A 546,266-nucleotide genomic window follows, 5' to 3' on the forward strand; every position below is an offset into this window, starting at 1 on the left:
ACTAATACAGGCAAACCTCAGAAATATTGCAGGTTCAGTTCCAGACCACAGCAATGAAGCAAACATTGCAATAAAGCGAGTCACACGAATACTGTGCTTTCCCAGTGCACATAAAAGGTATGTTTATGCTATACTATAGTCTATTAAGTGTTCAATAGCATTATGCTAAAAAAATGTACATACCTACCTTAATTAAAAATTACTTTATTACTAAAAAAAAAGCTATCCATCATCTGAGCCTTCAGCAATTCGTAACCTTTTCGGGGGTGGAGGGTTTGAAATATTGCGAGAATTACCAAAATGTGACCCAGAGACACAAAATGAGCAAACACTGTTGGAAAATGGCACTGGTAAACTTGCTCAAGGCAGGGTTGCCACAAACCTTCAATTTGTAAAAAACGCAAAAGCGTAATAAAGCAAAGCGCAATAAAACAAGGTATGCCTGTGTTTTGTTTTGTTTTGTTTTAATTCTGTTCTGAGTACCAAACAAGTCCCCTAGAATAGAAATACTATTGCCCTTAATTCTATTTACGAAAACTGGTCGTTGACCCTTCTGCATTACAGTAGAAGAAACATATTTCAAATTCAAGACTTGGTTAAGATAAATTTTATTTAAGCTCATTTTCTGATTGGTTAGTTGGCTTGGCATTATTTGGTTGCTTGGTTTTGTTTTGCATTCCTACAATAACTAGCTGCATTCATACATAACTCCATCAGTTATGTACCTGGTAACAGAAGGCTATGATACCACTGCTGTATGTTAGATCATAAAGCTGAAAAGCAACTATTCAAGTGGATGATCAAACAAATGGAAACTCATAAACCCAGAATTTTAAGCACAGCTTTGACCTGGAAGTGTACTTCCAGGCTTAAACAGTTCATCCTGCCCACGTACTCTAACATATGCCTGAGAGCACCCGTAGCTAGGGCTAAAACAAAAAGATTCCTAATAATCACTAACTCTCAACAAATCTTTGACACAGGCAGGAGATGTTAGTGTTTAGAGGAAATGAAAACTCAGTAAAAAGACCCAAAGTCGTGAAATTAAACATAAAGCTCAGACTAAAATTCTGAAACTGTTAGCTCTCAGGTCCATATCTGACCTCTTGGCCATTTAAATATGAATCAGCAATATCTCCAACTAGTAAAGAAGTTGGAGAAAAGTAGAAAGACAATCATAATTGCTATAATAACATGCGATACTGGAGTACACATTTTTTTTAAAAGCACAATAAAGAATCAGTGTGATACTTGGTAAAAGCTAAAACTCAGCTTTTCCTATCCCTTATTTATTCTCCAACAAAATGAAAAAAAAATTAAGTTATCGTTCCAAACTTTCAAGGAGCTACACAAATTACATCTTATAAGTAGGTTATATCTACTTAGTCCCAGCTAATCAAAAAGTTTTATTATGGTTTATTAGAATTGCAGATTTAAATTATTAGAATTAAAAAATAAGGAAAGCTGTATCTTTGACTTAGGTTTAAAATACTTGAGTGTGCCTGCCAGTCACATAAATTAGTGCAAACGCAAAAAAAGAAGTAAACTGGGTGAGTCTTGCTTATAGCTATAATATAGTTGGATCATGTCTTTTATTTAACTCACCGGCACTGTCTTTTTTAAAACCTGTGTCTATGTGGACAGCTACAAAACGGGCTAAGACCTTCTCAAGGTGCTTAGCTGTCATAGGGGTCAGCAAAGCACAAACGGGCCACAAACATTAGAGGTCCTGGGGAAAAGCAGCCACAAGGAACACACCTCACATACATCACATACATCAGGCCCCAAAAAAACACACTCCTCAAAGTTGCATAAAGTCAATTTTGTTCAATCAAACCATACTTTAAATAGATGGCAGGTCATTACACAAAACTTGAAAACCGTCCTCCGGCACATAAAGCCGGTTTACAGGTGCCTGTTTCACCCGGCTCGCCCTTCTGGGTGTTTGGACAGTTACCGGGCACTGACTGCGCCCCGGCATCACCCTGGGGACGGGGGAGCACGCCGAGGCCTGGGGGGGCCAGTGACGGCCCGGGGGCCCCAGAAACGGGCGGCTGGGCCGCAGCCTGAGCCCTGCGGGGCGGCTCGTGCCCCCGCACCGGCCTTTTCTATCCCGTGTCCTCGCCCCTGTAAACAGGAAGGGCGCACGACCCTCAGCACACAGGCCGCTCACATGGACGTCCCTCATCCCTCGGACACTCGGACCCGGGACACTGGGTCGTGCCCAGAGGGCCGGCGGCGGGCCGAGCCTCCCGGGGGCCGCCACCCACCCCGAGGGCCCAGGACGCCGTCCGGCTCCGGGGGGAAGTGCTCCCGCCGGCCTGGGACCCGGGCCGCGACCCGGGTGGGGCGGGCCGCGGGGGGTGAGCGGCCGAGGCCCCGCCCCGTCCGCGCGCGGACGTCTCACGGGCGCGACCCCGTCAGGTGCCCGGACCCCGACATGCTGACCCGCCCCAACTTTCTCAGAACCTCCCCGCCCTGCGCGGCCCGGACTGCAGTCCACGAAGCAGCGGCCGCCCGCGCCCAGAGGCCCCCGCGGCGCGCGCCCCACAGGCCTGGAGAGAGGCCCGGGCCCGCCCACGGGGCGACCGCTCCCCGCGCAAAATTCCACGCGAGAACCCGCGTGTGGGGACCCCGCAGGGGAAATCGGAAAAACGAGAACCTGGCGCCCCTACGTACAAGCTTTCCGATCGGCCGCCACCGTCGCCGCCGTCGCCGCTGCCGCCACAAAAAGGTTTCAAATCCGTACGGGCGCAGAGGTCGCAGCTTCGCAGCGGAAATCGAAAAAAAGAGAACCTGGCGCCCCTACGTACAAGCTTTCCGATCGGCCGCCACCGTCGCCGCCGCCGCCACAAAAAGGTTTCAAATCCGTGCGGGCGCAGAGGTCGCAGCTCGCAGCAGGCCCGGGGGGTGGGAGGAGCCGGCTGGGCGGTGGGACGGGGGGAGGTGCCCAGCTCTCAGGCCCCGCCCCCTTCCCCAGGCCTCCGGCCGCGGCCGCGCGCGGCGCCGTTGCCATGGCGACGCTCCGGGCCTCGGCTGCCCGCCCAGCAGGCCGGGGGCGGTGACTTCCGTACTCGCGTTTCCCCGCCCCACAGGCCGCGCAGCGCCGTTGCCCTGGCGACGCTACGGGCCTCTGCTGCCCCTGCCTAGCAGGTCGGGAGCAGGCAAGTCCGCGCTCGCGTTTCCCCGCCCCCCTGAGCTGGGCGGCGTTGTCATGGCGACGTCCCGGCCCTCAGCGCAGCTTCCGGTTCGCTTTCCAGCCTGGCGGCCCCTAGACCAATCCCAGGCCGAGACTCCCGGGATGACCAGACCACGCACTGGACACTGCTGCCTTCAGCCATCCCGCTCGGACAGTAGCTTGTGAACACTTTAGGGGCTATAGAGAAAGAACGGGTAAAGAGCAAAGAACATGGGGTTGCAGTAGGATATTCACAGAGGGTGGACAAACGACATTGAAAGAATCTAAAGGACTGAGAACTTACTGCCTGGTATCTCCCAACCCAGAGGTGAATACCGCTGAATTAAAGGAGAAAATGAACACTGCTTTTTTTTTTTTTTTTTTGCATTCATAGCTATCCAAGATCTGAAAAAACTTACCCCAAATTCCGAAGATGCTGAAATAATATGAAAAGGCTTTGTGTTTACCAATTCTGGATAGAATAACAAGATCAAGAGGACAATGTATTTTTGCTGCTCCCAGGAAGTCTCATCCACCTCGGGGCGGTCTCCATGTCTGCATTGCTATGTTGTGGTTTTCTCTGGTCTTCTGTTACATTTCTGGAAAGGCTCTGAACTATATATATTTTTTAAAATACCGAACAGAAACAAAATTTAAATTGTAAAAACACCCACTTAAATGAAATTCAGTTTACCACTGTTTTTCATGTAATTTCACACAGGATTCCTTCTGCAGTATCTGCAATACATGCAGTGTGATGCCAAATCTAACATAAACACAGCTTGAAGCATCTTTTCAATATTCCATAAAGAAAATAGAAGATTCATTCATTTGTAACTAGTTACTTTCAAGCTTCCAGAGGGAAGTCATATTCTCTCCAAGGTGCTTTTTCAAACCTTCCCACTGGAAGTAACAGTTTTTCCCACCAACGGTTTTTCATGGTTTCAGTGACAAATTATTAAAGCTAAGGAAAAGAAGAGGTATGAAATACTTTTAGGAATGTTTAGTTTCTCAAAAGCATAGTTGAACATGTTTATAGCTAAAGAATGATGGGTAATTCAGTCATTTGCACAGAGAATCTGGGATGCAAAACCCACACGTGCAATTGCAGAAATTTGACCACCCAATGAAGAGGTTCAAAACCATGCTGCTGGAAGAACATGAAATGAATTTGACAAATGATGTCTAAATGAAGACTAGCAGAAAAGTAGAAGAAGAAAAAAGGGGATTGAGGGGGAAAATGCAACAAAGTCAAGTTCATCTAAGAAAAAATTGCAGCAGGAAAAAAAATACATGACTTAAAATGTTAAAAAAATTAAGGTAAGTTTCTTAAAATAATTTCTATATTTAGGTGAAAGTAAGAAGAGAAAATCTCCTTTTACATTTTCAAGAACTAGGAGATTGTCACTATATATATATATATATATATACATATACACACACACATATATATATTTAAAAAATCAAGATATGTATATAGGATTTTTATAGTTATTTATGTAATACATATGTAGCTGGGATGCCAACTGGAACCTGAGCTGTGTTGACCTTTGGATTCAAGCTTATGTGTCATGTTTAGAGAACAGGTAGACGATGTCCATTGGAAATCTCCTTCCATGACAACCAAGGAAACTTCTAGAAAGTAACTCACCCTAGGTGACAGTAAGCAGATCTGGTTCAATAACAGTACACAAACATTGAATGGACAGGTGGTTCCACATAAAGTACTAGCCATGGGTTGACTTCCAACTCTCCTCCTTTGCTTGTAACAGAGTGATTCCCAATCTTTTAAGGTGAAGATTTTCCTTTGAGAATCTTAAAAAGCTATACCTCTCCTGCCCCCCATACTTCACCACCACTAAATGCCCACATGCCCAAAAATATGAGTACAAATCAAAGGGTTCCCCAAATTTCTCAAGTCCATCCATGGAACCTAGGTTAAGAACTTCTGCCCTATGGATTTTATATCAATTTAAACATTGAGGACAGAAGCTATAGCAGCATTCTTGTCCATAATTTCTGAAGCTATTACAGACAAACTCAGTACAGACATCACTGCCCTCAACACTTGGTTCCAGCAACCTCAGGGCAGGCATTAGTAAAAAGCAGCAGTAGCGGGGATGCCTTCAGCGAGCATCAGAGGCAAGAAATGAGAAAAATATCCTCACAGCTACACACACTCGGAGAAAAACAGATGATGCCCACCATATGGTGGTTTAGGAAGATGCAGAGCGTGCATGAGCCCCACCCTGGGAATACTTGGGAAGAAATATCTGGAATCGGAGTCCCTTCAGGGACCCCAAGGGTGAAGACAGATAAATACTCTGTTGTAAATGTTCCAGTGTAGCCAGCCCCAAGCTTGTGTGGCCTGAAAAATACTGTTTCACACGAAGGTTTTATGGCCACAAACCTATGGCGACCAATTAATATGACTTCTATGTCTAGTTATTTCATAAAGGATAATAATTTGTCACCTCAATATATATTTATTGAACGTCTAGTATGTGTAGATTGTTTTAATGGAATGTTTCTTCTACCAGGAATGTTCTGACAGCTCAACCTAAACGTCACTTTCTCAGAGAGGCCATCAGTGCTTCTCAAACCACCCCTTATTCTCTTTCAAAGCCCCCTGCTCTTTATCTTCACTGCCTTTATCGAAATTTGTAGTCAAATATTAACTGATATTAAAGATCTTTTTTAAATGTCTATAGGCGGGGCTTCCCTGGTGGCGCGGTGGTTGAGAGTCCGCCTGTCGATGCAGGGGACACGGGTTCGTGCCCCAGTCCGGGAAGATCCCACATGCCGCGGAGCGGCTGGGCCCGTGAGCCATGGCCGCTGAGCCTGCGCATCCGGAGCCTGTGCTCCGCAACGGGAGAGGCCACAACAGTGAGAGGCCCGCATACCAATCAATCAATCAATCAATCAATAAAATAAAATGTCTATAGGCGAGACTTCCCTGGTGGTCCAGTGGTAAAGAATGCGCCTTACAATGCAGGGGACCATTGGTTCGATCCCTGGTCGGGGAACTAAGATCCCACATGCCACAGGGCAACTAAGCCTGCATGCCACAACTACTGAACTTGCACACCTCAGTTAGAGGCCCCGTGCCGCAAACTACAGGGCCCATGCGCTCTGGAGGCCACACGCCACAGCTAGAGAGAGAAAACCCGCTGCCACAACTAGAGAGAAGCCCACGCGCTGCAACGAAAGATCCCACATGCCTCAACACAGATCCTGCGTGCCGCAACTAGGACCCAACGCAGCCAAAAATAAAAGTAAATAAATAAATAAATAATAGATCTAAAAAAATTTTTTTAAATAAAATGTCTATAGGTTCCATCAGGACAAGGACCATATCTGCTGGGTTTTACCATGGCAGACCCAGAGTTCCTAGCACGGAGAGGCAATCCATACATGTTTATTGAACCAAAGAACTAACGCAGATGGATCTTTCGTGCTTCTCTCTGTACCTGGAGTGGAATATGGCCGCCCCATAGCTCCCTGCTATGGGAGAATCCAAATTTCTTTCTAACAGAGTGAGTCTGACTCGTCTAATGTGAATCAGAAGAGCACACTTAGTCGGATCAGGTAAGGTCAGGAGACTGGTCATCCCATCACATAAACATGACTTTGTCAGCTCACTCTTGTGCTTAGGGGACAGTAGCTGGCGTTCTTTTCTCAGAGAAGGGGATAGATGAGTTACCTCAAATGGTTCCAAGTATAATAGAGCTTCAAGAGTTGGGAGGGCAGAGATGAGTTTCTTCCCTCCAGAAGTTTACAGTATAGTAGGAGGTAGTAACACAAATACCAAATAACCATATTTAGAGTCAGATTATGCCACCTGGTTTAAAATAATATGTTATGGGAATAGAGGGGAGATTAAGAAAACACATTACTGTGATTATAAAGTTACCATATGAAAATATATACTGAACCTTGTTTTATCTTTGGTTTTAAAAAGGTATTGAAATTGAAACATTATTTCCATTGGAATTGTTATTTCCTATCAGCCACAATGACTTAAATGAAAATAGAAGGATTGCTCCAAAAACAAATTAATGGTTTACCTCAATATTTAAAAATCAAATGGTAACATAGTTGATAATGATAGGATAAATATGACCCCAAAAATAGTTTTTCTTTCCCAGAGAAGTTAATTATGCTATACTTCTCAAGTTGAAAGGGATCTATTTATTTTCAAAATATAAACTTAAAATTAAGAATTAGTCTAGATAATACTGAGCAATGTGAAGTCAATGATTCTCTACATAAAACTTGAGACAATGTGACTTTTACTAATTAGAAAGATAATTTTTCATAGATATTTTGAACTAGGCCTGCATTTTGTTATAAGTATTAAATCTGATTATCCATATATTTCAAAATCCTGTTCTATAAAATTATAGTAACTATAGCAGAGACTAGAGGTTACCTCCATTTTGTTTAAGCTACTGTTATCTGAATTTTCTGTTTATATAAAGTCAAATTTAAACCTGATACAGTAATTTACTTCTCTCAACTTTAAATTATATGCATATAAAACATGTTTCCTAAAGGCATTCTTTCATACCTTAATTTCCCTGAAGATCAATACCAAATGTATAAGTCTATAGTAATAAATGTGTTACTAATATTACTCACAGAAAATGAGTTACAAAATAGTTTACAAGCCATTCTACCAAGTTACATACTTACCATACACACACACAAAGGAAAACAACTTGTAAGGATGTGAATCAAAGGTGGACAGTGATTCTCTAGGTAATGAAATTAAAGATGATTTAAGTCCTGTCAATTTTACTTCCTAGATACCCTCAAATCTTTCCAAAAAATAGCTCTATTTTAGAAAACGTTGACTTAGACATAAAATAATGAAATTCACCGTATTCTTCTCCTTAGACATAAAATTATGAAATTCACCTTATTCTTCGCCTCTCAAACATTTTGGGTTTGTTTTTTTTTCATAAATTTATGTATTTATTTTTGGCTGAGTTGGACTTTGTTGCTGCACGCGGGCTTTCTCTAGTTGCAGCGAGTGGTGACTACTCTTTGTTGCGGTGCGTGGGCTTCTCACTGCAGTGGCTTGTCTTGTTATGGACCAAGGGCTCTAGACGCACGGGCTCAGTAGCTGTGACTCGCGGGCTCTAGAGTGCAGGCTCAGTAGCTGTGGCACACGGGTTTAGTTGCTCCGCGGCATATGGGATCTTCCCGGACCAGGGCTTGAACCCGTGTCCCCTGCATTGGCAGGCGGATTCTTAACCACTGCACCACCAGGGAAGCCCTCTCAAACGTTTTGGAATGAAGGTTTCAGTAGCTTCAGTGTGAAGTTAGTTATCCAGTAGTTTGAAGGATTGCGAATAATAAACACATTGCAAAGCAAGTACAAGACACAGAAACAAATGTTAGTGACTTTGGATCACTGAGGTGGATTATCAGGCAATTATTTCCACTTACTATCAAGAATAATCAAGGGGCTTCCCTGGTGGCGCAGTGGTTGAGAGTCCGCCTGACAATGCAGGGGACACGGGTTCGTGCCACGGTCCGGGAAGATCCCACATGCCACGGAATGGCTGGTCCCGTGAGCCATGGCCGCTGGACCTGCGCGTCCGGAGTCTGTGCTCCGCAACGGGAGAGGCCACAACAGTGAGAGGCCCGCGTACCACAAAAAAAAAAAAAGAATAATCAAGAGTTAACTGTAAAGAGAAACAAAATTTTTTTTCCTAAGCTGAGATTTTGGAATTGCGTATTTTTTTCAGGTTATAAAAGTTTTGATGATATTATACGGAAATTGGAAAACACTGAAAAGTTTAAAGAAGAAATAAAAATTAATTCTACCATTAAGGAATAGCCACTATTAACAATTATAAATACATTCTCAAATCTTATACATATATATATGATCATTTTAGTGTCTATTTATTTTTGCATCATTTGGATATAACTTAATTTGCTTAATTATTTTCCTGTGATTGGATATATATTATTAGCAATTTTTGACTTTTATATAATACTGCAATAATTATCTTCTAATATATACATCTCAGTTGAAGTTTCAACTATCTCCATAAAAGATATTCCTACAGGCATGAATGAATTTAAAGCTTTTGATCATTACTGCCAAATTGCTTCCTGGAAGTGTTTTGCAAATTTGCAATTCCACTCAAATAGTCCCTGAGAGTGGCTGTCTCACATTAACAATTTCTCTACTCTGTGCTAATTGTATATATAAAAATAGTATCTCTTTTTAATTTGTGTTTTCCGCTATTAGAAAAGCTGAAATATTTGAACATCCCTATTAGTCCTTTTTTAAAATTCTTCCACGAAGTGTCCTCTAGTCCTTTGCCCATTTTGGAGGGAAATTTCACATGTTATACATATCTTCCATATTTTAATCTATTGTTTCAAAATCAGCAAATGGCTCTGTACACAGTACTGATGCCTAAGCTGATATTCTAAATAACCAAATTTCAGTCAGTGATTCACCATTTTGCATTATTAAGATTCTCTGTATCATTACATTGAAATACATGAATGACTCAGTCATCTAAATGGAAAGCAATTTATAAATACAAAGAATGAGTATTATTATTGTTATGTAAAAGACATTAGAGATAAATAAAATAATCCTGCAGCCAGTAAAGTCCTTAAATTGGGTAGGAAATAATTCAGAACTTTCTATTTATAGGTCACAGAAGAATAAACTATACCACAAATAGATGTAGTTTAAGGAGTGTAGAAACCAAAAATTATGGGGCATATTTTCTTTTCATCACCACTAGAAAACAGAGTTACAACCTGTAACACAATGATTCTGGATTCCTTTTGCCAGAACTAAGCTGAGGCAATTGATCTGTGCCAGAGGCTATTAACAGAGATAAAGTGGCTATTCTTCCCCCCTCCCTTTCAATAACACAAACAGTCCCCTACTTACAATGGTTCACCTTAAGATTTTTCAGTTTATATGATGGTGCGAAAGCAATATACATTGCTTTTGTCCCAGGTAGTGATCTGAAGTCAGACGCTCTCTGGTGGTGCTGGGCAGTGCGGCAGCCATGGCTCCCAGTCAGCCACGCGATCAGGAGGATAAATAACCCCTCCACTCCAACCATTCTGTACCCAAACCATTCTGTTTTTCACTTTCAGTACAGTACTCAATAACTTACATGAGATATTTGACACTTTATTATAAAACAGGCTTTGTGTTAGATGATTTTGGCCAACTGTAGGCTAATGTAAGTGTTCTGAGCACGTTTAATGTAGGCTAGGCTAAGCTATGATGAGCAGTCGGTTGGGTGTATTAAATGCATTTTCAACTTACAATGTGTTTATCAGGAGGTAACCCCATTGGACGTCGAGGAAGATTTGTAGACATATTGCTCTAGCCAGCGTTCATGCAAATAGCAACCACCTACTAGGCCAATTCCTAGCCTCACCTATACAAAAATCTCCTCACCACCCTGTTTCAGCACCCCTCCCTAGGCTGGAAAATCCAGCTTTAGAATTCAGTTATTTCCCGGAAGCCACTGGGAAATGCGTTGCTTCACTAGGCAGTGTAAGACAAGGGAGGAAAGACACAGTCCTGAAGTTTGGCTCTGTAGCTCCGTCACTCCTGTAAACCAAGTTACATAACCTCCGTGAGCTTCAGTGTCTTTACCATCCTTATGGGATGATTGGGAAGATGGAGTTAACACAGGTGAGCTATAGGTGCTCACGGGAAGTGCTTCCCGGTGCTGACGCGGGAAACGTCAATCTTTTCCTTCCAAACCGTCTGTCATGAACTTTCAGAAGTGGCAGATGCCACTAGGAAGCAGCATTAGCACACAAAGAATTAGGCATGCTGCACACACACACACACTCATGTAAACACATTCACACAGCATGCTCACATGCACATACGGGCACAAAGAGAACACACTCGTACACACACTTATGTACACACATACATCACACATTTGCACACACGTGCACACACTCGTGCTCACATTTACAAAGAACACACACTCAAACAGCATACACATTCATGTACACATGTGCACACCAACCACACACACTCTCACATGTGCAGACATATACTCACACCCATATGCACAAACCCCAAGCTCTCCTTCCTTCCTTCCTTCCTTTCTTCCTTCTTTCTTTCTTTCTTTCTCTTTCTTTTAAATCTCCTATTTCAGTGTTAAGGTGGGGAATGACCCTCGGGCTAGTAGATGGGAAATTTTACTGATAAATACTTATCATTGAGTTTGGGGACTCAGAAATCAGATCCTACATATTGAAAGATTGGTCAATGTCTTAGAAGGGAGAAAGTTCATTTTCTATAACTTCTTGAAGAAACATGTTAGAGCACGAAATAAAAGTGACGACCTGGATCCCTTTGTGTTTAGAAGCCCATCTGCCATAATAGCTTACAGGGTTCCATGGGTCTGCAGTTGCTGGTTAAGCAACATTACATAGCATGGGAAGACCACATTCAGCCTTGTTAAAATGTAGGACGATAACCATCAATTTGTGATTATAATTTCACTCTTTCTGCCCTAGGCTGCCTGTGGGGGAGAAGAATAATACTTACTGGTATCTCAGCCAGCAAGGAAGGTCACTGCACTCTGGCTGGGGAGGGTATGGCTGAATTTTGATAACAGGCAACCTGGTGATCTAAGCATTTAAGAAGAAAAACATTTCAAATAGAGAGGCTACTTATGGGGCTAAATGGACCATATAATCACTAAATAGAGGGGCTGCAACTGGGCAGTTTCTTCTGATGGGCTCCTCTGATCCAAATTGCCTCTTCAGAATGAAAAATAACAGATTTTTCTTTCTGTGAAAATATCATTACAGGAATCAGTACTATGGCCTAAGTTCTAAAGTCTACTCTGATTAATTTTCAAGGACCCAAGCCTATCCAGTGGCCTGAAATGCCTTCAAAGAAAAAAACGATGCAAAAAGCCATCCTCAGCAAACTTGCCATATTCCAGGAGTTTTTTATGGAATAGTCTATTAAAAATTCAATCTGGAGATTCCTTATAAAAAGTTCCAGCAAAACAGATTTGAATACAGCAGCAACTAACACAACAATGTAAAGCAGTTATACTCCAATAAAGATGTTTTTAAAAAAAAGGCAAGGAATTAAAAAAAAAAAAAACATGTGAAAGAACATATATGGTCAGATAAATATTCAGGAGTGAAATTTCTGGGTCATTTAGTCTTTTTTTTTTGGCCACACCGCACAGCATGTGGGATCTTAGTTCCCCAACCAGGGATCGAACTCACGCCCCCTGCAGTACAAGTGCAGAGTCTTAACCACTGGACCGCCAGGGAAGTCCCTATTTTTAGTTTTTTGAGAAACCTCCATGCTATTTTCCACAGTGGCTGCCCCAAGTTACATTCCCACCAACAGGGTAGGAGAGTTCCCTTTTCTCCCCAACCCCGCCAACATTTGTTATTTGTGGTCTTTTTGATGACAGCCATTCTGACAGGTGGGAGGTGATATCTCATTGTGGTTTTAATTTGCATTTCTCTGATAATTAATGATGTTGAGCATCTTTTCATGTGCCTGTTGGCTATCTATATGTCTTCTTTGGAATAATGTCTATTCAGGTCTTCTGTGCATTTTTTAATCAGGTTGTTTGTTTTTTTGATGTTGAGTTGTATGAACTGTTCATATATTTTGGCTATTAAACCCTTATCAGTCATATAATTTGCAAATATTTTCTCCTATTCAGTAGGTCTTCGTTTTGATTTGTTGATGATTTCCTTTGCTGTGCAAAAATGTTTAAGTTTAATTACTTCCCATTTGTTTATTTTTGTTTTTATTTCCTTTGCTTTAGAAGAAAGATTCAAAAAAATATTGCTATGATTTATGTCAAAGAGTGTTCTACCTATGTTTTCTTCATTAATTGGAGAAGATACATGCACCCCAGTGTTCATAGCAGCACTAACAATAGCCAAGACATAGAAGCAACCTAAGTGTCCATTAACAGATGAATGGATTAAGAAGATGTAGTGTATGTATATATATATATATATATATATATACACACACACAAATATATATATATATATATACACACATATATATATATATACACATATATATATATACACACACACAATTGTATACAATAATCAGCCATAAAAAAGAATAAAATTTTGCAATTCGCAACAACATGGATGGACCTGGAGAGCATTATGCTGAGTATGATATCACTTATATGTGGAATCTAAAAAATGAAAAAAATGAATGAATATAACAAAGCAGAAACAGACTTAACAGATATAGAGAACAAAGTAATGAATGCCAGTGGGGAGAGGGAAGGGCAAGATAGGGGAAGGGACTTAGAGATACAAACTACTATGTATAAAATAAATAAGCTACAAGGATATATTGTACAGCACAGGGAATATAGCCAATATTTTACAATATCTTTTTAAATGGAGTATAATCTATAAAAATATTGAATCACTATATTGTACACTTGAAACTAATACAATACTGTAAGTCAAGTATACTTCAATTTAAAAACAAAAAACTTCACTTACAGTTTTAAAAGTCTATATATTTTAAATTTTTGAAACAATAAATTTAATTAGGAAAGTATCTGCAGCAAAAGGGAGGATAATAGAACAACATATTCTCTCCTTTTCTGGAGCAAACCCAGCAATCCAGTCTGGGGCAAGGGAAAGGCTCTAAAATTTTTACTGCTTTCTTTCCATTCCTAGAGCTGCGAAGTAAGATGAGGGGGAGGTCCATTTTTAAGTGAATAGGTGACAAGTTAAAGAAAACAGTGGTCCTAAAACTTAGTGCTAAAAGAGGAAACCCAGGGTGGATGGTTTTTTGTTCAGCAAAATGCCTAAATAGGGCTTTTTGGTTTAGAAAGGGGAGTAACCTCCCACTCTCAAAGCTGACCCTCAATACACGATATGGAGAAAGATAAAGGGCGGGGGGGGGGGGAAGCAGAAGACAGAGAAGAAGAAGAAGAGAAGGGGAAGGAGGGGCCAGGGAGGGAGAGTGGAAGCAAGAGAAGTTGCGAGAGAGGAAGAGGGAAGAATATCGAAGGAAAGGATTGAGAAAGAAAAAGTAAAGCTGTTCTTTAAAGTTAAGTAATGGGCATTTGGAGCTTTTGAATGACATCCTGGGAAGTGGGGGGCACGCTGATTTCTGTAAAGGGAGGAGGAGGAGAAAAGCATCTTGGAGGAGAGATCGGACCACACCACGTGAAGGCAGGTGAATCCTGAGGAAGACGCATCCGGGAGGAAACACCTCTGTGGACACAAAGTTTACGAGTCGTGATGGGCAGTGGTGATGGCAAAGTAAACAACTCTTTCTGGGACTTTTATAAAAAGGGATACAGAGATGGAGCAGTAGCTAGAAAAAGATGTGAGGTAACAGTAAGGTTTTCTTTTAAAAACAGTGGTGATATTATTGCATATTTATATGCTGATAGAAATGCTCCAATAGAAAGGGAAAAAAATAAACATGGAAGATCATTCATCAGAGGAGCAAAATCCTTAAGTAGGGGACAGAAGACGGGATCCCGGACATGAGGTTTGCCCTTAGATGGGATCTCAGAGAAAGGAGACGGAGGGCAGAGACCCTGGTGCAGACATGGCTGAGATGGTAGACTGGGTCATGGGAAGATTGAAAAGGGTCTTTTCTGTTTTCTCTGAGAAACAAGGAGCAAGGTCATCGGCCGAGAGTGAGGACAGGGGCGATGGCTTGAGAAGGGCTGAGAAGAGAAACAGCCACGTTGGGGAGCTGGGGAGAGAACAAACTAGTGAAATGCGGTAGGATTGCCAGGCACAGTTGAGAGCGTATGTGAGCCCCATGTTCATGAATCAAAGTGGCACCTATTAGCATAATTGTGAGGTGTTCTTTTTTTCCAGCAACGTTCAGCTGCTCTGGTGCAGGCACAGGAAAGGCAGCTAGAGCCTGGGGTGGGGTTTGCCAGCACGTACTACAGAAGGCGAAAAGGCCAAGGGAGCATAAACAAAGGAGCAATGTCAGTGATGGGTCATGGAATTCTGGTGGGTAAGGAAAGCTATTTAGGCATTATGTAAACCAAACTTTAAGGGTTCAGATCCATTTCTATTGGCCTGAAAGTCGATGCATTCCTTTATGGTGATGCTTCTCAAACTTAAGAATGCAAAGAATTATCTGGGGACTTTGTTATAAATGCAGATTTGGGGGCCATCCTCGGAAATTCCGGGACACAGCATTTTTTTCCTTTGTAATAATTACCAGGCGATACTGATGCCGGAGTCTGTGGACCATTCTAAGAAAACTGTTGCATCGCAGTTGTTTTAGGTGAAAGCGTTTAGGAGTAGAATTAGGGAGAGGGTAACTGGGTTACCTAGGTAATTATTTACACTTTCCATTTCACAGCCATGCAAGGACAATGTTCCAAATATTTAGGTTTCTTAACCAGATAATTGAAAGTAAGCTACCATGGAGTAACACTGCAATGGCTGACGCAATAAATTCAGTCACTTTATTTTTCCATTTCCATTAGGTTCCTTGGACAAACACATACAAGTATGACATTTACTTTTGAATCAGAAAACCAACTTAGCATGGTTTTACATCAGATGCTTCTGTTTTCCAGAAAGCCAAAGAACTGTGCTCTGTTTGGGGAGAAAAAAAAATAAACATTTTAAGAGAAACAGTCATCTCTTAAATCTGTTAAATAGCCAAGCCAAATCAAATACATTTTATTTTTTTTGTTTTTGTTTTTTTTGTTTGTTTTGTTTTTTTGCAGTACGCGGGCCTCTCACTGTTGTGGCCTCTCCCGTTGCGGAGCACAGGCTCCAGATGCGCAGGCTCAGCGGCCATGGCTCACGGGCCCAGCCGCTCCGCGGCATGTGGGATCTTCCCAGACCGGGGCACGAACCCGCGTCCCCTGCATCGGCAGGCGGACTCTCAACCACTGCGCCACCAGGGAAGCCCCAAATACATTTTATAAATGTGTCGAATAAATCTAATCATGTGAATGAAGGCATTCAGTGTGAGTTTTAAGGGATTCGAGAAAAATCAGGGAAATGGTAAGTCACTCGTTTCCAAGAGAGAAAATAAAAGATTATGTATAGGGCCTCCCTGGTGGCGCAGTGGTTGAGAGTCCGCCTGCCGATGCAGGGGATACGGGTTCGTGCCCCGGTCTGGGAGGATCCCATGTGCCGCGGAGCGGCTGGGCCCGTGGGCCGTGGCCGCTGGGCCTGCGCATCCGGAGCCTGTGCTCCGCAACGGGAGAGGCCACAGCAGTGAGAGGCCCGCATACCGCAAAAAAAAAAAAAAAAAGATTATGTATAATTCTGACAGTCAAGATTAAAAGAAAAAAAGCTGTATCAGCCCTTTATGTATTCGCCAACGCCCCAACAGTGCTGCATCTGTCTGAAGACTGTAAAAGAGAACAGCCGGAAGAGGTGCATTAACAAAGCTCTGTCTGGTGTTTGGAAATTATCTTCTGCTAATATTTTTTCTGCTGATCTGTGCTAGGAGTACTGCACTTTGTCAACTTTGTCTCACGAGGGCTCTGCTATGTTTTGAACAATAACAATTTATCCAGTGCATTTCTAACTATTTGTAATTATAGTGATAATAACCATCATTATTATCATCGTGTACTTACTCCATGTCACGCATAATATTTCTAATCATCAAACCTATGAGGTGGGTATCATTTGCTGGTTATCATTTCCTTCTCTCTCTCTAGCTGGCCACTTCTCAGACCCCTCTCTCCTCTAATCTGCTCCCAACTCTCTCCTCTACCAGCTGATACAGGGCTGTCAACATTCTTGAAGCATTTCTAAACCTAGAGGCAATAATAGCTTCAGCCTCTGGCTGGTTCCTCCTTTGTAGAAACAAAGATATGTAGACCTTAAACCTGAAACTAATGCTCTGTGATGACCTAGAGGGGTGGGATGTGGGGGGAGGGTGGCAGGGAGGCTTAAGAGGGAGGGGATGTGTGTATACGTATAGCTGATTCACTTTGTTCTACAGCAGAAACTAACACAACATTGTAAAACAATTATACTCCAATAAAAAAAAAGTTACCGTAGGCAATGTTAAAAGAAAAGCACATTCTTGGAGAAGATATTATCATAGCTTGTAATTTAAAAAAAATGTTTTGTATCCAGAATTTATTTTAAAAAATAAATTTTAATTAAAAAAAACCCCTGAAACTAATGGCTTTAATGCTGGCCATTATACACTTCTTTATCACCCACAAACACAATATCATCTTCCTTAAAATGTTTTGCTCTAACGAATACTTTGCTCTAGTGGGTACTTTTCAAACTCTAGGAATTGCCAAAGGAAGGAAAGAAATGTTAGAAGATCTATAAACCAGTGACCATTGACATGAGTTACTTTGTAGTTTGGGGTGAGTTCTTTATCATTTGGGACCAAGAGGTGGTCAATATTATTATTCAATATTCCATTCAATATTATTCTTAGTATTCAAGCATAATCTGGAATTATACATGATGGCATAATTCAACACTCATCAAATAAAACCACAACCCTGAGTTTTAAGGAAAAGAAAAGAAAAGGAAAATGTGGGGAAACTAAATGCAGCTTACTGCTTCATCTTGCTGTTTCCTCCTGCCCCACTCTCTTAAAAAATGCAGTGGCCACATTAACATGGCTTCTTTTAGTCATCAGGTAATAATTATGATTATTTTTTATCAATAATTATGATTATGGCGAGGGGCAAGCAGAAGTGCTAGCTAAACGTTCCAGTGTTGAACTCACCCTTGAAGCATTTGGGGATTTGAATGATGCCGTCTATGCACTGGGCATCCTCTGTATAGCTACACTTCTTCTCCTTATTTTTGCAGAAGAAAGAAACTTTTTGGCCATGCAGCATTCCATTCTTAAATTTGTCTTGGATATTTACTCTCTCTCCTTCATATATCACGGTAGCTCTTTTAACAGATAATTTACAAGACGCTGAAAGAGACAATATTTGTAGTCAAGACAGGACTTCATTTACTCTTTCTTAAAGAAAGTGTAGCATTTGAACCAGTAGATGTTCAGACCTGAACCAAAGTGCTCAAGACGAGGAGGTTCTAAGATAGTAACATCAGTATCATTGCTAACTGCTGTTCCTTATCAATAGAACCTTTAATCATGGCTTCCAAGATCACCTTTTCTTCCCCTGGAGTAGCCACATAAGAAGGTCAGAGCAGGGAGGGAGGGAGACGCAAGAGGGAAGAGATATGGGAACATAGGTATATGTATAACTGATTCACTTTGTTATAAAGCAGAAACTAACACACCATTCTAAAGCAATTATACTGCAATAAAGATGTAAAAAAAAAAAAAAAGAAGGTCAGAGCAGAAGCATCAGATACTAGGCTTCTGTGCAAAAGAACTCCTATCAGATACTGCCATTTCAGATAAGCGTCCCCGCCCCACTCAGCTCCCATTTATTGAGTTGCGGCACCACCACCAGCCACTGTGAGCGTTGGCTCATAACAGCTCATAAATGCTCCTTTCTCTGAAAAATGGCCTTCAGCCATAAGAGAGCCACCTCTCCAAAGAGAGTATGCACATCAGTCCACAACCCCAGGGTCAGGGAAGGGAGCAGCCCGCAGCCTATGACAGGCTGACAAGGGGATCAAAATAAGCAGGTCCCCTTGCCTCTCGATGGGATTGACTCCCATGGTCCAGAGCTCCCAGGGGATTAAACTGAAGTTAAACTCTAGCTGAGACCACATCCTTGTTCAAAACATGGTCCTTGAGTTGGCAGCATCAGCATCACCTGGGAACCTGGTAGAAATGCTAGTTCTCAGGTCCTATTGCAGATCCAGCAAATCAGAGACTCTGTTTAAAAAAACCCTCTAGGAGATTCTGATTCACAGTGAGGTTTGAGAACCAGTGTCCAGCTCCATCCCACCTGTCTTACATTCTTTTTCCTGAGACTCACTTAATAAACCAACTGCATTTGAATCCCTGTCTCAGGCTCTGCTTCTAGGGGACCCCAACCTAGTCATATGTCATTTTGCCTGTTGTGCCTAAATGCCTTTTCTATTTAAACTGTCTAACCCGGACTTCCCTGGTGGTGCAGTGGTTAAGAATCCGCCTGCCAATGCAGGGGACATGGGTTCGAACCCTGGTCCAGGAAGATCCCACGTGCTGCGGAGCAACTAAGCCCGTGCGCCACAACTACTGAGCCTGTGCTCTAGAGCCCACGAGCCACAACTACTGAAGCCCACATGCCACAACTACTGAAGCCCACATGCCTAGAGCCCATGCTCTAGGCACGTCTGCAACAAGAGAGGCTACGGCAGTGAGAAGCCCACGCACCATAACGAAGAGTAACCCCCACTCACGCAACTAGAGAAAGCCCGCGCACAGCAACAAAGACCCAACACAGCCAAAAATAAAATAAATACATTATTAAAAAAAAAAAAAACTGTCCAGCCCACAGCAACTTGAGCAGAAATACAGTGCAAAGTTGGTGTTCTTTGCATAAGCATGGCACGGACCAGATCAAGGATAGACATCTAACTCAAAAGCAACCAGCATCTCAGGGAAAAGATGCCATTGAGTGATGAATCCTTTAGTTGAGAGGTCCTGGTGTAGAATCAAGCCAGGTTCAAGGTGAGTAAGCAGAGAAACAGAGATATGAGAGAGACCGTGAGGCCAATGAGATATGGAAAGAGTAGCAATAGTTCCTGACTTTCAGTTGCAGTCCTCAAGAGGACCAGTTGTGTTTCATTTCCTCATATTCAATGTCCATACAATTGCCTGTTGCCTGTTTATAATTCGTCACCATTTCCTGGAACTAGCTGGAATGTGTGGTTGGGTTTTGCCACAGTGAGAAGAGTCTTGACTAGAACAAAGCAAAAAAGGATGCTCATGGGCCAAGACTTAAAAGCAATTATAGGAAGCACACACAATCTTCCACCATATTATCAAGGCTTACAACAGATATGTTTATTTCATGCAGTTTAATCTCAAACAGGATTGCTAAGCGTGACGTTTCCCCATGCCCATATAAATCCCAGTAGCTGTGAATCAAGTCTGAGAAACAAAGTGGAAAATGACTGGAACAAGAAAATGGCAAGTAAAGGTGATCCACTGGATGAATTGGGAGGCAGTTTAAGACCTCACCCATATTTCTTACCTTTACAACTTGGCTGTGCAGACCATCTTCCTAATTTGCCACATTCTACTTCTTCTGGTCCATCCAAGGCATATGTATCATGGCAACCATATGTGGCTTTATCCTTGTAATAAAGTACTTGCTTTGCAGGATAGTTCACAAATCCATTGTCTGGTCTTGATGGGAACGGGCATCTTACTTCTAAAAAGTTTAAACAGTAAGATGTATTAGTATAAATAGCGTGGGGTCCAGTGGTTATGGAATAGCCGGCACTTGTCTCTCTTATACCACTGAATCACTGGGTGTTCCTGTGCCTAGAACACAATTTCTGGGGACCTTGGTGCTTAATTCTGTCCCCTTTATCTTATCCTTGTGAGACTCTGGATATTAAAATAGAAACAACAACACTTTGAAAGTAAATTAATGAATTACCAAGTGCTTTGGGCTTTCACATAATCACAAGGTAGTATTTATTGCAAACTTCATCTGCACACAGTCTAAGATGGTGGGTTTGAAAGACGGAAAAGTCTGTCTCTTTTAACCAACAGACCATGAAATTAAAACACAGAGATTCCCTCTATGCACACTAGAACAGCATTATTTGGATTTTAAATGTTAAATCTAATTCTTATGACTGTCTTCAGACTATAAAAGAAGCCAGCATGAAATAAGAAGGAGAAAAATGAAGGCTTCCCGGCTTTCTTTAGATCCTCAGTGGTAGAGCCCCAAACCCGTATCCCTATTTACCCCAGTAAAGAAAGCCAAGCTGGAGGGAGGAGCACAGAGCTCTTGGGAGGAAGTCTAATGAGATGGTTCAAGAGTACCAAATCCAGTGCTGTATTGCTTGGATCAGATTTGGCTCTTCCACAAATTGAGTGCAAAAGAATCTATGAGTCTATAATAACGCTAAAAAGAAATAGTTCATGGAGGAAAAACTCTTCTCTGTAGAAAAATTCCAGCTAATAAATATAGAAGGAAAGATAAACTTAGAAAGTCACCATTTTGTAACCACCAATGTCTCAGCTGACTGAGTTCAAGGATTATCAGTGGATGCTAAAATGAGTTAAATGAGTTAAAAAGTATTTAACTCAAATCCAATCATGAGTAAATAATCGACCAAATTCACATTGTGGAAACTTCTACAAGACAACTAGCATGTACTCTTCAAAAATGTCAGTGAAAGACAACCAAAAAGGCAGGGGATAATTCTTAACTAAAGGAGACCAAAGAGCTATGACAACTAGATAGAATATGTGATTCATGATTAGATTTCACATAGAACAAAACACGTGTATAAAGGATATTTCTGGATCAGCTGGGGTAATTTGCATATGAAATAAATATTGTTAATTGTATATAATATAATTGTTTAAATTATTATTGTTAATAATTCCAAATACGTTAAATGTCTTGGGTACAGTGATAACATATGACAATGTTGTTCTTAGGACACTCATGCTGCTGAAGTATTCACGGGTAAGTGTCATGATATGTACAACTTATTTTCACGTGATTCAGGGGGAAAAAGTATGTCTATAGAGAGAAAGAGAGAGAATGTCACAACATGCTGACGGCTGATATATCTATGTAAATGGCTGAAAAAAAGAAAAAAAAAGAACCCACTGCTTAGGACTTGGGAGAATTAAATGAGATGACACATATATAGGAGGAGACCAGTGCCTGGCCCAGAGTTTAGTCCCCCAAAAGGTGCTAGGTATTAGTAGTTGTAGTGGTTTCCCTGTGCTAAAAAGCACTTATGTTTGAGTCATTCAGTAGGTATCTGTAACACCCACTGCGGGAGAAGGTAACAGTCCTTAGTATAATTCCTGGTGTGCATGATAAATTCTACTTGTTATGCAGTTGACAAATTCAAAGATAGTAATGATGAGTCAAATTAAAGGAGAAAGAATTTTCATATATATTTTTATTTTATTATTATTATTTTTTTTTTGCAGTACGCGAGCCTCTCACTGTTGTGGCCTCTCCCGTTGCGGAGCACAAGCTCCGGACACACAGGCTCAGCGGCCATGGCTCACGGGCCCAGCAGCTCCACGACATGTGGGATCCTCCCGGACTGGGACACGAACCCGTGTCCCCTGCATCGGCAGGTGGACTCTCAACCACTGCGCCACCAGGGAAGCCCCATAAATATTTTTAAATCAAGTATTCTTGTGATTCTTAAATTTAGGTAAAGACTACAAAAGCTTATATCAATCTGACTGCAACCCAGTTTTTCACCTCAGTCTCTTTGGACCCCCCAGTTTAATCCAGCCTCACAGTAATACTCAGCTGTCCATGCACACACCCTGTTCCTTCACACCCCGCTGGCTCTCCCCATCCTGCGCCCTTGTGTGGTAAGCCTATGCCGTTCCCCCATTCTCCACTGCTCCCGCAAGCCCTTCCTCTGGGAAGCTTTCCCAAGCAGCTGCAGGCAGTCCACTGCATCATAGCTCATCTTCCTGAGCTCAGAAGTCAGGTCTCATTCATCTGGTATCCTGGGTGCCTGGCAGGTGGCAGATGCTGATAAACATTTGTTACACAAGGTCATTTGAAACACCCCATGATAGAGAAATTTTCAATCCTCTTCAAAAAAGAGATTCTACACTCCCATGATTATTCTGTCTTATCATTGCACTCACCCTTACATTCCGGTAATTCTGTCCAGTTTCCATGTTCTGTGCAGGTAATGGTGTCATTTCCAAACATTGCGTGCTGTGGCAAGCACTCAAAGACTGCCTTGCCTCCATACAGGGAGTTGTTCCCAGACAATGGCTGATAAACACTAAGTTTTGCAAACTTAGGTATAGGTGGTGGAGGGCAGGTTGTAGCTGAAAAAAGAAGGAGCTATCATTTTAATGAAAATAGTTAAGTCTTTTAAAAGTACTCTTTACAGAACAACAACAAAAAAAAAATCCTGAGATTAACTTGGGAAAATGCAAACTTTGATCAAATGCCAGGGTAAACACAGTCAACTGGAGAAGCCAAAGAAGAAAATATGATCTGGAAATCAGATGTCTGAACCAGTCAAAAAACTAAAAGATGAAGGAAATTTAAGTCTTGCCACCACTGATTTGCCTGTTACAAGACCACGTTGCTCATGACACCATACGTCTTGGATCCAAACGCTACCTTGGAAGACGTTCCTGGGAGTCAGAATTGGCGAAGGACTTTGCTGAGGGAGCCTCCTGCAATAGTTGCTGATGACAAGTCATTTGTGACATCTGAGTGACATCTTGGTCCTAGTTTAGGTTTGTTTGTTCCTGTTGAATACCCCCTGCTTTTGTACTCTGTCTGTATGGAGCTTACACAAGTAGCTTCACACAGAGACTGAGAAGTGGGTTGCCGTCCTGACCTAACTAATCTGGAGTTTCAGTGTTAGAGTCAGGGTCAGGGTCAGAGTTTGTCATTCCAAAGCAGTTGTTTCATCTTCCAGAGTAAGATATCAGGATGAACAGTCCCCAGAAAGGTGACCAGCCATTTCATGGAGCTGGGACTGAGGGGGTTTCCAGGGTGTAGATCTTATAGTGGTAAAACCAGGAAAGTCCCAGGCAAATCAGCTGGTCACCCTCCCTATAACTGGGGCCCACAAACTCACGAGCACAGACAGGAAGTTGCGGACTCCATTCTCCCTCCTTAGTGCATTGAGCAGAATTAGCTCCTTTCAGATAAAACCTGCAAAGGGAAAATGTAATCCACTAAATTATAAAATAATCCACCCATGGCATCTCAAATGTCGTTTCTGTTAAGCATTGCTGCAGATGGATATTGGCTTCTCGGGACTTCTCTGGTGGCACAGTGGTTAAGAATCTGACTGCCAATGCAGGGGACACGGGTTTGAGCCCTGGTCTGGGAAGTCCACGTGCCGCGGAGCAACTAAGCCCGTGCACCACAACAACTGAGCCTGTGCTCTAAAGCCCGCGAGCCACAACTACTGAGCCTGCGTGCCACAATTACTGAAGCCCGCATGCCTAGAGCCCGTGCTCCTCAACAAGAGAAACCACTGCAGTGAGAAGCACACACACCGCAACGAAGAGTAGCCCCCGCTAGTCCACGTGCAGCAACGACGACCCCCCCAAAAAAGTACTGTTGGCTTCTTTTCCATCTTATAATACTGTTTTCCTGAGAGGCTTAACATTCCTCTAAGGCTCATCAAGTCTCCCAGCCTAAGGCTGCAGGGAACTGCTGAAGAATGAGAAGGTTCCATCGCTAGTGGGTATGGAAGCCAACCCTACCCAGTGCCCAAACCCCTTGTCTCCAACCAGCTGGTCAGGTTAACTGCTTCCAAGCAAAGAACCACCTCTTTTTCAGGATCACAAAAGTGAATCAGACCAAATAATCTCTAATATTCCTATTCTGAGAGCCTGCTGACCCAAATGTTTAAAAACAATGCAGTCTATTTCCATTGCAAATGTACCAATGTCCCTGAAGCCAGTTTGTTCAAGGCCACTCATCATGAAGCCTACCAGTCAATTGGTGTTTCAGATGAAAGGACTGCCTCTCTTTCACACACAGTATTTCTTAATCTCTAATCACAAACAAGCTTCCTCAGTGAAATTGTGCTCTGCTCTACAGCCGATGAGCTATCGCCAGTGCCACTGATGGTGTATCTGCTCATAAGGCACATAAGTCACATGACCAACCATAAGTGCTTTCCTCTGGGTTTGCTGTGAGGAGGAAGGTTATGCTCTACATCATCGCACTCAGCCTTCTCCATAGAATTCTCTTCCACGAGGTCACAGTCGATGAAATTAGCCTCATAGCTAAAGCCCAAGTCCGATTACTAAAATATTTTAACCCTCATGCCAAGATTTGGCCCAGAGATCATAAAGAATTAACACCCAGTTTCAATAATTTCAATGTACTCCTCAAATAAGTAACTAATCAGGAGCAGAAAAATTAGAACGTTGACTTCATATTTCACTAGCTGTTGTATTCTCCACCCCTTACCCCGCCCTCAACACCACTGTGGATTTGTATTCAGTGATTTGTACTCAGCAAGTCCAGCCTAAAGACGAGAAACGGACCAGGCTTGATGATTAGCTTAAGGGCGGAGGAATGGGCTGCATCTATGAGCCAGAAGTCCTTACCCGGTATTGCAAGAAAAATTGATCGTGTTGGGATATTCAAAAGTTGTATAGCGTACAGTTCCGTTTCCTAAGATTCCAGCAAAAGGACATACTCTGGCTGTGATTTAAAGATATAAAGGTCAATTTCCATTTATAGAATTTACTATTAAAATAAAAATGTATAAACTCATTTCTATCCTTTGATCCAGTAACTCTACTGGTAACTATTCTAAGAAGATAACTCAAAATAAGTCAAATGATATATGCACTAAGGCACCCATTGTATTGTTTGCCATGCAGCACTCGGGATCTTAGCTCCCCGACCAGGGATCGAACCCTCGCCCCCTGCAGTGGAAGTGCAGAGTCTTAACCACTGGACCGCCAGGGAATTCCCTGTATTGTCACTTCTAATGACAAAAACCAAACAGTCTAAATGTTCACTATCATGGTATTATTTTAATTAATGGTAATTAAAGGGTAAATCCACCTGAACTATGATACAGCCAATAAAATATGGATTATGAAGACTACAGAGATATAGTCCATGTTTCTGATATGCTAGTGAAAATAGAAAAACACAAAATGGTATCAACTCACTGCAATGAGGAAAATATACACGCGGAAAATAACTTGAAAAAGAAAGTTGTTAGTGTTCCAAAGTTATGGCTGATTTCCGGAAAAATTTTCCCTAATGATGTTACAGTGGTTTTTCATTAACAATTACGTTTTGTCTTTTTTAATCAAAAAGGATATTAAAATCACTGTATGAACATGTATAGTTTTCACAAATGGTATCACCCACACAACCAAAATAACCAGAGCTCGGATAGGTCCATATAGTTATTTTTACTGCTTGACTTCTACATAAAGTTGCCAGAAATTCTCTCAGGTGGATTGCTCAATAGTCGACTGTGAAAAAATAATGCCAGCATGATATCACAGAACCACATTCTGAGGAATAAATAAAAGCAACCATCGGGAATTCCCTGGCGGTCCAGAGGTTAGGACTCTGCGCTTTCACTGCTGAGGGCGAGGGTTCAATCCCTGGTTGGGGAACTAAGATCCCACAAGCTGAGCCACGTGGCCAAAAAATAATACAGCAACCATCTACCATAAAGTCAGATATCTGTGAATGTATATATACATATATAATTGTTATATTACATATGATATATTATTACATATAATATTCCTGTACATTATTAATTTAATATATTTATATTTTATTATAAATATAATTTGTAATATAATCTCCACTTTTCTTTTCACAGCGGCGGTGTTTTCCTCCCCTTTTATCGTACCAAGTCTCTTTTTAAAATCTCCCCTAGTTCCAGGCTATGCTGCAAATAGCACTTACTGTCCTTAGCCTCTTCTCCTGTGGAACTCCCCACAGACCCTCCTGTTTCTTCACAGCCCTCCACTCCACAGTTCTGCTGGCTTTCTGTACCGCGAGCATGACAAGGTAGGTCATCTCCCCAAAATGTCCAGAACGTGAATGACGGGGAGAATGCATGAGATGGAGGCTGACTTACGTGCACATCTCAGAGTGTTGATGGGCCAAAGTCCAGTGAGCGGGCAGATAAACCGCCGGAGGATCCCTCCCCGGGACACGTAGCCTGGCTGGCAGGAGTACACTATCTCCTCCCCGGGGTCATAGGATGTTTTTAATGGAACAACTCTGGCAAATGGTAAGTCATCTGGCTTGGGACAGGCTGAAATAGAGCACAAAGCAGTTGCCTGAGAAATCTGTATTTGCATTTTTAAGTTCAGCTAGCACACACAATGAAAAATATTTCATGCTACCAATAATATGCATGCTGAGTTCTGTACCAAATACTTGACTTATGCAATACCTCATCTAATCTCCTCACCAACTTTTGAAGGGTGCTATTGTCATCTCCATTTCACAGGTCCGTATACTGAGGCTTAAACAAGGTAAATATCTCATGCAGGAACTTTAGGCATGGCTATATCAAAGAACCAGCACCAATCCACTCTCTCAAGCATCCACCCTAAAAAGAATTTAACTAATCATTATGGATCCCTGGCATATACAAGGGGGGTGGATATATGAATTATTTTTTTCAAAAGCAAAGAGTACTTACTTCGTCCTGCAATAGCAACATGGCAGAGATAACTTGAGAACAAGATGAGCACGGGAGGAATCATTGTGGATGGTTCACACTGGCACAACCAAAGTGCCTTTCCTCTACTAAAAAGAGAGCTGTAAATATTAAAGTGCTTAAATATTAACCATTTTGGGGTGTACTTTTATCTCTGTAAATAGAAGATAAAGGATCATGGTTTGAAAGGAGCTCCGAGACCTACATTCTTTAATCATTTACTTTTCACTTTGGCGGGTCTGTTGTGAAATCTTCGGTAGATGGTTTCTGTCTTCATGATATTTATGTTAATGGCACACAATAGCTCGGTCTTGCCTCTGTTACAATCCTGGGAGTTCCAGATTGCCTGGCCTCTGGTCCAGACCTCTTGCTCTCCATCCTTGGTTTGTGCAGTGGTGGATAGAAAACGTGAAGGCTGAATTACCTGTTCCACCCCCAGCCTTGGCATGCAAACTGAGGACCATCACTTATTTTCAGGTCTCTTCACCTCTAAAATGACGTTCCAGGTTCCAGATATATGAGCAAAGAACATCTTCACGGCAGCATCTAAGATTATAAAGCCTAAAAAACTGAGGTCATCATCTTCTCTCACAAACTCACTGCTTCCTCTCTTACCTGCAGCGAGTAACATGACCGTCCTGGTAGCCAGTTTCCAGCCTTAGCGCTATCCTTGCATTCTCAATCTCCTCCCGCGCCAAAGTCCTGCTCATCCGTTCTGAAGACTTCTTAGGTCTGTCGAGCCAGATTCTAGATCTGTTTGAGGGATTGGGAAGTCGATGTGAAATTACAAGTTTGGTCACTAAGAAGTACAGAAGTCGAGTGGGAGAGGATGGGCCAATGCTGATGATGCTGTTTAAAAGGGCTCAGAGCAGACCATCCAGGACCCCACAGTTCTCCTACATATCACTTGCTCTGAGGGACTGAGTATACAAATGGACAATGGCTAGACAACGTATAAAAACAGAACTCTGACCCACAACCTCTAGCAATCGGCCAAACTTAGAACCAACCAGAGAAAACCAAGTGCGTTCCTCTAATCCATCACATAGGATGCCCGGCTTCCAGTTAGTCCACATCCAGCTTCCCCAAACCAACACCCTCCCATCAGGGCATACTTGAGGCTTTCCCTTTCCATCTGCAGTAAAGTTTTCCCATCCTTTAACTGATTTGGGATGTCTGCCAAACACAAATGATGATGGCTAACTGCCTTCCGATAGCAAGCTCTGAATAAATAGCCTTTGCTTGTTCTCATTTGGGTGATGGTGTTTTATATTCACAGGTCTAAAGTTCCTTGAGACACATCAGTTTGAGAAATATTCTTGTCAGACAGCAATTCTTAATGATGCTGCTAATGAATATGCTGTTCCGTGACAAGGAGAACAGAGTACAGCCACTAACATAAAATAAGGGTCCTTCCCCTTTGCGATTAAATCACAGTCTTCACACACACGCGCGCACGTGCGCATGCACACACACACCCACCTTCCTTTTCTAAGGAGCACGATTTATGTTTGATTGCTCGCAAGCTCTGTGTTATTGTAGAGAATTCCCTTGATGGGTGGAAAAGAGAGAAAACGAATGAAAAGGGACCAAGGTGTCCTGTATAATAAAGATGTGAGGTGGGCGGAGGAATAGAGAGAAAGCCACAGGCTGCACAGCAGGAAAAGAAAATCTGGAGAAGTTTGAAATTGAGAAGAGAACAGTTTTGGCAGCAGCTGCAATCTGAACGATAGACGTTGGGAGGACCGGTGATGAGGAGGGTTTGGGTTTTTTGTTTTTTGTTTTTTGTTTTGCGGTGCGCGGGCCTCTCACTGCTGTGGCCTCTCCCGTTGCGGAGCACAGGCTTCGGACCCGCAGGCTCAGCGGCCATGGCTCACGGGCCCAGCCGCTCCGCGGCATTTGGGATCTTCCCGGACCGGGGCACGAACCTGTGTCCCCTGCATCGGCAGGTGGATTCTCAACCACTGCGCCACCAGGGAAGTCCGAGGAGGGGAGGTTTTAATGACGCTTGCTGATGGGTGTACTTCCTCACATGAGGGAACTTTCTGGAGAGAGTGGAAACAGTCTATATTTTATTTTAGGTGGTAGCTACTTGGGTACATGAAATTATCAAAACTCTTCCACTAAACATTTAAAAACTGTGCATCTCATTATATATTAATTATACCTCAGTTTAAAAACAATGCACCGACTTCCCTGGTGGCGCAGTGGTTAAGAATCCGCCTGCCAATGCAGGAGACATGGGTTCGAGCCCTGGTCCGGGAAGATCCCACATTTAGTTGCCGCGGAGCAACAAAGCCCGTGCGCCACAACTACGGAGCCTGCGTCTAGAGCCCTCGAGCCACAACTGCTGAAGCCCACACACCACAACTACTGAAGCCCGCATGCATAGAGCTCGTGCTCTGCAACGAAGAGTAGCCCCTGCTCATGGCAACTAGAGAAAGCTCGCGCGCAGCAACAAAAGACCCAACGCAGCCAAAAAAATTTAAAATATATATATATATATATATATATTAAAAAAATGCATGTCTCTCTTCCTCCCTCCCTCCTTTCCTTTTATTCTTCCTCACTTCCTCTTTCCTTCCTTCCTTCCTTCCTAATTCCATTCCAAATTCATGGGGTGGACCTGAGTGGGACATTCAGGGTGGCCCTTGTGAGAATGGCAGCCCCGTGGTGTCACAGGAGTGGCATATACAATAGATTGAGTAAACAAGCACATATCTTGAGACTAATGGAAGTCAGTTTCCTTACTGATCAAAGAAGTAGCAATAAGGAAAGAATGGAAGCCCAAATAAACCCTGTGGTGGTGTATTGCAAGTGGATATATCAGTACAAACTTTACTTACATAGAGACAGATCCAGAAATAAATATAGATAAGAAGGTGCATGCATGTGTGTACGTACGTACATCTGTATACATGTAATTCCTAGTTCTGTCGACTAAGATAGCCTGGGAATGGCAGTGTACCCGGTAGCAGTGAGCACACCTAGTGCCTAGATCTTGGTTTCTAAATACAACTCTCCTCTGAAAGGTGCCAGGGCTCCTTGGAAAATTGGCTGATTCTAGGAATGGGGCAGGGTAAGTGCAAGATCAGCCTGGAACATCATGGGGTGAAGAACAGCTCAGGTGATGCTCAGAGAATGGCAGGGACCTGTTAGAAAGACCTCCGAAGTCACTTGAAGGGACTCTCATTAGTCAGATATGGGACAATTTGAGTGTAAAATAAATAATCAGGGCCTCCCTGGTGGCGCAGTGGTTGAGAGTCCGCCTGCCGATGCAGGGGATACGGGTTCGTGCCCCGGTCTGGGAGGATCCCACATGCCGCGGAGTGGCTGGGCCCGTGAGCCATGGCCGCTGGGCCTGCGCGTCCGGAGCCTGTGCTCCACAACGGGAGAGGCCACAACAGTGAGAGGCCCGCGTACCGCAAAAAGAAAAAAAAAAAAAAAAAAAAAAAACTAAATAATCATAGTAACAAATTAAATCCATTGACCAAAACAGGAATCAAGAAGTCTACATTGATAGCAAGAAACACATAAATAGATGGGAAGGTAAGAAAGTTCTTCCTGACAGTAGAATGCCAGCTAATTAATATAGGAGGAATATGAAATTAAAAGAATCACAATTTGGAATTCATCATAGAAATATTTAATTCTGGCAAAAAAAACTCAATGGATGTTAAAACTAGGGGTGTTAGTAGGATGTGAAATGAGATGTTCTTATAGTCGTAAAAGTGTCACCACATAAATTAATAATTCATTACAAAGAGAGGAGAAAGGAATAAACTTACAGTGGAGGAACCTGGCAGATACCACTTGAATCAAGTGATCAAAATTAACACCACCATTAATGGGACAAATTGACACTGTGTGCCCCCGCCCCCGCTCCCCCGCAATAGGATGTGATGAGAAGAACACAGCATCTCTTCTGAGATATTCCTGCCCCAAACCTAATAACCCCGGTTGTGTCATGAGAAACTTGAAGGACACCATGCAAAACAACTGCCCTGTAATCTTCAAAAAGGCAAAGGCCACGGGCTTCTCTGGTGGCGCAGTCGTTGAGAGTCCGCCTGCCGATGCAGGGGACACGGGTTCGTGCCCCGGTCCGGGAGGGTCCCGCATGCCGCGGAGCGGCTGGGCCCGTGGGCCATGGCCGCTGAGCCTGCGCGTCCGGAGCCTGTGCTCCGCGGCGGGAGAGGCCGCAGCGGTGAGAGGCCCACGTACCGCAAAAAAACAAAAACAAAACAAAACCAAAAAAAAGGCAAAGGCCATGAAAGGAAAGAAAGACTGAGGGAGCCTGGGAGTCAGGAGAAGTGACTGGACCACATGATGCTCTTGCTATGAGAGCCTGAGGGGACATTTGGTGAAACTCGAAGGGGGTCTCTGGGTTAAAAGTATATGGAAGTTTTTTGTTCTATTCTTGGAACTTTTCTGTATGTTTGAAATTGTTTAAAAATATAACTAAAAACAGGAAAGAATGCATGTCTTTTTGGTGGTTTCCTTGAGAGTACTTTTAAAAAGATACTGGTCTTAACTGGACCATATGAGGCCTCAACTTTTATTTACATCACTGCCTAAAAATCAATGCAGTGGATAGAACTTTCTCAGTTTTATGTATATATTCTATTAATATAAAATATATACTATATATTAATATATAATATATGAGATTATTATATAAACATTTTTTTGAATCATTGACAACCAGCTCCTATCTGCCAACTACAGAACTTTGGAAAATTATGCAAAAAATAGTAGTAGCAGGAAAATGAAGAAACAACTAAATCGAACTTAGTTTGACAGCTTTAAGGGAGAGTCAAGTGTTCGTGGTTTTTAAATTTTTTGGCTAGTAAAATTTTCCCTTCTTTGTAAAATTAAATACAAACATAATGGATGGTAATCTGCACAATTTATAAATTATAATTATTATTAGTCCTGAGTGCTTTGCCACTTGAACATGTCTGAGAATTACAATATGTTCCCAGAGCCCTCACAAACACACACATGGGTCTAATGAAAAACCTTTGAGATGAGCCTTAAGATGAGATACAATCATTCATCTTCTAGACTGTGATATATTTTCACCTATAACTTCAGCACCAGCTGGTGGATGTGTAGTCTGGTCTATCTTCCTCTCCACATGTTGCAACTCACATCCCAGTAACAATAATATAATAACCAAAGAGCTGGCTGATAATCAATGTTAAATGACATTTTAAAGACACATTTAAACTTGCCATTAAAGTTTAATTTGGCGGAGCAAATGGAAAAACCACTAAGATAAAAATCCAAGGGATTTTGACGAATCAAGTGCCTGTTTTGTATTGTTGGGGTTTATAATCATCACTAAAGAGTAGCTAACCCTTGGATTTAATGTTGCACTTAGGATATTATGTTTTATTAACCATGAACAAGGATACAGAACCACATGGACACTTAGGCTGAAGAATACATGACAACATTTGTTTCACAAGAGACATAGGACCTTGTACTCAAAATTCTTAATGGCTGGGGAGGGGGGTAAAATAGGTGAAGGGGATTAAGAGGTACAAGCCTCTACTTATAAAACAAACAATCCACGGGGATACAGTGTAAGAAATATGGTCAACAATACTGTGATGACTTTGTACGGGGACAGACGGCTACTAGACGTACTGTGGTGATTGTTTCACAATGTGTGCAAATATCAAACATATGTGATACACCTGAAACTAGCATAATATCACACATCAACTATATTACAATCTTTTAAACTGGGGAAAAATTCTTACTGACTTTATATCCTTTCCTACTCTACTTTGTAAATTCACTGGAGAGACCTAGACTCAGAGTCCAAGGTTTTGTAGTCCTGAAATCCGATTGCATCACATGTTCAAAAACTTTCTTATTTACTTCACAAGCAGAGACTTTGACCATAACATTAAACATTTAGCAACGGTTTAGATTAAAAAAAAAAAAAAAAAACACTTTGAACGTTGTCTCTTTCTGGATTGGGATTCTAGCTAATAACCACCAGTAAACTCTCAGTGGAAAGATGCAAATGCCTTTGCTCCTATGACAGCAAAGTCTGTCAGGAGCTGTGAACACATTTGCAGAGGGGATAAAGGAACGTGTCACAGGGCTTCGTGGGCATGATTATATACATCTAGAAATGCATAGTCAGCCTAAGTCTGCACTGAAACATCTTTGTGCAAATTCTGGGATCCCCTACTTGCAAATAGCTTTCACCTGGTAGAAACTAATACGTATCTAGAGCAGTTATTCTTAACTTTGGATGCACAGTATAATCTCTCAGACTGTTTTTTTTTTAAAAAATAGAAAAATTCAACAGAATTTCTGAGGTAAGGGTCCAGGCATTGGGCTTCTTTAAAGTCCCCAGGTAATTACGATTGCAGTGGGGGGTTAAGACCCATTGATTCAGCATGTCAGTATTTACCTAAGTTCAACTGATAAGTTTCCACCACATAATTCTCTCTCTTGCCAACGTGAGATTACTTTTTATACTTTCTATAGTGTGTGATTCCTTGATCTCTTGTGAATTACTTCCCGGGTTCCACATATTCATTCATTCTTTTGCAAACATTTCCTAAGCCCTTGTTAAGCTGTACTTGGTGGCTGATATTGGAATTTCAGAAATACACAAGACTTGACTGTTGCCTGTAAGGAGTTCACAGTTTACTAGGACTGAGATACGGTGCTACAAATGAAAAAATGAAAGTCCAAGGTTCTTAATTTCCTTAGAAGCATCTGCCGACATTTCACAGAGGATATTTCACTCGGATTGTGTCTTAAAGAACCTTGAGTGTAGCGGTTCAGAGGGCATGAGGTGGAGTGGGGTGAGATGATACGGATGTAGGTGTTCCAGGCAGCTGTCAAAGCAAGAAGGCGGGGCTTCCCTGTTGGCGCAGTGGTTGGGAGTCCGCCTGGGGATACGGGGTCGTGCCCCAGTCCGGGAAGATCCCACGTGCCGCGGAGCGGCTGGGCCCGTGAGCCGTGGCCGCTGAGCCTGCGCGTCCGGAGCCTGTGCTCCGCAACGGGAGAGGCCACAGCAGTGAGAGGCCCGCGTACTGCAAAAAAAAAAAAAAAGCAAGAAGGCGTAAGACAGCAGGATGTATCCCCAACAGCAGCAATACAGCTGAATGTTGCTGGAGCAGAACATTTCAGGTGAGGAACAGTGGGAAGTGAGGCTGGGAGGGGGTAGGATCTGGATGACAAAAGCTCTTTCTATGCCATGTTTAAGAGTTTGCAGTGAAAAGGAGGACCAAAGTCAAGTGTGTATTTCAGAAAGAAGATTAACAGCAGCATATACGACAGATTGGGGTAAGTGGGCAGAGTGGGAGAGAAAGGGATTGAAAAAAGAAAACCCTTGGTATGTTTCACACTGATCCTATCTTCCATTCTCACTTTCCAAACCAACCTTGCACAATGTTGCATGTTAGTGAGCGAGGGACATTTTTATGCAATTGCCCACGTGTACACCTGGCCGTGATGACACAGGAGATGTGCTGCACTCCTGGAGCATGCTTTGGAAAGAAGGCTTTTATTTCCCAAATCATGGCCTGAGATGCCAGAAGAGTGGAAGTCTAGCAAAGGACTGATGATATTACTCCGAAACTGGAGGGAATTTTGCTGGGAGGATTCATCAACCAGATGTTCAGGTTTTAAGCTGGATATGAAAAGTGCCTGTAGTTGGGATACAAAGTCTGTGGAGGAGAATGGGAAACAAACAGAGAAAAGGAGCACGTTATTTGGTTCTTCATAGGATAACTCCATCAGGGAAAGAGGACGAGCCCACCACCTTGGAGGAAGTGGGATGTCCTGGTTGGGACCAGAGGCTTTAATCAGGGAACACTGAGTTTGAGTCATGACTCCTCCTCTTACTAGCTGTGGCCTCTTGGGCAAGTCACATTCTACGGTCAAGTTCTCATCTCTAACATGGGGGTGAAAATAAAACCTACTTCACATGCTTGTGGTCAGGATTAAATTAGAATGCATGCAGAGTACTTACAAAGTGCCTGGCTTAAACTGAGTGCTTGATGAAATTTAGCTGCCATTAACATTCTTCTTAGCATTAATATCAATGCCTCAGATGTCTTACACCAAAGTCCTAGAAATTCTTGCACAAAAGCATAATTTTTTGTGCACAAAGGCACCAAAAAACTAATAGATTTCAATGAGACTCCGTGAATTGGGACTCATTACTAGAAACCATAAAGAACAAAAGACAAAAAGAAAGAGCTACATTCCGTGCCCTACTGCAAAGTGTGAGTAGCAGTTATCTCTAGGCAGAGGAATACGGGCGTTTACTTTCTTCCTTTTTTTTTAATATGTCAGATTTTTGTTTTATTTGGTTTTCACTGATTTTTAAAATCTTATCAATAGATAAGACAGAAAATCTATTTCCATATTTGGGGAAAAAATAAGATATGTCTGTATCAGGAATTCCCTGGTGGTCCAGTGGTTAGGACTCAGCGCTTTCACTGCCAGGCCCGGGTTCAATTTCAATCCCTGGTCCGGGAACTAAGATCCCACAAGCCGCGCAGCACGGCCAAAAAAATAAATAAATAAGATAAGATATATCTGTATGATAATCCACAAACACAAAAGTAGGGATGTAATTCCAACATGTTAAGTGAGCATTCCTGGGAGCTATTTACCAAATCATCAGACTCCCCTGCTTCAGGAACTCATATTTGTATAGAAAATACTACAGATGTTTCCCCCGAGATTCAGTAGAGTCAAATTTTCACCCAGGTAACGTCTAGTGGTCATTACAAATCCTGGCCAGGCCCTCCAGAGCTCAGTCTCCTCAGCCCTCCGTCCAGCCCTGACGTGTGGGTTGAGGGAAAGCTCCCAGCTCCCTCCCTATTCCTGCTTCACTCAAAGTCCCAAGTTAGGACAAAAGGCCATTACACTTTGGAACACAAAGAAGAGAACCCTGGGACCCTACGCACAAGTGTCATACACTATGTAGAAAAACATATTGTAAGAAATCCAAAGACAAGATCAGTATGATCTCATCACTAGAGATTCTAGAAGGGACTGAGGGTTAGCAGATGAGGGCCTGAGAATAAAATGCTGAAAATGCATTCACTAATGAACTGACATAGAAGAAAATGAAAAGGCAGCCCGAAAACTAACACGACTTCCAAGAAGTTCTCTGATGAGCTCAGATATAAAAAGACCATGTTAAAAAATAAAAATAAAAAAAGGATGGAAGAAGGGAAATATTGCTCAGAATGAATCCACGTGCAGCATAAACCAAGTCTGCAAAATGTCAGGACCTCAGCTGACTTAACTAAGTGCAGGATGAGATAAGTTTGTCAATGCTGCAAAGACAACCAAGTCAAAATCACTATCATATTCAGAATACAATTTTGTGTTTTATTTACATATCATAAGTGCTTTCCTAGATCATTATTTTATGCTTTAAAGACATGCTTTTTTGAAAGTAACTACATAATCTTCCATCTATACTTTAACCATCTCCCCGCTTTTGGACATTTAGGTGTCATCTTTCACCACTATGAATAACACCACAGTTAAGGTCTTCTGCAAAATCTTTGAATCAGTTATTTCCTTAGGATTTATTTATAGAGGTGGAATTACTTGGACAAAGGGCAAAACATTTTTAAGGATCTTGATACATATATGGCTTGACTGCCTTCCAGAAAGGTTAGCCCAATTTATGTTCCAACTTGACAATGTTTGAAGGTTCTAAACACAGTGTAATGTTAACTGACAAAGAAGGAACTGAATTATTTGATTTTTGGTTTTCTTCTGGCTTATCCATCAAAGAAAATTATACTCACACCGAAAAAAGTAAAATGGACATCATGAAGAAGGAATTGAAACTTTGCTGGAAAGTAATATAAGTAACCAGCCGTCCCAAATACATTTCGGGGCTATAAACCCAGGAAAATATATCCCAGGTTGCATGAACTTGTAATTGTGACCTCAGTGTCACTGTCATCAATCTTTACATTACAGGGCGTCAAGGAAGCCCATCTAGTACCATGGACACTTTATTTTAAAACATATATGGACAACATTGTGATCTGTGTAAAGAAGATATATAGAAAAATGCTGGAAGTCAATGCACCAAAATATAAAGAGTAATTCATTTAGGGACAGATTTTTTTCTTGTTTTCTCTATCTACAAATTTTATGTAGTGTGATTGTATCACTTCATGGTGGAAGAAAAAGGAATTTTTAAAAATGATAAACAAGAGAGATGCCTGAAGACACGGGAGGAAAACCAATAGACTGTGAAGACCAAGCTTCAGTAAGTTTGACATAAATCCACAGCCTGGTGGTAAGAATTGTTAACCAAGATGGTTCATGTGCAGTTCAATGAATGGGAAATGATCGCTAAAAAACAATGTGTGATCTCTTCCAACAGGTTACAACAAATTAAGCCTAATGCTAGTTCTGACTTCGTTTTAGGTTAGTAAATAAGGGGAAATGCTTTAGCAATAACGTGTCTCCATTTTAGCAAAGCATTTGAAGACTTATCTCTTGATGGTACCCTTGGGAGTGAGATGCTGAAATGTGAATTGGGATACAGCATTATTAGTTGGCTTAGCAGCTGCTTATACAAACTATATGTGGAAAGTTCTGCTCAACAGCTATAATATGAAAAAACCAAATCCCAGGACGTTTAATTATCTCTGATAGGTTTAAATTATATGAAAGTAGGGACTTCCTAGCAGCCAAGTGGTTAAGACTCCTCACTTCCACTGCAGGGGGCACAGGTTTCAATCCCTGGTCTGGGAACTAAGATCCCACATGCCATGTGGCATGGCCATAAATAAATAAACAAGCAAACAACTAAATAAATAAAATGAAGGTAAAAGAAAGCTTGGGGAATGGTTTACTATTTTTTAAGAGAATAAGAAGCATAAATGTTCCCCAGCAATACGACCTATTGCTGTTTATTTTATTTTATTTATTTATTTTAAATTTATTTATTTTATTTTTGGCTGCCTTGGGTCTGTTGCTGCACGTGGGCTTTCTCTAGTTGCGGCGAGCGGGGGCTACTCTTCGTTGTGGTGCGCGGGCTTCTCATTGCGGTGGCTTCTCTTGTTGCAGAGCACGGGCTCTAGGTGCACAGGCTTCAGTAGTTGTGGCTCGCAGGCTCAGTAGTTGTGGCGCACAGGCTGTGTTGCTCCGCGGCATGTGGGATCTTCCCAGACCAGGGCTCGAACCCATGTCCCCTGCATTGGCAGGTGGATTCTTAACCACTGCACCACCAGGGAAACCCCTTGCTGTTTATTTTAAATTTAAATCTTCAAACTTAAAGTGAGTGTGGACACTCAACAATGTTGATTTAGATGGATCCCTTAAGAAGTTCATGGATTTTAAAGAAACATTCTTTAAGCATCTCATTATATGAATATATACAAATACATCAAGCACCTTTAGGGATGATTTCCCTGGTCTCCTAGGTAAAAATAAATCCAACTGGTTAATTAACCTGTCAACAGTATTTGTGATTTCCCTTTGTTTCTACGTGTGTTCATGTTAGTTTCTTCAGCATAGAATGCCCCCCTTCTTATATTTACGCTGCTCCAAAATCTTTCATTTATCTACCAAAACCCTAGAGCCAAGGGTCCTTGCACTACACACATAACAATACACTCTTCTATCCTCTCAGGTCATTTTATGAAAAGCTGGTAATTTAGAGAAACTTTCCAGAAGAAAACTATAGAATTTTGTCCCCAGTCCTATTCTATTCAATACTTTCAACAAATTGGATGAAGACTTTGAAAATTTCATAAATTGTTAGTTGTTGCACAGAGGAGAGAATGTGGACAGTTGATCTCAAAAAGAGCTCAACACATCGGCCAGAAAGCGCAGGATAAATTTCACAAGATCTCTGTAAATCTCAGCTTGTAGGTTGATTAAGTTGGGGAAAGAGCCATTCCAGCTTGAAGAAATTCCAGATGCTTCCACAGAGAAAGAAGTAGAACTGAAATTCAAGCCCAGCGAGCCTTGGGCAACCCAGCGAGGGCTCTGGAGCAGGTATCGCTGGCCCTAAAGTGGCTGGGCCTGTGTGTCTCCTTCTTGCCCATCACGGGATGCAGGCTGCCCAGACAGGGTGTGACCTCAGGTCAGGCAGTCTGCAGTGAGGCAGCCCCAGGGGAGCTGACGGCGGAGACCCTGTGCTGGCCAACCTCCCCTCAGGTGGGCAACAAGTCCTTCTCTGAAGGAGGGTTTTGGGGGTGCATCTCTGTGGATGCAGAGACTGCTAGAGTTTCTCCCCTATTCATTTTAGTCTAAGGACACCCCCAAGTTTAATCAGAGCCCTTGGCTGTCCCGCTGGATGCTACGTTTCTCAGACTCCCTTACAGCTAGGCTTGACCATGTGACCACGTTCTGAGCAATGAGATGTGAGTGGAGGGATACAGTCAACTTCAAGGCTGCTTCCTTACAAAGGAAGCGGCCCTTTCCCTACACACTCAGTCTCTCTCTCTTTTTTCCCTCCTTGTCTGTGGACCGGAATAGGAGTGGTAGTAAGCCTGCTTCAACCATGAAAAAAAGAACAATACCTAAAGGAAAACCAGAGACACACAATTGAAAGGATCTGGTTCTCTGATGATCTCACAACACAGAGCCTTCTACCTCTTGGCTGGAGAGAAGAAGACTGCTATCTTATTGGAAGGACCATCTTTTTAGTTCAGCATCTTAGCCAGGATGATATTTTTGTTACCGCGCCTCAGCCAACACCCTAACAACTGCTGAGGCGATTGCAATAATGCATCTTTGCACCAAGGTGGTAGTAATGGAAGTGGTTTGTGGTGATCAGATTCCGTTCCATTAGAAAGAAACAGCCATTGTTGTCTGCTGATGGATGTGATGTGAGATTCCAGAGAAAGAGTCAAGAATGACCCCAATTTTAGGCTTCAGCAGTTGAAGAAATAAAGATGCCATTTATTGAGATGGGGAGACCAGAAAAGGGTTGACTTCGAGGTTGGTTTTTACCTGATAAACTTGGGTACCTACAAGAGCCAAGTTGGGTAGAAGAATCTGGAGTTGAAGAGACACATGTAGGCTGGAGAGATAAAGCTGGGAGTACGTACACAGTCTTCTTTCTTTCTCTGAAACTCACCAGAGTCTTTGCATTTGTTCTCTGTGCTTGGAGACCCTTCTCCTGAATTTCTGTGCTGTCTTCCCTCTCAACACCTGGGGTTCGTGCCTTCTACAAGCCCGGCTAAAAGACCACTCTGTTCCCCATTCACTCGGCACCACACGGCCCTGCTTTACCTCCTCTGCCACTTTAATGCACAATTGAAATTACCTTTGATAATCTGTTTATCATTGTCTCTCTTCCCACCTAGAGTGCAGACCGTGCCAGGACTGACTCTGCCTTTACCTGTCGCACCCTCAGCACCTAGGACAGTGCCTGACACACAGCCCATGCTCCATACATGGCTGGGGGCTGAGGGATGGGAGAAGAAAGGAGTAAAGTAACAGGACAGCTCAAAGCCATTTCCCCAGCGACACTCACCAGCTTGAGGTTCGTTTATGCTAATAAATCTCTTTGGAAATTTCAAGTGCTTATAAATTTGCCTTATGTTAATATAGATTTGCCTTATTGTTTTTCCATTTTATTTTATTTTTTCAAAGGTTTTTTTTTTAATTGAGATATAGTTGATTTACAGTGTTGTGCTAATTTCAGGAGTACAGCAAAGCAATTCAGTTATACATATACATATATATCTTTTTTCCAGATTATCTTCCCTTAGAGGTTATTACAAAATATTGAGTATAGTTCCCTGAGCTATACAGTAGGTCCTTGTTGATTCTATTTTATATACAGTAATGTGTATATGTTAATCCCAAACTTCTAACTTATATCCCCCTCTTTCCCCTTCGGTAACCATAAGTTTGTTTGCTACGTCTGTGGGTCTATTTCTGTTTTGTATGATTTCATTTGTATCATTTTTTTTAGATTCCACATATAAGCGATATCATATGATATTTGTCTTTGTCTGACTTACTTCACTTAGTATGATCATCTCTAGCTCCATCCATGTTGCTGCAAATGGCATTATTTCATTCTTTTTTATGGCTAATATTCCACTGTATGCATATGCCACATCTTCTTTATCCATTCATCTGTGGATGGACATTTAGGTTGTTTCCATGTCTTGGCTACTGTAAATAATGCTGCTATTGCACATAGGGGTACATGTATATTTTTGAATTCTGTTTTTTCTCCAGATATATGTCCAGGAGTGAGATTGCTGGATCACATGGTAGCTCTATTTTTAGTTATCTAAGGAACCTCCATACTGTTTTCCAGAGTGGCTGAACCAATTTACATTTCCACCAACAGTGTAGGAGGGTTAGCCTTACTTTTCAAACAGCTACATGCTAGACCTATTGTGTGGGCATATCATTATTTATTTAACTAGTACCCTAGGGATGGACATTTAGCTTGTTTCCTGTTTCCTGCTATTACATTCAGTGCTGCTGAGACACATTTATACCCATTTCCTTGTGCACATGTATAAACGTATTCATAAGATGAATTCCTAAAAGTGGAATCACTAGACTTAGGGTGTGTGCATTTTAAATTTTAATAGATGTTCTCAAACAGCCTTCTACCGGAACTTGGCAGAGAGGATGGAATTGCCTTTCACTGAGATCGTAACAATTTCACAGCCACCAATAATGTATGAAACTCTGGCAGTTTAACTGGGTTCGCTGAACGTTTCCTTGCATGAACACCAGATGGCGGAACAGACTCTGATGTGTCTGCCACAGGTGACTTGCAGATCAGCTGCAAAGACTTGAAGTCTCCTTTTGGTTCTGTAGATTCAGTAGATGAATTTGGAGAACCAGTTGTACATTATTGAATCTGTCGATAGAGATGTTTCAGTTCATCAGTAATAGCAGATGGGATCCTGTGCTTTTTTCCCCTTTACTTGAAAGCACCCTGAAAAGATCCTCATCTTTTGCTCCATAATTCTTCCCCATTACCCACACACTACCTTTTCTCCAGCTGAATGGAAAATGTGTGAATGGTACAGAGAACACAAGTTAGCGATCATAACTCTTGGAGTTGTATTGATGTGTGAAAGTGACTTATTTAGTTCATGTTGCTGCAACAAGGGAGTGTAGGAACATATGTATGTCACATAAGAACATTTCTTCAAGCAAATAGAAATGAATAATTAAAGTTGATGTATTTACTACGATAAGGCTTCCATTTGGCAGGACACCAACAAAACAATTTCACAGCAGAAAAACATTTCTTTTTTCCTGGAGAGTGTGTCATTTGAACAGAATAAATCCAGTTAGAGTTGTACCTGCTTTGCCACTGATGAGTACACTTTAAGATAACTATCCCCAACCTACAGCCCACCGCACACATATATCCAACGGAAAAAGTACTCATTGATGTGTATGTATCCACCTGCAAAACATTTTCTAGTCTGTAGGGGGAAATATTTTGTAATGAATCCATCATTCCCCTAAAAGGTCAACAGGTGGAAAACTGATCTTCTGAGCTACCTCGACAGGACCCATATTTACTACTTATTACAGAGTCAATTTTTGCTCCTCCTGAGAGAATGACAGAGGTCTTACTTGTAAAGTGTCTAAGATGAGATGTACATAATTTTAGGGACAAAATCATCCAGTTGTGGTTGTTCCTCGGGACGCTAAAGTCCTTAAGCTGAACAGGAAGGGATCCTGCCTCAAAGAAGGAAAAATTAAGATTGATGAAGACCTATTACATGCTAGGTATCTATCTCAAACCTATGAAGGGCTAGGAAGTCATGGCCCAGAGAAGAAAAATGACTTGTTCAAATGCACATAACTACCAAGTAGTTACAGAATTTGGACCAAAGCCTGCTGATCTCCTGGACCAGTTCTAGGTTCTCAACCTGTGCCCACTGTGCCCTCCCTGCCCCAGACTAGCGGCATCAGCATCACCAGCATAACTAGAAATTTCTTCAGAAGGCAAGTTCTGGAGCCCCAACGTCTTCTGATGGAATCAGAAACTCTGGGGGTGGGGCCCAGCAACCGGTATTTTCATAAGCCCTCTAGGGGATTCTGGTGCAAGTTCAAGTCTGAGAACCTCGGTCCTAGAGGCATTCTCCTTCCACAGCATCGTGATGCCTGGGAGTGATGCCTGGAAGGGGGGAACCAGTGTTTATCAAGGCACCATCATGAGCCAAACACTCTGACAGGTACGTGGCATCTGATTTTTTTTAATCCTCACGACAGCCATGGAAGGTAGGTGTTATTATTTTTATTTTACATTGAGGAAACTGAAGCTGAGTATGATAAGGTCATTTGTTGAAGCTCCCAATACCAGTAAGAGTCAGAGAGGCAATTTATACGAGGGTCTATCTGATTCCACAGCCTAAAGATTCTTCTATTATCCACTAGAAACTTCTATCCTAATAGCAGTATTGATCGGCTAAGTGTTTATCTGTCCTGAGGCTACTCTTCACACACAATTGTAATAAGCTTGATTGTGTGGTTTCTCAGCCTAACTCTAGATCAAAGATAACAGATAAGGGGGATGTTGCTACAAGCAGATTAAAAGGAACCAAGAGAAACAAATGGACAGATGAATAGTCTGGAAGGAGACAGTAAAATATTAAAAAGTGAGTAACTTAAAAAAAATGTTTTTTAACTCTATCACTTCATAATCGGAGAGAGCAATACAAGTTAGTTATAAAAAGTTGAAGGTTTGGGGCTCTTTTGTATAAGGGTCAACACTTCCAAACGTCTTAATTTGTCACTATCATAATCAGTATCCTAATGGTGGGTTTGCCATTGAAAGTAGGTTAGGGGGGCTTCCCTGGTGGCACAGGGGTTAAGAATCCGCTTGCCAATACAGGGGACACAGGCTCAAGCCCTGGTCCGGGAAGAACCCACATGCCACGGAGCCACTAAGCCCGTGCACCACAACTACTGAGCTTGCGCTCTAGAGCCCGCAAGCCACAACAGCTGAGCCCACGCGCCTAGAGCCTGTGCTCCGCAATGAGAAGCCACCGCAATGAGAGGCCCACGCACCGTAACAAAGAGTAGTCCCCACTTGCCTCAGCTAGAGGAAACCCGCGCGCAGCAACAAAGACCCAACGCAGCCAAAAGTAAATAAATAAATAAATAAAAAAATTTTTTTTTTAAAGTAAGGTTAGGTTTTCCACACAGCGATGTGTGAAGTGCATTTCTGACAAATCTGCGTAAGAAACAGTTCGAGTGAGAAATGCTTTGGCTCTTGAGGCACCAGGTACCCGTGCAATTCTTCCATATGGAATCCTGCCATCATCAAGCCCACCATTGCCACAAACCAAGCTGGCCTTGGACTCCTGCACCTGCCTTTCCTGTTGGCTCATTTTTATTGATAAAGGACCCCTTGCTGCTCCCAGCCATAGACTTTCACCCAGAGAGACCGAGGCCCTGCCCCGAATCCAATCACGTGAAGGAGACCTAAAGCTCAGATGTAAGTTCTTAAGTCTCTGAAATAACAGGTAAGAATCCTGGAGGAGCTGACCCATCCCTTCATCCTTCTGACACAGGAAGAAAGGCCCCATGAGACTGAAGACACTTCAAAGACCTTTTTTTTTCTTTTTTTGAATTTTATTTTATTTTATTTTTTTATACAGCAGGTTCTTTTTTTGGGGGGGGGTGAAATTTAGCATTTACTACTATTGCATAAAACTTTTCATTTTCAGTGTCTCTCTACATTCAATCCAGATAATTTTTAAATGATAATTATTCTATGGAAGCACATTCAGTTCTAGCTAGGAAACAAATACATGAGTTTATATATCATAATTATATGCATAGTCATGTGTATATGTATTACATATAATACATATAATTTATATAATATAAATGATACACATTGAATATTATACTTATCCTATCATTTTCAATTTTTTTTAATTTTATTTATTTCTTATACAGCAGGTTCTTTTTTTTTTTTGCAGTGCGCGGGCCTCTCACTGTTGTGGCCTCTCCCATTGGGGAGCACAGGCTCCGGACGCGCAGGCTCAGCGGCCATGGCTCACGGGCCCAGCCACTCCACGGCATGTGGGATCCTCCCGGACCGGGGCATGAACCCGTGTCCCCTGCATCGGCAGGCGGACTCTCAACCACTGCACCACCAGGGAAGCCCCAGCAGGTTCTTATTAGTTATCTATTCCATACATAGCCATGTATACATGTCAGTCCCAATCTCCCAATTCATCCCACCCCCCACCCCCCCTCCCTGCTTTTCCCCCTTGGAGTCCATACATTTGTTCTCTACATCTGTGTCTCTATTTCTGCTTTGCAAATAGGTTCATCAGTACCATTCTTCTAGATTCCACATATATGCGTTAATATACAATATTTGGTTTTCTCTTTCTGACTTACTTCATTCTGTATGACAGTCTCTCGGTCCATCAACATCTCTACAAATGACTCAATTTCGTTCCTTTTTATGGCTGAGTAATATTCCATTGTATATATGTACCACACCTTCTTTATCCATTCATCTGTCTATGGGCATTTAGGTTGCTTCCATGTCCTAGATATTGTAAATAGTGCCACAATGAACATTGGGGTACATGTGTCTTTTTGAATTATGGCTTTCTCTGGGTATATGCCCAGTAGTGGGATTGCTGGGTCATATGGTAATTCTATTTTTAGTTTTTTAAGGAACCTCTATACTGTTCTCCATAGTAACTGTATCAATTTACATTCCCACCAATAGTGCAAGAGGGTTGCCTTTTCTCCACACCCTCTCCAGCATTTGTTGTTTGTAGATTTTCTAATGATGCCCATTCTAACTGGTGTGAGGTGATACCTCACTGTAGTTTTGATTTGTATTTCTCTAATAATTAGTAATGTTGAGCAGCTTTTCATGTGCCTCTTGGCCATCTGTATGTCTTCTTTGGAGAGATGTCTGTTTAGGTCTTCTGCCCATTTTTGGATTGGGTTGTTTGTTTTTTTAATGTTGAGCTGCATGTGCTATTTATATATTTTGGAGATTAATCCTTTGTCTGTTGATTCTTCTGCAAATATATTCTCCCATTCTGAGGGTTGTCTTTTCATCTTGTTTATGGTTTCCTTTGCTGTGCAAAAGCTTTTACGTTTCATTAGGTCCCATTTGTTTATTTTTGTTTTTATTTCCATAACTGTAGGAGGTGGATCAAAAAAGATCTTGCTGTGATTTATGTCAAAGGGTGTTCTTCCTATGTTTTCCTCTAGAGTTTTATAGTGTCTGGTCTTACATATAGGTCTTTAATCCATTTTGAGTTTATTTTTGTGTATGGTGTTAGAGAGTGTTCTAATTTAATTCTTTTACATATAGTTGTCCAGTTCTCCCAGCACCACTTATTGAAGAGGCTGCCTTTTCTCCATTGTATATCCTTGCCTCCTTTATCAAAGATAAGGTGACCATAGGTACATGGGTTTATCTCTGGGTTTTCTATCCTGTTCCATTGACCTATATTTCTGTTTTTGTGCCAGTACCATACTGTCTTGATTCCTGTATCTTTATAGTATAGTCTGAAGCCAGGAAGTCTGATTCCTCCAGCTCCATTTTTTTCCCTCAAGTTTGCTTTGGCTATTTGGGGTCTTTTGTGTCTCCCTGCAAATTTTAAGGTATTTTGTTCTAGTTCTGTAAAAAATTCCATTGGTAGTTTGATAGGGATTGCATTAAAACTGTAGATTGCTTTGGGTAATATAGTCATTTTCACAATATTCATTCTTCCAATCCAAGAACATGGTATATCTCTCCAGCTGTGTGCATCATCTTTGATTTCTTTCATCAGTGTCTTATAGTTTTCTGAGTATAGGTCTTTTACCTCCTTAGGTAGGTTTATTCCTAGATATTTTACTCTTTTTGTTGAAATGGTGAATGGGATTGTTTACTTAATTTCTCTTTCTGATCTTTCGTTGTTAGTGTATAGGAATGCAAGAGACTTCTGTGCATTAATTTTGTATCCTGCAACTTTACCACATTCATTGATTAGCTCTAGTAGTTTTCTGTTGGCATCTTTAGGATTATCTATGTATAATATCATGTCATCTGCAGTGACAGTTTTACTTCTTCTTTTCCAATTTGGATTCCTTTTATTTCTTTTTCTTCTCTGATTGCCATGGCTAGGACTTCCAAAACTATGTTGAATGATAGCAGTGAGAGTGGACATCCTTGTCTCGTTCCTGATCTTAGAGGAAATGCTTTCAGTCTTTCACCATTGAGGATGATGTTTGCTGTGGGTTTGTCGTATATGGCCTTTATTATGTTGAGGTAGGTTCCCCTCTATGCCCTCTTTCTGGAGAGTTTTTATCATAAATGGGTGTTGAATTTTGTCAGAAGCTTTTTCTGCATCTATTGAGATGATCATGTGGTTTTTATTCTTCAATTTGTTAGTATGGTGTATCACATTGATTGATTTGCATATATTGAAGAATCCTTGCATCCCTGGGATAAATCCCACTGGATTATGGTGCATGATCCTTTTAATGTATTGTTGGATTCTGTTTGCTAGTGTTTTGTTGAGGATTTTTGCATCTATATTCATCAGTGATATTGGTCTGTAATTTTCTTTTTTTTTTTTAGTATCTCTGTCTGGTTTTGGTATCAGGGTGATGGTGGCCTCATAGAATGAGTTAGGGAGTGTTCCTTCCTCTGCAATTTTTTGGAAGAGTTTGAGAAGCATGGGTGTTAGCTCTTCTCTAAATATTTGATAGAATTCACCTGTGAAGCCATCTGGTCCTGGACTTTTGTTTGCTGGAAGATTTTTAATCACAGTTTCAATTTCATTACTTGTGATTGGTCTGTTCATATTTTCTATATCTTCCTGGTTCCATCTTGGAAGCTTGTACCTTTCTATGAATTTGTCCATTTCTTGCAGGTTGTCTCAAACAGCTTCTAAGCCATGGTTGAGATTGTAGGATTGGTCACCTAGCAGAGATTTTTATTTTATTTTATTTTATTTTATTTTTTGGCTGTTCCACATAGCATGTGGGATCTTAGTTCCCTGAGCAGGGACTGAACCTGTGCCCCATGCAGTGGAAGCACTGAGTCCTAACCACTGGGCCACCAGGGAAGTCCCAGCAGAGATTTTTGGTTTTTGTTGCAACATTCCTAGCCTGGATTTTTTGCTCACTGAGTTACACAAAGCTTTGATAGTTACAAAAAAAAAAAAAAAAAAAAAAGTTGAGCTAGCAGCCCACCTATCAGAGTCTTGAATTTCCAGGAGAAATTGGACAAAGAGGTGTATAGGTGAGGGTTCTGCCCCATGAGCATCCTTTGGTACTCACTGCCAGGGGCCAGCCAATGGTAAGCCAGAGCTGCTAACAAGATCAGAATAATTCAGAGCTCCCAGTGGGTCTTGCCTGGGTAGTCAATGAAATCTCACTGGGGGAAAGAAAAGAATATATCTACCTGAATCCCTCATCAGTCTGGACTCATTATTGCCTTCTCTGTAGTTGGACTAAAGCAATAGGATAGCAGTTTAGGGATGGCTGATCTGAAACACATCGAGGCGTGACAGCTGGGCAGATGCAATGGCACCGAATTCAAGGGAACCCCGTATGTGGCTTCTACCAGCAACGTGGGTCTCAGTCAGCACCATCAGAACAAGCCTCATAGAAAGTGCATGCGATAAAGCAGCAGCAGTTTCCACAAGCTCTCACAAGTGGTGGAGTCTCTGAGGAGTGGGATAACGCATGGGGTGGGGAGGAAAGACCTCAGAAGAGACAGCGGCACCCAGATCCCAGCTCAACTCCAGTCCGGAAGGTTCTCCACCTCCTCCCAGCTCTCGCTCCGCTCACAACTGCCCTTCTTCAATCTGCTTATTAATACGGGTGCTCAGTCCCCACCACGTGCCAGGCACTGTGCTTTCCACACCTTATGTAATCCTCGCAATTCTATGTCATATACGATTGTTTCCCCCCTTCTCAGATGCAGAAACTGAGGCTCTCAGAGGTTAAGCGTCTTGCAGCTGGTATGACCTAGAGCTGGGATTCAGACCCAGACATTCAGACCCCAGAACCTCCCTCTGAACCCCCTAACCCTTGCTACTCAAAGTGCGGCCCCCCGCGCAGGGATGTGGAAGCAGCGGTGGGTGTCGGTAGTCACCTGGGAGGTGTCAGGGTGCAGAATCTCTGCCACGCCCGACACCAGCTGAGAATCTGCATTTTAACAAGATCCCCAGGTGACCTGTGGGTTTATTAACTGTAGAGAGGGAGCCTGGCGCTGGCTTCCCACTGCTGTGCCTCTGCCCGCACTTCTCTCCAGCTCCCCCGCCCACCCTGAGGATAGGTTAGGGGCCGGACAGTGCTGGAGGGGGCGATGGGGATAGGGCCAGCGCACCATAGGGTCCAAAGTGGTGCTGAACTGGGTCCCATGACTTCCATAGACACGGAAACGGAATGATGACCACTTACCAAGCCTGGCAATATTTCCTGAGGTTGAGGGGTTGCAGCATGCACCATTCTAATGTTTCTCTTCAGTGCTTGAGTCATTGTCAAGATGCCACCGCCTGCCACTGAGCTGTTTCTCAGAGACTTTTAACAGTCTTCAGAGCCTGTTTCAGGGCAGACCTGGCCCCTTTCATAAATGATTTGGAATTTAAACACTCCGGCTGAGAACGATGATCCAGCCCTAGAGTCAAGAAGATCTAGTGCTGGGGTTGGGGGGTGGGCCCTCCGTCAGTCCAGTGGTTCTTAACCCTGGTGTACATGCCAGGTCTCCAAAGGCTCTTCCGAGACCTACCCCCTGAGTCCTCTCCAGATTCAGCAAATCGGAATCTCTTCAGGGAGGTCCAGGAATCCTTTCTACGAAAGCTTTTCAAGACGAAAACTCTAATTCGAAAAGATACACGCACCCCAGTGTTCACTGCAGCACTGTTTACGATAGCCAAGACATGGAAACAGCCTAAATGTCCAACGACAGATGAATGGATAAAGAAGATGTGGTACATGTATACAATGGGAAATTAACTCAGCCATACAAAAGAATGAAATAATGCCATTTGCAGCTACATGGATGGACCTAGAGATGATCATACTAAGTGAATTAAGTCAGGCAGAGATAGACAAGTATTATATGATATCATATATACGTGGAATCTAAAAAGTAATACAAATGAATTTATTTACAAAACAGAAACAGACTCACAGACATAGAAAACAAACTTATGGTTACCAAAGAGGGAATGGGTCAGGGAGGGATAAATCAGGAGTTTGGGATTAATAGATATACCCTACTATACATAAAATAAACAACAAGGATTTACTGTATAGCATAGGGACCTATATTCAATATCCTGTAATAACCTATAAAGGAAAAGAATCTGAAGCTGTACACCTGAAACTAACACAATATTGTAAATCACCTATATTTAATTTTAAAAAAAGAGCTTTTCAGGTGATTATAGAATAATCTCAGGAGTAGCAATTGAAAATAGTTATTTCTATTCCAATCCCACCCTGCTTCCAACCAAAATCCTGAGCGGTCAGAGAGCGGAAGTGAACTTTAAGAAATCAGAATACAAATGAGTTTTAAGACAAAATACCAGGCTTCAAAGGCATTTCAGCTTTGTGGACAGTTGAACTATGGACCCAGACTCTTCCCAGAGGCTCCTGGCTGGTTCTCTTCTGGTTAGGAAGTGGGCAGCTTGAAAATCTCTGGCCAAGACAATGGTCCCTGAACCTGGCTGTACTTCAGAACTTCCTGGGAAGATTGTTAACACACAGATGCCTGGCCCTCTGCCTGAGCCTCTGAGTCAGTAGGGCATCCGTTCAGGACCTGAATGGATTTTTATGTTCCTCCAAGTGATTGTGATGCACTACAGGAGTGTGGATTGCTGGGCTGGGGACTTGTAGCTTCTTCGGATGCCCAAGTAGATCAAGTTTTGACCTGAGGGCTGGGACACAGTCCTGAGTTCCCAGAAGGCCCCCAGGGAGCCTGGGGGTGATGTCAGTTGAAGCATCAAGGAAGGGGTCTCAAGCAGCCAGAAAGAGATGACAGCAAAGATTAAGTGGAAGAGAGAATCCAGGGCTACAGACCCGCGTCAAGCTTAGATGGAGCTCCATTGGCTCAAAAACACGTAACACAGCTCTGCTGTAGAGTCTGCGTACAGAGATGGCTTCTGCGATGAAAATCATCGTGCACACCTGACTTGGCTGTAGTGAAGTGAAAAAGTTACCTGTCAAGTATGGATTCTGCACTGGAGGTCCTATTACTTTATGTCTCAAAATCAAGTTTAAATTGCTTTGGGCCCCTACCTAGTGACTGGCAGAAAATTCAGTCTCAAGAGATTCTGGAGGGTCCAGTCTTCCTCTTCCTGGTTATAAAGTCCCCCAACTTCTGTGGTATTAGAAAACTGGGCAGGGGGCTGGGGCCGCAGCCTGCTTTCAGGATGGCCCCCATCTTTCAAGTTGTTCTTCAAGGTGTTGCCGATAAGCCCTGGTCACTGCCAAGAGATGGTCCTTGACTCCCAGGCATCACTGCTCTGGGCCAGGGTGGGGGGGTCTCAGCAGCACCCTGCACAGAGCACCTCTCACTGGCCAGAAGGTACTGCAGGCCAGGCACCCAAATGCGTGCTCCAAGGGAACAGTGCTCCCCTCTGGCCATTTCTGCCTTCCACGCTCCCTCCCAGCTGTTCCCATTTGGTTATTTCTCCAGCTGCCCCAGCAAGGAGCTTCTGGATGTGCCATGTTGCCCTTCCCTTCCCAGGGATGGGAGCAAGTGAGGAGTGGTGAGAATAACCATAGTTAAAGACCTATGTTTTTCCTAGTAACTCTCCCTGATCCTGCTGTGAAGTCCAGGCTTGATTTTAGGAGGCCAAGATGGCTGTCTCCTCTTTTCATTACTTTCAGCATCTTTGGGAAACAGACGGATTTGCCAGCCAGTGAGGCAGCCCTTCGGTCAGAGTAACTGCGTTATCTACACGCAAAGGGAGAGGAAGTGGCCCACGCCCCCGCTCCCAGCTCCACCAAGAACAGGCATTGCTCAGAGCACACTTTTCTTGAATCACCAACTGGACCTCTTTAATTTTGCTGTTAAGGCTGAACCTTGTCTAAAAACAGTCACAACCATACTATGAAGTCTGGCCCTGGGATTTGTGTTAGTACATGGCTATAGTCTAGAATACCCTGAAACAGCTGCTCTGCTGATTCTAGTCTAGATGTGTATCAGTCAGGCTGCAAGTAACAGCAAGTGACTCTGGCAGATGCGAGCACCCAGGAATGTACTGGAAGGATACCAGGGAGCCCATGGATTCTTTAGGAAGACGGGAGACAGAGGCCCAGGAGGGGAGGCGGCAGGAAGCCCAGCCATGGCATTTGCAGACGAGACCACAGACCACCCACTCTGCCCGAGGGTGGCAACACGACCACCCTGAATAACCCCTCTCCACCACCATATTTTTTATATGGAGAAGTATCACTTCCAAAGAAGAACAATGTTCTGATGTAAGATAGAAAGAAACCAAAATAACAGCACCGCCAAAAGAAGACAAACACAAACGTCCACAGCAAGGTGATCCCAGCATGGTCGGTGCATGGAGCACTAAGGGCCTCTGCGCGCCCTTTCCTAGTTAATTCCCACAACAGCCCCCAGAGGCAAGTGCAGTCAGAGAGGCTGGGGACGTGCCCGGGGCTCCCAGCAGGTGAAGGGGCCCAGACAGGCAGCCGGTTTGTCCGGTCCGGAGGCTCGCCTCTTCCCCTCCCCCAGCCGTTCCTCCCTGCTCCTCCTGGCCAAGCTCTGATTCCCTAATTGAACTGAAGTGAGAGTATCTTTTTGGCTCCAAGCCTCCTGCAGATGAATCCAGCTGCTTGTCTTCCAGCCCTATGGACTTCCCCTCCCTGGTAAGTGGCTGGCTTTCCTTTTCCCTGGATAGAATGTAATTTCCACATGCTTTTCAGCAGTTTTATTGATTGAACGTGGTTCCAAACTTTTTCATCCTTGACACATCAGCTCCAACATGGTCCTACAGGACGGGGCATCCTTGTTAAAGAGGAAAGTCCACGATAGGACAGCCTTTCTCATGTAAGGAGCTGCTTAACTTATTCCTTGGTTAAAACTGAGCGTGCCTCGGAGACAAACACTAAAAAACCAGCCACACCTGCAGTTTCTGGCTGCTCCACAGGCTGGAAGTGATAAAGCCTTTCAACTTAGGGACTTGGCAGTGAATCAGTCACCTCATTAAAGATGTATGGCGACTGGGGAAAACCTGCCTTCCTATTAGGTTATAATAACAACAAAAAATGAGGTCAGCCGTGTTTGGTGGAAAGAACACCAGCTTTGGGGTCAGAAGACACGCATTTGAGTCCAGGCTCTGCCACTGGCCAGCTGTGTGAGTCGGACCGAGTTACTGAAGCTCTCTCAACCTCAATGTCTTCATCTGCAAAACGAGGTTTTGGTGAAGATCAAGTAAAAGTATACTCGCGAAAGTTTTGCACAAATATTAGCTTTGGTACTATTACCCCTAGAAAGACCATACTATATATAGTTACTTTCTTGCAAACCAGGATGATATCAGAAGAATGGAGCAATTATTAATGGTATGTGTGCCCGAACCTGATTCATCAGTCTAAGCCTTGTGTTACAGACTCCCATTGCACGAACAGGAGGAAGAAAAGGCACGCGTGAAAACCACGTTTACAAATCTCCAGAAGAGCCCACATGTTTTCCAGCGGGGGGTCCTCGAAGTGCGACCCCCAAACAGCAGTAGAAGCATCACCTGGGAATTTGTTCAAAATGCAAATTCTCAGGCCCCACCTGGCCCAATTCAATGAGAAACTCTGGAGGTAGGGCCCTGTCATCTGTATTTTAATATTAAAAGATTATTTTTAATTTAAAACATTTTTTAATTTAATAAAAATTTAACAAGATGAACCCCTTTCAGAGGGATGAAGTTTGAGATCTGCTGCTTTACATACATGGCCTCAGTTAGTCATTACAACAAAGCTGCTTTATTATTCCCACTTTAGAGCTGAGGAAACTGAGGCTCAGAAGAGAAATAGAATTTGCCCCAGTTCACAGGAATTCACCCGGCTCCCCTGCTCTGCTGTGGGTTATCTGGTAGAGGTGTTGAGACAGTCTTTCCTGGGGATGATTAAACAGCTGGTGCAAACTTCCAGGTCAGCCAGTGGAGTGACCACAGCATCAGGAAGCTGTGTCACTGAGAAAACCCAGCCAGCAAGGGCTGCACACAATGCCACAGTGACTCATGCAAGCCCGGGTGGCCTGCGCTGATGATGAGAGTTCCCCAGCGACCTTTGCACATCGTACTGAGTCTTTCCTACTTGGCTCTTGTACACGCAGCACGCTCATCGCCATGCCCCCTCCCACCCCATCCAGCCCCGCTGATGGAGCCAGCATCCTGGCCCTGGCGGAGCTTTCAGGCTGGCTGGCCTCCCCACCCTCCCAGCCTTCCTTAGACTCTCCAGGTAAGGGCAGGAGCCTGGGCGTGTCCATCCTGTCTCAGCTGAGAGGTCCCCCCTTCCAGCCAGACCTCTGCTGCTTGAGGGTGGGGTTCTCCCATGGCTGGCTCCCCACCCCTGCTCCTGGCAGGTCTGGACATGCCACCCGCCACCAGGAAGGACACCAAGAGTCATTCCCAAGGCTTCACCCAGAAACCCTCTTCTCCCAAATGGATTTTCCACTTCCCTCATCAGGTGCCTCCAGAGTGGAGCTACACCCTCACCCACACACTCAGGATACTCATTCCACACCTGGTCTAGGGACGAGGGAGTATTTCATCAGGGCTGAATTCATGTAAGTCCTAGGAAAATGTCTCCTTAATGATGTCAGGTCCCCCAAGTTTGGGTGGAAAAGGAGGCTACAGTCAGGGTTCAAGCTACCAGAAGACTTGGCTGATGACCTTCCAGGCTGCCCGTCCCTGTGCATCATCTTGCTTACATCTCTCTGGATGCTTTTAGCTGCTGAGGAGGCTGGGATGTGCTCTCTCAGCTGGGCACATCGCCTCCAGGATAGGATGGCAAGGAAGAAGAGGCAAATGGAGTTGGGTGGACTACGGTATCCTCAGAAACTTAGGAGTGTAGTTAGTTGCAGGAATAGCTGTGCCGGTACCACTCATGGACCAAGAAAATGCTGTATAATTTCGCAACCAGGAGGTTACTAATGAGCTCTGATGGGGCAAGCTCAGCAGCGCACTAGATTGGGAGCGGAGTGTGATGGAAGACAAGTGACAAGGGTTAAACAATGAGTGGACAGTGGGGAGGTGGAGATGTAGGACCCAGACTTCCCTACAGAGCCCTCTGAGTAAAGAGAAATGGGAAAGAGAGAGAGAGAGGGGAAATATACACACAGCTCCCAGCCTTCATTTTGACTGTGTCTTTTCTTCTCTCGGCTCAGTCTTGACAAGACTTAATAACTGTAAAATTGACAGATCTGAGCTTCGGTCTCTCTCTCTTCTTCTTCCTGGGGAAAGTGCTAATGAGGAATGGAATGGCCAAAGGTTGAACCTCAGGAGGGATAAGCAGGCCCCGAGAAATACATACCAGCTGAGGCTGAGCATGGAGGATTTTCTCCATGACAAAAAGCTGTTAAGTTCTTACTCTTTCTCCTGATGGTCCTTTCTTTCTCCTTCCTGTCTTTTTATTCTTCCTTTATGATCCTCTCTTTCTTCCATTCCCAATATATATGTCTTAAGTAGGGAACTTATATTTCTTGACCACCTACTTATGTGCCAGTTACTGGACTTGGGGTCTCAACTACATTATCTCAGTTCTCCCAGCAGCCTTTGTAGGGATGTACATTATTACACTCATTTTACAGAAGAGGAAATGGAGGCTCACAGAGTTTAAATAATCTGTCAAGGTCACACAGCTAAGTGAACTGCCACTGGGAATTACAACTAGATTTGTTGGATTCCAAAGCACTTTTTCTCTCTATTATTTTCTGGAGGGTTTGTGAAGTGCTATCAAGGGGCTATAGAAACGTCAATTACTCACTTGAGTCCAAGGTCACAAAAGAGACATGGAATTCCTGTTTGCTTTTTATAAAGTCCAGATCTGTCTTTCTGTCAAGTACCATTGATCTAGTAGAAATCCTCACAAGGAAGAGCTTGAGGAGCCCAGTGCTCTGCTGTCTGTCTCGGTTTTCCGGGGGCTCAGCCAGCCCCCCACCAGCCAGGGGCGCTGCAGGCAGAGTGACGGGGACCAGCAGCCACGTGCTCCGTTTATAGAATCTCTCCGACAAGCGATAAAAGAGTAGCAACTTTCATAGCAACTTGACATTGGTGGAGTTTTTAATAGACATAGGCATTTTCTGCTGCTATTGCTCCAATCTTTTTCATAAGAAGTAAAAGAGGGTTTTGGCCCTTACTTGGATTATTAGCAGTAATAAATTCTGGAATGAATCCACTGGCGGCCTTTCCAAGAACAAGTCTCAGCTTCTCTGTCTCTCTCTTCCTCTCTCTCCCTCTCTCTGGACCAGTTACATTTCTGATCATGCAGTGAGATTCTTTCATTTGTGGAAAGCTACGCCAGAACATATTCTATGTGGTAAAAGAAGCCAAGAGTGATGGCTATATACTTATTTATTTTCTCATTAAATGGCTCTTTAGTGAACCAAAAATAACCTATTTGATCAACAAACACATATTGATCTCTCCCAAGGCTGAGTGAATGTGAAAAGACACGATCTGATGTAGTTAGAAAAAGGTATCCTAAGCTGCGATACTGGTTAATCTTTTCATTCCAAGTGTCTGGTGGAACCAATGGCTGATATTTTCAAAAAGAGAAGAGCGTGGGGTATAGCAGTGGTGGCAGCTCCTCGGAAGCATTTGTCTTTCACTTTTTAAAAACCTGGATCCAGACACTGGGTTGTGCAACACGAATATTTTTCTTTAAAAGGCAAGTACCTACAGAGGTTACCTGTGGGGAACAGGAAGGGAGGGGGCAGCGGGGAGAAAACACTTCTCTACTATTTGTCTTTGACCACGTATCTAACCGAGCCGTCTTTGACCACGTATCTAACCGAGCCTTCTTTTAAAAAACAGAAACTAGTTCAATAAAAGCAAAAAACAGCCCCTGCAAAAGAGGGGGCAAGAGCAGAGAGTGTTTTTGAAAAACTCACCCACTTGGCCCAGATTCACCAGAAACATATCGTTGCTGTTTCCCTCAAGCTGATGTACCTATTGTAAATGCCCAAGCACCTTTGTCATCAAGAGCACCAAGTGGAAATGCGGATGGTAGGGTTTCGGGGGTGGGTCCTAACTTCTGAGTTGCTCTGTTTGTTTCTGGGTGTCACAGGCACCCAGCAAGCGTGAAGGGGAAAGGTGAGGCATTGTTCCTGTAAATTTGAGGGGAAACAATTTTGGTTGTAATTAGCTGGGTGCCCCAGGAGAAATCATACCGACTCTACTTTGTGTTGTTTGAGAACCTCTGGCCCCAGCATCCCTACCTGTCAGTGGAGATTTTCCAGCTCAGAGACTGGTTCATTTGGAGCCCCTGCCTGGCTCTGTGTGGATGGGTAAGCGCCCCAACACCTCGGAGGCTGCAGCTGGAGCCCACGTGGAATCTGTCCCAATAACTATGAATCCGTTTTGCATGTCCCTCCAGGCAATCGGGCTGCAACGAGAAGGAGAATAACAAGAGATGCTCTCTCCATCTCCTGCACACCCTTCCTGAAGATACAGTTGACCCTTGAACAATGTGGGCGGTGTGGAACCCCCCTCCCACACAGTCAAAAGTCTGCAGACCACTATCTCTGCCGCAAGAGTAAAGGAAGGGGTCGCTGACTCACCAGGGGCGGGAAGCTGGAAGGCTTTGGATAGAGTCAGGACTCAAACCCTAGTCTTTTGATTACGCACCCTGGGATCCCTAATCGAACACAGACTTTTCCCCACACGTAGTTCATTTAAAGATCTGTAAAGTGGATATATAGGTACTATATTTATTGGAAAAAAATCTGAGAAAGAATATATATATATACACACACACATATATATGTATAATACATATATATATGAATCACTTTGCTGTACACCTGAAACTAATACAGCATTGTAAATCAACTATTCTTCAATAAAAAGATTTTTAAAAATCTATGTGTAAGAACTTCCTTGGTGGCGGAGTGGTTAAGAATCCGCCTGCCAATGCAGGGGACACGGGTTCGAGCCCTGGTCCGGGAAGATCCCACATACCATGGAGCAACTAAACTGCTGAGCCACAACTACTGAGCCCGTGCACCACAACTGCTGAAGCCTGCGTGCCTAGAGCCTGTGCTCCACAACGAGAAGCCACCACAATGAGAAGCCCGCGCACCACAACAAAGAGTAGCCCCCACTCACTGCAACTAGAGAAAGCCCGCGTGCAGCAACGAAGATCCAATGCAGCCAAAAATAAATAAATAAATAAATAAATAACATAATATCATTAAAAAAAGAGAAAAAAAATCTATGTGTAAGTGGACCTGTGCAGCTCAAGCCTGTATTGTTCAAGGGTCACCTGTACATGTATTTACTTATTTCTCATATGAAGTGACACAAGGTAAACTGGTGATTGTTAAGCTATTTTCTATCACCAAAGGGCTCGTTAAAAAAAAGTGGTTGGTGTTTGATAGTTTAGCTCAATAATCCAATGTTTCCTAGATACTGCAGTAGGTAGAAATGGATATAGTTATACTTTTTTTTTTTTTGGTTTTAATTTTTTTGGCCGCACCGTGCAGCTTGTGGGATCCAACCAGGGATCAAACCCGGGGAGTGGCGATGAAGGCGCCAAGTCTTAACCACTGCACCTTCAGGGAATTCCCTAGTTATACTTTTTAAAGAGACCCTATATCTGAAAATTCAATTTCATAAAAGGATAAATTAGAAACATTAAAAATGTTGTGAATGGTTTTTACTAAATCCTTTTTTTAATTCCATAAAGAATTTCTTCAGGTAACGGCTCTTCAAGTTCACCTTAGCATTTGTTTAAAGGTGATTAATTGGTTGAATTGGGAATCATAAGAACTTAAAACTCAAGTGTGGAAGACCTTTTATGGGGGATCAGTCAGAAGTGAAGTTAGAGCATCTTCAAAAGATCATGAGTCATTGGACAAAAACAAGTCGACCCTGAACTCCTTGAAGACGGGAACCTTGGCTTCCATCTCTGATTCCAAAGACCTGGCCAGACGTCCAAATAGAATCAGGACCCTGAGCTGTGGACTCCAGCCACGATGCTTGAGATGATGTGGCACAAAGGTGCCTTCCCTGGGGGCTATTGGGGCACATTTGGAGTCTCAGGGACATGGGGGCAGGGAGGCAGCAGAATGGGGGATGGGCAGAGCAGGTTCTAGAGTCTGCAACCTTGAGCACAGAAAGGGAGAGGCTGGACAGCATCCCTCAGAAACCAGTGCTCCCTGAGAACCAGCCTCCCAGAAGAGGCAGGAACAAGGGAGTGGGGGGAAGAGGAGAGAGGTTGACTGACCCTCCCCCTCCCCGACAATCCCAAAAGTGGGACTTACTTCCATGGCCCTCATCAAAACTGAAATGATGCCAGGGGCAAGCAGGCCTCCTGTCCTCCTGAATCTTCTCCGCCTTTCCTGCTCAGGCAGGTTTCTCTAAAAAGCCAGAAAGACAATCCATAGATGGACCCCCAAATTTTTTTAATGCAAATAAGATCAAGTGAGGAAGTTAACAAGATATGAAAGGTTTGGGTCAAAGTATGGAAGGCTGGTAACAGATTCTGTTTTGGGTTCTGATGGCTGAGTTCAGCCCAGCCCACTCGAATGGAAGCCCCATAAGAGAGGGGACTTTATTTTGTAACCGCTGTATCCCCAGTGCCTGTGCATGGTGGGACTTCCAGGGGTATTTATTGGCTGCGGAATGAACAAAGCTGCAATGTGCTAGGTGCTAGGCTACAAAGCAGGAAGTTTCCAAGAAAGGATTTTACGAAGCTTGCGGTTGGTGAGCCTAAATATGAAAAGGTGAATCCCCAGAATATATGGAAGCAAAAAGGAAAAGTTAGGGATCAGGGCAACAGGAAGCACTTGCTAGCTAAGGGGAGAGTCGGCCACTACTGACTTGGAGAAGAGGAAAATGGGGACAAACTCAGCCGTCCCAGTGGTCTACCCAAGGCCTGCCTGGTTATCTTTATCCAGACAAAGCCCGACAGAAACGGTTGCAGAGGAATTTTTGTCTTAATGGTCAGACATCTAACTCCTTAGAAGGAGTACCAGCAGATTTCATTTGCAACATGTTACATCTATGGTAGAAAACTAGGTGTATCTGGCTCAAGGCTTTCTACAGTCTCATGAATAGTACTTGAGATTCTAACTGTTGAGTTTAAGACTTATCCGTTCTACTGAATTTGCTAGTCTGTGTTTAAGAGATGGCAGAGGAAAAGCAATTAAAAACCATAAAACAAACTTGCCATTTGTTGCTAACGTTGTCAGAGTCCATAACATCACCTTTCTTTACCATGTTCTGTCCATAAGTTAAACTATTGCAAATAAGAGAAGCACCCTCCCGGGTCCATGTTAGAGAGCACAGAAAATGACGGAACACAGGATAGTTCCCAGTCACAAAAGCTTATGCATGTCTCCGTTTTTAACTTGCACAGAAGAAATGATGATCCTTGGTTAAAACTGATATCGCTGTGGAATTACAAAGTATCAAGCATGGGAGTTTGTGTTCATTTACACCATCTTCCTGTAGTCCAGTGCTCTGAGCTAAATTATACACTCTATCAAAGAAAAAAAAATGTAGCAAATAGATGGTGACTCAGCTGCCTTGAAACATTTGTTTTGCTTGTTTATTCCTTCTCTGAGCTGCATGAGGAAGCTCCATGTTTAGTCACCGAAAGCCATTCCTGTACCACTAGATGGAAGACTGGCTTCTCTCTGACTCTTTCAATATTTACATTGTCAGCAGCAGCGTTCGTTCCTCACCCAGAAGATCTCCTACACTGGAAAAAAAAAAAAAAATCCCACTCTACAGTTGAGAGGACCAACCTGGGAGAATTCCTCTTGTGTAGCCATAAGAGTTGACATGAAAAATGATGATGGCGCTGGCCATGGACCGCAGGCCATTTAGTGGGTGGGTGTAGGGCATGGGCTGCTGGTCGGGCAGCCAGGGTTCACATCTCAACTCTGCTGGTTGCTACCTGAGCAATAGTAGATACATAACTTCACCTCCTCTCGGCTCAGCACCACTTTGTCCCTCATAGGTTGAATGGGGATAATACCCCTCAAAAGATGTGGGGATTGAAGGAGTTGACAGTTGCCTGTAAAGAGCTTAAAATAATTCCTGGGACATAGTCAGACCCTTGGTAAATGTTAAATGCTTTTTTATTGTCGTTTCTCTCTTGTTAAACTTTATAAGTTATTAAATCATTTTAGGTCAGCTATAGAGAGCTGAATTATCTTACTGTCAACGAGAGGTATTTATTAGAGACAATGTTTATAAATTTCAAATTTATATTTCATTGGTCCAAATGAGCCAGGAAATACCGTCATCTGACTTTACCTCAGCAGACCTCCTCTGGAGCTGTCTCCGGGACAGACCAGCTCTTGTCAAACAGTGTGCTTTCTGTATTCACGCCTTTGAAATTCCACTAAAAATTTTTTTCTAAGGCTAGGGAGCAATTGGTAGGCCAGTTTTATCAATATTGAACCTTCATTTCTCTCTCTCTCTATATATATATATGAATGGTTTGAGCAAAATATATGTATTTATATTAATATATTTATATTTATAATGCATTTAATAGATATTTAAATAATATATTTATATTAAATATATTATATTATTTATATTAATAATATATTGATATAGTTAATATATTTAAATAATATATATTGATATTAAATATATATATATTTAGCTCAAACCATTTTTCAGTCACTGACACCCAGACCGTAAGAGAAGCACCCAATTTCAAAGGTAATAAATCAAGATTTGACAACTTTAGTTCAATTCACTCTGAACATGTGTTTGATACTTTTAAGAAAGCAACTCAAGCACTCTTAGAAATGTATGTGCACACAGTACCCCAACTACAAAACTTGGGTTTCCTGCTGGTTCTGAGACCTTTGTTAAAAGGGCAGAAAAAAATCCTTATATAAATGTGAGTATAAGATAAAATTATACAGAAGAGATAAAATTAACACAGAAAGCTGTTAATGTGAGTTTTTATGACACTGAGGGTCACTTTTTATCATTCTTTTGTCCAGAAAAACATTCAGAAGGATATATTTTTAACATTCATATTTAATTAACTGAAGTTAGATTTAAAAATATAGTTCTTCCTTAAACTTTTAAGCTTACAAATGGTACTTTTCATTACTAATCACTTCTTTAAAAAAATATTTATTTATTTATTTGGTTGCGCCGGGTCTTAGTTGCAGCAGGTGGGCTCCTTAATTGTGGCTCGTGGGCTCCTTAGTTGCAGCTCTAGGGCTCCTAAGCTGCAGCATGTGGGCTTCATAGTTGCAGCATCCGGGCTCCTTAGTTGGGGCATGCAAACTCCTTAGTTGGGGCAGGCATGTGGGCTCTAGTTCCTTGACCAGGGATCAAACCCAGGCCCCCTGCATGGGGAGCATGGAGTTTTATCCACTGTGCCACCAGGGAAGTCCCTACAAATCACTTTAGAGATGCTTTGAGGAAAAGGATAATAAACAATAATAAACAGTCAATTCTCTGGCAAACAAAGGTCCCCTTATTAAGACTTAAAACTTAAGTAAGTCTTAAAAATCTAGGGAATTCAAATTATAAAAATAGTGCTAGGGCTTCCCTGGTGGCGCAGTGGTAGAGAGTCCACCTGCCAATGCAGGGGACACAGGTTCGTGCCCTGGTCCGGGAAGAACCCGCATGCCGTGGAGCGGCTGGGCCTGTGAGCCATAAAAAAAAAAAAAAAAAAAAAAAAAAAAGTGCTAAATGAGATGATGGATGTTCCCTGAACTTACTGGGGTCATCATTTCATGATGTGTGTAAGTCAAATCATTATGCTGTACACCTTATACTCATACAGTGCTATGTGTCAATTATATCTCAATAAAACTGGAAAGGAAAACACCTGGTGAATCTTAAAATTCTCTTAAGTGTTTTCATGCTGCTTACAAAGTCTGTGACATTTCAACTTAAAATCACAGCCCACATCCCTTACTCAGACACACATTTTAAATTAGAATCTGTTAAATCCTCTAATATGCCAAATTTTCTTGAAAACGAGAATACACAGTTTCTAAACTTAACTCAAAAATACAAATACTGCAGGTTTAATTGATCATTGATAGAGCTAATTCTAGATCTCTCTGAAGTGAACGACATTTACCCACTGAAGAGAAGACATTGAAACTGACCTACAATTTGAGGTGACCATTTCACTTAGCCAAGGTCATCGACAGACGTTCCTAAAAAGAAGAAATCTTCACTATGACACCAAGAATGACTTTTCTCCTGAATGCCTGTGGAGTTGGGCTGTTTTTAATAGACGCGCTGCCACAGACTCCAAAATATAGAACACACCACTGTGGCATTAAAATTATTTTGAGCTGAAGTCATCTGAGAATCACAAATGCAGGAAGAGGCTCTTTCTCTGAACTTCCTTATCTACCTAAAAGCAGATCCTTGCAAAAGGACTCAACTATCATAAATCCCCTCCCTGGGAGTTTTACAACTTTTATCACTGGAGATGGAATCAGTGGGGTAAGAGATCACCTAAACAGACCTTGTCACAAAAATAGACCTTGTCCCATCTATTTTCCTAAGGGCCCATTTATCTTTGACTTTACGTAAGTGCCCTTTGGTCCCCTTCTCTTCTCCTATTAAGACGGAATATGAGCCTCAAATTCTAACCACCCCTTTGAGTAACATTTTTCTCTTTGCTTCTGTGTACGTGGGGAAAAAATTGGCCTTTTCTCCTCTTAATTTCTTTTGTCAGTTTAATTCACATGCCCCCATCACTCAACCTAAGAGGGTAGAGGAAAAGTTTTTTTTCCCCAATACCTATCAACCATATTTAGTCAACATAATTATTTGACATACCTGTTTACTATTCCCTCTCCAGGGTCATTCCCATGATGATAAAAACATGAGGTTATCTTCCTATAAAAAATGTATTTAGATTTCAGTGACCACCCTTCACTCTTTAAAAAGGTTTGCTTGAGGGCTTCCCTGGTGGCGCAGTGGTTGAGAGTCCACCTGCTGATGCAGCGGACACGGGTTCGTGCCCCGGTCCGGGAAGATCCCACATGCCTCGGAGCGGCTGGGCCCGTGAGCCATGGCCACTGAGCCTGGGCTCTGCAACGGGAGAGGCCACAACAGTGAGAGATCCGTGTACTGCGAAAAAAAAAAAAAAGGTTTGCTTGCAACAGTACCCCTTAATCTCTGACTTCAGTTTCTTCCCCCCTAACCCCCCACTTTTTTTTTTTTGGCGGGATCTTAGTTCCCCCACCAGGGATTGAACCCGCGCCTCCTGCACTCTTAACCAATTAAGCACAGAGTCTTAACCACTGGACCGCCAGGGAAGTCCCCTTCCCTCTTTAAAGGCCCTCCAAGCAAGCTGTGACACACTCACACCTCTCCACTGAAACTGTTGTTCTGTTCACTGTTTATCCCCATTATCCTATAACAGTGCCTGAGCATAAGTGCTCAATGCATATCTATTAAATAGTGTTTCTGAATGCTTTTTCTATTCTTCTTTCTTGTTAGAGTTATATCTTGTATAGAAATTTGAATGACATTTGAAAGGATTCCAAGGCTTTGGGAGGTATCACCATTCTAGTTCTAAGGCACGCCAACTACAGAAACAATTACAGATTGTATAGTTTGCCAGAAAAATTAAGTGTGCATTCAGAAGAACCAGGCTGTCATCGCTGCGCTGACTCTTGTGAAACAGCTCCTCCTAAGGGGACGTTGGTATGCCACGTCACTTACTGATTTACCTAGATAAACCTCGTGGGACATACCTTCTGAGCAGCTTCTCCAGGTTTTCCTGGAATCTTTGCCCTATGTCGATTGGTGGGAGATGTGCTATTTTTACTTCATGACTGCGTACAGCAGGAAACATCCAGACTAAAACAAGATCAAAGTTTTGAAGGTAGTCATGTCTGTGCGTTAAATGAGAGCTATCGTCAAAATAGAAGTGAGAGTGTGGATGAGTTAAATTTTCCTGGGTAGAAGTGTCCACAAACTTCCCTCTCCCACTCAAATCACCAAAGAGAATGTAAATTACACAAAGGCAGATATATATATAGTATACTATGTATATATATGTATATATATATATATATATATATATAGTAAACACAAGATATTAACATTCCAGGACCCAGCATTCATTGTTAAACAAAGGCATGGAACCTAGTAATTGCCAGCACTCTCCCTCTGCTCAGCCACCCTGATGTTCACTTCTGCCCCAAACTACCCTTTTTAAAACCGGCGGTTCCTAGAATTTCTCTGATGCAAAATCATAGAAGGCGGATGGAAGGCCTTACCCTGAAGGGAAAGATAGAGGGAGGTTTTGTTGAAAGTGATATGTAATGAAGAGTACAGAAAAAAAGTAAAGAAGAGGAGGAATAAAAGTCCCTCTAGCTGGGGGCAGAGGAGGGGGTATCTGTGGGGGCGGGTGGTTTCTGAGAGCCTACTGAGAACGTGGAGGGCTCCGAGTGAATGTGGCGGGCGGGGGAAAGAAGAAAAAAGAGGGCTTGGACAGTCTGGTTGAGAGCACCCACCACACACATGGAGCCCCTGAGTGCTTTGGGGTTGGAACTAAACTTGACTCTCACACCTACTGGATGGAGCAGGCTTGTCTTAGCCTACGGGCGAAAGGCAGCTGCAAGCCCTGTGGGAGGGCCCACGGGTTCTTCCCCTCGTCTTCCAGTTCACCTGTTTATTTGGACTAGTGGACTTGGCTATTTAGCTTTAAACATGTTTACAGTTTTGTTGAATACAGGATTGATTTAAGTTAACTGTACGCATATTTATTTATTTTATTTTTTGACTGAGTGCTACGCGGCTCGCGGGATCTTTGTTCCCCGACCAGGGAAGGAACCCGCGCCCCCTGCAGTGGAAGTGCGGAGTCCTAACCACTGGACCGCCAGGGAAGTCCCTGTATGCATATTTAAAGTCTGCATTGGGTGAGTTTTGATATGTGAATATCTGTGAAACCAACGAATAATGAACATAACTACCACCCCCCCCCCCAAAGTCTCCTCCTGGAGTTGATATTCTGGCATGTTTTGCCTTGTTTTAAGGTTTTATTGATATTATCTAGAGATCGAGAGATAAGGTAGGGGACAGATGAAACAGGATTCATCATGAATTGATAATTGTTGGAACTGGGGGACAGGTACATGGGATTCGTAGTTGTGTCACTTCCATGGGCTGATACGTCCCCCAGGCAGGTTCAGGGAAGCAGCTAAGTCCCTGCTCCCATTCCCGTTAAATTCTAGGCGAATGGAAGACTATGAGAGTTGCTTGGGTCCTCTTGCAACTAGTTTTTTTTCAAAGAATTCAGGCCTTTCATAAAAAGCACTTTAAGGGTGAGGGTGGCGGGAAATGCAGTGGGTTTAAGACATGAACGCCAGCTTACATTTTTGGTACTCCTTCTGCGGGTCATCTCTTGCTTCCTAAGTCACAGAGTGGAGGGAACGGCATCTGTCACTTCTGGAGGAATAACGGGCCCCGAAGTGGGGGGGTCTCACCATTCACTTTCTCCGAAATGCATGCTTGATAAAGCTGAGACCCACCATCTTACCTTGCATTTGTGGGAGACTTTAGGATTTACTACCCACCATCTGGTTTTATTTATATTTATATACATTTATATATATGTATCATTGGGTTAAATGCTTAAGAAAATCCTAGGGTTGTTATCAATATCTCCGTTTTTAGATGGAGAGACTTGAGAAGTTAATTGATCCAAATTACACAAATCAGTTAGTGCTGAAGCTCGGACTCAAACCCAGATTTTCTGGGTCCTCCATCTGGTTTGTGCCATGGCTGCTAGAGAAAACCTGGGAGAAAGTGGAGGAAAAACACTTTGTCGGGGAAGCAGAACACTTGGACCCCTAGAAGCTTCCTTGGGCAGTCCACTCAGGAATTTAACTTCTAGTTGTGGATTGGGGCTAAGGAGGAGGTGAGGGTCAGCAGCTGAAAACACTTCCGGAGCATTTCACATGTAAATTAGTACCATCTCTACTCTATGCAACAACAGTGAATTTCTGGCAATAAAACCTTTTGTGTTAAAAATAACAAATACCTCCTTTTGGTGACAACATTAAAATTTATGGTTTCCAATGCCCTTTCAAAATGTAAGCCCTAGGCCAAAGGCTTCTCTTCCTGCACAGAAAAGCGTTTATATTCCCACCATCCAGAGATAGTCACTTAAATGAACATTTTGCCATGTATACCTTTGTATACACCTGTGTGTACATGCACAAGCATATTTATATCATATAGATGCGGGTGTACATACATTTTAAAAAATGGCATCTCTGAATATCGTTTTACATCCTGCTTTCCCTTACCAGGGAATTATGGGCTTCTTATAATACAGTATATCTAATTAGGGATCGATGGTATTTTGCTTTGAGGTTTTCCAAAAGTCTGGTCCAGGCAGCACCTCTGCAAAGAGTGTTGGGCTTCCTCCTCAAGGTCAGGGGTCACAGAGGAGGGCTCTCACAAACTGTGTGTTCAGTCTACCATATCTGCTCTCCTGCACTTTCCCCAGGAAACAACAGACTCTAAAATCATTGCTAACGTCCATGTCTGACTGACCACTCCACCTCCCCAGGGGTTCCCCTTTCTGGAATCCTCTCCATTTTAGTGCCACCATGGAGATCCTTCTCAGGTGAGCTGCCAGAGCAGAAGCTGAGTCTGGCCTCTGTACTCGGACGCCAAATTAAATCTCGGAGACAGGGTTTTGGGTGAAGTAGAAAAGGATAGTTTTATTTTCCCAGGCAAAGGGGGCCACAGCGGGCTCATGCCCTCAGAACTGTGTATCCCAACCTGGAGGGGGTCGTGAGGAGTTTTCTAGTAATGGTTCAAAGAGCCGTGGTCAGCTCGTGGATCTTCTGATTGGTTGGTGGGGAGGTAATCAGGAGTCAGCATCATCAGCCTTTTGGGTCCACCGGGTCTGGGGTCTACGTGCTTGTGGGCAGCATGCAGTTAACTTCTCCCACCTGGAGGGGGTTTCAGTAACTGCAAAACAACTCAAAGATATTATGTGTGTATCCTTTGAGGGGGGGGGACCGACACCCTGCGCCAAGGTTGCACTGTTGTTTCTTGACTGCTCCTCCCTTGTCTCTGCATCCCCTCCCTTCCCTGAGTAGCAACTCTTTGAACCCGCCCGTTGGAACTCAGGGAAGCTCCTGGAGGCTGAATGAAGCCTATTTCCTGTAATTGAGAAGTGGGGGACACAGAAAGGCTTTTGTGCCCAGGAGTGCCCAGGGTCTGGCTCGGTTTCAGGGCCACTTGGGGCCCACACTCTCATCTGTCCTTGCCGGGGGCGGTGTTCCAGTGCCCGGGGATTCCCTGCCCCAGGTGTTAACCCCATGCCCTGAGCCACAGGTGAGCTCATCTGTAGGCAATAGAGCACTCACGCTCAGCCCAGCCATCAAACAACAAACTTCCAGTGAGTTCTCGCCCTGCCCATAAGGAACGACATTAAGCACTGAGGCAAGAGAGCAAAGCCACAACCAGAAAGAAAACAGATATTGTCTCTCTCTGGTCTCCCCGCTGCTGAGATCAGTGGCTCCACTCGCACACAGGTGATGGCCAGGCTGCTGCCAAGGTCCACTTGATTCTTAGCTCATCTTGCCTGTCAGTGTGCTCAGAGATCACCCCATCTGCAACTCCTCCCTTCAGCTCTCCCATATTTTTCTTCTGTCCTTGTATCAAGGTTTCAGGAAAACAGAAGGAAGCTTGTCTTCATAAAAGGTGTGAGGACCTTGGTCTTAGATGCAGAGATGGCTGTGAGGCAAGAATCTGTGTTTCCTTTCACCGTGTTCCATGTGATTTACAAGTGTTAAGCCATCAACAACCATGGTGTGAGACGCTTATGGTGTTCTGTGGAGAATTTGCTCAATATTCCCGACATACCCTGCTTTTCATTCCTTTTTTTTTTGCCCCCTTGGACTGGAGGGGTCAACCACTACTGGCAAAATTTCTGACCAGAATAGCAAGCAGGTGCAATATCTTTAAGCTCCAAGTACATTGGCGGGAGAGATTGCAAGTTAGCCAGCAAAGTGCATGCCCCATTAAGGGCGGGTCAATAACTAACACTTGTCAAAACATAAAAGACATTCCTATCATCATGGGTTCAACTGGGCAATCTTAAAAAATGGTAGCCCTATTTGGTCTATGTGATATGCTCTAAGATAGTATAGATCTTAGGAAAGCTTTCTTGCTTTTTTAAACCTCTCGAAGGATTAAACATGTTCCCTTTCTCGCTGTCTTCAGTAGATGAAGTTGTTTTGTGAATTTAGTGAATCTGACGATGAAATTAAACCATAATGAAACGTTGTTTCCCTCATGTATTTTAGCATCCTCCAGGCAGAACTAATGAATATTCAGCAAGTGATTAGTTGGTACAACCCCACGTGCGTCCTCGAAGACCCATGCCAGCCACCCTTTCACAAGCAGTTTTACTTGGTAATTTACAAATGTACTGGCTGCGCTGTGCACCTGCCAGTACGGCAGTTGTTAGCCTAGGATGCAAAACGATTTCTAAATTAAGGTTCTGGACTTGTAAAATCAAGAAAGGCTGATCATCCACGATTTAACTGTGGTAGCCAATGAGTAACGGGATAAACAACCAAGACGAGTCCTTTAACCGTCCTAACAACCAAATTAGACGTCTATACAAGACGCAGGTGAAGCACAATTCAATTGGAGGCCTATGAAAGGGCCCGTGTTCCCTGATTGAAAGTAGCTCCTTTTCTCCAGCCGTGTATAATAAACAGCGTGGTGGCCCGGGAGGGGCGGGGGTTGATATTGGAGCCAGGTGAAACCTCAAATTGATGCGAGCTTATAAAAGCTGGGCTCTTGTGCCGGAAACAGAGTGGGTCTTGGAAGCGGGAGAGGTAAGAAAGCGTCTGAGCGTGGCGAGCGGAGGGTGCGATGAGCCGCGTCCCGGGACGCGGGGCTGCGCTGAAGAGGTGGACGGCGTGAGCGGTGGACGGAGAAGAGCGGAGCGGGCGGCCCAGGGCGAGGAAGGCTGGGAGAAGGAGGCGGCGGTGGCGGTGGAGAACGGGCTCGCCTCCGCGGCGTCCTCTAGTTCCCAGGCCCGGACGCCCCCTCTGCTTTCCCGGCGGCGCGGAAAACGCGTGGGCGCCGACTCCTCTAGCGCCGGCGCGCCCCGCCCCCGCCCGCCCGGGCCGCGCTCGGAGCATGCGCGGTGGGCGGGCCGCCTCCGCCGTCCGAGTCGGAAGCGCTAGCACCGGCGCCGCTGTCAGTGCGCGAGGGGCCAGCAGCGCGCCCGCGGCTCCGCTCCGGCGCGGCTCCGCTCCGGCCCGACTCCTGCCGCGCCTCGGCCGCCGCCCGCGCCCCCCGCTCCCGGCGGAGGCAGCAGGCGGTTGGGGGGACCATGGCTGACATTTTCTCGACCAACGACTCGGCGGCCCCTCAGGACGTGGCCAACCGTTTCGCCCGCAAAGGGGCGCTGAGACAGAAGAACGTTCACGAGGTGAAGGACCACCGCTTCATCGCCCGCTTCTTCAAGCAGCCCACCTTCTGCAGCCACTGCACCGACTTTATCTGGTGCGTGCGCGCGGGGGGGCGCGGGGCCGGTTCTCCCCAGTTTTAGCTGTCTCTCCCGGGGAACTTGGGGAGCTGCTGGGAGTCCCAATTCGCCCGGGACGCCACGCGCGCGCCGGGCAGGACGCACGCGGGCGGGAGTCCTGGGAGTCGCCGGCCGGCTGCCCCCCGCCGCGGCAGGGGCGACACGGAGGCCCCCCACCTTTCCCCGGGGTTCCAGGAACAGATCGGGAGCTTCCGCGGGTCACGGCCGAGCGGCGCGGAGAGTCGGAGGGCGGGTTCCTGGGGAAGAGCCTAGGAGGTGGCAGGCGGCGGCTGCGCGGCGCGGCCCGGGCGGGGGGCGAGCCGGGCTGGGCGCCTCGCGGGTGTGGACACGGCCTTTTCCTTTGGGCTTGGACTCCGGCTCCGTTGCAGCCTTGGGTCCTGCCCGCTTGCAACACGTACCTGTTGGGTATGGAGTGACTCCGGCTTCCCTGCGGGAGCCCGGGGAGAGCGGACAGGCGACCAACTGTTGAGAGCGTGCGGGGGAGGGGGAGCGAAAGGGAGCGGGTAAAGGGCAGAAGAGCAGATTGAGTCCTTTAAAATAACCCTTGTCAGCACGGGGTTAGGCTGGTAAAACTCTGCGCGTGAGGATAGAGCCCGTAAGAAAAATGCTGGCTGGGCTGAAGGTGTCAGAATTCTGGTAACTTTCAGTGAACGCAGACATTAACTCGTCTTTGGGGGTTTACGAGGAATTGGTAAGTGGTGGGTTTCAGAGGGGCGTCTCTAAATCCTGTGAAATTACAGGAAATCGTGTATATGTTTTCTTCTCGTGAGTGGAATTGGGGCTTTTGTTACTGACTTTTTCAAAAGGTCCATGATCCCCTTTCAAATTTTTAAGCTGAAACTAAAGGCAGTCCAAATGCTCCAGCTGGAGGAGCAGTAGGTTCTTTTCAATTACGTTGCCAGCTACTCTGCCTCTTCTACTACTTGTTCCGGGATGTAGGACGCCCTCGCCAAGTCAGACATGTCTAGGGTTCCTTAACTCCTACCTCCCCCCACCCCCGGCTGGGGAATGGCACCAGGTTGACAACTGAGTGCGCCCTGCCACCAGGCAGCTGGCATATGGATCTTGTTGGGGCCCTCTGGAGAACGCTACCTGGATGCATCACAGCTTGGGAAAATCATCTCTAAGGGCAAGTCTCACAAACATGGTGCTAATTAACAGGTGTTTAGCTTTTCCTTTATGGCTTTATCTGAATCCATCACACCTGGGAAAATCATCTCGAAGGGCAAGTCCCACAAACATGGTGCTAATTAATAGGTGTTTAACTTTGTGTGGCTTTATCTGAACCCATCACACCTGGGAAAGTTATCGCCGAGAGAGCGCCCCACCTACGTGGTGCTAATGAGGTGCTTAATTTTCTTTTAAAAATCAGCTCAACAGTACATTTATGAAAAGCACAGCTATCTCCATGAATGGTTTCCGATGTGTAGTCAGCGTGTGAAGCAATTGTGCTCCAAGGAGCACATAGGTAATTGTAGGTAAGACTATTTAAGTTCTTGGAGCATCAGGGTAGAGGAGATTGCATTTAGTTAAGGGGAGGTCTTCAGCCTCGTGTATCAGCTGTGAAATTCCATTAGAAGGGAACACCTAGACTACTGATTACTTTTGCTGGAAGTAGGTAAGGTAGAAAAGGGACTTGCAACATATATATCCAGGCTAGCTGAAGACTTTCCACTATCAATTGCTAGCCCCTGGTGAACTGATGTGGCATGTCAGGTCACCAGGTGTAATGTTAGTGGAAAATAAAGATCTCCCCGTCCTCTTTCTCCTGGAGTAATCCCTGAAACAGTTTTCTGCTTAGCTGTAAAGCAACCCCTTGGAAGTTCCAGAAAAATATTCCCCAGCTTTGTCTAGCAGTGGTTTTAATTCTTCAGTTTTCTTTTCTTGGTCCTTGATTTACAAGTCATTTAAATATTAAAGCACTGATATTTTAAAACGAAGTGCGTTTAAGTGTTTTCTGGGTGGGAATGACTAAGTTAATTATAAAGATATGTGAAGTGCTTTGTAAGCTTAAAATGCTGTGTAAAGCAAGAGATTGACTCATAATCTTAGAATTTTAATGTAGTTCATCCTAGTTGGAATGGTGTTTGCAATTTAACGTCCACACCAGGGTTTTCTGCTTAGAAAGTAAATTCTCTAAAGTAATTTACAAGAACAAAATAGTTCCTGAATGTGCTTTGAATGCTATTGGTTCTCAGTAAAATTAGATCATAATCTCACATGCAAAAAACAGGGATGATATTTTGTAAAATGTGGCTCCTTTAAGCCAAAGTTTAATGTTAAGAGTGATGCTGCTTGGCAATCTCTAGACGAATACTTAAATTCACAACAAATGATGAAGCTGCTTTTTAGTTCTTTAGGGAGAAAGAATTTTCAGTTGGTCTTTAGGGAGCCACTTCAGCCTTTCTCTTTTTTTTAACATAAGGTCAGGTCCTTCTTATTCCCTGAATATTGTAGCCAACATCTTTATATTCATGTTCTTGTCTTGAAATTTACGTATTGATAACAGTGTAAAAAACAAACAAAAAAAGCCCTTGAATACGTTGAAACAGTTTAGTGAGCTTTTGGAGGCCAGATCTTTTCAAAGTTGCATTGACCCTGTGCTCTGAGCTATTTAGGCATGTTTTCCTGTCACATCATTGGGTTTCATGTACGAACCTTTAATTCTAGAAAGTTTGTTACATAACTGGCTTAAGATATGGTATCCAACACAAAATATGTTAAGTATTCTTTTTGTTTGTTTTTCAGGGGGTTTGGGAAACAAGGCTTCCAGTGCCAAGGTAAGCTGCCATGTTGATTTTATTTTCAAGTACAGCATGAAATAAGCATTCCAGCCAGGAACAGTGTTTCCAGTTATCTTTTCTTTGATCCTCCCACAAAAAAACGTTGTTTAGATGTTCTCAAAATATGAGGGCTGTAAATTTGGGCCTTAAAAAAGTTGTTTGATATTGCCTAGTAATCTGCATATAGAGCTGCCTTTTTCTTCAAGGGGGAAACCTTCCTGTAAGTTACTTTTTTTTGTCAAGAACCTTCTTGTCAGAAACTGCTGTCTTTGTGTGGGTGTTCAGAAAAAAATGAAATCACTGTGTGGCTTTTCTTCCTGTTTTTGTTCATCTTTTACCTAGGCATTGGGTTGGACTCCTAATTTTGGGCCATACAGCACGCTAGTAAGTTGCTTCTGGTTTTTGATGGCTGATTGTCATCCAGAGCAAAGTTTGCACATTTTAGGGCGGCTGCAGCATGAGGCGCGTTATTTCATCCTACACTCTCCATTGTATCCACAAAGAAATCCCTTTCTTCTGATCTGTAGTTGGCATTTTACACACTCCAAATATCTAACTTTTCATACCCTTCCATTTGTTGAAACATTTTTTTTAGAATGCCTTATTGCTTGTGAAGGCATCCCAGTTCATTGGCCCACCTTCTGGCTCTCCTCACTGTCTATATTATGTTTAATTCTGGTTACATTTCCTATCTGGGCTTCGGTTTATTAGGGCAAGTGGAAAGTGCATTCTAGCCTGGAAAATATTATCCTAACACTGTTTAATATTAAGTGCGTTAGAGACACACAGGGTGTACTTCCTGTAACTTTAAAGTTGTGCTCGTAAGTTGGTTACCATTTAAAACCTACACACTTGTGAACTTGTTTGCTATATGCCTTTTCTAAACATTTTTAGGTGCAGGTATTTTATGTATAATCTATCAGTATTCTACTTTCCTTCACATGTGTGCTTAACACCCCTATTTGAATGTATTTGGAGAGTCACATTGAGAAATCAAGTTGAGAGTCCTTTGAAAAAGAATGAAAGGCGTGTTGCCAGTCTAAGAGATGAAGGGAAGATGTGACTCCGCTTCTCAAAGTTGTGGACCTGAACTTCATAGGCAACGTTTGAAGTCTTTGAACATGATTTTAGGAAATTTAAAGATGTAACCTTGTGATTCTGGGCTAATGTGATACCTGTCTCCTGTCATTTTTGGTAATGTGTTTGGGTGGAGACCTAGGGAAACTCAGAAGAAAAATATTTACTAAATGTTCTAGGTAATGCATAAGAGAAAAGGCGGTATGTTATGTAGAAAATGAGCTTTTTAAATACAAAGAACCCCAGGATAAGGTTTGTCCCTTTGAGACCTGCAGGTTTTGTTGGTGAAATCGGAGAGTGGCCATACTAGGCTACAGAAAGACCTGAATGGTTTTCTCAGCATCTACTGAACTTTCAGTGGATTAGCAGGTTAATAATCTCACATTCGATCACTCCCTTTTACCTTAATTGTAAAAGTGCTACTCATAAATTGCACAAACACTGTATATAAAAATGAAATCTTGTTTCCTTTCCTATCCTCAGGAGTAACTTCTATTTAAGACATCCATTCATTCACTTATTTACACATACTTTTTAAAAAATAATCAATTTTCAGTCATCCTGCAACTTTTTTTTAGCAGTAGGTGATAGGTATTCTTCCATATCAAAACATCAGTTCTTATTTGCATGTGTGGAAATAGCAAATTGATTCACCTGAGACATTTAAATGTTTCTAAGTTCTCTGTACTATTGTAGTACAAATACAGCTGTCAGTATCCTTGGACTCTAGGTATTTCTGCAATAGATACATAGAAGTGTGTGGATGCATTTTAAACTACAATGAGCACAGCTTAAGTTGCTCTCCAGAAAGGTTCCAATTTGTATTTTCAGTATCAATATGAGAGTACCCCTTTCTCTTCACTCTTACCTATATTGGATAATATAAATCTTCTGCATTTTTGCTCTGGTAGGTGGAAAGGGCCTCTTTCAAATTCCATCTCTGTAAGGTTGGGCACTTCTAACATGTTTTAGCCTCTTGTATCTGTCCTGTGAATTTCCTTATATTTGAAATGCAGGGTTTACAAACCAAACTATGGCCGTGAATGTGTGCTGTACGCAGTATTCTTTGCTTTGAAGAATTAAACCTGATCCCTTGAATGAGTTCCCCTATTGCATTTACAGATTTTTCATTCACAGAAACCATTTCAAGTTATAAGTCTATTTGTGGGGAACTGCTTGTTACAGTTGTGTAGTTGTGTCATCTGTAGTTTTTGACTTCCGAGCAGGCCTGGGCTAACCCATTATCTTACTGTTGGTTGTAACTTAGATAATGTTAGCTCAGGGCAGGGCTCTTAATCACACAAGGGTTACCCAGTGTTTCCTATTTTGGTACTTGCCTCAGTCTCAAATATATTCTTAAATGGTCAGATGGTAAGTTTTCTCTTGATCTCTAACTCACCTTTTCCTGTTGGTTTGGTTTGGTAGGCTCATTAGAAGAATGACTCGTCCTCATGTGTGCCCTTTGCAGCCCACCCTCTAGGGATGACAGCTGGAGGCTGAGGCTGCTTTTAGTACCCGTACTTGTCACCTGATGGAGGGGGTGTAGTGTTCCAGCTCTTAGTATGTAGCGTGTTGCTTTGGTCAGAAGATAAAATACCTGCAGCTGAGTTTACTTCATCTCAAGAGGGGCAGATGCTCCAAACGAGTCACATATACATGGACTCGCTTAGCTTTAAACCTAAAATATTCACCATCATTTTACTTAGTGTTAAGTCAGAATTGAAAGACTAAAGAAATAAGTGAGTTTTAGTCCTTAAAATTGGGTTTGTAATCTACCATCTAGAAAGCATATTTTATAAGGGTGTTTCCAAAAGAAACATGTAAGGTGATTTCCCACTTCCTCCCTTCCCCCAAGATATAACATAAATGGATGCAGGGAGCTTTTCTGAAGAGATCTGTTGGGTCATTCCCACTTTTACCTGATGGACTCTATTCTGTCCTTAAAGCACACGTGGTACAGGGGTGCAACCCTGAAAATGTGTTACCAGGGCAAGTAACAAGGCTGATCCTGCGGTGAGAATTTGCTGCCTGACATGGTTGGAACCAAGGGCTTTAAACGTTGTGGGGGAGGACAGGGTAGATCTTGAAGCCGTGGAACCTTCTTCAGGTTCTTAGAGGTGAAGATGAGCCAAAATGACAGGACTCGAATTTGCTTTGTTTTTGTTTGGCTTATTCTGTGGGTTGGCTTGATCTGTTCCGTGCTCATTTCGTCTCCGTGAGGCTGCTGGAGAGCTTGGCCTTGCCTGCTTCTGAAGAAAGAATAGAAGCAAGCTTGTCTGGCCCTGGGCATTGAGGAAGTTGAGATTTAAGCCCGGAAGGTCTGGGTCCAGTTGGGGGTCTCTGTCCTGCTCAGGCTGCTCCCAGCAGCTGTCCGAGTGCCGGCCACCTCAGATGCTCTTTCTCGGGGGCCGTGGCGCCCAAAACAGCCGTGTCTCCTACTTTCGCTACTGGGAAAGGGAATGAGCCAGTTCGTTTCTTCCCCCCTCAGTTAGCAAGACCCATGCCCTTCTCTACTTACAGCGATAGAAACAGCCTCAAAAAGTGACCTGCTTGCTTGACGGGCCAAATAGTCTGTTACATCGGGCTAACCTGCTTCTTCTGTTTTCCCTGCTTTTTCTATTCCTTCCTTCATGGTGCATGTCACAAGTTAAGATGTACTGTCACTCAGGCTCTCTGAATATACCCTGGAGACAGCATCAGTATGAATTCCCATGGATGACCGGGATCTACTGTTGTGGCTGTTCGTCCTGGGTGGTCCCCCTGGCGCGTGCAGGCCGTCCGCAGGGATTTCATTCACGTTCATGTGCTTGCACAGCGCTGCTCGGCCAGGTTTGAATCTTGAGCCATTTCCCCGCGGAACACACACCAAATACTGTACGTAACCTGTGAGGCTAACTGAAGCTCTATTTTTCCATCATTGAGGGTGAAAAAAATCAGCGTTCTCCACCCCTTTCCTGATGACATTCCATCTTGAAGGCCTGTTTCAGGGTTGATATTTTGGCTTACCCAAGTAGGATGGTGCTTGATATTCCTTCTCTGAGAATGAAAGTTGATGTTTGAGTGAAGAAAAAAGAATGGTTTCCTCCCTTTGGCTGTAGGAGCTGAGGAATCCCAGAAAACTGGGCCCATCTAAGGGAGGGTGACCTTTAACAGGGGGGTTGAGTTGGCAGCTTTTCAGAAAAGGATGCCTAGTTATTCATCACAAGCCTCAGGGTTCTGAGAGCCAAGCAGTGTAGACAGCAAGTGCCAGGAGAGGGTTGGGGGCTGGGACCCGGGTGGGGCTGCGTGGTGAAGCTGGCCACCTTTGACAAAGTACCTGTCCTTTCTGTGTACTGGATTGGCCACCCCTAGACTCTGGGGTGGCCCATTGATTTCCAAAGTTGATGCCAGGATTTTCCATCTTCAAAACAGGTCAGCATTTCAGGACCCTGCTTCTCACTTGGTTACCCTCCCCCCAGATTAGAAGCCATGTGAACTATAGATGAGCGTCTGGTTACGTGTAAGTTCCAAATAAGGCAGGTCCAAGTAAGAGTGAGTATAACTCGGAACTCTGGAGGTTTTGCACTGAGGTCAGGCTAAAGGGTTATTTCAACTTCGAAGATGAAATTGTAATCCCTAAAATGCAGGGAAGTGTGATTGAGATGGGTAGTTAGAACTTTCTTTTCCTCTCAGAAGTTAGACACATGAAGAAAACTTAGTATAGGGGATTCCCATTTGGTGCAAACTGTTACGAAATGATTTCTGATTAATGGCTTTCTGAATTGCTGTCCTTTCACTCAGTACATTAAGTGCAAGTGCTTTTATTCACACACATACCCCCCACCCACCGAAGCTGATGCTGGTAGAAATCTCAAATATTTATTTTTGCAGATGAATCTGGCATGCAAATTTCCTTTAATTTTACACTGTGTCTTAGTGTTCTGAGTGTTTCACTCTCCTGGATGATATTCAGGTTTAAGTTTTTAGTCACATTAACCCTTAACATGCTAATTTTTTCCTTCACAGTGGTTTTCAAAGTGCCATTAACTGCCTGCAGAGCTTCCCTGTCTGGATGGAGTCCGGCTCCTTGCCAGGACATTGAGTCTCTTCAATCCCGCTGCCTTGCTTTTTCTGACTCATCTTAAGGCTGCTCTCCTTCCTCCCATCCTCCTGTCACTTGAAGTAAGCTGTACTTTTCCAGAAAGTGTGTTCTCTCCATTCTTTCTCCAACCTTTTTTTTCCCCAGAGAGTATACTTCGAGTCTCAGCCTAAAGCTTAGCCTGGACCTTTTCCATCCTCCCTGCCATTCTGGACGCTCTCCCTCTCATAGGACCCTCCCCCTGCAGTATTTCCTGTCTGTTTCCTCTACCAGCCTCGGGAGCAAGGACTGAGGCTTATTTCTCTGTCTTCCATGTTTAATGCAGTGCCTGGTGCTCGGTTGACACTCCATAAATATTTGCTGGGTGTGAGATTGTATAAATATTAGAGGTATGGTATGAATGTTCCTAGCTGAAGGATCACAGGGACTTCTGCCTACTGGTTTTTTATATAAATTTATTTATTTTTGGCTGTGTTGGGTCTTCGTTGCAGTGCGTGGGCTTCTCATTGTGGTGATTTCTCGTGGAGCACAGGCTCTAGGCGCACGGGCTTCAGTGGTTGTGGTTCGTCAGTTCTAGAGCGCAGGCTCAGTAGTTGTGGTGCATGGACTTAGTTGCTCCGCGGCACGTTGGGAATCTTCCCGGCCCAGGGCACAAACCCATGTCCCCCTGCATTGGCAGGCGGATTCTTAACCACTGCGCCACCAGGGAAGCCCCTGCTTATTTTGAAGTCTAGTTTATAATCCAAAGTTATGTCAACGAGGGGGGTAGATCTTGAGATGGCATAAGAAAAAGTGATTTCTGAAGCTAAGCATACTTAGTCAAAATGTAGAACAGAAAATTCTAATTTGTATGTGTAATAAGTTCTACGTCATGTTAAGCTTAATGAATTAGTACGATAGGAATAAACCACTTGGTGTGCCTGCCTTCTAACTGTAGAGAAGTATCTGGACATCAGAAATGAATCTTTCTGCCACAGATAAAACAAGAGCATGGTATGGGCCACAGCAGGAGGGGCGATGCCTTGGGGGTACAGGGGTGAAAAGTTAAAACCAGTGCCAGGATGTGTTTGGTACAGTCATTTAAATGGTCCTTTGCTTGGAGATTGCTCATGGCTGAAACCAGATTGTGATGCTCCAGAGGGAGTAGTAGCCCGACTTGATTATGGTGTTTTTAAACTTCTTGGTCCTGAAAGGTTTCTGCACCTTCACGTGAGGAGTGGAGGGGACAGCACTGGGGGCGCAGGGGTGGAACGGTTGTCACCCAGTTGCAGTCCCTTGACAGGCTTCAGTCAATTGAAAGAAACTCATGTTAAATGCTGCCTCATGCCAGACATCCAGGAGCTTTCTCATTTTGTATACTTCTTTGCAAAAACGCCCCATTAAGCACAGGATATGGTCATTTTTAAAGAAATGAGTGCTGAAGAATCTGCCAGGCTGGTGGGGTGGAGCTTGTGGGGTGGAGCTCGGGTTCAGATTCTAATCGTTCTGCAGAAAGCACTTTTCAGAGGCAAATGGAAACTTTTTTGGTACTTACAGAGCCTGAATTTATATTAAGGGAGGAAAGAATGATGCCATTGAGGGAAACACTGAAACATGTCTTGGTGACATAGAATGAAGGCCTCGCTGTCCTCATCTGCCAGAATTTCTACGACAAACCCTTTATTTCAGGTCTCTCCCATCAAACTGAAAACTCATGTTAGACTTTAACCTGAGACATGAACATTTCAGGATTGGCATGGTTTTAGCAGTCAAATCTAGTTGAAATTACTACAGCTACATTAAAGGAAACCCTCTTAAATTATACAAAGGGGAAAATGGCTTCTGGAAATAGATTTCTATCAAGAACAGAATAGAGGGGAATGATTGATTAATTGTCAGAGCAAGATAAGAATTATTTAAGAGCAAGTTCACAAAGAAAGATTAGCATGAGGGCAGTTAATCTTTGCCTTCATTTGCTGTGTTTTCCCCCTAATATCTATACACCTATAGTTTGGGCATTTTGGGAAATACAAGATAATTTATTAACTGGGGTGACTTCAATAGGTAAGAAGTAAGAGTGGAAGCCCAGGACCTGATGGTGTGTACTATAAACAAACTTAGACCCAACTTGGACAGACTTGTATGAGAAATGGGATAAGAGTATGATCTAATCAACAGCTGAATTCTGAGCAAAATTGTATTAGAGGTGATCTGACTCCTGAGTGCCGGTGATCCTGTTGGTGAAACCATGATGCTTGGAGTGATGAGTCTAGTACCTCATGCACTATAGTCTACGATGAGGAGGTTTTCCTGTATTTGAAACACAATAACAAGCGCCTATGTCATGCTTAACTCTTAAATCCTGTTCTGAGCACTATTTATTCCTCATTTGATCCTCATGATACTTCTGAAAAGGTCTGCAGTGTTATCCCCATTTTACAGCCAGGGAAACTGAGGCACAGAAGTTTGGCAACTTGCCCAATGTCACATAGTTGGGAGATGATGGAGCTGGGGCTCGCGCCAGGCAGTGTGGGTCCAGACTCTGTGCTGTTACCCCAGGTGCCCCGCCGCACGGTTCCTCTTGCTTTGTCAGACTTTAGCCGCCTCACTGGATGGTGGAGGTATGCAGGGATGAAGTTCAACTTGGTAACACTTCTGTGCTTGCTGCCTGTAGTGGGAGATTGTGCTGGACACTGCAGGGCAGAAAGCCTGGCGGTGCAGCTGGAGACAGCTCACCATAATAAGTCTGAACCAAGTAGGAGTCGACCCACATGAGGATGAAGATGGGCTCCTTAAGAGGTGGCTTTCGATTTGGGCTTTGTAGGATGCGTGGGATTTCCTTCATTTCGGGAGCTGGGGGGAAATGCTCTAATGTGAGGAAATAACGGAGCAAAAGAGCCTGAAAGCGACTTGGGGGTCCAGGGAGGCTGTGGTGCTGGCGGTGTTCCCAGCCCTGACCCCCAGACAGGGCAGATAGAGAAATGTCCGAGTGTCTACCCCCGCCTGTCTCCTCAGGTGGGCTCTTCTCTGCTAATCCGTGACTTCCTCTTGTAGGTTTTTTTTTTTTTTTTTTTTTTTTGCTTTACGCGGACCTCTCACTGTTGTGGCCTCTCCCATTGCGGAGCCTGATGCGCAGGCTCAGCGGCCATGGCTCACGAGCCCAGCCGCTCCGCGGCATGTGGGATCCCCCCGGACCGGGGCACAAACCGCGTCCCCTGCATCGGCAGGCGGACTCTCAACTACTGCGCCACCAGGGAAGCCTCCTGTTGTAGTTTTTAACTGTCATGCTCACTTTTCAGAAAGATGTTGCAGTTACAGGAGAGAACAGTATTATACACAATGTCAGATATGTTGTATTAATTTTTTGGAAAATGTGTTTTAGTAAGCGTGCTGCTCTGACACTCTTCCGAGGGTCTTTGTTCTGAAGCTGGTATTATTGGCAGCAGCTGGAAGTGCAGGGTGTTTTCCAGCCTGGAGATTAGGACTGGAGGGGATAACGAATGCTGAGTTCTAATAGGCTCATACACATCAATAAGGGAAATAATAAGAAAGAAAGCATTCACATATTTAAAACTGGCAGCACATTGTTCTTTAAAAACTGCACACTGGTTTATTCTGCCAGAATTTCTGGTTCATTATCAGTTATTTCTTCCTTCTCCACGGGGCTGAACTCTGGGAAAGGGTTATAACCCTAATCAGAATCCTTGGAAGGTAAAGGGGTGCTGCAGAGTACCTCCGGTGGGAACATAAGATGGGCTTTCATGGGGATTTCAGCTTTGCAGAATCGGAGCTCACAGAGAGGACTGCTGCTGCGCTGGCATGTGCTCGGCATATGCCCCCCCCCCCCGTGGGAGCTGGCATTCCCGTCTCCGCTCTGCAGGGATGGACGCTGGGGCAGAGGCTAAGTGCTCGCCCACTGTCCTGCAGCTTTGAGATCAGGGTGATGGAGTGTCTGTTGGGTCGCAGTAGTTTCTTGTTGGTATCTGAAGCTATACTGATAAGTAGCCAGTCCCTTTTACTCACCTTTTCACTTGTTTTTCCTTCCGTCAGATTTTCTAACAAAGTATGATTTGTGGTGCTGTTTGTAATTGGAATAAAACTCATCGATTCAAGAAAGCTACGCTCATGCTTGTAAAGGTTTGCGTTAGTTTCCATTCGGATTCGTTTTGAAGTCCAGTGGCAGTAAATGAGTTTAAATTATTCTCCCCCTCTTGAATTAATGCATACAACTATACCTAACTATCTTAAAATGTGAAAATGGGAGATGGCTCACTTTTAAAACTTTGGAAATTGCAACTTGATTCTTAACTGTTTTACAGTGTAGGGAGTAGTTTAAATCCTTTTTTTTCCTAAAAGGTGCTTAATGCAGTTGAAATCATGAAAAGTTGTAAGTTAACATTAATAGGTGGATTACAGAAGGATCCTATTGTGAGTCATTTGCCTAATTTTGAAATCTTGAGTAAATCTGATGTTTTCACATGGTGAGTTTGATCACTAAAGTGATTTTTATCACAAGTTTTACATTAGTTTCTTCAATCTGAGTGACTCATTAACATGGAAAACTTGATCATTCTTCTTTAATTTCAGTTTCTAACAGTTCAGAAGCATGCAGGACTGATTCTTATTCTTCAGGTTCAAAATCAAGTTTGGGTTAAGGGTTGAGACGCATCGTCTTCCTTTCCCTTTCTTGCTTAATCAGAACCATCAAGCACCACAGCACCTGCTGGTTGGGCTGAGTCTGAGCATGTGATGCAAATTAACTTGCAAAATCACAATTTATTAAAGATTAGTTGTTGGGTGGGTGCTGGAACAGTTTATGCTTGAGATGTGCCGTGGTCTAAAACGAGTCTGATGCCCTGCTGTAGAATAATTAGCATAAACGGGAAGGGTACTGGAGATCAGATAACTCATTGGGCGAGGCTCTGGGCTTTTATTCTTCAGTTAATATGATGGTGAGAGGTGTAATACGAATGCTTTTCATGATTAAAGCATAAACCTGGGGAGAATATAGCATTCATGCCGTTAACTTTGATAGGCTCGTTCGTGAACAAGGTGCCTGGCTAACTTGCCTATTGGTGGAGAATTAATGAAGTTTTATCCCAAAGTTCTGAAAGTACATCGTCAACTTCTGGCTCTTGTTTGCATTTCCTCTGTGTCCCTTTTATGTCAAGTTTTATTTGATCTGTATATTTTGTCTGAGCAGCCTGAAACTATGTGGAGATTTAGGATTAAAAAGAAAAAATCAAACTAGTAGAATATATTCACGTCAGATGGGCGAGATTTTAGTCACTAAGAAGCTGGATAGCTCTCTTAACCATTATATTTACTATATCTGTAGGTAATTAAAAACATGCTTCTATTTAAATGTAGGTTAGTCAAATGGATTCATGTCCATTTAAGAACTGACCTTGGCCTCCTTGGTGAAGTCTGTAGTCACAGGATCAAGAAGAGCTGTGGTCTTGGGATTTAAAGCAGGAAGGGATTGTGGAGGCTGTATAGCTGAGGCCCTGAGTTCACAGCCTTGGAACCGGCCCCGAGGGTTCCGTTATGTGCTGTAAACCCAACCGCAAAACTGATCTTCATGCCCCAACTGCTGTAAAGTGATGCTGTGCCCACTGCCTCTTCCTGCTTCCTGGTAGCTCATAAACCTTTGTACTTAAGTGTACTCTGTAGTCGTACATCTTAAGTTCTATTGCCAGTAAGTCTAGGTGCTCATTCCATAATTTCTGTATTGAAGCCTGAGGAAATCTGCAAACAGAGCAGGCACTGGATTCCTTTTATTGCCTTTGAAAAATGGTAGTGCCTTTTAGAGACAAATGTGCATCTTGTTCTAAAGCCTAGGAGGTTTACTGAGTAAGGATTGTATGTTCATATTTCATAATGTGGATTACCAGTCTGGTAATAACAAAGATCTTGTTTAAAATATTAAAGATGTGTAAGACTTTGAATTTGGATGAGAATTCACGGGCAAGGAAAATGGCTCTGCTTGAAGTTACATACTCTTTGACTTTTGTTTTTCTAATTTTAGCTCCTCATGATTCTTAGGGAGCAAGCTACATCCCTGAGCTACTTAGTCTACTATTAATCTTACACTGAGATATTACAACAGAGCTGATTTTGCATTTTATGTTAACTAAAATACGTATGTACAATCCCACTAGTATTAATCTACAAATGTACCTATTTTTGGAGGCCCAAAAGCAAGATTTGAAGGGTGACTAAATATAACCATAAAGTTTATGTGGCTTTGCCTTCTGTAGTACAGTGACCTGTTCTTAGAATTGAAATTATTTCTGAACAGTGGTACAGCCAAATATAGACGTCAAACCTTAGTTTCAATGTTGACTTGAGGTTCTGATCTTAGAAATACATAAATATAGAAAATATACAAAATGACGGAACTGAAGTTAAACATGGACACTTATGCATACCTTTTTCAGTATTTTCTATTTAAATCCAAACACAACATAAGTCTTGTAAGTGTTCCTTGGAGAATTTTCTTTCCTGTCCTAGATTTCTAAGTTGCTTTAAAAATGAGCCAAAAGTGATGGCTCCTATTTTTTTCCTTGGTGAGTTTCCCTCCCATACTCTTGGACATCTTTATTGCTCCAAGAGACTTTGAACCAGATTCAAAGTTAGGAAACTCAAGGTAAATTATTACTGCTGATTTGATATATATATGAATAATTTTGAAGATTTGATAGGACTTGTGTTAAGAATAGGAAGTTTTGGGGGCTTCCCTGGTGGCGCAGTGGTTGAGAGTCCGCCTGCCGATGCAGGGGACACGGGTTTGTGCTGCGGAGCGGCTGGGCCCGTGAGCCGTGGCCGCTGAGCCTGCGCTCTGCAAGTGGAGAGGCTGCGACAGTGAGAGGCCCGTGTACCGCAAAAAAACACAAGAGAAGGAAGTTTTTTCTTTTTAAAAACTTTTTAATTGAATTGTGATACAATACAACATATATACAGAAACATGCATTGATCTTAAGTGTATAGCTTGATAAATTTTACACCAGGGCCTCCTGTGTAACCAGCAAGTAGTGGGAAGTTTCTAGGCCACTTTTTTTTTTTTTTTTGCTCCTTTGCACCTACTGTTATATGGAAGTCATTACTTTGAATAATAGCCTTCCTTTTCAAAGTCGGCTCACTTTCCTGGGAAAATCTTTGATTCTGGGGTGAGGCAGTGAGTGGGGACTTTCAGGTCTATGAACTGAAACTTACACCAGCCTCATTTCATCCTCAACTGCTTGAACCATCCTTGGCTCTAACTGGAGTTTCTTTCTCATCCAGCTCCTTAAGTCTTTGGAAGAAAGTTTTCCTTCACACTTTTATTTCGAACTAATTCTGGTTCACTGGAAAGTTGAAAAATGATACAATGAATTTCTGTTGCACCCAGCTTCCCCCAATATTAACATCTCTCATAACTGTAATATAATTAGGAAGAACAGGAAATTAACATTGGTACAGTATTAACTATAGATCTCATTTGAATTTGCACCAGTTTTTCCACTAATGTCCTCTGTCTGTTGTGGGGTCCTGTATAGGATCCCAGAATGCATCTAATTTTTTAGTCTTGGAGGTAAATCATGTTTTGTTGTATCAGTATGGTATATCTAATCATGCATTGGTGCAATCAGATGTCTTCCTTGATTTAAAAAAAAAAAAGATCAGACCACTCCTGTTTTTTTATTACTGTTAGTTGCACTGGAGGAATGCCAGTCTGGGTGGGGTCTGCCTGGGGTCACCGTGGTTGCTGGGTGGTTGTCAATGAGTTTATATTGCTTGTCACTGCCAGGAATCTTATTTACAAGCACAGTAATAGGAATGGGAGCCACTGAAGGTTAAGGATCTCATGCATCTGCCAGGTTTTTTCTGGGGAGATGAACTAGAAGTTCAGAGCTTGATCTGGAAAGCCAGCTTGTTCTCTAGACTATTGTTGTCCAATAGAATTTTGTGTGATGCCGGGAATGCTCCATAATCTGCAGTGTCTTATAGGGTAGCCACTGGTGCTGTCTGGCTATTAAGCCCTTGAAATGTAGAACTGAATTTTTTGTTGCATTTATTTTTAAAGTTAAATAGTTACATGCAGTGGGTGGCTATATGGTATTGGAGAGTTCAGCTTTAGAGCATCCTTAGGGAGGAAAATTGGATCATACCTTTTAAACCTTTCATTGTAAAATAAAATGCAAATGTATAAAACCACACAGAAAATGTATGGTGTAACGAATTACCATAGAGCCACCATTGCTTGTAACTGCTACCCAGGTCAAGTAGTAGAGCTTGGCTAGTCCACATTTGCTTCGTTTCTTCCCCCAAAGTAACTACTTCCGTGACTTTTAGATCCATCACTTCTGTGTGTTTCATTTAGTTTTATCTTGCGGTTATCCCCAGGTACTGTAGTTTAATCTTGCACATGTAAAAATAATTGGAAATGTCCTTAAGTCTCTTTATAACTTCCCCATTTCCTTATAACTTAACTGGAGGCGTCCCTGGGTTTTTGGACCTGTAGAATTTCCCACAGTCAGAATCTTGGTAACTGGATGCTCATAGTACATCATTTTCCCCTGTATTTTCTGCAAATTGGCAGCTGGATCCAGAGGTTTGATTGGATTTGAATTTAATTTGGGTTATATAGTTTAAGATGCCTTCATAAGGTCACATGCATGTTAGTTACATGTATATTAATGTGGAAAGACCATGAATGGGGTTTTTGTATCAAAGTATCCAAAACTGAGAAGTGAATATAAATCAATTGAACTAGTTAAGTTTTAGAGTATGGTATGCAACCTGGGAACATCTGCATGCTACTTGTGGGAAAACTTGGTTGTCAGAAGTTTTTCTAAGTGTGCAGTGTTCATCTCAGTACTTCTGTGGGCAAGAAGTGTGTGTATGGATGTGTCTTCTGTGGGTGGTGGAAATAATTACTAATTGAACTTACATAGCCATTTGCTTGTTTAAACCTCACCCACATGACTGACTATATGGTTGCCTTATTCCTGGTCTTGACGTCCAACCTAAGATCAAAATTGGGTTTTATAGTTACTTTTCTACACTGGGACATGTGGCCGCAGAGAGAATAAGCGTGTGAGGCGAATTTGGTGTTGTCCTCTTTGGGGAAGAAGATTGTCACCTCCTGGATCTGCTGTGGACAGAACCGTGTACTAACTATTGATATGGAGGAGGGTTTTCATAAAAGTGAACAGACTCTGAGTCTTAAGAGGGAGTTTAAAATATGATTGGGGAAGGATGACTTAGACACATAGAGCAATAAAGAGTACTTCAAAAAAAAAAAGTCAACATGTATAAGTTAAAGTGTAAAAGTTAAGAGACCTTCCAGTGATAAACGAGCACTAGACTGGAAGATAAGTAATCTTGGTTTAAATCCAGTTTAGGCCTCTTCCCTTGTTGCACTGGGGGAGTTGGGTTCTATTTGGGGTAGCAAGTATGTAACATTCTTTTGCCAGCTGCTGTGGCAGGTAACATTGGTCTCTTTCATGGTCCTCTTTCAACTTCATCCTCAAGTCAGGGCTCCAAGTAGCTGTTACCTAGCAGTTGATGGGCATTGACGTGGGAGACCAAACCTCATTCCTGGGCCACTTGCTTTCCAAGCATCCTGTCAGCTGTTGATCTTCTGAGGCTAGAGGTAGGAAGCACTACCTCACCTTGCTACTGGGTGTTTGTATATCCCCCTTCTCTTAATTATTCCATTGAAGCACAATATCTCAGAAAAATAATCTATAGTACTGAATTTTTTTCTAAAATATTATCATTGAAATGCTGAAAATTTCATGTAAAACCCCTGATTGCTGGGAATTGGCCTTCAGCCAGGAATTGAGTTGGTTTTGGATGGAAAAAAATCCCGACCCTCCCTTGATGTTTTTCTTTATTGGCTGCATGTAAAATGTTAAAATTTTCTGACTTCTGTTGGGTCCAAGCCAGTTTTTTTTTTTTTTTTTTTTTAACTGTAACTTATGTGAACTCCTTACGGTTGAAATCTGGTATTTGTGGCCTTTTACAGAGCTCTGTGGCCCAAATAATTGCTCTGGAGCCCCTTTCTAATCTGGAGAGGAATAAACACTGGGAGTAGAACTTTGTGTTTTACTTTGTAGGAACCATAAGGCTGAAATAATGGTACCCTGACCACAGTGATGCTTGATGATAGTGGGATTCAGACATGCATGGGAGAGGAAATCATGGTGGATGCAAGTCAGGATGCAGTGTTCCTAAAACTGAGAACAGTTAAGGGAGAGGAGAAAAGCCCTAAAAGGTGGGTAGTTGTGATTTTGTTTTTTGGGGGAAAGCTTGCTTACAATCCTTTGAGCTAGATACAGCCCTAGGATTACTTTTGAGTTTATAGGACTGCGTGCTTTTGTGTGCACAAATCCTATTTGTGCAAATTTGACCTTTTAAAGTTTCCATTACTGTCCCCATTCTGTCCCCCATCCCCTTAAAACTGACCTTTGAAGTTTTAGGTTTTATGGCTGATAAGGCTCTGAGACCTACATCTATGGTTGGCTGCCATCCACCTACATATCTAATCATGTAGTCAGTGCGTATTCTCTGCCAGGCACTGAGCTATTGCTGGAAATCATAGTACCTAACATTTGTTGAACATGGCCTTTGTGTGGCCCAGTGCTAAGCACTTTATACGTAACTTTTACTATTTAACCTTCATAACCACTGAGGGCAGGTTGTTTTTATCAGGTTAAGTGTTACCTGAATCTTACAACTAAGTAACTGGGGTTAGGTTTATATTTGAATATAGATCTTGACCAGTGATTCACTTTTTTCTTTTTTTTTTTTTTAATTGTTTTTGGCCGCATTGGGTCTTTGTTGCCGTATGAGGGCTTCTCATTGCGGTGGCTTCTCTTGTTGCAGAGCACGGGCTATAGGCGCGCGGGCCTCAGTAGTTGTGGCACGTGGGCTTAGCTACTCTGCAGCACGTGGGATCCTCCCAGACCAGGGCTCGAACCCGTGTCCCCTGCATTGGCAGGCGATGGGACTCTTAACCACTGTGCCACCAGGGAAGTCTCCACTTTATTCTTTCACATGGATTTTTCTGAGATTTCATCCAGAAAGTTTTTGAAAGTTACATTCTTTATGGATTTGTATATTTAAAAAAAACAAATCCCCCATTTTTACAACTTGGATCCAGATGTTGTTTGCCCTCCCCACTACCCTCCCACCCCAATCCTTCATAATAAAACGCAGAAAAATCTGTAAGAACATGCTCTTTAATTTCCTATCTTATATCCTGGTGGTATATGGTGATGCTATAAAACCAATGCAGTCAAACCTAGCAAACTTTCAACTGAGGAGGTTTTAAAGATACATAGAATAGATTTATATTTAAAATAGTAATCCAGTCATTTTATTTTCTAGGAGCGTCCTTTTCTCTGTCCTAACCTGAGGTTGGGAGACGAATTTGTCATTGTCTGTTGGCTGTTCTGCCCGTCTGTCCATTCTTCTGAGCTGCTGGATCAATTCTCTTGAACTGCCCCAGAGTCGGGCGGTGTCTGCCCCGCACAAACTCGGCTTCTCTTAGAATTGGCGGTGTGTCCTTGTATCTGTTCACCAGACTCGAATTTTGGGTTTCTATTTTGGTGGGCCTCCAATTTCAGTATTTGTAGATTCTTGATAAAGTTTGAAGGGGAGATCCGCTGAAAGTGATATCAGATGGTACCTTTGTTTTCCTTTTGATAATCAGTTTATTGGAAAATACTCCTGTAGTAATGTCATCTCCTTAACTTCCAAATACTTGAAATCAGCTCTGTAAACTTGTGTGTCCTCCACCCATGTGTCTTAATCTCTATTTTAGTTCCTCCGCTCTATCCTTACGCCTTCTCTCACTTCGTGTTTTTAAAATTTGAAGTCATCAGATAGTTATTTGAATATTAGTATGACAAGTTTGGGGGAGAATTCTCTTAAAATGAGGTACAAAAATTTAGGTGACCGTGTACTCCACGGATACACCTTCCGGGAATTGTCTCTTAACGCTGGAGATATAAATAAGCCAGACTGAGACTCTGCTCTAAGCCCTCTAGTAATGGGCCCAGTAGTCATGCAGACGCTTATGGAAAGGCCATGGGACTCTGGCTGTGGATGACAAAGGGTGGGGACTGAGTGTGGGGGTCAGGAAAATCTCCCCTGAGGAAACATTTGAGCTCTAATGAGTGTGAAGAGCTATCTAGGTGAAGAAAAAAGGGAAAGCCTTCTGGGTGAAGCAGCCGGCTACAGAGGCCCTAAGGGGAGGGAGCCGTGTGTGCTCTAGGAACCAGAAGCAGCCCTTGGTTAGTGGAGTGTTTGAACACGGAGTGAGAAGCCTCAGGAGGGAGGTGGGGCCACCTTGCCGGTCTCGGACCAAGTTAAAGACTTCAGTCCTTGAGCCTGAGAGCCATGGTGGGAATCCATCACAGGGCTCTCAGGAAGGAGGTGGCCTGGTCAGAATTGCCTGGGAAAGGATCATGCCAGCTGTGAGCTGGAGAACTAATTCAAAGTGGGCAAGACTGGATGGGGGCAGCCTGTGGGGAGGCCCCTCCTCCTCCTACTCGTGAGCGATCGGGTTCCTGCAGCTGGAGAGAGGTGCTGGAGAGATGTCTGCAAACCCAAGGTCTGTTTAGGAGGGTGATGGGTTGGGTGTAGGGGGATGAGCAGGTGGCGACAAGGGCAGTGGTGACATCTGCTGTTGTGTGACAAGCCAGGAGACCAGGCTTCAGGGAATAGCACGCGGCTTTGAACCTGTTGAATATGTAGTCCCTTCAGGGTTTTCAGAGGGGAGAAAGGAAAGGATGGCAGCTGGATCCCGGTACTGGGACTGAGGGTCAGCCAGAGCTGGGAGCGGATGCGAGTCACCTACTCACAGGTGGAATTGGAGGAAGGGCAGGAGGGCGAGCAGCCAGCAGAGGGGAACCCTCTGCCCGTCATGGGCTGTGCAGATGAGAGCAGCCCTGCGCGGGGAGGGGGTTGGGGCCAGGAACTTAGAGGGTGAGGGTGCTGGGGTTGGAGCTCTTATTGTCCTGGGGCAGAGAATAGAGGAGAGGGAGACTACAGCTATCTGAGCAGTGACGCCTGGACAGTTCCTGAGGGTCGTTCAGTGAAACGCTTCCTGTTGGTCTTCCCGTGCATTGTCTTGGAGGTTATGGCTCCCTAGAAGTGTTTGTTTCAACCAATCAGGGTTAAAAATAAAAAAAAGCAGTGACCCTGCTTTCAGTCTTTAGAAAGACTGGTGAAATTGGGTTTTCTAACTCTTAAGTTTGTTCTCATGCAACACCCAGTCTTCATTGAGCTGGGTCTTACCTGACCCCTTCTCTCCGTCTCACGGGTGTTCCTGCAGAAGGGAACATCTGGGAGGATGAGCTGTTTTCAGAGATAACCAGCTGTGCATGACTTGGGGAGGCTGCACCCCAGCTGTCACCCCTCTGCTTTTATTTACTCAGGATGTTTGTATTTATCAGTGAAAGGTTTTGTGGTTTTTTAGTCATATAGCTGTAATATCTACTCATCCTATCAAAGAGATAAAACGGATCAGTAGGCAAGCGCGCATTTGGTGTTTGAGAGATTTTTATTAAGCTAAAATATTCTATTAGAGACTGAACTCCGTTTCCATGTATTTGGTTAAATGGGTATTAACGTGATGGCAGGAAAAAGGGTATTTGGAGGGTCACATGCTCTGGCATTGACTAGATTACGGAATTTCATAAATACGTTAAGACGGACTTTAAAACAACAACAGGAAAAATGATTTTGGGCTCATCTGTGCGTGTGGGTGAGAGTCGAATGGGGATTAAGGGCTTCTGACTTGGGGGGGCGGTGTGCTCCTGGTCATAAGACGGACTTTAAAACAACAACAGGAAAAATGATTTTGGGCTCATCTGTGCGTGTGGGTGAGAGTCGAATGGGGATTAAGGGCTTCTGACTTGGGGCGGTGTGCTCCTGGTCAGAATGAAGGAGGCACACCCGGCTTGTGCTTCACTCTTTCTGCTCTTGGACTGTTGATTGCTGTTCTCTTCCTAAGAAATCTGTGTTAGTAACTGCTTCCCATTTTGTATCCCTGGAGCAGCAGCTCCATAAATTACCAAGGGGGCATGCCTACAATTCTGAGGATGCAGATGGCCCTGAAGATAAGTTGTGACCGAGTGCTTTGGGTGGATAGGCAGAGCTGTCAGAGTCGTGTGCAGTTGGAGTTCACTGCTTCGTGGACTCGGGTCATCAGGGAAGAGAGTTTGGGTGTGTGACTCTCTTAGCTGTATCTTGACAACCGAGTCTCAGTGGTTTTGGCTGACTGTGTCCCATCCTCCCTGTCCTCGTAGCCTTTCCCTTGGCCTTGATTCATTCTTCTGAGCTTTCAGATTCACTTGGACCCCTTTGTGTCTCCCTCTGTCACCCCTGAAGACGCCCACGTGCATTTATTTTGCTCTCCCACGTACCGGGTGGTGCCACATCCTATACTCAATCATTGTATTGGTCAGGATAGGCAAGGTTTTCTGCCACAGCAACACGTTCATCCCCATACCTGTGGCGTGATGGAGGTTTGCATCTCCTTCACTGCACCTCGATGGAGGGGCTCCTCTTCACAGTCTTGTAGGATCTTGCCATCGGGAACCCAAGGCCACCCCTTTGCAAGGAAGAGACAGCGTCACTCGGACTGACCTTTCAGTGCGTCAGCTCAGAAAGGACTCTTGCCCACTGCTCGTTGGCCAGAGCAAGTCATGTGACCTTCCAGTGGGGATGGGGAGATGGCCACACACAGGGAAGAATGGGAATGCTCGGGTGTTTCGGCCACATCTGTGTTGCCAGATTTCCTTCACAGAAATAAACTGTTCGAATAGAACCTCTCAGGTGGGAGATGTGTTGCTTATAGCCTGTCCTTCATGGAAGCTATCTTAAAGGGAATAGGAGGTACACACAGTCAGGTTTGTTAAAGCACTTATTTTTATAGATTTTTCCTTTTATTTGAGCAGTATTTTCGTTTCGAATCCAATGTAGCAAATCAGTTAACTTTTATTCAGAGTATTACTAGAACAAGGGAACTTTTGCTCCATTTACGGGAGGATGTATAAGTCTGATCCATCTTGGAGTAGACCATCAGGATTCTGGTGATGCCCAGGGCATCTGAATAGTTTCATAGCCTCTGCTGTAGGGTTTGGCGGGGGATGTGGGGAAATTGGGGGAAGGGGCGACATTAGCATTGAACACTGACACCCAGGCTGGATCTCTTCCATTTTCTATGAGGTCTAAAATAGGTTCCTGGCATTTTTTAAAAGATCTCTTTCTGATTTAAGAGTCTGGTCCTTTTAAGGAGACTTCTATCTTAGTTTAGGTAAAGTAAAAACTACGTTTTCCTCCTCCAGACCTACTCGACCAGTACTTCTGTCCCATGTGCCCTGCATGGAAATAGTTCTCCAAGAGAAACCAGTGTGGAGGAAGGAGGACTACATTACAAGTAACTAAATGTACTAGGTTTGCCTAATAGTGAATCTAACTAACTATGACAAATGATTGTGTGTGTGTGTGTGTGTGTGTGTGTGTGTGTGTGTGTGGTACGTGGGCCTCTCACTGCTGTGGCCTCTCCTGCTGTGGAGCACAGGCTCCGGATGCGCAGGCTCAGCGGCCATGGCTCACGAGCCTAGCCGGTCCGCGGCATGTGGGATCTTCCCGGACCAGGGCACGAGCCCGCGTCCCCTTCATCGGCAGGTGGACTCTCAACCACTGTGCCACCAGGGAAGCCCTGAACTAGTGTTTAAGGTCTGTGAACAGAGGGAACATTTTTTACTCCCCAGTGCCCTGTACTTGTTTGTGGGCTGAGAGGAAAGGAGTCTGGACTCTGGGAATGGAGGGAGTGAAGGGGGTTAAGGCCTGGCCACTGCAGGCATTTCTGTGGTCGGTATCCTCCAGAGAATGCATGGCCCCTTGATGGCATCTGTTCCACACCCTGAGGGGACAAGTAGAAGTAGGTTGTCTTTTGTCCTCCTGGAGGCTGACTTCAGAAACTCTGTAGGATGATGCTCTTAACTAAAACCTCGACTTCGTGTTTAGGTTCAGGTTTCTAAAGCTGTTAATATCCCCTTCCCCCTGCAGTGTAGGATGGAGTCAGTGTACAAGCCTGCATCTGTACTGGGGCCATCATGCAGTCCATTCCTGTCGGGCCATGTGCTGGAGCCTGGCCGCTCAGCTCTGATGTCCTTCTCTGCTGCCCCGTTCCTCAGGCTCTGACCCATGCTTACAACGTCCTTATCCCAGGAAAGTGCGAGATCCCTTGGATCCTAGTTGGATCCTTCTATGGAGCCAGAGATCTGGGCATTTATTGCCCTTCATCGTAAGTTTGATTCTGATGGGTAGGTCTCCTTTGTTCCTTTTTTAAAAAATTTCTTTTTGCGTGTGTGTGGCCGCACTGCTTGGCTTGCCGGATCTTAGTTCCCCGACCAGGGAATGAACCCGGGCCGCCCTGTGGTGGAAGTGCTGAGTCCTAACCATTGGATCGCCAGGGAAGGTCCCTCCTTTATTGTCTGTAAGCGTCTGTTAACTTAGAATGGATCGTCATTTTCACTTCCTCTGCAGAGTCAAACTCACAAATCCAGGGAGGAAGGGAAGCAGACTGGGGACAGGAGGCTATAAGGGGACCCCAAGATATTTGAGGGCTTGGAAAGGATGTGAGGTAAGGGGTGGAGAAATGAATATAAACCATTGCCGTCCCCGAAGACCAAGCGCCCTCTCCTGTAACCCCAAACCTCAGTCTTAAGATTTTTGCCCACTTTACAAACTAGGAGGCCACCTCTTGAAGAGGTAAGTAGGTTGTCCAAGCTCAAAGAGCAACTGTGTGTGGTGAACCAAAGGTTTACACCTGGTTGTTTAAACTCTTAGTGCTGCAATGTGTAAATACCGTAGATACTTGTTGTTGGTATTTTTCTGACCTGGAAGTCTTTTTCCCTTGAAGTCCCAACTGTGACAGGTGATTTGTTCTTGGGGAGGCAGTTCTAACCCTGTGAATTCCTCCAGAATGACTCCCTAAGGCACTTGGAAGATGCTCTGGGGTACCGTTTTTAACCTGGCCTCATGCTGCATCTCCTGTTCAGGGAGTGTTTTGGACTTGGTACCACGCCTGGGCTGCCAGGTCTTGGTTGCAATCACCAGAAACACTGGCTTTCTTTGGTCACTCTTCATTTCTGCCTGCCTCTGAACTGGAGACTTCTTGACTTACTGTACAAAACCCCTCTTTGGCTGTGAACCATGCTCTGCGGGTCGGCATAAGTGCCTGATGTTGCGTCACTAGGTGGTTACCCTCCAGAGAGGACGAGCCAGAGGCCCTGGGAGCAACGGCCAGGCTGTGTATTTTCCTTGTATTGGTCTCCCGACTTCTAGGATTAGTCTCATGTTGCAGTTCTTCAGTAAACGAACTTGATGTGCTAAGGATCTACCACCTCCCCCCCACACTCATTTTAACCAGATGGGGTTTGGAGTTGTGCAGAGCTGTCCTCTAGACTAAATTTAAAATATACATGAACAGGAATTTTTTAGCTGCGTCTGGGCTTTGATAGGGTTCTGAGGATGTTGTAGTGGGAGGAAGGGAAAAACATTTAGGGGAATGGACTGTAACCAACAAATAAGGTGTTCTTGTAATTTTAAAAAATAACTTGGCTGCATTGGGTCTTCATTGCTACACGCGGGCTTCCTCTAGTTGCGGTGAGTGGGGGCTACTCTTCATTGCGGTGCGCGGGCTTCTCATTGCGGTGGCTTCTCGTTGTGGAGCACGGGCTCCAGGCACACAGCCTTCCGTAGTTGTGGCGGGCCGCCTTCAGTAGTTGTGGCTTGCGGGTTGTAGAGCGCAGGCTCAGTAGTTGTGGTGCATGGGCTTAGTTGCTCCACGGCATGTGGGATCTTCCCGGACCAGGGCTCGAACCCGTGTCCCCTGCGTTGGCAGGCGGATTCTTAACCACTGCGCCACCAGGGAAGCCCTGGTCTTGTCATTTTAATCGGCTCTTCCTGGCAGAGGTTTCGTATAGCTGTTTCTCAGACACAACTATTTACGGGAAGTAGTAGTTGTAGATAGCAGTAGAATGCACCAGGCCATTGTGTCACTGCATTTGGAAATGTGTGTTTCCTGATCTAAAGGTAATAGAAGGAAATGAAAAGGACATACTTGCGGCCACCATCCTAAGCCCACTTGTCTAGCCACGTTTTAGTCTTCACTTTCTGAAATGTTAATTGCTGCAGTGCTAGATCAGGCTTGAATCTATCTTGCTGGTATTCCTTAGACATTTCTTGAAGAGTTTCTGCCTGTGTGTTGGAAAGAAAGTAGATAGGTTTGGGGACGGGTAGATGATCATTTTGGTTCTGATAACTGTTCTGCTAAAAGGAATGGAATAGGTACAGAACTTCAAACGGTTATAGTATCAGCTGAGAGAGAGGGGATGGCTGCAGTTTTGGAAGCTGATTTTGCAACACTTGTATCGGTAGTCCTAACCTTCCAGAGTGTTACGAAGTCTCTGTGCTGACTTTCCTACACCACTGCCTCAGTGAGCTGGCACTGTGGTCCTGCTGTTTATTTGCCCTAGTATTTAATTCATCTTTTAAAATTGGGCCTTCTGAAAACAGTAGCTGAAAAGGAAAATGGATTCTTTTGAAAAGCCCAAATTTCTTAAGTTCTCCCTTGGACTAAGATCCCTTTCATTAATTCAAGGATTTTTTTCTCTTTGCAAACCACTTTGAAGCTAACTTAAACTCTAGCTTATGCTTAAATTTTTTTTCTTAGGTGTTTTCCTAGAGTTAATGGAAAAACATCCCTGTGAAAGGAAGTTTAGTTTCTATTCTGTTGGTTCAAAAACCTAATGTTGTTTTGTCATTATTGCTTGAGGGGCGCTTGGAAAGAAATAGAACAGCTGCTTGGAGGACATTTAAAGAACTGTACTCCAGAATCTTGTTTTTCCTTGACTCCTTTCTCTTCCCCCAAAGACCTTTAAATAGAAGCTGTTTCCTTTTGCTGCCTTAAAACACCAAACCCTATCTATCTGGTTACTTCTGGTTGCCGAGTAAGGAGTGGCAGCTTGCCTTTGAAGGCTACCAGAAAGGACAAAAATACTTTATGGAAATAGCCTGATGTTACCTTAGGTCCTCAAACTTAGAAAATTCCCCCAAAGCAACAAAATAACCCCAAATTGAGTCCGTCTTGAAATCTGCCCGTTAGTCTATGAATGCATGCTTAGATTTTCAAATGCTTTTATAAAATTGTATAATAGGTGAAAGTGAGAGGTCTGAATTTATAACTTCATTGCACGAGCTAAAAGTATAAGCCTTAACATTTGATGTGCACTTCATTTTAATTCTAGGCTTAACAGGAAGGACTGTTTTTGGGTAAAAATGGTGTGGATTAGTTCCGTGCTAAACATACATACTTTTCTCGTTTATGAATTGCATTAAACTCTTTGGGGGAATGGAAAAAGGACATTTAAGCCTTACAAACAAGCTGTGCACCATAATTTGTTTGTATCAGGCAAAAGCCGTGGACTTTTGCTTAAAGATAATCTCAGTAATGGAAAACAATCACCAGGGCCTCAGGGAACTAGAGTTGGGTGGGTAATTTGGCCTTTGGCTGTGGGGGAGTCCTGGTCTCAGCAGTGGCAGATAGTTTGTCAGAATGAGGCCCCAGTTTGGTTTAGGTTGTTAGGTTGTGAACGTTCCAGAAGCTCTTGTAGCAGATGGGTCAGCAGAGACTCGCTGCTTCTGCTGCACAAAGTTTGTCCGAAAGATGAATTTGGCCTAAGTATAACCAGCTTCTTAGTTTCTTTAGGATGGGAGCACATAAACTACCTTCAGGGGGAGAAAAATGAGAGCATAAATATTAATATCAGACTATTTAAAATGTTCAGTGGAGAGCAAAGAGAAAATGTCAGTTAGGCTTTGCCTGCTTTGAATAGACCATCTGAATTTGGGTACCTCAGAAATCCTTTATTTAGAAGTCATTAGTATTCATCACTGAGAAAGCCACTGTGTGCTGTTAGGCCAGAAGCCATAATTATGGTAAAATTATCTGGCAATTAAGGTATGGGAGCCAGTCCTTGTCCTGAGGGTACAGGAGGAGCTTGACAGTTCCTGTTACAAGGTCCAGCACCCAGAGTCAGGGAAGCCCAGGGCCGGTTCTGTGAGAGTCCGAGGAGGGGGGGGCAGGGCAGGGAAGTCAGCCTGCAGGAAGGATGGATACATGATTGATCTGAAAAAGCACTGGCATGGATCGTTGTAGTTCTTTTTTTCTTTCTTTTTTTTTTTTTCCGGAAAGACACAAACTACAAACCTCACAGCACCTTGCTGCATTTTATTTTTTTTTTTTGCCAATGGTCCCAGATCTCTGTCCAGAAGGCTACTCGCTTCCTGCTCTTGGACAAAGAAGTTTTGGGATCTGGCAGGCCTTTGTTTTTTCACGTTACTGCTGCTCGCTGGCAGCAGACAGATACTAAGCAAGTTCTTCAAATTCGGTTTCAGTTTATCGGATCTGTCACATTTTCTTCTGCATTGACTCTCGAAGGTGCAAATCTGATGGGTATTAAGCAACTTTTAAGAACTTAACGTCTGTTTCATGTGAACTATCCTTTTAGAGGTGCAAAATTGAGTGAGGCATATTTTGAAATAAGTGCTTTGTGATTCTTGCAAGGTGGAGAGGTGTGCTTTGAGTTGTGAGTGCTTAATTCTGAATCTCTCTCCTTGAGAGAAGTTTGCTGAAGGATAAAAATCTAAACGATTTAAAGTTATGGATTTTTGAAAAGTACTCAGAAGGAAGGAACTATTTTGGTGAGATGAGTTAACAATGGTAATCAGTCATAAATTATTAACTTAGATACTTGACCGTGCCAGTATGATCCTAGCACAGTGTGATGGTAGCTTGGAATTTGAAATTGAACTTGACCTGGTTCTCTTCTGAGTATTAGTTTGTGTGAATGAACACCTTTTTTTGCATGTTGCCCTAGACATTTATATAGCTTTAAAAAGCCACCTTGCATGTTACTGCAGTTTATTAAATGTCTCAAACAGGAAGGCAGCTTGTAAAACTGCGATAGATTTCTAGTGAATTACTTTTTTTACAACTCTTGTACAAGGAATTCAAGATCTTGGATTATCTTATATGGGCCACAGATACAATATATGTGGTTTAATAGGCTGTAAGCTATTGTCACTGTTGCAGTCAAATTCCATCCAACGAATGTTTTCTGGACCACTTGTTATACGCAGGATCCTATGCATGAAGCACTGACTAAAACAGATGTGGCCCTACTCTTACGCTTTTATGTTTTTAAAAAATTATTTTTTGTTGAGTTGGGTCTTTGCTGTGCTCGGGCTTTCTCTAGTTGCGGCACAGGCTCGGTAGCTGTGGCACCCGGGCTTAGTTGCTCTGTGGAATGTGGGATCTTCCCGGACCAGGGCTTGAACCCGTGTCCCTTGCATTGGCAGGTGGATTCTTAACCACTGCACCACCAGGGAAGCCCCAGCAACTTTTATTTTTTATTTTTGGCTGCACCACATGGCTTTCAGCATCTTAGTTCTCTGACCAAGGATCGAACCCTGGCCCCCTGCAGTGGAAACTCGGAGTTCTAATCACTGGGACCACCAGGGAATTCCCAGATGTGGCCCTACTTTTCAGGAAGTGCTGAAATCCATCCAAGTAAAAGCTGAATGAAAACAAATTCAGAGATGGAGATGCTAGGGGAGGTGGTTGAGCATCTGAGCCTGTTTACGTGTAGGTAGAACTAGTGCTGAGCAATTAAGAGAGTTATGAGAGCAGGACAGACTGGAAGTTACAAACCTAGATACTATAAACATAATGTAAGTAAATGGAAATCTGGAAGTGCAGATAAAAATGAGAGCAAGTTCTAGCATGCTGGCATCCACAGCTTTCAAAGTAGAGTCACGGGCTTCCCTGGTGGCGCAGTGGTTGGGAGTCCGCCTGCCGATGCAGGGGATGCGGGTTCGTGCCCCGGTCTGGGAGGATCCCACGTGCCACGGAGCGGCTGGGCCTGTGAGCCATGGCCACTGAGCCTGCGCGTCCGGAGTCTGTGCTCCGCAGCGGGAGAGGCCACAGCAGTGGGAGGCCCGCGTACCGCAAAAAAAAAAAAAAAAAAAAAAAGTAGAGTCACAATTCTGCCCCAAACTGAAGCACATCCTTAAACTGAATTTTTTTTAACAGGCTTCATCAATTCAAAATCACAATTTTGTTTTGCTAATAGGCAAGCAAATTTAAGTTTAGTAAGGATGAACTAGCATATCAAATACCTCATTTTCATAAAATTTGTCTCTGTCCATATACACAGGAAGATACCTAGAATGTTTTTTTGCCTAATGTTAATGATATATCTGTGGTGTCTGATTTATTTTTGCATTTGTCCATTTCTGCATTGCGTACATTCTTAACATTTCGGCATTTTTTAAATATTTAAAGGTAGATAGTTTTGGATGTTAGGGATATGAATGTTTACCTTTTTGTAGTTTTAATTTCCGAAATTGGGGTGGGTAGAGAGGTGATACTGCCTGCCATACTGAGCATTGGTTGTGTGTCACGTTATACACACGGACAAGTTTCCCAAGTAACTGAAAACATACATTGGGGCTGTTGATACTGTCGGACTTAATCCATCTCTTCCCTGCCGCGATTTACATTTTTTCCACGTGACTTTCTTTCCGCCCCCCCCAGCCGTTCTGGGGCCATACAACTCTTTGTTATCAATCACAGAGTGCCGTAGCTTCCTTTCTGTGAAGAAGCTTTCCCTCTTTTTTTGTTTGTTTTCATGGAAAGCTGTTGAAGCGAGAGAAGTGGGTGTGTGATGGGGAAGGTGGTGTTAAGGTCAGTTTTAGGAGTTAGCCCGCTGTGCGGAGGTGAGACTGGAGGGAGACCAGTTACAAGGCCCCTGGGGCACTCCTGCCAAAGGATGATGGTCACTTGGATAGAGGAGGCGGCGGTAGGGGTGGAAATAAGAGGCCACCCTTGAAAAATGGACGAGGCTTAGTGGAGGATTAGACAGGGAGGAGGAGGGGGCAGGGGATGTCCAGGGCGCCTGCCAGGTTCTGAGCTTGCACAGAGCATGCTGGTGGTGCCCTTCCCCGAGACAAGGCATGTTGGGAGAGCAGCTGGACTGTACATCTGATGGCTGAGGCTGGCCCAGGTGACCTTGAGCTTCATTTCAAAATCAGTAGCCTCAGAATGTCTGGCATTGTATGTCCAGCTAGGGCCTGTGAATGCACTTTGGGAGGGGCTCGTCCCTCCCGAACTTAAAAAATTGTCAGCATTTCCTGGGGAGAGGTTCCTTGTGTATCTTAGACTCTCAGGGGAGGGCCATGACTCAGAAAGGTTAGGAACCACTGACTAAGTGTGTTTCATCATGATGACCATTCCATCGGTACATGTCACGGACTCATGAAGCACAAGAATCATATCAATGAATGGAAATTTCCTGCTCAGCTTTGGAGCAGGGAATTTGAACTGCTCCTAAGAGCCATTGTTTCGGGACATCTTCCCCGACCTGTGTCTAAAAAAAGGTTTTTTTTTTTTTTTTTTTTTTTAGCACACTGCTTAGTCTTCAATCGTCACACCTAGTAATCATTAGCATTTCCCTGTGCTAGGTAACTTAGGTAATTACCCCCTGTGAGATTGGTATTAGTGCTCCCATTTTACAGATGGGGAAACTGAGATTTAGAAAATGTAAATTAATAGTAGATAATAAGTGGCAGAACTGGGGTTTGAATCGTCTGACTCCAGTCGCTGCTTTCTACTGTATTTCCTGTTGGTTGACAGAAGTGACACCTGTTCTTTGTATCTTAGTGCTTTGTCCTCAGGTCTTTACTGAAAGAAGCAATAATCTTACTGCAGTCTGATCGGGTCTCTTATGTAATGCCCCTGCAAAGGCCCAGAGTAAGATTACCCCTTTTATTTTTCTAATTTGTTTTCTGTCTTTTCTGTAAACTGAATGCCTTTTATCCTCTACAGCTGGACTTGGTTAGGAACTCTCATACCTTGTCTTGCTTTGAAAACGGCAGAATACTCAGATTCACAGAATTATTGTACCCACGTCAGATCTGCTGTTTGCGTGACCATCCTCGTCTCCCACACCCGTTTTTCTAGCCAGTTCTTAGGTTTGTGGTGGTCCTGTTGGTTTTTTTAGGTTGTGATTGAATTAAACCTTGTTAGGATGTTGACTTTTTGAAGTGGTCATTTATGTTCAGCTGGTGTGACTGATGGACAGTTATCTTTCAGTTTCCTCTGGAATCTTTACTGACTTTGAGAGTAGTAGTTGTTTATGCCATCACTCGCCTGATTAGCTTTAGGAGGAAACCCATGCAGTCTTGGATCATCTGCCAACGGGAGCCTCTGCTTCCCTTAGCACAGGCGGGTGGTTTCTACACCCCCCTGCTAATGCTAGAGGCGGGCTTTCCCAGAGCTCCTGGGAGGGGGGGGACCACTCCTCTACCATGGAAAAGAGGAGAAAGTGTCAGAGGGGTGTCTGAGTGTACTGTAGTCCTTCTGATAGTCAACAGATCTCTTCCAGTTATGACATTTTTATCTTGAAATTGTGGACAGGAAAAATGAATGTAACAGTAGCCTTCAGATTTAAGATGAAGAAATCTCTCAACTCCAAATTTGGAAATGTGCAAAAATTGAACATTAGAAGAGAATTCATAGCCCTCGTAAAAAATGCAACTGAGGGACTTCCTTGGTGGTCCAGTGACTAAGACTGCGCTCCCACTGCAGGGGGCATGGGTTTGATCCCTGGTTGGGGGACTAAGATCCTGCATGCTGCATGTTGTGGCCAAAAAAAAAAAAAAAAAAAAATGCAATTGAGTATGTTGAGTATGTCAATATTGTGATTTTGAGAAGGCCAGGTATAGTGCTTGGCATATAACAGGTGTTTAATTTTGTTGAATGAACGCATAAGGAGACAGGTGGATGAATGCCACCAGAATGTAAGCTCCTTGGGGGCAGAGTTGCTATATTTCTAGCATCATCTAGAAAGGACTCAATAACTCTCAGTACATTGTGAATGAATACCTAAATGAATGCCAGTAAAAGATAAGTTGTTGGATTGGTTTTAATACAAAAACTACAGACCCTAAGAGATAAGAGCAAAGTATATATTAAAAACTCAAGCTTTCAAGAAATATCACTTAATGTCTTATACCAGAAACCCATTTTCATTTGGAAATATTAAATAAGAGCTAACATTTTGAGTTTAAATGTAAATTACATTATGGTCATAGTTCTTAAACTCTTAGGTCTCAAAACCCCTTTATACTAAAAATTTATTGGGGACTCAAGGGCTTTTGTTTATGTGGATTTTATCTACCAATATTCACCTTTATTAAATTAAAATTTAATAAATTAAAATAAATTAAAAATGAGAAAATTTTGATTTGAGAAAATAAACCCTTTATATGCTAACATAAATTACATAATTTTATGAAAAGATATTTTTCAAAACAATTTAGAAGAGTGTTACATACTGGAAATCTGTCTGACTTAATGAAACACATTTGGACTCCCAGCTCCTTTTGCCTTTAATCTGTTACGTCATGTTGGAAGTATATGTCGATCATACATGTAACTGTAAAAAGGCAGAGTATTAGCCTTCTCAGATAATTGGAGTTCTTCCTTGATTGTGGTAGTTGGCAGGTGAGTTTCTCAGGTTGGTAGCCGTATAGAATATGAAACCATATCTGCATCCATTGGTCTCAGGTGTTGAATGGCTCTTTTAAATGCTCGTGACCTCCTCCTTTGGTTTGGAAAACAGTACTTCACTAAGTCCTGTGGGTCTTTTAAGTGATACATTTCATTATAAAAAATCAATTATAGTTAACATCACCATCCATCTCATCAAAAAAAAACCCTTTAGGTCTTAGGAAGCTGTCAAGCTCGTGGCAGATGCAAGCCTGAAAATTCTTTCACTTGAAAGCCTGACTTATCACTGGTGATAAATACTGTCAGTTATTTTCCATGAAGTGACAGGCTCACGTCATTCATTTTCAAGAAAGTATCTGCCAGATCTCCAAGTCCGAATAACCATAGTTTGGTAGTTCTTTCAAGTAAACATGGCATTCCATGGGAATAGTGGATGTGACAACCATCATACATGCTGAGTGCAGCCAAAGCGCTTTATGCATCACATAGAATATGAACATGGAATTTTTAATGCGTCATGAAGACATTCTTAAATATGAAACTGGTGTTAGAGGAGACACTGGGAGTTGGCGGGACGAGTGTCATGCCTGTTGGCACAGTGATTCATCATAAGGCTCCGGCAGTCTTATTACCACAAATGCTCTCCCACCGTTGGGGCAGATGTCACTATAGGAAAGAAGGCACATAATGACTTCATTATTGTCAGGAAAATAGTTTGGTTCATGTGGACCCTTGGATGTCTGTGGCTCACACTTTGAAACCAACTTTAAGGGTTTGAAAGCCACATTCAAATTCCTCCTTTAATAGACATTGTACCAGTGGTCCAAGACAATCCGTAACTGAGGATTCATATTTCTCAGAAATGCACTCAGGGCCTACGGATCACCACCTTTGTTTCTGGTGTGTGAACCCTGGTCTGTATCCTTGAGCCTATAACAGCAGACGGCTGACAGCTCATCGGAGCACATCAGACAGCAGAGGGGGCGGGCGGCCTGAATTTAGGATAATCTAAGGAGTGAATCACCCACTGTGGATAATGGGGTTGTAAAATGACTCTCCGCTTTAGTCAGCGGCTTAGTTGAAAAGCCAAACTACAGAGTTAAAAATTACAGGTCTCTAAAATAGATACTTTGTGCAAACTTTTAATGTAGCATTTAGCTGAGACTCTATCTGGGGTTGGGTTGAGAATTTTCATAAATTCTTTGTGTTTTGGAATGTAACGTCGTTAAGAGCATCAGTAATTTCTCTCTGGAAGTGTTGAAAGTGCACCAGGCACTTAAAACACTTGAAGAGCTGAGGTTCTTCTCTAAGGAGCATCCTTCAAGTGGAGGACAGTTTCTCCTCTTCCTGTGTGTGATTCCAGAGGCCCTTTTAACTCCTAGTGGATGGTCTAATAAATGACTTCATACCTGTGGCAGCAGGTGTGGAGCAGGTATTTTACTCGTGCCTCCCGTTTAAAGTTTGACGATAGTTTTTCTCATGAGACCTTTATTTTAGCAAAGGAGAAAAGTTAACATTCCCGCAGATGCTGGGTTTCTGCTGCTCTCCCTCGGGGCTGACTACCCCTCTGTGTCTGGCAGGGTTATGGGCTCCCCAGGAAAGGGCTGGGAAACCAGTAGCTGGTGCGAATCCCTGCCGCGTGGGCCTGTCTTAGTGAGTGCAGGGCCGCGCAGAGGTTTGCAAATACGTTGTCACATCCTCTGTTCCCTCGCTCCTGCTCTTCCTTTTCCCCTGGCCTGGTGGCTGGGAGGAGTGAGTCGCCCTCTGCTCACGGCTGGGCTGTGGAGCGTCTGCCCACGTGGTGGACTCTGGCAGCCCAGGGAGGGTTTTCCGGGCCTTGTGGTGGTCCAGCTGCTGTGGTCTGCGCCTTCTCCGGGCTGCTGGCCGTGCACAGGTACTAAACTCGCTCCCCCGGGAGGAGAATGCTTGGCCTGGCTCCCAAAACCTGCCCGAGCATCCTCACTCGCAGCTTTGATTGGTGTTGGGTGTCCCTTTGGCGGCCTGCAGCCCTCTTATTTTTAGGGCCTTGGTTAACGTCTTCTGTGTGTGAAACATGAAAGGTGAGCCACAGCCACTAGAATTGGAAACTCAGGGTTTTTAGGCCACTCTTTTCTTGTCACATGGCCCTGTTGGGTTCTTCAGTTACAGAGGTTACAAAACAATCCACCCTGGGAGCCGATGGGTGGGGCGGGGCAAGGAGAGGAGGGGCAGCGCCTGGTGGGCAGTGAAAAGAGATATTGTAACTAAAGCTCTGCGTCCTGGGAGCCGTGGCCTCTCGGGTGCTGGCAGGAGTCTGCTTACAGCTCAGCCCGGTCACAAGTCGGTGGGGGGACACTTGGTGATAACAGGACTTCTTTCTCTGTGGGGAACTGGCTTTTCACATGTTGACGTGGTCCGGGGGGAAAACGTGTGTGCCCTGTAGGCGACGTGCGTGTTTGATTCAAGAGGGAGGGCTCAGGAGGGGGTGGCGTGGGTGCTGGAGTTGGGGGTCCAGCCATCCCAGGGCACCCCGGACGGGGAGCTGGGCTCCTGCTCAGTTGAGTGTCAGGGCACCTTCTTAAGAGACAGGGGAGGGTGGTTACAGGGGAGACGGTTTCTTCCTCTTCCTGAAATAAAGAGAAAAATGAACCGAGGTGAAGATGGTTAAAATTGTTTTCCACCTTTGAAGGCCACGCATTCCTATTGGGGCTGGGTGGTCACTGCAGTGTCCTGAGCAGCACAAGTAAGTTTAGAGAGTCCTGAGGCTGGTTTGTCCTGGTTCCCTCCCTCCCTCCGTCTCCAGTGCGCTGACAGCTCACGCTCTGCAGTCCTACAATAGACCCTGCTTCTCTTCTTACCTCCTCGTATACTGTAGTACCTTGTAATTGTGGATCAGCTCTCTCACTAAAGTGTAAATGTTTGATGGAAGAAACCGCGTGGGCGGTGTCTGTGCTAATGGCCCCTGTTCTCCCCACCACGCAGCACCCAGCCTGGGAGGAGGTGGGGCTAGGCACCGCATCACCTGTGGAGTGGGGTAGGTGTGGCCAGCTCACGGTGCAGGGGCGGTGAGGACTACAGGACTCCCGCCCTGAGCCGCGGATGAGCTTTCTCGCCGCCGTCTCTGTTCCTTGCTCTGTGCTTTAAGCCTGTGAGACTCTTCCTGAAGACCTGAAAGTAAAGCCTTTCACCCAAGGCTTTTAGATTTTCACAGCTCATCACTTAGGGCGGGGACAGCGACTCTCTTGATACTAATTTAAACTTCCTCCTTATGTATGCGGCCGCATTTTAGAAAGGATTTTGGGGAACTACAAAATGTTTGAAATTGGAAACAAATCTATCCTAGTACATGCTGCTGAAGAGCTTTCTCAGCTCTTCTGGGGGTTATAACTCATTAAATGCTAGCTTTTAAATGATTAAACATATGACTATGTCATATTCCAAGAAGCATAATGCCTACTCAAACCGTAAAGGTAGTTGAAGCCATAAAGGTAGAATTTTTATATAAGGACACAGGGCACTTTATGGGCACGAGGATAGGAAACGTTGCCAGGCTATGAGGGATCTTGGAACCGGGATCTGGTTGCCCCAGGAGCCAAGCCTGAGGTCCCTGGGGGCTCACGGCCCCTCCCCTCCCTGAATTGGCTCATTCTTCTCTCGTAGCAATCGAGTTTTCTGCACTTGCATGCTTACAGGTTCTAAAATGGCCCCATCAGGTCCTGAGTGTGCCAGCCCCCAAGTTCAAATGCCAGTAGACAGTCTCAGCTTAAATTCCCAGCAGAGAGGACTTGGTTGGCCCAGCCTGGTCTGTGCCCACCTTGATGCAGGGAGTTCCACCCCAGGGAAGGAGTCTGGGGAATGAATAGCTTAGGGGGCTGACCTGAGAGCCCAGCATCTGGGAGCTGTCTCCGGATTCTGGGAATGGTCTACCGAGGCTGCAAAACCCAGAGGAAGCCATCGGGTCTGATACCACCTTGGTTCCTCATCTGCAGATTGTTTTCCACTACTTCCTGTTGGTGGGGGGGATCCCTCATGTTTTCCTGAGGCCTGGAGACCCATCCCTGTGCATGAGATGGGATTTTCAGAGCAGGGCACGGGTTATATAGACAGCCCAGACGATGTCTGCCACGGGCTTGTTGAAATAGTAATTTGGTCCAAGTAGTAGAGTGTCTGGACAGCTCTAGAGCACACGAAAGGAAAAAGAACGTTTTGAGTTGGGTCTCTGAGTTGTGCTGCTGTTGGCTGTGGGGGAGGATGGAGGTGGTAGTGGAGATGATCTGTGGGGGATGCTCTTCTGTTTTCTTAGAGGAAATGGTTTTATCCATCCACGTCATATTCCAGAAACATTTTTTAGCCAGGGCCCTTCAGTAATCTGGTTTTAATGCCAGGTTAGACGTTTTACTCCGTCAGAGATTATGGTTTGCTGTCAACCAGCTTTACCTGGCTGCGCTGAAGCCAGTTTCGTTTTCTTCGTGCAGTGCTCTCCAGAGACCTAGTTCACAGCTGGGTGCCTGTGATTGCATTAAACGGATAAAGTCCCCTGGTTAAAAGGCTGTCCTAGATCTAACATCTGAAATCCTTTCCATTAAGTATAGTACAAGCAGATCTTCGTGTTTAAGTGAAGCTTAACCATTTTTGGTGGCTGACTTTGATCCTAATCTCTATTTTAATTTTTATAATTGCTCTTGGCAACCATCTCTCTGGGCTGCCGGCTGAATTTTATGACGGGTGTCCCTTCCTTGACGCGATGGATATAATCGGCTCATTTGGTTCAGAAAGGGAGTTTGCTTTCCCTTCTGACTTCTGTTACGAAAGCACTGAGGAATTCCCCAGTAGAAACAGTGTAGAAAATATTGGGAAATGAAGAACTTAAAGTGGTGTCAGGTTGTGTGGCTGGCTGAGTAGTTGTGGCCCCGGTGGACTGTTTCCAGAACCTCAAAGCAAACGCTAGGATCTCACTTCAGGCTTTTCCCCCTCCGTCGCTGGGAACTGTTTTATCAACAGGATTTGGCTCGTCTTTGTCCTGAGTTACAGTGCCCAGCAGAGAGAGGCCCCTTCTTGCTCTGCCAGTATGTATTACCATCGAATGTAGCACGCAGTCCATCTGGAAAACTTCTGTGTTTTGGGCATCAGGTTCTTTAAAATTTGTTGTCTGCTTTGTGGAAAGAGCTTGTGGCTGGGATTACAGCCATGAACGTGGCCTCTTTCTAGATTGTTAGTTAATATACATCTCTGGACTCTGGAGGGTTTTTGCGGAATGAAGGAGTCCACGGTCATCTGTAAGATACCTTCCAACCCAATGCATCAGGATCCAAGTTTGAGAAACTCAGTTTTGTCATTTAGGGTTCTTAATAGGTAGAATGAGTTGCATTAACTCTGCTCCCTGCAGTGCAGGCTCTGGGTCCTGAGTCACTCCATAACACAATGCCTAAAATGGTAGTTGCATAATAAATACTGTCGAATAAAATAAACGAATAGATGCATGGTGACCATTCTGAAACTCTTGTAGGATAAAATTGCGTGTTGAGGCAGCCCGAGTCTGACCGGTCACTGGGGGGTCTGTTTTGAAAATGGAGGATTAAAACCCCTCTTATGTTAATTGTAAATCTAAAGTCCCGGACCAACCTTGGATCACTCTGGTTTCTTACTCGGCAGGGCATTTAGCCACAGAAGACTGGGCTGTTTCTTTTTCCTGCTTGCTTGTCTTAGGACTGCCTACTTGACTAATCAGTTTACACTGTCCTCTTAGGCCACTGATCCTATTTTTCCAGCGGAGAAGCAGCAGGCTAATAGCAATGTGTCTCATGGCTATTAAGAGATGATACTGCCTTGCTCATAAAGTATTTTTTTCTCTGCAAAAGGATGATTAAGCAGAAATTTAATTTTCATTTATGTATCTGCCTTTTTTTTGTGATGTTTCTTTATCTTCTAGTGTAGTCAGGGGAGAAACAATTTTTATTGTCATTGCTGATTATGTAATTTTCAGTAAGTATCTTAACAGGGTGCTTTCTTGGTCCTACGTGCTTGCACTTCACCAACCCATTATGAACTCTAGCTGCTGGGGGGGGGTGGGGAGAGGATGCTGAAAATTGAAACGATCCTTGGCATGTGGTATTTTCTGAAAGATTAATTTGAAATAAGCACATTTTATGGTATTTGCTAACAATATTCTCAGTTCCTACAGGTCAAGCTTTCTCATTGAATACGTTTTTTTCCCCCAGTTCATATATGCAGAGAAAGCTTCATTAAAACTGAGACCATCCTAATTCAGTCTTAAGCAGGCAGCCAACCCAGATCCTTAAAAACCTGCTGTGAATGTGCTAATGAAAACCAAGAAAAGTGCTAGTGGAAAGGGAGGTGGTGAGATGCCTCTTGTTGCCTCTAGTTTTAAACAGTAAATTTCTAGGATTTTGGAGGGCAGTATTGTAACCGCTGGTCCAGTGGTGATGGAGTTCCTGATACATTACTACTTTTGCTGCTGGGTCTTGAATTCCTACAACTAAACTTCAGTCTGATGGGTGCATAGATGTTATATCATTCTCTGAACTTTTTTTTTAATGTCTAGAATATCTTGTCACCATTATCATGGCCATCTTCATTTTGAGTCATTCTATCCTCTGGTTTAGCTTCTGAGAATCATTCCTTAGGAAGTAATCTTAAATATGGAAGATTTATGTCCAGTTTTTTTTAAAATTTATTTGTTGGCTGCATTGGGTCTTCGTTGCTGCGCACGGGTTTTCTCTAGTTGCGGCGAGTGGGGGCTACTCTTGGTTGTGTTGCGCGGGCTTCTCATTGCGGCGGCTTCTCTTGTTGCGGAGCACGGGCTCTAGGCGCGTGGGCTTCCGTAGTTTTGGCACGCGGGCTCAGTAGTTTTGGCACGCGGGCTCTGGAGTGCAGGCTCAGTATTTGTGGCGCACGGGCTTAGTTGCTCTGTGGCATGTGGTATCTTCCTGGACCAGGGCTCAAACCCGTGTTCCCTGCATTGGCAGGTGGATTCTTAACTACTGTGCCACCAGGGAAGTCCCTATCCCCAGTGTTTTTATTTTATTTTATTTTTTTTGCGCTATGCGGGGGCCTCTCACTGTTGTGGCCTCTCCCGTTGCGGAGCACAGGCTCTGGACGCGCAGGCTCAGTGGCCATGGCTCACAGGCCCAGCCGCTCTGCAGCATGTGGGATCTTCCCGGACCGGGGCATGAACCCATATCCCCTGCATCAGCAAGTGGACTCTCAACCACTGCGCCACCAGGGAAGCCCCCTATCCCCAGTTTTAAGGGAGATGATCTAGTGATGATCAGTACTGTACCTACATTCAAGAGGACTAAATTTCTTTCAAATTGCTGTTTCGGATGAATAGGAAAAATGCTCACGGAAATAGACTCTGCCACTTACAAGAAATTAAACCATATTCACAGAATGATTAGTGATTAAACACATCTCCAGGTAAAACCTGAATTGTGATAACTGATCAGATGATAGTTGACTTTTCATCATTTTCTGTTTTTTTTCCTGTATTTTTAGTTTTTTAAAAGGAACCACATTTGTATAAAGGAACACCATGTAGTTACTTTAAAGTGAACAAGACATAGCTAGAAATGGATGCTTTGGTAATAAAAGTAACTCTTAAAATGAATCCTCTTGGGTGCAGAAGTCTCTTCTGTATGTTTGGGGGCAGGGCTGCCAGGAGGTGAAAGAGGTCCTGGTTAATGACCCCAGTTGTGTCATAGCTCCTGAGTAAAGGAATTGGTGGAAAGGAGGAGGGGAGGGTGTTCGAACAGGTAGGAGGGTACCGAAGGCACCTGTGGTCTCAATCACAGTCTTGGACCAGTGCTCTTGCATTTAGCTTTGTTTTTATTACTACAGTATTTTTTAATGCTGTGTGCTGTGGATGCAGTCAGCCTTGATTAGAATAGTAAGGTCTGTGCTGATAGTAAAGGCAGCAGAGGCAACAACACATCCCAATAAATAATAATAAATAAAGACTTAGATTTAGAATGCATTATGGCCTTTCTAGAAAATGTGTATTCCTTATTAATATTTGATTAAGGAAGGTGAAATGGCTACAGGGCTTTGGAACCAGAGTAAGGCTGAACACTGGTCTTGCTTGTCGGTTTTCTCATCTCTAAAATGGAAACAAGACTTTTCTCATAGGATTTTGTGCATATTAAACGAGAATGTACTTGCAAGCTCACTGTAGTGAGTTCACGGTGTGTAGTTGGTAGGTGAGTAGGTGGTGGTGTTTAAAAACCCGCCAGATGCTGGGTTGCGGAGAATAGTCTGTTACACTAGCTTGGAGTAGAAACTTGGTGTGGGTTCTAAATGGTTCCTTGGAAGTGCAAGTGAGCAGTAGCATGATTGCCCATGAGTTCCTTTGGAGTAGTTTTTTTTTTTTTGGTGAGCTTGAAGCGGAGAAAAGGGTAACAGATTAGAGTGTAATGATATTATTTTGAATTAATATGACAATTAGAACCTAATTACCTTGTTTTGCTCTCCATTTCATATTTTACAATCTGATCTCTAGAGCATTTTGAAAAGAAGAAATTTGGTAAAATGTACTTGTTTGTGTCAGTGGAGTTCTTATATTTAAGGACTGAACTTAAGAGTTCCTCTGCCTCCCTGGGAATAATGTTTAACTGTAATTGGACAATCCACGTCATCCTGGATGCTAGCGGAACTTAATGGTTGCTTTGTGTCAGTGGCTGCAGAATGTGTAAGCTTCTTGGAGCGAGAGACCAGAGTTGTTCACCTTCACCCTTCTAATACCTAGAATGTTCTTTGCATATAGTAATGAGTTAGATGGTAGATGACTCATCTGCCCAATTCCTTAAAGAGTCAGAGCCTAAAGCTACCCTGATGATAAAAGAAACGTAACTACTTTGCTCTTCACAATGTGACAGATTTAATAATTTGTGGGAATGAGTAATGCTCTTCACCCACCGGCAAACAAAAAATGCACCAGCACCTTCTTGTTCTTCTTAAGCTTTTTTTTCCCTCTTGCAGGGATGGCACATTCGCTCTGCTCAGTGTCAGCGTCTCCTGGCCGGCTCACTTGGTGAATGTAGTCTAAACAGCCCCACTCACACAGAGAAAAGCCGCCTGTTTTCATACCGGCAGTCGTGTTCTTCTGCTTGATTTCCATAGTTGCGTATGTTATGTTAGTCTGGGGAGTTGCAAAGAAATTGAACAGGGGATTGGGATGAGAGTACCTCAGAAATTCTGCTAAGGAAAGGTTTCACCTTGAATAATGAAATGAGCCTAAAACTGGCCATGAGTTACTGGCTTTCAGCACAGTCTCTGTCCTCATATTTCATTGGTTGATTGCCTTTTGTCCCAGCTGAGCTCACCTTAAAACTGAAAGTTGTTTGGAAATTTAGTATAAAAATTTCTTCAAAATTCGCCATTCCCAGAATGCATCTGGGAAGGGCCAAGCACATTTCAAAACGTGAATTTAGATGTTATGAAACTTAACGTGGCCCCCCCTGATAAAGAGAACTTCCCAGATTGTTGAGTGGCACCGACACTCATCACGAACAGCCCACGGACATGCCTCGCTTTAATTCTTTGAAAACCTGCACTCATCAGAAATGCTAAGTTTGTAAGTGATTTTTTGAACCTGCCCCACAGGTCTCTCAAAAAATTATGGTTTCTTAATTATGGAACTGGATTTGATACACAGAAAACGGGCTTCCTTTGGTATCTGTCAAACCATGTAATGACATAAACCTCTCAGTAGCTGTAGCAGTGGCAGGATTAAGGCCTCATCTCATTTACCGAAGAAGCCATGCCTGGCCCTGTGGGCCTGAAAGTCTGGAGGGCTTTCATTCTTGGGCTCATTGTCATCTAATGAAGACTTGGTTTTATTTAGCAGAACACCTGGGGTGTGTGTGTGGGTGTGGGCGCAGAGTGTGCAAGGGATGAGCTGAAGGATGCTGGCGGGACGACTCAGTAAATTGTGTCCCAAATACTAATAACAATTCATTCTAGGCCAACACCAAAAGTATTTCAGATTTTTTTAGGCTTCTCTCAGGGAGTTGGGAACAGAATAGGATTATAGAAATATTTATAGTAGGCATAAACTTGCACATAAAGTACTTTAAGCAAGCATGTTGCAATTATTTTTTAGAGAAACTGGAATAAGTAATTATTTCTTGTAGCCTCTGACTTTAACTCCTACTAAACCATGCACATTGTCTAAATGTATCAACTCTGTTTCTTCACCCCTTAAATTTAATGTTCCCTAGACCAAAATTCTAGCAGTCATGGCCCGGATGTCTCTGGAGACAATTCGATTTTGAGAGGACAATTCCTATTTCTTCGTAGAATTGGAATTGTTTCATTATCACCGTGGCAGCGGTCAGAACAGCCCCAAGGCCCTTCTTTCAAAATAACTTTTCCAGGGACTTCCCTGGTGGCCCAGTGGTTAAGACTCTGTGCTTCCAATGCAGGGGGTGGGGGGCGGATTCGATTCCTGATTGGGGAACTAAGATCCCACGTGCTGCCAAAAAACAAAACAAAATAAAACTTGCTGGGCATGGTTACCAAGACCCTAAATGTATTTTGCTTCTTTATAGTATTTGAGGTTGGAGGGAAAAAGCTTTTTAGTTTCTCAAACTTTGAGAGCCCGTCACATGGGCTGAAGGTGAGTCTTAGGAGTGGGGTGGATCCAGTGAGGCCCCCTGAGGTTGAGTGGGAGCCTCCTTCAGTACTGGGGGTGCAGAGGCTGGAAAGCATCATCCCTCCTGAGTTGCAGTTGCTAACAAGAGAAATGCCCGCTGGTTCCTTGCAAGCCTTGACAGAATATTCTGTGTGTGTTTCTGGTAGGCATGGCCTGGTCTGGGTCCTCTTCCTTAGCTCTGCTCAGAAGTTGGGAGGTGGGACACGGATTGGAAGAAAGCTGAAGGTGGGGGAGGAGCAATTAAACATTGGCCTGTGGCGGCAGAGGGAGCCCGGGAGGTGATGGAGGACCAGCGCTGATACAGGTGGTGCAGGAGCCCACAGGCAGGTCAGACCGAGGGGTAAAGGGGGCTCGTTTTGCAGCATCTTCCCTGTGCGCTGCCTCAAAGCCACAGTCCGTCCTCTGAACTGGATGATGCAGTTTCTTTTTGTGCTGAGTTGAGTCCAGGGCTCGAACAGCTGAGCTGGCGGATGGTCAGTTGCAGGGTGACACCTGCGAGAGTCTCGGTGAAGTGCTGACGGAGATGAGGGACTGAGTTTGGAGTATTTTCCTTTTCTGGTTAAAGTAATTTAGGGTATAGTCTTTATGTTTTGGTTTGCGTTCCTTTTTATTTTGGGTAGGTGATTAAAAACAGGGAAGGAAGACAAAGTTAGGTTACAAGAAGCTGTCAATGACCTGTGACTGTTGTTCTCATCGAAGATTATTTACAAGACTCCGAGACTGTGAACAGCGGCTCAGCTGAGCCCGGGGCAGTGGGCCAGGAGAATCTTCCCAAAGGGGGCCTAGTCTGAGTGAACTTGTCCTTGTGTATGTTGGTGATTTCATTCTGGGGCCCAGCAAGCAATATTTAGCATGAAGCATCCGTTTTGGATCTTGAGGCTTCAGAGGCCAGAACACAATCTCTACCTTTCTCTTGTAGTTCTTTCTAGAGATACATGCACGTTGATTTTCTTCCTTTTTGGGCTAACAGCATGGAATCTACCTAGTCTTCCTTGTTCTGCTTTCTAGATGGTTGTATTTTATTAAAGGTGGTCCCTGCTGCTTCAGCATTCAGCCGTGTAGAGTGACCTTAGTTTGCCCTTAAGAAGTGGACTAAGTCAGCTGTCCCTGGTGGACACGGTGATCCGGAGAGCGGGGTGCTTGGCAGCTCTCTGCGTCAGACGCTGAGTCCTCACCACAGCCCGTGGAACCTGGCTCACAGAACGGTGTGAGCCGTGTCCCCACAGTCTTGCTGTGGAGGCTTCATCTCCTGACGGCCTCCACCTCCTGCCCTGCTGAACCGCTGGCACAGTCTAGGAGCCGGGTGCTCTCGCCTCTTTGCCTTCTACTGCTGCTGCTTCTGCACGGAATCCCCTCTCCCCCTTGAGCCTGGCTGACACCTCTTGGGTCTCAGGTTGGGTGTTTTCTTCTGTCCTCTGTCTAGTTGGCCCATGACCTTCAGTGTGTCAGCCGTGTCTTTGTTACAATTGTCCCGTGTTTGCCTTCACTGGATCCTTGTGCGCTCCTTAGGGCAGAGAGTAAGTTTGTGTCTCGTGAGCCTGGTGTAAAGTCTGTTGCCAGGCTGATAGGAAAATACATCTTTCTAGTCCCAGCAACTAGCATGGTGCCTTACAGGTTTGTAGGGTCCTCAAGCAGGTTGTCTTGTTTTGTAATGATAGCATCCTAGAACCCCGATCTCGGGAGACAGTCTAGATGTGCCCAGCAATTGTGCGTTCTTTGTCACACTAAGACTCACCTTGTTTTGCTTCTGCAGATATGTACACTTAGATGAAAAGACATTGCAAAATTGAGCACCAGCCAGCCCAAGGTGTGAGGTAAACATTGCATGACTACTGTCATGTGTTTTGTTTTTGCTCAACCCTGGTATTTTACCAATTTTCATTACATAGGGCAGTCTTTTCCTATTGCAATTGCATGGAACAAATCTTAGAAGAAACGGTGAATAATAATGGTGTGAAAACAGAAAAATGAAGCAACAGCTTTTCCTTTTTTAAAAGATTTTATTTTTGTGTTGGGTCTTCGTTGCTGTGCACGGACTTTCTCTAGTTGCGAGCGGTGGTACGCGGTCTTCTCATTGAGGTGGCTTCTCTTGTGGCTCACGAGCTCTAGGTGCACGGGCTTTAGTAGTTGTGGCACACAGGCTCAGTAATTGTGGCTCGCGGGCTCTAGAGCGCAGGCTCAGTAGTTGTGGCGCACGGGCTTAGTTGCTCTGCGGCATGTGGGATCTTCCCGGCCCAGGGCTCAAACCCTTGTCCCCTGCATTGGCAGGTGCATTCTTAACCACTGCGCTACCAGGGAAGCCCGGGCCTGCCCTTTATACTTGGTTTAAAGAAAAAACAAAAACAAGCTGTCTGAATGTAAAAAACATCTCCCTACATTCCATAAGTAATAACTCATTCCTTAATGAGGCAAACTGTCTATAATCTAGTGAATTCGTAGTGTTTGTTGCAAGTAAATTCATTGAGGAGGAGGAGCACTGTTCAAGTGAAGCCGATTCAGTTTCGTAAACAATTAAGGGGTATCTTCCATGTGCTCTGTACCCAGGCACAGGGAGCGACACTGCCGTGGCCAAGCCAGGGATGGGCTTTAAAAAGATGAGTTTCCTGGGAGGAGCAAGCAAGGGAACGGCCTACAGCCAAAGAGGGGCAGCTTGATAAATGCCAGTGGAGAGCTGACACCAAAGGGGCTTGGAGCCAAAGGACAGGAACTGAGGCGGTGTTATGTGCATTTGGTCTTAAAGAACGGAAGCGCTTGAACAAGCCAGGCCTGTAAGGAGAGGGGTGTTGTGACATGTGATGGGGGCGAGGGTGGTTTCTCCCTGATTTGAGGAGTTTCTGCTTCTCCTTCACTGCTGGTCACTCTTCACGCACACGTTAACGTGCTCAGCCAGTGCTTCCTGTGTTATTCCTGCTTTTCCATCCATCGTGGTCTTCTGCAGACCTCGTCTTATTTTAGACCAATCGATGTGACTTTTTTTTTTCTCCTGCATGGGTGGCTCAGTGAACCCTTTAAATGTTTCGCTTGCAGATTATTTCGGAACTGAGGAATAGGAAATCTAATCGCAGCACGTGTTTTAAAAGCAGTAGTTTCCATTGTGTGTGTGTTCATGACTCTGAAGGTCTGTCTGTAAAGCTTGTGTAAGAAATAAATACATCCCAACGCTAGGTGAAGAGGGGGCTCAGCATTTTATGTAAAAGCAGTATTTATCTTTGCATCTGAATGTTCCCAGAAGAGGTTATTGCCTTCATAGAGCCGTTTTCTTGAGGCTTTGTTGGGGAGTTAGGGCAGACTTTCTGGAAAGACCCCACATTCAGCATTCTGTTGGATTTGAGGTATCTGTTGAGTGTGAGACAGCCGGGCTTGTAGGTCGTGGCATTAAATAGCCCCGACAGGGGAGAAGGGGGAGGAGGGCTTATGAGCCTTGCCAGCTTCTTAAAGCCTAACAGGAACACGGGTGGGTGTAGGTGACCCGGCCCTGGACTAAGCGCTTTACGTACGTGATCTCATTTAATCCTGTTTCATCAGAGAAACTGTGTGGATGTATTTGACTCGAGAGTTTAGGCTCTTAACCACACAAAACGCTTCCATTTACTGACTTTACTCTGCCCTTACGGTTACTGCTCCTTGCTTTCCCCAGTGGATTAGCTCTTTGTATACTTCATGGTACCTAGAATAAGTCTCGTGTAATCCTAGATGCTCAATAACTTCTAAAATGAAGACGATTCTCCTTGACAGAAAATCGGTTTTACTCAATGTGTGTCCACAGAACAGTTATGAATGGTCAATATGCCCCGATTATCTTACACCTATTTAAGCAGAAGTATAAAGCTCATGCCAAAGGCTCACGTGAACGATAGGTGATGCCCTGTTTAACGTTATCTGAGCCGTGGCTTTTCTTTGTGAACTGAGCATCGCGACAGTAATGCAGCATCCATGTCACTTCTGTTTATATGCAGAATGCATTTGAAACAGGTGATTTATCTTTCCTGAGTGGTCAGAGAAACGTGGAGACATTTGTGAGATGTGTCCATGTTATGACCGGGATACTTTGTGCTTTCTAAGCTGGCTTTATAGTTTAGATGTGGTAGCTGTTTACTTGCCCCTGAAACAACCTCCACAGTTTGTCATAGTCTTCCCACCTACAAAGAGCTCTGTTTCTGCATTTCTTGATGTATAGTATTAAAGGCAACTATTGTAAAGATCACCTTTTTGGGCTTCCCTGGTGGCACAGTGGTTGAGAGTCCGCCTGCCAATGCAGGGGACACGGGTTCGTGCCCCGGTCCGGGAAGATCCCACATGCTGCGGAGCGGCTGGGCCCATGAGCCATGGCCGCTGAGCCTGCGCGTCTGGAGCCTGTGCTCTGCAACGGGTAGAGGCCACAACAGTGAGAGGCGCGTGTACCAGAAAAAAAAAAAAAAAGATCACCTTTTAGATGTTAACCCAGAGGATCTTTTTTGTTCTTGATGCAACTGTAGTACTTTAAACAGACAGTCCTTCTGAAGCCAAAAGTTTTATACCTGAAACGTGGATTGCTCTTGGTAGAAAATGTACTTTAAAGCAAAACTTAATGACTCTACCTTCTGAGTAACCGTCCCAGCTAGGCTTTCCATAGTGACATGCACGTGACTAGCTTATTAAAAATAAATTGCCTTTGTGTTCTCATTTTCAGGGCCTGGGACTAAGGTTAGAAGCTGATTGGGCAGTTTTCTTTTCTTCAGGGATAATACCAATAGTGACTATGGAAGAGACACTAATTGACCATTATAACTGCATTGAGAATATGAATTAGTTGTAGGAAGTTTGTCAGAGTTAAATAACAGCCATGAATTTGAAGAGGTGTGAAATAGCAGGACCAGAAGACAAAGGAAGAATGATGAATGAGAACATGCACTCGAGGCGCTGGCCAGCTCCGCGGGCGCATTTCCTTGAAAGGAGGGGAGACCCTCTTTACTCCAGTAAATCTTGTGTGCGTCTCTTGTAGATTCAAGAAATTGCTGTTGACTCAATGAAGAGCAAAGCCAAAGACACCTACAAAATAGCAAAAGTCAGTCTTGAAAAAGCACTTCATAGCAAAAATTAAACCTTTATCTAAATTATTCAATGATTGGGCTTCCCTGGTGGCACAGTGGTTGGGAGTCCGCCTGCTGATGCAGGGGACATGGGTTCGTGACCCGGTCCGGGAGGATCCCACATGCCGCGGAGCGGCTGGGCCCGTGAGCCGTGGCCACTCGACCTGTGCGTCTGGAGCCTGTGCTCCGTAACGGGAGAGGCCACGACAGTGGGAGGCCTATGTACTGCAAAAAAAAAAAAAAAAAAAAATCAATGATTGAAGAAGCACATTTGGGATTTTTATTCATTGTTGGCCTTTATAGAATGGTAATTGTCATGTCAAAGTGATCTCTTCAGGTTGACCTCTGCTCCTCCCCGGCCTTCAGAATTATTTTTTCAGGGCAAAACTAAAATCTTTTGAAAACGTTGCTTTCAGGGGTACCAAAAGTTAAAGCTTGTATAAGGGGACTCAATTTGCAGACAATTAGGAAGTTTTACATATTTTACAGGACCTGCTGAGTTCACGGCATCTGATTTCTTTAAAGGAAACAAAAAGGGTCCCAGTGTTCCTTGTGGAAGTCGATGTTAGGGGAGTAGAAAGAAAGAAACCCACTGTTCACAGGTGCCCGGGCCCTTGGCCAGAAATTCCTCATCCTGGAACGTGAACCAAGAAAAAGCTGCTGGTCACACTGGCGGATAAAAGACTTCATGAAGGCCTGGAGCACAGGTGGACAATGAGTCTGGAAGCCAGAGGCTGTTAAATAGAAATAGGGTCTCGAAGGCATCCATACCTAAAACAGTAGTGAAAAACGAACTTAACATTCGAGGGCTTAGAACTGGGGGCTTCACTATTCTGACACCTTTCTGCTCTCAGTCCTTCAAGAGCTGATAAGCTGTAGTCATTCTGAAAGTCGTGCTAGGGAGTTAGGGTGAAGTGGTCTTGTGAGGCTTTCTGCTGGTTAAGTAACTGACTTGGGTGAAGTGAAAGCAGTTGGAGTAGTCAGAATGACTGGGTCTTGGTTCCTCCAGACCAGACTGGGACCCGAGCTGCGTCCTTGCTGGTCTCGTGGTGCTCGGCAGGTTTTCAGGGCTCAACCTCCTCTGTTGCCTCATTTACCAGATGGAGGTGATGCCGATTTGTAACACGATAGTCACTCAGTCACGAGACAATGAGTTGAAATGAGGAGGGAAAGGTCCTTGTGCAGAACAGGCGCTTAAAACTTCACTGCCTGCTCACCCTGCGTGAGCACTTAAGAACTATGCTCACAGGAGCCCCTGTTTATAGAAGGCCCTACTGGGAGTTTCCCCATCTTGGGGGGAAGCCTGGAATTAGGGTGCTGCGCTGACATGCTTGGCAAGTTGTCCTGATTGGTCATTGTGAACTCTGAACTCCAGCCACGATGTCCAAACTGTCCATTCCGTGGTGTTTCTGCCAGTGTGTGTTTAAGGTAGTGAAGCTCGTTTTGCTGATTCTTACCTTGTACTGAATTCCATGAGTTGATTTAAATTATTGTAGGTGATGGGGCACTTTAAAAATCTCGGTTCAGTTTTTGACTGTTCCGGGGACTTTTGGCCTGGAGCAAATCCTTTGGCATGTTTCATGTTTCTTATTCATAATAAAGGAGGGAAAGGGTGCTTTAAGGGGAGACGTGTGAACACAGCTGTTTTAAAATAGCAGGTTCCATACAAATACAAAACACTGTGATTGTACTGAGCTTCTGGGCGCTTTAGTTGGGTTTAGAGTAAAGGGGGCAGGTGGGGGGCAGGTAGGGGCCTGGGTCCTGCTGCCTGGCCCGGCCTGGCCCGGCCCAAACCATCTAACCCAGAGCAAGTCTCACCGTCTCTACATTTTAGTTGCCTCATCTGTCAGTTGAGGGGATTTTGGGCAGCTTGACTCTGGGCCCTTTGTTCTCCAACATCCCATTCTGGCTCCTCCCATTGGTCACTGACTGGCACCTTCTCCCTGAGAGGCTGTGAAAGGGTCGCTGGTAGGCGTTGGGTCAGAGCTGTATTTTATCTTAATTCAGAATATAGTTTAACTCAGCTTTCATTGATCAGAAACGGCGTAAGTGAAGGCTGAGGTAAGCATGTGAAGTGCTGGGGTTTCACCCCAGACTTGCTGTCACGGAGACTCTAAGACTTTGCCTCTTAAAGAGCTTCTGCGACTAGACCCGTCTAACAAGGTTCAGGACATCCTTGTACTTTATGTAGGAAGTCCGTGTGAGGATCGTCTTCAGGTCCCAAGATTCCCTCAGGAAACAGTGTTTGCGGGAGGTGGGAGGACCCGCGAGGGGAATGGAAGCCGTGCAGGCGGCTCCTTCTCCTCTTAGTAAATGTCCCCGAGGCTGACTGCAGCTGGACGGCGATCAGATGAGAGCCACGTATGCTGAGACGAACGATTAATAAGCTGGGATATTTTTAACGTGGGGGCCTTGAAGTACTCAATCTCTGAGTATTTTCACCTCTCCCCAGATAGTCCAATAAAATTTCATGGACTCATTCAGCAATGAACAATCATCTGCACTTTTTAGCAAACGTGGTACGGTCCACTCTTGGAGGACAGGAGAGAGGGACGACAGCTCACCAAGTGTTGGTCGTCTTCGCCGTCCCGCTGGGTTGGTCGTCTCCCTGCCCCGAGCGTCCTCCATCTCACCTGGAGGCCCCGCTGAGCCGCCTGGCGCCCTTCCTGCTGCCCAAGAGCCCAAGCAGCTTGGTGGCCTCGCTGCCTATTAAGCACTGCCAGGTTTTCTTTTTTGCTTTGTCCTAGTCTTATCACTAGTGTGCACATGGAATTTATCATGCAAACCAAGATACTTGTGACCGTGAAGGGGAAGCACCATTAATAATTAAGCTAGCACAACAGGCGTGAACCGGGACTGTCCAGGCAGACCAGGACACGCGGTCGCCCTGCTTGTCACCTGTACTTGATCAAAGCCACCTGGGTGGTGGGGAAGTCTATACCTCAGCCTCTGAAGCTACACAGGTGTAATCAGTTTCTGAAACAATAGGATATATGTGGGGCTGGGGTGGTAAATAACTAGGGTGGTTAACTGTTACTGGGTACTTCCCAGGTGTCAGCTGTGAGGTCGGCGCTTCAGAGGCTCATTTAATCCTCGTGATAATTCTGGGTACCCTTTTCTGTTCTGTACGGGAGTATATGGCTGCATAGAGAAGTTAAGTATTTGCCTGAAAGCAGTAAGGTGGGGTTCAAACCCGGAGCTGAAGCTCACAGCCGCTGTTACACAGTTAATACAGATGCAGGGGGAGAATAACAGTATAAAAGAGTGCAGATTGTAATATGTTAAACATTTCCCTTAATCTCAGAATCTCAAAGATTTTCTGTATGTCCAACAGAGGAGTACAAACTTGATTATAGTATTACAGAATACAAGTAGCAAATAAAAAGTAGGATTATGCATTTATTTTTATTCTCTCCAAGTTCCCCCATCTTTGGTGAAAATAGTCACGTTTTAAACCCATGAAGAGTTGATCTGGCTTCATTGTTGATGCCAAGGGAATTCTCATCTACTGATCACACTGCCTGCCCTGCAGTCACTATTGAGGTTAGGAGTTGAGAATGAAGAGGGATTGACTCTCCTGAAGTTCAGAGCCACGTGAGATCATTTTTGAAAGCAGTCTTCCTCTGTGGAGACTGGTGGTGGGCTTTGAACCTTAGAGAAACAGACTAGCCTGGTGGCGAAGGGTGCAGCCCTGAACCCAGACTGCCTTGGTTCAAGTTCGAGCTCTTCCACTTCTAACTTTGATCTCAGGTAAGGCATGTACCTTCCTCTTCCTTTGTTTCTTTGTAAGGTGCAGGTAATATCACAAACCATGTTGGGATTGTCAAAGGAATTAAATCAGTATATGAAGTTCTTAGAATAGGGCCTGGCAATAGAGCAACACTCTAACTTTTATCTATAATTTATATGTTGCCTTTTAAAAGGCCGCAGGTAATACAGTAGAACAAAGTTACCATCTAGTGGCCCGTGTCTTTGGGATATAGGGCAGTATTGCCTAGAAACCAGATGATGGATTTTCTCCTTAAAAGTGCTTCCTGGGGCACAAGGCAGTCTCTTGAAAGTGCCTGCCCAACGCCTGGCACATAATAGGCATCTAATACTTTTTGTTAAATCCAGCTGAATTTTAAAATGCTTGGTGTCTAAATAAACGTAGGAGAGAAAGAAGTGGTACTCAGAGGCTGAAGTTGGAAAAATGAGATGTAGATAGCGGCTGGGGGGTGGGTATCCGGAATTGCTTATGCAGCATTTGAAGGTAGCACGTGCTGTGCTTTACTGTTAGAATCTCCTGGAGCCTCATTTAAAAATGCGTCCCCAGCCTGAGATTCTGACTCGGCAGGTCTGGGTGGGACTTGGGAGTCTACTTCTGTGGACCACACATGGAAAAGTGCTGTTTTAAGTCCACCTACCCATATGTGCCTTTATAGACCCTTGGCAACTGCAAAAGAGAAAACGCAAAACCACCTGAAAAGATAGGCACGCGGTGCACATACAAATGGAGAGGCCCTCCGAGTCCGCTGGTTGAGGGAAGATTTTGGAGCCACGTTCACAGGTGTTTGAGTGGCACTGGTGAATTCTCTAAAACATAAGCAGTGGTGATCAATTTATAAACCCCTTGTCGAGAGGTGGTAATTTCAGTTACGCAGAACTTAAGAAACTTTTACTCTTCGCTGAATCTTTGACTTTGTCTAAATAATATATATATCTAACAAAACATTCTGAAATCATTAAATTGCTCTGAAAAAGCCAAAGCCCACGTAACTATGTAGATATATTCTTTTTCAGCAGTTATCTGGAGTTTCCCTAAGAAATGAATTGGGTGGGTGAGCAGTAAAGATGCTTCTGTCGTCTATCAGGGACAAGCTTAGCAACCATCGAGAAGGGCAGCAAAGGGAGATGGATCACTTTTGCTCCCCACGTTGAGTAGATCTGCAAAGCTGTTAACTCTGAAATGGTAGAAGTCTGTTTGCTGTCATGGGAAGATAATCTTATGGGTAAAGAAGGCAGCTGAAGGAACATTGCTGTAAACACGATCCAGCTAATATTTACTGAGTACTTACTGTGTGGTAGACACTTAAAATGGATTGTTTCCTTACACCCTTCCACTAAGCCTATGAGTTTGCAGTGTTATCCCTATTTGCTGATGAAGGACATGTGGCCCAGAGAGGGAACTTGACTTACCAAGGTCACACAGCCTCTAAGCGGCCACCACAGCTCTTGTGCTTTAACTGACATGTGATTCTGACCCTACATCGATCTAAAGGCCTATGAGGATATACACCAAAATGTCCACGATACCTATTTGAGTGGTGAGAATATGGTGATTTTACTTTTTCTGCTTTTTATCTTTTCATTTTTTTGGGCTGTGCTTCGAGTCTTGTGGGATCTTAGTTCCCTGATCAGGGATCGAAAACTTGCCCTCGGCAGTGGAAGTACAGAGTCCTAACCACTGGACTGCCAGGGAATTTCTTTTCTGCTTCTCTTAATTCTCTCTTTTTTCCCCCCAGCCACTAGTTTAATAACAATAGTGAAGTAAACCGACAAAATCCTGATGGCTTTCTTTTTTTTTTTTTTTTTTTTTCTTTTTGCGGTATGCGGGCCTCTCACTGTTGTGGCCTCTCCCGTTGCGGAGCACAGGCTCCGGATGCGCAGGCCCAGCGGCCATGGCTCACGGGCCCAGCCGCTCCGCGGCATATGGGATCCTCCCAGACCGGGGCACGAACCCGTATCCCCTGCATCGGCAGGCGGACTCTCAACCACTGCGCCACCAGGGAGGCCCCCTGATGGCTTTCTAAGTGTGTAAAGTTGGTGATTGGTATTGCGTTTCCCATTCGGGGATTTACCTGGTGACCATCATAGAAGCTAAACCAGTTGCTGCAGAGAAGGTGCCATTGAACTCTTTCCTCCTGTATTCACGATCCGTTTCCATCCTGTGCCGGGGGTGGATTATCTCTTGGTTTGTAGCATCAAGTACTCAAGGCTTGAATGTAGGTAAGAAGCTGGATTAAACCGTCCTCAGGTTTTTAGCATCTGATCAGTAAACCCTAGGCCTTGAGCAGCCCTCAGTCAAGGAGAGCAGTGTGTCACTAGTTAGCAGCTTTACTTCCAGAGCTGAAGCGTGGGATCCGGGCTCCTGCAGTGGGGGGCCAGCCTTTCTCCTGCTTCCCCCTTCTGCATTGGGTGAGTGCCCTGGATCTCCAGGGGGATGGTGCAGTCCTGGTCAGTGCTGCCAAGTCTGTCTCTGGGGTCGGGGTATGGGCAGGTGGGAGCATCCCTGCATGCTCTGCTTCGTCTGGGGGCTTTCCCACCCGCCAGCCCCTCCAGCTCTCACCGCTGGACCCAGCTTCCTCGTCCAGCGGGTCTGCCTGGTCGCCTGTTCTGTGCTGAGTGACAGAGTGTGACGTGTGGCCTCAGCATCCTGTCTGGAGGAGCTCTGAAGGGTTGGTCCTCCTAAGACTGAAGGCCTGCTTCTCTCTAGGTTTGTTCTCAAGGTCATGCAGATGTGGCCGCATCTCCTCCACTGTTTCCATGGTACCAGTGCAGCCTGGAGGGTCCCCCACTTATCTAATTTCCTCCTCATCCTCCAGCCCCCTCTGCGCCTCAGCCTCCCAAATTCAGCAAACAAACGAGTCTTGGTTGGCCTTGTCAGAGCTGGACTCCAGGGCCTGTGGGGATTCCTGTAATGACGTCATGACAACTGCCGTCTTACTGAGTGTCTAAGTGCCCCACGCCCATGAGTTTTATTCTTTCTCTGAACCTTCCTTCCTCGCGTGGGTATGCCCCCCCAGGAGGGTAATGGCTTCATAGGGGAGCGGTCACCATCGGGTGGAGGGGTTGATCAGCTCTGCTGGGGGAGGGGGGTCTCTGGGCTGCGGTCCTGGGAGGATTGGGCATGGAGGCCAAGAGATGGAGCAGAGTTGAAGTGAAATTCATTGTAGGTAATAAGCATATGAGGAGAAGAAAGGACCTAAGTCTTGTTAATGAGTATCACCTGTCACCTGGAGACACCCGAGTCCTCAGGCTTGCAGGGTACTGGCTGTGCACAGAGGGCTGCGTTTCCACTAGACTTGCTGGCTGAAGAGGGCTCATGATTCGGAGGCCATGCAGATATGTGTGCTTTGTGCCCCACCCCGCCCTGCCCCGTTTGCTTTTCAGAAACGGAACCAGTGGCACTTCTGAGCTGGTCTCCTTACCTCCTTACTGTATTTTGTGCTGTGAGCCGATGACTCCTTGGTGAAGCTGGTTTGAGTCTTTGGGAAAAGCATCCCATGCATACAGTATTCTAAAGCTTCTGTGTAAGCCATACATGTTTCTTTAACACGTTGTGTGTTATTAAAGCCTTCGGTGTGGGGCAGTCAGTTCCTGAGGTTGGATGTCTTTTCTATCATATTTAAAATAGATTGGTTTCCTCTGGACTTATTTTACCCTTCAGGTCAGCTACTAGGGAAATGCTAAATTGGGGAAAAACAGGTGCGATGAAGAGGTGCATAAAGATGCGGAGGCTCAGGGTAGCTCCTGTGGAAACCTCCCCATCCCTGGCCTTTCAGTCTAGGCCTGCCCGTCAGAACCATACGGACCTGGTGCGTTGCTTAGTCTTAAGCCTGGGTTGCTCAGACAGCTTTGAAGGGCGGGATACTGGTACCTGCCTTGCTCATGTGTTGTGAAGGTCAGCTGAGGTCATGGATGATGAAGTGGGGAGACAGTTAAACGTGATATAGACAACAGACTACCTGCCTAGGTCATCTGTGTATTCATTGGCTTCCTACATGCTGGGCACAAGACAGTATACTAGCTCTCAGGGCGCAGTCCCAGGACATGAAGCCTCAGCTTGATGGAAATGCCAGTTCCCGGGCCCCACTGGAACTTGCTGAATCAGAATCTCCAGGCTGGGGCCCAGGAATCTGTTTTAACAAAGCCTCCTGATAACATACAGTCACGTTTAAAGCCCTGGCACAGTTAGGAGGGAAACGGACAAATGAGGAGCTGAACCTCGTGCGCAGAGCCGGCAGAGGTTGGTGGTAGGGGTGGGGCGGCTGGGTCTGTGGACTCGATGCTCCAGCCTAAGACACATGAGTCTGAGTGGCCCTGGGTGTGGTTGGAGGAGGCCTCTTGTAGAGTCTCATCCGGTCGTAACTCCTACAAGCTCCTCACTGCGGGGTGGGGGGAAGGGCACAGGAGGCAAAGAAGCCTTCCATGACTGAGACAGAAGATGCTGGAAACGCACCAAGCCAGTTCGGTGCTTGAGTTCAACCTCCTGTAAAGGGCTGTTGTTTTTCCCTAAACACTTAATCTTTTAAGAGCAGTTTTAGGCTCACACAAGAATCGAGAGGAAGGAATAGATTTCCTATATCCCCCTGCCCACCTCCCTCATCGTCACCATGCCCCACCCGAGTGGTCCATTTCTTAAAATTGAACCTACATTGACATACAATCCCCCAAAGTCTGTAGTTTATGTTATGGTTCACTCTTGGTGTTGTGTAGTCTATGGGTTTGGACAAATGTATAATGATGTGTGTCGATGACTATAACAGTATTTTCTCTGCCCTAAAAATCTTCTTTGCCCTTTCATCCCTACCCTCTCCACCCACTGAAAATCACTGAACTACTTACTGTCTCCATAGCTTTGCCATTTCCAGAAGGTTGTAGAATTGAAATCATACAGTAGGTAGCCTTTTCGGACTGGCTTCTCTTCCTTTGTAATCTGCGTTTAAGGTTCCTCTGTGTCTTCATGGCTTGGTGGCTCATTTTGAGTTCTAGATAATTTCCATCCTCTGACGTACCACAGTTTATCATTCACCTCCTGCAGGGCATCTTGGTTGCTTCCAGGTCTGGGCAACTATGAATCCTGCAAAAGATCTTTCTTGACTTCTACTGTCCCAAAGCCTTGGTTTTAGTTCTGTCAATCCTCTTGCTCTCTTGGGCTCTCAGGAAACTGAGACTGAGGAACAGGAATTGTGCCAGGTCCACAGTGTGTGAGCTGGTGTGTGATGTAGAACCCAGGGACACAGGTTCTTATTTCTGTCATTACTGATCGTCACTGTTCAGTGTGAATGGGTAAAAGGGAAAGTTAAGAATCATTGATGGACTCGCTGAGTTTTACCCGACATACTTGAATGTAAAAGTTCTGATTTTTTTTGCTGTGCCACACATGGCATTGTTAAATAACAGATTTATTGAGATATAATTTGTATGCCATAGAATTCATCCCTTTAAAGTATACAGTTTAGTGGTTCTTAGTATACTCCCAGAAGTGTGCAGCTATCCACACGTAATCTTAGAACATTTTCATCATTCCAGAAAGAAACTCCGTAGCCCTTACCAGTTCCTTCCCACCCCACCCCCTCCAGTCCCTGGTAACCAGGACTCATCTTTCTCTTTGGATCTGCCTGTTCTGGACACTTGATATAAACAGAATTAAGTCATATGTGACCTTTCGTGTCTGACGTCTGTCACTGACCATAATGTTTTCAAGGTCCATCCTCTTATTGGTAACATGTGTCAGCCCTTCATTCCTTTTCACAGCTCAGTAATATTCCACTGTGTGAAGTATACCATTTTGTTCACCATTCATCAGCTGGTAGACTTTTGATGGTTTCCACTTTAACTGTGGAGTGATGCTGCTCAGAACATTTGTGTACAAGTCTGTCGTAGATGTGTTTTTCATTTCTCCTGGGGATTTGCCTATGGCTGGATTTGCTGAGTGGTGGTACTCCTATGGTTACCATTTCAAGAAACTGCCAAAATAGCTTCCAAAGAAGCTGCCCCATTTTACAGTCCTACCAGCAAGGCAGAAGGGCTCCACGTCCTTGCAGACACTTGTTGTTGTTTGTCTTTAGTCATCCTGGTAGCTGTGAAGTGGTGTCTCATTGTGGCTCTGACTTTAACTTTCCTAATGACTAATGATGAGCATCTTTTCCTGTGTTTATTGGCTACATCTTTGGAGAAACATCTCTTCAAATTCTTAGGTTATTTGTCCTTTGACTTGTAAGAGTTCTTATATAATCTACGTAAAAGTCCTTTATTAGATATGACTTGCAAATATTTGTGGGTTGTCTTTTCACTTTCTTAGTGGTGTCCTTTGAAGCACAAGCATTTTAAACTTTTGAAGTCTAGTTTATGCATTTTTTCGTTGATGCTTATGCTTTTTGGTGTTATATCTAAGCAACCATTGCCAAATTTAAGGTCAGGAAGATTTATTCCTATGTTTTCTTCTAAGAATTTTATAGTATTAGCTATCCTTAGGCCTTAGGCTCCATTTGAGTTAAGTTTTGAGGCTTTTCTAATTTTTGTTATTAAAAGTAATCTTTGGTTAGGGTTATTGAGATCTTATAATGGATTAAAAAAAGCTTTTTTTCTAAAAAGGATTGATGCTCAGTTGTCCCGTTGTTGAAATTACAAGTCACAGAAAACCAAAATTATAGGTTTAGTGTTTTGAAGGAATAAATAAATGCCTCAGTCTCAGATCAGTTTTTCCTAAAATTGAGCTGACTGCTAGGACAAGGTCCGTTTTAGGAAGTGTTTTGACGTTGACCCCAGTGAGCAATTCAGGAAGTGCATACGGCAAAAATCAGATTATAAACACTTGTGGGCTGCTTCCTAGGGAATTGAAGAGAATTGTACTTTATGGGGAAAAACTTGAAAGCATGTGACCTGGTGGTTTGCCCGTAGTTACCTACATTTACGCATGTAAATGGACTATAGTTTTAATCAGGGAGGAAGTAACATCTCAGTTTCCTCATAATTGCCTATTTTTAAATGAGGAAATTAATAGTACATACCTCATGGGGTGGTTGTGAGGATTAGGTGAGTTGATATATTAAAAGGCTTAGAACAGAGCCTGGTGGTTAGTAAAGGCTCATTAAGTGCTTCTTAAATATTCCATTTATTTTTAATATTTTCAGTATAGTTGGGTCACCAGTATAACCTGTACTTCTCACTTGAATGTTAAATACTATAACATCTTTGAATTATTGTGTAAATATATGTTAATTATTCGTGCCCAGAGTAAAGGAATAACAAACATTGCTTATGAATAGCTTAACGAGGAGTCCTAATGTTTCCATTGTTTTACAACCTATTTTTCACTTAGTTTATAATGACCTAGATTCAGAACAGCAGTTGTAGAACCAGGTGGCAGGATTGATTGTCAAGTCCCTTGTCCTTACATCAGCGTAAGGGATGCTAGGCTACTCAGTGCTCGTGAAGCTACCCCCATAGGTGTTAAAAAAAAAAAAAAAAAAAAAAAGGAACCAAACAGGCAACAACGTCTCTGATGTGGAGTTTATGTTTGTTCCGTAATTTAAACAAAACAAACAATACACTCAGGAAAGAATTCTCTACGGACGTGTTCTTTTTCTCCCAGCCCAGACGTGAGAAGTTGGGACTTTTTTTTTTTTTTTTTTTAGAGGAACTGTAAGGCTTCTGGAGATGGCTTTAGGCCATTATAGGGCAGCACGTGCAGCTTGGGCTCCATCTCTGTCCTCAAGGAGTCTCTGCTCTAGTAGGAGCAGGCAGGTGGGTTTGGGTGGGCGCTCCATGGAGGGAGGGAGTTCTTCTGGTGGAGGCTTGTAGGTGAAGGGCCAGCCTCTTCTCGCCAGGAGGGAACTGCCACCGGGAAGCTGCCTGAGGAGAGAGGAGGGTCACGAAGCTTAAATTGGGGGTGGGAGGGTGTGGGGCGGTGGAGAGGATTGGGGAATGACTTGGCAAAAGTAACCTGAGGCCAGTTTGGACTTTGTTGTACAAGCCATCAAAGGGGTTCACCATTAGATGTAATTAGTGTGGATCAGCAAAGTAGATACGGATTTGCTAATATATGAAGTGAAAAGAAAATGCCATAGACTGTCTCCAGTGTCTTACAGCTTTGAAATTTTATTGCTTGGCTTGCTGGATTCTGAGGTGGTTTTAACTTGTTTTGCCCTCATTTTTAAGGAAGTCTGATTTCTTTCTGACCTGTTGACTTGAAAGCAACAGCTTGTGGCCAAAAATATTGGGTTGGCCAAAAAGTTCATTTGTCTTTACCCGAACCCAATACTATTTCCTTCTCTTTGGTCAAGCTCTGTGGTCAATAGGAAGAGTTTGAAGCTCCTTTTGAAATGCGGGCTGGGGATGTGATGATGAGTTTTGTGGTTTCTCAGTACAGAATAAGGTTCTCCAAGAGCGTGGGTGCAAAACTGAATGTTGAGAGAGAGATGGGGCCATTAATCTCCATTACAGAGAACTTGTGGATGTGGGTTCTTTGTAAGAGGCATGTGCGAAGCAAGAAGGGCTGTGCTGGGAGAGCTTTGCTGGAGAAGAAGCTGGAATGAGTCACTAAATACTGCTTTCTACTATTACCATTCCTACTTTAAAAGATCAATTAATATATATATAATAGAAAAATTAGAAAGTACAGAAAGAAGTAGCTTAAACGCAATGGTTCTCAATCAGGGGTGATTTTGCCCCCCAGGGGATATTTGGCAAAGTCCCAAGACAGTTCTGATTGTCATAACTAGGGGTGGGGCCGCTACTGGTGTCCAGGGGGAGAGGCCAGGGGTGCTGCTCAGCATCCTACAGGCACCGGAAAGGATGATCCAGCCCCAAATGCCGGTAGTGCTGAGGTTGTGAAATCCTGCAATAATCCTGCTGGTACACAAGAATCCACCTCTAATTGTGTCATCTTGGTATATTTCCTTCCATTGTTTTATGTGTACATTATACATAATTGTGTGCAGTTGATGCTTGAACACATCGGGTTTGAACTTTTGTGGGTCCACTCATACATGGAGCTTTTCAGTAGTAAATACTGCAGTCTGCACAGTATGCGACTGGTTAAATCCTTGGATACGAAGGAACCTCATGAATGGAGGGCTAAGTCACAAGTGGATTTTTGACTTCAGAGGGGGTTGCTCCTTCTCCCCCCTCCCCCCGCTAGGTGTCAGCTGCATAGTTGTTGGTGTGGGGTCTTTAAGCGTTGTATCCTGATGAGGATGGTCACCTTAGTCTTGCAAATTTTGCATCCCGGGGTTTCTGTCTATACTGTAAATATTCTAATTTACTGCTCTTGTGAATGATCTATAATGAACAGCTTTGTGCATTTGCCTTTTTCTGATCTAATCATTTCTTAAGGGTAGGATTTACAAGTGTTCATATTATTTTTTCTGGGGGGGATTTTTCAGTGGTTGTTGGCAAACATTTCCAAATTGCTTTTCAAAGGCATGGTACTAATTTCAGCGCCATCAGCAATAAACGGCTTCCTGTTGGCCTGGGCTCTTGCCAGCATGAAGTGTTAATGTTATGGAAAAAAACTTTATTTTTTCCTAATTCTGTAGGCCAAAAAGTGGTATTTCTGTGAGTAGTCCTTCACAGTGTGCTGTTCTGGGGGAGAAGCTGTTTCTCCCAAACCTTGTGGAAGACACACATCCTTAGAATCGTCATCACTAGCATTAGAAGTTGTTATACGACCATCGATGTCTACTCAACACGATTATTGTGAAAGTAATTTTAGATCAGTAGAATGATGCCCGTGCTGACTACAAGGAAATTTACTAAGAAAATAAATTACAGTAGTTCCAGCTTTCTTGGAAGACTTTTAAAAGAACCAGAATCATTTGAAGCATCTTGGCAAATCCTTTTGAATTCTAAGAAAGAAAAATTATTTTTGATGAAATGATTATAGTTAAACTATTTAGATATAAGTAGGGTTCAATTACTTCCCTATTTTTGAGTTTTGTGTGCTTTCTGGGACACTTAGCACTCTTTAGCATTTCATAGTTTGTTTGCTTGGCACATAGAAGAATCAAATATGAATTAAACATGAGTGAATAAATTTATGCCCACACTATAGGGCTTGGAGTATAATTTTCTACTGTAATGATTACAGAGGGTTATAGCTGAGGGTTACCTTTTGATGGGCTGTTGGTCTTGGTTTTGATTTACAGTACGTGATTTTAAAATATTAATTAGGAATAAAACCCCCAATTGAATTACTTTTCCAGTAGTAAACCTGTCGTATGACATAGTAATTTGTCTTAGAACAGAGGTTCAGAAGCTTACTGTCAAAAGCAAGGATGTTCTTGTCTGTTTTCTAACAGCTATACAAAAAATCTGGTTTCTGTTTTATTCCTTTTTTGAATAAAACATCTGTCATACTTTCATATGTGTCCTAGGCTTTGGTGGTTCTTTAGGGGAACCATTCCATATTTTAAAAGTATTTTAAATAGTTGGAAATGACTTTTTCTCTTCAGTGCTTCCAACATCTTAAATTATTTTAGGGCTGGCATGTGTAAATGCCTGACCTGGGGTTTTGAGAACTGCCTTCCTCTTTGACTTTTAAAACTTATTTCTTGTCCAGTATCTTTCTGAATTACGTAGCAGTTTTGCCTCATTTGGGACTATGTGGGCTCACCTAGGATGAAAGCTGCGTGGTGACGTCCAGGTGGGACACAGGCGTGGACCAGCACTGTCCCCAGTGACTGTGGGTCATTCCCTTCTGTTGTGCTGTTCTCTGACTGTTCGGCTGCTCTGTCCTCAGCCCATCAACCTAGAGTTTAACAGAGCAGGGATTTAAATAGCTCTGATTCATTTCATATTTGCCATAGGAGACATTTGAAGGCAGTATTATGCCGTTTCTGTGGGAATCAGGTGCACAGCTTCATCTTGAACCTGGGGTTAGCTGGTTCTGTATCAGATGCACATACACGTGGGATTTGGTTGTGATATTTTATAAGGCTTTGCCTTTTTCCTCTGCTCAAAATGGTTGCAACATGAAGCCCAAAGTTCTGTTCTTCCCTCCCTGATCATTGACAAATTTCCGATTCTTTTGGTAAAAACACTTCTAAACATTAAAATGCGTATGTATTCTTTTTTTAAAAAAAACAAAACAAAAAAACCAAACAGAAAACAGATGGAAGGGCACAGTGTTAAAATTCCCTTTCCCATGACCCAGGCCTGTTTCACAGATGGAACCACCGTTGAGTTCTCTGGTTTGTCCTTTCAGAACTTCCCTTTTGACATTCGTATCTTACTCTCCCCTGTTTGTTTAACCCACACTATTCTATAACGGTCCTACAGTTTGCTTTTCTCACCCACAGTGTAGATCCTGGACCTTTTCCCACATCAGCACATAGACGTAACTGACTTTTGTAAGAGTTGTGTAGTGTTCTGCTCTGTGGATGTGCCGTAATTTACTTAGTTTCCTATGAATGAGCTTGTAAGTTATACACTGTGTGTTGCCTTTTTAAACAGAGCCTCAGCGACCTCCTTAGACTGTCTGTCTTTGCATCCTGCCCCACCTGGTTGCTGGCTCTTTGACTTTGAACACGTTGCTTTGCCTCTTTGTCCTTGGGTTCCCCTCTGTAAAACGGGGGTGGTAACAGTACTGCCTCGTGAGAGGGTGTGGAGTGAAATAGCTGTTGCCTGTGAGGCCCTTAGCACAGCGCCTGGGACCTGGCGGGTGCCCCTGAGTAGCCACTGCTCTGGCTGGGGCTGTGTGTGTCGGTATGTACGAGGGTGTCAGTGGAGCAGATTCCTCAAAGCAGACTTGCTGGATTGCTAGTTACAGAAACGTGCAGTCCAGACTTTGCGGGGCGTCCCCGGTTGTCTGTACAAACGTTGCACCAACTTACTCTTCCACCTGATAGTGATTCACCTTCTGCTCTTTAAAAGGCAGAGTTTTTTTAAACATAAGGCTTGAGAGCAAGTAAGTTTCTTTGTTAATTCCTTTTACTTACCTCTCGTTTTGATTACATAATGACGTGTCTTATGAAATGCTGCTGTGATAATAAGTGCATTGTGCCGCTTCCCGTGGAAGAGTTGATGACAATGTGAAGAATCTCAGCGGTCTTTGGACTTGGGGTTAAAATTTTCTCCCTCGTTTCAGTACAGCGTGCTTGCCCGGGAGAGTGAAGGTTACTTCCTGTGTGTTTAATGTTCCTTGACATTTGTGTGTGAGTGGGTCCGTCCTGCTTGACGCACAGCGTGGAGACCCACCTGGATGATTGACATCCACTTGCCGTGAAAGAGGAAAACAGCCCTGGATCAATTTTCCTTCTCACTGGGCAGGTTACAGGGCAGATGCAAGTGAGATGCTAGGCTGCAGTTAGAGGCGTTGATGGATAAGAGCTTAGCAGCCGTGTGGGCAGAGAAACGGAGGTTTTTGCGTGCAGTACCTGGGCGGGAGCCTTGTTAGCTGTCACGGGGCAGGGCAGGGCTGGTAGCTGGCCATCCCTGCTGCAGGAGGAGAGAGAGGGGCAGCATGGGGCTCTTGGCAGAGCCTGGGAAGCACCCGGCTCCTCTCTCCTCGAGTGGGTGATACCCCCTCACCCCCTCTTCTTTTTTTTAAGCGACTCCCGACGGTCCAAGCAAAGGAGCCCTTCACTTTGACCTTCCTGCAGGGCTAAGGGGGTGGTGGGGTCATTGGGAAAGTGGCTTCTAGCAGAGGACAGAGGTCACAGGCTGGACCCGTGCTGGCTTTGCTGTTCCTTACTTTGTAATCACCTGCGGGCATGTTGCCAGCTCTGTGTGCGTGGCCGTACCTCTGTCTCCCCCACTTGCGGGAGGACACCTTCGTAGGGTTATTTTAAGGGCTGGAGAGAGTGTATGTGAAGAACCCAGGGGAGTGTCCGGGTCCTAGTGGGTCCTCAGGAGGAAGGTGGCCAGCGTCATGTTTTATCGTCACCACTGCTGGTGTCATTGTCATCCTGAGCAGGGATGGTTAACTGAGTGTGTCTGGCACCCCCCGTGGGCTTTGCAATGCTCTGGTCCTGTTTGAAACATGACCACTTGGTCGATCCTGGCCCAGGAGCAAAGGTGGTACAGCACCCCGACCTTCTGTGATCAGGCTGATTCGCTGGAAGGTGGCCCTCTATTTGACACTAGTCGACCCCAAAATTTCATTTCTATATGCAGTCTTGAAGTCGGAGATGTAAGGACTTGACTCCTGTGAAATGCACACGAACCATGCCTGATCCATTTGTAAATAATCCAAGTGACAGTGAGTTGCTTGGAACGGTACCAAGTCATGAGGGTGGACCATTTTGTGAGAGAGATTTCCTATCTTCTAGGATGCTTATCATCGTGACAAATGGTCCCGTTCATAGTTTTGCATTCCTGGACTCCCTGGGCTACAACAGCGGAAATCAGGTTATGAAGTAATTTTCAAAAGAAAGAGCCCTGACCCAACAGAGAGCAAATAAGAGGAAAAGGGAGAACGTGCAGTGAGTCCCACCCGGCTTTTCGTTTAAGGAACACTGCTTTTTATCTTCAAAAGAGAGAAAAAGGCTAAACGGTTTCCACAGGTGTTCTGAGTTGTCACCTGTGCCTGCAGAGATTTTGTGGAGGGGAAGTGCTGTGAAGTGTGATTCCAGGGTTTCCGTGGGGTCATATCAACACCATAGGTGATAGATCCCACCTTTGGTCCCATAGAGGTTATACCTTAGCTGCTGCTTGTTCAGATGACCCATGTAGGGGTCCCCAAAAAGTTGCCCGTGGGCTTCCCTGGTGTTAGAAACTGTCGGCACGACTTGCTGCAAAGCCTTCAGGAGCTTGTTTTCTTGGATGAGCGCAGCCCCGGGTCTCCAGGCAGGAGGGAGGGTGGTCTCGCCTCTGTCCTGAAGATCAGTCACGTAGCCAGGAACCAATTCTGGGACCGTTAGCATTCGGAACCAGAGAACCAGATCTGCACGGCAGAGGGGGCACTCTGCAATGTCTGGGTGCTTCAGAGAGAATCAGACCCTCCTGAGGACCTCTGGTGGAATCTGTGCCCGGGGGGAGAGGGGTGTTTCCCCTTTGGCAGATCAAATGGGCCCATCTCCCGCCAGCCTTTCAGCAGGGAATAAAAAGTGCTGGCGGGGGCTTTCAGGTGCGTCCCAGCGTCTCCACCCCACGGACCAGTAACCCGGGCTGCTCCTGGCGCTGCATCAGTCTCCTGAGTGGTAGGGTCCCGGGACGGGGCTTTTGGGGCAGCCGGTGGGAGGAGAGTGTCCTCTGTCCCTTTGGCTTTGCCGTGGCCTCAGTCTGTCAGAATGGCTCAGCCATCCCCACCCGTGGACAAGTTCTTCTGGGTGCTTCAAGACACGGTTCCACTTCCTACAGCTTTGTGATCCATTCCCTGGTTTGTTCCATAAATACTGATGGGTTGTGATGTACCCTTCAGTGCCCCCGGCTCCCTCTTCCTCCCAGGTGGTCCTGGGGTCGGGGACAGGCTGGTTCATGGTTCAGTCCCCTGCACCTGCCGTGGTGCCTGCTGGCGCGAGCTTTGATGCTTACTGGATGAAAAATTCCCAGAGTCCTCTTGGCTCGATTACTAAGTGGTCATTTAGTCATTAAAAAACACCACAGTTCTTTAATCAGCAATGACTGAGCTATTGTTATTTCACTTTAAATTTTTAATTTTATTTTGAAAACGCTTAGAGAACTTGAGAGAACAGTGAGCTTTTTTGTTAAACCTGACCCAGCCCTACACATTGCAGTCTTAGGAAGGGAATTGGAGGCTGTTAGAAAGGACCTTACCAAGAGGAACGCTGCGCTTTGGGCGTACAGAGCGAGGAGATGACTGTTAAACTGGAACAATTAGATTTGGTTTCATTGAAAAGGTAACACCTGATCTGAACTGCGTGCAGAGATACAAGTTCAGGTATCTGTCTAAAATTATAACAGGGAAAGAGTTCAATCTATCAAAAAGCTTACTATCTTGAAAACTTCAAGTTTACCATATTTGGAGCTTTTGCGGTTCCTCCGAGGTTCTGTAATAACCACTTATTTCCTTAGCCTCTCAGGGGCTGTCATTGAAGAAGTGCCTTGAATTTCGCTTGCCTTTCCTAGTAGGTGTGTCAGCTTGCAGAGGGGGTTGTGTCGACCCGTGAGGTGTCTGGTCTGCTGGGACCTCCTTGCTGTGTGAGATGCTTCTCAGAGCTTGGTGACTTCGAGCAATGAACATTTTCATAATAGCCATGGCTTGATTTTGCAATTATGCTTAACAGTTCTATACATCTGTAAAAAGGAGATGTAGGCTGTTCCCAGAAGTCAGAACTTCAGCTATTTCTACCTTGTAATAGAGGGTTTCACTAAATCTAAATGTGTCCTTGAAGCTGAGAGGCTGCCTCTGAAGCATTTTGGGGGGATGTGACCCTTTGTAAGATCTAGAGGTGCATGTGATGTGGGTAAGTAGCTCACCCCCAGACCAGCCAGAGAAAGGATCTCCAGTCCTCTTAGGCATCTTGTTGGCTACATGGAAGGAAGTTATGGAAGGTAAATATTCAGTACTGGTTGGGAGTAGAAACGACAGCTTGTGTGAAGTGGAGAACTGCAGGCACAGAGCAGTGGGCTTCTAGGACACAGGCAGCGTGGGAGGCGGTGGTCACCCTCGGCAAGCTGGGGTCTTAAGCCCCTTCTCCATAAAGTAAGATGAACTTCTGTTTGGTTTTGTCCAGCATCCTCACGGGTGGTTCTTCACTGAGAGAAGATACATGGCAGGTCTGAAGACTTGGGAAAATGTGGGCTGATGGCAGAGGGCGTCTTAGTACAACGCTTGCTTCTGGTTCTCTCATTCCTTCAGGGTGTCCAGCCCCCTCTAGGTCTCAGGCACCATCAGTGCTTCATTGATGTGTTTCTCCCAGACACACGCTCTCCGTTATCATCCAAATCCAATTCAGGATCCTCTCAACTCAGTAGAGGATCAAAAAAAAAAAAAAAAAAAAAATGAAACCCCCCCCCACCCCACTTACACGAGAGAAGCTCTGATGGGCAGGGAGGGGCCACCACCTCCTGACCCCGGCTTGAGCTGGAGGCCCGGGGCCTGGGCTCATGCAGGATGTGGGTGGAGGGTGGGTCAGAGCCGGTGGCCTGCTGTCCTCCACGGCCCTGGGCGGGTGATGTGGGGCAGGTGTGCAGCCCTCCGAGGTTAGTTGGTGAAGGTGCCCCAGGGACCCCCCCCCAGGTGCAGGGGTGTGTCCAGGTTTGAGGGGGGCACTCCCTGGAGGGGGAGTTGGGCCTGCTTTTGTATGTCACCGGTTTTTAGGACTGGGCAGCCCAGGAAGCTGTGTGAGCAGGGCTTTGCGGTGCTGGGCATGCGGCCCCTGGAGGGCCAGGTTGTTGAGCACCGTGGGAGACGGAGGATCTTGGGTGAAAATTTTACTGTGAACGAAAGCGTTTTCTTCCCCCTGGAAGCAGAGATATATGGAATCCATGACACAACTAAGTTCAGAAATCCTGGGTCAGGATTGGAGCTGAGCGCTCGGCCCACACCCAGCCCTGGCTCATCCTTGGGCCTGGGGGTGGGGTGGGTAGGGGGAAAGTGAGTAAGTTTTCAGGGAAGAACTTGCACCCGAAGTACTAGGCGAGGGGCAGGCCTGCCATGGGTGAGCCCGACGAACCCCGGTCTCGGTTCCTGACTCGCATTCTTTCGTGATTCGTTCATGGTTGTGGTGTGGGGCTCACCCACTGGGTTCTGTGTGCTGAGGAGTTAGCAGACAGGCTAGGGAGCCCCGTTCTCATGGGGCTTCTGTCTTACGGGGGCCCGTGACAAATGAGCACATCCCGTCGGCGAGCAGGGTCAGGTCGGATGGTGATGCTGTGCTCTGAGGAAAGTGAACAACTTGGTGGCGAGAGCAGTGCTGCTGAATAGATGCGATGCAGGTTTCAGCTTCCTGGTAGCCACGCTGCAAGAAGGAAAAGTCACCTTGCTGTACAGCAGAGATTGGAACAACAGTGTAAATCAACTATATTTCAGTTAAAGAAACTGGAAAAAAGAAATAGGAGAAATAAGTGACACTGATTTCAGTGTTTAATCCAGTGTATCCATGTTGTCGTTATGACATATGATCAGTATAAACAGACACTTTGCATTGTCTTAGGTCTGGTATGTATGTCACACTTAGAGCACATTTCTGGACTGGGACCCACGTCAAGTATTCAACACCTGCGTTCACGGCGTGGACGGGGCAGCTGCAGCATGCTGGGGGCGGTGGCATGGGCCCACTTGAGGTTGGGTGGGCACCTTTTAAACAGCATCCCATCCGCTGAGGGTGAGGAATGATTCCTACAATGGATCTGTTTTGGTTGCTGCGGATATAAGCCACACATCGTGGTAGATTGTTTATCTTGCTTCCGATGGTTCAGACAGCTTAGTTTATTCAGGCAGTCCTGTCTGGGGTCCTGTCCTGGGCACTGGGATGCCCTGAGGACGGGCAGTATGAGATCCCTGTATGTTCTAGGAGGAGATGGTGGAGAAGAGAGCATAGCCGTCCTCGGGAGAAAGAGTGTAGGTCCTGTGTTTTCCGCTGCTTTCCTTAATGATAAGGAATTCCACCAACGTTCACGTCTAACCTGAAAAAGTCTCCCACTGGGAAAAGTCACTGGCGCTGGCAGCGTGACTGTTTTTAGCATCGTTTCGGTACAGGTTTAAACTGTTACTTTATTGAATATTGCAGCTATTAATTTCAAACTTAAGGACATGATTGCTAAGTATAGTTTTCGTGCCACCTACTCAGCCTTTTGGCTGGATGAAATCCTACTTGTTGAATGGAATTAAAATAATTTCCATCTGAGTGTTTTCTGGTTCAGCTGTGAATCAGGGCATCGGTTTAGAGTTGGTTTATGAGGGAGGTCTTGGAAGACAGTGGGAAGAGCTGTGAGAACTTGGTGGAGGGATGGAGAGAGTGGTAGGACCTGCTTGCAAATGCAAGGCAAACAGTCTTCGCAAGTCACCTCCCCGCCTTTGTGTATAAATAATCTTTGGAGCTAATTTGAAAAAAGACAAAAGAATAATTGGTAATCCCCTATCTTTTCTCTCTACCTCTCGTCGTCTCTTCTGCCATGTTATTTTATGTAGTTTTTTTAATATTTAGCGTGTATTTTCTCATTCTGAAATATTTGTCAAGAGTGTATAATGACTGTAATCTACCTTACAGCTCTTCTGTCATCAATTTACCTTCAAATGACTGATGTGCCATTTTTCGTTATAAGTAGTGCTGGGAGATGAACATCTCTCCACATATTTATATGAAAATCTAAATATTACAGTGTAAGTTGCTAAAAGTGAAACTATTAGGTGAAACAATACAGGCATTTTTAGTGCCTTTTAGGGCTGCCAGATTACCTTCCAGAAACACGGCACAAATTCACATTCTTACCTACAGTGTGTGTGCCTTTCCCTCCACAATCCAACCCATGCTGGGATTTATACTTTCCAAGGAGTTTATTAAGTTGACGGTAGGCATGCCATTTTGACGCAGTTCTTTGGTTTTTTTTTTGGCGGTATGCGGGCCTCTCACTGTTGTGGCCTCTCCCGTTGCGGAGCACAGGCTCCGGACGCGCAAGCTCAGCAGCCATGGCTCACGGGCCCAGCCGCTCCGCGGCATGTGGGATCTTCCCGGACCGGGGCACGAACCTGCGTTCCCCGCATCGGCAGGCGGACTCTCAACCACTGTGCCACCAGGGAAGCCCTGACGCAAATTTTTAAAGATAGAAAAGAAAATACATTTAAAGACACTTTTTCTAGTTTTTCCTTAGCCTCTCTTTGGAGCCCTTGTCCTTGACTGATGAGGGACAGATGTCTTTCTGAGGGGTGCTGGCGCATGGGTCGCAGATGGTTGTCCTCAGGGTCTGCTCAGCACGAGCAGCTTTACGATAAACCCTTATACTGAGGACCTGATGCGTCAAGGTGCTCCAGAGCTAACTTGTGTCATTGGTAATACGTCATAGGGTCATACTGGGACCCCCCTTGGGGGATTGTTCCTGATGCGAAGTTGAAGGCTGCATCCTGAAGACACTACTGTTGTCCAGCTGCTGAGTTTTGTGACATTTCCCATGGTCTCTGCAGAATGTAGGAGCTGGGAAAAATGCTGTGACATTGTCTAAACTCCAAAGGATTGTAGCCAGTGTATTTCCTTCCCCAGAGGATCTGGTCCCTATCGCATCTTTTTCAGTTACTCTCTACCAGGCCGTGAACCTCAGCACTTTATTTCCGTGATTCAGCCTTACAACAGCATACACGGCAAGTACTATTTTCTTCAGCTTATTGATGACACAATGGAAGCTCGAAGTGGTCAGGTGACTCCGTTGGAATCACACAGCTGTGAATGGGGATTGAACTGAACCCAAAGCCCAAGTTGCAGAGTCCAGGCCCAGTATCCTTAAACTGGGAGGGAATGAAGCAGAGAGAAAACCAGGGTGACACTCAAAGACACTGAAACACCAGCTCAGACGATCTCTAACTGCCACCCGCAGGCAGTCTATGCCCACTGAGGACCCACGGTGGCTGGTCCCACAGCAGTGTTGTGACCCAGTTGTATTTGTCAGGTAAACAGGAGCTCGGGGTGCCTTTGAGATGTCTTGGGAGAAATATCAGAGTTGATGTTGGGCTAATTTGGAAGATGAAATGAAAATAAGTGGGTAAGAAGTAAGAGCTGGATGTAGTGAGGAAGGCACTTGGGTGTGGAGAAACCTCAGATGGGGAGGGAAAGTGCCGTGAGGAACTGCAGGAACCGTCGGGGACTAGAGGGTTAACAGTGTTTAATCTTGCAATTAGGATGCAAGACAGGGAGCATTCTACCATTTGGAGGATGCGTCTGAGTGTTCGGGGAAACCAGAAAGGAAGAATCATGAGTGTCTGTAATTAATGAACAGGAAAGGCAGATGGATGATGTGGAGGGGGGTGGCTTTACGCTGCGCGGATGTTGTTCTAACATGTAAAACTATAGCGTAATTTCTTCTCATTTAAAACGGGCTTATGTCTTGCTGCTGTTAAAAGCATCCAGAGATTTCAGTGCACGAGGCAGACAGTTGTTATGTCTACTTTAAAAACCACTTGTGCTCTTTCCAAAGACTTAATTTTATTTGCTCAATTTTTGTGTGTACTGGTTCTGCATTTTCTCACATAGATTCAGATCCAGTTTAGAAATGAAATAAACAGGCGGCTTGGCTGTGGGAAGCACAGAGGGACGGATGCTGTGGGCATGAGCTTCTGGTCGGGCAGCGTTTCCATACGGTCAAGTGGAATTTTCTTATGGCTTTTGAAAGAAAGTGATAGTTTTTATCACAAATCAAAAAAAAAAACCCTATCATTTCTTTAAAGCTGTAAATGAGATTTTTGGTTGTTCCCTTTGAATTTGTCAGATTTTCAACCTGTAGTTCCTTTTTTATGATAACATAAAAATGGTTAAGATGGTAAATTTTATGTTAAGTATACCATTCAGTAGTGCTAAGTATATTCACATTCACGTCCACCCCAGCCCCAGGAAACCCCCGTTCTACATTGTTTATATGAATATGACTGCTGTAGATACTCATAAGTGGAATCATAGTGTTTTCTTTTTCCAACTGGTGTATTTCATTTAGGATAATGTCCTCAAGGTTTATTTGTCCATGTTAGATACGTCACAGCTTTTTTTTTTTTTAAGGTTGAATGCTGTTCCTTTGCCTGTATCTACCACACTTTGTCCATTCATCTGTGGACGGACAGCGGGGTTACTTTCATACTTTGGCTATTGTGAATAGTGTCACTGTGAACACAGGTGTGCACGTATTTCTTTGAAACTCCTTCGGTTCTTCTGGAGATACACCCAGTAGTGGGACTGCTGGGTTATTACGGTAGTTCTTGTTGAGAGTCACCTTTCCACCGCCTTTTCCGCAGTAGTTGCACCGTTTTACAATCGCGCCACCGGTGCAAAGGGTTGCAGTTTCTCTGTATGCCAACACTTCTAGCTGTGGTGTGGTTTGTTTGTTTTCGTGTTGTTGGTTTTTTTGATAACCATCCTAATGGCTGCGAGGCCCATCTATGGTTTCTTATCTGTTACACCAAACTTTTCCGCATAGTTACGAGCAAATCTTCAAGTATCATTTGAGATTTATCTGCATTTGCTGCTATTCTACTCGGAAGGAGAATGTTTAAGACATCTGTATGTCTGAGTACTGATTGTCCAAGGACACTCCAGACATTGCTCCCCTTGAGGTATTATAACTAAATGGAGCCCTACTTTTTTACTTACTTGGTGCAGATCTTCAGTCCTGTAAATACTGAGTTCTACTGAGTACCAGTTGAGAACACAAAGATGAGCAGGACGCAGACCCTCAAGGGGCTGATGGTGTGGGAAGGACGAACCAAGTGACAGAGGGAGGAGCCCAGGTGAGGAGGGGAAAGAGACACTCACTAGGGCCCTTTGTGACGGGAGGGTAAAGAGGGCTCCTTGCAGGTAAAGCCGGAGCTGAACTTTGGAAATTAAGTGGTTCCCTTGCTAGTGGGGGCGCGCGTGGAGTCCGTGCAGACAGGCAGCTCCCGCCTGGTGCAGCGTGGTCAGGGAGAGGGGAGGTGAAGCTGGCCTGCTGTGTGTCTGGAGCTTGGCTTTGACCTGATCAGGGGTGGGAGCCGGCGAAGCTTCGTGGTCAGGTGAGCGGACCTCTCTGCCAGCCGTGAGGAGGTGAGGTCACTGGTGTTTGTGAGATTTCAGGTGGGACAAGGGCTGGACTAGGGCAGTGTTCGTCGGGATGCGGAAAAACGAGGGGGCTTACAGAGTACTTCGCACGGTCAGCAGCCATTGGCCGATTTCTGTGTGGCTGCTGAGGAAGAAGCTTGAAGACCGACCTCTCCCAGGTTTCTGGCTGTCGGGCCATGGTCTGAAATCAGGACTTTGGGAGTGGAGCTGGGGGCAGACACCACCGATTGTGTCTCGGATGTGTTGAGGTTTATCGGACAAACACGTGGTGATGCCCGAGGCTCACTTAGTAGAGGCCAGTGGTGGAGATGCGATCACTCCTAGGGTTCATTAGATGCAGACGGTGCTGAAAACCGTGAACGTGGGTGAGGTAGTCTCCAAACGGGATGTAAGGCAGAACAGTGGGCCTTGGGCCACACTGTTGAAGGAGCTGGAGGACGAACCCTCAGAGTTAGCGGTAGACCAGGAGGAGGGAGTATAGGGTCACAGGGGTGAAGAAAGTAGGTAGACATTTCCCAGGAGGAGCGGTCAGTTACTTCAGATGCATCAAAAGAGGCTTCGAAATGCAGCTGAGTCATGTGGATTCGGTTTTCGTGGCTGCTGGTTGTAGAAAGTCACTTAAGTTAAATGGTTAGTGAGGGAGGAATGTAAAGTATTCTTTGAAGAAGCTCAGATGGAAAGAGAAGCTGGAAAGGTGGGAAAAAGGAGGTCAGGGGAAGCTTTTTCAAAAGGATGGAGAGACTTGAGTGTATTTTAGTGGAAGGGAAGAGGTCAATTATCATTAAAATAGTTCACATGATGGAGGGCTTGCTCTGTGTCAGCCACGTTCTGTAGCTGTACATGAGTGAACCTGCCCAGTCCCTACTACAACCCTAGGAGATGGAGAGACAGTCATTATTCCAATTTTACAGATGAGAAAACTGAGGCACAAGATTAAGTGGCTCCAGGTGGCAAAGGCAGTAAGAAAGCCCCATCTTATCTGTGTACATCTCACTCTTGACCACAGCACTATAAGAATGCCTCCTGGTTTTGAGGGAGAAGTTGAAGATGTAGGGCAAAGAAGCAGTAATTAATAATAGAACTGGGATATAGAAGACCCTGGAGAGGGTGGGCTGCCATCTTTGTGGAATTGGTATTTTTTTCTTTTTGAAGAGAGAAATGAAAGATGAAAAGTTTAATCATATGGGAAAGACATTTAGGGAAAATGTACAGAATCAGAGGAGAGCTCCTAAATATAGATGGACTTGGTGCTAAAGGAGGATGCTTGAAGGATAATTTTTGTGATGAGTTTCATGCATGACTTTTCATCATCAGCGATGTCCCTGGCCCCTGCATCGACTTGAAACCCACTTTCTGCCTGTCATGGTCCTGTTCTCTGTAGGAACAGTGGTTTTGATTTCTCCTGCTGTACGTAGTGGTCCTTTGATTCATATTTATGGATTAATTGGCTTCTTTACTCAGGATTTGATCTGCCATTGAGGATGTGGCACTGTTATTTTTAACTTTTTATTTTATATTGGAGTATAGTTGATAAACAATGTTGTGTTAGTTTCAGGTGTACAGCAAAGTGTGGTACTTATTTTAAATGGTTGTATCAAGCAGAACCTACTGGGGTTTTCTGGAGTCTAGTGACGCTTGCTGAGAAAGCTTATGTTGGGAGTACATTGAAATCGTTGTGACGCTGTTTAATATTACACATTTTAAATACTAAGACTTGTATCCTCGGAGATACATCTGCATTCCAGTCGAGCCTGCAGAGGTATTATTCCTGACCCTGATTTGGTGGGGAAGAGAAGGAGATGCCTGTTTATGACTTACTGTGCCCCACACACCTGCCCAACTGGACCATGGGGTGCATGCTGTAGGAGCGTGTCTGTAGTGGGCAAATAGAAATCTCAATTCTATATTGCATGAAAGCGCCCAAGTAAGATACTAGTACTATTTATTTATGAGTTTATCCTGTGAGCTATAATTCACATCCTTGGCCAATCAGATGGAAAAATGAATCACTGCGAGGAGTGTTTTACTTAGAACCTATTAAAGCAATCTGAGTGAAAGTTTTCCAGGTATGAATACCCAGCTCTCTGCAGGGGGGCAAATGCAGATGTCAGAATATCTTTGAGTGCTCTTGGTGAGTGAATGCATACGGTAACTCAGCAGCAGCCGTAAATCCATTTATGAACCATTCATATAATAGAACTTTGCAGCATAATGGTAGATTCCCATAATGATGTTATTTAAAAAAAATCAGGTTTAAATGGAATGCAGGGAGAAATGGGGCTGTGTAAATTCGAATAAGTACTAATTGGATTCCGAAGATTCCCTTATTGTGCAAGTTGTTGAATTTCGGTTACTCAAACAGAAAATGAGGCGTAGTCCAGAGAACAGTCCTTTGCTTGTGCTCTGTGGTTTAAGGATTGCTGTGGCTTTTCGGAGGCTACATGCACAGTGCAGGAGGAATTGTAAAAGTCAGCTGGCTCTGCTTGTGTTTTAAGAAGCAAGGCTGCAGGCAAGCACCACACTTGCTGTTCACCCTGAATTCTGACTCTTAGCTCCCGTCTGCTCCGTGCACTCACGTGCTGGAGGCCTGGAGGGAAAGCGAATGGGTATTAACTTAGTACAATGCCCTGCATAGGACTTTGTACTGAGATGCCCAGGAAGTGTTTGGTGGTGGTTTTCACTTTGTCCTTCTAGAAAAGCCTCTGCAGAAAATCCTCTGGCCTGTACAACATCATCTTTCAAGTAACCCCAGCAAGGTAGCTGCTTCCTACTCTCGACTTCTCCAGAAAAGACAAAAATCTAAAAGAACTTCTCGGGGCTTCCCTGGTGGTGCAGTGGTTGAGAATCCACCTGCCAGTGCAGGGGACATGGGTTCAAGCCCTGGTCAGGGAAGATCCCACATGCTGCGGAGAGACTAAGCTGTCCGCCACAACTACTGAGCCTGGGTACTGCAACTACTGAAGCCCACGTGCCTAGAGCCCGTGCTCCACAACAAGAGAAGCCACGGCAGTGAGAAGCCTGGGCACCACAACCAAGAGTAGCCCCCTCTCGCCGCAACCAGAGAAAAGCCTGCGCATGGCAATGAAAACCCAATGCAGCCAAAAATAAATAAATAAATTTATTCAAAAAAATAAAAACCTCCTTTGATGGGTTGCAGCACTACACTGCCGACGGTGCCAGGGGCGATTGTGTAATCGTCTTAGTGTCTGTCTGCGTCTTCCAGTTCTTGTTCGTCTTTTACTTATGTATTTTTGCCAGGCCACAGTTCCCAGGCTGCTGGAGGTTAGCTGCAGTTTTGTCCTCCACAGCAGTAACGCTGGAGAATTGCCGAGACCTGTTCGCCCTGTTATCACTGCCCCTGTATCACAGGAGCTGGCAGGCCTCCTTCATGCAATTGAAACCCATCTTCCTGGAATTTCAGCTCATCCATTTCTCTGCCATCAGGCAGGAGGGAAGGTGGAGAACAGCAATCATTCCTATGTTGGTCTTTGGTTACTTTGTGAAGAGGAATTCGATGCAAACTTTTCAGAGATTTGTATGAGGCAGGTGTGAGGATGAAGAGCCATGGAGGGTTTCACAGCTGGCAACCCCAAGGTCCCTAATGTGTCATTATTGAAGTCCCTGGTCTTGCTGCTCACTTCAGGTTTTCCTGAAATGGCCCATAGATGTGGTGATGAGCATTGGTACTGTTGTCCTTGGATTTTTACACATGGACCATCCTTTGTTGTGATGCTTTCTGGATCAGGTCCAGCTGTCGTTTCACATGGGAAACATCTGCCTATAGTGTCACCACTAGATCTTCCAGCATCAGTGTTCTCTTACTGCATATTCATTTATAATGGGGAGAAAACACACAGCCCTCTGTAATTGCTATTTGAATTTCACAGTAGACATTTAAAGATTTAGTTAGCTTTAAAATGTAAATTTAGAAGTTCCTGGTAGGCGAAGCATATTTCTCTAAGGATTTGTAATCTAATAATTCAACCCCTGCTCCTTTGAATGTAAAATTAATCCTTCCCAATAGGTACTAATGCCTGAATGGGAGAAGGTTGAACATTCTTGGCAGATGGCTCTTCATTAGCATTTTTTTTTTTTTTACTTGAAAAAGTTGAGTATTTTGGTGGGAGAAAATATGCATTGCTGGGCTGTGCCAGGTCTCCTGTGGTCGTGTTCCTATTACTGGGTTTCAGGGCTTCCTGTGGACAGTATTACGGTTGGTACAGAGGAAGACTGGCATATATTATTCTCACCTCTACCAAAAAAAAAAAAAATGTGGCTTCCTTCCTTTCTCTCCAGCCAGCTGTCAGATTTGAATGCCAGCCCTAGTTTGCTCTGTCAGACGCTGAGTTAGTGGGTGAGTGAGAGCTGGCAGAAGCCTGTTAGTGATTTCCAATCACCAGACACACCCAAAAAACCCTCGCTGCAGATGTCTAAGAAAACTGGGATAACAGACATTTGCCTCTGGGTTTTAGTACATTGATTTTTTTTGGTTTTTGCTCATTTTGACTACAGATCTCCCATTAAGAAAAGCAACATTGAAATAAAAATGATTTCTTTATGGGATATAGTCTCTTAACTAGTATGACTTGCTCAAAAGAATTCGTTACTTTCAGATACTTTGTAGCAGTAAAAATGGCAGCATCTGTACAATGGGGGGATAACACTCTGAACAAAAGACTCTTGTCTGGGTCACCTCAGGGTATGGCTGGAATCCCAAGTACAACTGGCTCCCAGGCGGCTAATTACCACTTTCTTGATCACGCCTGGAAGGTATGCCGGTTCTCTTGCCAGGAGTCCCTGGCGAAGCTGAGGACACTGAAGCTTTGTAGAGCTTTTCTGGGTTTTTCAATGTCATGGAAGAGATGTTGGTGGATCCGAATCTGTTGTGATGAAGTTGGGCATGAATCTGGCAGTTAAAACGTCAAATTTGAGAAACACGTTTGATCCTTTGGATGGATTTCTGTCCTTGGCTGGGGCCTGATACCAAAGGGGTCAAAGTAAAGATCCTCCGCCTTCACTCTGGTCCACTCATTTCGCATCCCCTGTGTCGTCCGCCAAATGAGAGGGGGCGGAGCTCAATGAGGGCTTTCATCCTGTGTTTGCTTCTGACTGAATTCTTGGCAGCTTCATCTGTGGTAGACACTTTACTTCCAGGAAATTAATTTCAAGACTGAAAGCTTTTCCCAGGTGACCTCTAGACAGTCTTCTTGGCTTTGAAAGTGAAAGCCTGGGTGTTAATATTTACACCGTTGTGTAGACTCAGTGACACTCATCTTGTACGTGTCCTGTGGGCATCCTGTTGAAGTCTTGAGTTGAATGTGTGACTTGGGGCCTTACGTTATCTCTGTTCATTTGTTTTATCCCCCTACCTCTTCATTTGGACCCAAACATGTCCCAGGAATGGTTAGACTTCGAATCAATGCAGTTGGTATGTACACATTTGAAGGTGGTGTGATTCTGCTACTGAGAATATTTTGCGTTTCTTGTTTAAAAAAAAGTTCTTCCTTACAGTTAAATGAGCATGTTAGCAAAATGTTGCATTTTACGATACATTAACAGAATTTTACTATTAATATGCCAAGGATTATGGTGTTCCTTCTTGAACGTTGCAGGCAGCGTTTGAAGTCTGTCTTGAGCACAGGTGTACGCTTGCGTGTGTTTCTTAGGAATAGGCAATGGGTAAGCAGCTCAAAATCGTTGTTTTAAAAGCTTAAATTCATTTTGAAGTGGGCTGGATAAGTGTTTAAGCATTTCTCATTTGCTGTTAGAACAACCCATGACACTAAGAAGGTTATGCTCAATTATGTATTATGAAAATTGGCATTGACATTAATTCACTTTCTGTACCTCTTGTGGTAGATGGATAATATACAGAATAAGAAAGATTTACTGGGAAACATGCTGTAATCAAAATAGACTGTCAAAAGCAACTATAGGTTGATGACATGTTATTTGCAGGTAAACTTGAAATTATGCAAGAAGAAAAATAGTGGGAAGGAAAAGAATTTCAGCCTGATTATTCAGTGTTTAAAAGACCTAGCTATGAGATTGTGTTGACTACATTCCATTGATTGTTAATGAGTACCTTTATAATGGTATGATTTATTCAAATCTTTAAGGCAGCATTTTACACTGATGGTTGTCAAACTTTTTAATATATGTTGAGCATTGAAAACTAGCTTGTAAAAACGAGAGAACACACTTATTCCCTGCCAGCTCATCATTTGGATCAATGATTTAAAATGCAGCTTGTGGGGGACTTCCCTGGTGGTCTAGCGGTTAAGAATCTGCCTTCAATGCAGGGGACGGGGGATGGATCCCTGGTTGGGGAACTAAGATCCCACATGCCGCGGGGCAACTAAAACTAAGCCCGCGCGCTCTAGAGCCCATGCACCACTAGAGAAACCTGCGTGCTGCAACTAAGACCCAATGCAGCCAAATAAATAAAAGTTAAAAAAAAAAAAATTGCAGCTTGGGTGTTTCATACCAGATATGTGTTTGAATGTGCCCATCCAAATGAGAACATCCTGACCCATAGCTTGTTACCTGATAATGCGTTTTTTGGTTTATCTGGTTTTTAAAAAATTGGTTTTAGACTTACTACATCCATTTTTAGTGAAAACATTCATTTTTACCTTCATCGGTGATTAGGGCTGGAGAAAGAGAAGGTCAAATACAAATCAGTTCATTTGCTTTTTGTTAGTTGGTTTGATGTGGGGCAAGTCTAGCACTTTTCATTGAGGGTGTAGTATATGACAGTTATCAGAAAACCTTGATCTTTGGTAAGTTTTTGACTTACTACTTAAGTTATGGCTGGAGCAAGTTTAGAAAGCATTTTGAGGTCCACGTGTGAAATATGAACACTCAAGAAATAGGGGAGCGGGGAGATGGGGTAAGAAAGGCTCAAGGGTTTGTTTTTTCCCTGTTCTCCTCTGCTTTATTGGTCGAAAATGTAGGATGCTTCTCTAGATCTCAGGGAGTACCATGCTGGTCTTCTGCTTTCTCTGTTGCATTCAGGCAGGCAACACCTTCATCTTGATATCCTATTGATACTGTTCTATTGATGAATGAAAAATTTTAATAAAGATTATTCCTCTTTCTAGGGAAGGGAAAACTTAGGAAATGTCTCATGCCTGCTTTAGTATATCCAATAGCCCTAGACAGTGTATTCTCTTTTTCTCAGGTGTATTTGGGACTATTAGAAATTATTTGCATCTCAGAAAGTTAAATATTTGAGAATAAGTTTGTATTTAGATGTTTGCTCTACAGTTTTTTTCCTTTTTCTTTAAAAATTTTTATATTGGAATATAGTTCAATAACAATGTTCTAGTTTCAGGTGTACAGCCAAGTGGTTCAGTTACACACATACATGTATCTGTTATTTTTCAGATTCCTTTTCCATTTAGGTTATTGCAGAATATTGAACAGAAGAACCCTAACCCTAACGAGATGAAATCCAAAGTCTTTAGTCTTCTGAGAGTTCCAGATGGAAATTGGATTCAGTTGGCACATCCTACCAGTCAGTCTACCATCCTCTGTGCCTTCCTTTGCTTTTTTTATTCCTTCCTTCAACTCACGGGTACCATCTGGGTGCCTTCCTTGGTGCCATCAGCCTGTAGGGGTGTGAGGGCTGCTCAGCATCCCCTAGTCCCCTCCACAAAGGTTCCTAGTGTACGTATGAGTGCATTTCTGCTTTGGGAGTCTCTTAGTTTTCTAGGAGATACCAAGAAGGAATTCTTTAAAAATCACTGAATCATATCCATTATGGGAGGATTTTTCTTTATATGAGGATTATTTTTATATTATGTACGTTGTGAGCATTGCCAAAAGACCTCCCAGTATAATTTAACAACTTCTAAGTAAATTCACAAATGGAGACTCAGAAGTGGCTAGTCTGTAACTTTGTCACTGAAAACTGTACTAAGTTTTTCATTTTCCTGGTTTGAAGGACAGTTTATAATTGCTAAGACTGAAGTACCCTAGTACAAGGACACAGTTTCTTGACCTTTTAAAAAAGTTGATATGTTGCTATTCTTGGTTTCTGAGAGCAGTTGTATAAATTTCGTTCCAATTCATCAACATTCTTGAGTAGTTGAACTCATGAACTTGAGCAGAAAATGACTTCCTCAGATGCGTTCTCCTCTGGACTCGGGGTTTTCTGTTTTTCTTGGCTTAGAGATGCTTCTACCTCTTACTGAGGCTGAGTGAGCTGGTCTGTGTATAGTGTTAGTATTTTCTGTGTTGGATTATTGTTGGTCGTTCAAGAATCCTGAAATCCTTAAAAATGAGTATGCTTGTTCTTTTTAGATACAATTAGACATTTAAAGGTTATTTATGTCCTTACTGTAAAAATAGAAAGTGAAACACCGTCTCGAAGTTCATTTAGTTGTCTTGCCCCCTGCGCTGGTGGTGCTCAAAGCATGGTCTGTGGATCCCTGGGGGTCTGTAAGGATTTTTCCGATGGTCTTCAAGGTCAAGCTTATTTTCTTGGTAAAACCAGGGTTTTGTTTTGCTTTTTAGTGGCATTGGTATTTGTCCTGATGGTGCACAAGCAGTGGTGGCAAGACTGCTGGTGCTTTGGTGTGAGATGGCCCTGGGCCAGCCCTGGGGTGAAATCCATCTCCATGTGCTTGTGGGGATTACAGAAAACAGCTCCGCTCAGCAATGTCCTCAGTGAAGCAGTAGACATGAACTTTATTCAACTTCAGCTCTTTTCTTACTGTTTTTCGATACTGTGACAAAATGGGCAGTGCGTGGAAAGCACCTCTGCATGCTGACGGGTGGTGGCTTTAAGAAAAAGTGCCGGGCTTCCCTGGTGGCGCAGTGGTTGAGAGTCCGCCTGCCGATGCAGGGGACACGGGTTCGTGCCCCGATCCCGGAAGATCCCACATGCCGCGGAGCGGCTGGGCCCGCGAGCCATGGCCGCGGAGCCTGTGTGTCCGGAGCCTGTGCTCCGCAACGGGAGAGGCCACAGCAGTGAGAGGCCCGCGTACAGCAAAAAAAAAAAAAAAAAAAAAAAAAAAAAAAAAAAAAAAAAAAAGAAAAAGTGCCGTTTGTTATCAGCTTAACTAACAGCTTTTCTCATGGGACATCACCCTGTACTTAAAAGTGACAGATCAGTTCTTCACACTTGGGCATTTGTCACTTGTGTTCCTTAAACTGAAGTTAGGCTGTCACTTCAAGGAGTAACCGACCGGATTTACCCTGAGCCCAGGACGTTGGAGAACTGCTGCTCTAGGAGGGCTTGGGGATCCCCACCAGGCACCGGACGGCTCGCTGTGCTGCTGCACGTGCCCTGGTCTGAGCCACGCGCGCTCTGCTGCCTGGTGCCCTTACCGTGTGAACTGGCTAAACACACCTTACTTTAGTGGCAAAAAGATGGATGATCTTGTGTTTCGGTTAAGGGTTAATTTATGAAAATGCCACACCCCTACCTTTGCCTGGCTACACACGTACATAACCAGGGACGTTTCCTAACTTACTAAGTAATTACTAAGTAATGTGACCAGCTTGGCAGTGATTGTAGTCTCCCAGAGCCTCTGCTACCAATTCTATTTTTTCTGTTGATGGGTGACAGTGTGATTCAAGCAGATGTTACAGTTTGTGGACACCAGGCATTGTAGTAACAAACAGAACACCTAGGGAGCTGACTTAATACATTATTGACATAGTATGAAGCCACTGAAAATTGTTTTTAAAGACGAGCTAGTGACATAGTTAATAAGAAAATGGTAGGGCACAGATGTCTATATAAATAGACCACAAAGGAAGCATATTGCATATACCCAGGAAGAAGACTGGGTGGAGGAGACATACCAATGCGCTGACACTTCTCTCTGGGTGCTGGCCTTACATTTTCCGATTTCTCGTAAATGACATTGGATTACTTTTAAAATCAGCAGTGTAAATAAACTTGTTTAAAGACCAACTTGTCTGATCCGGAGGAAGATGGCGGAAGAGTAAGACGCGGAGATCGCCTTCCTCCCCACAGATACATCAGGAGTTCATCTACACGTGGAGCAGCTCCTGCAGAGCACCTGCTGAGCGCTGACAGAAGACCTCGGACCCCCCAAAAGGCAAGAAACTCCCCACATACCTGGGTAGGGCAAAAGAAAAAAGAATAAACAGAGACAAAAGGATAGGGACGGAACCTGCACCAGTGGGAGGGAGCCGTGAAGGAGGAAAGGTTTCCACACACTAGAAGCCCCTTCGCGGGCGGAGACTGCGGGTGGCGGAGGGGGAAAGCTTCGGAGTAGCGGAGGAGAGCACAGCAACAGGGGTGTGGAGGGCAAGGCGGCGAGATTCCCGCACAGAGGATCGGTGCCCTAAGGCACACACCAGCCCGAGAGGATTGTCTGCTTGGCCGCCGGGGCGGGCGGGGCTGGGAGCTAAGGCTCGGGTATCGGGTTTCGGTCGGAGCGCAAGGAGAGGACTGGGGCTGGCGGCAGGAAGAGAGCCTGAAGGGGTTGGTGCGCCGCGGCTAGCCCAGAGGGAGTCCGGGGAAAAAGTCTGGAGCTGCCGAAGAGGCAAGAGACTTTTTCTTCCCTCTTTGTTTCCTGGTGCGCGAGGAGAGGGCATTAAGAGCGCTGCTTGGAGAAGCTCCAGAGAGGGGCGCGAGCCGCGGCTATCAGCGCGGACCCCGGAGAAGGGCGTGGGACGCTGGGGCTGCTGCTGCCGCCACCACGAGGCCTGTGTGCGAGCGCAGGTCGCTGTCCACCCCCCGCTTCCGGGGAGCCTGTGCAGCCCGCCACTGCCGGGGTCCCGGGACCCAGGGACAACTTCCCCAGGAAAGCGCACGGAGCGCCTCGGGCTGGTGCAACGTCACGCCGGCCTCTGCCGCCGCAGGCCCGCCCCGCACTGCGTGCCCCTCCCTCCCCTCGGCCTGAGTGAGCCAGAGCCCCCGAATCAGCGGCTCCTTTAAACCCGTCCTGTCTGATCGAAGAACGGACGCCCTCCGGCGACCTACGCGCAGAGGCGGGGCAAGGTCCAAGGCTAAGACCCGGGAGCTGTGAGAGCAGAGAAGAGACAAGGAAATCTCTCTGCAGCCTCGGAGGCAGCGGATTAAAGCTCCACGGTCCGCTTGATGTGCCCTGTGTCTGTGGAGTGCATGAATGGACAGCGAATCAACCCAAATTGAGGAGGTGGACTTTGAGGACAAGATTTAAGACTTTTCCCCCTTTTCCTCTTTTTATAACGAATTATCCCAAATTGAGGAGGTGGACTTTGAGAGCAAGATTTCAGACTTTTCCCCCTTTTCCTCTTTTTACAACGAATTATCCCAAATTGAGGAGGTGGACTTTGAGAGCAAGATTTTCGATTTTTTCCCCCCTGTTATCTTTTTGTGAATGTGTATGTATATGCTTCTGTGTGAGATTTTCTCTGTATAGCTTTGCTTCCACCATAGGTCCCAGGGTTCTATCCGTCCGTTTTTTTTAATAATTACTTTTTTATTTTTAATAACGCTACTATATTTTATACTTTATTCTATTTTAGTTTATCTTCTCTCGTTCTTTTTTTCCTACCTTCCCTTCCTCCCTCCCTCCGCCCCTTTCTTTCTTTCATTCCTCCCTCCCTCCTGTCTTTCTTTCCTTCCTCCCTCTCTCGCTTCTTCCTTTCACTCTTTTTTTCTTTCCTCCCTCCTTTCTTTCTTCCTTCCTTCCTTCCTTCCTTTCTTTCCTTCTTCCTTTCCTTCTCTCTCTCTCTCTTTCTTCTACTAATTTTTTCTTCCTACTTTTTCTCCCTTTTATTCTGAGCCGGGTAGATAAAAGGCTCTTGGTGCTGCAGCCAGGAGTCACTGCTGTGCCTCTGAAGTGGGAGAGCCAACTTCAGGACACTGGTCCACAAGAGACCTCCCAGCTCCACATAATATCAAGCGGCGAAAATCTCCCAGAGATCTCCGTCTCAACACCAGCACCCAGCTTCAGTCAACGACCAGCAAGCTACAGTGCTGGTCACCCTATGCCAAGCAACTAGCAAGACAGGAACACAACCCCACCCATTAGCAGAGAGGCTGCCTAAAAACATAATAAGGCCACAGGCACCCCAAAACATACCACCAGACGTGGACCTGTCCACCAGAAAGACAAGATCGAGCCTCAACCACCACACAGGCACTAGTCCCCCCCACCAGAAAGCCTACACAACCTACTGAAACAACCTTAGCCACTGGGGACAGGCACCAAAAACAACAGGAACTACGAATCTGCAGCCTGCAAAAAGGAGACCCCAAACACAGGAAAATAAGCAAAATGAGAAGACAGAAAAACACACAGCAGGTGAAGGAGCAAGATAAAAACCTACCAGACCTAACAAATGAAGAGGCAATAGGCAGTCTACCTGAAAAAGAATTCAGAATAATGATAGTAAACATGATCCAAGATTCTATTTCCATGATCCAAAATCTTGGAAATAGAATAGACAAAATGCAAGAAACAGTTAACAAGGACCTAGAAGAACTAAAGATGAATCAAGCATCAATTAAAAACACAATAAATGAAATGAAAAATACTCTAGATGGGATCAATAGCAGAATAACTGAGGCAGAAGAACGGATAAGTGAGGTGGAAGATAAAATAGTGGAAATAACTGATGCAGAGCAAAATAAAGAAAAAAGAATGAAAAGAACAGAGGACAGCCTCAGAGACCTCTGGGACAACATTAAACGCACCAACATTCAAATTATAGGGGTTCCAGGGCCTCCCTGGTGGCGCAGTGGTTGAGAGTCCGCCTGCCGATGCAGGGGATACGGGTTCGTGCCCCGGTCTGGGAGGATCCCATATGCCGCGGAGCGGCTGGGCCCGTGAGCCATGGCCGCTGGGCCTGCGCATCCGGAGCCTGTGCTCTGCAACGGGAGAGGCCACAACAGTGAGAGGCCCGCATACCGCAAAAAGAAAAGAAAAGAAAAAGAAAAATTATAGGGGTTCCAGAAGAAGAAGAGAAAAAGAAAGGGACTGAGAAAATATTTGAAGAGATTATAGTTGAAAACTTCCCTAATACAGGAAACGAAATAGTTAACCAAGTCCAGGAGGCACAGAGAGTCCCATACAAAATAAATACAAGGAGAAATACGCCAGGACACATATTAATCAAACTGTCAAAAATTAAACACAAAGAAATCATATTAAAAGCAAGGGAAAAACAACAAATAACACACAAGGGAATTCCCATCAGGTTAACAGCTGACCTCTCAGCAGAAACTCTACAAGCCAGAATAGAGTGGCAGGACATAATTAAAGTGATGAAGGAGAAAAACCTGCAACCAAGATTACTCTACACAGCAAGGGTCTCATTCAGATTTGATGGAGAAATTAAAACGTTTACGGACAAGCAAAAGCTGAGAGAGTTCAGCACCACCAAATCAGCTTTACAACAAATGCTAAAGGAATTTCTCTAGGCAAGAAACACAACAGAAGGAAAAGACCTACAATAACGAACCCAAAACAATTAAGGAAATGGGAATAGGAACATACATATCAATAATTACCTTAAATGTAAATGGACTAAATGCTCCCATCAAAAGACACAGAGTGGCTGAATGGATACAAAAACAAGACCCATATATATGCTGTCTACAAGAGACCCACTTCAGACCTAGAGACACATACAGATTGAAAGTAAGGGGATGGAAAAAGATATTCCATGCAAATGGAAATCAAAAGAAAGCTGGAGTAGCAATTCTTATATCAGACAAAATAGACTTTAAAATAAAGACTATTACAAGAGACAAAGAAGGACACTACATAATGATCAAGGGATTGATCCAAGAAGAAGATATAACAATTGTAAATATTTATGCACCCAACATAGGAGCACCTCAATACATAAGGCAAATACTAACAGCCATAAAAGGGGAAATCGACAGTAACACAATCATAGTAGGGGACTTTAACACCCCACTTTCACCAATGGACAGATCATCCAAAATGAAAATAAATAAGGAAACAAGCTTTAAATGATACATTAAACAAGATGGATTTAATTGGTATTTATAGGACATTCCATCCAAAAACAACAGAATACACATTTTTCTCAAGTGCTCATGGAACATTCTCCAGGATAGATCATATCTGGGTCACAAATCAAGCCTTGGTAAATTTAAGAAAATTGAAATTGTATCAAGTATCTTTTCCAACCACAATGCTATGAGACTAGACATCAATTACAGGAAAAGATCTGTAAAAGATACAAACACATGGAGGCTAAACAATACACTACTCAATAACGAAGTGATCACTGAAGAAATCAAAGAGGAAATCAAAAAATACCTAGAAACAAGTGACAATGGAGACACCATGACCCAAAACCTATGGGACGCAGCAAAAGCAGTTCTAAGAGGGAAGTTTATATCAATACAATCCTACTTTAAGAAACAGGAAACATCTCGAGTAAACAACCTGACCCTGCACCTAAAGCAATTAGAGAAAGAAGAACAAAAAACTCCGAAAGTTAGCAGAAGAAAAGAAATCATAAAGATCAGATCAGAAATAAATGAAAAAGAAATGAAGGAAATGATAGCAAAGATCAATAAAACTAAAAGCTGGTTCTTTGAGAAGATAAACAAAATTGACAAACCATTAGCCAGACTCATCAAGAAAAATGGGGAGAAGACTCAAATCAATAGAATTAGAAATGAAAAAGCAGAAGTAACAACTGACACTGCAGAAATACAAAAGATTATGAGAGATTACTACAAGCAACTCTATGCCAATAAAATGGACAACCTGGAAGAAATGGACAAATTCTTAGAAATGCACAACCTGCCAAGACTGAATCAGGAAGAAATAGAAAATATGAACAGACCAATCACAAGCACTGAAATTGAAACTGTGATTAAAAATCTTCCAACAAACAGAAGCCCAGGACCAGATGGCTTCACAGGCGAATTCTATCAGACATTTAGAGAAGAGCTAACACCTATCCTTCTCAAACTCTTCCAAAATATAGCAGAGGGAGGAGCACTCCCAAACTCATTCTACGAGGCCACCATCACCTTGATACCAAAACCAGGCAAGGATGTCACAAAGAAAGAAAACTACAGGCCAATATCACTGATGAACATAGATGCAAAAATCCTCAACAGAATACTAGCAAACAGAATCCAACAGCACATTAAAAGGCTCATACACCATGCTCAAGTGGGGTTTATTCCAGGAATGCAAGGATTCTTCAATATACGCAAATCAATCAATGTGATATACCATATTAACAAATTGAAGGAGAAAAACCATATGATCATCTCAATAGATGCAGAGAAAGCTTTCGACAAAATTCAACACCCATTTATGATAAAAACCCTGCAGAAAGTAGGCCTAGAGGGAACTTTCCTCAACATAATAAAGGCCATATATGACAAACCCACAGCCAGCATCGTCCTCAATGGTGAAAAACTGAAACCATTTCCACTAAGATCAGGAACAAGACAAGGCTGCCCACTCTCACCACTCTTATTCAACTTAGTTTTGGAAGTTTTAGCCACAGCAATCAGAGAAGAAAAGGAAATAAAAGGAATCCAAATCGGAAAAGAAGAAGTAAAGCTGTCACTGTTTGCAGATGACATGATACTATACATAGAGAATCCTAAAGATGCTACCAGAGAACTACTAGAGCTAATCAATGAATTTGGAAAAGTAGCAGGATACAAAATTAATGCACAGAAATCTCTGGCATTCTTGTACACTAACGATGAAAAATCTGAAACTGAAATCAAGAAAACACTCCCATTTACCATTGCAACAAAATGAATAAAATATCTAGGAATACACCTACCTAAGGAGACAAAAGACCTGTATGCAGAAAATTATAAGACACTGATGAAAGAAATTAAAGATGATACAAATAGATGGAGAGATATACCATGCTCCTGGATTGGAAGAATCAATATTGTGAAAATGACTCTACTACCCAAAGCAATCTACAGATTCAATGCAATCCCTATCAAACTACCACTGGCATTTTTCACAGAACTAGAACAAAAAATTTGAAAATTTGTTTGGAAGTACAAAAGACCCCGAATAGCCAAAGCAATCTTGAGAACGAAAAACGGAGCTGGAGGAATCAGGCTCCCTGACTTCAGACTACACTACAAAGCTACAGTAATCAAGACAGTGTTTTACTGGCACAAAAACAGAAAGATAGATCAATGGAACAGGATAGAAAGCCCAGAGATAAACCCACACACATATGGTCACCTTATCTTTGATAAAGGAGGCAGGAATGTACAGTGGAGAAAGGACAGCCTCTTCAATAAGTGGTGCTGGGAAAACTGGACAGGGACATGTAAAAGTATGAGATTAGATCATTCCCTAACACCATACACAAAAATAAGCTCAAAATGGATTAAAGACCTAAATGTAAGGCCAGAAACTATCAAACTCTTAGAGGAAAACATAGGCAGAACACTCTATGACATAAATCACAGCAAGATCCTTTTGGACCCACCTCCTAGAGAAATGGAAATAAAAACAAAGATAAACAAATGGGACCTAATGAAACTTCAAAGCTTTTGCACAGCCAAGGAAACCATAAACAAGACAAAAAGACAACCCTCGGAATGGGAGAAAATATTTGCAAATGTATCAAGTGACAAAGGATTAATCTGCAAAATTTACAAGCAGCTCATGCAGCTCAATAACAAAAAAAAAACAACCCAATCCAAAAATGGGCAGAAGACTTAAATAGGCATTTCTCTAAAGAAGATATACAGACTGCCAACAAACACATGAAAGAATGCTCAACATCATTAATCATTAGAGAAATGCAAATCAAAAACTACAATGAGATATCATCTCATACCAGTCAGAATGGCCATCATCAAGAAATCTAGAAACAATAAATGCTGGAGAGGGTGTGGAGAAAAGGGAACACTCTTGCACTGCTGGTGGGAATGTGAATTGGTACAGCCACTATGGAGAACGGTATGGAGGTTCCTTAAAAGACTAAAACTCGAACTACCATATGACCCAGCAATCCCACTACTAGGCATATACCCTGAGAAAACCGTAATTCAAAAAGAGACATGTACCAAAATGTTCATTGCAGCTCTATTCACAATAGCCCGGAGATGGAAACAACTTAAGTGTCCATCATCGGATGAATGGATAAATTAGAGGTGACACATATATACAATGGAATATTACTCAGCCATATAAAGAAACGAAACTGAGCTATTTGTAATGAGGTGGATAGACCTAGAGTCTGTCATACAGAGTGAAGTAAGTCAGAAAGAGAAAGACAAATACCGTATGCTAACACATATATATGGAATTTAAGAAAAAAAAATGTCATTAAGAACTTAGGACTAAAACAGGAATAGAGACACAGACCTATAGGGGGTGGGCTTGGGGATATGGGGAGGAGGGGGCTGCAACGGGGCGGGGGAGAGGCATGGACGTGTATACACTGCCGGGCATGAGGTGGATGGTTGGTGGGGGGTGGCTGCGTGGCGCGGGGGGATTGGCTCGGTGCTTTGTGGCTGCCTGGAGTGTTGGGATGGGGAGGGTGGGAGGGAGGGAGATGCAGGAGGGAGGGGATGTGGGAACAGATGTATATGTATGAATCACTTTGTTGTAAAGCAGAGACTAAAAAAAAAAAAAGACCAACTTGTCTGCATCTTGTAGTGAAGTCCATATAATTTCTGCTGACTTTAAATTCAGCAATATTTGTCTTTAACCATGACTGAGAAAAGATGCTGTCCCTTTAATTTTGGTGTGATTTTCATTTAGAAAAGAGCAAGGTGGAAAAGCACCTCCTATGGATTTTCCTCCTCAAAGAGCAGTGTGTCAAATTAGCTCAAGGCTGATTCTGGGTTGGCTCATGTGTGAAGGGGGGGGATGCCCTTTGTAATTTTCTGTGACCTGTTAGAGATTAGAAGCTTGCTGTAAAGTGGTGGTTTACCTCCACTTGCCCAGCTGTAAATTATTAACTTTTGGCCCAAAGGTGTTCCTGAGAGTCCTAAGTTATTCATTCAGGAATACCTTTGTCAGAGGTTTTAAAACCAAACCACTGGATTTTTTTTTTTTTTTTTTTTTTGGCGGTACGCGGGCCTCTCATTGCTGTGGCCTCTCCCGTTGAGGAGCACAGGCTCCAGACGCACAGGCTCAGCGGCCATGGCTCACGGGCCCAGCCGCTCTGCGGCATGTGGGATCTTCCCGGACTGGGACACTAACCCATGTCCCCTGCATTGGCAGGCAGACTCTCAACCACTGTGCCACCAGAGAAGCCCTTTTTCTTTTTTAAATTAAAACTTTTTTTGTTTTTGCCAAGCCCCAAGGCATGTGGGATCTTAGTTCCCTGATCAGGGATCGAACACGTGCCCCTTGCATTGGAAGTACGGAATCATAACCACTGGACCGCTGCATAAGTCCCCCACCAGATTTCTAAGAGCACTCTTTTTTAATTTAACATCTTTATTGGAGTATAATTGCTTTACAATGCTGTGTTAGTTTCTGCTTTATAACGAAGTGTTTCAGATATACATATACATATGTTCCCATATCTCTTTCCTCTTGCGTCTCCGTCCCTCCTATCCCACCCCTCTAGGTGGTCACAAGCACTGAGCTGATCTCCCTGTGCTATGCGGCTGCTTTCCCACTAGCTATCTATTTTATGTTTGGTAGTGTATATATGTCCATGCCACTCTCTCACTTTGTCACAGCTTACCCTTCCCCCTCCCCATATCCTCAAGTCCATCCTCTAGTAGGTCTGTGTCTTTATTCCCGTCTTACCCCTAGGTTCTTCATGACTTTTTTTTCTTAGATTCCATATATATGTGTTAGCATATGGTTTTTGTCTTTCTCTTTCTGACTTACTTCACTTTGTATGACAGACTCTAGGTCCATCCACCTCACTACAAATAACTCAATTTCGTTTCTTTTTATGGCTGAGTAATATTTCATTGTATATATGTGCCACATCTTCTTTATCCATTCATCCAATGATGGACACAGGTTGCTTCCATGTCCTGGCTATTGTAAATAGAGCTGCAATGAACATTTTGGTACATGACTCTCTTTGAATTATGGTTTTCTCAGGGTATATGCCCAGTAGTGGGTTTGCTGGGTCATATGGTAGTTCTATTTGTAGTCTTTTAAGGAACCTCCATACCGTTCTCCATAGTGGCTGTACCAATTCACATTCCCACCAGCAGTGCAAGAGTGTTCCCTTTTTTCCACACCCTCTCCAGCATTTATTGTTTCTAGATTTTTTAATGATGGCCATTCTGACTGGTATGAGATGATATCTCATTGTAGTTTTGATTTGCATTTCTCTAATGATTAATGATGTTGAGCATTCTTTCAAGTGTTTGTTGGCAGTCTGTATATCTTCTTTGGAGAAATGTGTATTTAGGTCTTCTGCCCATTTTTGGATTGGGTTGTTTTTTTTTGTTATTGAGCTGCATGAGCTGCTTGTAAATTTTGGAGATTAATCCTTTGTCACTTGATACATTTGCAAATATTTTCTCCCATTCCGAGGGTTGTCTTTTCGTCTTGTTTATGGTTTCCTTTGCTGTGCAAAAGCTTTGAAGTTTCATTAGGTCCCATTTGTTTATCTTTGTTTTTATTTCCATTTCTCTAAGAGGTGGGTCCAAAAGGATCTTGCTGTGATTTATGTCAGAGTGTTCTGCCTATGTTTTCCTCTAAGACTTTGATAGTTTCTGGCCTTACATTTAGGTCTTTAATCCATTTTGAGCTTATTTTTGTGTATGGTGTTAGGGAATGATCTAATCTCATACTTTTACATGTCCCTGTCCAGTTTTCCCAGCACCACTTATTGAAGAGGCTGTCCTTTCTCCACTGTACATTCCTGCCTCCTTTATCAAAGATAAGGTGACCATATGTGTGTGGGTTTATCTCTGGGCTTTCTATCCTGTTCCATTGATCTATCTTTCTGTTTTTGTGCCAGTAAAACACTGTCTTGATTACTGTAGCTTTGTAGTGTAGTCTGAAGTCAGGGAGCCTGATTCCTCCAGCTCTGTTTTTCGTTCTCAAGATTGTTTTGGCTCTTTGGGGTCTTTTGTGTGTCCATAGAAACTGAAATTTTTTCTTCTAGTTCTGTGAAAAATGCCAGTGGTAGTTTGATAGGGATTGCATTGAATCTGTAGATTGCTTTGGGTAGTAGAGTCATTTTCACAATGTTGATTTTTCCAATCCAAGAACATGGTATATCTCTCCATCTATTTGTATCATCTTTAATTTCTTTCATCAGTGTCTTATAATTTTCTGCATATAGGCCTTTTGTCTCCTTAGGTAGGTTTATTCCTAGATATTTTATTCTTTTTGTTGCAGTGGTAAATGGGAGTGTTTTCTTAATTTCACTTCCAGATTTTTATCATTAGTGTATAGGCATGCCAGAGATTTCTGTGCATTAATTTTGTATCCTGCTACTGTACCAAATTCATTGATTAGCTCTAGTAGTTGTCTGGTAGCATTTTTAGAATTCTCTATGTACAGTATCATGTCATCTGCAAACATTGACAGCTTTACTTCTTCTTTTCTGATTTGGATTCCTTTTATTTCCTTTTCTCTGATTGCTGTGGCTAAAACTTCCAAAACTATGTTGAATAAGAGTGGTGAGAGTGGGCAACCTTGTCTTGTTCCTGATCTTAGTGGAAATGGTTTCAGTTTTTCACCATTGAGGACAATGTTGGCTGTGGGTTTGTCATATATGGCCTTTATTATGTTGAGGAAAGTTCCCTCTGTGCCTACTTTCTGCAGGGTTTTTATCATAAATCGGTGTTGAATTTTGTCAAAAGCTTTCTCTGCATCTGTTGAGATGATCATATGGTTTTTCTCTTTCAGTTTGTTCATATGGTGTATCATGTTGATTGATTTGTGTATACTGAAGAATCCTTGCATTCCTGGAATAAACCATGATCATGGTGTATGATCCTTTTAATGTGCTGTTGGATTCTGTTTGCTAGTATTTTGTTGAGGATTTTTGCATCTATGTTCATCAGTGATATTGGCCTGTAGTTTTGTTTCTTTGTGACATCTTTGTCTGGTTTTGGTATCAGGGTAATGGTGGCCTTGTAGAATGTGTTCAGGAGTGTTCCTCCCTCTGCTATATTTTGGAAGAGTTTGAGAAGGATGGGTGTTAGTTCTTCTCTAAATGTTTGATAGAATTCGCCTGTGAAGCCATCTGGTCCTGGGCTTTTGTTTGTTGGAAGATTATTAATCACAGTTCCCATTTCAGTGCTTGTGATTGGTCTGTTCATATTTTCTATTTCTTTCTGATTCAGTCTTGGCAGGTTGTGCATTTCTAAGAATTTGTCCATTTCTTCCAGGTTGTCCATTTTATTGGCATAGAGTTGCTTGTAGTAATCTCTCATGATCTTTTGTATTTCTGCACTGTCAGTTGTTACGTTTCCTTTTTCATTTCTAATTCTATTGATTTGAGTGTTCTCCCTGTTTTTCTCGTTGAGTGTGGCTAATGTTTTGTCAATTTTGTTTATCTTCTCAAAGAACCAGCTTTTAGTTTTATTGATCTTTGCTATCGTTTCCTTCATTTCTTCTTCATTTCTGATATGATCTTTATGATTTCTTTCCTTCTGCTAACTTAGGGTTTTTTTTGTTCTTTATCTAGTTGCTTTAGGTGCAAGGTTAGGTTGTTTGTTCGAGATGTTTCCTGTTTCTTAAGGTAGGATTGTATTGGTATAAACTTCCCTCTTAGAACTGCTTTTGCTGCATCCCATAGGTTTTGGGTCGTCGTGTCTCCATTGTCATTTGTTTCTAAGTATTTTTTTATTTCGTCTTTGATTTCTTCAGTGATCCCTTCGTTATTGAGTAGTGTATTGTTTAGCCTCCATGTGTTTGTATCTTTTACAGATCTTTTCCTGTAATTGATGTCTAGTCTCATAGCATTGTGGTTGGAAAAGATACTTGATACAATTTCAATTTTCTTAAATTTACCAAGGCTTGATTTGTGACCCAAGATATGATCTATCCTGGAGAATGTTCCATGAGCACTTGAGAAAAATGTGTATTCTGTTGTTTTTGGATGGAATGTCCTATAAATACCAATTAAGTCCATCTTGTTTAATGTATCATTTAAAGCTTGTGTTTCCTTATTTATTTTCATTTTGGATGATCTGTCCATTGGCGAAAGTGGGGTGTTAAAGTCCCCTACTATGAATGTTACTGTCGATTTCCCCTTTTATGTCTGTTAGTATTCGCCTTATGTATTGAGGTGCTCCTATGTTGGGTGCATAAATATTTGCAATTGTTATATCTTCTTCTTGGATCAATCCCTTGATCATTATGTAGTGTCCTTCTTTGTCTCTTGTAATAGTCTTTATTTTAAAGTCTGTTTTGTCTCATATGAGAATTACTACTCCAGCTTTCTTTTGATTTCCATTTGCATGGAATATCTTTTTCCATCCCCTCCCTTTCAGTGTGTATGTGTCCCTAGGTCTGAAGTGGATCTCTTGTAGACAGCATATATATGGGTCTTTTTTTTTGTATACATTCAGCCAGTCTGTGTCTTTTGGTTGGAGCATTTAATCCATTTGGATTTAAGGTAGTTATTGATATGTATGTTCCTATTCCCATTTTCTTAATTGTTTTGGGTTCGTTATTGTAGGTCTTTTACTTCTGTTGTGTTTCTTGCCTAGAGAAGTTCCTTTAGCATTTGTTGTAAAGCTGGTTTGGTGGTGCTGAACTCTCTCAGCTTTTGCTTGTCTGTAAAGGTTTTAATTTCTCCATCAAATCTGAATGAGATCCTTGCTGGGTAGAGTAATCTTGGTTGTAGGGTTTTCTCCTTCATCACTTTAAATATGTCCAGCTACTCCCTTCTGGCTTGCAGAGTTTCTGCTGAAACATCAGCTGTTAACCTTATGGGGATTCCCTTGCGTGTTATTTGTTGTTTTTCCCTTGCTGATTTTAATATGTTTTCTTTATATTTAATTTTTGCCAGTTTGATTAATATGTGTCTTGGCGTGTTTCTTCTTGGATTTATCCTGTATGGGACTCTCTGTGCTTCCTGGACTTGATTAACTATTTCCTTTTCCATATTAGGGAAGTTTTCAACTATAATCTCTTCAAATATTTTCTCAGTTCCTTTTTCTCCTCTTCTTCTGGGACCCCTATAATTTGAATGTTGTTGCATTTAATGTTGTCCCAGAGGTCTCTGAGACTGTCCTCAGTTCTTTTCATTCTTTCTTTATTGTGCTCTGCAGTAGTTATTTCCACTATTTTATCTTCCAGTTCACTTATCCGTTCTTGTGCCTCAGTTATTCTGCTATTGATCCCTTCTAGAGTATTTTTAATTTCATTTATTGTGTTGTTCATCATTGCTTGTTTCCTCTTTAGTTCTTCTAGGTCCTTGTTAAATGTTTCTTGCATTTTCTCTATTCTATTTCCAATATTTTGGATCATCTTTACTATCATTATTCTGAATTCTTTTTCAGGTAGACTGCCTATTTCCTCTTCATTTGTTAGGTCTGGTGAGTTTTTACCTTGCTCCTTCATCTGCTGTGTGTTTTTCTGTCTTCTCATTTTGCTTATCTTAGTGTGTCTGGGGTCTCCTTTTTGCAGGCTGCAGGTTTGTAGTTCCCGTTGTTTTTGGTGTCTGTTCTCAGTGGCTAAGGTTGGTTCTTTGGGTTGTGGAGGGGACTAGTGCCTGTGTTCTGGTGTATGAGGCTGGATGTTGTCTTTTTGGTGGGCAGGTCCACGTCTGGTGGTGTTATTTGGGGTGTCTGTGGACTTAAGATTTTAGACAGTCTTTCTACTAATGGGTGGGGTTGTGTTCCTGTTTTGCTAGTTGTTTGGCATAGGGTGTCCAGCACTGTAGCTTGCTGGTCATTGAATGAAGCTGGGTGTTGGTGTTGCGACGGAGATCTCTGGGAGATTTTTGCCGTTTGATATTACGTGGAGCTGGGAGGTCTTTTGTGGACCAGTGTCCTGAAGTTGGCTCTCCCACCTCGGAGGCACAGCAGTGACTCTTGGCTGCAGCACCAAGAGCCTTTCATCCACATGGCTCAGAATAAAAGGGAGAAAAAGTAGAAAGAAAGAAGGAAAGAGGATAAAAGAAAATAAAGTAAGATAAAATAAAGTTATTAAAAAAAAGACAACCCTAGGATAAATGGTGAAAGCAAAGGTATACAGACAAAATCTCATGCAGAAGCATACACATACACACTCACAAAAAGAGGAAAAGGGGTAAAAATAATGTATCTTGCTCCCAAAGTCCATCTCCTCAACTTGGGATGATTCGTTGTCTATTCAGGTATTCCACAGATGCAGGAACCTCACGTTGATTGTGGAGATTTAATCCGCTGCTCCTGAGGCTGCTGGGAGAAATATCCCTTTCTCTTCTTTGTTCGCACAGCTCCTGGGATTCAGCTTTGGATTTGGCCTCTCCTGTGCGTGTAGGTCGCTGGAGGGCGTCTGTTCTTCACTCAGACAGGACGGGGTTAAAGGAGCAGCTGATTCGGGGGCTCTGGCTCACTCAGGCCGGGGGGAGGGAAGGGTGCGGATGTGGGGCGAGCCTGCGGCGGCAGAGGCCGGCGGGACGTTGCACCAGCCCGAGGCGCACCGTGCGTTGTCCTGGGGAAGTTGTTCCTGGATCACGGGACTCTGGCAGTGGCGGGCTGCATAGGCTCCCGGGAGGGGAGGTGTGGACAGTGATCTGCACTTGCACACAGGCTTCTTGGTGGCGGCAGCAGCAGCCTTAGCGTCCCACGCCCGTCTCTGGGGTTCGCGCTGATAACCGCGGCTCGCGCCCGTCTCTGGAGCTCCTTTAAGCGGCGCTCTGAATCCCCTCTCCTTGCGCACCAGGAAGCAAAGAGGGAAGAAAAAGTCTCTTGCCTCTTCGGCAGCTCCAGACATTTTCCCGGACTCCCTCCCGGCTAGCCGTGGTGCACTAGCCCCCTTCAGCGTGTGTTCACGCCACCAACCCCAGTCCTCTCCCTGCGATCCGACGGAAGCCCGAGCCTCAGCTCCCAGCCCCACCCGCCCTGGCTGGTGAGCAGAAAAGCCTCTCGGGCTGGTGAGCGCCGGTCGGCACCAATCCTCTGTGCGGGAATGTCTCCACTTTGCTCTCCGCACCCGCACCCCTGTTGCTGTGCTCTTCTCCGTGGCTCCAAAGCTTCCCCACTCCGACATCCGCGTCTCCGCCCGCGAAGGGGCTGCCTAGTGTGTGGAAACTTTTCCTCCTTCATGGCTCCCTCCCCAAGGGGCAGGTTCTGTCCCTATTCTTTTGTCTCTGTTTTTCCTTTTTTCTTTTGCCCTGCCCAGGTATGTGGAGGAATTTCTTGCCTTTTGGGAGGTCTGAGGTCTTCTGCCAGCGTTCAGTAGGTGTTCTGTAGGAGTTGTTCCACATGTAGATGTATTTCTGATGTATCTGTGGGGAGGAAGGTGATCTCCGCGTCTTACTCTTTCGCCCGCCATCTTCCCCTCTCTCTAAGAGCACTCTTAAAGCATTCTCTTTCGTTTCCATAAAGGTCAAACATTTTCTTAAAGTTTCTTCAGGGCTTCCTTGGTCGCGCAGTGGTTAAGAATCCTCCTGCCAATGCAGGGGACACGGGTTTGAGCCCTGGTTCAGGAAGATCCCACATGCCGCGGAGCAACGAAGCCTGCGAGCCACAACTACTGAGCCTGTGCTCTAGAGCCCGTGCTCCGCAACAAGAGAAGGCGCTGCAAGGAAGAGTAGTCCCCGCTCGCTGCAACTAGAGAAAGCCCCGTGCGCAGCAATGAAGACCCAACACGGCCAAAAAGACTTTCTGCAGCACCAATTTACCTTCAAAGGGGGGAAAAAAAGCTCCCTGGCCCCGCCTCCACCTGCCGCAAGGGTCAGGCGGCTTCTGTGTAGATGGGGTGACAGGGACTTTACCTGGTTTCTGTTAATGACAAGCCACCTGCGCCGTCAGATTGCATGTGCTCCCCCGTCCTGGGTGACTCCTTGGGACCTCGTACACGGTGGGCCTTCCCTAAATGTTGAGTGAGTAAATGGCTGATGAGACTACTCCCTGGTTGTGGGTTTTTCTTAATCATCTGTGAATATTCGCAAAGTCTACTTCATGACAGAGCCTGCACCCTTGGTACTTGCCCTTACGGAGGTGGTGGACTGAGGCTGGAGGCCGCAGGTGACTGCTGCTTGGGCGGTGTCATCCTCAACCCCTGCAGGGTGGGCAGCCACTGTCCAGACCAGTTGGGAGTGGACACCAAAGAAAGGGGAGGGAGGTGGGCTGTGCAGAAAGTGGGACAGAATGGCGTCGCAGCAACCCTATATGTGTTCCTGCTGGGCTGGCAAGGGTAAGAGGAATGGGGCGTGTGATGAGGGGAGTTCAGGCTGGGAGAGGCAGCTGGCGGGGGGACGGAGCCGGGGGCTGTGGCTGCCAGCTGTGGGTGGATGTGCAGAGCCAGGTGTGCTGGTCTGTCACGCTGTCCAGCATGGCCTTTGAGCCTTTTTATGTTTTTTTTTTTTTTTTTTTTTGTGGTACGCGGGCCTCTCACTGTTGTGGCCTCTCCCGTTGCGGAGCACAGGCTCCGGACGCGCAGGCTCAGCAGCCATGGCTCACGGGCCCAGCCGCTCTGCGGCATGTGGGATCTTCCTGGATCGGGGCACAAACCTGTGTCCCCTGCATCGGCAGGCGGGCTCTCAACCACTGTGCCACCAGGGAAGCCCTGAGCCTTTTTGTGGACTGACCATGATTATAACAACAGCTGAGTGCTTATCATGTGCCAGGTGTTGTGCAGAGATTAATCCGTTCAGTCCACCTGAGAGTTCTGAGCAGGCGCTGTTGTCGCATTCATCGCACAGAGGAGGAAGCAGGTGACAGTACAGTTAAACATGCGTTGTTTACTGGGAATGGAAGGTGCCGGGCCTTGATCCTTGGCTGTCTGAGTCTCTCAAGTCCGCTTGACCTTTCTTCCACTGTGCGGGGTCCCCGGCTCCCCTGTACTGCCGCTTCAGGTGTCGGAATCTTTGCTGTGGTTTGTTCGCTTCGGATCACCTTTGTGCATATGTCACAGCACCTGAACACTGGCCCTTTTTTCTAAAACTAAGTAAAGATTACTTGAGAATCGCTAAATCCATATTGGAATTTATAGCATCATTATATGTAAGCGTAACTATAGACTCACAGCTGCCACCTGTGCCACAAAGCAGTCTGGCTAACCCTCCCCCAGAGTTCCCTACCTGGTGAAACCCCTATCTGGCACAGAGGGTTTGTCGTTGCCTTTGGTGGCTCCTGTCCTGCGTTGCCCAGGGACTGCCTTTGTGGTGTATCCTCTCGTCAGCTGCGAGATTGCCTCCGGCCATCCTCACTTGTGGAGTCTTGGAGGTGTCTCTCATTGCGCCGAGCTCAGGTTTGAAGTCTGATGAGCACTCAATCAGCCGGCTTGCAGAGAGCACCGCCGGCTCTCTTTCTGACCGCACGCCAGCCCAGGAGAGGAGGGTCCCCCTCTTCTAGTGCTGCTGCAGAATGACAGCCACCTGTGTCCTCAGTACTCAGGCTTGTGTTTGGTCTTTTGCTTGGCTGCCTCTTGGGTAGAAGAAGATGCAAAACATGATTTGTCCTAATAGAAATATATATTCCTCTATTGAATTCCCATTAAAAAATATTGCCTTCAATGGCAAAAAAAAAAAGACGTGGGGGGCTTCCCTGATGGCGCAGTGGTTGAGAGTCCACCTGCCTATGCAGGGGACGCGGGTTCGTGCCCTGGTCCGGGAGGCTCCCACATGCCGCGGAGCGGCTGGGCCCGTGAGCCATGGCCGCTGAGCCTGCGCGTTTGGAGCCTGTGCTCCGCAATGGGAGAGGCCACAGCAGTGAGAGGCCCATGTACTGCAAAAAAAAAAAAAAAAAAAAAAGACGTGGGTTGAAGCCTGGGCTGTTCTTTGTCTTAGGCCCCAGATTGTAAGTGGCTGGGATTTAAAAAAAAGAAAAAAAAAAACAACCAAATTAACTGTTGTTTCCATTGTAATTCTTAGGCTAGAACATAAACCACATTGTCCTGCAGACACTGCACACACTTGCTATTCCCCAAATCAGCCGCCTTTGAGTGTGGTCCCCTTCACAGGTGGTACAGACAGTGCAGCACACGTCTGGGGGTTTCAGTAAGGTTGAGTTTTACCGTCTTCTGTGGAAGCAGCGGCCCTCCATTTGGAAGGAAGAACCAGCGTGAAGGAAGGACCTGGCTTGTTGGAGAAGATGGGGGGTGGCTGGCAGGTTTCTGTGGGTTAACTAAGCTCTGAGAACTTCCTACTTGCAAATGAGCGTAGTTTAATCACCGTGGGAGATGGTGGGAAAGTCTTCAAGGCACGTACCCACCCATCCACCCCTTGTTCCCAGCACTTACTGAGCTAGAGAGGCTTGTAGTAAATGTACCACGTCTCCAGTATTTGTTGAACGAGTAAAACTGCTCCTGTGTCCAGGGACCCTGTTCCTAAAGACTGTGAAGCATCTATCTGCTTTGTCTAAACTTTGAGAGAGTGAGAACTAGTTACAGTAAAGGAAGAGGAGGCATTTGGAGGATTCTTGACGGGCCGTTTTGACAAAGTCTTTAAAATTTGAGACCAGCTTTTGACCAGGAAGATAGGTAGGCAGTCTCTCTTGCCTCGAAGTTCTGGAATTCATTGCTGTCATCATGCCCTGCCTTCCTCCCTTTCCTGGAGTTTCAGAATCCTTTTTACAGTAGAAATTAGCCCTGAAAAAAGGATAGATCGGAATGTCTATTGGCTTACTGATAACACGTTGATTTTGTACCAAAATGGAAATATTCTTGGGTCTTGAGCTGGATGAACATCTGATAGTCTTGGTCAAAATGTAACACAATGAATTCTGCCGCAGGATCTAAAAGAGCTTGTTATACTCTATTTTTCTGCCTTCAGTCCACAGGCAAACCACCTTCTGCTTTTACTCAGAAGAGAAGTGAAACCAAACGGATCTGGTTGAGTAATGTAGAGGGAAAAAAAATAAAATGGAACTTTGGCGTCTGGGGGAATTTGTGACACCAGTTCATAGGCTTTTCTAATGAAGCACTTTGGGGGCCAATGTCAGGTTTCATCCCTCTGGAAGGAACAGTCTCTTTTCTCTGAGCACTTACCTCTATTGTCATTTCATATACATGCGTCAGAATTCAGCCTGTGGGCAAATTTTTGGTAGATCTGTTGAGTGTTCTTCAGCCTTAGAGGGATGGGTATTACTAAAATTCCTTTTTCTTCCCTCTTCTGCTTTTTACTCTCCTCACTTTTGCATTGTGTATCTGTAGTTCTGGATTCCTGATGTTGGACTGTTTCTGAAGGTTCAGTTTATGGTGATTTGATGTGTTGTGAATTAGAATGTACACAGCACGAGGCAGGGGTTTTGTCTGTTTCATTCAAACATGGATGTCCCCATCCCTGAGAGCATGGAGTAAACCCTCAGACGCTGAAGGTTGCTGGACACAAGCATGTCAGACATGTAAGAAAGTTACAGGCATGCCACAAAGGCATGTTAGTTTCAAGTTCATAAAAAATAACTGAAAGCCAGTGATGATTTAATCCTCAAGTAGAGAGACAGCAGACAGGTTTCTCCCAGCCAGGCTTAACTTTACAGCATCACAAAGTACAGGACATATAGGAGATCTAGTGTCAAGTCACTTCTGTGTACTGTGATACTGTATTCTTAAAGCAGTGGCTGGGTTATTTATAACCATCTTAAAATTCAACCAGCACAGGTCAGGTCGTGCTCTGACCTCACTGGATTGAAGTGATATCGCAGAGGAAGAGGCAGTGTTAGAGCTCTGGACCCTGTCAGCAGTGGTGCTGGGGATTTACCGTGGAATTCCCTCTTACCCACCACGAGACAATGGTGCCCGCTCAGAGAGCTGCGAGGACGTTGGCCTTGCTGTTATCAAGCTAGTTTTTTTTTTTTCCCCAGATTCCTGCCTCATGCAGCCTTTTATGCACCATAGTCAGTAGCTGTGCCTGACATGGTTGGGATTCCACATTTGGAAATCTTTGATTACTTGACATTTACGGGTTTGAAATTTTGATTACTTTTAGTCTAATTCCTGTGAATTATCTATAAACAAGAGATTTACTGATCAAATTAAGAATATGGAATGATGGTTAAGAAAGATTTGGATTTCTTCCAGGTATCTTTAGAAGCATCATTTACATTCCATAATTGCTAACCCGACTCAAGATGGTCCCCTGAGGACCACTGCCTGCCAGTCCTGGTCACCCGTGTACTCTCAAGTAGGCTGTCAGGGAGGATTTTCATGCATCCTGGGTTTCTTCCCAGGTAATCTGCACTAATAATTACGGTTCGATTGAATGGCCTGCCCCCAGTTGAGCAACACAATCATTATGCAGTAAAAAAAAAAACAAAACAAAAACACTTAGAGTTCCAGAATCTTACTCGGATAGCTCTAATTAGGCTGGGCGCGCTTCTCTGGAGTGGAATGTGTTTAAGAATTCAATCTTAAGTGTTGGTGATGTCAATTTTTCAAACGCAGCACGCTGTTCTCTTCCTCTGTGAATCCTTCTCAGCTGCAGTACACTTGCCTTAAAGCGAATCAGGTGCTCGTGTTCAAGTTTTTTAAAAGCATAAAAACCCTGTTTATGAAAACAATTCTCTTGGGCACCTTGCGGCATGATGATAAGGCAGGAATAAAGGAGGGCCGGGACCTCCTGCGGGGAGACCCCAGAGGATCCTCCTCCCCACTGCGTGTTTTTGGGAGGAGAAACATCGTCCGGGGCTGTCTCTCCACTTGCCCTGCACACTTTCAGCATCTCTTGGGTAAGAAGGAACAGCAGATATCCTGAATATTGGCCATGATTTTGTGCTTATGTAATAGAAACTCTCACTCTTCTGGAAATTCATTGGTTTCCAATATATTTGGAATAAGAGGTGGTGACAGGGGAAAGGAGTCTTCTAAATCTCAGAAAATTAATTTATGGAAGATCCATAATGTCTGAATTTGTCTCACTCTTCCTTTGTACACTGCCAAGGCTTTAGCCATATGTTTCTGTGCTATTTCTCTGTTAGAGTCTAGTTAAATGCCGTTCATGTATGAACATCCAAGTGACAATTGTAGGTCCCCTTGTTCAAAAAACCATGTAACTCGTGTGGTTTTTGAGTTGATGTCAGTCACGGTTTGCTGATCGCTGAGCCCTGCTGTGTCTTTCTTTCCTTCCCTGACTGTCAGAGAAGTGGCTTCTTCCTGCATCAAAGCCGTGACCGCTAAGCCTTCTCACTTGTGTTACTGTGCCCTCCAGGCTGGCCGTGCTCACTTTCTTCCGAGTGTGGTTTTGCTTTCTCTGTTCTGCCCACCCAGGCCAGCATTTCCCACAGTGCTGGGACCGGGGAATTGCTATTTGCTGCTTATTGTGTGAAGGAATTTTGTTGGTTCCCTATCAGCCTGTTACTTGAGGACTTTTGTTTTCATTGTCAAAGGTGTCAGTGATGGTACCGTGGTGGTGTTACTGCAAAATCACTTGAAGTGTATGTTCACAGTACCTTCTGGGATGAGAATAAAGCATGGTGTTTCTGTCCGGTTGCCTGATCCTGAAACACTATTGCATGGAAAGTGATTGCCTGGAGCTCAGAAAAAAGGGGTTTGTAGTTTGCAAACCCAGTGATTCTGAGTAGCATATTATGGATCTGTTTGCGTGTCGCATGTGTTTTGAAAGCCCTAAGGTAAACCCCCGTGTAAACAACGTTAACTTGTATGGGGGGCGGGAATGGCCCTAGAAGGGCTCAGAGGTGGTGTGGTTCGGGAGGGGGCTGTCGGTGCCAGGCCTGGCGTCACCGATGCAGAGTTCGTCCTCCCGGTGCGTCTGAAGTGCCCATCGTGGCTGAGGCGTCTCAGTGTGGCCAAGTCACTGCCGCAGCAGCAGGGGCTGAGCGGGTGGGCGTCCGACCCCGACCACCCAGCCTGCATCTGCCGGCTTTGCCTGTGTGCACAAGAGGGCAGCCGGGTGAGGAAAGCGGCAAGGATGAAGGTGTGGAGGGGAGAAGAGGGATCCAGAGCCAGGAGGGGCAGCTGAGTCCTGCCGGGGCGGAGGCTGGGGGGAGGTCAGGCCCGAGCGCAGGGGAGGAAGTGGCTTCCATGGCCACTGAGGGCCTTGGTGGGCTCTGGGGAGGGACCCTAGGCCGGCTTCGAGCGGCGTTCTGTCATAAAGGTCGGTCCAGGCGTGTGATGCCAAGTGAACAGGTCAGGAGCCCCATGTCAGGTGGCGTCCGCGCGCCAGGTGTGCGGTGAAGGGCCAGACCTGGGAAGTGGCGGAGCAAACAGAAGTGAATGGAAAGTGGAAGGTCGGGGCGTTTACAAGGGCGAGGTGGACCGAGAGGGGCTGGTTTGGGGAGGAAGCTTAGTGTAGGCACCGTGTGTGGCGGTTCTCTGTGCCGGCAGAGCTGAGTTCCTGCGGGGCTGGGGTGTGGGGAGCGAGGGCCTTACTTGTGTGACTTTGTATTAAGTCTTGATTAATCTAAGACAGTTACGGGAATTCCATGGCGGGGGGGAGAATGTGAGCCCCGTCGGTGGGACAGGGGGCTTCTGGTAAAGGTTTCCTACCCTAAAAAGGGATGCAAGGAAGAAGCCATCTCTGCTTCTGCTGGATGTTGCCTTGTGGGGAGTTGTGGCAGCTGTCTTGTGACCATGAGGACAGCTAACCTTGTCAGATGGCAGAGGGTAGAGGGAAATAGGACCTTAGTACATGGGTTGGGTGGCCAAGTCAATCAACTCTGGGATTTTCCTGCCTCAGGCGTTCCTTGTTTTGTTAGATAAATATGCTTTATTGTTTAAGGCGGGGGTTGGCAAACTGTGGCCCACGGGCCACACCACCTGTTCTCGCCAAAGTTTTATAGGAACACGGCAATGCCCTTATCGTTCCTTGATTGTCTGTGGCTGCTTTTGCCTTGTAACAGCTGAGCCGAGTAGCTGTGAAAGAGGCTTTCTGAGCCATGTGTTCTAAAATATTTACTCTCTGGCCCTTCAGAGGAAAAGCTTGCCGACTCCTGGCTTAAGTCATTTTGAGTTAGATTCTCTATCTGTGCCTCTCCTGTGGAGACACCCACCTTGTTTTATATCTGTTGGCTGGAGATTATTGTGTAGCAAAGGGCTTTGTAGGTCAAACGTGGAGTCTAGACTGAAGATGTGCTTTTGGGGGTCAGGAGCACAGAAACCGATCAGGAAAGTTTCCAAGAATTGGGTAGCCAGTCATGTCAAGCTCAGGTGGGTTGCAGTCTCAGTATGGTGGTGAAGAGCAGGAGCCTGATGGCAGCTGCTTAGAAAGAGGAAATGAATAGGAAGAAAAAGCCGAGGGGCGGGGACTAGTTTATTGTCTCAAGTTAAAAGACCCAGACTTTGCAGCTGTGAACGTGGGATGCATCTTGATGGTCTCAGATAGGAAGATTCATGTTTAATCTGATGGTCCCAGACAAGGAGAAAGTTGAGTAAAATTATTTTATAGCTTCTGTGATACCTGCTCCTGTGGCACTGGGCACAGAGTGAAGGGATACCTGAGACCCTCAGCTTATGACTGACTGATGACCCTTTGCTTTGCTAAATAAGACCATCTCTTCTCTCCACTGTAACGGCCAAACTCGTGTTCTTGGCTTCATTCCCAGTGGCTGGCGGACGCTGCTTGGAGCCTGTGGCTCTGAGGCCCTGAGTGAACAGGGATTAAGGAAGCTGATAAGATGGATTTGGTGGCGAGGATGTATGATCAGAAGGTGAACCTGTGGGCCTTGCCATGAAGCAAAGATTGTAGCAAAGGCGTAGAGCTGTCTTCAAAATACTAATGAACAGGTGAGATGAGGTGTCAAAGGAAGACAGCCTGGGCCAAGGATGATTTATTTGAGCAATTCTGGGGAAAAAATGGCTGGTGTCACACCAGCCAGCATTCAGGGGAAACCGCACGAGACATTTCAGAAAAGCTTGAAAGGTATTCCAGAAAAGTTAAGCTGAAAATGTTGAAGAGGAAGGCTACTCCTCACAACAGGTATTTAATTTTTAGAGGTTTTTTGTTTCATTTTGGCCACACGGCATGCGGGATCTTAGTTCCCTGACCAGGGATCGAACCTGTGCCTCCCGCACTGGGTCTTAACCACTGGCCGCCAGGGAAGTCCCAACAGGTATTTAATTTTGATGAAACAGAGGGAATAAGGGATTCTTGAAGTGATAGTAAAATTAGACTTCTGTTAAAGCTTGGATCACCTGAAGACTTTGCAAGCCATCCGTATGCATGCATGTTGAATCAGCATTCATGCACATTGAGAGAAATTCTTATTTTAAAATGTAGTTTGAAAGTCTATTGAGGGTGATAAAGAATACCTTTTTGTTACTGGGGATTAATTTGCATGATGGCTTTTCTGGCTTTTCTACCAGGTCCAAACTCCTTGAGAGTAGGGACTGTGATTTTGGTCAGCTAACATCTGGCATAGCTCCTGGTATACAGTAGGTGCTCCATAAATATGTCTAGAATTAAATGTGTTTTACTCCTGATTTTACAGGACCAGTCAGTCTAGCTCTGTGTGGGTAGTAACATCCTCCAAAATGAAAATGGATTTTAGCCTCGTTTTGTTGCTGTTGGTTTCATGAACTTAATAAACGTGTGCAAATGTATATATTGGGCTGTACTGTCTTCATTTCTTGATCAGTTTTGATATATTTAATGTATGAAATGGGTTTTCAGGAACAGAACCCCAATTTATATCATTATAGCTCTAGGGAATAAGGATTTTCTACTTCACTATGGTTTGATTCGTGATTATCATCTAAGAACCAGTTAGAGGTGGCGTGTGTGTTACATAGGCTGTCAGGGCTGGGAAGAGGTCTTGCTGATGGTTGCATCATTGTGTTTATTTTCAGGAGGAGGAAACCAGTGTTACCTGCCTTACCCAGGTCCAACTCCTGATGATTTTTAGGGCAGGAAGCTCCCCCGAGTCTGGGCCCTGCTCTCCTCAGCGGAACCGTGTACCTGTCTCCTTGGTCCTGCCCGTCCCTCCCTGCAGAATTGCATAAGAATATACATTAGAGATGAGAATTAATGCGTCATGGGTGGGAAAGAACTATTATAGACACGTTGGGGGGTGGGTTCTATGTGGTTTTGTCCTTTAAGATCTTTTTCTAAAGTGAAACTTTTATTCTGGGCCGATTGGGGGGCTGTGGATATAATTATATACTTATGTTTGTGGGCAGCATGTCTTCGGTCTGAAGGACAGAATACGTACAGCTTTTCTCTGCATCCTTCAAGGACCCCCGAGCTACACACCCTTCATTTTATTTATTTAAAAAAATTTATTTTTTGGCCGTGACGCATGGCATGAGGGATCTTAGTTCCCCAATCAGGGATCGAATCTGTGCACCCTGCAGTGGAAGTGCAGAGCCTTAACCACTGCAGCGCCAGGGAAGTCCCCTCTTTATTTTTGAATTTTTTATTTTTTAATTTAAAAAATTTATTTATTCTTGGCTGCATTGGGTCTCCGTTGCTGCGTGCAGACTTTCTCTATTTGCGGCGAGTGGGGGCTGCTCTTCGTTGTGGTGCACGGGCTTCTCATTGAAGTGGCTTCTTGCTGTGGAGCACGGGCTCTAGGCATGCGGGCTTCAGTAGTTGTGGCACGCAGGCTCAGTACCTGTGGCTAGTGGGCTCTAGAGCGCAGGCTCCTTAGTTGTGGTCCACGGGCGTAGTGTCTTAGTGGCATGTGGGATCTTCCCGGACCAAGACTCAAACCCATGTCCCCTGCATTGCCAGGCGGATTGTTAACCACTGTGCCACCAGGGAAGCCCTTTATTTTATATAAAGATATAGACACTTGTATCTGTGTTTTGGGCAGTTCCCTTTTGTCCCCTAGCAGGGTCCCTGATGAATGCTGCTCTATGGCAGCAAGCCAGCCCTCGCCCTCCTGCTGCTGTCATGGTTGGAAGCTTTGGGGTGAAGTTCATGCAGAGAGAAACCTCCTGCCTGCCTTCACGACAAGTGCCTTGACCTTCTGGGCTTTGGGGCAGCACAAGTACAAGGGCCTCAGCCTCCCAGCAGGCTGCGGAGGCCCCTGCGCTGTGCCTCAGGTCCCGGGGCTTTGGCTGCAGAAAAGCCAGAATCTTCCGGGTGTGGTCAGAAGCTGGGCTTGTGGTGAGCTGACTGAGGCAGCTGCCACGTCCCTCCTTGGTCCTCTAGGAAATGGCTTCTGTCTGAGGGGTGCAACCTGCATCTGGGGCAGAGCGGGTCTGAGGCGTTTGGGTGCCCTGAGCGGCGCTCCAGTTGGGAACTGCTTCCCGATCCACCTCCAGCAGAGCTGGGTTTTCATTTATGGGGTAGAGAGCTTGCAGGGGCACAGTCATCTTCCACCTCTCCACCGTTGCTCCTCTACCTTGGTCCGCACAGGTGAGAGGTGAGCTGGGCTCAGGAGACCTGGGGCCACGAGGAGGTGGCCAAGTGCTCAGGCGCAGAGTCGAAGGTGGCTGTTTTAGATGACTGCTGATGGCTTGGGTGCTTTTCCACGAATCCTTCACCCGCCGTGCAGAGAGGAAACGTCCAGCTTGCCACCTGGCACAGGGCTTTTCGGGGGAAATCGCAGGACCTGGGGAGAAGTGGGGTTTTAATTTGCTTCTCAGGGTGAAGCTGCTTTGTGGAGTGGTGTCTGGGCCTCGGGGCTGTAATACAGTTACAGCAGCCGTGAGTGTTCATGCTGCAAAATGTATCCCTGTTTGTGTACCACTAACAGCCAGCTTCCAGAAGGCTGGGCTTTCTTGTAATGGTCCGTAATGTATTGTCTTTCTGATGGGAAGGAAAAATAACAGTGGATCTGAAATCAGCACTGCTCCTAGAGCAACTGGGTTTATTGTTTTCTGTACTTTCAGATATTTCAAACAGGGACCTTTTACGTGCTTTATGTGGTGCGATATTCATACTTATTAGGGCCATCTAATAGCAAATGTAAATGAGTGACATGCAGCTGTGTTGGACAGTAGTCACGAAAATGAATTCATTCTGCTGCCTTTTTCCCCCCTTTTCCTTTGATACTTCAGATCTCTTCATATTTTTCTTGCTGGAACAGACCATGTTCTTCAGGAAACGTGCCCTCGTGTTTTCCTTTGCCTGTGGGGGAAACTGGCTTTCATTGCTTCCTGGGGTCCTTGGGTCCTTGACCCAAGCTGGTCGGAAGAAAAATTCATGACACCAGAAATATTTTGCCTAAGTTTCATCTCAGCCGCCGGGAGGCCCACGGAGAAAGCTTGCTCTGGGTCGCTGAGGTTTACCCCTCAGAGCACCCACACTGTGGCGTCTTCCTTCATGGACCCCCTGCCCCTCCCTCCTGTATTACACTGAAATCCCTCCCCAAACTGAGCAGTGGGGACTAAATGGGGAGGGGTCCTGAGCTGGACTGGTGGGGCTGCAGCTCTGTTCCCCGGCGGCCGGCTTCCCCAGCTCTCTGCCCCACGTCGTTGGCAGCTGTGAATCTTTAGTGAGCGTCGGAAGCCAGTAGTTAAGCATATTAGAATTCAGGCCCAGCCGAGGCCACGTCGGCCTGGGGACCCGTGCTGTGGAAACCGGTAACAGCTTCTCCTTCACTCTCCTCCTCTCTCCATTTGTGGGGCAGTTCAGCATTTCCAGGGCACTCACGTCCATTTCTCATTTCCTCCTTAGACGCAGATGTAGCCTGGAAGGTAGGTGGGAGCCTTCCTGTGATTCATGGTCCAGGGAGAGACCACCCACAGCGTCAGAGGACCAGGGGGATCGATCCCTCCTCACAGGTGGAAGGCGTGGAGCTCTGCTTCGGAGACAGTTTTCTCGGAGCCATGCTGGGAAGCCGAGGTTTTGGGGTGCAGGGCTGGGTAGGCTTCAGGAGGAGGTGGGACTGAGCGGACGGTCACTGTCAAGGTCACACGGGGGAGCCTTCTGGGGGCGGCAGATACGTGTGTCCTGGTGCTGAGCTGTCATCCATCAGTTCAACGGCTGGTTTCTTGTTACCATGACTACAGATCAGCTCCCCCTCAGGTGCTCCCTGAGACGAAGCTGCAGGAGAGCCCCACCCCTGGGGAGAGTCTTTCCTACTGTTAGTTGTTCTCCTTCCTGATGAGGCTTCATTTGCAGGGGTGTGGTTTTCATTGCACTAAATACTTGAGGAAACTAAGGCTTCAGGAGGTCGTGTAGCTTTTCCAGCTTCCCACGATTGTCCTCGCCAGGACCCAGTCCTTCTCGGTTCTCTGGATCGGAAGCATCTTGCTGCTAGGTACTGTGCCTGCCTTCTGTGGGTCTGTGTAGTCCTTCTCACATAGTAGGTGTGCAGTAGATGTTGATTGAATAACAGGCTGCTGAGTAGGTCAGGTTTTCTCTCTGAAAGCCTGGGACCAGTCACTGTGGTTGCAGCCTTCCAAACTCCACCTTTCCAGTCAGCGTAGGATGCACCTTCAGTAGGTGCGGGGACAGCCTGACAACCCAGGCAGGTTGTGAGATGCTGAGGCTCGGATGTGTGTGGTGAACCTGCAGAAGTGGGTGGCCCAGGAAACCGGGGGTGGGTTGGTGGGGGGAGGCTGACCAGAATTAATAAAGAATTCCTGCTAATTTGAATACATCGTTACTGCCCCCTTTTTCTTTGAAGCAGAGAACTCTGGAGGTAAAGTGTTCCAATAACTGGGATGTTTTGGGAGGCTGTTCCCAGAAGCACGTGCCCTGGAGGAAACCCCGGTGCCCAGAGCTGCCCTCAGCTCGCCTGGACCCTCGGGACGTCTTGAGATGTAATTATCTCCATGGCAGTTTCCTGTAAACACAGTTGAGAGCAGCCTCTCTCCCTGCTGAGTTCGTTCCAGCCTCTCCATCTTCTTTTTCTGGTCTTTTCTCTGAAACACTGCGTGACTTGCTTATTCAGAGCACAGGAGCTGGAGGAGAGGCACGGGCTTGGGTTTCCTGGGCCAGAGATTCCCCCCAGGGTTCACATCCAAGACGCCCAGGGACTCAGACCCTCCTGCAGTGAGGCCTGGGACTGGGCTGTCCTTGTAGAATTTTCCTGGGGACGAAGCAGCTCTCGCGAATAGGCTCTGTTCTAGTCGGGCTCCCTCGATTTGTGGGTAGAGCAGGCAGGGCGCGCGAGGTGGGTCCCTGCAGGAGCAGCAGGGCCGGGTTGGAGCCTGGCTTCAGGGATCCCTGGGTGCCGCTCTTTCTCCCCTCACCAGACTCTTCTGGGACTCTTGTTAGCAGCCCACGGAGCTGGGTCCTATTTGTGCTTGAGCCTTGGGGTTTGGGAGACAAGGCAGGAGGCTGATCCTTAATCTGTATGATGGCTTTGCTTTCCCCGTGGACAGTGGCTGTGTTGTCCCTCCTCATCCCTTGAGCCCGTTAAGGGGTGGGTTGGGAGTGGGAACCAGCCCCCCTGTACGAGGCTTGGCGATGGGCTTACTGACCGTAGTCTGTTGGGGCCTTGTGAAGACATCATAGGCCTCACAGTGGGAGGGGACCCGAATAAAGAAATCGATGGCTTGCAATCATGATTTTCAGAAGGCAGAGGCAGCCCTGAGCTGGTCTTGTGGGGCCCGTCCAGCCCCTGTTGCTGGACACCCCTTTCTGTGGGCTGCTCTGGCATTCGGTGGCTCCCCCTTTGCTTTGCTGGTTGGGAAGTGCAGAACCAGGTGTGTGGTCGCTGCTTGGTTCATAGGGAGCCCCCCACCCGTGGCTTTGGAGTCAGGTTGTCGGTTTCAGACTTTGGCTTTGTGTGGCCTTGGACAGGTGGCCTCGGTTAAATTTATGGCACCTGCTTGTCATAAAACAATCCCTCAGTTTCAGGAATACTGTCTACCTCTGGGGTTGTCGTGAAGTTTATTAAAGTACAGTAATTGGAGCCTCTTGGTCCTTAGGGCCCCCCTAGAACACAGTGCATGTTCAATTAATGTTAGCGAAGTCACTGCCACCAAGAAGTCCTAGCTTCAGTAGCTCTGTTACTTGTCTCCCAAACTTGGCTTTTTGGTTAGATCCATATTTTTCCTAACGCTGATTTTCAAATTGATTTGTACTTTGCTGCTTGTATCCTTGTGGGTGACCTTTGATCAGGTGTGAAGGGAAGCAAAAGATATTTATGTTCAGGTGCCAGGCTTCAGCCATGGAGTCTGATGTGCGTGAAGCCAGAGCGAGCAGGAAGACTCTGCTGAACACCGGGGCGAAGCCGGGCCAGCGCTGCAGCCCGAGTGCTGCGTCCTGACCGCCTTTCTGCCTCAGGACCGCTGCTAGACCTTCTCTGTGCTGGCCCTTCCTTCCCAGCCCCTCTCAGGGGCCTGGCACCGTACCTGCTGGATGGACTTCCTGACCTAAACTGAGACCCTCCCTTTCTTCCTCTTACTTGTTTATAAAGTGCGGCTTACGTTGTCAAAAGAAAGTCCCACATGTTGCCATGATAGGGTTTGGTGCTCTTTACAGCTGGCAGTTTGTCAGGTGGGCACAAGGGTGCACGTGTGCTGCATTCTCATGGGCATTGTAGGTGTGCTCACGGGCAGAGGGTCACCGACCCCGCCTGTGAGGGGTAACTGTTCCATTAAAAACAACTAGACCGTTAGCACTGGATGAGGGTCCTAGAAAGGGGAGGTGGAGGCGTACCAAAGAGCAGTTGGCACCCTCTGAAATAGGGGAAATATAAAGTCATAGAAAAAAGATGAGAAAAAGATGTGTTTAAAACAAGATGCATTGAGTGCATAGCCCAGGGAATGGTTCTCATGAGCTAACGTGGAAGACTTTGTAGGAGTCGGTGATTCTGAGCTGGATCCTAAAGAAAGAAAGAAGAGAGCTTTTCAGGCCGAATGGCTAGTGTTAACGTCAATACGGTGTACAGAGGTGAGAATGAAGAAGGTGCATGTTTGACACGGCTACCCTGAGGCCCCATCCTGTGCTGAACCCAGTGGGAAGTTAGAATTGGAGCTGCTGAGTTGAGATAAGGGATGCAGGTTCGTCATCATGGGTCAGGGGCAGCGATCCCGGCTCTGTGGTTGGAACGGAGGCATCATGTGCAGCAGACGTTCCATTAGGTGGGAACCAGCAAGAAGCACCTGGTGATGCAGGAGGAGCCTGATGGCCAGTCCAGGACGCCAGCAGGGAAAGGTGAGGTCACATTTCCAGGCAATGTGGGGGGAAGTCATCAGGATTTGTTCAGAAATTGTAAAGAAAGAGAGGGAAGAAAAATAACTCCAGGTCTGCAAAGCTTAAGGGCTTGGAGGGTGGATGGCGCCGGTGTTGGGTGGAGACCATGTGACCACTGGAAGCTGATCCCTTAGGGACACCTCGCCTCTTCTCAAAGGAGGGGAGGGAGGTGTGTGTCCCTGGGTTCAAACCCCAGTTCCACCTGTGGTCTGCCGTGCAGTTGTGGCTGACTCTCCCTCTGTCTTAGTTTCCCCATTTATAAGATGGGGCTGATATAGCACCTGCCTCATCAGACGGTTCTGAGGACTAAACGAGATAACATGTAAAAGGCTCAGAACAGTGTCTGGTGTGTAGTAAGTGCTCGGTAAATGTTGGTGCCGTTTCACTGTTAGTGTTCATCATACTGAAAATCAGACGTGTGTAGGGCATCAGATACCAGGATGAGGATGACCAGTCTAGATTTGGGGGGTGCAGATGGTGACACTGAGAATAAAGGCTCTTGCTGACGGATGCACGTGGAGGTTGCTAAATGGGGGATCGTCACATGGGTCTGGAGACGGTGCTGTGGGGACACCCCTGGATCAATGAGCAGATGACGAGGAATCCAAGAGACACACCATGAATAAGTGGGGAATTAGGAGGCAAATCAAGAGACTGTTGTCATGGAAACCAAGGAAGGAGAGTAGGTTTTTTTTTTAATGTAAAAAAAAAAGTCATGCAAGTCAGAGTCCTTTGAGAGTTGGCTGAAAATTGAGGAGAAAAATAAAACGCTGATTAGGCCTGGTTATTGTTAAAGATGTTAGAGCAGTTCTGTAGCGGGATGATTTTATTACAGAAGCCGAGATCAGGGATACGGGAACTGTGGATGAAGAGGATGAGTGCAGAGTGAATGAAACCCCTAGTTGCCTAGGGGAGACTGGAGTGTCTTAAAAGACGTGCGAAAAGCAACCAGTAGAGGGCAAGATAGTAGAAATACGAGTGCAGGAGGGGTTCCTGTGGGATGCAGAGGGGGGTGCGTCATTCCTCCAGAGGAGGAAAGGAAGGTGAGCAGGGGAGGGGTTTCCTGCCCAGGTTGAGGCGGCGCAGGTGCAGGACTGGGGTGGAAGCACAGGCCTTGGGAACGGGTGGTGTTCTCCACAGGAGGAAAAACCTGCTTCTGAATTGTGTGCGTGTTGGTGCTTTTCAAACCTTAAACTGCAGTTTTCCCCTTTTTGCAAATGATAGGTTTTTATTCATCAGGCTTCTAAGCGTTGGGAAAGAAGTAGCTCAGAGAGCTTTAAAAGTTTTTATTTCCAAGCTGTCATTTCCCCTAGAAAACATGAGTTTAGAGACAGTTCACAGAGGAATTTGCTTACTCCCATTGGAGACGCCGAGTCTGTGGCTGGAGCAGCGCCGTTTACCTGCAGCCCCCGAGCAGGTGGGACTCAGGAGGAGGAGACCCCAGGGCAGCTTGGGTCAGGATGCTGTGAATCTGAGAAGTAGGTGGACAGTTCTCTCAGTTTTCCTTCTGTTAACTTCTAACAGCTTAGCCAAGAGCAGGATGTTTCCTTAGCGGGTCCAAACCCACGTAGGCCAACTGGTCTCCCACCCTGATCTTCCTTAGTTTTCTGAAAATCCTTCATCTGTTGGTTCTTTCTAAGAACTGACTTAACGTCTATAAATATCTTTTAACAGGCTCTCTTCCTATTTAGATGCCATGAATAAATAAATCAGGTGATTTTACAACTATACAGCGGGCTGCTGGTTGGGATGCCTAGGTGCTGTTCAGATGGGCTCGGAGGATCGGGTGGCCTCCGGCTCCTGGTCTCCCAAGGCTGAGATCCTGACGCTCTTCTATTCTTCCGTTTCTCTATCAGCAAAGCCAGCCCTATGGACAAAGGGCGAATCCAGGCATTTCAGTGCCTCTGGCTGTTGCCTGGACACACTGGTCTATGTGAGATCAGGAGGCCACGTCTGCCACTGTCCACCTGGGCTCTTTTCTGGCCACAAAAATTTCAAAAAAGGGAGCATTTTAGAGAGGAAACAGGCTGTCTGGAGAACTTTGTCAGGCCAACTTGGATCACCTGTGGGAAGTCATTCTGTTAGAACCAGTTAATTTAAAACAGACCAAGAAGAGAGGATTTAAGGGGATTACAGAGAACCAAACATCCCCTCTTGATAGTGGTAATAATAGTTGTCATTATTGGCAGCAGTAAGTGCCAATAGTAAGTCCTCCTCAGGGAAGACCTCAGTGCATGAAAAATTATGCTCATAAGCACTTACAGATCGTGTTTCATCGGATTTCCATTCAGTCCTCCCAATAACGTGTAATAAACTAGATGCTACTATACCCACGCTTCATGGGTGAGGAAACTTGCTCCCTCCCTCTGGACATATGGCCCTGCTGGCCTGTGCTGTCTGTTCTGGAGCACATTCCCTTAGGTAGCTAAATAGTTCTCACAGGGTCTTTTGTTGTCCTTGTGTTTGTACCCAATGATTTGAGATCCTTCATGTCTGAGGCTGGTGGACTCCAGAAGTTGGAAACAGAGCACAAGGGGTCTCTGCTTCTCTGCATCTTTGCCCGAGGCTGTGAGAAGCCTTGAGGCACACGATTGTTTGCTGATGCTCTTTTTCCGCAAGAAGCACCATTTTTCATCACTCGAGGAGAAAACCTTTCCTGCATTTGACCTGAAAGACCCCTGATTGGCATAGGCAGGAAAAGAATCAGTTTCTCCATGCTTTAAAAAGATTAAGCTTTAAAAAATTTTTTTCTTTGTCATCCCTCCCACGCACCCTGGAAATCCCATAATTAGTGCAGCAGCCTTCTGCTGCCGGATTTCCTAAATCGCTCCCAGAAAGACCTCTGGTGCCGACATGTGCCTGCCTTTTAAATAAAGGGTCTTGGTTCCCCCCTCACCTCACAAAATGTACTTTTCCTATCAAATACCAGGAATACTGACTCCTAAAATACCAGGTCATTGGCTTCTAAAGTGATGGTGATTGGCTCCATTGAGTGGATGTGGTCAAGTTTCTGAAGAGGAGAATGAAAATAGGAGCTGAAAGTAAGTCGAGGACCCACAGTTGTAAGTTTCTTCCCCCAAAGCTGCAGGATGGAAAAGACTCCCGATTGTCTACAGCTATACTTAGTTTTCATTTTTTAATTTTTCAAGGTTGTCAACTTGGTTACTTTTGACTAATTTGGCTGTTTAAGAAGCCAACAAATGCTTATCAGAGTCCGTTCTCTTAAGCCCCTGGTGGATGTGGAAAACGGAGGAGGGGCGTTTGCCCCACGGAAGGTAGAGGCTGGCAGGGAGCTGGGCCTTCAACCCTAAACCTCCGGTGCTTAGGGAACCCTGACGGTGGTGAGTGACGTGAAGCAGCACCGGGCTCTGAAAGTGCTTCCAGTGCCACTGGGGCTGGTGGTCAAGGGGGGCCGGGGTGGGGGGAGGTGGCAGCGAGAGCCCGCGAGGGACCACCGGGGACGAGGGGTGCACCCGCGCTCTCCAGGCCTGCGTGTTCCTCTCGGCTGCAGCCACCGCCTCTTTCCAGTGCAGGGCGACAGCTGTTACCTAGCTGTGGCCCTGACTTCCTCTCTCTTCCAAAGTCTGTTTCTGTAGCTAAAAAGGACCTGAAACCCCAGCTGTCTGCTGATGTTTTTTTCTCTTGAAAATGCTTATTTTTATACAGCTTCACGTGACTTGTTTCTCATCCGCTGAGGATGCTTCTCTGGTTCAGGTGGGTTTCAAGGTCATCTGGGGACCTGTCTGCCTCCCCCTGGAAAGTGGAGGTGAGCGTCCGGGAGCAGCTTCCAGAGGAGGGGCAGGGTCATGGCTTCTGGGCGGTTCTTTCGCATGGAGCCTGTTTTCTTGTTTCTGTTCTCGGCATGATGGGTGTAGTTCCGGCGAAGGCGGAACGCTGAAGTCACGTGGAAGGTGATCCGTTCCCTGGCCCTGGTGACTAAGGGGCAGATGCATGTTTCTACCATAACAGCTGCTAGTGATGTAACCTCTGGGTGACGGTTTTCTTAGAAGGAATCTGGGCTGACTGTAAGCCTCTTGGGGTTTATTTTATACCACACGCCGCACCGCACACTTCAAGTGCCGTAGCCTTTGGTAAATGCTGAGTAGACGGATGGACAGAAACGTTACCCAGGATTATGCTCCCAGGTTCCAACCAGTTCACCTTTACGGCCCCAGCTTTGCCAAGGGTGTGGCAGCACATGTGTCCCTCTCTCTGGCTTTTGGGTCTCACCCTCCAGCCCCTCAGCTGGCCTTCCTACTCCATCCCGGGCTCTCCACGCCTGCCCCAATCCCTTTGCACTCTGTTGAGCGATGTTGGAACTCCCAGTTCCACTCCATGCTTACGGCCATCGAGAGGTTTCCCATTGCTTTTGGGACAAAGCCCCCAATTCTCTAAATGGGTTGTGGGGCTCTGTGTCGCCTGCTGCGCCTGCTCTCTGAGCCCTTTTCTGATCCTCCAGGTGCCGTGAGAGTGCCCTGCCCCACCCTCCTTCCTGTCCCAGGCCTTCCCCCGGGCTGGTTTATGGGCCTCCGGTACCCATCCCCTCTGCTCACCTGGTTATGGGCTCCTCTTCTCATGGCTTCCAGCTGAGACATTGTTGTTCTCTGTAAGGCTTTTCCCTGGACCCCAGGCTATCTCTGGTTCCCCAGATTTGCTCTCATATCCCCACACTTTCTTCATAGTGTTCATCCTAGGTATGATGTATTTAGGATTATAATTACTCATATTTGTCCTGTCTGTAAGCTTGGTGAGGCCAGAGGCCATCCTTTTATGTACCCCTGAACCCCACCATTTAGCACGTAACCACTCAGTAATATTCACTTTAATATATGACTTTTTCTCACATAGACACGCTTGCTTTTCTCTTTCGGGATAACTCTTCCGGAACTGGGTGGTTACGAGCAGGTCCTGGATCCCTGTCTAAGAGCCAGTAACTGTCCTCACACTGGGGGAAGGAGGACATTGGAGTCGCTGACTTGAACACAAGAACATCCCTGCCAGTGACCCTGCCCCCATCTCTGGGGTCACCACTTACACGTGTGCTGCTTTCCCAGGGCCGTTCTACACAGTATCTCCTTAGAGCTCATGGAATGCCCATTGGTTGTTAGCAACTTTTATCACACCAAGAGCTGAATCTGAGGTCACTAACTCACCCCTTGGTTGCAGGTGGTGGATGAAGGTGTAGCATTGAGATTTCCTGCTCCCAGCTGGATGCTGGGGCTGCCCTGTCTGAACTGTGTCCATGCAGGTCTGCCGGGTGTTATAATGATGCTCAGGTCGGTCCCTCGCCAGCCCTCTGGCTTGAGGCTCGAAAATCATGGATGAGAAGTAACTCGGGGACAGCTGTGGTGAGGTGGGGGGCTGCTGTTAGTTCTGCGAGCAAGTCTAGCCTTGGTTTTGGAGACTGAGAGAGTCGGATGTCTTCGATGTCGTGGTGTAGGAGACGTGCTTGTTTGCTCTGGCGGCAGGGAATCCCCACGCGGTGCAGAATGGGGAGATTGAGTCTGTAACTCGGTAAAGGGGTCACACGCTTTTCTTTGGTCGACATCTTCAGTCTGAGGAGTGACAAGTCGGGGCGTGTGGGGATCCGGGAAGCTCAGCCAGCACTAAGCCTGCGTGTATCCTCCCCGCCGCCTCTCCCCACCCCCGAGGAGGCAGGCACTGGTCCTTGGCAATGGCTCACTGCTGATTGGGGTCCTGCTGTGATGTGGTGCCCATTTAACAAGAAGAGTAGGGTGAAGGTGTGTGGAAGAAAGGGCAGGGGAGAGCTGAGCTGAGCTGGTTCCCGAGCCCCCACAGCCGGATGCAGAAGGTGGCTTCCTGGTTGCCGGAAGCCCCGGACGGGGCTGGAGAGCCACCGAGTAGGGGGCCAGTGTGCAAGGAGGTGCCTGCTCCACCGGAGACAGGCTTGTCCAAGACGCGGCGGGAAGGGACCATGGCGTGGCGGGTTTGGAGCCCAGATACCCCTGGGCGGGGGTTTGTGCCCTGCTTCTCGCTGGCCTTGAGAAGGGGTTTAGCCTTTGAGTTTGTTTCCCTCTCCGTGAAGGGGGCCGATGACCTTGATGCCTCATCGGGTAGTTGGGACTCCAGTGCCACACGTGTACGAAGCGCCTCCTGCTGGTCCCGGCACAGAGCTTGGAGGATTCACTGGGGAGTAGGGCCGAGGTGCAGGGTCACAAAGGCGTCGTGGGGCTTCCTGGGCGCTGGGGCGGCCCTGCAGGCTTGGTTCTTGCGACCCTGGAGCTCCTGAGGGGAACTGGGCCTGTTTGGTGCCGATCTCTCCCATCGGGTCTAAGACGCATGTTCTCGCCTTCCAGTCCTGGAACCGCCTTCCAGTCGATGGCCTGTCGGGGTGTGATTAGTGGTGGTCTGTTCTCGTCCTTCTTAGAGGCGCATCTTAGGATGCGTGGCAGCAGTGATCTGATTCTCTGGAGGGATCCTTAGACGCCGGCTGGCTGTCTGGCGGGTGAGGCCTGCGGGGAACAACACCCTTTTTTCTGGAAGGTAAAATGATTCGTAGGCTGTTTAAACTTGCCGGTTCAGCGAGTCCCTGGTTGGGGGCAGGAGGGCGGGTGGTGGTGGAGAGGGGAGGCTTGCCTTGAGGCCGGGGGTTCTGTGGACTCATCTGGGGCCGTGTTGGCAGTGCGTTTTGCGGAGGATTTTCCCCTTGTAGCCTGTGTAGGCATTTAATTTGAGCACTTGTGGGTTGCACGTTACTTGTTGAAAGGTACTCCCACCTCTGAAGCCCTTGTTTGCACCTGGTGGAGAGAATAAAGCTTTTGAGAGCAAAACATAATTTCCTTCCCTACTTGTTTCTTTCTTTAGCATTTTGGAAAACCCCACTCAGTGTCTGGCGTCCTTGAGCACCTTCCCCGCCGCTTGGCGCGCACGGTGCACACGGCACACCTTGCCCGGCCTTAACAGGGCCTTAACGGGGCCTTAACGGGTGCTGAGGTTTCGGTGACACCGAGCTGCCCCTGAATCTGCTGCCTGGACTGTGATACTGCCCGGGGTGGGTGGGGACTCTGAATAAAGCCCTGTGCCCTCTGGTTCCCTTCAGAGGGCGCTTCCGTGTGGCCAAGTCCCCACCCGTCCGGGTGCTCCCAGGCCGCGCCCCGGGGGTCGGGGCGCGAAGAGGCGGAGGGAACGCGGAGCCCTGTTCCCGCAGCAGCGCGTCCGACACGGATGCCTCCAGCCCGGGGGCAGTGGCTCCGGAGCCCGAGTGTTGGACGCCAGAGTCCACGCGGAACAGTGACTACGGAGGGGAAGGCATCTGGTTGCCCGAGGAGGGGGACAGCCCCGCACTCCCCCCCACCCCTGCCCCACGGCACAGGCACAGGCCTGGTTGGAACCGTCCTGGCGTCAAGTTGCTAATGTAGTGCGACGCCTCAGAGGACTTGGTCCTACGAAGTACTCACTTGGCGGCCTTGCACGTGGCCGGGGGCCTGAGACAGCATGCTGGCACATCTGCTGCACCCGTGCCGAGCTGTCAGAAGTGCACGTGCGCCCAGCCTGGCCCTGTGCTCCCCGTGCCTGGGGTAGGGGATGCTGAGGGGCTGGCCTTCTGGCGTGGGGGGTGGTGATTTTAATTGACGCCATCAGGGCTGGGCTCACCTGTCCCGGAGGAGTTAGGGTGGACTTTTATTTTATAAATTTATTTTATTTATTTTTGGCTGCGTTGGGTCTTCGTCACTGTGTGTGGGCTTTCTCTAGTTGTGGCGAGGGGGCTTTTCATTGTGGTGGCTTCTCTTGTTGTGGAGCCATGGGCTCTAGGTACGTGGGCTCAGTAGTTGTGTCTCACAGGCTCAGTATTTGTGGCTCTTGGGCTCTAGAGCACAGGCTCAGTAGTTGTGGCATGCGGGCTTCATTAGTTGTGGCTCACAGGCTCAGTAGTTGTGGCGCACAGGCTTAGCTGCTCCGTGGCATGTGGGATCTTCCTGGACCAGGGCTCGAACCCGTGTCCCCTGCATTGGCAGGTGGCGTCTTAGCCATTGCGCCACTAGGGGAGCCCCCAGGGTGGACTTAGGGGCCCTTGGGTTTCCTATGACTCCGGCAAACTTGGCTCTGATGAAGGCACTGCTTCCTTGTTGTGTTCCACCCACCAGCTGTGCCCCCAGCCCCTTCATTAGCCCGGGGGTGGGTGTGGGGACCCAGCCCCCTCCCTGGTTCCCCTCCTGATGCTCTTTCTCCAAGGTGGAAGTGGTTTCCATGCTTGTCACTTTGACTCAAGACAGTGATGCCAGACGTTTCTAGCATCTCTTGACTGGACCCTGATAGGGACATAGTCTAATTCTGCTTTAAAAAAAATACAGATTGGGCTTTGGTTTTCCCAAGCAGCTGTGTTTTTGATGTGACTATGGTCTGACACACCCTCATCTGGATTCTGGCAAAGGGCTGGTATGGAGAGCTGACTCCCCCTGGGCACTGGGGTTTGTAGTCACCGTGACTCATGGCTGCAGTTTTGCTGTTGGGTGGAAGCCAGGAGTGTAGGGGCCTCACACAAGAGCCCCAGAGGCAGTGGCACTGGGTTCAGCCTCCTGTGAATCATTCCCGGAAGCCCAGAACTGGGACCTTTGAGGACTGAGGTGCTCTCCTGGGGCTGCGGAGAAGGAGCATCTCGGGGTTCTGATCCCCCAGATCCACAAAACAGAGGAAGCTTAGATGAATGAGGACTTGGTCAGGGTGTGTGTGCGTGTGTGTCAGGAAGAGTGTCTTTCTGCACTGAATTCAGAGGAGAGGAACTTCTGGCTTGTTTTGCTTTATCACACAGCTATTTCTGAGGACACACAAACCCTTTTTAACCATTGAAGAAATTCCCTCTTGGCTTCCTTTTATTTCTTGGTGAAACAGGATTTTAATAATATATATGATCCATGTGTGGAATTCTTAATCGGTTTTTTCATTAAGTTGGCACCTAGCCCAGTGCTCTTTTCAGAAAGAACCAGGTAGGCTTTGGCTGGAGCAAGTTACAGAGGTGGCAAGGCTGTCCCTGTGGGCAGTGGAAGACATATGGGTAGACATAGGTTCTCTAGGCTCTTGAGTTTGTACCTAGAGTGGAATTGCTGCATCACATGGTGGCTCTGTTTAAACTGTGGAACTTCTGGAAGTTGTTTTCCAAAGCACCACACACGGCTCGACAGTCCCCACGGTGAGAGTCCCAGCCCCTTCACAGCCTTGCCAACACTTGCTATGTCGTTGTGATGACCGCCATCCTCCTGGCTGTGAAGTGCTATTTCACTGTGGTTTGAATTTGCATTTCCCTAACGACTAATGATATTGAGCATCTTTTCATAAATATATCGGCCATTTGTATTTTTTCTTTGGAAAAAATGTCTATTCAAATTCTTTACCCATTTAAAAAAAATATATTTATTTGGCTGTGCCGGGTCTTAGTTGTGGCACGTGGGATCTTTGTTGCGGCATGTGGGGGTCTAGTCCCCTGACCAGGGATCAAACCCAGGCCCCCTGCATTGGGAGCTGGAGTCTTAACCACTGGTCCACCAGGGAAGTCCCCTTTACTTCTTTATTTTTATTTATTTATTTATTTATTTTTGCGGTACGCGGGCCTCTCACTGCTGTGGCCTCTCCCGTTGCGGAGCACAGGCTCCGGACGCGCAGGCCCAGTGGCCACGGCTCACAGGCGAGGCCGCTCCACGGCATGTGGGATCTTCCCGGACCGGGGCACGAACCCAAGTCCCCTGCATTGGCAGGCGGACTCCCAACCACTGCGCCACCAGGGAAGCCCCCCTTTACTTACTTTTAAATTGGGTTCTTTTTTATTGAGTTGTAAGTCTTTTTAATATATTCTGAATATAAGTCCCTTATCTGATAATATTATTTGCAAGTTTTTATTTTTCATTTTGTGAGTTGTCTTTTCACTTTATTGATCTTTGAAGGATAAAACTTTTTCACTTTTGATGTCCGATTCATTGTTTCTTTTGTCACTTTTGGTGTTCTATCTAAGAAAACCTTGCCTAACCTAAGGCCATGAAGGTTTAATGCTTTCTTCTAAGAGTTTTATAGTTTTATTTCTGACCTTCAGCCAGGCAGGTGATCCATTTTGAGAGTATTTTTATATATGGTGTGAGATAGGGGGTCCAACTACATTCTTTTTGCATGTGGATATCCAGATGTCCAACACCATTTGTTGAAAAGACTGCTCTTTTATTTATTCAACTTATTTAAACAAACAAAACATTCACCCATTTCTCCCACCCACCATCTTCCACTCTGGCAACCACCAATCTGTTGTTTGTATCTATGAACTTGGTTTTTCATATGGATTCCACAGAGAATATGGTACTTACTCCGTAAGAGCGTATACGGTACTTACTCCTCTCTTGACTTACTTCACTTAACAAACGACTCCCTTTTAATTTATAAGTTTACATAGTCTTATGTCCCAGTAGTTTACCATAGACTTAAGTTCCAGAATTGCTTCAATATCAAGCCATCAAAAGACAGGCTAATAAATCATTAAGAGGGTAAGTGCTGTATTTGGAGGACTAGCTCCCTGAGGAAGTTCTGGCAGGAGCCTGAAGATGTTAGTAATGTGTAAAGGGTAAGGGAAGTGCCATACCCTTGAGATGTATGTGGAATGGTGACAGAGCTGAGACAGAGGTGACAGGGATAACTAGAGAGTGAGTTTTGGAAAAAGGGAGCCATTAATGTGTATCCTTTTCAAGTCCCATACACTTTCTCCCCCATCAGTTCTGCCCTTAGCCTCCTGAATGCAGCTTTGGCTAGTTGTGTGTGTGTGTGGCCAGGTGAGTTCTGAGTAGGAGATTTTCAGCCCTTTGCTCAGGTCCCTTAGGCAACTGACGTTGTCTGAAGGCCTCAGCAGAGGTGATCACTTCTCTGCCTACTTTCCGAAGCACTGTGTCTATGCGCCTCACATTGTGTGGGTACCTGGTTATTTTTCTGCCTTTGCTGGGCGGTGAGCATCTAAAAGGTGAGGCTGTCTTAGTCACTCGTGTCTGTAATTTTGCTGTATATATGGCTTGGAGAAGATGCTCAATAAAAGTTAATGGATCAAATGTAATTAAACTCTTGAATTAACACTATAAGGTTTAGGTTCTTCAGAATGAAATCTTGGTGGAAGATGGCCTTTGTGTTCTGTTGCATTTTGTGCCTTTCTAAAAAAAATAAGTTGATGTCACGCTGCTACTTTGTTTTGTTGGTACCAGAGGGCATACCTAGTACCTCTTAACTTTAGGATACGTGGATCATTGGTCGTTTTTGGAATATTGCAATTTGTCCTAATAAATGTGGTATTGCAAAAGCAAGAGCTGGTTAAAGGGGCCGGTAAATTTTGCTGCCTTGGAGCTCCAGGAAAACCGAAAGTTGGTTTTGAAAATCAGCATGCTGTTTCAGCTGCATTATGTTCTTTGAGGCCTGTTAGGCTCAGGGCCATTAAACTGCTCTGTGTAATGCGGGTGGCAAGTTGGGAAGGAGCTCCTGTCCTCGTAGATGCTTTTATCTTTAGAAACACCGTATATCTGTGCCGACCCTTTATTTTGAAAACTAGTTGCACAAAAATATGAACTTAGTGGTCAAACATTAGGAGTTGGGTAATTCGGGTTGTAATAAAATCTGTGCTTAGAGAACTCACTGTGGGTTTCCCTGGTCCTTTGATTTGCTAAAATGAAACCAAGTAACACCCTTCCCACATCACGAATCCCTTTAAGCAGTCAATGAAAATCCTCATACAACCGTACCCCCAAAGTGTGCTTTTGAAAAGTGAGGTGGATGTAACGTCATCTAATACCTCTGTGGGCAGGTAGAAGAGAGATTCTGGTCAACAAACCAGATCCCGTAGTGTTTTAAATTTTTGGAATCTGTCGATTTTGCTTATTTTTTTTCTGCATTGTTTATAGTGTTTTGAAAGAGGAGTTAGCCCAGCTTTTGGGAAACACCACACATAAACAAAAACCAAAACTGTGCTGTATGAACCTTAGAGGATGGATAGGTGGAGAAACTGAGGTATTATTACCTTTGAAAAATAACATATGTAAAGTAGCAAACAGACCCAGCCCTGACCTTGTTCACGGTCTCTGAATCCAATAGGCCCCAACCCTTTTTCTCCCCCAGAACTCACCCTCTGAGTCCCTAACACTGGGCTGAAGTTTGTCCATTGTTCAGATTCAGTTTGGTCCAGAGAAAAGGCATGCGGACACAAAGCTGTGACCTTTGTAAGCAGGATGTCAGGTGCCACGTGAGAGGCTCGGAATAGAAATAGTCCAGGACGGGGGCTTGTGGGTTTGCGGTGGCTGCTTTTACAGGTTAGGACGTGTTCCTACAGCACGCTGTGTCGGTGGAGGTGGCAGCAGAGAAGGGAAAAATCCCCCCCTCCTGCCGTGGCCATGATGTCCCTGGTCATCCTCGGATGTGGGCGGGGAATACACTTTCATTGCCCAGGAGCTTCACTTTAGAAGCATGTCTTGTACTTGTGTATTGATGACTTTTAAGAAGTGATTTCTCACTGTTGTTTGGTTTTGTTTTCAAGGAGGTGTCCTTTGGAGAGAATTTTTTTTTTTCCTTAAAAGCATCATTTACAGCCTCAATGGGATTTCACTGAAAGCCTGGGAAGACTAGAGACTTTGGAATTGCGTTTTTGTCCCTTACATACTGGTGACCTTTGACAAGAGTTAATTCTTGTACTAAGTGAGTGGGGTGCTTGTTATGTGCTGGGTACCACGCTGTGCCCTCAGAGACCTCGTGTTGCAGGGGGACAGTGGGGGGACAGTTAAGGGAAGCTCGCAGGACTGACTTCAGGCAAGATGTCCCACCCACTCTGGCTTTTGGAAGAAGAGGACACACCCCTCTTGGTCTCAGTTTCCTCTGAAGCGGGTATTACAGTACGACATGGGGTTAGTCCCGAGCACTGAATAGAATAAGTCAGGTGAGCCGCCCGCTCCCAGGGTCGGCCACCCCGTTGGCCTGTCCTGCCTCACCTCTGGGACGGGTTGTGAAGCCTGAGACCCCCACCTCCATTGTCCCCATGTGCGCCCTTCTCTCCGAGGAGTCCTTTGTGCCCTCTGCATGTTGCTGACTAGGTGTGTTGGGAGAGCCTTGGAGCGTCTGTAACTATGATGGGTTCACATAAAGAAGTGATTTTGATTGGGGGACTATTGATTTGCTACACATGAAATGGGAGTTAAAAAAAAAATCCGAAGACTCTGTAATGAACTATAAAGCCTTAATGATTTGTGTATAATGAACTAAACTTTTTAACATCTTTATTGGAGTATAATTGCTTTACAGTAGTGTGTTAGTTTCTGCTGTATAACGAAGTGAATCAGCTATACATATACATATATCCCCATATCCTCTCCCTCTTGCGTCTCCCTCCCACCCTCCCTATCCCACCCCTCTAGGTGGTCACAAAGCACCGAGCTGATCTCCCTGTGCTATGCGGCTGCTTCCCACTAGCTATCTATTTTATAGTTGGTAGTGTATATATGTCCATGCCACTCTCTCACTTCGTCCCAGCTTACCCTTCCCGCTCCCCATGTCCTCAAGTCCATTCTCTACATCTGCGTCTTTATTACTGTCCTGCCCCTAGGTTCTTCAGAACCATTTTTTTTAGATTCCATATATATGTGTGAGCATACGGAATTTGTTTTTCTCTTTCTGACTTACTTCACTCTGTATGACAGACTCCCGGTCCATCCACATCAGTACAAATAACTCAATTTCATTTTATGGCTGAGTAATACTCCATTGTATATATGTGCCAGCATCTTCTTTATCCATTCATCTGTCGATGGACACTTATAAACCTCTGTAATTCTGTACCGTATGTGCCTTTCCATCATATGACCAGCAGCCTCTAAATAAAACCAGATGATTTCCTGCCTTTAAAAAAAAAAAAAAAAAAGGCAAAGATGCCTACTGCCCAGTCTGCTACATGAGTGCTGCTTCCCGTCCACTGGCCCTGGGGAGGGCCTGGGTTCGATGGGAGCTAGAAGGAGGTTCTGAGTCTACAAGAAGTTTCCAGGATGGAGATGAACAGACAGTCCCAGGAAGAGGAGGCACTGAAGGGAACAGAGAGCTTGGCATTAGAGAAAGGTCCCAGGCAGGTGGCATTTTCTCCGGTGTCCTAGTTATTACCAAGATAACCTTCAGCCACGCCCTCCCTCCCCTGCAGGTTCTCAGGGCGGGGGTGGGGGGGAAGGCATCTGCTTTCACACACACAGTGACGGGGGGGCCAGTAGCGTGCGGGGCCGGCATCCGGGTTGCCTGGCGATGGGCTCCTGCCCTGTAGTGTGTGTGTCTTCAATAAATTGTGCTTCACTATTTGTGAAAACCTAGTAGCAACTAGCAAAACATTGTGAGTTTTTCCGTTTGAACTTTTGAAGAAAATGCTATGTTTTAGAGCTGCGATGAGGCGCTTTCTTGCCGAGTAAGACCTTAGAACTTTGCTGAGAGTAGACTGTGGCCCCCTCGAAGGCTCTCACCTTAGACAGCACATGTCCGGTGACAGGGAAGGAAGAGGAGACGTTTCAGTTCACTCGGAAGAAACCACAGAGTGAATGTCGTCGTCGTCTGTCTTTGATTCTTCAATTCATTAACCAAGTGGTATATTGACTTAAAATGATGAAGTTTAGAGAATCAGACATTGGTGTTCATCTTTAGAAGGAAATAAAAGATGTACATGCCAGGCTGGTAAAGCTACATATTACATCTGAATGCTTAAGCTCTGAATATTGGTTTTATCTAGATTTGGTCTATCAATGAAGAGTCTGATAGAACATAACAGAAGTTAATATCAAGGAGTGATCTTTAATTTCAAAAAATTTTAAAGTACAGAATTAGAGATACTTTTTCCCTGGGGCAATTTCAGTGAAAGATGCGTTTGTTTTGGCTTGTGTTAGTTAACATGCAGATCCATATACACTTTAAATTTATTTCATAGGATAGCATAATGCACTTTTTTCCCTAATTAGAATGTGTCCACAGAAGATGATTTTGATTGACATGTTCTAGCAGCATTAGAGGGTCGAACAGGTATTTGGGAGGAGTTGTACTTGGGTTATATTCCTATTTGCGTTTCTGTTCCCATTGGAGCCTGGGCGGGGCTGGCGTTGGGGATGGTGACGAGGGTGGCCGGGGCGGGGCCGGGAAGGTTGGGCCAGCCCCCCCCCCCCCGCAGGGCGCGGCCCGCCAGCCCCAGTTCCTGACTCTCGTACCCCTCCGCCACCTCGAGGGTGATCTCTGAGAGAAGCCAGGGGACAGAAACTTTGTTCTCTTGCTCCTGGCAGATACCCTTTTGATTCTGCCTCTATTTAACTGCAGGAAATGGGATGGAGAGCAGGACATTGCCAGGAAGCAAGCCTGATTAGATTTGTACCTTGCTTGCTTCCTCCCTTGCTTGTATGAAGTCCTTTACGGCCCCGCCGAGAGGCAGAGATACTCCCCAGGCTGACTGAGGGAACCGAGGTGTCGGGAGACCTTTCCAGTTCTCGGGCCTGGATGGTCCAATTTGCTGAAGATACTACGACTGGGTCCAGTTCGTTTAAAGTGTCTCCGCCTGCCTTCTTGCAGGGGTACCTCCCGGCACCTGTTGGGAGCGTCACCCTGTCCTCATAGCCCAGGAGACGGACCCCGGCCCGGGCGGGTGTGGGGACGTCGGTCCAGGCGCAGCAGGGTTTCCCGAGGTGGGTCTCTTGTTGGGGTGCCTTGGGAAAGGATGCTGTGTCCTTGTGAGGGTCCCTGGGGAGGTGGGAATGGTGGGCGTCTGGCGAAGAGGGAGCACTGCTGTGGATGGACGGCAGGATGAGGAAGGCCCCCTGAGCTGTCCGTCTCCTCCTGCGACGGGGTACCTTCCAGGAACCTCAGCGCTTTCCGTGCCACGTGTGGGCCTACCCTGTGCGTTCCTGTGGTGCCGAAACCCTCAGGAGTGGGGCCCGGGCACCCCGGCTGAAAGAATGTCCCCGAAACCCCTAGTGGGCTCCGAACTTCTTCTGCTGTCACTGAACCACCCACACAGGTGTCCCTCAGAAATGATGGGACTTGTCATGGCTGGGTTCCCAAAGCACGGGGCCCGTGTCACCCCTGCTGCCCCTGAAGTGCTGAGTCGTGCCCCTCACCACATTTAACCACACTTTCATGGGGGGAGGCGTTGGGAGGGTCCCCCGGGGGGCCAAGGACAGTTTTCCCATTGAGGCCCAGGAAACGGACCAGGAAACTCTCCGTCCTCTCGCTCCCTGTTGGCTGGAGGGTGGGGGGAGGTGGAAACGCCCCAAGTGGGAAAGGCCGATGGGTCCCGTGGCTTGGGGCTGGGGCTCTGGGGTTGGCGGGGATTGGGGACTTCGGGGGTCCCAGGAAGAGACTGGGGACCCATCCCCACTTACTGTCACGATTCTACACCATCTCCCCTTTTCTCTGTTCATGATCTGTTCAGACTTGGTCGGGTCCTCCCTTCCCACGGCCATCATTTGTTTTGGGATGAATTGGATTGAAAGCAGGACATTGCTAGGAAGAAAATCCGATTATGCTTCATCCCACACTTGTGGGTTTTTTCTGCTCAGACCTAACACTGGTCTCGCATGTTTTCGAGGTTTTCAATATGACCCCTTTAGCTTCAGTGGAGTCGGAATATCTTCTCCCAATCTCCCCCACTGCCCCAGATCCCATAGCAGGGGCAGCGGGTTTTTTTAAATTGTGGGACATGATCTCTGTGTATTTGAGCTAAATTAATTTTTTATCAATAACCCCAGTTATGCTTAGTCGTCAGTATTGGATATGAACCCAGTACTTAAAGACTTTGATTTCTTTCTGAAAACAGTTCTTTCCCATGCCCTGGTTTCATGATGTGCTTTTAGCAGAACTAATCTGAAAGGACTCAAAATTATACAATTAATTGCATTCAGCTTCAAATTGGTTTGCGCTAGCCAAGCCAGGCCCACTGCACCCCCCCACCCCCGGGTAGGGGCAGCTACCGCAGGTGCTAACCCCTAGTCAGCGTGCCGGCCCCCTAGGGGAAGCACTTTGGGGGTGACAGCCTCAGATGTGCAGTGCCTCAGTGGCAGGCAAGTGCCAGGTGACGGTGGGGACCAGGAGGTGAGTGCGTGGACTTCGGGGTGAGTGACTGAATACTCTTCCTCCTTTTTTGTTTTTATTTTTATTTTTTTTATTTTTTGTGGTATGTGGGCCTCTCACTGCCTCTTATCCACCTCATTTTGGGGATCACTGCCTTCAGGATGTGACTTTGTAAAGGTTGTAATAGTTATGTCAGGCTGCTTCTCCGAGGCAGCTTGATGGATGAGAGATGACCGAGACTCCCATGTTCATCAGGAACCCATGAAGTCACCAGGCGTCGGTTCTTCATTCTGTAGAGACTGAGGTGTAGAAGGGCCCAGCAGGTGACTCAGCTAGTTAGCGATGACAGCTCACCTTCCCTGAGCAGTCGGGGTGAGCTTGGTGCTGTGCTGGGGCTCAGCACGCATCACCAGCCTCTGGAGGTGGCACCATCACCACCACCATTTAGAGAGCGTCACCCCAAGACTCGATGAGACAGAATAAAACCTGACCATTTGGGTCGCCTAGATTTCCACAGAGGTGTGGTCACAATGCCCCCCAAGCAAGAAAACCCCAGACTCTGTCCCCCAAAACAAAGCTCCTACCCTCAGGAGAGGCACAAATATGGACCGTTCTGGTCCACCCAGGCCCCAAAATACATGGCTAAGAACTCTACTCTTGGACAGGCACGTAAAACAAGTGGTAAGGTAAGTCAGGGAGAATATTCCAAGGTAACTCACTCTTGGTGAAATAGTCATTCTGCCCTTATCGCTCCAGACAGAAACGTTTTCCATCTCAGTCCTCCAAGCCCCCTCCCCAGGCCACGCTGGTGAAAGCCACTGGCATGCATTCAGGGCACCCTGGAACCACTCAGCCAGCATGAAGCCATGAACTCCCCCATCTGCTATTACCCCCACCCCGTGCCCTCCTTCTAAGCACAGAGGCTACTCCTCCAAGGCTGGCATTTGCCCTTCAGCAGAACAGCTACAGAGAGAGCCGGTGGGGTCCAGTTCTGCCCAGGCTCAAGCTGCTTCCTGCCCTCATCGTGGAAGCCAGGGCTTGGGGGAGAGAAGAGGGATTTCTTGGCTTGGCTTCTTCTCTGACAACTCTCCTCAAACAGCAGAGAAGGGAGCTTGAAGCAAGCACAGAAGCTGTGGCCAGAAACTGGCTGAGCGGTCGACAATATGAACTGTAGACACCCAATATCCACCCCAATCCACTGCGGGAAAGACCAGGCAGCACAGCTGGGCAGGGGCTCCGACCATCCCACACTCAGGGTTTGTGGCCCCAGGCCTCCTCCAGAGCCTTGGACAGGAATGGAAATGAGTGGAGGCCATTAGCAGTTCCTAAATCAGGCAGGACAAGAGGAAACCCAGTGTGAACAGCAGCCGGCACCCTGTATGAAGTGGACAGAGAAGACACAGATGTACAATGGCGGGTGGGTGAGTTTCCTGGGGCTGTGTTAACAAACCACCACAAGCCAGGTGACCTAACATGACAGGAGCTCAGTCTCAGGATCCTAGAGGCCCAAAGTCTGAAATCAGGGTGTTGGCAGGGCTGGTCCCTTCGGGAGGCTGCAGGGGCATGCTCCGGGCCTGTCCCCTCGTGTCCCCAACAACCCCTGTAGCTGCACGGATCCCTTCCATTCGCTGTCATGTGGCCTTGTAAGGACAACAGCCACCGGCTCCAGGGCCCGCTCCAACCCAGCATGACCTCATCTTAAATCCCATTTTGAGAAGACCCTATTTCCAAATAAGGTCACCTTGTGAGATTCCAAGTGGATATGAATTGTGAGGGGACACCATCCAAAGCCAGCAGAGGGACGGGGCCTGCAACAGAGGAGGCTTACGCAAGCTCCCCCCTCCCCTACTCAGACACGCATTTACAGAGCAGGAAAGGAGCAGAGGGACGGCAGGCCCTGTCACCTCTGCCCACCTCGGGCTTCATGGATCCAGTGGGAGGAAAACCCCATGCAGGTCAGAGCCCAGTCAGTCAAAGCACCACAGCAGGGCTTCTCCTCTAAGTGCACTGAGATGATGACTAGTAAGTTTGGTACAGCCAGACTTCCATCACTTTGAAAACCTGATGGGCGGTCACAGAACCTAGGAAATTAGGATAATCTTTGGGAATTCGGGAGTGATCAAGTCCATGGCCTCACAGGTGCTTTGGCATCGTACATTTTTCTGGCAGCTCTAACTCAAAACGCTCTGGGGGACTGTTTCCTCATGGCATCAACAAAATCTCTCTTGGAAAACTCATTGCTCCCAGCAGTTTCATGGTGTCTGTGTGGCAACGAGAGGTACTTTACTTTTTCAAGCACATTTGTGCAATGTGTGGAGAGCTGCCTAAAAGTAATGAACTTTTCCTGCCAAAAAGAGCTAGGCTCCAAAATTAGTCTTGTGTTGTCAAATAGACAGTGTGAATGAAGTCAGTTTGTGAAGAAGAAAGTAAGAACATTCCAAAGGAGAAGCTGAACACAGGCGGCCCCTAAATTTTTCATGAAGATATTCCTCATCGGAGAAAAATAAGTCCATGCCCGCAGCTGAGTCCCCCATAGACACGCCCCTTCCAATTACTGCTCAGCATCCTCTGCCACCTGCCCCTCCCCCCAACTCCCTCCTCCCTCTGCAGACCCCACTGCTGCCCGGGCCCGCCGTCGCCCTCCTTCTATCCCCGTCAGGCACCTCTTCTGGACCTGGCCAGCCCAGCATAAATGGCGGCACCACTGACAGTGATGACGGAGGGAAAGGAACGCAGCCCACCCGCCAGGAGCAGCTCCTGTGCGCCTTGGGGCTCGGCTACCTTGCACACCTTAAGCCTGCCCGGAACACGTCCCCCCAACCCCAAGTGTCTGAAGCTCGTTTACTTTAAAAAGAGGGAGGGGCTTCCCTGGTGGCGCAGTGGTTGAGAGTCCACCTGCCGATGCAGGGGACGCGGGTTCGTGCCCCGGTCCAGGAAGATCCCACATGCCGCGGAGCTGCTGGGCCTGTGAGCCATGGCTGCAGGGCCTGTGCGTCCGGAGCCTGTGCTCTGCAACGGGAGAGGCCACAGCAGTGAGAGGCCCGCGTACCGCAAAAAAAAAAAAAGGGGGGGGGCAGAAGAGCTTAATAGTTCTCTAAAGAAGACATACAGATGGCCAACAGGCACATGAAAAGATGCTCAACATCATTAATTATTAGAGAAATGCAAATCAAAACTACAATGAGATACCAGATTATGCTGGTCAGAGTGGCTGTCATTAAAAAGTCTACAAATAACAAATGCTGGAGAGGGTGTGGAGAAAAGGGAACCCTACACAGTGGGGGGAATGTAAGTTGGTGCAGCCACTATGGAGAACAGTATGGAGGTTCCTTAAGAAACTAAAAATAGAACTACTGTATGATCCAGTAATCCCACTTGTGTGCATATACTTGGGCAAAAGTATGATTCACAAAGATACGTGCAGCCCTGTGTTCATAGCAGCACTATTCACAAGTAGCCAAGACGTGGAAACAACCTAAATCCATTGACAGATGAATGGATAAAGAAGATGTGGTACATGTATACAGTGGAATACTACTCAGCCATAAAGAGTGAAATAATGCCATTTGCAGCAACATGGATGCAACTAGAGATTATCATACTTAGTGAAGTAAGTCAGAGACAAATACCATACGCTATCATATGTGGAATCTAAAATATCGCACAAGTGAACTAGTGTATGAAACAGACGTGGAGAACAGAATTGTGGTTGCCAAGGGTGGGGGAGGGATGGAGTGGGAGTTTGGGGTTAGTAGATGCAGACTGTTATATTTCAGATGGATAAACAAGGTCGTACTGTTTAACAGAGGGAACTATATCCAGTCTCCTGGGATAAACCATAATGAAAAAATGAAAAAATTGTATATACGTATAAAACAGTCACTGATGTACAGAAATTGGCACAGTATTGTAAATCAACTAAACAATTAAAAAAAAAGTCGGCACCTGGAGAGAATGGGCATGTGATGAGGATTCCCTGATGACTGAGGGTGTTTTGTGGGATTTCACTGAGGTGTTTCAGTTGCTCATGAACAGTTCTTGGTGTTTTTCTTTTTCAAATCTAACTTCATCACTTTTAAAAATGAACCCTTGGTTGTGGACCAGGGGTGTGTTATGGGCTCTGTGACGCTCGCGTTCAGGTCTCTCTGCTCTGGACTTCGGAAGGCGGGCAGGTGCTTCCCGCGATGGAGGCTGAGTGGGGCTTTGCAGCTTCTGAGACAAGCACCCGACCCAACCAAGCCTGGTTTGTCAGTGTTTTTCATTTTCTTATGAAACAGCTTCTCTCTAAAAGGACACAAAGGAGGAAATGGGAGGCTAGAGGGCAGCGTAAGGTTCTTCATTCCAAGCAGCAGCCAGTGGGCCCCCTGATGCTGCTTAATGAGAGAAGAGAGAAGGCCATCCGATAGCCGGTGATCACCTTCACGTGATGACTCATCTCAGTGGAGAAACTCCATCTGCCTAAGATTTGAACATCTTGTTTTTATTTAAAAATATTAAATGGATTTTATTTGCAATCTTTTTTTATAAGTAGATGAGGGATTTATTATCTTATACAACAAACCAAGGTGTCTTATTTTTTAGTTTTACCTGTAGTATCTGTAAATATCTTCATTATATCAAGTCTCTTTCTCTGAATAAGACATCAACTCTCAATTTATTGAAGCATTTAAACAGTTTTTGTCTTTTTTTTAAACATCTTTATTGGAGTATGTTTTTGTGTCCTTCTAAGGAAAATTCTTTTCTAAGCCAAGATATAGGTCTTCATTACTAATGATGGCAGCTTTCTTAGAGTCAGTTTACAAAAACACAAACACCCCTGCACACCACCTCCAGTTTTTGCTTTCTGTAAGAATGTTGTTTCATAGCTTAGGGGAATAGAATGTCATTTTTAAGAAAAATTTCTTACTAAAAGCAGTGCGTAGATTGATTGCTGGTACAACCTAGGAAATATTAGGTGTAGGTGTGAAGGGAGAACCGCACATGCATACATTCATACACACATGTATACCTGTGTATACACACATATATTCCTTTTTTCGTGAGTCACTGGCAGTTGTGAGACATTATTTCCATAAAGTTGGTTTTAACTTGCACACTTGAGGAGGGCTGCCTGTATGGCCTGGAGCACTGGGGACCTGTAGGTCAGGCTGGTCACCGTCCCCTTGGCTCCCGGGCCCTCGGGTCTTCACTTCCGTGTGGCACCCCATCATGTCCCCGTTACAGGGTGAGAAGCAGCGTGACCGTCACTTGGGTTAGGTCTCCCAACTCCTAAGCAAGAGAGAGGCTTGCTGGAGTATTTGAGGGAAAAGCAGCCCCAGTATCTGTTAGTTTCTGTGAACTCAGGGACCTGTGAAGAAAGTGTGGTTGCAGCTTTCTATCAGGAAGGTCAAAGACGACTTGGAAAGGTCCTGCTTCTGGGCCCACAGCACAGCCCGTTGGTGCAGCCAGCGTATAGTCACTGTTTTGGGGATGGGCTCTTTGGGGGGGGTGGTCAGGGGGAGAAAATAACAAGGTTTGGCTGCACATCCCAGGAAGAAGTCAGAGAAATGAAACGTCAGAGTCACTTGCCCAGAAGGAAATCCTCTGACACGCGTCAGGACCTGAACCACTTTGCCTGCTTTGTTCAGGGCAGAGCCGGCCGCGGTCAGAGCTCCCGGGCTAGCTGGCTTTGGGGCCCTGGACTCTGCAGACACAGGGATCCCCCGTGTGCCTCCCAGTTCATACCGAGAGCCCTGCATGTCAGTACCAAGAGTTGCCCTTGGGGAAATGGCCTTGAAGGACCTGCCATTCGAGGCGGGAGTTATTAGGGAGCAGAACAAAGGCAGCCGGTGAGCGAGACTCAGAGACCAACGTGAACTACTTGAGAGAGAGAGGAAACGGGGAGGTTCAGACGTGGAGAACACCCCCCCGTCAGTCCCCTCCTGGGCCAAGGAGGCCCCTCGCACCTCTCAGTGTCCGTTCAGTTAGCCCTGTAGGCTCTATTTCCAGTGAGAGAGGAAGCACAAGCCTTTCTAAACACTTAGGTTTGGCCTATATTTGGTTACCCGTTTTTTTGGTTTCTTTTGTGTAACGTGTTGCCTGAGTTCTAGACCATGGGGATATATTAAATAAATAACCTTATTTTGGACGTAGCCTCTAATTTCTGCAACTTCAGTCTCGCTTCGTGGTTGCTGACCTAATATTTATTTCATTTCCCTGATCTTTTTGTCCCATGAGCAGCGTGCATCAGAGCGGAGTTTATTTTATGTTGGCGGCATCCGGAAGCGATGCCTCACAGAGAAGGAGTGGATGCGCTGCTGCATCAAGTAGGTTTTGCACTCTGTTCTCAGGCCACTTGTCTGTCTCTGGGAGTGTGTGTCATCGCTGACTGTGTGTTGTCTCTGCGCAGGTGAGCTCGCGTGTCCTGGGTTATTCATCCCACCCAGGGCCCGTGGCTGGCACATAATAAATACCCAGCAACGGGATATTGAATAGAGTTGGGTTGCAGTGATGTGTCACAGACAAGACATTCACAGGAAAATGCCATCATCACAGAGCAGAACTAGGCTTTTCAGCCCTCCATGATTTTAGGGGAGAACAAATATAAAACACATTTTCAGACTGGTGAATCCAAATAAATTTGAAATATTGAGTGGACTGTTTTCTAAGCTTTATGCGTTTGGAACACAGAACAGTGAAAGTCATTTTTTTAAATGCGGTGAAGAGCTGGAAATTGGATTTCTTACATCCCCAGAGGGAACTGTGTCTGGCTGCATTCTCCTCTCATCCCATCCCTACGTGCTTTCGTAAAAAGGTCTGGCAAAGTCAGCCTGACCTTTGGGGAGAAAAGGGCTTACCTGCGGGGTCACCGAACAGCTTGTGGGTGTGGGTGGGGCAAACTGAGATTCAGTGAGGGTTTAGAGCAGGAGTTAGAATGAAGCAGAACTGCTTCATTCAGGTGGATCAGTAAAGCTCAGGGGACTTCCCTTGTGGCGCGGTGGTTGAGAATCCGCCTGCCAATGCAGGGGACACGAGTTCGAGCCCTGGTCCGGGAAGATCCCACATGCCGCGGAGCAACTGAGCCCGCATGCCACAACTACTGAGCCTGCACTCGAGCCCGCAAGCCACAACTATTGAGCCTGCGCTCTAGAGCCCATGAGCTGCAACTACTGGGCTCACGTGCCACAACTACTGAAGCCCGTGCGCCTAGAGCCCGTGCTTTGCAACGAAGACCCAACGCAGCCAAAAATAAAATTAAATATTTAAATAAAAGCAAGCTTAAAGTTTGTTTACAACCGCGGAGGCAGCCTCCTCGGAGCCCAAGCTGGGCGGTAGCCTCTGGAAGCTCGAGCTCCTCCCGCCAGCCTCGGGCGGATGTCCCTGCGTTTGCTCATTGCGGGTAACAGGGTGGAAGTAGTCTAAGTCATTACTTATGGCCCAGGAGTCCTGTTAGCATTTCTCCAATTTGCTCTTGTTTGTCAAGGGAACAGAAATTCATCATCAGGTGTTTCCCCAAAATTGACTTCATATTTCCTTCCCAGGTTTACTGCTCAGTTGCCGGAAAGTAGGGAAGAGTCGCAGAGTTTAGGGCGAGGCGCTGGGAGGGAGGGTCTTCAGACGAACGAAATTCCAGGTCCCATCAGCGCCTGCAGACGCTACCTCCCACCAGGCTCTTTCGTGCAACGGAGGTTTCGGGAAAAGAGGCGCAGCTCCCTTGGGATCCTCTGGATCCCAGATGTAAAGTCGCTGGAGAATCACAGCCTCCACCTGCAATGACGAGAGGTCATTTTTCAATTTCCAAAGAAACTGGCTCCTTTTGAAGAGGCAGCAGCTGCTTCTGCCACCACCCGAAGCCCCTGAGCCGAGACTTGCCCGAAGAGCGGGTTGGACGAGGCGCCCTCTGTCCGCGGCCAGGCTGAGGTCCGCGCCCGGAAAGCACGCTTTCACTCCGCTTTCTTACCGGGGAGCCTGTCGGCGTCTCGTCCCCCGCCCTCCGTTCTGCCCCAGCATCAGATGCCCCTGACTGAGCAGGTGGGCGGCACCCTCTGCAACTGGTCCTTAGACCTAGACGTGGGGTCGGCGTAGCTGTGGTGCCCGCGCCTGCTCCGTCTGCCCGGGGCCGGGATTCCCGCGCTGACCGGCCTCCAGCCTCAGTGTCCTTGCGCCCGGACCTGCTCCGTCACACCTGTGCACGTCGCAGGGCTCGTCCCGCTTTGCTCACCTGGAGCCCTGCTGCCCATCTGCTTCTCAGCTGGAGCTGCTCGACCCGGTTCAGGCCCGTCTTCACACCTGGGCCCTGGCACACCCAGCCTTTCACAGAGACCCGTGGTAACCACGGGGTCCCCCTGTGCAGCCAGTCTTTGCCCCTCTTACTGCTCAAATCCAAGCGTGATGGTCGGGAAAATCAGAGCATTAGAATGACTATACCAGCACCGAAAATGAGAACCCCAGGAGCTGCTGTCATGGGGAGCTGACCAGCCCCGAGGCTGGTGTCCTGGAAAAGCTCCAGCCCTCAAACCAACCTGCGGGGTTGGAACGCAGCCTCCCAGGGCTTAACTGACTGCGATTTCCTCCTCTCTGCCCTGCTGTTTGCTCATCCGTAATAAAATCACTGAGCGAGAGTATCTGGAGACCGTTACTATTCCTTCTCTTACGTGACCGATCCCGTTCAAGTGTGAGCGCTGTACAGCCTGACCGGGAGATCCTTCTGCAGCCACACCCCCAGGTTAGGAAAGTATAGCGCCTGCTGTGCGAGTGACGTTATCAAAACCTCCGATGACGTCATCTCTCTCGCTCTGGTGTGTGTGTGCGTGCACACGTGACGACTTTCAGTGGTTGAGGCGGACCCTGGACCGCTGGCCGCGTGGCTCTCCTGCCAGCGCCCCGGGAGCTCCGTGTCAGCGCCGTGGTCGGTGGAGGAGTTGAGCCGGTGGGCGCTGATGCTGCTGGGGCTTCCGCGTGCGCTTAGCAGGCTCCCCTGCCCTGCCGGAGAGTCCTCTTCAGATGTGTTGACTGTACCAGAAGTTTATTCCTTTCAACTTAGTGGTCAAAAGTGACTAAAACTTTTCCTGAACAGGATCATTGCAGTGGATGGCTTTGGTTGAATTCTGTGGTTTTAGGATTTCGAGGTGGATACGCAGACTCTAAAGTTGATGTGGAATCTGTGTCACATGGAGTATGGGGTGCCTTCCCCAGTATTTGCACCCACCAGTTTTCCAGGCTCCGCCTAAACAGCCAGCTCTGGTGACCACTCGGTTCTCCCCTCAGCTGCTTCCACTCCAGCAGCCCTTACATCATCTTCTCTTGCAGGTGGCTGACACCTGATACCCTGTATCTTCCACGCTTTGGTCCTATAGTGTTTCCGACCTCTCAGGACAAACAGAGCTAGCTTAATCCTCCTGCAAAGACCATACGTTCAAGTAGTTGCACACAGTTCCCTGGAGCCTGAGCCTGCCCTTTCGCCCGGTCCCCTGAGGCTGTGGTTCTGAGTCTCACCATCTTCCTAACCTGGAGACAACCTAAACCAGGGAGTGTCTGCAGGGACACAGGGACGCAGGGCCTCGGGAGGAATAAAGACTTGTGTGGCGCTCACATCTCCGCCATCCTCGACTGTCTACCTCTGTTAATGCAGCCCCTCCTCCTGTTACCTCCTGGGGCAGCCGCACCTCATTGTTAATTGTCCTTATTAAATACCTTCTTCTAGTCATCTGTGGTCCTTCTCTGAACTCCTGTAGTTTTGAGGTCAGGCGTGGGAATTTGAATTATCCTTATTACTTGATGGCATCTTGATAGTGTCTAGCTTGTGAACCACCCTGGTCTAGCTTTGGATTTGGGGGGATTTGTTTGGCCAGCCAGGACATGCACTGTCTTTCCCAGTTTCCCATTTTCTGCCCATTTTCCCACCTGGGAAGCTTGCCTGATGTGGGTTCACCAAGGTCTAGAAGGTAAAGCCCTTTGTCTGTCTCTGCCTCTCGTGAGCTGGTCTCCCTCACGGCTCTCATCAGGGGATACATTTCCCCTCTCCTGCTTGTCAGAAGGTCTCTGTACAGATACAGGCATTTGCTAATTATAGGTATTGATTAAGGTCCGTGGAATTGAGCACCATCACACATAATTGTGGAACAAGAGATTGTGATGGCTGTTGATGAAAATTTTAAGGAAATGCATGTAGTTGCCCGTGGTGGGTTTAATTTTATTGGCTTTTCCACCAGCCCTGGACTGGAGAGGCCATGGTTTCTGACCCCCCTCCGTGGTAGTTGACCCGTTTTGAGACCGACATGGTCACACTTTGGGGGTCTTTGGGGTTGAGAAGGGGGGCAGGCTGAAGCTCTGTCAGCTTGTCCCTGGGGGCGTGTGCCTCTCTGCCCTCCTGTCCTGCCGGGTCAAGAAGCCTTTGTTCTGGATGGATGCTCATCAGAAACCACCCGAGAACATATTTCAAATATCCACGAAGAGAGCCATTTCAAAGAAAATTCAGAAAAAAACAATCCAGAAAATCTAGGGGGAAACACATCTCAAAAGAATAAAAGCATTTTAATGTTAAGAAAATTATTTTAAAGTTGGAAATAAGGCATAATGGGAAAGTCATGGCCTTTCAGTGTTGTTCAGAGGCTCTGTGGAACGAGGCCAGCCAAGGACTGTTTATTTCGGGTGTTATACTTGTTTTTGTTCGATTTTAGCTTTTTTAAAATAGCAAAGTTCTCTTCACATGGAAAAGTTTTTTCGTATCTGTATGAAGTGTTGGATGTTAACCTTATTGTGGTCATGATGTCAACGTAAGTCAGTCATTAGGTTGTGTACCTTAAACTTATACAATGTTGTATATCAGTTGTCTCTTTTTTTTTGAGTTGCTGAAAAATTTTTTTTACATCTTTATTGGAGTATAATTGTTTTACAATGGTATGTCAGTTTCTGCTTTATAACAAAGTGAATCAGTTGTACATATACATATGTTCCCATATCTCTTCCCTCTCGCGTCTCCCTCCCTCCCACCCTCCCTATCCCACCCCTCTAGGTGGTCACAAAGCACGGAGCTGATCTCCCTGTGCTATGCGGCTGCTTCCCACTAGCTATCTACCTTACGTTTGGTAGTGTATATATGTCCATGCCTCTCTGTCGCTTTGTCACAGCTTACCCTTCCCACTCCCCATATCCTCAAGTCCATTCTCTAGTAGGTCTGTGTCTTTATTCCTGTCTTACCCCTAGGTTGTTCATGACATTTTTTTTTCTTTAAATTCCATATATATGTGTTAGCATACGGTATTTGTCTCTCTCTTACTTCACTCTGTATGACAGACTCTGGGTCTATCCAGCTCATTACAAATAGCTCAATTTCGTTTCTGTTTATGGCTGAGTAACATTCCATTGTATATATGTGCCACATTTTCTTTATCCATTCATCCGATGATGGGCACTTAGGTTGCTTCCATCTCTGGGCTGTTGTAAATAGAGCTATCAATTGTCTCTTAATAAAACTGAAAGAAAAATAGTTTGAACACAAACAGGAAAACAAAAAAGCTTTGAGATATAATTCCCAATACACAAGTCATTTGAATTCACATGATATACAATCACTCAAATATCATTTGAAGTCTACAGTGCAGTGGTTTCTAGTATTTTCAGAGTTGTTGGAAACACCAACACCATCTATTTTAGAATGTTTTCATCCCCCCAAAAGAAACCTGTTAGCGGCGACCGCCTCCCCTTCGCTCAGGCAGCAGTGCCCCTCTTGGTGGACTTCATTTCTTGTTTGAGCCGGCCCTACGGACTCTGTGCCCTCCTCATCAACGAGGTGGACAGTGCATGCACCACACGTACACCATTCTCTTTTGTAGCCAGCTTTCCTTCTGTTTCGTACTGTGTCGTAGACATTTACCCGCTTTAGTAAGCTTGTGTGGCTGCGGAGTGTTGTATCAGGTGGACACCTGGAAACCCACATCTCCGTTGTTGGACTCTTAGCTGTCTTCGCTTTTTTAGCTCTTGTAGATGATGCTGTTATAAACCTCTCTGTGCCACATATGTTTGTGCATATCTGATCATTTAAAAAAATTAATTGTGAAGTGTGGAATTGCTGGTATAAGAAACCAAAAGTTTTTAAGCAGATGACAAGGAGATGTTATTGCAGGTCTGATTGTTCTTTTTTGTTTCTTTGTTTGTTTTGTTTTTTGGTTCTTGTGCTTGTCTCTGTTACTGTCCTCAAGCTTTACAGAGTTGTGTTTTCTCATTTCTGTGTAGACCCTCGTGGCTGAGCACTGATCACCGTGAGTCATGGAATTGTATTAAGTAAATACCTGATAGGTCACACTGTATAACAAGACAAATTTAATTCTTTTTTTAAAAAATTTTTATTGGAGCATAGTTGATTTACAGTGTTGTTTCAGGTGTACAGCAAAGTGAATCAGATATACATATCATATATCCACTCTTTTTTAGATTCTTTTCCCATATAGGTCATTACAGAGTAGAGTTCCCTGTGCTCTACAGTAGGTCCTTATTAGTTATCTGTTTTATATGTAGTAGTGTGTGTGTCAATTCCAATCTCCCAGTTTATCCCTCCACCCCCATTTCCCCCTTTCCCCCTTTGGTAACCATAAGTTTGTTTCCTACATCTCTGACTCATTTCTGTTTTGTAAATAAGTTCATTTGTACCATTTTTTTAAGATTCCACATGTAAGTTATGTTGTATGTATTAAGACAAATTTAATTCTAAATATGTGCTTACTAATTTCCTCTTATGATGATTCAAAAAGCATTATGTAGAATAGATAGCTAGTGGGAAGCAGCCACATAGCACAGGGAGATCAGCTCAGCACAGGGAGATCAGCTCCGTGCTTTGTGACCACCTAGAGGGGTGGGATGGGGAGGGTGGGAGGGAGACGCAAGAGGGAGGGGACATGGGGAGATATATATATACATATATATATCTATATGTATAGCTGACTCACTTTGTTATACAGCAGAAACTAACCATTGTAAAGCAATTATACTCCAATAAAAAAGATTTTTAAAAAAGCATTTCAGGAGCTTTTAGCTTGTTACTATGAGTATCATCTTTAAAGTTATATTTTTAGTTAATGGTTGAAAAATTGAAATAAATGTAGATGGACAAAAGAGGGAAAAGTGAAATAAAATCTTCCCAAACACCATCCCTTTACCGGTTTGGTCTGTATCTTTGTAGACTCTTCCCCGTGCACAAACATGTACAACTTTAAAATCAGTAAATAGCTCTATATCACGATTGTTGTCAAATGTAAGTTTTTTTAAAAAAAGTATTATGTATAAGTGTAGATTAAAAATCACTCTGGTGTCAAAATTCTGGATGACAATGTACCTTTTTTTTTGGCTGCGCTGGGCAGCTCATGCAGTCTTAGTTCTCGACCAGGGATTAAACCCAGGCCCATGGCAGTGAAAGCACCGTGTCCTAACCACTTGACTGCCAGGCAATTCCCAATTTACCATATCTCTAAACTTATTTTGCTTTATATTTTCTGGCATGCAATTTGGAAATGTAATACTCATTTTGTAAGGTTGACTTTTTTTTTTTTTTTTAATTTTCCTTGCTTCTCTGCTGCTCTCTGCCTAGTGTCCTTATTTGTATGAAAACGTTCCCGGTTACTTTGTCTCGAGTCTTTCCCCAGCCCTCACCACTTACCGGTGGGCATTTGGAATCCCTTGGACACCTTCAGATTTCCTTTCTGGAAACTTTTGGCCTCATTGCTTTGTAATTATGTTGTGTTCCACATCCCTGATGCTTTATTAGTTCCCGACATACTTGATAAAAGAGAGGTAATTAGTGTATTATGGCTTCTTGTGAACCGTTGTCCAAGTTAAGCAGAGGGAAATACTTGCTGGGTAAAAATTCACATAATAATGTGGACTGATTTTTTTTTTTTTTTTTTTTGGTCACGTAAGCTCCATGTAATCTAAAGAAAGTGAAAGTGTTTTATTTAGGGAAACTTTCTGCTGGTATTTATCTCTAAGAATTAAAAATTGCCACTGCCAGGACTTCCCCGGTGGCGTAGTGGTTGAGAGTCCACCTGCCAATGCAGGGGACGCGGGTTCGTGCCCCAGTCTGGGAAGATCCCACATGCTGCGGAGCGGCTGGGCCCGTCAGCCATGGCCGCTGAGCCTGCGCGTCCGGAGCCTGTGCTCTGCAACGGGAGAGGCCACAGCAGTGAGAGGCCCGCGTTCCGCAAAAAAAAAAAAAAAAAAAAAAAAATTGCCACTGCCTTGTGGCCGCCCTCTAATTTGAGAAGTACCATTGTACCGTGTTTGCCGTTGTGTCCTGCGATTTCTAACTAAACTTTAATATCCTCCTTTCGTTCGGAGACAGTTCTCACCCCCATTCCAACATTGATCGAAATCAAAGCCAAACCAGAACATTAAATATGAAACACTTTTTCCCTAACTTTACCCGCAGGAGCTTTGTAATCACATCATGGCTAAAACAAACAGACGAAAGAAAGCGCTGGATTCTGAAATGAGAGTGTTTACTAAAGGATTTGGAGCAACTTCATAACTTCCTTCTGTGAACCATGACCAAAAGTAGTGTTTTCTTGGATGATATGAATCACGTTCCTTTCCATCAGTGCTAGAGTTTTCCTGTGCCCCCTACCTGCCCCATAGTGTACATGAAGTGGCCGAAGCCTGTTTTCATAATTTCACGTAGATTTAACTGTAGACTCCGTCACTCACCTGGGGGGGAAATGTCCCTTGACCTTTTGGTTTTTTTCAGCCTCCACAACAGTATGATTTCTACCACGAGTCTTCTGTGCACTTGAGGCCTGGATCAGAGCCCTTCTGTAGGCTTCCCACACTGGGAAGGCTTGACTTTACCTACTTCCTGATCTTGAAATCACCTCTTTGTGACTCTGTTTTCCAAACTAGACTCAAAGCTCTTGGAGAGACCTGAGGCTTATTGATCTTTCCCATCATCAGGGCCCAGCGCCCCACGTGGGATGTAGCTTTTGCTCAATAAATCTTTGTTGATCAGAATTTAACTAAACTGAATGCTTCTTGTCCACTGCCTCTGTTTCTTTACTGCCTGCTTTCCTGCTACCCACTATATTTTATTTTTAAATTTTAATTTCTAAAAAAAATTTATTGAAGTATAGTTCATTTACAATGTTGTGTTAGTTTCTGGTATACAGCACAGTGATTCAGTTATAAATATATATATATACATATGTAATACTCTTTTTCATATTTTTCATTAAGGCTTATCCCAGGATATTGAATGTAGTTCCCTGTGCTCTGCAGCAGGACCTTGTTGTTTATCCATGCTCTATCTAATAGTTTGCATCTGCTAACCCCAAACTCCCAATCCACCCCTCCTCCCCCACCCTTGGCAACCACAAGTCTGTTCTCTATGTGACTCTGTTTCTGTTTCATAGATAAGTTCGTTTGTGTCGTATTTTAGATTTCACATATGAGAGATATCATATTAACCCCTATATTTGATATCTCTTTTTACCACCACCCAAACCAGCATCTGTGTGTGACAATGACTCTCCAGTCCCTGATCTGATAGACTTGCCTCAGTCAGCTTCTTCCTGATTCTTTGTGAGAGTGACACTGTTGAAAACTTCCTTTTTGAAACCTTACAGATTTCAGGGCTTCAGGCTCTGTTTGCTTCTCTCTGAGGCCAGTCTCTGCTGTTCTGCTGATTATTCTTCTCGCCACTTAAGCACACCATCTTTTTTGAAATTGCTTTCAGGATTTTCACCATTTCTTCTCAGGTGGTTTCCAGCATCTGTTGTAGGCAGATGTCTGCAAAGAATTGTGCTTGATTAAACCCCAAGTCCTTACATGCCTTCCTGGCTTTTTACTGGCTGCTTCGCGGGTATTTGTGGAAGGAGTGGCCAAATGGACAAACATGCAGCTTTATTTTGAAAGATTGATATGGATAATGAAATTTACAAACACCAGAGAGATAGACACAGTTCTTGGCTTTACCCCGACCTTCAGCTCATAACCAAGTGGCTTGTTTACTGAACAAATATGTGCTGAAGATGTTGACTCTTCGTGAGGCTGCTAGGATATCAGAGCTTTCCCTTAAGGATGAAATTGTAGCCTAGGATTAAACAAGAGAAGAATCGCAGTGGGGAGAGTCATGACCTCATTACCCACCTGCCCAGCCTCCCGCCCCGCCCAGAAAAAAAGCTTCCAGAAGGCACAGTTTGGAAACTACTGCAGTAGAATCTCTCTGAACTCTCCTCTGATTCTGTTATTCTCAGATACTCAGTGACGTTTACTGCCTTTTAAGAAGGTGAATGCTAAAGTTTACTTCCCTGAGCTCTTCGACCCTTGAGGATGCCAAGTGTTTGTTTTCTGGGTGGTTTAATACTTGTGTGGGAATGTGTGTTATATCACCACTAAAGACTGAGAAAGTACTTTACATAATCGGCAAGTGTTCTACAAATAGGGTCGTTGTTACAGTTTTGATTGCAAATACTAGCTAATGTATAAAGCAGGACATAGGGAAAAAAAGCTGATGATTTTAATTTGGGACTTCCGATTACACTTCTGTATTAAACCCTTTAAGAGTTCTGACTTTATTAAACTCATGAGCAAATGAGTCTGAACAAATGCCCCCAATATTTTTGAATTGCACCATTTCCATTTCACCAGCAATTTAGGTTTGAAATAACTTTTTTTTTTTAACCGACAGTCACCCATAATCTTTGTGGGCCCTTATTTTTCTCTGTGGAATTGTGAACAGAACCCTAACTCATGAGTTTGTTAATTGCTCATTGCTGCTTTGGACTTAAAGCTGTCCTCAGTGTTCACCGGTGATGCAGGTATATTTTATAGACACAGATGTGCTGTTCCACGGAGCTGTTACAGCCTGCTCTTGTTCATCTCCCTTAGGTGAAATCTGAAGTTGATTTTTTTTTTTTAATACATAAAGGCATACATTTATTTATTTATTATTTTTGGCTGCGTTGTGTCTTTGTTGCTGTGCGGGCTTTCTCTCGTTGCGGCGAGTGGGGGCTACTCTTCCTTGTAGTGCGTGGGCTTCTCATTGCGGTGGCTTCTCTTGTTGCGGAATCCGGGCTCTAGGCAGGCGGGCTTCAGTAGTTGTGGCTCGTGGGCTCTAGAGCGCAGGCTCAGTAGTTGTGGTGCACGAGCTTAGTTGCTCCGCGGCATGTGGGATCTTCCCAGACCAGGGATCGAACATGTGTCCCCTGCGTTGGCAGGTGGATCTTTAACCACTGTGCCACCAGGGAAGTCCCTGAAGTTGATTTTTGTATGAAACTTTACCTGGACACTGTAGACTTAACCTTCTCTTAGTAACCTGGGTTCCATTTGAGAAGCACAGTGTTGCTATTTTCTTAAACACACACGTACCCATCTGAGTACAATTTTCACTTATTGAATTATTTACTTTCTAGATACTGCCTTGGTTTATATGTGTGTATATATAAGTTTTCTAGGGCTGCCATAACAAAGTGTCACAAACTGGTTGGCTTAAACAGAAGTTCTGGAGGCTGGAAGTCCAAAATCAAGGCATCAGCAGGGTTGGTTCCCTCTGTGGCTGAGAGGGAGAATCTATTCCATGACCCTCCCCTGGTCTGAGGGTTTTGTTGGCAATCAGGCACTTCTTGGCTTGTGGAAGCATCACCTGATTTCTGCCTTCATCTTCCCAGGACATCCTTCCTGGGTGCCCGAATTTCCCCTTTCTATAAGGGCACCAGTCATATTGGATTGGGGCTCACCCTACGTCAGTATGATCTTAACTGACTATATCTGCAACGACCCTATTTCCAAATAATTTCATGTTCTAAAGTACTGGGGATTGGGGCTTCAGCATGAATTGTGGGGTATAGGAGGACACAGTTCAAGCCATGACAGTATGGCTAATGCCTGAAATGATGAGATGACAGACATTGTCATTTGGCAATTCTGGTTAAGAGAGATGGGTAGAAATGACAATAAATTCCACTGAGTGTGCTTCAGAGACTTGAAAGACAACTGTTGCAAGATCGTAAATTCTATTCTATGGAATTGTCTGATTATCCTTGACATAGTAGGTATAAAAGAAACTTATTTTACACGTCTCTGCTCCAGTTTTTCTGATTAACTCTTCGTCAATATAGTGACATAATTTCTTCAGGGCCTTTGATCAGTGGAGGGAGAAAAAGACCTTGAACACATTTAACTTATTTTTTTGCCTTTTATTATGTATGTTTCCAAATATCTGCAAAAGTAGAGAGAATGAAGACCATATACCCATCTCACAGCTTTGGTAATTGTTGGCTTTTGCCAATCTTGTTTCATTTATCCTTTTTTTTTTTTTTTTTCTTGCTGGAGTCTGTGAAAGGAAATTGAAGACATCCTATTTTTTAAAGGTACATGAAGGAGGTTACAATTTGTGACTAGTAAAATTAAGAAAGAGAAAGGTAAAACTGCTCCATAATATAAAATATACCCTGGTTTCTGCATTATAACTGAAGGAGAAAAAAAGTGGGAGGTAAAGGGAGGAGGAGGGACAGAGAAGATGTGAGAGACGCCTCTTCCTTTACATGTTGTTTTTCTTAACTAGACCCTGTGCTCCTTAAGGGCAGACACCGCCCTTGAACCTTCCTGCCTGGGGAGTGGGGCTGGACGGGAGGTGCTTGATAAATATGTGCTTGATAAACATTGAATAAGAGTGAAGTTCCCCCAAAGCCTTGCACAGACCCACTGAGAAAAACACATATTTGCCTATAGAGCCAGAGAAAAGGAGAGATCCCGCAGTTACTTTCCCTGACATTCAGTCCCAGTGCAGCATTTTCACAGCCCTAGCGAGAGATAGGTTTTTCCCTGCTGCGTGCTCGTGCCCCAGGCGAGATGGGATTAGTTGTTAGAAGCTAGAGGTTTCGTCTACACTATAGGAGATCATTCTTCATTTGCACTGAGAATTGAAGCATGATTCCTAAGTGTATTTACCACCTTCCATCCTCCCAGGATTCTGGAGCTGCAGCTTCTTTTGCCCACCATTCTTGGAAAGATTTGGGGTGCTCTTAAAACAAGTGGCATGCATTTTGCTGAAAGAGTGCAGTCTCAGGTGTCCTTACAGTAGGCAGACCTGTGCTCTTGGAAGTGAGTTACCTCATTGCAGAGGAGACAAGTCCTGTTCTGCTAAAATAAGGGGGTTCTAGACTAGAAGGGGAGAGAGAAGGCAAAGTCTGTGGTTCTGGAGCCCAGTTCAACCTTACCTCCTTGCAAGTCCCTCACAAACCCCAGCTGAAGTCATTCCAGACTGAGAAATAAAAGACTTAAAAGCACTGCAGTGAGAGTGAACCCCAATGTTAACTATGAACTTCGGGTGGTGATATGTCAATGTAGGGTCGTCCGTTGTAACGAATGCCCCATTCTGGTGGAGGACGTTGACAACAGAGACAGCCGTATGTGTGTGGGGACAGGGGGTCTGCATGGGAGAGCCCTGTCCCTTCCACTCAATTTTGCTATGAACCTAAAACTTTAAAAAATTGCTAAAAAGTGTTGTAGAGAGAAGTCTGATATTACGGACTTGATAAACCCTTGTGTGGAACGTGTGCAGTGTTTAAGCATCAAAACAGGGAAATCTGAAGGGCATCCTGGGTTGTGGGTGTTCAGATAGGGGCTCTTGTTGCCAGGGAAGGAAGGCTTTATGCCCTTAAGAAGTTACAAGGAAAGTTGGATTTTTAGATGATGTTGAAGTCGGCACAAAAGCACTGCAGATTTGACCTTAACCATCAAACCTTAGGGTTTCCCTTCAAACACTGTTGCATGATTTGTCCTCTACTTTAAGGGAGGCTTTTGGTTCCATAACACAGATCAGCCTTTACACTACAGTTAAGGTAGGCAGATTTTATTACTGTATATTGACAGTTGGCATCAGAAAAGGCCATTCCATTTCAGTTCTGAGTTGAATATGGGAAGAAGTTGAAATAAGTAAAAGAAGGAAGACTGGCTATCAGCTCCCTGTTGGCATGTGCGTGGCTGTCATCTACATTCTTCTGTGACGCTGGGGCTGTGATGGGCCAATAATCATCGACGCTTAGCTTTATTCTGTGGCTGCAGAGGGAGCTTCTGTTCTGGAGACTCCTGTATAAAATCCTTTCTTCCTTCAGCCTCTCCAGGCCCCCCGCATTCTCTCCTCTCATACCACCACCTCCTTTCCACGTCACCTGCAAAGGTGGGTGTCCACAGGACCCCGCCTTCCTGGAGTCCTCACTCACTGCCTTGCCTTCAGCTGTCAGCCAAGTGATGCCTCTCAGACCGTCGTCTGCGGTCGCCAGCTGTCCTTTGACCCCGAGCTCTGAAGTTCTCTTGCTGCCTGACACTGTATCTTGGTGACCCCCCCGGACATCGTGCGCAACTTGTCGAAACCCGAGGCCCCTGTTTAAACAACGGCACAGGGAAAAGTCTCTCCTCCTTCAGCTAGTGTAATTCCCGTGAACAGCTGGCCCAGGCTGCGGGTCCCCACATCCAGGTGCATTCTTTCTTGCTTCTTGGTCTCCTCCGTTCATTTCCACCACCTGCCGGTTCTCCCTTTGTCATTCAGGCTCCTTCAGCTGTAGGTGCAGACAGCTCCTGTCCAGCTGGTGTTAGCCATAAAAAGCATGTATGACACGCGCTTCTGTATTCAGGTGTATTAAATTAGATGGGATATATGAAGGTACAGGTATATATGAAGGAAATGAACATTTTAAAGAGTGTTCGACAGATCACGGACCTGGAGGGCGAGTGCCATGCCGACACTGAGATCCGGTCTCTGTCTGTCTGTCTCTTCCCCCTTGGTCTTCTCTGCTCTTTGCACCTCAGGGCTCTCCTCTTGGCTGTAGCATGGCAACATTGTTGGCCTAGATCCTCTGGCTAAGAGTGTGGGGACCACCTCTGGCTCCCCTTCCTTCACACCTCGGGTTCAGTTCCTCACCTCTTTCTTCAAGGTACATCTCAGTTCCAGCCAGGGAGGAACGCAAACGAGGAAGCATCCGTGGGACTTGATGACGTTAAAGAGAAAGTTGAGAGGACGTTAAAGGTGATTCTTCTGGGGAGGGGGGAGAAGGGGGCTGCCTGGTCAGAAGCAGGAATATTAGGGGTTTTGACAGGGTCTCTTTGGGAGAATGTGCACAAAGGCGTAGGGGCAGAATCAGTGCACCGGCTGAAGAATGGCATTCCTTATACCATGTGATAAAGCACATTGATTTGATTTGTTTTCATACAACTTAAATGTGTATCACACGAAAAGACTGTTTTCATTGTTACAAATCTGCAACCAATAATTTTCTTTTAACCTGCAAATATAATATAAGCTCAGTTTTTCGTTACTTTCCCTACAAAGCTGAAAGCAGCTCGCTCGCCTTAGAGATTTTCATTTCACTGGGTTCCTACGTGATGTTACCTTCCATTAATCCCTTCCAGCTAAGCAAAATTTAATTAAAACCATCTCACATGATGACAGCCATTTAGGTATTTAAAAAAAGGAACTCGCAGAAGCTCAGCTACCCATCTTCTGCTCTAAATGAAGTCAAACTATTAAATTTAGTAGGTTCCTTTTTCTGAATTCAGGATTTGTTACATAATGGCTTTTACCCCCTTAATTTTGGACAACAAGTTTTTTTATGCATATGTTCCATGTTACGTGACTGTGAACTGAATTTGAAATGATATGGTCTTAAGACTTGAAGGTGAAAGGGAATTATTGTTTAAAAAGAAATGGAAAATGACATAAGTATGTATTTTTTCCCCACGATAAGCATGGCGATCTTTGTGAAGTGCGAACAGGGATGATCCCATTTTGCGTGTAATGAAGTGACAGAGTATCTCAAGGATTTGGTAGGAAAGCTGGGCTCACAGGGTGAAGGTCCTTGTTTCCATCGCTGGTACTGATGCTGACTATTCGCATGTGAGATGTGAGAGTCAAAGGAGCCCATCTCGGGCTTCCCTGGTGGCGCAGTGGTTGAGCATCTGCCTGCTAATGCAGGGGACATGGGTTCGAGCCCTGGTCTGGGAAGATCCCACATGCCGCGGAGCAACTAGGCCCGTGAGCCACAGTTGCTGAGCCTGCGCGTCTGGACCTTGTGCTCCACAACAAGAGAGGCCGCGATAGTGAGAGGCCCGCGCACTGCGATGAAGAGGGGCCCCCGCTTGCCAAAACTAGAGAAAGCCCTCACACAGAAATGAAGACCCAACACAACCATAAATAAATAAATAAATAGATAGATAGATAGATAGATAGATAGCCAAGCATTTGAAGCCCTTTAAAAAAAAAAAAAAAAGGAGCCCATCTCTAATCCTACACGATTGTGTGAGTCCTTGGCTCTGAAACTCAATTTTCCCCATGTCCCCACTCTGATCTGGCATGGACTTTGTGTAGAATCTTATGAAATGGAAGTAAATACTTCCTTGGTTTTGGAGCTGTAACTCCACTGTGAACACAAGAAAATCATAAATTCACATAAGCAAGACTCTACAGCTGTGCCCCTCGTTTATAACTTCATAAATGTCAGTCACTGTAGTTTGACGCATTACTTAAATTATATCGTGGTAAACTATACATAATGTAAAATTTACTAGTTTAACCATTTTTTTGTGTACAGTTCAGTGGCATTTAGTATATGCACAAGGTTGTACAATCATCACCACTTACCATTTCCAAACTCCTTTATCATTTCAAACAAACTCTGTACCCACCCACACCCCACATAACCTCTGTTCTACTTTACATCTCTGCGAATTCTAGGGATCTCATATAAATGGAATCATACGGTATTTGTTCTTTTGCGACTGGCCTACTGCACTCTGCCTAATGTTTTCCAGGTTCATCCATGTTGTAGCAGGTGTCAGAATTTCCTTTTTAAGGCTGAATGATGTTACATTGTATGTATAGAGCACATTTTGTTGATGCATCCATCTCTTGATGGACATCAAGGTTGTTTCCACATTTCACTACTGCAATAAGTCTGTTATGAACACCAAGGCACAAATCTCTGCTTGAGATCCGCTTCCAGTTCTTTTGGTTTTATACCCAAAAGTGGAATTGTTGGATGGTAGGGTAGTTCTATGTTTAATTTCTTGAGAAATAGGTGTACTGTTGTCCACAGGGACTGTACCATTTTACATTCTTACCAGCAGTGGACAAAGGTTCCAGTTGCGTCTCATCCTCACCATCACCTGGTACTTTGTTTTCTTCTTTCTTTTAATAATAGCCTTCCTAGTAGGTATGAAGTAGTGACTAATCACCTTTTTTGTGTGTGATCGTGTTGGTGGCATTTTTAAGGAGGAATTTGCATTGATGAGCAAGAAGCACTTAACTGCAGCTGATTCCTTGTTATGTGGCATCAGTTCACTATGCTTTTTTTCTTTTTAAGTAGAGCTCTGTGCATGAATGGAGGATGGAAGGAGTCTCTGGGCTTCGCATCTGCCCACGATCACTCTAGGAAACATTGTCCAGAATCATGGGCTCCCAGTTGCCCATCTGTGTGACGATGACATTTGACACAGAGACAGAGCGCTCAGGTCCACCCGGTGTGTGTGATGAGCCAAAGCTCGTTAGAGCTGAGCCCGCTTTTACCAAATCCGCGGGTGGGGGAACAGAGTCAGAAGGGGGTGTTGTTTCTCTGAGTGGATTTCAGCCCACCCTTTCCTGGTTTTTGTTCTCTTGAAACTAACAACTGTGATTGAGGACCGCTGTGGACATGAACAGGTCAGCGTCACCACACACACCTCTATTTTTGGGGGGGGGGGATTTTTTACCAATTCTTGAGCCAAACATAGGTGACTTATTTGTTCTGTATCTGAAACATACTTTTGACAGATGGTGAAAACTCGCCTTAATTTCCGTTTATTTCACTTCCGTAAGTAAGATCACTGTGCAGTATGGACCAGGAGAGTGAATATTCTCAATTTTACAGCCAGGTAACATTAAGAATCGCTGTCTGTCCAGGCCTGTGGTCCTGATTATTTTTTGTCCTCCGTGTCGTTTGCTTAGCGCCGTGTGTCATCCGTCACGGCCAGACAGCAGAAGTGCATCACAGGGGATTAGAGGAAAGCCATTTTGTGCTTAGAAAATAATTGAATGAAGATTTACTTTGTGGCTTCAAGCTGCAGGATAGCTTCGTATTTTCAAACCTCTCATTTGGTTATATAAGCAGAGGTGACCCAAGGTCTTTGAAAATGAAACCCCATCCAGAGTCATATAGGCCAACCTGGGCTTGCTTCAGCAAAGGCTCCTTGAGGGGCCAGGGGTCCAGCTCCAGGACACAAACCATGGGGTAGGAAGAAGCTGCCAGGCCCTGTGTCTCTTCGTATTCCTCCTTGCCTGCCAAGGTCAAGCAAATATGTATGGAAAGCGTCCTGAGTGATCCCCCTGACCCTCCATGCTCCCCATTCCCTTGCCCCACAGAACGTGGGGAGATGCAGACTTTCAGAATTCCGAATAATAAAGGATAGAAACAATAGCACCTAATTGTTAGCCCAAGGAGGTCTGTGCTGACCTGGTGAGCCCAGGGCATTCTCTTCTTCTATTCAGTCCTTTTCTCATTCTTCAGCTGCACTAGCAAGACTTCTCAAATGTTGGTGTTTTATTGTCTTACGAAGTAAGAATTACCCAACTTAGTTTAGAACCTGAAACCAGAGGTCAAGGCCAGCTGTCAGGGATTTTGGAGTGTCTGGCCCTTGCTTAGTTTCCTGGGCAGCTTTTCCCAGGCAGTGCTGCTTCCGGCTGGTGTCCTGGAGTCCGCTCCAATGCAGCTCCTCTTCCTGGCCGCCCAGGCTTCCCGCAGCTGGGGCTGGGAATGAGCCGGGAGGGTCTCTGGCGCTTCCTCTCCTTAATCAGCCCCACATCCCGGCGTGGGTGCTGGCATGTTCTTCTTCATTAGGTCTGAATCTTGATTCTTTGAACAGGCCTTGCAGGGTCTTTATCCCCTGATAAGTCTCCTGGGGGAGCAGCTCTCCGGACCCTTCTCTCCCCCTCCCATTGGGGGAGTGAGTACAGGCACTTTAGATGTAAGGTGGGGCGAGAGGGGCCGCTGAGGCAGGTTGGGAAGAAGTGATTTTGGGGCGGGTGGGGTTTTTGCTGCCCTTTCGGATTATATTGTGCAGTGAGGGTGTGGTTCTTCTCAGGAGAAAATTGGACATGCGATTTAAGGCGTACAATCAATACACGGCCAGCTGGAGAGACGTAATTGCATTGACAGGTAAATGGGGATTGAAAGGACAGGTGCAAGCACCGAACTAGCCAAAGGGATCTGATAAATATGGACTTTCTTAAGTGTCCGCCTGAATGAGATGGACAAAAAAGAGATGAAAGGCTCGAATGTTTGAATGATTAAGTAGGGAATCAGGACGCACCTTTTCCCTTCAAGACACCGTATCCATAATAAACTGTGATGAGGAAAAAGGGCTCCCGTGGCCCTCTCCCTTTAGCGACTCATCATCCTAATCCCAGTGAGTGAAAGCTGACCCTGTCTGGGGAGAGCAAGCTGATGGGATTAATCTGAGCCTCTGTGCTGCTTTATTATCCATCCTCAGGCAGTGGCGCGATGGGGATGCTTCAGCCACACCAGGGAAGCCCGCTGCTCTGGAGGCTGTTAGGAGTGAAGCGCTGCCCTTTGCAGTGTCTGGGCCCTGCCTGGGCGGCCAGGGGCTCTTTCCTCTGCTCCTTTACAGTCCCCCCCTCCGGCCCCAGTGGTGCCCAGTGGGCAGCAGCCCGAGAGAGCCCCTCCCTCAGGTTATCTCTGCTCCTGAAAGGTCGCTCCTGAGGAGATCTTGAGTGTTCACCTTCCTGTGGATGGTTCCCTCACTTGTCCAATTCTACCTGCTCATGCCGAGCCTGAAGTATTTTTATAAAAGATGTACTTTTACATTGACCTTGTATTATGACCATCTCAAAATAAAACTGTTTAAAAAGAAAACAGTCATCCTTTATCCTGCTTCCCTGACGTGGTTTACCCCCATCTTCATCCTCCAGGTTTCACATGTATACACCCGCATAGACACACAGACACATACATATAGTTATGTGTATATATTTATTAAATATACTTAAAACTATGTTTTTATGTACCCATTTTCCTGGCACCCACGTGCAGAATCCTGGCATCACCTTCAGCATCTTTTGCTCTCCTGTCCACCAGTGTGACGTGGTAGAGGGTAAGGGCTGTAGGGTCCAGCAAACCTTAGTTCGAGTCCTCGCTCCACTACATGGAGGAGGGTGACTGTACCTAAGACCCTTTTCTGTCTGCCCCGTTCATCTCTCCGTCCATCTGTCCTCTCCCACCATCTCTTCTGTCTGCAGACACCGTGCGCTTGTAACACGCTAGACGGCAGAGATCAGTACAGCGTTTTCCCTTCCATAAAATGTGGACGTCAGAGCCTATTAAGCAGTGTTATGAGGACTCAGTGAGGTCAGGCAGGTGAAATGACCCATCAGAGCGACACGGAACAGGAGGCTCGACAGATGGCGTCTGGGGTCAGCTGGCAGGTCCCATCAGTTCTTCGATTTCCCTGACAGCTCTGACCTCCGCCTCTTACAGACTGAATAGTGCTGGGTGATCACTTTCATCCCCAGACTCTACAGTGGGCTTCCACTGGCCCTCACGGCCTGGTGTGTTCCAGTGTGTTCTTCCCTCACCACCACTGGCCCTTCAGAGGCACTGCTTTTGTCTGTTATGCTGGCTCTCGCACCTTTCGGGGCTGCTCGTGCCGATCACAGATATCCTGAACGTCTTCCTGGCCCCTAAATGCTCCCTTAGTTAGGGTCTTGGCTCTGGGCCAACCTGCCAGCCTCTCGCACCCTCTCCCGGGCCTGGCCCTCTTCAGTTGGCTTATCTACTGACACACGTACAGGAAGGTGTACTGCTGGTGTCACCTGGGGGAGTGGACGAGAGTAGGAACCTGGGGATTTCTAGCCTGCCTTCTGCACTAAAGACGGAGGACTCACCCAGTATTTCTGAGGGAATATTGTTTTTTAGTGTGCTGTTCAGCAGAGAACAATAGAGTAGTGGGTTATGCCCTTTGGAGCTGAACCGGAAGCTTTTAAGGAAGGGTGACCTCGGTCATTTATTTTTTTTTGTATCCTCCATGTTATACTTTTCATAAAAATCTTAGGTTACTTATTAATTTCTGTAACTGATGATTCAGTTACTGATTCATCTCCGGGAATACTTACCAAACCACGCTGAGTTTGGAAGACGCTTCGTGTCGTGGATTTGGTAGATTTGCGGGTCCCCTTCCAGCTAGTCTCAAGCAGGCATATACAAGAGGGGTGTGAGGAGGCACCCTAGCTTTTCTTCACTTCAGAGGGCTGTTTTCTGTAGGTTGGGTTTGTGTCTTCAGGAGTTCTTGACGTTCAGAATTCTTCTAAGGAAGTTCTGCACCCACAGTTGGGGATACGCACATATTATTTATAATAAATTATTCTCTTACTAATAGGGTCTAGTGTTTATCAACGTTTACACACCTCTGTATTGTTGGAGGAGAGTGCACAGTACTTTACATGTTGCTTCCTGGTTTATACCTTGGCAGAACTGTCTTAACAATCCCTAGCCCTTCCCCTCAACTTTAGAGAAGAGGAACTAAGGTTTAGGTCTCCCGGGGCCCTGTCCGTGCTGGCATTTTGTGGTTCTGTTATGTAGGAGTCCAGTCAGTACCAAATGTGGGGACTTCCCTGGTGGCGCAGTGGTTAAGAATCCGCCTGCCAATGCAGGGGACACGGGTTCGAGCCCTGGTCTGGGAAGATCCCACATGCCGCGGAGCAACTAAGCTCGAGAGCCACAACTACTGAAGCCCTCACACCACAGCTGCTGAGCCTGCGAGCCACAACTGCTGAAGCCCACACGCCTGTAGCCCGTGCTCCACAATGAGAAGCCCACACACCATGATGAACAGTAGCCCCTGCTCGCTGCAACTAGAGAAAGCCCATGTGCAGCAATGACCAACGCAGCCAAAAATAAATAATAACTAAATAAATTTATTAAAAACCCCCCAAAACCAAATGTGGCTGAGTCTTGAATGAAATGCCTTCTGATGACTGTTTATGAGATTCTTTCTGTAGTGAAATTAAATTGACTTATGACAGCATGTAGCCCTGTTTGGAAAACAAAGCTTTGTATATTCAATCTAGACCTTACTAATTTTAGTTTTCTTTTCTCTCCACCAGTTTGCTGTTTTGTGGTTCACAAGAGGTGCCATGAATTTGTTACTTTTTCTTGTCCGGGTGCGGATAAAGGACCTGACACCGATGTAAGTAGCCTGGAAACTATTATTTTATGTTGATGAGGGTTTCCGAGTTTAATTTTTTTAATGCCTGAACTACTGTTGTTCTGGCACATACTGTTCATGGGAAGACTTACCAGTTCATTTCATATAACTTTGGCTTTTACTAATGAATAGATTTATAGTCCTTTTGAACTCTGGCAGGACTATCCCAGGCTCAGAGGAGAATTTCCTGTTATCTTCTTTGTACTCTTCAGCTCTGGGTGGCACGTAGGCTAAATTTACCAAATTTATAGTCGTAGCTTTCACAAACACAAGGCAGTTTATTTTGGAAAATGTTGACACATTTTACAATGAACATAAATCGCCCTTCAGTTTATTTGTAACGTCGATTAACTAGTAGGGCCCTCACTGCTTTTGGCCGATGTAACAAACTGTCCCTAGTTTGTCTCATGGGATCCTTGCTGCCTTTCATTAGGTATTATAAATGCTCCTGTTGACTTGAATGATTCAGCGTCGGTTTCGCTGAACAAATGATCTCTGAAACTGCCCACATGTGAATACCTCATCTCTCTGATTTGTGACCTAACTTTGCCTGTCTCTGCTGAGTCTCTCCGTTGCATCCCTTGTTGGCTGAAAAGCGGGGTCGGCAGAGCAGAGTGGGAGTTTGGGGGCGGGGGAAGCACCAGTGCCTAAAATACATCCAGTGGAGGGGAACTTGAGCTGTTACATGGAAAGTCATATTTTTAACTGAAGAAAAAAATTGCAGGGTAGGCCCGGGAGAGTAGGCATTTCTGGATGGCGTGTGCTGGACCTCATTGGCCACTAATACTTAAATGATTTGCTCCAAGTTATTCCTACCTTTGGTGCTTGTTCTGATTGTTCTGGTTGGGTTTTTTTGGATTTTTTGTTTTTGTTTTTTTAAGGCATTCTGAGTGGATCACCTTGCCTTGAGGGAGATTACAGATGTAGAAGAAAAGAAGTTAGAGGCCAGGAGTGAGCTCTGAGGAGCCCCATCCTGCAGATCGCGTGGGAGAGGCAGGCAGGGAAGGGGGTCGGGAGAGACCAGCAGGGTGAGAGGCCAAGTTCACAATCCCCTAAAGGGCCTGTCGGCCAACTCTGATCGCATCTGTGATCTTGTTCTGAATCCTCTGTTGGCTCCAGATATTCCACGTAGATGGTAACACACATCCGGGTTTGCATAGGACAGACTTGCTTACCTAGGGAAGCCTTGGTTGATGCTTGTTTATGCCTGTTAATTATCTTCAGCAGCTCCTTTCCCAGTCAGAATTTTTTTTTTTTTTTTTTTTTTCGGTACGCGGGCCTCTCACCGTTGTGGCCTCTCCCGTTGTGGAGCACAGGCTCCGGATGCGCAGCCTCAGCGGCCATGGCTCACGGGCCTAGCCGCTCCGCGGCACGTGGGATCTTCCCGGACCGGGGCACGAATCCGTGTCCCCTGCATCGGCAGGCGGACTCTCAACCACTGCGCCACCAGGGAAGCCCAGAATTTTTTTTTTTAACATCTTTATTGGAGTATAATTGCTTTACAATGGTGTGTTAGTTTCTGCTTTATAACAAAGTGAATCAGTTATACATATACATATGTTCCCATATCTCTTCTCTCTTGCATCTCCCTCCCTCCCACCCTCCCTATCCCACCCCTCTAGGTGGTCACAAAGCACCGAGCTGATCTCCCTGTGCCATGCGGCTGCTTCCCATTAGCTATCTATTTTACGTTTGGTAGTGTATATATGTCCATGCCACTCTCTCACTTTGTCCCAGCTTACCCTTCCCCCTCTCCATATCCTCAAGTCCATTCTCTAGTAGGTCTGTGTCTTTATTCCCATCTTACCCCTAGGTTCTTCATGACCTTTTTTTTCTCCTTAGATTCCATATATGTGTGTTAGCATATGGTATTTATGTTTTTCTCTTTCTGACTTACTTCACTCTGTATGATAGACTCTAGGTCCATCCACCTCATTACAAATAGCTCAATTTCGTTTCTTTTTATGGCTGAGTAATATTCCATTGTATATATGTGCCACATCTTCTTTATCCATTCATCCGATGATGGACACTTAGGTTGCTTCCATGTCCTGGCTATTGTAAATAGAGCTGCAGTGAACATTTTGGTATATAACTCTTTTTTTGTGTGTGGTACGTGGGCCTCTCACTGTTGTGGCCTCTCCTGTTGCGGAGCACAGGCTCAGCGGCCATGGCTCACGGGCCCAGCCACTCCGCGGCATGTGGGATCTTCCCAGACCGGGGCACAAACCCGTGTCCCCTGCATCAGCAGGTGGACTCTCAACCACTGCGCCACCAGGGAAGCCCACATGACTCTTTTTGAATTATGGTTTTCTCAGGGTATATGCCTAGTAGTGGGATTGCTGGGTCATATGGTAGTTCTATTTGTAGTTTTTTAAGGAACCTCCATACTGTTCTCCATAGTGGCTGTATCAATTCACATTCCCACCAGCAGTGCAAGAGTGTTCCCTTTTCTCCACACCCTCTCCAGCATTTATTGTTTCTAGATTTTTTGATGATGGCCATTCTGACCGATGTGAGATGATATCTCATTGTAGTTTTGATTTGCATCTCTTTAATGATTAATGATGTTGAGCATTCTTTCATGTGTTTGTTGGCAATCTGTATATCTTCTTTGGAGAAATGTCTGTTTAGGTCTTCTGCCCATTGACTTCAGACTATACTACAAGGCTATAGTAATCAAGACAGTATGGTACTGGCACAGAAACAGAAATATAGATCAATGGAACAGGATAGAAAGCCCAGAGATAAACCCACGCACATATGGTCGCCTTATCTTTGATAAAAGAGGCAAGAATATACAGTGGAGAAAAGACAGCCTCTTCAATAAGTGGTGCTGGGAAAACTGGACAGATACATGTAAAAGTATGAGATTAGAACACTCCCTAACACCACACACAAAAATAAGCTCAAAATGGATTAAAGACCTAAATGTAAGGCCAGAAACTATCAAAGTCTTAGAGGAAAACATAGGCAGAACACTCTATGACATAAACCACAGCAAGATCCTTTTTGACCCACCTCCTAGAGAAATGGGAATAAAAACAAAAATAAACAAATGGGACCTAATGAAACTTCAAAGCTTTTGCACAGCAAAGGAAACCATAAACAAGACCAAAAGACAACCCTCAGAATGGGAGAAAATATTTGCAAATGAAGTAACTGACAAAGGATTAACCTCCAAAATTTACAAGCAGCTCATGCAGCTCAATAACAAAAAAACAAACAACCCGCTGAGAATTTTATCCTGTTTTGGCTGATCGCTGTGGCCACCCTCCTCCCAGCCTGGGGCCAGGTGCGGAGTGTTAGCAAAGAGCTTTTCGCTGTGAAGCGTAACAGAAGGCGCACCTGTGATCTGCCGAGTCCCCTGAGTTCTGCCCCTGCTCATCTTTGTGTGTGTTGACTTGCCTCACATTTTAATATATTCAAAATTTAAGTTACAAGATGAGCTTTTTTTTGAATCTGAGAGAAAAAGAAGTGGGTGAGCTATTAAAAAGGTACAGAATAATGGACCAGTCCTGCCTATATGATCAAAAAGGATTGTGCATTCTTTTCCAAGGGGAAATTTTGCCTTTTGGTCCTTGGCATCCAGAGACTGTGATTGCGGCTTTCTGGAGCCAGGGTGTGCGATATGACTTCCGTCTGTGTGTGGGACGAATTTACTTATTGAACAAACCTACAGGCTTCCCATACTGAACTCACCAGGGAAGTAGTTGGAAGAGCATGAAGGTATTAGGACATAAAGCTGAGCTGAGGATGGGGAATACATTTTAAAATCATGGGATTATAGAGCTGGAAGGGGTATTAGAGATTTCTGTAGGTTAACTTTATTTTTTAGATGTGGAGACTGAGGCATATTAAAGAAAGAAAATTAAATGAGCTGGGGCAGCGTCCTGTTGCCCCGGAATACCTGGTAGGTTTGTGGCTGATTCTTTCCAGGGTGTTGGTTGTGAAGGGAAAGAGAGAGGGGTCCCTGGCCTGGTCCTGTGGTCAGCGGAGCACGTTGACAACCTGCTACCTGGTTTCATCATTGAAAGTTCTGTTCAGATGTTTAGAAGAGAGCTGATGGGGATGAAAAAGACCAGGTCAAACGATGGAAGGATCAGGAGCAGGGAAATCTAATTTAAAACTACCCCAGGCGTTTGTTTCCTGAAAATTAAAGAAATTAAAGCTTTTTTCAAACCATGGTGAATACTTAAGATGCCCAGTGTCTGTGCTCCTCAAATAACGTCTTCGCTGGGCTCAGCGGACCCCAGAGCATCCACAGAGGGGGCGAAGGAAGCCACACTTCTCGTGAAATCCACAGAGACTGTGCCTGCCCTGCCACCTTCAAGAGGAAAGGAACGGAAAATACTGAAAAATACCCTAGTGGTACCCGGATTACAGGAACCAGATGCGAAGGGAGTTAAACATTCTTTTGGGGCTTCCCTGGTGGTGCAGTGGTTGAGAGTCTGCCTGCCGGTGCAGGGGACACGGGTTTGTGCCCCGGTCCGGGAAGATCCCACATGCCACGGAGCGGCTGGGCCCGTGAGCCATGGCCGCTGAGCCTGCGTGTCCGGAGCCTGTGCTCTGCAATGGGAGAGGCCACAGCGGTGAGAGGCCCGTGTACCACAAAAACGAAAAACAACAACAACAACAAAAAAACACATTCTTTTGAGCAGGCATAGTCTTCACGTCTCAAGGAGCAGTCTGGTGGAAAGGATGCAGAAGTGCAGGGAACCTTGAGGAGAAGAGGCTTCTGGGTTCAGTGGAAGGACCCTCCCCCGCCCCCAAAAAACCCTCTGGCCAGTCACCCAGCCTCCCCACCCCCTCTGGACAGAAATTCCCTCCCAGCATGTCTACACATAAAAGCCACAATTTTTGAGACTTTAAGCGCAGGCCCGTGCACCCGAGGAGAGAAGAAGAGGGAAGACTTCCAATGACCCTGACACGAGAGGTTGGCTCGTTCACTGATGCTGCGGGTCCTCAGAGACTGGCCTCACAGCCAGATGCAGGCGTGCGGACCTGCGGTCCGGGGCTCAGAACGCGCAGCGCACTCCTCACCTCACGTTGCCCGGGCGTTTTGAGTTGGTGCAGGATTGGGGCTTGCAGGTGTGCACCCTCAGGACGCAGCTCGGGGCCCCGCCCAGCACCCCTGCCCTTTGTCCAGGATTTTGTGAGAGGGAGGGTCCACGTTTAGAAATAGCTCTTCTCTCCCTCCCCGCCCCCAAATTAAGACTGGAGCCAGGCCATGGCAGGTGGAGGGGGAGTGTCACCTCATTTGGCTTGAGGGGAGCGAGCGCTGTGACTTGGTTCTTCTGAAGGGACCAGAGCGCCCTTCTTTCTTCAGCTGCTACTGGCCACCTGCCTTGATGGTTGTCCCATCCCTGCCCTGCCCGGGCTGCGGTGAGGCCCGCCGGGCAGGGCCCGGCGGGCTGGGTTTGAGGGGCCGGCTCCTCCTCAGGCCCCTTCCCTGCACTTTTAAAATTTTCAGCTCGAAGCCTCTGTCCTTCAGTCTGGAGCCCCTCCCTGTCCTTAGGACAACCTCTGTCCCTCGAGAATTGTGTCTCCTTGTGACTCCCCTCCTGCCAGAGGGCACACGAGGTACCTGGGTTTCCAGGGTGTGTGCACATGCTTCTGTGTGTGTGCGCGTGTGTGCGTGTATGTTAGCACTTTAAATCCTTGTTTTCCATACTTTGTTTTCTCTGCACCTTCAGTGAGAAAAGCCACGAAGCGTCACTTTTAGTTAGAGCCTCACACCAATCTCAGTCCCGCTGTGAAAGATCATGTCCGGACTCACCCGCTTCAATCTGTAAAAGTGTAGGGAGAGAGGAGTCTTATGTGATGTGTTTAAGATGACACAAGTGCTCAACAGCTCTTTAAACGTAATCCTTGGGACGTTTGCCCTGTGTGCTGGGTATGTGGACATTGGAGAAGGTGGAGGGGGGTCTGTTGAAAGGCTTCAAGCCCTGGAGGTCATCGGCTTCCCGGGGTTTGGTCTGCATTTCGGGTAGTCTCCCTGCCTTTATTCACCTGACACATCCTCACCGGCCGGTGCCCCTGGCCTGTCCTGGGAGAAACGATTCCTGAAGGGCTTTGCTCTTCTTGTATCTGAGCCGTCCAATTGAGTCGAATTCAGGGGATTTAAAAATAACCTCCGGGGTCATTACTGAAGCTTCCCGGGTTGGGGGGAGCCCCCTCCATGCAGGTGGCATCGGGAGGTAGCTGCAGCCGCCTGCAGGCTTGCAAGAATACAAGTGAGGAGATGAACCAACTTGTTACAGCTTCCGATCTGGGTGCCCCTTCAAGTCTGTGAAGCCTGTAAAACCGAGCCATCTGCAGAAGCTGAGAGCATCGACCATAAATGACTGGCTCACAGCCAAAAATGGGACCCAGTGCACAGCTTGCTGCAGAGCAGGAGCAGCGTCCGGAGGAGCTGGACCCCGCGGGCAGCCGTGTGTCCAGAGAACCGAGCTGCCTGCTTTGCCTTTTGACACCCTGCAAATACTCTTGTTCTGAAGTTCTTCTCGGGGTCTTAGAAACTGAGCAAAGGAAAAAAGACCGCTAAGTTGTTTAAATTTCAACCTTTCAAAGCTGCATTTATAACAAAACTAGAAACATGTAAAATAAATCTAGAAATAAATTTAATTAGTGGATCTTCTGTTTTCTCAAAGTGTGCTTTTATATGTAATAGGGAAACAAGACCATTGTGTGAGAAAAACCCTGTTAAACCCCAAACATTTTTTACATTCCTGAACCAACAAAGTGTGATTTGTAAAAGGTGCAGGCGCTAAAAAGTGGCATTTGAAATTCAGCAGAGGTACTACCCGGGTGGCGCAGTGGTTAAGAATCTGCCTGCCAATGCAGGGGACACGGGTTCGAGCCCTGGTCCAGGAAGATCCCACATGATGCGGAGCAACTAAGCCCATGCACCACAAGTACTGAGCCTGTGCTCTAGAGCCCGTGAGCCACAACTACTGAGCCGCACTCCACAACTACTGAAGCCTGTGTGCTCTAGGGCCCGTGCTCTGCAACAAGAGAAGCCACTGCAACGAAGAGCAGCCCTGGCTCGCCACAACTAGAGAAAGCCCCATGCGCAGCAACGGAGACCCAACATGGCCAAAAATTAAAAAAGAAAAAGAAAAGAAAAAAGAAAGTAAGGAGAAAGATTTCCCTCCCCTTCAAAAAAAATAAATGAATAAAATCCAGCAGAGTGAGGTAAAGAGAGTCTCAGAGAAGGAACTGGGAGCCCTGCCTCTGCCAAGTCACTGAAAACCTTTGTAGATGTTGGTTTTCTTATTCATCAATAGGGAGGTTGAACTTGGTGATCTTGACAGTTGTCTTCAGCCCTAAATAATATTTTGTCACCTAAATGTTTATCGAGGGCTTCAAGCTGTGAAGATTAAAAAGGTGATGGACAGGTCCTGCCTTCCCAGTGCACCCTCTCTGATGAAAAGGATGCAGATCCTCACACTGTAAGGTTGCATGTGACGGCTGCCATCAGTGGGGGAAGAAATAAGCTGTTGTTGAGTTTGAGTGGAGGGGAGAGTGCATCTCATGGAAGAATGAGGGAAGGCTTCCTGAAGGTGGTGACATTTTAAAGATTTATTTCAATTTTTTTTTCAAAATGTTCTTTTAAAAAAAAGTAGACCAATATTTTCCTGTTTTTCCTGCTGGCTTACGGGAGTTCATCCCTCACCAAATGCTGCTACCCAGTGGTGTGTAAACTCAGGTGACACATCCTTGCAAGAGGACCCATTAAAAGAGCACAGGCCAGAGAGACCCGCCATGTTCTGCAGATCCTGGTGAGATCCCCCCAGGTGAACCTCTGAGTGGAAGCCTCGCTGGTCCTGAAACCCTGCTCTGCACTCCTCACGTGCCATGCTGCCACGGGAAACCTGGAAAAGAAGTTATTTCGGGGAAACAAACCCAACCCAAAGCTCCCGTGCTAATTCTGTTCTTCAGTGGGTGGATTATTTTATGTACCAGATTCACAGTAACAGAAGTATTTCCTACAAGGGTAGGGACTCCTGCTACTTTTGCACCAAATTAATTTAGCTGAGAATTAAAAATAGCCTCCAACACTTGCATCTCCATCTGCAGTTCTGATGCGCTACGGGGGGGCGTGGAGGGTGGGACATCCATCCTCTTGATGCACCAGTGAGAAGAGGGGGTGTGTGTGGTGTGAAAATAGAGAAGGTGCCCTGTGCGGGAACCAGGGGGCCAGGAGATCTGTTTTTGAGAGGGTCACCCCGGGGGCTTTTCAGCTTAATCCAATGGCTGAAGTTGCCACTGCGCGAATGTCTTTGGAACGCTACGCTCAGAATGGCACATCCGGCCAGCATCTCATTCTTTTCAAAATCTCTCCTCTTGCCCCCGCCGCCCGGTCAGCCTTTGAGAGTGTGGTGTGATTGTTTAGGGGAAGCAGCCAAAAGTGCAGTGGAGCCAGATCTGAAAAAGGGGTGTGATTAAGGTGGGTGGTACCATTTTTGGTCAAAAAGAGGGTAAGATGATAAGGTAGACAGTGCTTTTCTTGGGAAAATTATAAACTGTCTCTGACATCAGATTTGAAAGCGACTTTTGTGCTTGAAGCTTGGAAAACACGTAGGAATCATTGCGTAGCTTCTCATGGACACTTATAGTTAATACCCATTCTAGAAAATTGTTGTCTTCCTTGACGGTCATGCCTACACAGTGAATTCTTCATGGGGCTGTCCTCTTTCGTTTCCCTTTGGAAACCAACAGCCCAGTGCAGAGCCTGGCACAGAATGGGTGCACAAAGAATAGTTGTTGAACCAGAGAATGAGTGAATGAAGGTCTGATAACCTAATTTGATCACCAGTTGTATTTACATGATATTGAATTACTTGGCTAGTTTAAGCTACACGTGAGATTGTTACTGAACTTGCCCAGAACTTAGGAATGATGTTTCATCAGCATTATTATGTCACCTCACAGGTGGAAGCCACACCTGATGGGCTTTCCTTCTCTTTACAGTAGTCATTTCAAACCATGGTCTCAGCTATTTGGAGTTGAGTTTAAAAAATGGTGTATTTGGACAATAGCTTTTGACTGATTGGGGTCAAAAATTGGTATGAAGCCTTCCTTATTTTTTCTGACCCATACCAAGTGACTTAGTAATATCAGTTCATGATGTACAAACAACCAAATTAACCTGTGCCTGAGAACTGGAGTCTGGGGCCACTTGTGGCTCAAATCATTGGGAGCTCAGAGCTAGAAGTTCTGCTCCACAAGCCATGACATCTTTATGATGGTACCTGATGTGTACCTAGCATCTCTATGTCTGGTGCTTTTCCTGCTATTATTTGTAATTGTTAAGTGTTCTTTGAGCGTTTATTTCATGCCAGGTGCTATGAGATGCAAAGGTTAAAAAAAGAAACATGGTCTTTGTCTTCAAATAGCTTATCTGTAGTGGGAAGTCATACATATGAATCAACATGATTATTTTTTCAGATGATTACTTCCGTGGATAACCCACATAAATGCACACGTTATTATCTTCATTGTACAGATGTGAAAATGGAGGCTTGGGGGTTAAGCGACCCGCCAGAGTCCAGCAGTAAGTGTTGAGCTTTGACCCAGGTCTCTCTGCTTCCAACCCTGTTCTTTCCGTGGTGCCGCATGGTTGGTTAGGAAAAGCCAACTTCAGGGGCAGGCTTTTTGTTGGCGAAGGCTCTATTTTGGGGGTCGGAGTCTGGGGTCAGTGTGTCTATGAGAAATCTCAAAACAGTAAGAAACTGAGATTATAAAATCCCAAGATGTTAACAGTAAAAGCATTCACCAAGAGGACTGACGGTGCCCACAGTGAAGGGTACAGCACCTGATGGGCCAGGTGAGAGCCCGGAGCCGTTTGGAGACTTGGTTCTGGTTCTCCTCAAGAAAATGGGAAGGTAGGGCTTCCCAGGACCCTGGGTTTCTGGAAAGATTCAATGCAAGTGGCTTCACCCTAAGTTGAAAGCCAGCCCAGAGAGCTCTTTGGCTTATGCCAGAGCTTGTTCCTGGATTTCAATGAGTCACTCTTTGTTAAACTGAAGTAGGCGTCCCATTCAATTAGCTAATACCTTCCTCACCCTGGCTCTGTCTTTGCTGTTTAATAAATTGCCAGTGGGAGACTCAGGAAAAGTCTGCGGACAAAAAGAAGTGCGTTTCCTAGGGGACAGGAGAGGAAGGAAGATGGAAGGGTTTCTAGTTACAGCATTATCACTGTGACATTTCTTTATTTACAGTGAGAGTAAGGGTCCAAAACAGTGACAATAGTCAATGAACCTACTTAGTAGGAATTCTGTCTAGGCCTTCGACAGTGGCCGAGAGAGATGAAACCAGTGGGAGAGTCGCTTTGGTGACAGCTGTTTATACTGTGTTGCACCAGAAGCTGTGAGCAAACGCCCTCAATCATAGTCTCTTATGAGCAGGAGGTGAGACGGACAGAGGGAAGGTCAATTGTTCTAATCATTTTGTTTCATTCCACATTTCTATTTATTTTTATAATCCAGCCTGTTCCCGAAACACATTTATTTTGAGACTGGTAGTCCAAGGGTGGAAAGCCAGGTTCTAAGAAGAACGTCATTGCCACGACACGACTGTGCCACTCTCCTGCGTCACATTTTCCCAGGGTTTCTACAGGGTCACACACGATGACTCCACTGGCTGTTTGCTGTGGCTGTTGGTTGGTCCTCCTCCACCTTGACCTTTCCAGAGGAGGGGAGCACAGGTTTCTTACACAGTGGTGGCAGTTTTTCAAGAGGGCAAGTCTTAGCGCGCTCACACATTATGTGTCCTGAGGTCTCACGACCAAAGCAAGTCACATGGCCAAGCTCTGGGTCCCTGTGAAGGTAGATTGGTTCGGGGTTCTCCAGAGAAACAGAACTGATAGGCTGTGTGTGTGTGTGTGTGTATTTGTGTGCACAGATATATGTGTGTGTACAGGTGTGGGTGTGCACACACAGGTGTGTGTGTGTGTTTCCCACAAAGAGGTTTCTTATACAGAACTAGGTCATGAGACGGTGGAGGCTGGCAGGCATTTAAATGTTAATCTCATCCAAAAACACCCTCCCAGAAACACCCAGGATAATGTTTGACCAAATATCTGGGCACCCCATGGTCCAGTGAAGTTAACGCACAGCATTAGCCATCGCAGAGGGACAGGGCACAGGTGCGGGCCCTGGGAGGGCTGGGTCGCTCGGGCCATTAATTTAACAGTTTACCGCAGGATGACTTATTGTGGTTGTGTTGTGTTGTTTTCTTTCCCCTGAACCTCACCCATCTCTGTATTCCCAGCGCCTCGTATGATTTCTGACTCACAGGTGATCGTGAACGTGTGTTGTAAGAGTGGATGGAAGGAAAACTGAAGTCTCTGATCCCAAATAAAATAAATATCTGTAAAATGTTTCATGAGATTCTCTCAGATCAATACCAGCCGTTTCTTGATTTTAAATTAGTCTTTAGGCAGTGAATTTCCTTTAGAAAGTTTTTTTTCTTCCTGTGTCGAGAGAATCTTCCGTGTTTGAGGAACTCATGCAGGATGCCCATTGCACTGTGCTTTGCTAAACGTATGACCAGGATTTGTAACTTGGTGAAGGTTTTTCGGGTTAAATGTTGGTGGGGAAAGAACCTATTAAAAGGAAATGCGGGCTTCCCTGGTGGCGCAGTGGTTGAGAGTCCGCCTGCCGATGCAGGGGACGCGGGTTCGTGCCCCGATCCCGGAGGATCCCGCATGCCGCGGAGCGGCTGGGCCCGCGAGCCATGGCCGCGGAGCCTGTGTGTCCGGAGCCTGTGCTCCGCAACGGGAGAGGCCACAGCAGTGAGGGGCCCGCGTACAGCAAAAAAAAAAAAAAAAAAAAAAGGAAATGCTTGTTTTGTCAACTGCATGTTTTAGATTTATATCCCTTGAAGTCACTGCTAATTGTACAGTTAATCTGGAGAGGTTTATAACAAATCACAGTTCAAGAGGAAGAGAAATGATAAAGCTGAGGCATCAGGAGTCTTTGATTTCTTTCCAGTTTGAAATAAGAGGTGCGTGTCTAAGACATGCATCATTGTGCCAGGATAAATAATCCATGCGGAAGTCATAGAGGTTGCTATTCATGCTCATGAGAAATTTGTATTGTTATGAGATTGCTGTATGAAAGAATATTTTGAAATCCACAGCCTACACACTGTTTAACAATGGTTGAGGGTTTTTTTTTTTCATGTCATAAACATCCCTAAGACAAATACCTTTCAGAAGGCAGTGTGCACATTGCTTGCTGTCTATAACCTCAAGTCCCTAGCCTGTCCCTCCCCACCTCTTTTTCAAGGCAGGGAGCTTTGGAGAGTTAACATGGGGTAGACATTTCATACCTGAAAATGATATTTTCCGTGCAGGAGGGTGATTTTAGGTTTCTAAGATATGAAGCTGTATCATGACTCATTTGTTCTTAAGCAGGTCGTTCCCCCGTTACTAAAATTAATCACAAAAGGCCAGGGAAGCTTGAACAAGGAGAGTTCACACAGCAGGTCTTAAAATTAGAAAGGGAGGCCTCTTTTCTTTTGCATTTGCGAAGTTTGAATGATGCACCAAGGTTTTAGGTAATTCACGTTAATCAGGTTTTTTTTTTCATTACAAATCTGTAATTTAGAGTAACTGAAGGTACAGAGCTGGAATTGAGGAAGAAAAGTGACAAGTTAGAAAATTTAAAAAGGAATCAGGTGCATGTGTGAAGCAGACCTGCCTGCAAGTCCACATGCCCACCGTCTGCTTGGAGCTACGTGCTTTGGTTTGGTCATATTCTCACTTACTAAACGCCTGGTCATCCAGGAGCCCAAGGATGGGAGAGTCCGATGAAACAACCTCTGGAAAAACGTGCACTTTGCCAAAGAGCGTCTTGCTGTGTCTGCTCACGTCTGCTCCTGTCCCCTCCAGTTTCTCGCCTAGGCAGCATCCCCAGTGGTGTTTTGCATGTATCAGGCAGATCACATCATTGCATTGCTGTGTCCACACCCTGCAGTAGCCTTCCTTGACCATTACAGTGAAATGCAAACGTCTTACTCTGGTCAACAAGGCCTGTGGTGATTGGGATCTGGTTCCTGTCCACCTCACAGACAGGACAGGCTAATAAGCTCATTTGCACCTGAGGGCTTCAGCACTGGTGGATTCTTGTGCCCGGATCTTCACGATGCTCCTTGATACCATTCCGGTGTCTGCTCAGGTGACTCCACAGAGAGGCCTCTTCAGCTCTCACCCTCCCCTCTTCACTGTCCATTAGCGTGTCCTCCTTATGTACCTTTGATGGTCCTTGTCACCCTGGAAACCGTGCTGTGTATTTGTCCCTTGATTGCTGTCTGTCTCTTCCACCAGCGTGAAGCACCGTGCGAGCAGGGCTGTCGTCTCACTCACTCTTCTATTTGACTTAGAATTGTGTCTGCCACGTACTAAGTGCCCAGTTAATATTTGTTGCCCAGATGAATGTATGTGACTTTTACAAGAGAGATGAAAAAATCTTACAGGGTTTTGTTTGTTTCCTTCCGATAATGTAACTAAAAGGAACTGTCCTAGAATCAGTGGAGATTTTTCCTTTTCTGTGACTATAATGCCATACCATATGATAGTCATCTGGCCATGCCAGTTGAGCCTAAGGCCTACTGTGTGATTGGATGTATCTCCCCGACAACCAAAAAAGCATGTTCTTCATAATCTTAATGTTAGGACTATAGGGTCTATAAAATTCATTAGAAAATAAAATGTATACGATCAGTCTTACTGAAGCAGAATACCCAATTACCCACCAGATTCTGAATGTCAGCCATTCTAGATAACTGCCATAAGTCTTGAATTTGAAACCTTGAGAATAATTTATATCTAATAGGATCTTAACATTGAAGATTAGGGTATGGCTATATATTGGCTTGAGTGCAGTGTCCTCTTAGAGTTCCCTCTGCAGTCATCAGTTTCTTTTACTAACAATCTGTGGGCGGTAGGGTGTCGTTAAGTCAATTGTGATACATCCGTGCAATAGCACAGGTGTAGCCATTAAGAAGGATGACTATAAAGACACGGAAAACGCTTGTATGATGCTCCATTGCAAACGCTTAACGTAAAGGTCTTACTGTGATTAGGGCTATGACCAAATTTATGTACGGAGGGGGCAGGGACTAGAAGGGACCCTAGGAAACTGAAATCATGATAATTTGATTTTTAAGATGATTTGACATAGATTATTTTTCTGGATTTAATCTTGTTGGAATAGTACAATTTTTGAAAAGCTCTAATTGGCATATTTGCCCCCTCTCGAATCTCATCCACGAAATTCTTTTGAAATGTGACCAAGTGCTGTGGTCTCCCAGGACGTCATCTGAATGGAGCAGACCCACCCACCTGAGAATAATTCTTTGCCCAGCAGCAGTGTGCTGGCAGAGCTGTTTGCTGCAGACGTCTAGGTTGCCACGGGCTAAGTGGATCCGTTCGCAACACGGGTGATAGAAAGCCTGGCCAAGCAATGGTTTGAACTAAATAGGGGTTTTGTTCTCATGTAACAAAATGTCTAGACTGGGAAGTCTGGGGCTCATGTGGCATCTCCAGGATTCCATAAGGACCCAGCCTTTTAGTTCAGCCTTCTTATCGTGTGGCTTTGGTCCTTTCATCCTCATCTTTGTTGTCCTGGTTGTAAGACGGCTGCTCCATCACCATCCCTTCCAGGTTCCACGCAGGAGGAAAGAGAAGGGTGAAGGTCAAAGCACAGATGCCTGTTGAGTCTGCTCCCTTTTGAAGGATTCCCCATGAAACCCAGTCTGACAACCTCATTTACATCCTGTTGGCCAGAACTGTATCACACAGCCACTCCTTGGAAAACGTGGGAGTTTTATTTTGTTTTGTTTGAAGCTGGGTGTATTTCTGCCCAGAGCAAGGTCAAGGTAGTTCAGTAACAAAGAAGAGGAGAATGAATATCGGATAGGCAGGTAACAGTGAATTCTGTGTTGAAGTTGCCGAGGGTACATTGCCTTCTAGATGTAACTGCCTTCACCACTTGGGGTGCGACGTGCCCTTTTCTGTACCACTGTTGCTATGACTTCATCTCAGTGGTACAGGAAGGCTTCTGTTACTGACGTGGTGTCATGAGGGGTTTTCAGATACAGTCGAATTAACGGAGTTTCTTGATCTGTTGATGATAGGAAAAGGAGACAGGAATGAGGAAGTCTTGTGATAAGTTCTTTTTTTTTAGCAAGACTTTGCTGGAAAACAAAACAAAACAAAACTTGTTCTTTCTGTTGGTGACAGTACTTCTAAGTTATCTTGTGAGGAGCATTTTTTTGTTTTGATAATGAAATATTTTGAGATTCCATAATTGTGTTTATTCAGTCATAATATTCTTATTACATAGTAGTTTCTGATAGTGAATAATAAGGGTTGATTGAAGCAAAGAGGGTATACCAGTCGCTCACTGTTTATTGAAGCAGCTTTGGTCATTCAGAGCAGCAACAGCATCCTCCATAGGTACCAGACATCATTGGAGTATGAAGTGCAGGATGGACAGTAGGTATTAAGGAAGGTGTTGAGAAACAGGTATGATCAGGAAACCACAGGACAGAGACCCGAAAACCAGTCAGGAATGTTCCGCGTGAAGAAAGGGGTAAGTTGTAGGCGTTGATGAGCACTGGCTTCTAGCCTAGAAAGAAGGGTGGGCTTATCTTTGGAACTCCAAGGGACAGACCTACCCCGATGACTAGATGTTATAAGGCAGAGTGGAGTGTAAACTCCAAGAAGAACTTCCACGGAGCGGACGTTACTAACCGTAGGAGAGGGACCTCAGGGCGGGGAGCCCCAAGAAGGGTAGCCAAGGGCTGCTTGTCATGTTCTTCTGAAGGGGCAGTGGTGGCTCCCATGCACGCTCTAGTTTGCGACGAGACTTGGAAGGATGCTGGGTTTTCTCTCTGGAACGCCTTCCGCCATGGCACCCGGCCAGTCCTTAGTCTTTCTGTGGGGACCACACCGGGCATCTCTTCTCTCAGAGGCTTTCCCCGACCGTCCCTTCTATCTCCATGGACTCCCCCCGCCCCCTGCCCCATTCAGCTGCTCCTTAGCTGAAGACACTCACAACCCTGTGCTGTCATTGTCTTTACCCATAGGTGGCTGTCCCTTGAGGGCAAACCCATCTTTTACCTTCCTGTCTTCTGTGCTTACCCAGAATCTGGCGGTCTCTCTGGCTCTCAAACGTTTATTGAATTAGCAAGTCAGTGAGTAGAGATTAGTGAGATTCTGCTTGAGTTAGCCTTGCCCTTATAGAGAATTTCTGTTTCGACTTTATTGACACCGACACTGTTCTCGCAGGTGGTGTTCGAGCCAGGTAGCATCATGGGTGGTTACTGAGGATAACGAGTGATGCACGGGTCTTTGTGCAAGTGCCACCTCGCTTAGATGTCTGACCTCCATGCTTGTGGTGAGGTTGAAAATTGCCCACAAGCTGTGTTCTCAAAGTGCTTTGCGCATTCAGGCTTACGGGTGCGAGTTCCGTTCTGCATCTCTGTTGATGATCAGAGGGTGGACCACGGAGCAGCTGGGATGCTCGGAGTACAGGAGGCTGCCAGGTCCCCTCTTGTGTGTTGAAATAGAATAACCAGAGAAGAGCAAGGCAAGTGTTTAAAATAACTTGGTACACATGTAGGTGAAATAACCTTACCTCCCAGTAACTGAGAAAAAAATAGGTCCCAATTCTGGCTCTTGTTCCGGGATATTTTTAGCATGAGAGGGCTCTTTCTTCTTTGATCAATGAAGGAAAAATCCCGTTAGAAAAAAATTAGGTGGGGAGAAGTATACTCAAGCTGTTTTATTTTATTTCCACCTCATCCATGAGAGAAAAGCAAACATGAGCAGAGGCTGATCACAAGCACAATAGAAGAGGACAGTGTAATGTTTTCTGCTCTCATATTTGTTTATAATATGATTTAGTTATAACACACACCGCTGTGAGTTGTTTTCAGTGTGTGGCTTGGTAAATTATCTGGAGGGCCTGCTAAAACTCTTGTTTCATAAGATACTTCCCATTTTAATTTTCTTTGGGGGAAATTCTGGGTTTTTGGAGTTTGTTTTTAGCTTTTAAATGAACGTGATTTATTTACCATAACATTTGAATTATGAGCATTTCCCTGTTATTACCCCCTGAAAGGTTTGGTCTATTTCTACTAGAATCTTCTAAGGGAAATTGCTGAACCTAGGAACCTAACTTTAGACCTCCTGAAATTTGGCAGATGGATGGTATCCATAGTGTTCTGAATCTGTTCCTATTGGACGTTTAGAAATAGTCACGTCATTAGAGAATATGTTCAAGAAAAAAAGATTTTAACCCCAAATCGAATGACCAGATCATTGTTTTTAGTCTCTTAAACTGGGTATGCATTTGGGTAGCAATTTCTGAAGAGGCTTCTGTACTCTCTTCCTTTTCTTTCCTGTGCGATGCTGCTGTTGTCATGGAAACGGATCTTGGAGTTGCTTTGTTACACAGTGTAAGGGACTCCCTGATATGGAGAGTTACTGCAGGTCATATCAACACAGAGCCTTTATTAAATGTTGTGCAACGATGCATATTGTATAAAACATGGAGCTCTGTATTCTTTGGAGCTTACACTAAAGAAGACATAACCCTGACACCCATAAAAGACAAAACAAACCTCAGAGTCCTAAACCTCAGGAGCCTTGAAAAAGTACAAGCAACAGGCACACGTCATTTCTATTGTAGGTGATGTGTTATGTCCGTGGTCAGGACAGGTCATTACTAGACGTCCAGTTAGGGTTAGCTTGTTGAGAAAAGAGGCTTGGGAGGTTTGAGTGGTCCAGGAAAGGAGCAAGCCAGAAGTTAAAAGGATTGTTGGAAATTCCCCACAACTGTTTAGAGGTAGAAATTGAATCCTGAGATGAGAATCAGCTGCGCCTAATAGTTTGAATGCTCGGAGGCCTCCAGGTTGTAAGGTAGCCCAGTCAGGTATCCCGAGAGGGTATTTTTACGATGTTTGTCGTTGTGTTGATTGGGGTCGGGGGGAGTGAAGCAGTCGAAGGAGCTGTGGACTCCCTCGGCCCTGGGTGTTTGTCTCTTGCCCTCTCGCTTCCAGCAAATACCATCACCTCCCTGGGCCTCAGGTTCCTCGATCACCTTTCCATCGGTCACGCTCCCATCAGTTGTACTGAGGTTGAACTGGGGGGCTGATGACAAAGGCCCTTGGCCCTTGTGCTTATTTCCTTCTAAACTTCAGGTGCCCAGATTTATTATTTTTAAATATACTTTTTGCTTGGGCTACAGAAACAATTAACCACACTCTAACGCTAGTATCCTGCATTCTTATTCCTAAGTGGCTGCTGATTTCCCAAGAGATTAGCCCCTAGACTTAACAGGAAAAGTATAATGATTCCAGTACCACTTGCAACTGCTATTTCAGACACACTGAAATTCTCCTGGGTCTGTCATGACCAGTTTTGCCCCTTAAAAAAAAACCTGCTATGGAGTATTTTTTTTAAAACTGCAGTGATTTAAAAGTCTCACACCAGGGCATCCCTGGTGCGGTAGGAGACCGGGGCCTTGATTTATGAGATGCTTCAGATACTGTGTGCCATGCAGCAGTCAGGACTCTTGGGGGACCTGGCCCCTCGATACAAACCAGATTGTACGTTCAGCTAATTTTGATTTGGAAATTGCCCCCTTAAAAAGAAAAGTCCTAAAAATGTTTGACATTTACAGGATTTCTGCAGCAGTTGGCAGTTTCTCTAGCAAGTGTATTCACAGGCCTTGAAAGAATTTGGCAATTGCTAACTCATGTTTTTATATAGTGTAGGAGTACAGATATAGTCCTGATGGTACATTGTAGTGATGGGTATAGAGAGTCTAATGGCTATCAAAGTCAGAATTCTCATTTTTTTAGTCTGTAAACATGTTTTCAGCTTCCAGATATAAACTCATCTATAAGGATAATAGTAGTGCGTGACCACAGTATTTGTTCTCTACTTTCTCAATTGCTTTTCACTTACTTTTTCTTAATAAGTACTGTCTCTAGGCTCTCAAAATATGGTATAAATTGACAAGATGAGGTTCAACTATTTTTCCTCTGGAAAATTGAAATGTGATTCTAGCCCCCTTTTTTGGTTAATTAGGACAGCTAAAAGTAAACATCCAGTTATGCAGTGATGAGTCTAGTCTGGCTCAATCTGTATTCTCTAAGCAGTCCTAAATTACAAGGATGTGTTGAAAAGAAGGCCAGTCTAAGACAAATCTAGATTTCATGTAAAGAACAAACTCCTCGCAACTTTATGGATTGACACTACGTGTGTAAGAAAAGAAACAGGGTCAAGAATTGTTTCACCCCTTTACTCTGAAAGGCGAGAAAGGGAACGGGGAGACCTGGTTTCTACTTTTAGATCAGGCGTCAAAATACTGAATGTTCTTTGAAGTAAAATATTCAAGTGAGGAAAGAATGGAGGAACTCAGATTTAGCTCTGACGGAACGCTGCTTGCAGCTCATAGCCCCTTTAGCTACATTCAGCCTCTCATTCCTCCCTTGGCCATATCTCAGCTCCCATTATGCATGACTGGGACATGGAGGCTTGCTCTTGGTCTGGACCAGAAAGCCCCTCGAGGTGTCCAGTGGGGAGCCGCCGGGGTCCCGAGGTGGGCACCCTCCTGGTGCTGGCAGACCGGGAGCCCGAGGCGGAGCACAGGCACCATGCTTGGGAGGAGATGATGGGCGTCCCAGGACAGCAGGTGCCCCCTGGGACCGAGCCAGTGCAGCCGGCTGTGCCAGGACACAACACCTACTCTTGATAAGCCCCCTCCCCTCCTTTTTTTTTGGCTGCTTGCAATTTCTGTGCTTATTTCCTTTTAGTATCATTGAGTGATGTCCCTGAGTCTGTCCCAACTCTGCCAGGCAGAAAGGAGCTCCTGCTAATAGTGGAGCCCAAAGGAAAGAACAGCATGGGGTGGAGGCGGAGAGCAGGAGTAACTGAAGCAGGAGAGACAGCCCGGAGCAGCAGGAAGCTCGGGGCCGACGGGAGCTTGTGCTTGTGACCTCCTGGAGAAGCTCAGTCCTTACTAGGTATTATATATTTTTAATTACAGAGGGGCTGAGTTAGTCCCTTACAGGTGGTTTGTGCTAAACCCCACCGGGCCCTTTGTAGAGGGCGGAGGGACCAACTGCTCAAAGTGAACTAGAAGGATGCTGCGGGTGTTTCATGATGCCTGGTCTCCTGGGCGTAGCAGTGAAAACCATCGCATCTCTTCGGAACTTGGGCAGAATGGTGTGAGCCTGAGTAGGTGGGTCTGTCATGGGCTGACACGTGTGGGTGACTCACTGAAGAAACAAGTCAGGCCCCCAGAGAAGGCCGAGAACCTTTTTCACTCGTCAGACTCGCTGTGAACTTCGTGGGGCCTTGAGCTCTGCTCCCGGCCCAGGCTGTAGTGTCAGGACCCTGGGCACTGCTTCCCCGTGAATTCTGCCACTGCTCCTGGAAGAGCGATCTGGTGCCCTCTGGTTCCCACGAGTATCCAGGAGTGGTGGTGGAGGGTCCCAGTGGGCAGGATTGAGTACAGGAGAAAGGGCAGTGCTGCCTGTGGTGTGGGTGACCCGAGCCACCCGAGGAGAGGTGGTTCTAGGCTCACCATCAGTCCGGTCTCAGTCCATCAGTGTGGGGCGGTGACCCCAAGCCTGGCTGCACATCTGGATCACCTGGGGCGCTTTCCAAAATGCATTTCCTGGACCCCCTCCAAACTCAGGCAGGTCTTAGTGGGGAAGGACCAGGCCTTAGGAAGCATAAACTTTAGAGGCAAATAGTCCTGGTGTTGCACCTCAGCTCCAGACACCCTTACCAGTTGTGTGACCTTGAGCAGGTCAGTGAACCTCTCCAAACCACGTTTCCTTTATCTGTGTGCAGAGGGTAAGTAATCATACTTGATCTATAGAGTTTGGGGATGAATTCAGTGAAATACTGCATGTAAAAAGCTTATTAGCTCATGGCCCATCACATAGTAATGATTCAGTAAATATTAGCTGTTACTGTGCTTCACCAAAATGTGCCTCTGCTGCTCGGTACTGTGGGAATGTATAAAGGAATTAGGAAGAACACGCTCCCTCCTCTGACGAATATTCGATGCAAGTGGATGAGACAAGCAAATGCACATGCATGTTGCGTGAGCTTTGGGAGAAGGGAGTGCTTTGTGATGAAGTTCAGATTGCTGGAAGATGCTGGAGGAGAGAGTCTGGGCCTGGGGGTGGGGATGGGGGTCTGGGGTGGTGCCAGTGGAAGCAGAGAAGGCAGTGACTCTGGAGACGTTTCAGAGTGAGCATCAGAGGGGCCTGTTACCAACAGAATTGCCTTCTGATGATGGCACTGTATCTAATTCAAGACTCTGACTAATTGCTATTTTTAGTTGCTTGTATTCAAAAGCTTGTTTATACCTCTGAAAACTGTCAGCTGGGTGTAGTGCAAGGAGCTTAAAGTTCAGTCCAAACTCCTGAATTCTTGTCCCCTGTCTGCCCCTGACTAGCTTCTGAGGCCTCGGTTTCCTCGTTGTGGGGACGGGCAGGAGGACCAGGCAGCTGTCAGGGGTCTTGGGGCTCCAGCATGAGCCATCATTCAGCAAATACATCTACCACACTTCCCTTCCAAGGCATTTATTGCACATCCTTGCTTTTCAGTTCCTGGTGCTACGGACCACCCATTGTTCGGTGGAAGACTTACGTGTTTCGCTCATTTGTTGGTTGAGATTCACATTCCTTTAATGTCCACAGAGATGGACATTTCCTCTTAGAAAAGCATTTTTGTTCAGTTTGGATTATATAGAAAGTGTACGTCATCATGCGTTTGTTTGGTGTCTAGTCTCAACAAGCTGTGACTGTCATTTTGGAAGACGAATGTGGGAGCATCTTAGTGTGTCATATCTCTGCTGTCGTTCTAACTAGTGGTGGCCCTGACTTCTAAGCAGTTGACTTCAGCTGACCCGTGTTTATAAGTTAGTGCTTGCCTGGGTGTCAGCATCTAGCCTGTCTCATCTCCCACTGCGGACCTGATCAGTGATGTTCGACTCACACCCCCTGGGAGGCGCCCACTCTGGCTTCACAGATCTTCCTGTTTGTCTGCTGTGGACCAGGAGCACCCCCCATGCACAGAGGATCCATCAGTGAACTAAAGAGACAAAAATCCCTGTGCTCGTGGAGCATCTGTTCCAGTGCCATGAGCCTGGAAGTGCACCTGCCCTGTTGTCCCTGATGGGGGTGACCTGTGACAGGCGCCCACATCCTTCTTCCTTCATCCAAGATTCCTTCCCTCCCTGTTCTCCAGCGCCTCCCTCGTGACTGTGCAGGGAGGCTGAGTCATGGAGATGGCAGTGCACTTTCGTATGGAAACAGTGGGCCATGTGATCATCAGGTGTCTGTGGTGCGCTGTGAAAAATGGCCCCGAGCCCTCCCACGCTTGTCTGGAGCTTCCTCATAACACGGTCGTGCAGACCTTCGGCCAGCGGGCGGAGTCCAGGTCTCCACTTTGCCGAGTCCAGACTGGCTCCATGAATCCCTGTGCCCAGTAGACGTGGCACGAGCAACCTTGTGGGCAGCTGTGAACCAAGGCACTGCGGCTTTGCAGCGCCCACCCCTGCTTGCTCTTTGGAACGTCTGTCGCCGGAAGGAGCCCTCGGTACCCTCCTTGAGGATGAGAGGCCACGTGGAGCAGAGGGGCTTCCTGGCTGAGGACCCCAGCCCCAGCCCCATCACCCCCAGGCCTGTGACTGAGCCGTGACAGACCATCTAGTCCCCGTCAGCTGCCAGCTGGGTGCAGCTGCATGAGTCTCCACCAGCCTGTGACCTCCAGGTGCACACCTTCAGCGTCGGTACAAACTGCTCTTGTCTTCAATCCTGGGAAGTAGTAAACATTTATGTATTTTTTAATATTGATATATTTGCCATTTGTTGTGAATGACATAGTCTTTGGAAGGTTGGCTTTGGACAGTGACTTTCATGTTTGAAATCATCCACGTAGAGACGAGCTTTTTCAACAGAACCTCCTGAGCTGTGGTGACTGGATGAGTGTGTGTTGTGAGGAGAGACGAACACTGAGTGTGGTGGTGCGGGTGTGGGTGGGAGAAGGTTCCTGGGCGCGTGGACCTGCTCCACGTGGCTGCAGGTGGAGAGGCGGGGCTGTGAGATGACCCTAGCCAGAATTTGCACAAATATGACTTCAATGAACTGAGACTTGTCGCTTGGCTGGAAGTGCTGATGAAAGTGATGACTTGGTAACATCAGTGCAAAGTGGAAAATGGGCATCTGCCTCCATCAGTTAAGCAGAGCCATGGCAGGGCCACTCCACAGGCTTTTCCCTCTTTTCCAAAAGTTGTATTCTTTGCTTGGTTTTCTCGTTCAGTTCAGAGGAACGTCTGGGAATATTTTGTTTATAATTGCTTTATGAATACCATTTTATTTAATGCCCTTGCTAATCATACTTCCTGTACATAAACAGTCGAAGTCAGCATGGCTCCATATCGCCTTAAGAATGATGACAAGTCATATGTTTTACGAAGTGGTCTGAAAATGATATACCACCGGGACTGAAAAATTTTGGAAATTGCCTATGTTAACTGTGTATCTGTTCTGATCCGTAGATAAAAGCAGCTATGCACTACTATAAGGAAATACTGAGAACATTTATTAATAATGTAGTCAAACAAGTTTTCAAGTAACCATGTATCTGAGATATATAAATATATAGCTGAACTGTATATGTCACTATATATAATCAATCAGCTTGTTGTTCCAAGGCTTTCTACAGAGAAGATTTCTGGGGATATAGTTGGGTGGGTTTGAAATAAAGAGGTAGTTTGCTTTATGATGGGTGTACCATCCGTTATCAATTTGCTGGGTCATCTAACAAACCGCCCCAGAAGTTGGTGGCTGTAAAACAGCCCTGGTGTTATCACTGACATAATTTCAGGTCCCAGGAGGCCTGGCTGGTGTCACTTGGGCTCAGCTGGGCACCCCGCCTTCTCATGGTGGGGCTGGGGGTCCAGTCTGCACTACACCCCTCTCATCCTCCTTTGACCTGGGTGTGTCCTCCCAGGGCTGGCAGAAGCCCAAGAGGGTAATAAGCAAACCCCAAGTTTGCTGCCTTTAGGGTTGGAACTGGCACATTGGCATTTGTGCCTCTTTCTGTTGGACCAAGCAAGCCACTTAGCTGAGCCCGAAGACAGGAGGCAAGGAAGTATATTTGACCTTTATGGGAGGAATTCCAAAGTCATGTGAAAAAGGGAGGGAGGAGGGAGGGTAGAGGGAGGAGAGAGGAGTTGGGGCCAGTAAGGAGATATACCACCTTATCTGACTCTTAAAACAGGTGGCGCAGTGGTTGAGAGTCCGCCTGCCGGTGCAGGGGACACGGGTTCGTGCCCCGGTCTGGGAGGATCCCACATGCCGCACAGCGGCTGGGTCCGTGAGTCATGGCCGCTGGGCCTGCACGTCCGGAGCCTGTGCTCCGCAACGGGAGAGGCCACAACAGTGAGAGGCCCGCGTACCGCAAAACAAAAAAACAAAACAAAAAACAAACGAACAAAGAAACCATCCAAGACTTGCTAAAGATGAGCAAAAAGGTAGGTTAGATTAGCAATGGTAAAGAAACAGTTTGGAGATACTTTCTTCTTTGAAAGTATCCCCAAACCGTCCTCCTTCATACCGAGGGTTGTAAACGACAGCTGGTGGGTCAAATCCCATGCGAGGCTTGTTCTGTAAATGTTTCCCTGGAACACAGCCATGCCCGTGCATTAATGTGTGAGCTGTGTATGGCTGCCCTGGCCCTATAGCAAGAGTCGAGTGAGTGCTTGTGACAGACTGATGGGCCCGCGAAGCTGAAAGGTGTTACTCTCTGGCCCGTTACAGAAAAAGTTTGCTGACCCCCGTTTTATATTATGTGCCTGTGAAGCAAATTCAGTTGTAATCTCCGTCTCCCTCGGCCCCCTACCACCCCGGCCCCACAGCTCCTTTTAGGGTTTTTCCGGTTTGCGTGGCATTCTGATTCTTGTTTGTTTCTGTAAAATAGGGAGATAAGGTAATCCTGGCTCTGGATTCCAATACAGTTTACATCCACAAGCTCTAATCCTTCAACCAAAATTTAGGAGCTGACAAATTAGACTAGAGCACCTACAAATGAGGGAGCTGTGGCTACTCTGTTGGTCATTCATGAGGTTAGACAATAGGGTGATTGTGTCTGTTCTGCTGAAAGACAATCTGATTGTCTTTTGTGTAGAATAAAGTACAGACCCGAGCACCCTCCTCCCAGGAGAAATACTGCAGACCTCTGTGTGCTCGGACCTCCTCTTGTCGGCTTCTCTGTTGCCCTGCGAGCTCCGAGCCTCTGGTCAGCGTATCTTCATGCTGCTTTTCATTTTCCTCACTCCTTTTTTTTTTTTTTTAATTAATAAAATTATTTTTTTGGCAAAATACTACAAAGAAAATTTAAAAGGAAAAAATTATTCATTATAGGGCTTCCCCGGTGGCACAGTGGTTGAGAGTCCGCCTGCCGATGCAGGAGACACGGGTTCGTGCCCTGGTCTGGGAGGATCCCACATGCCGCGGAGCGGCTGAGCCTGTGCGTCCGGAGCCTGTGCTCTGCGACAGGAGAGGCCACAACAGTGAGAGGCCCGCGTACCGCAGAATCAACGACAACAACAATAACAAAAACCCTACTCATTATATTACATCTGTCGCCCCCTTAGTGTATATTTATAATGGGTTTTCTCAACCAGATGGGACTTTATGTGGTTTAAAAACAATCTTGATGACTGTACGGAAATATGGGAAATGTTTGTAATACAGTGTTTCTTAAAAAAGATATGAAATTGCTGCAGGTACACTGTTGGAACCATGTAATAAATAAGTATCTATATGTAGCAGACAGATACCCTCGTCCTAGTACCCAGAACCTGTGAATGATGCCTTACATGGCAAAAAGTACTCTGCAGAAGTGATGGATCTTGAGATGGAGAGATTATCCTGCCGTTATCTAGGTGGCCCTTCGTAGTCACAGGGGTCCTTATGAGAGTGAAGGGAGTCAAAGTCAGAAAAGGATAAGGAAGCGGAGTGTTTTGCTTTGAGGATGAGGAAGGGGCCATGAGCCACGGAGCCTAGGTGGCCTCTAAAGGCTGGAAAAGGCAAGGAAACAGATGCCCCCGGAAGAAACACAGCCCTGCCACCGCCTTGATTATAGCCTTGTAAGACTCGCTCTGGACCGCTGACCTCCAGACCTATAAGATAACGGATTTGTGTTGTTCTCAGCCACCAGGTCTGTGGTACTTTGTTATAGCAGCAATAGAAAACGAATCCAGCACATACAACTGAAGAGAAGATGCTTCAAAAAGTTACGAAGAGGTTGTATTTTACTTGGCTGGTGTATTTTGATCCAGCCTTGGTGAGTTTATTTTGGTTGAATGGTTGAATGGTTAACCAAGAGGCAGCCAGTGACTTTTAAACGTTAGAGGAGAAGGAAAGTGGTTGAGTTTGAAGTTCCAAATCAAAGGATACGCAAACCCAGGAAGCTGTTACCTGGTTTGGGTTTGGTTACGTCAGGGTGGCAGATGACTCCAGCCTTAGAAGGGAAGCCAGTCTCTCTCTCTCTCTCTCTCTCTCTCTCTCTCTCTCTCTCTCTCTCTCTTTTTTAAGCCTCTTTCTGGTTTTCAACAGACTTTCTTTGGGCTGAAATGTTACCTTCCATAACTGGGTATTCTTGTAATTGAGATCTTTGCACAAGGTTAAGTGCAAGCATTAAGCTAAAAACATGTTTACAGACTCTCTTCGTATTCTGTAAGGTGACACTAGCCTTCTGGGACGTAGATGTGTGTGATGCACCAAGCTTCCTCTCCACCCCTGCTGTGTCCCAGGAAGCTGTCGTGACAGGGCTTGCCGCTCGCTCGTGCCCCTCAGCAGCGTGACCATGTGGGCCTTGGAATCCAGTGAGTCATTTCCTCGCCTGCCCCCTCTGCCCCGCGGTCCTGTGACCTTGCAGAGCCTCGTTCTCCACTGGTGACAGGAGCCCCTGCCACTCCTAGTGGAGCCTGATAAGGGTCTGTGCACCTGCAGGTGGAGCCACCAGGGCTTGACCAGCTCCCCCTCCTGGGGGTGGCATGGCCCACAGGGGAAATTCCAGAACCTCAGAGTCTTTGCATTTCTCTCCACAGGTAAAATGAGGATTTTCACATTTTTCAATTCTTTTTATTTGTCCCAAGGCTGGTTTTACATGTTTTGAGCCACTAGATGAAGATCATTATGGAAATGTCCTCACGGGGTCCCCTGGGCGGTGACTCGTTTAGGTGACTCGGTGACGCTGTTACCGAGTCCAAGCCCGTACTACTCGCTGCACGACAGGCCAATAATCGAGAGACGAGTTGTTGGGGCCGAGGAATAGCAACTTCATCCAGAAAACCAGCTGACCACGAAGATGGTGGGCTTGTACCCCAGCGAACCATCTTGCCTGAGTTAGAATGCAGGCTTCTTTTCTACTAAAAGGGGAGGGAGTAAGGTCAGGCATTTCCTGGTTCTGGTCAGACTCCAGACGGGTTGTGTTAATTTCTTCCTTCCTGCAGCCATTCACAGGTGGGCCTGGGCAGGATGTTTCCTGTGAGCTGAACAAAGGTATTTTAGCTTCACGCTGGTTACCTGGGAGGCAGGGTTCCCAGAGATGGGCCATTATGTAGAATTTAAGCTTCTAGGCAACATCCCTTTAGTGATGAACTTGTAATAGCATGCAAAGGTTCTTCCCTGTTACAACGCGAAGTCCCTGAGTGTTGCGGTCCACGGCTTAGCGGATTCTCTAGGGTCAGCTCTTCTTAGGCCTCAAAACAAGCCGCTGAGGGTACTGCCCGGTGGTGTGCGGGCCGAGCAAATTGCCGTGACCTCTCAGCTGCCTCACTGCATGCACTTCCGCCGCTCCCTGTCTGTCCTCCCGGGTCTGCAAGGTGCAAAGGCGGCCGGCATCGGGGAGGAGAGGGAGCTCAGTCGCCGTGAACCAAGTTAGGAAGCGTGCGCGTTGGGCTTGGACCCGTCCATCTAATGCGCCCTTTCAAAGTTCTTCGAAATTAAGTGATATGAAATTTGCCCCTGGCCCCCTGAGTCCACTTCGCTCTGACCTGCAGCTCCCTCGTGTATCTGATCCTATTGTCTTGAAGGTGATCGACTATGCTGAGCTCTGAGTGGAGATGTAAGCTGAGTACATGTATTCTCAGTGAGACCATCTTTTGATTGCAGAGATGGGAGGAGGGATAGACACATCAAAATATTTAATTAAGCCAAAGACAACGACACGAAGTCTTACTGATGCAGGCAGATGTGCATGGCAGGGTGAACTTCCCCGTCCTTTCCCCAAGGTTCCCCCCCAAACAGGGAAACTAAGAAATACTTGTGTAGAAAGAATCATCCAGGAGCACATCTTTTCAGCTGTCGAGGTGGCTGGATGTAAACAGCGGGACTGGACCTCTGCAGTTTGTTACCTGTTTTACCGTCCTCAGTTGGACTCTCTTTCCACGAAGGATAAAATGGATGTTTTCCGAGCGTCTTCTTTTCTTTGTTCCAGAGAAGTTTGGGGAGGTGTCGATTCCCAAACCTTTTGTATTTTTGTTGTTAGAGCGATGGACTTCCTGTGTCTGAAGCACAGGGGAGCAGGCTCGCTGCCCTTTTTACAGACTCTCTCTAAGCTGGGCAGAGGTATCCAGGGATTCCTTATTCAGGTTTCTGCTGCCGTTCCCATGCGGCCATACGGCTTGAGACACCGCTGTTCCTTCTTTGCCTTTCTGAGGGGTTAATACCCCTCAGAGGGGTTGTATCTGCGATTCAACCAACTACTTTTCCCTTTTATGTAAGGCACTTGAGCATCTGTGGATTTTGGTATCTGAGGGGGTTCCTGGAACCACTCACCCATGAATACCGAGGGACAGTTGTGTTGGGGCGAGTGGTGGAGATTTAGAAAAATCATTCTTGTGTTCCCCTCCTCGCCCTGGCCAGGCCCCTCATCTCTGCCTGTTTCTCCCTCCCTCCCCTGGGCCTTTCAGGTCCTCCTGACACCACCTCCAATTGCTTAATTGTCCTGGATTTTTGATAATTAGGATCTTTTCAGTAACATTCGGTGTCCCAGCAGGTGCCTGGCTGGCTGCTGTACACTCAGCAAACACCTAAGTGCGGGGCTCAAGGAAAACCTGCGATGGGGGAGGCCAGGGGACCATGCGGCACGAGGGCAGAGCCTGTGCCCCGCAGAGTGGCAGCCGGCCGGCCGGAAGGCGGGGGGCTGCGTCAGCGTCCAGATCTGCAGGCCGGAGGCTGTTCCTGCTCAGGCCTCTGTGGACAGTGCCACTCAGCTTGAGCTACACCTGAGAATCGTCCAAGGAGCTTTTCCAGGGAGGCACGAGGAGGCCTGGGTGTTCTCCGGATCAGTTAGGTCCGAGCCCCAAGGGGGGAGTGGGTGGCCTCCGTGTGTTGGCAGCGCTGCCCGGGTGGTCCCATGGGGGGCCAGGGCTGAGAGGCTCTGCTTCGCCCGGTGACTTAGGAGAGTAGATTCCTCTGTGCCTATTGTCAGGAGACAGAGATAACGGCTCTGGGTTCCCTGGGCCTACCTTGTGTTTGTGATGTGACTGTTCCAGGTGAGGTGGCCTGGCCCACGCTTTCACAAGTCACCCTGCGGTGGCCTCCCGTCCTTGCCGTCTCCCCTTGGGGTGAGCCCTCTGCCCGTCCGCAGGAGCCGAGGCTCAGAGTTCTCTCCTGACCACCTGTTTTCACACCCACCTCCTCATCAGCTGGTCTCGACCTTTAGCTCAGCAAGTGGACCCACTGGGTACCACACGTCACGGATGTCTGTGTGTCCCAGTTAGCGGCCGGGACACAGAGAGAGCGGGCTTTCTCCTGAACTTGATTTTCTGAATGCTTAGCTCACGGTCTGGAACCCGCGTTTCCAGCGGGGGAGTTTGATTTCCCCAGAGAGGAGCTGCGTTCCAGCTCCAGGGACCAGGCGTCCATGCGTTCCCCCCCACCCCCACCCCGGCACATGCAGCCCTGTATCCCCAGAGCCTTCCCTGGCTTTGCTCCCATGCCATTTAGTGCCTTCTCCCTTGGAGCGCCGTGTTCCACTTCTAAGCAGATCAGGGTGCCTTTCCCAGAGGGAACACTGCAGATGGCGTCGCCCATGGGGATGGGTTTTCTCCCCCAAGTGACTCACTCCTGCTAAAGACCAGGCTCTGGCTTGAGTACATCGCGCCCACCTCTGTGCAGAAGGAATTAGAGCCAGCAGAGGACTTTGAAGAAGTTACATGGTAATTCCTTCTTTTTGATGGCTGGTTTTCACCAAACAGTCTCAGTTCTTTGAAAGTGTTTGTTTGTTGTTTTGTATCATTGATGCTTATTTTTTTAATAAGCATCTCTTTGTCTTTTTAATTTAATGGCACGCCCATTGCCCTCCCTTCCTTGACTGGGGTACGACTGTACGCTAAGGACTGGCTTGGACCCACTCTTTCACCCACGGGTGACGTGGCTGTGCACAAGAGCCCCGACTGCCTCGCCCAACAGTGGGTTAAAGGACACTCTCCTTTGAGGCTGCGTGAGGCTCCGTTCACCCCCAGTATCTGACCTGCTGCATGGGTGGGTCTTGTTTGTGCACACAGCCTGCGGGGGTGGGGGTGGGGCAGTGAGTGGGACGGCGCTTTCTTAGCACAAGACGGACACGTCTGCTTTGCTGTCTGCGGTGAAGGGAAATCCATGGCTGGAAAATACTTGAACCGTAGGCAGTCAGCAACACTAGCCCTTTGAGAATGAATTTGAAGGCAAAAGAGACGTCAAACGTTAGAGCTTTTTGTGAAGTGCCTCTTAGATACAACCTTCCCTTTCCTACGCTTCCTCTCCCCTTACCAGGTGGTACTTAGAGGGACATCCAAAAAGGTGCAGGAGAGTGATAGAGCTCTTCTTTTCGTTTTAGGAAATGAGCTGTTTTTCTCCCCCCAGCACCTTCTCATAAGCAATGTAACTGCCTTTGGTTTGCCTAAGAGAGAAAACATTTCTTCTGCTCCTTTGTTTGCCTTTCCCTCACGTAAGCCACCCCTCTCTAGCCTCTGGAAGGCAGTGCAGCATTGGGCCATATCCCTTGTTTTCCTGTCTCCTTTTCCGGGGCTCAGAGTTGACCTGTCCTGGTCCCCACTGGTGTGCTTCATGCTATTAGGCCGTGTGTCTTGAAACACATAAGCGTCCAAGGCTGGGAGTTTGCGTGTTAACCGCCTGGTTTACGATGAGTTGTTAATTTGGCTACAGCAGAGGAGGGCTGTTTTGCGGTCGGCCCCCGGCTTCTTCTTCTTGCATCACAGACCAAGTCTCCCCCATCAGGTTTTTCCCTCTGAGGCTCTAATTGGATACCTAGTGGGTCGGTCAGAAGCAGCCAAGGAAAGATCCAGAGAAGATTCTTCACGCTGCCCTCCTACCCTGGCCTGGGAGAATTGTTTCCTCTTCCAAGGTTGTTCCTGAAAGAGAGGCCGCTGTCGACGTTGGAGGGCTGCGTTTGATGGCTCGGGCTCATTTCTGCCGCTTCAGAGGAATCTGTTCCACTGCGGGGGCGCTGCTTGGGCAGTAGAACAAGTTATCTGAAGGTGGTCAGGCTCCGTGGGGCAGAAGTCAACCCTTTCCTTCTTTTTAGCACAGAAGTATTTACTGAGCATTTCCTTTGGGCGGCAGGGAGGGAGCTGGAGCTTTCAACTTCCAGTCTGTTTCTCTGTCCTTTGAGGCAACGTGAGGATCCTTTGCTGATCCCCGCCCCAGCCAGTCTGAACATGATTAGTTTTTTTTTTGTTTGGTTTTTTTTTTTTTTTTTTTTTTTGCGGTACGCGGGCCTCTCACTGTCGTGGCCTCTCCCGTTGTGGAGCACAGGCTCCAGACGCGCAGGCTCAGTGGCCATGGCTCACGGGCCTAGCCGCTCCGTGGCATGTGGGATCTTCCCGGACCGGGGCACGAACCCGTGTCCCCTGCATCGGCAGGCGGACTCTCTACCACTGCGTCACCAGGGAAGCCCCCAGAACATGATTAGTTTTAATCGCATTAACGTTGACTGTGTGAGTGGCGCTGACCATGATTTTGTGTCAGAGCCAAAGATTCATATTCACGTGTTCCCCTCGGATGGGAACTGTGCAGTGGCTCAGTTGGTGTCTCCGGAGCATGAGGGAAATTCTGTGGTTTTCTGTGGATTCCCCATAAATCTGATGAAAGTTGCATTTTATCCCTAGATGTCCGACTTTCTCTTGAGTTTTGTATTCTCAACATTCAGAGTCACAAGTTGATCTCTTTGAACTTCCGGGCCAAATGTCTTTGAATAATAAACTTCCAGCATGAGGGAAATGGTCAAATAAACGTCAAGACTTATAGTTTGTCCCATACCTCTATTATTCATTACTGACAGCGAAATGAAGGAGGATCCCTTGGGGCAGACTTGGGCTGGCTATGCTGACTTTATTGATCCAAATGATTATGATTTGAATGTTTCAATTTTAGTGAGACCAGGCTCTGACTAGTGCTTTACTGTCATTATTTACTTGTACCAACACCATCATAAGTAACAGTAGTTAGCATCAACTACATACACATCGAGTACCAGGTACCACCCTCAGTGTTTTACATGAATTCATTTCTCGAGTCATCCCCAGACTCTGAGGTTACACTCTCATCCTCTTGGCTTTTCAGCAAAAAGAAGCTGTGGCTTAGAAAAGTTCAGTAGCTCATCCAAGGTTTACTAAATGTGACAGCCGGGATCTGAACACCTGCAGCCTGATCTGCGAATTCACACGTGACCACTCTTCACCGCCCATCTCTCTGGCCTCTTACACAGCACTCATATTTTGCCAGATGGAGAGAACTCACCAAGGATGAGGCCTATTTAAAAAATTCTTGAGAATAAATAGGCATCTGTTGACCTCCGTCCCATCAGGCAACCCATGGCGGAAAAAGAAATATATTGCCGTCTTGAGGGACAGCTAATGAAACATGCACAGGCAGGTTGGCTGCTTTAACCTGCCCCATTGTGGACCCAGAGCCCCTGCTGCCCTGTTGGTGGACGTTCCTCGCTGCTCAGGGCTGGCCCCTGACCAGGGCAGACAGCACGGCTCTTAAGGGGCTTCTGCAAGTTCCTCTGTGGCTGCTGCCCGGCCGGCTTGCTCTGTCCCTCCTGTCTCCATTCCTGTGGACCCCTCACTGCTTCGTCACCGTCACCGGCTTCTTGTCCTCTCAACAAAAACAACAGCAAACAGAGTCCCGGGATCCCAGGGTGTTGTGAGACCACAGGATCCTCTGGTCCTCTGCCCGCATTTTAACGAGGGGCCACACAGCAGGGTAGTCATGTCACCCGGGCCAGATCTCCGGTTTCTTGACTCACCTTTATACTAACATGGCTACATTTGAAATCAAAGTGAAGACTAGGGCCCAGAAGAGTGTCATGCCTAGCACGTATCGGGTGGTCCGCATTTGTTTTATTTCCTTCCCCTCCCCTGTGGTTGCTCATTTGCCCAGTTCTTGGATAGCTGTTGGCTTCTGCCCTCTGGTATCCATATACTCACGATTTCCGTTTCTTACCTGGGATTGACTCGTTGCCTTTTAGAGACATCTCTTTTTAAAATTCTTATTTAAGGGCTTCCCTGGTGCCGCAGTGGTTGAGAATCTGCCTGCTAATGCAGGGGACACGGGTTCGAGCCCTGGTCTGGGAGGATCCCACATGCCACGGAGCGACTAGGCCCGTGAGCCACAACTACTGAGCCTGCGCGTCTGAAGCCTGTGCTCCGCAACAAGAGAGGCCGCGATAGTGAGAGGCCCGCGCACCGCGATGAAGAGTGGCCCCCGCTTGCCACAATTAGAGAAAGCCCTTACACAGAAACGAAGACCCAACACAGCAAAAATTAATTAATTAATTAATAAACTCCTACCCCTAACATCTTAAAAAAAAAAAAAAATTCTTATTTAAAAATTTTTGCACGTGTCCCACTTTCCTAATCCTGACGTTTATTTCTTGCAGTCCCCTCAGCCTGTTACCTGTCACAGCCCTGGGCGCCAGTGCCGCGTCGTGGTGCTGAGACGCCCCCATGGGACAGTGGTGTCTAAGAAACACGGGCTGTTCCTCTGATGGCTGTGACCTTCTTGGTGTGCTCTGGCTAATTCAGTCCATCTGAATTCCGTTGTATATGGATGTATCCTCCATGAGTCACGAAAGGCTCATTCACAAAAGAGTCATGGAGAGACACACATATGGGAAAATAAAACCCCTAAGGAAACGCTTTATGCGGTTACAGTGTGTGTTAGATTATACAGCCTGGGAAAAGGAGGATAATGCAAATTAAAATATCTGGGATGCTATTAGGACAGCGTTTAACATGGGTAACTTCAGAGTAGGAAGACCTGGGTTGCAGTGGCTTCTCCACTTCCTGGTCCTGTGGCTTCGAGCTACCTGCTTAACCCCTGTGAGCTGTGGGATGGCGGATGCAAACACCGTCACCCTCACCAGGGGCAGCCCTCGGGCTGCTGAGAACACGTCCGGTGCCTTCAAAGGCTTGTCGTGGGGCTGAAAAGGGCAGACGTGTGCGTGTGCCCTGCGCAAAGGGCTTACTCACAACAGGCCTTGGACTTAGCTCTCCTTTCTCTCATTGCCTCCCTTTATCCTTTTAAGTAGTTGTCACTATCAGAAGCCTTGTTAACGGGAAGGGCTGACAAGACAGGCTGCAGCTGCTCCTAGAGAGCACGTGGCTGTCCAGTACCCGGTCGGTTCCTCCATCCTCCTGGACCCCTGAGACTGAGTGAGAACCTTGGGGGCCATGACCTGGGCTGGGCGCTGGACAGACAGAGGTGAACGACTTGGCCCCGGCTTCCAGGAACCTGTCTGTAGAGTCCCTCCTCCACAGCTAATGCATGAACCCAGGCATTCTGTCTGCAGGTCACCCACTAGGTTATCAGCATCTCCGTTTTTCCGGTTTCAGTAGTTCATTCTCTGGCTCCAGCTCTTGCTTGTGAGTTTTACTCTCGGGGAGCCTCCGCTGTGCGCCTAAAACTCTTGTTATGCAGAGTAATTTAGCGCGCATCCAGGCGTTGAAAAGTCTGGCTGGCCCTAGATCAGAGGGGGCAGAAAGCTACAACATTCCAATTTTTATTTTTATTTATTTATTTATTTATTTATTGTGGTACGCGGGACTCTCACTGCTGTGGCCTCTCCCGTTGCGGAGCACAGGCTCCGGACGCGCAGGCTCAGCGGCCATGGCTCACGGGCCCAGCTGCTCCGCGGCATGTGGGATCTTCCCGGACCGGGACACGAACCCGTGTGCCCTGCATCGGCAGGCGGACCCTCAACCACTGCGCCACCAGGGAAGCCCTATTTTTCTTTTTGACAACAGTAGTTCACCAAAGCTCCCTCAGCCAGAGTAAATTATTACTGTAACTCACGGCGAAAATTATTAGAGGGCCACAGGTAGCATAGTCTTGCAGGTAGGAATCATTGAGAAAATAAAACAAAATTTTGAAACAGACCCTAAACTTGTATGGCTCTGTTGCTCCAAAGACGAATTGTAGGAGGTGGTGGTGAGAATCACAACTAAATCCTTTAAGTCTAAGTGCGTTTGATGGGGTCTGTAGTTGAGATTTTTTGTATTGCATATGTGGGGCACCACTTAAAAATGAATGTTCGTGGGAAGATTTTGTACTGACAGGTTTTCCCTGTGATTAAGTGACTCTTGGTCTTCATGTCACACTGGAAACTTCACGAGGCATAGTTCTGATAGAACTCCCTTCATTGTGCATAAGTCTTATATCTTATCTCATCTCTGCTGTAGAAAAGTTGCCCTGAACAGAATTGCAGCATTCTCTGTTTCCCCATTTCTGGCATCGTCAAATGTTTATCTTTCTGCTGATTAAGAGATTGTCTTCTTATCCAGAGGCCTCTCCACAGCGCTGTTCATGATGTTACTGAAGGCTCTTTTGGGAGTCGTGAGGCCCCGGAGCTGATGCCTTCTGGAGACGTGTGAACAGGGTGAAGAACGTGGCTTTGGAATCCTGGCTCTGTCATTTAAAGCTGTACATCTTTGAGAGCTACTTAACCTTCCTGAGCTTTAGTTTCCCATTTCTACAAAATGGAAGAAATCATACATACCCTGGGGTGGTCTTGTGAGGACTAAACAACAAATAGACCCAAAGCGTCTGGTGGAGTGTCCAACAAGATCGTATGTGGTCGCTGTTCTTTTTGTTTTTCAGTCTCATCCACGGTTGGCAAATACTGTTAGGGTCCAAGAATGGACGTCATTGGCATTTGGGACTTGAGCGTGACCTTTCATAGGCTGGAATGGAAACCACAGCAAAACAATTCTCCATTTAGCCAGAAGGCATTCAAGTTGGGAAATTACCAGACAGTGTGATGCGCTCAAGGGACCCCAGGAGGGCCGTTCCAGAGAGAGCAGTGCAGCCGTTTCTGCTGACGGTGTTCTCTTTCTTGGGCCCTGAGTCTGAGACCTCATTCCAGGCACAGCCCCATTAGTGATTAGACTTTGTCCTTTTATCATCCAAGTGCCCTGAAGAGTCCACCCCCTCTTGACCTCTTTAACACTCAGCTGATTTATGCACAGGTAAATGTGGTGAAATAATTTTTATGGGAGGCAGTTTTGTGTTTTGCTGTCACAGTATTTCTGTGTCGCATCCTCAGATTTTCACTGTTGGCTTTTTTGGTTTTTCCCCTTGACTGTCTCTGCCTTCTTTGAAAAAAGCTGCTTTGCACTCTTCAAAGCATCAAGCTGGGTGTGGAGGCGGGGTGTGTATAAGTGAGTGCTTTAGGTGGAGAGTATCTTTCTGTCATGTGATCAACAGTTAAATGGTGCCGCAAGAAAGAACGCATATTTGATTTGCAAATTATTCCTACATTTCCCCTTCTCAAGCCTGACAGTTCTGTTATTGAATTTAAGCTTTCAATCTCAGTAAGAATGGCTAACTTTACGTGAGACTTTTACATCAGAAAACCACATTGTGCCCGTGGATGGGTTTTTTAATTCAGATTTGAAAGCATGGACTCACCAGCTCACCCAGATGCACCAAATGGATGTAACCCGCAGTCTTAGGTGGCACCGGTTAGAGAGTGAATTGAACAGCACTGAACGGCTGTAGAAAAGGTCGCCACCCTTAGAAACAGGAACCCAGCATCGCTTGCGTAACCTGAGGGATTTGAAAGTAATTTTTAAAAATCAATTCAGACGTGTCAGCCACTGGCCTTGTCTTGGAGAAGCGCAGCTGGCGTCTCTTGGTGCCAGGAGAGCTGCTACCTCTGATTCCGGGGAGGCCAAGTTTTCCCCACTGGGCGCCCCAGGCCAGCAAACTTCTGGACATGTCTGTGGCAGCTGAATGCTGCTATTTAAGGGCTGATGAAGAGGCAGCTTGGAGAAAATCTCAAAACTAAATACTCTGATTCATCACTGTCGTTCAGGCTTTCCAGTCTTCAGAGCCCGCCCGGGCTTCGGAGACAAAGGGTGGCATTCAGCCCAGGTCAGCAGCCCCCACGTGGTGAGGGGGTGGGAGGCGCCGGGAGAGGCTGCTGGGAGGATGGCTTGGTCGCTGGGTCGCTGGGTTGGCTTCCTGGGGGGGTGGATGAATGATCTATGGACTGAAGATGCAGCCTGCCTTGGCGGGGGGGCTGGCTCAGAAAGAACCCGGTTGGTGGGTCCGGAGGGGCTGCGGCCCCCTGAGGGGGGGGTGTTCCTGCAGCCCTGGGGGCTCCTGCACGTTGCTAGGGCTGCAGGGGGGTGTGGAAAGCCAGCTGGGCTAGAGCGTCTGTACTTCTGCCGAGCAGAGACGGCTCTGGAGCAGAGACGGCTCTGGCCGTGGAGCCTGTTAGACCTGCTTGTCACATCAGTTCCGCCCCTGTCACTCTGACTTCCTCACTTGCCTGCATCTTCTGTTCCTCTGGGAAGGAGGGTGGCGAGCCTCCCTCATGGAGAAGGAAGATGAGGCCATGAGACCAGTGCGTGGTCAAGGGTAGCTGTCAGTGCATCGTTGGATGCTCACAGGTGTGTATCCCTGTGCATCTCACCTCAGACCCTCTGACCCTCCGTGCTCCCCTCCCGCCACCCCTGCAGAGAGTAACCAGATAAGACAGGGTGTGTGCGAGCATTTAGTAAAACTCCACAGAGGTAGGAAGTGGCTGTTTCTCTTTGAGTGTCATGTTCGTATGTCCTCAGGCTGCTGGCCGGTGACTCTTCTTGCCACAAGGGAAGGCAAAGGACTTAACTGGCTGTCAGAGGAGACTTGTTCTTTGCAAGAGCTCTGATAAGAAAGTTTGATGAACAAAGATGTGAAAGTGAGGGTTTTTTCTTTTTTTTAAAACTAGATTTTAATCTGTCGTGTGCTGTCTTTGCAGAGATAAGCAAGAGTCAGCTGAAGATTACCGTTCAGTGAGACGGTCTAGTGGAAAGTGCTTCTTCCAGACGCCCCTGCCAGGCTCCTGTCTCTCCTGTTCTTAAAAGGGACTGATGGGGGGCTTCCCTGGTGGCGCAGTGGTTGAGAGTCCGCCTGCCGATGCAGGGGACATGGGTTCGTGCTCCGGTCCGGGAAGATCCCACATGCCGTGGAGCGGCTGGGCCCGTGAGCCATGGCCGCTGAGCCTGCGCGTCCGGAGCCTGTGCTCCGCAATGGGAGAGGCCACAGCAGTGAGAGGCCCGCGTACCGCAAAAAAAAAAAAAAGAAAAAGGGACTGATGGAGGCCTCCCTGGGGGTCCAGTGGGTAAGGCTTCGCCTTCCAGTGCAGGGGGTGCAGGTGCGATCCCTGGTCCGCGAGCTAAGATCCCACATGCCTTGCGGCCAAAAAGCCAGCACATAAAACAGAAGCAATATTGTAACAAATTCAATAAAGACTTTAAAGATGGTCCACATCCAAAAAAAAAATCTTAAAAAAAAAAAGGGACTGATGACCCTTTGCAGAGCCAAGGGAAACCAAAAGATTTTGGAGGCTTAGCTCCCTCATAAGCTATTATTTTTCCCTCTGTGGCTTAAATTAATTTCTGCAACAGGTGAAGCGCATTTACCCGGGAATCAAAGTGAGTTTACCCTTCTGGACTTGGATGTGGGAGGAGAACTAATTCCACTCTCCAGACAGAGGCCAATGCAGAGGCAGCGCATGACAGCTGTGGTCCCGAGGGCAGGAATTACACGTGCAAAGTGGAGCTGCCTTCCCGCCCCTGCTCAGGGTCCCTCGGCCACTCAGGGGACTCCGAGTGCCCGCTACGCACAAGAGCCGCACGGAGGGGACCACTGATGCTGCAAATTAAGTAACAGTATCACCTCTTTATACCACATTTACTGTTTGGGAGGTTACAGAAAAACATGTGCCCTGTCGAAATGTATAATTATGTGGCTTATAATTCTTGGGGGTCTGTTAAGATTTTCCATCTGTGTATGCTTCCCAGTTAACAATTAAATGTCAAAGTCCTAAGCTTGTATGAGCCCCTAAAACATTTTTGGGTCCCACAGCAGATTTTTACAGACCACATTTGTTCTGTGTGAGGCTGATAGCCTACCATGTGGGAATCCCATAGTGGGAGCTGAGTATCAGGCATTGACAGAGGCCTTAAACTCTGGCTGCAGTTGTTCTGGGCCTGTGTAAAACCACAGGGGGAGAAAGTCATTTCATGCATTTAAAACTTACTAGTTAATCTTTAAAGATCTTATACAGAGTGGACGAAGCCAAACATTTTTTCCTAACCTTAAAATTATTAGAGAGGTTATGAGACTGTTCTGTATCAGCATTAAAAATAGGAGCTTTTGTTTCTCTTTTCGTTCTGCCTACAGTTTCCATAATACAGTTTGCAGTTAACTTACTGAGGTCACGTTTCTCAGCATCATTATGTGCGGGAGTTTTGTGCCCGTTTCTCTGGGCATCTGGTGGTGGTCCTTGCGTGTGGGTGAGAAATGGGCATCCACGGTTTACCGGAGTCTAAGGACTCCGGTAAACCGCGGGCAGGCTGGTAAATAAAACTGGAGCGTGGACGTCCCAGATGAGAAGCACCGAGCACGTGGAGAGGAGAGCAGGGAGGGATTATTTATGCCCAAAGGAGGCTTCTTGGGAAGATGCTGCAATCAGACTTGGGTGCCCAGAGGGCAGAGCACAGCATTAGGAAGTTCGGAGGCTCTTCAGAAACTAAGAGCTGGGCAGGATTCCCCGGAAGAAGCCTGTGGTAGGACGTGAAGCCTGGAGAAATAAGTGGGAGCAGATTGGAGAGACCTGACCATCACCGCCATTGTGTGTCACGTGTTGTGTTGGTTTCCCTTGAAAAAATTATCATCATGCTATTAAATGACAGAGTACAGATTAATGCATATTTTTGTTTTACCAAATTAGAATTACATTATATCTGGCAGGCCATTTTATTCTAGTGTGTGCATGTACTTTTCTCAGGATGGGGGTAGCATTTTAAAGGTAGAATTTGATGAGCCATGGAGGCCTTTTCAAATAAAATACTGTACTTGGAAAAAGTGATCATTATAAAATGCCTTGGAATCACAGCTAAAGGGTCAATTATTGTTTCAATTATTGTTTCATGTCCAGGAATCCAATTAAAGTTGAGATAGGCTGTTATTTTCATACAGTTTCCAAAGCTACACACTTCCGTAATTCTTACTCTTGTGTATAGTCAGTAAAATATTTAATACTGTTTGCTTGAGTTAGCACCTGAACTATTACAAATGGCCTCATAAATGGTCATCTGCTTGTTTCCTTTCTGTGATGACAGATGTCTTTGAAGTGAATAAAGCTGAAGATGTTTATGTAAAATATAATTTGGGGGGCATTTCCTTACTAATAGAATCTTCAGAAGAATGCCAGCGTTTCTTGTCTGCTTGGCAGTCTTTAAATACCATGCGTCTTTTTTCACCAAAGCCCTACTCCATTTCTTATTTATATAATGAGAAACTGTAAGACAGTAAAACATATAAGTGACTGTGAGATAAGGCTTTTGATGATATCAACTACTCTTTTTTTTTTTTTTTTTTGAAACTGACTGAAGGAAATCTATGAGTTCCAGCTTGTCTGCTGGTTAATACGAAGCAACAGAGTGCAAAGCAGAAGTAGGTCTGGGGCAAGATGAGACCCTTTGCAGTCTTGGGAGCCGGACCCGACACTGCAGAAATGGCCACACCCAAAGTCCGTTTCCCAAAACAAGCCTGTTCTCTGGCTTCCTGTGTCCAATGTCAAAAGCAGAAAATGGGAGGACAGGGAGATAGTAGACTCATTGAGAGCAGGACTAAATTTCAGCAGGTCCAGTAATTATACAGAAGAAGTGGTCAACGCCACTTAGCGTAGGAACAGAAGCCCCATGGAGCTTGGGAACCCCGTGAAGTGGACCAGAGTAGTATAAACACTGATTTAGGCTCATCGTTGGGAAGATGTTAATTATATTGATTTATTCTGTTTAAGAAAGCAGAGTACTGGACAATACATTTTAGAAATATTTTTACACACACTGGCTTTAAAAAAAAAACTAAAAACAAGACTCGGTACATAAAAAGAGAACATATAATTATCTAGGAAATGTGGACATGCTCTTACAACAAGAGTTACATGAAGCCTTGTCATAGTATTTTGGGTCTTTATTCAAAGATGAATTCCAATATAATTTTTAAAAAGTAAATTCTCACAACTGCCCTAGGTGGATTACTATTTTCTCCATTTTACAGATAAGGAAATGGTAATTCACTTGCCCAGGATTACATGATTTGAGTCAATCGGCAAATATTTATGGATTGCCAGACATTTGTTTAGGCTTAAGCAAACATTAGAAGATTTTCCTCTTTGAGCTTTCAAAGATGTTACTTCTACTTGTCATTGCTCCAAGAGTTAGGGAGTTTATCTTCACACTATATGTCTTTAAGTTTAAGAAAAAAAAATTTATTTCCTTATATTAAGAGTGTTATTTTTTAAACTCCTACATCACGTCGTGCGTTTCTTAGTACAAGCTACTAGTGTTTTGCATCTCTAGTTAGACTGCCAGAGCTAAAATAAAGAAAATTAATGAGAAAAAATGGTTTAACCATCTCAGGTTCTGTCAGTGGCAGTTGACTTTTTGTTCAAGGAAGAAATTGAAGCACAACTTTTTCATGACAAACAGAAGAGGAGAACATTTTAGAATCTGATCATTCTAGGAATCACAATCAGTATGGAACGTGTCCTGAAAAATCCTAAAAGTTAACAAATGCTGGTGGAAAGCATGAAGTGAGTAATGTGTAGTGTCATCAGGAAAAACAATAATATACTGCATTTACCTTTACCTAAAAAAAAAAGTGAAGTGGATTTTGTGTAATAATACCTTATTCAGATGTGTTAATTTTGCTCTTAAATCTATTTTGATGTTAATATAGCCATTCTAGCTGTCTTTTGATGAATGTTAACATGGTTTATTGTTTTCCACGCTTTTACTTTTAACACTTCAGTGTCTTTAAATTGGGTTTCGTGTAGACAACATGCAGCTTGGTCTTATCTTTTTACCAGGTGTGACAATTGTTGCCTTTTAATTGGAGTCTTTGCACCATTTACATATAATGAGATTATCATTAATTTACATGGGATTGTATTCACATTTCATGATCACTACCATCTTTCTATGGTAGTGCATTCAGTTTGTTTTCCTTCCTTCCTATATTTTTTTGGGGGGATAATTGAGTATTTTAATCTATTTTATCTTCATCATTGGCTTATGAGCGCTGTTAGTTTCCTAGGGCTGCCAAAACTAATTACCACAAACTGGGTGTCTTAAAGCAAATTCATTCTCTCATAGTTCTGAGACGTAAAAGCCCCAGACTCAGGTGCTGGCAGGATCGTGCTCCCTCTGAAGACTTCAGGGTCCTTCCTGGCCTCTTCCAGCTTCTGTTAGTTGCTGATGGTCCTTGGTGTTACTGGCTCGTACCTGTGTTGCTCCAGTTCCTACCTGTCTTCACACGGCCATCCGTCCTCTGTGGGCCTGTCTCCACATCTCCCTCTCCATGGAAAGACACCCGTCCTTGGACTCAGGGCTTATGCTAACTCAGTATGACCTCATCTTAACTTGATTCCATCTTCAAGGTCACATTCACAGGTACTTGGGGTTGGAGACATCGTCCTGGGGGACACAGTTCAACCCACAACTTTAGCTGCACCTCATTGGGGTTTGTTTGTTAGTGATTGCTCTGGGGTTTATGATATAATCACAGTCTGCCGTCCAATAATATAATATCACATCACATATGGAATAGGTCCCTTACAATAGTTTACTTCCGTTTCCCCTCATTTCTGTTAGGTGCTGTGCCTTTGGCCCCTATAGCATCTCCCATATCTGTCCCTTCTCTACTGACTAAGGTAAGCCCCTAATTTCCTGCCCTGTGTCTTCAGGAGTCTCAACTTGCATTATTGACCGTGACATTCAAGGTCCTCTTTCCCCCGCCTACCTCTCTACCTTCACTTCTCATGTAGGTACTACTTCTGTGCCTCAAAATAAGCAAGGAGGTGTCGCATCTGTACTTTGGCTCATGCTAAACCACGAGCAATGCCCTCCTGTCCACCTCATCTACCTGTCAAGCCATTATTTCCCTTTCAAAACCTACACAAACCCGTCCTCTTTTGTGTCATCCAGTGGTGCCAGCTGTGCCTTGTGTACCTGCTGTGGGGGACACACACCCCACTCCTAGCTCCTGCCTCTTTTCACTGTACAGTCTAACGTGCCCCCTCACGACAGACAGGAGGGTGTGGACCCAGGAGTCACATCCATCTCTGAACGTCTCGGACAGCACCTGACTTAAAATCACCGATCAGTCAGTATACACCGAGTAAAACTGTGAAGGAATCGTTGAATGCTGGCTGCACCCATCCTTACTGCTTAGACTTATTTACAGACCACATGTTCCCATTGTAGGTGCTGCGATTAATTCTGTCCGCCTGGGCTGAGCTCTTTGTCCGTTCACTGTTCCTTCATAGAAAGTCACTTGAGAGTGGCTTTCACCGTTTCAAACAGTGGCAGAACACATGGATATATTTCTTCCAGGCGCCTAAAAAAATATGGTGATTTTCCACATCGTTGCCGGAAATAATGAACCGTTACTACCACGGGTTTGATTTGCATATTTGCCTTGGCAGGTGATTTTTTTTTTGCAAGCAGATAAACCATCCTAGGGAACTTTATCCCCATGCATCGAAGCACTTAAGATTCTGTAAACATCTGTAAAATGATCATGACTGGTAACATTCAGAGACATTAATGACGTATCGTGGCCACTTGGAACTTTGTGAAATGTGTGGCTTTGCTCTTTTTCTCTTAGGCCTCTGCACAAACCCCAAGTTATTCTTGAAACATCGGAATGTTCAAAGGGTTTTATTTTCCTAATTAGAGAAGCCAAACAAATTCTAGCTGTCATAGTGGGCCCGAGCAAGCAGAGGCAGGAGTGGATCCTCTCCGGAGCCTCCAGAGGGGGCACAGCCCTGCTGACACCTTGGTTTTGGCCCGGTGATGCTGCTTTCGGACTTCTGGTCTTCAGAACTGTAAGGGAGTCCATTTCTGCTGTTGAAAGCTACCAGGTTTGGGGTAGTTGGTTACAACAGTGGTAGGAAATTCGTGCAGGCGCCATTATTGGCTCATTTTACAGAGCTGGATCAACTACTGTAAGTCAGAAAGCTGAGCCCAGGTAGAGCTGGGATCTGCACCCATTCCTCTGGCTGGAGACCCCTTTATCTGGAAGGGATGCGCATCTGCTTCTGTGGCCGATGCTAACAAGTGGGTGGGGACCAGCCAGGGTCTCAGGCGGTGCTGCAGACCATTCCCTTCTGCTTCGGAATAAGACTCACTCGAGGTCCAGACCCCTCTCAAGAGACTGAGTTCTTGGACAGGAGAGAGTGATCCTTCTGGAGACCACAGGAGGCCACAAGCAACAGTGTTATTTGACTGTGTTCATCCACTTTTTCTTTTTAAGATTTTTTTTTTGATGTGGACCATTTTTAAAGTCTTTATTGAATTTGTTACAACACTGCTTCTTTTTTATGATTTGGTTTTTTTTGGCCGCGAGGCATGTGGGATCTTAGCTCCCTGACCAGGGACCAAACCCTCACCCCCTGCATCGGAAGGCGAAGTCTTAATCACTGGACCACCAGGAAAGTCCTGTTCATCCACTTTTAATCAGCGCCAGAAAGGGAGCAGAAACAACAGATTTCATACAAATTGGTATGTAGCATTTGTGTGGGCTCCTCTGGTGGTGATTCTGACCCAAATTATTTCAAGTATGTGGTAGGAATGCAAACCACTTGCCAGTGAGAGAGAGGCTGATATTCCCTTCTGAAGTTTTATTTCTTAATTACAAGAAAGGAATCCTGAATTGTCTACTGTGTTGCCGTTTCTCCCTTTATTGGCAATGGGGTGAACGGGGTCTGCTCCTTCATGGTGATGGTACAGAGAGAATTCATTTTGAGCACAAACAAAAAGTGAAAGGGGCTTATGAAGTCCAGAAGGAAAGAAGTTTACGGCAGCAAAAGCCACCTCTCCCCACGCACTGCACCCCCTCCCCCGATTAAATTCCTCTGAAATTCCCTACATGTTTCCCTCTAGAGAGACTCTTCAGATCTCTGTGTACTTGCGTCTCCACTTGAACAGCTTGAAAGACTATCCTGGCCTCTTGTAGTCCGTATATTTTTCAGTGTCTCGTGTATAAACAGACACGCATTTCTGACCTGTGCTGGGTTTCTTTCTTTCTTCTTGGGTGTAGTAGTAGCCAAGAGGGGGAAGGAGACCATGGGACTAAAACTGATGGTGTGAGACCATCATCTGGTCCTGAATCACGATTCTCTCTTGGAGCCTGATGTCCCTGGTCGTGGGTCCTTGGGGGAACACGTGCTGAGTTTCTGCACAAACCGTCGATTCTCCTGACAGTTGAAAGTTCCCTCGCGGCCTCAGGAAGGCTCTAGGAACAGAAGTGGGAGAGATTTGTGCAGGGTGGGCGGGTGCGGGGGGCAAGCCTCAGCCCTCATGGGAGCCTCCGGCCGACCTCAGCCACCTCCACGGTGCAGGCAAAGAGAGACAGACCATCAGCCCTTCTCGCAAAGAGCAGACTGTTTTCTCTTTTCGTGTGTGTGTGTGTTTTATGAAAATATCTTTTGTTACCAAGCACAGCTCTTGTTAAGTGGCACCTTCTATTTTAATACATGTAAATTATGAGTTATGTGGGCAGTTATATTAATTACATGTTGGGGTATAACACATTACCCCAAAACATAAGTGGCTTAAAACACTGAATGTTTATTTATTGTCTCACAGTTTCTTTGGGTCGGGGTCCGGACCCAGCTGAGCTGAGTATTGGACGCAGGCTGCGGTCACGGCGAGGCTGGCCTGGGGGGTCCACTTCCAGACTGGCCGTTACTAGGGTTCAGTCCCCTGCAAGCTGTTGTCTGAGCCCCCCTGCCCAGTTCCGTGGCACAGGGACCTCTCGGCTTCCAGAGCACAGCTCACAGCTTCCGTCAGAGTGAGCAGGAGAGCGCAAGCAAGCCAAAACCCAAAGTCCGTTTATAACCTGACCTCAGAAGTGACCGCAACGATCCCATCACTTTTGCTGCATTCTTTACGTTTGAAATAAGTCTCTGGGTCCAGTCCACACTCGCGGAGAAGACAGTCCAGGAACACCTGGACACCAGAGGGCAGGGGCCGCCGTGGAGGCTGTCTTTCCTATGGGAGCAGGAGAGTGCGTTTCCCTTTACGCAAGCCCGTTCTATGAAAGCCCCCCTTTATACATGAAAAGAGAAACGAGAAGAGAAATTTTGTCCTTCTTTCCTTTATTGAAGCGTATCTTCCATGTTATGAAATGCATAGACCTTAAGTGTAAAGTGTGATGAGTTCTGAAATATATATAGGATTTAAATTTTTGAATAGCCTGGACTGTGAGGCTTTTTAAATGCCAAGTTCTGTGGATTTATATTAATGCTGAATGTATTCGTCATCTCCTGCTGCGTAACAAGTCATCAAGGCTTAGTGGCTTAAAGCAAGAGTGTTTATGGTCTCATGGTTTCATGGAATCCAAGCAAAATGTAGCTGGGTGGGTGCCTGGACTCGGGATCTCTCAAAGTCTGTGATTCAGGACTTGGCTGGGGTCTCCTCGTCTCAGGCCTTGGCTAGGAGAGGGTCTGATTCCAGGCTTACATGACTGTTGGCAGGGTTGTTTCTCACGGTCTTAGTTCCCTGCCTCATGGGTTTCTTGCTTGCCTCCTAAAATTGTGCAGCATTGAGAGAAATGCCAAGAAGAGGAAGAAATGGCAGCAAGGTTTTCGGTCAGTCGTCTGTAACCCAGTCACAGACATGACAGCTCAACACGGTGCCGTATTCCGTTAGTCAGAAGCTGGTCGCTAGGTCCGTACCACCCTCGAGGAGGGGAGACCCCACAGGGCGTGGACACCAGGAGGGGGCCTCACTGGGATCCTGTCACAAGCTGCCCACCACGGTGCAGAACAAAACGTGCCCCTCGGTTCTCTGATCCCAGGTGTGTCTTTTCAGTGGGACATCTGAATATAGAGAGCTGTAGGAAAACACCTAAATTCCATCAAAATCTGATGAGTGATTTTAGTTTGTATTTTTATTTTTTAAAAATATTTATTTATGGGCTTCCCTGGTGGCGCAGTGGTTGAGAGTCCGCCTGCCGATGCAGGGGACATGGGTTCGTGCCCCGGTCCGGGAAGATCCCACGTGCCACGGAGCGGCTGGGCCCGTGAGCCATGGCCGCTGAGCCTGCGCGTCCGGAGCCTGTGCTCCGCAACGGGAGAGGCCACAACAGTGAGAGGCCCGCGTACCGCCAAAAAAAAAAAAAAAAATTTATTTATTTACTTACTTACTTACTTACTTACTTACTCACTTACTTTGGCTGTGCCGGGTCTTAGTTGCGGCGTGCGGGATCCAGTTCCCCGACCAGATACCGAACCCGGGCCTCCTTCATTGGGAGCTCCGAGTCTTACCCACTGAACCACCTGGGAGGTCCTTGATAAGTGATTTTAAATCATGACTCCTTTGTCCTCAGATGTGGTTAGGTCAAAGAATTGTTGTCCCGAGAAAATGAATGAAATAACCGCGCAGATATGAAGGCAGGTTGGTTGAGTCATTTGTCACCTCCTGGTTCCCCCTTTTCCCCTGCATGTCTTCTGGGCTCCCCTACTGTGATTCTGAAATATTTTCATAAATTCTTTTATATCCCTCCCATCAAGAGGCGGAGCTTAACGCCCATCCCCTTAAGTGCAAAGTGAACTTAGTGATTTGCTTCTAATAAGTGGAAGATGGTGGCAGTGGCAGTGTGTGGCTTCTGAGACTAGATGGGAAAGGCACTGTAGCCTCCTCCTTGTCCTTCTGGGATCTCTCATTCTGGGGAGGCAAAGGGCCCTGCCGCGGGGACACTCAGGCAGCCCTCGAGGGGTCTCCTGGTGAGAAACTGAGTCCTCCTGCCCACAGCCACGGGCATGAGGCAGCCTGGAGGTGAACCTTTCCATTTATCAGGTGCCGTGTCAGCGCTGGAGGTGATACCAACAAGTAAAGGATGCGGTCCTTCTTAAGTTGCTTTAGAACTAGTCGAGGAATGCATGCAGGAGAGCTTGTGCTGCCTTGTGGTTCGGAAGCTGAGGTGTGGGACGGTGATCTGGAACGGCTAACTGCACGTACAGGGGTGATGAGCTTTGGGCCCGGGATGGAGTTTAGACAGGCCGATGGAGAGCCAAAGGGGTCCACAGGCCGGGGTGTGGCCTGAGGTGATGACAGTTATAAAGGTGAGAGGCCCCAGGCCTGTACGTAGATGCACCAGCGTCGGGATGGGGCCGAGGAAGAGGCGTTGACCGTGTTCCGAGGGGAGCTCGGAGAACGCCCGCCAGAGCAGCGCCAAGACTCTTCTCAAAAAGCTGCTTTGGGGCTTCCCTGGTGGCGCAGTGGTTGAGAGTCCGTCTGCCGATGCAGGGGACACGGGTTCGTGCCCCGGTCCGGGAGGATCCCACATGCCGCGGAGCGGCTGGACCCATGAGCCATGGCCGCTGAGCCTGTGCGTCCAGAGCCTGTGCTCCGCAACGGGAGAGACCACAACAGTGAGAGGCCCGTGTACCACAAAAAAAAAAAAGCTGCTTTGAACTTGTTCCGATTTCGATCAAGCGTGAGTGTGGGGTCCTGGAGCCCCAGGATGTAAGAAAGAAAGCCTGCACAAGGCATCCTTGACCCGGAAGATTCTCAGGGCCTCCATCAGCAGCCATGCTGGGACCCATGTTTCAAGCTTTGGGCTGGAAGAACCATTTCCGTGACTGCTCATGCCCTTCCTGCCCCCCCGGATGCCCCCCTTCTGATACCAACGGACCCGCCTCTACCTTTCAGCATCCGACCCCTTCTCCAAAGGCAAGACCATCTCAAAGTTTAAAGGACTTTTTTTTTTTTCTTTTTTTTTGCCACTAGCAAAATAAGTTAAGTTCATGGATGCGAAGGTAGTTTGGTTGTGACACCTGCTGCCCTGGTAACAGCCTTCTCCTCCCCCCTGGGTCCCCAGGCTGTGGATTTTATCCAGGGGGAGGCCTCTCCTTGCTGCAGGGAGGGACCAGCCAGCTGGGACTCTCTGTTGCTCCTGAACACCGACAGTTTTGTGTGGATTCTGTCCCTTAATACTTCGGATCACGCAGTTTTCTCCTTGGTAGATGGTCAGCGCTTTGAAGGGAAGGTTGTGTTTTGCTGAGCAGCCAGCGTGACAGGTGCTCAGGACGGGCCGTCTGCCTTTCGGGGGGGGGGGGGGTGGTGGTGGTGGAGGGAGCTGGGTCCAGTGTTGTCACTTTTTGTTTTGCACAGCCAGCCTTCTCGGCTGCAGCGTACATGCGGCCTCCTTTATGGAAATGGCCACCGGCAGATCCCTCGCCACCGAGGATGTGCTTTTCTACCGCATCCCAGAATCTCGTGGAGGGATGCACCCTCCCCCATGTCACCTGGGCATCTTTGAGCAGAGAAGCAAGATTGCTGCTTCCTCACGGAATGTGGTAGAAACTCTTCACAAATGTCTTATAAAAGGCCTCTTCATTCGAGTACGGGGACAAGAAGCCTCAGGATGATGATGAGGAGGATGATTATCATTATTACTGGCACTTATGAACTACCAGAGTGGACAAGCTTAGCTTCTGTGGTAATTTTAGGCTGTCCTTAGGGGAAGGGTCCCCCCCAGATGCTATTTAAGATTAGAGATGCGTGGAATCCAAGAAGAATTCATGAAGTATTTCGTTTGTCAGACCTTGGCAGTGAATGCTGCTAATTGTTTTTTGTTCCCGTTGTTAAATACAGAGCCTTCCCGTTTGTTTTGCCAAATGAATTTTCAGTTCTCTACCACTTTTTCTTGAGAGAAAATGTTCAGTGCAAAGGCAGGCGCTCATCCAGCTCCGCAGGGGCGAGCAGTCCAGGGCGCCGCCTCTCTGAGGCCGAGGCCGGGCGGCTCTGGGGCTGAGCTGCAGCTCTGAGGACACCTTCGGGCATCAAGTTTCTGTTTACAGCCTGGAAGCTTTCCGTTTTGAACACACTTGGGTCTTTCACTGAAAGGCCCTTTAAAAATTCAAGTTTTACTTTTTATCACCAGAAAACATCTATTGAATATGCATCTGTACCCGGAGCCATATAGCAGTGAGCTAATGCCTGTGCTCCGAGGTCTAAGGAGGACCCTTTTTATTTTTTAAAGTCCAGACAATAGTTTTCATGGGCATTGGGTGGCAAAAGCTATCCAATTCCATTTTACTCCATAATACATTATTTAAAGAGAAGATTGAAGAGAAGATTGGAGCTACGGAAATGGGGATATTTAAGCAAAGGGAGAGGGTGTGAAGATCTCAAAGCTGTCTTTAGACATTTGAAAGGCCCTTGGGTGTGGTGGCGGCAGGGCTGTTCTGATGCCCCCTGGGGACGGACCAAGTGGGACCAGGGCGGGGAACACGGAGGCCAGCCTGAGTGACTGCAGGAGCATACCTGCCTTCACAAGGTTGTAAACCTCTGGTCTCCACAGACTCAGGGACTGGGTGACTCCCTTCCCCCTCTGCTGCAGGGGGATTTGTGGAAGGGTAGGACTCCTTTAAGGGGTAGCATATTATCTACAGCATCTCTGAGTTGGTTTTCTTTAAAGAGACTTGGGTGAGGACATAATGAATTATTCAGAGACTCTTCTCTGTGAAGCAAGTTGCACAAAGACAGACAACTTGGTACAAATTACGACTCTAAAATTGTTAGTAGTATATTTTATTCATGCACTCTACTTACAGGAGCAGATTACCTGCTTGACACTTCTTAGCTCACTGATGGTCCCACAGTTACTCTTTGAATGGGTACAAAATCTGATGCAAAAAAAAAAAGATGTATATGGTCTAATGGGTATTCAAGTCTTAAAAATTGGGGGGAATGCATTAGGATTTTCAAATGCATGTTTTCAGTATAATCGTTGGTGTGCCAGGTCTCTCGTGTAACAGGTACTGAAATATGGCTTATGTTTTCTCTGGGGGTGGGGCTTTTCCGAACTGTTTTAGCGAAGGGCCAGTTGTCTCTTTATAGGTGCTTTGTGGCAGAACCCACAGATTGCTTCAGCAGACACAATGGTTTTTCTCCCCAGACTTTCAAAATGTGGAGAATTCTTTGCCAGCGTTTTCCCACAACTTTCCCTAATGAACGGTGAGTGACCCACCTCGGTAGATTTTCTGAAGCCTGTGATGGGGGTTAGCCAGAGAACAGTGTTTGAGTTCATATGCAAAACAGATGCCATAAGGTGCCAGTCTGGATGCTGGTATATATGCCTATAATATGCCAGATAATTGTACGAATATATTTCACTCCACAGTTCTTAACGAGTTCACCCACCTACGTTTTGTAGGTGTTTTATCTTTTTCACCTGCAGTCAGTATGTGGGCCTCTGAATGAAGCCCACAGCTGCCAGACTCTGAAATATTTAAGGACTTCACAGCCCGAGCCAATATGGGAACAGCTGTGCATTCAGGAATTCTCCTGGGACACAGCAGGGCCCCTAACTGCTAGGTTCGAAGCCCAGGCTAATGATTATTGGTTTGATTGGTGGTTCGTTCATGCACCAGATATTTATTTAACAGCAACTACATGTCAGGCATCCGGTAGACACTGAAGAGCATAAACAGACATTTCCCCGTCTGGGGCCGATGGTCTAGGTGACAAGATGACAGTGAACATGTATGCAAACAAATACATTGTTTAAAGTAGTGCCAGGTGCCACAGGGGCACAGAAGCCATGGTGCACTGGTGGGAAACAAGAGGAGGGTTTTCTTCCTTTGGGTGGTGGGCACGGTTTTGCTGGGACTGGACTTTTACGCTGAGCCTCCTGGGAGGCGTAGACTGGCCCTAGGGCAGGGCAGGGCAGCGGAGAGCGCTTCAGGGAGAGAGGAGCTTGGCTGTGGACCTGGAGCATTGCGGGCAGAGAGGGGCGAGGTGCAGGCTGCAGCATGGGTGGGGGAGGGAGGGGGCAGAGGCAGGAAGTGCCGGCCTCCTCGGCTGTGGTCAGGGACTCGGTTCTAGCCAAGCTGCAGAGGGAAGCAGCTGCAGAGCTCTAGGCCGGGAGTGAGATGGTCAGAAAGATGGCCCTGACTACTGCCTGGAAAAAGAGAGAGGGAGATGGGGGACGGGGAGAGAGAGAAGAGCAGCGGCGTGATTGCAGTGGCTCTGGCTTGGGGGAGGATGATAAAGGCCCCACCCTGGTGGTGGCAGCAAAGGTGGCAGGAGTCGCAGAGCTGCCAGATGGTACCTTGTGGGTCGTGATGGGGTGCCTCAGGATGGCTGGATTTTTCAGCTAATGGCTGAAGCGTCTTACTAGAGGCAGGTGGATGGGTCCAGTGCAGACTCAGGGCTGGAGGGGCTCTCTCCTCGCTTAACTCGACAGCTGAACAAGCACATGGTGTCCCTCTGGGCTCCAGGGGGACCAGCTCAGGGACCCTCACATCTGGCCCCGTTACGGCTCTTGCATCGGAAGGCTTGGGCAAAGGAGCCTGTGAGTCATACGGTTCGGGGGCAGGGGGACGAGGCTCAGCGGCCTTGCCTTAGAGTGGAGGAAACCGAGGCTCAGAGAGGTTGCGGGTTATTCATCCAAAGACACGCGGCCAGTTAGGGGCAGAGCTGCAGAGAAACTATCCGTCAGAAGCAGCGTTTCCTTCTTTTACTGAGAATTTTGAGTGATGCTTTTGGAAATCTTCGTTAAATCCTTCTCACGTCTAATTTTTTTTTTACCATCTTTATTGGAGTCTAATTGCTTTACAGTGGTGTGTTAGTTTCTGCTTTATAGCAAAGTGAATCAGCTATACATATACATACATCCCCATATCTCTTCCCACCCACCCTCCCTACCCCACCCCTCTAGGTGGTCACAAAGCACCGAGCTGATCTCCCTGTGCTATGCGGCTGCTTTCCACTAGCTATCGATTTTACATTTCTCACGTCTAATTTTTAAAAATCCTTTCACAATTAATTTATTTAAGGATTAAGCCACTCAGAACCCCAGGACTGTTTCAAGTAAACAGCTTAAAAGTGGCATCTTGGTGTTACCAGGATCGTTTCCTGTGTGTGTGGATTGCAGTATATGGGCTCCCGTCTCTGTGTGAGAAGCCGAGTAGCTTCAGATCTAATGAGTCCTGGCCGCTGGGGCAGATAGATTTTGGAATTCACTATTGATGGCATTTTTTTTTTTTTTTTTTTTTTTTTTTGCGGTACGCGGGCCTCTCACTGCTGTGGCCTCTCCCGTGGCGGAGCACAGGCTCCGGACGCACAGGCTCAGTGGCCATGGCTCACAGGCCCAGATGCTCCACGGCACGTGTGATCTTCCTGGACCGGGGCACGAACCCGTGTCCCCTGCATCGGCAGGCAGACTCTCAACCACTGTGCCACCAGGGAAGCCCTTGATGGCGTTTTTAAGTGTCACTTTCCCCCTTTTCTTTTAATAAGCCCTGAGCTGTAAGATGGCCCACAGAGCCTTGGAACATCGAGATGGGGGCTCTGAAGGATTGTGGTGGGGATGTCAGTTTTGGAAGTGAAGGTTTAATTTAAGGTGTCGGCTAGTCTTCCAAGAGGAGGATGTGCTCTCCCAAACACACGGCACATCAATAATTTACAAGCTGTAGAGCTGAGAAGGTGGGTGTGCGTGGCAGAGGCTGATTCTTCCTCCAAAGATTTGCAGAAGGCAGTGGCATTTTGAATGCCCAGCAAAGGTGTGTAATGATTAAATCCAGGGTATAAAGAAATGGTCAGGAGGGCTTTGGCTGGGCGGAAAAGAAATCAAGAAAATGAGCAAATGAGAAGGCAGTTTAAAATGTAAAATACAGACAGAGATTGATGCCATTTCTGTGAAAAATTACGAACATTCCATGAGTATTGCTAGTCAGGCTCAGGAAAATATAAAAGGTTGTCTGTGTTTTTTAGAGGGGAATGTGGTTCTTTTGGGAAGTTTTCCCAAGCTGTGAAGCAGCGCGACATAGTGGGGAGAAGGAGAGCCCTGGGCTGGGACTCGGCAGCCCTGAGTCCCTTGTGGGACCCTGAGCACATCATCTGACCTCTCAGAATCTGTTTCCCCATCTGTAAAATAGGAATAATGGCATGAGTCCATCTAGCCGCATGGAAGTGTTGAGAATCCGCTGAGATAATGTACAGAAAAGCAATCTGCAGGCTATGTAATGCCATCGAGATGAAGTCTGAATCTCCTCCCATGCTCTGTTTTTTAAATTCAGGCTGTACACTCAGACCATTCTGGGGAACTTAAAAATATGACCAGCCCCACTTCCGGCGTTTTTCTTCCACTTGGTCTGGGTTGGTGCCAGGCCTTGGAAGTTTTCAAAGCGCTTAGGTAATTCTACTGGGCAGGCTTGGCTGAGAACCTCAGGCCTGACCGGTAGGAGGTGGGTCTGAGGGCCCATCCTGGCCTCGGCCTTCGTGGGGGTCGGTCATAGGTCAGAGGAGACTGTCAGCTGTCTCCTCGCAGCAACTCTGCTTTCCCCTCTGCTTGCTGTCACCCTTCTCAGGGCTTCCCTGGAAGTTTTCTCATGCAAATGTCTATTCAGCCAAAGCCTGCTGGGTTTTGATTGCTAATGAGACAACTGCCTGAGAAGGTGGGCCTGTGGAGAACAAGAACAAGATTTTTCTCAAAACCTATCATTTTAAATGATTTCGAAGCCTGTTAAATTAGACTGGTGAGATTAATCTCACAAAGCAGTAGCAGGGTAGATGTGCAGAAAGGATCGTTTTCACATGTTTTTTAATTCAGTCAAGATTAATAAAAGATCTTGTGTTTACCGACGGAGCTAGAGTTTAAATTTTTGAGTACAGAATTCATTAGCCTGTTTTAATGAAGAAACCCAGCTTCCTTGTCAGTGTGTCGGCTGAACTAGAGAGTACAGCTCGATGCGGCTTTGAGTTATAAACATCACAAGCCAACAGACGGAGGAAAGTCACGTTTTACCTTTGAGGCAGGGTTAGCCCCACGCTTTGATGGTGCCACTGAGAATGTATGTTCCGTAATCAGAAGAGAGTGAATCCTTGACTTGATATTGTCATTCGGTGTGTGTCATTTCCACACCCAGGGATGACTCCTCTCTCAAAAATAAGGTGTATGACCCAGCAATTCCATTTCTGGGTATTATACCCAAGAGAAGAGAGCCAGAGTCTCGAAAAGATGTTTGCACACTCATGTTCATAGCAGCATGAGTCACAACAGGCAAAAGGTGGAAGCAGCCCAAGCGTCCATCAGCGGAGGAGGGATAAACACAGTGGGGTCCATCCTTGGGATGGAGGATACTTTGGCCTTAAAAAGGAAGCAAATTCTGGGACTTCCCTGGCGGTCCAGTGGTTCAGACTCCACGTTTCCACTGCAGGGATCACCTGTTTGATCCCTGGTTGGGGAACTCAGATCCCTCATGCCGGACGTCATGGCCAGAAGAAAAAAAAGGGAAGCAAATTCTGACACATGCCATAACATGGACAAACGCTGAAGACAGCACGCTAAGTGAAAATCCAGGCATAAAAGGACAAGTACTGTATGATTCCACTTACTGGAGGTCCTTGGAGGAGTCAGATTCATAGACACAAAGTGGAGCGGTGATTGCTGGGGGCTGGGGATTATGAGGGGTGAGTGTGAGGTTGATAGCAGAGATTCAGTTGGGAAGATGGCAGAGTTCTGGAAGTGGATGGTGGTGACGGTCGCACAACATGGTCAGTGCCCTTAAGGCCACTGAACTGAACCCTTAGAAATGGTAAAGTTTGTTATATGTTTTACCACAACAAAAAAAATTGCAAGGAGAACAACAGTGAAAAAAATAGGAGAACAACAGTGAAAAAAATAGACCTTCTCTACCCTGGTTCCAGGAGGGTTCTACCTTGGAGATGCTGGCGAACTCTTCACTGTTTTTGCCAGCCTGGCAACCACAGTGCTTTTCCTTCTTGCTCAGAGCTGTGGAAGGGGAGTAGCCGTTACTGAGATACATTTAGGGCAGCCTGCGAGGGAGACCTTGAAGGAACCCAGAACGTGAGGGAGACAAACAGAAGGAAAGCCGCGACTGGTCCATGGCATCCCTCGCCAGCGAGGCACCTGGTGTTTTTCTAGGGCCCTTTTGTGTCCACCAGCTGGTGTTCTCAGATATTCCAACGTATGTGAGAATATTTTTATAAAACTTACTATATGTCCAGTCCTGTGAGAAATGCTTTAAATAGAACAACCTCAGAATGTTTATTATTATTCCCATTTTAGAGATGACCGAAACGAGGACAGAGAGAATAGTTGTCCAGGGCACCTGGCTGGTGACAAGCACCAGAGGCAGGCTTTAACCGGGATTTGGCCACCTGGCCTGGGATCAGTGTGGGTGACTGCTGTGTGCCCCTCTTGTGTATATATGGTTTCTGTGGGTGGGACGAGTGCCCATGGATCAGCATGGGAAATTTTTGTACAGAATGATTTTCTTTTCTTTAGTTCAGAATGGAATGATGATTTCTCCCCCATGATTTCTGGTGAAAGTACCAACAACTATAGTAGGTATTTCATACTGTACGCTATTTTTTTTTTTTTTTTTAATTTTTGGCTGTGTTGGGTCTTCGTTGCTGCGCGCGGGCTTTCTCTAGTTGCGGCGAGCGGGGGCTACTCTTCGTTGCGGTGTGCGAGCTTCTCATTATGGAGCACGGGCTCTAGGCACGCAGCCTTCAGTAGTTGTGGCTCGTGGGCCCAGTAGTTGTGGCTCGCGGGCCCAGTAGTTGTGGCTCGCAGGCTCTAGAGCGCAGGCTCAGTAGTTGTGGTGCATGGGCTTAGTTGCTCCGCGGCATGTGGGATCTTCCCGGACTGGGGCTCGAACCTGTGTCCCCTGCATTGGCAGGCGGATCATTAACCACTGGGCCACGAGGCAAGTGCCCATACTGTACGCTTTTAAAAAAATTAATAGTCTATTTTAGGAGCAGCGTTTTCAGGTTTATAGAAAAATTGAGTGGAAAGTGGTTTCCATATTACCATCCCCCTCACAGTTTTCTCCATTCTTAACATTTTGCATAGTATGGTACATCTGTTATAATTGAACCAATATTGATACATTGTTATGAACCAAAGTTCATAGTTTGCATTAGGGGTTCACACTGTGTGTTGTATCGTTCTGTGGGTTGTGACAGATGTACAGTAACATGTATCCATCACTGAGTATTTTCACTGCCCTGAAACTCCTCTGTGCTCCTGTTCACCTCTCCCTCCCCTTAACCCCTGGAAGCCGCTGATCTTTTTATTGTTTCTATCACCACATTGCCTTTCCTGGAAAGTCACAGAGTTGGAATCATAGTCGGGGGCCTTTTCAGATTGGCTTCTTTCACTCAGTGACATGCCTTTAGGGTTCCTCCTTGTTTTTCATGGCTTGATGCTCATTTCTTTTTATCCCTGAATAATAATCCATTGTCTGGATGGACCACAGATTATCCGTTCACCTACTGAAGGACATTTTGGTTGCTTCCAAGTCCTGTAGGCTTTTAAAAATTTTCGGCTTCCTACAGATTTTACCCTTGAAGTCCTGAGATGAGAAGGGCCATGAAAAATATTCTTTTTGCCCTATTGTCTTAGGGTCTGAATAATCCAGACTCTAGGGCTGTGCCGGCCCCTCCGGGAGCTGCAGACCCATGAGGCTGGGGGCACTTGAGGTGTGGCTGGTCCACATGGAGATGTGTGTGCTGTCTGTGAAGAATACTCATCAGATTCCAAAGACTTGGCGTAAACAAGAATGTGAAGTATCATTAATAGGTTAACGTTGATTATGTATGGAAATGATAGTATTTTAGATATACTGGATTAAAGGACATTAACATTGTACCAGTTTCTTTTTATTTTTGAAGTCTGACTACTAGAAAAATCTAAATTAGCTTTGTGGCTCACATTGTGTTTTTCGTTATGTTTCTATTGAGTAGGTCTGCTAGAAAAATAATGCTTGGCCTTGGTCTACCATGCCCCTTTAAGAAAGTCATTCAGCTGATGTTTATTGGGCCCCTACTGTATGCCAAGCACTGTCAAAGCTGTTTCTTTCCCTTTTGGCTTCAGCTTCCTGTCTGTAAAATGGGAGTAAGTTGTTCCCCTCTGGTAGTGGGAACTCAGTAAGTCGGCCTTCCTCAGCTTCGGTCCCAGGGCGAGCTCGGCAGCTGTGAGGTCCCAGCCCGCACCCCTAGCCCAGCTTGAGGGCAGCTTTGCAGCCTTGAGGGCACTGGGGTGGGGGGCGGCGGCAGGAGGCTTGCTCTGAAGTTCCTCGTGCACTGTCTTCTCTGTTTACATTTCTTGACCTTTCCCTTTCTCAGCCAGCAGTCCCCGGGGAGGCTCGTTTTCTGAGGCGCCCACCTGGCCTCTTCCTGAGTTTTAATCTCAAGCTCCCGCTGAAAGCCTTACAGCACAATCTGAATTGTTGTCGCAGAATTATAACGCGGGTCTTGCTGTACAAAGTGAAGGCCATGCAGTTGCTCTAGCGGAAAGCTGGAGCTGCAGATGAGTCGTGGTTTCATGATCGGCAGCCTCATTTTTGTACCAGGAGGTCCCTTTTTCTGCCCCGGGGGTGGTATTTCTCTCAGCGGTCTTCCCAGTACCTTGAGAGACAAGATAGCAGTACCTAGAAACTTCTGGAACCTGTTTACTGTTTCCGACTAAGGCCTTGACTGTAACCCACCGATTTGCTCACTAGCTGTATGCATTTTAAGGCATTTTTGGAGACCGTGGACTCTGGGAATTTAGATTTGGCATTCACAGTCCTGGTTCCCAGGTGGTTTATGACCAAAGAGGTTATGTGGTCATACTAGAGGGAGTGATAAGATGCAGGGGCTGGTAAGGGAGCCCCAGGAAGGGTCACGGGCCCACCGCTGTCGGTGATGTCACCCTGACGATGTCTGGGAAGCGCTAGGTCAGATTTCAATCTGAGATGAATTACTGCAGCGGGAGAGGCAGAGGAGGGGCAGCCAGGGGGTGAAGTGCTTCCATCCCGCCTCTGCCTGGCTCATCGTCACTGCCCTTGGGCTGAGATGCACGCTGACCACCTCTCCTCTGTGGCTCCTCTTAGATCTATGGATGGTCCTTGGAGTCCTTCCTTCACAGAATGACCAGCCCAGGCCCAGCAAAGGGCAGATGGGGCCTGTGGCTCGTGTCAAGGTGCCCTCACTTGGTTCTCTGTTGAGGTTTGGTAGGTGGGGAAGGGGGTGTGGGCACTATTTGTTTCAGGACCTTTTGTTGTTGTTGTTTTTGGTTTTTTTGTTTTGTTTTGTTTTGGCTGCACCACACGGCATGCTGGGTCTCAGTTCCCTGACCAGGGATTGAAGCTGCGTGCCCTGCAGTGAAAGCACAGAGTTTAACCACTGGACCACCGGGGAAGTCCCTAGGAATGTTTTGTATTTTAGAGAGAAGGAAGCAGAGAACATACTTTCAGATGAAACTTTATCATTTGAGTAAAATAGACCACTCGTTGGAAGGAAAAAGTGTCGTGAAGGCAAGAAGAGCTGGTTTTTAGGGACAGCCTTTCCCACTTGGGTAACAAGAGCTTTTTTCCCCCTGAAGGTTATATTTGATGGGCCTTAGGTTAAGGGGGTAAACTGTTTAGAGGAAAAGGTAATCTATCTTACCAACAGGAACTATGATCATTTATTTGACTAAAACTATTTGTTAATTCAGCAACGTGTCCTAAATGAGAACCACCCTCAAAATTGAAGTACAAATAGCTTCTTCAGTCTTCTTGTTTGACACCAGGTTTTCTTTGCTGGCGTCCGTCTGGGCACCCTTGCTGCTCAGTATTTGGGGCCCAGCTTCACAATAAGGCCGGGAAACCCAGGTGTGTGGAGTATCAGCTGTGTGCCTCACCAGCCTCCCAGGGACTTGGAAGGGGTACGTTTGGGGAAAGATGCTTAATGAAAAGATGTTTTGTAATTTAGAAAGAAAGTTCCCACATAGATAATTGAAGCCTAAATGGAACTATTAAAAAACATAATCGTCACGTTATATAATGTTTAAACGTCTTCCATTGTGAGTGGGGGGTCCATCCTGTACCTGGTGTGTGAAACGTGGAAAAGACAAGCCTTTCTGCTGTCACTGGTAAATGTCAAGGGGAAAGGAGGCCGCGTAGGCAACACTGAACTTGTCATTCGTTCAGTTCAGTATGAAAAATTCAGGATGCATGTAAGCAACTAATTTCTCTGAGAATCAAAGTTCAATATTGAGCAAATAGGAAAAGGGTGCTGAGGTGACAGAATGAAAAGACAGGGTGGGCCGGACATGGTACAGCATCACGGGCAACGTCCAGAAAGGTCAAGAGTGTGACTGTGGCCCGAGAGGCCGCCTGGCTGTGATGGTGAGTGAGCCTGACCCCTGCTGGTGAGTGGCTACCAGATTGTGAATGTGAAGGAAGCAGGGTGTTGGTTCCTAGGGGGTCAAAGATCCTACCAGGCCACCTGCAGGTCTGTCCCCGAGGCCGAGCCTTAAACCAGCTCTCGATGCCGCTGCCGGCATTCCGCGTGGGACGGGAAATGGACCTGGCGGTTGATAGGTTTTTGGTTTCGACCATCCACCATTCCTGCCCTTTCCCAAACCAGGACTTCACTGCTTCCTCTCGCCGCCCTGCCCTCTGTTACTCAAGGTTTCTCGGAAATGAAAGGTGGTTCCTCCATAACAGCACAGAAAGGTTGCAATTCCAGGTTACCTCGGAATTAGACACTTGACAGATTGATGCCAAGGTATGCCGTGTTTCGGAAAACTTCAGTGTGATGTTCATCTCAGAAGTATTTGAAACTCTTCATATCTTAGAAATGACAATCAGATGGGAAGAAGTCCAGAAACTTGAGTTCATGCCTTGACTGTGGTATCAGCAGAGTCTTAGTGAGCTGGTGGACAGGGAAGGTGACAAGTGCTGACATCACGGAAGACTGTTGTTTATGTGCTTCTTGGAAAAAGTTCTTGATAGAACATAAAAAGCACTAAATGCAAAGGAAAAGATTAACATATTGGACTGCATTAAGAAATAGAAAACCAGAGTCACCTTCTTCTGTAGAGGTTAGCGTTTTCCCTGCTGGGCTCGCCATTGGGTGCTGCAGGTGAGAAAGGAGCCCACAGTTTAAGGAATGGGAATCTGGTTCTCACTCAGAAATGCCATTTACGTGAGGGTATCAGAGACCAAGAAGGCTTGCCCTGCAGTAGTCTGATTATCTTTAACTCAGTCAGCCAACTGCTGTTGCCCAGGACGGCTCTTTGGAATAGCTTTTGGGGAGTTGATGAAGTAGGGATGTCTTTCAAATGAAATTTAAGAAATAGGCTTTGAGATACATAAGGAATTCCTTGCGGTACAAAACAACATTATAATCTCTTCATTTTGAGATGATTTAAAAATCATTTCCTTGCGTTCTGTTATCTAAAGCTTTACCAGCCAGGAAAAAGAATAACTTTGTATAAAGTGGCAGAATTGAGAACAAAGGCTTTCTTTCATCTTTGGGGCTCTGCTTCTATATTCCTGCAGGGATTGGGCAGGGATATTTAGGTGAAAACTTGGGGTCTTTGGGAGTTTTTTCTGTGTATGTTTAAGGTCAACATTTTCATGTTAAAACTATGTCTTCAACTGCTGAGCGGGGGGAAAGGGATGGTCTTTTTGATAAATGAGGCTGGGCCAATAGGATATCCCTATGAAAAAACATCTCACCCTCTGTTCCCACCCCCCGCCAGGTCCCACCCCCCAGAAAACCCACTTCCAGGTAGATGGTAGATCTAATTGTAATTGTAAAACAGTAAAGGTTATAGAAAATGAAATGACAGAGGAGAATGTGTGTTTAAGTGGAAAGTAAAGAGCCCCAGCCAGAAAAAGGAAACGATTAACATACTGGACCACAGTAAAGTGAAGAGTTTCTGTTAATTAAAACATTGAGAGGGCTTCCCTGGTGGCGCAGTGGTTAAGAACCCGCCTGCCAATGCAGGGGACACGGGTTCAAGCCCTGGTCCGGGAAGATCACAGATGCCGCGGAGCAACTAAGCCCGTGCTCCACAACTACTGAGCCTGCGCTCTAGAGCCCGTGAGTCACAGCTACTGAGCCCGCGAGCCACAACTACTGAAGCCCGTGTGCCTAGAGCCCGTGCTCTGCAACAAGAGAAGCCACCGCAGTGAGAAGCCCACGCACCTCAACGAAGAGTAGCCCCCGCTCTCAGCAACTAGAGAAAGCCCGTGCAGAGGAACAAAGACCCCACACAGCCAAAAGTAAAATAAATAAAACAAAATAAATTTTTTAAAAGAACAATTGAAATAATTGTTTAAAAAAAAAAAAAACATTGAGAGAATGAAAGGCAAGGTGGGAATCGGGGAAGATGTTGCTACCCCTGTAACTACTGAAGGGCTTGTGTCCAGAATAAAAACTCCTGCAGGTCAATAACGAAAAGAGAGACAATTCACTTACTGCCTGTTTAGGCAATAAATCTGCACACTTTGTAAAAGAAGGTACAAATGCACAACAGGCCTATGAAAAAGTACTCGACCTCGGTCACCAGGGGAACTCAATTTGAAACTGTAACAAGGTACCTGCACCTCTCCTAAGAAAGAACAAGATGAAAAGGCCTGTAGTACTGAGTTGGTGCAGCCGCTTTGGAGACCTGGTCAGCAGCCACCCCATGACACAGCAATTCTGCTCCTAGGCATCTGTCCAGAAGAAATACGTACATACGTGTCCCGGAAGTCAGGTACAAAGTGTTCATGGCAGTGCTGTCCATAATTGCCTGAACCTGGAAACAACCCAGGTGCTCCTTGCAGGTAGAACGGAGTTTATTGTGTGTGTAACCCTACAGCGGAATAGTGTGTAACGTTGAATGAAAAACCTGTTACATGCTACAAACATGTGATTCTCTCAGACATCATGTTGGGCTAAAGAATCCAGGCCCCAAGTTAGGTGTTTGTTATGACTCCGTGTATACAAAGTGGAAAAAGAGGCAGAACTCATCAGTACTGCTTGTGGGGGAGGATGGCTGACTGGAAGAGGCCCTTGGGGTTCTGGACTATCAGTTGGGCTGTGGCTATAGCAGGAGGGGGTTCATGGGATAATGCTTCAGGCTGTGCGTTATAACGTGTGCACGTGGAAACTTTGTTATACGTGATGAAAAGGAAGCTGATTTTAGAGATGCCCTCACACACCCAGGGGACCGTGCGGTTTGCGACAGTGTCTGTGCGGTGCCCGCGAAGCACGGGGAAGAGAAGCAAAGATGCCAAGGAGCTGAGAGCGAGATCGCGACGTTGCCAAGTTACTCGTGGCCGGAAAGACTCTGCTTGGCTCTCGTTCTGGGCTCCCCCTCCATCCTTTACTACTTTTGGCAGGTTTCCTATTAAAATTCCATGTTGCGTCTTGATACAGCCACGCTTGTCTGGAGAGTGCTTAGTTTAGACACTTCAACCCGAATGGTAAGGGTTAAATTTTCAGTGCAGATTGACAGCAGAATCCAGTGGGGTAGACTCTGTGCTGGAAACTGGGTTCTGGTGTCAGCCTCCAGTCCTGACCGGGGACAGGTCATCTGGCCGTTCTCTCTAGGTATCCACCCCCACAAGTTAGTGACGGCAAAGCCACATGAAGAAATCATGCCCCGTCTCTGAGGTTGCTAGGAAGATGAAGCGAGGTAATATCTGTGCACACAATTTGCAAATTGTGACAGTGGAGTAATAAATCTGCTTGCATAATTCACACATCCAGGGAGCTGCTAATCACATCTGCCTGTTTCTTAAATTTCCTTATTAAAGTCTGTAGACACATGAGGTGTGAAAACCAAAACACAGTTAAAAACAATCAGCATGATGGAGGAATTTTGGAGAAATCTTCATGTGTAGAATTTTCTTGTTCCTAATCCCTGTCGTATTGCAGAATTGCATGCACTTATTTCTGTGTTTTCATGTTATTAGTGGACCACAGTGGATGGCTGGATGTACAGGAGAGGAGCTGGTTCAGGAAATGATTGGGGTTTTTTACCTGTATTTCTAGAGTAATTTTTGTCAGTATATACACATATGTTTAAATTTAATTATTTGCCTGTTAACAAATCATTGTGCCACATTAGGAATAAAGTTTCACACCATGTAATCATTTTAACTCTTATCACCGATACTTGGAATGTTCTCCGTGATGGAAGAAAAAGCTAATTTGGAACCTTTAGTCAAATTTTTTTAAAAAGATTTATTTATTTTTGGCTGCGTCGGGTCTTAGTTGTGGCGCGCGGGCTTCTCTCTAGTTGTGGCATGCGGATTTTCTCTTTCTAGTTGTGGCGCGTGGGCTCTGTAGTTTGCAGCATGGGGGCTCTAGTTGAGGTGGGTGAGCTCAGTAGTTCTGGCACGCGGGCTTAGTTGCCCCGCGGCATGCGGGATCTTAGTTCCCCAACCAGGGATTGAACCCGCGTCCCCTGCGTTGTAAGGCGGATTCTTTACCATTGGACCGCCAGGGAAGTCCCTAGTCAAATAAATTGACCAGGAGAGATATACCTGACTGAGGAGAAGAAAACCCATGGGTTAATCAACTTCATTTTAATTGAACAACCTTCCTAAGTGGGTTCTTTGGAAATTGTTGTTCTCAGAAAATAGACCATTGATCTAGGCCAGTGGTTTTAAAATTGTTGTTTAGCAGCAGATGTATATTCCTGCAAATAAAACCTTCCACTGAACCTCAATATATAGGATGGATGAACGGGAGGTTGCTCTGTTTGAAGGAGCACGTGGGGCAGATAGGTCTATTTTACTGAGATTTGGAAAGACTGTTGGGACGAGTAGAAAGCTGGGGACACTATTGCTCCGTGTTAGGACGTGAGGAACATTCCTTCTGTGTGCTGTGGCGTGTCACCGGGGAGCTGTCTGTTCAGCACACTGATGAAGGTGAAAACTGATGGAATTCAGTGACTGTGGTCCAGCCATCCTGTGATCCTAGACAAAATTGGTTAAACTCCTAATACCTCTAGGTGCTGATAGATTAAACCTCCACTTGAATTTATACAGTTTTCAGAACAAATATTGTGCTTTGAGCAGCTTTGAAAAAAATTAATAATTACTTCAGGAAAATATCCAGCATGAAGCAGCTTTCTTGAAATTCTAACCCGAAGTGTAACATCTCCTCTCCACCACGTTGGAAAAGCTTTTGAGAACTGCTGGCATGGGAGCTTTAAAAAGTACATGTTTGTTTTTATGAGTTTGGGGAAAAAAGCTGTGTTCTGTCTACAGAGGAACTTTTCCATGAATCTCTCAAGACATTTTATATAGGAACACTCATTTATGGGTTGAACGAACAGCATAACTGGGAAATGAGGAAATTGTTAAAACACACACATACAAGCATTACGTCTTCCTCCAAGGTGAGTTCACCAGTTGTTGGTTGATGTAAGAACCCTGCCATCAGGTTAGCCCACGCTTCTGAAATGCCCTTACATTATAAACATGAAAGGTAAAGGAATTTTGAACCAGTAAACAGAGAACAACCTTAAAACTTCAGACTGCATATATTATACCCCCAAGAACTCCTGATCTGTTCTCATTCAGCTAAAATCAGGAATACTTAGGTCATTAATCTATTCGAACAGAAAGCAAAGAGCATTATCTATAATAAATACAACCATCTTTTTTTCCTGTTTGAAAAGTGTCTGTGTTTTTAACTGTGCTCATTACAGAAAATTCTAACAATGTCAAATATGAAGAATAAATAAAAAGTAACCCCAGGGGGCTTCCCTGGTGGCGCAGTGGTTGAGGGTCCGCCTGCCGATGCAGGGGACACGGGTTCGTGCCCCGGCCCGGGAGGATCCCACGTGCTGCGGAGCGGCTGGGCCCGTGAGCCATGGCCGCTGAGCCTGTGCGTCCGGAGCCTGTGTTCCGCAACGGGAGAGGCCACAACAGTGAGAGGCCCGCGTAACGCAAAAAAAAAAAAAGTAACCCCAAATTCAGGGGATGGGTTGTTAGAAATATGTGTATAAGCATTTGTAACAAAACATAACACTCCTCTTTGACTTTATGCTTTGCTGAGTAATATCTAGCCTCCTAAGTAGTACTTTTCATTACGGAGGGCCATATCCACCCACCAGAATATATACCCAGCTCATAAAAGTATTCCACCTTCTCAGAAGACGAAATACCACTTGTACATAAACATCTAGAAAAATGGACTCGAGGGTAAGAAAACAATGTGAAACAAGACCGTACTTATTAATGAAATCATAGCGCCCTGGGTTGGTAAGGGAGATGAAATACACATCTCATCTTGTCTGTGGCCTGTGAGTTCATAGGGTCTTTTGGAAATGAATTTGGCAAGATGTATCTCTATGCTCTACTATTTATAACCTTGACCTAGTGACTTCTGTGTTGGTTGACCTGAAGAAGGAATCTGTATTTTAAAAGCTGTTTTATGAAGTGCTCTTCCCAGTTGAGCGATGGGGCAGTTGGCTCTCCGTATCCGAGGGCACGGAACTCGGGGACCCTACGGGCCTTGAGCATCTGTGGATTTTGGCATCAGGGGTCGACTGTCACACCATACAGAGGGTGGCTGCACATCAGTTAGACTTGCGTCCAGACGGCTGTCCACCTGCTCTGTGCCTCGGCAAGTTACTGAACCTCTGAGCCTCTCAGTCTGTAAATGGGAATGACAGAGTCTTTTCCTGAGGATTAAACTGAAATTTTAATGTGCAGAGCAGTTAGAACCTTGTCCGGCACATAGAAGACACGCGGTAAACATGGACTGGTATCACCTTATGTATGGTGGTGAGTGTGCAATGAAGTAACGCTTGAGGACAGTGTCTGGCTAGAGTAAATAAGCCCTCTGCGTTAGGCTTAGTGTTACCATTAGTCCACAAAGTTAGACCCACCTCATCATCCGATAACTGGAGGAGAAGCAAAGTAATTATAGTGGTTCCAGATGGTGGCTTACAAGACTCTCACAACATAGAAAGTCGGTCACAACCCAGTGTTAGCACCGGGATACCAGTTTTACGTGCACCGTTGTTGTACCTAAATAAAGGATAGATGCATGAGAGGACGAACTAGAATTCATTTCCCAGTTACAGTACCAGCTTCTATGGTGATTGACAAGGCATGAAACAGCTTGGATTCTGGCCTTGTGAAATTAATTTAGAGCATGAGAGAGACTTAGCCCCCTACTTATAGATATCATTATGAAGTAAGGGCTTGAATCATTCCGGACCAGTCTGTAATGTGAAACAAATGCCTTTTGAAGTGCCAGAGCCCATGGCTCTTTACTTCGGCACGTAATTTGCTTCCTGTTGATTTTTGCAAGGTGCTTGAGGACTTTTTTCATGCTGAAATTTCAGTTCTGCTGTTCACAGAGCAAGAGAAATGTGATATCCATGTACAACTTGACCAGGCTTGAACTCTCATTTTATTTGACTGCTGAGCTCGCGTGTATAAATGAGCAGATTAGGGCTTCAAGAGGGAAGGCAGGAGGGCAGCGCTTGGCTCCTGGGCCTGGAGCCCCCTTATGAAGGGTGTAGGGGGGCTTCGTGGGCTCTCCTTTCTCCCTTCTCAAACCCAGGAGTTGTTCCTCTGTAGAAGAGCAGTGCTCTTCTGATCTTAACAGTCTGTGGTCAGAGGGTTTAAAAGATGGTGAAGTAAACAGACCCCTGGGTCCGGAGCACTTGGCCGTCAGAGCCCCAGAGACGGCGATCACTTCTGCATCCCTCAGAGCAGTCCTCGGGGCCTTTGTTTCTGCTTCCGAGCTGCCCTCCTCGTTTTGGCCTCAGAAGTGAAGCTCCTTTTCCAGAGGAGAGTAAAAGCAGGACCTGGCCTGGGCAGGGGGCTCTCTGGGTGGCGGGGGGGCCTCATCGCACCCAGACGCCAGCGCCCCTCATGAGCTGCCAGCTCCCTCCAACCCCTGGTCCCAGGTGTCACCCAGGCCCGATGCAGGACTGGTGTCCTGTGCCCCCCAGCCTGGCTAGCTCTTCCTTTAACCTTTCCCCTCCACTTCCCTTTGTTACCTGGGAAATGCCAGGCTCCAAAACTGCTTTTCTTTGCATCTGTGAGGGAGGAAGGGACCGAATTTTTTTTTTTTTTTTTTTTTTTTTTTTTTTTTTTTTGCGGTATGCGGGCCTCTCACTGTTGTGGCCTCTCCCGTTGCGGAGCACAGGCTCCGGACGCGCAGGCCCAGCGGCCATGGCTCACGGGCCCAGCCGCTCCGCGGCATATGGGATCCTCCCAGACCGGGGCACGAACCCGTATCCCCTGCATCGGCAGGCGGACTCTCAACCACTGCGCCACCAGGGAGGCCCGGGACCGAATTTTTTAAAAAGTAAAAAGCAGTCCAGCATTCATTGTCTCCCTTTGGTATTTGCTGTTCATCTTACTCCAGAGTCAGGGTACCCCGCCCCCCAGGTCAGCACTCCTGGAAGCCTCCCCACCTCGGGTAGGTGGAGCCCTATGGACCAGCTGGGGCCTCCCACCTGCCAGGTCCACATCCAGTGGGGTGTCACATCCTTGGAGAAGGACAGAGTGGAAGAGGAATTCAGCATGGAGGGGTCTTTGTCTGTTTATCGTCTTAAAATGATGACAATCCAGGAAACGCACCTCCTGGGTAAGGTGGACTCAGCAAGCCGTTCAGCCACCTGGTCAACAGAACAAAATGTCTGTGAGGCCACACACATGTGGGGTTGGTTTGGTTTGCACAGACTGTGCCTTCCTCCGAGTGGTGTATAACTATGAGGAAGAAAATGCATGAAATTGATTCCCTTCTACAGAAGTGGCCCCGTCTGTGAGTCACCAAGTTCCAGGCCTTGTACATCTTTTATTTTAAATCCGCCCCCCCGCCTCTACATCCGAGGTGGTTGGCTTGTGTGCTCGTTCAGATCTGTGAGGGTCTCCTAACTGGGCCCAGTCTCCCCCGGTCCCCAGGGAGTCATGCCAACAGTTCAGGGAGTGACCTGATTGAGTTTGCATGTTTAAGGGGCCGGTTTACTTGCTTGGTAGGCAGAGGGTTGAAGGGGAAACAAGGAGAAATCACATGCTGTGATTCCTAGTTTAGGTAAAAAGGAGGGTTGCGTTTCCCTCCTCCCTTCGGCTAGTCCCTTCAGACCTGCCCACCACAGCCCAGTGCAGGTCACTCTCTTTATGTGGGTCTCCATCCTCTAAGCTGGAGTTCCTTGGTCACCCTGAGAGACCAGCATCTCTCAGGGTCCCTCACCCAGTGGGCACTCAGTAAATAGGTTAAAGGAATAGAGGGAAAATGCATTTACAAAGCTAAGAAGTCACGTCTCTTACTGTGTAGTTGGGTTTCTCAAGTTCATCTTAGAAACTCTGATGTGACTTCTGCGCTGTAACCTCCTGTGGCTTTGACGAAGGTTCTCTCCTCGGCCAAAGTTTGGTCGTCCTCTGAGCTCTCTCCTCAGCGAGGCCCTGACTGGTGGGCTCCTGGCTTTGTCTCTGCATTGTCAGGTCTTAGCAAGAATCCTGCTGAGTCAACTTAGCTGGAAGCGCCCCCGCCCCACCCACCCAGAATCTGATCCCTTCGAGGGCTGATGGAGGCCCTCCCCCCGGAATCTGATCCCCTCCAGGGCTGATGGAGGCCATCATCCCCCACCACCCCTGGTGACATCTGGTCCCCCTGCCCCACCTTCAGCAAGAATCCTGTTAGGTTGGTTTAGCCAGAATCCCCTCCCCTCATCCTTGATGTTTCTTCCTGGTCGTTTTTCCATCCACTGACCCCCACCTGCTCCTTGGCTGTAAGGCACCCCTTTGCCTTGTTGTCCAGAGTTGAGCCCAGTCTCGCCCCCACCGCCCGCACCTACTTCGATAGCCCCCGGGAACAGTCTGCCGTACCAGCCGTACCAGTTCTTCAGCAGCATCATGAATAACTCTAAGCTTATACCGAAGTAAAGTCAGTTCCTTGTCGGGTACCCAGGGTCTGTTCTTAAAAGCTAACATTTCCGTTCCCTTAATGGGCGAGTGAGCAGGACTCCTGCAGCCTCAGATTCTTGAGGAGTCTGTCTGCACTGGCCTGCTGGCGTCCCTGCGTTCCCGCTCAGATCGCCAACCCCGGGCCGTGCCCTGCTCCGAAGAAGCCGGCAGGGTTTGGCCCGGGTCGGGGAGGGACCAGACAGGGTGGGAAGAGGCTTACCCTCCTTGCTCTCCCGGTGGGCCTTCGCGCCCCTGCCGCCCGGCGGGAGACCACGGGGCAGTGTTCGGGCTCGGACCCCCAGCGCTCCCTGCGTTCTTGGCCCTTCAGAGGGCTAAGAACAAGCACGTCAGCTTCTGCAGAGCCAAGTATAAGAGGCCACCCACTTACATATATATAAGCCTTTATGATATTCAAGCCCATGCATTTCGTATAAAGTGCAGCTTCAGCGTGCAGCTCGGTGGGTTTTCACCCCTGAACCCGCCCGTATAACCTGCACCCAGGACACCCCAGCACCTGGCACCCCTCCCTCCGCCCTCTGCCCCCCCCAGGAAGGTGACGGCTCTGCTTGCCTGACAGCCTGGATTAGCTTTGCCTGGGTTTGCACTTTATACCAATGGACTCATACAGTCTGTAGGAGGACGTACGGCTCAGATGAAATTGGGGAGTTTAAGGATTTTTTTCTCTAATCCTCAATTTGACACGTGTTCCTAGAAATAATAGAAGTGAGTGGAAAGTCCTTCTCCTTAGAGGATTGAACACGCTTGGTACAAAGCCACCCGTTAGAAGTCACAGAATTTAGTGATGATAATGACTGTGCTGCTTGCAGATTGTTTTATTCATCCTTTACGGCCTTGTTTATTCTGTCACCAGAGAAAGAGTACTTCTTTGAAATAAACTGTCTAGATCGGCGGCTGGGGCACTTCCTCCACAAAGGGCCAGACCGTAAACATTCTTGACTCTGGGGGCCAGACGGTCTCTGCCGCCGCTGAGGCAGAAGCGGCCACAGAGAAGGCTCACGCGCGTGGCTCTTCTCCAAGCAGCGTGATTTATGGGCCCTGAAATGTGAAGTTCACGTGATGTTCGCTTGTCACAAGACATCATCCCACCTTTTGTTTTTCCTTAACTGTATTTGAGAGGGGATCGCTCTAAAATTTTAAACGTTTATCTACCTTCTCGGAGCAAGCTGATGACGTCCTCTTAGTCAGCTTGGGCGACGTGGTGCAGAAACCAGGCCCGTCTTCTTACCGTGTCTCCGTGGATGAGTTATTTCTCTGGTGTGTCTCCTCTTCTGTGGCGTGGAGACCGTAGTCAGGGAGGACGTCCAGCTGGTCACACTGGCTGTGCCAGGTATTCAAGGGCAGAATCCAGGCCGACTGACTGTGGAGAACCAGCGCCCAGGTTAATACTTTGGATGTCGCCCTCGATGCTGGGTGCACCCTACAGAGGTCTTCTGTGTACCTTCCCCAGCCTTTGCCTGGTAGATAGTCATTGCTCTTATTAAAACTGGAGTCAGAGGAGAGAATCCCTGCCTGAGACCCCCAAGCTGGTCCCTTAAGAACGAGAGCTTTGTGGAATGTGCAGGTTAAGTGCATGGACTTTGGGGCAAGACAGCGTGATGGAGTCCCAGCTCTGCCACCTAGAAGACACGTGTCTCGGCTGTGTCACTCACCTCTCTGTTCCTTGGTTTCCTCATCTGTAAAATGGGGGAAGATAGAATCTACCGCATAGCGCTGCTTTGAGGATTAAATCAGTGAATACATGTTAGAACATTTCAAACAGTCCAGGCACAGAGGGAGCCCTGTGTGTTTGCTATCATTATTTTTTGTTTTCAAGTAGTGAATACATTATTGCTGGGCTCTGATGCCTGGTAAAGATAACTGAGGTTCCCAGATGTATGACTGCTGGATAAGTTACCCATTAGATGACAGATTAGGTGACAGATTGGAGACTATCTCATGAGCATTGCTTTATGATTTGATGATTTCCTATCCTATCTCATTGTTTTATTTATTTATTTATTTATAATTTTATTGGAGTGTAGTTGATTTACAATGTTGTGTTAGTTTCAGGTGTACAGCAAAGTGAATCACTTATACATATATATACCTATATACCTATTCATTCTTTCTGAGGTTCTTTTCCCATATAGATTATTACAAGGTACTGAGTAGAGTTCCCTGTGCTATACAGTAGGGCCTTGTTGGTTATTTTATATCTAGTAGTGTGTGTATGTTAATCCCAAACTCTTAATTTATCCCCCCCGGCCACATTTCCCCTTTGGTAACCATAAGTTTGTTTTTGAAATCTGTGAGCATGTTTCTGTTTTGTAAATGAGTTCATTTATATCATTTTTTAGAATTTGATTCCACATATGAGTGACATTGTTTTATTTTTAATAGCTCCAGGCATCTAATCCTGAACTGATGTTTTTCTGTTTGGGGACTCATAAACATACCACAATGCAAGGGTTAAGAATGGGTGATAAAGTTTTAAGTACTGTGCAAAATGAATGTACTCCTATGAGACTTGAAGTGGCATCCTGAAGGAAGTCACAGTTCATGGTTAGTTTCCTTTGGGGAAACATTCTTAAAGAATTATAGTCCTGGTCTTTGCATATCCTTGATGGAAATCAAACAACTCCTGGGTTAATGTTTAGTTAAATGAGCCAAAAAAAAAAAAATCACTTTCCCTGGTTAGGAGCAGAGGAAAATTATTTTAATTGAGAGATATTTTTTTTAAATGAGAAATAATTCTGTTAAGGTGGTAAGATTATGGGTGATGAATATTTTTCTTTCTTTTTTTTTTTAAAGATGGATTTACCTTTTGAAAAGGGAAAGGGAAAAAAGCCCAAAGCTATTATGGTCTCTCTCCAAAATAAATTATCTTTATTGCAACAGTAAGATTGCAGAGGTGTGTGTCATAGACCCACAGCCTAAAGCCTCAAGAATATTCTAAGAAGCTGGTGATACATATTCTAAGAGTGCTGGCTTTTCACGCTGTTAATTTCTCTGGTTGATCTTGGTTTGAGTTCAAAGCCAAAGTCTGTTGGGTGGGCAGAAAGGGAAAAAACATCACGTTTGGGCACAGGTTCCACGTCCCTCAACTCCCGTCTCCTCCCCTCTGCGTCTTCCTGTCCCCACTTGGTTCTGGCTTGGCGTCAAGCAAATCTGCGAGGTGAATTGGTGATCGGTTCCCTAGGATGGCTGTAACAAATTACCGCAAACTGGGTAGCTTAAAAAAGAACAGAAATTCACCCTCTTACAGTTCTGGAGGCCAGAAGTCCAAAATCAAGGTGTCAGCAGGGCCAGGCTCCCTGCAGAAGCTCTAGGGGGGGATGCTTCCTTCCCCATTGTAACTCTTGGCGTTTCGATGCTTGTGGAGCATCACTCCAGTCTCTGCCTCTGTCCTCACAAGACCTTCTCTCCTGTGTCTCTGTCAGATCTTCCTCTTCTTTCTGAGAACACCCGTCATTAGATTTAGGGCCACTGAGAGATCCTTAATGACGTCTGCAAAGACCTTATTTCCAAAGAAGGTCACAGTCCTGGAGGCTGGAGGTGAGGATTCAGACTGATCTTTGAAAAAGTTTGAGAGCCAGTTTCCCCGTTCACCACCCTTGAGGGCTTAACATCTCCGAGCCTTGGCTCTTTTCTCGTGGAAAACGGAGATGGTGGTATTTACCCTCCTGGGTCCCGAGCAGCACATGGGAGCATGTGAAAACAGGGGGCACAGCACGGAACTTATGGCAGGAACTCAGCGAATGTGCTGAAATCTGGACTTGGACTCTCCTTGACCTCATGAGCTTTCTTGTCCTCAAGCAGATTATGTTTGACACCTGATCTGTTGGGTGAATCCAGACAAGTGGGGGAGTCTACCTCTCTAGATGACGCAGGTTGTTAAGATTCAGTGAATTAATGCAAAAAGTTTACACCGGTACCTGGCCCTGTACTTGTGGCGTGCTGCTGTGGCACCATGACCCTGTTGATCTGAATCGGCAGAGGAGGCTCCCAGGAGCCCCTGGAGATCAACCCTAAACCCACCGCAGGGTCCACAGTGGAAGTGGCTCCCACTGGCCTGTCCTAGCTCTGGGGTTCCTTTAGCCCAGGACTCAGTATCTACTTGGCCTCAAAAAATGCTCTTGGTTAAAAAAAATTTTTTTTCACTCCAGGTGTTCAGGTAATGAGCAGGATTAGCATCACTTGCCCCGATCACATCTTTAGCTGATGCGATAAGAGGTGAGTCCCAGCAGTGTTCCCTGCAGGAGACACAGGGCATGCGGAATTCATCTTCCCTTGTATCAGAAAAATGGGCTCCTCTGCCTTTTCAACCCTGGACCGGTAACTGGTCCCTTTAGGACTTAGTTTAAAAGAAGCCTAGCTACTTTTGCGGCCTGAGGTTGTGCCCTTACTGGAGATTGTTGCTGCTGTGTGATGCTGATGTCAGGATGCGGCTTTCAGCTTGAAAGGATCTTTACTAAGTTCCCCTGGTGGCTCGCTCCCCGGTGACTCCGTGTTTTGATGCGTCTGGAGCTGTGTGTACCTGGTGACAGATAACGCTCATCAGTCGATGCTTAGTACCCACGGCGCAATGACATGTGAAGGAGACCCTGTCCCTGCCTGCAGTCGTGGGCCTGGAGCCATCGGAACCCCAGGTGGACACACAGTCACGGTTGAAGGTGTGGACACAGCAGAGGTGACAGCGAAGGGCCTTTTTAGCCTCACCGCCGCCACGTTGTTCAGACATTGTCATTGCGAACTGTCTCTGCAGGTCTGCTCAGCAGTTAGGGTCCACTCAGAAACCCGCAGATTTCCATCTTCCTGGGATAGGAAAGGAGCGAAATCCTGGACTGGAATCGTGGAAGTTGAACGTGACAGGACATTTCCTTAGTGTCACTGCAGCCGCATCTCTCCCCGCATTTCCAGTCCTGTGGGAGTATCTGTCTCGGAATTTTCTTGTGTCAAATTTTATGTTCTTGCCCCTCCTCCCTTTTCCTTCCTCCTTCCTCCCAAGGTGATGACTGTTCTGAGGTGGATGTGCATCATTGTCACATTTTCAACACATGTATAAATGTCTGTCTAGCTAATTGTCTAACATCGTTGTGTGTTTTAAATGTTGCTTCTGTTGTTTTACAGGATACACCGTTCTTTTATAACGTGTATTCTCTTTGTTCCAAAGTTACAGATTTGAGGTTCATCCCCATTGTTTCACGGAGATCTAGTCCCTTCACTTCCCTTGTCACATAGCGGCAACAATTTATCTGTTGCCCTGCTGGGATTCAGCTGGGTTGCTTTCTGCCTTCCTGCTCTTTCATTTTTTTATTTACTTAATTAATTAATTTGGCTGTGTGGGGTCTTAGTTGCAGCCTGCGGGATCTAGTCCCCTGACCAGGGATCAAACCCGTGCCCCCTGCATTGGGAGCACGGAGTCTTAACCACTGGGCCACCAGGGAAGTCCCCTTTTCTGCTCTTTTAAACAGAGCTGCAGTGTGCACTCTTGTGCTCAGCTTGCACACACGTGGGAGAATTCCCCAGGTCTGGACACACTTAGAGGGGAACCACTGGTCCAAAGGTGGACTTGTCTTGTCCTGGGTTTGGCGACTTGCTTTCCAAAATGCCTGAACCAACTTGCCTTTCTCCGGAGGTGTTGGAGGGGTCTGTTGCCTCAGGTCCCTACCGTGAGTGCTTTTATCAGATTGAACAGACAGTTTCAACCTGACGGGTGTGAAGTGGCAGGCATTTGCCTCTCTGTGATTGCTGGAAAGGTTAAGTACTTTTTCATATATTTGTTATATGAAGTATAATATCCTTGGCATATGTTTTTTCTCTGACTCTTAGGGATGTGGGAGAGAGGTGGCTGTTTTCTCATTTATTGTTAGAAACTCTACATATTTTAGATACTCATTTCTTGTTACGAGTCACAAGTATCTTTTCCCGGTCTGTGACCTTTTAGCTAAAATATTTTTATGAAAGAAAAAGAAGAAATGGGCAAGAGCAATAACAGCTTTAAGACAAGCATCTGTAAAAGGGTCTATTTATTCTGCTTCTGAGACTACAATTGACCCTTGACCAACACAAGTTTGACCTGTGTGGGTCCGCTTACACGCGAATATTTTTCAACAGCAAATGCTACAGTACGTACTGCACGATCATGGCTGGTTAAATCCTCGAATACGGGGGAGCCGGGGATGAGGGCTGGCTGTAAGTTACATGTGGATTTTCGGTGCCCCCAACGCCCTGCGTTGGCCAAGGTCAACTGTGGTTTGTGATGTGCTAATAAGCTAATGGATCGTGGCAGTTGTTATTTGTTGAGATGGTATCAGGATAGGGCTTTCACACGTGTTTTTTTCTTTCTGAGTCTCTGTTTTGCCTCCTTAAAGCATCACCTTTACGAACATGCATTTGTTCTCGGTGGGTCTCCAGGCTCACTTGTTTGAGGCTTCAGTAATGAGTTGCTGCTTCCACCGCCCTTGCCCAGGAGATCACCACCTCCCACGTGCAGGTCAGGGTGTCCTGTGACCTCTGAAAGGGTTAGACCAGCCTGCTGACACCCACCAGCATATGGTGATTAGCTGCCCTTCTCCCAAAGTGGAGAGACGTTCTTCCTAATAAGAAGCAATTTGTGTTCATCACAAACCCCACCAAAAGCACAGTTCTACCCACCAGGGGACATCTACTGTAAATACTGTGACATATGTCCTGCAGAGTCACACGTGTGTGACTGTGTGCCATATAACAGCAGAAGCGATTGTAAAGTACATATTGTTTTAGGTTGTTCCCTTTTCACTTAATAAATATCTTGGAAATCTCTTTCCTGGCTAGTGGATTTAGTCCTACAGTGTCAGCGCTAATGGCTGCATAGGTTTCCTTTGTATCTTGAAGATTTGGAAAGATTCCTTACTATTAGATACATTGATGCTTTCCTTTTTTTTTTTTTTTTTTTAAGCAGCCTTGACTTGAACATGGATATTTGTGAATATCTTTAACTACTTCCTTGTGGGGGAAAAAAAAAAATCCAAGCCTGGAATTACTGGATCAAAGCCCTGCTCAGTTCTCAGACTTTGGAGTACAGCCCCCAATTGTTCCTGTGCCAGGCGCGTCCTGTGAATCGGGAACAGGGAGGTGGCTGAGGTCCTGGGTCTCGGGTCATGCAGAGGCAGCCAACTCCAGACACAGTGGGGCTGTCCCCGAGGGCAGGAGGCCGGTCTTCAGTTAAGGGAGGTGGGCAGGACAGAGGCTCCCTTGGGATGGTCCATGTGGCTCCCCTCACCACACATGGTCTTCTGCCTAAACCATGTACAGCGCCGACCGTGACGAAAGGTGCAGCCCCACCTGTGCTTGGCGTGAGTCGCATGTCAAGCACACGTGACCCCTGTCCATCCGGAATAATAAGATACCAGCCTCACCTGCCTCACAGACGTCAGATTCAAGCCACAGGGTGGGTGGAAAAGTGGTTTGCGGACGGTCAGGTTCTGTTACAAATGTCGTATCAACAGCATCACCGATGCTGTGCTCGGCTGTGCACAAGGGCGTCCGATGAGTCACAGCCCCCAGAGGACATTAAAGAGGATGGTGGTCCAGGAGTGAGAGTCTGCCGACAAGCAGGGGTGTGGGCAGCCATGAGACCCTCCCTGGGGTTTAGGTCCGTCCTCCGCCGAGCGCAGCGGGGAGAGCACATCTCTGCTGTCATACAGCCCAGGTTCAGACCCCAGCCTGGCCGTGACCAGCTCTGCGATGTCGGCCAAGTGACCTAACCTCCCTGTGATGAGTGCCTGCGTCTGTAAAATCTAGACGCTTCCAGAGTCCTTGTGAGAATCAGGGAATAAGGCCTATAAAGTGCTTAACCCAGGATCTGCTGCTCAATTTGTATAGGCTTTTATTATTCTTTTTTTTTCATCTTGTTAATCCTTATAGGGAGACTTAGAACAGAAAAAAAAAATATTCCCTAGCAGTTTCAAAGCAGCCTAAAATCAGATTCTACTTTTTTTTTTTTTTTTTTTTTTTTTGTGGTATGCAGGCCTCTCACTGTTGTGGCCTCTCCCGTTGTGGAGCACAGGCTCCAGATGCGCAGGCTCAGTGGCCATGGCTCACGGGCCTAGCCGCTCCGTGGCATGTGGGATCTTCCCGGAACGGGACACGAACCCGTGTCCCCTGCATCGGCAGGCAGACTCTCAACCGCTGCGCCACCGGGGAAGCCCTCAGATTCTACTTTTAAGATTCAGTTTTCATTCATCATTCTGGAACTTTCTAAGTAGCTCCTTCCTAGTAAAAAGTGCCCACTTTGGGGATTTAATTATGGGCCATGAGGACTTGCTTCCTCTGTCTAAGGTTTGAAGAAAGATCTGGTTTGCTCTACAGGAAAATGAGTAGAGGCTCCATCTTTTGGCAGCCTCACGGGGGCCCTGAGGGGCCCGTGTCCAGGGCTCCCTTCCAGGTTGGCTGGCGCTGGGCCATGGCTGGTTCTTCAGGGAACAGGGTCTTTCTCTGTAACTCTGAGCATGTCAGCGAGAGAGCTGTCATCTCTGACAAACGTGTTTTGTTTTTGTTTTTTTAATTGTCGCTGAAACATCAGTTGCCTTTTCTGAGTTTACCTTTGTGCACCCAGAGTTCACAGAATGTCATGGTTTGAGGGTGACTGGTCCTAGATTCGGGGGTTTCGTGGCATAGGAAACAATTTTTTAATGGATGGGATGAGCATTAGAGTGGTCAACTTTTAATTTTTTTTTTTTAAAGTAAGGCTATTAGTAAAAGTTACTATCAGCTACTCCACCATTTTGTCAAAGAAAGCTCTTTTAACACCACCTGCCTACAAAGGAATAAAAGGGGGGTGGTAAGAGGGGAGAAAGAGAGAAAGGACTTACGCTGAGAATGTTTCTAAAGATTTTGCATCAGTTAGTTTCATGAAAAACTTCCTCTTTTGTTATTTTTTCTCTTGTGCATCCAAGGAATCAAGAGATTGCATCCACACAAAGGAAGGGAGATCAAATGACTTGCTCAAGGTCAAGTAGCAAATCATTCTGGGGCAAGACTGGACCACGGTCCTTCTGAAGCTCCCTTCAAGCCTCCTGGGCTGCTGGTCACTGAGCCGGGTAAACTGACTCTGGTCCTTATATTCACGTGACACATGGATTGTGATTTGTTTTGTAAATTGTTCATAACCAAAGAACACTATAAATAAAGAAGCATGTATTCAGTGCTTAAATGCCTGATCCTGAGGATTAGTCTGGGTGAACACTAAGCAGCTGCATTGAAGAGATACCAGCTTCCAGTGGCTGAGCCGAGAGTAAAGTTTGCTTTTCCTGTTATGCAGCAGTCCTGAAGCTGGTGGGCAGCTCGCTCCTCGTGGTCACTCAGGCACCTGAGTTTCTGCCATCGTGATGCTCTGTCCGTTGGCTGGGATGCTTTCCTCGTTCACATGGTTGAAGCCGGTTTGCATGGAAGTGGGGAGGGGAGGATGGGGCACTTAAGCGTGATGTCTTGAAGGAGTCCCCATGCCCAAGCAGCTCCAGCCTAAACCAGTAACACAGCTACATCGGACTGCAGCGGAGTCCAGCAGAGGTCATCCCAGCTGAGCAGCCAGTGAAAACTTTGGGGGTGAACTGGGGAGGGGTTTCCATCACTTGGAAGAAGAGGAGGTTGGGTACTGGGGAGATCAAAGAGCAATCTTGGTCATAGACATGAAGATGTTTTTGGTCCTTATCCTTTTCCTCTCTAACAACATGGGAAAAGAATGTTCCTGCCGGGGCTTCCCTGGTGGCACAGTGGTTAAGAATCCGCCTGCCATGGCAGGGGACACGGGTTCGAGCCCTGGTCCAGGAAGATCCCACATGCCGCGGAGCAATTAAGCCCGTGCGCCACAACTACTGAGCCTGTGCTCTAGGGCCTGCGTGCCACAACTACTGAGCCCATGTACTGCAACTACTGAAGCCCGCGCACCTAGAACCCGTGCTCTGGAACAAGAGAAGCCACCGCAATGAGAAGCCCGCGCACTGCAACGAAGAGTAGCCCCCACTCGCCGCAACTCGAGAAAGCCCGCGCCCAGCAACAAAGACCCAACACAGCCAAAAATAAAAATAAGAAAATGAAAGTTCCTGCCTCTTGAGCTCCTTCAGTTTTTCAGTCCACCTTACTCAACACTCCCGTATGTTGGAAGGCAGATGCCCAGGAAGGCATGGTTGATGTGAGAGCTAGCCTGCCCCTTCTCACTTAGTACCCCCAGAGGTCTGGTGTGAGGGAGGGTTGTACGTCTTTGCCCCTTTCCCTAAACGCGAGTCACCTAATTAGATTATTTCACGGGGAGATCCAAGTGCCCGAACCTGATGATGTCACCCAGTGTTAAAGGTGACACACATCCTGGCAAGTGCTAGTAGGGTGGGATGGTCTGAGGACTGCAGGCTTTAGACCTGTGTTTACCAACACTCAGCTCCTGCTTGATGACGTGTGACAGAATGGACAAAGCTGTAGATTTCTCTCCCAGATGGCTTCCTTATTTTTAGTTTGGCAAGAAATTGCTGGAATCTATTTCTTCACGCTGATGGTCTGAGTGCCTTGGGTGAAGGGCCGCCGACCCAGGCACCCCAGGAAAGAGATGTTACTTAGTGTGTTACCGCCCAACACGTTCAGGGAAATCACAGGAAGAGGATGTTTGTTCATAACTTGTGTTTTCTTTTTCCTTTGGCACATTTACAGTTAAGCTTCCCAAATCCAAAAGAACAGTCTCCTGGTTCCAGGGAAAAATAATTAAATTAGAGATTAGATCAGAACCCTGCCCCTCTCCTCTGCAGAGAGCCTCGGACATCCTACACTCCCCTGAAAATCGCATCATCCTGAGCGGGATTGTGGAATTGCTGGAGACTCGGGGACCCACATTCCAAGATGAAGGACCAAGATGGAGACCCTTGGAAGCGCACTTACTGCAGGAGTTCACATCTGTATTAGTTTCCTGGGGCTCCCGTGACAAATGACCGCAGTGCAGTGGCTGAGAACAGTAGAGATTGTTCTCTCAAAGTTCCCGAGGCCAAACGTCCAAAATCCAGGTGTTGGCAGAGTTGGGTCCCTTCATGACGTCACTCTCTCTGGATCGTGGCCGGCCGTCCTTGGCGTTTCCTGATTTGTAGAGACGTCCCTCCAGGCTCTACCTCTGTCGTTATAAGGCTTTCTTCCCTACCTCTCTGCATCTCAAACCTCCCTCTCCTTTTTCTTATAAAGAGTTCAGTCGCTGGATTTGAATTTAGCGCCCTGCCCCCAAATTCTAGATGCTCTTGAGATCTTCAACTTAATTACATCCGCAAAGACCCTATTTCCAGGTAAGGGCATATTCACAGGTACTGGGGGTAAGACTTGGGCATATCTTTCTGGTGGGGGGGACAGCGACACAGTTCAACCCCCAACAGTATCATAGCAAACAGGCGTGAAAAGAGGTTATATCTATTGCCACCTGGTCCCCTGGTTGGCTGAGTGCAGACTTATAGCCTTGGAAATGCAGTAGGCCTGTTTTTCACAGCTGGGAAATCAGAAGTGCCAGAAAGTGAGCTGGCTCATCTCGTATTAAAATACTCACCCCAGGGGCTTCCCTGGTGGCGCAGTGGTTGAGAGTCCGCCTGCCGATGCAGGGGACGTGGGTTCGTACCCCGGTCCAGGAAGATCCCACATGCTGCAGAGCGGCTGGGCCCGTGAACCATGGCCGCTGAGCCTGTGTGTCCGGAGCCTGTGCTCCGCAACGGGAGGGGCCACAACAGTGAGAGACCCGTGTACCGCAAAAAAAAGAAAAAAAAAAAACTCACCTCAAAGTGGAAACCACCCAAATGTCCATCAGCTGCTGACTGGATAAATAAATGTGCTATATTCATACAGTGAATATTATTGGGCAGTGGAAAGAAGTGAAATCCTGATTCTTGCTACACTGTGGATGAACCTTGAAGATATCATGCCAAGCAAAAGAAGTCGGACACAGAAGTTCACGTTTCATGATCCCATTTACGTGTAATGTCCAGAATAGGCGGAGCTATAGAGACAGAAAGTAGGTTATGGATGCCTCGGGCTGGGAGCAGTGGGGTGGCTGCAGGGGAGTGGGCAGGAACTTTTTATGAGTTTGGGATTCTTTTTGAGGTGATGAAAATGTTCTAAAATTGATTGTGGTCGTGGTTACACAACTCTGTACTAAAAACCATTGAATTGTATACTTTAGATGGATTGTGCAGTATATGAATCATATCATATTTTAAAGGAAAAAAAAGGAATTAATGAACAACCTTGCCCCCTCACCAGTCCTCACTGTAGTACCGAGCTGACATGACGGCGTACAAGCCTGGTCGGAGGCATGCTTTCACAACACTGCCTTCGTGCTCCTGTTTCACTGCGGGGACCCGTCGGGGTTCATCCGTGAGTGGTTAATGCCAGTGAGGGGGGCATCACAGAAGCCGCGCTAATTATCAAAGTCATTCACAATGACTGTGTTTCTTTTTCATCCATCTTCCTGTCCCCAAGGGCTCTGAAGAGTCCTCTCTGATGGCCTTTCTCGGGGGCCCTTTAAAGAGATCCTTTCTGGGCCTCCCTGGTGGCGCAGTGGTTGAGAGTCCGCCTGCCGATGCAGGGGATACGGGTTCGTGCCCCGGTCTGGGAGGATCCCATATGCCGCGGAGCGGCTGGGCCCGTGAGCCATGGCCCCTGAGCCTGTGCGTCCGGAGCCTGTGCTCCGCAACGGGAGAGGCCACAACAGTGAGAGGCCCGCGTACAGCAAAAAAATAAAAAATAAAATAAAGAGATCCTTTCTGGGAAGCAGGGAGCCACGGACTGGAGATGGACCCATGATTCTAAAGCCTCAGGTGGGCAAGGGCTCGAAGCAATGCATCGTGTGGCCCGGCTGCTGCCAACATCCTGTTCACATTCAGTCTCTGCCACAAGCCACGGTCGTGTGCTCTCAGCAGACATAGTGGGGAAATGGAGCCTTTGTTTCTGATACTTTCCTCCCCCCACCCCACAAACCCCTAAAAATCCGTGCCCTGTTTCAGAGTTTCACCAGGAGTCTCCGGGTCATCTTTCCGTCCCTGTTGAATAGCTGTCTTTACGGCTGAGGTGCGAGAGCCCCCGACCGCCAGACCTTGGTCACTCCTACGTGCACTGAGTTTTCCATCAATGGCTTTCTCACCACTGAGATGGTTCTTAGCCGACCAGCATGTCCCCAGAGGCCATTCAAGTAAATGTGGTTTTTTCATAGACGGGATATTGGCAATGCAGTTCGATTGCCTTTTAAGAGGAGACTCCCTGAGCATCTTCCAGGGACCAACTCGTTCACGTAACAGATGCCTAGCGCCGCTCTGGGTCCTGGATAGAGGCTAAGGTCATGGTACCCGTGTGTGGACACCCGCAGCAGAGGATGAAACAGCTGCACAGGGATGCAGCAGGGGCTGTGCTGCCCTTGGCAGGGACCCAGAGTGAGGGAGACGTCCTTGTGGAGTGGAGGTGGTCAGAAAAGCTCCCGCTGCTGCGTCCCATCCTCCCTCCCCCTCTGTGGTCCAGGGACACTTGGTGCTGCTCTCGGTCTCCAGGACCGCCTTTATTTGCCACATTACAAGTCACTCTGTTACACTGGCTCGTTTAAGGGCGTTGGGGTGGAGGTGGTGGTAGGGGTTGCCATCGCGTTAAAGTTCACTGAGTTAGAGGACCAGGGTTCTCGGTGGGTTCATCTCCCCAGCACTTATCACCGTTCCTGGCACATCGTAAGCACTCAACAAGTATTGAGTCAAGAAGTGAAGGAATGTCAAAGCTGTAGAGTCTCCCATAGGGAAGGAGAGAAGTGAAGGCCAGAGGAACAAGGAAATATTTCAGGCATCAAGCTAAATATCTAAGACAGATAAATAACAAATGTGAATTAACATGGTGCAGATAACTGAAATCAGAGGGCTGTGTGTTTCCCCATCTCACCACCAATTTGCTTTAATGGTATTGATCAGACCCAGACCGTGCCTGATGGTCCAGTGTCAGTGCTGGTGAACACAAACGGTAAAAGTTAGTTTTCCTCGTAGCCACGTCTGGTCCCTTAGCCAACTCGGGTGCTTCCGTGTGGATGTGCCAGAGCCTTAGCTGCTGTTTCTGGGTGCCGCCTCCTGTTAGCTGGTCACGGGCAGCCTGGTTTTTCTTGGGTACTGTCATCTGATCTTAATGCACAGGGGTTGTCTGGGATGCCCGTAGGATCAACCAGGTTTCACTTATGGATTTACATTTAATTTAGTGGACATTGTCATTTTGATTGTACAGAAGTTAAAAGCAGTATTTTAAACTGAAAAGATTCATCATCAATTTGGACAGCTGTGTGGTTCCTAGTGTTCCTTCAGTTTTTAGGATTTTGTGATCCCATAGCCAGAATGCAGCATGAAGTCTTTCTTGCTAGGGCTCTCTATGTTGTAGTTGGGGAGCTGAAAAACAGCTTTTGAGGGCAGTGACCTATAAAAATCTGGATGGTTTCTTCTGAACAGGACGCTGTCAGAAAGTTTGGATTAGTTTGAAAGCTAAGATGGTCGTAGGGAATTATCTTAAAGATAAAATTGTCAAAGACAAGTGTTTACCGAGTCAGAACCCTCTGCCTGGCTAACAAACATGAGAGTTTCCGTGGTGCCCGTGATTGTATCTGCGTGGTGGTGCTGATTTCTGTCAGCTGCTCGTGGAGTGTCGTGAAGCACATCGGTCTAGTTTTGAAGTCCGGGCGCTGTGCAAAATTTCCCTTTGGTGGTGGGCTTCACTCTGGTTCCAAGCAAGCAGTATGAATGACACGCATTTTTGCAATTCTAAATTCTAGAACACTGCACTGAGCAGAATTTTTCTTTCTTAAGGGTCCAGGTCTATACTTAAATTGAAAGAAGTAATATCAACTTCTTCATCAATGGCTTAATGTACTGTAAAGTTTATATACTGCACATAAAATATTTTTTATAGTTTCATAAACTTGACCTCTGGCATTTGTTGCTTCACACATTCTATGCTGATAGAATTTTGTTGCTGGAAAGAAATGTAAGGGTCTTCCAGGCCATTGGTTTCCAAAGTGACTCTTTGCGGGGGGAAAAACATTCCCCAGTCCCACTATGGACCTGATCAATCAGAATCTCATGGGGTGTGGCCCAGAATTTGTGTCCTTGAAAAGCTGTCCAGTAGAGTAGGAAGGAGGAGGGAAGAGTTTCTCACTGAAACAAAATGGGCCAATAAATCATTGCTTGAGCTGGTGATGGGTACTCAGGATTCATTGTTCTCGCTACTCTTTGCATGTGTTTGAAATTTTCCACAGTGAAAAGATTTCTTAAAAGTTCCCCACGTGGCCTGATAATCAGCCAGGCTCGGGAGATGCAATCTGCTCCCCTCTCTAAACAGGTGAGGATCTGTAGGTGAAGGTGCCACGTGGTTCGTTGGTGGCATCTAGAACTCACGTTTCTGCCTCATTGGCCTGAGCTCTTCATGCCAGGTTGTCTGCTCAACTAATCGTTTTGCTGACCTTCTTGGAATTTAAAAAAGCATTAAGGAATCTGACTGGTAGGATTCAACTATTTTTTTTTAAGCTCGGGGGAATTTTGCAAGATTTGTTTCTGCACACAAGTTCTTCTTTAAGATGCATTTACAGTTGTGCCGTGGGGCTGCAAGATAAACATGGGCTTTTCTTTTTCTTTTTTTCTTTGTTTTGAAGTCTTCAGGGATTGCATCTTTTTCTTCTTTAATTGAAGTTTAGTTGATTTACAATGTAGTTAGTTTCAGCTGTACAGCAAAGTGATTCTGTGTGTGTGTGTGTGTGTATGTTCTTTTTCAGATTCTTTTCCCTTATAGGTTATTACATAATATTGAGTATACTTCCCTGTGCTGTACAGTAGGTCCTTGTTGGTTATCTATTTTATATATAGTAGTCTGTATATGTTAATCCCAAACTCCTAATTTACCCTCCCCCTTTCCCCTTTGGTAACCATAAATTTGTTTTCTATGTCTGTGGGTCTATTTCTGTTTTGTATATAAGTTCATTTGAATCTTTTTTTTTTTTTTTTTTTTTTTGCGGTACGCGGGCCTCTCACTGTTGTGGCCTCTCCCGTTGCGGAGCACAGGCTCTGGACGCGCAGGCTCAGCGGCCATGGCTCGCGGGCCCAGCAGCTCTGCAGCATGTGGGATCCTCCCAGACCGGGTCACGAACCTGTGTCCCCTGCATCGGCAGGCGGACTCTCAACCACTGCGCCACCAGGGAAGCCCTGAATCATTTTTTTTTAGATTCCACATAGAAGCGATATCATATGGTATTTGTCTCTCTCTGTCTCTGATGGACTTTTTGTGAATAATGCTGCTGTGAACATTCCAGGTTTTGTGTACATAACGTGTTTTTGGTTTTCTTGGGTGTATACCTGGGAGTGAATTGCTGAGTCACGTGGTAACTGTGGTTCACTTTTTGATGTCCTGGCAGAGAGTTTTTTTTGAAGCAGCTGCTCCATTTTACGGTTCCGTCAGCAGTGTATGAAGATGCCAGTATCTCCATGTTTTTGCCAATGCTTATTATTGCGAATCTTCTTGATTCTGGTTACCCTAGTCGGTGTGAAAGTGGTATCTCACTGTGATTTTGATTTTCATGTCCTTAATGGTTGATGATTTTGAACATCTTTTCATGTGTTCATTGGTCATGATATGACTCTTTTGGAGAAACGTCTATTCAAATCCTTGGCCCGTGTTATACTTGGGTTATCTTTTCATTGTGGAGTTGTAAGAGTACTTGCTTTATTTTAAGCATGTCTCCATGTGAGTAGAAAAATGAATGGAAAAATAGTAAATATTTTAAACACCAAAGACGTATAAGAACAGTATGCTTGACTTAAAATATTGTTCCATGTAACATAGTTTTAGGAATCATTTTGGCAGCTGGAGAAATCTGATATTGATTGTATTAATATGTTAAATATAGCACACATATAGAATCCTGAATCCTTTTACAGCCTGTCAGGGTAGGTGCTAAGTCTACTGAGGGGAATGCTGAGTTAGTGGGGTAACAGATTTACTTTGAAAACATTTTGATATTTGTGAATTTTTCATAAATTTGTTACATAAATTTGAGACTCATACATGCAATTGAGACTATTTCACTGATTCTGTTGGAGGTTTTTTGTTTTTAACGAAGTTGTATGAAAGCTGAAGAGATTAAGTATCTTATTTGTGGTATTGTGAATTCTTCCAGGGGAAGCAAACCTTATTTTCTTACAGACAGTTGCAGGAAATTATTGTTTCTGTCTTTAAATTATCATAATTGGCTTGTAAAACTATGGAGTATGTATGAAGTCATGTTTATTCATTTGATATTACAAACAGAAGTATACTAAACTTGATTATATTAATTTCAGAAGAACAGAACATGAAGTTTAGAATTAGGCAAATGTACACAAGTTGCAGTTGTGCACCAGGATTGCTTATAGTTCCAGAGTAAAATCAGGTCTTATCCCAAAATCTAATTAGTGGCTGTTTGTTGGTGTATTTGACATGCAAGTTTTCTCACCTCAGTAACAGATGAAATACAGCCGTGGCTCCTGGAGTTCTCAGCTAGTGTCCTGGAGCCTGTGCAGGCTCCTAGGGGTTGAGTCCAGGACAGCATGGCAGTGGTGGTCAGGGTTGAAAACTAGAGGTCAGATGCATAGCGATCTACAGGAGAGAGCATGCTGTTTTTCAGATAGACAGAACTGGACCTCAGCATCATCCTTTCATTAGTCAATGCTCCTTGATGCTTTAAAGCTGTCTCCAGACTACTCATTTCCTAGGGGTGCTGTGGCACATTACCACAAACTGGTAGCTTAAAGCAACAGAAATGTGTCCTCTTATGGTCCTGAGGCTGGAAGTCCAAGGTCAAGGTACCGGCAGGGCCGTGCCCCCTCCGAAGGCTCTCGCTCGCTTCTTCCAGCTTCTGGCGGCGCCAGCAGTTCTTGGCGTGTAGCTGGTGGCCTGTGGCTGCATCACCCCAGTCTCTGCCTCTGTCTCCACATGGCCACCTTCTCTGTGTGTGCCTGGCTGTCTCTCCTCTTCTGATAAGGACACCAGCCTTTGGATTTAGGTCCACACCTAATCCAGTATGACCTCATCTTAATTTAACTGATGACGTCTGCAAAGACTCTACTTCCAAATAAGATCTCAATATGAGGTTCTGGGTGGAATTTTAGGGGGAAACGGAACACCATTCGCCCGAGAACACAAACCTAGCCACTTCATTTTTCAGGTACAACTTTTTAAATTAAATGGTTGTAGGTTTCCATGTATGTTACCTCCCCCACAAAATAATCTGATAAGACATATCTTAGAAATGTGGGGGGCAGGTATGTATTTGTGTGTTTCAGGAAGGGCTTTTTAAAAATCCAGATGGGAACAGGTATTTTTGGAGTATCTACTGCATGCTAGGCATCTTTACATGTATTATCTCATTTAATTAGGTCAAGGTACCTTCTTTTTATTCTAGCTTCTCACATAATTGCAATTTACTAAATTAGTTGGCAAGATCTTAAAAACGTTACCATTTCCTACCTGTTACCATATCTATGTCTATCTCATGCCAAGTATGTAACTCTTACTTGGGTATTTAGCAGCTGGTTTGGGATAGATTCTTAAGCTACTTGAACCTCAGTTTCCTCATCTGTAAAAGGGGGGCAGTAATTCACAGTACCTTATGCAACATTTTGATGACTAACAAATACTATGTTTGTCAAATAGGAAGTGTCCCACAATGTCAGTTCCCACTATTATGCTTTTTTTAATGGCTTTTTTGGAGGTATGTGCATGTTCTTTTTGTCATTACTGCCAGAGAGGGTTTAGGGATAGATGTATAGCAGACATCCCACTTTCCCATAAAGAAATTGTTATTCATGGGCGTACCAGTTAAGAATTGCGTGCAGCTGTAGGCATTAGAAAAATCTCAAATAATAGCAGTTTAAATAAGAGCATTTGGTTTTTTTTCCCACGTGAACAGAATACAGAAGGGAGTAAGCAGGGCTTATGGGGCAGCTCCAACACCATCAGGAGCAAGGTCTCTCTGCTATACCATCTGAGCCCATGGCTTCCATGCACAGTCTCCTCTGCCCCATAATGGCTGCTGAAACTCCAGCCCTCATATTTGTGTTGCCTGCCACCCAAAGGGCAGAAAGGGCACCCACCTCCTTTAAGCAGCTTTTCAGGAAGTCCACGTAACCCTTCACTTGTATCTCATTTATCACATGACCACGCTTAGTTGCTAGAAAAATGTTTTCTTTCACTGTAGATCTCAGTGTGTCCAGCTAAAATGGGGATTTTGTGACCAAGGAGAGAGGAAGTGGGTGTTGGGGTAGGTAACCAGCATTCTCTGGTTTTTGTAGTGGTGGGAGTATGGTCTGCAGGGCTCTGAAGATAGCACTTGGGGATTGAGGGTCTGATCTGGAAGTGAGCCATGTATGGAGCCCTGTTTTGGGGGTAAAAACATCCTGCTTTAGAACAGCAGCCTTGCAAATGATTTTTCGAACAACCCATTGATAAGCGGAGAACTGTCTATGCTCCAAGCCTGAGAGAAAATGAATGATTTACATCTCTGTCTTGTTCATCTCCTGCTATAGCTCTTGGTCCTTCCAGGCCTGCATGTGCTCTGGGAGAAGGAAGCAAAGCTTAGTGAGAGTTGCCGCCAGTTTAAAGGAAATCCACAAACTGTAACTATCAAAACCAGAGCATCACAGAGCATGACAAGAGCACCATCAGAGTCATGACCCTGGGCCTGTCCGGGGTTGACGTGAGGCCCCCTCCCTTGTGTCACTCTGGCCTCCCTGCACTTGGGACAGGAGTGGATCTCCAGGGTCCCTTTAAACTGCTTGGACTTGAACATTCAGTGTTTTACTTACAGATCCAGAACTAAGAAAAATTGCCCAGTGCCTTTGCTCAGCCATTTTGCTGAGTGAGATTTTAGGCTATAAGGCATTCATCACTGCTCTGAATCTAAGTTTCAGATGTGAAGAAAAATATACCTATCTTTTTATAATTCACAGTTTCCTGAGAGCCCAATCAGGAAATCTGGCTGGGCCCTAGCCAACCATTACTTGCTGATTGTCCATGAATATTAGTTTTAGAAAATAAGTAGAGATCCACCTAGTGTGTGGACTTCATTTAGCACATTGAAGTGGCCGTGTGGGCGCTGGTCCCACACCTGCCCCCCCATAATGATGACAGAAAGAACGTTGTACCGTCGGCCCTCAGACTTGGACTCTAGCTCAGCACCAGCACCGGGCAGCTGAATGTCTGGATCAGGTCCTTCCTCAGATGTGCAGTCAGTGACATGCAGTGATGCAGAGCCTTGTAGCACTGAGATTTATTACCTTGTTTATGTATTCAGTTCACTGCCCAGATGTCTTCTGAGCATCTGCTGTGCGTGGGCCCTGGGGGCACACGAGTGAATAAGGCACAGTGGCCGGTTCCAGTCCCTCCGTGACTTACTCCCGGCCCGGGCCGGGAGCTGTGTGCACCAGTCCCCAGCCACCAAAGCCCATTCCCAAGAAGATGGGAACCACCGGGTGGAGTCTGCACTTTAATGAGAGAGATTTGCTTTGAGCCATCGTCACACAATTAATTAATTAGCTACAACTGTGGTAAGTGCCATACGCTTATATTCCAGAGAGATCCATCTAGGAGAAAAAAAGCAGAGTGGCTGGAAGTTGGCAGGAGAGAGGGGCCTGGGGGTCGTGAAGAATCTCGAGGGGCCATGGGAAGCTAGCAGAGGGCTTTAAACGGTAGGACCACGGTCAGCTTCTTGACAGGAGCAGGACTTCTAGCTTCCCCATGGCTGGATGTTGAGTAAGACAGGGACACAGGCCTGAACAGCTCACAATATTAAACAAATTTTTTAAATTAAGTTCCTCATTTATAATTCTGATTAACACAGAACATTTATAAACTACAGCCTCTGGAAAAGTGACACAAAATGCATTACAGCGTGTCATTCTCAGCCTCTTCCTGATGAAATACACGAGGAGCCCAAGATCAAAGGACGCAGATGTTCTGGAGCCGTTTCATCTCCGGGCCTGATGGGGACAGGATGAGGGGCTAGGTCTGTAACACGGACTGTCTGGTCCCTTTCATGTCTTTCAAGCTCCCTGGGTTTGGGCTGTGTTTCTTCATGTTTGTAATCTGGTTCTTGGGTGTTTTCCCCTCCTGGCACACTGGCTGGGTTTGAGGCCCATCTTTGTTCTTCAGAAGGGCCCTGGTCCATCTGCCCCCAGAAACCTCATGTCATCATGTGACTTATACCAGTGTCACTGATATCAAAGGGGGGGGAGGATTATGGGGCCTCGGAGATCAAAACAGCAAATTTGGTGATAAACCAGGGGAAGTAGGCCAAGGTTTGTCCCCGATGGGCCTGTTCCATCCATTTGGGTGAATTATGCATGAACTGGCCTGGAGTTGCCAGCACAGGCCGTCTCCCTCCGATTACCAAAACTGCCTCCAAATAGGGAAGAAATCTCCAGGCGGCTTCCTGACCGTGGCCACAGGTAGGCATGTCCTTAACCCTCATTTTTTCAAAACCATATGGAAATTGGGTCAGCACTCCACAGTCCGTAATGAAGCACGTTAAGGACTTCTGGAAATAAAGCACCTTTATGACCCTCTTGTGTAGCAGGAAGCTCTTACATGGCAATGAGAGAGGAACTCTCACTGCTTTGAACCGTTGTCGAGATTTCATCAGGCTAAGAGGCAGCAGGCTAATTTCTCAAGGCCGTTCTGGTGCCAGAAACATAGTGTGTCATGAACAGGTAGCTGGTCCCATATGGTCCCCTGGGGTCAGAAGAAATGCCGCGTTCATTTTCAAGGCAAGGTCCGACGTTGAAGGAGTCTTGTCCTAGAGATGCTGAGATTGCCTCCTTTAAACTTATTTCGAGTATTTCACTTAGAAAACAAAAGATTAACCATATTTGGACTGACTATGACTTTAAAAAAAATCATGATTAAAGGGGAAAAAAAAACCTTAGATTAATTCCAGGTACAATTTTGAGAAAGTTCTGGGCATTCAACAATTCGATGGCTCTCAAAGATAAGTCGCAGACGTCATGTAACGGGGGATTGCAGTATCTGAGACTTGACTCATGAATTTTGATAGAGGAATCTGTGACTCAAACGAGTTCACGTTCTGGGAAATGCTCACATTCTGTCCTGCATGTCTGCCTTCCCCAGGGACATGGGCTGGGCTGGGGACAGAGCCTCTGCTCAACAACTGGAGTCATAGCTAGAGAGCCCGGGCCCCATTGCTGCAGGTGTAAACTCTTCCCTCCTCTTCCCTCCTCCCCTTCCTTCCATCCACCCGCCATCTTAGTTCCCTTTTATTTCTAGAACCTTCAGATTCTCCCTAGGAACTGGGTAAGGAAGGGGAACCCATAGGAGGGAAGCCGATCGCGTTGAGAACACTTAGCCCTGAACGTCACACACCCTTCCCTCGGGAGCTGAGAAAGGAAGGCTTTATGGGCTTACAAAGCCTTCCAGCGCTGGCAGTTTTCTAGGGCGTGTATTCTGAGTTGGTTGGAGGACCGAGCGTGGAGAGAATAACTTAGCCAAGTGGCAGAAGTCATGGTTTCTCACCGAGGTGGCTGCAGCTGAGTGTCTCTCACGAACGGCTGGATTATGGGAGTCAGAACGGGTGGTAAAAGGAAACAAATGGGCCTGTCTCCTTCACCGACGCTTCCTGCCATCTGGGTAAACTATTCCCAACTGGATTGCTACTCTGGCAGGTGTCAACCCTCCCAGGGCCGGAGGTCTGAAGAAGCCAACTGTGTAGGCAGAAGCGTTAAAGCTTTTAACAGTGCAAGCAGTAGCTGGCTCCGTCTAAGCAGGACTGTTGGGGTTTTTTTCCCCTTTGTTCCCTGGAAGGAAGTGACAGTTGAATGCCATGGCACTTTCACATGGCCTATTTTCCCTGTGGAAAATTTTTAAAAATATCCATTAAGTCTGGTTTGTATATGCAGCACAAGGGCGTACCCCTCAAACAAATATCATTATCTTCATCCACGAGATAGAAGCCTTCTGGAGATGGTGGCTCTGTGCCAGTCCCTCCAAGCCACAGGTTCGGGCAAAGCTCAGCCGTGTTGAAACCCATCCTTCTCCTCCCCCACTCGGCGTCTCAAGGCAAAACCTCATTAAGCAGATGTCTTAAGAAGTGTATTAGAGTCCCTTTTAAACCTCTGAAAGGGAAGGAAGGAATAGAAAGAAAGCGGGAGTGAAGCTGCCTGTATATGTCCAGAAGACTAGGGCTTTTTGTAACCCTTGCTTTGCTTTCTTAATCCCATTCTGAGATTATAAAGTAAGGGAGGGGGCTAGATTGAGATGCAGGTAGTTGTTAGAGACAGCCCAAAACATCGAAGAAAACAGGCGTTTGGGGGTAATTAAAAAAAAATTTCAAGTCAACCAGACTGTCACGGGTCCCCTTCAGTGGCCACAGCGGTGGCTGAGAACACAGACCCGTAAACATGTGTCTTCCAGAGCAGCTCGTGCTGCTTTCAGAGCCTCGGAGGAGAGGCGTGTCACCCTGTCACGTGACCGGCAGCCAGAGAAAGACGCAGAAGCAACCAGCTCTGCTTCTCCCCAACTCGGCGAAACCTTGATGAAATGGCTAAAAGCCACAGAAGTGCTCAGCCGCTCCATGGACGGCCTCTCTTCGCTGCTGCCTGGCTTCCTGAGCCCATGAAAAACCCAGCTCCCTTTCAAGAGCGTCTCCAGAAGCCTCCACCTTCAGAGAGGGAAGGGCACTGCGTGTGGTTGTGAAATGAAATAAGCGTCCTAGCTCCAGGCAGGAAGACAACAAAGGAGAGGCGGCGCCCAAACAGGAACACTCCGCCTTCCTGGAAGTGACCAGCGGATGGACTCGTGTTCCCGTCCGAGTGGCCGGGGCTCTGTCCCACCGCTGCCCCTGTAGCTGCAAGAGAGGCCGGCAAGGGTGTTCTGTTACTCACCAGGGTGTCATTCCAGCAAAACCCAGAGACCTGTTCATAAGGGGAAGAAGGAAAAATGGACTTTGGTCGGGAACCTAGAGCATCTGCGGCTGGGAGGGAATCCAGGTCCCCGGCCATGGGAGCTGAGTGCTTCTGCAGGCGGTGAGCAGGCTGTCAGCAGCCCGCTGGCACGGTGACGGGCTCGTGTCCAGGCGCCGGCTGTCAGCCGTCCACAGGAAGTGCGCCCTCATTTACTGCACCTCGAGAGCCACGGCTTCGGCCCAGCTGCTCTCCTAATTATTCTGTGCCTGTTTTGTATGGGGAACTAGACCTGTCTGGCAGCTAACAAAATAGCCTTGAGGCTTGGAATCCATTTGATCCTGGAGCATCTGGAAGGAGCTCGGCTGTGTAGTGCCTTGACAAAGGTGTCCCCTGGCAGTGGAGGGGGATTAAGTCTATCTGGTCACCAGCACGAGTTTAGCTCGGCCCTTTCGGTGACCCCGTTCTAGCTCACGCATCTGCTGCTAACAAATATTAACCCTGAGTTAACCTCACGAACCCCTGTCTGCAGAGGAGCTGAAAGCTCCATAGGGAAAACTCAGGTTGATCCTGCTGTCCAAGTAAGGTGGCCCCTCTTTCCCAAAATTCTGGGTGGACTGAGCTGTCCAGTCAATGAAATTGTGGGCCTGCAGGCTTCAGAAACGCGCCAGAGCCGACCCAGGAGACGCCTGAGTGTTCGAGGTCCACGAGCTGATGTTTTCTTTTTTTAACATCTTTATTGGGGTCTAATCGCTTTACAATGGTGCGTTAGTTTCTGCTTTATTACAGAGTGAATCAGCTATATGTATACATATACCCCATATCCCCTCCCTCTTGCGTCTCCCTCCCTCCCACCCTCCCTATCCCACCGCTCTAGGTGGTCACAAAGCACCGAGCTGATCTCCCTGTGCTATGCGGCTGCTTCCCACTAGCTATCTGTTTTACATTTGGTAGTGTGTATATGTCCATGCCACTCTCTCACTTCGTCGAGCTGGCATTTTCTTGATAATGGTTTCACAGTTCAGGTGTGTCTTTAAATATTTCTGTTAGAAACGCATCAGAATCGTGACCTTATCTATCGAGGCATTTAAAAATGTGATCATTTCTTCTCCAGGAACCTACAAACCCTATTCTCCTCCTGTGTGCTTAAAGACGTACTTTGCTCTAAATTTACTCTCGTAAAACTTGATCCGATCAACTAAATTATACTACCTGTTTTGACCACCTAGAAGTCAGCTGGGAGGTTCATTTGTTCCACTTTGGAAATAGAAATCTTTTCACATCTGCATTAGAACCAGATTTCTTTACAAAGACTGTGGTTCTTGGGGTGAGAGTTAAGTGAAAACATTAAAAATCTATGCTTTATCGATGGACTAGGAAGCACCTGTCAGGAGTACAGATACTTGTAGCTGATCTGGTGTTTGTGTTGATGTGTTTCCTTAGAAAATGTCACAGAGACCTCAGAGAACGGCAAGTAAGGGTACAAACGAATATCCTCTCTAGCTGCATATAGGTTCCAGATATGTTCAGGAAAATTGCATTCAAAGCAACGTTTCATTGTGTCAGAATAACTTCTGATCCTCACATGTGTTCGCTGCATTAAAACTTGGCAGGGATTTGAAACTAAATTCAGAGTCCATACTAAGAAAAAGTTCTCTAAAAAGAGACTTAATAACAATCATAACAGTACATTGGCAGCCCGTATGAATACTGAGTTGTTCATAGTTACTTGCATGCAAACAATGCCCATCTCCGTCTGTAATCTGAGAAACAAGATTAGTAATAACAGAGGAAAGCTGATTACAAACAGGTATGTTTACAACCAAAATTTTAGCCCAGCAGAGCAGATCCAGTGGCCCAGAGGATGGCTCACTTCTTTTAATCGGTGCTCAAGGGCAAAATAACAGTGTAACCAGATAATTTTAAAGTGAGTTGTAATGAGACTTGACTTATGGCCTTTCCTTAGGACTGCGGTTCTCATTTTAATGTGTGAAACCGACATCCCTAGAAAATAAAATGTCAGAGGAACACTTGTCAGGTGATTAGCTCCATAAACTGGAAGGCACTGACCTTTCCCAGGAAACTGTTGGTTTGCGAGCAGCTTTAACGCCGAGGCCGAGGCCGAGACCAGGAGCTCTGTGGCGTGTTCAGCCGTCTATTCCCGTTTCCAGAAGGACAGACGGTAAAACAGTTTTTTTTCCCCGTCTTGTCCTAGTGCCACATCTCGTTTCTTTGGTAAAAGAAATTGAAATGCTCCCTCTTCCCACCAGAGAAACCTGTGTCCTCACTCTCAGTGGTATAAACTCACAAGTGAAATCAGCTATAAGTTCTAGAATTTTCCTAAACGGGTAACAGTGTAACTGGTATTGATTTAGTTTTCCATCCTTAAACCTATGGCCTTCGCTGGATCTTTTTGCCTAAACTTGAGGTTGGCTTTTTGAGAGACAGAAATATATCAAAAGGCGCTATGTCTGTTTAGAGACCCTGGAAGGTTCATTTGCAAAGCACCTTCATTTAAAGGTGTGTCACCTGTGAAAGAGTTGGTTGGAGGCTGTAGCGGGGATTAAGTGTCACTGTTGTCATGACCTTCAGCAAACACGTATTGAGCTCCCAGAAGGTATAAGATACGGTCTCTGATCTCTAAGAGTTTTCCATCCGTAGGGAGGGATACAGGATTCCTTCCTTCATTTGACAGATGCTGGTACAGAGTCTGCTTTATGCCGGGCCCTGTTTTGGGTACTAGTGGTTCAGCGGTGAAGAAGGCAGCAGCGAGGTCTTCTCTAGTCATGGAATTGACATTTGAAAGACAAAGAACGAAGAGTTTAGAGACAAGTAAAAACTAAATAAGGAAAATAATTGCTGATCAAGTGATGAGAAGAAATAAGCTACTAGAACACGGAGTCTCTGGGGGACTCCTGGAGATGGGAGGGGGACTGAGCCCGAGGAAGGGGCGTCCACGTGGAGCCCTAGTGCCCGGTCTGGGCAGAGGGACGGCAAGTGCAAAGGCCCTGAGATGGGGACAGAACAGCAAAGGCCCTTCGAGAGCCTGCAGGAAAGGGTGGGCGGGCTGGATGTCGGTGGGGTGGGCGCATCTGGAGGTGCAGCTGGCGCCTGCGGACCCCGGGTTTCTCCCCGAGGGGGGAGGCAGGCGTGAGGGCGAGCAGTGGCCTGGGGAGGGGCGGGGGCGGTAGGGCGCCGCCGCACCACTAGGCCGGGGAGCCGCTGGGAAGTTCTGTGCCGAGGAACGTGTGCCAGGCAGTGGATCACGACAAGTAATATGGTGGGAGGGGGGGACGGTGGATGGGGAGGGAGCCCCCGGAGAGCAGATGAGTGCCGCCCGGTGTCCGGTGGCAGCCTTGGGGGAGCGTGCAGGGCCGGTCCAGGTCCAAGGGTGAGGTGCAGCCCGAGTCACAGGCCCGCTCCGGCAGCTCCCCGCAGAGCCCGAAAGTCCCTCCCCGTGTCTCTGCCCTGAGGGGCTTTTGAGGAGGAACAGGAAGATCGTTGGCTTGAACTCGGTGTCCCTGGGGAGGGTGATCTCAGGCTGCTGGCCACCTGTGGCTGTTTAAATCTAAACGGATGAAAAGTAAAGGAAAAGTGAAAATCCGCAGGTCCTCAGTAGAAGGCACCACGTCTCAAGTGCTCAGCACGCAGCTGGCAGTCAGTGCAGTGGACACTGCAGCGGGTCCGCTGGGCAGCGCTGGGCCGGGCCATTGATTTGTCTGATGTACAAGCCCTCCGTCTTCCTACACATCGTGGGAAAGCCTCCCGGGGGCGCACCTCACAAACTACCTTCCCTGTAGAAATTTCTGTTTGTACTTCCGGATACCAAGTAGATTCTTTGTGAAGTGACATCGGTTCGGCTCTCAAATGCTGTGGGCTTGATCAACAATTAGAAAAATTGCGTTCCGGAACGAAAAGAATGTTCAAATTGCATGTATCGTAGAGGCTGAATACAATTTCAGCCTGATTTAACTTCTCTGGAGTCGCCGGTCGTGAAGGCGAGAGCCACACACAGGCTCTGAAACGTGGGTTCGTCAGCACTGCAAGGGCGGCACGATTCCTCTGTGCTCTCAGGGTGACAATCCTTAAAAGTCATCTGACTTCCTGTCCCTGGTGTCATGCTGTTCCCCTCTAGTGGAATCCGAGGGTATCTGTCTTTCTACTCCAGCTTGGAGGAGATGTTAATCCAGAGATATCTGGGAATAATAGTAATCTGATAACCTGGGGATCTAGACATATTAAAGATGGAAGATGCCATTGTCATTTATTTCTGCTTTATGATAGGCGGCTGCTTTACATTTTATCTTTTTTCCTGTTCTCGTGGGAAAATAGCCTTCTGCCCTGGGTCCCTTTGAGTTACTTGGGGGAAAGAAAAGTTTGGGCATCTGTACAGTGTATCAGATTTATCCTGATACCGGAAGGAGCCTTCTTGCCCAGTTTATTTCTCTGTCTGCTGCTGGTTCAGCATTCAGCCCAGAGTCAGACCCATTGCCTGAGTCAAAGGCCTGCATTGAAATCCTGAATTTTACCACTTTTACTAGCCATGGATCTCGCCGAAACCTTTCCCAAGCCTCGTTTCTTCATCTCTGACTGTCCTCCTTTGACCCTTCCTGGCTGTTTCACAAGATAAAGGAAATAATAAGCTGGATTCTGTGTGTTTATCTGAGCTCTTCCCCCCCCCCCACCCCCTGCCACTGTTTCTGACAGTATCCTGTTAGAAAGGATGGGTAAACAGGTACACTGGAAATACGTTTCTGAACCCTGCGTGTACAGGTAGAGCAAGGGGGTGGGGCAGTCGGGGGCTGCCTTTAAATTGGTTACAGGGGACCACAGGCTGCCATCTGGTTTGGTTATATTTCCTCTTTTCTTTTAAATGTTGACTTTTTCTAAAGTCAAGCCAGTGAACAGGGGGGAAAAATCATTTTTAGAATACTAGCGATCACAGTATTTCTGTATTCTCAAATACAGAGACCATCACTTAGAGACATTTGCACAGGTGTCTTTAGATAGCACCCCTCCCCCTTCTGCTTGCCCCATCTCCACCTCATAGCCTCCCTGGAAGGGGGTGGGCAGCTGGGGCGGTGGAAAGAGGAAGCACTGAAGATTAGACGTTGGGATAAACAACAAGGTCCTACTGTGTAGCACAATATCCTATGATAAAACCATAATGGAAAAGAATATTTTTTTAAAAAAGAATGTGTATATATGTATAACTGAATCACTTTGCTGTATAGCAGAAATTAACACAACATGGTAAATCAACTATATTTCTATTAAAAAAATCATCCAGTGTCTTAACCAAAAAAAAAAAAAAAAGACTAAATGTTCGTCAGGGCAAACCATGCTGCATTTCTGCTTTAATTGTAACACAACGGTTTGCTGTGAATAGAAATATTAGCACATTCTCAGTGATATTTTTGCTAGGTATGCCTCACTTAAATAACAACAAAAAAAGTATTCAAATACCTTTCAAATACCTATTCAAATTCAAATACCTATTCAAATTCAAATGCCTATTCAAATTTAAATGTTTCTGCCACACTGAGGGCAAACTTCATATGTGCCAGGGGTTTAAGATGTGGGATTGAAGAACTGAACAAGTGCTATTTTTCTCATTACCCTTACGGCTGAGCTCTGGGAGGAGTTGCTTGGGATGCATTTAAAGTCACAGGGGGTGGAAAGTGCATTAGTGTTGCCTCCTGTTGTTTTAAAAAAAAACAGAAAGGAAGGAATACATCTGCTTGACGCTGGTGCGTGCTCGAGAACCAGCAGCACACAGCAGCCAAAGGCAGAGGTGCTTGGACAGAAATGAGGAGGGACTGTGCAGTTTGCTGCTGCAGGACCACACAGCGGTGCCTGTGACAGCGCTTCTCATGGGCGAAGGTCAAGGTGGAAGAGTCACACGGTCACATCTGTAAAACTGAAGCCAGTGCATCAGTGTAAAGCAAAGTGCCAGAGACTTTGTAGCAGGCTAGAAATAGAGATTTTTTTTCTTTTTTAATTTGTAAGGTGTTCTGCCTTATGGCTTTAGACCAGCCATGCTTAACTGACAAATGACTGGAGATTTACTATCCCCCAAATGATTGAACCTTCACTGTTTCTCAATTCCCAGTTTTAGAAAAGGAACAAAAACATATCAATAGAAAGAACAGTAAATCCTTGAGATGAGCTGCAGTTGGAGATAAGAAAATGTCAACCAACATTTTGTGGCGGCTCAGCCGTCAGTGAGCAGATGGGGAAATCCTAATTCAAGGACAAATGCCTGCACGTCACAGAAATCAAGTAAAAGCCGAGAGTTACATATCACTCTTCTTTTCACCAAGATGTGAAACTGGTTACTTGCGAGCTTATCCAGGAGGCTCAGCAACAGGTCAGCCCAGCCAGAACGTCTTGATCAAAAACAGACCCCTGGGGCTTCCCTGGTGGTGCAGTGGTTAAGAATCTGCCTGCCAATGCAGGGGACACGGGTTCGAGCCCTGGTCCGGGAAGATCCCACATGACGCGGAGCAGCTAAGCTCGTGCGCCACAACTACTGAGCCTGTGCACCTAGAGCCCATGCTCTGCAACAAGAGAAGCCACTGCAATGTGAAGCCCGCGCACCACAACGAAGAGTAGCCCCCGCTCTCCGCAGCTACAGAAAGCCCGCGCACAGCAACGAAGACCTAACGCAGTCAAAGATAGATAGATAAATAGATAAACTTATTTTTTAAAAAGATTAAAAAAAAAACCAGACCCCTGGCTTATAATGGATGTGTAGCTTTTCATTTTACTATTTCATGTTCATCCCTTTGGCCCAAGATTTCCACTTCTGGCTTTTTTCCTGAGGAGCTGATAAGACGCTTGCACCGTGTGTGCTCACAGACACCTGTTGGTAGTGTTGTTTGTAATAGTGAAATTGGAAGTAACCTAATTGCCACTTTGGAAATATTTATTGGGAGTAATAAGCAATCTGGGGAAGGAATCAGGCATCTAGGGAAAGGAAGGATCCTGCCCACTCTGGACTGTGCAGTCAAGAAAGAGACAGGAACACAGCCTCTGCCTAGCCTGTTTTGTTTAATCAGTTGAACAAATACTAGCTGCTTGGGAATTCCAACATGATAGGGAGGCATGAGAGTCAGCCTTCCTGCAAATAATGTTATACTTTTTCGAGTCCATGAAAAAAATCAGTGCAGCATCCCTGGCATATTATCCACCCACCAAATCCTAGGTTTCAGATCTGTCCCATTCCATCTCAGAGTGTCAGCCAGGGTTCCTCACGCGAACAACAGCCCAATTCTGTCTTTACTCAGTGAAACAAAGATGATGGAATCTTGGAGATGCTTGAATAAATACGTCTCCATTTATCTCTGATTTGTTCTTAGAGAGTCATATAAACTTGGCCATGAGTTTTTTTGGGGGGAGACATATAACTGTTGAGGGCTGGCGAGGGTTCACATAATTAAGATGCTTCCTGGGTTCCTGTTTTGTTTTCCCTTCAGACTGGGGCATTGGAGCTAACGAAATCTCTAAGTAGCGCAAATATTATTTGGTGCTTTCAGAAATGCTATAAAAGTTTATCTAATAGAGAAGCAGATGGGTGGTTGCCAGCAGTTGTGGATGAGGGGAGGGTATGGCTCTAGAGGGGCGGATAGCACAGGGGGCTTCTTTGTGGGGCTAGCGTTCTTCTGTATCATGACCATGAAGGTGATCAGTTTCACAGGAACTACACACACACACACACACACACACACACACACAATGAGTGCACGTAAAAACCAGTGAAATCCATATAATAGCATTGTACCAACGGCCATTCCTGGATTTTGACTGTGTTACTATGGTTTTGTAAGAAACCATCCTTGCAGGGAAGCTCAGTGAAGGGTTCCATGGGAACTCTCTGCAGTTTTATAGCTTGTGAGTCTAAAAGTCATTCAAAACAAAAGCTTAAAACGGAAAAAAGTAACGTTCTTTTAAATGTGAGATTTTCCTGAGAAGATTGTCATTTGCAAGATTTATCATAAATCTAGCTAATTAACTCACCTGATTGAATGGACAAAGAAACATAATATTTGTATGATTTTTTTTTCCCCTCAGAGGAGTCAGGTTGACTATAGGAAAAGGAAAAATGATGATATATCCTTGACACAGAAACTTTCATGAACTCCTGGATATAAAGTATAGATAAAGAGGTAAAGGAGCAGGTGTGGAGGATTGGGTTATTTCCCCCACCGTTGGCTCTGTCACCTGTGAGAGGATGATGGAGCCACCCATCGCCACATGGCCGGCAGCTCCCCGCAGAGGACAGGCGTCTCCCCCAGGGTCAGGCTTGCCCTGTGCTCGGACCAGTGGTAGCCAGGGGCTGAGAAGTCTGCCTCTTGCAGGAACAGATTTCGTTGTTCAGTTCCTACCTCTTGCTTTTCTTCCCCTGATACTGGGGTGTCCCCAGGAGTGGTGGCCTCTTAATCCCTTAGTCCCAGAATGAGCACTGCTACCCTGCAGCACCTGACATATAAAACATGAGTGAGAAATAAAGGTTTGTTGTGAAAAGCCAATGAGATTTGGGGGGTTTTTTCATCACAGCTTTGCTGCTAAGCTAATGTGTTACCTAAAAGGTAGATGGTTTATTTGACATCACCAACTTGAAACTATCTTCAGTTGACCTTAAACCTACAAGATTTCACAGTTGGAAGTTCTTCTGTTGTTCTTCGTCAAATAATATAAAATGGCAAAAGACTTTGAGCTCACCGTGGGTCTTTGTAGATTCTTTTATTTTTCAGTTCACTGCCCCTTCCTGGGGAGGATTTTACACCCTTGTCCTGTTGACTTTGGCTTGGCCGTGTGTCTTGCTTGGCCAGTGAAGTGTGAGCAGAAATGATGGCACCATTTTCAAGTGGCAGATTTAAGAGCCATTGAGTGGTTCTGCCATTTCTCTTTTTCCTTTGCCATGAGACTGACAATATCCCAGGGAGGGGCTGCTCTCTTGGGTCCCAGGGTGAAGAGTGAGAAATAAACGTTGATTGTGGTGAGCCACCGAAAGTTAGGAACTGTTAACAGTATAACGCAGCCTCTCCCACCTGAAGCAGGACCTGAGCCAGAACTGCTATGGACACACCACCTGGCACACAGTAGGTGTACAATAGATAATTTCTGATGTATAATGAAGAAATTGATAGCTAACTAGGAAATACCTTTAAAAAAAAGTCTATTCGGCTCTTCTACAGATTTTTTAAAATATATTTATTTGGCTGCGCCAGGATATTTATTTGCAGCCTGCGGGATCTAGTTCCCGGGATCGAACCCGGGCCCCTGCATTGGGAGCATGGAGTCTTATCCACTGGACCACCAGGGAAGTCCCGGAAATACCTTTTTTTTTTTTTTTGATGAATAATAGTTAGGCTTTGTGGTTTGAATACTTGCATATTTCAAGCATCTTATTTTAATATCAGAATTTCATATTAAATCATCAAAGATTCTTTTGGAATTTGAAAGCTGTAATTGATAAGATGTTTATATAAGTCAAGTTTTCCTGAGATGTTAACGTATAAAATTTATTACAGAGTAAGGAGATGCTGGTTATATTATAGCTTTTAATTAAGATTTCAGTTTTATTGATGGCTGGTGGGACCAGATATCTGCACAGTGGTCTCGTGTAGACACCTTCTCAGCAGATTGCTGGGGAAGCTACAGACAAAGCCGTTCACCACCAGATATAACAGTTGTGCCCTGAATTCCTGCACCATGTGTAGGCTCTGCCTCTAAATGGTCTCATGAATGGGGTGAAATAGAACCAAATAAATCCAGCTGGGATTCCTGGTAATTTGGATTACGTAGATAATGTATGAATTCATTTTTTTTTTGACTTAAATCGTTTCGATAGTGTTTGGAGCCTCCTCTCACTGTTACCTCTGAAACTAGTCAGAGGTATATTTTACTTATATATACTTACAAGGTATTTTACTTATATATCTATCTAGAGAAAAGCTGTTTTATTGTTCTCTATCCGAGGGTTATTTTTTATTCTGTTTTTTATGTAAATGTCATTATATTTTATGTTCCCCTCTGTAGCTTGCTGTTTTCATTAGACAATATATCTTAGAGACCTGTCCATGTAGTTACAGAAAGATCTAGCTCATTTGATTTAACTGCTACAGAGTATTCCTAAATTTAAGTAAATTATGGTTTATTTAGCCTTGCTGGTAGCGATTTATGTAGAATTTTCTAAAAAGAGTCTGTCGCTTCTTATTTAATGATTACAGCATCTTACATAGCAGGGCAAAGAACCCATAAGGATCCTTCTGCTAGCAAAGCCGGGTTTGACAAGGTAGTCCAACTGTAAAGGTAAATGTTACTCATCAGAATAAAATGGGGTTACATTAAGATCAAAAATTAACTGTCACCAGAAATGGAGGATCCTTAGTTATGTTTTAGAGCAGGACACATTCAACAAGACCCGTATTATCAAAGGCAAAGCACACTTGAGCGGGCTGATTCCTCAGCCTGAGAAGGGCTGTCAGCGCCTCGCTTGCTCAACACGTGATGTCCAATGTAATGATTAGAATCGTATCCAAGTTACATAAAGTCACCCTCATCAGATGGTCTGGTTTTGGTCATACTCTGATGTTAACAAAAAGTTTTAAATAGGAATTTTTAAAATCATAGACTTTAAAAAGACAAAACAAAACTTGTTCCGAGGGCTTCCCTGGTGGCGCAGTGGTTGGGAGTCCGCCTGCCGATGCAGGGGACGCGGGTTCGTGCCCCGGTCTGGGGGGATCCCGCGTGCCGCGGAGCGGCTGGGCCCGTGGGCCATGGCCGCTGAGCCTGCGCGTCCGGAGCCTGTGCTCCGCAACGGGAGAGGCCACAACAGTGAGAGGCCCGCGTAACGCAAAAAAAAACAAAAAACAAAACTTGTTCCGAGAAATTTAAGATCACAGAAATAATGCCAGGTTCACCCTCGGAGCAATGTGTTTGGTGTTGCTTGTGTAGTCAGCACATGGGTGACGTTTAGACCCAAGCTTGGCTTACAAGTGTGCTTCATGGGAACACATCAGATGGTGAAACAGGGACCTTTCCTGGTACGTGGAGAGAGCAGCTTGAAGGAGCCACACTGCTCAGGGCGGCTGAGGAAATCGCACCCCGGCCTTCAGTGAAAGGCAGTCTTTTCCAGAAACTCCTAAAGCCTGAACCCCAGCCCTCAGTGACAGCTGTTTCCGTCCTCCCTCTATGGGAAGGGTGTAGGGCATTTCAGAGACATTCACGTTCAGGTGGAAAATTCAAGCCCGGATGACCTCTAGCCAGAAGCCTGCCGTTTTTTTTTACTCATCCAATTAAAAGGGCATTTGAAGGGATGTCTATGCAAATATAAACATCCTCGTCAAAGAGCATCATTGATCGCCCGCCTCCTGGGGTATGAGGGTTTGAACTCCTCTAGAGGTTTCACATTGCATGTTGCTGGATGCATCTCCATCGTGGAAGCCTGCAATTTAAACCTCATCTAGAAGACGCCTTCTGGACGCTTACAGACAATACAAGAAGATGTCTAGGAAATGCAAGGCCCATCAGCATCAAAATATTGCGCACTGCAGACCCATGGGTTTAGTACTTTGAACGTATTACAAAATGATGGTGATGATGGTGAAAGACTTTGAAAAGTCCTGGTAGAAATGCTGAGATATGTTTCCAATTAAGTTGCTGTATTATAAAACTAAGATAGGAAAAGCAGGCTAGCAGACGCTTCCAGTAGAACTTGAAATGTTCACGTGTTCTTTTTTTCCTAAGCAGTCTAGATTTAGATTTGTGGGTTAGACTTCATTTGTGCCTATGAAAATTGGTTTAGTCAAAAACTTTTTTTATCCCCCAAACGTGTAGACGACAGAAACGTCTGAGCTGAATGTTTCCCGCTTTCATTATAACATAATGTCAGGCTTGTGACATATGACAGCAGGTTTCATACTCCTCTTAATGAGAGGTTGCCAATGCCTAGAGAAGTAAAAAGTAAGATTTTCACGTATTGCACTAAATGAGAAAACGTTACCAACTTGGTGGTAGTGCAGATTTGGTATGTAGAGCAGCCATGTCACTGTGGCACCAGGTGCAGCCGGACTTACCCTAACTTATATGTGGGATACCTATCGTGAACCCCCAGGTGAACAGGGATGGAAGTGTGCTTTGTTAAAGATTCGGAGGTCCCGTTCACACATGTGTATGGAGGTCCACCATGTATGAGACAAAATGCCTTTAGGCGATGCTAAGGCAGGTTTCTGCATCCAGGTGGCTTTGCGGTCCCAGAGGAACCTAATATCATGTTTGTTTCTTTTCCCTCCTTGCTCTGGTTTCCAGGAAGCCCAGAGATAATGTGAAAATTTACTTGCCAGCCTTGGTTCTGGTCCAGCTGCAAATTCAGCACTGTGCTTTAGGAAATCTCTTTAAAGCCCTCAATGTCTGTCCTCCGGTGGGGGCTGGGGGGTTGGTGATAAATGATGAGAAGATGGAGGGCAGGTAAAAGAAATAAAACACTCTGGAAGGCCAGGGGAAAGAAGGAAAGCGTGCCTGGTCCCGGCATCTGGAGCGGCTTCCTGGCAGGACGAAGCAGCCTTCGCTGTTGCTTTTTTAGGTGTTTCGGCAGATGGGGTGTTGGCAGAAGATGGTTAGACCAGGAGTAGGGAACACCCAAAACAAGGTGAGAGGGGCCGGGGTGCTACCTGGGGCTTCCCCAGTGGAAGGGTTGGACATTGAGGTTTATAGATGTCAGAAAGACCCCTCGGGTCCTGTCCATCAAATGCTGCTTCTCACTACCCGAGGGCGAGTGGCACTCGGGCACCTAAGTCTCAGCTCCTCTGCGCACACCTCCCTGGCCACACGGAGCCTCTTGGGGACGCCACGGCAGGCACTGTTTGTGTGATTCACTCAGCAGCTGTCAGGAAGCCCATCTTGGAGCCCTCAGGGCACAGCTCCTGCCTTGGGGTCCTATCTTTCCATCCGGGTTACCAGCATCACCTGGAAGCCATGGCTGACACGCCTTTCACTGTCCCAGGCCCCGTGGCTGGTCCTACACTTCGGGGGATCCCTCAGTCAGCCTGTGCCTTGAAATGCTTTTGTTTTGAAAAACTGGTCAGAACGTTTTAGAAACAGCACATGCTTCCTATGCTTAGAGAAAAGCAATCTGATTCTACTTTTCAGATCAGTCTTGAGACTTATTCTCCCAGGACCCCGTCCCATGAGATCCAGTGAGTCACATATTTGATGAACCAACGACAGATGCGCCTTTGACTTAATGTGTCCTGTTTGACTTAATGGTATTTACCCAGCAAATATTACTGTATTCCCTATTCAGTAAACAGTATTTAATTCGTAAGTTGTACAATAAAAGTACATGCATGGGAATTATGCACGTTAAGACCTGGTGAAACTCTCAAGCCTGTCGTTTAGTTCATGTCTCTGCCGCAGAGTCCGTGTCCTGGTTTTGCTGACGTACCGCAGTCGCTCGTGTAAGATGTTATCAGCGGGGGAAGCAGGGTGAGGAGTGCGTGGGGACGGTCTGTACTTTTCTTGCAAATTCTTGTGAGTCTTCGATTATTTCAAAATAGAAAATGAAAAGTTGGTTGTTTTCTTTTTAAAAGCAAGACAGGATCAAAGAGATCATCTAGTCTAGTTGTTTTCAAATTTTTCTTTTAGCAGCAGCCTCCCTCTCCCATCCTCATCCCACGGGACCTCCCGACACCTCTGTCGGGCTCCCCCAAATCCCACAGGAAAGGTCCCGATCCAGCCGACACCCTCGGGATCCAGATGAGGAAGTTGGGGCCCAAAGAAGTTACTGGCTATTGATGGAAAATCAGAGATCTGGGAAGTTTGATTTTTAGAGCAGTTGCTCTCCGCAAATCTCCATTAAGTCACAGCCCTTTAGCTGACACTGGTTTCTCTTGTCAGACGAGTTGAGATCAGACCAGCAAGAGCATCCGTGCTCCTGAGTTCATTTCTGCGCTGCAGGAGGTGGTCGCGGCCACTCGCCGTGATGCCCGGCGCAGGTTGGATGGGCAGGTTGTCTCACAGGCGCTGCCCTGGAGGGCGAGTCCAGGGCGGTGGGGAAGGACTCAGGGCCACAGACAGAGTCCTGTGCCTTCTTGCCAACGTGGCCTCCCCTGCAGCCGCCTGTGGGCACCGGAGCCCGTTAGCTTTCTCCTTCCTCCCCTTGCGAGCCCAGGTCCCTGAAGTATTGCTGGGAAACCTTTGACACCTTGGAGTTTATGATGATGATGTTATTGTTGAAAGTAATCATCCAGGGATTTTTCAGGTTGCAAAGCCCCTTCTCATATGTTCCCTCACCCTCACCCCCCAGCTAGGACATTGGCAGACTGGGTTTATTTCTGCTTTGTAAATAAGTGGCATGACTTTTCCAAGGCTGCTGAGTTTGTATCAAGGTGGAGTCAGAACACAGGTCTCCAGAATCCTGGTAAAGGCTATTTTTGTAGCAGAGATGTTGGTTTTCCTAAAGCTCCCTTACACAGCGATGGTCCGCAAGCAGGTGGTGTGTTTGTGTTATTGTTATCGTAGGCGCCGTCCTTGGGACAGTTTTAGGGCGTAAAGACTCCAAGAACCTGGTCCTTCTCCAGCCACATCCAGGAGGGGCAGGCAGCTCTCTTCCTGCACCTCCGAAGGTGAGAGCCTGAAGGTGCCACATGGGCTTGGATGAGTAAGCCTTAGATCCTCCTGAAAAGTGAAGCAGGGTCCCCGTGTGCCACGTCAAAAGAGATCGATGTGACAGCCAACTGGCAGGACGGCTGCCCTGGGACCGCCTGGTGCGCCCAGGCTCCGGGGGCTGTGTGGGAGCTGCCATGCTGGATTTATTTCACGCTGATGGTTGATGCTGTCCTTCTGCAGGGAGAGCAGGCTGTCCTTCCCCCTGGCCTCCTCTTTGCCCTCCACGTGGTAGGACACAACCTTTACTGTCCGCACTGGGAAGTTTTAATTGGTACTGACACCAGCCTGTGCCCTTGACATTTTGCCCAGCATCCTGGGATACTGGGGAAATTGGTGTAAGGCTAAGCCCGCACTTCAGACCACGTTCACAGCTGCTACTGGCTGGAAAAGTCACCTCCCAAGGAAGGTGTGGATTTTTCTCACCCCAAGAGACATTTCCAAAGTAAACCAGTGACCTGTGTCAGTCATTTACACATGTAGGCACCTGGCACCCACTAAGCACTTACTAAATATTTGTGGAGGAACCTTCTAAAGCATTGGTTCTCCGCCTTCGTGTACCTGCCAACGTTAGGCTCACCTGCAGGGCGTGTTGAGGCCTCCTCCACCCAGTTTGATTCAGTTGGTCTGGGGAATGGCTAAATGATTTCATTTCTGACACGTTTCAGGTGGTGCTGGTGCCGTGTAGGGACGATACTTTGGAAGCCACGGTCCTAGAGCAGAGATGGGCAGACTTTTTCTGTAAGGGCCAATTAGTATTTTAGCCTTTGTGGGCCATGCAGGTTCTGTCACTCAATTCTGCCATTGTAGCCACAGGAAATACGTAAATGAATGAGCACGGCTGTGTTCCGTGAAACTTTATTTACAAGAAACAGGTGGTGTTCTCATTTCAAAAAAAAATTGTGTTGCAAATATAAAAAATTTTTTTTAAAGATGTTAGGAGCCAGAGCCTCATTCTGGGTGGATTTCTGAAAGCTCTCGGATGGGAACCCGTGTTAAAGTCTCAGCTACCGGTCAGATCCCAGCTCTGATGTTCATTGGCCGCAAGACTTCGAAGAGCACTGGCATCTCTGTAGAATGAGGGTAATAATAATAACAATACAGTGACAAGTCAGAGGAAATGCCAACATTTATCAAGTTTACATGAGCGTTTGACTTACTATTCTTTATACTATTTTAATCTGCATGATGAAAATATTCCAGAATTTTAAAATTTCTATCTTTAAAAAGTAGTCAAAATAATTCATCGGTCGGTATGTGTCTTAGATTTTAGGTTCCAATGTCCACCAAAAGGTCAGTTATCTTATGAAGTCAAGATCACCTTTGGAATTCCCTCAAATCACCAGCACCCAGGCTCTTAGAAAGTCAGAAGCCAAGAATATCTTTCTTTGAGTATCTTTGCAGTGGAGAAGCCCCAGACTAAAGGACACCCCAGGCTTCCCTTGTCTGTAGTGGAGCTCGTGGTCTGTCCTCCCCATAACCCTGCTCCCCTGGCATCTTCCTTCATTCAGACAGTGGCACCTGCTCAGGCCACAGAGAATGGTTTGGGAGGAGGAACTGAATGAGGAAGGGTTCTGATGTGGCATGTTGAGGATGAAATTGTTTTGTAGCTCAAATAGGATGTGTTGATCTTTTAGCCCAATGCTCCACTTTACGTATTAATAGACAGAGGTGCGGGAAGCAGAGGGGCTACAGCTTTACGTGGGTTTTCCCTTCTCAGCACCTCACCACGATTGACTTGTTTTGTCTTTATATCAACCACATTAGAGAAGTCCTGTTAATTTCCCGCTGTGTAGAGGGGGCAGAAAGGATGAGTAACTTGCCCAAGGTCATGCCTCTGGGAAGGAACGGAACTGGGATTTGAGCACAGGCAGTGTGACCCCAGAGTCCGTGCTCTGTCATTACGACTGTGTGCTAGATGTGATTTTTGCTTCCTTGTCTATAATCTATCTGTAGGTTGAGGAACAAAACACTACTTGGAGAAAGCCTGCCTAGTTGTCCCTTCAGTAATCTGCGTGGTGCTAGAGGAGATGAATTGCCACGGGGGCTACGGGAGGGGGCTTCCAGGCATTTCCAGTGTTCATCTGATTACACTGAAGTTTCCCTCTGCAAATGCATATGATGCTTTGGAAATGGTGCAGAAGCAGGAAGACGTCCCTGTGGGTTTGGGGGCATATCTGGTCTTAGAGTATATATTCCTGGAAACCTCGCCCAAAAGGAAATGGCCCGAAGTCTGCTGAATGGCCCCAGGGTCACTCAGCTCAGCTTCACAGATACACCGTGATTTTGTGCCTGCTACAGCCCACGCTGGGCCCTGGGGATACGGTAAGACCGTGGTGTCTGAACCTATCTGCTCGCCCTCGGGCACCTTGGTGGCTCTGGGTCCAGAAGTGGTAGCTTTGGGAGAAACCCCACTGTGTGCGGATTACACCCCGGAAAGAAAGGGAACGTAGGCATCCAGTGCCCAGCCCGGAACGGGCAGCCTCTTAAAACACGATGCGGCAAAGGTGCCCCCACCCATCGTGTGACCTCGGACAACGGTGCGCACACAGTCTGGCGCCCGGAGCCCTGCTGTGGAGACGGGAGGGGCAGGCCTGAGCCGGGCCTAGTCCCCAGGTGTGGCCTCCCCGTGACTAATGAGCAGTGTGCTCCTTCTCCCCTCAGGACCCCAGGAGCAAGCACAAGTTCAAGATCCACACTTACGGAAGCCCTACCTTCTGCGATCACTGTGGGTCACTGCTGTACGGACTCATCCATCAAGGGATGAAGTGTGACAGTAAGTAAGTTTTCTTTTCTTAGTAGATGGTGAGGCTCTGCAGCATGCGTCCGGGGTTGACAGGGCCCTTCAAGATTTAGTGACTTTTCAGCTCATCAGTAGAATTCGTTCAGATATGGACTCTACTGAAAAAGTAGAGAATCTCTCCGCTGTCGAAGTTCTGGTTTATTAAACTACTTAACTGCCTAATTATGAACCCTCACCACAGAAGCACCCGATTTAATGAAGTTGGTGCTGCCCCGGTCTAACGTGGTAGAGATCTTCAATCGCTGTCGCACGCAGCCCTGTCAAACCCCACAACAAATGCCATGTGTCCCCACCTCCAGATTCCACATTTGGTTTGGTTTCAAGATGAGCTGAGCATTCGTACTCATTATCTTCCTGGGTCTCTAATTAGTGGGTGGACTGTGGAAAAATCCAGTAGGCTCTCCTTAGCGCTGAAACCACAGCAAAAATAAAAACGGGGAGGGCGTCTTGCTTTTGAAGTTCACTTGCCCTGTGTGTTTCTGGACAGATCAGATTCCTACCAGGCCAGTTAGAGATGAAATCCCTAAAGACATCCGTCTTCTCCCCTTCCCCTTTCTGCTCTGTGTGTATCTCCACCAAACACCAGGAGGAAAGAAAAACATCTTTTTCTTTCTGTGGAAACTCTTTGCTTTGATTATTGTCATGTAATGAGATTCCCCAGGCTATTTATTTGTTTCAATAAAATTTTATTCTTAGGACATGAAAAGGTACTTACTGAGCCTGTTTTTTCTAGTAGAAGGGGAAGGGTTATGGGAATATAAGATGTGTCATTCGTTAATGACGGCTGTTAGGGCCCAGAGCCTCATCTGTGTGTCCCGACACGGAGCAAAGACATACGTATGTCGTCTTCCCTCAGTATCCGAGGGGCTTGGTTCCAGGACCCTCCGCGGACACTCAGCACCCACAGTCATTGGATACGGGGGTGTGGATTGTGGGGGGCAGCTGTGGAATTGTTGGAAAGAAATTGTGTCTGAGAGGACCTGTGCAGTTCAAAGCCGTGTCACTCAGGGCCGACTGCACATAAACGTCAAGCTCTGTGAACTTCATGGAGTAGACGGATAGCTTCTCAGAGCGCAGGGCTGCTTCACCTTCCCAAGCTGTAGAATCGAAGAGCTTCATGGAAGCTTCGCGATTGGTAAGGCCGGTGGCTTCCTGCATTTTGGGAAACGCTAGGATTCCAAAGACACTGTTTTCAGAGGCTCTGCAAGTGTGGATCCTAAGTGCACTTGTAAATACACTTTTAATTATTTTAAAACTTGGAACAAAAGTGAATCCTCAGCTGTGTTAGGCACTCAGCCTTGACGAGTTGAAGGTGACCTTGCAGACGGGGCCCTCCCGTTTCTCCTGCTATTTCCACTGCAGAGTCAGCTGGGATCGTGAAGGGTGCCCTTAAAGAAGGGCACCAGCTGCCCATCCTCTTCTGGGTGAACCAGGATCTGGGGTTGCTGTCCAACTTTAACACAAGACAGAAATACATGCATCGCTGAGGCTGAACTCTGAGTCTTCACCGAGCACCCCTAACGGCTGGGTGAAAAGTTTTGTTTGCATCAGAGGCCTTTCTTGGTTATCCAGGAATGTCTTTATAGTAAATAGCGGTATAGATTTGAATTTATTAACCAAGTGTACGCTAATGAAATAACACTCATCTGGTTTGTAGGTTAGCATCCTGCTTATCAATATTTTGGTTGTAAAATGGGTTCTGTTAGTAAAAGTGAAAACCACTGACCTAAACCAGTGTGTTTTGTTTTAAGCTCTTTGCCTTGGAGTCCTAGGGTTTCTGAGGCTGCTGCCTGTGCTCCTTCCTGGGGGATGCAGGAAAATAAGAAGATGGGTGCCAGGACCCAGACCACCCCCCAGCCAGAGCCACTTCTGCAGAGAAGAACCCTCTTCCTCTGCCCTTACACACAGTAGGTTATGATGCTGTAGACATTTCTGCTCGGTGGAAAGAAAGTCAGTAACCACTTGTGCAGGCCTCTTAGTTTGCGGAGTAGGAAAGGGAGTTGGAAAGCAAATGAGCTTCCCAGGATGTACGATACAAGCCGCAGACGGTAACTCCGAGACAAAGATACAGCCCAGGGCCCTTTCACCTCCCACGCCCTCCCTGAGGTCCACATCCTTTCCAGAGGCTCTGGCATTTATTCCCTTAAGTTGCACGTTCTGCGCAAGTACTTGAACACATGATTTGGTCAAGGCGGGTCATAGCACAGCTTTTCAAGAGGCTTTGTATTGGCCGAATCAAGGTACATGATTTTGAACGGTTCCCTTTGGGAATGGATCCACATTAATTGTTCTTCCCTCGTTGTATCCCTTTTCCTGCTTTCGGTGTTTAATAATCGTAGCTGAGATCCGTTGTTCATGATGCTTCTTGCTATTTAGTTCACCACGTTAAAATTAACCACTGAAAATGAAAGGGGCATGAAGGCTCAGAAGAGCCTTGTAGCATCCCCTAGAGGATTCACAAGCGTTCCAGGGGCCACCCCTCCTTCTGGAAACCTGAAGGTACAGGGCCAGTGGAGCTGAAGCACCTGCACAGAGCCTTCTGTTTGTGCTCAGTGCACGGGACTCTCTTCAGGGTTTCTTTAGTCCATTACAATAAGACTGATCTTTTTTTAATCCGCCCCCTGTCTCGCCCACGTAATGTCAGCTGGTGAGAAATGGCTTATGCCAGGCGTGTATTTGTTTTACTCAGAATAACATTTAAATATCTGAAGACAGGTTTAAAATATCAAGCACAGGTTCTTTTAAAAACAACAACAACAAACAAAAGCAATGCACTTAAGCCTCCTTGGAAATACAGAGTTTACTGAGGAAAGGAACATTTTCTGAATTTCCTTTACTCAACCCTGCAAATTCTTAGAAAGGCGTAAGAAATTCTTTGGCAGAAAGAATCATCTGTTTAAAATGTGCATGTTATTTGCCTCTGTGTACATACAATAGTCATTAGTCTGCGCTATACATGCATTTACCTGTGTGAATTGTGTATGCTGTTATATATTGGAAGCATTCACAGAAGACGGGGGGGTGTCTTGCTTCAGTTAAGACTGGACAAATACGGATCGAGTATTTTAAGGATATTGTCACTCACATGAAGCCTGTGCTGTAAGGGACATCTGCTAACAGTTCTTTATGTCACCAAAAGCATTATAGCAGAGTATCGAGTTAGAGGGTGGCTCATTTTCACTTCTGTTCATGCAGCCAAAACACCGAGGGAGGGATGCTTCCAGGCCACGCACCCAGCCTCACCCTTTGCTTTCTTGACTCACAGCCTGTGATATGAACGTGCACAAGCAGTGTGTGATAAACGTCCCCAGCCTCTGCGGGATGGACCACACGGAGAAGAGGGGCCGGATCTACCTGAAGGCCGAGGTCACCGACGAAAAGCTCCACGTCACAGGTAAGGCAGTCTCGGATGGGTGTGAAGCGTGTGGTGCTCCGTGGACTTCGGATCAAGGGCAGGCCGAGACCCAGGCTGCTCGGACGCGGAGACACGGGGTCTCATGAACATGCCTCCCGAACCCCCAGATTCTCAGCGTCAGTCAGGGTCACCACGGCCGTGTGGATGAAGTGTTCTGCCAGCGGGGCCAGCGGATTGTCCCCCTGGTGATGGGCACACCGGAAGCCACTAAGCAAGATGCCACGGGTGAAGGTGGAACCTGGGAGAGGGCAGGCTATGGATGATCCAGGTGTTTAAGTGCATCGGGCTGTGATGACCTGACGGGCCCGCCGTGATGGTAACAGCAGCTGCCTTGAGTATTTACGCCTCCTCTGAGTTGGGTGCGGTGCTGAGAAATCCACACAGATTAATTTATCTGCTTCTCACAACTGCTAGATCATTAGCCTCATTTTCCAGAAGAGGAAACTGAGGCACAGAGAAATGGGAACCCTGCAGTGTCACAGAGTAAGTGAGGACTCCAGACCCTGTGCTTCTAACCGTCACACCACCTGCACCTCACAGACAAGACGGCTGAGGCATCAGAATTCCATGTCCCCAGGCCAGGCGCCCCTCCTCGGGGCCATGTCGGGGTGCGCACTGTCACAGCACAGCTTTTCCTTTGGTTTCCCACCCAATCCACACTCAGCCGAGGGTCCTCCCTCAAGGTGACGCCCTCTGTGCTGAGTATGGTTTAAGTCTCAGGTAGCAGCCTCGTTTCCTTGCTCTGGAGGCCTCTCGGGTACCACCCGCGCTGTACGCTCCCTTCTCCTGGACCAGGACATTTATTCTCATCAGATCAGCAAACGTACTGTGTTTGCTGTTCCCATTTGTATTTAAAATTGGAAAAACTGACTTAATTTTATTGTAAATGACAGAAAGATGTTATAGGAAAAAAAGACTTGAAGGGTCTGTTTAAGGAAAAAGCGGGGGTGGGGTGGGGGGAGGAGTCCCAGAGAAAGCTCACTTTTGGGAACATCCTCACATTTTTTTCCTTTGGAAAACAATCCAGTTTTCTACCCAGTGCTGTCCTGTCAGGTAAGAAGTCAGGGAACATCAAACAGGGTTTTGAGGTGTTACGAGGAGAGGGTCTACACGCTTTGCGGCTGGGTAACCTGATGAAACGAACCACACACGGCTAATGGTCAGAATGGGATGGCGCATAAAGTCCCCATCACGGACACGGGTCCCCTGGTGCCTCTGTGTTTCAGAGAAGTTCCTTGATTTTCTCAAAACCGTCCTGCCTGTCCCCTTGCGCTTCGGGCTGCGGTTCTCGCCCACATTCCCTTTGATTGGACGGATGCTGCAGTGAGGCCACACGCAGGTCTGCACCGTCACAGCCCCACGCTTATTTCTCTCTCTTTTTTACCAAGGCTCCCTCATTGTCAAAGTCCCGTCCTGGGGGCAGGGAGCATGCAGTTTCAGAGAAAATTACCATAAAACAGAGGCTGAGTAAGTGGTGAGGGATCCCAGCAGAATGCCTGCTGGCTGAACAGTGCTTCTCCCTGGCTTTACAGCGGCCCACGGCCATGGCGATGTGGCGGGCACACAGGGGAGAGTCAGGGCTCAGCTGGGAGGGTCACGGCTCCCTGAGGGCTGGACTGCCTGGCAGGGATTTCAGCGTTCAGCTCGCACTCCTTGTGCTTCTGAGTACAGAACAGACTGTGCATGCTAGACGGGCCCGTGCCTTCTCCACGTGGCACTGCCTGAGTGTTCCAGGCTCTTCTGTGAGCCTCAAGAGCCTTGCAGGTGTAAAACTGCACAGAGGGGCACAGATGCGCTGTCTGGGGTGGCACACGGCACGAGAGAAAGACCCACCTTGCAGGGGACAGCCAGGCATATCCTCCTGGGACTCCTATGCTAATCACTCCAGCATTGCCAAGAGCTGAACTTGAGTCACAACCGTGGAAGCATCTTAGGGGAAGACACCCTCCCTGAGTTCGAGACTTGTCATGCCTGGAAGCCAACCAGCGTAACCTATGGCTGCAATCTAGGTCAAGTCTCTTTGAGAACGAGTCTGCACGTTTGTGCAGAGACGTAGCTCTGCTCTAGGACTATGAATTCAGCAATCCTTTTTCATAATAGCAGGGACAGCAGCTCACAGTGACTGAGCACGTCCCACAAAAGGGGCACCTTCGAAGCACTGTACAGAGTTAGCGTATGTAAACCTGTGCGGAAATTTATCATCCTTATAGATGAAGAAACCAAGGCACAAAGAAATGAAATAACTTGCCCAGAGTCACACAGATGGTCACTTGAATGGTTACATATTCAACTGATAGAAGTAGAGATATTTTAATGACAGTACCACTAGGAACTGGAATCTTATCTCAGTTCAGGCTGCTATAATAAATACCATGGACTGAATTTCTCTTGGTTCTGGAGGCCTGGAAGTTCAAGATCAAGGTGCCACCAGTTTGGTTTCTGGAGAGAAATCTCCTCCTGGCTTGCAGGGGCTGCCTTCTGGCTGTGTCTTCACTTGAGAGAGAGAGAGAGAGAGAGACAGAGAGAGAGAGAGAGAAAGAGGCTTGGAGTGGGAAGAGAGAGGAAGGAAGCAAACTCAGTGATGTCTCCTAAGGGCACTGATCCCATCCTGAGGGCCTCACCCTCATGACCTCATCCCCTCCCAAGGCCCCACCTCCTGTACCATCACCGTAGGAAGTTAGGGCTTCCACATACAAACTTGGGGGCACAAACATTCAGTCCACAGCAAATCTGACTTAAAAATACAGTAGTTATTTGTGTGCAGGAAATTCAGTCCTAAATACAGACATCCAAACTAAAGGAAATAACCTGTTAGTAATCATTTCCTTAAGACTTTTAGAGTAATTTTAGGTTTTCAGAATCAGAATTAGCCTGGCTTCAAGCAGAACAGAAATATAAACAATAAACCAAGGGCTTCTCTGGTGGCGCAGTGGTTGAGAGTCCGCCTGCCGATGCAGGGGACACGGGTTCGTGCCCCGGTCCGGGAAGATCCTACATGCCGTGGAGCGGCTGGGCCCGTGAGCCATGGCCGCTGAGCCTGCACGTCTGGAGCCTGTGCTCCACAATGGGAGAGGCCACAAGAGTGAGAGGCCCGTGTACCCCCAAAAACAAAACAAAACAAAACAAAAAACAATAAACCATAACGAGTAGAGCTTATGGTACAAAAAATGTCACAAAAGTATCACAGAGTTCCCTACACCTTTCACCCAGCAGCCCCTGATGGTCACGTCCTTACCTAACCATACTTTAGGCATCAATGTAGTCACATTTTTAAATAGTACCCGATAAATTCGTGAACAATAGGTACCTATGTTAGTCACTAGAAATTGTTTTAAAGAGTCAAAGAGAAGACCTCAGGCTTCCTTTTTCCAGTATAAAAGGCCAGCGAGGAACACCAGGCAGAGCCCCTCCCGAGCGGTAACTGCCACCCCTCCTGCATCACTGCCTGTACCGCTCCTCACCCAGCGGATCTGGCACTTGTGTGTGTGTGTCTTGACAGACGGTTTCCATAACAACAGTTGCCACTGACCGAGTCCTTCCCGTGTTCGTACTACTGTCCATAGGACTGGACCTTTCCCCATACTGAGTGCTTTCATAGTCACTGTTTCCCTGACCCCTCAAAAATTATACCACAGCGTACTGTTCTTGCCCTCATTTTCAAGGTGAGCAAAGGAGCTAAGAGTGGGGGAAGGAAGTTGCTCCGAGTTACGAGGCAGAAGGTGAAGGGAGGTGCCCTAGCCCAAGTCTGACCCCTGCACCCAAATGCTGTCAGTCTCCCAGGTCTCTCATACTAATTAAAGAGTCTCCTCTGGATAAACAGCAAACCCATAAGTAGTTTCTAAACCCACACTCAACACCCCACAGCTTCTCTGAGGTGACAGAAGGTCTAAACGTGGGACTTGGGACCAGGGGAGAAAAGTGTAACGTGGAGGAATTAAAGAACGAGCCAAGCCGACGTATAATGAAGTGCTCAGTTATGTGGGTGCCAGACAGTCACATAACTGTGACTGGGAGGTTCTGGGGCGTACGGGGTTGGGAGGGAAAGACCCTGCAGAGGAAGAGGCTGAAGGGACTGTAGGTGTTTGAGAGGCCAGAGGGAAGAGACCTGCAGCTGATGGCTGAGACGGGGTAGAGGAATTAGCCGGCCTTAACGGGAACACACGTGTAAATAATAAACCATAATGAGCAGAGCTTGTGATACCAATGCAAGTGATTTCTTGGAAAATGCACTTAAACCCTAAGTACCTGTGTTAATTGTTAGATTAGCTGCATTTCCATTTGACCTGTGCAGAATCACTCAAATTGAAAATAATTCTCAAAGTAAAATAGAAATTCCCAACGGACTCCTGGGATGGAAATCACCCTTTTGAAATCAGAGATCAGTTTCCTTTCGAGATTGGTGCAGTATTTCTGGGAAAGGCCTCTGCTTTCGGGGGTATATTTTTATTTTTTGCCTTTGGGCAGTGGTGCTGATGTTATCTGAATGGTGTCATTTTTTTCTTTTCATTCAGTATGCGATCTTAATAGGTTTCCTACATTCTTGTGTACTTTTTATCTGGTTTGGAGGAGTGGTAAAGAAAAATAATCCCTCGTGGGAACGAATTTTCAATTTAGTGTTGTAAGTAAATGGGAAAAATATCGTATGCTTTACAGCTGTTTCAGGAACACATCTCTTCCCCAAATAGATTATTCTGCAGAAGAGTCTGATTTTCTCAGATACTGTGGATTGTTAAGTTATGGAGATGAAGTTCTAAATCGAGTTCCGGGGTTGGGGGGCACTTCCTGCAGGTCCCGGCAGCCTACAGATTGCGTCCTCTGTCTCGCTTCTAGCTCTGTGTCGGGACCTTGCCCTCATGCTGTTGTTGGTTTAAAGAATACTACTCCCAGGCTTCCCTGGTGGCGCAGTGGTTGAGAGTCCGCCTGCTGGTGCAGGGGACACGGGTTCGTGCCCCGGTCCAGGAAGATCCCACATGCCGCGGAGCGGCTGGGCCCGTGAGCCATGGCCGCTGAGCCTGCACGTTGGGAGCCTGTGCTCCACAACGGGAGAGGCCACAACAGTGAGAGGCCCGCGTACCGCAAGGAAAAAAAAAAGAATACCACTCCCTCTGTGTGTTCTTCCACCTTTTAATAGCGTAATTGGGATGGAGTCAAGGCAGTGAGGCTCAGCTTTGCATAATAATCATTCATTCTTTGATCCGACTGTTTGTTATCCATTTATAAGCTGTGTGTCAGGCTCTCTGCGAGGCCCTGGGGATGCTAAGATAAGGAAGACATAGTCCTTATCATGGAATGTGTGGTCTCCAGGGGGACTTACATGTGGAAAAGAATGACAGCGCCCGGTGCCTGTCAGCGTCAGCGTGGAGGGCACCTGGGGGCAGTGCCTCGTCTGTACCGAGGAAGCTGCAGGTGGTAGTGAAGGTAGAGCCAGGAGCACAGGTGGGGAGGGGACACTTCAAGGAAAGATGCTGGGCCGCGGAAGTGCTTGGTGTGTTCAGGAAGCTCGACCCAGTCCAGGATTTCAGGGATTTTGAGTGCGCCGTGGGGAAAGCTGGGGGAAAACTTCTCTCCATTTTCAAGGGGTTAGGGCTACAGTCATCACAGTTTACAGATTGCATGGGTCTTAGGAGTCACGGGGTAATAGCTCCCAGTTAAATACTTCTTTCTCAAGCAGTAGCATTTACAGTTCCATGTGGCTGTGTTTTCAACAAGGACAGAGCATCACCCTCCCACCCTGAACTCCAAGCTTGACCCCGAGGTTCACTGTGACCCTCGACTTTCTTTGTCGATTCCGGGAAAGGAGGCATGGCAGGCAGCCCATTGGTCACCTGAAAGCTTTGTTCGGATGCTCTTCCCGCCCGGCAGGAAGGCTGTGGAGTATAGTAACCTGTTTGGGGCTGCCAGCAAGGAGCAGTTGGACCAAGCCGCTTGCAGAACAGGAAAGGCATTAGTTGGAGGTCATTTCTATTAAATAAAAGCTTGGCTGTGGGAATCAGATCCAGCTCAACAGCACAAAAGGTGACGCAGCTGCTGTGGCTGGTCCTTTGCTTTGGGATGGAGAGGGGTCCTCAGGCAGCTGCTGCTCCTCAAGTATATCCAGATTGTCCATTATCGGTGATGCTACCTTTGATCACCTGGTTAAGGTATTTTCATCAGGTCCCTCCCCTGCAAAGGTACCTTCTTTAAATTTGTAATTAATGAGGGGTCTGGGTATTGTACTTGGAGACCAGCAACTTTTTGTCTGATGGTTTTGGCAGCTGTGGACGAGCCTTAATCAGTTATTAAACTGACGGTTGCAAAATGGTGATTTTCTAGTTCTGTAATTGCTTCAACGTTCAGTAGCTGGCATTCATCTGAAAGAAAAGCTTTCCCTTTATGTCCCCCTACAATTTTTTTAAGTAGCAATTTGAGCTCACTATTTCTTTTTTAGTGTCTTTTTTTTTTTTTTTTCCGGTACGCGGGCCTCTCACTGCTGTGGCCTCTCCCGTTGCAGAGCACAGACTCCGGACGTGCAGGCTCAGCGGCCATGGCTCACGGGCCCAGCCGCTCCGCGGCATGTGGGATCTTCCCGGACCGGGGCACGAACCCGCGCCCCCTGCATCGGCAGGCGGACTCTCAACCACTGCGCCACCAGGGAAACCCTTTAGTGTCTTTTTAAAATGTTCAAATTGTTCCAAATATGGCCAGCGGGAGCCCCTTCATTCTGGCTCTGCGTCCCCTTGACACGACCCATCCGTTTTTTCAGTTCTTCGTTCTTTCTGGAGCTTCCTTTCTCTGAGGAGCACTGGAGTGTTTTTTTAAATGGGAATCATAGTAAGAATCCGAAGTCGGGGTTCTGGGGGTGCTGGGGCTCCCGGGGTGCTACTGCCTCTAAGCTCTTCCAGTCGACAGAGGCAGGTGTTTTGTTTAATGACCTCCCACTGCTGCCTCTGGCTCTGGTCCCGGACCAGAGTTCTTCTCCACCTTTCCCAGTCCTCAGGGATCCTCCATCCTCCCTCAGTAAGACCCCTGGTCCCCGATGATGTCAACGTGCCCATGTGTTTGCTCTACCCCACGTTACGTGCAGCAGTTTCGGAATCAGTCTACCAGCACCTCTACCAAGAACAGGCCTACTCCATAAAGCTCAGGAATTCATTGCCATTTTAAATAAAGCCTCAGGTGATGCCCCATCGAGGGTATGTAGTCAGAATGCTGTTACCTGGACTAAATGTTTTCCTGTGTAGCCATGTTGCCCATTTGATACGTGGCACCTTCCCGACCATACTCAGCCTCCTCCATGATGTGGCAAACCGGAAGGATGCTGCTCCTGATGGGATGTAGTAGAAAGTACACACTATGCTCCTGTCCAGTATTGGAGCCAAAACTGTAGTCCCCAAATCTAATGAGGGGAAAAAAAAAACTAGACAAATCCAGATATTGGGACATTCTGCTTGGTAACCGACTGAGACTTTTCAAAAATGTTAGTATTGTGACAAACAAAAACCGTCAAGGGGACTGTTCTTGACTAAAGGAAACTAAAGAGACCTGATAATCGGGTGCAATCTGTGGCCCAAGAAAATAACAATTCTAAAGGACGTCTGGGGAGCAGGGCAGAAATCCGAATCTGGACTGCCCTTTAGATAGTGGTTTTGGGTTTGCACGACATTTCTGGGTGGTTATGGCAATGTGGCTATGGGGGAGATGCTGAAGTAGTTTAGGGGCGATTTTCCCTGACGTCTGAAACTTACTTCCAAATGGTTCAGCAAAAACAAAACACAAAATGCTGAAAGTACGTGTGAAATACACACACACACACACAAAGCCTGTGTGGTGAATGTTAATCACTAGTGGACATTTTCAAATCAACCAAACCTCCAAAACGTTGAGCTCTGTTAGGTTGGAGCTTTCTATTCTAGTGGGTACAGCACGTCAGTGCTCTCTGTAGAAATCCCTGTGGGCTGGAAGGAAGCTCCAGATGAACCAACCTCCGAGCTCCTGACGGGGATGCTAATAGCCAGCTGGTCAGAACTCGGGGAGCCGCTGTGGGAAAGGGGGACGTAGTGCACACCAGGGGAGCCGCGGGTGTTGCCGGAGGGCCTGGGTCCTATGAGAGGAGAAACCAGTGCTTGTTGAGCCCCTTCCATGTCCCAGGCCCGGGTTGGATGCTTTCCTATCTGTTATCACCACGACCCTTCCAGAAGAGTGCTCTCATCCGAGTCGTCACTCTGTCCCACAGACACAGGCTGCGAGAGCTTGTGTGACCTGCCCAGGTCACCCGGCTGCTGAATGGAGGCCGTCCTGACCCTGGTGCCCAGGCCCTCGCCCCCCACCCCCTTTGTCTGCCGGCTCTTGGCTCTGGCCGAGGGGAGATGTGTGCCTGTCGCAACTCCCTCCCCTTACTACAGATAGGCCCACACCGTGTGGCTCCAGTGTTGGCCATTTCGTGTTTCCATCCTCCAGTGAACAGGTGAGGCTACCCTGAACTGGCCCTTGGCACTGTTGCCATGACCCCCCAGAACCCCCATTTTCCAGGGTTTAGATAACGGCTAGTGATAAAAATGGCAGCAGGGAACCCAGCCGAACTCCTCCCTGCCTCAGAGTGGAGACCTGAAATGGGCAAACGAACACCCGTCAGGATACGTGCCGACCGATCATGCAGGAGTGGGCCACACGTGACGGCTGTGTCCGTTCTCAGCCTGCCTCGCCGTCGCAGCCTTGCCCTTGCTTTCGAATTCTCAGTCTTGTAAGAAGCCATCTCTAGCTTGACCGGGGCTTAACATCCAGGCACAGCCTTTGCAAAAGAAAACAGGAACTGCCTTGGAGCTAAAAACACCTAGCAGCATGCTTGTCTCAGAAGAGTGCTTGCACACTGCCACATTCAGATGCATGGGCTTCCAACTGACCACTGGTGTGTTTTCCATGGATTTATCTACTCTGTCTTCTTCCTTGGTTGGCCATTCCTAAATATCAGGTGCCGTATGTCTGTGTGACCCCTTCAGCAGCCGGTACCTTGCCTGCCTCTGCAGTCTGGTCCCTTCCGCCCCCCCTACACCTTGGCACTCCGCATTCGCATCGTGAAGAAAAGCTACGTGCCGTTTCCCCAGGGGCAGGCTGGGTCCCGCCTGCTCACCTTTGCTAGTGTTGTTTACCCTGCTCCATCAGGAGTATTGTTTAACCCTCAGCCCCAGTTCCCTGCATGAAGCCCCTCCTACCATTTTGTGCCCCGCCTAAAATGGACCAGTTTCTCCCCACGCCCTTTCTAACATTTATTTTGTGGTTTTGTGTTTATCTGCATGCTGATCTCTTGCTACCAGACCATTAGCCCTTTGAGGTCCGAGCCGGCGTCTTATCTCCTGTACGCAGTGCCTTGACTTTGTGTCTGAGAGCTGGGTGTTGAGTAGATGACGATGATGTTAGAAGAACCCAGCAAGTACAGCGTAAAAAAGAGCCAGCTTTATACTGTGCTTCTACGTCCCAAATCCAAAGCAACTCTTGCCATTTCAGCCCTGTATCTGGATCACATGGAAATGATCCTGTTTTAGCCGAATTCATAAAGCCACGTGGCTCTTGGGATCCTTCAGAGAGACACACATCTGCCAAGAAAGAGGTTGCACGTTCTCCAAGGGACGTGTCATCATTGACATCCTGACCGTGGTACCTCATCCTGACCTGTCTGTGGCAGAGCTGTCAAATGTGTACTAACTAGCAGTGTGTCTTCCTGTGGATTGTCCCTCCTGCAGGGCTCTCTGTGCAGTGATTTGAACATAGCTTTCTCTACTGAGTGCACTGGGTGCTTGTGGGAAGCAGCAAGCCCAGGATGAGGGGCAAAGGGTCGCCAGTGTCATTTCCTTAAGGCAAGAGCACCCTGGTCTCCAAGCTCAGAGTGACATGGCTTCTTTCTCCTGCTTGTAAACTGTGGTGGTTTAGCTGCGGATGGCAAGTCCCCTCCCCATTGCATCCTTGCCAGAGCACTTAGATCTCAAATGCCCACCTCCTAAAACCTCACGGGGAACGGAATCTTCACCCCGTGCACGGTCCCTGGCCTGAGGGTCCTGCCACACTGTATGTCTGCCCGTTGAATCTCTCTCCATCTGGCAGTTTTGTCGAGTCGGTGGTGGCTCAGTGGTGTACGAACAGCTTGCTTATTTCACCAGATTAAAAGTTTTATATCCAAGATACTTGGCCCCCAGTCTTGCCTCTTTCGGAATTAATTTAGTCTCACATCAGGTTTGATGCACGTGGTCGCCTTGGGAAGGTCTAAAGTGTTGACAGATGGGCTCAGTCGGAGAAAGATCCCAAAGGTAATAAGAACATCCAGACTCTTTTAAAACTGTGGCTGAGGTGATAAGAGGCTTTTTCAGGTGAAAATCTCTTAGCCCTGTCATGGGCAGTTTAATTAATGTTTATCTTCAGCTTTGTATTCTCAGATTCAAGACTGTGGTAGAACGACAGATAGAGGGCCGAGGGGAAATGGCTTGTTGTTATGTTGTCTTTCTCTCTGAGGACTGTCGTCTTCCAGAAGCCCGAGGCCTCCAGTAGCCCCTGACGAGTACGCCCCTAAGAAAATCAGCTCCAAGCCCATCTCTGGTGAGCAGGAGTGTAGGGGAGAGTTGTTGGTCTGGGACAGTTGAACCCTTCCCTACCGACAGGTGCAGGACCATTGCCGGCTAAGTGGGTGTCACACATGATGCTCAGCCATCGCATTCCTGGTGGGGAAGCCTAGCAAAGGCCCCCCGCCCCCGAAGATGGGGCTCCCTCAGCGGAGCCAGCAAGAGCACATCCTGCTCATAACCTCACGTAAAGGTGATAGAGAGAAGGTTGGTGTCATTGGGCCTTGTCTCTCGAGGGTTTGGCTTCTTCAGGGCGGGGGAAAAAAAAAAGAGAGAGAACCAGCAAACAACATTTTTGTCTTTGTCTGCCACACTGATGTGAATGCTTATGATTTTATTAGCAACTGCCTGGGAGCCAGGCCTGATGTAATTTAATTTAATCTCCTCGGTTATTTTCAGTTCGGCTCAGTCTGTTTTCAGCACGGATGAGGGGAAGTCATCAGGTGGAGGGGGGCGGCCGAGGGAGGGGCAGGAGGAGGCACCTTCCACCACCACCCCCAGTTACTCAAGTCCCCCCCCCCAGTTACTTAAGCCTCCCTCCGTGCAGACGGGTCCCCAGACCAAGTTCTGGTTCCCATTAGGTTCCTCTTGAGTCTCATCACCTTGTTCCTCTGAGTAAAGAAATGTTCTGTCAGCCCGGGGAGAGGCGCGGCACAGAGGAGGTGGTAATTATGCAGCCAGAAACGCACACGGGACAGTCCTCTCTAGTGGCAGCCGGGAGCCGAGGAATGACACCGTCCCCTCTCTCCTTCTAGCTACGTGTGCTTACCGGTGTGTTGCTGTAGCTCTTTCTCTTTTTGGTACTTTGATGCTCTGAGATTGGAAATCTGGGAGGCGGGATGCCAGGGTTCTCCCAGTTTGATGGGTTTCGTCTCAGTCCCTGTGTTAGACAGAAGCTCCCTCCTCCACGCCAGGTGCACAAAGCCCGATGCTGCTCGGTACGCAGCCCGCCACACCCACCCCAGACGCCAGCGTCCGGTTCCCTAAGAACGGAGCCTGCACACGGCTTGTGAGTGAGCTCTGCAGGGTGATTCTCGTGCACAGTAATGCTGGAAAGCTGCGGCCCTGGGTGTTTCTAGTCTCGGAGTAGATTCCATTTTCTTATAACAAAGCAGGGCTTGGAGGTGGGATGAATTGGGAGATCGGGATTGACATAGATACACTAACATATGTAAAATAGATAACGAATAAGAACCGGCCGTACAGCACGGGAACTCCACTTCGCTGTACAGTAGAATCTAACACAACATTGTAAAACAACTCTACGCCAAAAAAAAAAAAAATTAAGTGCAATGTTGAGATGGTAAAACACAATTTAAGAAAACATCAGTTGATTTGTCCAACTGCTCTGTTTCTAGATCCTGAGACATTTTAATTTTTATTACTTTCCAATCGAGAAAAATTTCTCTGTCAAACTGAACAGCTGAAGTTTTGAAAAGGGCAGAGAAAGGCTTTTCTCCGATTTCTAGTGCAGTCAGCAACACAAGGGGTTGAAACGGTCAGTTGGCAAAATATACAGACCCAGGGAGGTGTATTGCAAAATCAGGAAAATAAAATAACGGGGAAAATAAAAAATAACTAAATAAACCAAAAAAACAAAAAACGATGCCTGTATGTTTGGCATGGGGTTAGGGGGCAGGGAGTTTTTAGAATCAGAGCCCTCCATTCCCCCAAACAGACGCACATGTGGAAACGCAGCAGGATCTAAAGGCAGGAGCCGGTGTTGGGAGGAGGGTAGCTGCTGATTCTGGCCTTCCGTCCTAAGGCTCCATGGCTCACCCAGAGGTAGCCCCGCCCCAGCCCCTGGAGGCCAATTCCAGGGTAGTCCTGACTAATACACCAGGATTCCAGTTAATTTATAGTGTCCGTGTGTCTGTTGACTTGATCAGAGCAATCTCTCCAGTGTATTCAAGATACCCAGAGGCAACTCGTACTGAACCCGTTTTATTGATTCGCCGTGTGAAACACTGTTCCGTAGACTGAATGGCAGAAACCCCCTGGGGAGGTGCCTTCTTTCCCAGTAGACAGACGTCAGGGGGCTCAGGACACTGCCAAGTGAACGTGGAATTATAACAAGGGAACTGGGTAAATGTTTCATGGCATCGGGCTGAGATTTAACATTTATCTTGGGACAGAGGCAGCTGTGCTCCTGGGGCCAGAGGCCCTTGAGGTTGATTAGACGTTTCTCTGTGGGCCTTTTCGCAGGCATCCCTGGCGTTTGCCTCCGCACCTCGGCTTTCTCTGTCTATTTGAACGTATTCATGCTGGACACCGGCTGGTCTTACACGTCTGGGAACCTTCTGTCTTCTCAGGGGACTTTGCAAAGCTCTCCTCTGATCCAGTATTGAAAGAGCCTAGAGTTTGTTGATTCCCAAAGATGACTTGTGCTTCCCTCAGCTCTTTGTTTCTGAGGGACAAGAAATCACTTCATTTGAGCTCCGAAATTCTACAAGTCCCTTTATCCTAATTCTTCACAGAATTATCTTCCCCCAGTCTGATTCTGTCTTTCCAGATGATCTGTATGAAGTACCTCCGAGTAGTAGAGGAGTAATGTTGAGCTCAACTTCAGACCTGTGGCCGCACCTACAGCCTCACTCCCAGCCCTTCCCCACCCCAGCTCTCGGGGGTCAGGGGAGCCTCGAAAACTATGTGCAGAATTTTGTATCTGCATTCTGGGAGGGAGAGCGGCCATCGCTGTCATCTTCTCCATGGTGTCCTCTGACCACCACCCCCCCCCGTCATATTTAAGAATGATTTCCAGGATGAAGGACAATGAGAAAGAAGCATCACTTAAAGAGTTTGGAGAAACAAAGTTTTCCCCCCAAATTTCTCACCCAGCCAAACTGCCGTTCGTAGCACATATTCTCATCTACGCGAGGGCTCAGAAGATACACCACCACATGCCTCTCTTGAAAATAAGTTATTTAAAGCCCAGCTAAAGAGGATGAGGGGAAGCAAAATGTAAAGTTCCGGAATGGGAAGGTCACAAAACAGGATAAGCAGTAGCATTAAAATCGGTTGGACATCTTGATGTGAAAAATATGAAAAACTATAAATCATATAAAAATCATAACAATGATCAGGAATCCCAAAATCTAGATAATTTTATGGTAACAAAGATGGAAAATGGGATGGGTGGTGATACGTGAGGGATGAGGTGGTAGAACGTAGCACGCACAAGTCTTCAAACACGGGAGGGAGGTGGGCAGAAGATCCTGTTTTACTCTTTGACGGTCAGAGAAATGTAGAATTTTTTAAATGGGGCTGAATCTTTAAGACGGTCATCAGTAGAATTAAAGCAAGATTTATAGTTTCTAAAATTTCTGGGAAAGATTAAGGCAAACAAAGCACCGTGTAACAGAGGACTGAAAACAACAAATAAGGAGGCGAAAGAGTGATCGATAACAAAAGTGGGCAGAGGCCGTTCAGAATCGAGGTTAAGAATGTACTGGAATGCCCCTCTCCCCACTAGCTGGTAACCCGTGCCAGGTACCCCTGAATCCCTCTCCATCTCAGCTTCCCCGTCTATAAACTGTGGATTCCAAGTAGGGTTATTATGGGTTTTTTTTGTTTGTTTTTTTTGTTTTTTTTTTTTGTGGTACACGGGCCTCTCACCGCTGCGGCCTCTCCCGTTGTGGAGCACAGGCCCAGCCGCTCCGTGGCATGTGGGATCTTCCCGGACTGGGGCACAAACCTGTGTCCCCTGCATCGGCAGGCGGACTCTCAACTGCGCCACCAGGGAAGCCCTATTATGGGTTTTTGTTTGTTTGTTTGTTTGTTTGTTTTTATTTCTTTATTTCTTTCTTTCTTTATTTATTTATTTTGCGGTACACGGGCCTCTCACTGCTGTGGCCTCTCCCGCTGCAGAGCACAGGCTCCAGATGCGCAGGCTCAGCGGCCATGGCTCACGGGCCCAGCTGCTCTGCGGCATGTGGGATCTTCCCGGACCGGGGCACGAACCCATGTCCCTTGCATCGGCAGGCGGACTTTCAACCACTGCGCCACCAGGGAAGCCCCTATTATGGGGTTTTTATAGTCCAAAGTTCTGAACGTTTCATCAGGCACAGACTTGTGCTTAAAATACAGTTTTAAACTTCCCCTAGTTTTCAGATTAAAAAAAAATTCAGCTATACATATTTCTATTAATGGAATTTGAACCTTGTAGGAGAGGAAAAAAATCTTTCTCTTTCTACCCTTCCGGCTTCTCGGCTGGGGCTCTGTAATGAAAGACAAATTAACAAGAGAAAAACCCATTTCTTTAATGTAAATGTTACATGACACAGGGGCCTCCATAAGGCAATAAAGACCCAAAGAAACTGTTAAACCTGAGTGTTTTTGTGCCAGGTTTAATGAAAAGTGGAATGTCGTGGAAAAATAAAGGACGGAGGAGTTGATCTCAGAGCAGTGAGCTGGGGGTGGGGGTGGTGTTTCGTGAGGCCTATCGTCTGAATCCCTCCCAGTCATTCACCGTCTGGAGATAAGGATGCCGCTCTCCTCCAGGTCTGGGGAAGGCACTTCTCACATGAGGGTCTGAAGACCTGCTTCACGGGAGATGGGAAAGGTCAGCATCCCCTTCCTGCACCTGCCGTTTCTCAGATTCCTTCAGCTGAAAGTGTGCAGTCTGCCAAGGTGTCCTCTTTTGGGGGTGGGGTGTCCTGAACCCCATCCGCATAAAGCAGAATGACCCATGAACACTAAGGATAAAGAATGGACAGAAATTTACCGGCGAACAGAAAAAGGGCAGCTGAAGTGGAATTGCCCTGAGTCAGGAAACGAGGCACCTGGATGCAAAAGGCTGTATTTCAAAACATGTTGGAAATCTCGAGCAATTTAAAGTGCAGGCTTGTTGCAGGAATTACCAGAAAGTAGAATATGACAGAAGAAATGGCCTAATATCAACAAGCAGAAGCCACTTGATCCAATGGAGAAGGGACGGCTCATTTCACGAATGTTGTTGGGAAAGTTGTCTAAACATTTGGAAGAAAAAAGTAAATCAGATCTTGCCTCCCACTGGACACCAAAATAAATGTCCAATGGATTTAAAAGTTGAATATAAAAAAAGAAACAAAATAATAAAAGGAAACGTAAGTTAAGAAAAGGCAAGGATTTTCTGAATGTGAAAGAAATAAAAAGGAAATTTTTGACAGATTTAACTGTATAAAAACTTAAGCTGCTGTGTTTCTAGAAGCATGAAATTTAAATGAAGTTTGCAGCAAACATGACAAAGGGCTGTTACCATTCCTTCATGTCTGAAGAAGTCTTCTGACCTGGTAGGAAAATTCTTTAACACCCTGTAGGAAACTTGAACAAGGAGGAAGTCAAAGAAAAAGAAACACTAATGGCCGAATAACAGAGCAGGGGAAAAAAGTCAAACCTCAAAAATAACCAAGGAAGCCAAAATTACAATGTTATTTTAAACTTCTGTCCCCACAAAAAAGAAATATTAATGACCAAATGACCGTTTCGGGGAAGGGGGAGTTAAACTTCAAAAATAAAGAAGCCACAATTACAGGGTTATTTTTCATTTTTATCCCCCCATCCTTCTTAAGACCTTGGTATGACTTTGGGGGAGTGATGTGGCAATACGTGTCAGAGTCTAGAATGATTTTATTCCCTTTGATCCACTTCTAATTATAATAATGTAGCCTGAGGAAGAAACCAAATTCAGATGGATATTTATGCATGAAGATGATCTGTTGCCATGTTATTTATATAAAGGTGAAGAATTTTAGCTATATAGATGGCCTGAAACAGGGAACTGATGAAATAAATTATGATATAGCTGGAAAATGGGGTGTCAGCCATTTAAATGCTTTCAGAACAGGCCTTTTTATGTTATGAAGGCAGTTTCTAAAACTGTGTTCCAAGATAGGAATTCTGTAAAAATAAATATTTCAGTATAGATATATGCAGGGCAAAGAGCCCAGTGCTGCTCTTTTACAGTGGAAGTATAGGTGATGTTAATTTTCTTCTTTATACTTTTATGTATTGCAGTTTTTGAATGATGAGTATATCCATTCTTCTCATAATAAGGAAAATAAGTGTTTCTTAAAACCTTCTGACATTGTTTATACAGAATCATTTGGGGCTCTCATAACCTAGAAAATATTATTTCTCTCACAACCAGATTCCATTTCCTTTGGGAACAGTGGGGCTATAGAACTTTAATAGCAAGTATTTTCCACTAACCGGAAGAGGAAAAGTAGTGAAATACTTATGATTCTTTTCCAAGGACAAAAATTTGCTTTTTCTCTTCTCACACCAAACTCCTCTAGGTTCTCTTTCATAAGTTTTATGGGATTTTGGTCGAAGAGTTGCTGACTCGAGTTTTCTGGTATTGAATGCCACTGGATTTCCTGGGACAGAAATTAACATTCTTATCACCAAATAGTGAGTCTCACCAACGAAACAGAACATTCAGTGAGTGGGTCTTGAAGTGGGAGATAGTGAGGGTCCCAGAATCCGGATGTATGTACCAGTGGGGGAGGGCTGAGCAGCTGTATTTTTAGTGTAGCTCATTTTTCTCACCTTTGTCTTTGGCCATAATGGAAGCAAATAGGACAAAACCTATGGGTCACATTTTCTTAATATGGAAGAGATCAGATCCGGAATTCTGCGGGTTTTGACACAGACGGTGTCAGCAGACGTGACGCATTGTAATTAGATCAGATGGAGCAAAGCAAACAGCACCAGGAGCCCCGTTTGTTCACAGAATCACAGTTTTGACTGTTACCCAGTCAAAAATGGTTCGTTGTGGCTGATGACACCTTTGCATTTTATTCCTGAAATCCAGAGGTGTTCCGCATGCGAACAGCCCTTTCCCGAGTGTAAGTGGTCCTTTCCGGTATGTTTCCCCTGAAACCTGGGGCCAGGTCATGTCCTCTAGCCTCTGTGGCTCAGTGACCCTTTCTTCGGAGCAGTTACCGTTTTCTGAAAAGTGCCCGCCTCCTTTGGGCCCGGCTTTATTCTCCATTGAAAAGACCTGTGAGGTGTTTCTTTGTCTGAGAGACCCTCCAGATGGACGTGTTGTGAACTGCAGCGCAGAGACGCGGCTTTAGCTTCTCAGCCCAACGAGGATCCCCGGGGTTCTCGCAGGTTGTGCTGACAGGTGAGGGGGACACCCAGGTGGGGCCTGGTGCAGCCCCTGCTCTCGAGTTGCTACGAAGTCTGTGGAGGTGAAGCTCCGGTGGGCTGGGCGGGCGGGGCAGGGAAGGTCTGAGAAGATGGGTGTGGTGCCCAGGTCAAGGCTGTAACCCTGGGAGGGATGGATGGAGCGTGGACCCCGGGTGGCCCAGGAGCACGGGACAAGGGTGGCGTGGAGATTCGACGATTTAGGAAACAATTACTGAGCGTGTGTCACGGAGCTCCTCTAGGCAGTAGGGCTTCAAAATCATTAGGAGCAAATTGACGGGCCTCCTGGGCGTGGGGGGAGTATCACGGTGGGGTTAGTGCTAAGCGTGATGGGTTGGGTGCAGTTAGCTGTTTAACAGACTCAACAATCCACCTGTCAGGACCGGGGCCAGCTCCAGTCTTGCCACCGTCACCAGGTGAATGTGGAACCGTGGGTGTGGAGTGTCCCTAAAACTGAGATAGAAATGTTAAAGTAAATAACAGAGAATGGAGGCTGTGGACCTCTTTTCTAGGTTGGGAGCCTCAACACTACCGTGCCACTCAGGCTGTGATGGAAGATCTCTCCGTCCCGATTTGGTCGTGAGGGAGTGACGTGGCTTTTGTGTGTGCTCGCTAAACTGCTCTAGTGACCGGTCCCACGAGTCCCCGTCAGCTCCCCATCCTCCCAGTCCCCATGCTTCACTGTTGGAGAAACGACCTTCTTCCGCCAGATCAAGCTCAGCCACTAGGGGCACCCGTGAGTTCATGGAGCACCGCCTGGCCCGTGGGCAGCCCTCCCCACCAAGGCCTCCCTCCCGTCCAGGAGCCGTCCCAGCCTGTCCTCACTGCCCATCTCGAGGGCTGCTCCGGACCCCTGCCCGCCCCCGGCAAAGTAGGAGTCCCCCCAGAGGGACACTCCCTCTCCCTTAGACGCAGGTCCTGAAGGGTGTGGAGAAAGGAAGGTCCCTCTGTCCTTGGGGCGCTGGCTCTGAAGGCATCCAGCAAGGATCCCCAACCTGGGGCCCATGGGTGCCCGAAAATTGTCATAAGACTGTAATCCTGTGTTCAGGGAGCTTGTGGCTTAAAGAGAAGGAGGACTGGCCCAGGGTGCCGTCAGGTGGTCGTGTCACCCAGCACCGTGGACACCCGTGTGCGCCAGGGAGGACTCGGGCGCTTTCGCCCTCTGTGCCTGCCCCTCGTACCAGCCGAGCCTGCCCTCGCCCTGCCTCTGTGGTGACTTTCTGGGCCACCCGACGGCCTGTGGCCTGGCGGGTCCTGGCCCTTCCCTGGGCCCCAAGCTCCACCTGCGACCTGCCCACACTGGCCGGGGCTCATCCCCGATGGCTCAAGAAGCTCAGATCCTGGCCTGGCACCTGTCCAGCCTGCTGCTGGACAGCTTGGCCACCCCCGAAACATCTCGTGCAAAGGACGTTCGGTACATCCTGTTCCGGAAGCAATCTGTCACCCACCAGTCTCCCCAGCAGAATTTGCCACGAGTCCTGGCTTCTGGTGTAGAACTGACAGACTCTGAGACACGGCTTCTCCTCTTTTTTTTTTTTTTTTTTGCGGTATGCGGGCCTCTCACTGTTGTGGCCTCTCCCGTTGCGGAGCACAGGCTCCGGATGCGCAGGCCCAGCGGCCATGGCTCACTGGCCCAGCCGCTCCGCGGCATATGGGATCCTCCCAGACCGGGGCACGAACCCGTATCCCCTGCATCGGCAGGCGGACTCTCAACCACTGCGCCACCAGGGAGGCCCTACGGCTTCTCCTCTTGCAGCATCGTCAGTGGAGGCCCGAAGGAGAGGCAAAAACAAGCCTTGGGAACAGGGTGTCCTTCCTAGTTCCGTGACCGGGGAAGGAGCTCTCTGGTGGGGCTGGGCTTCGGAGCTGCTCGGCCTGGTGGGAGGGCTTTTCCCCTTTTTCTAGGTGATGTGGCCCATCGGTGCTTGAGATGCTCCTGAACGAGGCCCCCTGGGCTGCCGGGAGGGAGACTTTCTCAGCAGGACAATTCCTTAGCTCTGCGAGCCCAGCCCGAAGCCCAGGGGCCTGTCCGTGCTGGTCGCTCCTCCAGTGGATCCGCTGGTTTGCATCCAGGGCTGATGAGCACACATTCCTTTAAAATTCCTACTTCCAGAGAAGCTTGTTGCCTGATTCCAGAATGGCCCCATTGATGCCTTATCATGCTCACTGTTTGCACTTGGGTGTGACCGGGCTGGGAGGAGGGGTTGGCAAATTGCAGCAGGTCAGGGCCCCCGAGGAGGCTGCAAATCTGGTTTGTCTAGGAGAGCAGACTCCTGTGCAGACCTAGAAGCCTCCTGCAGCCTGGACGGGGAGGAAGCAGGCATGAGTACACGTGAGAGGCGTTGGCTCCCAAGGTTCTAGGACATGACATGAGAAACAGAGGACAGAGGTGAACTCTGGTTCCTGCTAGGGGACACGCTGTCTCCTCAGCCCCAGCCTGGGACCCTCCCAAGCTTTAGAACGAGGTCAGAGTTCACAGGGCTCAGAAGGAGCCAGAAGGGCCCAGAGGCTCCTCTCCCGGGTCAGTCTCTCCTCAGACATTCGCTGTGTCGGGGGTTGGGGGGCGTGGCCTTGGCTCTGTGTCAGGGATCCATGAACTGAGGCTTGAGGGCCGGATCTGGCCCACAGCCTGTTTCTTTTAAATAAAGCTTTATTGGCACACAGCATCGCTCCTGCCTGTGGGTGGGCAGAGCTTCCCCTCTGGCCTCCTCAGTGTCATGAGCGCTGGATGCTTTCGGGCCCCAAGTCTTGGGGACATTGTGGTCTTACTTGGTCCAGGCGCTGGCCTGTCAGTTCTTAGGCTGATGTCAGCCTGTCCCAGAGGCCCAGCTATAGAGATAACTTAGTAACCAGAACACCCCAGCATACTAGGTGATTTTAGAATTGTACCCCAGAAACCACTGCACTCACATCTTTTAATCAGGTGCCACAGCCGCCTTAGCTAAGGTCAAGGCACCAAAGCAGAAGCGGAGTCGTACAGCTTTACTCTCCTTCCCACCAGCCCCTCTGGGCCACGTCCACAGCTCGACCCTAAGTGTGTTCACTTAACCCTCCACACTCGGCCACCTCCCTCCTTCCAGTGGAGTCCTCTGTGGTCTCTTTGCTTCCTCCCCATCCTCCTGGGAGAAGCCGAGGCCAATTTTACTACCTCTCCCCTGGGACTGTCTGGACCGCGTCAGTTTTATCCAATAACAAGGGAAAGCTGGCTTTTACACAATCGCGAGCCATCCCCGGCTTGGCCGCCGGTTGGCTTTGTGTAGCAAGCAGGTTGTAACACCGCTCTCTGCCTCTGAGTCCCCGTCTACAGATGGGCTTGCAGCAATGTGAAGAGCTCACGCTAGTGCCTGCCGCGCAGTGGTCTCCCCAGGAACGCGGTGCCTTCCCATCGCCTCCATGTCCGCTAGTTTCCTGGGAAGCAGAGAGTCAGGGACCAGCTACACCCTGCATACTACGTGGTCAAGGCCAGCCATTCTCAATGGAGAAATGACAGACCACACACACCCCCAGACCCATTTCCGCCTTCTCGCTAAAGGCAAATCTCTCAGGAATGAAATAACCCATCAGATTTCTCTGTCGGTAAACTTACATTCAAGTGCGATCATATTTTTATAAGAAATTAACTTACAGGTCTAGAGCTCTCTGGAAGAAGGTGCTATGGCTGTCTGATAATTATCGAAATTAATGCTCTGTGTTGAAGGACATGGTTCATGGATTGGGAGCCTCCATCACTCTGCTGCCTGATGGCAGATGACCCCAGGTTCATGTGTCCACAGACGCTGACCCTTCGCCTGTTTTCTGCCCTTGCCTGTCCCCCCGGCATGTTTGCACGCACATCTCTTTTGCTCTTGGTAACTTTAAATGAAGAAGAGTTTGTGGGGGGTTTCTGGTGGTGTCGGAAAACATAACTTTTGCTTTTCTGTGCTGTGGGGTAGGATTATAGCATTTCGTTTACTCTTGCATTTGCCGTGGAGCGAGGTTGGAGGTGGGAGGGGCTCACAGGGTCCGCGCACACCCTCAGCAGGCCTGACGTTCACAGCAAGTCCCTGTTCTGAACCTTTGTGCTTGTTGCCGGCTTTTTAAACAGATGCCACGAGCAAGCGTGCTCTCAGAGGGAGGAAAGAGGCGCTAAAATCAGAGAATTATTTTCTAAAGCAAAACAGATCATTCGAAGGGCTGCGTGGTCCTTGAACCTGAAGGCACCTCTTTGTGCATCACCCGTGTCCCCACCCAGATATGAACTCTGTGATGGACAAGGTCACTGTGCATCAGTGAAGACCAGTCCAGTCCCCAGGCGCAGGGGATGCATCTGCGTCCTCGACAAAGCTTTCGCTTTATAAGCCTTCAGAGCCTCCCCTTGCCCCGTGCCCGGCCGGAGTGCCCTAAGGTGACCTCAGCGTGAGGTTAAAAACCCCCAGGGAGGCAGGCAGGTGGGATGGGGGGCTCTAGGTGGGTTCAGGGGCGTTGGCTTTTATGTTAGGTGATGAGCTCATGGGTGTCTATCGTATTATCACACTTGAGAATTTACACTACATATATTCTTGGGATCAAGAGACCATCTGGACCATTCTCTGAATGGATCAAGGATTTCATTGAATTGGGGTTTTGTTTTTTGGTTTTTTTTTTAATCCTAAGCTATTGTGGAACAACTAAGAGCTGACTATTGAACTTTGGCTGGACCCTGAGGTCTGCAAACTCCATGCTCTGTGAACTGTCCTTTTAGTAAGCTTGGTGTCTTTACCCTGAGGCGACAGCCCTGCTTCCTGGACTGGACAGGAGGGCCAGGTGGTGGCGGTGGTGGTGGTGGTGGTGACGATGATGGTAAAGGTAGCAAACACTGTCTGACACGAGCAGTGATGGCCAGTGCTCAGGCCACAGCTCCCACGCTCCAGGTCCTCTTCTCTATACTTTACACGTATTAGCTCACTTAATCTTCACAGCAACCCTGTGAGACAAACACTATTATGGTTCCTATTTTGCAGATGAACAAACTGAGAAGTGGGGTAAATTGTCCTGAGTCATACACCTAATCAGCACTAGAGCCAGGATTTGAACCCAGCTGCCCGCGCTCCTGGCCGCTAAGTTATCCTGCCCTGAGCGGTCAGCCACCATCTGCAGCCTCTGTCCCAGCAGGGTGGGCCTGACCGTCACTGTGCGTCCTCAGCTGGGCCTCAGACAGTCCCTGGCTACGAGCCTGTGGGCGTGGCTTGCCTCCCTGAGAGAGCCTGGTGGCCACTACCCCTGCCCACTGTCCTGCATCCTCACCTCTGCTTTCCCATCAGGCAGGTGCTTGGCCAAACCCCTGGCTCCCTTCCTAAGTGTTGGCTGTTCTGTCTACGCTGGGACACCTCCAAGGTAGACTCCCCAGTCTGGCGAGGGCTGTCCGGTCCAGAGCTCATGTGAGACCCCCCCCCCCCGCCATACGCCTGGACACTTAATTCAAAACTCACATGTCCTGGGCTCACCTGGCCGCCTATATCAGGCATCTCTGGGGCACCGTGGAGGTATTTCTCAATCTCCCTCATCTTATTTGAGTGGATTTTGTCCAGAAGTGATCTCTTACATGATCAGGAAATTATGTAATCTTTCAACCCCAGGCTGCTTTTTCTCAAGGCTGAGCTTGACATCTAGTCCTTTCAAAATAGGCACCTAGGGCTTCCCTGGTGCGCAGTGGTTGAGAGTCCGCCTGCCGATGCAGGGGACACGGGTTCATGCCCCGGTCCGGGAGGATCCCACATGCCGCGGAGCGGCTGGGCCCGTGAGCCATGGCCGCTGAGCCTGTGCGTCCGAAGCCTGTGCTCCGTAGCGGGAGAGGCCACAGCAGTGAGAGGCCCGTGTACTGCAAAAAAAAAAAAAAAAAAGGCACCTCAAGCCAAAAGATGGTCATATAATTATATTCTATATTTCTATTAAAGTTCTAGAATGACAGCAGACTTCCATTCTGAAACAGCGAATGCCAAGGCATACACTGCTCTTCACGGCATTCGCCTGCCAGTTCATAAGCTCTCAGGCCAGTTTCTGAACGTCTAAACGTTCGGGGTTGTGTCCTCTGCCAGAAACTTTCACCAACAACAAGGATAATAATCATTATTGGGTTCTTACTGTGTGCCTCTCACTGTTGCCAGCGCTCTGTGTGTAGGAACGTCTATAATTCTCATAATGTTCCAGATGAGGAGACCGAGGCACGGGAAGGTTAAATCTATTGCCAGGGTTACACAGCCACAAAGCAGCAGAGCCAGAACCCAGACACAGGCAGCCTGGTCCCCAAGCCCACATTCCAAGCAGATGGGACCCCGAGCTGGTGGCTGCCAGTCCCGATTCAGGTGTCCGGGCAGGTGGGCTGTTCTCTGCTGCGCTAAGAAATGGAAATTTGGACCCACCGTCTACTTCGGTGACAGTTGGAATTGATGACTCAGTTTGTTTTCAACTTCAATGATAGTATTTCAGTAGGAAGCTCACAGCTTTAATCCCATCAAGACTTTAACTCATCACCATTCAGAAGACATAGGCCGTAGATGACTGTGTGTGTGCCGGCCGTCAGGACTCTCACTTTTGGATGGAAAAGCCGGGGCCCACACTCATTCTGCAACTGGCCGGACTCTTGACAGCCTTGACGGTTCCCTGTTAGTTCATCCGGGATGTGGCCTCCGTGTTAGACGTTCCGGAGCTTTGTTCTGCCTTTTAAAAAGCATCTGGTTCTCATTCCAGTGATCTGTTGGAGAGAACCTTTTGGCCCTTCCATTCTCCGTGGGAGAACTTCATTTTTATGCTCAAATTTTTCATCTTTTGTGATACTCGGGTTGCTGTTTTATTCTGCGTTGCGTTAAAACCTCCGTGAGCTTGGGGGAATTCCCAGGTGGCCAGGGCCCCTGGAGACCTCCTACCTCACTGAAGATTTTGAAATTATGAGCAGAGCGATGAGGCCGAAACACTGCGTCTGGGACGTCGTATGCACTCACGTCGTGCAGTCTTTTTTTTCCTCCACCATTTTCCAAGTTGCCAACAGTATAAGACATTTTATATACGTTATTTCATTCTCCCAACAATCCTGTACCACTGGAAATATGCCCCTGTTCGCTCTTCTAGATGAAGAAACAGAGGCTCATGAACTTAAGTTTCCAGTACTTGGGGTTACACGATGGAGGTGGGATTTGGAAGCAGGTCGGCTGAGCTACAGATCCCGGGGTGCGAACTTCTATCCTGTCCCCTGCCAGCTGCATGACGTTAGGTGCTGCCTCGTGGGGAAAAATCCTTGGAGAGCGTAAGTGGTGTACGAGGAGCACACCGCCGGCTTCTCTGTGGCTTGTCGCCCTGAGGCAGCTCACTGCCCCTCGGGCCATTAGAATACGGTCCCACCTGTCACCTTCCTGTGCCAAGGCTTCCAGGCAAGGAAGGTGACAGCACTCGGCGTGTCCCCAGGCGTTCGGGCAACGCTCGTCTGTGACTTCTGCCGTTAGGGCTCTGCCCGGAGACTCAGTGTCTTTAGCACCCTCCATCCCCCTCTATCCCTGCCCACTGCCAACGCTAACACCTTCTTCTGAAATTCTTCCAAACCCCTCATTTAACAGTCAAACTAAGCTGACCATCTATGCCAACAGGCTGGAGCAGTGGTCCGCCAGCTTTCCCACAGAATCACCCGGAGGCTTGGTAAACACAGGTCACCCGACCGCACCCCCCTGCCCGAGTTCTGACTCAGCCGGTGATGCTGACGCTGCTGGTCCAGGAGCTGCACTGTGAAAGTCGCTGGCCTAGAGATCCTGGTCCCAGGTGGATGTGTCCCCACGGCATCCGGCTCATCAGGGGCCACGATGCTGGGAGATTTCAGCCACGTTGGGGAAGAGGGTGAGGAGGACATTGGTGTGCGGGCTCCGGCCTCTGTCCCTTCTTAGCGGAGTGACGGGTGATTGACGGGCAGGGGCTTCAGCCCTCCCACTGTCAGGAGCCTCCGCCAGCTGCATCTCTGAGCCTGCCGTCCTCTGCAGGTGAAGCAGCCTTTCCTCCTCCTTATTTTGCATTTGCATATGAGTGCTTCTCAATCTAGAATATATGTTGGGGTCACCTGGAGTCTTAGGAAATGCTTCAGAGTCTGAAACTCTGGACTGGGGCCTGTGAGTCTGTGTGTCTCCTCGGTGCCAGGTGCCGCCCCAGGTGCTGCTGGAAGGTGAGCCTGCCCTTGGTGTCAGGCTGTAGCCCCTGTGAGGCACCTCCTGCGTTACTGCCTGTGCACGGGTAGCTCTAGCCCCTGCTGCACAAGGGTTCACCTGGAGAGCGTCTAAAAACTTGCCCCCCACCACTAGAGGTTCTAAGTTAGTTGTGAGCGTTGGAATTTTCAAACCCCCTCCCACGCGATTCTAACATACAGCCAGTTTAGAAACCACCAGCCTTTACAAGGGAAAGAGATGACTTCTTCTAGGAGTTCAAGTGCCGCCGGGCCGTGGACTAGTCTGCCGGTTGCTTGGGTGGGGAGGTGGGCCAGTTCCCCCAGAGGGGGGCTGCCAGTGGACCCTGGGGATCTCATTGCGATGCAGATTCTGCTTCACCAGGTTTGGGGTTTGACCCAGGTGTCACAGGTGCTGCTGGACCAGGCTGATACTGAGTCTCAAGGCTTGACCACAGGGGCCTCCCCAGCACCCGTTACCCCTGGCGGGGGTGGCGGTGGGCAGCTCCTCTCGTGTTGAGGGTCAGAGGTTCTTGATCCAAACCTCCTCTCCTTTCAATGCCATCTTGACGTCTCTCGATCAGCTGAGTCCTGACGCAGGACACCCGGCAACGAGGGTCTGTTCTATTTTTGTAACGTTGGATCTTTCTTCCTTGTCTCTTCACAGTACGAGATGCAAAAAATCTCATCCCTATGGATCCAAATGGGCTTTCAGATCCTTATGTGAAGCTGAAGCTTATTCCTGACCCCAAGAACGAAAGCAAACAAAAAACCAAAACCATCCGTTCCACACTGAACCCCCAGTGGAATGAGTCCTTTACGTTGTAAGTTGAATCCTCTCTTCCTGATGGCTTTCCTCCCTCATGTTGTTAGCAGTGCTGAGCTGGGCTTTATAAACGTCTTTAAACATGGCGTCATCCCTAAGCCCTTCTCCTATGGCAGCTAGAGAGGTAGCTGCGGTCACCCTTGTCTGATGGATAGAAACTCGGTTTACCAAGACTTACACGATGCAGGCCCCAAATGACCATCAGTAACTTCTGTACAAAAAAATTCTTTTACATTACAGATGATATAAAAAGGTATAGTGTGTCCCACCTCTTGATGGACTTAGGTTTTTTTTAAGGGTTAGAAGAGGGTGTAGGTAAGAGTTTAAATAATAAGTTTAAAAACATGGAGTAAGTGAGTACCATAGAAGCTGCTGTTGCCACTGAAATGGGGAGATTATCCTTATGTCTAAGCAGGGAAGACTTCCTGGAGAAGGCACCGTTTAAAGTGGATGTGAAAGGAATGTGAGGATTTCAGAGGCAGAGATGGGAGGAGGGAAAGAAGGGAGGAGGGGGTGGGAGGAGGGGGTGGCATAAGCAAGTCTGGAGCAAGAAAGCACTGAGTGCAGCTGAGCACAAGCAAGAGGTCCTCTTTGGGCTTCCCTGGTGGTGCAGTGGTTGAGAGTCCGCCTGCTGATGCAGGGGGCGCGGGTTCGTGCCCCGGTCCGGGAGGATCCCGCATGCCGCAGAGCGGCTGGGCCCGTGAGCCATGGCCGCTGAGCCTGTGCATCTGGAGCCTGTGCTCTGCAATGGGAGAGGCCACAGCAGTGAGAGGACCGCGTACCGCAAAAAAAAAAGAGGTCCTCTTTGTGGAGGAGAGCACAGGAAGCATGTGTGTACAACCAGAAGGTAGCTGTCTAGGATATAGATCAGAGACTGTCCAGCTTTGCTCTGTGAAGGGCTGGATGGTAAATAGTTTAGACCTTATGGGTCATACAGTCTGTTGCAGGTACACAGCTATGCTGTTCGAGGTTCAAAGCAGCCACAGACAATATCTGTCTCAACAAAAGGCCATGACTGTATTCCAGTAAAACTTTATTTACAAAAGCAAGCAGTGGGCCTGATTTGGCCCTTGGCTCAGAGTTTGCTAACCCCTAGTCTAGAGCCTCATTGGCCATGGGGCTGGTACTTTGTTGATGATGGAGAACCCCAGGAAGAGAATTGAATACAATATTTTTTTGAATCTCAGGCTCAGATCATGAGCATGCGATATCTCCCCCAAAATCATGATCAAGATAACCCTATGTGTGTGTGTGTGTGTGTGTGTGTGTGTGTTCTTTCGTAGCAAATTAAAACCTTCAGATAAAGACCGACGACTGTCCGTAGAGATCTGGGACTGGGATCGAACAACCAGGAACGACTTCATGGGGTCCCTTTCCTTCGGAGTCTCGGAGCTGATGAAGATGCCGGCCAGTGGATGGTGAGGAAGCCCGAGTGTGTCTGTGTGAACCAAGAGCTAATTGTCTGAAAATGTTAGCGTGCCTGGAGATTCTGGAAACTGGCCAGTTTAAGTCCAAAGTGACTGTTGATTATGCAGTTACCTGGGTACCATCTCCCCAGGGGGTGCATTTCAGAAACAGCTGGACTAGAGCCTTGGGGTGCGGGGTGAACCTGGGTGGTGCCAGTGTGGGGCTCACCCCCTCCTCTCCCCTGTCTCTGAAAGGTACAAGTTGCTGAACCAAGAGGAAGGTGAGTACTACAACGTGCCCATTCCAGAAGGTGATGAAGAAGGCAACATGGAGCTCAGGCAGAAATTCGAGGTGAGGAGACAACACAGTGACTTAATCATCTTTCCGTTTAGAAAGCTTCACTCCAGGAAGGGCCAGATTTTTGTGATCACGTGTCTGGAAGGCAGACAGTCATTTAAATGTTAATCTTGTTCTTTATGTAAAGGCATAAATGTTGCGTAATCACCTTCCTTTGCAAGCTGTTGACATTCTGTGGCTTTTATCGGTTAGAGAAAGGAGACTGGAAACAGCCCAGCAGTGAGCCTGGTTGGTTCCTGTTTAAGGAATCGGTTTGGCCTGGTTGGTTCCTGTTTAAGGAATCGGTTTGGCATCAGCGGGGAGACGGCCCGGTCTAGCCTCCTCCCCGTGGGCAGGAAGTCACCTGGGCCTTAACCTGGGAGGCTGCTCAGGTGTCATTTTCAGGCCAGAAGCTGAATTTTTGCTGCAGATCATTGGGAAAGGCAGCTCTTTCTGCTCCTCCCCCTGGGTGTGTGTCTGCCTTCTGTCCCAGTTTTGTCACCTGCCACCCCTGACTTCCCTCTTCCTCCTCCTGTCAATCCCTGCTTCTCACTACTCAGCAGACGTCTCGGCCTTTCATGAACATTCTTTCCTCCAAGCACCCGCCTTATGTTCCAAGTCACAGCTTTTTGTTTTCCCTGTTTCTCTAATCACCTGTGCGCTGGCTGTTTGAAGGATTCATTCTAGCAGCCCATGGAGTCTCTGTACCCGGCCCGTCCCTTGGGAAGCTTTCCCTTCCTCGGGCTCATTAGGATGCCCTGCAGTTCCCCCACCCTGAAGAAATACACGCGGGCACGCACGCATGTACACAGAGACCCGCGCCGTAGGCACTAACGGGATGATGCCCTCGTGTGCCTCCTCTTCTCGCTGTGGCTTTCTTCTTCCAAATAAAATTCCGTCCCAGAGACGCACACAGGTCATATCCAGAGAGACTGAGTTCCAAAGGACGTAAAACACAAAAATGTCCAAAGTGCTTTGTCACCGATATCTGGTTAAAGAGGCTGTTGATGGCAAACACTTAAGGGCAGGGGCTGTGAGCCTGGGTGCCCTTGGGAGCGTAAAGGGGTGAAATGGGTCCCCGAGAATATGTATAAACGGCGGTGACGGCGGGCCTCTGGGCGGGTGGGACAGCGGGGTGCGGTGCGTGCTCAGGCGGCACCCCCACCCCGGGCCCCAGCCGACGGCGGCCGAGCTCGAAGCGGGTCACGTGCTACCGGATCTTCCAGTTCTTCCAGGGAAGCCACAAGGCCCGATTTTCACATGGCATGTTCTGATTCAGTTTAGTGTCAGCAGCCAATTAAAGCTTGAACTTTGCGTGAGTCAAACATGTATCTATTGCCTTAGACGCAGGGAGGATCCAGCCAGTGAGAACCAGCTTGTAATCTCTGCTCTCGAAACAGAGATGAAGTTCTTTGCAAAGAGGCTTACGATAGCTAGAAGCATTCAAGTGCAAGGCTGCCCGCTAGGGTCTGGGGGCGCTTCAGGGGCCTCTGCGAGGCGTGGCTCGTGTCTGATTGCTTCTTCCTCCCCGTCACCATCCTCCCACTCCCTGCCACAGGAGCACAGGTGCCTGGAACGCTGCCAGGAGGGCTGCTTCCCTGACCCTGACCCCGTGCCCCCCGCCCGCTGAGAAGGGAACCATTCTAGAGAGAGTGTCGGGACGGAGGGGAACCCAGGGGCTAAGGAGACCCTGCCTGCGTCCCGCGTGGGGTGCAGGTGCAGGTCACCGGCTGTGGGGCTCAGGGCTGCGGGAGGTGCGGGGTGCACCGGGGGGAGGAGGGTGCTCGGGCCTCGCGTTGGCGTTGCTCGTGGTAACGTCTGAGGCTTCTCTTTGCTGGTGGAAAAACACTGACGCACGTCTCAGGCTTCATTCCCGTGGCTTCCTGGTGAGTGACCTTCCTGTTTTTCTGGGCGGTGAGTTTAGCTTTTTACAAAGGTCAGCGTTACAAACTCAAAGCAGAAACTAAACAACCCGGGCCAGAGGGCTTGAGGCTGGAGGGCAGTGTTTCTCTCCGGGGACGGGTTAGGGGCCACGTGCGTTGAGCCTGGCGCTGTTCCCCGTCCTCGGCTCCGGGGGTGTGAACGTCACAGACCCGGCGGTGGCATCGTGGGCTTTGCTGAAGGGCCTCCCCCGTCCAGCTCGGTGAGCGCTGTGCCCAGGGCGCCTGGTGGACCACGCCCCCAGCCTTTCCTCTCAGCGCCCTCCGGCTGCGTCCCCAGGCTTTGCCAGTCACGGCGGCTCACTTAGAGCATTTGTAAAGCGCTCTGCAAGAGGCTGTGCGGGAAGCCGCTTGACGGCGTCACCGAGATGTGGAGAGTTTGGGGACCCCTCTCGTGCGGCCGTTCAGAGTGGGCAGATCGGATTCTAGGCAGGGCCTCGATCGTCCAGTGGGGGGGGTCTGGAAATGGGGAAGTTGCGGGGTTTCCTCGGCACCAGACTGCTGTGAGCCAGGCTGTGAAGGCCAGGTCCATGTTGGGACAGCCCTGGGTGACAGCCAGCCTGCCTGAACGGGCCCCAGTGGCATCAGGCTGTGAGTTAGGACGCTGCCTCTTGGCCCCCAGCCACAGCGTGACCGCCTCGCAGCATCTACAGAATCCCGTGTTCCCTTCCCTCCATGTGATACATGCCGTGGGCTTGCTTTCCATACTAGTGCTCCCACCCCACACCCACTCTTTTACAGACACTTTCCCAGTTTGATTCAGCTGAGTACAGTTTTCTTTAAAATTTCAAGTTCCGTGGTGAATCAGGATTGGCTGAAACACAACACGACAGTCTTGTTAGGAACAAGCCTTCCTCAGTGGGATTGTAGAACCTCTAGTCTATAGGGTTATTTTTTCCGTGTCCAGCTCTGTTTTCTCGGAAGAGTTAACTCAACTCTGGTTTTCGAATCCTTCCCCAGAAATCAAAAGTCATTTTCTTATGAAAGAAAAATCAAAACAAATGAACGTTTACAGCTCAGCCACTGCACTAGTATTTATCTGGTCATAATATGGGAAAAGATTTCAAATTTATTGTTGGTTCTAGAATCTTGGCAAACAGAATGATCAGTGAGTGAAGCTCTTAGGAGCCCAGGAGAATCCCAGGATGGTCGGAAATGACCTTACTCCGTAGTGTGTTGTCCCACGGGAGTTCGTCTGCCTAAAAGCCGAAGCCAGAACCTTGACTGTGATATTCACGGGCAGCGCATCCGCGGTGCCTGTTCCGTGTTTGTCTTCAAATAAAGTACATGTGGACCCCGATTCACAAACGTAAATTATATATTTGTTCATTTGTTCACTAATAAGGTTTCCAGCAATGAATAAAGCAAACCGTCCCCCCATCTGTGGAGGTTAGGTTCTGTACCTGTGAGCCTTGCTTCAGATCTTTTTGGGAACGATGCAGGAAGCGTATTAGGAAATAAACATAACCCCCTGTGCTGCTCAGTGACCCCCTGGACCTCCCGTCGCTGTTGAGGACATCCAGGTCTCCTGTTCCTGCCTCCCGCTTCTGGGCCCCGCTCCCCGGGGTGCGGCTTGTGGTCAGAGGCCAGGAAGAGGGTCTCCTTTCCCTCAGAGGTGATCCAGCGACGGGTTAGCCGTGCCCAGCAAACGTTCCTTAAAGGGTCCCATGATGAATGCTTCCGGCTTTGCACAGCACAGGGTCTCTGGCACAGCTACTCACCTCTGCCTTCGTAGCTTGAAAGCAGCCCCAGACAAGACGTCAACAAATGGATTTGGTTGCGTTCTAACAAAACGTTATTTACAAGGACAGGCGCCGGGCCAGCCCTGCCCGTGGGTTACCAGCCCCGGCCCGTGGGTTACCAGCTCAGTCCCGTGGGTTACCAGCCCCTGGCTTAGCCCGTGGACCCAAGAATCAGACCTGGTTCTGCCACGTATTAACCACGTGACCTTCCTGTGCATGTCCTTCACTGTAAATGGGAATAATAGTTGTATTTACTTCACAGAATTGTTTCGAAGATTAGTCAGTAGGAAAGTTCTAAAAGCACACTTATGCATCCTCCTCCTCTATATGTTTCATTGCAAAAATTAGGTTACTGAGGGCACTTTTTTTTTTTAACTTTAGGAGCTTCCCTTAAAAAAATTAATTTTCACATTGCAATCATGCTGTCAATAATGGGCACGTTCTAAGTTCTGTAGACCAGCCGTATGATGAAATAGAGGCTTAATGGTAAGAACTTTATCACCATTTAATAACGTTTTTATGGAGAGATCTATCTTCATTTACGTTGACATGGATTTCTGGAACGTAATGTGTGTAAATTGGGAACTGCGTGTAACTGGCATTGGATCAGATAATCCCTGGACAAAACAGGGTTTCAGTAATTTTCAGGGGAGGAGAATTCTGACGCTGAGGAGTCCGTCCGCATGGGCACTTCTACAGGGGCTTGGCTTAGGGTCCTGGTTAAACACTCCAGGTGAGCACGTCTGGAAGGTGCTGGCTGTAAACCACCGGGAATGAAGGCAGGATAATTAATCACCAGGAGAGTGGCAGCTAATGACTCATGAGGTCAGTAACAGAAAGGGCACGTCATCCACTCACATGAAAGCCCAGCATCTCTGTGGGTGCCATGTTGCTGTTTTGATCTCTTAAAAAATCCGGGGTCTGAACCTTTTGCATCTTGAGCTATGCCTGGGGACTTCTACACGACATTCAACTTACCCGTTGGAAGAAAGGGTCTCTTCTGACCACACCTGTTCGTCGTTTAAAACGTTTTCAGAGGACCTACTGGCATTTTGTCCATTTCCCCAGTTGTTAGTGAGCTGTCTGACTCTTCCCCGGAGCCATCTGGGCCACGTCTACCTGCAGAGTTGGGTTTGTCCCAGAATCAAGAAAATAGGAGGAGGAAAGGGGTGGCGAGGAAGGGGACCACTTCCCTCCCTAGGGCCTGATGCAGAGCCTTCTCCTAAGGCCTGGCCCCTCATCCCTGGGCAAGGCATTCTAACCAAGACCAGCCCTGCTACCCGGGGAGAAACTGAGCCAGAAGAGCTGAGAACCTTCGTCAGGTTTTAATCCAGTATCACTGCCACTACCTCTAATTTGTATTTTGATGACTCTCGGGTACAGACGGGCTTTAAAGGAACTCATTTCTACCTGTGGGGTTGCTTGTCTCCCACACATGTCGTTACAGTTATAGGAGAGTCTGAGGTTTAAAAAAAAAAGTCAAGCAGCTTTCCTCAAAGGAGGCCTCACCCTTCCCTTCTGCCTGGTTGTCCTGGATTCGTCACTTTGATCATTTGTTTTAGATAATTTAAAAAACAACATAAGAAGAAGCTAAAAGCACCTTCGTCTCTTTCTCTTCTTGCTACCCACCTTGCTCCACTCCAGCGTAAGTGGAAATCTACTATTAAAAAAAAAAGTTAAGAAGCAAAACAGACACACCCATAGCGGAATTAAGACAACTCAGAGGCCACGCGCTTTGGGCTTTGTCTGCGTCGGAATATTTCTGTTGTCAGAAAATAATGGAAAGTAGTGCCCCAGGGGAAAGCTGGCAGATGATACTTCCTAAATAACTCCATGGAGTATAAGCATTCAGGAAAACAAGATGAATTTATTTAAATTGCAGTGTGTGAGCTCCCGGTAGGGAAATAGTTTTAAAGTTCTATAGAAAAGAGAGAAATCGATGACCATGTGTGAGACACGGGGTGTGGTCTTGACCACCATCTCCCATCCTATCCCTTCAGGGAGCAGGAGATGATGGCTGAGCTCCAGGCGTTTTCTGTGCTGAGCACGGGGACCACGTTCCTTTGAGAAGTGGTAGAGCCTCGTGTGGTTAAGAGCCCAGCCCTGGAGCCCTCCTGCCGGGGTTCAAATCCGGCTCATCTCCATCCCACTTGTCTGAACTTGGACAGCTTACTCAGGGCAGGGTATTCTAGGAAGAATATACAACTCGGAATCGTTCTCCGGGGCTTCACATCCTGGCTCTTCCACTTACTAGCTCTGGTGACGTCGGGTGAGATTCTTAAACTCTCTGATCTTTATAGTTTCCTTGTTCATGAAACGGGGATGATAATAGTACTACTTACTGAATTGCTCCGAGGACGCCAGCAGTTCATTTATGTAAGTTGCTTAGCCTGGTCCCTGACACAGAGTGAGTGCTCAGTACCTGTTAGCTAGGACTCCTTTTTGCCTTTATCAAAGCTGATTATATGAAAAAGACATTACCTATTCAAATTGAATTTTGACTTACGTTTATAAAAACGTGTATGGGCTTCCCAGGCCGTCTCTTCTTCGGCTGTTTCCTGTGGCGTGTGGCACGTAGCTGCATTTTCCCTTACCCTGAAAATCCTCTAGGGCTGCACTGCCCATTTCAGCAGCCACTGGCCACATGAGTCTATGGAGCATTTAAAATATGGTCAGTCTGAGCTGAGATGTGCATGCTGTAAGTATGAAATGCACACCAGATTTCAAAGGCTCAGTAAAAAGAAGAGAACGTAAAATAGCTCATGAATAATAATTTTTATGTTGATTATATATTGAAATAATATTTTGGATCTCTTGGGTTAAATATACATTTAATAACTATTCTCCTTTGTGTTCTATGCTTTTATATGTTAGTATTAAATATAATATTATTGGAATGAATTTCACCTGTTTATCTCTTTAATGAGGTTACTAGAAAATGTAAAATTACGTCTGTAAGTCACATCTGGACAGGGCTAGTCTAAGACATTCCTCCCAATGAAGAAAAACAGTTTCTTGCAAGATGAGGACTGAAATGCAAAACCCATGACTTTCTGATGTACAGTATTTTTCCCGGGCTTAAGAAATCAGTTATTTCCAAGAGACTTGGATTTCAGAAAATAGATTCCCTCAAAATTCTGAGCCCATTATTGGGTGCAGATAAGTCTAATCTTTTTGCGTGGCCAAGTAACTATATTAGAAACAGGGATATAACAAAGCTGGGGTGATATTTGAGTTATCTAGTAATTTAATAATACACATTTCTAGTAATAATCTCAAAAGTCACAGTGAAATCTCTTGAGATTCTCTGGTTAGTTGGAAAGTTGTGAGCAGAGGTCAGACGTCCGGGGAAGTGAAGGGGCGGGTCACCTCTGGCCTGTCTTCTGAACACAAGGTGGTCTTACGCCTCATATTGTAGCAAACATGTGACCCGAAGACTGGGATCCCGGAGCTATGTCGATTTTAACAGGTATTTTGGAAACAGGTGACACTAGCTTTTTGTGGCTGAAATATTTGGAAGACTTGTTTGAATAGATTCTACAGAACGTCCACTGGTCAGAATCTAAAGCTGGATTAGCAATGGCTTCTGTCAATAATGTATGATGTTGTGTCTTCACAGCTTTTTGTATTTGTGACCATTTGGTCTAAACCCAAAAGAAGCCAAGATAAAATTGATCCCCATGGTGCATGAGAATGAGCTGCTTTGCAGGATTTGTGGTAGAGCTCCAGAAACTACTAGCAGGATCACCCTGGAAACTCTGCAGATGCCTGAAGATCACATATGTATCTGTTCTTATTGATTCTGGGGGAACGTTTTGAGATCATCCTTGTTACTGATTAGCAAAACGTGATCCGATTATGATTAGAGTTAAGGTATTTTAAATCACCGCACATGCGACTCAATTGCTAGGTTATATGTGGAAAGAGCAAGCAAGCATTCTTCTGTTTACTGTTGTTGAAATTGGATTTTCCAAAAGCCTCCATTGTCTTTGAAGACTTCAGCTAATTCAAGATATTCCTCGGATGGGAAAAAAATAGTTCATTGGAGACCCTCAGATAAATTGTAGCTGTTTGTTGATTTGATCTGGCCTGCCACTGTTACTATGGAAACCCGAGTACTTTCAGATGACCTTTTGGACACAGAACAGAAAATCTAAGTGCCCTGATACGGATTCTGCTTTTTTCCCCCCCTAAATGGCTTACATAATTACTTTCTGAACTGTGTGATGTTAAGAGGGGGAAAAAATCTATAAAATGTACATTAGTTAAAAGAGATTTTATTTTAATCTTTGTGATTCGGTTCTGTCTTAGGAGCAAAATCTTAAACTAAAATGGGACAAGGCTTGGTGTTGGAAACCATTTTCACCCCTCCATTAGATCATTGTAATGGGGTTAGCCCTGCCCCTCAGCAGAGCAAACTCCAAGGAAGCCTCTGAAAGCAACTGCACAGAATTTTTTATTAGTCTGTGAGGGAGGCTGAATGCATTTATATTACAGCAGGGCAACATGTTTTCAGTATAATTTATCTTATGGAAGTAATTTTGTTGGGAAACCAAAAGAAGACAGTACATCCTGGTCATCTGTTCCATCCTCATGAATTCCTGAAATGACAGAAAAGCTTTGTATTTGTAGCCGTGGAGGTGCCCTTGTGGCTGGGGGTTGCTGGTTGAAGAAACAGCCAAACCTAGTACCAGTAAGTGTTAGCAGCAGTTGTCACGTGTCCACAGGCTGACAGGGATGGGAAGGAGGGAAGAGAGAGCCAGTGTCCACCGACATGACGTAGACATGATGCACGTCTTTATCGTGCAGTCTCGAGCACCTGAGGAGTGCAAGGCCGCTGGAAGAGAAAAGCTGGAATGAGGATAACAGCACACTCGATGGTGTTTGCTGTCTTTCCCAAGGAACACAGCCTACAGAGAATTAGGGTTGTGGATCCCTAGAGAGCTGATTCCAGGGTCTCTGAAGGCAGAGGTGACACCCTGGTGCTCTGGATGCTGGCAGCTCCATGTCTGCTCCGTGGGCCAGCAGCATCTGGGGCTTTAATATTAAACACGGAAACGTCCGGGATCCAGGCAGCTGCTGGGGGTGAAGAGCACAGTCCTGGGTCAGGCCGTCCGGCTTCGAAACTGCAGAATCTTAGACCCCGTCCTGGACTTGTACTGGGTCAGAATCTGCATTTTAACCACGTCCCCATGTGATTCCTGTGCCCGTCACAGCTTGAGACATGCTGGTGGAGAAGACATGACCTGTTGACTAACAAGTAAACAAGCTCAGATTCCAGGGTGTTTGTAGTAAGGGCAAACTCCATCACCCCAGTATCCATAGCAAGCAGCGTGGGGTCACAGCCAACCACGTGTCCACTTCTTATTTTTAATATCTCATTTTATTTTATTTTATTTTTCAATTTTATGGAAGTATAGTTGATTTTCAATGTGTTAATTTCTGCTGTACAGCAAAGTGATTCAGTTATATATGTATATATATAAGTATATGTATGACCTTTCTGTTTATCCCACCTGTCCACTTTTAAATGGTTGGGGAAAAAAATCAAAGAAGAGTAATATTTATGATACTTGAAAACTAGGTGAAATTCAAATTTCAGGGTCCATAGAGTGTTAGCGACACAACCATGTCCATTCGTTCCCTTGCTGGCTGTAGCTGCTTTCAGGCTACGACAGCATAGTTGAGTCATGTGACAGAGACTAAGACCCATGAAGCCTAATAAAATACATGTTGTCTGGTCCTTTCCAGAAAAAGTTTACTGGCCCCTGGAAAGATGGAATAACGGAATATCAGAGCTGGGAGGGGTGTTAAAATCATCTTTGTCGATGGGAAAACCAAAGCACAGAGGAAGTTAGTTGAGCTCGTGAGTAGCAGGACCCAGCTCCCGTCTAGCATAAGGCTTCTCTCCCCTGTCCTGGTCCTGTTCCCCCAGCACCCATGACACCCTCCCCCAGGTGTACGCCATGTTCTTTCTCGCATCTCAGAACCTGCTGTGTTCCCTTGGAAAGACCCTCCCTCCTCTGCTTCCCTGCCTCAGGCTCATCGGATCCTACCCCAGCCTTTACATAATCCTCCAGCCTTTTAAACTGGCCCGACGTTTCCTTGTGCAAACTGAAGGCCGCTCCCTTGCTGGACACACCTGTGAGATGTGTCGCCTTCATGCGTCCAGAGTAAGAACCTTGGGTCCTGCTCTGAATGCTTTGAAATCTAAACGTCAGGCCCGCGAGGAATCCACCTTTCCCTGGCTTTTGTCGACATCGCAGGGAGGCCGTCTGAGCTCAGGTGTGTGTCTGGGAAGAGGAGGGAAGCCGTCCAGGGCGAGGCCGCTCTGCAGCCCACAGTCTCCCTCTGCTTACACCCCAAGTCCCTCGAGCACTGGGGCAAACCCACACATGCGATGAATATGGTCACCCTTGGAGATGGACCAGCTCCTTTCCCACCCTGCTGGTGGGCTCCAGAAATGGGTAATTCTGGGGATTTCCAGCTGGTGAATCCTGCCTCTACTCGGGGAGAGAGAGCTAAGACATGAACCTTGTTGCTAAGGACGTTGCTGAGTAGTAACGGGATGTGAAAGCTTTTACCGTGTCTCCGCTCTGGGGGTAACAGTCCTGACCCTTAGCCCACACCCAGCAGCTAACCTAGATGAGCAGGTGCTGACTCAGGCCACAGGTCAGTTCTCGGTCCATCTCTTGAGATGCTGATGCAGCCTCACCACTGAAAAGGTGGTGACTGGCTTGGTGCCACGTGGCAGGCACGAGGCCTGGGGACACGGAGGCTTCAGAGGGCTCACCACGGCGGCTCCCAAAATGAGGCCCAGGAGCCCGTGGCCGGGCTGCTCTCGGGAGTTTTGTTTTGGTTTTGCTGATGGTTTTGTTTCCATGGATGCGGGTCGCCTTGCCGTTCAAGACCTTGGCCTTGATCGTTCCTCTTCCCTGGCATGAAACCGACAGACAGGTGGGGTCCCGGAGCGTCCTCGCTCAGGAGCTGAGCGAATTCAGCACTTCTGTGTCTTCAGCGCTTCATTGAAAACCAGGTGGTTAACGTTTAGGCTCAGTGCAGCCGACAGTGACCTTGTCCACTTTGACCAGGGGCTTTGCTTCCTCCCCGCCCACCCCGACATCCAGGCGTGCGGTCCAGGAAGGCTCCCTTGGGGCTCCTGCAGACTGGCTGGCTGATTCACTGCATAAGCCTTTCCTTTTATTTTTTTTTTAAAGGAGATTTGGGTTGGTTTGTTACAGCCAAGCTTGAAACAGCTTAGAGTTCTTTCTGGGTCCATTTAAATCTAAGAATAACTGCCTGGTGGCGGCTGGAAGGCTGCAGGCTGCACGGCACTTGCACAGAAGTGTCCCTGCTGGGGGATTTTTGTCTGCTGTCACAGATGGAAGTTGGAGGTGTGACCCCCTAAAGCTGTGTCACCGACGTCCCAAGGCATCTCAGCCAATCTGGAGACCTCGCTACCTCGAGGTATTCAGGCAGAGATTGGGCAACTCCAACAGAAGCTACAGGAGAGAGAAAGGCAAGCTTAAACTTCATCCGCAGCTCTTTGCAACACCAGGATTCCAGTGAGGATGTTTTTGTTTCTCTTGTTAGTTCCTTTTCATCTTGATGTGGATTAAGATCTCTAGCCTAAAATAGAGCTTTGGGGATTGGAATAAAATGCCCTATTTAGAGAATAATTATAAATAGATTTGTGATTACAGATTTAAAGGGCCATAATTATAAGATGTAATAGAAGCTCATCGATCCAGACCTGTCGAAAACAGATGTGAAATCCACAAGCTGCCCAGTGTCCTGTCTTTGTGCACAAAGCCTTCCGAGCACAAAATATCATCCACTTGTGTCTGGTCTCCTCTCTGCTCAGGATCAGGGCTGTCGTGACCCTTTCAGGCTGCAGAATTTGGGTTCAGAAAATTAGCCTCCCTCACATTTTCTCCCAGCAGCTGACCCACTCCCCAAGTTCCCTGCAGAACTTGGAGAATGAATCCCATGACTGCTTGTGTAGAATTCTCTGTTAAGATGGTCTCAGCTTGCTTTTCTCATATTAGTACTTGAGAAAAGTAAAGTTTTCCAGTCATGACGGGTTATTTTAGAAGCTGAAAGGTGAACGGATGGCCGCCTGAGGAGTCAAACCTGGTGGATACCTGGCATTTGGTCAACCAGAACTTGGCTAACGAGTTGCTCAGCACTTTTACATTTCACCAGTAACCTTGGGCCTTCTGAATCATCAAGGAAAAGTACATGTTGTTACACATAGTTTTATTGGCAAGCGGGTTTGGTTTTATTCTCGTTTATGGAGTCACAGCGATCTATGTACAAAGCGACCTGATAACTGGCTGTTAGCACCGCAGACACTCGACTAACCAGCACCCCTGTGTCCCATCACCCCATCCCACGGATTGGCCGAAAGCAAAGGAAACACGTGAATATTGTGGAGCTGTTGCCATGATGCCACGTCTGGCCGCACAGACGCCACGAGGAAGAAGAGAGAAGGGTCACGGCCCCTGTGGTTTGACACGGCTCGCTGGGAAAGGGTTAGTTCCCGGCCCTGCAGGGGCCACGGCAGACCTGCAGCCGCAAACGCCGAGCGCGACCCACCTTCCTTCCCACCATCTCTCCCCTGCTCTTTGTCTGCGTTGGCAGTGGGGCCTGCGGTGCACGGCACTCACTTTGCTGTCCTCCTGTGTAGCTAGCACTTGCCCTTGCCCTGCCCTCTCCTGCCTTTCCCAGGGTGTCGCATCCGCCTCTTAGAGGTAGTGCTTCCGCCGCCCTGTCCTCTCCCGCCTTCCCTCCCACAAAAACGTTTGCCCGGTTTCCGTGGCCCCCCGCCTGAGCCCCCAGCCATGCTCCCCTCTCTTAAGGATGCACTGTGTGTCCTGGTAGCTAGAAACTCGTGCCCACTGTGTCCTGTCCAAATGACCACGGTGCCCCAGCAAGGAAAACGCTTGTGTGTCGACCACCCAGAGGATATTCCAGTCCTCCCCCATCTTCAGATTAGGTGCCTTTAAAGTTTTGCCAGGGAAATAGTGAAATCTCCTATGAGTGATTCATGAGAAATTCAAGCCAATTTGGAAAGCAGCACATGAACAGAAAGAGTGCATCTGTAAACTGACAACACATTTTCCTTTCTTTCTGGTAATACGTATTTCTAATCACATGTCAAGACCCATTGCCACTCTGTTTAGGCATACACCTACATAAGCATGCAGTCAATGCAATATACTTGCACCACATGTGTGTGCTGATCTGCAAGATTAGTGTAAATGTGTCATGGGCTGAAATCATCACATTGTTGTGATGTTCCGCATGCCTGGCTTCATACTCCTACCTCTGTTTCATTTTTTTCCTCATTTCTTCCCAACTCATTTAGTTGTTGTAACCTAATCAACCATTCTGTCCCCAAAGGATCCAATGGAATTTTGCAACTTGCATGTAAATTATTTTAAAAATCTGCTCTATTGTCATTTCTGACAACACCACTGTCTTTTGGGGAGCTGGTTTGGGCCACATACCAGCTGTGTTCTCAGTGTATTGCTTTTGTTAATAATTTAAATTAGCCTGAGATTGTTACAGAATATTCATATTGGAAGCGAGTGGAAAATTTAAACACTCGAACACTCGGGCACAAAATTTGCAAGAAGAAATCCCACCCCTACCCTAAGCTAGACTCAACATGAATAGTCTTTCAAAAACACTGTACTAAAGAAAACATCTAATAAATCATGTTTCTGAAGTTTCTCATCTGCAGAACTTGTACCTGACACTACAAGCGTGTCTCCTGAAGGGGCCGCAAGAGATTAGTGACCCAGGTGACTGGAAATGGGGAGGAAAACAATATTCTTTGAGGTTTCACAAGTCTTTGCAGAGTGTGGTAGCTGTCATGTCGCTGCCCTCCTGTTGTGTGTGCTTTAAAACCTTGTCACACGATGTGGCACGTCTGCTTTCGAGGATCATCTCCAGAGGTCGGCCCCTCCTGGACATGCTGAGCCGCTGGGCGATGTTGCCCCGGCCCCCCGACCCCCGAGTGAAGACACCCTGCGTCCTCAGAGTAGGCAGGCACCTCTGGGTCATCCCGGGCGCGGAGTTACCTCCCGCTTCCAGACAGACAGACCGCCTGCCGTCTGACACCCGTCATTTCAAATGAGGGCCCCTCTCCCTCCTCTGATGAGCTGGACTCACACTTGGTCCTTAGATCCTCATCGTGGCCCAGAGGCCTTCTGAGTGCTGTGACGTGCCTGCCCAATGTGGTTCTGTCTCTGTTACTATACTGGAAACCTCGTTATTCCACGGAGAGAGAATACACATACTATGGGGCTGTGTTTCCCAACGGACAGGAAAAGGTGGTGCAAAACTCAGATGTTTTGGCTGGAAAGGGAAATAGAAAGGAGAAGAAAGGACTAGAGTGAGGGCTTCACCTCCCTGGGCCCCTGCTGGCCAGTGACCGTGGCCCCTCCAGCTCCAGGGAGGGGCATCCCCTCCAGAAGGACTGTCCTCCCCCGCCGGCCGGCAGCACTGCTCTCACCCGACCTTCCGAAGCCCCAGGCTGCCCGGGTTCAAACCCAGCCCCACCAGCCCAAGCCATGTGGCCATCCTAGTCCCCTCAGTGTGTCCAGGTCTAAAATGGGGACGATTCAAGTATCACCTCCTAGGGTCAGGCAGAGGCTTAAACGGGTAAGTGTCACAAGTGCTCAGAACAAGGCGCACTGAGATGTGTCTGCTGCCGCCGTTGTTCTCAGCATCCTCCCTGCGTCCCGCCCCGGGCTCAGGGCTCAGGGCTCCAGCCCTAGTGGACGTGCCCGTGTGCATCGCTGTTTCCTGAGAAGCTGTCACAGAGTTAAAGGAACCTTCCTTTGTTGGGCTTTCTCAGCGGCTCGTGGGCCCCGGGTGCATCCGGCACACAGAGCCCTTCCCGGGGGAGCGGTTTCGGCCCCCGCCTGCAGCTAAGCAGGGAGACCCTCCTGCCCGGAGGTCACCTAAAACCAGGGGCAGGAGGTGCCGGCCGCAAAGCCTCTTTGCCAGCTCGCTTTGTGCTGGGTGTGTGTTTTATGTTTCCTGCACCTTTTGTTATGGGGTCTTAGGACAAGAAACCCAGATGACTCTACCTGAGAAGGGAAATGTCACCTGGATGTGGGGAGGTCACCCTGACCTGGCGGTGGCAGTGGGGTCCCGTCACTCGTTCACATCTCTTTGCATGGCAGCATCCTCGCTGGCTTGTGAGCCAATCTTTTCCTTGTGGCTTTTTCTGAAAGTACACCTGTCGGTAGTCAGTCCACGGCTGGAACCCGGGACCAGTGCTCTCGGTTGACGTCTGGAGAGGAGCGTGTGGCCAGTGGCCCCGGAGAGGGGGCGGGTGTAGGGGGGCGACCCAGCCGCGATCTTGATCCTCACCGGGCCTGGTCCTTTTTCGAGCCACATTTCCCCGGGTCCCGGCAGCCTGTGGGGACCCCTGGGGTCACAGTAACTGAATTCACTTACATTTTACTTCCCCGGCCTGTTGACACAAGACTCCCGTCCGCTTCCGGGACAGAGACATCCTCTCTCCCGAAGCTCGTCCTCAAGGGCCTCCTCCGGGCCTGGAAACGAGACCCTCAGAGCAGACGCCCTGGCCTGTCGGCCGTGTGTCCTGAGGAGCTCCCAGTCGTTGGGGAGGGGGCCTCCTCGTCCCCTCGCATCCTCTCTGCTCCTCTCCGCCGCGGCCTCAGGGTGGAACCCTTCTGGTACTGCAGCTCGGCAGCAGCTCCTGAGTAAGCGGGGTGGGGCTCCCTACACAGGAGGAGGCGGGGAATTTGAGTCCACTTTACAGATGAAGGAACCGAGGCCCCGGAGAGGTCAGCAGTGCCGGAGCTGGTCCTTCCCATCCATGTCGCCCCCCGGGTCTCCTGTCAGCCGATTACCATGTGGGGCGGTGGCGTGAGGGGACAGCCCAGAACAGCACAGCTGCCGCCAGTCTTGGAAGCAGGTGTCCCGTTGAGCTATAATTAGGTCCCTCCTTTTCAAAGACTGGTGCAGTTTAAAAACGCTCAGCGAAGACAGGATGAAATCAACGATTATGGAAATGTTGTGCTAAATTTAATGGCAGTCGGTCCCACTTTCAAAATGCTTGCTGCTGTCAGAGGCGTCTTAGAAAAATTTAAATTGAGTAATTGAGCAAACGTATTCAGCGTTTTAGGGAAAGGATCATATTTTTTTCTGTCTTTACCTCCACGGGGATCAAGTTTCCAACCTCTTTTGCTAGGTGCCCGGTCCTTCCCACCTTGCCCGCAGCAACTGAATGGCAATGAAATGTCTGGAACTTTCCCCAAGGATCTGGGCTTTATCGCCAGTTACGGTCGGGGTTTTTGTTGCTGTTTGTTTTTCGGGAGCTGACACTCTGTGATCGCTTAACGCCAGTTGACTTTCCCCAGGGGTGGCCATTTCACGGAATTCTGCCCTCCTGTGTCTCTCCTCATTTCTTTATTTCCCAGGTTATTCTGTGCTTCTGCCTGTAAGATAGACACAGCGGGTCTCAGGGGACCACACCAGCCAGCCCCCTCGACCCTCGCAGTCTCCCTGTCACCACGTTTTGCATCTGTGGTTTGCAGAGTCTGGGCCCAGTCAGAGGTTTGGCAAGAGATTCAGGACACAGAGACATCTAAAAGTGGTTGGTTTTTGTTGTTTTCTAGAAATCACGTACATGGCGATTCTGAAACATACTCGGGCATCGGCACACACTCCATAGGCACCACGCAAAGGCCTGGTTCTCACATGAGAGATCTGAGTCATCCTCTATAAAGGTAGAGCTGGGAAGGTAGAATTTGCAGCTTATTTGTGCCATTTTGCAGCATTTAAGGGAACTTTACCTCTGTGGGCCAGACTAGTAAACTTGGGCGTATTTCTGCTAAGAGTCTAGTCAAAATGCAATCGGTCCAGAAGATAAATACCACAAGAGGGCAGTAAAGATTTGCAAATAAAAGAGTCCACAAAAACCTGCACCCAGAAGATAGCAGTGAACTTTACTGCACCTCTTTATTTTTTGATGGGCATGAAGATGAGGTTCTCGCTTTGGGCTCCCAGCTGTTCCTCGATTTTAGGGAATCATCATGGTCCTGCAAGGGGGGGAGGCCCGGGGTTCCTTGAGGTCCCAGTTGTTCCTGCAGTCTGCTCTTGCCGAGTCCAGCCCACTTCACATCTACTCTGCTTTCTTAGCGCAGAGAAGGCTCCCCCACTTCCAAGCAATATTGCCGGCAGTCTGGAAAATCATTTACTTTGATGGCATCATGAGTTCATTCGGCTCTCACCCTGCCCCAGCCGACTTACAAAGCCAGCACCCTGTTGGTCCCAGAGGGGGGCATTTTTAGCAGGAGAAGGATACAGGTTTCAAAAAATGACTAAGTGCCCCAGATCCTTTACCAGTAATGTGCTGCAGTGTGAGCACTCCCGTTAGGGTTTCTTCTAAGGTTGGCGTTAGATGGGTGTGTGCCCTCAGCTCCCTGGTCAGAGAAAGATGGTCTTTTTCCAGATGGAACAACTTAGAAAGGATAAAGTTTTTGGTTCCAGCTCCTCACATAAGTCTGGATCCTCAGCCACTGGGGAGAACTAAGGTTGGCAGCCTTTCCAGGACCTTAGCAGGTGAGACCAGTCGTACTATTACAACCTGATGGTCGTGGATGAGCCTGCCTGAGGTGTGTGTCAGCAATCAACGGACAAATCTGGGAGATGGGGGGGAAACTAGGTTGCCTGCAGAAAAACAGCACAGCCGGACTCTAGAGAGAGATGTGTAACACTCGGTTCCAGATGAACCAGACGCTTTGTATTTTCCACGGTGGGCAGAGTGCTGATGTGTGACCGGTCCAGCGTGTCTCCCGGGAGTGTGGCTCGGTTGCCATGACAACAGAGGCCTGCCGGCTGCCTGCGAGTCCAGCAGCAGCAACAGCCTAAGTGGATGTGTCCGTTAAAATACTTCTCATTCAGAAAATGACTTAATGTGGTTTCCCCAGAAATTTTTGCTCTACCGAACAAGTACGCCACTCACTACGCTGTTTGGCTGCAAAACAGCTTTTTCCCGTGCTGGTCGTGGAAGAGGCTGAGTAGTAATTTAATTCAAGTGCATTTGAGGTTCTTAATTGTTGCCGTTCTGCTGGCTTAGCAAGGAGAGAGACATTGTGTTTAAATCTAACTGCAAATGAGGATGAACGATTTGGGAACCTGCGTGACTGAGGGCAAGAGTAGGCAAACTGCAGCCCACAGGCCAGATTCTGGCTGCTGCCTGTTTTTGTAAATAAGGTTTTATTGGAACACAGCCATGCTCATTCACCCGTTCATTCACGTAGCTCTCACGCTGCAACGGCAGAGCTGAGTAGCTACGACGGAAACAGCATTTGGCTTGCAAAGAAAATACTTACTCTCTGTCCCTTTATGGAAAACGTTTGCCCACCCTAGATATAGGAGGATGAGCACTGAATTCAAAGATCAGAGTTCTGGATTCAGAAGCCAGGGAGGAAAATTGATTTAGACACGTCCACTAGGCCCCCTGGGCCTCAGCCTCCTCATCTGCAACACGGTTGGCCTTGATTAGCTTATTTCCAACTTCCTTTCAAATACTAAAAGCTCCCTCAGTCTTAGCACCGGGGAATGACCCTCTGCGGGCTGACCCAGGGCCCTGTTTCAAGGGCTGATGGAGAGGAGGGTAGCATTCTTCTCTCCCCACGCCCGGTGCAGGCATGACCCAGCTCCGTGGCCCTACGGAGCAGAGGTAGCTTTCTGGACAGGAGCATCTTCAACTGGACCATAGGCAGGTCTGACCTTTTCAAGGACTTTCTGTGGCTACAGGGCTCTAGTTCTGAGACCCCTGCCCGCAGCTGAATGGCACACACCTGTGATTTGCTATCTCCCCATGATTCCCACATCCAGGAGAGAACTCCCGTGGGCAGGTGTCCACACAGGTGTGTAGGAGGACACAGGTTGCAGGGAGGCCGCAGTTGCAGTTTGGACTGTACTGCCGTGACGAGGAGGTGGGGTGACTTGGGGGGTCGCTTACCTAAGAACCACTGTTAAACTCTCTGAACCAATTAACTTCTCTCCCAAGACTGCTCTCCGTGTTACCTGGAGGTAAAGATGTGCTTCCATCTTGGCGGCTGATATAAAGCACATAGACCAAGCCAAATCTGAAAAGGAAGTGCTATCTATTAGGGATTCCAACCACGGAATTAGACACGGGACCTAAAAGAAACCAAGATCCTGCCTTCAGGGATGAGTCTGCCCTGAGGCTTTAGGTTTCCCCCCCTTTCTCTCTGACTTTCCGTGGCCAGATTTGAGTGTCCGGCCTTGTGTACCAGCCTTTGCAATACCAGGACCCGTTGACCTGGCAATTCCACAGCAGGAACTTATCCTGGGGAGATCGGGGTTGTGCACAGAGATTTGGATTACAAAATTGTTCATCTGCACGTTGATGACAGTGAAAATTGGAAACAACCTAGGTGTCCAGCAGTAGGGGAGTTGTTAGATCAAGTGCAGGAGAGCCACACAGTGATGCAGGGGGCATCATACAGTCCCTAAAGCCACGCAGTAGAAGAGTGCCTGTAGCTTAAAAAGATCACATCATACACAGGGGAAAGACAGGTTACAAACAATAGAATTGTGTGCAGGTCAAATAAGAAAACATGAGGAGAGAGGATCAGAGGCGTATCTCACAAAATGTTCACAGTGATTATCTCGTGATAAAATAATGGATATTTTAAATTGTCTTTTTTTTTCAACTTATCCATGCCTATTAAATTTTCTAAACTGAACACATACTACTTTTATAACAAGAAGTAGCATTCTTATAGAAATTATTTAAGAGCAATAACTCTGCCTTTTATAAAGTTTTATATTAGAAGGAATTGCCTTCCCCAATCCTTCCATTCAGTCTAGAAGTATTTGAGGATCATTCCACCCTGGGCTCTCTCCTGGGCACTGGAGACACATCAGTGAACAGAACAGATGAGGTTCCCGCCCTCCTTCTGACAAAGGGAGAAAGAAATATATAAATAAGTAGTGAGAAGAGCTTGAGGGACGACAGGGTGCCATGTTGAAGCCTTGAGGTTAAAGCATCACCTGAGCAGAGATGGGAAAATGCCCTGCCCGTGTGGGCAGAGAAGGAGAAAGTGCAGAGACCCTCGGGCAGCAAGCATGCCTGGCATGTTCCAGAAGATGAAAAATTATTTAGCCAGAGAACAGCAGGCGTTTTATTTACTCTGTGCTACCCAGGAGGCTGTAATGCCCATTAAGTAGCATCATCTTAACCTGTTGCCCACTTAACTGAGTCGAGGTAATAGCTGTGACTTGTGGCTTATGAGAAATACACAGGACATACTCCATAAACAGTGTCATGGAAAACGCTTTCCTTTGCGGTTATCTTCCAAAACCACTTGATTTCTCTTTTTTTTCTTTCTTTCTTTTTTTTTTTTTTTTTTTTTTTTTGCGGTACGCGGGCCTGTCACTGTTGTGGCCTCTCCCGTTGCGAAGCACAGGCTCCGGACGCGCAGGCTCAGCGGCCATGGCTCATGGGCCCAGCCGCTCCGCGGCATGCGGGATCTTCCCAGACCAGGGCACGAACCCGTGTCCCCTGCATCAGCAGGCGGACTCTCAACCACTGTGCCACCAGGGAAACCCTGATTTCTCTTTTAAAAGAAAAAAATATATATGTTATTAAAGTATAGTTGATTTACAATGTTATGTTAATTACTGCTGTACAGCAAAGTGATTCAGTTATACATATGTATGTTCTTTTTTTATATTCTTTTCCATGTGGTTTATCATAGGATATTGAATATAGTTCCCTGTGCTTATACAGTAGGACCTCTTGTTTATCCATCCTGTATACACTAGTTTGCACCTGCGAACCCCAAACTCCCAATCCCTCCTTCCCCCACCCCGTTCCCCTCGGCAACCACCAGTCTGTCCTGTGTCTGTGAGTCTGTTTCTGTTTCGTAGATAAGGTCATTTGTGTCGTATTTTAGATTCCACACGTAAGTGATAGGTAATTAACGTTGCTCTGGTTGCAGGTGAACACGTCACCTTAGAGGCAGGATGCTGTGCGGGGCCCGTGGTTATACATGGCCTGGCTCTTTCTGTTACCCACGCCCTGGTTGATGGAGCAGCACCAAAACACCATCAGTCTTACGTTGCCAAGGTTGTTCAGATGTACAGATACAGACACAGAACATTTTTATAGCAGAAAAAAAAAATTGTAGAAGAAATTTACAAGTATTCTTCTGCACCTACACCTGGTCATTGTTGGCCTGTCTGCCTTCGGAATCTTAGAATAGGAAGAACCTTCTATCATCAGGTTCCTCTCTCTACACTTTACTCACATCTATGGTAAATATATCCATCAAAGCCATATTTTCTACTATGCTAGCAAATACTATGTGTGTTATCGAAAACACTTTGACCAAATAGGAACGACTAGAATGTAGTTAAACGTGGAAGCAAACTTCAGAGGGTTCCCCAAAGGCTGTGTGATTGATTGCAGGATAGACCCACTGGGGGCCTCCACGGTATTCCGACTCACTCTGTGTGATTTATAGAAACGCCACACTAGGAGTCCTTTAAATTGTGAACCCCTTCAATGACGGCAGACGGTTATGACTTCACAAGAATATATCTGTCGTATAAAATGAGACACATGTTGGCTATTAGTAAATTTTCCGATGGGGAAACAGTACTGCCTGTTCTCGAGTCCTGGTAATCCAGTTAGCACCATGATACCAGACTGGGCCTCATGCTGATATGCCATCTTTCAAGGAACCTAAGGATCCTGGGTTCTCAGTTGTTTAATCATAGCCAATAAACCATGCTGTGTTTCAGTCTAGTTGAAAAAAAGGGGGGGCATGCTAAAGCTTCAGCATTTAAAGTCACTATTACATTCTGCAACGCTGTACATAGTTTCCATTTTTATTTCCTCTTTTAAAACTTTCTATGCCATTTTAATAAGTTGAGATCTTTTCCTGCACCTAGTCCTAGCCCAGCCTCTTCGGGGGCTACATAAGATTCTTCAGAAATCGGGGTGAGCAGTTGCTGAGACCCGTTTCCTGTCCTGCCCACCAGGAGGGCACAGAAGCCCCCGGGGACATGCCTCGACCTCCCCACAGGTCCCAAGCCCCTGGGGAGTCTGTCTGCAGCCCCGACAGATACCCACGGGGCACAGGGTTTCTGGTCCACGCACCAGGCAGCCTGCAGCTGCTCACAGAGGCCTTCCACCCGCTGTGAGGGATCAGGTGTGTGCCAGGAGCCTGGGGTAGGCACCGACAGTGTCTCCCTCCCGGGGCAAAGGAAAGGAGACCAAGCTAGCTGAAGGGTGTGCTGTGAGGAGCTGCGGTGGTGGCCCTCCAAAAGGATTCCTCGTTTCATCTGCAGCATCACCCAGGGATATAGAGGTCTTATCACCCCCGTATTAAACGTGAGGGACCCAAGCCCCAGAGAGGCCATGTAATCTGCCCAGGCTCACACAGCGAATATGGATGAGGGCAAGATTTGATCCAAGCTCTTTAGAATCCAAGTCAGGGTCTCTTTCCAGAGCTGCCCTTGACTTATATGATAATTGAAGGTGTTTAGAGGTGAAAGCAGTCTTGGGATCATTTAATCTGGGGGAGAAACATTTAGATTGTCTTAGATCAGCACACCTCAAGCTTTAAATGTGTGCAGGAACCACTTGAGGGTCTTGTTGAAAAAGCATGTTCTGATTTGGTAGATCTGGGGCGGGGTCGAGAGGCTGCATTTCTGACAAGCCTCCTGGTGATGCTGATGTGGCCGGTCCACGGACCACAGGACCTTTGCACTGCAAGTTCTTCAGAGGAGAGGCTACTTATTGATCTGGTTTCCTCAGCACCTAGCCCTCATGTCTGAGGCATGACAGACACACAGCTCTTTGTAGAATACATGCTACCGTGTTCTGAAGTCACACACGAGGAGCCGGGGGTTCTGAAGACCCACTGTGTGCTGAGCAGAGACTCTGTGCTTGGGCTCCACTAGGCCCTCTTGGGAAAATGGAGGTGACTAGGAAGAAAAATGAGAGGTGCCACACGTCGAGCCCTTGCTGGGTTCCAGTTACCGTGCCAGACGTCCTGGCATCTGCTCCTCCCAAGAGCCCTGCGAGAGGAAGGCCAGCAGGGTCATCCGACGGGAGGATGGACCAGAGGCTCCGAGGGGCTCAGGGGCTTGTGCCCGGCCACACGCTGTGTGTGCTGAGCTGGGACTCGGACTGCGAACTCTGGGCTGCTGCTCGCTAGAGAAATTAACACAGGACGTCAGGGCTGAGAGGCGTCCCACCTGCAGGAGTGGAGGACGGGACCTTACTGCAGCTCCATGCCATCGGCTGCGGCTCAGAGCCCGGCCCTCCAACAACTTTCTTCGCTCAGGATCTGAGCTTTCTCAGCATGGAGCATCGGCAGCCTTGGTGATGTTCTCTCTCCTCTGAATTTCAGCCTTCAGGAGGTATCCGGCTTTCCGGTCTCCGTGATTTGGATTCCCATCTGCTCACGGACCCCGCAGGGCATCAGACTGGGCTGGGTCGTGTTTACGTTGCTGTGAGCGAGAGATGTCAGCACGATTGTTCTGATGCCTCATAGGTTTGCCCACAGCTCTGCCGCGAGACCCTCTATCCCTGGACATATACTGATTTTGTTTGCACTCCTGGTGGAGTCTGAGTTACGTTCCTGACACCCGGAGTTCTGTCAACAGTAGGCAGGCCGGGGAGGGCAGGTCTCTCTGTCCTGCTCCGAGGCCGGCTGGACTCAGAAGGTCATTGCTGTTCTTCAGTCCAAGATCCCAGCGGGTCCTCTCATGGGAAACGTGTCCCTGCAGAGAAGCTCTTCCAAGGGCCTGCTGGCCGGGCTGGCATGGCCTCTGGGGAGGGCACCACGTGGTCATCCTCCCTGAAGGCAGGGACGCCCTCGCGACCCCTCCCTGTGGCTGCCCCAGCTTGACCAGTGACGGCGTGAGGGAAGGAATTGTGCCCAGCTATGAACGTCCAGATGCACAGCGTCAGGGCAGCTCTCGGAAGCGACCACCTGGTAACTGCTGCCTTTCTGTGTTAACGTTTGTCATCTCCCCCACGAGCCCCAGCTGCAGGCTGACTGTACAGCTCGTGGTTCGGCCTCGTCCGATTCTGTCAGTCCCAGTGCTCCCCATGAATTCACATGTCTGAGTGAGTGAATGAGATATTCAGTGAGTGTATAATCACGGGCCCCACGACTGCTGGGCCTGAAGATACAGACATGAATAAGATGGTCCCTGTCTTCCAGGGCCTCACAGTCTAGTGAGGAAGACAGATCAGCAAATCCAAGAAGAAGGTACAAGTGTGTGTTGAGGTTCTTCCGGAAGCCAACTCTGCCACAGGGTTTTGAGAACAAGAATTCAACTGGGAACGGGGCTCAGCCCTGCTGGGGAAACGTGGCATGACATGACATCCGTGACAGCAGCTGTGGGCCAGTCCAGGCAAGCACAGGGGTGCAGAGTCAGAGGTTCAGGGCACGGGGACCGGTCACAGACCCTGTCGGCCCCAGGTTGGAGATCCCAGGATGGAGACACCAGGAAGACAGAAGGGTGCCGCTTGAGCTGGATTTGGGGACAAACCAGACAGCGAGGCCCCTGTGGGAAGGGCAACCAAAGATCCGAGGCCGGACAGATGGCCAGAGGGGTGGCGGTTAAGGTCCGAGGTAGGCCAGCCAGGGCTCCTCATCCACTAGGAGGGCTCGGCCTTTCTCTCCGCCAGACGGGACGTCGGGGACCAGGACAGGATCCCCTGGAACAGGATCCCTGCAGGCAGCAGACAGGGGGTAGGGTGGAAGCGGGGAGACCAGCGAGTGGCGAGGGGGGGTGGTGACCAGACTGGCCAGAGAGGTCGAGAAGGAGGCCCTGAGGAGAGGGTGGATTCTGGACGAGTCTGAAGGCGGATCTGGCATGACAGGTTCGCTGTCGAGTGAGACCTCAATCACATAAAGACGCAGTAAATAAATAGCAGCTGCCCTGGGAGCTGTTAGGAGGAGACCAGAGTGCCACGGGGGAGAAGAGCAGGACCACGTGACAGGTGAGCTGGACCCTGGGGAGGGGGCACAGGCCGGGGTGGAGCCGCACGCAGACAGCTTGGGGGGACGGATGAGAGGGCAGGGGCCGGGCCAGTGCCCACGCCCCTCCTGGGGTCCTCTGCCCTCCGGCCCCCAGGCCTCGCTGCCGCCCCCAGAGACGCATCTCCCAAGGGATCCACCGGGGTGTCCTCCAGCCCCAGGTCAGGCCCACCCAGAATAATGAGATTCTGAGCTTGTGGGATTTTCTGCCGTTCGGAGAGCTGCTTTGAAAGCGCAGAGCTGCGGTGGCCGCAGGGCCTGGGCGGGGGGCATCCTGTGCGGGCTGAGGCCGAGGGGTCTGTGGGGCGAACTGCACTCGGGGGCAGGGCTGCTGCTTGAGGGCCCCAGGCCACTTCTTCCTCCGGCCGCCTGGGGCTGGGGGCCTCCCCGCGCTGGGGGCTGACCGTGGCCACGGGCTCGTGGCCCGCCTGGGAGCCAGGGTCTCTCGTGGCCAGTCGTCCCTCCCAGATCCTACACACTGATTTCAGAGCAGCATCTGGGCTTCAGAGGTCCCCAAGCACCTGACTGCGGGGGTATCCTGTCCCTGGAATGAGACCAAGGCCGCGGCCCTGGTACAGGCGGCGGATGCGGGCTTGTGAGCCCCGCGTCAGGTTAGAGGCCTCGCTGCATCAGCCCGTGTCCCCTCTTGCACTGGAGTTGAAGCGCCAGAGGAGGGAGGGGCAGGGACGGTTGGGCGGGGCCACCGGGGGCACCTGCTCAGGGCCTCAGCTGCGCTCAGCGGCAGCAGACATGTTCCTGCTGCTCCTCAGCTGTTCCAGCACCTCGAAGCGTGAGGCCACTGCATTTGGGCCTTTTCAGACGTCATCATGAAGTTCCCGATGAAATTAAAGTCTCTGTACCTCTTTCTGATCCCTTTTTTCTTTGTAGCCATCGGAAGAACAGAATAGAGGAGCATAGTCGGTATTCCCATCTTGAACTTCCTGATTATCTAAATTTAGGCACAAACTGGAAGGCTTATCAAGTTGGAATCATTCTTGGGCCGATGTTTGGAGGACAGGGCTGGTCCTGCAGTTGACGGGAGGGTGAATGTAACCCACGTGGTTACGTCCTGGCTCCTTCTCACGAGTCTGTCTGAAAATTCCTTCCACCCTTTGTCAACGGGGAGGCCTGCTGAGGTCTCCTTCAGGTTTTATTTCTATAGAGCATCCGTGTTTCCCGTGGTCCCCGGGGTCACACGTCTTTCCTGCCACCTCGCACATGCGCTGTCACTGCGGCCCTAGTACAACTGCCTTAAATACTTCCAGCCTTGAAGCAAAAGGGTGGGGCCATCTTTCCCCCATGTTTTAGTGCCTCTGCTTAGATGGGCTCACTCAGTTCATCCGAGCTGGCACTCAAGCCCCAGGGTTTGATCTCTCTACGAATGCGTTATTTTGATCAGAGAAAAGCGTCACCTAACAGCCCAGCATGTGATGAACACGATCGGGCTTCATTTCTTACTTCCTTCTACCATAATGCTGAGTGCACAGCTCGTGCCGAGTGCGGGACCGGGCCTGGGGCTGCGGAGGCGGCTGACGGGCTCCTTCTGCAAACGCGGATCCTCCCCAGCAGAGCCGGCTGCAAGCAGCTCCCTCAGTAACTGTGGATGAGGGGCTCCTGCGCATGGGGAGGGTGGGTGATCCCTCGAGAGCCTCCTCTGCTGCTAAAGAAGTAATCCCACGTTTGCCCCCAAGGGCTGGGGCCGCTCTGGTCATACACGAAAGCTCTCGAGAGCCTTCTCCACCTCTTGCCATCTTCTTGGGAGCCAGAGCTGCCCTTGCTCAGGTCTGCTGGACCCCCTCATTAAGAACAGGGCCAGAGCAAGAGTCTTTGCCATTTGGCCCAGGGCTGCCTTTCCAGCTGCTGACCGGCAACTGGCCTCTCCCTGGCAGGTGGATTTCGGCCTGTGGGGAAGCCCGCACCTGCTCCAGGGCCTCCACAGGCTCCTCCACCGGCTCAGACGCCCCCGTGTGATCCCCTTGCCTTGCCTTCTCTGCACCTTTCGCCTCTGACCTGAGACTCTTAACTCCCCGTGAGAGTAACGAGGGGTGGTCTTTACACAGCATGAGTCTAGTGGAGATGAGAACTCCTTTGGGTAACTCACAGGTCACGACCCAGGATTCTTCAGATACAAACAGCACTGTGGGCTTCGTGGGAAACCAGATGCTCTTACATGTCACCATTCTTCATGAGTCCAACTCTTTACCTTAAAAAAAAAAAACAAAAAAAACCCAACCCTCTGTTCTTCTTACTGTGCCTTTTAAAGTTGCAATAAATCATCCCCATGGCCTGCCATTTAAGCGGTTTTTCTCCAGAGGACACACTCTCCCTTTCTGCATGGGTTTCTGCAGATTAATCTTAAGTTGGAAAATCTGCAAATAAGGAAAAGTACACAGTTTATTTCTTTTATTACATTAACTGTCACAAAGCCCCGTTTTCCCCAAGAAGTTAACCTTTCCATCCCTGGATGAGAATTAACCCTCCCTTGCCAGAGCCCTGTGACTTGATTCTCATTTAAAGACATAAAGAGTCGGCTTCCCTGGTGGCGCAGTGGTTTAAGAATCCACCTGCCAATGCAGGGGACACGGGTTCGAGCCCTGGGCCGGGAATATCCCACATGCTGCAGAGCAACTAAGCCCGTCAAGACAACTACTGAGCCTGCGCTCTAGAGCCCGCAAGCCACAACTACTGAGCCCGCGTGCTTAGAGCCCGTGCTCCACAACAAGAGAAACCACCGCAATGAGAAGCCTGTGCACCGCAGTGAAGGGTAGCCCCTGCTCGCTGCAACTAGAGAAAGCCTGTGCGCAGCAACGAAGACCCAAATGCAGCCCCCCAAAATAAATAAATAATTAATTAATTAATTAAAGGAAAAAAAGACAGAGAGTCATCTTGTGATGAGTACGGGCAACCCTTTGCTCCTTTGAAAATGTTGCCCTTAGGGTGAGTATAGCCACGGAGGTAGGAGGAGATGCTTCCTCACCCTGGTTCCCTTTCTCACCCCGTCCCATCCCCACACAGTATCCAGCTCAGCCACAGAGTTTTCTGTCACTTTTTTCCCTGGTAGAACGACTGGAGGTTTTCACGTGTGTGCTTGTTGTTTAGAAAGCCAAGCTCGGCCCTGCTGGCAACAAAGTCATCAGTCCTGAGGACAGGAGACAGCCTTCCAACAACCTCGACAGAGTGAAACTCACCGACTTCAACTTCCTCATGGTGCTGGGCAAGGGCAGCTTCGGGAAGGTAAGAGAACCGGGTCCACAACGGGGCCGGGCTTTGGCAGAGAACGTTGGGGTCAGTCCCATTCTCCCCGAGGATTCCAGAGCAGCCCTTTAGATTCCCTGTGCTCTGCACACGTTTCTCAGTGGTTTCCCAGTTCCATTTCATTAAAAACAACTGTATCCAAAAAGCCACACGAGGCTCCCGGTGTGTCTCCGTTTCTGGGTGCATGACGGAGTGGGTGCTCCAAGATGTTGGACGAGTAGCTTTCACAACTAAAAATTGCATGTTGACTCACAGTAAGCAGACGTAATCATTAACAGATGCTGAACTGGGTTTCTTCAGTGGTCGGCCTGTGTACCTACGTTTGCTTCTCTGGTCCCATATCTCATGATCCAGGAGCTGATTTTGATCCCACCCCCTTTTTTCTGGACTTGGCTCCTGACTTGTGAGAAGTGTACAAAGGTCAGCCACATCTCTGCTCTGACGATGCTCCTGTGAGACGTGCCGGACGCACGACTCCTGCAGAGAATGTTGAGTGCCCCTTTCAGCGGCTGCCGTGGTGCCCTTGTGCGGCCACAGCCCACACGGAGCATAAACCCTGGCAGCGTAGAAACTAGGCAGCCTGAGGAATTTCATGCGCAGCGACGTGCAGTATTTCAAGACCGGCACACGAGGTGGAGCTTTGTTAACATTGCCGAGTCCACACGCACCGCCCGAGCGGCCCCCCGCCCCTGTGCCAGGCGTGTGCCGGGAGGTTCAGGCTGCCCTCGGTGTGCCCGCAGGTGATGCTGGCAGACAGGAAGGGGACGGAGGAGCTGTATGCCATCAAGATCCTGAAGAAGGATGTGGTGATCCAGGACGACGACGTGGAGTGCACCATGGTGGAGAAGCGGGTGCTGGCCCTGTCGGACAAGCCCCCGTTCCTGACGCAGCTGCACTCCTGCTTCCAGACGGTGGTAAGGGCCCTCGGGAGCTGCCCCCAGTCACACAGCGTCCTCGGGGTCCGAGCCAGCCTTCCGCCTGGGAAGAGGCTGGGAACAGACAAAGCGTGGGGACCTCTCAGCCCCACGTCCTCCTCTGCCGAGCAGCCTGGGAACCACTAGTGGATTCGGGGCATCCCCCTCTGTGATGTGCCCTACTTAGAGACTTAGTGTTACTTCCATTTAGTTCCGTGAATGCTTAGAGCAAAGGTTTCCTTAACACACACCAGGCAATGTTAAGACTTAGAGAGACAAAACAGTAACTCACAGTCCTGGCTTGTTAAGACCCCCCAGTCCCTCTGTCAGAGCATCAGGAGACCCACTGTCGTGACAGAGTATGTTCTTGAATGCGCACAGCAGGGGGCGCCGCCTGGCCTGTTTTGTGTGGCCTGTGAGCTCTGCGAAAGGTTTAGACAAAGTACTGTTTTTTTTTTTTTTTTTTTGCAGTATGCGGGCCTCTCACTGTTGTGGCCTCTCCCGTTGCGGAGCACAGGCTCCGGACGCGCAGGCTCAGCGGCCATGGCTCACGGGCCTATGTGGGATCTTCCCAGACCGGGGCACGAACCCATGTTCCCTGCATCGGCAGGCGGATTCTCAACCACTGCGCCACCAGGGAAGCCCCAAAGTACTGTTTTGTGACATGCGAGCATTAGATGAAATTCTGATTTCAAGGTCCATAAATCGTTTTCTTGGGACACAGCCCTGCCCCTTCACTTACCCAGCATCTGCCGCTTTCGTGCTGCAAAGGCAGAGCTGAGTAGTTACAAGACACACACAGAGCCTAAAATATTCACTGTCGGGCCCTTTACAGAAAACGTTTGCTGAGCCCTGCCATATAGGTTAACTAAAGAGAGGACAAAATAATTTCCAAAGCGCTGGTCAGCCATTTATGGGACCCTGGCATGGTGCTTGCGAGTAACCTACAAGAAATATAAACATTTAGATGGCACCACAGTGAGGCCTTTCCCAAAGATGGGCTCTGCAGGCCTCTGCGGCTGTCCTCCTGCAGACGTGGCTCAGTACTCAGTAGCCGTCGTGGCTACTAGCAGAGCAGCACCCTGGAGCCTCGGGTGGACAGTGGGGCCACAGGGTCGGGCCCCGGCCACTGCGGGTCAGCCTACTGCCTGCAGCCGGCCGGCCCTCTGCTCCCAGCAGCAGCTCCTAGGTAGCGCCAAGGAGGGAAGTTAGCGATAGGCAGAGAAGAGAAAGAAACCCAGTCCAGATCCCGTAACCCTGGTTACACTGATTAAGCTCTGGAAAGCTACAAAGCAGAGAAATAAAATTGAAATTAAAGTTTGTAACAGAGCCGTTTCCCTGGCTGTTAGCAGCAGCTCCAACATTTTTCTTTTTTCCTGTGCACTACTTTAATGTATAATAACCTCTGTGAAATGGTGGTGTTTTCTGGAAGAGAGCAGAGGTCAGCTCTTACCTTGTGCTGTGCTGTTTCTTCCTCTTACACCCGCTCAGTCTCCCCATCTGTCCCAGCGTATTGTCCTCATAAATATGCAGATTTACTTAGTTCTGTGATGTATGCGCTTCATGGGGCCAACACTTAGCATATCAGTGACAGAGAAAATGAAAAACAACACTTGGGCATAAAGAGAACATTGGGTTAACCTCTCCGCGTACAGTCCCATCCCTCACAGTCAACACCACTGAGCACCTGTAACGTACAAGCCCGACCTCACCACGAGCTTTGCTCTCAGGAGCATCCGGGTAAACACGTTACGTTACTGTGGCGTTGCCTCGTAGACGTTGCGAACCAGAACACTGGTTAAAATGAAGTAATGGGCCCATATGGATCCTTCACGCCGTCCCTAACTTAGAAGTGTATCCTGTGTGTAGGAGAAGAGGGAAGAAAGTTTGAGGCCACTCCTGTGATCGGGAGCAGACAGGCTGACATAACCCGTCGTTTCAGGGTTACGTCGTGACTCTATACGTCCCAAGGTCCTCACGCAATAGGGCTTAGTACTTATTCTTTATTTGGGGGAGAAAACCGTGACCGGCTCTACTGGGCACACCCGCCAGTGTGGCCCACGTTTTACTAACAGCAGAGCACAGTTGGGAGGGTGGAGGCCGCCACCCTGCTGCCGTCAACCCGCTCACCTGTCCACCTTGGTCCTCAGGATCGGCTGTACTTCGTCATGGAATACGTCAATGGTGGGGACCTCATGTACCACATCCAGCAAGTGGGAAAATTTAAGGAACCGCAAGCAGTGTGAGTAGTTTGTAAAGTCCCCGAACGTAGACCGCGCCCCACTCCCACCCAAGAACCTCTGCCGGGGGGATCTGGAAGTGGGGCTGGGCCCGGATTGGGGTGGAGCACTGTTACCTTCCTGGGAGCAGGTCGGTGGACAGGGTCCACCTAAACGTCTCCTCCGGAGCAGTTTATTCTACTTCCGGCAAGTTGGAGGTGCAGGTGTATAGATGGCCTGTCACCCCATTCCACCCTTGTCGATCGAGCCATTCAGTCATTATTTGAACAAATAAAGGGGCTCTGGGTGATGGGCCGAGCAGAGGGCCTGGCTGGGGAACAAGAGAGCCTGGAAGGGGCCTCAGGGGGGCCTGACAGCATCAGGTGAAGTTTCCACGGGGCCCTGGCCAAGAGGAGATGGAAGGATGGCCGGTGGAGGCGGGGCAGGTGACAGTCTGTGTGGAGGACAAAGGCTGGAGCCTAAGACTAGCCAGTGTATGGAGACACTTTCTGGAAGAAGAAAACCAGAACTTGGTGCCTGGGGGTGAGGAGAGAGAAGCCTCTCCAGGTGCTGCCCGTCTGTAGACTGGGGAGGGGCAGCCATCCGGAGGAGGAGGTTGCAGGGGATCATTAGAAGGTCTCAGTGGGATGCATAGATCGGCAGCCCCGGAGAGAGATGTGGGCTCCAGGGGAAGATAAGAGAGTCATCCATCTAGAGGCGAGGCTTTGAGACCTGAAGAATCACCCCATTTTCCAAGGGCCAGGAAGTCCCGGGAAACTCACAGAAGCAGATCTAAACACACAGCTCTTTTGTCCCCAGAGTGAGGATGCCCAGTGCGCAGGTGCCCTGATGAACCGAGTGGGCAAACGTTAATTGGGTTCTGGCCGATGTTCAGTCTGAAAGATAAGCCTGGGGCACTTCCGGTCCGTGCGGGGTGAGCCGGTCTGGGGAAGGCTCACTGGAGACAGAATGGGGCATTCTTGGGGACGCTCAAAACCGAGGGGCGGATGGCCCTGTCTCTCGTGTTGTTAGTTACAGAGCATTAAAATGCACAGGTTACAGAATGAAGCTTGACAGCACAGAGCTGTAAAGAGCCAAGGGCAGAAGAGCCACCTTCCATCATGAACTAACAGGCCATCCCACTTAGTACCATTCCCTTGTATTTGTGCTGCTGGAAAGTTTTTCGCTTTAAAAATACAGCAAAGCATGAAAAAATCATATGACAGTCACCTGTGACCCCTTCTCTTCTCCCTCCTCCGCCCCCTGCCAGCCCTCAGAGGTGCCCCCCTGCCCCCCGCTGAGGGTTTGGTGTTGTTTCTCTGCTCATGTAAACACGTGTGCTTTTTTTTTTTTTTTTTGTGGTACGCGGGCTTCTCACTGTTGTCGCCTCTCCCGTTGCGGAGCACAGGCTCCGGATGTGCAGGCTCAGTGGCCATGGCTCACGGGCCTAGCCGCTCCGCGGCATGTGGGATCTTCCCGGACTGGGGCACAAACCCGTGTCCCCTGCATCGGCAGGCGGACTCTCAACCACTGCGCCACCAGGGAAGCCCACGTGTGCTTATTTGAAGCCTCCCGGGTATGACGTTTACACAGGCAGCATCTTGTGTCTTAGACGTCAAGAACTCCTAAACGCTGTGCACATTTTAAAACCTGCTTCAGCACTTATTCAGAGTTTCAGATATTGAGCCATGAACAATTTTGAAGTGAAGGCAGTAACTGCTTTTTATTATGAATTATTTAAAAGGGTGCATCAGGGGGCTTCCCTGGCGGTCCAGCGGTTAAGACTCTGCACTTCCAATGTAGGGGACGCGAGTTCGATCCCTGGACGGGGAACTAAGATCCCACGTGCCTCGCGGCCAATAAATAAATAAATTTTTTTAAATTGTAAGAATATTGAAAAAATAAAAAGGGTGCATCAGGTCTGAATCCTGGCGTGGGTCCCATTTCTCCCAGCACTTGGGGTAGGGGTGAGGGGGTGAGTAAACCACCTGCAGAGATCATCACACACTGTCCTTCGTCTTCCAGGGCATAAGTGTATTTTCAAACACTAATGTATTCTGCCCTTGAATAGGAAAATGGAAATTTGCTCCAATCTACCGTAGCCCTGACATAGAACAGCCTAGCAGACAGCCATTCTTTAAAAGATCGTATTCAAAATGTCTTTTAAGCAGTAATTACCTGTCTACCTGCCCCAGACAAGAAGCGTTTATTTGGGGACAGGTAATAAACCTGCTTCATTGATTTTACTAGCTGTATCATTCCTTGGGGAAGTTGGAGTCATAAAACGGCAGAGGGTTGACGACACACGCAGGGCAGTGCTGATCTCTGCTCATCCAGGGTCTCCCACTCTTTTGCCATTTCGATGCCCAATCTTGAGGGTAAAAAGTATCCAGGAGGCCAAAGAAAGCAAGCCAGACACCTGACAGGCGTTTTCTTTTGCAGGTTCTACGCAGCAGAGATTTCCATTGGGTTGTTCTTTCTTCATAAAAGAGGAATCATTTATAGGTGTGTATCGAAGCCCTGCTGGCCGCAGCACTGTGGAGGCTTTGCTGGACCTCTGGGTTCTGTGGGTATGAGTTCTGTGATGGGGACTTAGAACGTGGAGCGGACCCCCACCACCACCACCACGCCCCGGGTCACGGAGACCCGCAGGGACCACCATTCTTTCCGCAGCCTCCGGGCAAATCCGAACCACCTTCTGGTTTCCGGACCTCAGAAGATCGTTTATCTCATTTCTGCTTCCGCAAGAAAACATGCTTTTCTTTTCCCTGCCAGCTCCTTCCTCTGCCTTTGACTTGGCACAGAGGTGAGGGGCCAATGAAAGCTGCATTTCTGTTGGCGATGCTCCGCAGAGGGGCACGGGGAGCCGGGAGGGGACGGGGACGACTGCTGGATTCGGTTCCTCCCGCTCTTGGTCACAACGAAGGGAGAACGTTCTCCAGTGTTAAGCAGAGATTAATTAGAAGACCATACGGCACGGGGCAGAATGGAAGGGACGCAGGTGACCCAGCGAGGTTGTTCTGAGCCCGTGATTTGCATACCTGGCTGTGTGTCTGATCTCTCCGGGTGGGACACTAATAAACCGGTGACTGGGGCCTCCTCAGAGCTGCTCATTTGGGGTCTCTGGTGATTCACCTGCACAGCCAAGGTCAGGAATCACTAGCTCAGTCGTTTAGTCGTTCGTTCAGTCTGCATTTATTAAGTACCTGCTGCATGCTAGACACTACGCTGGGCCCTAGAGATGGAAAGATAAATAAGTCCTAATTCCCGGTCCCAGCACTCCCGTGACTGTAGATCATGTGCCACTGGGACGCAGCCACTCACGGGCGCTTCTGTCTCACGAGCAGCAGAGCAAAGCATGTGACATTACGGGAAGGATGCTGATGCCACCCGCTTCTTTGCAGAGACCTGAAGTTAGATAACGTCATGCTGGATTCGGAAGGACATATCAAGATCGCGGACTTCGGGATGTGTAAGGAGCACATGATGGATGGGGTCACGACCAGGACCTTCTGTGGGACCCCGGATTATATCGCCCCGGAGGTAGGACCCCGACTGGCCCGGTGTTTTAGACCAGGGCTTTCCAGCTGCAGACACAGCCCCCTCGTGGGATGTAGAGTCATCCCTGAGTCACCAAGTCGATGTGTGGGGAATAAATAATGCAGAAAAAGAAACCACGAGAACTCCCCGCACAAAGTAAGGGTACGCCTTGGTTCACGGAACTTTTGTTTTTGTTACACATACGTGTGAGATGCGTGCATGGTAGAACATACGTATTTCTTACATGGTCACCAGCAAACCAGCTTAAGAAACACTGTGGGGCAAAGAAGGGAGGATCTTGCTTGTGGGAGGGCTCTGCATGGAAACACTGGGTCAAAGGCAGTTCCGATGATGCCTATTTAGCAAAATCAGAGTGATTTATTTTTTGTTTTGTTATGGTTTGTTTCTTTTTTTATTGAAGTATAGTTATTTATAATGCATTAGTTTCAGGTGTACAACAAAGTGATTCAGTTATATAAATGTGTATGTATCGATATATATATATGTATACATATATATATTCAGATCTGTTCTCTGATTTCCTTTCCATTATGTGTTATTACAAGATATTGAATATAGTTCCGTGTGCTCTACAGTAGGTCCTTGTTGTTTATCTCTTTTATATACCGTAGTGTGTATACGTTAATCCCAATCTCCTAATTTATCCCCCGCTTCCCCTTTGGTGACCGTAAGTTTGGTTTCTGTGTCAGAGAATCAGTGGTTGCTGCTCTCAGCGGCACACTGCGGTGGATCATGGGAAGAGCATACCCATGTGGTTCTAAGCAGAGTGGCTCCAAGATTTGTGTGTTGACAGCAGTGGCCATGCTGCATTGTCTTTGTCATAACACATATTGAGCAGCTTTCTTCCTCTTTTACAAAGCTTCCTCCATGCCAGTGATTGGGTGGGTTAGAACCCTGGGTCGCTGTGTAGCCACCTTTCTGACCACGCCCCACCCTGTGGACGGCACCGTCCCTTCCCCACTGAGCTCCAGCAGGGAGGGGGGGATGGATTCCACGTTAGGCCAACCTTCGGCTCTTTGCAGAGCTCTCGTGTCAGCTGTCGGGTGGCTTTGTGGTAGTTACTCAGCATTAGCGCCTCATGCGTTTATCTCCGAGGCAGTAGCAATAGCCAGAAAGACACGCGATTAGAAATCCAACCAGGGTGAGCTGCACCCCTGACGTTATTATTTACAGGCTGTGGGAGCTCAGGCAAGTTTCTCAAACTGTCTGAGCCTCCGTTTCTACAGTGGCAAGTCAGGGATGATACTGTCTGCCCTGCAGAGTTGCTCTGAGGACTAAGGTGCCTAGTACAGTGTTTGCACCTGGCAACCCTCGTTACCATTATTCCAAAAGGGAAGCTAATCCTTATCCCTTTGCTAAGGCTTTTTTTGCCTGTTATATTCCTAGACTGTGTAGGAACATAGGCTTAGAACATTGACTTAGAAACTTAAATTCTGAATTACATGGGCAAAGATGGGATGTTCTCTTGATACATAACCTACATAACCTCTTTCCCTGCAAACAGCTCACACCTTAGTATCTCCATGCATATAATGAGCTTCAATATCTTTCAAACATGAAGGATAGAGAGATGGTGCAGAAAAAAATACAACCTCCTGATGCAGTATTTATTCTGAAGCCTCCTACTGGCTGACATGTATTAAACAGGCTGTGATTATTAGCTGTGCCCACTCTGTGCAACACCCACCAGTTGCTGTCAAAGCTTGGTGACAGGGAACGGCAGCAGTTAGAGGAATAAAGGTGGCTTTGAACTTCGTCAAGACCAGGTCCCTGCCGCTCAAACAAACAGCTTCCTGTGTTCAGTGACACCTCAGCCATCTGACATCACCGGGGTGACAGCGTTCCACACAGATGAAATTGTCCAAGTAATTGAACTTTGTTGCCTTTTTTCGCGAGGTTCCTTGCAGTGCTAATTTCATATGGCTGCCATAACAGCTGCTAGCCTAGTGGATTAAAACAGTGCAAATTCATTATCTTACGGTTCTGGAGGTCAGAAGCCCACGGCAGTCTCACTGGGCTAGCGCCAAACTGCCGGCAGGGCTGCACACCCTCCAGCAACTCGGGGGAGAATCTGTGCCTTGTCCAGCCTCTGGGGCTTGTCTGCAGCCCTCGGCTCATGGGTCTTCCTCCATCTTCTGTGCCACAAGCGTAGCATCTTGTAATCTCTCTCCCTCTCTTTTCTAGCCCCAGTCCTCCAGCCTCCCGCTCCTAAGGACCTTTGGGATTACATGGGGCTCACCCAGATAATCCAGGGTCATCTCCCCATCTCAAGGGGACATGCCTTGTCGGTCGCAAGGCAAGTGGTCCTTCGTTCACTTGACTCACTTGCCACATCGGATTCTGAGCCTCTTGCAGTCTTCCAGGAGCCTGTCCTAGAAGACCCTGGCCATTGCTGTCTTCCTGGTCACTTTTTTGGGCCAACAGAGACTAGGTTGGCCTGGAAAAGACCCTTTGAACTGAGAAGTTGTTTGCCATTTAGGAGATCGCACCTGTATGGGGCTGGCCATGTCATGCTAAGAACCTGAGGACGTGGTATCAGAGAGAGGGATGCTGGGAACATCCATCAGGGAGAGGGATGCTGGGAACACCATCAGAGAGAGGGATGCTGGGAATATCCATCAGGGAGAGGGATGCTGGGAATATCCATCAGAGAGAGGGATGCTGGGAACATCCATCAGGGAGAGGGATGCTGGGAACATCCATCAGGGAGAGGGATGCTGGGAACATCCATCAGGGAGAGGGATGCTGGGATCATCCATCAGGGAGAGGGATGCTGGGAACATCCATCAGGGAGAGGGATGCTGGGAACATCCATCAGGGAGAGGGATGCTGGGAACATCCATCAGGGAGAGGGATGCTGGGAACAGGCCGTCAAAGAGGGCTTTATGGAAAACGAGCTTTGGGCCTCTTAATACACACTGGATCACATGTTCTGGCTCTGGATACCCTCAGGTTCTGTAAGCCTTCATTCCTCTCCTTATACCCACTGTGCAAGCAGTCAAGGAGCACCTGCCATTTATCGAGTGTCCACTGTGTGCTGGTCACCTTCTGTACTTTCTTCTCATCACAAACCCTGTAGAGGAACAGGCCGGCAGGCCTGTCTTTCAGATGAGTGTCCGAGGCAGTCAGTAACAGCCTGGGGCCACGTTTGCTAAAAATGCCGGAATGCAGCTGCCTCCCCAGGCTCGGGCTGCCTGCAGACCTTCGCACTGCCCGCCACGCTGAGCCACTCAAACCCGGGGCAGTTTGTGTGTCCACACATTCTGCACGCTTGCTGTACCTACCAAGCATGGCATCGTGGGGACACAGAAAGAGAGCACACGGGGCCTTGCCCTGGAAGTGCTTCCCATCTAGAGGAGGTGACGCAAACAGGAACCAGAATCTACACCTAGATGCCGGTTGACTTTCAATAAAAAATAATCTGCGCTCCTTTGGGAGCTCTGTCAGGAATAACTTTAGGTTGTTTCGCCTTTTGCTAGCATTTTCTTCATAAGGGTCCAGGAATTTGGCATATTTCACCCAAGGAATCATTGCAGGGTAGAGAAAAGACCATCTAGGTTCCAAGTTTCTGAATTTGCTCAGAGGTGAAAATAATCCTGTCCTCTGTGTAAATCTTTCTGTCAGGCAAAGGCAAAATAATTATCTTAGGTGGCATTTTCCTAAATAGGCAAATAAATTAAATATTTATGGCTGTTCATTAAAAGCCTTGAAATGGATTGATACTGTAGCATCTCCTTAGCCGGTAAAGATGAGCCAAGGCAGAAAATGTCACTAACATGCAGGTTTGGCGCTGAGATGGACGCTGGGAAAGGGGCACCAATCAGGAACTAATCCCTGAAGCCGACGTGAAGGGGACTCTTTGCTTTGACATAGAAAGGATGCTTCGAGGTCAGCGAGAGAGCCCTTGAGGCTTTACCTGGGTTTCATCCCCCATCTGAAAGTCGGCTATTCCGAGCAAGCGAGATGCAGTCACAAGGCAGGTATCTGCCGCGGCCGAGCAGCAGCCTGGACGCTAGCATCGCCCAGCCTTTCCTGGGAGAGCGAGGCAGCGGTAGGGGTGAAGCTTTTGGAAAGTGCACCACGTGGAACCCTCGCTCTCGGCCTGATCGTGCCGGGGTGTGTAGCCCACACGCAGAGGGCGTCACCCACAGTGTGGGCAGTGCCTGTTCCAGACCGGGCCCTCGGAACGCAGCTTCCGTTTGGTCACGCCTGATACACGAGCAGAGGTTGTGCCACTTGGTAGGAGACAAAGGTGGGATTTGCAGCCGAGACCTTCCGACCCCAAAGCCCGTGTGTCCTGTGCACGTATCACAGCCCCTCCAGGGAGATGAGAAGACTCCCCGAGAGAAAGAGCAGTGAGAAACGAGCGCTGAGGTGTTATAGACCACTTCTTCTTTAACGTCCGAGGGGTCTGAGTCCTGACCAGACCTTTCCGTCTCTGGGGCAGCGAGTCAGGATCGTGGTCCAGCTGCACATCCCGGGCAGACCTCTCAGAAGCCGGGGTAAGCCAGCAGCTCTAAGCCCCTCCCCCTCAGGTGCTCACCGAGGGTCCACCAAGCACCCCCTGCCAGGAGCGTCAGGGGCTGGAAGCAGTTAGGAGCGGGCCACTGCAGCCCAGGGGAGCTTGGAGATACGGGCGAGACCGTGTCCCCAGGTGACGACAGACGGTCCTGCAGCACGGGACAGCCCCAGGGGGAGAAGCCTGCGGGTCCCCCCGCCACCAGCTGCCCACAGGCAGACGCTCACACTTGCCGTCTGTGTTGGGCTGGATGCGTTCAGAGAGCTGGAAGCCCGTCCCCGGGGTCCTGGCCTCTCCTTTCAGCCCTGCGAGAAGGCCCGCATGGGATTGCCCCTGACGACAGCCAGAAGTCTGCATTTTTATGTAAAATATGCCTGATTCTTCCCTCCTTCCCTCTACCTGGACCCTCCTTTCCTGGGGGTCAGCCTGCTCCCTCCTTCTCCTCCTTGAAGCCTTGGCGCAAATGTCACCTCCGGGAGGTCACCTTTCCTGGCCACCCTGGTTCAGGGGGCAGACCTCCAGCCGCGTCCCTGGTCCCCTTCTGCGGTGCACGTCACCCTCGGATAGACCACGTCGCGTGCTCACGTGTTTACTTCTTTCTTTGTCTCCCGCTGAGCTCCAGGCAGCAGGACCCTTGGCTTTTGTTCATGGGTGGGCCGCTACCCCGGGGTCAGGAGGGATGGGGGGGAGGGGCAGGCGTAGCGAGCTGCGTGTCTGGCCGTGGCTGTGGCGGGGCAGATGGGCCGGGGCACAGGGCCGCGGCTCCGGCACTGAGGGGTCGGGAGCTCTGGGGCTGGAACCCAAGGCTGATGGCAGGTGACAGAGCATGCGGGGGCAGGGGTGTGGCCCCGCGCCCCCCCTCACCCACCACCTGGGGTCCCCAAGGGTCCAAGGTGGACGGGAAGTCAGCTCAGGACCCGAGGGACCAGAATACCGACCTCCCCAGAGCTTCTCCTGGCCTCTGGGGAAAGGGTTGTAGAGAGGGGCAGAGAATAAAAGAGGATCTAAAATCTAAAAGTCAAATGAGAAAAGACCTCATTTGGTGCACACAGCCGGGCAGCCAGGCAGTAAATTAGCCCCTGCCAAGCTGGGAAGAAATGGGGAAACGAGATAGAAAGAAGCCAGTGAGTGCCAGCAGCGGCCCCTCTGAGATCGGCGCCTCTGAGCCGCTGACCCTAACCCAACCCAGGCGGGCAGCCGCGGAGAAAGTCCTTGATTAAAGAAAGAGAACGATAAACCAGAAGACGCTTTCTTTCTGTCAAAGGCCAGCTTCCCTCTGCGTCAGCTCACGGTCCAATGACTCCAGCGTCACAGAGAAGATGAAGCAGCCGCTTTCCCCCCAAGAAACGTTTAAAGAGCCCAGGCCAGGCATTTTGGGGGGGAGTTCTTCCTTAAATTATATAACTCTTCTCAGATCTTTTCGAGGAATGATGTTGGTTATATTACCTCATATATTTGATTGTCTGCCTGCGGCTCTTTAACTGTCTCATAATTTTCGTGGCCTCAGAGTTTACTGAGTTCAGCCTGTTCTCTGGAGCATTTGACCCCTTCTGTGATGTTGTGGTCCACGAGGCAACCCCCGTCTGTTCCTCCCCTCCCAGCACCCCCTCCACAGATGACCAGCTCCTGGTGACTTAGCTGCCCCTTGATGGGTGCCCGCTGCTTGTGAGACCCAGGGGAGGGCACCTCATCGACGTGAGTCTGTTTAATCCTTCAGTTGGATCTGCAAAGTCGGTGTTATTGGCCCTGTTTTCCAGATGATGAACCCAAGGGGCAGAGATTCGTTCATTTTTCCCATGCCCCAGATCCAAGGCAGGCCGGGCTCTGAACCCGGGGCTGATCAGCTTCTCCCTGCAGCAGCTGTGGTCCCGGGAGGAGGGCTGCCCAGGGACTGACCACCTCCCTCCGGGGGTGCAAGTGAGCCTCCCTCCATCCGGGCCCCGTCTTTGTTTTCCAAGCACCAAGGACGCCCTGATAAGTCTTTACTCCAAGAATTCCATGGCTGCATGAGTTGGCCCTTCAGCTGGGGATTTGTTTAAATCTTGTAAAAATGGGTCAGAGATCACTGAAATCCTTTTCACCTTGCCGCGGGGAGGAGGGGGTGGGTGTCTGCATGGAGATGACCAACCTGGTCTCGTTGCCCGGTGTGGACCACGCACTTGCCCCTGTGACTTCGTTTCATTCTAACAGCAGTCCTTGGGTGAGTGGCGTTATCCCTGTTCTCCAGACAAGGAAGAGGAGTCGTGGGGAAGAGAGGAGCCCTGTGCACGGCTCGTAGGTGGCAGGCGGCTGGGCCGCGGCCCTGGGCTGCCTGCCCCAGCGTGCAGGCCTGTGGCCCTCATGCTTCAGTGTCCCCTTCCACACGCATCTGTGAAGACCCACCAGACTGAAATTCTGGAAGATCTTTTATTCCAGCAGATTAAGGTCTTACAGGAGCAAAATGTGTTCCTGACTCCTAGTTCGTTCCTTCACTGCACAAGTGAAGGAACCCACAGTGAATGTCTTGAAGGGCTCCCTGCTCAGCAGAGGAGGCCTGAGACAAGGGGGCTCCAAAGGGGGCACGGAGCAGTGAATCCGGCCCCGCTCTCCCCAGCCTGCCACCGCAGCCTAGACCAGTGACCAGGGCCACAGTGGCCGAGCTTGAGAACCGCTCGGAGAGAGACTAGAGGCTGATGGTGGCGCACTCGATTCCGGATTAATTCAGCTCGACTCTACCTTAGCCCCACGCAGACGTGATGTTTCCGAGAAGGAAAGCCTTCCTGTTTGATTTCAGGTGGCCTTTTCTTTATCGTTGTGTAGTCAGCTCTGGCTATAGTTCTGCTCTTTTAAGAACTTGGGATGAGGTCTGTGAAATGGGGATACGACTTTGAGGCTGAAGTCTTGCCGGTAAGAAGCCTGGCCTGCCTCCAGGGGAGGGCTGACAGTTGTTTCAACTTGCTGCTGCTGTGTAACCACCCAAGACTTAACAGCTTAAAACCACAGCCACGTTATCGCTGGGATTCTGCCTGGCATGTGCCGGCCGCCGTGGCCCTACTGGGCCCTGGAGGGTGGTCCACGGGGGCCCCGAGCTGCTGGCTCTTGGCCGAGACCCACGGGTCCTCCTCTCCGTGTTCTGTCCTCTGTGAGATTTCTCCTCATTCAGTAGTTTATCCAGAGCATCTCGCCACGGTGACTCCCAAGAGGGTACAACCCTGAGGCCCCCCAAAAAGTGGAGGCCCCTTAAGCTTCACCTAGAACTTGATTACTGTGTCATTCCCACCACCTTCTCCAGGTCGGAGCAAGTCCACAGCCAGCCCGGCGTCTAGGGGAGGTGATGTAAGTACTAAATCCTGGTGAGAGGCCTGGTGCTATCACGCTGCAGGGGCCATACAGGATGGGAGTGAGGGGCACTGTGGCCGTCTTTGGGGACAGTCCCCTGCACAGCTGGCTTTGAGCTCTGTGTGGGCCAGCAGAGAATCCTCAGCACAGCACCCCACAGGGGCAGGTCTCAAAAGCGCCGAGGACCCCGGCAAGAGAGGCCCCTGCCCTGGGTTACAGAGCCGGGATCAGCAAGCTTTTTCTGCTGAGGGCTAGAGAGCAAGTGTTTTAGCCTTTGCCTTCATCTAAATTTTAGATTTCTCCAGTTTGAGCAGCTGTTCCTGCCAAAAGGCTCGAAAGACTGATAGTCTTTGTTACATTTTTTCTTTCGCATTCAGGAAACTTAAAACCATGCTTAGCTCCCAGGCTGTACCCGGCAGGGTCGGGCTGGATTTGGGCTGCAGGCTGAAGTTTGTGCCCCCAACGTTACAGGGCTCTCGTCGGGTCTCCCCAGCCTGAGCTCTCCTCACAGGCTTGGGGTCTGTAGGGTCAAAGGGATGTGCCCACCTGGGGTCTGAGAAGTCCCTCCCAGGGCCTGCGCAGCCTCTCCCCCCGTGCCATCACCCCGCGGGGTGCCGCCCTGCTGGCGCAGACACGCCTGCGTCCGACGGGCAGGTGGGACACAGCTGGGACGTGCGGGAGGCTCGTCATGGCCATGGTGGAGGGGGGCGGCAAGAGCAGTCAAGGGGGCCACGTCTCCACGTCCGAAGGGCCATCTCAGGGACCCCTGAATTCTCCAGTCGAACCTGGCCTTCCGGGTTGTTGGGAAGAATTACAGGTGGAATCCTGTTCCCCCAAAATTGGTGTGTTGAAGGTGATGCCAGTGTGACTGTCTATAGGGGCAGGGCTTTCCAGGAGGTGATCACAGCCAGATGAGGTCATTAGGGTGGGACCCCCTCGGAGAGCACTGAGGTTCTCATAAGAGACACCAGGAGGGCAGCTCACGGAGGACAGGCCGCTGAGAGCACAGTGAGGGGGCTGCTGCCCTGCCGGCACCTTGACCTTGCGCTTCGACTCTCCAGAACCGTGAGCAGTAGACGTCTGTTGTTGAAGCCGTGCCGTTACAGCAGCCCGAGCAGAGCGCTGGGGGAAGTCCGTGTGCAGGGTGGTAGGAGAGAACAGCTAGTTCATACTGCGAGCTCAGTTTGTAGCGTATGTATTTAGGCAGAGGGTCTGTGGCCTCTGTTCCTCTGGCCCCAGCGCCCCAGGCCCGTATGGAGTCCTGGGTCTCGGCCACAGGTGAATGACACTGTAAACCAGGATGCGTTTTACCTAGTCACAATCAGCATCATCATCTCTCACCAAGCAGAACAGGAAAGGGGGGTGGGTAAAGGTCCCAGGGGTCAGGGCAGTTCCTCAGATGTCCTCACCCCACTCCCGTCCTGCTCACATCGAGCGGGCACCGTGACAGAGGGTCGAGTCCTGGCTCTGCCCGCCCCCCACCCCCTGCGGTGTCACTGCCTGCAAGCTGGCCGGGCCTCGGCCACGCCCGTGGGAGACGGGCACCGTGCCCAGTGCAGTGTGGCTTAGGTGGGGTTAAAACTTGGCCCCTGTTACCGTGGGTATCATATTCTTAGTGTATCTCGCTCTTAAGGAGGTTCTTGAAAATATCCGGTTGGCAGAAGAGAATCCAAAGAGGTGTTTAGTTTGTTGTTGTTGTTTTGATGTAACAAGAAATTATGGAAGTTAGTTCGGCCTTGGGCTGAAGAGGTTGGGTGACCCAGGTCAACTGGGATGGTGTTTTCCCAGCCCTGGTCGCTTCATGGTCACCTTCCTGACTTATTCCTTGACAAGCAAATGTTACCGAGGAGCTAGAGGGAGATTAGCCCAAGTAAGAGGTTAGAGCTTTTGCACAAAGCCTTGAAATGGGAATGCTTTCTCCCCGTGTAACGCCATGCTGTTGATCCCTCATCTGAGGACCACAGACATCTCGCTAGCACACGTCCCAGTGTCAGACAAACACCAGGTGCGGGGGGCATCTTTCGGCCTGATCAGAAGTCAGGCAGGCGATTCAGAAGTTTACTCGTGGCTCTTTCAGAATTATTAGCACAGCCACCGTAGAAGAGAGTTCGGCAGTGTCTTACGAAGCTAAATGTGGTCTTTACCAAACGATCCCAACAATCACGCTCCTGAGTATTTACCCAAATGAATTGAGAGCTTATGTCCACACAGAAACCTGCACAAGTGTTTATAGCAGCGTTAGTCATAATTGCCAAATCTTGGAAGCCACCAAGATGTCCTTCAGTAGGTGAGTGAACAAATAAACTGCGATACGTCTAGACAATGGAATATTATTCAACACTCGAAAGAAATGAGCTCTCAAGCCATGGAGGAAACCTCGGCATGCATGACTAAGTGAAAGAAGCCCGTCTGAAAACACTGCACGCTGTAAGAGCCCAACTGTTGACATTCTGGAAGAGGCAAAACTAGGAAGACAATAAAACAGATCGGTGATTGCTGGGGCTGGGGGAGGATCGTGGGCAGAGCGTTTTGAGGGCAGTGAAGCTATTATGTACAATAACAGTACAGTGGTGGGCACATGTCATGATGCATTTTCAAAAACCCATAGAATGTACAGCACCAGGAGTGAACCCTGATGTAAACCCTGGGCTTTGGGTGATAACGATGTATCCATGCAGGTTCAGCGATTGTAACTAAGATACAGTCTCGTGTGTTGAACTTGGCAGGGGGTGGGGTCTACGGGAACTCGCAGATTCCTCTCAATTTTGCTCTGAACCTAAAACTTCTCTTTAAAGCAGTTTATGAATACAAAAAAAAGAAGAAGAAGAAGAAGAAGAAGAAGAAGAAATGCAGCCTGGGTGGCCTTTCCCTTCCAAACAAAGGTCCAGGATAGAACTGGGAACAGGGACTGTAATCACCCGGCTTTGAAAGCTCTGCTTTTGCCATCCCCTCCTCCCTCGCTCTCTTTTTCCTCCCTTGCTTCCTTCCTTTTCCTCTTCTGTGTTACTTGCTATTTAAAGCCAGGGTCAGTAGTTGCAGACCCTCTTTGTGTCACGTGATCCCCTTCAGGTCCTCGGGGAGCAGCATGTACACTGTCCTGCTCTTTGCCTTCCATCCCCTCCCCGGGTGTCAAAGAGGCAGAGGGGTGGTTACTGTGACTGGACCTTAAAGCACTCGTGTTGCCTTTAAACCCACATTTGTTTATTTATTTATTTATGGCTGTGTTGGGTCTTCGTGTCTGTGCAAGGGCTTTCTCTAGTTGTGGCAAGCGGGGGCTACCCTTCATCGCGGTGCGCGGGCCTCTCACTATCGCGGCCTCTCTTGTTGTGGAGCACAGACTCCGGACGCGCAGGCTCAGTAGTTGTGGCTCACGGGCCTAGTTGCTCCATGGCATGTGGGATCTTCCCAGACCAGGGCTCAAACCCGTGTCCCCTGCATTAGCAGGCAGATTCTCAACCACTGCGCCACCAGGGAAGCCCCCTTGTGTTGCCTTTAGAGACGTCGTTTTCTGTTCGCCCCAGTCCTGGCCACCGTGTTCATCTAAACGGGAAATATGTAGTGCAGACTCCAAACTTCCCATTCTCATCTTGTGCCAGAATTCCTTTATACTTATATTATGCATTTTGTCCAGAGCTTTCAAATATTGCAGATATTTCTCATGTGATGTACTAAGATCCTCGATGTGTAAGGTATCACGTTTTAGTGTATTTATCCATTTTCGTGTCATAATCCCTGAGACTCACAGGGTGCCCGGCCCCAAGAGACGCACGATTAGCCCAAACAGTGGCAGTGAGGGAAGGGGCGGGGAGGGTGTGTTAATACCACAGAGAAGAGAATCCAGAAGTTTTGCTGCTCTGGTTAAAATTAAATAGTTGCATGAAAGGGGGATTTTTTAATCTGGTTTATTCACTTCTGTGCCCCGTGCCTGGAACAGCGTCCGGCACGTAGGCAGATGATATTTGCTGAAAGAATGAACAGAAGGTTCATCGTTGACAGAATTCCCAGGTGCTAACAATCATTTCAGAGTATTTAATACATGTTATTCATCCAGCCTGTCATCCAAAATGTTTCCTTCATCCTCCTGTGAGCCTGGGTTAGCTCACTGCCTTGAGTCCCGTTCACCCACCTGCTGTGCCTGGGGCCTTCCTGCTCCTGCCGTGAGACCCTGTGGAGTTACGCGTATTCAACTCACCTGCAGTAAACACGCGTTTCTCTACATACCACGTGCTTGCCAGTATGTGGGGTGCTGGGGTTCCAGTATCTCAGATGAGGAAACGGAAGCTCAGAGAGGCTAAGCGCCTTGCCCAAGGTCACACAGCTCCCGCGTGGCCAAGCTGGGCTCCGGCAGTCAGGTTCGGAGCTTTCTTGCTGCACTCTGCTTCCTGCAGTGCTCTGGGCTGGGAGGCACTGCCCCAAAGTGGTTTGACTGGGAGCATCTTGGCTGAGAGTTGGGGATGCCTCTTCCATACCCCGCCCCCGATATGCTTCCTGTTCACCACGCTCTGGTCCAAGCCTGGCGCTGCAGGAGGTGGACACAGCTGGGAGACCTTGCCGCCCACTCAGCGACCTTCCAGCAAGCCTCTCGGCTTCCTTCTCAGAACCCTGAGGATGCTTTTCCAAACCGTCTCGAAGGCCCATGCGACCTTAGCAATCCAGCAGTCTGACGAGCACTTTGCATTTTGCACTCCAGAGGTCGGTGGTGTCCGCAGAGCAGGCTTGCACCAGATCCGCTGGCTTCTCCAGCCTGACCTTAGGGAGGGTCTGCCGTGCGGGGTGCTCGGGAGGGTGGCTCAGCCCCTTGGGGGAGAGCCTGGGGTGGAGTGGGGGCAGATAAGCAGCCTCAGTGTAACTAACGTGGCAGAGGCTTCGGGATCTGCGTGGCCCTGGGCTGTGGGCCCCAGAGCAGGGAGTTGGGGAGACGCTGAGTGAGCTCAGGGCCCTGCAGCTGTCAGAAGAGAACACCCAGAAAACACCCAGGCACGTCATCTTTCTTCCCAAATGGTACTATTTCAACAAGTCAGCATTTCCACCAGCTCCATGAAGAAGGCCTCCAGTGTCCCATGTTCTAGCCCGGGGGATTTATGTTTTTCGAAACAACCATAAGTTTCCCATTAAAATATTTTTATCGTTGATAAAAGGAAGAAATAATAGGGTTTGTTTCCCTGAGACAGTCAGAGGACTTGAGCGTGTTTTATGAGTAAAGGCCAAACGTTCTTTTGTGCTGCAGCCTGGCAAGGGCGGTCGACAGTCGGGCCGTTTACTCTAGCGTGGGCACTGGGGCTCGGCCAGGACACACGGTGGGACAGTGAGGACCAGAGTCCAGGAAAGCGCAGCCAAGGGCAGGAGCGCGAGTCCCCGGAACCCTTGAAGACAAGCCTTCGGGGCCACCTGCTGATTCAAGAGGGCATCTTAGCTATTTAGACCCTGTTAAGCATTTGAACCCTTTTTTGGCAAGAGTCACCCTAACTGGGCCAGTTCCCGCCCTAGTGTCTAGGGAGCCACACTGACTCAAGAGCGGATGAACCTTCAGTTTAGAAAAATGGTCCAGATCGTGGAGGCCAAGGCCAGACGTCCAGGGCTCAAATGCCAGCTTTGCCACCTCTGGCTGTGGAGCCTTGGGCAGGCTGCTTAACCTCCCTGTACTTCATTTCCTCATCTCTGAAATCGGACGCTCCTACCACCAGGGTCTTGTGAGGGCTCCAGGAGCTAACAGAGAAAGACCCTGGCACCTGGTGAAAGTCCGGATGGTGACATGGGCTCCAGTCATTGGTGCTGTAGTCAGTAGCATCTGAAGCCTCACCACCCTGTACCCCCAGTTCTCCAAAAAAGCTTCTGAAGCCCCGTCCACTTCAGGAGGCCCTGGAGCGACGTCCTTCCAGCTGCTGTGGGCCTTTGACCTCGTAAGAGGCAAGAAGCTGCCCCCCACCCTCTGCCCAGGTCCTGTACCCAGGCTGGAAGGAGGCCACTCACACCCCGCTGTACAAGACAGGCAGCCGCTTGTAGCATCCTGACAGCCCCCAGGCACCTGACTCAGGGAATTATAACCATGATGATCGTAGTAACAAGTAGCAGTGAACCTGGATGACAGTGGCCCCGGGGTTCTGTCTCTGGCTTCCCCGTGCCGCAGGGAAGGCCGCCAGCCCCAGCCCCGCCTGCCGAGCCTGCCTCTCCTTTTGTGAGTTTCTCTGCAGTGGGAACCATGTCACCGGGGCAGCCCCTCGCCAGGGGCCTGCAGGGGGACAGGCATTGCCTGGGCTTGGCTGCCAGCTTCCAAGTGGCAGAGATACCTGCTCCTGTGTCCGTCGGGGACAGACCCAAGACAGCCTCCCGTCCGTTCTGTGGTCCCTGAGCTGCATCCTCAGCCCAAAGCTGGCCCCCTAGGCCAACAGGAGCTGGGGAACTGGAGCGGGTAGTAGGAGCCAGTAGAACTCAGTCTAGACCAGACCTGAACAGTAGAAGTAAAATGCAAGCCCCAACTACATTTAAGCAGCCACGTTTTCTTAAAAACTTAAAAAAGAAATAGATGAAATTAATTTTAATATCTGCTTTAACCCGGTATATCCAAAATGAAAAATTAGCCATGAGATATTCTGCATCTTGGTTACTAAGTCCTCAGAATTGGATGTGTATTTTACACCCAAAGCATTTCAGGCTCGTTTGCACGGGCCGCGTGTCAGAGGCTCGTAGCGGCGCGTGGCTCAGTGGCTCCCACATGGGACAGTGCAGGCCTACACGGCTCACAGGGGATAGCGTCACCAGCACCCTAAATCCTGTGCTTCTAAGTGTTCAGATCCTCCGTGGGGCTCTCTTCAACACTGCTTCCCCTTTGCAGTGAGGTTTGGGGGTAATTTGGAGGTATTTGTTACTAGCAGCTGCGTTGAGGGGAAGTACACTTCGTGCTGAACATGCGTTGGCAGCGGTGGGGTTGCCCCCATCTCTTGTAGCTTAGATCTTTGAACCGTCTCATTTCATCCAAGGCGTGAGCCAGGGGTGACAGACTGTGAACGACTTCAGGAGAAAGTGCTCCAGCTAAATCCTAACCCCCATCCTATTATTAACAATTAAAGGCGAAACCTTGTAAGCTCAGTGCAGGGTGAGCTGGCCGGCTCCAGGGGCTGACCAATGCCATCGCCCAGAAAACAAGCCATTGGCGCTCAGCCTCCTGCTGTCCTAAGCCTTGGAGGAAGCATCAGGTCTTATCAGCACAAGTCAGAAGAGCTTAATGGACCCTGAGAAGCAAGTTGGACCAAAGCTGACAAAGAGTCAAAACAAACGAACAAACCAAAACTTCCCCTGGTCCTGGCTTTCAGGGTTTGTGAATCATTCTGACCAGAATCGGGGTTTCCACACCCTTGACTTCTGACAGTTCTCCAAGTGGGTGACATCTTCCAGCACCCGAGCAGAGGGGTCTGGCTGGTGAGACCGCTCAAGTATGTGTAGAAACAGAGTCCGGAATAAAGCGTGGTCTCCCTCATCCAGCCCCCACTGTTCTTCAGCCTCGTAATTCGCACAGCAGTGCGAGGCCTCATCTCAGCCTGTGTTCAAAACAAGCGGAAACTAAAATAGGTGAACCACAGAGTTTTACTGTAGAGCACAGAGACCTATATTCAATATCCTGTAATAAGCTATAACGGAAAAGAATTTTTTAAAAAGAATATAGATACATACATGTATATATGTATAACCAAATCACTTTGCTGTACACCTGAAACTAACACAATACTGTAAATCAACTATACTCCAATATAAAAAATTTAAAAAACACCCCACTAAAACACTGATTAATGAGAACAGATTGCAGGGCCTGGTTTTAATATAGTTACAAGGACAAATTTTACTCAAGTGCTTTTGAAATATAGTTATGACAACTGAAGTGATGATTTCAAATCTCATTAAACTAATTCTCAAAGCCCTTTGATTCATATTTTATTAGTCCCAGTGCGAGTGATTCCATGTATTTGAAAGCCATAAACTGTAGTTTTAAAATATGCATGTCAATTTTCAGAGCACCACTTATTACCTGATTGGCTTTGGGCAAGTTCCATAAGCTTCTTGCATCTCAGTTCTGTCCCCTAAAAAATGAGAAGAATAATTTCTGCCTCATTGGGTTACACACAGTGTGTGCAGAGTTATCTGATACATAGTAGGTGCTTGGTGGGTGTGTCTTTCGTCTCCCAAATAGGATTTCTGTTGTTCTTCTACTTGTTCAAGTCAGGCTTTGATGCAGTCATTTCCCGTCTGGGGACTGGTGTGGCCGCCACCATTTCATGTCATTAGGGAATAAATTAGAGGCTCATTTTGGTAGGGTTTTTTGTGCTTTTTATGTTTTCAGAAAAGAACAAATGTAGTCTTCAAAAGAAATTAAGGCCTCTTTGTAGGTTCCTTTGGTTATCATTTTCTTGTCAAGGAAACGAGCTATAAAGCTGCCAGATTCAAACGTGTGCCCCCTTGTCCCTGCCCACACCGGGGTATGTCAGAGGGGTGTGCATTGCTCGCGCCACGGGGAGAAATACTAGGAACATGTTAAAGGAATGGGGGTGAACAGACGCACAGGAGGTTAGCTGATGTCCTGGCACGTTTAATGAGACATAGGGGCCATTTGGAAGATACCTGGAGCACCCTGAAGTCCAGTTTTTCTGCAGAATGGCAGGGGGTTTTGCTCCTGTTAGTTACGTCCTGGCCTCGAATCCCGGGGCAGATCCACGGGTCTGGAAAGTGTGTGCCTTTGGCACACAGCCTACCTGGGACGCAGCCGCCCTGTTGTGATAAGTCACGCCTCTCTTAGAAATCTGAGTCAGTATTACCCCCTTCCACGGGGCGGGGCGGTGGGGGGGGAGGTGTAGGGCCACCGTAGCACGTCTGAGAGTCTCAAAGGGGCAAGGTCCCTGGGCCCATCCCCAGCTGCAGACAGCTCGTTTCATCGATTCCTCCCCCCGCCCTGGTTTTACTGACGTATCTAAACCAAATCTAAGATATCATGTCATTTCACCCCTAAATACTTCATCTCTCATGCACGTCACCCCTGCATACACTCCCCTCTCACTGAAAAGGACACTTTGTAACTAATCCTCGGACCGTTTATCCCACACGATGATATTAGCAACAATTCCCACAACGTCATCTGATTCAAGACCGTACTTTAATTTTCCCAATTTCTTTCTACGTTTGGGTGGTTTGAATCAAGATTCAGACAAGGTCCAAATCTTACACTTGATTACTGCATTTTTTGTCTCTTTCAAAAACATTTCAAAACGTCAGTCCTTCAGCAGATGCCCTTGGGCCTGTTGTGCAGCCCAAGGAAACTAGCATGTTTCCTTTAGTCGTTTCTCCTCCTCATCATCATCCTTCAGCAAAATTCTGTAACATAGTTTGATCTTCTTATTTATCAGACCTTTGCTCTGAATGGCCTCGGGCTTTTTCCACAGATGAAATCCACCTCAGTGCCCAAATCCTTTTCATCCAAGAAGATAAGTAAATCTACCTCCAGCAGTGCTGTGGCATCTCCCGGTGGATTCAGAAGAGGAATTCCAAAATCATGGGGCGAGAGAGAGTTCTCTGTGTGTCTGATTTGAAGGGTCCCCTCAAAACCCAGCGACAGATGTTACCATCACCTCCTTTGCATGAACAGAGTGTGTAAATGCCTACACGCTTGACTTCCCTGTTCCAACATAGGCTTTCTGATTGGCCACTAAATGTAGTCGATGTGTTTTGTTTTCACACAGATAATCGCTTATCAGCCGTATGGGAAATCCGTGGACTGGTGGGCCTACGGCGTCCTGTTATATGAAATGCTGGCCGGGCAGGTAATGTTTCCCTGTGTTTTCATGCTTGTGTGTCGCCACATAACATGAAGGCTTCAGCTCTGTAGGGACCACGATAGCAGGACCTGGCCGTGTGGAATGGCTGATGCTGGTCTGACTCCCCTCATCCTGGTGAAAGAGGGAGAAATTGTACAGAAATTATCTTCTAGTCCTAAAAACCCAAATTGAAAGCTACACCCTGGAGTGTAGACAATACAGCTTTTGCATCACCCGCAAAAGTTCCCTGCACGTTGAGGACAATGGTGGCCTTTTGTTTTCGGTGTCTCAGCTCTGGGGTGGGATTGGGCTTCACTGCACGTTTCTCTGCAGAAATCACCCCGGCCACTCCTGTGTGTAGAGCCGGTATTATTGTAAAGGAAGAAGTTAGTTAAACTGGAAGGGGTGTTTTAATACCCTCTCCCGTCTGCCCTTATCTCTCCTTGGGTAATTCATTGTAATTTTCACAAAAGCCCAGCGAGGCTGAACTTCCAGTTAAGAAGAGGCAGATTAGGTTTCCCTTGGCCGTGTGACATGTGTCAGGTAAGCAAGGGCATCGCTGCCTAATGTGGCACTTTCTAAGGTGGTGGCCTTAGGATCTGTATTACTAGGGTAAGTCACACTCGCTGCTGTTGACAAATAGCTCTCACCCCCACATCTCAGTGGATTAAGAATGACTGCGGTACATTTCACACATTTCAGATCTCTGCCATTGTACCTACTAATGATTCTGTCGTGGGCAGCTTTTATTAACTCTCAGCCCTCAAGTGTGCCAGGGAGTGTGCCCCTCCCTAGCCAAGAGCCTTTGTAAGAGAGAATGGAAAGAATCACCCCCATCGAGTAGCAGAGCTGCCCCCAAAGAAATCTTTGAATCTTTGTTCCTGGGGAAAAGTCACCCTTTCTGACATGTTACATCCATTGACTCATTTATTATTCATTCAGTGCGTACTTACTGAATGTGCCTGGGGATGGCTGTGAGCAACACAGACAGAGACCCTTCCCTTCAGTAAGGTTACAGTCCAGAGAAAGACAGTAGACAGGCAGATAAGGAAATGATGTGCGGGCCCCTCCTCGGCATCCTTGGGAACTGGTTCCAGGACTCCCACGGGTAAACCAGAGTCCTTCGAGACTCAAGTCCCTTGTATAAATAGTGTGGTAATTGCATATAACCCAAGCACATCCTCCCATACACTTTACATCATCTTGCTAGTACTCAATATACCTAACACAATATAAATGCTATGTACCTCGTTGTAATTGCAATATAAATGTTATTTAAGTATTTGTTGGTATGTGGCAAATTCAAGTTTTGCTTTTTATTTATTTATTTTATATTTATTTGGGGCCACACCGCATGGCTTGTGGGATCTTAGTTCCCCCACCAGGGATCAATCCTGGGCCCTTGGCAGTGAAAGCGTGGAGTCCTAACTAACCACTGGACCACCAGGGAGTTCCCAAGTTTTGCTTTTTAAAACGTTTTGGACTTTTATTTCATTTTTGATCTGCAGTTGGTGGACTGTAATAGTGATAAGCTAAGAAGAAAAGTAACAAAGCAGAAGAACATAGAGTGCTGGGGGAAGGTTGAAATTTTAGCTCAGATCGCCAGGGAGGGCCTCACATAGAAGATAAAGTTAAGACCAGAAGGAAGTGAGAGGATGTCCACGTGCACATCCGGGGGAGAAGAGCATTCCAGACAGAGGGAACAGCCAGTGCAAAGGCCCTGGGGTGGGAGCGTGCAGCTTTGCACTTAAGGAACGGAGAGGAAGCCGCCCATGTGGCTGGAGTGGAGTGAGCTAGAGATGGAGAGGAAGAGGGAGCACCAGGCCCCAGGCCGTGGAGACCATCGCGAGACCATTGGCTTTCCCTCTGGGCTGGGAGACCCCCGTGGTCTCTCCTTTCTCTCTTTCATTGTGTCTTACATCATATAGACACTAAAGTTGTCTTTTAGGTATTAAAAGATGAGGTTCCACCTATATTTGGTCTTTATTTCTCAATGATGTTGAGACTTGGTATTTAAAAAGTGGTTTATGTATTATTTATTTAGGTTTCTTCCCCCAAGGAACCATTCTTCTTAAGGCTATATGCTTCCGTGTGCAAACACAGAAAAGCCAGTTCTGTAGAACCATTGTCAGCGAGACAGCCGCTGGCAGAACACAGATCGCCTGCACCTTAAGTTAATTTCCCCTCCTTGGCATTTTAACAGTAAAATTTGCCTGAATTGTTTGCCCCCGTGGGAGCTATCTGTTCATAAAGGCACAGAAAGCTGAGTTCCCCACAAGACCCCACTCAAACGTTCTGACTCCGGAGTCCAGGAAACAAGCCCTGCTTTCATTCAGAGTCACATTTGCATAGGCCCACAAAGGCGGTTGGTGGGTGGAAATGGTCCGGATCCCTTTCCAGGTCCGGCGCACGTCACAGGACGGAAGAGGCGCTGACTATTGGCCAGGGGAGACCAGGATTCCTGAACTCGGGCCTGCAGCGAGCCCCTCCCCACCGTCCTCCCTCCCCAGGACTCTGGGGACTTCCTTCCCCGGGAGAGATTGGGAAACAGCACTCTCCTGCAGGGACGTCCCCTTTGGGGTGCACGTTGAATTCCTGCCTCATTTGCAGACTGTCCCTGAGGCCTTGGACTTGAAGATTCCCACACCCACTGGCTCCAAAACATTGGGCACATTTTCGTTGTTTCCCCGCCAGCTTCTCAGTGTCACCGAGCCTGCCTGAGGTGACCCCTTACAGCGGTCATCATCTCTGCTGGAAATGGTGACACTCCTTACATACGGCATTTGAAAGGCATCCCACATTCGGATGCAGCGTCGGGTCCAGCTGCGGGTCCTCTGACTCTCCGCCGTGCCTGCCACGAACACGGGGTTTTCATTTCAGAACGCCCTTCTTAAGCCTTGCTGCCTCCTCAGTGCAAATTTAAACACGTTCCTGGGCCGTGACTCAGCCCAGAAAGGATAGTGAAGGCTCTGCTCAGATCAACCCCGCCAAGCTACAGGGAATGGATGTCGTTATTGAAAAGAGAGATTAATCATCAACTTGTTGGTGGGGTTGAGGTCTAAATGTATCCTCTTTAATCACAGAGGGCTGAAGATGAGCAGGGAAGAGAAGATAGTTTATTGCAATTTTCTTCTCATTTGCTTTATTTATTGTCAGCAGGCAGGGGGACAGTTGAGTGTAAAACAGCCTGAGTCTTTCTGCAGTTCCTGGATTGCTTGACAAATATGATCACTTTCGAGCATAAATAGTATTTACCCGGCCCTCTAATGAGCATCTTGCTGCTCAGAGCGTCCCGGGCATTCATCGTAGAGCGCCCAACCCTCTCCTCTTTATGTGCCTTCCCGCCAGGGTCACTTATGCTTGGTCTTCATTCCTGGTGACTCGGTAATGAGTCCTTTATCCCAGAACTTCAGCCAGAATTGTCCCTGGGTACTCCCCCCCTACCCCGCATCAGTGATCTGTACGTGACCACGGCAGGGCCCCTGTGACCACTGACTAGTAAGTGATTCTGGAATCATTCTGGGAAGCGTGAACCACCACCCCTCACTTGCCTATTTAAAATCCACAAATTACACATCACCAAGGAGAGCACTCCCCGTTCAGAAATTTTTTACACCAAGCCAGGTCTTTAGTTAACAGGTAGCTTAGCTTGAAACAGTGAGTCCAGATCTGTAGAAATCTAAAAATGTCACAAGGATGGGGGAAAGAGGGAAGGGAAGCCATCCAAAATGGTCCTGTACTCGAGGACTTCATCGCACATCACCCCTGGGTCCCCAGGCTCAGTCACTGGGGAGGAAGGTGCATGTGACTCTAACGCTCCACCGTTGACCTGCCTTCAACACCAGGGCCTGAGAGCAAGCAGTGACCTGTGAGAGTGCTCCAGGGGTGACCGGGAGAGATTGAATGGGAACATCAGAATGTTCTCATCATCCCACACCTGGGAGTTATTCTTAGGATGTCAGGGAGGAAACAGTGATGTGCACAGAGATGTTGATAGAAGCATCAGTTATTAGAAGACAACGCTGGAAGCAGGTATATATGTGCCCTGGACACACGAGTCCGTCTCTGAGGATGTGTCACCTCAGCGGCGTTAGCCTGACTGGGAGCACCGGTAGCTACAGAGAAAACGTGGTGGGGCAACAGTCAGTGAAAAACAAGGAACTCCACATTACACGTCATAATTTGAAAATAACTGCCTGTTTTGCAGGCGTCCCAGAACAACAGGTGCTCAGGAGAAGTAGGTTGATGATGTCAGGCAGAGAAGTGGTGGTATGGGCAGGGGGACCGGCCTCCGTGGTGGCCCTTGGCCAGTACCAGCGTCAGCACCCCGCGCCCTTCATTGGGCACTTACTGGGCACAAGACAAAATCTCAGACACTTTAGACTCACCAGGGAGCCCTGTTTTACAAATTGGAAAACTGCGAACGAAAGAGGTGGCTCACTTGCCCATGGACACCCAGCTAGGAGGCGACAGGGCCCGCGTTCTGGTCCAGAGCCACCTGGCTTTAAAGCCATGAACTGCCCCCGTGCTGCCGTGCCCCTCACTGTCCCGGTGGGGATTGTAAACGCAGCAGAAGGGGACAGAGAGGTGCCCAGGGGACGCTAAGCCCCCGTCACCGCCACCGTGCCGGCGGCAGGCCCCCGACAGAGCAGAGGGCCCTGGCGTGGACTCCTGGGCCTGGGGAGAGCCCTCTGTGCCCGTGTTCTGCATCCCTTCACCCCAGGTTCAGAACCCAAAGGCATCCGCCTTCTCCACCCTCAGGCACCTTCTGAACGCAAGGCTATCTGTAACCTCACTTGATCGCAGTGAGATTGTTTAACACATAATTACAAGATTAATGGGTTAATTGTCATTTATTTGCAAATCCTTAAAAACATTACTCAAAAACATCTTCCCTGAAGATTGTTTGGGGTTGCCCAGAGCAAGGCAAGGGACAGAGGAGAAAATGAAAAACACATCCGACCGCCAACCTAATTAAAGACAGCCCGTTGGGCTTCCCTGGTGGCACAGTGGTTGAGAATCCACCTGCCGATGCAGGGGACACGGGTTCGTGCCCCGGTCTGGGAAGATCCCACATGCCGCGGAGCGGCTAGGCCCGTGAGCCACGGCCGCTGAGCCTGCGTGTCCGGAGCCTGTGCCCGCGAGGTAATCGAGCTAAGCCTGCAGCCTGCCGCGTGCATGTGGGAGAAGCCCACTCTGTTTCCCGGTGCTGGGTTGGGTGTGCAGGCGCCATGGTGAGGTGCGGAATCACTCAGCCTAGGCGCCCCCCATCCCCCTCTCTTCCGGAGCAGCCTCCGTTTGACGGCGAGGATGAGGACGAGCTGTTTCAGTCCATCATGGAGCACAACGTCTCGTACCCGAAGTCCTTGTCCAGGGAGGCCGTTTCCATCTGCAAAGGGGTAGGTAGACTTGGGTTCCTTTGGTGACCGTGGACAAGAGGGTCCATTGGAGACATGCCATCCAGACGCTTCTAAGAGACACGGTGGGGGGACCACATGCCCACGCCACTGGGTTTGCAGTTAATTTGTCACCCTTCTTGTGACAGCATTGGTTTTTCTGAACCGTGTGAGTCTTTGAGAGCATCTTGTTCCGGGCAGTAAATAGGCATGTGCTGCTTGTTATATAGCATCCTGTGTGATACTGGCCTGTGATACTTCTGGCACACACAGTTTTTAGTGATTGCGTGCCTTTTTATGTATGTGTTCTTAATGCGCATACAGAATGGCAGCTCCTGAAACAGTATATAAAGACGGCTATTTAAATTCTTCTTGTGTTTGCCTGTGGGTCCAGATTGCTTCCCCGTTTCCTTATCACAAAAATCACTGTAGAAAGGCCCACACGTGTCCCCGTTGTGTGAGTCGGCATCACTCAGAGCATCCTGAGACGTGGTCCAGGCATCCCTGCCATCAGGGCTGGGGGCAGAGCAGGGAGAGGGCAGGCTCTGGACCTGGCATCCCCTTTTCCCCTGGTTTTTGAGGGGGTCTTCCTGTTTCTCTTCCTTTTTTTTCAGCTTTATTGAGGTGTAATTGACAAATAAAATGGTAATATATTTAAAGCACACACTGTGATGGTTTGATGTATGTGTACAGTGTGAAAGGACTCCCGCAGTTGGGTTAATACATCCGTCACCTCACATCACCTTTTTTTTTTTCGGTGAGACCGCTTCTGTCCTGCAGTCAGCGGACTCAGTTGTACGATCCGGGACTGTCAGCTACAGTCACCAGGTTACCATGCTCCACGTGAGAGCTTTCTGTCCTCCCACTTTCTAGCTGATGACCAAACACCCCGGCAAGCGGCTGGGCTGCGGGCCCGAGGGAGAGCGGGACGTGCGGGAACACACCTTCTTCCGGAGGATCGACTGGGAGAAGCTGGAGAACAGGGAGGTCCAGCCGCCCTTCAAGCCCAAAGTGGTGAGTCAGGGCTGCGGCCGTTTCCTGAGCCCTGTTTCCCCGGATCCCGGGGGCTTTGTCAGCAGAGAGGAGGCTGCTGACCGCCGGCCTCTGCAGGCCCCGGCCTGGCCCTCGCATGCGAGGTCTGAGCTGACCCTGAGTGTCAGGGGAGCCTGTGGCACCCGTGCCCCACAGAAGGCAGGCAGCAGAGTCCCCCGGACGACGCGAGGACCGGGGCAGGTCGGCTTTGGGGCCCGGGCCTCACGCGCCCCACATGGCTGTCGTCCTTGCGCTGAGTCCTCGGCAGGACCCCCGTCCTCTGCAGCTCTCCTGGCTTGGCCTCGCCTGACGGGAGCCCTGCAGCGTAACCAGGTCTCAGGTGGCCCCCCAGCGGCCCGGGCACGGTTCCCACGCCGGCCAGCCCTGCCGCGAGGGCTGTGTGCCCGCTGTCATCGCTGGCACTGCTGCCTTTGTTCAGACGCATCCTGTCTGACTCCCTGGAGACTCCCATTTGTTTGGGTTGTTGTTGTTTTTTTTTTTTTTTGCATTTATTTGGCAAACACTACGCCCCAGGCCCTCCCTGCTCTCAGTGCTTTACAAATTCGTTCATTTAGCCCTCACCGTGACCCTGTGAGGTGGCTACAGTTGTCCCCAGTTTACAGTTAAGAACCCTGCGGCACAGAGAGGCTGAGTCACTTGCTGGAGGACACACAGCCGGTGGGTGGCGGAACCAGGGTGCAGACTTCGGTGTTGTGGCCCGGGACCCTTTCCCCATCGCACAGCACATCTTCACGTTTACGCCTCTGGAGATAAACCGAGAGTCTGTAAGATGTCTGCCCCCTCGCTCACCCCACCTGCGGCCCTGCCGTGCCTCCCAGGAAGTCCCGCTTTGCCCCGCACCCCGTTTCTGAGGGCCGGGTGGATCCATGCCTTCCGGCTCCGCCCCATCTCGGCCAGGATCGGGTGGGCTCCCGAGAGCACCGGGTAGCAGCTTTGTACCACAGTCGGCTTCAGAAGCATCCCCAGTGGTAACGCAGCCCAAATCTGTCTCGTCTGACAGGTGCCCCGTGAGCTGGCCAAGAGTACCCTCCCGGGGCGCTAGGGTACCGGCTGGGCAGCTCAGGACTTTATTCTTAGAGCAGCAACTTCCTCATCCAATATGCTTATGTGGCCTCTCCTCCAAGAATAAAACTGCCGGTGGCGAGCCCACGGATTTTATTTTTCCGAGATACTTTTAGCACGAACTGAAGAAAACCTAAAATTAATCGGGTCAGTTGACTTCCTCCTGAGTTGGCATTTTAAGGAGGGCCCTTATGTCTCCGCTGCGCCGTCTTCTCTGCAGCGAGTTCTGGGCACTGAGTCAGGAGGCTCTCCTAGGAGAGGATGCCGGCCCTCGAGGTTACAAAACCTGGTTTTAAGAGGGAGGAAGATGATGACAGTGATAAATGGCGCTGCCGGCGGTCTCAGAGGAATATTGTTAGGGACTTTCTTTCTTCCCTTTCATATCTCTTTAGCCTTCTTAAGTTAAGTATGAAAGTTACACAGTAGCAGCCTACACACAGCTTAGTTTCTGTACAGGAACAACGTAGAGACGCACGCTGACCCTGCTCTGCCTGTCGGGCAAAACGCAGCTACTTGTCAGTCACGTTTCAGAAGGAGGCTCCACGCACGAAGTCAACCATGATATATCCATCTTCCTTTCCTGTTTATTCCCACCTCACTGGCAGAAGAAGTTGCGTCTTCACATAGCTTCCCACCTATGGCTACAGTGGCCCTGAACTCAGATCGGGGGAAGCCAGAGGGTCCTTGGCTCTGACAGCCAAGAATGCACTGTTCCCCGTGGGCCACAGAACTCACTGGACACGTGGTCACAGCCCGTGGCAGGCAGTTGAGCCGGGAGCCGGGTCTGGGGCGGGGAGTGTATTTATTTATTCCTGGAACGCTGCTGCGTTGACCAGATGGTCATTGTTCAACCGAGTGCTGGTTAAATTTTAAAAAAAGAATAAACTGCCTCTGGCTGTGAAGAAACAGCCCTGAACTCACAAACAGACGTGGAAATCATGGACCAAGGCCCTAAAACGGACGGATTCGTGCGAAGGGCCCGTCTGGTGAGAGCTCATCTGCTCGCGGTGAGACGGCCCAGGCAGAAACCCACGTTGTGCTGAGGAGTCTGGACACAGAAAAGGAAGAAGCTGGGAGAAAATGCAGAAGGACGGGATGGGAGAGGCGGGAAGCGGAAACCATGGTGGGTGCGAGCGGCCACAGGAACAAGCAGCAGACTTTTTGTCCCAAAGCAGAAGAGCGTCAAAGGCATGGGGACAGGTTGGAGGGTTCTGGCCCCTGGAGAGATCATCCCTACCGCAAGCCCCCTGCACGGCCGCAGAGTGAGGCCCTTAGCTCGGGAAGGGGCATCTCAGCGGTCTCCCGGGACACTGCGCTGGGGCGGGAAGACCACGTGCCAGGAGCAACAGTGGCCGTTTCCACCTGCAGGAAGCGGCGTGAGGCACGCTGCCGTCGAGGCTGCCAGAAACGCGGGGCTTGACACGGCGGCAGCAGAGGAGACCCGACGGCCTCTGAGTCACCCCGCGAGGGGGCTTCCTGGCTTTCTCGGGGGGGAAAGTGTGGCTCCCTCACCCAGAGCCAATTACAAAGTCAAAAGAGTTCCTAGATAAAACACAGAGCTGCGTACTCTCTGACGGGCAGTGTTGTTACTTAGAGAGGGATGCAGTGGTACCAGCCCGGCTTTCGCTGCTGAGAAAACCATCAGGCAGGTACTTCTGCCAGAGGATCTTCCTTAACGTGTGCGGGGAACCCGATTCTGAGAGCGGCTCTTCTCTGAGCAGTGTTTATAGCCCTGGCTGGCTGACGTGTCTGTCTTGGCGAAGTCTGCTTGATGCGTTTGTAGCAAGTGCTGGAGAATCAGTTTCCCTGAGACTTACCGTATTAAGGACTGTTGGCCCCTGGCTCCCGTGAAATCAAGGCCTCGGTTATTGTAAATACCAGCAGCAGGTGCCCGCAGTTGTTGGGAGATCAGGCTTGCCTTGTAAGCTTGGGAGTCTCATGTTTGTTTTAGTTGTTACTTTCGTTTTGGACCCTCCAATGAAAGCTTGTTGCAGAGTCACTGACTTCCCTCAGAGAGCTGAGCTACTGTACCAGTGGGCAGCCAGCGCTTCCCTGGAGGGTCAGGGCTCCCACGGTGCCCTGGCTTTGCTTACCTTCCTGTCTCCCTGAAGCTGCACCAAAGTGCCTGGAAAATGTGGGGTTCCACCGTCCCAGTGCACAGCGCGATGCACTGGGTCCACGAAGAGACTGCAGCAGAACGTTCCATCCACGGCACCGTTAAGGGTGGGTCTGCAGTGCAGCGGCGGCCTGGGTTCTGTTCAAGGCCACACGTGAAGGGGGGCGGGGAGGGGGTGACAGTGTCAGGTGGGTGGGACCGTGGCCTTCCCCCCGAGGGGGGCGAGTCTGGAGGCTCAGGGGTGCACCAGCTCCAAGAGGGAGTCGGGAGCCTGCCCTGCGGCCCCCCACAGTGGGAGAATCCGTGTCCCGTGTGCGATTGTGAAGGTGAAGGTGATTTGCTAGAAAGCGGGCCCATCCTCGCGTGCGGTTTCTTTGGAAAAACCGAAGCCAAAGCAAAACCAGACAGCTGTGCTGTGCTGTGATGCTCTCCTGGAGGGTGTTAGCAGCTACGCGGCTTCCCTTCCTCCCTGTGGAAGAAAAGCACAAAGCAAGCTGGTTTCAGTTTTCTCTTTACTTGCCTCTCTGTAAAGAGGAGGTACCACGGAAGGACGATGCCCAGCATCCTGAGCACTCCCTGAAGAAGGAAAGCTCTTTCTGTTTGCTTTTCCTGAAACCATAAAAGGCCTGCATCTTAGTCCCTGCAGGCTGCCCTCAGAGGCACACGCGAGCCCGAGATCCTGAGCCAGTGTCACTTTGAATTTTGTAGGCGTTTATCCTGATTTATTATTCATGTGAATAAAATGCCCAAGAACAGCCTTCACATCTCCATTCAGCCTACCCACGAGAAATAACAGTCTACACAAGTATCGGAAGCAGAGAGGTAGTTGGTGCTTCTCTTTTTGAATTCTATCCATGGGCACCAACGAGCAGAAAATTTAGTTCACAGGCTGGCCAGAAGCGCCCCCTGTACTGAAGTGGTGATTAGAAATTAATCTACAAAGCGAACACTGAGAAATATATCCAGGATTGATGGGTGAGCAGCACACTGGTAGGCTTTCTTGGGAAATTGCTGTCGTTATTTTATCAAAAAGAGACAGAAAAAGGAAGAGAAGGACTTTCCTCGGGTCTGCGGTGAGATGCACAGTCAGGTTCATTTTTCTGATGGCCTCAAAGTCCTTTTTCTCACAGGGTCATTAGTTTGTTTAGATGGTTTGATGATGGTTTGATGATCAAAGTTAACGCAGTATTCTTCTTAATATTTTTTATTTATTTTGAAATAATTATTAATTTCAGACTTGCGGAAGAGTTGCAAAGGCGGTATAAAGAATTGCTGCACCCCTCCACCCACATTCCCTCACTGCTAATATTTCAGCACGTTCCCTGTGTCATTCTCCCTCTGCACCTCTGTGAGGGCGTGTAGGCGAGGACACACGCGGACATATTTTCTTTTCTGAACCGTTTGAAAGTAAGTTGCAGACGTACACCTAAATAATGCCTCTTTACACCTAAATAATTCCATGTGTATTTCCTAGAACTAAGGACATCCCATGGCACTGTATTCTTTTGATAATTGCTCTGAGAAGTTATTTGTACAGGGTAGCAGCTCTCCAGGTAACAGGAGAAGACGACCCCGGGGTGGACAGCAGCCTCGGGCCACATCTAATCAGTTCTTCCAGGTGGCAGGTGGGGTTCATCCTCTTGACCTTTCCGTGGAACCAGCAGCAGTGATGCTAATTAAAATCAAGATTCTCAAGGCTCAGGGAGCTTCTCTGACAACATACGGACACTAACAGCCTTGGGAGACTAGAATCTGCCATATCGTCATGTGCTGAGATGGGATTTAAGCCTTGGAACCCGGCTAAGACAGCACCTTCTCCTTGGTTAATTAGAGGCAGGATGTCTTCCTGTTCCTTGGTAATTATGCTCCCAGATGCTTTGCTGCTTGAAAGAGAAATGGGAAGAAATGAGACTTTTAGATAATTATCAATATGAATAAGTAGCGCTCTCACGAGGCTCAGGGAGCTGCCGGTGGGGAGTTACAGGGGACGCAGACCCTGCGGGCCTCAGGCCGAGGGAATGGACCGGAGTGAAGGCCCCGTGATGCTGGGCATGACAACAGCCACTCTTAGAAAAGCGGCCTTGAACGCCCTGAAGCTGGCCGTGTGTGTAAAGAAAGACCAGGTGGCATCGTGTTTCACTCCAGAGGACGCAGACCACAGCAGGCCCGAACCTGTGCCCTCAACCACAGGGGGCTCTCACCTGCAGGAACCTAACCGTTTAGCGTGTCTGTCTTCAAAGCCGCCTCCAGGCCAGAAGGGGCCTTTCCTGAGAGGCGCTCTGAGGCGGCAGGTGAGGGGAGCCCTGTTTAATTTTGTCTGAGAAAAATAGGGCCTGTCTCCAGGGAACGCTGGCAGGAGGTGAAAGAGGCCCCAGTCCCTTCTTAAAAAATTATTGTTAAAATACAGTCTCCTTGCGGTGACAGAGACAGCTAAGCAGTAGAGAAGGATATAAAATGAAAAGGCAGGATCTCCCCCTCCCCAGGGGCCACTCCCGCTGCCCACTTGACGTTTCCGTAACCTTCCAGAAAGCTGTACGCGTGCGTGAATCTATACACTTTGTCCCCACGTTGCTCACGTGGCATGTGGCCTCCTTTGCATGGGGGCTGATCCTTTCCTTTTGCCCCCAGGACAGGCACTGACTGTTTTCCAAATCCTCTCCCCTGCCCATTCTCCTTCTCCAGACTTTCTGCACCAAAATGCACTGGCTTCAGTGGGCGTCCAGGCCTTCGGTGAGCACATCTCCAGAACCTTGGGTGATGCAGTGCGCAAACTAACCTCACTTCCTCCTAACCCTTGGCGTGTGCTCCTGCTTGCGTGTCATGCACGGAGGCCCCCCGCCCAGCATGCTGATCTTAGGAAAGGCAGACCCCCGGCTGCCGCCCGGAGGCCCAGCCCACTCGCTGGATGCTTCCCTGGTGTGGACGTGACCTCCCAGGAGGCGCTCGCTCCTTTCTGCCGCTGGTTTAACTACATGAAGAGTCAGGGAGCCGAGCCCATTGCTGGTCGTGTCCTCACCACCCCTCCACGGGGACCACGGCGTGGGGCTGAGGTCAGCTCCCCAGACCGGGGCTCGGGACGTGGGGACGGTTCCCCTAAGACGAGCCAGCTGCGTCTGGTCCTCGGCACAGACGGTCCCCACCCTGAGAAGTTTCCTCTCTCCTTCGCCGCGCTGCTCACCTTTACTCTGGCTTCGTTCTGCACCCTTCGTGCTCTCCCGGGTTCGGTTGGGAGTTTTGCTCTGTAACGGCAGCGTGTTCGAGCTACTCACACTCACCCTAAGTCCCGCGCCAGTGACCATGAGGTTAATTTCTACGTCACCGAGACACCAAGGTGTAAGGGACAGGCTTGAGACCAGCACACGTGTGGTGCATTCTTGGTGGCCTCTGCCAGGTAAGAGTCACAGCCGAGAGGCCCACAGCCCGGCTCAGGCTCCGTCCCTTCCGCACGGCCCCCTGCAAAGATGCAGAGGCTGCGAGCCGACCGACCGTGTGCCACGCGGGGCTCCGGGTGGGGAGCAGCGCGTCCCAGGTCCCACCCGGGGCTTTGCCACACGTCTGCCGTCCCGATTTCTCCTGGATTCATTTTACTCATCGATGATTTTACCAGATGGGTGGGAGGCGTCCAAAGAACAGCGGAGTGAAGTCCTGAATCCAGAGCTAAGGCAGGAGATAGACTGTTATTAGCGTTCCCCTCGTCCTTGGCCTGTAGTCAGTGGCCGTCTCCATGCCGGGCATGTGTGCTGCGTGTGGCGTCATAGGTCTGTGTCAGGCCTGGTCATCTAGAAAGGGTCGCACACATGCCGTCCCTCTGACCTCACAACAGCCGTGGGAGGTGGGTGTTCGCATCCCCGTCTGTCTTTACAGAGAGGCACGTGTGCTGCCCAAGCCGACCCCGGCTCCTGGCCTCTGGTTGGGTGCTTCATCCCCACCGTACCCCCCGTCTTCCCCTGGTGTCAAGTGCGTCACCGTGAACACGGAGGTCATCCGGTCTCGGGGATGGCCAGAGGAGCTGTCCGGGCGCACATGCTGGCCCAGCCGTGCTTGGGCCACTTCCTCCGCCCTCCCCCCCGGCGAATCTTTGTCCCAACCAGTCGTGGGGACCTCACATCCCGCGGGCATCCTGGCAGCTTCAGTTGGCAAAAGGTGTGGGTGGCCTTCGGAGCTGGGGCAGCGCACACCCAGCCGTGGGGTTCTGCTCACAGCTAGCAAGTGCTGCCTTCACCTGCTGTGTCCTCAGGTGGCAGAGAGCCCTGAGGCCGTGGACACCCCAACCTGCCTGGTGTCCCCCGCACCCCCCATTCAGTCCCCGGGCCTCATCTGGCTGCCTCTCAGATCCAAGATGGTGCCCAAGGCCCATTCCCTGCCAAGCAGATGGCCCTGGTGAGACTGGCTCACAGGTGGCCGGAAGACTCTTCTCTACCGTAAAAGAAAATAGCTGGCTAAAGCCATTGTTTGTCTTTTCCCCAGGGATGCAAAGATCCCTGAGTTTCATTATCGCGTTCAGTGGGTGGTGGTGGCGCGGGTGGTGGTATGAGGACAGTTGCATTTTTTGCACAAACGTCTTGAAAGACAAATAGTTCAAGATCTTCTCCAATTTGACCTAAAGGAGGCTGTCTACTTCTGGCCTGATTTCGCTGAGTTGTGGAGCGCTCATTTTTAAAGCACCGAGAGACCCTCTGTGGTGGAAAACTAAGTGCTAATTCTCATCGAGCCAAACCGGTGGTAAAAGCAGCCGAGCTCCCCCCGCCCCTTGGGGGAAGCATCTTCTGTCCGGTGTGATCTCCCTCGTGGTAAAATACCCTTCTGAGCCTTGGATCTCAGCTCATCCTCAGACCCCGCCTTCAGCTCTTCCAGACCCGTCCCCCCACGGCTTGCCGAGACCCACTCACAGTCACAGAGCTTTCATTCGTTGCCTCCGCCTGCCCGCTCGGGGTTGGGTTGACCTGGTCTCCGCCATCCCCCTTGGCCCCCCGCCAGCAGCATGGTCACGGCACGCAGCTGACATGCCGAGGATTTCTGTCCGCGCGTCACCATCCCGGGCTTCGCCAGCTGCGCAGCCCTTTTAGGAGGAGCCTCCTCTGGACACGGCTTTAGAGCTTCACGTCCTCGAGCATCATCCCATCCCCAGGCTCCTCCGTGTTGGTGGTCATGTGGTCCCCCTTCTGAGACCTTGGGATCTCTTTGTTTACTTTGTTTTTTATTTTTCTTTGGCGGTGGAGCCCTGGCTTTGAGAAATTCCCGTTGGAAGGTGATCTGTGAGTACTCTGCAGAAGGTGCTCAGGGGACAGTGTCAGTCTTTCCTTTGAGCCTTGTGGTTGCACAGAGGCTGTGTGATCTGTTCACAGGACAGATGGACGGACCTGGAGCTGGAAGGATGGGTCTCCAGCTAGCGGAGAGAGAGTTCACCATGGCTCGCCTTCCTCTTCCTCTTAGGGACTTCACCTCCTTTTATTTCTTTTCCCAGAAATTCCTTCTCGCTCATCTTTGCGTAGTTAGTGAATATCAGGAATCAGTGAAGGAAGTAACCTCTATTTCAGGAAGCACACGTCCCAGCTGCTGGGAGCACCCACAATAGATTTGCTTGAAACCTTCCAGGCAATGGGTGTTGATTAATCGGGGTCCCGAAGGATGTTCTACTCAAAGCCAAGTCCACCGAGGCTATAACACTTGCGTACGAGACTTTTGCCTTGAGCTTCTGCAGCTTCTCCATTCTCTGCTCTCAGATCCGGCTGTTTTGCCTGGTTTCCTTGTTTGGCCTCCACCTTTGCCCTCACACTGACCTTGGGACCCACGGAGCCTTGCTTCGCAGTTGGAATATTCCAGGTTCCTCAGCCACAGCCCTGTGGACGTCGGGGCCAACACCTCTTTGTGGTTACCCAGCCCAGTCAAGACAACCAAAAAAGAGTTCAGACATTGCCAGATGTCCACGGGGCGGGGGCAAGACCTTCCCCGGTTGAGAACCACTGGTGTCTCCGAAGCAGGGCTCTCTCTTTCTCTGTTGTCACCTTCACAGCGGTGTCCGAACGTGACGCTCCGTGGACGCTGGTTGCTGTTGGTTGGTTTCACTGACGTATCGAGTGCAGACCCTTGATTAATTCTTGGGGAGAAATGTCGTGCCCTTTCTTCCTTGAAGAGTCCTTTGACTGGTTCACAGTGGCCTGTGCGTGTAGGGGGTGCAGGCCGCAGGCCCCGCTTCTGCTGACATTTGCTCCAAAGGTGCTTTGCACTCCTTGGGAAGGCGGAGAGTGAAGGGAAGGCCCCACCGTCCCACGTGCAGGTGGCGCGGCCCGAGGAATGAGCAGGACCGGCAGCATGGCCCCTGCAGAGTGACTGGAGGGGCCCCAGCAATCGCCCCACCCATTCACCCACGTACCACCCAGCAGTCACTGGTCTGAACTCGCCTCCAGTTACAAAGCAGGTGGGCGCTTAAGAAAACAAAAACCACCCCAGAAAGGAAAGGCATCAGTGAGGAAGACCTTACCTTGAATTTATGGCGTGTTTTCCACCGAGACATGTTATTTGATAAGAGGGTGGGGAGAGTATAACGAAGCTAGATTCTCGAGGAGAGCTTCTAGAAGACGGGGAGGAGATGTGACGGAGGAGGTGAGAAAGTGCGGCCCGAGACTCAGCTGCCATTACAAAAAGAGCAGCAGTGGGTGTCATGCGCTCCCGCACGTGCTGGGCTCTGTGTGAGACACTGTACGTTCAACCTTCATGGCAGCCCAGGAGGGGGCCCCAGCCATTCTCCCCATTTTACAGATGAGGAGAAGGGGTGGACCCCGCTTCGCAGTCTACCTAGAGCCGTGCGCTGTTAAAGGTGCAAGGACGCCTTAGGCTAGCTCAATCAATTCACGCTGCCCCATAGTACCGGCCGGGGATGGGGGAAGAGATGGGTCACTGTGTCACCAGAACACCTCCCAGCACTCTGTCTCAGAGTCACCTGCGATCCTGGGACTCCAGCATGCCACAGCCTTCCGGTGGCTGGGAAAGCGAACGGGACACCCCTTCCTGTCATTCGGGGTCAGGCTCCCAAAGCAGTGCTGCTTAAGCGGCTGGGTTTCCAGACCGCCCCCACCCCTCCTCCAGGGCAGCTCTGCCCGCAGCCCGTCTTCACGAAGTGCCCTGATGGACCCAGGGGGAGAGGAATGAGTGTCCAGGACAGAGACTTTGCCTTCTCGGGGCACCAGCACAAACCTCATCCAGACCGAAGCCACCGGCGATGCAAGCCACAGCGACCTGTCCGCTGGTTGACCAGACGCACTTAGACTGCCGAGCACAGGAAGGAACGGCCCAGCCCTGCCACTACGCGGACCCCTTCCTGGTTGAAGATTAATTTCGGGGCTGAGATATTCTAGAACCTCCCAGTTGGAAGACAAGAATAACACAGCTTTTACTGTATTACAGATAGGCTTGCAAAGAACCAGACATGGGACAGTATGCCAGCCTCTCAGTTCAGGGGCCACTGCCCTCATTTCCACCCACATCCCGGCCGTTCAGCGTGGACGTGTGCCCGCTGGCCCCGCGCGTGCGGCTTCATGCTCGTGGCTCTGTGACGGGACGAGAAATAAAAGAGGCCGTCGCCTCGCTGTCGCCTTCCCGGCAACACGGCCCTCCCGCCTGGGGTGTCCGTCCCGAGGCTGCTGGATGGTTTACAGCTGAGTGGCTCTCTGTGATTGTTCGCTCTGCCTGGCTTCCGAATCCCGTTGGCCTGCAAATCCTCCAGAACTCCTCCTGCCCAGCCAGCCCCGATGCCCCTGGCCACGCTCCTCCCTGCAGAGGCCCAGAGAGCTGCTGCCTAGGGTCTGTGATACCTACTGACCTCTCCTTCTTTTTCTTTTCTCTCCACAGTGTGGCAAAGGAGCAGAAAACTTTGACAAGTTCTTCACGCGAGGGCAGCCTGTCTTAACGCCACCCGATCAGCTGGTCATCGCTAACATCGACCAGTCTGATTTTGAAGGGTTCTCATATGTCAACCCCCAGTTCGTGCACCCCATCCTACAGAGCACAGTATGAAACTCAGCACCGAGAACAGGCGCCTCCCCAGCCCCTGCCCCCTGCCCCCAGCCGTGGGAAATGATCCTCAGCCCTAAAGTTTGAAGGCCACCGCCTTGTTTCCAGGTGGAGGCCTGAAAACTGTAGGGTTATTAGTCCAAACGTGATTAGCTGTTCAGGGTCTCTCACAACCAAGAGCATCATCTTAGCGGCAGAGGATGTCACGTACAGCATCCAGTTTAATTGTGTAGAGGTCACATTGGCGGTAGGTTAACCCTTCCTGGAAGGCAAACAGACTCTGCCCCTTTTTTTTCTTTTTTTTGGTACAATTTGACATGTTTTCCAAACCCTCTGTTGACTTTCACCATCTGGATCCCCCAACCAGACATGTTCAAAGGAACCCGCCCCAGTCCAGGGAACCGGAAACATCTCCACCCAAGACGTCTTTGGAGTAAAAGTACGGGGAGCCCAGAGAGTGAGCAAGGCGGGACCCGGGGGAGGTGGGATTGGGGCTTCAGAGGACCCGCTGCTTGTGTTCTCTGCCTCGATGGAAACGGCCCCTAGAGCCCAAGAGGCCGGGAGGAATCTAGTCCCATCCGCAAGCTCACTGCTCCCAGATGCTGACAGTCGTGACCCACTCACAGTTACGGTCCAGCAGTTACCCGTTTAGAAAAAGAGAGGAAGAAAACCTCAGATGAGCGTTGGGGGCGTCTGTCACCTTGTACCCTACTTGGCTGATAACTGTCTTGATACTTGCATTTCTTTTTAAGAGGCCAAATCTTCTAAGGACTCCGCTAAATGAGCATGTGAAATCACTTCAGATCAAGGGCAGATCAGTGTGCGTGTGATGTTCATTTTAATCTCTGGGAGATCATTCTGGATCCAGGGTGCCATCAGCCGTCATGCCACTACTCACCAGTGTTGTTAGCCAACCCCCCTCGCACCGATATTCCGCTGCCTACTTCCTAAGAAGCCGAAGTGTACACCTCCCACCCCTTTTGTACTTATTTATTTAATAGGCTGCGGTGTTTATGAGAGTACGATGTACAGTAAGTTAATCCAAGTGTTGACTGTAACTTCAGCCCCTAGAATCGATTTCCCTCGCGTCTCCAGCCCTCAACATCCTCTTGGGATGAACAATACAGTTTTGGTCCCCCATTTCCGGTTCATGTTGAATGACACGCCTGAAGCTGTAGAACAGGAAACCTGGATGCGTATCAGCTCAAAGGTTTTATTGCTAGAAGGATTTTAATATGTTTTGCAAAGGCATCATGCAATGAATTTTGCATGTTTAGAATAAACCTTAATAACAAGTGAATCTATGTTATTGATATAATCGTATCAAGTACAAAGAGTATTATAATAATTTTATAAGACACAACTGTGCTATGTTTGTGAAGGCTCCGGTTTCTAGTCTGCTTTTCTGATTAAGTGTTAGCTTCCTTCTGTGCCGCTGTGCTTCCTCTTCCCCAGCCCGACTCCGTGCGTACCCTGCGTTGGCACTGTGTCGGGCGTACTGATTTTTTATTGCAGTAGATCTAATTTCGAAGGTGAATGGCTACTTTGCACGATCAATTAGGCTTACCTACACATATACATAAAAATATTTGATTCTACCTGCAAACAAAAGTTTCATCGTGGAGGGAGGGGTTACTGTCGAGGTGAGACTCCCTCTCAGCCTCTGAGCCCTGTCGCCTTCATCACGCTTCCTCCTGTGGTAGCAGGAGGTGTTCAGCTCCCGTGCCCCCAGTACGTTCGTGCAGTGTGGTGTCGTCACGGCCCACGGGCTGCACTTTGTTCGGTTAGTTCTTCCCTTCAGCCTTGTTGCTGTTGGAGGCTCGGGGTAGGAGGGACGGGAGGACGCCCTGCCTGACATGGGTGTGCGGACGCCCCGGAAGCATGCTGTCCATCTCACCGTCCCCGGCACGCTCCGCCGTCTGCTCCCGCGCGTGCAGCCTTGGTGAGGCACAGCCAGGCCCTGGAGCTGTCAGCAGACGCTCTGGGGAGGCTGCAGATGCTCTCCCAGATGTTGCTAGAAGCGGCCTTCCCTGTCTTGTAAGGAGCACTTACGTGGGTCACAGCATCACAGTGCGCGGTCCTCAGGGGAGCCGGTCAGCAACAGCAGAAAGAACGTTTACAAGGGACATGGTTGTCAGTCCTTACGGGGGGCTGCTCTGTTCCGCCTTGTCCCCCAAAAGCGTGTCCCAGCTAAGCGTCTTCTCGTTTTTACTCTCTGGCTGTTTGCCTGATTTTCAGCTGCCACACGACCGCTGAGGGGTCTTAGGGATGAGAGGCCTCGGCCATCCTGGGAACCCTTGATTGGAGGAGGAGATGGGGTAGGGAACAGGTTAGACCAGAAAAGAGCAAATTCTTCCGCCACCTTTTACGGACCGTAGACTCAAGGGCTCCAGAGGGGCCCCGGCTGCGGAGCTGTGGCCCCATGGGTCCGGGGGCCACATCTTCCCCAGGTGCACCTCGTTTGGTCTGATAGAAAAGGGACCCAAGTATAGAAAGAGCCTAAGAAGCAGAAGAGCCGGCCACCTGCCCCAGAACGGAGCAACAGCAGGACGGCAGATCCCCAGCTCAGCCCCAGAGGTGAGGAAGGTCCCAGAAAGGAGCCCACGGGGTTGAACCGCGTGTTCCCGAGCCCCTCGCTGCCTGCTCGCGCTCAGCCCTGGGCAGGTCACGCTCTCCTTCACACAGCCAACACATTTCCAAATTATTCATCTTTCTCTAGGAAACATCCCAGCTGGTTTTTATCCTTTCTGAGTGTGTGGCAAAGTTTTAAAGGAAATACCGTGTCTGGGGGGCCATGTACTCTGTGTGAGGGACTGCAGGCTTGAGGACAAACTTGGGGGGAAAACAGTAAAAGCTCCAGTGCCAGCGAAGTGTTACCGTGATGGGGCGTGTTGGTACGTTGCCATGTCCCGAATGTAGATAGAAGCTAATGCTTTTTAAAAATCTGAGCAACCCCAGACAGTTCTGCTGAAAGCGCACGTCATGTTGGTAACCGTTAGCAGAACGGATTGATAAAGGTCTGTGGCTTTATGCCCCTTCGTGGAGGTCATGTAAAGTAAAGCCACAGGGAAGGGGCCGCCGTTTCGAAGGGGCTGGGATAACGAGGAGGCCCTGAAGGGCCAAGTCACTGAGGGACCCGGGAAGGGCCAGCCCCGGGCGCGACCTGTGTCGCTGGGGCCCGTGGAGGTCCAGGCCCGCAGAGGAATCCACCTCGAGCTGGGTCCCCGCCAGACACTGACACGAAAGGCCGTGCAGATTGGTCCCGTGACCTTCCCCTGGGAGGCGGCTGCTCAGAGGCCGGACTTCCCTCCAAGGCTTCGGCCAGTGCGCTGGCGGCCCTGCTCTGGGCATCGCGTCAGACCCACGAGGGGCTTGGGCTGAAGGAAGGATATGGGGTGTGCAGCCTGCAGAGGTTAATGGGAGGTTTGCTCGAGGCTGGAACGATTCAGAAGGCCGATAGGAGCCCCCGGGAACCGAGCGATGGCTGTCCATCACGTCTACTCCTATTTGGTTCACGTTCATGCAGAGTCTCTGCCTTCTCGTGTCTTCGGAGATGGTTAGGCTTTCCTATTAGGATTTTGGGAGAAAGCCAGAGAGTTAAGAGATCTCCGGAAACTTGGTCTGAGATGTTCAGCTAGGAGAGCGTGAGGACCCGGATTAACGCGATTCAGCGAATGAGGGTCGAGCCCCTCTGAGCCGTGGTCCTTAGCTGTGGTCGGCAGGGAGTTTAGGGCAGAGTGGGTTTGAGTGCGGAAGGGCTGGCGGAGGCTTGCAGCAGGAGGAAGCGGGAGGGAGGGGTGCTGCAGTTCCCGAGGCGGAGCCGCAGGTGGTGTCGCAGGCAGCTGCTGGCCCTCCTCCCGAGCATCTCCCAAGCGCCAGCAGTGTCCTCCCTGCCCCCTCGAAGAGGCTCCCGGTTCTCTGGGCGGGGCCGAAGCATCCAGCAGGTGGGTTCGCACCCACTTTTCCCCTGTGACTTCCTGTAGCTGGGGGGCCTGGGGGCGGGGAGCGGGGACAGAGCAAAAGCAGCTAACACTGCAGGTCCCCCCCACCTCCCCGATTCCACGTAGCAGGAGGAATTTGAGTGTTTTGCTGGCGTTTGTTTTCTCAGTACTGAAGGGGGGCACAAAGTGAGGGTCTTATGTCTTTAAAAGCCTCAGAAAGGAAACACCATCTAACAGTCATTTTCTCACCTTGGTCTTATGAAGTCGCCTATTTCTTGTGCCATTTCCTGCTTCTTTAAGCCCAGCAGGGACAGCACTAAAGAGTCACCATCGTGAACCTGACGCGGGGCAGGGACCTAGAGAGGAAGACTCTCAGGGTCACGGGGACAGCGAAGGCCTGACAGTCACAGGAAGCAGAAGACATTCTGGCTGTTAGTGACCACACCCTAATTTGACAGGGAGTGTTGGGAAATATTTTTTAAACCTTTTCCTTGAGTTACTTGGGTTACCTTTTATGAAATATACTGACTGTCAACATTTCTGTCATTTCCCGTTTGGGCTGCTGCAGCAAATCTAGGGAATACTGTATATTTCTGTGGTTAGCAAGGTTACCTGAGTTACACGTGGGTGAAGTCAGCCGTGTAGAAATGGTGTTGACCACAATTCTGTTAATCCGATAATGTCAGGGGCTCGTCAGGAGGGTTCAGAGCGGAATGACTGGGATCCCAGGGCCTCTGATCTGTGTGATCGGCTGTCAGTTAATAGCTGTGTGGGTCCAACTCAGTCATCAAACAGCCTTAAAATGACCCACACTAAGGCCCACACGTTCCAAAGACTTTTTTGAAACCTTATGGAAGAAATTAATCTGTTAATTCCAACAGAACATCTGAATATACTGGGCTATTTATACTTTTTTATAGAGAACTTTATTAACTCAATTCTTCCTTAGAAATGAGTTTTTAAAATAAAACTACTGACAGTTTCATAAGATTCCAATCACATGGAGCCTGTAGGAGGACTCAGCTGGGGTCAGCTAGAGTGCCCCTGTCCTGCAGTCCCACTGCAGGATTTTCCCATCCAATGGGGTATGGAGTCCTCATCACAATGACTGGGAGTCCAGGTGGAACATGTGAGCAGAATGATGCCCTCCGTGTTTTTAATGAGACACTGGGGACAACTGTCTAAAGTCTAGAAACTTTTGGACCACGGGAAAGATGGCTTTATTGTCCCCTTTCCAGATGCAGCTCTAGGACAGCTTTCCCGTGTCCTTGCCCTGTGAGACTCTGCGACCACCTTCTGGCATGGGGATGGGGGGCGCCTCCTCAGCTCTGTCTACCATCCCCACGGGCCCCCAGGTCTCGCATATATGGTGAAAGTTCAGTGATGCCCTGTGAGAACTTGGTCCCTGGGCGGCTCAGAACTACCCCGACATCCCCAAGAAAGAAGCGGCCAATGTGCGCATTGGCATCATCTCTAGTGAGTAGACGGGACCCTACTTGTCAAGGCTACTTTATAAGAACCTTTTTTTCTAAAATAAGGCAAAAGGTGGCTTTACCTTTTCTGATTAAACAGCTCTGTCTTTGTCCCCCCGCTTCACTTTAGGAGTATTTATTCCTGTGATTGTTGGTAGATTCTTGTGGATACTCTTCCTGGAAAACTGTGATTCTTTTCTTGAGGGGGTTAGTGGACTATTCAAAATCATCCATGAAGGCTGTTATCCTTTTGAGTCTAAAAATTCACCTCATGTCTCTTCTCTTAGGGTCTTTTTGAATGTCTTTTGTAGATGGTCAGAAACATTTGGAATCACTGCTTTGCTGCATGAATTTGGGGGAAGGGTGGACTGAAGGACAAGCCATGTTTAAAGCATTTTTGAAAAGGATCCTATATCAGACCCCAAATTTGTATGGAAGAGGAAGAGGAAGAGATGGAGGTTGCAGTTTTCCCTTTTGTCAAGCACCTGCTGGCAAAACGTAGAGGCCATTCAGCTGTCAGATCACATTTGGTCTACCACAGGTGAAATGGATGTACAAATTACTGCATTGCTCTAAGTCATATAACCTCTAATCTTTGTTTGCATGATACGCTTTGTTAGATACATTAACTGTAGCTTGGAAGCAAGTGTGTATGAATAAAGACAATGATCATTCCTTCGTGTCCTCGGTCTCATTTGCATCCTTCTGTGGCATCACAATTATTTTTCATCGTGTTCACCTGGCAAGTCTAGCATTGCGTCTGGGTGCACCCTGTGGACGCTACTGTCTTTTCACCTGTGTCGTGTGTGCCTCTCCATTTAGGGTCACTGTCTTTATTTCTTAAAATACTTCCTGCTTTGAATTGAAACCCAAAGAGTTACGGGGATAAAAATAGTGGCAGGTCATTTAGTCTTTCATTTACGGAGGCCAGGGCTTGTGCCAGCTGGGGAACAGCACAGACGGGAAGGTTGGCGTGGCCCCCGCCTGCCAGGTCCCTGCACCCCGAGACTGCACAGGACACACAGCCGCTGGTGAGGATGTCGTCCCAAGACAGAGACCCACCCTGGAAGAAGGGCTCCAGAAGGAATTCAAGTCTTGGGAATTTTTCTCCAGGAACAGACATTTCCCACGCATTCTGTCGGCTACACTGTGCGTTCAGCTTCAGGATTCCCCGCATTCAGTGTCAGCAGCCTTCACCCTGTACTTACTCACGGGTGAAAAACTGGGGGAAATTTTCACATGTGAAACAGGGAGCCTTCCAAAATACCCAGTGTCTTAAAACTCAACACTCTTGAGATTAGCCTCAGAAAGAAAGACCAAGAAAACAAAAACTCAACACTCTTGAGGAGATTAGCCTCAAAAAGAATTAAAGACCAAGAAAACAAAACGAAACAAGCAAATCACTACTTCTGAAAGCCGCGGCAGTCTTGGCTTGCCCACTCACCTCCTTTTGGGGGGCTGCTCCCCACTCACGCTCTCAGGGTCATCCGATCCCAGCCCCTCCCGACCTGCTCTGCCCTGTGGTCCCTTCCTCAAGGTCCTGCCCCAGCCTGCTCACTAGGTGACCCAAGTGCCAGTGTCCACGGGGCTAACGTCCCGTCCCCAAGCTGCTGTAGTCCCCCTGCGTCTCCCGAAAGGTCAGGATCTTCCAGCTGCCGGTTTAGATGAGGAACAGCAAGGAGCACGTTTAGGGCCCTGGGAGCGGCGAGTGGTCGCTGGCTCTTGGGCTGGCCCTGAGCTTCACTCGGGGCTGGTTGCTCGCACAGGCACATGCGGCTCGTGGCTGCTACTCCGCTGCCTGGCAAAGAGGCCATGTGAAGGGCGGCATAAAATGGGTTTTCAGCCTGCCCTCGCTCCCACCAGGTGCTGTTTTATTTTCCGTGCGTCAGGCTCAGCCCCGCGCTTTCTTTCCCTTTGACTGCAATGCGGGATGGAGCGCGTGCATCCGGCACGGAGCAGCTGGCCAGAGGGAGGGCCTGGCTCAGCCCACCGCGATTCACCCTGCGGGGCAACCCCAAGGCCCAGCAAGATCAGGTGGGCAGGTCCTCCTGGCGCCACGGAGGCCTAGGGGGCTGGCTTGAACACCAGAAGGTCAGGACTTGATGCATCATTAAGCTCGAGATCGCGGCTCCCAGCTGCCCTGGAAGCCTGTCCCCGGCCCCCCAGACACACACACGGTACCTACGACCCAGGTGGGGCTCTGGCTGGGCTAGCAGCTCACGGCTGAGCCAACTCAGAGGGTCGCTTAGCTTGACGTGGCCCCTGTGGCTCCTCCCCGTCCCCCCGTGGCTCCTCCCCGTCCCCTCGTGGCTCCTCCCCGTCCCCCTTGTACCCCATCCTCGCGTGGGCCTGGCGCCCGTGGCCACCTCCTCTGGTGCATCCACGCCCGTGAGCTTCTCCCCCGCTTCACCCTGCGTCTCCCACCCCAGGAGAGGCAGCCCAGGGGGCGGTTGAGAGCGGAGCTCTGCAGCCATCCTGCTGGCCTCCCCCCCGGTTGGTAGCCGCTCGATCGGGGCCGAATTGTTTGTGTCTCCCGGGGCCTCAGTTTCCTCGCGTGCAAAAGGCGCTACTTATGACGGTGCGACCCCATCGGGCCGAGGGTCTGTGTGGAGCGTCTCCCGAGATGGACGCCAGCTTTCACGACCCGGCGGGAGCCCCGGCGCGAGGCCCCCAAGACCAAGCCGGGCCAGGGCTGCAGCAAGAGCACGGCTTCTTCTCTCCTTCAGTCCTTTTTAAGAAACGGGGCTGCGTGCCAGCTGATCGGGGGGGGGTCCTCGGTGGGAAGGTCATCACTGAGCTGACCTCGGCCTCCAGGAACAGGGCTGATGGGGGCGTGTGCTCAACATGAGGATGTTCTGTAAACAGGACTTGGGTCCTCGTGAGAAGGGGCGGTTGAGCCGCGAGGGAGGGAGACTGAGGGGCACTGACGAGCCTTGAGGCACCCCGGGCTCAGCAGCCCCCCGTCCCGCTCTGCACGGGAGGATGGGGGGGGAGGGAGGGAGGGGAGGGGGAGGGGCCCACGCCGGCGCTGAGCAGCGAACGGCTGTTGAAAGAGACAGAGTGAAAGCGTTAACACCCCGGGGACCCGAGCCTGTGTCGCTCTGGCTTCAGAGTCTCCCCGTCCCTCTGCCCCTCTGTCCCTGCCCTGAAACGGTGGGCAGCGCGCCTTGCGGTGGCAGGGGCTTCTCCGATTGTCCTGCGTCCAGTACCAGCCTGTGTCCAGCTCTGCCCACTTACATCCAGTCCACCAGCAAGACCTGCTGGGTCTACCCTAAAGCTGTGGTTCGCTACTGGGGGCAATTTTGCCCCCTGGGCAGACGTTTGGCGATGTCTTGAGACATTTTTGGTTGTCACAGCTGGAGAGAGGGGCTACTGGCGTCTAGTAGGTAAAAGCCAAAGGCCAGGGATGGTACTAAATGTTCTACAACACACAGGGCAGCCCTCACAGCAAAGGATGATCCAGCCCCAAATGGCAGCAGTGCTGCTGCTGAGAACCTTGCTCTGAAACAGGCCCCCAGGCCGTCCACTTCCACCCATGTCCACCGGTCTCCCCGCCTGGCTCCTGAGGCTGCCCTTGACCGCCCCCACCATGGCCCTCTGTGCATCAGCCAGCGTGACCTTGCCTGAGCAGATCCTTTCCCTGCTGCTTAAAGCCCTCCAGTGGCTTCCCATGACCCTTAGAATAAATGCAAACTTTCACACTACCCACCAGCCTCATACAATCTGGCTCGTGGCACATGAATTCAGTGGGTAGGAGGTAAGCTCAGAAAAGTGCTGGCTTGATTATTCACTCCTGTGTGGTGTGTGTGTGTGTGCCCTTTCCCATCAGAATATAAGCTCTACAAGAAAACCGAGCTGGTCCATCCCGTTCACTGCTGGATCCCAGCACCTAGAACCGTACTTCACACATAGTAGGGGCTCCAAAAAATGTTTGTTGCATGAATAAATGAGTGAAGACTGCTCTGAGCCTGGCAAGTTGTGACCCAAAGCATAACTGTGTCATGGCCCGTGCGCTCGAGGTGTTCGCAGGCTGATTAAGGAGACAAGACGTGCACACGAGAATTAATTCAGGATCAGCTCTCTGTGCTCTTCGCGAGCTGAGGAAACCCAAGCTGTCCATCTGTGCCATCAGGCAGCACCTAGAGGCACCGGCTGCTGCGGTTACACTTGGGCGATTGTTGACGGTCCTGAGCTTTCTCTTCTCCAGCCTGTTGTGTGCTCTGGGGTGAAATCCTGGTGCAGCTGAAATGCTAACACACACGGGCAAAGGCGCCCACATCATGGGCGGGGAACAGAGCGGAGCCTGCGGGGAGTGTGCAAGCAGTGCTTTGGCTCTAAGAAGGCAGAACAGGATGTCTCCCTGAGATGCTTTTTGTAAAAAGCCAATTCAATAAATACATTGCAGAGAGGCCTATTCTAGGCAGGAGAGGGGAAAATACAATTTGGTTCTAAAGAACAGGAAGAGCTAGTGGTGGACTCAACAGATGGAGGAAAAAGGCAAAAAAATAAAAGTACACGCACACACATGCACACACACACACACTGAGTGAGTACCAAAAGCATGCCAGGCACTCTTCTGGTTACCTTAAGTGCATTTTTTAAAGCCCACAATGACTCCTTGGGGTGGGTCCTATCTACTGTGCCCATCTTACAGAAGAGGAAAGCGAAGTCCAGAGAGATTAAAGAACAATTCCCGGGTGAGCAACACCAGGCAAACCTAGCCAAATGGAAGAGCACAGATGTGAGCCACGCTGGGGGGCCTTCCTGGAGGAGGGGGCGGGAGGCTATGGTCTGATGGGGGAAAGGATGGGTGGGAGGGGTCAAAACCATACGGAAATCAGTAAACAGGTGGGAGGGGAAGGACTGACTCGTATCCAGTGCTCGCTGCACAATTCCCACGTAATCATCTCGTTTAATCCCCGTGGCACGTCTGCAAAATAGAAGCAGTTGTTCACGCCTTACAGATGGGGAAACTGAGACCCAGGTTAATTAACTGGTTTCCAGTTCTATAACTCCTAAGCATCACAGCGAGGTTTCTCTGTCTTTTCTGACCTTGAACACTTAGGGCACCAAAGAGGCAGCCTGGCTGGGGTGTGCGGGACCTTCCCGGGGGCCTTCTCTTCTTACGGCTTCCTGCAAAGCCCACCCCATCACCAAGGGAAGTTTCCTTTTCTCATCTGACTCTGATGCCTCTGAGACCAGAGGCCCTTCTGTAACTGTTTCTGGAAGCCTCTCTCCCACCTTCATCTGATTTTTTTTTTTTTTTTTTTTGAGCTGTCTGGCTGTGGGTAGAGAGAGAAAAATAGCACTGCGGTTCTCAAAACCCAGCAGGTCCCTTTGCAGCCGCCCCACCTGGCTGGCTGTCACCTGGAGAAGCCCCAGAGGAAGGAGCAAGCTGGCAGGCAAGGGGGGCCGGCTCTGGGGTCACTCTCCCCCCACAGGACAGCCCTGGTGTTGAGACCTCCCAGAGGTCAAAAACAAATGGAAGTAGTGAGTGCAGGTGACCCGCAGGGCATGTGGGAGAGAGAGTCAAGGCTGGCTGGGCGGGGTCAGCATCAGCTAGTGGCCAGAGACCTTGTCAACGGGGAAGAGCTGATTTCTTTGGCAAAGGGCAGCCCAGGGAGGAAAGGTTGGACTTGGGGCAGTGGGGGCAGAATACTCTGGGGGTGTTTGTACTTTCTGGAAATTTTACCAAAATAACACCCGATTCCTGTAGCTAATACAGATAGGAGAAAGAAAACCTCCCATCCCAAGATAACCACTGTCATACTTAAAATGCTTGATGGGGCTTCCCTGGTGGCACAGTGGTTAAGAATCCGCCTGCCAATGCAAGGGACGCGGGTTCGAGCCCTCGTCCAGGAAGATCCCACATGCCACGGAGCAGTGAAGCCCGTGCGCCACAACTGCTGAGCCTGTGCTCTAGAGCCCGCGAGCCACAGCTACTGAGCCCGCACGCCTAGAGCCTGTACTCCGCAACAAGAGAAGCCACCGCAATGAGAAGCCCACGCACCGCAACAAAGAGTAGCCCCCACCCGCAGCAACTAGAGAAAGCCTGTGCGCAGCAAGGAAGACCCAACGTGGCCAAAAATAAATAAATTAACAAACAAATAAATACATAAAATTTAGAAAACAAAAAAATTCTTGATAACTTGCTCATTTCACTTAATTATTATTAATTATTTTGTTACATTTTCATAACAGGGACAGTGAGGTTCTCATATCAAACTTACTGGGACCCTAAGCTGGGTGTCTAAAATGGGGATGGCAAATGTTGACATGCAAGTTCCTTAAACATTTTATGTAACTTAGAGCCTGTAAACACACAACATTCAGAAAGGATGAGGTCTTCTCTCTCTGTGCCTCCTTCTTGCATAAACTATACCCATAATTCTTGACTAAAAATTGCCAATTTGAGGTTATTTGAAGAAAAGCAAAATATTCACAAAACAACCTGAATGCAAAGTCCTTCTTGATGTTTGCAATATTTTCTAGTATTTTGTAGTAGCCTTGCCCACAACCAGCTCTAGAGCCGTTTTTAAAAACTCATCTTTATTATCCTTCTTAAACATTCTATTGTGTCTTCATTGAAACAATTCTGTTCTTTGCACTCGTATATCTTCAGTTTCTGAGGCATTTGCTTAAATTATTTAACTAAAAAACAATATAGCAGCATCAAATGTTTGGGGAATAAGTTGGCTGATTTGTGCTAAGTCACAGTGAGAACACAATTCCACAGAGAAGAGAAGATGTTCCACATGTCATGGGAATTATTTAGTGTTTTGTAGAGAAAAAAAAAAAGTCTGTTAATCTATCCAGTCATTCAGTTATGTCATTCAGAGGACATCAACTAAGAAAGATTCCACTACAAAATATAGATCTTTCCACATAATTGTATTGTTTTTTAAGAGCTGTATAATATTCCATTTTGTACATATGCATTATAATGCCTCCTAACCCATCACTTACTTTCAGCCTCATGTCCTAATGTTTAGGAGGTTCTCAACTTTTTCTATCATAAACAACACTGTGTTGAATATTCTAATCTTTACACACTTAACCAGCATTTCATTCATTCTTTCTTTCATTCAAAAAATATTTATTGAGCCCCTACTATGGACCAGGTACTATTCTGGATCTTGGGGATATAGCAATAAACCAAACCAACAAAATCCCTGCTCTTGGAATTATATTCTTGTGGGAAGATTCCACGTCCTTAGGCTAAATTTCAAAAAGTTGGAATCTTTTATTTATTTATTTATTTATTTATTTTGGCTGCATGGGGTCTTAGTTGCGGCATGTGGGACCTTCACTGCAGCATGCAGGCTCTTCGTTGCAGCATGCAGGCTCTTTGTTACAGCATGTGGGATCTAGTTCCCCAACCAGGGATTGTACCCAGGCCCCCTGCATTGGGAGCATGGAGTCTTACCCACTGGACCACCAGGGAAGTCCCCCAAAAGTTGGAATCTTTGGTCAGTGGCTATGAGCCTTTTCAGGGCTTTTGATACATATTGTCAAAATGCAGTAAGAAGTAAAGGAAACCACGAATTCGAATTTTTACCCAATTGAGTCATTTCGAAGTTTCATACATACTCATATACTCTACATACCTGCATGTAGAGCTAATAGTTACCATGTGTATTAGTTATCTACTGCTGCATAACAAATTACTCCAAAACTTAGCAACTTAAAACAACAAACATTTATTATCTCACAGTTTCAGTGGGTCAGGAATTTGGTAGTGACCTAGCTGGGTGGACTGGCTCAGGTCTCTCATGAGGTTGTGGTCAAGTGTCACTCAGGGCTGCCGTTATCTGAAGGCTTTTCTGGGGCTGGAGTGTCAGCTTCCAAGAAGGCTCACTCTGGTGACCATTGACACGAGGCCTCAGCTTCTCACCCCTCGGGTCTCCATAGTGCCGCTCGAACGTCTGACAACAGGGCAGCTGGCTTCCCCCAAAGCGAATGATCCAAGACTCAGCAAGAAAGAAGCAATGCCTTTGACCATCAATCTTGGACGACATGCATCATCACTTCCACCATCTGCTATTTCTTAGCAGCAAGTCACTCAGTCTAGCCCATACTCAAGGGGAGAGGACTAAGGGCCACTTTGGATTTGGGGACATATTTATAACACCACAACACAGGTAGGTGAGCCTTCCAGGGCAGTGACCGCTGGCAGGAAGAGAAGCAAGAAACCACTTTAGTTGCACTTTGATGGAATGAGACTCTTGTCCCAAAATGCATTTCAGTAAGTCTTGCTATTGCTTTGTGTTTTTTTTTTCTATTTTTAATCAAGGCTTTTATTATAAAATACATGTTTGTTATTGAAAATTTGGAAAATATAGAAAAGTCAAGATAAAATAATAAAATTCACCCCTCATCACACCACCTAGAGATAACCACTGATCACAGTGTAGTTTATTTCCTTTCTTCTATGTGCATTGTCTTACATTGTGGGGAACACAATGAGTATACAATTCTGTATCCTGCTTTTTCATGTAATACTGCATATGTTTTCTTTCTTCAAGTCATTAGAACTCTTTGTACTGAATATTTTAAATGGCTACTACCTTAGTTTTCTTACTAATTCCCCTATTACTGGACATTAGGTTGTTTCCAGTTTTTTAATTATTTTGAACAACTCAGCGATGAACATCTTTGTTCCTAAAATTTTGAAGACATTTTGGATCATTTCCTCAGTTGGGTTCCCAGAAATAGAATGACTGAACATTTTTGAGACTCTCGGTACTTTTTTCCTTCTGTTTTGCTTCTTGAAGCTCTACTTTCCCTGGTAACATTTTCTTGTTCTTGGATCAACTAGTAACTTGCATTTCTGTTCAATCAATGTCAATGCTGTTGTTGGTTTGTTGTCAAGTTCCTTCCTTAATTCATCCAACAAATATTTATGTGAGCACTATATTAGGTGCCAGGTCTGGGCTATGTATTCAGGTGGCAATGTATTCAGGTGGCAACCAGAGCTCATAGTCCAGAAAAATTTTGGCTTTTGCCTCTGTCCACGGGATTTGAAGTGGCTTACAAGTAAAACACTTCAAGTGAACAATAAAATAAAAACAGAAGGTCAGGACCAAAGACAATAAAAACGTAAATATATTTCCCACAAGAGTTAACAAAATTGCTGTTTGACCCTCATACTTGGCTTTGTATTTCCTAGCAGACAAAAAAATTGGGAACCATGTTCAGCTGTAGCATTCTCACAACTGGAAAAGAGGAAGCATATATATTCCTCTAGGAATGAAAGCCTCTCCTAGCACTGAATCCCAAAGGAAATTCTTGGGTGTGATTTTATTACATGGAAGAGAGTAAGCAATATAAGAAATGATGTCTTCTACAATATTTGGGGATTTTTAAAAAAATAAATGCAGTAGCAAATTTCACATGACCTTTCTTTAGTGACCTTTATCAAGTTAGGGGCTTAACCTTGAAATGCAACTTCATGAAGGTGACCAATAAATAAATAAATAAATAAATAAATAAATAAATAAATAAACCCAAATCTCCAGGTAAGTAGCCAATTATGTGGTCCAACCTGGTTCAAGAATTTAGAATTCCTGGAGGAAAACAAACAAACAATGAGATACCAAGTTTTATCTATCAACTTGGCAAAGATTAAGCCTTCTTTAAAGATTAAAACCCAATTTTGGCAAGACTTGGAGAAGCCAGCCCTCTCATACGCTGCGGGTGGCATATAAATCGGTACAGTTCTTCTGGAGGGCGATTTGGCACCGGGTAACAAGAGTCTTAAAAATGCGCTTGCGCACAGCAATTCTGCTGTGGGGATTTGTTTCCTAAGGAAATAATAAAAACTGCACATCAAGACTTATGTGCCAGGAGCTCGCTCCGCTCAGGTGCCTAGGTTTGCAATCAACACAGGTGTGCCCAGCAGGGCCTGGAAATCTTGGGGTCTCTGGCAGTTCTGGGAGGTGAATTCTTTCTGTCCCTCACATCAGCATCTCAGCTTCTCTTTCTCTTTCTAAACCCCTTTATTTTGAAATCATTTAAGGCTCAAAAGACTTTGCGAAAATAATACAGAGGGCCCACATACCCATCACCCCTCTCTCCCCATGATGATGTCTTACATAACCGCAGCATACCATCGAAATCAGGACATCGAGCCAGTGAAATACTATTAACTGACGACAGACTTTATTCGGATCCCACCAGGCTTTACATGCTGTGCACGTGCGCGTGTGTGTGCGCGCGCGTGTGATACCATGAAACCCTACCGCGTGTGTAGAGTCACATAACCACCACCATGTTCAAGATCAAGAGCTGTTCCTTCCAGAAAGAAACTCCCTTTTGCTACGTTATACTCACCTCTTCCCAGCCACCGCCCATGCAACCACAGGTCTTTGCCCGCTGCTGTACTTTTGTCATCTCGAGAGAGGTATACAAACAGAAGCGCCAGGATGTAATCTTCTGGATGTGCTCCGCCCCCTCTACTTGTCTGTTTCCTCAAAATTCCAACCAACCACACTGGCCTGGGGCCCTTTTGGGTCAGGCCATGTCGTTGGTCACCAGCAAGCCCGTGGATTGGCTGCTGGGGGTCGGGCTCCCACATGTGGCCCAGTCATCCGTGGCCGAGGAGGGAAGCCATCTGACACAAAGCTCCCCACCCTGTCATCAAAGAGAGGAGCAAAGGAAGCTCCCCTCTGAGGGGGGCTGGGCCGGGCAGGTGCTTTACCTGGTCCAGCTACTGCGCAGTTCCCTGGGGAAACCCTGAATGTCCGTGGCCTACCTGATCGCCATGCCGGGCTCCTCTCGGCTAACGGAACACCATCTGGGGCTGACTTGGGGTAACCATGGGTCCTCTAGTGCCCCCGGGGATGGGTGCTCGTGGTGTAAGCCAATCCCGGAACTCCAGCCTCCTTGCCGCTGGCCCTTTTAGGCGAGAGCCCAGGACACACCGAGTCCTGGCTGGGGCCCCTTCTGCGAGCTGCCTCAGACGACCTTCCAAGGCCTGCGGGGGCCGGGAGGGGCTGTCGGGAGAGAAGAGCTCGACATCAAAGAGGGTTTTTCAGGTCTGAGAGAGCATCTTGCCGCCCGGACTTGCCGCAGAAGTCCTTACCCAGGGCTCAGTAGCAAAACCCACTGCTGCAGCCAGAAGGATTTATAGCAAAGCAAAGCAGCACAAAAAACAATAAACTGACTTTGGAGGAAAGATTAAAGGCCAGAGAGGAGAAGCTGGGAAATTTTATCAGGATGAAAACACACAGAGTAATCATTTGAGGAGGTAGGAGGATCTTTTGGTCCCACAGGCCCTGAGTGATCTCGGGGTCTCGGTGAAGCTCCGCCCCCTCCCCAGGCTCGGCCGTGACTCAGAAGGAGCAGAACCCGTCCCCTCGTCCAGGGGCTTTTGCCTCCACTCAGGTGGCTGTTGTTCGCCCCTAATGATAGGAAGACTATATAACTGATCGTCCCAACCAGGTAACGCATGAAGTCAAACAGAGGCCTGTCCGTTCTGCCGGGACAGAAACCGGGACCACCGCAGCAGACCGGGCGGGAGCGTCGCCCAGCAACCTGCGCACCTCTGGGGAGAGCTGCCGCCCGCCCCGCCCCGCCCTTTGGGAGGTGCCCGTGAATCTGATATTTTACTTATTTCAGGATTTCTCCCCCTGACGAGTGTCTCACCGTGACGTTTGGGGGTTCATTATTCTGTGCGGTGATGAGTGTCCTGCGTGCCGCAGGGTGTTCAGCCGCACCCCTGGCCTCCTCCCACTAGCACCCCCCTCCCCAGTCGTGACCACAGAAAACGTCTCCAGACATGGACAAATGTCCGCGGGGTCGGGGGCGAAGCCACCCCGGCTGAGAACCATGGATCTGGCCGCATCCTCTCACTGGGAGAAGGACCGCAGTTGGTTTGCTTAGGGGTTAAACTTTCTAGACAGTTAACAAGGCTTGTCATCTCGGGGCCCAAAGGCAGGGGCCTCGAATGGGGGTGGGCACGGGGGGACACGTGGAGGACACCCCAGGGAGGAGGGGGAAACGGGCACCTTTCCGCCCGCTGTCGTCCAGGAAGCTCTGCTATGACCCACAGGTGCCGGCATTGTCCCCACGCCGCTGCAGAGCCAGCCTGGGGTGCCAGCCGTCGGCGCCCACCTGGTGGGCCCGCGAGGGCTCCTGGCCCATCCCGCTTGCTTGGTACCAGGTGTGCCCAAGGTGCCCAGAGAACTCGCCGCCCTCTCGTCCCCTGCCGGCCTCTCCCGTGCTCTCAGGGACGCGCCTGGGGCTTTAGAAGATGAACAATCTAGAAGCACACCCTCCGCCATAGGAATCTATAACTGAATGTGTCATAAATAATAAAACTTGCCCCTTTTAGCCAGACCCCGTGCTGAACCCTTGGAATACATTGTCTCCTTTATTCTCCCCACAAACCCTCAAGGTGGGTGTTCTGAGCAATCTGTGCAGTTTTCAAATGATGAAACCAGAGCTTAGAGGGATCAAGCAATTTGCCCAAGTCACTTCATGGCCAACACGTGGAACTGAATCTCAGACCCATCTCGCTCCAGGGCACATGAGTGCACTCCCCTGGGGATCACCAAGTTACGAGGGTGTGCGGAGGTGTGGCTTGCTGGAGCGGCCAGAGTCCCCAAGCCGGTTGAGCAGCCCTGACCTTTCACCTGAGCAGGCCATCCATCATTATCACTGTCCTGAAAAGGGGCAGGAAACAGCCTGACCTAGTTTCTCCCACAAATGGACAGCAGATCTGCCAGGAAATTTTAGACATTTGCCAGTAGATGGTAATGAGTGACGGAAGGAGATTGTTTTCTCTCCCCACGCATGAGCAGAATCTATGATCTTTACATGTGATGGCTGAGGGATATGTCATTCTCCTTCACGGTTTCCAGAAGCTAGAGGCTTCCAGATAACCTGAAGCAGGTCCTTTTTTTTTTTTTTTGAGAGGCCAATTTGTCATGCCCAGAAGGAGTCCCACTTCCTAGAACCAAGCCCAGGTGAATCCTACAGACCTTCACCAGACAGCCAGAGGCCACTGGACAGAAAGGACAGCCAGAGGCCGCTGGACAGAAAGGACAGCCAGAGCCGCTGGACAAGCATCATTGCTAGGGTTTCTGGGACCAGCTCTGCCCGTTCCAGACTCTGATTCTCACCTTCGCTACCCACATCCTCAGACTCTTTATCCTGGAAATCAGTGTCACGCTTCTCACCCACTAGGAGGGCTATGGTACAATAATAATTAATAATAATAATAATTTTTTAAAGGAAAATAACAAGTGTTAGCAAGGATGTGGAGAAGTTGGAACTTTTGTCCATTGCTGATGGGAATGTAAAACAGTTTAGCCGCCGTGGAACATTCTGTCGGTTCCTCACAAAGTTACACATAGAATCATCCTATTATACAGCAATTCAACTCCTAGGTATGTACCCGATAGAACTGAAAACAGGGGCCCAAACAAACACATGTACACGCATGTTCATAGTCACACTATTCCCAGCAGCCAAAAGGTGGAACAACTCAAATATCCATCAGTGGGTAAATGGATAAACAAATTGTGATACAGTAGAATGTTCCCATAAAAAGGAATGAAGTATTGACACATGCTACAGTGTGGATGAGGCTTGAGAAAATTACACTAAGTGTAAGAAACCAGACACAAAGGGCTATATATTATAAGATTCCATTTGTATGAAATATCCAGAATAGGTAACTCTATAGAAACAGAAAGCAGTTGGTGGTAGCCAGGGGTTGGGGGTAGGGGGAGTGAGAACTAACTGCTTAGTGGGTCCAGGGTTTCCTTGTCGGGTAATGAAAGTGTTTTGGAACTAGATAGAGATGGTGATTTTGCAACAATGTGAATGTACTACCTACATGCACTGAACCGTTCACTTTAAAAATGGTTTATTTTATGTCATGTGAATTTCATCTCCATAAAAAAACTTCTCAGTTGAGAAACATCAGTGTCACAGTTATACCAGCCTCGGCAGGGGGCCGGGCTGGTGCATGATGAGAGGATGTTTCCCTAACCTCTGTGTGGTGAGCATCTGCTGATTTGGTGAAAAACATCCGTGCAACATCCATGCCTTCTTCCGGGATCTGTTCCCAGGTTTTCCTCTGAGGACCTGTCCCCACCATCCTCTCTAAGCCCAGATGCTGGCTACATAAGTCAATTAATTCCCTTTCCTGATTTTCTGTCACTTGCAACCAAAACAATCCTGATGATACAGTCAGTTTCAATGTTTCTGTGGAGCAGACCCTAGTTTATGCTTGAGTCAATTTTGGGAAATTGCCTGTTCATGTGGAAATTTGAAAATTCTAGCTTCCAGCCCTCTCCTTCAATCTGTACAGAAAACTGCAAGTTAAAAATGTTATTTTTTTGGATGGTGATGGTTGCCCAGCAACGTAAATGTACTGAATGCCAATGAACTATACATTTAAAAATGGGTAAAATGGTACATCTTATGTGATGTATATTTTACCTTAATTTAAGATAATAATGAATGTTATTTTTTCTGATTATAGTATTCATATATATATATTCATAGTAAGAAATTTTTAAACAATATAGAAAAGAATGAAGAATATAATTATCGCCCATAATCTTTCCCCAGGGGCTAACAACTGTACACACTTAGGTATATTTCCTTGTAGACCTTTTTATTTTTCACTTGTATACACATATAATTTTATTTTTTCACAAAGTGGATCATATTATGTAAATATTCTTGTGTCCTGATTTTTACTTAGCTATCTAATAAATATATATGTATATATAGTAAATAATATTTAGATACTATGAGCATTTTCTGTATCCTTAAATTAAAAACTTGATTTTTAATGGCTATATAATACTCTGTTCTTTGGATATGTAGCATGCTCCCCCAATGGATTCCTGAATAGTAGGTGTTGAGGGAGTTTCCTGTTCACGTCCATCATAAATAAGGCTGTGATGAATATTGATCACTGGGGTCAGAGAAGAGGGATTATGAGGTCAGAGGCTGCTAACAACCTCAATGCTTTTGATATCTGCAGCCAGATCACCCCACCGAAAGGGGTCCCTTTCTCGAGCTTTAATCACTGCCTGAGGGAGGGGCCTGACCATCAGGCCGGGATGGGAGCAGACCCGGGGCTGCAGGACATGGTCACTCATGGCTGCAGGGGGAGTGGGTCGGGGGGGCCATCAGCACGCCCCGCCCCCCACCCCGGCTGGCTCCTCTGTGTTTCCTTCCCAGATGCTGCCTGCTTAGAAAACCACCCTCACTCCTACCTTTCAAAGTTTTTTCCATCACCTTCAAAGCTGGGAAATAGCTCTACAAAATGCTGCTTTCTGTCCGCTCAGGAGCCTGGTCTTGACCTCTGTCTGAAGTCCATGGACATGCTCTCCTTTCCTGGCCCCCTTCTCCCCACCACCCCTTCCACCCTTGGGGTTCTTGCCCTTTGTTACGGGGTCCCTCACCCACCCTGAAGCTGCCCAGTTAGCTGAGCTGCTCCCCTGCCCTTGGAGCGCTGACCAGCTTGCTGGGCTTATAACCACTGTCGTCGGTCTTCTTTTTATGGCGGGAACATTTGGACAGTCTCTAAGGAACTGGGCCTATGCCACCTGGCCTATTTAACACCTTAGCCCACGTGTGTCCACACTGATGTTGGCGTGGATTAACTTTCCACATAGGATTGGTGTCTCCCTGAGGCCCAAGAGCATGATCACCAGGCAGAGAGTTTGCCGGGATCAGTAGAGAACAGAAGAAAAAGTCTCAGACGACCCAGCTGCAATCATCACCTTTTGCAAAGACCCTCCTCCAGCCACCTGCTTCCTGAGCCCCGCAGGGAGCTGTCCCCATGAGGCCATCTTCCTGGCCACCTTCAGACCTTTCCTGCCAAGACCTCCCCCGCTCCTGTCTTCCCGCCCTGCCGTATTCAGCCACGTCCAGGGCCCTCATTTCAGGGCCGTTTCCTTGAGCACCCGGCAACTTTGTCAGCAGATGGAATGGAGAAGAGTCTTCATTTGGTTGATGGGCTGCCCTGCCCTTGGAACTGTTTTATAAGCAATCATCCAGTTGCCAAGGGGACAAATTATGAGAGCAGAGGCTGAACAGTTGGTCCTGGGGGACGGGGAGGGCAGCTTGGAGAACGGCCAGTGCGGGGAACACAGTGACTGCTCGGTCACCGGCAAGGACACGCGCAGTGGCGTGAGCGCTCCCAGGTTCCACGCCCTGCGGCATCCAGAGGAGGAGAGAGCACGTCCTGCTGAGAAAAAGACTCAGCTCTTGGCCAGCCACGTTGGGAAACCTGCCGAGCCACTTAGCGGGCTGCGGGGCAGGAGGGGGAGGGCCGTGAAAACAGCAGAGGCTGAACGAGAGGGGCAACCACAAAGGAGGGGCGAGTGAGGTCTGGAGGAATGAGGGACAGGGAGGTGGCCCCACGGTCCCTGTCGACCCCTCCCCCACCAGCAAAGTCAAGTCCAGGAGGAAAATAGGGAAACTCACAGGCCTGAACCCACGGCTGAGAAAGAGCAGGTGAGTCAGCAACGTCACCTGGGGGCTAGCACATCCGCGAGCCCAGCCCCCCGTAGGGCCCCGCTCACCAGGGAGCATCGCTGAGTGACCCGGCACCTGCCTTGAGGCACAGCAGAGAATCGGTCTCCTGCTTCCTGAAGCCCAGTGTCTCTTGGGCCCTGAATATTCTTGCGGCCAGTGGCCCTGTGTCCCTAGGCTTCCCTGTCTGCCCAGTCATCCCGAACACGTGGGTCCCAAAGAGCTCCCTGCTGAGACCAGATCCCGCGTGCCCGGGCCCTGCCGGCCAGCCTGAGGTCGCGGTGTGCTGTAACCACGCACAGCGTGGATGATGCCCGTGAGGATGGAGCCTGAATGGGCCATGCTCCCTCCAGCGCTATCATTTTGCCGTTTCCGGGGCAAGTTGCTTCTTTGAGCCTCCACCTCCTCATCTGGAATGGAGGGTACCGATGTCCTCGCTCAGAGGGTCGTTGTGAGAACCGAAAGTGCCGATGCGTGGAAAGCGCTCGGCAGACCGCAGCAGGTAGCAGACACTAATATTATCATCGGCCAACGTGCCATAGAAGCGCCACTCCCTTGAGCTCAGGTCTCCTCGCCCCGGCCTTGCCCGGTCCTGCCCCCCCCCCACACACACACCCTCGAGGCCCTCTTCTCTCTTCCCTGGGCCTCCCCCCTCCCTCCTCTGGTACACACACATACACAGAAGCCCCCCAGGCCCTGAGGTCATGCCCATTTCAAACTTGATCTGGATCTGCTGGGAAACTCTGCTCTCCATCCCGACACCTTCAAAGGTGCCCCCCTCTCTCTGTTACCCGTCCTCCCACATCAGCGCTGGCAGCCACGGAGACCTGGGGCTCAGGGTTTCCCCAGCCCATCTGCTCACACTGCACGGAGAGTGCAGCCCACGCGCTGCTAAACGAATGAGCAGTGGGTGCTAGAAGGTGCAAGCAACGGCCGGCGGGCAGGGTGCCGAATCAGGCGAGACCAAGCTCCGCAGCCGCGGCGAGCTACCCTTCCACCCAAGCGGCCTCACAAGAAAGTTTTTTTCTTGCTCAGGCGGTGTGTCTATCAGAGGTCAGCAGGGAGCTCTAATCCTCATTCACTTGGAGATTCAGAGCGACAGAAGCTCCATCCTGACCAGCATCTCCACAATCCCAAAGGCAGGGAAAATGGAATGGCAAAGTGCTCGGTGGCCCCTAAAGCCTCCACCTGGAAGTGACACACGCCACTTCTCCTCATATTCCGTCAGCCAGAGTAGGTCCCCTGAACAGGCCTGACTTCGAAGGGCGCTGAGCATCACAACATACGGTCTCCTACCCTGGGCGGGGCGCACTTTCTGTGGACCTTCCCAACCCTGCACCCACCAGGGCAGCTAGCCTCCGCTCCACCTCCAGGGGGCCTGGCCTGACCTTCACGCCTCCTCGGGAGATAGTGGGGCATTTTCCTTGATAGGAGCACAAGGCACATGGGCTGAGTGCGCTCCATGTATGTACGTTTCTAATTAAGACCTCAGGCATGCAGGCATCAGATTTGCCGAGCTTGGCCTCGGATTCAGAAAAAGCTGAGGTTTTATGCAACGCTTCAACCACGGGAATGCACGAATTGTTGAAAAGCGAGAAAGAGGCCCAGAGAGGAAGGGCTGCTCCATTATTCATCAGGCCCAGAGTCCCCAGGTCCCCAAGCACAACTGCTGGGCTTAACAAACATCTATAGAATTTCCCCATCAAGTTGACAGCAAGCACGCAGGCAGCTCCAAGCAGGGCTCCCGCCCACGCCCTCCACTGCCTGTCTCATCAGCTCAACACGACGGGGAGCAGCCTTCCGCTCAGGATGCTGGTGTTTAGGGCCCACCCTGCCCCTCACAGGCCCCCAGGCCTGAGGCCTGAACTCCTCAAAGGAACCAGAAGGCCTTTCCCTCTGTCCCCACCGCGTGTCCTGAGGTTTATCTCCCGCAGCCCTCCACCCCGCCTGCCCCAGACCGCTTGCCTTTCCCTGAACGCAACTGGTGTACCACCTTTGCCGAGGCCGGTCTTCCTGCCTGAGACTGCCTTCCTGTCCCTCTGTCCACCTGGCGACCTCTTCCTCTTCAAGCCCAGATCAGAGGAAGGGAAACTAGCTTCTGTTGCGAGCCGGGTGTTAGATGTTTGTGCAAACATTATCCCAATGAAGCGTGCGTCGGGGGGTGTCATCGCCAGCTCCATAACTTGTGGGGTCCAGTGCAAAATGAAAATGCGGTCCCTTGTTCAAAATGATTAAAAATTTTAAGACTGCCAAAGCAGATCATTAGACCAAGCAAGCCTAAGAGCAGGTTCTGGGTGAGTGCACAAGTCACATACCCATGAAATCAGCCCTGGTTATAGGGCGGTAAAGCGAAACTCAGGGAGGTCAAGTAACTTGTCCAAGTCACACAGCTAGTTAGGGGCAGAATCAGGTTGAAGATCCCCTTACATCTGATCCGAATCCCCTTCCTCTCAACCACCCACCTTGTGAGGCCTCCCCACTTGCCTCGGGCAGAATGACTAGGGAGGAGGCTGTGAACACCCCCGGAGACGGTCTGTCCTGAAGGATGCCTTCGGCGGGCAATGGGTCTCTTCCTTCACCCTGGAGAACAGCACCGTCAGATGAAAGAGGGGCCCAGTCTGGGGAGCAAGTGGGCACTCTAGCACCCCTCAATCAGCCCCCGAAGGAGGACACCCCATGCCCCAGCTACCCCTTCCTTCAAACCCACCTTCAGGCAGCCTGCTCACCCCCAACCCTAATACACACTCTCCTGTTGCCTGAAGACATTGCTGCTGTCAAGCAGAGCTGACCCTGTAGGACACAGATCCCAGGGCAGCATCTCTGGCCTTTGCTGGGAACATTAAATGCAGCCCTTGAGAGAGGCACAGCTCCTGGCTGCTCTGCCCATTTTTCATCTTTTCATATCACTGATCCAGTTCAGTTGCTCTGGTGGGTGGTTTTCCCCTTGACTTGACAAACCTCAGTCTTGGGGAAATGCACCCTACTTAGATTCAGTCATTCAACAGTGCATTAACTGTGCACCTACTATGTGCAAGACCCCTGCCTTCAAGGAGCTCACAAGCATAGCTGGGGAGACTGACAATAAACTCACCATTGCTAAATGGGAAAGAGCTAGTCAAGGGGCTCCTGGGCCCAGATGAGGGAAGGAAGAAATTATGTATTGAGTCAGAGGGAGCAAATTGAGTAACGTTTTGAAGGATCTATAGGAGTTTTCCATGTGGCAAAGAAGACAAGCCAAGCAGGAGGAGCTACACATTTGGAAGAATTTGGGGGTGGTGGGGTCTGGGAGTCTGAGAGATGTGGGACTCGGTCCCAGTTGAGAGATGTGGACACCTTCAATGGGGTGAGAGGCCTCTCCATCAGGGCATCCTGGGATGTGGAGAGGAACACTCCTGGGGAAGACAGGAGAAGAGAGAAAAAGCTGGGAATTTTTCAGGCCTAAAATGCTGTGAATAGAAACCTGGTGTGTCCTTCCCATAAACCTTCAGTGGTTTCAACTCCACATGACCCCGTCCACAGGTGACAATGTCCTGTGACGCCCAGGTCAGGAGATCTTAGAAGCATATGGGCTCCTGTTGCACTGCTGCCTTACGGTTTTCAGCAAATGCGTTCATTGATGGTGTCTCATTCTTCGGAAGCCTACTTCTGCCCTCAAACACATGCACATCCTATGTATTTGACCACGTCACCGTCTGTAGAGACTTTACAGACCTTCCAGTGGAAGGGTTCCCATGGCCTGGCTGGCCAAGCTCACCTCCTGGCGGCTCCTCCTTGCAGGGTGACCCTTACCTCTCAGAACAGAGGGCAGAAACTGCTGTTCTGTGAGCAGGTCACACGAACGTCTTAGATAAGGGCCGTCATCACAGAGAAACGAAGATGGGCAAGGATTCAGGCCAGAAGGAGTTAACTGTTGGATGGGTTGAACCATCCAACCAGACTCCAGCTGCAGCTTTTAAACAAGTCACTGATTAACAAATATTTATTGAGCACCTACTGGGGGTCCGGAGCCCAGAGAATAAAGGAGACATATAAACGGAAGAAAGAAGAAATAAAAAAATATTGCTTGCTATCATTATTGCACATGTATTTCCACTCTATACTTCCGAGGGGCAAACAGTGTGCTTAAGGCCACACAGAAAGAAAGCACAGATCCGGGAGCCAGGCAGACTGAGCTGCACCGCGTGTCCTCAGGCACATCGCTTCAGGACTCAGGGCCTCAGTTTTCTCATCCGTACAATGGGGTTGTTGGGAGGGAGGATTTCATGGGAGCAAAGTGCTTTGAACCGCGCCTAGTGCACAGGGAGTGATCAGTACATACTAGCTGGTGGTGGAGTCGTGTTGTTTTGATGATGACAGTGATGATGCTGGTTGAACAGCAGAAGCAGCGGCTGAAATCTGAAGGTAAATCTGACTCAAGTCCGGGAGGGCTCGGCCAAGCTCTACGAGGCCCCCGAACTCCTCCCCTCGAGACCCCAGCCCGAGACTAGCCACCAGCAACTCCCGCGAAGGTGCTTCCCCAGACGTGCGCACCTCCGGGGTGGGGGGGACCCAGTGTTCTCAGGGTCCCCAAGCCCGCCGACGGCTCGCAGTGGTGGTGGGGGGTGAGGCCCCGCCCCGGCCCCGCCCACTCCCCCGCCGCGGCTCGAGCGGCGGCCGCGGCCAGTGGTGCCAGGCGGCTCGTGCGGGCTGACGGGGCGGGCGCCCCGGAGTCTCGCTCGGTATCTCCTGCCCCGCGCGGAGCTTGCGAGGGACGCTTGACCAGGGCCGGGGGTCGCTGCCGCTCCAGCGAGGTAGGAGCCGGGAAGAGCGGGGTAGACCGGCTGTACCCGCGTGGGCCCCGCAGGGGACAAGCTCCCCCCGAGCCCGAGCCGCCGCCGCCGCGCCGGCTGTCCCCCCTGACCGCGGGGCGGGGACCACAGTCCCCGCGTGCGCGCATCCCGGGCGGGCGTGGAGAGGAAGGGGCGGGGTTGGGGGAGTGCGTGTGCGCGTGCGTGTGCGCGTCTGTCTGTCTCGTGAATGTGAGGGGTGGTGACGACGCCCCCTCTCTGCGGACGCTGCTGCGCTGCCCACCCCGAAGCTGAGGGCGACTCCCACAGCAAACTCGAAGAGCGCCGGCGGCCATTATCCGGATAGTGCGGACGGGGAAGCCCACCCCCATCTGTCGAGCTGGGCTGTCCGTCTACGCGGGTCGAATTCCCCGCTTACCGCAGCTTGCCGGGTGGCCGCCCTCCCCCAGCGGTCAGACAGCCCCGCGGGTCCGCCTGCCCCCAGACGGCCCCCGCCTGGCCGCGGGGGTGGTGGGACTGGCGGGGATGCTTGGTCCGGCTGGGTTAGGAGGCAGTGTCCCTGCCGGAGGCCACGGGGGCGGGGGGATGGAGGGAGACGCGGGGAGGCGCTGGGGAACCTGCAGGCAGACAGACGCAGAGTGTGAGACGGCAGCCCCCCAGGCACACACCAGGGTACTTACCCAGTCGCTCCAGAGCCCCCCTCCCCATTTTAATTACTTGACCTGTCTCTTTGCCCTCATCCTAATTTGGCAATTGATGAAGATGCAGTGTGCTAAAAATTGTTAAATGAAGTCAGACTGCCTCTTCCTAGGACTGAAGAGATGATTCCCTGGGACTTGGCTTGGGGGGAGGCTCATATTCTGAGCCTCTCCGTTGTTGACCGGGGTGCCTGTGAGCAGGCTGGGGCCACAGGCTCTTGTCTGCCCCCTGGGGCCTGCCAGGCACATGGGTGTCCCTTTTCGTGGTTGAGGACTTTTGTTAAGAAAAGGATTCACCCACTTTGCACTGAATTATCAGTGACTGGACAAGAGCAGGACCCGGGAGAGGGTCCCCAAGTGGGGACCTGTCTTAGTTTGACAGAAGGCACGCTCCAGCTGTCACCAGTGCTGGCTGCTGCTCCACAGGGATCACAAGATGGGACCTGCCTCCAGGCCAGCTCAGGCCCACTCCCTCATCTCTACATCCCCAGGGTCTGATGAATTAACAGCCTGGACTGCCCTGGAGGTGGGCACTGGGGGACTTCGGCTCGGATCTGATGTCCTGGCTCCAGGACATCCCAGGACCATGGGCATCGGGGTTGGCAGCAACCTCTGCTGACCCCGTAGCCAGCGCTCCCTCCGGAGCCCCCCGCCCGCCTGAGAAGCACGAGCTCTGCCGCACTCCTCCACTGACTTGGCAACTTGAGGTAGCTGGGGACATGTCGTCACAGGGCCCGGTCCCCAGGGTGCTTAGAAAGGGTGGAACTTGTAGCTGTGCCTGAGACACCCCCCGACACACTTCAGCCTCCCTCTCACGTGTGAAACTCGGTGGATGCCCCCGGGGGCGGGGTGGAGCCAGGGCTGCCCTGTGCACATGCATCCGGGCTGTGAGATGCCTGGCCTCCTGGTGGACTGCACGCACCCACCCCCCAGCTGGCAGCAGGCTTTGAGACCTTGGCCATTCTCAGGCTGTGAGTTGGGGTTCCGTGACCTGGGTTGGGGGAGGGGATGCAGGGGCAGGTTGCCTGGATTGTTCACACTTGACCTGAGGAGGCCATCTTAGGTCGTGGTGGAAAACACGGGCTCCAGCCGCAGCCAGCTCTCTGACGGCTGGACCTTGGCTGAGTCCTGGAGGCTCAGCTTCCTCCTCTGTACAGCGGGGCCAGGGGCGTGTGCAATGCAAGGACACAGGTGTCAGTGTTGGGCTCGTAGCAGATGACCAGGGCCGGTCGTCTCTGTTTCCTGCAGCCCCGGCCTGATTCTTGGACGTTGCATTGAAAGGGCCCTGTGGCCGCCAAGATGCCTCATGCCATCCTAGAGCTGGGGCAGGGGTGGGAGTCTTTGATCAGGTAGCTCACAGATTGCGCTCGGGTGCCCAGAAGGCAGCTGGGAGAATTGGAATCTAGTCTCCACCGAGCCCTACCTTCTAGCCCGTGGTGCCCTGGGCCTGCCCTGCACGGCGTCCTGGCTCATTCTGGGTGGTCACTGGGCACACACCTGCTCCTTCAGTCCATCCGGGGTTTGGAGTCAGCCTTCCTCCCTGGCAGAATCGGGGCCAGCTACATGTGACCTCAGGGACACCAGGAAAAACCCTGCTCACCAAATATCATCCTGTACCCCCAAACTGAGCAGTCTGCTGCCTAATGCTCCACCATTAGAGACTCATTCCTTTGTCTATGGCCTTGTACCCAGTTAAGTGAGCTACTAAACCTTAGTATCGGTGACTTGTTTAAAAGCTTTGAGGACCTGCAAGGGGAGAGAGAGGGAGGAGGAAAGAGAAAGTGGGGAGAGTGGGAGAGGAAGGTGATGTGCCAGCCTCTGGGTTCTGCAGAGAAAGGCCCAGCAGTGAGCCCAAGGAGGCCCCTCAGGAGAAGGAAGGGCTTGGGGAGATGGGGTGGGGGCAGGTGGCAGGCAGGGAAAGTTGTGAACCTCAGTGGGAATTCTCAGCGGGACTGTGGGCTGGGTGGCCTGCTGAGGGAGCCGATAGAAGCCCCCAGTCCTGTAGCTGCGGCAGAGCCAGCACCTTCCTTTTCACACTGCCCTCCCTTCCCTGTGAGAGCACGGCCACGTGGTGTGTGATGTATTCTGTATTCTAGGTGGTGCTCTCTGCATTGGGAGAGCCTGGGAGAGCCGCACTGGCCATTTAAAACTGTCAGGGGTAATTTGTCAGGTAGGCAAGAGGCTGGGCCGAGCTGGGCCGGGGAGGGTCCAACACCTGTGGCCCCTCACACATTCCCCACACCCTCCTATGGCCTTATGTCGAAAAGAGCAAAACAGCATAATTCACTCAGAAGGCCTGGGGGTGCAGGGTTCGGCTGGGGTCACCTAAAAGGCTCATGGAGGCGGCCCCTGGCCCGGCTGGGCACACGACCCTGAGCCTCCTGGCATGGGGGCCAGTGTTGGCGGGTATGGGCTCGAGGGGCACCAGCAGGCCCACTGCGGGAGCGGCAGGCCAGCATCACGTGGGCCCTCTGGTGGCCTGAGCCATGGACTGGTCCCGCCTGATTATGGCCCAGCAGTGACCAGTTTGCAGCCCATTCTGGGTGCTGCTGAGGGCAGAGCTCAAGCCAGAGCCAAGAAGTTATGGCTCCCCAGGACGACCTGATGGCCATTCTTCTTTTTTTTTTAATAAATTTATTTTATTTATTTATTTTTGGCTGTGTTGGGTCTTTGTTGCTGCGCGTGGGCTTTCTCTAGTTGCGTCGAGCGGGGGCTACTCTTCATTGCGGTGCGCGGGCTTCTCATTGTGGTAGCTTCTCTTGTTGCGGAGCACGGGCTCTAGGCGTGCAGGCTTCAGTAGTTGTGGCGCGTGGGCTCAGTAGTTGTGGCTCACGGGCTCTAGAACGCAGCCTCAGTAGTTGTGGCTCACGGGCTTAGCTGCTCTGCGGCATGTGGGATCTTCCCGGACCAGGGCTCGAACCCGTGTCCCCTGCATTGGCAGGCGGATTCTTAACCGCTGCGCCACCAGGGAAGTCCCCTGATGGCCATTCTTAAAGATTGTTCTCAACCGTTTCTGTTCCTAAATAATAACCATGGCGGCGACAAGAGTGATAGTAGCTCTTCATTCTTCATCACTGAGCGCCTACTGTGTACGGGCCGGCCACTGTTGGCAGTAATGGGGATACAACTGTGGCGTTTGGGGCCAGAGTATTCTTTTGGGGGGATGAGGGTTCCTGTGCACCGTAGGGTGTTTAGAAGCATGTCCGGCCTCTACCCACTAAATACCACGAGCACCCTCCTCCCTTTGTGACATCCAAAACTGTCCCCCGGGAGCCAGCGTCACCCACTGCTGACAACCGCTGGGGCTACGGCTACAAACAACATGGACAGAATCCCATCCTGTTCCCTTAGAAGCAAACGTTCTAACGAGGGAGACGAACACCGTGTGTGCTAAAGAAGGAACACATCTAGCAACCTGCGTGGTGCAAACGCTAGAGAGGAAGACAAGGGAGGGTGGGGTGAGAGTGCGCCGGGGTGAGGAGGCCACGCCATCTTCCAGGGGCGCACGGACGAGGCCTCGCTGGTGAGGGGCCCTGGGGCAGAGGCTGGAGGGGCGGAAGGGCCTTCCAAGCAGCAGGAAGAGAAAGCGCATGGTCAGGAGGAGATGGTGTGGGGAGGTGGGGAGCAGTCAGATAGGCTCCCCTGGGCCACGAGGCCACCGCAAGGCCGTCAGCTTTGTCTCTGAGTGTACAGGAGCCCCAGAGACTACTTACTGCCCGCTGGGCACAAACACCAGCCCAAGCATTTTTCCACGTGTATTCCCAGCCGTCCTCTAAGGTGAGCATTGTTTCCGTACCTCACGTTTCAAAGCCCAGAAGGGTTAGGCAGTGTGGGGTTAGCCCGGGGACATGGACTTGAGTGGTCCGCGCTCTGCTGTCTGACACTAAAACGGGGACTTTGGAGCCACACAGTAGTGGGTTCAAATCCCAGCTCAGTCACTTACTAGCTGTATGTGGCCTTGGACTAGTCCCAGAAACTCGCTGAGCCTCGGTTTCTCTGGGGAGGGGTGCTGTAGGGAGGCGTGTGTCATCCTTTGTCCCCTCGTGCCCCCTCCCTGTCCGAGCACTCATGCCCCAAGGAAGCCAGGGGGCGGGCAGCAGCCTCCCATCTCTCCCAGCCACAGGCTCTTGTTCTGGATTCGTGCATCCGTTCACTGAGCTGCAGCACTGCCATCTGATGAGGTCAAAGCCCAAATCTCCGGAGGGAGGTCGAGGGAAGCTAAACGCTCCCCTTCCCTCCCCTCCCCTCCCTCTCCCTCCCCTCCCCCTCCCCCATCTGGTGACTCAGAGGGGTGGCAGAAAGGGACCACCCCTCTGAGTCACCACCTCTCCTGCTTCCTTTGCTCTGGGGGCAGTGATTGCTCCCTGGGATGCAAAGAAAAGGGCCCCAGGCTGTGGGCTTAGTAGCACTGGACTCGGTTGGGTGAGGGTAGAGGCTGGGCCTGGCACCCCCTCTGAGCCCCAGCTCTGAGAGCCATCGTAGGCACATGGGACCCACTCTGCCTTCTGCACCGTCAGCTGCCTCCCTGAAACCTTCCTACGGCCCATTGCTCTGGACCTCCAAGCACTCCAATGCCCTCTCCTCAGCCAGCCCCCCACGGGAAACTTCCAGAAGCTTCAGGGGGGCAGCTGCCATGTGCTAGGAGCTGTCCCAACCCTACCTACACTACTGTATTTCATCATCTTAGCACCTGTACCAAGAAGTATTCTCTCAGATCCCCAGATGAGAAGGTGGAAGGCCTGCGGGGTCAACTGAAAGGTCCAGGTGAGAGCACACAGTTGGCAAAACAGTTGATGCCAGACAGGTTGGGGGCCAGAGGGCCAAGGCCAGAGCTTGGCTTTAAGAGCAGCTCACGACAGGGCCAGGCGTGGGCTAGGCCCTCTGCATGGATCACCTCCTGCACTCCTTAGACCCTGTGATTGTCCCTGTTGAGGACAGGGCTCTACCGATTCAGACTAAAGTGTTACTGGCTGACAATGCTATTTGTACCACATGGATTTCAGCTCAGCTTTGAAGGTGTTTGAGCTCAAGGCAGGCATTTTTATGTCTGCAGGAAAGATGGGTTTGGGAGACCCCACTTTGGGTTTTTCGGCCCTTTCCCTGATGAGCCCAGCCAGCTGGTGACTTGCGTCAGACCCTGCTGAGCAGCCCCAGCGCTGTGAGCAGAGAGAAGGCCAGGATGTCCAACTCAGACATGTGGGTGGCCCGTGCGTGTTGACTGAGAACCCATTTCAATCCAAGTGCCAGCCGGCGATGGCTGGCCATTAAGGGAGCACCCCGTGTTCACCCTACGTCAAGATCAATTAGTATCAAACTGCCGCCAACACTTTTTTTGCGTCCTGCCTTTGCCGAGGGAAATAAAGCATGGGAGGCACAATATAGAGACATCATTCTTGGGTATTGATTTCCTCCCCTTCCTCTCCCTCCCCTCCAGATTGGAACATCTGTCACCCTCCTGATGAATGTGTTGTTGTGGGAAGGATGAGGACCACTCATCATCTGAGGGCCCCAGGACAGCGCACTGGGTGCGGGCAGGGCCACGGAGGGGGGTAAAGCCAGTCCAGGGCGGGGGACAGCGGGAGAGCAGCCTCAGGACCCCTGCCTCCTGACTGGGCCACGCCTACCCCAGGGAGGGGCTGACCCAGCCTGGATCAGCTCAGTGTGCCCCCTGACCCCGCATCCTGGGGCTCACACTGGGGAGTCTGGGGCTCTGTTCTGGGTCTGCCTGGGAAGAGCATCTTGCCTCTTTGTGGGGAGAACAGGGTGAACACAGACAGAGGCCTGTACCCCAGAAGACACAAGTTCATGTCCTGACCCAGCCTCCCTGGGGAGGACACCACTCGCAGCCTGTTTTCTCACTTGTAGAATGGATCACGCCATTCGTAATAGCGTCCTCCTCCGCTTGACGGAGGGAGCCAACGAGGTCCCAACCTCGTATGAAAGCATTCAGTAAAGCATCTTTAATGCTGGGGGGTCAACATCACACCCCGTTGTGTTCCAGGCTCCGGAGTGTGTAGCCTTTGTGGGTTTGGATGGTTAGAAGATACCGTTGAGATCACCAGAAAGGTCTAGCAATTAAATAATTAAGAAAGGAGATGAGGAAGAAGAATTCAAACTCCTTAGTCCTCCAAAAGGTGGTTCTCAGTGCGGCTCATAGCCAGTCGGGCCAGGAGCTGAGCTGCGAATCCTAAGCAAGCCAGGAGGGGTGCGAGAACAAGGTGATGGACAGCCGGCCTCCAGCCCTACAAGCCACTCAGCTCCCGAAGGCAAGCTGCAGGCAGACGCTGCCCACACGTCTGCATACTCTGTCCCCAGCACTGTCCGCTTCCTGGCGTGTGCCACCTGCTTCACCCCCTCCTGGGTCTCCCCTGGGCAGCCCCAGCCCTCTCCATGGTCTTCAGCCTTGGACTAAAGTTGACCTCGGGAAGATGCCGCAGGGCCCTGTTGATGGCCTGCCGCGCTCAGTATGACTTGGGCGTTTGCAGGCGGAGGTCAGCTGACCATTAAGCTATGGAACCGAGCACTTCACTTAGGCATGTATTTGGGACACAGTTAAATAATGAAAACAAAAATAGAACAGTGCAAAAGCCTGAGGCAGGCTGGGTTATGCCCCAAGAAGGAGCAGGGAAGGCCATCTTTGGGGATGGGGGTGGGGAAGTCACTGCCAGCCCCCCTCTGCCAGGAAGTTGCTCCGGTTTAAAATGTATTTTTTCTTTATATATAGGTCATCCTTTGCTAACTTTTAAATGAAAGTTTACACACGCTCATACACACACATTCCAATTGGAAAAATAATTTGTGCTTGTTACAGCACATTGGGAAATTCAGAAAAGTAGAAAGAAACAGTCTTCCCTCCTCTCCCTGGCTCCATAATGCTGGGTGGGCGTGTTAGAACTCTTTGGTAACCGCCCCCCCACAACCCCAGGAGAGCAGGAGGGATGAAAAGCAGGTACCGAATTAGAGACTTCCAGTTTTGGCAACAGAGCTAAGCTCAGCTAACACATATCCATCCAATGACCAGCACTTAGGAAGATTTTTAAATACATAGTTGACTCATAAAGACAGAAGTCTTCAAGGAACTCACACTCAGAGTCTTGAGCATGTAAACTGACACCGAGGAGGACTGGGGATATTGGACCCAGATATGGTCATAGTAACTCAAGTCTAGAATCTTAACGCCCATCCAGGGACAGGGAGATGTGACATTGGGCCCTGACAAGGCCAGAGGTTGTCCCTGGGACCTCTCCATGGACAGGCTGCTAACCTCCAGCGCAAGAAAGCTGCCAGGACATTAACTCTGTTCAGATGCTCTAGGTAGGGGGGAAAATGTTTCCTTCAAGAAACCTAAGGGCAAAGACTGAGCTACCCATAGGTACAAAGTCTAAATTTACAACACCCCCAAAGGGGAGAAGTCCTGAACTAAAATTTAATGTAAAAATAGGTCCTGGACTGATAGAACCCCTAACTCACCCAGCGGAATCAAATTCAAAACTGCTTTCCAGGGCTTGTCCAGGACCCAGAGTGCATAGGATTCCCACAGGGAAAAAAGCCCTGCTGAAGATGAGCTCACAGTAGAAACTACAAACCACTCGAGGACATGGGTTACCTTGAGGCGAGTTAGCACAGACAGCAAATGGGGACATCAGCATCTCTACTGTAGAACTTGAACTTGATCGTAGAACCATGCGAAAAAGTCTGTAAAGCTCGTCCACTGTGTTTAAAATGACCAAGGAGCTACCGTCACCGATCTGCTTTCTGTTCCTATAGTTTTACCTTTTCTACAATTTCATGTAAAGGGAATCATACAATACGTAGTTTTTTTGTGTCTGGACTCTTTTGCTTATAATGCATTTTGAGATTCATCCGTGTCATGGGTATCAGTAATTTATTCCTTTTTATTGCGATTGTATGGATATACCATGGTTTGTTCATCCATTCACCAGTTATGGACAGTGGGTTGGTTCTAGTTTGGGGCTATTATGAATAAGTCTTCTATGAATATTCAAATGAAAGCCTTTACATGACCATAGTTTTCATTTCTCTGGTAGTCCCACCTAGGAGTGGAATTGCTGGGTTGTGTGGCAAAGACATGTTTAACTTTATAAGAACTTCTAAAGTAATGGCACCATTTTGCATTCCCACCAGCAATGCATGAGAGCTCCAGTTGCTCCAGATCTTTGTCAACACTTAGTATTGTCTCTCTTTTTGATTTTAGCCATTCTAGCATCTGTGTAGTGGTTTCTCATTGTATTTCTAATACAATCTTGATGACAAAACTAAACAGGACTTTGGGGGAAAATTATAGGTCAATTTCATTTATGAATATACATACAAATGTTATAAATATAATGTTAAACTATATTATATATAAATGTGTTATACACACATGTATATATATACATACATATATGTCACAACAAAAGCAAGATTTATGCTAATAATGCAAGAATAGTTTAACATTAGGAAATCTATTCATGTAATTTATCTCATTAACAGATTAAAGGAGGAAAATAAACATGTCAAAAATGTAGAAAAGATAATAAAAGTCAGTATGATTGTAAAAAAAAAAAAAAAAAAAAAAAACCTTGCAGAAAACTAGCAACAGAAGAGGACTTCTTTATCCTAAGCTATACTGTCAACAATATCTGACTTGATGGTAGAATGTTAGAATCATTCTCTTTCAAATCAGTTGAGTAGGTCTCTACCATCCCTCCTATGTCCTAGAGTTACTTGACAGTACACCAAGATAAGAAAAAGAAGTGGGAACTATAAGAATTGGAACGAAAAACTACAAAACTGTTAATATTCACAAACTATATGATCATTCATTTTATAGAAAATCCAGGAGAATTTTTGTTCAGCGAAGCTGCTAAATACAAGATCATCATACAAAAATGAATAATAGTATGTTTCAATATATTTAAGGACCTCTCAGAAGATACCATAAAGAAAATGAAAAGAAAAGCTTCAGACTGTGAGAAAATGTCTTAGCATATAAATATGACAAAGGATCAATATCCAGACTCTTTCAAGAGCTCCTATAAATTAGTAAGGAAAAAGATTAAGAACTCAATAGAAAAATAAATGGGAAAAAGACACGAACGGACATTTCATAGAAATGGGAACAGGACTGTGACTAGACATGAACAGATACTGCATATCATTAGTCATCATGGAAATGTAAGTTAATTTGACAATGAGATACCATTTTATTCCCACTGGGACTGACAAAAATTAAGAAATCTGACAATACCAAACGTTGCTGAGAATATGAAGCTACGAGAGCTCTTACACACGGCAGGTGGGAGTGTAACCTGGTACAACTGCTTTGGAAAAGAATTCGGCATTATGTGGTGAAATAAAACCCATCACCTAGGTCACTGTAGTCCTGCACCATTTCATTTCTCAGTCACCCCACTTACAAGCATTATACTGTCACCATTTTATATCTTTACTGAATGAGGCTGAGAAAGCTTAAGTATCTTGCCGGAGTTCACAGAAGCTCTGAAGTTTCAGACTCCTCTTTCTATCCTCTTAACAGGCCACGATTCTCTGAGAGGCTTTGAGGCAGGAATGGGGCCCTAAAGCTGCCCATAATTGGTCGTCTGTCCCAGCTGTGTTTCCACTTCTCAATGCTGCAGGATGCAGCGCACGGTCAGCTATCAGGGGGCAGGTCAGCCACCCGCCTCCTTCCCTGGTGGGGCATTGTCCCTTAGCGGCAGGAAGACAGCTAATTTAAAAAGGGAAAAGATCATTATGTCATTTAAGGGAAAATGTGGTGCCATTTATTCAACAAAATCAGGGAAAGAGGGACAATAAAGTAGAAAGGAAGATAAATTTGGGCTTCCCTGGTGGCACAGTGGTTAAGAATCAGCCTGCCAATGCAGGGGATATGGGTTCGAGCCCTGGTCTGGGAAGATCCCACGTGACACGGAGCAACTAAGCCCATGTGCCACAACTACTGAGCCTGTGCTCTAGAGCCCGCGAGCCACAACTACTGAGCCCATGCACCACAACTACTGAAGCACACGTGCCTAGAGCCCGTGCTCCGCAACAAGAGAAGCGACCGCAATGAGAAGCCGGCACACCGCACCGCAACGAAGAGTAGCCCCACCTCGCCGCAACTAGAGAAGGCCCGCGTGCAGCAACAAAGACCCAACACAGCCAAAAATAAAAATAAATAAAATTTTTTAAGACAAATTCACCCATAATCCTGTGATCAAAACAGCCACTGCATATATTTTTTCTTTCATCATCCCACGTTAACATTTTTTTTTTTTTTTACAAATCAGCAAACCACTGATATTTTGTCTCACTTTTTTTCATTTAACATTTTGCAACAATGACTACGTAATGGTAGATTGAGTGGATAAACCATAGTTCATATAAATAACACCTTCCTTTCAGAAAGCCATTCTGGTGGTTTTTAGCATTTTGCTATTACAGACAACATCTTTGTGTATTTTTGTCTGTTTCCTTAGTGGCAATTCCCAGAAGTAGACTTGTTAGGACCAAGAGAAGTGAAATGCTTAATGCTCAGTGCATGTTGCCAAATTGCTTTCCAGAAGGATAAACCAGTTAGTACTCTCACACAGAGTATGAAAGATACTGTTTCAGAGGTGAGATTTTTTTTTTCTAATTAAACTCGTATTGTTTAGATAAGTTGTAGATTCACATGCAGTTGTAAGAAATCATACAGAGAGTGCCCATGTACCCTTTACCCAGTTTCCCCCAATAGTAACATGTTGCAAAATTATAGCACAACCAGGGTATTGACAGGGATGCAGTCAAGATGCAGGACATTCCACACCGCAAGGTTCCTGCGTGTTGCTCTTCCATTTCTTTATTTTTGTCATTTCAAGAATGTTATATAAATGGAACCATGAGGTGCAGTTTAAGGAAAATTCTTATGAAAAAGCAGAGGTAACAAAGTTACAAACAGAACTACAGAAAATACATTTTGAATTAGGTAGTCTCTAGACACGCACTGTCCAATAGAAATACAATGTGAGCCACATAATGTAATTTAAAATTCTCTAAGGAAACATTAAAAAAGTATAAAGACATAGGTAAAAGTAATGTATTTTTTAGCACAGTATACCATTTCGCCATGGAACCAATGTTTTTACAAACCATTAATGAGATATTTTACGTTCTTTCCTCACGCTAAGTCTTAGAAATCCAGTGTGTATTTGTACTAACAGCACGTCTCGACTTGGACCTGCCATGCACGTTTCAGGTGTTCGAGACACACATGTGGCTAGTGGCTGCCACATTGGATGGCTCGGCCCTGGTCCAGAGTGAATGAGTCAAACGGTCAGCGTGGGGTCTGTGCATCTCCAGGCTCGGGAGGGTCCCCGAGTTAGCGAGTGGCTCTCAACCTTGGTTACACATTAGAATCACTTGGATTTTTTAAAAATACTGATGCCTCATTGCCCCCCACTCCTTCAGCCCCAACAGAGGGTTGGCAGTCATTGGTCTTGGAAGCAAACCAGCATCACTGGGATTTCTTTAAAACTCCCCGGGTGAAACTGATGGGCAGCCTGCTGGCATGGGGTAGGCCTGCTGGCATGGAGGCCTGGGGCTGTGTCCCGTCGGGTCCTGACGTGCCCTGGGAATCTGGGAGAGGCCCTGGGGACCCCTTCCCCATCCCCATCTCGGTTCCTGCCCTGACGTCTTGGAGAGCAGGCACTTTCCTCTCTTAGCCGTTCTGGAGGTTTCTGTGCTTCCGACCCTGCAAAGTCCCACCCCAGTTTCTGCCTCTGCCTTGTGCAGTTATGAGGCTGGTTTTAAAGTGAGATGCACACAAGCTCCCTCCCCTGGCGCCCTGGGGTCAGCTGCCTCGGTGGCCAGTCTTGCCTCCTTTCTGGGTCAAGGAATGGAGATGAGCATTTGCTAAGAGCCCGTGACCTGCTCCATGGTACGGAGCCCTCACGGCCACTCGGGAAAGAAACGCCCCTTCCTGCGACGTTGGTGGGACTCTCAGAGGCTGAGCCGGTTGCCGGGGGCCAGAAGCCAGACCTCCCAGCCCAGGGCCCCGCTGGGTGTCCAGGCGGCCTCAGTGGGGTGATGAAATGATGCATCAGGCCGCGGGGCACGCTTGGCCTGCTCTGTGCCCGTTTTCCAGGCTCCTCCGGGCCCCACGGCCCTAGGGCCCGTGAGGTGGGGCTGCCGGCTGGGAAGCGTGCAGAGCAGCAAGCCTCGCCTCTCCCACCTTGTCACCAGCCCTCTCCTAGGGCCCCTGAGTTCCCTCCCCAGGCCTTCGGTTCCGTCATCCAGTCAGGAAATACTGAAGCCTCTTCAGAAGCACAGTCAGCACCTCGACTGCCTCTCTTGAGAGTCACGAGGTGTCTCTGGAGCCCAGACCTGTGGGCTCAGCGCCGATCCTCCAGGGGCCACCGGGCCACCTTCCGGGACCGAGAAGGCCAGTGGGCCTTGGCCCTAGCCTCCTGTGTATGCTTGGGCCTCCAGCTCACGGGGAGGGGTGCTCAGGGGCAGGCCCCTGAGGCCGTGGGGTGTCCTAGACAGTGTTTTGCCTTAAGTCACGGGGGTGGAGAGGGAAACAGAAAGCCTCACGCTGAGAACAAGCTCCTCAGAGAAACACATCAGGCTCTTCTGTGCTTTTCTCTCCTTGCCCATCTGGTCCAAGGCTCTCGCCCCTAAGTGGCTGCACTTGCCTTCTGCTCTAACACTGGGGGGGGCCTGGGACGCTGGGCTCATGGGGGCCCCTCCTGGACCTGCAGCAGCCCGTCCGGCTCTTTGCATGACCCCATGCCCGGGACTCAAGGCGGCCAGGCTGGGCTGCGTGGTGGGAGGACAGGGACGCAGGGACAAGGAGGGCGGGAGGCTTGGACCACTAGCATCCTCACTAGCATGCTGAGGTATTGTAAATTGTGCTGGAGACAGGGAAGCCGTACCGGCAGGGGGTGTTTACAGAAGGCGCACCCCGGTGCTGTGTCACCCAGCCGGGCCACGTCGACTGTCCCGCAAGGGTCCTCCGGCCGCAGCGCTGCTCTCCGGAGAGGCGTGCCTGTTGCGGGGCTCCGAGCTGGCCGCCAAGTGCGGCCGGGTAGCTTCTCCAAAGCCAGACTGCTTTTCGCCCCCACTCTCCACCCACCCCCTCCTTTCTCCCTTCTCCCAGAAGGAAGCATCAGCAGAAAAAGCAGTGTCTCTCTAGACTCTGGTTCTAAGCATGGAGGGCGCTGGGTATAACCAAGAATAACTTGGAGTGTCCAGCAGGGATGCTCAGCTGCCTCCTTCCCCTCCTCCATCATCACTGCTTTATACAGAAAATGTCTGGTTTGTCTGTCCACCTGAGTGATACAAAGGCCGAGGAGAAAAGGACCTGAAATCTTCAGCCCTCTTATCTTAAGCAAGAGCCTAGTCACGTTGACAGCGAGGAATCTGCACTTTTCGGCAGAGACAGTTCCCAAGGTGGTGAGCTCAGCACTCTGGAAACGTCCGTCTGCAGCTCACGAACACCAGGCTGAGAGAGGAGGGAGGGGTAGTTGGGGCTGGCAGAGAACAGGGCCAGACTGGGGGTTCAAATCCCGGCTCCCTCCGTCTCTAGCTGGGGGAACTTGGGCAAATGGCTTAGCCTCCACCCCCCTCACCTGTAAAGAGGGGATAACGACCCCGGTTAGGATGAACCGTGTGCACCTGCAGAGCGCCAGGCTGGAGCCCCCGTTTTAACCTGGTTACGTGTGCTGGTTCATTGAGTCCTCATAACCTTACGCAGAAGTTACTCTGCGTATTAAACATCCCCGTCTTAATAACAGTGCCTAGCGCAACGGTGGTTGTGAGTTACGTGTAGCTGCTATGAACAGTGTCTGGTACAGAGTCCTGGCCCAGTAACCATCAGCCTGTGGCAACGGGGGAGGCAGAGTGTCCGTTAGGTGGTGCTGAGGAAGGAGAAAACCCTGGGTCAGCTCCCTGCAGGCTTTTTCGGTCTGAATCTGATGGATGGCCAGTGTCACCAGAATTAGATCAAGTCTGAACATTTTTCCTGTCTACACGTATTAAGACACAGGGTACAAAATTGTTTTTCGTTTCTCGCTGGCTTTTAAGGCACCGGTAGCTGTGTGAGCAGGTGGCTGGGCTTCTGGTTGCCAACAGTGAAGACTTCGTGCCACTGAACTATATCGTCTGCAACCGCCGTTGCAGGCTCTCTGCATCACACAGGGCTGGTTTTCTCACTCATTCCTCTCTCCTCCCCTTGCCCCCTTTCACCATCCTTGGGGTTCCAGTTCCGTTCCCTCTGGCAGATATTGGGGTTTTATGACCCCCAAGTGTAAGTGAAAGTACTTATTAAACTGCTGTAAAAATCTTCATGACTGCACCCATCCACCAGCCCGCGCAGTCATTCCCAAGGTGCCTGCAGGCAGCCTGCCCTGCCATCCCTCACGTCCTCCTCGGGACCCCGGATTCCACCAATTAGAACACTGCCCACCCTCGTGTCACAGTTGTTTTGCTATCGTTTCCTATTTTTCCGGCTTGTGAGTTCCGACAGAGCCTCTGATTCCTTTGCTTCTGCTGTGGCGGTGAGCACGGGGCCCACACGCGGTAGGCGCTCTGGGAGATACTTGTAACCAAATCGGGGCTGAGCTGTCCGCCCCACCTCCCAGCCCACTGCCTGGGGAATGGCCGGGTTTGCGGGGAGTGGGGAGGTGGGGAGGGCTGGCTGTTCTGCGTTTGATTTTCTCCTTCTCTGTCAAAGCCAGTGCAGGAGGGATTGGCGTGCATGAAGCCCCTATGCTCTCCAGCCTGGCGGACGGGAGCCTTTGCCTCCAAGCGTTCCCAGGCCTCCAGGAAGCCAGCGTAGGGCTCAGTCTGCAGATCAGTCAACCCTCCCGGGGTCACAGCGGGGGTTTTTGCTGTGGAATCCAGGCCAGGATGTCCCTCCTTCTTGCAAAGAGCGCCCGTTTTCCTCCCCTTCCCCCCTCTCCCCTCCTACAGCAAGCTGGGCCTCCACAGAGGAATCAAGCCTCCAGGCTTGAGTGTGGCTTCTGTCCACTTTCAGCAGCTGAGCCAGGATCCCCCTGTGCCTCAGCTGAGATGTGACACCAGGCCTTGGGGAAGGCTTCCAGGCCCCAGACGCCACCTTCTTCCAGAAATAGCTCTGCCCACCTCCAACAGCCCCACTGGGTGACCCTCTTCTGGGCTCTCATCACATCCTGGACTTTCCCCGCCACAGCCGTTACTACATTGGACTGTAGTCACCTGTTTGCTTGGCTGACTTTAGCAGGTATACAAAATGCAGATTCTGATTTACAAAGTTGGAGGGGCCTGAGACTCTGCATTTCTAACGAGTTCCCAGGTGATGCCAAGGCTCCTGGTCCACGGATGACACTTTGAGTAGCAAAGAGCAGTCGTTCTCAGCTTGGGCCACGATTAGCCTCGCAGGGAGCACAGCGGTACCACGGCCCCTATGTGAGCCCAGTTGCACCAGAATCTCTCGGGGTGGCACCTGGGCACTCGGGACTTTTAGATGCTCCCTGGGTGGCTCTAGGTTCCAGGCAGAGTTCAGAAGCCCTGAGCCAGGCTTTGGGCTCCTTGGGGCAACATCTTACCCCTCACTTACTCCCAGCTCCATCTCCGAGCCTGGAGCTGGCTGGGCAGGTGTGGTAGGTGTGCTCATGGCTCACCTTGTGTAGACGCTTAGCCTCACTCTGGCTGGTTCAGAGCCAGCTCCGGCCAATACCATGTGCTGGGCAGACAAGAGTCAGACGGCTTCTGATGAGGTGGGCTCAAGAGGCCCCTTGAGCTTGGACTGTGGTGTGGCTTCTTTAGCGGGGTGGACCCAGATCTACAACTGATTGGAATCCTTGCGGAAGACACCTTCCCAAGAAGGCTCTCTGCCGCCTGCCGCGTCCTCTCTGGGTCCCGCTACTCCCTGCCAGGTGTCCTTGGGCCTCAGAGTCCTTCTCAACACGGAGAAGCCCACCAGGCAGACTTCAGGCCTCCATCCCTCCTCCCTGCTCCCACATCCTTGGGCAGGTCTCTCCCACAGACCCATCAAGCTGCATTTTCATTGCTTTGGGGGTGGGGGGCGCTTTGTCTTCCAGAGGGAACTCTTCAAGGGCAAGGATGGGGTCACATTCATCCTTTTGTCTCCACGTTGGGTACAGTGGGTTGCTGAATGAATGAATGGCATTATCCAGCAAGGGGGACTCCCAGAGAGGACAGGGGGCCCCTCGCAGTGGCCTGTCAAGAAAGCTGTGCGTTCCTGATGGGGAGAGGGAGGTGGCATGTCTGTCACCCATGGCCTGACTTCCAGGGAGCCGGCCCGCTGGTCTTCACTCATCCATTCAGCCCGGCTGGGTTGACTTTAGTTGCTGTCCAGGGCCCCTCCTCAGAGCCGTGGCCAGTACTGCCGGCTCACCCGCTGTCCTGCCGCCAGAGCCCACTCCCTGCTGGTGGCATCGCGGCCGCAGACCCCTGCTGGATTGTCCGGGAAGATGGGTGCCTGCAGGAGAAAGGCCCTGACCCTGCTGAGCAGCGTCTTTGCCGTGTGCGGCCTGGGCCTGCTGGGCATCGCGGTCAGCACGGACCACTGGCTGTACCTGGAGGAGGGCGTGGTCCTGCCCCAGAACCAGAGCACCGAGACCAAGATGTCCCTGCACTCAGGCCTGTGGAGGGTCTGCTTCCTCGCAGGTAAGGGCGCCCAGGGCTGGGGACAGCCCTGCCCCCAGAGAGGAGCAGCCGCCACCTCACACCCCCCCGGGGAAGCGATGTCCCTGCTGGAAGGAGGCTGGTCACCGTGGAGGATGCTCATGAGCTCTGGGCCTGCTCCCTCCAGTGGCCAGGACCCACTCCAAACTCAAGGCCTGAGTCTCCCTGTCCACTTGGGCAAGTCCTCTCACCCCTGGGACCTGGGTCTTCCCATCTGGAAGATGCCCGTGGCCCCGCTGTTGCCACACTACCCACCCCCGGCTGAGAGAGGTGGCCTCAGCTCCGAGTCCTCTGTCTCAGTGCCTCCCCCTCGACTCTGCAAGGTAGGCCCTGTTATCACGTCCACCTCACAAATGAGGGCAGGAAGCTGCAGGGAGGTGCAGTGCCAGCACAGTCACGTTCTTGGGAGGGCCCTCTTCCCGCCTTCGCCCTGTGTCCTCTAGGGTGGCAGGGGGAGAGGGAGCTCCGCGGGGTCTCTCTTAGAAGGGCACTAATCCCATTCATGAGGGCTCCACCCTTGTGACCTGAGCATGAGGATGGGAAATTCTTAGCACTTTCTCTGTTCCTATGTCCATGAAATAGCAGGGAGAAAACGCAGGTGCAGGTCTTTGCAACTCTGCAAGATGGTGCAGGCTTTGATCCTGCCCATCAGGGCCTCCTGCCCACTTGCTAGGGCTTCTCTGGAACCCTTGGAATTGCTACTCCAAAGGCTCTGTCCTTTATCCCTTCATCATGACCCGGAACCAGGCTGCACAGGAAGAGCCTCTCTGTGCCCTGTGAGGCTAGTCAGAAACACCACAGTGGGGTCACGGAGCCTTTCTTGGAGGGCTCTGTAACCCATGTGTGCACGGGGCACAGGGAACACTTGGTCCTCCCAGCCTCATGGTAGGGCTTTGGTGGTTGGCGCCCACCCGTATTTAGCAGGGAGGACCGTAGAGGCCTGGCCTCCCCATGACGTGTTGAGTCTACTTTGGGAATGGCACCCAACACTGACCTCACCTCCCAGTGCCTAGACTGTGTGGCATCCATCTCTGCTTAAATCTGAAGCAGAGTTTGAAGTCACCAGGGTCTGGTTGCCAAAGTGGTCAACAAGGCTTTGGGGGTTCTGCTCCACGACACCCACACTGGGGCACCTAAGCCAGCCACACGCCATCCTCGGTGGAGTCCGTCCCAAAGCCACAAGACGGCCACCAGACATCTGACTCTACCTTGAGTCTGCAGTGATTGCTTTTCATGCAGCTCGCGGTGCTTCTCTGGGAAAGATGTGATGTCAGGACCAGTGTCCACGTCTGCTTTGGGCCATCAGCTGGGGATGGGGCCCCCTAGGGTTTGAATCCAGCCCAGGTGTAAATACACAGAGGGTCAAACATCCTAGAAGCACCTGGGAATACCATTTGAATATGTTAACTTCAAATCCGTGTTCAGAAGGACCCAGAGTGTATGTAAGTGGCTCTTGTCTCCATAGGTGAGGAGCGGGGACGCTGCTTTACCATAGAGTATGTGATGCCTGTGAGCACCCAGCTCACCTCCGAGTCCACGGTCAATGTGCTAAGTAGGTGCCTCCGACTTTCCAACCTGGGCCACAGGCTGGACAGGGCAGAGCAGGGCAGAGGGAAGAGGCAGGGTGACTGCTTGTTTCTCAAGAGCCAATGCCCTAAGACTCAGATGCTTGTGCTGGCTGAGCTCACAGAGTTTGCTCTGCCAGTTATTTATCCAGGGTGGTGACAGGTTGCTGGAGTCTCCCATTGCTGTGACCCTGGCAAGTAAGAGGGCATCCATACCCAGTGACTTCCTCTGTTTGGGATGCTCTAACAAAATAGCACAGGCAAGGCAACTTAGAAGCCACAGAAATTTATTTCTCTCAGCTCTGGAGATTAGAAGTCCAAGGTCAAGGTGCCAGCATGGTCACGTTCTGGTGAGGGTCCTCTTCCTGCCTTCTCACTGTGTCCTCACACGGTGGCAGGGGTGAGGGAGCTCTGGGGGGGGTCTCTTTCATAAGGGCACTAATCCCTTTCATGAGGGCCCCACCTTCGTGACCTAAGCACCTCCCAAAGGCCCCACCTCCTATACCATCACCTTGGGTGTTAGGTTGAGCAAGTGAATTTTGGTGGGGGGGGGGACACAGACGTTCACACCATAGTACCCAGGGAACTGAACCAAGCACTCCGGCCCCCAGCGAGACTGACCTCATGGCGTTGGCCTCACCAGAGCTGGTTCAGACCCATGTGAACCTTCAGTACGGTTCTGAGTTAGCATAGGCCCTGAAGGCTAAGGACCAAGGAACGAAAGCCCCACCGAGGAGGGGATGGAGCCCAGGCTGCTCAGGCAGGGCAGGGGCTTGGGGACCAGCTGGTGTACACTGCCAGGAACACTTGACTTGGGAGGGTGAGCACTGAGTGAGGCTACTGGAGGCTGACGATATCCTTCCATCCCCTCGGTCAGAAATGATTCGCTCGGCCACACCATTCCCCCTGGTCAGCCTCTTCTTCATGTTCATCGGCTTCATCCTAAGCAACATTGGACATGTCCGTCCCCACAGGACAATCCTGGCCTTTGTCTCCGGCATCTTCTTTATCCTCTCTGGTAAGTGGTGCCGTTTTCGCTCATGCACTCTGCACTTCTGACATTTGATTCCTAAACCACTCTGCTCTGGGAGGCTCTGGTCCCAGCTGCGGGTCAGCCCCTGCACAGGACCCGCCATGTCAGTGGCTCAAGCACAACTGAGTCCGAGCTGGAGGAGGGTTCCGAGGACCCGGGCTCGTCCATCACCTCTGGAGGAGCAGTGACCTGACAGCTCCCCCTGGGCAGAGCTGGGATGAGAACCCAGGGTCCTCCTCATGCCATACCATCACTGCTGCTTTCCTCTAGTTCCCACTGGTAATGAGTATTCCTGTTTTTTTTGAGGGCTATGTCTTTGTGTGTTTACATGAAAGAAATACAATCTGCCTTTGGAATGATGGCCTCTTCGTCTCCCATCCCTCAGCCATCCTCTAGAGACCCCCTACCCCCTACCCTGGGCTATCCAGGCCCCTTCAGCATGGATCTGTCCTCCTGGACCGACCCCAGACTGTACTCGATCATTCACTCTTTCATTTATTCATGTGCCGACTCATCCATTCATGTATCTCCCAGGCCTTATCACTGGGAGCTGGGATCTCTACCTACAGAAAGGTCAGTGTATTAGGGGACATAAACAAGTGGGCAGGAAATGTGGACCCTGCCTGACAAGGGCTCTGACAGCATCAGCAAGGATTGTTATGGGGGCCAAGGGCAGCGGCGGAAACTCAGACTGGGCGCTGGTCAGGGACGGCCGCCAGGAGCAGGCGAGATGGAGGGTGAGTAGGAACTAGGTAAAAAGTGTGAGGTCGGGGTGGGCGGAAGGGAGCCTGGAGGGAAGAGGGAGGATGAGGCCAGGGGAGACTAAGCTCAATCGTGACTCATGGTGGCAGGAACGTCAGGAGGATGTGGTGAGAGGTGGGGGGTGGCAGCTGAGGTCGCCTTGTTGGGGACTTTGTGAGAAGCCTCGGGAGGATTTTAAGCCGAGAAAGGACATGACCAGATTTGGATTTTAGAATAATCCTTCTGGAGAGTGAGGGGAGGAAGGAAGCAAGACACGGGGCAGGGAGAGCAGGCGAGAGGCTACTTCAGCTGTGCATGAGGGAGGGGATGGGGAGGGGCTGGCCGCGGGGAAGAGAGAAGGGAGAGGCTCCTGGACACTGGACACCTGGGAGGTAAGCTCAGTAGGACGAGGGCTGGGCTTCAGGGGAGGAGCCAAGGGCTAGCACGGATTCTGCTCAGGCCCTGGGTGGGCCGTGCACTGCATCCCTCATCCAGGGGTCACAGGAGAAGCAGCAGATTTGGAGCCAAGATCATGAACGTAGAGTGGGAAATGCAAAGTTTGAGGTGCCGATGTGACAGCTGGAAGCAGCGCCTAGAAGGCTGCTAGGGGTCAGGGTTTGGGGCTCCTGGGAGTAGAGACACCAAAGGTGGAGACAGAGCTGTTGGCCTAGGGACTAGGGGAGGAAATCAGACGTGGAGGAGATGACTGAAGGGGGTGTGGAGAGTGAGCTGGGAAGAAAAGGTGGTAAATGAAGGTCAGCTCTTCCTCCCCTTCAGGGTGTCCTCTGCGTTTCCATGAGCACCTTTTCTTAATGCATCGAGCCAAAGGCATGGCTCCCAGGGCATGGACTGTAGATGCCCTGGAGCCCTGGATTTGTTGATAAGAGAGGGGATACAGATGGAAGATGGGTAGGTGGATGGCTTGAATAATGGATGGATGCATGGACGGATGGACAGATGGAAAGAAAAGATAAACAGCTGCCAGCAGCAGGCATTCTGGTTGCCACCCAAATTCCAAGCCACTTTAGGTTCCTTTCCCCAACATTGTCTTGTCAATATAGCTTGGGAGCCAGGTGGTGGTCAGAACACTAGATGCCCAAGAGCTTTTCTTTCTTTCTCCTTCCTTCCATCCATCCAACCATCCTTCCATCCATCCATCCATCCTTCCATCCATCCATCCTTCCATCCATCCATCCATCCACCCTCCATCCATCCATCCATCCATCCATCCTTCTATCCATCCATCCATCCACTCTCCATCCATCCATCCATCCCTCCTTCCATCCCTCCTTCCATCCATCCATTCATCCATCCATCCCTCCTTCCATCCATCCATTCATCCATCCATCCCTCCTTCCATCCATCCTTCCATCCATCCATCCATCTAACAAATGTTCATTGAGCACCTGCAGTGTCCTCAGCCCACCCTCTGCACCATGATGTTTCCACCTAGTCCAAGAGCTACAGACCCAGGTTAAGCTCTTTCTTTATCTATCAACTTCACAACAGTCAAGGCCACACAGCAGCTTCAAAGCACCTGAGGTTTTTCAGCGGCAGGCAGCAGGACCAGAGATCTCAGACTGAGCTTGGCCACATGAAGTGTTTTAATGACAGCAATAGACAGGGTTCCCTTGGGCCAGCTTCATTCCAGTGTGAGTTAAGTGCCAAGGAGGGCCTGAACCGTGCTTGTTTTCCTGTAACGTTCATCCTTCAAGATGCCCCAGCTTAATCATGTGAATGGAATTAAACCTGAGCAGCTCAAAACAGAGTAAGTTATGTCCTGTTTCAGTTACAGTCACTGACTGATGAGACCGATGCACAGTCGGTCGTTTGCACAGTGGCGGAAGGCGTTTGGGCAGCACTGGCCCCCTGATGTAACGCTCGCTAGCGCCTGGACGATCTCTCTTGCCTCTCCTGCCTAACGATCTCAGTAACTGGCCGCGCCCAGGGGCAGGTGGGCTGCACAGAGCCACAGTTACATGACCATCTCTCCAGGCTCTGGGGGCCCTGGCTATCTCTGCCAGGGAAGCCTGTGTTACCCCTCAATTCAGTGGAAGCCACTTGCTAAAGTCAGTGGTTCACACCCTGAGTTCACATGAGCCTTGCCTGGGGAGCACTTAGGACAACACGGTGCCAGGCGCCAGCCCAGGCCACGTGACTCAGAAGGTCCGGGGATGGGGCTCATGGGACGCACATCTAACCGGTGGTTCTGGTGGGGGGGGGGCGGTGAGAACCCTCGGGCTCACCGTGGCTCGGGAGGTGGCTGGACAGGAGCTTTCTTACCTGCAGCCGTCCGCTTTCTAGAAGGTAAGGTCTAAACAGGGCCTTCAGGAGGAGGGCTCCAGCCCTCCTTGAACTCCAGAGTGGGGTCATGGTCACCCAAGGCCGAGACCTTCTCCCTGAGCCCCGAGGGGAGGCGGTGCCCCATGGGCGGCTCCCCGGCTTCCTTGCCGAGCGCCCCTGCCCCCCTGCAGGCCTCTCGCTGGTGGTGGGCCTGGTGCTGTACATCTCCAGCATCAACGATGAAATGCTCAACAGGACCAAGGATGCGGAGGCCTACTTCACCTACAAGTACGGATGGTCATTTGCCTTCGCGGCCATCTCCTTCCTCTTGACGGAGGTAAACCCCTCCCCGCAGGCGGGGCGCTGCCCCGGGAAGGGGCGGGGGAGGAGGCCACGCTCGCCCTGGACCCACCGCTCTCCCGCCCTTCACTCCCCGGCCCGCCCCGCGCCCGCCTTCCGCCCTCCTCGTGCTGTGCTCCCGCGGCCGCGTCCAAGGCCAGGCCTCGAGCACGAGCTCCCCCTGCCTGCAGAGTGCGGGGGTGATGGCCGTGTACCTGTTCATGAAGAGGTGCACCGCCGAGGACGTGTACGGGCCTCACCCCGGCTTCTACCGCCCGCGTCTGAGCAACTGCTCCGATCACTCGGGCCAGTTCCTGCACCCGGACGCCTGGGCGCGAGGCCGCAGCCCGTCCGACATCTCCAGCGACGTCTCCCTGCAGATGAACAGCAGCTACCCAGCCCTGCTCAAGTGCCCCGACTACCGCCAGATGTCTTCCTCCCCCTGCTGAGTCCCCGCCCCGGGACTGCCAGGCCCAGACAGCCTTCCCTGCCCCCGCTGCCCCTTGGTCTACGGCCCAGCTGTCCCCGTGCTTAGCTGTTTTCACCTGGCCCGTGTCCCCTCCCTGCTCGCCCAGAGGAGCTCCTGCAGCCCAGGGTGGGCGTCAGGAGTCCAGAGCCAGCGGGCAGGATGACGGGTTGAGAGCTGGGGGTCACCCCACCTCTTGAGAGCCAATCACTGGGTGCTATCCTTCCCTGGGAGAGGTGGGCCTTCCAGCTCTGTCTTCCCCCCGCACCCTACGTCGTGGACCCAGGCCAAGGCCAGCTCTGCAATGCCAGGTTCCTTCCGGAGACCCAGCTGGACTTGTGTGCTTGCCAACTGGCCTGGCCCTCGCGTCGTGATCTGGGCTATGGGGCCGAGAGGTGGCTCTGATACGGAGCTCTGGCTGCTTCAGAGTCGTCCAGCGCTGTCCTTGTGAAGTCCTCTACCGTTTGTTGTCACACACACACACACACACCCCCACCGTGTGCCCTGTCCACCTCCCCCCCCTGCCCCACGGCCTGTGGGTCTTCTTCCTCTTCTCCCGCCAGAACTCAGCTGCCCCAGCTTTGGTCCCCAAGGGGCTGAGAGGGGTCTGAGGCCACTCTGATGAAGTCACAAAGAGGTGTTAATGGCTGATGATGTTTTAATATGCATGGCCCGTAGTAACATATTTAACAAGGGCCTTTAATGCCTTAACCCAAAGCAGTGACTCTGACAATGAGAACTGCAGAAGGTGGCTGGTCCGGGTTAATACTACCAAGCACTGTTTCAGGCCCGGGGGATGCCGTCCCCACTCACATGGGCAATATTTCTGGTCCAGGTCCCTAAAATCTACTCAGGTAGACGGACGTCTATACCACCAAAGTAGAAAGAAGGCAGCTTTCAAAGAGGCTACCTGGGATTTGGAGCTGGATTTGCTGACACCTGAGTCTAAACAAGCCAGACTCAGAATGACCCTGCTGCTCTCCTGAGGATGCCTGCCGACATCGGGGGTTGGCAGTTTAATCCTTATACAGGGCAGCATCTGCTTCCTGGGTATGGGGCGTATGTAGGCAGATAGACGCCTCCAAAAGATGAGGTGGCGTGATGCCCGTTTTCCGGGCAGGAAACCTGAAGCCCCTTCCGTGAAGTTCACAGAGGGAAATGGGAAAGGCCCAGCACTGGACGGGAGCCCCTCGGGTCTCCATGCGTCTTCTCGCATGCCCGCTTTGGGATTTGAGGTTTTGAGTAGCAAAACAACACCAGGCTCTCTGCTGTGTATTTTTGCCACACCAGCTGTTCACTCTTTCTCTTGCTCTTTTTTTAAGATAGCATTCAGTTCTGGGTGCAAAAAGCCACCGTGGGCAACACGTGGGCTCTGGAAAGAAATACAGAAAACCGCACTTGTGGCCGGGGTGGCCTTCAGAAGGGGAACGCATTCGTTTGCTGGGGCTGCCACGGGCTGCGTGGCTTAAACAACAGACAGTTATGTTCTCACAGTTCTGGAGGCCAGAAGTCCAAGATCCAGGTGTCAGCAGATTTGGATTCTCTCTAGCCTGTTTTCCTTGGCTTGCAGATGACCATCTTCTCCATGTGTCCTCACAGGGTCTTTTTCCTGCACGCCTGCATGCCCCCCTGGTGTCAGACTGGATAAGAGCCCATCCTAACAGCCTCATTTTAACTTGAATCACCTGGTTAAAGGCCCTGTCTCCAAATACAGCCATATTCTAAGTCGTGGAGGGGAGGGCTTGAATATACAGATAGGGGGTTTGGGGGAGGGGGAGGGGGACAGTTCCGCCCATAAGAGGCAGATTGCCTCGTTGCTGGATTGTTCCCTTGTTCCACAGGATAATAGAGGAGAAACGAGGGAAGCCGACCGCGGTCCCAGTCCTGCCACTGTCCCCGTGTGGGTCCTGGGGAAACCCCCTTCTGCTCCTAAACTATTTCCAAGCCCTCCTCCCACACCTACCCCCAACTCTAATGATCCAGCCTCGTGTAGAAAGCTCCAGACAGCCCTCCTGTGTGACTGTTCACCCCTCCCCTGTACACTGATGGCAGCCGGAAAGCCTGCCTTCCGCTCCACAGGCACCTGCTGTGACTTGTATCCTTGGTAACCGCTTACAGCTTAACAAGGAAACCAGTGCTCCCCGCAGCAAAGGACTCGTTTAGTGTACTTGGAGACCGTTAGGTAGCATTTCCAAACTGGACAGTTGTTTAGATGTGCTTTACTCCAACCGCTGTCAATGTAATTAGCTCCTCGGATGCACTTTTCTCTCCCTGAAGTACTCTCTCTCTCTGTCCATGTGCCAGGCTTGTTTTCATGCACATGGAAAAAATAGAAGCCACTCCTGAACACAAGCTGATGGTTGACTGTGAGTGACATCATTAGGATGGGCCTTTATCGGCCTAGATGCTGGGCTGCTAAGTCAGGCAGCTCTTACCCTGGGAATGTGCAATTTACACCTATCTTTGGGACAGGTTCTGGGTCCGTGTCTCCCCTCCTGGGTGACGGGTGAATGTATGAATTACTGTGCAACCGTGACAGTTTCTTTTCTGTCTATAAATCTCAGAACTGGGACCTTTGCAGCCTCTCCACAATCAAAAGATTTTTCTTAGACATTAAAGTGTATAAACTCAACTCATAAACCATAAATTAGGGGCCCCTTCCCCAATACACTTTCTGACCTTTTGTTTCCTCAGGCACTTAAAAAAAAAAAAAGACGAGTTTTTATTTTTTCATCCTCAAAATAGGGGATGGAGAGACTAATACACCAAAGTCTGATGCATTATGGAATAAAACTACTCGGGGTTACCAGCCAGGGGTGGGGGGCAATTCTGACTTTTGTTCCCTCTCACCTGGACTTCGCCAGCCTCCCTCTTCCTCCAGGGGTTGGTCATTGCTGTCGCCTCACCCCCAGAGATGACCTTCAAAGAAATGGTCGTTATCAGGGCTGCACGGAGTTGAGGGGAGCAGATGGGGGCAAGTCCACACCAGCTTATCAGTGATGGACCCGAGGAGCACGTGTCAGGATGCCCCCTCCTTAATGTTTGGGTAACTGTCCTTCCTCCCTAAATAAAAGTGGTGTATGGGGTTCTCCAGAGAAATAGAACCAAGAAGATACATATATAGATTTATTTTGAAGAATCGGCTTTCATGATGGTGGAGACTCGGCAAGCCCAAAATCTGATGGGGGAGGCCAACAGGCTGGAGACGCAGGGAAGAGTTGCCGTTTGAGTGGGAAGGCTGTCTACTGGCAGATTTCCCTCGTGCTTGTGGGAGGTCAGTCTTTGTTCTATTTAGGCCTTCAACTGATTGGATGAGACCCACCACATTATGGAGAACAATCTGTTTTACTCAGAGGGCGTAGGGGCGAGCAGTTACCCAATCCCTTCCTCTCAGCCACGGGGAAGGGGGCGGGGCTTCTCCACCGAGCGTCCGCTCCCCCGGAAAGCGTGATGGGGCGTACTGCCCTCGTTCAGCCAACTTCAGAGGCTCAAGAGCATATTCAAGGTCAAGTGGCACCACTTTCATGCCACAAGAAGGGCAGAAAGACACTTCTCAGCTAGAAGGTACCCAACTTGTGGTTTTGTCTGTCAGGAGCTGAAAACTTCCAGGTGGGAGTTGGGTGAAGGGAGGGAATCGGTGGTTCCCTATAAAAGTTCAGCCTAGAAAGGGTATGAAGAGCTCGGCCTCTGCCTTGGATCATCAGGCAAGGCGCCAGCCGGTTACCCCGGTGGGTTGAGGACTCGGGGGTACGATCTCAGCTTCCTTTGCTGAGCCCCGTGCAGCCTCCCTGCAGGCTAGGGGCCCCTCGGAGCTGGGCTTCGAGCCTCTACTGCCCCAGCCCCTCCCTCTGGGCCAGCTGGTAGGTGGCATACTTGGAGTCTCAGTTTCTCCATCCACAAGATGGGCAGCCTCCGCAGGCCCCCTTCCCTGAGAAGGAGTGAGCCCCAGTGAGAACCTAGATGGGGGTTCTGGTGGTGCTGGTGGAGGGGATGTGCTGGTGCAGGCTGAGTGCTGGCCTGGAGCCACCACCTCTGTGACCCAGGCTTCGCTGACTCATCGTGCTGTCTGAGCCCTGCCCTCATCCTGGCTTTCTTTCCACCCCTCTCCTCTCTCCTCACCTGCAGGAGGAGTGGTTTGGGGCAGGATATCTGAAACCCCATTGCCCATTGAACCTGACCTTGAGCTCTTCCCTTTTCAAAGCTGGTGGCAACTGGCTTCTGGCCTAGGCACTGCGACAGATAGGACATCTCAACAGCAAGTAAGAGTTGACTCAAACTGTGTTAGACAATAAAAGCATTGATTTCCTTCACATCAGGAAGGCAGGAGTCAGTGTGGATTTAAGGACTGGCTGATTCAGTGGCTCAAGGATGCCATCAAAGACCCAAGTTCTTTCCATCCCTTGGTTGTGCTATCCTTGGGGTTGGCTGTATCCTCAGGGTGGCAGCAAGATGGCAGCAGCAATTCCAAGGGTCACATCAAGATGCAACAGCATCAGGAGGAAGAGACAGGCTGTGTCTTCTTCTATGTCCTTCTTAGAAGCAAAGGCAACTTTCTCAGAAGCAACCCAACCATGAGGCACTACCTCATGTCTTATTGACCAAAACTGGGTCACATGCCCATTTTCAAACCACTGCCTGGCAAGGGGAGGGGTGACTGTGCCCCAGCTACTTATTGATACATAACACATTATCCCAAAATTCAGGTGCCCAAGACAGTCACAACTGTATTGGGATTATTTCTGACAGGGTTTGGCTGTGCTCAACAAGGTGGTTTTCCCTCAGGGTATCTCAGGCAGTGGCAGTGACCATCATCTCCAAGGCTTCCTGGCTCATTTGTCCAGCAGTTGGACACTGAGCAAGGTCCCCCTGGGACCTCAGTTACGGTCAGTGGCTAGAGACCCATGCACAGTCTCTTCAGAAGGCCTGGTCTACTTCAGAACACAGCAGCTGGGTCTTAAGAAGGAGCTTCCCAAGAGACAGACAGAAGCTGTATTGCCTTTCTTTAAAGTTACCTGGGAAGCTACCTGGTGTCATTTCCATCATAATCACCAGACCACCCAGACTGAAGGGGAGGGAACATAGATTCTGCTGGTTCCCGGTGTGAGGAGCCTTCCCACTGGGAGGAAAGAAGGAGAGATGGGATCTGTAATGGTAAAACCATCCTTGGAAAACAGGATCTGCTACACCATGATTGGCTTTGTTCTCCTGGCCCCGAGATTCTGTCTTTGTTCTGAGGTGCTGTCTGAGAGTCTGTTTCTCTGACAAGCTTCCAGGTAAGGTCAGGCTGTGCGGTGCTCCAGGCTCCAGGGAGCTGAATTTTTTAAAGCTCCCCAGGTAGTAATAACACGAAACAGTGTTGAGAGCCACCGGCTTAGATCTGCCTTGGATTTGGGAATAAAGTCCCTTGTCCTGAGTCTAGTCAGGGAGTAGTGGCTTCCCAAACGAGATGCAGGAAAGGAAGGGGAAACGGTACAAGGCTTTCTCCTTGCTCCCTCCCGGCCCCCCCAGGCTCCGCCTCCTTAGACAAGGCTGTGCTTCGGGCAAGCTGTTAAGTCCATGGGCTCAGGCCCAGCGTTTGCATTCCTGGACCCCTTCCCTGATGAGCTGGTGTTCACCGGGCTGCAGCAAGAGCCTGCCCTTGAGAGAGAGGACGGCAGCGCCCAGCATCCTGGAGCCATGTGCTCTTCACACCACTGTTAGGGCCCAGGGTGGGCCTCTGGCCCCGAGTACATCTGATGGATGCTCAGAAATGACCTTGCAGTCTCAGGGCTCAGAGTGCAGAGTTTAAACCGATCTTTACCACTGATCTTTGAATAATTAATTCCATACTCAGCACTTGTAAGAACAAGGATTGAGGGCTTTGGAGGTTTCTGATCAGGCAGCAAGGAGGCCGTGTATCACAGTCTTCTCAGCAGATTGCACTTGGGTCAATTTTTATCTTAAATCCACTCACGTTCACACATCAACCCCGTACTCTGTTTCAGATACAAGACAATCTGCATGAAAATGCTATGAAGTCTATTTTTTTTAAAATGTAAACGGTAAAGTTCTCCTTGGATTAAGTTATTTTTATAACAAAATGGTACAAAGACTAAATTAAAGTCTAAACTCCACAAGAGGCTCCAGGCGAGTACCACATATTAAATCCAAAGCAATTCTCGGTGCCCTAGGTGATTAAGGATGGATAGACGGCTGTCCTACAAGGTCAGTGATAGGTTTGGGGAAAATGGATTCGCCATCGTGAATCCAGACACGCTTTTTTGCAAAGTTTCATCTTCTTGTCAGTTTAAACACTGTGACTTCAGCTCCAACTCCAGCAGATGGGCATCACCAGATGTCGGCCTTATCAACAGGCATGTAAAGCCCTTTTTAGGGTGCTAGGCATGTAGTAGGTGCTTTGCAAGCATTATCTCATTTAACACTCAATTCTGCACATAGAAGGACACTGAGACCTAGAGAGGCGTAGGAACTTGCTCACGATCACACAGATAGTATAACATTTGCAGTTCTCTGCGAGTCCTGTTTCAAATGGTTGGTGTCTGCAGTGCTAAACGCCCACCACGGCCAAAGCACCCACTTCCATAATCAGAGAAAGAGTCCAGGTTCCATCCAAAGATAGATAGAGAAGGAAAGCTCTCATTAAGTGGGAAAGAAAAGCAAGGTTTGTTCCCCTGAAAGCTGCTTGTTAATCCTGAGTCTTTGTCTCCCTTCTCTACTCATGATGCCAGCCAGCGTAGGAAAAGCTCACTGTTTCTTCCTTTACCCATACACAATACTTCTGACACCAGCTGTGTGGGGTTTTCCTGAAACCAAACAACTCTCAGTGACACCAGCTAAGTGTCCTACAATTCAACTCATTTCTGACACCCTGTAGAGTCAGCACAGACCCCACAGAAATGCAGAGAATGCTTCTCCAATGTTATAAGGAAAAAAAGCTAACAACTCTGCCCTCTTATGGCCAATTTATTGATTTCCTTCTCTTTAATTCTTTGCCTTGGGATAGAAAGGAGCAAGCTTATTCCTTTTGTGACTTTGACATTGCCTCGTGTGCATTTGCTTCCGAACAACATACATCGGCTTGTGGAAGTGCAGAGGAACCTGTGAACATTTGGGCTGATTCCAACAAAAACATCTCCTAGTAACACTTTGCCAAGCCTCCCCTATTTTCATTTTCTTATCTCTGATCTTATCTTCATTTTCAAGACCTGTGTCTGAGCAGTGAATATCAATGTTGTTACGCTTTCTGGTCCCTGTGATTTCCCTCTGCTCCAAGGACATTAAACATATCACAAGCTTCCTCTAAGAAGCCTTCCCTGGCTAAATGGCTCAAGAATGGTCACTTCTTTGCCAGCTTTGGAGAGGCCCAGAGCAAAGCTGGCAGGCCATTTCCAGGGAGGCATAATAGCCGTAGTCTGGTAGATGCTGCCGTGTTTCCCTTAGATTTTAAAATATCCTGTGGCACCCCTGGGAGTTCACTGCAGCGCTCTGGGACACCACAGTACACAGTTTGGGAACTGTGGTCCCAGGGCAGTGAATTGGTGATTTGATGCCCCATCACCCTTGAACTCTTATTGTGCATTTCCTGCAGAGGTGGACATTGCCCTACACAGCCCAGTGCAATCATCACCGTGGGCAGTTAACAGTGACACATCACTACCATTCCAGTGCCACCACAGAGGGCAGTGTAAAGGACCACAGTGGACTAAAGGAGGAGTGACCAGGAGGGCTGGTGGGACTCTTCGTTAAGGTGAAAGGCGAATGGGAGTGCCCTGCTAGGAGGGGCTTTCTAGCCACACCATGCGGAGTGGGGAGCTTTGTGCATTTGGGAAATGTGGGTTCACTGGGGCACAGAGACTAGAGACATAGGTTGGGGCCAGAAACCAAAGAACTTTGAACTCCAGACTAAGGATTTTGGATGTCCTTTTGGAGGCAGTGGGGAGCCAAAGAGGTTTCAGGCTGGACTCACTTTTTTTTTCATTGAGGTATAATTGACATAATATTAAAATAGTTTCAGGTGTGCAATGTAATGACTCGATATTTGTATGCACTGCAAAATGATCGCCACAATAACTCCAGTTAACGTCCATCACCACACACAGTTATACATTTCTTTTTCTTATAATGAGAACATTCAAGATCCACTCTCCTAGCTACGTTCAAATATGCAGTACAGTGTTGCTAACTAGAGTTGCCATGCTGCACGTTACATCCCCAGGATGTATTCATTTTATACCTGGAAACTTGTACCTTTTGACCCTCTTTATTCATTTTATCCACCTCAGTCAACCCCCAATCTGTTCTCTATATCCATGAACTCAGTTTTTGGTTTGTTGGTTATCTTTTTTGGGTTTTTATTTTGTTATTGTTGTTTTAGATTCCATATGTAAGTGAAATCATACAGCATTTCTCTTTTTCTGTCTGACTTATTTCACTTGGCATAATGCCCTCAAGGTCCATCCATACTGTCACAAGTGGCAAGATTTCATTGTTTGCTATGGCTGAGTAATATTCCATTGTATGCATATATATACATTATATATGTGTTTATACCACATTTTCTCTATTCATTCATCCATCAATGGACATCTAGGTTGTTTCAATGTCTTGGCTATTGTTAATAATGCTGCAATAAACGTGGGGATATATATATATATATCTTTTCAAATTAGTGTTTTCATTTTCTTCTGATAAATACCCAGAACTAAAATTGAATTGCTGAATCTTATGGTAGTTCTATTTTTAATTTTTTGAGGAACCTCCATACTGTTTTCCATAGTGGCTGCACCAATTTACATTCCCACAAATGTGTACTAGGGTTCCCTTTGCTCCCCGTCATTGCCAACACTTGTTATTTTTTGTTTTTTTGATAATAGCCATTCTGACGGGCCTGAGATGATATCTCACTGTGGTTTTGATTTGCCTTTTTCTGATGATTAGTGATGTTGAACATCTTTTCATGTATGTCTTCTTTGGAAAAATGTCTATTCAGGTCCTTTGCCTATTTTTTTGATTTTTTCTTTTTTTTGCTATAAGTTGTATGACATTTTTGACAATGGTCCCCCAGGCCACAGCCCAGATGAGGGGAGGAGCAGGGAGAGAGGCTGGGCTCTGAGACAAGTGGGAGGCTGTTCACCTGCCCAGGTGGAGCCGACTGGAGACCCAACGGGGCTGGAGGGGTGATGACCCCTCAGAGAGCCCTATCCTGGGGACTTCTTATCCCAGCCAGGCCCATGAGGATGGAGGCCAATCCTCTGCTTCATCTCACGAACTGCACAGCTCACCTCACAGCGGGAGATGCTCCACAAACACGTACTTAATGATCTCAAAGCAGACGTGTCCAAATGCAGATCTGAGAACCTAAACGAAGCAGCATCGAAGAGCTCAGCTCTCAGGATGCATAACATCATGGTTAATTCTGGAAGGTCTGAAGCCAGACGGCTTGTGTTTGTTTCCAGGTCCATCACGCTCTCCCTTCCTCACTCACCAAAAGATAGAATCGCTCTCTGGGTTGTCATGGGGATTAAATGAAGACACTGGTGTAGGGTTCTTAGCCAGCACCTGGCACAGAGTAATCGTAAAATAAATGTTAGCTAATGTCGCACCTCTTGAAAGATCTGTGTCCTGATGAAGGGGTCACTTTCATCAGAGACAACATAAGCACCAACAATTTGTTTCACCAGTAAATTCTTAAGAAATAGGATGTTGGGCTGGGCTCCAGGAGCTTGCATGGAGACGGGAAAGGGGCAGGATGGGGAGCAAAGGGGTGGAAAGATTCCAGAAGGAAGGCTGGCCTCCAGAAGCCAGCAGAGTGGTCAACAGATGCTTTGACTCGAGGGGGTGGGCTGAGGGGCAGAGACTAAGGAGAGGCCATGGGTGGACCAGGATGTAGCAGACCAGACGATGGTGTGGGCAGAGTCGGGAGAGGCTGGCAGGCGTGAAGGGGGGGGAGGAAGGGATAGCGTGAGACGGAGTCATGTGTCTCCCATTCACTCTGAGCACAGAAGACCTTCCCGTTGATCCCCGGGGTCCTCAGGACTCAAGCCTGGGGTTCAGGCTCAGGGTGGACCCACCCCTGGAACCTGGGGAGAGGAGAAAACAGCCCCAGCGTGATCTCAACTCCCAGGGAGTCTGCTGGTGTGCTCCGACACAGAGGGGAAGCTAGACAGAAAGGAAGCCGTGCCTTCAGCGTTTCCTGGTTGCAGTCATTGACACACGCTCCTTACAGGAGGAAGGGCTTTCCTTTGGGACAGCAGTCCAAAGATGATTAAATTCATTTCTTTAAAAGAAGCACCAAAAGCCCACAATAGTTCACATAGTTCAAACGCATTTACCTGAACAGACAGAACATTTATAGCAGGAAGAAAAAAGATAGTTGCCACACACACACACACACACACACACACACACACACACGCCAAGCTTCCAAAGGCAGAGCAGGTGTGTCCCGCTGGGAGAACGGTGCAATCAGGAGGCTGCTAATTAAGCTGCAGATATGTATGGAGACAGTTCTTTGGCCAGAGAACATTGCAGATTGCTCTGAAATCCCATCATCTCTAGCTAGAAAGAGGAAAAATGTGGAGAATCTAGCAATTACCTCTGAAAGCTTACCCGGTGATGGGCGGAGGGAAAGGCGGGGAGAGGACAGGCCCTGGGCACCAGGTCTGAGCCGGTGTCTGGGGCAGTGGGAGAGGAGGATGGGGGCGGGGGGTTGGGGGGGCAATGCTACAGGCTCTCCCATTTGGGGCTCACAACCTCGAATGCGGGCATGCACCCGTCCCCCCTGCAGTCTTTCTGTCTTTGAGAATGAACTTCTCAACAGCAGAGACCCAGCTCTATGAATTCACAAACCATGACTTCCCAGGAAGTTCCCTGCCTTAAAGAGGCACATCTGTAATTAACTCGGGGGTCCGTTTAGAGAAACAAATTCTCCGCAGCAGGGCCCAGCTGGTTGCCATGGAAATGCCCAGCGCACAGATGTAGGTTCTGGTGTATTCTGGGATGGAACATAACTGCCCTGCTCTTCTGATGCAGCCATCTTGGTGCTGTGGACACTGACTGTGGCTGAGAACCAACCGCTTCAACTTTCAGATACTGTCCACTAGCAAGTGAGGGTCAACAGGGGATGGGAGAGCCAGACATGGAGGATGTAAATACAAATTTAAAGGGCTGAGCCTAAAGGGGCAGCTGAGCTAGTGGGGCCAGTGATGAGGGAAGGCTTTCCCAAGGAAGTGGCATTTGAAACCCAGCCCCGACAAGTAAGGGTTCCTGGGGAAAGGCCTCAGGCAGATGCTTTCAGGCTGGCACTGGCCCACGCAAAGGCTCTGAGATGTGTTTGAGAACTTGAAGGAAGCCCAGGTCAGCGAGCAGGAGGGCGGAGGGGCTAAGAGATGGCGTTAGGGACAGGGTAAGGATGCAGATTATAACTATTGGGCACACTACCTGGTATTTTTTGGAGATTAAAAAAAAAGCACTTTACAGAACCATTTTCCATAAAAATGGTCAAGTCGAAACTGCCCAGACCACAGACACTAGTTCACAAGGGCCTGTTTCAGTCCTTCTCTACCGGGTGTTCTGAGTTAATTGTCTATTCCTGAACACTCTGCAAGAGAACTCAGCAGAGAACAATGTTGTCACGTTTTTAGTGTGAATTTTGTGTTTATTCTGAATTATTGCCCCAGAAAAAGGTGGAGAATCACTCACACGTGTTAGGTGTCTGCCACCTGCCAGGTGCTGGAGGGGCCACTTCAGGTATATGGTCTCCAACCTTCTCTTCAGAATGACCCGATGGAATAGTGACTCTTTTTTCCACTGCATTCACGAGAAGTTGGAGTTTGGGAGAAAGCAAATAACTTGCCCCAAACCACCCAGCCTGCAGGTGGAGGAGACTGCCTGCTGTCACGCTCCCAGGATCACCTGCCACCCTCAACTAAGCTTTACCTAATTGAAAGTTAGCTGTTAAGTGCCCACTGCGCGCCAGAGGCCGTTCCGGCAAGAGCCCCCCCAGGAACGGACCTTCCAGTGGGCGGGGCTGGGGATGGAACCCGGTGCAGGTGCGATGAGGCCCATAAAATAGGATCAGGGCTAAGAGAGTGGGGGCGGTCTCTCTGAGGGGCTGACATTTGGATTGAGCCCTGTACGGTAGGGGACATTTGTGGAATCTGTTAGAAATAAGGGTTTGGATTAAGTTCAGAAAATGGTGGCATAACTCTCGGTGCGGAGCCGTTGTCTTGGCTACCTGCTCGGACACAAGGGGAGAGCGCCATCTAGCGGCAGGATTCCGCAACTGCATGGATGGCGCCTGCAGGCTCGGTGCATTTAACCTCCACACGCGCAAGAGAGACCCAACCCTTTATAAGCCCCCTGCAATTCAGAGACTGTACGGTGGGCATTCTCAACCCCGAAACAAGTAAGTAAGTAAACAAACAAACAAGCCAATAAATGAATGAATGAATGAATGAATAAACGAATAAAAATAAATAAATCTCCAAGCCTCATGTGTATGTGTATGTGTGCGCACATATTTTTTGGCCACATCTAGGTGTCACTTGTTAATATTATTAACATTTTTTCTGTAAACGAACTGACGGACTTGTTTACTGAAATGCATTTCATTTAAAAGAAAAATCTTTGTCAACCTCATGCAGTACATGGAAATCCAATATCATGCACAAAAGTAGAAAGTTATGATCAAGGCAAATCCACGGAACATGGAATCTCACGGTTGACTTCTGGCCAGGTACTGCCGCCTCCTGAGCGCTCCGGACGCCAGGCCTTGCTCTGTTAAAGGGATAGGCTGGCAAGTACGGCTGGGATGTCAGAGCCAGAGGAGCAGAACCAAGCAGAGCCCTTAATCGGAAGGGACGAAAGACACGAAGAGGAGAAAAACTTTCTCACAGGGAGATGGGATACTATTTAAGGTCAGGCCCTGCTCCACCTAACGTTCAGGGGTGCACTGCCCCTGCGGTTCCAAAAACACATGACTGCGTGTGTATGCTTCTCTGGGCATGGAATCTTCATGACAATCACTGGAAATGGCCCTGGTGACCATACAGCACACCCCACCCTCACCCCACCCTGGCCCCGGGAGGTTGAATGCCATGAACCTGAACCAGAAATGAGGTCTCTTTTTCTGCACCTGGGGATGTGAGTGTCATCCATTAAGGGGGACAAAATCCTCCTTTAATACAACTTATTCATTTGTTGAAAGCAGTTTTAAAACGTATCCAAATGGTGTGTATGATTCTTTGGGTACTTTTTATTAAATTTGTGCATTATGATTTTGTGGTCAAGGGGAAAATAAAGGAGGAATTGTGATCCCATTATAATTTTTTTGCATTTTTAAATTTTTCATTTTTTAATTCATAGGCTATATTTTTAGAGCAGTTTTAGGTTGACAAATAAATTTCAAAGTAAAATTTTCAGAGAAGTTGTCAAGAGCAATTCTTTCATTTCACGACCTCATTCCTGATCAGTCTGTAGAAACAGGTATCTTTCTGATGCACTTGGGGACTTGGGACAGTGTAGCTGGGGGAGTCTGTCTGGGCAGCGGCCTGGAGCAGGATGGGATTTTATGGAAGGCAGCTCTCCTTTACCGACACGCTGCCAGGGTCAGGTGCCATGCTAACCAGTCACTAGCCAGTTCCCATTCCTGGCCCAGTTGCTCCATTTCCAAGAAAGGATCTGCTTATAAAAATCTGATTGGGGCTTCCCTGGTGGCGCAGTGGTTGAGAATCTGCCTGCCAATGCAGGGGACACGGGTTCGAGCCCTGGTCTGGGGAGATCCCACATGCCGCGGAGTAACTGGGCCCGTGAGCCACAACTACTGAGCCTGCGCGTCTGGAGCCTGTGCTCCGCAACAAGAGAGGCCGCGACAGTGAGAGGCCCGCGCACTGCGATGAAGAGTGGCCCCCGCTCGCTGCAGCTAGAGAAAGTCCTCTCATAGAAATGAAGACCCAACACTGCCATAAATAACTAAATAAATTTATTTAGTTAGTTAGTTAGTTATTTAAAAAAAAAATCTGATTGGGAATAAGAACAGAAAAAGCTGATCCAGCCTACAAGGTCAGGAAGCTAAAGATGAGATTCTGAAGGCTGAAGGAGATCAGGTTGTACGTCTGCCACAGGGTTACTCTTCTGAGCAGGGGGTGCCGTCCAGACCAAGACTGGATCTTTCCCACCATCTCTGGGTGTTCTCCAAGGGAGAGAGTAGAACTCTGCGATCTGGCAGCTGGAAAATGAGATTTCCACATCACCTGGCTCTGTCTGCCCAACTCTGCTCTGAAAACACAGAATCTAAAAGGCCAACGGCCTTGATTTCCCGGTGGAGGAAGAGGGCAGGAGAGGCCTGTGAAGACCTCATATTTCTACAGCTTTTGGACGAGAAGCATCCAGGATTTGGAAGGTGCCTTGTTTTTTCAGAGCACACATCCTGGTGATTGCCACTCAGTACACACTGACTGAGAACGTACAGAGTCCACCGAAAGTGACTACGAATTCCGTAGTGCTTTGGAACATACATGCAGTTCATTCATCACAACGGCATCTACACAATTTCAAAAAACAGTAATCTGTACCCACACAGACCTTGTTTTATTGCACTTTACTTTATTGTGCTTCACAGATATTGCATTTTTTTTTTACAAACTGAAGGTTTGTGGCAACACTTTTCCCACCAGCATTTGCTCACTTCACATCTCTGTGTCACATTTTGGTAGTTCCCGTCATATTTCAAAATTTTTGTTATTACTACTATACTTGTCATGGTGATCAGTGATCGGTGATCTTTGATGTTAGCACTGCAAAAAGCTTACAACTCACTGAAGGCTCAGATGATGCTTAGCATTTTTTTAGCAATAAAGTTTTTTTTTTTTTTTTGCAGTATGTTGGCCTCTCACTGCTGTGGCCTATCCCGTTGCAGAGCACAGGCTCCGGACGTGCAGGCTCGCGGGCCTAGCCGCTCCGCGGCATGTGGGATCTTCCCGGACCGGGGCACGAACCCGTGTCCCCTGCATCGGCAGGCGGACTCTCAACCACTGCGCCACCAGGGAAGCCCAATAAAGTATTTTCAAATTAAGGTATGCACATCTTTTTTTAGACATAAAGCTAATTGCACACTCAATAGACTACAGTATAATGTAAACATAACTTTTATATGTATTGGGAAACGAAAAACTTTGTGTGACTTGCTTTATTGTGATATTCGCCTTATCTTGCTGGTCTGGAACTGAACCCGCAGTCTCTCTGAGCTCTGCCTGTGCGTGCGAGACACGGCATTTACTCTGTGGGCAGAGCTGCTTCTCCAAGTCGACTTTGAGACGCTGACAATCAGTCACTGTCCCTTCGGGGTCTGTGGCCCATCATTTGGGAACCTCTGCTTTCAGCCATTCATGAAAATAGTACCCACATTCATTCTCCCCCTCCCCCTCCCCTCCCCCTCCCCCTCGTCCCCTCCCCCTCATCCTCTTCCTGTGCTGCTGCTTCTCCCCCTCCCCTCTCCCTCCACAATCATCCGTCCCCACCCCTCTCCCTCACACACACAAAGGACACACACCCCTCCTCCCTCCGCACAGAAGTAAATGCACGAGCACAAACCCTGGCGTCTCACACCCTTGATCCTTCCCCACCAGCATACACATGTGTGCACATGTGTGTGTCTGCACAGAACAGGAAGGGTCTCTTCCAGCCCCTTCACCCCACAGACTCCTGAGATTCCTCCCTGTCTAGAAAGACGCACCTGTACCGCGCACACCTCTCCCCACCCTCTCTAGGAGCTGTCGCCCCCGACTTGCTCTGACCTGTTGGAGACACAGGTCACAAGCAAACTTCCTCACTCCCAGAAGCCCTGCACTCCGCCCACGCCCACTCCTAAGGCCCTGGGTCCCAACACGGAGAACAAAGACCAGCCTTCAGGACATGGTCCCGGAGCAGTTAGGGGTGGCCTTCTAGGATTAATCAGAATCATTTCTGCTGGTGCTTGAGAATCGGTGTCCCGCTAGCAGGCGGCGGCACTTGCGGTGTGCCAGGCGCTGTGCTGCACCCAGGGCGGCCAGAAGTAGGGAGCTGCAGGCCCTGCCCTCAAGGGCTCAGCGTCCAGTGGGGACGGGGCAGGGGGGGAGCAGCCCCTGCGGGTAGAGGCTCTAACACAGTTACCGGGCACCATGGGCGCCCACAAGTGGGCTGTCAGAGGTACCTGGGCGGGTCACAGAAGAGTGGGTGCTTGGGCTGGACTGAAGATAATGCGCAGCCCCTTGGCCATGCAGGCAAAGAGGCTAAGACATCCGGGGGGCAGAGGAAGGACAGAGACCCAGGTGGCAGCCCTGGTCGGGAGGCAGCTTGTGCTGAAACCTGGTTCCCAGCCCGCGCCCAAATATCCTGTGTTCCTTGTATCCTTCCAACAGGTTTTCTTCAATTAAGTGGGCCAGAGTGATTTTTGTTGTCCTCTCCCCTCAAAGTACCTTCCTTTCAACTGTGAACGTAAAACTCTCTCTAAAAAAAATAAAGTCTTTAGAAACAAAACATCTCTTGCCCACCGGCTACTCCCTGTCCGTAGGACATACAGTTGTGAACAAGATGAGACACCAAGAGCGCCTTCTGTCGTTCTCCATCCCTTGAGATGACCAGTGCGAGGAGTAAGATGGGTTCCACAGCCTGATTTGTGTGGAGAGGGAGGGAGGGGAGTACGGTCACGTGGTCAGGGTAATGGATGCCACTCCCAGCTAAAGCCCGTCTGGTGCTCTTTCCTTCTTCCCTAGTCACAGAGCCCCTGAGGTTTGCCTGGACACGTGGCTGCCGTGAATAAAGATGACATTTCCTAGCCTCTCTTTGCAGCAATGGCATCTGTTTCCTTTCCGCCTTCCCTTCTTCCTCCTAACTGGAATATAGATGTGAAGCCTGGTGCTCAAGCAGCCATCTTGGATCACAAGATGACTATGTGAGTGGAAACCATCTATCTCAACAAGATAGAAGGAGTCTGGGGCCCTGACACCAAGAAAAGCACACTAGCCATGCCTCCGGATTTCTTGACTATGAAAGAGAAGTATAATTCTACCTTGTTAAACTATTATTTTGACTTTTTTTCTTTGTTCCTTGCAGCCAAATCTGATCTTATAGTATATCCATGGGTGCCTCTGGGCCTTTCTGTCTCTAGTCGTGTTTCCGTTCAGTCCCTCCTTCCTGTCTCCATCAGTGTGATCCCTTCACAACACAAATCTGATGACTTCCAATGGCTCTCCTTTGCCCATAGGATACGAAATCAACTGCTTGACCACTCGTGGTCTTGGCTTGGAGAAAACCAGTTTAATTCCTCCTCCTTGCCTGATGCCCTGCTATGACATTTAAAAGAGATATTGGTGAAGATGGCACTGCTGGGCACAGAGCCTGGGGGCTGGTCAGGGGGAATGAAGAGGTAAGATGAGTGCTGGTGTGATTGGGGAGAAAGGGAAGCCACGTGGGTGACCCACAGAACCTTGGTCCTGATAGGTGATAGATATAGTGGAGAGAGAACTCAGCCCATCATTGGGGAGTCAGCTGGGACCTGCATACTTGGGCTCCTTAATTGGGGTGAAGCTAATAGCTTGTTAGAGTACTAAGAAAGGAAATCACGTGACCCGTTCAGTCCCCACATCCTTTACTCTGGCATCTTAATTGGGTATTTGTGTGTCTGGAATGAATACTTAGGAAATTGCAGCCACGACCCCAAGGGAATGGATTTTCTGTTCTCATCCCTCATTCAGGGTGTTGATTCTTGGCCCGCCTGATGAAAGTGCCCCGTAGACCACTGGTCATCCTTTGGTTTCTTGGTGGTCGCTGGCACAGAATGTGAACCGTGTTTCCAAAGGCTACTTGACCAGTCTGTCTGGGGCAGAGATCCAATTTTACTTACTGTCCCAGAAGCCATGGTGGAACCAATAAATATCTGATTAATAAGTACTGTTATTTACAGGTAAAGATGGTAGTGTAGAGAGGGAAGAAACCTTTTCCACTAGTTTGCACCAGAGCTGCTCTGAGGGATGGAGGGGCAGCCTTTGATTAGGAAAACACCAGCATAGACCATTTTGGGGGGTGGGGGGAGGGGAAGCCCAGGGGATGATTAGAGACAGAGAACAAAAGCCAAAGAGGAGCAGAAGTCTAGTGGTGGGTATGCATGGAGAACGGGGTGTGGAGGACCGCACGCAGGACAGAGGCAGGACAATGTAGCCCAGGTTAGTGGAAACAACCAAGGGACCATTTAAAATAGCAAAGTCAACTCGCAGTGATCTTTCTGGTGGCGCTGAGATGTGCCTTCCTTTTGCCACACCCTCAATACCCCGCAAAAGTCTATGTCAGTGGAAGTTTGAGAAGGACTCCAGGTAAAAAGGTGATTCTCCACGGCGGGGTCAAGCTCAGGGTGGAGCTAGAGGCCATCCTGCCAGACAACAGGCGCAGGCCAGGAGCCGGATGAGACCTGCAAAAGGCTCAGGGAAGTGAGACGGGGATTCAAGCAGGTCTCATCTTAATTTTAAGGGGCAGCGTGATCCCAGGTAATATCTGGTCGTCAGTGGGACTGGGTGTCTCTCAAGAGAGCAGGTGCTCAAAGTTAGTTCTCCAGGAGAAGGATGAGGCGAGGCTGGATGAGCTGGGCTGGCGTGGGACAGGATGGTGCACACGAGATGGGATAAGCCACCAGGACTCATGCGCCTGGTCCTTTTGGGACCAAGCGTCCAAGTAGGGGAAGATGCTGGTCTATACTGGAGGAGCTTCCTGTGGTTTGAGGGAAGAGAAAAGTTAACTGGGCCATTCAAGTGCTGAACCCATGACCTTGACCTGAAGTCCGTACATACCTCTGTCTACAGACAGTTCTTTTCTTTCTTTTTTTTTTTTTTTGTGGTACGCGGGCCTCTCACTGCCGTGGACTCTCCCGTTGCAGAGCACAGGCTCCGGACACGCAGGCTCAGTGGCCATGGCTCACGGGCCCAGCCGCTCCGCGGCATGTGGGATCTTCCTGGACCGGGGCACGAACCCGCGTCCCCTGCATTGGCAGGCGGACTCCCAACCACTGTGCCACCAGGGAAGCCCCCAAGTCCATACTCTTGACCATGACCCGCGGTCCTGCCTGGGTACCTCATCAGCCTGAGACCCCTCCACTCCTCCCAACCAGCCTCCTCCTCTCTGCCTTGCAAGAAACGCGGCGTGTCCTGCATTCATGGGCTACAAGAGGACCAGGACAGGACGGGTCATAGCTGAGCGTCTCTCTATTCCAGGAGACACCGTGGGCTGTTCCGACGGAAGGAGAGTCTGCTTTCTGGGGTACAGACTGCGACCACCACAAGCGGCTGCCTCGGAAGGCGCAGGCAGAGAGGTAGATGCAGACGGCAGGCTCAGGAGCAGCTGCGCCGAGCACCTTCTCCCTGGGGAAGAAGAAGTCATCAATTTTTAAAAATAGAAAACCCAAAGTAAACCAACATCTTCAGAGGCATTCTGTGTGCTGTTCTCAGAAGTGAAAAGATTTGAAGCTTCCCACTTCTCTCCTCTCTCTTTCTCTCTCACACACATGTTCCCCAGCCTCCCCCTCTCTCTGAAGCTTGTTTGTGACGCTCAGCCTAGCAAGGCTGTCTTCTGGGGTGTCTAGGCTTGGTACCAGTGACACCACCAAAGAAATGTATTCTTTTCATATGCTCGTCTGCCTGTGTCTCAAACCAGAATAATGATTTTCTGCTAAATGAATAGATCTTCGCCTTTTTCTCTCCTCTTAAAGTGGATTAGGCAGCACTTTCCTTGTACTGGATTGGACTGCACCCCATGACAGTTCAGCATAGTGTTTGTTCATCTTAGAAGAAACTCTTCTTTGCTTTCATGTGAACTTGTGTCTGAATGATTTGCTTATGCCATGTGGCATATCACGCCAGGGGATAATAGCGAAGCTTATTAGAGTGGTGGCTAGGAGGAGCGAGGCTGTGCCAGCTCCATCCCTCCTTCCAAAAAGATTTCCTGAGCAGCTACTGTGTGCTTGGCACTCCAGGTGGGAGATTCTCACCTGTATTCAGGTGACATGTGTGTGTCTCTCCCCCATGGAAAGGAAAGGCCATGTACCTAGCACAGTGATGAACAGAGAGTAAACATTTGTCAAATGAGTGGGTGTCCAGCATCAGTCCGTGGCAGATTGCATAAAGCACCACAACACTCTGAAGCTCATTCATCAAGAGGTGAAGTCATCAGTTTCACTGCTGCCCTGAACCTGGGCTGGCCTTGTCTTGCTGTGACCAATGGAATACAGTGAAAGTGACATGTGATTTCCCGGCTTAAACTTCAAGAGACCAGGCATCTGCCAATCCTTCCTCTCTTGCTGCTCTTGGAACCCTGAGCCATCATGTGATGGAGCCCTGACTAGCCCTCTAGCTGATGAGAGACCCAGGTTACCGCATCGCCCCATCCAAATGCCGGCTGGCTTCTGGAGGCAGCACTACCTGGCTCAGTACAAACACCCAAGTCAGCCCGGCCAAGACCTGCCCTTCTGCCCAGACCCAGCCAAGATCAGCTGAGTCTGACCCGGCTGATCTATAGCTGCTGAGAGAGCCTCGTCCAAAAGGCCAACTCACAAAACTGTGGCCTAAAGAAATCATGATTGTTTTTTAATCTTTAATAAAGTTTTTCCCCAGCTTCTCAATTAAAAAAGCAATACATGTTTTTATAGAATACTTTGAAAATACATAACACTACTGTTAACATGTTGTATTCTTAGTTTTATGCGTATGTGGATATATCACCTTTTCAAAAGGGGATCACATTCTGTACACTGAGTTGTATCATATTTTTTAACTTAATGAATTACGAACATTTTTTGACATAAGAAAATACTATTTTATAATTTTCTTTGTAATTAACTGCATATACTCTATTACATTGTTGTAATTTCCTGAAACAGTCCCCTATGGATGGACATTTTGCTGTCTGAACTAGCATTGTGATCAATATACTTGCAGAAATAATTTGAGATATATTTCTATTTCCTTAGGACAATTTTTTAAAAATGGAAATGCTGAATTAAAGGTAAACTCCATTTTCTAGGCTTTGGACCATATTGTCTCCTTGCTCTATGGAAACATTTCTCAAACTTCTGATTTTGAGGCCTTTTAATACTCTTAAGAATTATTGAGGCTCCCAAAGAGCTTTTGTGTATGTGTGTTATTTCTATCAATACTATCTTAGAAATCAAAGTATAGAGATTTTAAAAATAGCTATTCGCTTAAAATAATGACAATAAATTCATTAAATGTTAACATAAAACTATATCTAATGAAAAATAAACATTTTACAAAACAAAACAAAATTACTGAAAAGAGTGGCATTGTTTTACATTTTTGCAAATCTCATTAACATGTGACTTAATAAAAGATGCTGGATTCTCATATCTGCATTTTATGTTGCAATATCACAGATCATGAAGCCTCTGGAAAACTCCATAGTACACTAGTGAGAAAATGAGGGTGAAAATGTCACACAACATCTTAACATTATTATGCAAATAGTTTTGAGCTCCTAGATTCTTTGAAAGGGCCTCAGGGAGCCCTGGGGTGGGGGGTAGGGGCAGTCCATGGAACATTATCTTTTTTTTTTTTTTTTTTTTTTTTTTTTTTTTTGCGGTATGCGGGCCTCCCACTGCCGTGGCCTCCCCCGTTGCGGAGCACAGGCTCCGGACGCGCAGGCTCCGCGGCCACAGCTCACGGGCCCAGCCGCTCCGCGGCACATGGGATCCTCCCAGACCGGGGCACGAACCCGCATCCCCTGCATCGGCAGGCGGACTCCCAACCACCGCGCCACCAGGGAGGCCCGGAACATTATCTTTAAAGAAAGAAAAAACCTAATTTGTTAAGCAAAAAGTAGGATCACTTTATTGATATTTTTAACCTCTATTGAGATATACATTACATACTATAAAGTACCCATTTGAAGTCTATAAATCATTATTGTTTTAAACCACTAAATTCCAGGGCTGTTTGTTACACAGCCAAAGCTAACTGGTATAAGTTATGTATTAATATTGACAGTGAAATAAAAGCACTGAATAATACATGAAATAAATAGCCTCTGTACAGTCAAGACAACTAAATCAGTAAGTGGCACTGTTATTGTTATTGTCACTATTTGTAACAGTCAACTATTTATTGAGTTCCTGCTACAAGCATTTATTATTCTCCAGCTCATTCAGATCGCTCAGTAACCACCCTGTGAAGGAGGTTTTGTTGGTTCAGTTCTGGTCCCTGTAGATTTTAAGAAATTATTACTGTCCATTGCAGGGGTGCTGTCGGGGACACAGAAGAATTAGATGACACCATCTCTGCTCACAAAAGTGGGTGAGATGTACAAATGTGAAATGTCTCAAGAACACCGTCTATCCGTTCTCTCATTTATTTATTTCAGAAACGTTTGTGGAGTATCCACTTCACACAAGGCTCCGTGTTAGACCGAGGGAAATAGAGACTAAGTGTGGGTTCCCATTCCCCCACACCCCCCACCTGCTCCAGCCTTAAGGGGTCCGTCTAGTGGTGGTCTACATACATAAACGCCGATCACACATCACAACACAGAGAGATTCCAAGAAAATAAAGACCAGTGAGGACAACACTGGCAATGAAGACTCAAAACACTGTGATTCCAGACACCATACCAGGAAATCAGAGAGGATCAACAGGCGGGGCTGCAAACTCCCCACTGAAGGCATAACTCTTTCATATCAACAAGAAAATAGCCTACAGGCCAGTAGAAAACTAGGCAAAGGCTTTGATCAGAGCGTTCACTGGAAAAGGCACTGAAAGTTCTTATGAACCTGCTCTCATAATATGAGAAAATTTATCCTGATACACCATGTTTTACCTAGAGGATGGGCAAAGAAGTAAAAGTTTGATTACACTTTTGGAGACGCTCTTGTACATTGACGTAAAATGGTACAACCTTGTCTAGATCAACGTGGCAACATTGATCAAGATTATAAATGCACTTGTCCACTATCAGCACTACAGAATTGCACGTGTGTGAAATGACATATGTACAGGATTTTATGGCATTATTTGTGTTGGCTAAAGATTAGGAACATTGAATCAACAGGGACTTAAATAAATGATGATACATCTACATAATGGAATAATATGCAGCCATTAAAAAGGAATAAGAAAGGTCTTATATACAGAAATCAGATCATTTACAAGATATATTGATAAGGTTTTTAAAAGTAAGATACAGAATGTCATTTATAGTGTGTTATTTTTCTTTAAAAAAAGGAAGAGAAAAATATATTTGCTTGTTTTTAGAGACTAGCTCTGAAGGATACATGCAGCACTCAGCCTCCTCATAACAACCACTGATGTAGGGATTACTGTTCTGATTTGTAAATAGGAAAACTGAGGTTCAGAGAGTTTAAGTTGTGTGGCCAGGGTCACACAGCTTGTGTATGGTCAAGCTGGGATTTCAACTCAGGGCTGTCAAATTCCAAAGGCTTTTGTTTCAGGCCCACTGCTCAGCACCTACAGCTTTGACGCCTGTATGTGTAAAGAAGTGAGGTTTCCAAGAGAGGGGATGCATGTCCTTTTCTGGTCTTGTGTGAAACTGAATGCATTTGTCAGAAAACTACATGGCACTGGCCTTGGCCCTTTGTGAGATGTAAAGGTCAAAATCATGGCCTCAGACATTTTCTCAAAATTGTTGATTTGAAGTGGTGGTGTGGTCTCTCAGAAACACAGCTACCCAGACTTTTGAAGATGGCCAGGAAGTCTGTGCTAACGGGTAATGAGAGCTGGATAGCAGGCCTGCTGTAAATCAATACTGTGGAGCAGCTACTCTGTGTCTCTCTTACAAGACCTCGTCTTAGACCGCCAGGTCCTGTTGGGAGGCATGGAATCTGCAGGTCAGATGGTGCATCCACCACAGTTCTCAGGTGCATGCACCAGGACCCAGTCTAGCTGCTTTCAGCTGAAGAGGAATTTATTAAGGACTATTATGCAAATCACAAATTCTGCAGGAGGCCAGGGAATCAGACTTGGAGGAAGCGCCACGTTCCTTCAGCGGCTCCGGGTAGAGATGCTCTTGGCGCCAACACAGGCACCTTGGCTCACACCACAAGCGCGCCCTCCCTGCGTGGGTGCCCCCGCCAGGACCTGCGCCTCTGCTCTGCCCCGAGAGCTCCACCTCTCCCCAGCGAACGGCAGCTGCAAGCACCGCCTCTCTGTTGCCTGAGGCTGCTCGCCAGGGGAAGAGCCGCGCAGGTGCGTATGATCGCGGGGTCCAGGTCATGTGACAGCACTGGCGCTGCAAGGCAGGCTGGGAAAGTGAGTTCTGGTTTCTACCTGGGGCGGGGGAGGAGAACTCATAGTGCGGGAAGCTCTCCAAACATGGGAAGGGCGGTCCTCACCAAGACAAACGGAACCCTAGAGACCGCATGGAGCCTGACACCTTCAATCAGCAGGTGAGGAACCTGAGAGCCAGAGTGGGGAAAGGACTGGTCCAGCATCACACGGAGGGTGAGAGGTCACGACCAGCATCTTCTCCCGCGCTGACTCCTGGGCAGTGTCTTCTGGTTCCATCAGTGTCTCTGTTCATTCTTTCAGCAAGTGCTGAGTGAACGCCCACGGTAGTGGGGCCTCTCAAACACACGGCTCCGCTAGCAAGGCCAGTGCTGAGGCGGGGCCCAGGGTCAAACCTCGCTGCTGCCCTCAGGAAGCCGACGTGCCGTGGGGAGGGCTCCTGGGTTCATGAGCCAGCCGGGGCCGTGCGCAAGCCACCCGGCCTCGTCCCTCGATCCCGGAACACCCAGCTCCCAGCCTCCTACTCTGGGAAGCCCTCCTTCACCCGCTCAGCCTGCAGGCACGGCCTCATCCCAGTTGCCCCTTCTCCAACCAGCATTTACCGAGCACCACGCATGCTCCGTCATGAGACAACCCCGGAAACCACTGAGATGCTTAACGTGTTTACACGTGCCAGGACGGCCCAGAGGGACTTAGAAAAGGACATGAAGGGAAGACTGTATTCTACTCCTGAGGGTCTGAAAGATTTCCCCGGAGGAAATGCTGCTTGAGTTGGCACTTGGGAGATGGAGAGGCGTTTTCTAGGCGGACAGGTGAGGAAAAGTGGTCCAGGCAGAGGGGACAGCACTCACAGGGCAGCGGGTGGGGGACGGCCTTCAATTCCACACCTGTCATGTGACCCTTGGGCAGACACTGTCCAGGGCTGTGGGCCTGTTTTTCCAGCCCCTGTGGTGTGGGCGCCCCTCTGATTCACGCCTGGGGATGGTTCCATTTCCTCCACACTCCCCTGCACGTGGGCCTCCCAAACCCCTGCTTGTTACCCACGTGGGAGTTGATTTCGAGCTCTGGGTGAGTGGCATCTTCCTTTCCTTTTCATGTAAAACGTGTCACCACATTTCCGCAGCCCCAGTTGCTCTCTAGTGAAAATTAATAGACAAATAAATAATTTTTCACAAAACTAATTAGCAGAGAGGAAGATGCTAATGTGTTTTGCCAACTGTATCTCTCCCCAGCTCGCTACCAGCTGCCCGAGGTTGCCGAGGGGCTTGGGCTGTTTGGAGGCAGCGCCGTCAGAAACGGCAGGCACTCCAGCCCACCGGCACCAGACTCCTCTCCAGCCTCTGGCCAACCGTCCACCTACTGGCCAAGCGGACTCTGCCTTCAGGATGAATAAAAGCTTCAGCTGGTGGAAAAGACTGTGATGGGACGGAACCCACATTCTGGAGTCAGACAGACCTGGTTGGATTTCGGCATCTGCTATTTACTAGTCAGGGGACTTTCTTAGCCTCAGTGTTCTCCTCTGTAAAATGGGGTTGCTGAGGATGCCAGTCTCTCAGGGCTGTGGTGAGGATTCAGCGAGGTGATGCACGGGAAGCCCCAGGGTGCCAGGTAGTGTGACCTCCGTCTCACGGTAAAAGACCCCGAAGCTCTCAGGTGAAGTGACCTGCCCAAGGTCACACTGTCGGGGAGCTGGGGTGGGTCTCTAGGTCCGCCTAGTCCAATCCTCATGATCTCACACTGAGCCACCCTCCAGCTTTACAGAGACGCAGGATGTCCTCTGAAACAACCCTGGGCCTCAGATCCAGCCTATGACATCGGGGGGCAGAGGGCAGCAGGCAGCCTTCCCAATTACTGCCCCTTGGTTATTCCTCCATCATGAGATAAGACAGCAAAGGATATAGCTATTACCATTCTGGGAAGTCAGAAGTGAGAAATGGCATCTCTACAAGGCTATTCATTGCAGTGCTGTTTGAAACAGCAAAACAGTCTAGATGTCCATCTAAAGGGGACTAGTTGGGCTTCCCTGGTGGCACAGTGGTTGAGAGTCCGCCTGCCGATGCAGGGGACATGGGTTCGTGCCCCGGTCTGGGAGGATCCCACGTGCCGCCGAGCAGTTGGGCCCGTGAGCCATGGCCGCTGAGCCTGCGCGTCCGGAGCCTGTGTTCCGCAACAGGAGAGGCCACAACAGTGAGAGGCCCGTGTACCAAAAAAAATAAAAAAAAAATAATAATAATAAAGGGGACTAGTTAAATCAGTTATGGTGCACTCATACCATGGAATGATATGCATGTTTAAAAATAACCAGGAAGCTCTCTTGAAATAGAAGGGTTTCTCTTTCTCTCTTGTTGAAATAGAAGGATTTCTAGGATTTAGTGTTATGTGAAAAAAAGCAAAGGGCAGAAGGGTATGTTAACTTACTATTTTTGTATAAAAAATTAGGAGAAACCCATCATTTCTATTTGCATTTGCACATGCAAAAGTAAATTCTGGAAGGATGAATAGAAAACTAAAGTGGTTTCCTGGGGAGACCAGGGCAGCAGAGGGAGATTTCAACTTTTACCCTTCCTCTAGAGATGTTTCCCCCTTTTCTTAGCTTTTTATTTTGGAATAACTATAGACTCACAAGAAGGTGCAACAGTAGCTCAGAGAGGTCCCGTGTACCCTTTATCCGGATTCCTCTAAGGATAACGTCTCACATATCGGTCCTACTTCATCAAAACCAGGAGATTGCACTTGTGTTCCCCTCTGACCATCTCCTTTAAAACAACAAAAAAGGAGATTTAAAAAAATTGCTGTAAAATACACATAATGTAAAGTTTGCCATCTTAACCATTGTTTTGTTTTTTTTTTTTTTTTTTTTTTGCGGTATGCGGGCCTCTCACTGTTGTGGCCTCCCCCGTTGCGGAGCACAGGCTCCGGATGCGCAGGCCCAGCGGCCATGGCTCACGGGCCCAGCCGCTCCGCGGCATATGGGATCCTCCCAGACCAGGGCACGAACCCGTATCCCCTGCATCGGCAGGCGGACTCTCAACCACTGCGCCACCAGGGAGGCCCTTAACCATTGTTAAGTGCGCTGTTTTGTGGCATTAAGGACATTCCCCTTGCTGTGCGGCCATGACCATCACCCACAGAACGCTTTGCATCCTGTAACACTGGAACTCTGCTTCACATGAAGCACTAACTCCCCCAGCCCCTGGCAACCACCGTTGCACGTTCTGTCTCTGTGGATCTGATACGTGCATGGGATCATACACGACTTGTCCTGTTGTGACCGCCTTATCTCACTGGGCAGGATGTCTTCAAGGTTCATCCAGGTGTCAGAATCTCCTTCCTTTTCAAAGCTGGGTCATATTCCGTCGTGTGGATAAGCCACATCTTGTGTATCCTCTCACTCACTGATGGACACTTGGGTTGCTCCCGGCTCCACGTGTTAGCCAGAATGACCCCCCTGAGGTGGGAATGCACCCTCCCTCCTCCTCTGCTTAAATATGTAAATGATTCCCCTGCTCTCAGCCTGATCTGCAAGCCCCTCTCCATCTGGCAGCCTTCCCTGTCCTCTTCCGGCACCTAGAACACAGTAGGTATCCAGTTAATTGTTGAATTAAATGTCCTCACCCTTCTTCTTGAACTCTGTTTTTTCGTTTTTTGTTTTTTGCTCGATTCATCAGGGGACCCATTCTCTGCCTGGACTGTTCTCTCTCCACCCTTCCTACCGGGTCCTGCTAAACCGCCCTGATCTCCCCAGATGTCACTTTAAATGTGCCCTCCCCGGGGAGGCTTCCCAGCCGCTAGGTCGGCCCAGCTGCCCGCGGTGTGTCACATGATGCTCGTGGCCCCTACCTGTCACTGTGTGTTTTCTGCTTGTCTGCCCTGTGCGGTGCTAACAGAGCTGAGACCTGCCTCGTGGATTGTCGCACACCCCGTCATCTCTCCCCGAGGACCCGAGAAGTGGATGGTGATGTGCAGAGGTAACAGAAAGCCACCCACCCTCCAGAGAACAGAGCATAACCCCCCTGGCTCCGCTCCCCTCTCTTGGAAAGCACCGAAAGAGCCACGTGGATAGACATCTATACAATGCACTGTCCCCTGATACAAAATGCTGGGGTCCATGCTTCCTTCACAAGGGGCGCCATCGAAACCCTGCTAACAGAGGGGCAGCCCCTCCCCAAGCAAGATGGCACCAGCACCCCCTGAGGAAGACCACAGCTGCTGGGGAGGGGCACGTGCTTCTTGGGGCAGACAGGAGGGGGCTCAGCAAGGGTCCGGAAAGGCTCCGTGGTGGGGTGAGCCCTCCTCTCACAGGGTGCGGTTGGGGCCATGTGGTCAGTGAGCCTCCTCCTGGGAACTGCCCTGTGCGTCCTACCCAATGGCACACTCTACAGAGTCGGGCATGATGCAGGGGCCCCTGAGGGAAGGTCACGGCTGCTCCCCGGTCATCTTTTGGGGCCTGGGAGTCCTGGCCCCTCAGGGGACGGGCACGATCTCTCAACCGTGGTGGCAGGGGGACCCGCGTGGGGGGCAGTGGACAGCTGCGTTCCCTGACTGCTCAGCAGGCTTTCAAGAAACGGCCTTCAAAACAGAAAAGTGGGGACCGCACGTGACCCAGAGGAGCAGGAAGGGAAGGAGGGCGGGAGGGAAGGAACAGACAAGTCTGACATCAGCCTGTTGACCACGGATTCGATGAAGACCTGTGATGAGACCCTGTGCAGGACCCAGAAGCCCTGGGAAGCCACGACAGGAAGACAGCAGAGACCCCAGATGCAGACGCTGGCTCTGCCACCTCACAGCGGTGGGGAGAGTTGCTGGCACCTTTGTGCTACGGCTCCTGTCCCTAGAATACAAAGGCTCACCCCGTACTGGGTTATTGGGCTGTCGGGATGCTTAGGAAAAGCGCTGACTCAGAGAGAGCACTCAGGCTGCTGGCCATTACGTCCATCAATTTGTTCAGCTGTAGGATAAAACGGTTGGATCAGATGCTCTCTGAGTCGCCTCCAGTAACCCTGCGTACATCAGTTAGGTTATTCTGGTTACACGCAGCAGACTTGCAACTCTGGCCGAGCTCTGCAGAAGGGGATGGGGGAAGGGGGTGCTCACAGAACTGGGGGGCAAGAACCAGAGAGGGTCTGAAATCAGGGCTCTGGACCCCACTGACACCCTCTCCAGGGAACCAGAACCAGCACGGGGTTCGGGTCCTTGCCTCACCCTCAGGAGGCCCCACTCCTTGGCCAGCACAGAGCAGGGTACCCAGATCAACTGCACCCCAAGGCTGCACTCAGGGGAGACCAGGTCCTCCAGGGGAGGTGGGGTGCTGTGGCCTGCAGAGAGGGGAACGAGAGCCCTGGGGGCAGAACCAGCAGACACCCACCCCCCTGGGTGGTGAGACTGAGGTCTGGAAGCTCTGACTTCTGCTTCTATCCAAGATGACGAACAACCTGGGAAAACTAGGCCGGCTGCTGTTGAGGCTTTCAGACGCTGTGTCTCCCCGTGGTCACTTTCCGTGGGTGGGTTTTCCCTCATCGCCAGAAAGCTCTGTCTTGGAGGATCCCACTTGCTGGGAATTCCTGGCGGTCAGCCCTGACACAGTGTCTGGCACACACAGGCCCTTGATAGAAGCCAACCGATGCAGACGGTCAAGTAACCCCCGCGCAGATGAAATTTCCAGACTGACAAAGGCGGGCAGCAGCATCCTGCCTCAGAGGAGTGCAGCGTCCATGAGGGATGGGTGATGGGGTCTCCAGACCGATGGGGGCTCACTTCCCTGATGATTTCTGTGCTGATTTCTGAGCCCGGGTGTTCAGCTCTGGTGACTGACTGGTTTTTCTGACCCTCAGCTTCTTCACCTGGAAAATGGAGATGATTCTAACACCTCCTTCATCAGGGCTGTTGTGAGGTTTGATGAGTTAATCGCTCATTCCACAAATATCTGTTGAGCATCTCATACGTGTTGGTCACAGTTCTGGGTGCTTGAGATACATCAGTGATCAAAACAGAGACACCTGCGCTCACGCAGCTTACATTGTAGTGGATACAAACAGAGCCACGACCACCAGGTAGGTGCTCTACTTCTTACTAAAGTGTGAGTGACTTTCAGCACGATTGGCTGGCAGCTCCAGGGCACCTCTGTTGGTATGCATTCATCACGACTGTTCACAAAGATTCCACCTCTTTTTCTGGGCACACAGGACGTGCTTTGACCAAAGCAACACGAGCAGAAGTAACGGGGTCTTAATGAATACATACATACATAAAAAAGTAAATATTAAACCCAATGTAGCCATAAATAAATAAATAAATAAATATTTTTTAACATTTAAAAACAAAGAAAGAAGAAGTGATGGGGTCCTGGGTGGAAGCTTTATGAACCAGTGCACGGCGCTGGGTCTCGTGGGTGCTGTGACCGGGCAGGTCCCTGGTGACAACACCCCTGTGGGGACTTCTCAACTGCCCTCCCTGCTGGCCTTTCAAGTGGGCTGGTAGTGTGAGAGAGACATAGGTTTTCTGTGGCATTAAACCACTGATTTAATCTGGGGCTTGAGGGTTGCCTACGATGGCAGTGTTGGACGAGCTGCACTGATGGATAAATGCCCACCCCCCCACCCCCGCCGGGGCATTGCAGAGATTCTCACGGTCTCCCCTCTGTAGCTGCGTCTTAGCGGGTCCACAGGAAGCAGAAACTTAAGAAGGTAGGTCCCCAGGCAGAGAATGCCAACACAGAAATCCTGCCTTGCTCCCTTGCTCTATCCATCCAGGCAGGCTGGACGGCTGCCATGTCTCAGATTCACTCTGCGTGTGAACAGTGGCTGCAGCTCCATGAGCACCAGCTCCAGGAGGGTCAAAAGACTGCAGATTCCAGCACAGCTTGGAAGCGGCTGGACCTGCACCCGGTACTCACCCCCTGCCCCCAGCCCAGCCATGTCTCCAACCGTGGGTCCCTCCCGAGAGGCCTCTCATCCTGTCACCCCCAGGACATCTTCCCTCTTCCCCTTTCCTCTGACCCAGCCCTATCTGCTGCTCTCTTTCTATCTCTATTTACTGGGGCCATTATTTCAGGAAAGAAACTCCTACACACAACCCTCCTCCCACCACCACTGATGCCCTGCCTGTTCAAAGACAGGCGGCTCAGATAGGGTCCAACCTGGAAAACGTAAACCATTCTGAATAGTTAAAATAGAGAGAATTGAATCCAGGGAATTGGTTCCATAGGAGGTAGAGTCACTGGGAAGTCAACTGTGATAGTCAGGGTGCCCGAGGCCAGCAGAGCAGGGAGCCGCCCTCACCGCTGGGCAGAAGGGATGGAGAACAGGGCCTGGGGTCAAGTGGGGAAACCTGGGACCGGAGCAAGGAGATGCAGGCCCTGGAGACAGAGAAGAACAGGGAGGGAGACCCCTACTTCTCCCTTCCCCCTGCCCTCCAGGCCCCTCTGGTGCGTCCCATTGGCGGAATAAGCTAGGAAACACAGCCTCAGAGACAGGGGAAGGGCAAGCTGTGGGTAGAAGGCACTGAGGCCGGAAATCAATGCACCCCCCATCCAGCACCCACGTCCTCATAACCTTCCTGGGTAGAGGCTGCTTTTTCTCTGCAACCCAGGGCATGGGGCTCTGGCTCTTTTTCCTCTGAACCTTTCCATCTTGGTTGATGACACTGCTGACTCAATACCCATTCCCAATCCCTTTCTTCCTTACTTGCCTCCACTATTGGTGATGGAAATTTAAAAACTCACTTTCCCAGCCTTCTTGCAGTGACCTATAGGCGGAATCTTCTGGAAACTTTATTTTTCTTGATTAAAGGGAACAGACATGGCTGTGACCACCTCTTTCCCCTTCTTCCAGTCTTGAGTACCATGAAAACGTCTGGAGCTACAGCAGCCATCTTGCAACCATGAGGTTAAAGAGCCAATACATTGAGGATGGGGGAGCAGAAAGAAAGACCCTAGATCTTTAATGACACTATCAAGACGTTAAACCAGCCCTAGATGGCTCACCACCAGACTTCTTGGTGTATGGGATAATTAAAATGCTTTTATTGCTTAAGTCACTGTTAGATTTCTGTGTCTTGCTACCAAAAGCGTTCCTGAAACAGATAGGGGCAATCTTACCTACACAGCTCCCCAAGCCGGGATCCCAGGAATAAGATCCACCCCCTCTTTCCTCACCCTCCCTGTCTCATAAGTCACCTGGAGATCTCACCTCCTCGGTGTCTTACCTCCTTTCTCCTGGCTATGCTCACTGCTCACGTCAAAGGTCAGGTTCTCATGCTGCCCGTCTCCCTCTCCTAAGCCTCACCCCACTGCAGCCAGAGGGATCGTTCTAAAATGCATACACTGCACATTGAGGAGTGTCCCTTTTTGGCTTCAAAACTTGTATAGGCTCCCCACTGCCTCCAGAATAAAACCTAAACTGCTTAGCAAAGCGGACACAGCCCTCAAGACCTGGCTCGTGAACCTCAGCCATTCCTCTCCTTGAACTTCTGCTAATGGTTCCCTGAAGTCGCCATCTGGCCACGCACCCCAAGCCTTGGCATACTCTGTCCCCCCAGCCCCGGCGCAGAGGCCGGCCCAGATCCAGGTGGGATCTGGACCCGCTTCTTTAGCTGTTCACGCCATGCTCTCTCGCTCTTTTACTGGCCTGCTTTTTCCTTCCTCCTTTACCAGAAAGCCAGTTCCTTGACAACAGGACCGCGTGCGTTATTCATCTCTGTACCCCAGTGCCTGACACACTTCAGGGACTTGATAAATTGTGTGGAGTAGGGAGTGAATGAGTGAGTGAATGAATGGGGCCATGCATGCAGGAGCCTGGGAAGTCAGCTGCTGGGAGGAGCTGACATTTTGTGTTTTTGCAGAGAGGAGAGAACGGCAATGACCTCAGCCTTTGAAAACCTGCTTAATAACCCGGCTTCCTGGAACTTTGCCCAGCAGCTTTGGGGAGCAGGACACCCTGCCCACGTGCAGACAGAGCTGAGTCCGTTCTCCTGAAATAAATTCTGTCTCAAGCCACCTGCCATCAGGGAACCATCTTGAAGCGTGATTTTCCCAGAAATGTTACCATTTGCCTTGGAATGCTTGAGGGGAGGGGATGGCGAGTTGGGATTCATCTCTGAGATTCCTTTGAGGCATCCTGGTCCCTTTCTTTCTTCTCAGAGGGGAAGATGGCTCAGGGAGCTCTGAGATTGACGCACCTGTCTCCCATGAGAGAGGAGTGATGGGGTGAGAGCTGGGGATCCTCTTTACCATACAAAGCACCCTTTGTCCTGCTGGTGAATAAATGATTATCATGTGGATTACACAGCTCTCCTGTGATGCAGCCATACGGCCCCAAAACCTCCCAAGTCGTAAAAGAAGGCTTGATAAAGAATTATGGGACTGGTAAAATGGAGAGTGGGATCAGTTAGTTCCTTTCAGATGAGAGCTGCTCATAGAACATTCGTTGTCTTAGCCCCGCCACGCACGTGTGTGTGTGCATGTGTGCGTGCGTGTGTGCGCACGCGTGTGTGTGTGCGTGCGTGCATGTGTGTGTGTTTTGGGGGCAGGGGGGCCTGTTTTCTGAAAAGTGGCCATCGTCACCCTCTAAAGAGTCTCCCACACAGCTCACTGCTTCCCCTGTGTCTGTTCCTCCCCTTGGGGAAGTGCAGGCGACACCAGCTCAAGGCGCGGTGATAAACTCCAGCGACAGTCCCAGCAAGCCCACCTCTGTTGAAGCATTTGGACGGTTGAAGCCCTTCTCAGCTGCAGCTGCAGTGTCAATGCGATTTTAGGTTTCACTGAGGAAACAGCAGTTCCTTAGCTGATGTATTCAATCAGTTAGACGCCAGTGGCCACAGACGCCATGCCAGCTTCCCAAGCGCCCGTCACAGGGACCATGAATCACACAGTGTCAGGATGGCGTTGTTCACTCATCGAGTGACGCGTCCTGAGAGCTGGAGCTGGGCACGAAAATAAACACGGCGTGTGTCCCAGGACCAGAAGGGATCGGGAAACGGTCTGGGATTAAGTGGCTGCTGTCCCTCTGCTGTTTCCTTCTCAGTTCGGTTTTATGGAAACCTCTGTCCGAGACAAACCCCCAGTGCCGCCCCCCCACCCCATCCAAGCTCAAGTCTCTCCCCCTGTCCATCCCACTGCCCCTGCCCAGCACAAGCCAGCACCTTCTCCTGCCCAGATGCCCACAGCCTCCCAGCTCAGGGTCTCCTTCTAGAACCCTCTGCTCTCTGTTCCCGCTGACGCTAGTTTCAGCTCTCCGAAAGGTTTGCCCATGTCTCTCAGTTTCTTGCTTCTAAATTCCTTCGATGACATCCCACCCTTTCAAGAAAAGACGCAAGATCCTTTGCCACCCAGCTCTTGAGTCCATGCCTGCCTCAGCCCTCTCCCCTCCTGCAGCCTGTCCCCACCACCCCCGATTCCCCAAATGCCCCTCCCTCCCTCGAGCAGACCCGTGCTGAGCACCTGGCCTGGAAGTCACCCCTGTGCTCTGCTCATCACTGGGGGCTTGTGTAACTGTCTCCCCCCTCCCCACACCTCCACCCAGACTGGACTCCCTTAGCCCCTGCCTTGCCCGTCACAGCACTTGGATGTAGAATTTGTTGTCACCTGTCTGCCTCCCCTCCTGGCTGGGAGCTTTCTGAAGGTAGACTCCAGCCTTTGGCTGGTACCTGTAGCTCAGTTTAATCGCTGTCTGTGAAGGGATGGGGCTTCTGGCGAAGGAAAATGTGTGTCTTCTGGGCCTGGTGCTGGAGGGGGCCGGTGAGAGACGGTGTGAGCCAGATGGAGACAGGAGAGGAAGACAGGGAAAGAGAGGACACCCCAAACTAGGAGCAAGGCCAGGCCTCTCACCCGCATTTTGCTGTTCAGTCTGGCAAGCACGCGATGACTCGGGAAGCAGGTCTGGCTGGGAGACAACCCAGCTCTGATGGTGGCCACAAAACGCCGCTCCTGGAAAGTGGCTGCTTCTGAAAGTGGCCGCCCCAAACCCGAGAAATCTCCCCTCTCGGTAGAGCAAGCCCACCCCAGGACGGGTCTGAGAAGGACCCTTGGGGGCTGTGGGGAGGAGGTTGGGACGGTGGCTGGGACAGAGGGGACACGCTGGCTCAGCAGGCGCCAGGACCTGGGTTTGAAGCGTCACCCTGCCCCTAACAACGTGTACGTGGAAAACTGCCGAACCCTTCGAGGGTGTGTACCGAGCACCCGCTGTCATAGTACCTGGGGTAGTGGTGGGGTTTGAATCACATGGCTGTGTCACCACGGTGACCCAGGGACCCGGACACACTGGAGAAGGAGTGACAAGGCAGGACCCAACTAGTAGAGCTGCAGAGGACAGTGGGGACTTGCTCAAAAGGACTGAGGGTCCCCGAGCTCAGTCACAGGAGGAGTGAATTCGGGCTCCTCCTCAAGGCCCACCTGTGGGCCCCGTGGCTTCGGCTGAGGACAAGAAGCTCAGCTGAGCGTCTGCACTTGACCTCAACCTTCCAGAGCCCAGACTACGTCTCTCCACCGACCTCCCACTTGCCCAGAGGCCTTCTGGCTGCCACACAAACCCGGACACAAAGCCGGAGCCCGAGCCCAGCCCAGGGCCCCGAGCATCACCAGGGCAGCAACCTGCTGTTCCTTCGCCAGCTCGGGCCACCCAGGCCTCAGCCCGCCAAGGACAGGCTCCGGCCGAGCAGCCCCCAGGCCTGGGGGTGTCTGTCCGCCTGGGAGAGCCAGCTGCAGCCCCGAGCGGCCCGAGGCCGCCCCCTCCCCGGGGATTGCTTTGTCAGCAGGCTCGAGAAATGCATTAAATGCCTGTCTTCATTCTGGCTGGTGATCCATTTCCTGCTTTTTTTATATTAGAAAATAATGGCAATTATGCCTTAGATACTCAGTTTTTACAGTTCGCGTTTAATTTTTGAAGGGACGGCAGACCCAGCTCTCAGCCTGTGACGACAGCTCCTTGTCCACTGCCTTTTTCCTCGGGGCCCCTTGAGCAGAGGAAAGCATGTGCTGGGGTGCAGGCCGGTCCCGGGAGCTCTAGGACTTATTTGAAGCGGGTCAGTCAACTCTAGGTGTCCAGACTCAGCTGGGATGAGCGGAGGGGAGGGCGACCCTGCTCTTCCCGGGGCCCCGACGAGCTTTGATTTTGATCCACTTGTCTCTGTTTTGGACTTGCTTCGCTTCTGCCTGATTCCTCTGGTCGGGTTCATCAAAACATGTCAGTTTCCTGCTCAAAACCTTTCGAGGCCTCCCTGCAGCTCTCAGAGAAAATTCAAGCCGCTTAGGTGAGCTCACCAGGCCTGCTGCAGGCTCAGCGCTACGTGTCTCTGCGGCCTTCCCAGCCCCCGACCCCTGCTGGCTCCCTGGTCCGGGCTGTCCTCCCCCTGCCCCTCTCCCACTGGCCAGTCCTTCCATCTGCCCCCAAGAGGCCCGGCTGCCCCTTCTCTGGACTGTAACCCCGGGGTGGGGATGTGGGTAGCACGCCTCCCTGGCGCTTGGAGTGTCCTAGGGCTTCTGTAACAAATCACCACACATTTAATGGCTTAAAACAGCACGGGTTTATTATCTTACAGTTGTGTGGGTCTCCCCGGGCTAAGGTCAAGGTGTCGGCAGGGCCGTGCTCCTTTCCGGAGGCTCTGGGGGAGCATCGTTTCCGTCCGTTCCAGCTTCCAGGGGCCGCCTGCCTTCCGTGGCTCAGCCCTTCCTTCATCTTAAGAGTTAGCAGTGGGTTCAGCTCTTTCAACATCACGTCACTCTGACCCTCTTCTGCTTTCAAGGACCCGTGTGATTACACCAGGCTCACCCTGCTAATCCAGGATCACCCCCTGTGTGCAGGTCATCTGATTAGTAACCTTAATTCCATCTGCGGCCTTGACCCCCTTATCTCGTAACGTATACATATATTCACAGGTTCCAGAGATTAGGACGTGGGCTTCTTTGTGGAGCCGTAATTCTGCTTCCCACAGAGGGGGTTCGATAAATGCACACTGAACAAAGAGGAAGGGTGAAATGAACCTACAAACGTCACGGAGCCCCCCCCCCCCACAACTGCCTTCATCACGAACATTCTTTGTGCATCTTCGTCATTTAAAAGTGCTTCTGTAGAACCAAACACTCTACAGATAATCTGCTCGGAGAAAACCAGCCGAGGCTGGGCTGTCCCCTCACGAGGACCCCTGCATTTCACCAGCAACGTGGCCAGGTCAGGATGCCTGACCCCATCCTCCTCCATCGCTGCCCTCCTCCCGTAAGCAGGTCACCGTTCCCCACGAATCCCAAACGCACCGTTGAGAATCACCTCTGAGACTTCACTCCCCCGTCTGATACTTTCGGTGAACTCTCCCAGCGCAGGTGGGTGGATGCCACCCTGGGAAACCACATATCGATAAAAATCTGAATTTACCAGGAGAGTCTTCTAGAAGTTGATTACTCATTACCAAAGGACCTGGCACAGAGGAGTGTTTTAATACAGGAGCTGTATTAAACTGTACCACTTTGAGAGGGTTGGGAAGCCTTGTCAGGCGGGCACCAAACATTCTGCCACCCCTAGGAGCCAGGGAAGCAATGGAAACGACAGATCAGGCTGGGGAAGCAGCAGCCAGACCGATGCAAGCATGCAAACGTCATTTTATGCTGGTGATGTGAAACATTTCACAATATTATCGCTGATTCTATTTGGACAGCTCCTTCTCTCAAGCCTAGACCAAAGTTGGCTGACTCTTTTTTTTTTTCCCCTTTCGTCTGTTTTCCTTGTGAGGGAGAACCAGGACCAGTTGCTATAGCAACCAATTTATTTCTGCAAGTGCATTTTAACTTTCATCCAATGTTCTGTTGGACAGGAAGTTTCTCCTTCTGGGGGACTGACTTCCGCAGTCTTCTGCAAGCTGGCTCTAAACCCGCAAACCCTTCTCCTGCTGCTGCCTTAAGGGTTAATGCACATATTTACTCCCCAGGGGAAAAAATAAACTTTAAATAAAAGGCTTTTGGAGGAGAGAGAAAAACAAAGTAATTACAATTCCAAGCCTGCTGTCGTGAGACAATAAGCTTGTAGGATCTCTGGAGAAGTTTGCCACCTAAGTGCGGGCTCTTTTTTCTCCTCCCCTCCCCCATATGGTTCAAGGAAGCTATTCATTTACCTTTTCACTCAGCAAATATTTATGGAGCATTTCTCTCTGTCAGGTCCTACGTTTGGTGGTGGAGAATCAGAACTGAATAAAACAGAGACGGCCGCTGCCCTCCTGGGGTTTGCCGTGTGTGGAAAAGACAGGCATGAAACGTCTCCCCCTCAATCACTAAGTGATGGTGGCGATCACAGCCGAGAAGAAAAGTACATGAGGAAGAAGAAAGAGGTGCTCAACCCCGGCCGGACGGTCTGGAAAGGCCTCTCTGAGAAGGTGACACTGAAGTTGAGACCAAGAGTCGAGACCCGCAAGGAGAAGAGAGAACTTGCTAGATAGAGAGCAAGCCAGGTGTGTGACGGCCTTGCGCTGGGAAAGCGCTTGCAGGCTGAGAAGGGAAGGTGAGCTTCGGCCAGCCGTGCAGGGAGAGGGCAGCAGGGGCGGGAGGGCCAGGTCGGGCCTTAGTGTTTGCCTCTCCGGGCTGGGAGATCCGGGACTTGGCGTCAGCAGGAGCGAGGTCACTAGCAATTGTACGGAGCCCTCTGGCTGCCGAGGGTGAGTGACTGCAGAGGACGCGGGTCGAGGGCGCCCGGGGGCGGTGAGTCAGCTAGAGCGGGCGATGCCGTTCAGGTGAAGAAGCGGCTCTGGAAGAAGACAGACTCCGTGGTGCCAGCACCCTGGGCACAGTGTCCCCTGCGGGTCTGTCCCTGCTCCAGAGCAGAAGGTCCGCGAGGGCCGGGCCCTGCAGCTCCGACTGGGCAGCCCAGTGCCCCCTGCCTTTGGGCCTCACTGACGTGCTACGTTAGTTTCCTGGGCTGCAAATTGCCACCAGCTGGGTGGCTTCAACGTCGCACGTGTATTTTCTTGCACTCTGGAGGCTAGAAATCCAAAGTCAGGGTGTCGGCGGGGCGGGCTTCTTCTGGACGCTCTGAGGGGGAGCCCGTCCCATGCCTTTCCTCCAGCTTTTGTAGCTGCTGGAAACCTTGGCCGTCGTGGCCTCGCAGCGGGCCCCCGCCGTCCTCTGCCCCTCTGTCTCCCCCTGCTCTCTTGTAGGGACACTTGTCCCTGGGCCTAGGGCCTGCCCCGCATCTGGGACGGTCTCGTCGCAAGGTCTTGATGACACCTGCAAAGATCCTTTTTCCTCATAAGGTCACCTGCACGGGTTCTGGGGGTGAGGACACGGACGTATCTTTTGGGGGTGCCACCATGCAACCCCACAACATGTGTCACCTGGGTCAATAAATAAGTGCATCACATTCGCTCTGCTTAATCACTCGTCAAAGAGAATGCGACCAGCCCAGGGCCAGACGCCAGGAGGAACCTGTGGGACGAGGTCAGCTGAGTGAAGAACCAAGTGTAAGTCAGGCGCTCCCTCTGAGAGCCAATCCTGATAAACAGCTGGGTCTTACTGTGTAGCACAGAGAACTATGTTCAATATCCTGTGATAAACCGTAATGGAAAAGAATATTTTTTTAAAAAGAATGTATATATATATGTATTACTGAATCACTTTGCTGTACAGCAGAAATTCACACAACATTGTAAATCAACTATATTTCAATAAAAAATATATAAATGATGTACTACTACAAAGAAAAAAAAAGAAAGAAAGCAAATCCTTTGCTTCTCAACCAGCCCTATTTTCAGGGTGTTTTTAAATCATCATCAGTTTCTCTAAGTCCATCTTTTAGAATTGTGTCCAGAACCCAGCATTTCTGTCTAATAGAACTGACTCACTGTCAATACACAGACAGAACTTGACGCAGAAAGACAGACTTCACTTCCGACCGGTGGACACGGACCCAGCCTGTGGTTGAAGCCCTCTTCCTGCCGAGATGGACAGAGAAACGAATGCCAGCTCGAAGGTTCTGCACCCTTCCAGAAGCAGTTAATAGTTCCGACATCCGCACTTTGAGGAGGAGACCGGTTGTGATGGTTAATTCTCTGCATCATCTTAGCTGGGCTGAGGGATGCCCAGTCAGCTGGTTAACGATGGTTTCTGGGTGTGCCTGTGAGAGTGCTTCCCGAAGAGAAAAGCACTTGTCGGGACTTCCCTGGTGGCGCAGTGGTTAAGAATCCACCTGCCAATGCAGGGCACACAGGTTCAAGCCATGGTCTGGGAAGATCCCACATGCCGTGGAGCAACTAAGCCCGTGCACCACAACTACTGAGCCTGAGCTCTAGAGCCCTCGAGCCACAACTACTGAGCTTGAGTGCCACAACTACTGAGCCCACGTGCCACAACTACTGAAGCTCGCGCGCCTAGAGCCCGTGCTCCACAACAAGAGAAGCCACTGCAATGAGAAGCCCGTGCACCACAACGAAGAGTAGCCCCCACTCGCTGCAACTAGAGAAAGCCCACGTGCAGCAACGAAGACCCAACACAGCCAAAAAAAAAAAAAAGAACACTTGTCAGGAGACCAAGAAGAGCCACTCTCATCAACGCGGGGGGGCATCATCCAATCTGTGAGGGTCCAAAAAGAACAAAAAAGTGGAGGAAGGGCGAATTCTCTTTCTCTTACTGAGCTGGGACATCAGTCTTCTCCTGCCCTCAGACATCAGAGCTCCTGGCTCTTGTGCCTTTGGACTCAGACTGGTTTTCACCACCAGCTTTCCTGGGTCTCCAGCTTCCAGATGGCATATCGTGGGACTTCTCAGCCTCTATATTTGTGAGTCAATTCCCACAGTAAATCTCCTCTTATACACATACAGGTATGTGTTCTATTGATCTGTTCCTCTGCAGGACGCTGACTGATACACAGGTAACAGGAAATGCTCCTCCAAATATCTCGGTCAAGGTCCCCGGGACCTCCAACCCCAGCTGGGGAACAGACATCTCGTCACGCCCGCCCTCATTCCTCCACAGCCTCCGCCGCCCAGCCCCCAGCCCCGACTGCAAATGCGCGGAAGGCCCGCTCCTGGTGCAATGGGGCCAACCATGGAGACTAAAGAACGGCAGCCAGTACAGATTGGGAGGGCAGTCTGTGCACCCACCTCCCAGGCAAAGATGCCCCGAGCACGTCTGCCTTCGCCGGTTAACCACAGGCACCAACACTTAGATCTAGGGACCCCACCCCTCCCAAGGAAGTTCTCCCTAGGGTTTGTCCTCTGGAGATCCTGCCCATCCCGGTGGCTGCCCGGCGGACCATCCTCTCCTCCGGTAGGACGAGTCCGCCTCCTGTGACCCAGGACAGATGGGAATCAGGCCCCTGAGTCGGGCAGGTGACCCTGCAGGAGGGCAGGCAGGAGAGCATGCTAGGAGCCCGAAGGCCTCGTGGAGCTCAGAGCAGCGGCTTCTCTTTCCAGGGACGCACAGGCTGGTGTGCCCAGAACTGGTAGTGGCGGGGTGAGGCGAAGGTGGTCTCCAGACCTGGGAGGGCCTGGGACTGCTGACCACACTGACCGGCATTAAAACACCCTGTCTCTCCTCAGCCGAGTCCCCTGGGAGGTGGAGGCCCCATCTAAAGGGCCTCCCAGCTCAGGTGTGCGTTTCTCTCCTCCTGGCACGGGTGCCAGCTCTACCCTGTTAGCGCCTCAGCCCCCAGGGCTTCTTTACTCTTCTCCAGGGGCTCCCCTAAAAGCCTCTTCAGCCTGTGCTCCACTTGTAATAAAGTCCCAAGGCAGCTGGGTTTAAAGACACAATTATGCATTATGAATAAAGGGCACCCGGCATCTGAGTGTGCTGCACAGCTTCTGTTGGTGACCCAGGCAGGCCCGTCCCCTCCCCGGAGCCGCGGGCGAGCCACGGGCCCCTCGGTGCTGGCAGCCTGAACCAGACATGGCCCCTGGCTGCTCTTGTGGGGACCCTCCTGCAAAGTGACGAATGTTAACGACCTGCTTCCTCCATCTGTTAGGGCCATCACTAAGATGCTCCCAAATGCATCCCAAAAGGTTAGTTCTTTTTTTCTCTTCCTTTTTGCTTTTTTCCAAATATTTATGAAGAGATTTTCCATTTATCCTGACACATCTTCTCCACCGTGGGTGTCAGCTGGGAGGGCTCAGACAACAAACTCCAGAAGGTATTTTCCCCAAAGCAGCATCTGGCTCCATTGGCAAGTGCAGCGGGCAGCTTGCTGGGAATCGGCCGAGGCAGAGGGAGGAGGAACCCAGGGTGGGCAGCCACACAGCCCCCAGCCCGGGCACCCAGCTCTGGGATGCCCTGGCGCATGGGGTCCGGGCATCATGAGAGAGCAGGGTGCATCCACCCTCTGATGTCCCACAGCCTGAGCCCCCGTGGGAGCCCAGGCACAGGACCCTCAGAGCATCCCCACCTGCTTCTCACCCTTCAAGCCCTCTGATCTGATGCCAGAGCTCCTCCACTCTCCCAGGTAAACCACGCAGGTGGGAACCAGCTCCCTCGTTGTCTGTGGGGCAGGGTGCTGGAAGGGAGGGGCCGGCTCGGTCCCCAGGTCCCCAGGCTCTCCCATCCAGGAGGTGGCTTGGAGGTAGAGCCACAGCCCCACCTTGTCCTCACCAAGGAGCATTTCCCACCTGCTGGGTGGAAAGGCAGACAAACGGCCAGACAGTGTGACCCACCCCAGGGCGGAGGGAGAGCCTCATAGAATCTCCCAGATCACACCCAATTAACAGCTGCCTTCCCCAGTGATCCGAGGGCACAGCCAGCCCAGCTGATGCCAGGACCACCACGCATACACCCTCCCGCCATTCCCTGTTCATTACCACAGAGACTGAGCCAGGCTGCAGGTGCCAGCAATGAATTCAGCTGAGAATCAAACACTTTCCAGGAGAACTTGGGTCCAAAGCCATGCTGGCCCTGTGCCCTGATTCTTTCCCAGGCTGTACATTAGGAATTCCTTGGTAGCTTTAAAAAATTCTGATGCCCTGAGTGTGTCCAGAGATGTCAGAATCTCTGGGAGTGGGGCATACATTTCTAGGGTAGGCCATTGTCAAGGGTATCCAGGGTTGAAAACTATTGCACTGTGGGAAGAATATGTTCCACGGAGACAGCCAGTTCTAGACTAGAACTACAACTAGAACACGAGCTCTTCTATCGACTAGCTTTGACCTTGAGTAAGTTTCTTGGAGCCTCAGTTTTATGATCTATAAAATGGGAATGACAACATCTTTCTTGTTATGAAAGTGCCTGGCATATTAACTGCTCAGTAAATTAGAGCTTCTGTTAATCATGTCCCATCATGAACCCATCTTGTGGGACAGAGGTTGTTGAAGCTGGACACGCAGAGGAGCCCAGCAAGGACGCAGGTCAGGGAGCTGAGATGCACAGGACCATTCCCTGCAGAACTGTCTCTGGGTGGAGGCTGAGAGCAGGCAACTCAGCCCCCTGGCAGTGCCATCCCACAGGTGACAGCACTCTCTACAGATACCTCACCAGCCCAGAGAAGCCTTCTCCTTGAATTTTTAAAAGATCTAGAGCATTTGAAATAACCCTTCTAGGAAGTCAATTCATCATCCATCCTCTGTTTATGTGGAAACGGTCTGTTATCAGATCCAGCCGAGTATGGAGCCAGAGGCAAGCATCTGCAAATTCACTCTGCCTGGTGCTGCCTTGTGCCAGGGCGGGTGGAGGAGGCCTGAGAGAGGCACAGCCCTTGTGCTGGGAACCAGGTACTGTAGGCAGACACACGCAGGAAGACACCAGTGATTTTTCGGACCGCTTCAAGAGGGCCCCAGAGTCTCGGCCACATTCTTCATCTGCACAATAAATGTGACTTCTCAGTTCATGTTACGTGCATCTAGCAGTGACATCAGATTTGAAGGAGATGGGTAAGAGGTGTGGTCGGGGTCAGCTGGGACCACACTTCTCAGAGATCATCTCCTTCCAGTCTGACAGCAGCTCTGGTAACGGAGGAGCACTGAGTGACATGCCCCAGAGCTGTTCCCTACCCCACCGTTTGCCACCGGCCCAGCTCTCTGGCCACAACAAGATCTTGAAGAAGGTTTTGGCAAAGGACGGCAATGATTTTAATGTCTTTGTCACCCAGAAGCTCCACAGTCATAGGTTCCTATGGGGACAGAATGACACCACTTCTTTAGTCAAGTCAAAATTAGAAGTGTGGCTTCTGGAAGCTGACTGCCGAGGTGCAGGATCGGGCTCCCTCCTGCACAACCCTGGGAGAAGGACTCACCTTCTCTGAGCCTTCATTACCTCCTCGGTTAAATGAGGCCAATCATATTACCTATGTCAAAGAGTTCTGGAGAAAATCAGATGCGTTAGTACGCGGTAGGCATTTAGGATGGAGCCTGATGCTCACGAAGAGCTGAGGAAACCTTAGCTCTTGGAAGCCTCATGTCAATGCCTTGCCTGGGCTTCTTGAATCTGTGCAACAGCCCCATGATGAGGCAGGTGCTTCGTTCCCCATTTCACCAGGGCCCAGAGAGGTGTGGCCACCGACTCCAATGACCTTCCCTTTCCTCTTCATGAGAAACTGCCTCAGAGAGGAAAGCAACAAAGACCCAGCAGCTCTTCCATAACAAAGAGAGTGGGAATCACCAAAAGAGGAAGCAGAGTGCTAATATTCGGTCGATTTCCTTGATCCAGAAAGGTGTCTGCAGAATAAAGCAAGCTCTCCCACCCAGTGGCAAGCGCAGCCCCAAGGGGGCCAAGAGCAGCCTCAGCCCCTACCCCAGTGGGCAGCCCGGAGCCACAGGAAGCCGGAGATGAAAAGAAAGGTGGTGTCAGAAGTCGCCAGACCTACCCTGATCCAAAGCTTTCATTCCGCGGCAGCGTGCTTGGCAGCAAAGTTCTGCAGGAGAGGCTGCCTTTTCTTCGAGCTCCTGCGCAGGGCGGTTATATTTTAGGAATGAAAAGGTCCGCTTTGGTAAGAGCACAAATGATCCACGTTTGCGGCAGAACAAGCGGTCACTGACCATCTTGTCCAGCCCCGTTCTCAAACGTTTCCACCTCCTGCACTGCCGACACCTTCCTTGGAGTTCTGCTCAGTTTCAGAGGCTGGCTGTGGACAAAGGAACCTCTCAGCCTGTTTGTCATGTCAACTGTTTTGAAAAGAATGTTCTCAGAATAACCGGCTAACTGTCAGCATGCAGGGCCGGAAGCTTTGGCCAAGTCAGGTCGTTAATACCAATACACTCATCAGCGAGCGGGGCTGGTTCCCGAACAAATTCTAGAGGGGGAGACCACCAGTATGGTGACCCGAGCGAGCGCAGGCCTAACGGGATCTAGCTTGGAAACACATGGGTTTGAATAAGCCCACAGGTCCAGGAGGGTAGCAGTCCAAGGCCAAAGCTGTCACGAAGAAGCCACCACTCCTGAACCGGGGGTGGCCCCTGTCCTCCACTCTGACCAACCAGGACGAGCGATGGGGATAGCAGCCTGGGGGGGGTGGGGGGCTTCTGAGGCCGGTGGCTTCCATCACCTGCCATCGGCCCAGCTCACCTCCACCTTCCCGGGGAAATGGGGAGTCTGCTTCGGCCCACCAGAGTTGCAAGGTGCAGGCATTTCCTAACCTCTCCAGCTCCGTGTGACTTTGAACTCGATTTCATCTGGATAAATACAAGGAGGGGGGGAGGAAGCAGATGTGGGCAGAGGAACTTCGAAGACCCTGAGTTTCTGCCACTCCCGGGGGGGTGGTTGCAGTGTGTAGCTGACAGAGCCTGGTGGTGCCCGGGCTCAGTGGGTTACTCTCTGTTTAGCTGCAGGTTCTTCTTCTACAAACTGGCGGGGGGAAGCATCCACCTGCCACAGCTGCTGTCGTGATAAATGAACTATGTGCACACAGGCGCTGGCACACAGAGGGCACTCACGAAAGGCCGCTTCCCCTCCCTCTGCGCTTCTAGGGGCTGGCCCGGCGTGGAGCCTGAGTCCGCCACTACCTCACTGCGGCAGAGCTGGAAGAGCACGTATCCAGCTCCAATCACCTTGCCTGAGACAGAAGTGATACGTTAACGAAATGGAATAAACTCGAATACATAAAGCCGAGTACCATTGTCTGATCTGCGCTCTCCCTCAAAGGATTCTGCTGAAATACTGAAGAAAAAGAAAAAGGTCATTCTTGTGGCGTACCTAATCTGATGGGGAGAGGCTGTCAGGACCAGGATCTGGGGGCATTCTTCTCGGATTCTGAGCAGATTGGATGGGTTGCAGATAAGCCTCCACACTGAGCCAGGCCCCGGAACCTTCTAAGACTCATCCCCAGCCCTTTGCTATAAAAACTCAAAATCACTTTTTATGTCTGTTCACCTGACATACCTCCCAGGCTCCCCAAATCTCCCTATTATTGTGAAATCAGCCAAACCACCCACTTGGGGCATGGAAATGAGATATGACAAAACGTTGCCACACAAGGTCATTATTTCTGGAGGACAAAGGTGGAAAACCAAGCTTTTGATAAAGGCTTTCGGAGCCGCTGCTGAACAACGACCGAGCGCCCCAAACCAGCCAAGGGCGTCTCCCTTCCTGCTCCCCTTCCTCTGCCTGTGACCGCAAAGGCAGCCGCCTCATGGCTTTGATATGCATCTTTACGGGGTGGGAGCAGCTAATACTGTATTCCTCTCCCACAGCCGCTGCCCGGCCGCGTCACCCTGCAGTTGGGATTGTCGGACGGTTCTGAGCTCATTGAAGCTTTGTATTCACAGCCAAAGTAAAAAGCCAAGAATTGTGGGAACTACCCAAGTGATCTGCTGAGGGGGAAGGAAACCACTTTGTTTTGAAAAAGACAGCTTTGGAGAGCCGGTCTAAATACCTCCACCTTCTCAGCTGTCCAGAGAGGTAATAATGTGTATGATGCTTTGTCCCCTCCCCGCAAGAGGAAAACGTATCCTGAGTGGCCCCCTGGGGGAAGATGCCGAGCATCCAGCCTCTCCAGAACAAGAGCGGTCCAGAGCCTCCTCCAGAGAGAGCGAAGGACACATCACCCCTCAGCTCTGGAAATGTCACCCGGGAGAAACTCCAGGGACCTCAGGTGAGACTTACATACTGCCATTTAGAGCTCTCTAACCCGGCTGAGCAGAAATCCCAGATTTAAATTGTGCTCGCCCAGGCATGATGAATGGTCTCAGACGGTCTTGGGTTTGTTCTAAGTCCCCTCGCTGGCAGCCAAGCCCTTCTGTGACTCCACACCCTCGCTATCTCAGGACGAGGCATGCTTGCCAGCTGGGGATCCACAGATAGAAAAGCAAACCACCAAGCTCCCGTTGGAGTCCCCTCCCCTCTAGTGAATTAACAGGTAAAAATAACACGGTCAAGCAACACTCAACAAGCGCAAAGAGGCTGTTCAGTGTCCTTGGAAAACTCTGGCCTTGAGGTCATTGGGGTCTGAGCTGGGGTCTTTCAAGGTGTGAGACCTTGAGGAAGTTACCCTCTAGGGGATGTATTTTACATTTTCTGTTATTCTCACTATTACCCCCCTTACAACACCTCAGGAATCCGAGGCACAGAGAAGTAATTTGTTTGGTGGTCTCCAAAGAAAGGTAGAAAAGGGAACATCTACTGCTCATTCCATGAAGGGTTGCTAAGTGGATGCGGTGTGCAAGGCTACTTTATTTGACCCTTAAAACAATTCTGGAAGGGGGGCTGGAGACCTGTCTTTCTCCCCAGTGGTGCTGGCTTGTCCAAGATCACCTTGCTAGTTAGTCGTGGAACCAGCACAACATGGCGACTGTCTTGGCTACTAGTTGGGCGCTTTTTCAACTCTCCCACACCCCCCTCTGAGAACGGCGGGGTGGGAGCTGGTCTAACAGTGCTCCGATGAACAAAGTTCTCCCTCCGTGGGACTAACCCAAAGGTCGCTTGTTTGGAGGTGGACCCCATCATCCAGACGTCACCTCTCCGACCTCAGAGGAGATTGAGGGAAGCTAGTCGCCCCACCCACCCACTCCCACAGATCAGATCAGTTGCTCTCTAAGTCCCTGAGGAAGGCTGCAAGCAGAACAGAGGGGAGGGCTTGTCCCCGAGTGACTCAGGGGCTGACTTAGGGTGTCAGTTTTCTCACCATGTTTCATGGATGCCTAGGTCCACAGGGGTGCTTTGGGGGCTGCAGGGGATGGTGTGGGGGGTGGGTACAGGTACCTTGGGTCCCCCATTCAACCAGAGCAATGCCAGCTATCGCCTACAGGGCTAACTGGTGGGAGACCTGGCTTGTTTACAGTGGGCTTCTGTTTAAGATTTAATGTGAAGCAAAGATTTGCTGCTTTTTTAAAAAAAGAAGAGAAAGAAGAAGAAGAAAAGAGAAGCTTGAGATCCACCTTTCTGGGAGCTTCTGAGAACAGAACCCAGAATTTACCCTCGTGGATATTAGGGGCAGAGGTAGGCAGCCCTGTTCTGGGCCAGAGTGAGTGGTCTCACACCTGGTGCACACCTTCAGACACACGCTGGGTACCTGCTGTGTGCAGAACCTGGGACCAGGTGGTGGGTGGGTGACAGTGAAATACACATGATGGCTCTTGTCCTTTGAGACTTGGAAGAAGCAGAACAAACACCCCAAAGGCAGGAGAAGGGGCCAACAAGTTGTAATTAATGCAGCTATATTATCTTGGAATTTCCCCCCTCTTATTTACAGGCTCTATTTTCCCCAATCAGAGTACCATTTTCCAGGAGGCCAAGAAACACTGCTCGCTCAGCAAATGTTTCTTAAACACTTCCCATATATGTCAGGTATGGGAAAGGCTCACAATCTCATGGAAGAGAGACCAGTAATTCCAGCATGGGGTAATTAACTTTCTTTGGGTAGTAGGGGCCACGGAAAGTGCCAAAAGGAGGTGAAATTTGCATCTTGCAAGAAGAAAGCAGCTCTCCGTAGACCTCCTTTCCTGGGGTCCAGCGCTGCATCCTGCAAGACACCCGTCGATGTGAGCCTTGGGAGGGGATGAAGTAAAGGCACGCTGGACATCCAGGTGCTGGTCTCTGAGAGCCTCCTAGAGGGAAGAGTTTGGAGCTGGGTCTTAAAGGAGGAGGAGCCCGGTTGGCTCCGGAGAAGGGAGCGTGTCCAGGCTGGGATCGTGCCAGAAGCAGTGGAAATTAAGTGAAGCCAGCAGGGCCTGAGGCAGAGTCTGGCAGTGAAGGGAGGAGGTGAGGGAAAGCCAGTTAAGCTCGAGTAGAGCGAGAGGGAAAAAGAAATAAAGGCACTGAAGAGGGAGCTGGGAGAGAGAGGGAACCAGCTGGGGGCGGAGACGCTTGAATCCAGTACAAGTGGGGTGTTCCTGGACTGGCAGACATGTACCATCAGAAATGTACTGGGGGAGGAGCGTCGCAGCTTCCAGCACAGTTTCTCCGTCCATCCATAAAACAGGGATCAGGTGTTCTTCCCAAAGCGCCGCTGGCTGACACCTCCCTTCTGCCTCGACTGTAAAGTCTGGGTCCTGCAGCCCCTGCCGGCGGATCTGCAGGAGCTGGTGGCCCGCAGCCACCTAGGTGGGGGGAGGGAAGTGGCTGGGGCCTGGCCTGTCTCCCAGCTGTGACCCCCATCTGGGGCTTCTGGAAATCTGACCTGAACACTCCCACTCCCACGCTCACGCCTATACATTCGTCACCAGGTAAAGGCGCGGATAATGCAAGGGGAAGGAGGGACACACACACGCACACCACATATTAAAGAGCCCCCAGGGCCATGTAAGGAAGGCGGGGTGTCCTGGGCTGGGCTGGGAAAGCGGGGAGGCTGCCACGCCGTCTCCCCTCGATCCTCCTGGGGAACCC

At 48.2% G+C, this 546,266-nt stretch overlaps 4 protein-coding genes and 1 long non-coding RNA gene across 13 annotated transcripts in view; 3 read left to right on the forward strand and 2 right to left on the reverse strand.

Moving 5' to 3' along the window:
• CEP112 (centrosomal protein 112) overlaps positions 1-2,909 on the reverse strand; it is a 401,854-nt gene extending 398,945 nt beyond the window's left edge. For 7 of the 9 annotated variants that reach the window (XM_082604757.1, XM_082604756.1, XM_082604755.1 and 4 more), the window contains exon 1: positions 2,680-2,909. The gene's annotated coding sequence lies outside the window, so the exon portion shown is untranslated. The remainder of the gene's footprint in view (positions 1-2,679) is intronic. The other 2 variants (XM_082604740.1, XM_082604752.1) reach the window with 2 other exon arrangements.
• Positions 2,910-15,641: 12,732 nt separating this feature from the next.
• APOH (apolipoprotein H) lies at positions 15,642-27,548 on the reverse strand. Its single transcript, XM_082604736.1, has 8 exons — positions 27,452-27,548; positions 26,879-27,058; positions 25,368-25,464; positions 23,876-23,952; positions 22,920-23,108; positions 20,302-20,481; positions 17,922-18,119; positions 15,642-15,796 (listed from the first exon to the last, which is right to left on the reverse strand). Exons 1-8 carry the CDS (start codon positions 27,513-27,515, stop codon positions 15,741-15,743), a joined length of 1,041 nt encoding a protein of 346 aa, XP_082460862.1. The 5' UTR covers positions 27,516-27,548; the 3' UTR covers positions 15,642-15,740.
• Positions 27,549-34,336: 6,788 nt separating this feature from the next.
• Positions 34,337-44,235, forward strand: LOC309793082. The gene is made up of 4 exons (XR_014291870.1): positions 34,337-34,630; positions 37,457-37,751; positions 40,807-40,985; positions 43,587-44,235. It is a non-coding gene; the product is annotated as an uncharacterized lncRNA (long non-coding RNA).
• A 26,588-nt stretch (positions 44,236-70,823) lies between these two features.
• PRKCA (protein kinase C alpha) lies at positions 70,824-451,877 on the forward strand. Its single transcript, XM_082604759.1, has 17 exons — positions 70,824-71,151; positions 73,943-73,974; positions 232,068-232,150; positions 343,808-343,919; positions 347,212-347,340; positions 373,901-374,057; positions 375,343-375,477; positions 375,721-375,817; positions 403,670-403,804; positions 404,566-404,739; positions 406,890-406,981; positions 409,401-409,463; positions 410,363-410,501; positions 428,079-428,159; positions 433,445-433,552; positions 434,423-434,563; positions 445,629-451,877. Exons 1-17 carry the CDS (start codon positions 70,979-70,981, stop codon positions 445,791-445,793), a joined length of 2,016 nt encoding a protein of 671 aa, XP_082460885.1. The 5' UTR covers positions 70,824-70,978; the 3' UTR covers positions 445,794-451,877.
• Positions 451,878-489,648: 37,771 nt separating this feature from the next.
• On the forward strand, positions 489,649-496,272 carry CACNG5 (calcium voltage-gated channel auxiliary subunit gamma 5; the record flags this gene model as incomplete). Its single annotated transcript, XM_082602875.1, has 5 exons — positions 489,649-489,844; positions 491,328-491,414; positions 492,305-492,445; positions 495,676-495,821; positions 496,015-496,272. The coding sequence occupies 5 exons, from the start codon at positions 489,649-489,651 to the stop codon at positions 496,270-496,272; spliced, it is 828 nt and encodes a 275-aa protein (XP_082459001.1).
• Between the last annotated feature and the right edge of the window lie 49,994 nt (positions 496,273-546,266).

The sequence above is a fragment of the Mesoplodon mirus genome, assembly GCF_964341445.2.
Source record: "Mesoplodon mirus genome assembly, chromosome: 18".
Lineage (NCBI taxonomy): Eukaryota > Metazoa > Chordata > Mammalia > Artiodactyla > Ziphiidae > Mesoplodon > Mesoplodon mirus.

Coding starts and splice junctions, on each gene's coding strand:
- APOH (XM_082604736.1), bottom strand. CDS start 27,515: ATGATTCCTCCCGTGCTCATCTTGTTCTCAAGTTATCTCTGCCATGTT. Junction 23,109..23,875: donor GCAACTTCCTGTCTGTGCTC/GTGAGTTTGTGG, acceptor TTCTTTTTTCAG/CTACAACCTGCCCTCCACCA. Junction 15,797..17,921: donor AATCCCCAAATGCTTCAAGG/GTGAGTTCAACA, acceptor CTCCCCAAACAG/AGCACAGTTCTTTGGCTTTC.
- PRKCA (XM_082604759.1), top strand. CDS start 70,979: ATGGCTGACATTTTCTCGACCAACGACTCGGCGGCCCCTCAGGACGTG. Junction 71,152..73,942: donor CACTGCACCGACTTTATCTG/GTGCGTGCGCGC, acceptor TTTGTTTTTCAG/GGGGTTTGGGAAACAAGGCT. Junction 428,160..433,444: donor ATGAAATGCTGGCCGGGCAG/GTAATGTTTCCC, acceptor CTTCCGGAGCAG/CCTCCGTTTGACGGCGAGGA.